The sequence below is a fragment of the Lycorma delicatula genome, chromosome 12 (assembly GCF_047948215.1).
Source record: "Lycorma delicatula isolate Av1 chromosome 12, ASM4794821v1, whole genome shotgun sequence".
In the NCBI taxonomy this organism is placed as follows: domain Eukaryota; kingdom Metazoa; phylum Arthropoda; class Insecta; order Hemiptera; family Fulgoridae; genus Lycorma; species Lycorma delicatula.
In genome coordinates this window covers 63,978,568-64,549,104 of record NC_134466.1, presented here as the reverse complement: position 1 = coordinate 64,549,104, position 570,537 = coordinate 63,978,568, and the positions used below count along the sequence as shown (strand labels likewise).

Below are 570,537 nucleotides of genomic sequence, written 5' to 3'. Positions count from 1 at the left end.
CTTTTCAGTACTGGGTATAGTGAGGCCCTGACGGCACGAAGCAAGAGCCATATAAAATGCCGAATTGTTTACATCAAAAATTAATTTAAACGTCGGGAAAAGATTTTGAAGGTATATGTTTGGAGCGTAGCTTTATATGGAAGTGAAAATTGGACGACCGGAGTACCTGAGAAGAAAAGATTAGAAGCTTTTGAAATGCGGTGCTATACGTCAAAAATTAGATGGGTGGATACAGTGATAAATTGAGAGGTGTTGCGGCAAATCGATGAAGAAAGAAGCATTTGGAGAAATATAAGTTAAAAGAAGAAACAGACTTACAGGCCACATACTAAGGCATCCTGGAATAGTTACTTTGATATTGGGGGAACAGATTGATGGGAAAAATTGTGCAGGCAGGAAACGTTTGAAATATGTAAAATAAATCTAGGAATGTCGGATGTAGGGAGTATACCGAATTGAAACGAGTGATACTAGATAGGGAATCTTGGAGAGCTGCATCAAACCAGTCAAATGACTAAAGACAAAAAAAACCTTTTGTGGTACTTTAATAGATGGCGTATATAAAAAGACGTAATAATCGCAAGTGGAAAACCAATCAAAGGACGTAAATATGAATTCCAGTGATGTAGTTTGAAGTGTAAGTATACATAGTATTTTAAGATTATTAGTATCTTGTATAAGGGCGTCTGCGAGGCATTATACTATATACGGCGCCTGTTTGGGCAGATAGGCTAACATTTAAAATCTATCTATATTTTGTTATGGGCTCAATAAAACGGGTCGTTACCGTACAATTTCAGGGGAGGCGATCTTGGTGATCGCAGACGTGAAACCGATAGACTTGATTGCGTCAGAGAAGCAATAGCATTGTATTGTTAAGAAGTCAGGTGAATTGACTTCTAAGAAAATAAAGAACATAGAACAGCATGGTGTCGCCCTGTGGCAGGCCAGATGAGATGAGACAGAGTGCGGGCGTTATACGTATGATCTTTTCCCTAACGTCGATGATTTGCGGGACGCCTCTTGGGGAGACCCGAACAAGTATGTCAGGCAATTTCTTTCAGGGCATGGCACTTTTCGGGACAGACTACGGCAATTCGGCCTAGCGGACTCTAGTATGTGTCCGTATTGCGTATTATTGAACGATTCTTATCATGTGATATATTAATGTGCTAGGTATGAATTAATGGGCACGGAGAATATTTGTCGCCTTGTTATTATCGTGTCGACAATTCATCTCCGTGTTAATTGGAAAAGCCGGACTCAATCGATGATCATAGAAAATTTTATTACATATTTGCCGAAAGAAAGGATAGCTGAAGAGATGTGATATTCCTCTTGGACATTCCTTTTATGTGTTTATGTTTGGTTTTATGGTTTGCTAAACTTTGTTGTTTTTTTTTTGTTTCTATTTGGTTATAAATTTGTTTGTTTTTTTTTTAGATATGCTTGGGAATGTCGTTTGTGTCATTCGCATCGGTGGCAACCTGGCTGAGACTTGACTGAAAATTGTCATTGAGGTACTGAAGATGACCTCCGGTAAAGTCCATAAGGGCTAGTACGGAGGCAGTGGCGTGGAGAAAGAAACCGTCGCATGGAGGTTGTCTTTCCCAATGGGATCAGGTTGTATATAGTATTATAAAACACATTTATATTATATTATATTATATATATTATATTAATTTTGTAAAAGCAAGCGCCGATTCAAAAATTGTCTAAGGAATTAATTAAATATTTGGATGAAATTGCTTCTTATTTTTAGCGTATTTTGATGTCAGTTCCATTTTTTTTTTTGTAATAATTTTCTGTGACTGATTAATAACAATAAGTGATTTGAAGGAATTAAGATGTTTTCGGTGATATAATGCAGCTGCCTCAACTCAAAGGCCATTTGTGTTTTGCTCAACCTCCTTTGTGTAGTAAATTTGAGGGGAAAAAGTATTTGCCAAAGGAAAAGTTTATATTGCTCTAAGTCGAGTCAGAGAGTTAGATTATTTAGCTTTGAATGATTTAAATCCACGAAAAGTACTAAATAGCCCATACGATAAAAAAGCACATGCTGAGACGGACAAATTAACAAACCTTGGACAGGATTCAATAAAGTGCTACGTTTCGGTCAAGTCGTTGATTACTAATTGCGAAAGACTGCAAAAGACCTTTCTTTATCCTGTTTAGCCTCCGGTAATTACCGTTCAGATAATACTTTAGAGGATGAATGAGGATAATATGTATGAGTGTAAATGAAGTGCAGTCTTGTACAGTCTCAGTTCGACCATTTCTGAGATGTGTGGTTAATTGAAACCCAGCCACCAAAGAACACCGGTATCCACCATCTAGTATTCAAATCCGTATAAAATTGACTGCTTTTACTAGGACTTGAACGCTGGAACTCTCGACTTCAAAATCAGCTGATTTGGGAAGACGCATTCACCACTAGATCAACCCGGTGGGTTACATATAATTTACTTATTTTGTGCATAGTATGTGATTCTAAAGCAGCGTTTCTCTACCTGAGGGTCGCAAAATTAGCCTCTCCCTTTTTCTGTTTAGTTTCCGAAACCAGCGTAAGGTATTACTTCAGATGATGATATGTATGAATACAAATGAAGTGTATTCTTTTACAGTCTCAGTTCAACCGTTCTCCTGCCCACTGGGGGTTGGTCTAGTGGTGAAATCGTTATGGCAAATCAGCTGATTTCGAGGTCGAGAGTTCTAAGGTTCAATTCCTAGTAAAGGCAGTTACGTTTACACGGATTTGAATAATAGGTCGTGGATACCAACCCGCCGGGTTGGTCTAGTGGTGAACGCGTCTTCCCAAATCAGCTGATTTGGAAGTGAAAGTTCCAGCGAAGTGAAAGCCAGCTATTTTTACACGGATTTGAATCTAGATCGTGGATACCGGTGTTCTTTAGTGGTTGGGTTTCAATTAACCACACATCTCAGGAATGGTCGAACTGAGAATGTACAAGACTACACTCATACATATCATCCTCATTCATCCTCTGAAGTATTATCTAAACGGTAGTTACCGGAGGCTAAATAGGAAAAAGAAAGGTCGTGGATACCGGTGTTCTATGGTGATTGGGTTTCAATTAACCATACATCTCAGGAATGGTTGAACTGAGGCTGTATAAGGCTACACTTCATTCACATTCATACATATCATCCTCATTTATCCTCTGAAGAATTATCTGAACGGTAGTTTCCGGAGGCTAAACAGGAAAAGGAAGGAATACGGTTCTTTTGGCTAAACAGTAAAGAAAAGGTTTCATTGGGTGCGGTTGGTAGGTGGCGAAATATTCATTGTATGTTGATTTTTTTTTTATTGTTGATGGTCGTGGGGAGAAAAGAATAAATAAATAAATTTGTTATAATAATAATGTGTACAGTCTCTCAATATCCTTGTCAAATCGTTAACATTCGACACTATTGTTTTCTTTTTTTAAAGTATGTAAATTACGTTATCTTAATAAAAAAGAGTTTACGTGAATGAAATGTTATTTATGTTTTGAGAGCGCCCAATTAATGATATGGTATTAAGTATAAATAAGCAAACTATAATATGATATAATCGTTAAATAAGACAAAATTGTTTTTTAACAAATTTATTTCACATAATCTATGTGTATTACACTGTAATAAAATTATTAATACATGTAAGTAATAATAAAAAATATACGATTTTTATTTACGATTATAATTATCTTAAAGTTCAACTTTTTTTAAAATTTATTAATTCTTTTATTAAGCTTTTATTTGATTGGTGGAATAATATTTTATTTTTTGTTCATCTCATCTATTACACAACAGATATAACCAGTAAGTTACGTTAACCTTGTGTAATCATATTTCATTTTACTCATCGCCATAGCTATACAAAAAAATCTAATTCGGCAAAACGTTTCTATATGTAAGTTTTTATTTTATACTTACGATTATCCGGTTGTCCGATTATCCGGTCATTCTCTTATTCCGAAATTCAGTTATATCGAGACGATATGACCTTTCTTTTTTCCTTTTTAGCCTCCGGTAATTACCGTTCAGATAATACTTTAGAGAATGAATGAGGATGACATGTATGAGGGTAAATGAAGTGTGTAGTCTTGTACAGTCTCAGTTCGACCAATCCTGAGGTGTGTGGTTAATTGAAACCCAAACACCAAAGAACACCGGTATCCACGATCTAGTATTTAAAAATCCATATAAAAGTTAAAAGTAAATTACCTTTACTAGGACTTGAACGCTGTAACTCTCGACTTCCAAATCAGCTGATTTGGGGAGACGCCTTCACCACTAGACCAATCCAGTGGGTGAGACGTAATGACCAATTTTAAAAAATCAAACGGCTTATTTTTTACCATATTTAGTGCTAACGTTTGTATAAAAAAGATGTACGCTGGATCATTCGGTTATCCGTTTTTTTTCCGAAATTTATTTTTGTCTCCGGAACGATAAGACCAATTTTAAAAATTCATACAGCGTATTTGCTAGCAGAACAAGTGCTAACGTGTGCATACAAAAGATATACTCTCGATCATCCGGTTGTCCCCGTTACGTGTATTCATATCTTCTACGGTGGTAGCCTCCTACGAGGCTACCACCGTATTGGGAAAGGCTCTTCCAATCGATTTAGTGGTGAAAGTTCTAGCAGCCATGTGGAAGTTGCGAAGAGGTTGGGAAACCGAGGTATTTGGGATGCGGTTTCGAGCCGGGATAGAACCGGAGCGGAACGACTATCACAATGCACCGGGTCCAAATTTCGTTCAGTTGCCGATTTCCCGCCTGCGGAAGAGGCTATGGAGCCTCACGATGGATGCATGGCAGCATGAATGGCACACCACGAATAAGGGAAAATCCCTGTATAGATTTATACAGGATCTGGGAGGATGGTATGCCACGAATTCATTTTTAAGGGCGTCGGGTGCCCAAGTGCTCACCAACCGTGTGAATTTGATGCAATATCTGTTCAGGTTTCGCCTAGCGGCTGATGAGTTGTGTGTCTGCGGGGAGGTCCAGTCGAACGAACATTTGATGTTTGACTGCCCTGCTCTTGGGGGGACCATAGACCGGGCCACCCTGGAACTTAGAGGTCAGGGGGAAAACTGGCCGCTCATAAACCGCGAGTCGATGTGGCGAGAGCCGCATTGTCGGACCGTGTGGGGGTTCCTCGATGAGGTTGCGATGTTCAACCGTCATCGTTAGATTTTAAATTTAAATGGGATTTATTGATTCCTATAGCGGAGCTGTGGGAAGTCCTTATCCGAAATAATGGCTGGCCACCAGCCAGTAAAAGCTCCAAGCGCTTTAAATGGTGGACAGGCACTGGCTGGCTGACGGCGACCGAGGCGTGGCGGTTTAAATTACCGTCTTATTGTATGACTATATAGTTTTAATTGTAACAAGGGGTGCGCCTCCCCGATTTAGTTTTAATGTGGACAAGTGAGTGGTAGGGACACTTAAGCGGGTGCTGTACGGCACCCTGCTTAACCGTTCACGCTAGTTAGGAGCTCATTAGGAGCATTTAGGATACGAGGTCGCAAATCTGTTTTTGAGGCACAGTAGCCGTTTTTTGGCACGGACTATGCTCTACGGCGACCGAATGGGGTGGTGGCGGGAGAGATGTCAGCTAACCAACATATATACGTATAAAAAAATAATTTATTTCTTTGAAATACAAGATTAAGGATTCCATAGGTATACAAAAAATCTAATTCGGCCAAAAGTTTCTATTTATTAAAAGGATGGTTTTTATGGTTTTTTTTCGATGCGACTGCTCGTGTGGCAGTAATCCGCACATTTCTACTGCAAAAATCCGGCTACACTACTTATTTCTAAAATAGCCAAAAAATTCATTTTTTAAATATTTATCGGTATGCCAAATACAAAACATATATTGTCGATCGTTACTTAAAGTTATCGGTTATCAAATATTTTAAAATTTATAAATCATTTTTAAATGAAAAGTCACATTAAAATGAAATTCAGGGTAATGCAAAATCTCGATTTTTAGGAACTTTTACACTTTTTACAATCTTTTTATACCCAGTATTAAGTAAGACCGTAAACCGTGAAAATTTATTGCAGAAACGCTATTCAGTACAGATTTTTTTAAAAGATTGAAGAATGTTTTCTTTGAAAATGTCTATTGAGATGGACTTTTGGTTCCATAAGTTGCTGATCGAGAATGTGCCTGTGACGCGGGTGGTGCTGATGTTATACCTTTACGTTAATACCAGCACCAACCTGCGTGAGGATGTGGTTTAGTGGGTCCCACCGAATCCACTGGGTTGGTCTAGTCGTGAACGCGTCTTCCCAAATCAGCTGATTTGGAAGCCGAGAGTTCCAGCATTCAAGTCCTAGTAAAGCCAGATATTTTTACACGGATTTGAATACTAGATCGTGGATACCGGTGTTCTTTGGTGGTTGGGTTTCAATTAACCACACATCTCAGGAATAGTCGAACTGAGAATGTACAAGACTACACTTCATTTACACTCATACATATCATTCTCATTCATCTTCTGAAGTATTATCTAAACGGTAGTTACCGGAGGCTAAACAGGAAAAAGAGAGAGAGTGGGTCCCACCGCATAGAGTGCGGTGAACCTACACACCCAGTATGTGCGGGCTGATGGGCGGTTGGTTCAGGCAAATTTTCCCACTTCCTACGGAAAAATAAAAAAAAAAAATTTTTTTAAACTTGCGGATCGATAATTGGAACTAAAGCAAAAAAATCACTACAATAAGTTCATCGAGGCGAAATTGTAACAAAACAGTAAAATATTATAATTTTATACTTATACAAAAATTATACTAGTAAATATTATATTAATACTGAGATATGTGGCTAATTGAAACCCAACCACCAAAGGTCACCGGTATCCACGATCTAGCATTCAAATCCGTATAAAAGTAACCGTATAAAAGGATTTGGACCTTAGAATTTTCGACTTCGAAATCAGCTGATTTGCGATGACGAGTTCACTACTAAACCAACCCGGTGGGTTAATGCTGGCATCTGGGTAAATGCATCCAGAGTATTACGAAAGGTGTGCTTTCCGTAAAGGGGTATTTTCGAATACCCCTTCGGAAAAGGAGTATGAAAGGAGTATTTTCAATTCCTCCACGAGTAGATCAACCCTTTGAAGCACTCTTTGTTTTTATTTTTCATTCCTGTTTCACCTCTACATCCTGACTCCCGTAGAGGAACACACCCGCCTTGTGACTCCACCCCTTCCGTTCCTATCCGTGATGGGCTTTACCGGAAGTCGCCTTTTAGACCCTCTAAATTTGATAACAATACAGCCATAAGTTTGGCCTTTTTCAAAATGCCACCGGTGCAAACACCTTGGCAGACATTTCTATCAGTGTATTGACACATCCCAACCCCGTAGGGGGAAGACATCCACCTTGTGACGTTTCCGGTCGCCAAACCACCCCCTCCGTTCCGGGTCTGTGGGGCTTTACCGGAGGTCGTGTTTAGACCCTCTAACTGGCTACATCTCACAGTCATCAGCCAGGCTTCGGTCGGGATACCACCGATATAAATGCCTCGGCAGACATTTGCATCAGTAAAATACAAATCAAAATTTTCCTTCAAGTAAGCCTCAAACGGACACAACCTACTATCGCCTTTGAATGGCCTTTTTCACTTATTATAAATTACAACACTCTACTATCAAGTTAACTGATTTGCGGAAGCGCGATCCCAGCATCTTCCTTTAACACCGAGGGTTTAACACATAAACTCTTTCTATAAGTAAATTCTATTAAACTACGCACTATGATCATTACTTTATTGAGTCTTCAAATACCAATTAAATACTATGCTAATACCAACAAAACATTACTGTGTTAATTCCAACAATGACATTTTTGTCTTACAATTCAATTTACTCAAAATCCTCTTAATTAACTTAAAAATCAAGACATAGATTCAGAAATTTAATAAACCTCTAATGAAAATATACCCTATTTCTCTCTTTTCTGGTCCGTTTTCAGGTGGGACGTCAGTGATTACACCTTTCCACACCGCAGCTCCATCACAGAGTCCTCATCTATCAGCAAATATCCCACCTATTTCACCTCTACAGTTCCTTATTAATTGTAGATCTGATTCTGTTAAGTCCTTTGGAATACCAGGATCAGTTAATTTTTTCTTTAAAAAAATAATTTAAAGCATTATTTTATAATGCTTTAAATTAGTAATTAAAAAGTAATAATAAAATTACTTTAAAAGCAATATGTATCTTAGCAAAATTAGGCTAATCAGTTAGATTTTTTTTTTTTGCCTAAGTCCAGCAGATATTAACGGAATACTAAAAATCTGATGTAGGCACTATATGACTTCCTTGTACGCCTATTAAATTACATATATATGTATTTTTTTTAAAAATGAAAAGTACATAAAATTTTATTTCATTAATAACTTCTGATATTTTTTCATATTTATTCTTTTTTATTATCATCGAATTATTATTTACGGTATTTTTTTTTTACAATCAGAGGTTAATATTTATTAATACATCAATATATTTAGATTAAAAAAAAGGAGATGAAGTCTGATTCGAACCGATGTGCCTTCCACTTTTAAGATCCAAATATTTCATTAATTAAAATTTTATTTGGCTATAACTGGATTCAATGAAAATAAGTAACACATGATATACAGTTGAAAAGCTCTCAATGAGGGCTTATTACTGCAATTAAGAAAAAATCCAAACTTTTTTGAATTTTGGGCTTTTTAGGATACTTTTGATTCAGTCGATTGTAATCACAAAGGGAGGTGCACAACTAGAGGTTATAACAGTCCTAAATCCAAAATTTCAACATCCTACGGCTAATCGTTTTTGAGTTATGCGAGATACATACGTACAGGCGTCACGCCGAAACTAGTAAAAATAGATTCAGGGATGGTCAAAGTGGATATTTCCTTTGAAATCTGAAAACCGAAATTTTTCGCGATCGCAATACTTCTACTTCTTACAAGGAAGTAAAAACTAATCAACAAAAGGTTTTCAGTTACTGATTCGGTTTTGTGTGACTTTTACTTGTTTAAAAATAGATAAAAATATCTTTTAATTCGAAGTGAAACGAAACCGATGACGAATTGAAATAAGCTGATAGCAAATAGTTGCGACGAAGAAAGAGAAATTAACATTCAAAATAATGTTTATATGAATTTTTGAATATTAAAAAAGCTCTTAACGTACATATATAATCTATCCCTATAAAATTTTCACTATATAATATTTTCTAACAGGTTGCAATAGTTTTCCACTCGAGTTCAAAACGTTTAATAAACTAGATTTCTTCATTATGTCTATATACTTATCTGGTTTTAAAGTATATAATTATGATGTCAATTTTTTTTACTTAAGGATGCGTAAAAATTCTAATTCATGACTGACAATATTAAATACTTTATTTAATACTTAATCACTTTAAAAAATAAATTGATTTTTAATTTTTATGAATATGTAATGCTTTTTATCCTTATTAACTTTCAATTTAATGGAAAATTAATATTTAAAAGCACTTATACAATCTTCACTGGTATACACGCTTTTACATATATATATTAGTATATATATATATATATTAACAGTTTATAAGATTACGCCTGCTGTACGCACGCAAATTTCATTTTTTTGTGGAATAATATATTTATCTAATTTACACGTACACTCCCGTATATCTATGAAGAATAGTATTAAAAAAAAGTAATCAAATATGTTGGTTAACATTTTAAGTATTTATCTTAAACAGTCCGATTTAAAAAAAAAATTGAATATTTTTTTTATATTTACCTTTTATTAAATCATAAATTAAGTGGGATTAAAGAGTATCTTTTTGTTTTTTTGTAGTACTGCTACAAAATTGATAACAAAACTCGTATTTTAAAGTAAAATTTCTTATCGTTTATTATTGACAAATTATTTTATTGTGAGTACATATTTGTTAATTTACTTTGAAATTCTATAATTTAAAGAATAACAATATATAATGCATTATGGTATGAAAATATATAGGTCACACACACACACACACACACACACACACACACACACACACACACACACCCACACACACATACACACACACATACACACACACACACACACATACACACATACACACATACACACATACACATACACACACACACTGAGAGAGTGAGAGAGAGAGAGAGAGAGAGAGAGAGAGAGAGAGAGAGAGAGAGAGAGAGCGCGAGAGAGAGAGAGATTATATTCACCAAAAGATTTCATTAAAAATACAGAGCGTTCAGAAACTTACTGGGCATATACGGATGTGAATACTAGACCTGTGTTCTTTGGTGGTCGGGTTTAAATTAACCACACATCTCAGGAATGATCGAACTGAGACTGTACAAGACTACACTTCATTTACACTCATATATATCATCCTCTGAAGTATTATCTGAACGGTACAAATGAACACCTGAAAGTCAACATAACTCAAGAATTACGAGAAATTGAAAGAAGTACACTTCGAAAGGTTGCACGGAATATGAAAAAGAATAATAGCTTGCATTACTGAAAATGGTGGACAAATTTAACATTTCCAATAAAAAAATTTGATTCAATATTGTTTTGCACAAATAATTCTAATATTTATAATTAATCTCATTAAATATAGCTCATTATTTTTCTTTAAATTTAGTTACTTTTTTTTGGGTTTCGGTTTGAAACAAACACCTCATGTGTGTGCGTGAAGTTGTGCATGCGAAAATTTGATAAAGATTGATTGAGTCGTTCCTAAGTTACGGCTCAATTTAAGGTTGACAACAGAGAACATAACCTCATTTTCGGAACGGAACGCAATATTGGCGGGAGTATCACAATTCTCCTTTCGAATCGCAGAGCCTGGACAGTGTTCCTTGCTGCTGTATGATTCTATAATCGGGCGTGTTTCAGGGTTTTCTTTATAGTGTCGGTTATAGGTTTTAATTTTTGTTATATTTATGAACGGATTTTGTGATTTGCGTTTGTATACGTTTTGGACCAGCGTTCTCAACCAATTACTGCGTCCGACCGCGGGAGACTAAGCTTTTTGAGCTTGGTGCTCCCGACGTTAATTCCCTTCAGACCGTCCGATGAAATCCTTTCGGTGCTAGCACTTTATGGGCTCGCAGGAATACTACCCAACTCACCGGGTTGGTCTAGTGGTGAACGCGTCTTCCCAAATCAGCTGATTTGGAAGTCGAGAGTTCCAGCGTTCAAGTCCTAGTAAAGCCAGTTATTTCTACACGGATTTGAATACTAGATCGTGGATACCGGTGTTCTTCGGTGGTTGGGTTTCAATTAACCACACATCTCAGTAATGGTCGAACTGAGACTTTACAAGACTACACTTCATTTACACTCATACATATCATCCTCATTTATCCTCTGAAGAATTATCTGAACGGTAGTTTCTGAAGGCTAAACAGGAAAAGGAAGGAATACCACCCACCACTCACAGGTGAGTAGATAACAAGGGAACAGTGCAGCAAGAGCTTTTGGTGTTCCTCCGCCAGAAAAAATGTCAATTTCTAGGCTAGCAAACCGATTTCGAGAGACAGGTAGTGTTTGCGACAGAAAAAGTAGTTGTCGAGCAACTCGCTTGACAGATGACGTTTTAGAGAATGTGAAAACAAGATTGCTCAATTCTCCACGGAAAAGTTTACGAAAACTTTCCACGCAAGTCGGTTTGTCATATTCCAGTGTTCAGAAAGCCGCTAAAAAATTGAAATTGTATCTGTATCGCGTACGATTAGTCCAAGAGGTTCAGCCTCCAGATTTAAACAAGCGATTGCAATATTGCCGTTGCTTTAGATCTCTCGTAAACGATAACTGAATCGAATTTTTAAACGCAGTGTTGTTTAGCGATGAAGCTTGGATCCATCTCGACGGTTATGTGAACAGTCAAAACTGTCGAATTTGGGCGGTTGAAAATCCTAACGCTTTACAAGACAAATCTTTGCATCCTGAAAAAATTGGTGTGCGGTGTGAGATATCTCGTCATCGTACAGTTGGGCCCGTATTCGTCGAACAGACAGTAAATGGTGAAGTATACAGGAATATTGTGCGCCAATTTGTGTCCCTCCTGGAACCTCAAGAACGGTATTGCTGGTTTTAGCAAGACGGAGCTACATGCCGCACGTCTAGGGAAACCGTGGATTTTCTGCAAGAGTTCTTTGATGATCGAATAATAAGCAAGGGCTTGTGGCCTCCAAGATTCCCAGACCTCACATCTCCTGATTACGTTTTGTGAGGTTATATTAAGTCCGAGGCCTTCAAAAACAATCCTCACACTATTGAAGAACTTAACAGACTTAATCGCGAATATTTCCAATGCAACTCTTAAAAAGGTTTCTGCTAATATGCTGAAAAGAGTCCGTGCGTGTATTAACCGCAAGGGGTGGGTATTTTGAGCATATTCTTTATGTAAGTAATAGCTTTTTATTAAATCTCTTTTGTAAGTAACAAATACATTTTTTTATTCCACCTAAATTTCCCTTTTTTAAATTATATTTAAAATTGGGTAACAGGACTAAAAAATCACTCTGTATAATTAGTTTAAAACAGAACTAAATTTACGTATTTTTGTGTGCCGTATTATCTACAAAAAGACTCATTTAAAAAATCCGGTAAAAAGAAAGATTGTTAAAAATATATCTCCAATTAAAGCTAAACCTTATTTAAATAGTATTTTAGATTTTTAAATAGCGTATTTTTTTTGTTTTTAAATTATTTATTGCGGATTTAAGCAGTATTGCTGAACATGTGGAAAATCGGGAAGCCCCACTGTCTTATAATCTTTAATAAATTTTTATCGAAACTTGATGATAGTTTATTTGTTTAAGATAATTCCAACAACTTTTTATTTAAAAATGAATAGAGAGTATCGTCTAATGATTAGAAGACTATTTGTTGTTTTTCAATTTTAAAATACTTAAGATAAAATACTACATTAAATTATGCATTTCTTGATTGTGTTCTTCTGAAATGAATTGTTTATTTTTTACTTTTATAAATTTAAGTACGGTCTTGACAAGCACAATTAATGAACCACACACTAGATATTAAAATGTGATAAAATCAGAAAATACAGAAAAAAAACATAACATTCTTTTTGGAATATTACTATATAAAAGTCCATCCATAGTTTTGCTGATAATGTGTACAGTTTAAAAAAAAAATTAAAAACGAATAAAAACACTGCCCTATTTTGTGATCTATAATGATGAGAGAGATGATTCACGATTTGGAAATATGTTATCCGAATAACTTTTATGATAAATTTTTGTGGTTTCGAGATTTATTTTAGGCTTACAATCATGAGAAAGAATTTTTGTTATAGAAAAAAGAACAGTTAAGTGACAGTGGACTTAATATCTTCACGCCCCGATTTTGGATTTCACCATCGATGAGAGGGTAATTTACTGTAATATTTAAAGGTCCATTGAAAATCATTATCCAGTTTTCAACAACCTACTTTTTGTGAATATTCACGGTACAATTAAATAACAAAAAAAAAAAAAAAACAATAAAAAATACAGAAATCTTCTGTATTTTGTTGTTATTTAATGGCAACAAAAGACTTCGATATGGCTCAGAAAGAAAAAAAAATAATGCTGGCTTGGCCTTATTGGTTCAAAGTTTCAAAATAACACTTGAGCACTGGTCTATGCCAGGAAAGTGAACTACCAGAACTGTACATCGCTCCACTATGTGGAGTGATCAAAAAGTGGTCAAAAGTTATTATTATCTTATCTCGTTAGTCCCGATTTTCGACTGAACTTGACCAATATTGAGCCAGACATCCAGGAACTCAGCAAGGGCCAACAAGCTGAACTATCTCATTAAAACTGTGTAACATAACTACATCTAAGTAATTTATTTGTTTAGTAAAGATATACATTTGTAGTGATAATTCATTTCCAATTTAATTAATTATTTTCCACATGTATTCAGTACATGATTTTAGATTTATTACGTTTAACTCATTGATAGTGTTCTGACATTAGGGCAAGTCCAGTCATGGCTGTTCTCCATCTTCTTATACCCTATGCTATCCTTTTTGTTTCCATATATTTTCCCTTTTCCATAATCCTGTCTATCATTTGAAATCTCTTCCTTCTTCTTCCTTTCATTCCGTTTACTTCCTTTTGTTCCTTCTATTGCATCCACTAATAAACAAGTTCTACTCATACAACATCCTAACCAGTTCCTTTTCCTATATTCAATCACATTTAGCATTTTCCTGTTCTATCCGATTCTTCTTAATACTTCCTCATTTATCGCATGGTCTTTCCGTTTGACATTTATTATTCTGCGCTACACCCACATCTGAAAAGCCTTAATTCATTATCTGTCTGACTTTCTCATTGAGCATGTTCCAGCTCCATAGAGCATCACATTCCAAATAAAACATTTCATTAAGCTCTTCCTTAAGTTTAACTTTTCACACAGTAATCTTCCCTTCTTATTAAATGTCTGCTTCCTTCTTGATATATTTTAAATGATACAGTATTTCTAAATTAATGGTATTATACACATATGTAAACAAAAATGAGGCCTACATAAATTAGATGTCTGAAGAATTTTTGAGATTTCTTGAGCATAACAACATTGAGAAACGGTACTCTAGATGGTTCAAGGGAAACCCACCAGGTTGGTCTAGTGGTGAATGTGTCTTCCCAAATCAGCTGATTTGGAAGTCGAGAGTTCCAACGTTCAAGTCCTAGTAAAGGCAGTTATTTTTACACGAATTTAAATACTATGTCATGGATACTGATATTCTTTGGTGGTTTTTTTTTTCTCTCAGCTCCCCTGGGCCGGACCGACTTGTTGGTATTACGCCACCCAGGGGAATGTCTTTAAACTCAAATAGGCCTCCCCACCTACCAGCTATATACCGGCATGGCAGGTCGGCCTACCGGTTAGCTCTTTTTGAGAGTATTGTCCTTTTGGACACCACGCCATACCTAGTGTGTCGTGACGTGGTGCCAGGTCTTTTCGGTATTCAGTGTGCTGTTACCTGACTGTTACCCATGGAGTCCATGGAGTCCTGACTGTTACCCATGGACTGTTAGCCATGGAGTCCCATGGCTCATCAGTGCCAACACACCGCAGCATGTTGGACCTCACCAGCAAGGCTGTCCACCCAGACAGCCTTGTTGGTGGTTGGGTTTCAATTAACCACACATCTCAAGAATGGTCGAACTTGAGATTGTACAACACTACACTTCATTTACAGTCATACATATTATCCCCTGAAGTAATACCTGAACGGTAATTCCTAGAAGCTAAACAGGAAAAGATAGATAGATAGTTTCATAAAAGTAACATCTGTCAGCTGTAAGAAAATGTATATTGAGAGGTCAGGGTGGCTGACCAACTGTATCATGTTACCATATCAGAATATTCTAAAAAATGAATATTGATTGGGAAAAGATAGTCTTTTGGGTTGTAGCTTCATTTTGTTAAAAACAATATAAAAGTGGTTTTAGAAACTGAAATAATGTTTCATGTTTTACAAATGAACATAACTCTAGAACATGTTATAGTTCTAGTGTTATTGGCAGCCATTTCTTTAACCTTTTTAGAAGCAATAATGTCTAATATATCTACAAAGTAATCATGGAGCGCACAGAAACATTGGAGTTGTAAAGTAAACCTGTATGAATCAATCCTGTATTAAAGGAAACTGTTAACTGAAGTTTTGAGTATTAATAAAACCCAGTATGAAGATTAGCTTTATCATTCATCAACGAGTTGTTGTTTACTAGTTCTTGGTTTTTCATTAATTAACCGAAAACAAAAATCTGGCAAATGTATACTCAATATTCATCTATTTTATGAAAAATAGTAATTCAAATTTCTTGGGGGGGGGGGGGGGTTGACCTTTATGTAAAATAAATTGTTGACTAAGAGAGGTTAAATAATGAAAAATGGTTTAGACTCAGTTGCCTCACTCATTATTACTATATTATAGTGTATATACAGCAATTTTTACATTGCCACCTTTCTTTTGTTATATATAATTTTTTTTAATTTTATAGTTACAAAATTTTGAAAAAAAAAAATTTGTGTGGTTAATTGAAACTCAACCATAAAAGAACACCAGTATCCATGCTCAGTATTCAAATCCGTATAAAAGTAACTGCCTTTACTATGATATGAACATTAGAACTGTCTCAGCTGATTTCCAATGACAAGTTCACCATTAGACCAACCCAGTAGGTTAGTAAATACTGACTGTCTTTTTAAAATTAATTCTGAGCAATCAGAATTCTGTTATTTTTGTAAATTTTTGTAAATGGATTCACAGCAAAAGCAAAGCAGCAAATTTTACTGGCAGCCCATTGTAAGAGAGCTGAATTAAAACAGCATATGATGAAATGTTGTACACTAAATTCACTAATTATTTTTGGCGGGGATTAAAAGTTTGACTTGAACAGACAGAAACTGCAGTTGTTAGGTTACTTGTAGTTCTTGGAAAGAAGACTTCTTGAGTCATTCCTTACGCAAAATGGTCATTTATTACTCATGAAGGTTTATAAGACTCAGATCTTCGGAGTTGAGTTGAGTTGAGGATGGATTTTTCTGGACTGCTAATGGGTTACAAAAAATATACACAAATACAAATTCACACCACACACCCATATAAAGTATGATGTATGAACATATTGTTTACCTATTTATTACCTCTCTTAATGATATTTTTATTTATATATAGTGGAATTTCGGTTATCTGGATTGGCCTTTGCAATTCTGAATCCAAATAATTGGAAAAATAAAAAATGTATCATATGTACTGGTCATATTTTATACTTGATGGGGAAATATAAATTTACTATTCTAATTTTTTATAAAAATACAATCTATTAAATTACTTCTGATAATGTTCCATGTGTTAGTGGACTTTCAGATCTCGTACGGAAGATACCTTCCACATAGCACTGATAGTAGCCGCACCACCAACTCTGTACCTTGCCCGTAGGAGCTTTACCGAAGGTCATCTTCAGAAACTCAGCAAAAGGCATCTCACAGCCTTGTTCTTGCCTCAGTCAGGATGCCATATGTGACATTCCCATTGGTTTACTACTATTTTCCTTCCTTTTTCCTGTTTAGCCTCCGGTAACTACCGTTTAGATAATTCTTCAGAGGATGAATGAGGATGATTTGTATGAGTGTAAATGAAGTGTAGTCTTGTACATTCTCAGTTTGACCATTCCTGAGATGTGTGGTTAATTGAAACCCAACCACCAAAGAACACCGGTATCCATGATCTAGTATTCAAATCCATGTAAAAGTAACTGGTTTTACTAGGACTTGAATGCTGTAACTCTCGGCTTCCAAATCAGCTGATTTGGGAAGATGCGTTAACCACTAGACCAATCCAGTGGGTGGTTTACTACTATCTAAACAAACAAAACAAAACCGTAAAAGTCTTAAACAAGACTAGATGTACAAGCTGATAATCATTGTATTTTTTTTTGTCCGAGATAAACTAAATATCTGTAGGGAGAAGAGCATTTGAATTTAACCAAAGCATCAAGTTTTTGTAAATGATAGGAAATAAGTAATGGTCTTAGCATGACATGTTCAATAAACTGGTTCCTGTAGATAACCTAATCTAAGAACTCAGGTGAAATTTACTTCAAGTTGGCTTTATTTTTTTATTTACTGCTATCAGTAATAAAATGCTAATAACCATTTACTGTTCATCTGGATTTTCTCTTTTGCTTTTATGATTATTGTATGAATAATGCTAGTTTTTTATCATGCGTTAAATACCAAGCCTGACCAGTATTTGAACCCGGAATTTTTCATATAAAGAAAAGATATGTTGACATATCTGGTTAATGACAACAGCAGTCAGTACCAGTTTATTTATTCACAAAATGTTAGAATCAGGTTTCATTTTTAATAAAAATAAATTGTTATATACTGAATAATATGTTAAAATTAACATGCCATAAATAACACTATAGACGTTTTATCATAATTAAAGGATTTTAACTCTTATATGTTAAAAATCTTATATAAGTGGTTTATTACTCTACATTACTCTATGTGTCTGTGACACGTCTACATACTTCAAGAGTTACGTAGATGAGCAAGGTTATCTCATTATGCTTTCTAACTTGTTTTCTTATTTCTGGTGAAGAACAAAAGATTTTTGTGGACATTGGGCCAAATTTCTCGCTGTGATTGAGATCCAGTTTATGAATGATATTGTTAAAATTGCTATGTAAGTCAGTATAAAGATATGTAAAAATTAATTTCTTGTAATATTTTCGACACATTAACATGTAATGATTAATTTTGAAAATTGTCTGTTAAATGGTACACATCTTTTGTCAAACTTTAAACAAAAACTGTGTACAGTTTTAATTACTGATTTGGAATTCACATTTCATTACTGAATTGCGCGCTCATAAGGATATTCACTGGTGCTAACAAATACCTGAATTTTAGAATTTTTTTTTTTTGAAGTCGTTTTTTTAAATTAAGAATGTCATTGCTTTTGAAACATCTGTAATAATGAAAAACTAAGCACATTTTTTTATATCAGAATATTCATTTATTAATTTGATTACACTAATTCTCATTTAAAACTCAAAAACAATTAGGATGAAATGAATAATTCTTTTACGTGTTTATTGATCTTTGAGGATGATTTTTTGTTTACATATTTATTTATGTAGAAAATTGCAATATTGGGTCAGTAATAAGGCTTAAATTGGCAGTATATTATAATTTTACAACAGTTTTTATTGTACAGTAATATTTTGAGACACTGATTAAATCACAGTCTACTGAAGAGCTGTATGATTATCAAAAATGAAATTTAGACGTGGAATAAATTTCATATTTTTATATCTCAGTAGTTTTTTTGATAAAGTTTAATGTTTAAATATTTTTTGCTAGAAAAAATGTAATTTTTCATTCTGAATTCAGTGCAATTAAACGGTTTATTTCTTATGAGATGACAAATTTTCTAACAAGGAAACCTTTTTAAAATATTAATTTAAAACATTTTTATAATTGATTTAGATAAATATTTTAGCTAAATGTTTTAAGACATTATCAAAAGAATTTTATATATTCATTATGATTCCAATGACAGAAATGCCAACTTTGGATTTTAAGTCAACATATGCTCATTAAAAAAAAATGTAAAAAAAACACTTTATAGGTTGAAAAGTAATTTTGCACTTCTTAAGCATGACACATTATTAAGTATGTGTGATAACATACATATTTAAGAGTAGTGTTAACACACTCAGTATTAAGTATGTGTGTGGTAACTTTCTCTAATCAAATTCTTTCCAAGATAATAAATAAATATTACATCAAAATAAAATTGCATTTAAAACACTATGTTACACTTAGTATTCAGTGATGCAATCTTTACATAAAAAAAGTTGTTCTTTTCCAAAAAAAGAACAAAAGAAATCTATTTATTATACAGTTATTTAACTTTGTAAAGAAGCATTGTGGTGATTAGTAGTATATGTATCAGTGATTAATACATATATCATACATTTCAAATTAACAATAGCATTCTGAGAGATGCAACTATTGATAACTGTTTGATTTTATAGAAAAAGATTTACTGAACCAATATTGTCATGATCTGACTTATATAACATTTAATTCAATATTTTAATGTAAATTTTTCTTCTTCCATTCTGTATTAATAAATCTAAATTCATTCCTTATATTAACAATTTATTTAACAATTCCATTGTGAAATGATAATTATGTTTTACTAAACAAATTTGTAAAAATTACTAAGGTTTTGTGGCTAATCGTTAAATAAAAAGATATCTGTTGAACTGCAAAAAGGTTTTTTGGTTCATATTTTGAGTAAAAATAAAGGGTTAAGAGAAAGAGCAGATTGTAAATGTCTATTTCTAATGAACAACAATAGATGGAGACACATATGATACATCTCTGAAAAGAGGAAAGTTCAATGTTATTATTTCCATTCAATGCCTACAGTGGTGGTTTATTTACGAGAAAATGGTGATGCTACAGGAAGTCGTTTTGTGTGCTACAGTATGCAAAGAGTGAATCCATTGTTTCAGTGTAGCGTGCATTTACTTATAAGTTCAGCAAAGAGGCACCTCATAAACAAATTTACAGTTGATACAAGAAATTCCTAAAAGGTGGTTGAATACACAAAAGGAAAAGCACTGGTCGTCTTTGCACGCCAGATGAAAATGTTGAGCATATCCAAACAGCTTTTGAACATGGCCCTAAGAAATCCACAACCAGAGAAAGCAGAGAACTTGGAATTCGGCAACCAATGGTATGGCATGTACTTAAAAAAATCTGCATCTGAAGCCATGTATGTTGCAGTTACTTCAGGCATTGCAGGATGATGACACAATTCCAGGATGATGGATCGAAAAAGGTGGGCAACATTATCTTGTTCATCTTAAGTGGCCACCACAAGGTCACCAGATCTTACCCCTTGGAATTTTTATCTGTCGAGGAACATAAAAGACAGTGTGTATGTACCACCTACACCTCCTCACCTGCTATTTTTCATGATCTATGAAATCAAATGGTTGCAGTAGTGAATTCAATAACCAGGGACCAGTTAATTCATGTGTGGCAAAAAATGGACTACTGATTCGACATTTGTTGCATAACAAATGGTGTTCATGTTGATTGCATAAAATAAAACTTTGAACTTTTCTCTATTCAGTGATGTATCATATGTGTCGCTATCTATTGTTGTTCGTTAGACATAAATATTTAAAATCTGCTCCTTCTTTTTGAATAACCCAAATTACTTATATATTAACCCTATAAATATAATCCAGTATATTTTAATTCCCTAAACAATGTAAAATGATAAGATTAAAAGGAAGGCATTTGCTTCTTTTAAGCTTTTTTAATGTATTGAAATTGTACCATTTACAGTACATTATAATAATGTGGAAAAAAAATTGGTTTTTAACATTATGGTTCTACATCCATCATTTGCATCTCCCTTTAATGTAATTCTAGAACTCCCTACATGTGCTTACGAGTGTTTTAAAGTTATTTACTGCATTAATGTACAGTTTTTATTTAAATTAAACGTATTATCAAGAATAATATACTCATTAATATATTGAATCTTTTGATTTTATAAAATAATAAAATGAAATAATCATAAAAGAATAAATGAAAAATTTATTAGACTTTAACTGATTAAAGTTCATGAGTCTCTCTGATTAATAACTGTGAGGTTGTTGGAAAATAATAAATGTAAAATTATGTTGTAAACCAAATAAAGAACTATGGTGTGTTGGTTTGCTTGCTGTATGTGCTTACATTTTACTTTGAATGAAGCAAGGTTTCTGAATCATTCAGAATGAATGAGATGAGATGAGATTACTCAGAAACGACTCAATCATCAATTTTTTACTTCCTTGTATAAGTTCAAGGAAGTATTCTATTCTAATCGCAAAAAATTTCAGTTTTCAGATTTAAATGGTAATTGTTAATCCCCTGAATCCATTTTGCCTAGTTTTGGCGTGACATTTGTACGTATGTATGTATCCTGCATAACTCAAAATCAATTAGCCGTAGAATATTGAAATTTTTAATTTAGGACTCTGTAACATCTAGTTGTGCACCTCCCCTTTTGATTGCAATCGACTTGACCAAAAATGTCCAAAAAAGCCCAAAATCCAAAAAAATTGGATTTTGGACTTTCTCTTAACTGCAGTAATAAGCCCTCATTGACAGCTTTATAATATCAAACTTTATATCCAGAGTTATAGCCAAATAAAATTTTAATTAATGATATATATGGATCTTGTAAGAGGAAGGAACATTGGTTTGAATCTGACAATTTCCTTTTTTTTAATTTAAATATATTGATTTATTAATAATTATTAACCTTTGATTGTAAAAAAAATACAGTAAATAATAATTCAATAATAATAAAAAAAAATATATGAAAAAATATCAGAAGTTATTAATGAAATAAAATTTTATGTACTTTTCATTTTAAAAAAATTTGTCTACGTAGTTTAACAGGTGTATAAGGAAGTCATGTGGTGTCCACATCAGATTTTTTAAATTTATTTTACTATATCAACCAGATGAAGAAGCATGATGCTTCTTCAAGAAGCTTACTTCAAGCTTTTTCAACAAGAAGATTACAGAGAAGCTTGTATGTGGGAATAGAATTTACATGAAAAATGCTATGCTTGACCGAGATTAGAACTCAGGGCCCTCGGATGAAAAGCCAAAATGCTATCACTCTGCAAAGAAGATCAGTATTTCAATTAGAGATCAATATTTTTAATGTACAGCTTTCTAATTGTTGAAGCATCAGTTGTACTAGTTTATTAATATCATAATATAGTATAAATATAAAACCGAATTCTAAATATTTATATGAAATATTAAAATATTTTTAATAAAGATTTCAAACAAATATTGGTGAAAAATTTAATATAAAGTGCCCCCTCTATGCACCAGATTTCTCTGCTAAAGGCAAAAAAAGATTTTATCCATCATAATTTATAGCCCAACTACATATGTCATGAATATGAACAGTTTTTTTAAATTAAACTAAAAAAAATGAACATTATAGAATCTATAAAAATGTACAAAAATTAGTTTACGTAATATAGACAAACTAGAGATATCCTACCACTGTTTCAAATGGTTTTCATGGATGGAAGGAGTAAATCATTTTATAGTTCATTAGGTTGAGGTTTGGAATTTAGGGAATTTTGAGGTTTTGAACCTTAGATTGACATTCTAAGGTTTAATAAAATCATGCTTTTTGTTTTTTTTTTATAATACTTAACATTTTCTGGGAATAGCGTTACAAAAAAAAGGTATATTCAAATGATATTTTATCTTTAGATGAAATCCTGAAAATATGTCTGTAATTTGTCATATAACTCATCCGTACTACTACACTCATTAAATAACAGATCTTACGAACCAATGTAAATAATAGAAGCAGTATAAGTTGAGTTAACCATTTAAATTTTTCAAAATTCCTTTGTAAGTCATTATATAAACTCCATTTAGTGTTCTTGAAAATAAAAAATTAGTATGTTCAAATCATACAATTTTAAAGGCCATTGCTCATTTGAAATTTTATAATTGCTAAAGGCATTTTCAAGTTACACCACAGACATTAAAATGATTTAATTTAATATTTTTCTCATTACAAGTTTTCTTGAAGAACAGGTACAGAAATTCTGTAACAATATGATGAATTTATGATATTTTTAAAGAATATGTAACTCACAATCATAATTTTGAAACCGTTGGCTGAACACTTACTTTCTTTTAATGTACCAGTTGCTTTTGTGAATGATGTTTCGATTTATATAATCCATAAAAAAGAGTTTTGAGAATATATATATATATATATATATATATATATGTACTGACCAAGTATACATAAACTCATGAAATTAAAGCTCACTTGTGAAAAAGGTTACATTCAGTATTTCAGTTTCATTTTACAGAATGTGTATTTTAAACCAGTTGTGTAATCTTTTCTTTTTTCTATTTAACCTCCATTACCACCATAATACCATTATGGTATTATCCATTACCACCAGAGGATAATATGAACATAAATAAAGTCTAGTCTTGTACAGTCTCAGGTTAACCGTTCCTGAGATGTATAGTTAATTGATACCTAATCATCAGAAAATATCAGTATTCACAATGTAATATTCAAATCCATATAAAAAAGTAACTGCCCTTACTAGGATTTAAATCTTAGAACTCTCAACTTCAAAATTAGTTGATTTGCAATGATTAGTTCACCAGTAGACCAACCCGATGGGTTAGCTGTGTAATCTACAAATTATAATGTGATTTATTAGCTAAAATTGTAACAGGATAATTGTATGTTTTATTTAGAACTGTATCAGCTATTTTTAAATTGATTTCTTCTTCTTAGGATCAACGGTTTTGAAACGCTGGAAATTTTTGGAAAGTATATCATCACAAAAGATTGGGTTGATTACAGCACCTAATTTTTTTTTAATTAACTGGTGTTTTAAAATTTAAAAATGGGAAATTCCACACAGCAAAAGTTCTTTTTTAAAGGCACACTTTACTAAAAGCATATGGTGTTTGATGGTAATTATATTCTCCGTAGACAAAATCTAAATTAACTAATATATATATTCAGGATTCCATTATTTACAGATGTTAATGGATATGAGAAACAGAGAAAAATTAAATAAATATTTTTAATGATAGTTTTATAGTTTTGTATGAATTCTATCAATTAAAAAGTAATAGTAATTTTCAGTAATAACAACTGTTCCATACCAGCTAATCTTGAAAAATTACTGGTTGAGGTGATTTCTTATTCCTACTTAAAGGAACCATATGCTTTTAATCATCGTACCAAGCACTGATATTCATTTCTTATTCAGAGGTTTTTCATTTATAAAAATATTTATTTCTGAATAGTTTTTATAAACAAAAGCCTGATGTTGGATGAGAATTGGTGTTTCTCCTGCATACTGCCCCATTTGGTTGCCCTAAAGCATAAAACCGAATATCTGTGCCAAAAACAGCTACTGCGCCTCGAACAGTTTAGCAACTAGTGTCCTTACTAGCTCCTAGAGCTTACCTAATAGCATGAGCAGACCTAATACCATGTGCATGAGCACGTGGTGCCGTACACCATCGGCTTACGTGTCCCAATTGCTCACTTCTCATATATTTGCTAAAAAGGTCAACTACTAAAAATATATATGATATCCATAATAAAGTTTATTTTGTGTAGACAGCAATTTGCTGCCACACCTAGGTTGCTGAATACCTGTCCACCATTTTATAGTACTTGGAGCCATAATAATTGGCTGGTGGTCAGCCATATTCAGGGTTAGCTTACCACGGCAAAGCATTAAGAGTCTTTCCCTTAAGCAAACTACGGATATCGGTCGAACAAAGCAGCTGCATCTAGGAACTTCCTTACGGTCCAACAGTGTGGCTCTTGCCACATTGACTTGCTGTTTGTGAATGGCCAATTTTCCCCTTGACCTCTAAGTTCCAGGGTTGCTCGGTCTCTGCCCCACCCCACAAGCAGGACAGTCAAATATATCAGGTGTTCATTTGACTGGACCTCCACATAGACGCATAGTTCATCAGCTGCCAGGCGTAACCGAAACTGTATAAAGTTATACAAGGATCTTCCCTTAGTCGTGGTTGGATGATAAACATAAGAACAACTTTTTTTACACTATTTATTTGTTTCTTTGTTTATAATAAAAAGAACTTAAGAGAATTTTTATATCCATTATTGCATGGTAGACTTTGCTGAGAATATTCTGAATTAATTCATCAGAATTATTGTTTGTGTTGTAATGTTTTGTTTTCCATGTAGTGTTTATTTATTAAAGAACTTTACGTGTCTATAATATGGAAAATAAAACAAAATAGACATAGAGCAAGTGTGGGTTCTGTATAGTTCCATTAATTCAATTAACAGAAAAATAATTCAGCATTATTTTTCCTTGATTCTTCAATAAATTATTTGATAAATAGCAAACTTAGTCAATATTGTTAAAAAAATGTGTTATTTTGTTTTGACTTAGATAAGGGCCTTTTAGAGTAAAAGATTTATAAATCTTGCTATTCTTCTACAGAGTTACAATAGCATACTCGTACATTATTAAATGACAGAGAAACATGAATTAATTTTGTCAGATTTCACTGTCTATAATTACATTGCAAACAAAGACTCTAAGGTACAAGACAGATTTTAATCAGAGATTCTATGTACGAGGGTTATTTTTTTTCAAGGTCCCATCGGTCGCGAAATAGAAAAACCCGCACAAAAATCGGTTGAACCTTTGCGCATATGTGTTGCGCAGCGTCTCTAGTATGGCCTTCAATCACGCCGCGTCACTTCGTTTAGTTTTTAACACGCAGCTAGCATGTAAACATGTCTACAACAATAGCATCTCCCGCCAAGTGTGAAGTGCGTGCGGTAATTCGATTTCTTCAGGCTGAGGAGTGTAATGCGGCTGAAATTCATCGACGAATAAGTAATGTGTACGGTGAAACTTCAATGAGTGACAACCAAGTGCGACAATGGTGCAGGAACTTTAAAGCAGGACGTACAGATCTTCATGATTCAGGCGGTCAGGGAAGAAAGCGAGTGTCAACCGATGATCTCGTTGAGCGAGTTGATGAGGCGATTCGAGAAAATCGTCGGTTCACAATTTTTGTATTGAGTGATTCGTTTCCTGAAATTTCAAGGTAAGCTCTCTACACTATTGTGGGTGGGAGACTTTCAGTACCGCAAACTTTGTGCGAGACGGGTTCCCAAGAGCTGTCCGACCATCACAAAGCAATGAGAATGGACGCTTCCTTAACGTTTCTCCAGCCCTACCGCAATGAAGGAGAAGATTTTTTGAACAAAATTATCACAGGGGACATATGAAACGCTGGCTAGGAGGACAACATTTTGGCACATACATCGAGTTGCAGACCTGCGTAGAAACATGGCTGAAAATACAGGCGGCTCCGTTCTGTGACGAGGGTATTGGAAAGTTGGTACCACGCTACGACAAATGTCTAAAAAGGAGTGGCGACTATGTAGAAAAGTAGCGTAACTATGTAAGTACTTGTTACAAATAAAAATTTTTTGATTTTCACTGTGGTTTTAATTTCGTGACCGATCGGACCTTGAAAAAAATAACCCTCTTATTACATTAATGAACATTTAAGTATGACCATATCTAATGCAACAAATTAAAGTTACTTGTAGGGGTGAATAACGCTTACATTTATCTGTAAGTTTATACGCATCTTAGAGATATAGGCAACAGTAAACCGCTCTATACTCATCTCTTTATAGTAAGCCTGGTATTAAAGGGTCTGAATTTTGTTAATGTCAGATCATTTACAACCATTTGATGTTGTTACAGAGCTAGTAGTATATAATAATGCTCTACTTTATTTAATAATTTTAATAAAATAATTAATTTAATAGTATTTTGGTTTACTTAAGAAAAGATTGATTTATGAAATGAGTTAATCGAAATTCAGATTTTTATTATTTGTATCAATAAATTTTAAACCATTATCAAATATTGATTATCTTCTGTAGTATGAAGAATAGCAATTCTGTTAGTACGTCACACACTTTATCTCTGACAATTTCTCATATTTAAAAATATGTTTGTAGACGTTTATGTTTATTTTTGAAAAATGCATCTACAAATATTTTTTATGATAATTGTTTGTTTGCATGATAATAATAATATTATAATAATTTGTAATATTTTGACTAGTACTGTTCATGCTAAATGCGTTCTAGTTTATACTACATCATTATATATAATAATTTTTTTTTGTCATATTTTTTTTTGTCTTCAGTCATTTGACTGGTTTTATGCAGCTCTCCAAGATTCCCTATATAGTGCTAGTCGTTTCATTTCAGTATACCCTCTACATCCTACATCCCCAACAATTTGTTTTACATATTCCAAACGTGGCCTTCCTACACAAGTTTTCCCTTCTACCTGTCCTTCCAATATTAAAGCGACTATTCCAGGATGCCTTAGTATGTGGCCTATAAGTCTGTCTCTTCTTTTAACTATATTTTTCCAAATGCTTCTTTCTTCATCTATTTGCCGTAACACCTCCTCATTTGTCACTTTATCCACCCATCTGAATTTTAACATTCTCCTATAGCACCGCATTTCAAAAGCTTCTAATCTTTTCTTCTCAGATACTCCGATCGTCCAAGTTTCACTTCCATATAAAGCGACACTCCATACATACACTTTCAAAAATCTTTTCCTGACATTTAAATTCATTTTTGATGTAAACAAATTATATTTCTTACTGAAGGCTCGTTTAGCTTGTGCTATTCGGCATTTTATATCGCTCCTGCTTCGTCCATCTTTAGTAATTCTACTTCCCAAATTACAAAATTCTTCTACCTCCATAATCTTTTCTCCTCCTATTTTCACATTCAGTGGTCCATCTTTGTTATTTCTACTACATATCATTACTTTTGTTTTGTTCTTGTTTATTTTCACGCGATAGTTCTTGCGTAGGACTTCATCTATGCCGTTCATTGATTCTTCTAAATCCTTTTTACTCTCGGCTAGAATTACTATAACATCAGCAAATCGTAGCATCTTTATCTTTTCACCTTGTACTGTTACTCCGAATCTAAATTGTTCTTTAACATCCATTAACTGCTAGTTACATGTAAAGATTAAAAAGTAACGGAGATGGGGAACATCCTTGTCGGACTCCCTTTCTTATTACGGCTTCTTTCTTATGTTCTTCAATTATTACTGTTGCTGTTTGGTTCCTGTACATGTTAGCAATTGTTCTTCTATCTCTGTATTTGAACCCTAATTTTTTTAAAATGCTGAACATTTTATTCCAGTATACGTTATCGAATGCCTTTTCCAGGTCTATAAACGCCAAGTATGTCGGTTTGTTTTTCTTTAATCTTCCTTCTACTATTAATCTGAGGCCTAAAATGGCTTCTCTTGTCCCTATACTTTTCCTGAAACCAAATTGGTCTTCTCCTAACACTTCCTCCACTCTCCTTTCAATTCTTCTGTATAGAATTCTAGTTAAGATTTTTGATGCATGACTAGTTAAACTAATTGTTCTGTATTCTTCACATTTATCTGCCCCTGCTTTCTTTGGTATCATTACTATAACACTTTTTTTGAAGTCTGACGGAAATTCCTCTTTTTCATAAATATTACACACCAGTTTGTATAATCTATCAATCGAATAGCAATGTATACAATAATAATGTATTTTGTGTATTTTGGTTCTAAATCTACACTACGACTTTAATTACAAACCTTAAAAATTACCAAGAATAAGTAAATTTATTGATGTTTGGCAACACCGATCCGCTGCAATGACAAAACCAGAATCGATGCCTCTTTTACTGCTTTCTGTCTTGCGTCCACCAAATTTGACATTTTCGCGGCTTATCGAAAAGTTTCGATTTGTCTCGAACATTTTGGAAGGTCTATGCAAATGTGTATAAATATTGCGAATAATATTATAATGTACAAATGATCATTAAAATATATTAAATAATAAAAAAAAATAATAATTAAAAAAATAAATAATAAAAACAATTACAAAAAATTAAAAAACACGACCGTCAAAAAATATAATAAATAAATAAAAAATTAATAAACTGTACTAAAAAAAAAAAAACAAGGTATGGAAATGAAGGATTAAACGTCGTCGTGCTGTATTTAATAATGGGTGTCCAATCAACCTTCAAACTGTTTAAATTTGTTTTAATTTAATTTTCATATTGTAGAAATAGAATAGAAATTTTATCGATAATAAAATTTTCTTCTTCGACGATAATATTTAAATGCAGTCGGAGGACTCTTTAATATAAAATAATTACCATTCAGAGCCCTCTGAGTACATTTATAATTTTCGTTGAAGGACAACATTTTCTTATCGAAGACCTAGTAAGAATTTGATAGTCTTAAATTCCAGATATCTCTACAACATGAAAAATATATTTAAACAAACTAAAATTGTCTGAAATTTGATCAGTCACATATTACTTTATTTAATAAAGTTTTGGATGACGATGTTTAGTCCTTTATTTGCATACCTTGTTTTCTTTTTTTTTTTAGTACAGTTTATTAATTTTTTATTTATTTATTATTTTTTGACGGTCGTGTTTTTTAATTTTTTGTAATTGTTTTTATTATTTCTTCTTTTCATGTAATAAGAAATGACTGGATAGTGGCGCTTGTAGTGTAAACTGATAGAACTACGTGAAGAGGTGATATTATGAAATATTTCCCGCTCTATAGAGTTTTTTTTTCTTTGTTAATAGAAATCTAATCTCTGTCATATCTTAAATATCTCAGTATTCTTTTGAAATTTGGTTAATATTTAAGAAATTATTTACGCAATATATTTGTGTCAATTCTCTGTCGGTTCTTTCAGTTGTGTTTGTTATAATAATTGTAAAAAAATGACTGTTGGTCGTAATTTATTTTCTACTGATTGTTCTTCTATTGAGTTACATTAATAAAATTTTACTTTAAAAAAAATATTCTTTCTTTATTTACTTTTATTTTTTAACTTTGGATGGAAACCGTTGTGAAACGCGAACTAAAGGTTTACAAATACTTCCTATTAACTGCGTGAAATTTTCTCGGTACTTACGTATTAACGCCACCGCAGCTACAGCTTTATTTAAAAACAAAGTAGTCAATCGGATTTCGGTGGAAAATGAACAGTCTATTTATTAATTTTAATAAATGGTTATTTATATTTATTTATTTTATAAATATAATTTATAAATAGATGAAGTCCTACGCAAGAACTATCGCATGAAAATAAACAAGAACAAAACAAAAGTAATGAAATGTATTAGAAATAAGAAAGATGGACCACTGAATGTGAAAATAGGAGGAGAATAGATTATGGAGGTAGGAGAATTTTGTTATTTGGGAAGTAGAATTACTAAAGATGGACGAAGCAGGAGCGATATAAAATGCCGAATAGCACAGGCGAAACGAGCCTTCAGTAAGAAATATAATTTGTTTACATCAAAAATGAATTTAAATGTCAGGAAAAGATTTTTGAAAGTGTATGTTTGGAGTGTCGCTTTATATGGAAGTGAAACTTGGACGATCGAAGTATCTGAGAAGAAAAGATTAGAAACTTTTGAAACGCGGTGCTATAGGAGAATGTTAAAAATCAGATGGGTGGATAAAGTGACAAATGAAGAGGTATTGCGGCAAATAGATGAAGAAAGAAGCATTTGGAAAAATATAGTTAAAAGAAGAGACAGACTTATAGGCCACATACTAAAGGCAACCTGGAATAGTCCTGTGTAGGCAGGCCACGTTTGGAATATGTAAAACAAATTGTTAGGGATGTAGGATGTTAGAGGTTATACTGAAATGAAACGACTAGCACTAGATAGGGAATCTTGGAGAGCTGCATCAAACCAGTCAAATGATTGAATACAAAAAAAAAATTACAGTTATTTATTATTTAAATAATCAAATTGCAATAATAATTACAGAATTTATTAAATAAATACTCAAAAAATTACGGTGTTAATTAGTCAAGGTTAGCGAGCGTAGGTTAATTTTGGTTAAATTATATTTATAAAATAAATATTTATTTATTTATGTTAAACTCTATATCGGCCCATTTTCCGCCGAAATCCGATTGACTGCTTTGTTTTTAAATAAAGCTGTAGCTACGGTGGTGTTAATACGTAAGTACCATTTTCTCACTGATCTTACTCAATTTGGGCGTTTTGGACCCGTAATTTTTCATTAATAGGTTTTTTAAAGTAGGCTAATAGTTTTTTCACCTAGAAAATTTTTTTTAAACATAATTTTAAGTTCGTTTTACTATTTGTGACAATTTGGAAAATAAATAAAATTAACACTATTATACCACATAGATGAATTGTAAATAAAATTTGGATTGTTTTTTACAATTTCAAGCAATGAACAGATAACTCCTTAAGAAAGTGTGATTTACCAACACGTCTAATGTTATAACGCGTAAATTAGAAATTAGCAATTTCTAATGAATTATTGTGTGAGGGTTACAGTACTTTTTCCTTTCCATAGCAGTTAATATAGTCATTTTATTATAAGACTTTTTTAAAAATATTGTATCATTCTTTCACAATAATGGTTGTTTTATATATTATAAATAATCTCCTATTCAACTTATCAAATAGAATATATCTGTTTTATATGTATATTTACAGTACATATTTATTTATAAGAGTAACAATTCCTTAATTAAATAATTATTACATCGACGGTCGTCGCTAGCACCCCTCTAGCAAGTATGACAACTTGACAGACAGGCGGCGACGCTACCTCTTTAGAATAGGATTTTAACACACCTTCTGTAACTTCAAATTGATTTAATTAAGTAAATAATTTATGAATAATTGTGTTATTTTTAACACAATTAAAAAAATTTTAATAAAATTATTATTAAAATTTAAATAAAATAAAATTAATTAATTAATTTTTTTTTAAATTATTTTTATTAATTTTTAAAAATTTATTGTTTTTAATTGCCCAAAACAATTTTCGATTAGCATTCTTGTTTTTTTTTTTATTGGAGCACATCGATGTCCCTCCAATAACTACTGCAAAAATATCCGGACTTCAGATCGTGGATACGGTGTTCTTTAGTAGTTGGGTTTCAATTAACTACATATAAATCAGGAACGGTAGACCTGAAACTATACAAGAGTACACTTCATTTATATTCATACATTTCATCCACTGACGTAATACCTTACGGTGGTTTCGGAGGCTAAACACAAAGAGAGAGAGAGAGAGAGAGAGAGAGAGAGAGAGAGAGAGAGAGAGAGAGAGAGCGAGTGAGATTACAGAAGTGGTCCGAACGAGATCAGCTGATATTGATCGGTCAAGAACAAATCAACCAATTTACTCCAAATTTTAAGTTTCATAACTAATTTTCAATGAAACTAATGTAGTAGTTTGGAGATTTTTGTGCCTCAAAATTTTATACATAAACATATCTTTATATATATATTTCTTGTGTGCGTGTGTATGAAAGTGAACTCCTCCTAAACGGCTGGACTGATTTTGATGAAATTTTTTGTGTGTTCAAGGGGATTCGAGAATGATTTAGATTAACAATTTGGTCCACTGGAAAATGTTTTTTTAATTAATTTTTTATTTATAAGTAGTTGTTGATTTTGGAATGTTTTACATTGGATCCGGCAGACTGCACTACCATCGCAGTATCGAATATTGAATAATATTCTATTTTAATTTTAGTTTGTCCCGACAGTTGGTGCTGCGACCAAATTGAGAAAAATATTTCGTAATTTTGTGTTATTATTGTGTTACAAAAAAATCGCGAGAAAACAGTTTTTTAATAAATAAGAGGCTAATAAATCAGATGGAAATGTAAACAAAGGAAAACCAATCAGATCAATGCAAGATGGCCGCTATCAAATACAACGACCAATCACAAAGAGCCCGTATGGCCGTTGCCAATGCAAACAAAATCACAAATGACTAAGTAACAAGTAGGCAGCACTGCTAACGCGTTTAGAATTGTGCGCGTATTGAGAAATATTATATTATTATTTATTGAAATAACGTTTTAAAGTGTAATTAAAAATATACATTGTGCAAATTTGTAAGGTACAGTATTGAAGTGAAAATGTGTTTTTAATTTATTTATGTGTTGTTGATATTGGGATGTTTAAGGTTCACAATTGGGTCCGGTAGACAGAGCTGCGATCGCGTTTTAGAAGTTTTTTTTTTAATTTTTGCTTTATCAGTCAAACTCGGTAGTTGGTGCTGCCATCGGATTCTAGGAATTTTTTTTATTTTGTTGCTTTTTCGCATATCAGTTACTTGTGTCGTAGCTTAGTGTTGTTCTTACATTAAAATTCGTATTTTTAAAGAACTACTGTGTTTAGGGAATAGTTTGAATTAAATCCGATAGGTAGTGCTGTTCTGACAATTGGATTTATTTACATTCTGACTTTTATAAAGTGAAAGCTTAAATTTTATAAGGTTCCGTAATGTTTTGTAAGTTTCTTAATGTTCAGTATTAATTGTAATGATTTTGCAGCCACAACACTTTTCGTTAAAAAATTATTTTCCACCGAATACTGTGATTGAAGAGTGGTGTGAATTAAATCCGATAGGTAGTGCTGTTGTTTTGCCATTTGGATTTATTTACATTCTGACTTTTATAAAGTGAAAGGTTAAATTTTGTTAAATTGCTAACGTTCAGTTTTTTAAGGTTTTATGAAAATTTCAATTGTTGTCATTTAATCTGTATGTATACTCAGATCTAGCAATAGCGAAGCATTGCCGAGCATTAGCGCTTATTGATATTATTATATTACATTATTATTTATTGAAATAACGTTTTAAAGTTTAATTAAAAAATGTACATTGTGCAAATTTGTAAGGTGCAGTATTCAAGTATTTTACATGATTTTTAATGAATTTTAATGATGTATACACGTGGATTCAATAACAATCAACTTAACCTACAAATTTAAATTGTCAGTTCTCATTTGTTTCTATGCAACTTATGAAGTATTGAACGGCTCTTTGAAAATAAAAATTTAAGTTTGCAAAATAAATTATAACATTTATAAAATTAAAATATAAGTTACTTATAATAATTATAGTTTAAAGTATATTTAAAAAATTGAAGTTATAATTTTTGTAGTTGATTATTTTTATAACAAATTTTCTAAAATTGTTTTTAATTTACAATTATCTAAAATTTGGTAAAATAGATGTTAAAATAAATAAGAATGAGAAAAATTTCTACTAAAATTTTAACTACGTTGCTTTTTTACAGTGCTTTACTTTTTTTATTAATTGATTAATTAAGCTGTTAAATTGTTATGAAACATCAAAATTATTAAATTCAAAAAAAATATGTAGGAGGTACTTTTTTAGAATGATAAATGAAAATTAGTAGTAATGTGGATGAAAATTTATTAATTACACTAATTATTACGACGTTTCGATTTTTGTAATTCAATTTTCATCGGATATCTCAATATTTAGTGAAAATAAATATTAACCATACTACACATAATTAATCAATAAATCCATTACTGTAATACAATAATCACAAACTGATAATATCATACTAATAGTCATTTTAATGAAATTTAGAACACATTCCTGCTAATTTTAACTTAATTACGTTACTTATATTTATGTGTGTGCATTTATTACAGAATAATGCCGCGTCAGGACAACGTCTGTCGGGCCCGCTAGTATATATATTTGTATAAAACACATCACGTCAAGTATTTTTCATAGATACTTTTTCGTTTCTGTTCCCCAAAAGTTTGCAAGTTTTTCACCTGGAAATAACTAATAAGAATAGAAAGTTGGAGAAATAACCCTATAACACACTAACAAGCTGCTTTATACCGGTCATTTTAATCATTTTCCATATTAATATATTTTACATATTAAAAATATAAGCACTATTGTTTAAAATTATTAATTAATTAAACTTAATTTACGCTCGCTTCGCTCGCTAATCTCGACTAATTAACAGTAATCTTTTGATTATTTAAATAATAAATAAATGCAATTAACTGAATTTATTATTTAAACACTCGAAACAATACTGATTAATAGTCAAGGCTGGTGAGCGAAGCGAACGTAGGTTAAGTTTGGTTAGATTATATTTATAAAATATAATCTTATATTTATAATATAATCTCAGGAATGGTCGAACTGAGAATGTACGAGACTACACTTCATTTACACTCATACATATCATCCTCATTCATCCTCTGAAGAATTATCTAAACGGTAGTTACCGGAGGCTAAACAGGAAAAAGAAGATTATATTTATAAAATAAATCAATATAAATGGTTATATCGGGTTATTTTTTCAACCTGGTTATTGTTAATATTAATATTTCCTGCTATTTTTAGTTATTTTCAGATGAAAATCTTGCAAACTTGAAAAAGTACCCGTGAATTATTTTATTTATTTATTTCATAATTTATTTACATTTAAAACTGTTCACGCATATAACTAAGCTTTTTCAAAGCAGTAATTTGTCTCCGAATTTGTTTTCAAAATAAGTAATGTTTCTTTTATTTACAAAAAAGATTATTTAGGAGCAAGTATGACTTTATTTACTTGGAACTTTAAGGACATTCCATCTTCAACTTTATGCAAATACTGAAATCTAAACACATTCTTTAAAGTTTAAACTTGTATTCGATCATTTTCCTACTACATGAAGTTTCTTTTATATTTCATTATAAGATATTTTTTTCTACATTCAACTCTACGCTTAAACATATATATTTATATTGAGCTAATATTTTTTACAAACCATTTATATACTAGATCTCAACAAAAGAGATGCGATGAACAAAATGTATCGCAACTTATTTATCAAAAGCATTCGTTATACTGTTTTGTATCTTACTGAATTCATTTTAGAATACAAACAATGTCTCGTATTGAAATGTGAATCCCTATAAGAAATTTTGATGTGGACACCACATGACTTCCTTGTACGCCTATTAAATTACATATATTTTAAAAAAAATTTTTTTGTTATTATTGAATTATTATTTATCGTATTTTTTTTTTTTTACAATCAGAGGTTAATAATTATTAATAAATCAATATATTTAAATAAAAAAAAGTTAACAAAAAAAACAAAATGAGTTGAAGTCGAATTTGAACCGATGTGCCTTCCCCTTGTAAGATCCAAATATTTTATTAATTAAAATTTTATTTGGCTATAACTGTGGAACCAATGAAATTAAGAACCACTTATGATATATCGTTGAAAAGCTCTCAATGAGAGCTTATTACTGCAGTTAAAAAAAAGTCCAAATTGCACATTTTTTTTTGGATTTTGGGCTTTTGAGGTGCACAACTAGATGTTACAACAGCCCTAAATCCAAAATTTCAGCATCATACGGTTAGTCGTTTTTGAGTTATGCGAGATACATACATACAGATGTCACGCCGAAACTAGTAGAAATGGATTCAGTGATGGTCACAATGGATATTACCGTTGAATTCTGAAAACCGAAATTTTTCGGGATCACAATACTTCCTTTACTTCGTACAAGGAAGTAAAAATGGAATCGATAAAGTTACCAACATCGTTAGTCGGTTTATCTTTAATTGATAACTCGGGATTTTGACCATAATTGACCGGTCCGTCGAAAGAGACTTCAGAGTATGTTATATACTCTCATTTGTAAATAATTGGGCTGCTTGGACACGTAAAGTTTTTGTATGTTTTTTATGGTTAGAATTGTTGTATTTATTTTCATTAAACAATGTAACTTATAAATGTGGGGAAAAATTAGATTCAAGCAATTCTTACATATACTTCGATTGATACCGATTTTGTCATCTCTACTAACTTCAGATCTCATGAAAGTTCGTGTGTACTCGCTTTGACAAATATTTGTTCTTTCTTTGACTTCACCGTCGCTCCAGCTCCATTTAAAATGCACAGGATGCTGGACAAACCCAAATTACCCGAGTAAAAAGTATTTTTTTCCGTGAGTGCATTTCTAATATAGAGCCTCACACTTCTTGAAGTTAAAAATGGCACTGAAGCAGTTTTAGTGGGAGAACTCATCTAATCCGATTATCTATGAAATTTAAACTATTCAAATGAAAAGATAAAGTGAAAATTAGTAATTTAATAAAAAATTCTTAGCATAGTTAGATAAGTTATATTTTTTAGATGATTCAATTTCTTTCACCGGACCGGTCAAGTATGGTCAAAGTCCTATGTGTTTTGGATTGAAAATAAATCTGAGTAACGATATGGGTTACTTGGTCGATTCCTTTTTTTCTATAGGGATCCCATTTTAATACGAGATAATTTTTTTTTATCCTTCAACGAATTCTACAGGATGAATTCAGTAAGATACGAAACACTATTAAGAATAATATTTAAAAATAAATTGCGATACATTTTGTTCATCCCGTCTCTTTCGTTGAGATCTAGTGTATAAATGGTTTTAAAAAGAACATTAGCTCAACATAAATATGTTTAGGCATACAGTTGTATGCCTAGAAAAAATATGTCTTATATTGAAATATAAAAGAAACTTCATATCGTAGAAAAATGATCGATAAATCAATTATCGATGAAAAATCATCGATAAAGTTTGACAGAATATGTTTTTAGTTCATTTTCTGCATACGGTTGAAAATGGATTTGTCCGGAGAGTTCCATGTAAATAAAGTCATATTTTCTCCTAAATAATCTTTTTTATAAATAAAAGAATGATCACTTATTTTTGAAAAATTATAATCAATAGAAATCCATTGATCCAAAACCCCAAAATAATTTCGTAAAGAGAAAGAGAAATCTTTACTTTTTTAGGTTGGTAATACGGAATATTTTTAGATTTTATTTCCACGTCTCAAATTTGCGTAAAATAATATTAGGTTAAAAAATAATCGCGCCTCCGTGGCGGGAGTGGTAATGTCTCGGGCTTTCATCCGGAGGTCCCGAGTTCGAATCCAGGTCAGGCATGACATTTTCAGACACGCTACAAATTATTCATCTCAACCTCTGAAGCAATACGGTGAATCCGGAGGTTAAAAAAAAAGAAAAAAAAATTAATTTAATTTTATATCTTTCATTAATAGTAGAAGGAAGATGAAAGAAAAAACCAACCAACATACTTGGCGTTTATAGACCTAGAAAAGGCATTCGATAACGTAGACTGGAATAAAATGTTCAGCATTTAAAAAAAATTAGGGTTCAAATACAGAGATAGAAGAACAATTGCTAAAATGTACAGGAACCAAACAACAACAGTAATAATCGAAGAACATAAGAAAGAAGCCGTAATAAGAAAGGGAGTCCGACAAGGATGTTCCCTATCTCCGTTACTTTTTAATCTTTAGATGGAACTAGCAGTTAATGATGTTAAAGAACAATTTAGATTCGGAGTAACAGTACAAGGTGAAAACATAAAAATGCTACGATTTGCTGATGATATAGTAATTCTAGTCGAGAGTAAAAAGGATTTAGAAGAAACAATGAACGGCATAGATGTCCTACACAACAACTATCGCATGAAAATAAACAAGAACAAATCAAAAGTAATGAAATGTAGTAGAAATAACAAAGATGGACCGCTGAATGTGAAAATAGGAGGAGAAAAGATTATGGAGGTAGAAGAATTTTGTTATTTGGAAGTAGAATTACTAAAGATGGACGAAGCAGGAGCGATGTAAAATGCCGAATAGCACAGGCGAAACGAGCCTTCAGTAAGAAATATAATTTGTTTACATCAAAAATGAATTTAAATGTCAGGAAAAGATTTTTGAAAGTGTATGTTTGGAGTGTCGCTTTATATGGAAGTGAAACTGGAACGATCGGAGTATCTGTATATATATATATATATATATATATATATATATATATACACATGAAACTTCCAGTAATATAAGGATTTCAACGTGAAGTCATACTTCTAAATCGGTTGAGCCGTTGAACTGCTACGGTGGAACAAATATACATATACCCTAAATACATTATACTCCATGTTGGACATTCCTTGTAATAAATGTAGAATAAAAGGCTTTAATTTTTTTAAAATTTAAATGATGATCTATTTCTTCGTAATAGATAAAAAGTTAATTTAATTTAGCAAATAAAATATATTTTTACGGTTTACATATCTTTATTCTGTTCGTGATAGCTTTCTAATAACACGCCAACGTGACACGATTGAATCTTCCCACGGTTTAGTTTACAGTATTATATTATCACATTTATTAATTTCACACTAAATTATTCATCTAATCTACTTTAAATTAATTTATATTCGGTTTATTTAATTAATATATCAAATTTACAAATTATTTTTTTTTTTATATTTACTTCAATTTTTTCTGTTTTAAAAAAAAATTAAAACAGAATTTCAGTGTGTTTATTTGTACCGACGTCCAGTTAAAAGTTAATAATCACACACAGTTTGAATAGTTCTTTTATATATATATATATATGTAATAAATTTTATAGTAGATTTGATGTTTATATTTATTCAGGGTACAATGTGAAAAGATAAAGATGCTACGATTTGCTGATGATATAGTAATTCTAGCCGAGAGTAAAAAGGATTTAGAAGAAACAATGAACGGCTAGATGAAGTTCTTCGCATGAAAATAAACAAGAACAAAACAAAAGTAATGAAATGTAGTAGAAATAACAAAGATGGACCACTGAATGTGAAAATAGGAGGAGAAAACATTATGGAGGTAGAAGAATTTTTTTATTTGGGAAGTAGAATTACTAAAGATGGACGAAACAGGAGCGATATAAAATGCCGAATAGCACAAGCGAAACGAGCCTTCAGTAAGAAATATAATTTGTTTACATCAAAAATTAATTTAAATGTCACGAAAAGATTTTTGAAAGTATATGTTTGGAGTGTCGCTTTATATGGAAGTGAAACTTGGACGATCGGAGTATCTGAGAAGAAAAGATTAGAAGCTTTTGAAATGCGGTGCTATAGGAGAATGTTAAAAATCAGACGGGTGGATAAAGTGACAAATGAAGAGGTATTGCGGCAAATAGATGAAGAAAGAAGAATTTGGAAAAATATAGTTAAAAGAAGAGACAGACTTATAGGCCACATACTAAGGCATCCTGGAATAGTCGCTTTAATATTGGAAGGACAGGTAGAAAGGAAAAATTGTGTAGGCAGGCCACGTTTGGAATATGTAAAACAAATTGTTAGGGATGTAGGATGTAGAGGGTATACTGAAATGAAACGACTAGCACTAGATAGGGAATCTTGGACAGCTGCTTCAAACCAAACTAAGAGCGTGTAGTAGTAGTTTACTTAATTTTTCTGGTAGTAATGTTTTTAATAACTAAATATATAATTTAAGTTCTATATTAGTTAGTTCTATAAGTCCCGTTTATAAAAAGTATAATATAAACATTATATTCATATTTTATTTTTATAATGATTGGGTTATTTTTTCTAAAAAATATCAGTAACTTTGGATCTTTTCTGGTTTTCCTCTACAATGGTTTTTTTGAAGTGAAAACTTCTTTAGGCTCGTTGTGTCAGAATTTTTTGTACATACAAATTACATGGGAACATGGAAAAAAAATCGCTGAGTCGTAATCAAAATCTTTTACGTAACTTCAAGACGGTAAGCATATACAGAGTGATTCAGAAGGATAGGGCAATACTTTGACAACTCATTTTAAAGTTTAAAAATAAGAAAAAAGTTCATATAAACATAGGTCTGAAAACGCTTCGTTAGCGAGTTATACAGGTGAAAGATTTCGCCCGTGTTTCAGTTCCTCCGGGTAAATTAAGACTTTCTGAAATTCTGGGAAGTTTAATTATGGGGCAAATTCAACTGTTTTTATGGTTTTTGAGCTGGTAAATCGAAACAAAAATGGGTCCCAGGACGGTATCTCTCTTAGTTTTTAAGTTATCCCATGTGAAACGTCAAAAATAGTGTCAAAAAACACATTTTTTTTACGTTTGAGTTATTGTACGTCAAACGTTCCATGTATATATGGAAGGGAAAAAGGCATATATGAGTGTATAGTATAATATGTAGTAGCAGAGGATGGGAGGTGGGAGAAAAAACTGCCGGTGGTTCACAATAATTCTCCCTCTCTATCTCTCATAATAATAAAAAAAAAATAATTGTATAAATTCAGTGTAAATGTAACATATTATATATAATATTCTTTGATTGGGTTTGGATAACATATAACGCCTAATTTATATGTATTAAAAAAATCACTAACCTTGAAAATATTGTCGGTAAAAATGTCTGTTTATTGTTAAAAAATTACTTTATATGAAATTTTTTTTGGTCCTGTAATTCTGTGGGGGCGAATTTCGCTCACGCTAGTATCTCGAAAACGGTGGCCGCTAGACGCATGGGACTAGGACCTATCGTTTCGGGTGATCGCAAATCATTCCTTCCAGTTAAGCCTTTCAAAATTTCATTAAAAATGCCCTAGGATCCACCGTTTTCAGATAAGCCCTTTTTTTATTTAACGAAGATACATCTGAGAAATCCTGTTTCTTATGTAAAATATAAATAAAATATTATCAGCTCTCATTAATTAGCTATCACAACTATAAAAAATCCACAACACCCACTTTCGCTGAAAGTAATGATGACTGATTGATGCAGAACATCATTATAAATTTACAGCGTTAACTAAGTAGCTGTTAGATTATAAAAACCAACAATAATTGTGATGTTTGAATCGTAAATAATGATCATTGCATATATTAAATAATGATAAAAAATATACACATTTCGCTGAAAGTAATGATGACCTATATCGTCATCATAAATTTAAAATTAATCATGCTGTTTGTAGTTATAACATATGTTTTACTATGAATTTTTCAGTAAATTAACTGTTTCAACATGTGAACACACATTCATCATTGAAAGTAGCCGTTCTTTAATGTATTCGAATAAACACGTGAAAAGAGACGTGTAGGTTCAATAGTCAATTTCTTTGTTGTAATTTTGGAGGCATCTCAAACCCGTGTTTTCTACTTATTTTACAGTAAATCCACTCTTTCAGCGTGAAAATTTTAACTACAAACACAGGGAATAATCGTGGAAAACACACGTTCGTTCAAATTGTGTGTCAAATTGGTTCTAGAGGTCAAAGGTTAAAGTGGCTATTGAATGTAAACATCATATGCTACTTGCAATATATATTAATTTGAATCGATTGTGATCCCATACAAGTTTTAACTTCGGCCGTGCGGTCTTATGCACACATATTTTTTTTACGTTACGTATTACGTATTACTAATACGTAATACGAATTGCTTGTGTTATATAATTATAAGTGCAATCTTCTTTTCTTTTTTTTCCTGTTTAGCCTCCGGTAATATTACCATTCGATTATACTTCAGAGGATGATATGTATGAATGTAAATGAAGTGTAGTCTTTTACAGTCTCAGTTTGACCATTCCTGAGATGTGTGGTTAATTGAAACCCAGCCAACAAAGAACACCGGTATCCATGATTTAATATTGAAATCCATGTAAAAATAACTGACTTTACTAGGACTTGAACGCTGGAAGTTTCGACTTCCAAATCAGCTGATTTGGGAAGACGTGTTTACCACTAGACCAACCCGGTAGGTTTTAAATGTAATCTTTTTTTTTCTTTGTTTAACCTCCGGGTCCACCGTTAAGCAAGCTTCAGAGGATGAGATAAATGATTTGTAGTGTGTGTGTGTGAAAATGCCATGCCCTACCGGGATTCGAACCCAGGACCGAGACATCACCACTCGGATGAAAGGCCGAGATACTACCACTCGCGCCACGGAGGCCGGTTATAAGTGTAATCTAACCCAAACTTAACGTGCGCTCGCTTTCCTCGCTATCTTTCGCTTCTAAATTTTGCGACTAACCTTAATACTGATGTTTTGTCAGGAGCCGGTTTATCCGGGTACTAAGTACGACTCGACAATGAAAACACGTTCATCTAGCGAAAACACCATCTTGACACTAGCAATACACTGAACGTTATGATTGCATTGTTATTACTATCGGTAGTGTTCTACTGCGTCGCCGCGATGTTCAGATGTTGCACGAGTCCATTTCAGTAAGCTTGACTTTTGAAATTTTATGGATGAGTGATTGATGGGTTGCGTTTTATATGGGACACTCTGTCCCATATATATATATATATATATGTCCCATATATATATATATATATATATATATATATATAAGAAAAATCCCAATTTAAGTGAATTGTATTTTCGTACTCTTCCCACACCTCAAAACCTAAAGAAAATTTATCTTCAACTAGCCCCCTTTTAAAACCATACGACCAAAGTAATAACGTAGGTTTCTTTGAAAAATCGGTAAGAAAATAAATAAATTTTTTAATATTATTTATTTTAAGTAATTGAGTTGGGTTGCGGGTGTTAAATCATATGTTTTTACTGAAAGAACGAACGCGCACACGCACGCAGATTTATTTTCCTTTTTTTTTAACTGTGTATTCGTTTTGTCTTATGAATAATTTATAACTTTTCTACCAAAAAAAGTAATAAAATAAAAAAAAAAACACATGTATCGTAGCAGTAATAATAATAATAATAATAATATTATTTTGATGACGATATGAGTGTAGGACTTCTTTCTCCGTCTCTTTTTCCTCTTCTTCTTCCTCTTTTGCTTCTTCTTGCTGTATTATATATATATATATATATATTTATAATATAAAGGTAGATAGCTATGTTTATATATTATTTAAAATAAGGGGTAAAAGATTGTTGTTGTTAAAGAATTTAAGGAATGTTAGGACAATATATATCACACTCAGGATAGGACAGACAGGAATGGTGGCTGGTTGACTAAAATATGCCTGAACGGCTCGTGCCAGGTTAAAACATACTTCATCTCGTATATCATCATATACTAACCCTACCGTCGTATCTTTAACTACACAAAATATACGAGAAAAAATTACACAAATACACACACACACACACACACACACACACACACACACACACACACACTCTCGTAAGATATAACATCATCGTTAGAGCAATGGTTTTTTTTTTCTTCTACCAAAATTAATGAATGTATATGAGTAAAATAATTTATAATATACATTTCTGCATTTAAATCTATTATTAATTCAACATTCTATAGTCTACAGTCTATAATAAGTTATTTTTCATTGGTTGTTCAAGACTAGGTTCCATTTTAATTAACACAATTCAGCCACCAATCGTATCACAGCATGTTTTGTTTACTCCTAGTGAGTTAACTATACTAATTTAAATATATGTATTTTTTAAATAATGTTAATAATGTTGCTCCAATCTAAGATGATTTCATTCGCCAATCATAATTATGTGATAGTATTTATATATTTTTAACCTTAGTTTCATTCGTTTATGTAAAGTGTTCAATTAGAGATTATATATACACTAGCGTTCCCGACAGACGTTGTCCTGACGTGGCATTGTTCTGTAATAAATGTACAGCACATAAATAAAAGTAAATTATTTAAGTTAATATTAGTAGGAATGTGGTGGAAATTTCATTAATGTTACTATTGTCAGTTTGTGATTGTTGTATTATTGTAATGGGTTTATTGATTAATTATGTGTAGTATAGTTAATATTTATTTTCACTAAATATTGAGATGTCTGATGAAAATTTAATTAAAAAATCGAAACGTCGTAAAACTAATAATTAGTGTAATTAATAAATTTTCAACCACATTACTGCTAATTTTCACTTAAGATCATTCTAAAAAAGTACCACCTACATTTTTTTTAATTAAATAATTTTGAAGTTTCATAACCATGTAACAGCTTAATTAATCCATTAAGCACTGTAAAAAAAGCAACCTAGTTAAAAGTTTTAGAAATTTTTAACATTTTTTCATTTTTCAAATTTGTTAAAGAGGTGGGGAATCCCATTTACGGACGCTTAAGCAGTGTCGGGCTCGCTAACAGGTGCCGCACGATGTTATTAATATGCGTATATAAACCTGCGCACTACCGACTAAACCGCCATCCCTGGCTACCACCCTTCCTGGAACCGCTAACGAAGCATTCCTTCTGGAAGGGGGTTACACGCCCACTCACGCATTCATACGTCATAGTGCAATATTAACAGAAACACATCAGTTACAGCAATAATACAGCAAACAAGAAACATCACCATATATCAAGTAACTATATAACTACATACTACGCACAAAGAAGAAAGTCACACAATATCTGTGGGTGCCAACAGATACGGGAGCGGAGTGTCCGCGGCCTCTTCACGTCAAGGCGACCCCCACATGTACGAGAGACCCCCTAGTCGCTCACTCACGAACCTGTCCGCCCCCGCACTCTCCGACGCCGCCCATTGTTTCGTGACTCCTCCCGTGCTTGGAGGTCCCTCATCATGATTTTCACATACGTAGTGATCGCCTTCCAGTTTTATTTCTTTTCTATCATTATGTCCATCAGCTCCTCAGGCTGGAACATCACTTCTCTGCCTAGTACATCAAGTAGTTCTGCCCTAGGTCCTTCGTATCTCGGACAGTGGACGAACACGTGGTATGGCGTTTCCTCCTCCTCGCATACCGGGCAGTTCTGTTCATCGTCGAGGCCGTACTTATGAAGGTATGCTCTTTATCCTCCATGGGCTGCCATAAACCGGGTAAGCTGTAATCCAGCAAGCCATGAGCTCTCTCTCGCCAGCGCCTTACATCTCTCACCAGGCGGTGTGTCCATCTGCCTTTTGTGCTGCCGTCCCACCGTTCTTGCCGCTTGTTCTCCATCTTCTCCGTCAGTGTACGTGTCCATCTTCAGTATTACCAGAACAGCACTACCTATCGGATTTAATTCAAATTACTCTTTCAACACAGTAGTCCCTTAAAAACACGAATTTAATGTAATAACAACACTAAGCTACGACGCAAGTAACCGATATGCGAAAAAGCAACAACATAAAAAAATTCCTAGAATTCGATCGCAGCACCAACTACCGGGTCTGACTGATATACCAAAAATTTTTAAAAATGTCTAAAACGCGATCGTAGCGCTACCTACCTAATCCAATTGTGAACCTTAACCGTCCCAAGAACAACAACAATACATAAATTAATTTAAAAAAAAAAACATTTTTTATCTGATCAAATTGTAAATCTAAACCATTCTCCAGTCAACTTAATCACACATACAAAATTTTGTCAAAATCAGTCCAGCCGTTCAGGAGTTCAGTCTCATATACACGGATAGAAGAAGGTCATCGGAAGAAGAAGAAGAAGAAAGACCCTCTACTCGTCCCAACATCACGGATTGGAGTCCGGAACAGAGCCCAGCAGAGATGCGTCCTGAAAGGCAGCCATAACAGAAGTGAATGAAGAACTTCTACACAACCTCTCCTTTAACAGTTGCATGTTAATTAAAATAAACCAGCAATTGCGATTCCTCCGGAGTAGGGGTCGCATTGCTCCCTCCTGATAGTTAGTGCCCCGTTGTGGCGTATTCCTGCTAGCCTATGAAGCGTTAGCACCGAAAGGACTTCAGTGGACGGTCTGAAGGGGAATTACGGCGGGAGGACAGGTTTCATAAGCCTAGCCTTCCGCGGTCGGCCCATAAAATGGGTTCGATAACGCTGGTTTAACAACGGATTGGAATGCAATTAAATCCGTCCTTACAATACTAAATAATAAACAAAATAAAACTTGAAAAATTAGACCCGCCATTTAAAATAAACCTTTTAAAAAACACGCCCGATTAGAATCATCCAGAAGCAAGGGACTCTGTCCAGGTTCTGCGATCTGTAGGGAGAAACAAACTCCCGCCAACTTTGCATTCCATTCCATTCCGGATAGAAGAAATATATATTATAGGAAGAATTATATATATAAAGATATATATATAAATTTTCTCTCTCTCTCACTCTCTCTCTCTCTCTCTCTCTCTCTCTATATATATATAATTATTTTCAGGTAAAATATTTGGTATTTCTTTTGATAATATATCTAATTTATTTACTGGAAGGAAACCAAGCTATTTCTATTAGAGCTATTTCTATTACTAAGCTATTTCTATTAAATAAATTTAAAAAAAAACAAATATTTTTTTAAAAAGGATTTAAAATTTTATTTCGTTGACCTTTATTAGAGTGCCCAAAAAAATGTAATGTATTTAAGGTATATGTATGTATGTTTGTTCTAACGTAGCACCTCAATGACTGAACCGATTTTGATGTATAACCCCGCGTTGGAATCCTTACGTTACCGGGAATGACATAGGTTATATGAATATATATGTGTGTCTGAGTGTGTGTAATAATTATACACAATTATGAACTCATGTTACAAATTCCATGTATGATTCAATTAACTTATAAAACTATTCTTGTTCAGGGTAATAACCTTGTTTATGATTAATTTTTAAATTGTGATTACGTCATTGTAACATTAGAGTTGTTAACACACGCGCGCGCGCGCGCGCGCACGATTTGATGAAATTTGAAATATACCTTATTTAGAAGAACCTAAGTTATTCGTTACAAATGAAATTATACGTCGGAAAATACACCTCCCGTAACACCTTTCTCCCGTGTTACGACCTTCCTAATTTACACATATCAAAAATTTCCTAATTTAGCACTGTACGAGTGTGTAATATAATTAATTTCGAACTAAATAATTTGATTTCATTGGAAATAAGTTAAGAATGAAATTAAATTCTTTTAAGACTAAATTAAATTCGGTAAAATTTAACATGTCGGTGGATAAATGTGGAATAAACATTATTTACGGAGTAAAAAACTTTGTTTAAGTTAAATTTAATTGAGTTTATTTAGGTTTAGGTCGAGATTAAGGTTAGGTTAGAGTAGAATTACCGGCCTCCGTGGCACGAGTGGTAGTGTCTCGGCCTTTCATCCGGAGATACCGGGTTCAGATCCCGGTCAGGCATGGCATTTTCGCACTACAAATCATTCATCCCGTCCCCGTCTTCTGAAACAATACCTAACGGTCGACCCGGAGGTTAAAAAAAAAATTAACGCGATGATTCTGTGTACTGAACTTCGTAGCACGTCAGCAAATGTTATCAACCTCGTCTAATTAACTTTAAATATTAAATTGGCCGATTTTTAAGTTCAGTTTATATATTGGTAAACTAATACCAATTATTTAGTCCGGAAATAATATACATTGCACAAGCTGAATTACGAAATTTTTGGTGAGGATACTGTGTAATTTAGATAGACGTAACTCGGGTGAAAGGCGTTTCCGACGTAAAATTTCACTTGTAAAGTATAATTAACGTAATGAATAAGGGTTATTATAAATTTCATGAAAATCAGAGACGAGTCCATAATTGTACAGAGTGGCGCATGAAATGATCCAACGTTTGGATTTGTTAAAAAATATTTATTAGAATCGCAGTACAGAAAAATAAAATACAACGTGTGTACTATATACCAGAAGATTATGTTCTGCTTATTGCATGCTCAATAAAACCACCATCAAGTCTAGCAACTTCTTCAACACGAACTCCTATGTTGTTAATAACTGGACAACACATACCCTCGGTTATCTCGTTGCACGCCTCAATAATCAGCACTATCGCTGTACGAGGATGTTTAGAGAAAATTTTTTTCTTTAGAAATCCTCAAAGAAAATAATCACATGGATTCAAGACTGTTCGTCATTTAGTTATTCACGCTAAACGATTAGGAAATCGGTTTGAAATGAGATTTACATTAAAAGTTTAATGCAGAAAGTCTAAAACAACGTTAGATGTGTGTTGTCTGGTTCCATCCTGTATGAACCATTCGTATTCTAATTGAAATCCTTTTGCCAGAAGCTTCTTTTTTTTTTTTTTTTTTTTTTTTTTCTCAGCTCCCCTGGACCGGACCGACTTGTTGGTATTACGCCGCCCAGGGGGCAGGTCGGCCTACCAGTTAGCTCTTTTTGAGAGTTCTTTATCAATATTGGCCCCTTGGGGACCCAAAAGGGCAATACTAATACACCACGCCAGACCCAGTTCGCCGCGACGCGGTACCGGGTCCCTTCAGTATTCAGTGTGCTCTTGCCTGACTGTTACCCGTGGAGTCCTTGGTGGCTCATCAGTGCCAACACACCGCAGCATGCTGGACCTCACCAGCAAGGCTGTCCACACAGTCCACGTTGACTATGTGCTCGAAGCTGAGGAATATTTTGCCAGAAGCTGAGGAAAGAAATTATTACGTAACATGTGTAGATAACGTTCACTGTTCACTGTCTCTTCGAAAAAGAATAACCCTATGACTCCGTGATTTGAGATAGCGAACCGTAACGTAATTCTTGGAGCGTAATGCCCCTTTTCATGAAAACGGTGTAGATTTTCGGAAGCCCAAAAACCCACAATTTTTTTTATTTACAACCCCGTCTAGATGAAAATGTACATCATCTGAAAATCAAACGTAGTTCAGCAATACGTCTTGGTTCACAGCCCGTTCTTTGATTTTTGTCAACCATTAATTTAGGCGATATGTTTATTTGTACAGATTCAAATGCAAATCAGTTTTTAAAATTTGCTGCACACATCGTCTAGAAATCCCAAGTTGTGCTGCTGCATTTCTTGTTGATTTTCTCCGGTTCCTCAGCAACGCTGCTCTAACAACTTCGATATTCTGTAGAGAACAAATATCGGTAGGCCGTTCGCGCTTACTCTCAAATACTGAATCGTCACTATTAAATTTTTCGTAAAGTCTACCTACTTTTTTAAATGAGGGCGATCATTAATTTCGAAGAGGTGTACGAAACCGTCTTTGCGTAAGCACCACACTTTTCGTTTCATTAAAAATTAACACAATCTTTACTCGCTGTATAACAGTCAGTCTTCCTTTGTCAACCATCTTGGAACGATACTCAAACAGCGCACTTGGAAAGAGAATAAACTAATATTCTTGAACTGCTGTTACTTCTGCCAAAATAAAACACGTTGATAATTATTAATCTAAACAAGTATTGCCAAAACAAATGTTGGATCAATTTATATGCTACTGTGTATTTTATTACATTAAATTTTAATAGTCCTTTGAAGAAAGAGATAATTATTACAAATTAAAAACACAAGACTGCCAAAAAAAAAACATTTCTCCATAGTACAGGATAATTTCTAATGTAGGTTTATCATTAAAGAGCATGCGGAAGACAATTTTGTACCGATTCACTGTCTGTAGATGGCTCATTTCGTTTTTTCACAAATTTATCCATTTTTCATAACAACCTAATTGAAAAAAAAAGTTACACCGTTTGACCGCGTACTAAAAAAACCGAAACGTCAGTTATTTGAAACTACGCTTTTAAAAACTTAAATAAAACCACCAGACACACACTTAGAATTCAAAACTATACTGACGTTTTGTAATAACTGTTTTTTCGTACTGAGAGCACGACGTGTTCTCAGTACGTGAACATGACGCTCTCACAGCGAATATTTTTATTTTTCTGTTTAGCCTACGGAACCACCGTAAGGTATTATTTCAAAGGATTATGTATATGAATGTAAATGAAGTGTAGGCTTGTCCAGGTTGACAAAAATTTCTAAAAAAAAAAAAACAGAAACGACAGTTTTTATTCACAATGATAAAAATAGCTTTGGCATCAACTTTTTACATTTTTTTCGGATCAAAAACCATATAAAATTTGTACCTTAATTAATCCCCTACAATTTTATATATCATAATTTTACCCTTAGAGCGGATATGAGGCTGTAACAAAACGTTTCCGGGCTCAATCTTTATTTTATTTTCACTTATAGAACCCGTTCTTTTGTTTTTCCTGTTTAGCCTCCGGTAATTACCTTTCAGATAATACTTCAAAGGATGATATGTATGAGTGTAAATGAAGTCTATTCTTGTGCAGTCTCAATTCGACCATTCCTGAGATGTGTGGTTAATTGAAACCCAACCACCAAAGAACACCGGTATCCACGATCTGGTATTCAAATCCATGTAAAAATAACTGACTTTATTAGGACTTGAACGCTGGAACTCTCGACTTCCAAATCAGCTGATTTGGATAGACGCCTTCACCACTAGACCATGCCGATAGGTAGGGAGTCGTGGAGCTAAAAAGATTGAGAATCACCGCTCTAGAGCTATGCTGAAGAAGAATATGGTAATTAATCAAAAACAGGGTATTGGTTTTTTGCATTTCTAACCCCAAAAAACAAAAATGGGTGTTAATTTTCGTACATACGTGTGTACCCGTGCATTGACTTGTTTGAAAGTTAATAAATTTTGACTGGATAAAACGATTTTTATGAAATTTTGTACAGACTCGTGCATATAGAACAATTTATTGGTAAAAGTTTGGAGTCTATATATTCAGGAGGTGTAGTAAGTAGTTTTTTGGGGACAATTTTCTCAAAAACTTTCAAACATAGCCCAACTTTATATTAACCTCAATCAATACATGCGTGCAACTTTATCTTACCATTTAAAAAAAAAAAATATTCCCCAAAAATCGAAATCTTGTTACTTATTACATATTTTGTAACCGAATTTCTTTTTATTATCTTTCTAAGCATAGTAGTAAAGTAAGTGACCAAAAAAATAAATACTTTTGGAGACATTAGCGATGGGGAGATCAAATTTAAAAAAATTGATTATTGAATTTAAAAAAAAATATTTTGGTTTATTTAAATGTTACAATAGAATATCACAATAATTCAACCTCTCATCACCAAAAAAGAAATCTTAGGTAATTTCTTACTGGTTGTACATTTTTCAGTGGAATTAATTTTAATTTTTCCTATTAACATAAAACATAGAAAATCAAAAGATTTTTTTAGTGATTTTTTTAGGTGAACAGAAAAATGTTTAAATTTTTAACCTTTTTTTTCAGTTTATTTTAACAAATAAAAATAATTTTACAATCTTAGGTACCTTTTTTTCATGTATCATTGTTTTTCCATTATTATTATTATTATGCTTTTACGGCCAACATGGGACCACTTAAGTCAATTTTAGTTGGATCTTTTCTGAGAAAAGCGTGTTATTAACGCGTGTTACTCTTTCGAGCTGCCCAGTATTTCTTCATCCGTTCAGATCTTGCTTTCTTTTCTTCATCCGTAAACACCCTCTTCGTTGTATTTTGTCGTTTGTCTGTCTTTTGTTTAAATCTAATGCTTTTATCTTTTAGCTTTGTAATTTTTCCAGTTTTATTCTGTAGGTCAGTCAGGGAAATTCCCAATTCTTTCATATCTTCTCTAATTTCTTTGATCCATCCTACTTCTAGCTTTTGGAACCAGAGCTTTTCAATGATATTTCTTGACAGTCTTGTTTGCGGTGTCCTTATGAGATGACCGAAGAAAGATATTCTTTTTTTTCCGGATAGTATCAGTAACAGGCTCTATTTCTCGATACACCACCTCATTTGGCACAATCCACCATCGGCCTTCTTTTTGGTGTTTTTTATTGATACACGTTCTGACAATTCTCCTCTCTATTTTCAGAATTTTTTCAATTCGGTTTTTCTGAGTGATTTTGAAAAGGGTCTCGCTTCCGTAGGTGACTTCTGGCTGTACTACAGTTTTATAATGTTTAAGTTTTGTTTTAGCAGAAAGGCATTTTTTGTTATATGTTGACCGAGTTAATTTTTGGGATTTAATCATTTTATTTGTCCTGTTTTGCCATGTCACTTTTTCATTTAAATTATAAGTTATTATTTCCCCTAGATATTTAAATTGTTTTACTATTTTAATTTTCTGATTGTTTACCGTAATGCGCTCTATTACCAGAGGATCTATGGCCATTAGTTCAGTTTTTTCGAAAGAGATATGAAGCCCTATCTTTTGTTGCTAGGTTTTGAAGGCTCATGATTTGTGTTTTGGCTTCTTGAATATTATATGCTAAAAGAGCGAGGTCATCTGCAAATCCTAGGCGATTTAGTGTGATGGAGTTTTTCTTAGTACCCATTTTTTATATTTTTGGGATTTATTTCATACCATTTTCTCATGACAAATTCGAGGGCGCAGTTAAAAAGGAGTGGTGAGAGGCCGTCTCCTTGCCTCAATCCAGTTTTTATGTAGAAGGGTTGAGAGAGTTCACCTCTGAATTTCACTCTGGACTGGGTATTGGTTAAAGTTAATTTTATCATGTTTACGAGTTTAAGGTGAAGGCCCAGGTTTCTCAGAATATTCAGCATGGATGGTCGGTGTATACAATCATAGGCCCTTTTAAAGTCGACGAAGGTGATTATTAGTTGTTTTTTCCGTCTTTTATATAAGTCCATCATAAGTTTTAGGGATATTATTTGCTCCGGGCAACCTCTCCATGGCCTAAATCCCCCTTGGTATTCCCCAAGTTCCAGTTCAAGTTGGTCTTTGCATCGGTTGTATATGATTCTCGACAGGATTTTGTATGTGCAATCCAGGAGAGATATGCCTCTGTAGTTTTCCATTTATCATTTCATTTTTCCATTATATAAGAATAAATAACCAAATGCCAGCAAAGTATAAAAATTTTGTTATCAGCATTTTTATCTTATAAAGAGAGAATAAAAATCTTAATATAAAGAAATGAAGCAAAACTATATATATATATATATATATATATATATATATAATAATGTAGATAAATAAACGTGAAAAACGATGGGTTATTTTATATAAATATATTTATACATTAAATTAAAAGAGACCGACCGGTTTAAGTATTTTCTATTAAGAAATGGAGAATATTAGATTTATTTATCGCGTAGTATTTATTACATTACATGAATTGTATATTATATTTAACAATTAAATATAAAAGGGTTGTTGATATCATTTCGAGTGTTCATTCATTCCGGGGTTTGTTTAAATCTTATTTCTGTTACCGACCTCGTAAGCCTATATATTGTATGTAACAGATGATTATTAAGATAATCAACCCTGTATATTAGGTATATTAGGATTAAGGGTTGATAAAAACAGGGTTGTAAGTGGGAGGTGGAGAGGGGGGTAATGTATAGGAAGCACTTTACTATACAAGATTATTGCATTAGTGGTTATTGAGAACAAACACTTCCCCTCCTGCTGGGTTGTATATCTATATACGCATACACCAACGCCTACTATGTGCAGCCTTTACTTGAAAGAGCCCTTGCCCCCCTTTACTTTACAACGATGCCTAACGTAAATTTTAGCTAGGACACTCGCTTATTCAATTTCTAGCCATACAAATTCATACTTCTTCCACTTGTTTTATTCTTCGGCCGCTTCTCCACTTATTCGTTTTCTTTTAAACATAATCATTATATTTATTACTTCTTTGTATCCTCGAATCTAGATGTGTTAATAAGTATAATATAACAACAAACGGTAGACGAAAAATAATATCAAAGAAATATTATTAACATTAAGATACAATTGATTCGACCGAAGTTCGAATCGTCTTGACATTTGTACAAGTCCAGTTAAAGCGGATTTTTAAACGATTAAATTATAGATATTTTTATATTTACCGGTACACTTGTCCAAATGTGCTGAATAACAAGAAAAAAATGGTTATCTGAATCCATCAGTAAAATAAATTAACCCGTTATTTCACATAATTAGAAAGAAACTTCCTGCAGAGGAAGCGGATGGTTGTGTACTTCCCCTGGTGTTTGAGATTAAAAGAAGAGTAACAAAAATTTGAAGATGTTTTCCTTTCTTTCTTTTTCCTGTTTAGCCTCAGGGAATTACCGTTCAGGTATTACTTCAGAGGATTATATGTATGAGTGTAAATGAAGTGTAGTCTTGTATGTCTCAGTTCGACGTTCCTGAGATGTGTGGTTAATTGAAACCCAGCCATCAGAAAACACCGGTATTGTAGTGATAATAAAAATATTTATTAACTTTTCCTTTTACTATTTCAATATCAATCGAATAAAGTAATAAAAATAATAATAATTAATAATAAATCTGGTTCAAATTCCTTTATAATTAAGAGCTCGGAATCTGCCATTTATTTTCTTTTTTTTTTAACTTCTATTAAAATTTTTTATTTCAGCTTGCAAAATTAAAATAAAATACAAGTACAAATTACATACTTTAACACTACAAGAAGTAAATTATTCATGTAAAACACTTTTCAATCGTAGAAGCAAAAACAGAAAAGAAGAAATTCAGAAAGTGGAAAAAAAATTCAAAGAACAATTATTAACAGAAACACATATAATAAATGGAAAATATCGACTTCTAATGAAATCTTCAAGAGAACGAACCCTTACAGAACATCATGAGGAAAAGAAAAGTTTCCTTCTATAATCATCTAGCAAGGATAACCAAGAAACTACTAACCTACCGACAAAATAAAACCGGGTAAAAAAAATAGATCTTAAAGAATTTAATACATTTATTTCTTATTTCTTTGTTTCACTTTTACAGAATTAATAGTTAATGGAGTAATCCTAATCCTAATTATAATATTACTTAACTTAATTATTCGTAATTTATATTATTTGTAAAAGATGAAAGATTAGGTGTCCACAAGGGTCTTGCCCGTTTTGTGGTACGATCCCTTTTCTATGGGATCCCTTTTCCCTTTTCTAAGGAGAAAAGTAAACAGTTTTATCTTGTGTAGGATTAGTTTAATAAGCACAGATTTTGAACAGGGAAGAAAGATTATCTTTAAAAATAAGAAAGCAGAATTAAAAATCGTCTCGGAAACAATGAAACTACAATATCATAGACGAACAGAGTTATCAGAGGTTTAAAAAAATGACCGAGTATTTTTGGCAAAAAAGATAAAAAAATTCCAGAAATTATCTTCCTAATATTGACTAGAATTGCTGCAATGAGAGCGTAAACCATATATACAAAAAAAACTCCCTTTCAGCACGCCGAAAGACGGAATTAGATTTCATCGGTGCTAAGTAGAGGTTAAAAAATATATCTACCTTAAAATTAAGAAAAACATCAAATTTTATCAATAAGATAATGGTTGCGTGTGAAAAAATGTTTCACATGTTTAGCATACGACAAGCCCCATCTTATAATTCCAGCAAAACTTTGATAATCTCTTGCCGTAAGGGTTGGTCATATCAAAAATTGTTTCAGAAAAAGGTTTTAATTAATGTTTAAAGGACTAACGACCACTTTAAACCGATGCGATACTGTGCCTATTAAGGGAGATATGATTTTTTTTTGTCTTCGAAACTCAATTTTTTCCACCCCCTGGGCCAATGGTGATACAAAAACCTTTCCTTAGATTAGTTTTAGGGCCTTATCCAAAGAGTAGTAGGAATTTTAAACGAATTCGATATTTTACTTAATAAGAAAGTTATAGCGATATTTTTTTTTCGAAAAAGCCCCCCCCCCACACTACCATTCTCGTGATCCGAATTTGGCTGTTAATGAACTCGATCGAGATTTTCTTACGATTTATTTTTAAGGAACAATTTGAAAGTGATTGGCACAAAATTACGACAGTCATCTTGTCCACAAGAAAGTGAAATATATATGTAAATGTATTTACAAATTTTTGATCTGGTGGTGGTTTTTTTAGGTTTGGGGGATGTGAAATATGTCGAAATTTTCCGGAAGACGAATCATGGTACCGATTAGCTTTCTTATGAAATCTACCTAAAACATTAGATTGTTCAAAAAGACAATGATTTTATAATTTGGGAGGGTTTTACTCATTTAAATCCCCATAAAATTGGATAATTCATTCGATTTGAAAAAGAGATATTTTAAATAAAAATGAAAACAATAATTTAGTTTTAATTATTAAAGATCTTTTACTGATTTTGAATAAAAGACCATTTAAAACCACGACTTCGTTTATATAAACATCGGACCTTTAATTATTAAATATCATGTCATTATTTTCAAGTCATTTAAATATAAAGTGATGCGTTGATATTAAAATGTAAGTTGTCCTATCCTATTCGTATTGTATTATAAAATAATATTAAATTTAAAGTTGTTTTTCATATAATTTATATAAGCGTGTCATTACACTTGTATTATTCGTATTTTTTATAAATTTTATTTTTATAAGATTGAACCTTTTTAATATTTTTACGTTCTATTAAATGAAATGTATTATCTTTTTAATTTTTAAATAGCAGATGTAATAATATTTTTTATTACTTTATACTGGAACACTCGTACATAATTCTATTTTTTTTATAAGTCGACATTAGAATATAAACAATATATATATATATATATATATATATATATATATATATAAACTTTTTACTTCAGAGTTATTTTTTTTTCTGTTTAGCCTCCAAAACTTCAGAGGATGAATGAAGATATGTATGAATGTAAATGAAGCATAGTCTTGTACAGTTTCATGTCGACTATTCCTGAGATGTGTGGTTAATTGAAACCCAGGTGCCAAAGAACACCGGCATCCACAATCTAGTAATCAAATCCATATTAAAGAAACTGCCTTGACTTGAACCTTAGAACTCTCTACTTCAAAATCAGCTGATTTGCGATGACAAGTTAACCACTAGACCAACCCGGTGGGTTTACCAATTAAGTATGCTACTGTTCAAGATCTGCGAAATCGAATTGTTACAGCAGTGAATTAAATAAACAGGAACCAGTTTACAATAAAAATAATTTGGGACCAATTAAAATAATTAACTGTTATTTATAAATCTCGATATATACATCATTGTACGAAGTATTGTGATGGCAAAAAATTTGGGTTTTCAGATTTCAACGGAAATTTCCATTTGACCAACCCTGAATCCATTTTGACTATTTTCGGCGTAACTTCTGTACTTAACGTATGTGCGTGTGTATTTCGCGTAACTCAAAAACGATTAGGCGTACAATGTTGAAATTTTGGATTTAAGACTGTTGCAACATTAGTTGTGCACCTACTATTTGATAGCAATTGAATGGACCAAAAGTCTCCAAAAAGCCCAAAATCAAAAAATTTGGATTTTGGCATTTTTCTTAACTGCAAGGAATAAGCCCTCATTGAGAGCTACTCAACGATCATAAATGGTTATAATTTTCATGAGTTATAAAGTTGTAGCCAAATAAAATTTTAATTAACGAAATATTTTGCCCTTACATGGTGAAGGTACATCGGTTCAAATCCTACTTCATTTCTTTTTTTTTTTTTAAGTGAAAATTACATAAAATTTTATTTGACTGACTTCTGATTTTTTATTCAATTTTTTTTATTATTATTGAAATATTATTTATTGTAAAGCTTTTTTTATAATCAGAGGTCAATAATTATTATTAAATCAATATAATTAAATTAAAATAAAAAGTTGAAAAAATATTTCACCGGTGCTAAAGGAGGGGATAAAAAAATTTCCATCTTAAAGTTAAGAAAAACTTCAACTTTACTCAATACGACAATGGTTGCATGTGAAAATTGTTTCACATGTTTAGCATACGACAAGCCCCATCTTACAATTCCAGCAAAATTTTGGTCATCCCTTGTCGTAAGAGTTGGTTATATCAAAAATTGTTTCAGATAAAAGGTTTGCGTAATCTTTAGCACGTAATCTTTCCACCCCCTGGGCCAATGGTTGGTTATGTTAATAAACGTTACTTACATAAGTTTTAGACCCTTATCCAAAGAATAGTAAGAACTTTAATTGAATTCCATATTTTATTTAATAAGAAAGTTATAGCGATATTTTTTTTTAAGTGTTTTTCGTTTTAGTCAACTATTGCCGTAAGAATTGGTCATATCAAAAATTGCTACAGACAAAAGTTTTAGGTCATTTTTAGAAGACTAACGAACACTTTAAACCGATGCGATACTGTGCCCATTTAGAGATATAATTTTTTATGTCTTCAAAATCCTATTTTTTTTCACCCCGAGTCAATGGTTGGTGATATCAAAAAACTTTATTTAGATAAGTTTTAGACCGTTATCAAAAGAATCGTAGAAACTTTAAACGAATTCGATATTTTACTCGATAAGAAAGTTATAGCGATATTTATTTTTTCGAAAAAGCCACCTCTCCCCTCATTTCCATGATCCGATTTTGGCCGTTAACGAACTCGACCGAGATTTTCTGACGAGTTATTTTTAAGGAACTATTTGAAAGTGATTGGCGCAAAATTACGGCAGTAATCGTATCCACAAGAAAGTGAAATATATATATATATATATAAACGTCTGACGTCTGAACTGATGGTTTTGGGGTTATAGAGGATGTGAAACGCGAAGATAAGACAAAATATTTCGGAAGTCGAATCATGGTACCCATTACAATAGGTAGCTTTCTTATGAAATCTACCTAAAATGAAACCATCAAATTAATGGGTTAATTTAAAGTTCTAAAATTTCAGTATAGTTTTATTTTAACCTTAGAGCAAAATCATTTTTTGCAAACTATAGTTGAAAACTAATCGTTTCCAAAATCATGTTTATATGAAAGTGTTTCTTTATTTTTACTTGTAGAACATGTTTTGAAATTTAGTTTGTCTCTCTCTATCACTCTCTCTCTTTCTCTCTTTGTATGCGTGTGTGTGTGTGTATGCGTGTGTGTATGTGTGTGTGTGTGAGTGAGCGCGCGCGCGCGCGTGTGTGTGTGTGTATATATAACAACAATTGTGATGTAAAATATTTTCAGGCTGAGAAAATCGTAACCAGTATGTCAGTAATTTAATATTTTTCATAGAAGTTTCAAAAGTGGCCTATAGTATACCCCAAATAGTCGTGGATCTACCAATACAAAAAAATGTCGTTTTGATGTAGTAACACTTTCTAAATTTTATCTTTTTTAATGTTTCATTATTGATAACTTGCAGACCCTGCAACGCTTCGCTAAAAAATGGAACCGACATCAAGACCATGAAATGTGATGTACTTATATAAAATTATAAGATTTCCACTGATCCTACCGATGATGTATATTATATATAATGTATATTGGGTCTGAAAGATTTAAGACAAGATATCTGCATTTTTTATGCGGTGCGCATTTCAAATGCTTCTAATCTTTTCTTCTCAGTTACTCCGATCGTCCAAGTTTCACTTTCATATAAAGCGCGCTCCAAACATATACTTACAAAAAAAATCTTTTCCTGACATTTAAATTAATTTTTGACGTAAACAAATTATATTTCTGACTGAAGGCTCGTTTCGCCTGTGCTATTCGACATTTTATATCGCCCCTGTTTCGTTCATATTTAGTAATTCTACTTCCCAAATAACAAAATTCTTCTACCTCCATAATCTTTACTCTGTCTATTTTTACATTCAGTGGTCCATCTTCGTTATTTCTACTACATTTATTACTTTCGTTTTGTTCTTGTTTATTTTCATGCGGTAGTTGTTGCGTAGGACTTCATCCATGCCGTTCATTATTTCTTCTAAATCTTTTTTACTCTGGGCTAGAATTACTATATCATCAGCAAATCGTAGCATCTTTATCTTTTTACGTTGTACTGTAACACTCCGGATCGAAATTGTTCTTTAACATCATTAACTGCCAGTTCTACGTAAAAATTAAAAAGTAACGGGGATAGGGAACATCCTTGTCAGACTCCCTTTTTTATTACGGTTTCTTTCTTATGTTCTTCTAATTATTACTGTTTCTGTTTAGTTCCTGTAAATGTTAGCAATTGTTTTTCTATCTTTTTATTTGAATTCTAATTTTTTTAATATATATAATACATATATATTAATATATAAAATATTTAATATATATTATACTAATTAATTAATGTACCCATTTAAAAACACAAACAGTAATTAATTATTTTTTCAATTCTTTAAATTTCTATATTTTTAGGCCACTGCCAAACTAAAACTTACAATTATTATGTTCCCATCTAGATAGCGCTGTAGCAAAACTATAGCTCTAGAAGGGAAACTATTGTAATCGGTCCAATTTTGGGCAAATGCGTTTTTCATCTGATCTTGACGTTTTGACATCTGAGAAACCCAAAAAACGGTTGGAAATTTTACAGATGTTAATGTTCGTATGTACGCGTATGTGTTCGGTATCGGCCTCTGAATCACCTTATGTATACAGAACTACTGGACCGATTTTGATAATACTTGTTCAGATTACTTCTATATATAAGGCATTTATGCCATTAAAATTTCAACTTAAAAAGTCAAGGGGGTGATAATGTAGAGCAAGGTCATTCTTAGTACCTCGAAATTTCACCTAATTAAGGTTATATTTTTTTCTTAGGTACATTTGTTAACAAAAAATTAAAATATTTGCAAAACAGCACCCCTATCCCAAAAAACTCTGTTGTAGTCGTCTGTTGTGTTGTGACATCACAGGTGAGCGATAGAATCAAATAAATGAATAATATTTAACGTGTAAAAAATAACTCGGTCTGGTTGGGTTTTGTATTCGATCGCCCGGATGACACGGTGCTGAGAGCGTTAAGCCTCTCGGCTACACCTGTCTGCCGACCGTACAAGCAAAATTATTTCTATGTAAGTGAACTCGGTGTCGGCTTCTGAATCACGTTATACCTCCAGAACTACTTGACCGATTTTAATCGTACATTAGTTTAGTTAGTACCGACCGTCGCTGCTAGTACCGCCACATCCGCACGAATTAAATACGGTATGCGCGCGCGTTTTATTTAGAATCAATGAATTATATAAATAGAAATGAAATAAAATAATAAATATTTTAAATTAAGTTGTATATGTAAGCCGTACATCAGAAACAACCTACAGTTGCGGATCTTTCCCGGAGCGTGGCTTTAGCTGCGTGAATTATAATTATACAGCCATTTGAATCATAATTTGTTTACCTAGTATATAAATATTCTATAAAACAAATGTTTTAAGGATTCATATAGGAAAAAAAATAGAGATTCATTTATATATATATATATATATATATAAGATTCATGTCTAGGTTGTAAATAAGTTCTGGTACTTGGAAGAAATCTGAGCCTAGAGATATAATATAATATTTTAATAAATATTTATCTATTTTTACCCTTTTCTACTTATTAACAATGTCTTAGTGTAATAATAGTGTAATGTCTTACTTATTACTACATATTACTACTACTGCTACTACTTACTTAGTGTAGTAATAATGAGAGTTAACCAACCTACTACCACAGCTTTACAATATAATTTAAATGAATTTTTTTCTTCATTTTTACATGTGAAGCATGTCTTGAAATTTAATCCATTTTTTGAGAGAGAGCGTATGTGTATGTGTCTGAAATTTAGTTAAAATTTCTTTTAATTTCGAAATCCTCTTTCAAATACCCGCTATTATTTTCATGGTGTATGTTCGTCAAATATATTACCGCCAAACAAAGAATATTAAAAATCAAATAATTGAATAAGTGAGAATAGTTTTGCACCGTTATCATTTAAAAATTTAATTATAAGTTTGTTGCTGTTATATATATATATATATATATATATATCATTTATTATTTTTTTATTAAATTTCCTTTCTCATCTTTCTTTTAAATTTTTATTAATGATTTGAAGATGGATGCACGGGCATAATATAAAACCATACGGGTCAAAGCTATAAAGCTTATTGAGCATTCTATTGTTGTACACTAAATGATAAACAATGCAAGCATCCCAGAAATGCAACCTCTAACACCATTTCTCACAAACGTACGACACACAAGGTAGAATGAGAGATATTTTTAATATCGAATATTGGAGAAGTCAGTATGAGGGAGTGTGGTAAAAATAAAAAGGACAATAGGTTACTTATAGGTCTATAGGCTACTCAATAGGTTTACTGCTATACCTGGCCATCTTTTTTAAAAAATCATTAATTATGTCTCGCGACCCAACATAATATATCCACCTACACCCTCCCCCACTATGACTTTTACTCTCTCATATATATAGTTTATCGTGTTATTCTTTACTCCCTCCATATTCACTTCTTTAAGGCCGTAACTTCATCTTTAACTTTCACGTTTATTACGGGTTTTTTAAAAAAATTTATTTCTTTTTCATAGACTTCGTCAAAACATATCCATAGTATAGTTTAGCTACTACATATAATTGATATAATGAAATTATCACATACTATCTGCATAAGGTTTCGAGAGGGAATTTATAAAAAGAAAAAAAAAAAAAAATTTTTTTTAATTCATACATATACATTTACAAATAATCTCATTCACTTCCGTGGCTTATGTGTTCTTTTGTTTCTCAGGAAGAAACAAAAATAATTTTATGACGGGATCCACCGTGTTGGTCTAGTGGTGAACGCGTCTTCCCAAATTAGCTAATTTGGAAGTCGAGAGCTCCAGCGTTCAAGTCCTAGGAAAGCCAGCTATTTTTCCTCGGTTTGAATACTAGATCGTGGATACCGGTGTTCTTTGGTGGTTGGGTTTCAATTAACCACACATCTCAGGAATGGTCGAATTGAGACTGCACAAGACTAGACTTCATTTACACTCATACATATCATCGTTTGAAGTATTATCTGAAAGGTAATTACCGGAGGCTAAACAGGAAAAACAAAAGAACGGGTTCTATAAGTGAAAATAAAAAAAAAAGATTGAGCCCGGAAACGTTTTGTTACACCCTCATATCCGCTCTAAGGGTAAAATTATGATATATAAAATTGTAGGGGCTTAATTAAGGTACAAATTTTATATGGTTTTTGATCCGAAAAAAATGTAAAAAGTTGATGCCGAAGCTATTTTTATCATTGTGAATAAAAACTGTCGTACTGGTTACTGTTTTTTTTTTTTTAGAAATTTTTGTTAAGTCAAAAAATTGGTATTGCAAAATGTAAAATTATGTTTTGAATTTAGCTGAAAATATCAGTGACGGAAATTGTTTTCCTTGCGTATTTATTTTATTTTCGATATAATTAATATTTGAAAAAAACATTTCAGAAAACCATCTCTTTCCACAAATATTTCTATTATGGTTACATAATTATACCATTAAAGTATTATATATATATATACACATACACACACACACACAGAGAGAGAGAGAGAGAGAGAGAGAGAGAGAGAGAACGAGAGAATGATATTTAAGTATGGAAACAGCTTTATACTACGTATCTGAGAGGTATTTGAAGGTAGAATGAGATGGAGTTATAAATAGTTTTAAAAAATCTGCATTATGACCGGTTTTTAATGTTTGTTCACCATATTGAACACATATTTTTTTTTTTAAACAGGAAGGTGGGTGGAAATATGACTCATAATTTTGATTTAAAATTTCACAACGAAAAGAATAGTGAAACCCGTTTTTCTGATAATGCTTTCGTTATCAAGTTATAAGCATTCAAATTTGAAATGAAGAAAAAATTGTGTTAACAATCAACTGATATTATTTTCTTAACAAAAATTACTTCCAGTGTTAACATCAGATGATATTTGTTTATTATCGTAAATGAAATCAGCTGAAAATACCTAGAAAATGTATTATAAATTTAGTTGAGTTAATCAAAATCAGCCGTTAATTTATAACAATGCACTTTATATTACGTTGAAAAAATGCAACTACTTATTAACATCTCATTTCACCTTTTTACTACAACATACTTGTAATGGTAAAATTTGATTTTGATAGTGCTAGTAAAAATTAATTTGTAGGCCTAGCGGTTCAAATTTCTTTTTTTTTGTGAAAGTTTTATTGTTAGATTCCTCGTTCATTTTTTTTTAGTTTTATTAAATATTAAATCGTCAAAAAACAATGCCTCCTTTAAGTGAAACCGAATGAATAACTTTGTTCATATACGATTATGGGGACAAAGTTTGGCTTTTACAAGAGGTATGCGATTTATTTAATAATAAATTCGAAATTCGATCAGTAAATCGTCTGTGATCAAATTTCGAAGAAACCAGTACTGTAAAGAATCATCCTCGCACCTGTAGACTGAGAACTGTCACAACTCATGCAAAATCATTAGATAGATCTATTGCAGACTTTTATTGAAGACCCTCATTCGTCGATTCGGAAAGCTCTTGTTCAACATATCATTATATATTTTTCAGTTCAAAAAATTCGTAAAACAAATAAATTACACACTTATAATATACACCTGGTGCAAGAACTTACGGAAGATGATTTTGACCACCGAGTTGAGTATTGTGATATTATAATGCAAAAATTAAACGTAGACGCAAATTTTTTTAAATTCAATAGTATTAACTGTTGAAGCAACTTTTATGTTAAATGGCCGTCACAATAAGCAAAACTGTCGATACTGGAGCGAGAATAATCCTTCATGGATACTGGAAGCTGATACACAGCACCATCAGGAAGTGAACGTTTGGGCGTTAGTCGGCCATTGTATTGTAGGGCCTTTTATTTTAGACAACAATCTTACAGGAGATGCTTATTATAACTTGTTAGCCGATAGGTTTTTTACCAAATATCCGGGAAAATTTGAAAAATAATTAAATAAAAACTTACGGTTTCGGCAAGATAGAGCACCTTATTATGTAAGGGCAAGGAAACCTTTAAATGAACATTTTCAAAATCGCTAGATAGGTCGTTGAGGAGTCGTAGAATGTCCGGCAGGAGTCCAGACTTAACCCACCGGGTTGGTCTAGTGGTGAACGCGTCTACCCAAATCACCTCATTTGGAAGTCGACAGTTCCAGCGTTCATGTCCTAGTAAAGCCAGTTATTTTTACACCGCGGTATCGTGGATACCGCGATGTTCTTTGGTGGTTGGGTTTCAATTAACTACACATCTAAGGAGTGGTCAAACTGAGAACGTACAAGACTACACTTCATTTACACTCATACATATCATCCTCATACATCCTCTGAAGTATTATCTGAACGGTAGTTACCGGAGGATAAACAGGAAAAAGAAAAAAGTTGTTCAGACTTGTCTTCTCTGGATAATTTTTCGGGGATACCTGGAACATAACCTTTACCAAATAAAACCTGCAGACATTGATGAGCCAGCTCGTGTACCACTAGTCATGATACAACCAGTTATAAAAGGATATTACTTGAGGTTGGCAGTTTGCTAAGCTACAGAAGGGAATCATTTTAAACATTTATTGTAGAATAATATGCTTTAAAAATTTATTACATTATTAACTTACGACAGAAAACATTTATTTTAATTTTTAAAATAAACATTTTAATATTTAAAGAAATTAATGACGGTCGATATATCCGTTTACTTTATTGTTGTGTTGTTAATTATAAGTTATTGATTAATATGTCGTTACAAATTTGAATGATTAAACTCGATAACGAAAGCGTTATCTAAGCGTTATATAAGAAAGGGAGTTCGACAAGGATGTTCCCTATCTCCGTTACTTTTTAATCTTTACATGGAACTAGCAGTTAATGATGTTAAAGAACAATTTAGATTCGGAGTAACAGTACAAGGTGAAAAGATAAAGATGCTACGATTTGCTGATGATATAGTAATTCTAGCCGAGAGTAAAAAGGATTTAGAAGAAACAATGAACGGCATAGATGAAGTCCTACGCAAGAACTATCGCATGAAAATAAACAAGAAGAAAACAAAAGTAATGAACTGTATTAGAAATAACAATAATGGACCACTGAATGTGAAAATAGGAGGAGAAAAGATTATGGAGGTAGAAGAATTTTGTAATTTGGGAAGTAGAATTACTAAAGATGGACGAAGCAGGAGCGATATAAAATGCCGAATAGCACAAGCGAAACGAGCCTTCAGTAAGAAATATAATTTGTTTACATCAAAAATTAATTTAAATGTCAGGAAAAGATTTTTGAAAGTGTATGTTTGGAGTGTCGCTTTATATGAAAGTGAAACTTGGACAATCAGAGTATCTGAGAAGAAAAGATAGAAGCTTTTGAAATGCGGTACTATAGGAGAATGTTAAAAATCAGATGGGTGGATAAAGTGACAAATGAAGAGGTATTGCGGCAAATAGATGAAGAAAGAAGCATTTGGAAAAATATAGTTAAAAGAAGAGACAGACTTATAGGCCACATACTAAGGCATCCTGGAATAGTCGCTTTAATATTGGAAGGACAGGTAGAAGGAAAAAATTTTGTAGGCAGGCCACGTTTGGAATATGTAAAACAAATTGTTAGGGATGTAGGATGTAGAGGGTATACTGAAATGAAACGACTAGCACTAGATAGGGAATCTTGGAGAGCTGCATCAAACCAGTCAAATGACTGAAGACAAAAAAAAAAACGAAAGCGTTAACAGAAAAACGGGTTTTACAAATGTTTTTTCTTGAAAAATTTTAAATCGAAATCATGTGTCATATGTTCATCTTCCCATTTAGAAAAAAATAATAAAAAAATTAATATAGCGGATCCAAGATGGCGGACAAAAATTTAAAAACTTACCATATGCAGATTTTTTTTACTTCCTTGTACAAAAAAAGTAAAGGAAATATTGTAATTTCGAAAAATTTCGGTTTTCAGATTTCAACAGTAATATCCATTTTGATCATCCCTGAATCAATTTTAACTAGTTTGGCGTGACATCTGTACGTATGTATCACGCATAACTCAAAAAACGATTAGCCGTAGAATGTTGAAATTTTGTATTTAGGACTGTTGTAACATTTAGTTGGGAACCTCCTCTTCTGATTGCAATCGACTCGGCCTAAAATGGCTAAAAAAGCTCAAAATTCAAATGTTTTGGATTTTGAAATTTTTCTTAACTGCAATAATAAGTGGTAGTTATTTTCATTGGTTTCAGAGTTACAGCCAAATAAAATTTTAATTAATGAAATATTTGGATCTTACAAGGGATTCATAACCATCCACACATCGGTTCGAATCCGAGTTCATGTAAATATATTTTTTTTATCTTTTTTTAAATTTAAATATATTGATTTATAATAATTATTAACCTCTGATTGTAAAAAAAAAAATAATAATAATTAATAATATTTCAATAACAACAATACAAAAAAAAATATATATATATATGAAAAAAATCAGCAGTTACGAGTGAAGTAAAATTTGATGTACTTTTAATTTTAATTCAAAAATTTTTACAATCAGAGGTTAATAATTATTAATCAGTACAATTAAAATTAAAAAAAAAATGTGTATATGAAGTGGGATTCGAATCGATGTGTGCATGGTTACAGATCCGACACGTTCTCACTAAATAAAATGAAAATAAACTAAAACTAATAAACTAATTAAATAAAATGAATATATAAACTAATAATTAAACAATTACATTTAATTAACTCCTGTATACTGGTTAAATAAAGTTTAACCAATATAAGTTTAAATAACCCACCGGGTTGGTCTAGTGGTAAACGCGTCTTTCCAAATCAGCTGATTTGGGAGTCAAGAGTTCCAGCGTTCAAGTTCTAGAAAAGTCAGTTATTTTTATACGAATTTGAATACTAGTTCGTGGATACCGGTGTTCTTTGGTGGTTCGGTTTCAATTAACCACACATCTCAGTAATGGTCGAACTGAGACTTTACAAGACTACACTTCATTTACACTCATACATATCATCCTCTGAAGTAATACCTGAACGGTAATTCCCGGAGGTTAAACAGGAAAAGAAAAAGAAAGAAGTAAGTATATATGTTTAAATGAAGTGCAGCAAAAAATGTGTGTATCATTTAATAGGCGCACAAGTATGATATGTAGTGTGCACATCAGATTTTTTTAACTATGTAAAATCCCATTTCTTTCTGCTTACAAATGCCGCTCAGATAATGAAGTATAAAGTTGTTTCCGTATTTAAATATATTCCTGTATTTATCAAATATGTTTTTTATGTAAGTAGTTAATAATTTTTATAATATTTAATCGATTATTCGTGTAGATTATATTCATTTTTCGGTGGTAAAGTCTTAGTTTGATGAATATTTTAATTAATTTATTTCGATACAAATTTTAATTTATAAATAATTCTTTGATGAATAGGAAATTCCCTTAAAAAATTTGAGAAAGTTTTGTAATTCCTTCTCCCGTTTTATTTAAGTTGGTTAAAAAGTATGAAACTATACTGATATTTATTACATTTTAATTTTACTTTTACGTATATATATCACATGTTACTTTTAAAGCTACTTTTTATTTATCTATATTCAATTTGATACGTCGTAAACTGATATTATAATCATTAAGGGATGCCGTATGGTATGGAGGTTTGATCTGCCCAGCAGTATATTCGGCCCCGTATATAATAGACTGACCACATCCGTCTTGGTCGTTTGGTTTGAGTGCTTGATTGTACCGGATCAAGTTTCTACGCTCACCGTCCTCTGACTGCGGCTGCGGTTTTGACGTTTGATGTCCTGATGTCCTGAACATTCTATAATAATTAGAGTAAACAGTAGGGTGCCCTGAAATTGAACATAGATCTCCGGTCGTCTGCTTACTTGCTTTATTGTACAATTACTCTATTGTTATTAATGACGCTACTGATAATTAATTGAAATTACTCTTATATTGGGTATTAACGTTTTTTATTAGCGGCGGTATTGAAATGGTTAATTTATTTACCTTAAAGCGTCGTGAATTCGATTCCTAAGCTCCGTTATTCTTATATATATTTTTAGCTTTATTCGCTATGTCTAGTTATTCGTTAATTTTTTGCTTTAATGCCCCTGGAATATCATCAGAAATTATTATGCGCCAGTTGAAAAAAGCGTGATTAAATTTTTATTAAACAAAATATTAAAAAAAAACTGATGTGGACATAACATGACTTCCTTGTACGCCTATTAAATTACATATACACATTTAAAAAAAAAAAAATTAAAAGTACATCAAATTTTATTTCATTAATAACTTCTAATATTTTTTCATATTTATTTTTTTTATCCCCCTCTATGAATCATGAGACCTTGCCGTTGGTGAGGGGGCTTGAGTGCTCAGGGATACAGAGTAGCTGGACCGAAGGTGCAACCATATCGGAGAGGTATCTGTTGAGAGCCAGACTAAGGAATGATTCCTGAAAGAGGGCAGCAGCTCTTTCAGTAGTTGTTAGGGGCGTGAGTCACAACGACATAAACGGCCATATCAACATCACCCAGTTCTCTGAGTACTGCGCAGCTGAAAGCAACGGGAAACTACAGCTGTTTCTCTGCATTTTCACATAGAAATAATGGAGGCGCCTTCCTTGGTAAAATATTTCGGAGGTAAAATAGTCTCCCGTTCGGATCTCCGGGTGGGGATTACTAAGGAAGGGGTCACCAGAAAACTAAAAAATAACATTCTACGAGTCGGAGCGTGGAATGTTAGAAGCTTGAAAAAGGTTGGTAGGCTAGAAAATTTAAAAAGGGAAATGGGGTAGGATGAAGGTGGATATAGTAGGAATTAGTGTGGTGAGGTGGGAAGAGGAAGGCGACTTTTATGTAAAACAAATTGTTAGGGATGTAGGATGTAGAGACTAGCACTAGATAAACGAAACGACTAGAGAAATGAAACGACTAGCACTAGATAGGGAATCTTGGAGAGCTGCATCAAACCAGTCAAATGACTGAAGACAAAAAAAAAATTCTTTTTATTGTTATTATTGAATAATTATTTATCCTAATTGTTTTTTAACAATGAGAGGTTAATAATTATTAATAAATCAATATATTTTAATTTTAAAAAAGTTAAAAAAAAGGAAATGAGGTCTGATTCGAACCGATGTGACTTTCCTTCTTAAGATCTAAATATTTCGTTAATTAAAATTTAATTTGGTTATAACTAGAGACCGGATTATATGCAACACAAAAAGCTTGAAACATGCATGAAAAATGGTTAAAATATGCATGAAAAGTGTCAAAATATGCAACTTTAAATAATAAAAAAATAGTAATTTTTGGTGTTTTTTTTATTTCAAAATCAGCATACAGTTTGTAAGTACTTGAATAACATATCGATAAATTCGATAATTAACAATTATTTAACATTTTTTTAATTTTTTTAAATATAAACAATCAGAGGTACTGTTCCGCGGGTGCTAAGTGCGTTCTTAGAGCCGTGCAGCTAATAGATTTGGCCGCGTACAATGTAAGATTTCATCTGTTAACAAGATACCCTACCGTAAAATATTGTAAATATAGCGAAAATATTCAACATCACTAGATTTTAAGGAAAATTTGCAATAACCGGTGAGAATGGGCTTAATATGCAAATGCTAATAATCCGGTCTCTAGTTATAACTCTGGAACCAATGAAAATAAGTACCACTTATGATATATCGTTGTAAATCTCTTAATGAGGGCTTATTACAGTAGTTAAGAAAAAGTCCAAAGTCCACTTTTTTTTAATTTTTGACTATTTTGGACACTTTTGATTCATTCGATTGCAATCAAATGAGGGGGGGTGCACAATTAGATGTTACAACAGTATTACATCCAAAATGTTAACTTGCTACGGCTAATCGTTTTTGAGTCATGTAAAATACATAGTACGTCTAGAAGTCACGCCGAAACTAGTGAAAATAGATTCAAGGATGGTGAAAATGTATATTTCCGTTGAAATCTGAAAACCTAAATTTTTCACGATCACAATACTTCCTTTACTTCGTACAAGGAAGTATAAATAGCAAAAATATCCATTTCTATCCATTAATCTATAATTATAAAAAAAAAGTTACTATAAATAATAATTCAATAGTAACAACAAAAAAAATTATGAAAAAATATAGGAAGTTATTAATGAAATAAAATTTTACATATTTTCATTTAAAAACTTTTTTTTTTTGTCTTCAGCCATTTGAGTGGCTTGATGCAGCTCTCCAAGATTCCCTATCTAGTGCTAGTCGTTTCATTTCAGTATACCCTCTACATCCTACATCCCTAACAATTTGTTTTACATATTCCAAACGTGGCCTGTCTACACAATTTTTCCCTTCTACCTGTCCTTCCAATATTAAAGCGACTATTCCAGGATGCCTTGGTATGTGGCCTATAAGTCTGTCTCTTCTTTTAACTATAATTTTCCAAATGCTTCTTTCTTCATCTATTTTCCGCAATACCTCTTCATTTGTCACTTTATCCACCCGTCTGATTTTTAACATTCTCCTATAGCACCGCATTTCAAAAGCTTCTAATCTTTTCTTCTCAGATACTCCGATCGTCCAAGTTTCACTTCCATATAAAGCGACACTCCAAACATACACTTTTAAAATCTTTTCCTGACATTTAAATTAATTTTTGATGTAAAGAAATTATATTTCTTACTGAAGGCTCGTTTCGCCTGTGCTATTCGGCATTTTATATCGCTCCTGATTCGTCCATCTTTAGTAATTCTACTTCCCAAATAACAAAATTCTTCTACCTCCATAATCTTTTCTCCTCCTATTTTCACATTCAGTGGTCCATCTGTGTTATTTCTACTACAAAACTAAATTTCTTACCAGAAAACTAAAAAAAAATCTGTTTATGTAATTTAATTGGCATGCAAGGAGGTCCATGTGATCCCTATATCAGATTTTTTTTCTTCTATTTCCCTAGATAACTCAACAGTTCATTTTACAGAAATGATCGATAGAGAAAAAAAAAATTTTTTTTTTTTTTAAATTTTACACAAAATATCATCGGTTGGAAATCAAAAAATGTGTTATTATTAATATAAAAATAATTATAAATAAAAGCCAGATTTTTTGCGTAATTTTTTCGAGTACTTATATTATAAACAGGACCATGAGATTTTGCATCAAAGAGCCTTTTGATGTGATAAAACTACACATTTAATTTCAATAAATTCGGGTCGAATGGTTTTGCATAATAATTTTGCAGTCCAGATTAAAACAAGAATGTGAATTTTTCTAAATCCTGTAAAGTCTGAAATAAAGTGCTTAAATATTTGAAAATTTAATAACATATAAAATATCACTGAAACTTTCAAATGCATTTTGAATAATTTAAATCGGTTAAGTAGAAGAGCGTTGGGAAGTTTTCAAACATACTTGCAATTTTTAACAAAAAAAATTATTGTTTTTCTACTTCGTTTTACGAAGTAAAAGAAGTATTGCGATCGCGAAAATTTTCAGTTTTCTAATTTTAATCGAAATATCTATTTTGACCATCCCTGAATCCATTTTGATTAATTTCGGCGTGACGTCTGTAAGTACGTATGTATCTCGCATAACTCAAAAACGATTAGCCGTAAGATATTGAAATTTTGGTTTTAGGACTGTTGTTGTTGCACTTTATTTCAGACTTTACAGGATTTACAAAAATTCACATTCTTGTTTTAATCTGGACTGCAAAATTATTATGCAAAACCAATCGGCCCGAATTTATTGAAATTAAATGTGTCGTTTTATCACATCAAAAGGCTCTTTGATGCAAAATCTCATGGTCCTGTTTATAAATGTAGTTGTGCATTTTGGACTTTTTCTTAACTGCAGTAATAAGACTTCATTGAGAGCTTTTCAACGATTTATCGTAAGTTGTACTTATTTTCATTGGTTCCAGAGTTGTAGCCAAATAAAATATTAATTAATGAAATATTTGGATCTTACAAGGAGAAGACACATCCAGGAGAATCCAACTTCATTTCGTTTTTTTTTAACCTAGTTGTTAATTTAAATATATTGATTTATTAATAATTATTAACGCCAGACTGTAAAAAAAAAATAACAATAAATAATAATTCAATAATAACAATACAAAAAAAAAAAGAAATAATATCCGAAGTTATTAATGGAATAAAATTGTATCTACTTTTCATTTTAAAATATGTGTATATATAATTTAATAGGCGTACAAGGAAGTCGTATATCCACAACAGATTTTTCAAATCGATTTCTTGTAAGCTAAAAAGTTCAAATATCATACTGGCAAACGCGAATTATTGCTAAATATCGGCCTATTAATTTATCGATAATATTTTATTCCAAAAGTTGCACAGTGGTCCTCAACCTTTATCGGTTGCATCTCCGGACATAATTAACGAATCGAAAGTTTTAAAAAAAAATAAAACGTCTTACCGAGTGCTTTTAAAGCTGTGCTTCTTAAAATTAATTTAGATAAAAATTCGTGAAGATATTAAATATGTTTTTTAAAGCAAAAAAATTGCAAATATATTTGAAAAATTCTCTAGCTTCTCCTAATTAACACTTTTAAAATCTTCAAAATATATTTAAAAGTTTGAGTGTTCTTTTATATGTCATTAAATTTTGAAGTATCTAATAGGCTTTATTTCAGGCTATATACAATTTAGAAAAATCGCATGTTTGTTTTTAAATCTTGATTGCAAAATTATTGTGCAAAAACTGTCAGGCCGATGTTGTTGAAATTAACCGTGTTGCTATATCATATCAAAAAGTTCTTTGAGGTAAAATCTAAAGGTCCTATATGTAATATATAAGTACTCGAAAAAAACTCCGAAAACATTTTTTTTTTTTATAGTTATTGCTATTTTGGATAAATAATAACGTATTTTTCGATTTACAACCGATGATATTTTGCGTAAAATTTTATAAAAAAATTTTTTCTCTCTCTATCCTTTCTCTAAAACAACTGTTATTTAGAGAAATAGGAGAAAAAATTAATATTTTTGCGATTTTTTAATATTTTAATAAAACTTTAAACATACTTTTTTCAACTGGCGTATAACGAAATAATCGTTTCTGATGATATTCTGGAGGTATTTAAGCAAAACTTAGCGATCATATAGAAAAAGTTTAACCCAAAACTAAATCCACCGGACTCTAAATAAATAAGTTAATGATAAAACAGTGGGATAAGTGTACTGATACACTGAAAAAAAAAACAGTTTAATATCTTTTTAATTTTTAAATTTCTAAAAAATAGCTTTTTTTTGGAAAGATATTTATTTTTTAGTAGATAAAGACAAATTAATTTTTAAAAATACAGAACAATTAGCTTAACTAGCCATACATCAAAAATCTTAACTAGAATTTTGTACAGAAGAATTGATGAGGAGAGTGGAAGAAATGTTAGGAGAAGAGCAATTTGGTTTCAGGAAAAGTATAGGAACAAGGGAAGCAATTTTAATGCTCAGATTAATAGTAGAAGGAAGATTAAAGAAAAACAAACCAACATATTTGGCATTTATAGACGTAGAAAAGGCATTCGATAACGTAAACTGCAATAAAATGTTCAGAATTAAAAAAAAATTTAGGATTCAAATACACAGATAGAAAGAACGATTGCTAACAGTTACAGGAACCAAACAGCAACAGTAATAATTGAAGAATATAAGAAAGAAGCCGTAATAAAAAAGGGAGTCCGACAAGGATGTTCCCTATCCTCGTTACGTTTTAATCTTTACATAGAACTAGCAATTAATGATGTTAAAGAACAATTTAGATCCGGAGTAATAGTACAAGGTGAAAAGATAAAGATGCTACGATTTGCTGATGATATAGTAATTCTAGCTGAAGTAAAAACGATTTAGAAGGAACAATGAACGGCATGGATAAAGTCCTACGCAAGAAGTACCTCATGAAAATAAACAAGAACAAAACGAAAGTAATGAAATGTATTAGAAATAACAAAGATGGACCACTGGATGTGAAAATAGGAGGAGAAAAGATTATGGAGGTAGAAGAATTTTGTTATTTGAGAAGTAGAATTACTTCTCAAATAAGATGGACGAAGCAGGAGCGATATAAAATGCTGAATAGTACAGGCGAAACGAGCCTTCAGTCAGAAATATAATTTGTTTACATCAAAAATTAATTTAAATGTCAGGAAAAGATTTTTGAAAGTGTATGTTTGGAGTATCGCTTTATATGGAAATGAAACTTGGACGATCGGAGTACCTGAAAAGAAAAGATTAGAAGCTTTTGAAATGCGGTGCTATAGGACAATGTTAAAAATCAGATGGGTGGATAAAGTGACAAATGAAGAGGTATTGCGGAAAATAGATGAAGAAAGAAGTATTTGGAAAAATATAGTTAAAAGAAGAGACAGACTTATAGGCCACATATTAAGGCATCCTGGAATAGTCGCTTTAATATTGGAAGGACAGGTAAAAGGGAAAAATTGTGCACGCAGGCAACGTTTGGAATTTGTAAAACAAATTGTTACGATTGTAGGATGGAGGGGGTATACCGAAATGAAACGACTAGTACTAGATAAGAAATCTTGGAGACCTGCATCAAACCAGTCAAATGACTGAAAACAAAAAAAAATAGTTTTTTTTTTTTTTTTTTAGGAGATAAATTATTTTTAGTATAATTCACATTAATATATACCGAAGTGTTGATGCACGAGTGTAATTGTATCATGTTCGTAATTGTTAATTATGATAGCTTCGTCCAGTTATATCTACGGCAAAGTTCCCTTTAATATATATATATATATATATATTTATACTTATTTATATAGCCTATGACACTTCCGGTAAAAGAATGATTTCAACGAGAGGTCATATATCTAAATCGGTTCAGCCGTTGAGTTGCTACGGTGGAAAAAACATACATACATATGTACACCCTAAATTCATTAAAAATATTATTTTTGGACAGTTGTATAGTAAGGTTTATGAATTTAAAAATGTACTGTGTAATTTTATAATTGTAAAGGAAAAAACGTTTCTACCAGATAAATAGAAATAATTCGAATATTTTTTTAATATTCAAATATCCAGAGGGCCTTTACCTAAATAATTCTACTAATTTTTAATTTCATGAAAATTTTATCGAAATTTTTATTTAGTTTGGTAACAGCTTATTTATTGATTTAATTGTAAGGATTCTTTGTTAAAATAAATAAAATAAAATGATCTAACCACTGAAAATTGATGAATTCTTATTTAAATAAGGGCTGTAAATCTTTATAAAAATAACATTTTAATGGTTGATAATTATTTATTCTTATTATTATAATCACGGATCAATATTTGTACCCTCTTATAAGGGGTGAAGACATATTCATTGTATTTGTATGCTAAAATCTTTTCCGCCTAGCGGAAGTAGTATACTAATAATAGATTATATTATAGGTGTAAGGGAATTGGTTTGACTTGACTTCTTTCTTGTCTTGACGCCTATTTCCGGCATTAACTGTTTTACAGGTCTGTACTCTTTTTGATTTCTGCGTTCCCCAAGTATAAGTTCCGTGAGAAAATTTACGGATCGCTATTTCTTATTATGGTTATTCTTCTGTTACGCGTAATTATTGTTGTTATTTTTATTACTTTGAATTGATATTTTTCCTTCTTTACATCTAGGCTGTATATTAAGGGAACTGATTTTCTTTCTCTCCCTTTCCTTTTACTTTTTCCTTCTTTATTATTTGTTCGTTTGTTGTATTTAATATTTTTCTTTTATAAATTAATGTCATGTGAATTGAAATCCGTATATTTTCTCACTTGAGTTCTCATATATTATCTTTTCGTAATTCTGTGTTCCCTTAAACAGCGTAGACTATATTCTAATAAAAGGTTCATGTGTTTGTTTGATTACAATTATTTATCTAAATCTTTGTATAAAAGTAAATATTTCAAAAAAAGATTACTCTTTCTAGCGCATGTAAAGAAAATTACAGTCGTTTAAAATAAAATTCGAGTTTTTGTAATAGACAGGAAATTTGAAGATGTATCATTTTTTTCTTTGACAAAAAACTTAGTAATTAATATATATCCCGAGTAGTAGCGTCTTGACCTTTCATACAAAGGTCCCGGATTCAAATCCCGGTCAGGCGTAAAACTTTTTATACGCTACACAAAATTCATTTTCATATTCCTACGCACACAGGCTTCAAGCTGTATTTATGTAAAAACAAATTATTTTAATTGTCATTTTATCTTAAAAAAAAAACTGAAAACACAGTTATCGGATATTCCCATCACGCGGTTTTTTTTCTGATTCCCATCTTACTAACACATACATACACATCTTAATTTAAAATAATTATCATTTTACTTAAATATAATATTTTTTTGTTTATTTCATTCAATGATTCTAACTAAAATACGCGCGCATACTGTATTTAATTCACGCGGGTGTGACAGTACTAGTGGCCAATTTAAATATTTTTTTACGCTCTAAATATTATTCATTTTTTAATTCACCTTTTCTTTTTCCTGTTTAGTCTTCCGCAATTACAGTTCAGATTATACTTCAGAGGATGATATCTGTGAGTGTAAATGAAGTGTCGTCTTGTACAGTCTCAGTTCGACCATTCCTGAGATGTGTTGTTAATTGAATCCCAACCACCAAAGAACATCAGTATCCACGATCTAGTATTCGTAAAATAAAAAAATGAAAAATCTGTTACAAAACCGATTTCATTTATTAAACAACGAATAATCATAAAAATTGTGTTATTTCTCTAAATGTAATATGTATTATACATAAATGAAATCGTAAGAGTAAGTAACAAATTTTTCTACTTTTTTGTTACTACATGAAACGCTTTTAAACATTGTTATACAGAGTGATTCAGGAGGATAAGGCAATACTTTGACAACTCATTCTAGACACTAAAAATAAGAAAAAAGTACATATAAACATAAGTCCGAAAACGCTTCGTTAGCGAGTTATACAGGGTGAAAGATTTCGCCCGATTTTCAGTTCCTCCGGGTAAATTAAGGCTTTCTGAAATTCTGGGAAGTTTAATTAAGGGGCAAATTCAATTGTTTCTTATGGTTTTTGAACTGGGAAATCTAAAAAAATAGGTCCCAGAACTGTATCTCTGTTAGTTTTTAAGATATCCCACGTAAAACGCCAAAAATAGGGTCAAAAAACACATTTTTTTACGTTTGACGTACAATAACGATGTTAAATTGGAAATAAATCGTACATTTTTTAAACATAAATTGTAGAGAATTTAATTATAAGAAGATTGATGTAAATAATGTCAACAGAAAACAAATAAAATTTTAAACATGTCGACTTTTATCAACAACAAAACAGATTAATTTTTAACAGATTTAAAAAACTTTTTCGTTATGTACAGTAGAAAATAACTGGAGGAAGAAAGAATACTTAGTGTTTTTTTATGATAATGATAAAACGCTGCTTACAAGCAGAATTTCATGTGGTTTAATAACTTTCAAAAATGCCACCGTTGTGTTCAATGCACTTTTCAACGCGTTGTACTAGAATTTGTGTTGCCAGTCTAACGGTATCTTTGCGTTCCTTGATTATAGCTGCAGCGTTGAGAATGCGAGCAATCAGTTCATCGCGTGTGTCTACTTTTTGCTTGTAAACCTCATTTTTCAACCATTCCCACAAACAATAATCCAACGGTGTTGGATTAATCCAGTTCAAAAACCATAAGAAACAATTGAATTTGCCCCTTAATTGACCTTCCCAGAATTTCAGAAAGCCTTAATTTACCCGGAGGAACTGAAAATCGGGCGAAATCTTTCACTCTGTATAACTCGCTAACGAAGCGTTTTCGGACCTATGCTTATATGTACTTTTTTCTTATTTTTAGCCTCTAAAATGAGTTGTCAAAGTATTGCCATGACGTCCTGAATCACTCTGTATATTTAACATGTATTTTTTTTTTAAACAAAATTCTAAATTAATAACAGATTTTAATAATAGAAATGTAATGTCTTACCATTTTTGATATCGGTATCATTTTGTTAAAAACAGTTTTATTTATATTATAGTAATTTTTGTTTTTTGAGCGGAAGAAATGATATCCTAGATATTATTACCGTCTTACCGATTTACAATTTCATTGTAATTTTTATGGATATCACTGCGTTTTGTTAGATTATTCTTTTATTATTTTTAATGAATTACTGATTGTTATCTCATCGATTTATTATTAAAATTTATTTGAATTTCTCGGCCAATTTGTTTTTATTGATAGTCATATCATTCACTTCATACCATATTTTTCCTTTTTTAATAAAACTAGTATAATGACCTTCACGAATCGATGATCCGTGACGTTATATTGCACTTATTATTTTGTAAGTGTAACCCTGCCGGCCTCCGTGGCGCGAGTGGTAGCATCTCAGCCTTTCATCCAGAGGTCCCGGGTTCGAATTCCGGTCAGGCATGGTATTTTAACACACGCTACAAATCATTCATATTCATCCTCTGAAGAGTGCCTAACGGTGGATCCGGAGGTAAAAGAAAAAAGAAAAAAAAGTGTAACCCTCGATTTTTATCGTACCGTGGACACACTTTTTATATTATTATTATTATTATTATTATTATTATTACTGAAATTTTTTTTATATCTTCATCAATTAGTTCAAATAATTCTAACTATAAAATAAAAATTTTAACGATCGAATTTTAATCTGTTTTATGTGACAAATCTTTGTTGTCACTTATGTAAGTAACACTTTCCTAGAGTTCGTGTTTTATTAGCAGCTATAATCTCTTGTAAATTAATACTTTTATGTTTTTTTAATAAGCGATGGGAATTAAAAAAAATGTTTCATCTTCAATACTTTCATTTACATATGAATATTTACTATTAAAACAAGCTGTAGTACATTTTCTTTTAAATTTTATTATTTCAAGTTTTTGTACACTACCTAGTACTATTAAGTACTGTTAACTAGCGGCTTGATGTGTAAAGTCATTTTTAAAAAAAGGAAAAAGTGACATATTCGAGTTCCGTAGTTCATCAAACTGAAAAAAAAGTTGTCTGAGAAAATTCGAGATATTTTTTGAAATTATTCTTTATTACAGATCTAATTGAACTGAAATATAATGTTTTCATTTTTATTTTTTAATTCTTTTTCCCAATTTCATTTCACTTTTAGGTTTAGGTTAGGTCATGTTTAGAATTGTAAACGTAGTTCGTTGACTTCGCCGTGCCGTCCACTTCTACAGACTCTTTCCGGCGAAGTTGTAACGAACTTCGAAATAATGCATGTATGTCATTTATCTAATATATATATATATATTGGGGAATACCAAGGGGGATTTAGGCCATGGAGAGGTTGCCCAGAGTAAATAATATCCCTAAAACTTATGAAGGACTTATATAAAAGACGGAAAAAACAACTAATAATCACCTTCGTCGACTTTAAAAGGGCCTATGATTGTATACACCGACCATCCATGCTGAATATTCTGAGAAACCTGGGCCTTCACCCTAAACTCGTAAACATGATAAAATTAACTTTAACCAATACCCAGTCCAGAGTGAAATTCAGAGGTGAACTCTCTCAACCCTTCTACATAAAAACAAGATTGAGGCAAGGAGACGGCCTCTCACCACTCCTTTTTAACTGCGCCCTTGAATTTGTCATGAGAAAATGGTATGAAATAAATCCCAAAAATATAAAAATGGGTACTAAGAAAAACTCAATCGCACTAAATCGCCTAGGATTTGCAGATGACCTCGCTCTTTTAGCAAATAATATTCAAGAAGCCAAAACACAAATCATGAGCCTTCAAAACCTAGCACAAAAGATAGGGCTTCATATCTCTTTCGAAAAAACTGAACTAATGGCCATAGATCCTCTGGTAATAGAGCACATTACGGTAAACAATCAGAAAATTAAAATAGTAAAACAATTTAAATATCTAGGGGAAATAATAACTTATAATTTAAATGAAAAAGTGGCATGGCAAAACAGGACAAATAAAATGATTAAATCCCAAAAATTAACTCGGTCAACATATAACAAAAAATGCCTTTCTGCTAAAACAAAACTTAAACATTATAAAACTGTAGTACAGCCAGAAGTCACCTACGGAAGCGAGACCCTTTTCAAAATCACTCAGAAAAACCGAATCGAAAAAATTCTGAAAATAGAGAGGAGAATTGTCAGAACGTGTATCAATAAAAAACACCAAAAAGAAGGCCGATGGTGGATTGTGCCAAACGAGGTGGTGTATCGAGAAATAGAGCCTGTTACTGATACTATGCGGAAAAAAAGAATCTCTTTCTTTGCTCATCTCATGAGGATACCGGAAACAAGACCGTCAAGAAATATCATTGAAAAGCTCTGGTTCCAAAAGCTAGAAGTAGGATGGATCAAAGAAATTAGAGAAGATATGAAAGAATTGGGAATTTCCCTGACCGACCTACAGAATAAAACTGGAAAAATTACAATGCTAAAAGATAAAAGCATTAGATTTAAACAAAAGACAGACAAACGACAAAATACAACGAAGAGGGTGTTTACGGATGAAGAAAAGAAAGCAAGATCTGAACGGATGAAGAAATACTGGGCAGCTCGAAAGAGTAAAATAGCACGCTTTTCTCAGAAAAGATCCAACTAAAATTGACTTAAGTGGTCCCATGTTGGCCGTAAAAGCATAATAATAATAATAATAATATATATATGTATGTATTACTTTATATTTTCCTAATGTAATCCATTCAAGTGTGAGCTATGGCTCACAGTTAATTTTTTGTATTACTTTTATTTTTATATCAAGTTTATTTAATATATTTTCCTACCTGAAAGCGGTTTTCCCTAAAAATGATTTCTTTTTTTCCTATTTTCTAAAAATGTTTTTGTCGTCAAACTGTTTAGATTTATTTTCCTGTGATTTTCTCTATTCTGTTCTAATTTGTTATTTTTACCACACACAAACACACACACACAGATGTATATATACATACAAACTTTTATATATATATATATATATATATATATATACTAGCTTCTCGTCAGCGCTTCGCCCGTGCTATATGGTTACTTGCTATCAATTTTTTTATATTTTATGCTTTTTAGTAAAGTAATGGGAGGCAGGTGCAGCCAGTCGCGTCGCACATACAGTACAGTGGCTGTGTTGGTTGAGCCGCCACGCCGTATACCGTCGCACCCCTTAAAAAATCGAAATTGGGTTTTAGATATTTATGTGAAGAGTATTTACAAGCCCAGATCTACTGAATAACGCGTTTAGTATAGTGGAAATGGAGAAAATTTGCAATCATTGTTCAAATTTTTTTATCTTTGTTCACTTCTTTCAAGGTCGAATTTTGTTTTTAGATATTTACATGAAAAATTACACACACAAAACAAAAATCAAGTTGATATCTTCAACTGTTATCGAGAAATTAAAAAAGAAAATTGTAAATTTATTGTTACTCTATTTTACCCCTTTAAACTCGGAATTTAAAAAAATCCTTTCTTAGCGTGCACTTTCACCTTAATAAGAATATGTATGCATACATGAATATGCCGCAACAGAATATGCCGGCCTCCGTGACGCGAGTGGTAGCGTGTCGGCCTTTCAACCGGAGAACCCGGGTTCGAATCCCGGTCAGGCATGGAATTTTCACAGACGATCATTCATCTCATCCTCTGAAGCATACCTAACGGTGGGCACAGAGGTTAAAATAAATAAAAAAAGGAAAGAATATGCATACAAATTTTCATCAATTAATCTTCAATAGTTTTTGCTTGGCGTTAATTATGAATCACTGACGATATGTTGTTCCTCTACTGAAAAATATCTTGGGAGCGGCTCACTGTAAGAAAGGAGTATGAGAATTTAACGGCCCGCCGACTAGTGGCCCGAATGAGAAGTGCAGCATCAAAACGGATTATTTATTATTTACACGTTTTAATAAATAATTTTTCGTCTTAATGGACAATAACGGATTCGTCTATGACATTTCGTCTATGGATTTCGTCTATGACATAACGGATTACAAAATAAAGCTACTGTTAAAATTTCATAGCGATTACTTTAGTGGTTCTTCAGAATTTTGCAAATATACGAACAAACATTTCTTCTTTATAATAGAGAAATAGAGAGTATATCACTATGTTTCCCGGGAGTTAAATAACTTTTTCTACTCTTAAAAATAATGAAAAAAGTTCTTATGAACACATATCCTAAAATGCTTCGTTTGCGAATTAGAGATAGTAAAATATTTCGCTCGGATTTCAGCTACCCTGGTGAAATGAGGTCGTATTGAAATTTTTGAGATCTTCATTAAAGGGCAGGATTAGGGATTTATTATGATTTTTGACCTGAAAATCGAATAAAATAGGTTCGAGAACGGTATCTACAGGAATTTTTTAAAACCTGCGGTGAAAAACAAAAAAATGGGATAAAAAACCATGTTTTTTTTATGAAATGGGTAGTAAATACATAAAACTTATGGACGAGACTTGTAGAAAATTTAATTTTGAACAAAACGTAAGATAAGTTGAATGAAACAATGAAAAGTTAGAAAAATTTGAATTTTATTTAGAAATAGTACATTAGTACATCTGCCAGAAAAGTCCTTATTTAATTGTAAGCAAAAACAAAATAAAATTCTTTTTTTGATAAAATTAAAAATTTCTAAAAACGAAATTTACTGTTAAAATAATTTTTTTAAAAATTCAAAATTTTAAAATAAAAATAAATAAATAAAATTTACTTAGATAATTTTTCTTTTTTATTCTTAACAGAAATACAATAATTATTTGAAAAATTATTGTTTCAAAGTAAGCAATAAAATAATAACTGTCGACCTTTGCGTCTGGGGATGGATGAAAAATATTGTATACAAAACAAAAAAGTAGATTTTCGTGAGGAATTCATTTTCCGCATTAATGGAAGCGGCTGAGCAACTTGCAGGACAGCTCTGAAGAACTATAAAAAGTAACAAAAGCAGTACAGAAGCGTGCAAAGAAATATGTTGAAAACAGCGGGTTAATTTTTGAACATTTATTATTATAAACTGGTAAGTATAATGCACTTTGATCATCAAGTGTACTGTTTCTAAATATAATTATGAACTTTTCTAACTTTTCTTTGTTTTATTCAACTTATCTTACACAGTTTTTTTCAGAATTAAATTCTCTAGAAATTATTTTTTTTTAAAGATTTACGTGTTTATTACCCGTTTAACAAAGTTATTGTTTGTAAAACTTAAAAAAAAATTGGGTTTTAACCCCACTTTGTTGTTTTTTACCCCATATTTTAAAAAGAATACTGGAGATACGGTTCTGGGATCTATTTTATTCGATTTTTACGTAAAAACCCAGAAGAAATTATTAATTCTGTTTTTTAATTAACGTCCTAAATATTTCAGTACGACATCATTTCATCGGAGTAGCTGAATTTTGACCCAAACGATACATATTAGGACATATGTCTGCATGATCTTTTTCCACAATTTTCACGAGTAGAATAGGGTATGAAAGTCCCGGAAGAAGTTAGCGGTAATCTGTATGTATTCTGTACTTCAATCATTTGTTTCATGTATTCTAATTTTTGTCTTCAACTATTTTTTTCTCTATAATTAAGACTTCATATTGTACAAATTGTTTTTTTTTTTTTTTTTTTTCATTTAATAACATGGTATCATAAATTTTTCTCTTGATTACTACGTCTTAAGTCTTATTATTATTATTATAATATTAAATAATTATTATAATAATTATCATTATAAAACTAAGAGAAAAAAATTATTATATATTTTTTTTGAGGTTTTTAGGGGCATCGACTACTTTGGTCATTAGCCCCATCACACTTCAAAAAAAATAAAAATAAAAAAAAGGTTCAATTATTCACATTCTTATGAATCAAAAATGTTCAAAAATTTACGTTCTTCTAACTTCGAATCCAGGATATTACTTTCTAGGCTTTCCTTTCGGCCATCCTTTCTTGCACCGTTTCTCGATTCTTCTGACGGCCTCAACCTCTGATGACAGCGTATCTGAGGCCTCAGACATGGCATCGTCTTCCTCTCTTTCGGATGCCAGTGACGTTCTGCGGCTAACGTCAGTTGATGAAAGTTTCGTCGGTGCTATTAGCATTTTTGCTAGGGAATCTAAACTAATAAGCGATGCAGTCTCCGCGGCGGATGAGCTGGACTCTATCTCTACTGCAGTACTGGGTCCAGCTGAAATAGATGCTCTCACCGAAGCTGATCTTTGCGCTTTTGGAGGCTCTATTGGTACAGGTTTTTATTCTTACTTCAGTTGGTGGCTCAGTAATCACAGGTTTAGCTGGTGATTTAAACTGTGCTGGGGCGTCTCTCATGTCAACGGCGTCAGACGGAGAGTGAGCCTTCTCATGTTTAGTTTGTTCCATCCGACGAGTCGACTCAATCTTTTAGTCGATGATTCTTTCAATCATCGTCGCAAGACTTGGAGCCATCGTGTTAAGCAACTGCTCCACGTTAATTTTAGATGTGGAAGGGGCAGCCGCTGCTTCTGCGTAAGAACTCGATGGTCGTGGTGTACGCTGATTAACAATTTTCTTCGCTTCAGGATAACTGACCTTCTGAAGCGTTTCAACTTCCTGAATCGCTGTTTCTAATTTATATGTAGGGCAGTTTCTTGAACGACAATTGTGATGCCCTTTACAGTTAACGCAGGTTGGAGGGTCTTTACATGGGTCACCCTCGTGTGTTTTTTCTCCACATATACATATGTCCTGCGCTTCACATCTAGCTGCTGTATGTCCGAATCGTTGACACTTAAAACATCTCATCGGCGGAATAAATGCTCGTACATCAAGTCGATGGATGCCAGCTCGTACCTTTTCAGAAAGATTCAGCCTATTAAATGTTAAAACATGCGAGGCCGAAGGAACAACTTCACCATTTCTTCGCATGGTTACTCTGCGACACTGAGTCGCTCCCTGACTCGACATTTCTTGTACAATTTCTTCTTCTGTGCAATTAAAAAGATCGCAACATGGCTGATGTCAATTATCACGCTCCTTTGCATTAGCGCGTGGCTCTTCCACTGGATCTTCAGTTTTTCAAGACTTTTCTGCAAAGTAGATGGTATTATTCTCTTCGCAGATATAATTATTGGGATTATATAAACATTTTTTTTTATTTCAAAAGCAAGATCTGTATGTTTCTGCAGTTTTTCATTGTGTTTAATGTTGATGTTACTTGATGGGATGGTACGTCTATTAGGTAAGTTACTTTTTCCATTTTGTCAACTACTACTATATCTAGCTTATTACAGTTGATGGGTTTTGCTGTTACAATTCCTCGATTCCAGAAAATTTTTGCGTTGTTGTTCTCCTAAAAGGAGGCTGGCTCATAAGTATAGTAGGGCCCTTTTCGAAACTCTAACTTGTATCTATTGCAGAGATTTATGTGTGCAAATTTTGCCACGTTGTTGTACCTCCTCGTGTACTTAGTCGGAACTAGAATCGGACATCCAGTGATTATACGGTCTATTGTTTCATTGTGTTGCATACATAGCCTACATTTGTTGTTGATATTTTCTTTAAGAATAACTCTCTTATAATTTCTTGTACTACTACTTGATCCTGTATGCTATGTATAAACCCCTCCGTCTTGAAATGTAACTTTCCTTGCACAAGCCAATTATTTGAAGCTGCTTTATAGACTCCTTCCTGGTCTAGGTACCTATATCTCACATGCAGTTCTTTCCTTCCCCAATCTAGAATTTTATCTGTATTGCTCTCTTTCTTGTGTTCTACGCAGTTAGTCCTGTTGGCTAAGTCATTTCGTAATTTAACATCCTTGTATGTCGAAGAGAATACTTTGATTTACTGTTTTTCCATAAAACATTACACGGGTGTAATCCTACGGAAAAGGAAATAAAGCTACGAATACCCGGACGCATTATTAAAAATGTTTGTCCTCTTATATACTCTACGCAAGTTATTTTACCCACAGAATGATGCACTTTACTGCTGTAAACAAATACGATAAAATAGACTTTTTCCAACCGAGAAGATTCTCCGGTATGATAAACGGTATTAAAAACATATAAAGCTATAAAACTGAATTGCTACAGAACTACACACATAATCTCCTTGTCCTTAGCAAAGTTAGGTAAATTAAAATTCTTTACTAAATTCATTAATATAACTTAAATAAATATTTTAATTAAAAACAGTTAATATTATATGATGGTGATATAAATTTCATTTGTGATTATTTTTACCTGCACATGCATTGTATATTGATAGTGTTGTATAATTACCAACAATACTAATTGAATTTTAATACAAATGTAACTGGATGAAGGAGATAACATGTAAATGTGTAAATGTGATGTACTACTACTTGGATTTAAATACTCAATAATTTTTTTTTTGTCTTCAGTCATTTGACTGGTTTAATGCAGCTCTCCAAGATTCCCTATCTAGTGCTAGTCGTTTCATTTCAGTATACCCTCTACATCCTACATCCCCAACAATTTGTTTTACATACTCCAAACGTGGCCTGCCAACACAATTTTTCCCTTCTACCTGTCCTTCCAATATTAAAGCGACTATTCCAGGATGCCTTAGTATGTGGCCTATAAGTCTGTCTCTTCTTTTTATATTTTTCCAAATGCTTCTTTCTTCATCTATTTGCCGCAATACCTCTTCATTTGTCACTTTATCCACCCATATGATTTTTAACATTTTCCTATAACACCGCATTTAAAAAGCTTCTAATCTTTTCTTCTCAGATACTCCGATCATCCAAGTTTCACTTCCATATAAAGCGACACTCCAAACAAACACTTTCGAAAATCTTTTCCTGACATTTAAATTAATTTTTGATGTAAACAAATTATATTTCTTACTGAAGGCTTGTTTCAGTTGTGCTATTCGGCATTTTATACCGCTCCTGCTTCGTCCATCTTTAGTAATTCTACTTCCCAAATAACAAAATTCTTCTACCTCCATAATCTTTTCTCCTCCTATTTTCACATTCAGCGGTCCATCTTTGTTATTTCTACTACATTTCATTACTTTTGTTTTGTTCTTGTTTATTTTCACGCGATAGTTCTTGCGTAGGACTTTATCTATGCCGTTCATTGTTTTTTCTAAATCCTTTTTACTCTCGACTAGAATTACTATATCATCACAAAATCGTATCATCTTTATCTTTTCACCTTGTACTGTTACTCCGAATCTAAATTGTTCTTTAATATCATAACTGCTAGTTCCATGTAAAGATTAAAAAGTAACGGAGATAGGGAACATCCTTGTCGGACTCCCTTTCTTATTACGGCTTCTTTCTTATGTTCTTCAATTGTTACTGTTGCTGTTTGGTTCCTGTAAATGTTAGCAATTGTTCTTCTATCTCTGTATTTGAACCCTAATTTTTTTAAATTGCTGAATATTTTATTCCTGTCTATGTTATCGAATGCCTTTTCTAGGTCTATAAACGCCAAGTATGTCGGTTTGTTTTTCTTTAATCTTTCTTCTACTATTAATCTGAGGCCTAAAATTGCTTCCCTTGTCCCTATACTTTTCCTGAAAACAAATTGGTCTTCTCCTAACACTTCTTCCACTCTCCTCTCAATTCCTCTGTATAGAATTGTAGTTAAGATTTTTGATGCACGACTAGTTTAACTAATTGTTCTGTATTCTTCACATTTATCTGCCCCTCTTTTCTTCGGTATCATTACTATAACACTTTTTTTGAAGTCTGACGGAAATTCCCCTTTTTCATAAATATTACACACCGGTTTGTATAATCTATCATTCGCTTCCTCACCTGCACTGCGCAGTAATTCTAAAGGTATTCCGTCTATTCCAGGATCCTTTCTGCGATTTAAATCTTTTAATTCTCTCTTAAATTCAGATCTCAGTATTGTTTCTCCCATTTCATCCTCCTCAACTTCCTCTTCTTCCTCTGTAACACCATTTTCCAATTCATTTCCTCCGTATAACTCTTCAATATATTTCACCCATCTATCGACTTTACCTTTCGTATTATATATTGGTGTACCATCTTTGTTTAACACATTATTAGATTTTAATTTATGTACCCCAAAATTTTCCTTAACTTTCCTCTTTCCACTTCTGAACACTTTTCTTTAATCCACTCTTCTTTCGCCAATTTGCACTTCCTGTTTATAGCATTTCTTAATTGCCGATAGTTCCTTTTACTTTCTTCATCACTAGCCTTCTTATATTTTCTACGTTCATCCATCAGCTGCAATATATCGTCTGAAGAAATTGATTGTTAATAAATAATATTAATTTAACAATTGTATATTCTTTAAAATATTTTCATATAATCAGGAAAATAGGAAAAATAACGGAAGCTAAAAAGAAAAAAATATATATATATATTTTAAATTTGTTACAACAGGAACTAAAGAAAATAGTTTGATTCATACAACCGAAATGATGATGTTTAAAGATAAGTTGAAAAAGAGAGAGATGTTCGTGGCAGAATGTTGTTTAAAGAACAAGGGTGGCAGACCGTATAATACGAGTATTACCCCATCCACGGTTAGTTTGAATTAAAGTTTAGTTTTACTATGAAAAAAAAATGAAGTAGAAAAAAATTGGAGTGAAAAGATATATTTGTTACTAACTGGAACGAATGATTCTTTTTTTAATTTAAAATTTTTCCAGATCTAATTAAAAAAGGCTAGCTAAATGGAAAAAGAAAATTAATCCGGCTAAGTATACGCATGTTACCACAAGCTCAACTTAATGTTGTTTTCATCTCGCATGCTAACAGCGTGCGATACCTAGAACTGCATCTGGATAACGTGGGAGAGAATTCATCTCAATGAGTAAAGGACGAAGTTTAACATTAAGTTTAGGGAGATGTGCTGATTTATTTAGCAGGGGTTCGCAACTCTCATTATCTAATAAACAATTCTGTACGGAACGGTTCTGAACCGATTTGGAACTACGTAATACAATTATGGGGCACGATTAACAAAAGTAACAACCAAATCATATAGTGATTCCAGAACAAATTAAGAGGAATTTTCAAAACAAAAATCTACTAAATATCTCGTATAATAGGAATAGGGAAAATTTGCAATCATTTTCAGAATTTTTTGTACCTTTCTTTACCCTTTTCCAGAATCATATTTCAAATACCTAGAAATCGGTTTATTAACGTGAAGATTACACTCATCAGAACTCAGGTTGATATCTTTATTTGTTATTCGGAAATTTAAAAAAAATAGCCGGTTTTTAAACAAAATTTAAAAATCCATTTAAAATTGGAAAAATACTAAAAAATACGATTATCTAGGATTTCTAACCGTTCGATAGGAGGGAGATAACGGCGATTCAGTACAAGATACTAAATGACAGTGAACAGTTATGTAAACTGGTTCCCGGTTAATCTCCTCGATAACAATGAGGACGTTAGGCACCTAAAGCGACTGCATATATTAGATCTCCGAGATTTGAGGTGAATCAGCTACCCTAGAGTGTTGCGTTTTGTCAAAATTCCTCATTTCGTTTCGCCACTTACTTTTGTTGGTTCTTTGATTAATTATTCTTTGTATGATTCATAAGGCTATTTTAACGTAAAACGTCTTTAAAATCACACCGAAACATACGGGTAGAGTAACGAAAAGGTTTATATTGCCTTAATAACACCTAACTATTAGTCTCATGCGATGTCATTTTATAACTTACATGGTCAGCTCGTCGATACGACTTTGAGTTTGCGTCACTGTCAAGCTGGTTAGGAGGGAGGGGGCACAGCGCATATCGGCCAAAACTGACGCTCTCGCTCATTTCCATTCAGTATAGCTCATGACTTAGACGTGATAGCGAGATTATTCGTATATTTGTGTTTAAATAGATCGATTTAAGTAATAATAAGTGTATTTTAGACAATATTTACTAGGAAAATATTAAAGTAAAGGTATAAAAAAGTAAAAAATTCAATATGTCAGCCTCAGCTCGTGCAAAAGCCAACCGGTAATATAAATTACGCATGTCTTTCGAAAAGTGAGGTTATGGGTCACACACAGATACCCCAATGTCCGGTGCCGAGGGAACGAGACTTTCGGGACTGTTGCAAAGATGGCAAGGCGCGCTCAGTGAATGACGCCGACGCCGCGAGCACCCCTACCGCTTCTTATTACGCCTTTTGTTTCTTACTTCTCATATCACAGACAGATGTTGAACAAAACTGTCGTCGAATATTAGTCGAAACAAATATCATGTACCATTTAGTGTCTGTTTTATGTTAAAATTAAATTTAGTATGCCGGCAATATCTCGTTTTTATTATTATCTAATACACTAAAAGTGACTCGCTGACTACAGACCGACCATTTTATCTGTAGAGTTGGCTAAATGAAGGAACTAAAATTTTCCATTGAAGATAGTTTTATTAATAAAAAAAAAAAAAAAAAAAAAAAAATACGATGGTGGCTCTCCCATCGGTCGATCTGTAGCTCGGAGGAACTTCATCCAAGATCTGTAACATTTCACGTTAAACCAACGGCCGTGCGCCTCGACACAGCACCACCCGATTTTTTTGATATTTTCTTTCCTTTTTATGTTTTGAACTTTATCAGTGTTCTTTGAACTCATCTTCGTATGTACTTAATTTTTTTTTATTAAATATTTATGTATCCTGTAATAAGATAGGTATACATATACAGTTTTTTGGAGGATTTCAATGGAAATTCCCTCTCTGCATGTTTTTCTTTAGTATTTAAATTTATTTATGATTCAGGTAAATTAAACATTGTGAAAACAACTTTGTAGTTTACAAATGTTAGAATATAATAAAACAAATAAATGAGGATGTAGAATGTAAGACGTATAAAGATAAAATTATAAAACTAAATAAAATATAAATAGTAATGAATTAGGAAGAGTCAATATATTCCATATCAATTACAAATATATTGAAATTAGGAAATTATCACAGAAGAGAATGGAATAGTAAAGTGCATTAAACCAGTTTAATGAACATAAATAAAAAGTCATTATCAACTAACGTTATTTTGCAAACTGTGTTCAAAATGCAACTTTTTAGTAAAGAACAGTATTATTTAATATTTTTTAATTCAGATATATATATATTTTATGTAATATTTTCGATCTGATCACTTTATGTTTTACAGTATAAAACATAACGAGTGGGATGAATTTGAAGTATTAAAAAATTACTATTCAGAAGTGACCGATAAATAACCATGTTATAACAGTTTGTGTGTGTGTGTGTGTGTGTGTGTGTGTGTGTGTGTGTGTGTGTAGGTTTGTTGGTCGTCGTTGAATTTATAGCCTTTAATAATGAAAAATATATCGAGTGGACGCCCCGTAGTTCTGATGGCGTCAGGAGCAGGGAATCTATGGATTTAGAAGTAGTTATTCATATATGTGTGTGTGTGTGTGTGTGTATTGTTTGTTATACGTGGTCAGGTATTTTCACCTGAAATAATAACCAGTTTATATTGTATATTGTGTATATTACATAATGTTGTTTAAAATAAATTGTATTAACTTATTTATTACTAGCCATATTACATGGTGTTATACTTGGTTACTGACTCTTGTATATTATCTAGAAGAAAATTTTCCCAACCATGCAAAATTACCAAATTTTTCTCCCTATAAAAGTTTTTTTAAAATCATATCTCTTGATACATTAACAAAATAATATTTAAAATAGGTTACTTCAATTTTGTATTGTTTTTTTGTCTTCAATCATTTGACTGGTTTCATGCAACTCTCCAAGATTCCCTATCTAGTGCTAGTCGTTTCATTTCGGTATACCCCCTTCATCCTATATCCGTAACAATTTGTTTAACATATTCAAAACGTTACCTGCCTGCACAAATTTTCCCTCCTCTACCTGTCCTTCCAATATTAAAGCGACTATTCCAGGATGCCGTAACATATGGCCTATAAGTCTGTCTCTTCTTTTAACTATATTTTTCCAAATGCTTCTTTCTTCATCGATTTGCCACAACACCTCTTCATTTTTCACGTTATCCACCCGTCTGATTTTTAACATCCTTCTTCTTTTTTTTTTAAAAGAGGTTTAGGAACCCCATTTACGGGCGTCTAAGCAGTATCGGGCTCGTTAACAGGTTCCGCCAGTTATAGCCAAGGGCGTACGTATACCTGCGCACTACCGACTAAACCTCCACCCCTGGCTTCCCCCTTCCTGGGATTGCTTATAAAAATTTCATTAGAAGAAGGGGGATTCGCCCACACACGCAGTCATAACAAACCAACAAATGTCACACACCACACAAACACCATCAGAAGCACCACATACAGTACGTCAAATACAAACACCGACAACGTCACACAAGAACCATGCAGAAAACAGCACAAAGATTCTAACATCCACAACACCCACGCGTTACTCACACAGCAATCAAGACAGAAATCTCAAATAGTTACACCATTTACCAGTGGCCACCATCAGACGTACAAGCAAAGTGTCTCCGGCCTCATCGCACCCAGGCGACCCCCAAATGTACGGGAGACCCCGCAGGCACTCATCCGAGAACCTGTCTGCCCCCGCGCCGATCGGTGCCATTCTCCTCTGCGAATCTCTTCATATAATTGCAGCTTCCTCATGACTGTTCTGATAAATTTTTCCACAGTCTTTGTGCCTCACCTTGTAAAATAGGATTCGTTGGGTATCTTCTGGGGGAAACATGTGCTCACGTCTGATGTTGTTTTAACATTCTGCTATAGCACCGCATTTCAAAAGCTTGTAATCTTTTCTCATCAGGTACTCCGATCGTCCAAATTTAATTTCCATACAAAGCTACGCTCAAGTCCTATACTTTCATAAATGTGTTTGTATTGTTTATATTTGTGATGTATTATATATTTATATTATATTTGTAATGTTTGTATTACTTTTAAAATGTATTTGTATTGTATGTATTCATGAAAGCAAAGTCTACACAAAAGTGTGTGTGTGTGTGTGTGTGTGTGTGTGTGTGTGTGTGTGTGTGATAGACGAATACCATTCGCAAGTTCTCGATATCAAAACCTATTCGAGATCACGATATAAGTAAATAAACTTGAATATTGCGCTGTACGTGCATTGCATTCTTCACTATGATGTATATTTGAATATTTTATTCAACAAACAGAGAAGTCGTACTCTCATCATGCCATCTACATATTTATATACACATATTATTTTTTAAACTTTGTATGGCACAAAAGACGATGGATAAGCTGCCCGCTTTTATTTTTCCAAAACAAATTAAGTCATCCATTTAACTGCCAGTTATCTTTGTACTCTTTAAAATAACTGTATATGTATATACTAAGTTAACATTATTATCTTAATATAAATTCAACGTACTATTTTTTCAGTTCTATGTATATGAGCGCTTTCGTAGTGATTTTTGCTTCATCAGATGAGAATATTAAAAATATAAAAAAAAATCATTAAAATATCAAAACGTAAATATAAGGGAACGAAATATCTTTCATTTTTTAATTATTCAAAAATCATTTAAGAATATATATTCATATACAGAATGCATCACGGATTTCTTCCGGGTCTATCATAACCCATTCTACTCTTGAAAATAATGCAAAAAGTTCATATGAATATATGTCCTAAAATGCTTCGTTCGCGAGTTACGGTTCGTCTGAAATTTTTAAGGCGTTAATTAAGAAGTAGTGATTTTATACGTTGTTTGAACTAAAAATATTGTATAAAATACGTTTCAGAGCCTTATCTCCAGTAGGTTTGAGAAGTTTGGGGTAAAAACCAATAAGTTGAAATAAAAATCACTGTTTTTTTTTGTTTTTTTTTTAAATATTTAACGTATAAATAACTTTGTTAAATGTTGAATAAACAAATAAAACTTTTAAACAAAACTTGTAGAGAATTTAATTCTGAAAAATGGTGTAAAATAAGTTGAATAAAACAAAGAAAAGTTAGAAAAATTTGAATTTTATTTAGAAACTGTACAGTAAAGTTTCCTTAAGGATAAAACTTCTTTTTTTTTTAAGTGATCCAAACCATCGAATGCCAAACTCCGATCTGCTTACAAAGAGGTCGTATAAACACCTGAATTGCATAAATAATAATTTCATAAATAACAGCTTTGTGTTCGACAGATTGTTAATAGCCGGTACGAATATTAGGTAGTGAACCTGTTTCCCGAAGTTTCGAAAAATCCTTCGTAATTGTTTTGTGATCTGGAATTAAATCAATATATTTGTCATCTTCACAAAAGACGTGTTAAACGAGAAAAATGCGTTCTTCTACCAAAAAACGGTTACTTTTCTGGCAACTATTGATTTCATAAACAAATCAACAAACGAATCACAACTCAACAACTGATATCTTGGTTTATTATTGAGCAACGCCCAACAAACGACAGGGCAACGCCGAAACAGAATGCACCATCACAAGGTTTGTTAAAAAAATAACCGACTTTTTGTAATTACGCGCCAACGGAGGTATTTAGTGACGTGCGGTTGGTAGTACTGTGTTTCGCATAATCTCCTCTGTAACCAAATGTTTTTGGATTGTTGATATCTCGTTTATTTTTTGTGTTATTGTTATTTAAGTGCAACATGTTTAAGTGAACGATTTTTTTAATGGGCGTTTTTCGGGAGCAACTATACAACGTAAATTTTTGTGTAAAATTGGGGAAAACTTTCACAAAAACTTTTCAACTTTTGAAACAAGCTTACAGAGATGATGCTCTGAGTCATACGCAATGCTGCGAATTGTTTTCACGAATTAAAAGTGGTCGTCGGTCAATTGAAGATGACCCTGGAATAAGAAGGCCTTCCACTTCAATTGATGGCACACACGTTCAGAAAATCAACGAACTGGAGCGTGAAAATCGCCGATTGACTGTCAGAGAACTTGCAGAAAGAGTTATCATTTCGACTGGATCATGCCGTGATATTTTGACTGAAAAACTGAACATGCATCGAGTTGCAGCAAAGTTTATTCTTCGTTTGATGACCAAACAAGAGAAAAAACATCAACAATTGTCCACTAGATAGTAGACAATTACCGGCAACTCCTTGAACAAGCCAATGATAATGAAACAATCATGCAAAGAATCGTAACGGAAGAAGAAACCTGGGTTTTTAGCTACGGTATTGAGACAAAATTTCAATCATCAAAAACTAGTACATTACAAAAATCGCTACTAAAACTTAAAACATGTTATACTCAAATAACAATAACACAAAAACTAAACGAGATATCAACAATCCAAGAACATATTGTTATAGAGCATTGTGTTCCGCATATTATCCTCTATGTTAAAGAGCAATTTAGATTCGGAGAAACAGTACAAGGTGAAAAGATAAAGATGCTACGATTTGCTGATTATATAGTAATTCTAGCCGAGAGTAAAAAGGATTTAGAAGAAACAATGAACGGCATAGATGAAGTCCTACGCAAGAACTATCGCATGAAAATAAACAAGAACAAAACAAAAGTAATGAAATGTATTAGAAATAACAAAGATGGACCAATGAATGTGAAAATAGGAGGAGAAAAAATTATGGAGGTAGAAGAATTTTGTTATTTGGGAAGTAGAATTACTAAAGATGGACGAAGCAGAAGCGATATAAAATGCCGAATAGCACAAGCGAAACGAGCCTTTAGTCAGAAATATAATTTGTTATCATCAAAAATCTATTTAGATGTCAGGAAAAAATTTTTGAAAGTATATGTTTGGAGTGTCGCTTTATATGGAAGTGAAGCTTGGACAATCGGAGTATCTGAGAAGAAAAGATTAGAAGCTTTTGAATTGCGGTGCTATAGGGAATGTTAAAAATCAGATGGGTGGGTAAAGTGACAAATGAAGAGGTATTGCGGCAAATAGATGAAGAAAGAAGCATTTGGAAAAATATAGTTAAAAGAAGAGACAGACTTATAGGCCACATACTAAGGCATCCTGGAATAGTCGCTTTAATATTGGAAGGACAGGTAGAAGGAAAAAATTGTGTAGGCAGGCCACGTTTGGAATATGTAAAACAAATTGTTAGGGATGTAGGATGTAGAGGGTATACTGAAATGAAACGACTAGCACTAGATAGGGAATCTTGGAGAGCTGCATCAAACCAGTCAAATGACTGAAGACAAAAAAAAATTATTTAAAATTTATATTTAATATTCAAGAACATAACTGGTTATTCCTTATCGATTTGTAGAAAAGAAAAATCAGTAATAGATTTACAGAGTAAATGTTTTCTAAAGGCTTTATGTTAAATGAACAATATTAGTAATAACACGTATTGAATAGAATTTTTTTTTTCATTTCTATTTGTATTACACGTACTTATTTATTGTTCTCAAGATATAACAATGAAAAAAAAAAAATTGGGGCGTGCATATGAATACTGTCAAGGTAAAAGAGATCAAGCGAGGGTTCTCGAGATTAGTTTGAGGGGTTTAAAAAAAATGTAACAACAATTGAAGTACTGGGGAGTTCAAAAGACAAATGTTAAAAGGAACAAGAGTCGATTTTATGAAAGAAATTGAATACAAATAAAAGAAGTCAACGTTAACCGGACTTGTCATCATTTACCCTCCGTCTATAACTCCATATCCCCCCGCACCCATCCTCTCTGCTATTAACTATATATAAAATTCAGTATTAAAAAAAATATATATATAATAATAATGCGGCAAAAATGCACGTGTACAGAAATGAAAAGTAAATGTGGGGGCCCCCCTAAGTGTTATTCTTATTGTTTCAAATACGGCTTAACCAGAGGGGGTTTTTTCTAACATATAGAAGGGGGAACCCCTACTGTCATTAACGACAGTTATGAACCTGCAGGGGGGTACTGTATTCCCTAATTGTTGCTCCTTTTTAAGAAAATACCTGTTATATTCATTCAGTAGTACTACACAATATACATTCAAGTGTAGTAATCGTTTAACCTGCTTATTTTATTATTATTATTATTAAACGTATTTTTTGACATCAGTATAAAAATATTATTTTAATATATAACTGGAGGGAACGAATTTTTTATATGAAAAATATATTAACACATTTTATTATTTATAAATTATTTAAACCGCCTTTTATGTTATTATTATTTATTAACTTCAACTTATACGCGTTTTTTCCTTTATAAAATCATCTTCAATAGATCAGTTTTAATAATTTTAAAAAATATTTCAAAAACGCTTATGGATTTAATAAAAGTTTTTATTTTGTTGGTCCTTCAAGATTGCTTATAAAGTTCCCTTTAATTTTACTTTCCCGTCTTGATAGCGTTATAGCTCTAAAGGGCTAAAGGGCTCTAAATGGAAACTATGTAATAGGTCCAATTTGAACATATGCGGTTTTCACACCTAAGAAACCCAAAAATCCGGATGGAAATTTTCCGGATGATCGTATGTACATGTGTGTTTATAAATCACCTTATACCCCCAGAAATACTGAACCGATTTTGAATAAACTTGGTTACATTACTTCTATATATGGAGCATTGATACCATTAAATTTTCAAAATAAAAAATCAAGGGAGTGAGCCTGTTGAGAAAGGTCACACCCAGAATCTCAAGATTTCGCCTAATTAAGGTAATATTTTTTGTAGGCATATTTGTTAACGATTAAAAAATATTAATATTTGTTTAAAAAATCATGTTTTCAAAATTGCACCCGTATCCCAAAAAAAGCTGTTGTAGTCGTCTGCTATGTTGTGACGTCACAGATGGGCGGTAGAATTAAATAAATGAATAATATTTAAATTGTAAAAAAGTAACTCGGTCTGAATAAGTTTAGAACCCGATCCTAGTCTAGTAGTTAAACTCGTCATCGCAAATCAGTTGATTTCGAAGTCGAAAGTTCCAAGATTCAAATCCTAGTAAAAGCATTTCTTTAATACGGATTTGAATACTAAATCGTGGATACCGGTGTTCTTTGGTGGTTGGGTTTCAGTTAACCACACATCTCAGGAATGGTCGAACTGGGACTGTACAAGACTACACTTCATTTACACTCATACATATCATCCTCTAAAGTATTATCTGAAAGGTAATTACCGGAGGCTAAACAGGAAAAAGAAAGGTCATATTGAACATATGATAAGCTGGTCGACCTGAGACTGTAAAAGACTATACATCATTTAGACTCATACATATCATCCTCTACTTCAGGATTACTTCAATCCTGACGGTAGTTCCGGAGGCTAAACAGAAAAATAAAAAAATTTCGACTATTTTTGAGGTGTGTGGTTAACTGAAACCCAACCACTAAAGAACACCGGTATCCACGATCTAGTATTCAAATCCGTATAAAAGCAACTGAATTTACTAGGATTTGAACGTTGGAACTCTTGACTTCAAAATCAGCTGATTTGGGAAAACGCGTTCACCACTAGACCAATCCGGTAGATTGCTCAAATATTGTTTAACAGCCTAGAAACCTACATATCCACATTCATAAATCTTTTGTTATTCAAAAATACTTTTTAAAATCTGTCTAATAAATCATGTTTGTTTCCTAGTAGAACTCTTTTTCAAATATCGGAATGTCATGGAAATCGTTAATTTTATGTTAATATTTAAATTTAAAAATAATTTATTTCACTGAAGTTATGTCTATGACTTGCTACAAAGATTCCAAACATTTTTTTTAACGATCGCGTGAAAATAAATAGTATACTTTAAAGCAAATAATAAATTACAATTACAAACTCAAATATTTAGACAAATTAGAAGTTAGACGATTAAGAAAGACTTTTAGTTAAACTGGATTAATTTACCTAGTTAATTTTATTTAAGTAATATACAGAGTGTTTCACGAAGTTCTACCGGGAGTTTCATAACCTATTTTATCCTTTAAAATAATGGAAAAAATTCATATAAATATATGTCCTAAAATGCTTCGTTTGCGAGTTACGGTTAGTGAAAGATTTCGGTCGGAATACCCCGGTGAAAAGAGGTTATACTAAAAATTATTTGTAGCACGTTAATTAAGGAGCAAAATTAGTAATTTCGTATGGTTTTTGACTTGAAAAATTAAATAAAATTGCTCCCAGAACCGTTTATGCAGTAGGATTTTATGAATTCTGCGTTGAAAACCAATAAATTAAGGTAAAAAATCCAGTTTTTTTTTATATTTCACGTACAACTTTGTTAAATGGGTAATAAATACATAAAATTAAAAAAAAAGTTGTAGAGAATTTAATTCTAAACAAAATAAGTTGTAAAATAAGTTGAATAAATCCATTATTTTCACAATTTGAATAGGTTATGAAAATTTCGGAAGAAATTTTAGATACACATTTTTTTGGTCGGCTTTCGTTTCTTCTTCTCTCTCTTGTATTTATGTTCTGATTTTGTGGATTATTTATTTTTCTAATTCAGTGCTAAATTGCTGTTACCTCACGATTCTGGTTTTGACTAGTGGTCTTTACTAAACGGAACGAAACATATTTTTACGATGCGTTATATATTCTCTATGGATATAAAAGTTGACCTCTTAATTGGTGAAATGTGGAGAAAAGAATTGATGTTTTTGAGATGTCTCTATATTCCAGTCTTTTGGGCGTGCCTTGGATGCTGAAAATTTCAAATGAGGAAGTTCTTCACGTCGAGGAAGCAAAAAGAACTAAGGCTTATTATAAAGGAAAGAAAGGCTCAATGGGCACATTATGATAGACGAGAGTTACAGTTGTTACAACTCATAATTGAAGGGAAAATACCAAGTAAAAGATCTGTTAGGAGGCGGAAGAATTTGTGGCTGAGGGATATTCGAAAAGGCCGTCGTAGGAAGCTTTCCATACTGCAGCCTCACGTTCGGAGCGTGCAACGTGTCTGCCAAACTCCGCTAAGGAAAAGACGCTTAAAAGAAGAAGAAGAATAAGAGGAATTTATTCAGGTAATTTTGATGTCGAAATATATATATATTTTTTTCAATTTTTTATTCATTTAAAAATTAATTTTTAATTAATTGATAAAAATTTAATGCTACATATATTAAAAATCTTCATAAATTTTTTCACATAAATTTCGTTAAAACGCAAGAAATTGTGAGATTAAGAGATCATCCTGTTTCAACAATATGATCTCCTGTGTGTTCCTTGAACCAATCGGTAACGGTTTGGTGAATTTTTTATCGATTTACACGGGTTTTCCACTTCAATATTCCTTTAATTTTGATACAAAAATTAAATCAATACGGTCAGATCCGGACGATACTTATTATGTTCCAATACTTTCATCGAAACGGGTTCTGCCGTGTTTGGAAAAACATCAGAACAATTGCTATCAGGAAGGAGACACATCCGTTTAATAACCAGACCACGCTGTCGATTCTGTATTTCAGATATCTTATATAATTCACGAATAATCAAAGTTGCACCTAAAAACCGGATTTGAATAATCCATCGGATCTTAGAATGCTACTGGCAAACGACTGATGTTCTTGCATGTTTGGAGGTAACCTACAGCTTCAGAATAAAATTAATACTGGTTACCAACAAGGTTGCATACCAGAGCGACAACCTTTGCTTTTAATATAAATGCAAACGATTCTTACATTAAAACTGACCAATCGCATTTTTTATTATTTTTATTATTATCAAAATGAATCATTTCTTTGTAAGATTAATCCTCTTTCTTATAAAAAAAGATTTATAATTATTAATTTGAAAACTATTATTAAATTTTATATAGGATATAATATTATTTATGTATTTTTTTTTAGATTTATGCATAAACTTATAATTCCAGCTCAAACAATATTAATTTATACGAGTATATATTTTTTATTTTTAGCGTTTTTGCTGTATTTTATTTCTTATTTAGTTTTAATTGCATATTTAATATTTAATAAAATAATAATTTATTTTTATATTTTTATAAAATTGTACAATATAGGGTCCCGCTAACACATAAGTCTTATATCAGTAGATTCACTTATTAATATAATTTGAATACAAGTTATTTACACAGTAACAAAAAAAAATACAATGAAAAATATACTTATATACAAAATGGCACACGAAATGACCCAATATTTGGTTTAGTTAAAAAATATTTAAGTGAATCGCAATACAGAAAACAAAATACAACGGGTTTACTATATACCTGGAGATTATGTTCTGCTTATCATATGTTCAATATGACCTTTCTTTTTCCTGTTTAGCCTCCGGTAATTACCTTTCAGATAATACATTAGAGGATGAATGAATCTTAACTAGAATTCTATACAGAAGAATTGAGAGGAGAGTGGAAGAAGTGTTAGGAGAAGATCAATTTGGTTTCAGGAAAAGTATAGGGACAAGGGAAGCAATTTTAGGCCTCAGATTAATAGTAGTAGGAAGATTAAAGAAAAACAAACCGACATACTTGGCGTTTATAGACCTAGAAAAGGCATTCGATAACGTAGACTGGAATAAAATGTTCAGCATTTTAAAAAAGTTAGGGTTCAAATACAGAGATAGAAGAACAATTGCTAACATGTACAGGAACCAAACAGCAACAGTAACAATTGAAGAACATAAGAAAGAAGCCGTAATAAGAAAGGGAGTCCGACAAGGATGTTCCTCTATCTCCGTTACTTTTTAATCTTTACATGGAACTAGCAGTTATGATGTTAAAGAACAATTTAGATTTGGAGTAACAGTACAAGGTGAAAAGATAAAGATGATACGATTTTGTAATGATATAGTAATTCTAGCCGAGAGTAAAAAGGATTTAGAAGAAACAATGAACGGCATAGATAAAGTCCTACGCAAGAACTATCGCGTGAAAATAAATAAGAACAAAACAAAAGTAATGAAATGTAGTAGAAATAACAAAGATGGACCACTGAATGTGAAAATAGGAGGAGAAAAGATTATTGAGGTAGAAGAATTTTGTTATTTGGGAAGTAGAATTACTAAAGATGGACGAAGCAGGAGCGATATAAAATGCCGAATAGCACAAGCGAAACGAGCCTTCAGTAAGAAATATAATTTTTTTACATCAAAAATTAATTTAAATGTCAGGAAAAGATTTTTGAAAGTGTATGTTTGGAGTGTCGCTTTATATGGAAGTGAATCTTGGACGATCGGAGTATCTGAGAAGAAAAGATTAGAACCTTTTGAAATGCGGTGCTATAGGAGAATGTTAAAAATCAGACGGGTGGATAAAGTGACAAATGAAGAGGTGTTGCAACAAATAGATGAAGAAAGAAGCATTTGGAAAAATATAGTTAAAAGAAGAGACAGATTTATAGGCCACATACTAAGACATCCTGGAATAGTCGCTTTAATATTGGAAGGACAGGTAGAAGGGAAAAATTGTGTAGGCAGGCCACGTTTGGAATATGTAAAACAAATTGTTAGGGATGTAGGATGTAGAGGGTATATTGAAATGAAACGACTAGCACTAGATAGGGAATCTTGGAGAGCTGCATCTATCCAGTCAAATGACTGGACAAAAAAAAAAAAGGATGAATGAGGATGATACGTATGAGTGTAGTTTTGTAGAGTCTCAGTTTGACCATTCTTGAGATGTGTGGTTAATTGAAACCCAACCATTAAAGAACACCGGTATCCACGATCTAGTATTCAAATCCGCGTAAAACTAACTGTCTTTGCTAGGACTTGAACGCTGGAGCTCTCGACTTCCAAATCAGCTGATTTGAGAAGACGCGTTCACCACTATACAACCATCAACTTTGTCTGTGGTATTAGTTTTGGGTTTTAATTTTGCCTTCTTGGCTTGTTTTAGTAAATTTTTATTATATGATTAATAGTACGTTTACATCTTGTATAGTTTATTATTTCGGAGTTATTTTACCCTTTTACTAATAACTACCGGGCGATGATAACGCCCAGGCGTTTTTCGCCCACAAACAAAAAAAAAAAATTAATTAATAAACTACCATCATCACGTCTAGCAACTTCTTCAACACGAACTCCTATGATGTTAATATCTGAAGGATATCAGTAGACGCCCGTCGTAGGAAGCTTTCCATGTTGCAGCATCACGTTCGGAGCTTACTATGTGACTGCCAACGCTAAGGATAAGGCGCTTAGAAAAAGAAGAAGAATAAATTCAGGTTATTATGATGACGAAAATTTTATTTTTTTAATTTTTTCAGTGTTTTACTCATTTAAAAATTATTTTTTAATTAATTGATAAAACGTTAATGCTACAATTAAAAGATTTCTTCATCAATTTTTTCAATTTTCAATTTTTTTCGACGATACATATCCTCGGTTATCTCGTTACGCGCCTCGATGATCCGCACTCGCAGTTTCATCACTGTACGAGGATATCTAGGGAAAATCTATTCCTTTAGAAACCCCCAAAGAAAATAATCATACGGATTCAAATCAGGACTGTACGGGAGCCACTTCGGGGGTTGTTCGGGGGCCACTTCTGTCCACACGCAAAACGATTAAGAAATCTGTTTGAAATGACATTTGCGTTAAAAGTTACATGCAGAATGTCTAAAACATCTGTATGGCTTTATCCTGCACATGAACCATTCCTTTTCTAATCGAAACCCTTTTGCACGAAGTTTTTTTTTTTTTTTGGTGTAACATCCAGGTTTACCGTTAGACATGCTTCAGAGGATGAGATGAATGATTTGTAGCGTGTATGAAAAGGCCATACCTGACCGAGATTCGAACCCGGGTCCTCCGGATGAACGGCCGAGATCTACTACTTGCGCCACGGATGGTGGCTTTGCAAGAAGTTGAGGAATAAAATTATTACGCAGAATGTTTAGATAACGTTCACTGTTCCACTGTCTGTTCAAAAAATAATGACCCTATTACCCCGTGACTTGAAATAGCGACCCTTAACGTAATTGTTGAAGCGTGATGCACCTTTCCATGAAGCGCGTGTGGATTTTTGGAAGCCCAAAAACGCACATTTTGTTTATTAACAACTCCGTCTAGGTGAAAATGTACCTCATCTGAAATCCAACCATAATTCAACAATCGTCTAGGTTCACAGTCCGTTCAAAGAATGGCGAACGCCATTCTTTGATGTTTATTTTCATCCGATAATTTAGGCAACACTGTTATTTTGTACGGATACAAATTCAAATCAGTTTTTTAAATTTGCTGCACAGATCGATTAAAAATCGATTAAAAAGTTGTGCTACTGCTTTTCTTGTTGATTTTCTCGGGTTCCTCAGCAACGCTGCTCTGACAGCTTCGGTATTCTGTGGAGAACGAATACCGGCAGGCCGTTCGCGCTTGCTCTCAAACAATGAACCATCACTATTACATTTTTCGTGAAGTCTACTTGTTGTTTTGCATGAGGGCTACCACTGAGTTTACTTGAAAATGTACTCGAATCCATCTTTATGTAAGCACCACGCTTTTCGTTTCATTAAATAACAACACAGTCTTTACCCGCTGTTCAACAGTCTTTTTTTTGTCAGCCATCTTGGAACGATACTCAAACAGCGCATCCGGAAAGAGAAGAAACTAATATTCATGAACTGCTGTTACTTCTGCTAACATAAAACATATTAATAATTTTATCAATCTAAATAATTATTGCCAAAAGAAATACTGGATCATTTCGTGAGCCACTTTGTGCTTAGTAAATTATTCAAATTATATAAAATACTTAATTCAGGTAGCGTCAGGAAGTAAAACAAAAGTAGATATAAAATTTATTAAACATGAGATTAGTTTATATAATTATATTAAATAGATTTTAATAAAAAATTAATTATTTTAAGTTTAAATTATATTAATAAATATTTACGTAAAGATAACTTTTAATACAAGTATTTAGATGTATTCAAAAAAATTTGTATAAAAAAGAGTTATTACTTTATTATCAATACAAATATTCAAATCTTATAAATTATTATTTTTTTAAATTTATATTGATTGTTATGGTAAGCGTCACTAAAATATTGCAACAAAATTCAATTAATTTGAAGTTACTGTGTTTTTTAATTCGTTGATCAACAATAAACTGTTTAAATTAATTAACAATTAATATAATCCAGTTTACCAGCACGTTGATACGTTCTCTAGATCTTTCGACTTACTTGGAAGCCATCATCAACAGTTAAAATTAATGCATTAAATTCAAAATTTAAAAATATTAACTTTTTTTTTGTCTTCAGTCATTTGACTGGTTTGATGCAACTCTCCAAGATTCCCTATCTAGTGCTCCTCGTTTTATTTCGGTATACCTCCTACATCCTACATCCGTAAACATTTTTTTTACATATTCCAACGTTGCCTGCCTGTACAATTTTTCCCAGTTACGTGTCCGTTCAATATTAAAGCGACTATACCAGGGTGCCCTAATATGTGGCCTATAAGTCTGTCTCTTCTTTTAATTATATTTTTCCAAATGCTTCTTTCTTCATCTATTTGCTACAACACCTCTTTATTTGTCACATTATCCACCCGTCTGATTTTTAATATTTTCCTACAGTACCGCATTTCAAAAGCTTCTAATTTTTTCTTCTCGGTTACTCCGACCGTCCAAGTTTCACTTCCATATAAAGCGACGCTCCAAACATATACTTTCAAAAATCTTTTTCTGACATTTAAATTAATTTTTGATGTAAACAAATTATATTTGTGACTGAAGGCTCGTTTTGCCTGTACTATTCGGCATTTTATATCGCTCCTGCTTCGTCCATCTTTCGTAATTCTACTTCCCAAATTACAAAATTCTTCTACCTCCATAATCTTTTCTCCTCCTATTTCTCATTCAGTGGTGCATCTTCGTTATTTATACTATATTTCATTACTTTCGTTTTGTTCTTGTTTATTTTCATGCGGTAGTTGTTGCGTCGGACTTCATCCATGCCCTTCATTGTTTCTTCTACATTTTTTTTACTCTCAGCTAGAATTACTATATCATCAGCAAATCGTAGCATCTTTTTTGACCTTGTACTGTTACTTGTCATTAACTTTAATGCATTAATTTTAACTCCTGATGATGGCTTCCAAGTAAGCCGAAATATTTACAGAACGTATCAACGTAAGATGGATTATATTAATTGTTAATTTATTTAATATATCAGCGGTACCATGTTTAAAATTAATATGTTTAAGGTTTATTAAATATAGGTTTCGTTGTTAGAATTTTATTTTTGTTTTAAACTCTTCAATTTTCAGTATTCTAATGTCTGAGATATTCCGGTTGTTTACAAAACTATCGGAACCTGATAAAAATATTACGTAATAAAATTAATAATTTCTATGTAATGTGATCAACAAATAAGTCAGAAGTTAATAATTACAGCAATCGAAACCGATTTTTTTCTTAATTTTGCTTCTATGAATTTTTTAAAATTAGATGTATAAAAATAAAAAATTATTTTGCTAGATATTAGAAACACAAAACACTTTTATCATAATTGAAGAAAAAATATACAAACAAAAATGTATTCATTCATATGTGTTAACTTACCGAATGTTTATCTCCTGCCAAAGTAATTTTAGAACATTATAATCAACTAACACATCTCAGCACGAATTATTCTGTTGGCAAGAAAATAATTTCGATATTGTAGTATGAAATAAAACTCAATTTTTTTTATACAAAGAATGAACTTTAATCAATTAAACAATCAATCAATCAACAACAATCAACAATCAAATTTAATCAATTATACAGAGTGTTTGTTTTAAAAAATCAAAACCATTTAAAGAAAAATAATGTGCTATATTTAATGCGTTTAACTATAAATATTAAAATTATTTGTGCAAAACAATACTGAGATTAAATTTTTTTATAACAAATGTTGAAAGTATCCACCGTTTTCAACAGTGAAAGCCTTTACCCTCTTTTTCATAGTAAATCTTGAATTACGTTGGCTTTCAGTTCTTCAATAATGTATAAATTATTTTTAAATATACAGCCTTTTAGATACCCTCAGAGAAAAATATCAATCTGCTGGTAAAAGATCAGGTGCCCTAGCTGGCCATAAGCTAGTCGATATTACTCTTTCACCAAAGAAATCTTTCAAAAGGTTCATTATTGCATTTGCCTTGTGTATGTAACTCCATCTTGTTGAAACCACGAATATCTCTCATTTAATTCTAAATTTGCAATAAATTTCATTACAATTTCTTAAAAGAGATCTGCATTAAGATTATTTTCAAAAAATATGGGGCCAATTAATCTTCACCTCTCTCTTTTCTTGTTTAGCCTCCGGTAACTACCGTTTTGATAATTTTTCAGAGGATGAATGAGGATGATATGTATGAATGTAAATGAAGTGTAGTCTTGTACATTCTCAGTTCGACCGTTCCTGAGATGTGTGGTTAATTGAAACCCGACCGCCAAAGAACACCGGTATCCACGATCTAGTATTCAAATCCGTGTAAAAATAACTGGCTTTACTAGGACTTGAACGCTGTAACTCTCGACTTCCTAATCAGCTGATTTGGGAAGAAGCGTTAACCACTAGACCAACCCGGTGGGTGAATTAATCTTCACCTGTAAGTTGCACATCACACACCAATTTTCTGTAGATGTAGTGGTCGTGAAAGGTTGATGTGAGGATTTTTGGAGCTCCAACAGCAATAATTTCGATTATTAACGTAAATATTAAAATGAAACCGAGCCTCATTTGTAAAAGAAATTACATTATCCATCACTTTTATGGTCTCCTGAACAAACTTATTGACAGTTGTAGAGCCTAGCAGCATAATCAATTTGATGTAATTCATGTCGTACATGAATTCAGTATGGCTTTAAGTTAAGTAGCCAGGTAGCTTTAAAGGTAATACATACAGGAATATTCCTTTTTCTTGAGCAAGTTTCCGTAGTGATTTTTTCTGTGACTTTAAAAAGCTTACCCTAACATCTTCCAATGTTTTGTGACTGAACTTTTCCGGCAATATATCTTTGATTGCAAACAGAACGAAAAAATTAGTTGTTAAATAATTTTCCACGATAAATATCCGTTCTTCCGTGTTAAAACAATTTCTTCATAATAATAAACGCAGATTGTTCCCAAAAAAGAAATGGAAAATTATATCAGCTAATTACAAAACAAAAATAGGTAGTGCTGCCAACCTCCTCATCTGAAATTATTGTATTAAATTTTCTAAAAAGTATTTTGCTTGGGTTGCGTTTTAAATCAATCATCCAGTATATTTTCTCCGATAATGTTTTACTATCTTTATGGAAACTTCGTGATTCCAAAAAATTGAACAAAACATGATTTCAAATCATCATAATTAGTGACGATCTTTTACAATTCAAACATATATATATATATATATGAAACCTAGTTAAAACTATTTAGCTATGTTGACGGAACAAATATGAACATATGAAGTGTACAAAATCTATTTAAACATATATATATATATATATATATATATACACGTATTATATAACCTATGACACTCTCGGTAATGTAAGGATTTCAACGCGGAGTCATACATCTAAATCGGTTCAGCCGTTGAGCTGCTACGGTGGAACAAAGATATACAGGGCGTTTCATAATGTTCTTAGGAGTTAACATAAATTCAGTACAAAAAAAGTATTTCACTTACCTAAATGAAAGTTGTACGAGGTGATGCAGGGACTCAAACAGTTTTTGTTAAAATCTATAAATGTTGAATATGTGCTCCTCTGATGACACGGCACACATCAACACAAAAGTCTAGCTCTTGCCAAACTCGTTCTAACATGTCATTTTCCATAGATTTGATTACATTGATTATGCGATCCTTTAGCTCAGCAATATCGTACGTCATCGGTGGGATAAACACCTTATCTTTCACGTAACCCCAGAGAAAGAAATCACATGGCGTGAGGTCTAGTGATCTTGTGATCAACACAGCATAATGTGTTGGTCTTCTTCAGACGCACGTCATATCCAGCGCCGAGTTAATGTTGTGTAAAGGTACTGTCGAACCTCGTTATGAAAACGGGCAGAACAACCATCTTGCTGGAAACTGAAGTCGTTGAGTAGTAGCTGAGACATAAGCCGTAATTGTAACATATCCAGGTATATCGTGCCGGTTACTGTCGTTTCCGTAAAAAAGAAGGGCCCATACACTGCCTCACGAGAGATCGCACAAAAAACATTTACTTTCTGAGAATCCCGAATGCGTTCTACATAAGCGAGTTTTCAGTTCCCCAAACTCGCACGTTATGACGGTTTACTTTGCCGCTAATATGGAAAGTAGCTTCGTCGCTGAAAATTATCTTGTTTAGAAAACCTTAATTTAACAACATCTTTTACTGTAACTGTAAACAAAAATCGAGCCTACGTGTTTTATCTCCATCAGAAAGACGCCGGATTAATTGATGACGGTACGGTTTGCATAATAAACGTTTACGGAGAACTCTCCACACTGTTGTTTTCGGAATTCCTAATTTTCTGCCTGCAGCCGCAGTCGATATTGACGGGCTGCGAATGAAACTTGCACGCACACGTTCGACATTGACTTCTGAGGTTGATGGATGACCAGTTGATTTTCGCTTGCCCAAGCAACCGGTTTCACTAAATATTTTATAGCATGCACGAATTGAATTGTCACTTTGTGGCATTAATTACTGACTTTGACAAGTGAAATTCTAACACACAAAACGACTTCTCGCTTTCGTGGCAGCCATTTTCTCTACTGTCGATGCCTAGGGAGCAAATGGTTTACTAACTGCCTAGTATATGTGGAAAAAACTATTTGAAGTACTCTTTCGTACAGTACTTGGTTTATTCTTATGAGTGAAATAGTTTTTTGTTAATGAATTTTCGAAACTCCGAACAACATTATGAAACGCTCTGTATATACATCCTAAAAACATTAAAGTTCTTTTGTCAATTATGTAATAAAGGACTAAACATCGTTATCCAGTAATTAATTAAATAAAATAATGACTGACCAATCAACTTTCAGACAGTTGATAATATGCAGCGTAGCATTTTCAGTATATAAGTTATGTTTTGTTCTGTTTGGTTCCAATGTGATTTCGTATTATTATTAGCTAACACCCCGTACGAAATTTGAAAATCGGAAGAATGGTTGCGAAGATATAACAACGTTTCCAAATAATCTTGATCTGTTAGATCGAGAGTGTATCAGTGAATGTAAAAGTTAGTCTTCAACCTACTAACAAATATCCCGTATGAATTTTGAAAATCGGACGATTATTTATAGAGATATTATAAGAACACCCTATTTCTTCTCCCAAAAGAGCGTCCCAGGGGCACTCCGTTTGTTATCAGTTGATGGTGATGACTGATTTAGCTTCGCACGAAGTGTTCGCATCACTTCATCACTCTAGCCTCACACGCAGTCCCCAGAGGAAACCCATTATTAAACAGAATTTTTTTAAAATTTATTTAATATTATTTTATTTAATGTAAATTTCATTTTATTATTTTTGCAATATTATTCATTCGATTGATTCGAATCATTTAGTTCAAACCCAGCTCACACAATGATAGAGGCTCACAGTTCATTAATTTTCTGCTTCAACCGGCAAATCTTCATTACTACAAGTATATATATATATATATATATATATATATATATATATATATATTCCGGTAACATAAGGATTCCAACACGGGGTCATACATCTAAATCGGTTCGGCCGTTGAGCTGCTATGATACAAACACATATACAATACATTACACTCCTTTTTGGGTAGTCGTTTAAAAACTGAAATAATATTCTTTCGTTAAATCTATAAATATCTTTCTTTATGGATACATCATTCGTTATATCCATAAATAATGTCTGCTATCAATTATTGGAAAATTATTAATAACCTTTCATATTGATATTTTTTTTTTTTTTATGAAAATCTTTAATTTTTTGTTATTCGAGTTGTTGAAAGAGTTTGCAAAACTAAGTGTTGTTTTTTTTTTTTGTTGAGATGATAAGCATCGACTGCTTTGCTAATTTTGCCCTTTGAGAATGTAAATTTTTAGCGTATGCCTGATCGAGATTCGAACCCAAGACTTTCGGATTAAAAGTTGAGACGTTACCACTTCACCATGGAAATCGTAAAACTAGCATTTTTGTTAGAATTTCTACATAAAACTCTTCATCGTCTTTTACCAATTTCTTTTCTTTGACAATATAAGTTATAAATTATAATAAGATTCTTTCCAAACTTATTTATACACTATAGTTATTATTTTTCTTTCATTTGATCTTGGTAAATTGGTGTTTAGCAAAATTAGTCTAATTTTGTTCTTAGTTTACTGGAATCGCCGATTGTTGATTCTAAATATATTTTTGATTATTTTTATACATCGTCAGGTTTTTAAAAAAATAAATAATATTAACAGTTTATTGATATTCGTTATTACTATAAAAGGTGATCGTATTTTTATTTGTGTCGCGTATCTCTAAAAGAATGAATTACATGTGCCCTCATAATTAAGTTTCCATTTAACATTATTATTTAAATATAAAATGAAATTTCCATATGAGAACAGATTTTTTTTTTACTGATCGATAAAGTTAAAGATCTAAATATATCGTTTTGACATAACCTTTCCACTAATACGTACTGTGGTAGGTCTGTGTTCGCTTTGACAGAACACAATGAAAGTTATAAGCTTACATCATTATAATATAGGTAAGTCCACAGTTTTATGTATTTGTACCTTCTTTAGTTCTTCTCTGTGTCTTGCGGGTCTTTAACGATTTCTTTATATATATTTTATGATTGAACAGTCGTAATCGTCAAATTCATTTCATCCTTTCTACATCTATTTTCTATTCACAACCCTTTTGTCTTTTTATTTTTTATTTTTATTCTTTTTAACTCTTTAATATACTATTCGGTTTTTCAAGCACTGTTTTGATCTTTGACCTTTCCATGTCAATCCCATCAAATATCACCTGGTTATCTTCTCGTTAAAAATGATCCTCGTAAAAAATATTAACGATATACCTTGTCTATATATAACAAAAATATATCCGAATTACTTTCTTGTCGTCATTTAAATTTTATAATTTTTTTACAGTTTTTACTAACGGACTAATCTATTAATGTTTTTTTCTTAAGATATAAAAGTAGTTTAGTTACCCGGTGATATTTCGACTAATTTTTTTTATACAAAAGTTTTTTTTTGTTAATTTTACTATTTTTGTTACGTTAATGTCCCTTGCTTAAATTTAAAAATTCGGTAATTGTGAGCCTGAACGTACTCAACCTTAATCTTTTTTCAAATTGAAATATGTTGAAAAATATGTTGTATAATTAATAAAAATACGAGTTTCAAAAATAGGAAGAGTAAAATTACGTTAGTATTCTTCCATAGTATCTATAATGGTAGTAGCGTTGTTATCAACTCCATCATATAGTCAGGATACAATGAAGCTGTCTACAGACACACACACACACACACACACACACACACACACACACACACACACACACACACACACACACACACACACACACACACACACACACACACACACACACACACACACACACACACACACACACACATTCACAAAGACTCATATATATATATATATATATATATATATATATATATATATATATATATATATAAATAGTGTTATAGAGGAAGAAGATGAAGTTGAGGAGGATGAAATGGGAGAAACAATACTGAGATCTGAATTTAAGAGAGAATTAAAAGATTTAAATGGCAGAAAGGCTCCTGGAATAGACGGAATACCTGTAGAATTACTGCGCAGTGCAGGTGAGGAAGCGATTGATAGATTATACAAACTGGTTTGTAATATTTATGAAAAAGGGGAATTTCCGTCAGACTTCAAAAAAAGTGTTATATTCATGAAACCAAAGAAAGCAGGGGCAGACAAATGTGAAGAATACAGAACAATTAGTTTAACTAGTCATGCATAAAAAATCTTAACTAGAATTCTATACAGAAGAATTGAGAGGAGAGTGGAAGAAGTGTTAGGAGAAGACCAATTTGGTTTCAGGAAAAGTATAGGGACAAGGGAAGCAATTTTAGGCCTCAGAGATTAATAGTAGAAGGAAGATTAAAGAAAAACCAACCGACATACTTGGCGTTTATAGACCTAGAAAAGGCATTCGATAACGTAGACTGGAATAAAATGTTCAGCATTTTAAAAAAATTAGGGTTCAAATACAGAGATAAAAGAACAATTGCTAACATGTACAGGAACCAAACAGCAACAGTAACAATTGAAGAACATAAGAAAGAAGCCGTAATAAGAAAGGGAGTCCGACAAGGATGTTCCCTATCTCCGTTACTTTTTAATCTTTACATGGAACTAGCAGTTTATGATGTTAAAGAACAATTTAGATTCGGAGTAACAGTACAAGGTGAAAAGATAAAAGATGCTACGATTTGCTGATGATATAGCGGAGAGTAAAAAGGATTTAGAAGAAACAATGAACGGCATAGATGAAGTCCTACGCAAGAACTATCGCATGAAAATAATCAAGAACAAAACAAAAGTAATGAAATGTAGTAGAAATAACAAAGATGGACCGCTGAATGTGAAAATAGGAGGAGAAAAGATTATGGAGGTAGAAGAATTTTGTTATTTGGGAAGTAGAATTACTAAAGATGGACGAAGCAGGAGCGATATAAAATGCCGAATAGCACAAGCTAAACGAGCCTTCTGTAAGAAATATAATTTGTTTACATCAAAAATTAATTTAAATGTCAGGAAAAGATTATATGGAAGTGAAACTTGGACGATCGGAGTATCTGTGAAGAAAAGATTAGAAGCTTTTGAAATGCGGTGCTATAGGAGAATGTTAAAAATCAGATGGGTGGATAAAATGACAAATGAAGAGGTGTTGCGGCAAATAGATGAAGAAAGGAGCATTTGGAAAAATATACTAAAAGAAGAGACAGACTTATGGGCCACATATTAAGGCATCCTGGAATAGTTGCTTTAATATTGGAGGGACAGTAAAGGGAAAAATTGTGTAGGCAGGCCACGTTTGGAATATGTAAAACAAATTGTTAGGGATGTAGGATGTAGAGGGTATACTGAAATGAAACGACTGGCACTATATAGGGAATCTTGGAGAGCTGCATCAAACCAGTCAAATGACTGAAGACAAAAAAAAATATATATATATAAAATATATATTTAACGTTAATTAGACGAATTTAACGAGCGTAAGTTATATTGATATAACTCACCGGGTTGGTTTACTGATGAATGCGTCTTCCTCAATCAGCTGATTTGGAAGTTGAGAGTTCCAGCGTTCATGTCCTATTAAAGGCAATTACTTTTATACAGATTTGAATAATAGATCGTGGATACCGGTGTTCTTTCGTGGTTGGGTTTCAATCAACCACACAACTCAGAAATGCACGAACTGAGACTGTACAAGACAATTATATACTGTAAGTTATACGTCCAGGTGATTTTATTTTTGTATACACAAATAATTGGATTTCAGTAGGGGTTTTCAACGCTACTGCCATTACAGATACTAATTAAGAATAATGTGGTAATTTCATTCTTCCGACTTTTGAAACTTATATTTTTATTAGTTATATAACGTAATTTTCAACTACTTCAATTTGTAAGAGGTTAAAGTTGAGTAAGTTTAGGCTCATAATTACCAAAAATTCTTTTTCTAAGTAAATTTTGAGTTAAACATGGAATGATATTATGTGTAAAGAACGAGTTAGTATTAAACTGTAATTGAAATAATATGAATAACAGAAAACGAGATAAACAGTGTTTAATTTACAATTGTTTCTAACATACTAGAACCGTAAATAAATTTGAATACAAAAAAAAAATGACATGTAAAGAGTGTTTTTATTGAAATCACTCAAAGAACTAATATTATATAGCAATGATTCTCAATCTTCTTATTTCGATGACCTCCAGAAGGTAAAAAAGATTTATAATGAATATTTCGCTATCCCCCAATCATAACCTAATGAAATCTAGTTAAACCTGTTTAGCCATGTTGAAGGAACATGCATGTATGATGTGTACAAACATGAACAATTTACAGGTTCCAAATTATTGCTCCTTGTAATTTTGATGTTTGCATAATATTCGCTGTGAGAGCGTATGTTCGAATATGCATGTGACACGTTTGAACACTTCTTACTCGATTATAGTGAGAAAAGTTGGATTAAGAAAATACTATTATTCCCCACAGTTTGTACAACACGAATATCCATTTGAGTGAGCTAAAAATTCAGTTTTTTCAAAGAAATGGTTACTGAATCCATTTAGTGAAAACGTTGTTGCAGGTGCTAATTTACCGGTTGAGATTCAAAACCGGTTCACCAAAATGTCACCCGAAAAACGTTACAACTATAGTTCACATTTGAATATTTATATACTTACGTTTTGGCTTGTTATTCGAAGCGAATATGGAAATTTAGTCACAGAAACGTTAAAAATATTAATCTTTTTCGTTAGGTCTCACCTGTGTAAAAAAGGTTTTCGTCTATAGTTGAGCCAAAAACTTAGTATAGGAATCGTTTTTAATCACTTGAAAACAATTTACTTTTGTGTGTTTCTCTTTTTCTTGTTTAGTCTCCGGGAATTATCGTTCAGATATTACTTCAAAGGATGATATCTATGATTGTAAATGAAGTGAAGTCTTGTACAATCTTAGTTCATTTCTAAGATGTGTAGTTAATTGAATCCAAACCACTAAAGAAAACTGGTATCCACGATCTAGTATTCAAATCCGTGTAAAAATAACTGACTTTACTAGGACTTGAACGCTAGAACTCTCGGCTTCCAAATCAGCTGATTTGGGAAGATGCGTTCACCACTAGACCAACCCGGTGGGGCATTTTTGTGTGTTTCTAACGGAAATCTACTTATGGGGAAAATTTTAAATTAAAAACATACGGAACCATCTCATTATTTTTTTTTGTATATTTGTACTTAATATAAATAAAATGCTTAAAATAAATTTTATTATTTATTCATAAAATTATTTCATTATTGTTTATGGGTAAAGTTGTAGCAAATTTTGCGACCCCCTTCCACATCACCGTGATCCCCGTGGGTGTCGCGATCTCCAGGTTGAGAAACGCTGTTATACAGTATACATAAATATAAAATAAACGTAATTAAGTACATACAAAGGACACTGATAAAGTTTAAAATGCAAAGAAAATACCAAAAAATAATCTTATAAATCATACAAAGAATCAGTGAAACAAATCAGAGAACTGATAAAAGTAAATGGCGAAACAAAATGAAGAATTTTGACGATCACAACACCCTAAGATTACTGATTCATCTGAAATCTTAGAAAATTTAGAGATCTAATATATGCAGTCGCTTTAGGCGCCTAACATCCTCGTTGTTATCCTGGTGATTTACCGTGAGTCAGTTCACATGTTTGTTCAGACTCATTTTATAAATTGTATCGAATCGCCGGTATCTCCTCTCGAACGGTTGGTAATCCCAATAATTTCGTATTTCAGTGTTTTTCGCAAACCACTGGCGCTTTTGTTATATTTCTGAATAGTTTGTTCTGGAATCGCTGTACGACTTCGATGTTACTCTCGCTTGTATTACCCTATAGTTGGATTGTGTAGGTTCAAATCTGTTTCGGGACCACTAAGTACAGAAATTGCTCGTTAGGTAATAATAGTTCCAACCCAAGGGCTAATAGTTCCTCAGCTCCAGTTTTTGGCCGTGAAATTTCCCAAAAAATACAAACAGATTCATCGACCTCAAATCGGGGCTTCGAGGACCAAGCGATGATAACTTCTCTGCCTATCTGACTTTCTGGGAACCTATTGTTGATCGCAATCTGCGCAACCTGTATTATGTGGAACGGCTCCATCTTGTTAGAAAATTACTCTCTGTAATTTCAATTTGCGGAAATACAAAGTTCTCTGATATGTCCGAGAACTTTATACCAAGAATGCAATAGTACATTAATGAAAAGAAAAAGCCTAACAATTATTCGTGATACCATTCCAGATATTTACTTTTAAAAAGTTGCCACCGATTTGTGTGGATTTTCTGAGCCACATACTCGAAAATTATGAACATGAAATGTTGGTTCATCAGAAGATAAAATGAAATGCAGATAATTTTCAACAACAAAAATTAAGTCTAATGGTCGTTGTAAATTGAATCCTTCGTAGCTTATCGTTAGGTTTTATGGAGTAGCTGCAGTTTATAAGGACATAGTTTCATCGTTTGCGAACAACATCATGGACTGTGATTTTAAGTAAGTTTAAGTGACGATTAACATTAAACTGAACGTTTTGTACTTCTTTGGAAAGATAGTCGAATTCTTTGTATGTTTAGTTTTAGACGTACCTGATAAGTGTTCTTTCAAAACGCTTCCGGTTTTAAAAAATTGTTCACACCACTTATGTTTGCATTTATTCAGGGAATTTTTACGGTAAAATCTAGTATAATTTCTTCCTACGATAATCACTGATTCACAAAATTCTTTCACTTGTGGCGACGGAATAGTACTGAATCCCATAACATCTAGGCCTGTGCAACAATCTAATGCTACTGCTATCTGATGGAGAATGTATAAACAAAACTTAATTGTTGTTTATTCAAGATTACGCATAAAACATTATTGAATTCTGCCAAATAAAAACTATATTCGTTCTTGAAATCGGACATCTGGTACTTTTAAACAACAAATTAATAAACAAACTTTTTTAATATAAACCACTTTCGGCAGTAGATTTATATTAGTATTAAAAATAATGCTCGTGTTCCTATCAGAATATTATACAGAATAATCAGTTCTAATAGGACATCTACTGATTTATTAACCAATAATGGATTAGCGCAGAATCGTTTTAAAAAATTTTTCAGTGTAGCAATTGCAGCCGTACTATTACGAAATCATCGGGTAGAATATCTTTCGGAATAGCAGTTTTTAGCTTTTTTACTTCCTTGTACGAAGTAAAGAAACTATTATAATCGCGAAAAATTTCGTTTTTCAGATTTAATGGAAATATCCATTTTGACCATCCCTGAGAATCCATTTTGACTAGTTTCGGCGTGACGTATGTACATACGTGTGTATCTCGCATAACTCAAAAAGTATTAGCCGTAGGATGTTGAAATTTTGAATTTAGGATTGTTATAACATCTAGTTGTGCAACTCCCATTTTGATTGCTATTGACTGAACCAAAAGTGTCCAACAAAGGTCAAAATCCCAGAAATTTGGATTTTGTACTTCTTCTTAACTGCAATAAAGCCCTTATTGAGAGCTTTTCAATAAATAAGTGGTATTTATTTTCATTCGTCCCAGAGTTATAACCAAATAAAATTTTTATTGATGAAATATTTGGATTGTACAAGGAGAAGGCACATCGCTTAGAATCCGACTTCATTTCCTTTTTCTTTTTTTTTTTTTGTAAATATATTGATTTTAAAAAAAATAAAAAGTAATTAGTGAAATAAAATTTTATGTACTTTTCATTTTAATTCAAAAGTTTTTACAGATGTTAGTATCAAAAATTAATGACATGTTTTTACTTATACCATGTAACTAGTTGAGCAACACTAAACAAAATTAATATATAAACTAATATAAAATGCTGATACGTACACCGCAAAAAAATGTGATGCAATGTGGTGTCCACCACAATGCAATTGTATAACTGTCCACTTTATTAAAGAATCGGAAGATCGTATCTTCTTTTCAAATGAAATAAGTCTAAATAAAAGTGCAACAAAAAAATGTGTATTTGTAATTTAATGGGTGTATAAAGAAGACACGTCATATCCGCATGAGAGTTTTTAAGTTAATTTTTTTCGGTCTCTTAAATTTAAATATTTAATAATAAGTATTAACTGGTCTTTTGATAAACTCAAATTTTATAATTTTTACTTCCGGAATTTATAAGTACATTATTTTATTTATAAAAAAAAAAATTAATTAATATGAACTATTTTATATTTGTATAATAGACGTTAACATAACTTATCATACAGAAGTTAAAAAAATAAATAAATAAAAAAAAGAAGAATTCTTATAATAAAACAAAGCAATTTAAAAGTTTGACAGGTTGGTAGAAAATGGTAGGCCAATATTAGTGATGTGGTACCCCTGCTGTGGTTACAAATGGTGTGTATATTTTGAATATGTATACTAAGCGCGTAGCATAACATAATATAATATCTAATATCTTATTGGTAAGATTACGTGGTATTATAATGGCATATATATATATATATATATATATATATATATATATAGATACAGATATATGTTTTATATCTCCATTCATACATAATTCATTTCACTGACTACATAAGTCATTATTGTTCTGTTTGGATTTTGGTTTTACACACACATTCACACAAACCAAGTCTATGTATGTATGTGTACTTTTTTAAATCTAAACCGAAACGTTGAATCCAGTATCAAAGATTATTAAAAGACCAAATAAGACTGGGTCCAGTATGGTTGTTCACTTTTAACTTTAGTCGTCGCGTAGTCATTGTCTAGTCTAGCCAGCCTACTCGTCCCCCATCCATATTTTGGCTGACTGTGGCTGTTACTTCTTCACCTTACCACATTTTTCATTTATGTCAACTTATGCCTACATTCAATATATATATATATATGCATATATTCTATACCTGTACCCGTATAGGTACATAATTTATTTTTTCTGTGTTTTGTAATTTATATTCTAGTTTTTTTTTATATTTATTTTTTTTATTTTAATATTGTTAATAAAAAATTCCGTGTGAAGTAAAAAATATATGTAATAAAAAAAGACTGTTTCTTGTGTATGTGTGTGTTTTTTTAAGTTCTGTTTTAATTTAAGTTAACATAAATTACTGGTTCAAAAGTTAGTTGTTCCATTAATAATAATAATAATAATCTATCATATATGTCTTTTTTATATTATTTTATTACTATTTTCCTTTTTGCTTATTATTTAATTTATATTTTAAAATAAAATAAAGTATATTATAATAATTAAAATACCTATTCCAGACCAGCCGGAATTAGGTACCACGAATTAAGAAGTAAATACAAAATTGCCTTTCCAGATACATTGGCAATTTCTACTAGAGAAATACCGCCATGGCTCTTGCCAGCGGTAAATACAAGTTTGGATCTCTCTCAAGGAGAAATAAAAAAGAAACCAGCAGTGATCATCCAACAGGAATTTTTGGAATTTATACTGACGGTTCTAAAACCGAACATGGTGTTGGATGCTCAATATATCTAAATGGAGAAGCCCACTTTTGGAAACTGCCAGATGTGGCCAGTGTCTACACGGCAGAACTCACTGCAATTCAGCAAGCTCTTCGCTACACTGAACACTATTGCGAAGAGAGAGTGCTAATATGTTCCGATTCTTTAAGTGCACTTGTCGCAATTTGGAACAAGAACATTAAGGATGTCCTAATTGCAAACATCCTGTCCATTTTATACGTTCTAAAACAACGAGGACAGCGATGAGTATTTGTATGGACTCCGGGGCATGCTGGTATTACAGGTAATGAAATCGTAGACGAAGCTGCCAGAAAGGCAACAGTCTGCGATGATTTGGATGCGTTTCCTGTAAGAGTGGCAGATGTTAAAAACCGTCTAACAAACATAGTAAAAAACAAGTGGAATGCTGAATGGAGGAGTTTAAATACAAAATTAAACTCGGTAAAAACTTCTCCTTATAAATGGAAAAGCGACTTTAAGTTGACTCGCCGTGAACAAGTAGCGGTGACCAGACTTAGAATCGGTCACACGCGATTAACAAATTTATATTTGTTAATCGGCGAAGTGAGACCAATCTGCGTTGTTAGTAATAAAACACTGACAATCAATCATCTAATAGAAGAGTGTACCATATATGAGGACCTCAGAAAGAGGTTCCGCCTTAGAAATAATATTAGTGCTGATCTGGATAATGGAAATGAAGAAAATATAGTTGCATTTTTACACGCCAGTGGACTTCTTAAAAGTCTATAAAATGAAAGTTAAAGCTGTTATAATCTCTAAGCGGTAGTTTTATATATATATATAAAGAAAGAAATGGTATTGATAAGTTGAAATTTTAATTTCATGGTCTTTTGAGAACCTTATCTCAAATTTTAATATTGGGGCCCTTTACACCCCGTAAGTGTTTGTGATTGTCCTTGTCTTTATGTCTTAATGTTTATTGTGAAGTTTGTGTTTTTAAATAAAATGTAAGGGCCCTTTACACCCTTGCATATGACGATCCTGATGGAGATAATAATTTCTTTTAAAGAATGTGACGAGGGCAATGACCTTAGCAGTCGATGCCCATAAAAATTCAAAGAAAAAAAAATTAATTAAAATATTTAATTTAGAAAAATATTAATTTATTCCTTTTCCAAAAAATAAAAAATAAATTTTAAATTTAAATTTACAATTACTTTTAATTAAAATGTAATTCAACCTCCCTGGTAGTGTGGTAGAGTCTGTGACTTTCATTCAAGATTTTGGATTTGAGTCCCCCGGTCACATGACGTTTTTTACACTCTACAAAAGATTAATCTCATTTTCATCCATCTGTTACAGGATGCCAAGTACAGGCTGATTTTTTAGTCTTGTTACCCAATTGTTAATGTCTGGTAATTTTTTTCTAAGAAAGGGAAACTTTGTTTCGTGACACGAAGTTGGTAGCGCTACTCAACCGGTATAGATACGGCAGTGTGAGTTGATTCTCCTTGAGCTGTGTAAACTTTTGTGCCGTTTCTGGTCGTGTTACGAACAGAATGTCTTTTACCATAGAACAACGAGTTTTCATTCTTGAACAATATTTTGCTACAAATTCGTACGCGAGTGTAAAATAATCATTTCAAATTAAATTTGTTGGTGTTCCTTCGCCAGAAAAAATATCAATTTCTAGGGTAACAAACCGATTTCGAGAGACAGGTAGTGTTTGCGACAGAAAACGTAGCGGTCGACCGACTCGCTTGACAGATGACGTTTTAGAGAATATGAAAACAAGATTGCTCAATTCTCCACGGAAAAGTTTACGAAAACTTTACATGCAAGTCGGTTTGTCACATTCGAGTGTTCAGAAAGCCGCTAAAAAATTTAAATTGCATCGTATCGCGTACGATTAGTCCAAGAGCTTCAGCCTCAAGATTTAAACAAGCTATTGCAATATTACCGTTAGTTTAGGTCTCTCGTAAACGATAACGGAATCGAATTTTTAAACACAGTGTTCTTTAGTGATGAAGGTTGGATCCATCTCGATGGTTCCGATTGCAAAATTTTGTTCATCTCGATGGCAAAATATTGTTCAAGAATGAAAACTCGTTGTTCTATGGTAAAAGACATTCTGTTCGTAACACGACCGGAAACGGCACAAAAGTTTACACAGTTCAAGGAGAATCAACTCACACTGCCGTATCTATACCGGTTGAGTAGCGCTACCAACTTCGTGTCACAAAACAAAATTTCCCTTTCTTAGAAAAAAATTTCCAGACATTAACAATCGGTAACAGGACTAAAAAATCACCCTGTAGAATAGAACGAAACCACCGGATTGGTATAATGGTAAACTCTGATTGGTATAATGGTAAACTTGGCATCGAAAACCAGCTGATTTCAAAGTTGAGAGTTCTAAGGTTCAAATTCTTGTAAAGGAAGTTACTTTTATACGGATATGAATATTAGATCGTGGGTACCGGTGTTAATTGGTGGTTGGGTTTCAATTAATCACACATTTCAGCAATAGTCGATCTGAGACTGTACAAGACCACACTTTATTTAAATTCTTACATATAATCCTCCTCATTCATCCTCTGAAATAATACCTTGCGGTGGTTCCGGAGGCTAAACAGAAAAGAGAGAGAGTTCGTTAATATTTAATAAAATAATAATTTAATCACGTAATAACTGTATGAGGAAATCTATACTGTCATAGACAACGATCGATGTAGGCAATGGCAATCGATATAGACGATATCTCTCGATATATATACAACGATATTAAATTTAGTAAAAGAAGTTTTAGGTTATTTATTTATATGTTGTATTTTTTATGATTTCTATATAGTAGTGAGACCTGTGAGGTTTGAACTGTAGTAAAGATTCTGACAACAGCGACGCATTGCCGGGTCCACCAGTTTTTAATAAAGATTAATTTTTTTTTAAGTACCTCTTAAACATAGTTACCGAAATTAAAATAAAGTTTTTTTTTTTAAATTTACATTTATTTAAATGTGTCTTTTTTAGAGTTTTTATTAGTTTTTTTTATCTTATTACATTTTAATTTTAGTGTGACGACTCTCTATAGATTTATTACTCTTGTTACTACTAGTATACTATTAAATGAAGTGTAAAGGAAACGGAAATACAGTAGTTTTAAAATATCCTATTTTTAAAAAAAATATTGGAAAAAACAAAATAATACAAATTATATAATAAAGTAAAAATATAAAGACTCTATTCATGATTTTTTTTTATCCGTAAATAGCTAAGTACAACATTTATTTTTTATTCATAATAATTAGAATTGATATTCTTATTTATTTTTTTTATTTTTATTATTAGTAGTTTTGATATCTTAAGAGTGATTTTGCAATGCGAAACAAATATAAATAATAATAACTTTTTTTTTTGTCTTCAGTCATTTGACTGGTTTGATGCAGCTCTCCAAGATTCCCTATCTAGTGCTAGTCGTTTCATTTCAGTATACCCTCTACATCCTACATCCCTAACAATTTGTTTTACATATCCCAAACGTAGCCTGCCTACACAATTTTTCCCTTCTACCTGTCCTTCCAATATTAAAGCGACTATTCCAGGATGCCTTACTATGTAGCCTATATATAAGTCTGTCTCTTCTTTTAACTATATTTTTCCAAATGCTTCTTTCTTCATCTATTTGCCGCAATACCTCTTCATTTATCACTTTATCCACCCGTCTGATTTTTAACATTCTTCTATAGCACCACATTTCAAAAGCTTCTAATTTTTTCTTCTCAGGTACTCCGATCGTCCAAGTTTCACTTCCATATAAAGCGACAGTCCAAACATACACTTTCAAAAATGTTTTCCTGACATTTAAATTAATTTTTGATGTAAAAAAATTATATTTCTTACTGAAGGCTCGTTTAGCTTGTGCTATTCGGTATTTTATATCGCTCCTGCTTCGTCCATCTTTAGTAATTCTACTTCCCAAATAACAAAATTCTTCTACCTCCGTAATCTTTTCTCCTCCTATTTTCACATTCAGTGGTCCATCTTTGTTATTTCTACTACATTTCATTACTTTTGTTTTGTTCTTGATTATTTTCATGCGATAGTTCTTGCGTAGGATTTCATGTATTCCGTTCATTGTTTCTTCTAAATCCTTTTTACTCTCGGCTAGAATTACTATATCATCAGCAAATCGTAGCATCTTTATCTTTTCACCTTGTACTGTTACTCCGAATCTAAATTGTTCTTTAACATCATTAACTGCTAGTTCCATGTAAAGATTAAAAAGTAACGGGGATAGGAAACATCCTTGTCGGACTCCCTTTCTTATTACGGCTTCTTTCTTATGTTCTTGAATTGTTACTGTTGCTGTTTGGTTCCTGTACATGTTAGCAATTGTTCTTCTATCTCTGTATTTGAACCCTAATTTTTTTAAAATGCTGAACATTTTATTCCAGTCTACGTTATCGAATGCCTTTTCTAGGTCTATAAACGCCAAGTATGTCGGTTTGTTTTTATTTAATCTTCCTTCTACTATTAATCTGAGGCCTAAAATTGCTTCCTTTGTCCCTATACTTTTCCTGAAACCAAATTGGTCTTCTCCTAACACTTCTTCCACTTCTTCCAATAATAATTCTAGTGATAAATTTATTTATTGTCAATAATTAAAAAGCGGAATAAATCATACAAAACTAATTATGTACACACATCTAAGTTCTGTTAATTATACATTGAATGAAAAGTTACGTAACCCTGAATTCATTAATTCATTTTAAAGTAAAAGTTTCTTTTAGATTTTCACCTAATGGTTGCGTACACAACAATCAAGTAATCTTTCCTATGTATTTATCAGAGACAGATGTGCTAAAAAAATTAATCATGCGTATTACATAGTCTAAACATGCATTTATTCTTGAAAGTAATTTTAAATCATAGTTGTTTTTTAAATTCCAGAAAAGCTTTGTTTTCTCGATCAATCTTACACAATAAGTCAACAATTTTATGCGTAGTCTGTTGTTTAAGAAAAACCCGTAATTTAAATGAAAGGAAACGGTCCTGTCGGCCCATTTTTATTTTTAGAATATTTCCGTATATCCTTTGTGGTTATCATAAAAATCAATAAGAAAGCCGTATCAACAGATTGAAATTTTATACCGGAGTTTCCGCAAAGTCACAAAAAAATTAAAATTACATCCATACTGTAATCACGTCTTGTAAGAATTTTGAGAATCCGATCACGGAAAATGATTCAATTATTCCAAACGATTTATGAATTAATATTCAAATCTTGAATAATATTTTATTTAGTGATAAGGCACGGTTCCATCTTAAGTGGCTAACAGCAAGTAAAATTTGAATGGAGAAAACTCTCATGTTTTCTACGAGACTACATTACATTCAGAAAAGATCGGAATTTAATATGCGATTTGATTGAGAGATTGTTTGATTATTTCACAATCATAATTTATCTTTCTGCATCAGTGTTTTATATTTTATCGATCAATTAATTTATATGGAATGAGCGCGGAAAAATTAACATTACATGAATTAATTATTAACTTCAATTGGAAAAAGGTTAACGATTAGAGAGCTACGAAAAAATGGATTTTACGTTAAATTTGTTACACAAAAATCATAGGAAGATGGAATAAAGCGAAATTTTTTATTTTTTTTATTTTACTAATGAAGTATATTATTTTATGTCACATAAGTAAATAAAATACTCTATTTTATGTATAATTATTAATATACCATTTTCTTTGGATAAATCTGAACGTTATATAGGACTCCGAACGTTTTACACTCTCCAACAATTAAAGCTAATGAATCTTTCACATTGTATCCAGTTCAAAATTATAAAAAGGTTTAATTATTAATGTTTATTTCACGATTTAAATAAAATTATGGATACTGAAAACGTGCTGTGACTTTTACTAATCGATATTACAAAAAGTAAAACTCTAATATGGACACCAAATGATTTCCTTGTAAGCCTATTAAATTACATATACACACTTTTTTTTAAATGAAAAGTACATAAAATTTTATTTCATTAATAACTTCTCATATTTTTTTTTATTCTTATTACTGACTTTACTGTAAAAAAATTTACAATCAGAAATAATAATTATTAATAAATCAATATATTTAAATTAAAAAAAAAAAAAGTTAAAAACATGGAAATGAAGTCGGATTTGGATCGATGAGTCTTCCCCTTGTAAGATCCAAATATTTCATTAATTCAAATTTTATTCGTCCGGTACCAAGGAAAATAAGTACCAGTTGTGATATATCATTGAAAAGCTCTCAATGAGGGCTTATTACAGCAGTTAAGAAAAATCCAAATATATTGAATTTTGGACTTTTTTTGGACCATTTGGTCTAGTCGATAGGAATCAGAAGGATAGCTGCAAAACTAGATAATCGTATTTGCCTATACGTACGTACAGACGTCACGCCGAAACTAGTAAAAATGGATTCAGGGATGGTCAAAATGGATATTTCCATTCATATCTGAAAACTGAAATTTTTCGCGATCACAATACTTCGTACAAGGAAGTAAAGATTAATCTAAAATGATATGATAAGGTATGATTTATTTCAAATTGTCACTAACGGAAACCATTCATCGTTTTCTATTAGAGACTGATACAGAGATGTACACCTATATTAGAATGAACCGAACACTATTATTATTATTATTCCAACTTGTGATTTGATTGTCGTAATATTTATATGAACTAATGCATTTATTTTCCATTTATTTAAGATATCATGATTGACTGGACAGTAAACATCGCGTGTTAACGTAAGATACATATGCGAGAGGCGGGATACGGTTGTGGCAGCTCAGAGGAATTCCGCCGTTATTTCAACGTCGGCCGATACGGAGATGTCCCTACATGAAAACCAAACTGAAATAGGTTGAAGATTTTTAAAAAACAGGTAATATCATTTCGAAAATGCTACCAGGGGTTGAACGTACGGTAAAAACAAGAAAATGTGGAGAGAGGTGAGAGCAGCACTACTTCACAGTCCGCAACGTTCGGCACGGCGCCACGCAATAGCGTTACGATTGGGACGGGAATCGGTAAGGAGAATTTTGTAGACCGATCTTCAATTTCATCCATACAATATGTGTGTGTAGAAATTACTCCCAAGAGATTATGAACAGCGGAAACATTTTGTTGCAATGATGTAAGTCCTTTTCCACGATAAACCAGTTTGTACGTAGTTATGAGCGATGAGTCGAATTTCCATTTAAACGGGTACGTCAACCAGAAAAACTATAGGGATTGATGATCAGAAAACCCAAGATAGTTGTATGAACGACCTCTGCATTCATTCCGTGTGACATTGTGATGCGCGGTGTCTACGCGTTACTTCATCGATCCCTAGTTTTTTGAAGAGTACGGTGAACGGTAACAATGAATTCTCATCGGTACAAGAACATGATTACCACATTTTTCTAGCCAGCCTCCCAGCGCTTGGACACGGCTCCAGAATAGTGGTCCCAACAAAATGGGGCAATAACACACACTGCCGCTTATTCGATGCAAACCCTACGACAATTGTTTCCTAGTCACGTGGTTTCCAGGTTCGGAGATATTCCTTGGTCCCCCTCAATCTCTCGACCTGAGTATGTGCGATTTCTTCCTGTGGGAATACTTAAAGGAGCAAGTGTATATCAAGAAATCCCGTACGTTACATCAACTGATGACAGATAATTCGTAGGGATGTACAACAAATCACGCTGGACAAACTGGGACGGATGTGGGTCAGCTTCATTTCTCGAGCACCACGTGACTGTCGTCTAGAAGTCAGATGATTTTCTTCATACGCGATTTCCACGATGTGTCATTAAGATCCAATCGCACGGCTACTTCGCTCCAAATATTTCATTCCGTTAGATTTTTTCTTCTCGGGTTTCATTAAATACCGGGTTTACGTATGGTCTTAAACTACCGATCATCAAAAATTAATTTAAACGTCAGGAAAAGATTTTTGAAAGTATATGTTTGGCGTGTCATTTTATGTGGAAGTGAAACTTGGAATAGCAGAGAATCTGAGAAGAAAAGATTAGAAGCTTTTGAAATGCGGTGCTATAGGAGAATATTAAAAATCAGATGGGTGGATAAAGTGACAAATGAAGAGGTATTGCGGCAAATAGATGAAGGAGCATTTGGAAAAATATATCTAAAAGAAGAGACAGACTTATAGGCCATATGTTACGGCATCCTAGAATAGTCGCTTTAATATTGGAGGGACAGTAGAAGGGAAAAATTGTGTAGGCAGGCTACGTTTGGAATATGTAAAGCAAAACTTTAGGGATGTTGGATGTAGGGGGTATACCGAAAAAAAACGACTAGCACTAGATAGAGAATCTTGGAGAGCTGCATCAAACCAGTCAAATGATTGGAGACAAAAAAAAAAATTTAAGGGATAAACCTACCGATTTTTGCCGTTTTATGCTACCATCCTCACCCTTGTAGGGAAATTCACCCGCCTTTTAACGATTTCTTTCGCCACATCACTTCCTCCATTCCTAGCCCTAAAAGGCTTTACTGGAGATCATCTTTTAAATCCTATACTCTTGATAACGCAACACAATCATCGGGTTTGGTTTTTTCAGGATGCTACTGATGCAAATGCCTGGGTAGATATTTCTATCAGTGTATTAACACAATTTACTACCGCCTTGGTATGGCCTCTTTCAACAACGACCATCTATCATAACTTACAATCCTCAACTATAAACTTAACCTTCTTTTTTCACCTGTTTAGCCTCCGGTAGTTACCTTTCAGATAATACTTCAGAGGATGATATGTATGAGTGTAAATGAAGTGTTGTCTTGTACAGCCTCAGTTCGACCATCCCGGAGAAGTGTGGTTAATTGAAACCCAACTACCAAAGAACGCCGGTATCCATGATCTAGTATTCAAATCCGTATAAAAATAACTGTCTTTATTAGGACTTGAACGCTGGAATTCTCGATTCCCAAATCACAGTTGATTTGGGAAGACTCGTTCTCCACTAGATCAACCTGCTGGGTTTATAAAATATATCGATTCGAGGAAGCGCGACGCCCGCGCCTTCCTCTAACACCGAAGGTTTCACACAATAACGCATTACGTATGTAACTGAAATTAGAAATTGCATTCAAATAAATCATTGTTTGACTGAATCTTTAAACACGAAAATTAATATCCTCATACTAAAAAAACAAGTTTTGATTGTAACAACGATAATTTTATCCTACAAATCAAGTCTTTTTAATTTTTAAGTAAATCAAGAAAAACTGATTCATAAATTTAATAAGTCGAATGAAAATATAACTTATTTCTTTCTGCTATGGTTGGCTTTCGGAATGTTTGCTATTAAATCAATCTTTATGAGATTTGATAACACTGTGATGGTAATTTATGTTTATAATTGTAATTATATATTTGGCGAGCGAAGTCGTGATGGGAAATTTAGAAACCTATTAGTAGGTTCTTTTCCTGTTTTTATTTCCCAGTAATTAACGTTCAGATAATACTTCAGAGGATGATATGTATGAATATAAATGAAGTGTAGTCTTGTACAGTCTCAGTTCCACCATCCCTGAGATGTGTGGTTAATTGAAACCTAACCACCAAAGAACACCGTTATCTACGATCTAGTATTCAAATCCGTGTAAAAATAACTGACTTTACTAGGACTTGAACGCTGGAACTCTCGACTTCCAAATCACAGCTGATTTGAGAAGACGCGTTCACCACTAGACCAACCCGGTGGGTAATTAGTAGATCCTGCACTGACCAAACTGTTGCTCTGAAGAAATTATTATAGTTTTAAGAAATTGAAGAGGCTTTTTGACAATTCAAGAAATATAGAGCCTCTGGCTAGACGGGAAGGGCGAGCGAAGTGAGTCCTGACCGGCTATATATCTATATATCCCCTGACCGCGAAGGGAAACGCACGTAACCAGAAAACGTGGACAAAGCCGCGACGGGAAGGATATTTATATCCTTTTTTTCAATTACATTATTGCTTGTATTTTATATATATATATATATATATATATATATATATATATATATATAGAGAGAGAGAGAGAGAGAGAGAGAGAGAGACATATATAATAAAGAAATAGTGCTGTAATAATAAAATACTTTACAATGGTATTATGTTAAAATAGAAATGTAGCTAAATGAATTTTTCTTTCTTTTAACTGTCTGTAATAATTTATTAATTCAGAGTTTGCGTTGGTACATTAAAATAAGATAAAATAGTAACTGTTAAATAATTAAATAATTCGTCTAATGAAAACTAATTGTTAATAAATTTAATAATCGATGTGATGACAGAAATAAATCAAACAATTAATTCTACAAGAAAATTAAAAAAATACAAAAAAACATGGAATTTATTAATGGTAGATAGGCGGAATGATTGCAGCTGTCTGATCGTATAAAGTTTACTCCGTTCTTATTGGTTAAACCTGGTGAAGTTCTCACAAATACTAGTGTTAAATTTTGGTGGTGGGGATGACTGTTATAACATTAGATGATGATGAAGAAGAGAAAAAAGGAAATGTTTAAAGTGGGGGAAAACTGTTGATAGTATTTTACCAGATATTTTCTCCTCCTTTAATCGCTTCCCCCTTCTTATAATAATCTTCATTCTTCTTTCTCTCTCTTTATCTCTACGTGTTTATCTAACTCATTCTTAAATTCATCTGTTCCATCTCTTAACGTTTGACGTAACTATTGAACGTGTAATTTTTGTAAGCAAACAGTTAGGCCGGTTTTTCTTTCTTATCTCTTTTTCACTTTGTTATTTTTACTTATGTCGATTGTATTTAATCATCAATTTGAGATTTCCCACTCGTGTTTTTTATTTAAGAGAAAAATTACATTTTACGTATTAATTTAGAACTCCTATTGGCTGCTTTTTTTATAATTTACATTAATATAATACACTTATGTCATATTTTAAATAAAATTTTCAATAATAATTGAGATAACTTTTTTTCATTTGTAAAATACTTTTCAGTTTCTAACGGCTGTTTTTTTTTTGTTCAAAATTTTTCGTACTACGTGGAAAGATAATTTTTTTAAAATTTGTAACAGTTTTTAATTCGTCTTTCTATTGCGTCACTTGCTGCAACAATAGAGAAGAGAAGTTAAAAACAGTTGGCCAAAATTAAACAATTTATAAAATTTTAGTTATCACAATTTTTCTATAAGTAGACGTTTCATAACTTTCTTAGTATAAAAATCACAAAAAAGAGTTATAAAAATTTTCAGAAAATCCATGTACGTGTGTTCTGTCTGAATTTTTCAAAAATTTACAAAAGATTTCTATGGATTTGAAACACAACTGAAAATCTCCGATGGAAAATTTTAATTCCTTCATTTGACCAACTCTACAGATAAATTGGTCGGTCTGTATGTCAACGAGTCGCTTTTAGTTTATCGGATTGAAATAAAACGAGACATTGACTGCATACTAAATTTAATTTTAACATAAAACAGACAGTATATGATAGACAGTATATGATACTTATTTTGACTAAATTCGACAATTTTGTTCAACATCGGTTTGTGATACGAGAAGTAAGACATATAAGGCATAATAAACAGCGGTTCAGGTGCTCGCGCCGTCGACGTCGTTTATTGAGCGCGCCGTGCCAACTTTACGACGCTCCCAAAACAGTCTCGCTCGCTCGGCACCGGATATCGGGATACCTGTGTGTGGCTCATAACGCCCCCTTTCCAACGATATGGGTAATTTATATTTCCGGTTTGCTTTTGCGCGGGCTGAGGCTGACGTATTGAATTTTTGTACTTTTTTACACGTTCACTTTGGTTTTATACACATAAATATTGTCTAAAATACATTTATTATTACGTAAATCGATCTATCTCGACAAACTCTAAACATAAACACACGAATCACCGCGCTATCACGTCTAAATCGTGAGCTACGCCGAATAGAAATTACAGCGAGAGTGCCAGTTTTGGCCGATCTGCTCTGTACCCCCTCACCCCCAACCCACTCGCCAGTGACGCAAACTCAAAGTCGTATCGGCGAGCTGAACAAAAAAAAATTTAAGTAATAAATTGACAAAAAATTTACGTCTCTGAGACTAATAGTTAGGAAGTTATTAAGGGAGGGCGATATAGACCTTTCCGTTACGCTACAAATTTCTGTTCTGGTACCCGTATGTTTCGGTGTGATTTTAAAGATGTTTTACGTCAAAAATTGTAAAATGGGAGTGATGGGTTTTGCCATTTTGAATTTGTTACCTTTTAAAAACCGAGCTTTAATACGATGAACAGTCTAAGAGCTGATGACCCGATTCATTACCGTATTATTATTTTTTTTACTTTTTTTTTAACCTCCGATACCACCGTTAGATATTGCTTCAGAGAATGTGATGAATAATTTGTAGCGTGTGAAAACGCCATGCCTGACCGGGATTCGAACCCGGGACCTCCGATTCATTACCCGATGACAATTTCCCGCATAGCTCATGGTTTCTGCTAATCGTGCTTAGCTAGTTATAAAAAAACTTAGGAGTTATGAAAAGTTGTAAATCCAAGTTATGAAAAACTATTTAGGGTATATGGATGTTTGTTCCACATTAACAGCTCAACGGCAGAACCGATTTAGATGATTCCGCCTTGGAATCCTTACGTTACCGTTAGTATCATAGGCATGTTTAAATAAATTTAAAAACAAAATTAGAAAAAAAACAGTCGTGTTTTTTAATTTCTAATATTTATCTCTTGTTTCCCTTTTTTTATTAGAGTTTATTTTAATAATCTTTTAATGGAAAAGCGGGCATCAACAGCTATGATCATTAACCCGGAGAAAATTGGTAACGAATGAAAGATGCCATCGCTGATCGGAATTCGAATCCGAACCTCCGTACGAAATGCCGAGACGCTACTTAGCCACGGAGGTCGGCTTTCTTTTAGGTAGATTTCACAAAAAAGCTACCTATTGTAATGGATGCCATGATTCGACTTCCGGAAAATTTAGACATATCTTCGCGTTTCACATCCTTAGACACCAAAACCACCATCAGCTCAAAAGTTTATATATATATATATATATATATATATATATACGAGGTGCGACAATAAAGTAATGAGACTGATGTGAAAAAAATGTTGCTTACCGTTATAGTCATGTTTAGTGTTGTCTCCTTCAAAGTAGTTCCCCTCTGATTGCACACACTTATTCCAGCGCTTCTGCCATTGATGGTAACATTTCTGGAACTCATCTTCTGTAATATCCTCCAAGACTCTCGTCACAGCTTTTTGGACATCTTGTGTTGTTTGAAAATGGTATCCCTTGACCGCCATTTTGACTCTTGGAAATAGAAAAAAGTCGCATGGAGCGATATCTGGTGAATAAGGTGGCTGTGGTAGTACTGAAATTTGTTTTGCGGTTAAAAATCGCTGTACTGACATAGCAGTATGGAATGACGCATTATCGTGATGCAGAATCCAATTATCAGCGATGTTGGCACGGACACGAAGAACTCGTTTACGAAGTCTTTCTAAAATTTCTTTGTAGAAATATCGGTTAACTGTTTGTCCAGGAGGCACCCGCTCTTTATGAACAATTCCCTTGGAATCGAAGAAGCACACAAGTATGCGTTTCACTTTTGACTTTGACATGCGAGCTTTTTTTGGTCGGGTGATCCCTTTGAGCACCGTTGCGAACTTTGGCGTTTTGTCTCTGGATTGTACTGTAAAACCAACCTTCATCACCAGTGATAACACGGCTCAACAAATCTGGATTGATTTCCGTTTGCTCTAACAGATCGGCTCCCACATTTTTCCGTGTTTCTCGCTGTTGTTGTGTGAGATTTTTGGGCACCATTTTTGCACAAATCTTTCTCGTACCAATATCTTCAGTTAATATTAGACGAACCGTTTCTCGATTGTTGAGTTCTTCTGTAATCATTTACACGGATAATCATCGTACTATTTCACGCACCCTGGTCAAGTTGACATCTGTCCGTAAGGTTGATGGTCGTCCACTGCGGTCTTCATCTTCAACATTCGTTCTGCCTTCGCTAAAAATTTTATGCCACCGAAAAACTTGAGCTCTTGACATAACATCCTCTCCAAAAGCCTTCTGAAGTTGTCGTCGCGTTTTCACGCAATATAACGCAAAAAGAAATGGCATACTGTTGCGCAATATTTTGCGGTTTCATTTCTGTAACGAGAGACAAACACGTGTTCACTTATTACAGCACAACTCACGAGCAGTTGCATCAATTTGCCGCTTGGACTAGAAGTAGCTTATAGAGACCAAGGTCAAAGATGGTGTGCCTACGCAAGCTTCAGGGTTGCCACATTTTGCAAAGAAAAATCAGTCTCATTACTTTATTGTCGCACCTCATATATATATTTCAGTTTCTTGTGGACACGAAAACTGCGGTAATTTTGTGCCAATGAATTACAAAATGTTCGTTAAAAATAACTCATCCCAAAATCTCGATCGAGTTCGTTAAAGGCCAAAATCGGACCATGGGGGTGTAAATGTAGGGGGGGGGGGTTTCCAAAAAACAAAATACTGCTATAACGTTCTTATTAAGTAAAGTACCGACTTCGTTTAAAGTTCCTACTATTTTTTTAATAAGGGCCTAAAACGTATTTAAGTAAAGTTTTTTTGATATCACCAAATATTGGCCCAGGGAATTGAAAAAATGGGGTTTCGAAGACAAAAAAACATACCTCCCTTAATAGGCACAGTATCGAATCGGTTTAAAGTGTTCGTTAGTTCTCTAAATATACCTAAAACTTTTGTCCGAAACAATTTTGCATATGACCTACCGTTATGGCAAGGGATGACTAAAATTTGCTGGAATTGTAAGAAGATGGGGCTTGTCGTATTTTTTCACATGCAATCATTGTCGTATTGAGCAAATTTGAAGTTTTTCTTAACTTTAATTTGGAATCTTTTTATCCCCCTACTTAGCAGGAGTGAAATCCATCTCCTCCTTCCGGCGTGCCGAAAGGGATTTTTTTTTCATTTCCGTAAATTTTTAGAAATTCTTCCCTATATATGAAAATAATAGTTATTAATAATTATGATGCAAAATCAAAAAAACCTTTGTCTTTATAAAAATAAGTAAGTGTAATGCAGAGAAATCACGTGAAAAATTTCTTTTGATTCTATTCATAGCATATTTTTATTTTTTATTTTCTGAACTGATTTTTTAAAATTTAATAAAAATTATCTTTAAAAATTTTCGGAAAATTTTTGTAATATCAAAATGATTATCGGTTTTATATCGCTAGGCTATAAAAATCCAATTCTAAGTTATGAAAATGAAAAAAGAAGCATTTTTTTTTTGTAAACAATATAGTTTCGTTTAAAAAACGTTAAAAAGGCCACGTTTGGAATATGTAAAATAAATTGTTAGGGATGTAGAATGTAGGGTGTATACTGAAATGAAACGACTAGCACTAGATTGGGAATCTTGGAGAGCTGCATCAAACCAGTCAAATGACTGAAGGCAAAAAACAAAAAATAAAAAAATGTTCGATTTAAATTTGAGGTAACCTTAAGACGAGATTACCAGAGAAAACTCTTCTAAATTATAAAAAATAATCATTTAAATCGGTCCATTTGGTAAAACTTAATATTTGAAATTCTGGGCAGCGGGGGTCCAACAGGATCGTCCCTCGTAGGACGTTGAAAGCCTTCATTCGAGGACGAATCTGGGAGATCCCGAAGACATACGTGGTGACGACGGTAAAGATTCCGATGATTTCGTCACCACGTCGTGTAGAAAAGGAAGGGGTTTTAGCGGGTCTCGTCTTCGGCAGGAAACCCTACATATCCAGTAGTACGGGCTGCTGTGTTTGAAAGTAGATTTTCCCTGCTCCAACGCAAAATAAAAAAAAAATAGAATGTAATTAGAAAAAAAAGGAATCGGATGGAAATTCTGCCTCTTTTATTGAAGCCGATTAAAAAAAAGGATGCCTACATTTAAATTTATTTAAAAAAATCAATTGTTTTAAAAATTTTAATAATTATTTAATAAATAAAAAATGCCATTGTTTAATCTGAAAAAAAAAGCTTACAGAGAGCTTGGGTTGTTTCTTATGTACTGCTTACCCATAAAACTTAAAATATTTATCATTTTATTTAAATATAATATTTTTTCATTTATTTAATCCAGTAATAGTGACTAAAACGCGCTCGCATGTTGTATTTAATTCGTGTGGATGTGGCGGTACTAGCGGCGACGGTCGGTACTAAATAAATAATGAATTACAAAACTTACATAAAACAAATTACGCGTATTCGGTCGGCAGACTGGTGTAGCTCCAAAATTGGCTCATTAATGGTTAGAACTAGGCGCAGGGTCTTCATTCCGCGGTTAGGCTTCTAGCTTAGTTCCTGAGGGCGACGTGGTAGCTGCAGGTGTCCGTTGTCTTCTTCTGAAGGCATAAACCTAAAACTACTATCGGGGTGAATTTTACCGATGCAGATGTCCCTCGGGGCATCTGCATCGGTGGCATCTCTGAGGGGCCTGAACTTAACGCTGTGGTTTGCAATCAGTTTGAGAGCGAGATGATGTCCTCCGTTAAAGCCACTACTGGCTAAGAACGGAGGGGGTGGTTTAGCGACCGGACACGCTACGAGGCGGGATCTTCTCCCCTCGGGAGGAATCGAGATGGTGTAGCCTCTAGCGTTAACGCTTCAGGTACCGAGTCGACCAGGTGATCGAGTTCAAGACCCAACCAGACCGAGTTACTCTTTTATAGTTTAAATATATTATTCGCTTATTTATTTCAACCGCTCATCTGTGACGTCACAGCATAGAAAATGAGTACAACAGCATTTTTTGGGGTGTCGGTGTGATTTTGCAAAAAAAATCAAATATTTTAATTTTTTAATTGTTAAAAAATGCGCCTCGGTAAAAATATAACCGTAATTAGGTAAAATCTCGAGATACTTAAGGTGAACTTGTTTACAGTCTCACCTCCTTCACCTTTTTTTTTTTTTTTGTCTTCAGTCATTTGACTGGTTTGATGCAGCTCTCCAAGATTCACTATCTAGTGCTAGTCGTTTCATTTCAGTATACCCTCTACATCCTACATCCCCAACAATTTGTTTTACATACTCCAAACGTGGCCTGCCTACACAATTTTTCCCTTCTACCTGTCCTTCTAATATTAAAGCGACTATTCCAGGATGCCTTAGTATGTGGCCTATAAGTCTGTCTCTTCTTTTAACTATATTTTTCCAAATGCTTCTTTCTTCATCTATTTGCCGCAATACCTCTTCATTTGTCACTTTATCCACCCATCTGATTTTTAACATTCTCCTATAGCACCGCATTTCAAAAGCTTCTAATCTTTTCTTCTCAGATACTCCGATCGTCCAAGTTTCACTTCCATATAAAGCGACACTCCAAACATACACTTTCAAAAATCTTTTCCTGACATTTAAATTAATTTTTGATGTAAACAAATTATATTTCTTACTGAAGGCTCGTTTAGCTTGTGCTATTCGGCATTTTATATCGCTCCTGCTTCGTCCATCTTTAGTAATTCTACTTCCCAAATAACAAAATTCTTCTACTTCCATAATCTTTTCTCCTCCTATTTTCGCATTCAGCGGTCCATCTTTGTTATTTCTACTACATTTCATTACTTTTGTTTTGTTCTTGTTTATTTTCATGCGATAGTTCTTGCGTAGGACTTCATCTATGCCGTTCATTGTTTCTTCTAAATCCTTTTTACTCTCGGCTAGAATTACTATATCATCAGCAAATCGTAGCATCTTTATCTTTTCACCTTGTACTGTTACTCCGCTTCACCTTTTAAGTCGAACATTTAATGGCATCAATGCTCCGTATATAAAAGTAATCTGATCATGTTTGGTTAAAATCGGTCTAGCAGTTCTGTAGCTATAAGATTATTAGAGGCCAACATCGAACATACACACGTACATACAACATTAACATGCGGAAAATTTCCATCCGCTTTTTTGGTTTTTGGGTTCTTTTTTGGGTTCGGGTGTCAAAACGTGAAGATCCGGTGAAACCCGCTTATGTTCAAATTGGACCGATTACAATACCCTTCTAGAGCTTTAGCTTTGCTATAGGATTAACTAGACAGGAAAGTAATAAATATTGTGAAATTTATAATAGTACATTATGCAAGAGTCTATAATGATACCCGTTAATGCACGAGTGCGTAAGTAAGTTACGACACAAGCCTTGGCGAGTGTTATTGGCCTATAGAGAGTTACATAACGAATTTTTTTTACGGCTGAGAAATTCATGGGATTATTGATTTAAATCAATGATTGTTAACAGATTTTTTTTTTTTTAAATACATTAAAAAATACATTTTTTGGAAGTAGGTTATTATTTATATGCTTTTCTGCCTTTTCTTTAATATCAATCGGTGTTAAAGAAATTTCTCCCTCAAAATCTAACATAATTAACAAAAGAATAAACAGTGTATTACGAAACCATTTGTGTACTTTCAAATTAATTTCTACTTGCTAACTACTAAATCGGATTAAAATTACAGTATAAAACTCTGATGTGGATACCATATGACTTCTTTTTTAAGCTTATTAAGTAACATATTTCTTATTATATATTTTTTTCATATTTTTATTACTGAATTATTATTTATTGTAAAAGTTTCATTTTTACAGTCAAAGGTTAATAATTATTAATAAATCAATATATTTCAATTAAAAACAAAGTTAAAAAAAGGAAATGAAGTCGGATTCTCTTGGAGGTGTCTTCTCCTTGTAAGATCCAAATATTTAATTAATTAAAATTTTATTGAACTATAACTCTGGAACCGATGAAAATAAGAACCACCTAAGATATATTGTTGAAAACCTCTCAATGAGGGCTTATTATTGGAGTTAAGAAAAATTCCAAAATCCAAATTTTTTGGATAAATACTTACGTACAGATCTCAGGCTGAAACTAGTCAATATGGATTCAGGGATGGCAAAAATGGATATTTCCGTTGAAATCTGGAAATAGATATTTTTCGCGATCACAGTACCCCCTTTATTTCGTACAAGGATGTAAAAACGATATTTAAAGAGTAATTTAAATAAAAAATATAGTTTACTCTTTTGGGCGTATTTTTTGTTTTAGTTTTATTATTATTTAAATTTTTTATTGTTAAACCCTCCCAACTCCCAAAAAAAAACTTGTAAGTAATAATTTTTACATCATTTTCATGTGCTCTTCAAAGTTTGAAAAGCATAATAAACAGATTTGTAGTAGTTCTACTTGGGAAGTCAGAGGTATGGGTTTTATTTTTTATTTTTTTATCTTCAGTCATTCGACTGGTTTGATGCAGCTCTCCAAGATTCCCTATCTAGTGCTAGTCGTTTCATTTCAGTATACCCCCTACATCCTACATCTCTAACAATTTGTTTTATATATTCCAAACGTGGCCTGCCTACACAATTTTTCCCTTCTACCTGTCCTTCCAATATTAAAGCGACTATTCCAGGATGCCTTAGTATGTGGCCTATAAGTCTGTCTCTTCTTTTAACTATATTTTTCCAAATGCTTCTTTCTTATCTATTTGCCGCAATACCTCTTCATTTGTCACTTTATCCACCCATTTGATTTTTAACATTTTTCTATAGCACCACATTTCAAAAGCTTCTAATCTTTTCTTCTCAGATACTCCGATCGTCCAAGTTTCACTTCCATATAAAGCGACACTCCAAACATACACTTTCAAAAATCTTTTCCTGACATATAAATTAATTTTTGATGTTAACAAATTATATTTCTTACTGAAGGCTGGTTTAGCTTGTGCTAATCGGCATTTTATAACGCTCCTGCTTCGTCCATCTTTAGTAATTCTACTTCCCAAATAACAAAATTTTTCTACCTCCATAATCTTTTCTCCTCCTATTTTCACATTCAGCGGTCCATCTTTGTTATTTCTACTACATTTCATTACTTTTGTTTTGTTCTTGTTTATTTTCACGCGATAGTTCTTGCGTAGGACTTCATCTATGCCGTTCATTGTTTCTTCTAAATCCTTTTTACTCTCGGCTAGAATTACTATATCATTAGAAAATCGTAGCATCTTTATCTTTTCGCCTTGTACTGTTACTCCGAATCTAAATTGTTCTTTAACATCATTAACTGCTAGTTCCATGTAAAGATTAAAAAGTAACGGGGATAGGGAACACCCTTGTCGGACTCCCTTTCTTATTACGGCTTCTTTCTTATGTTCTTCAATTGTTACTGTTGCTGTTTGGTTCCTGTACATGTTAGCAATTGTTCTTCTATCTTTGTATTTGAACCCTAATTTCTTTAAAATGCTGAATATTTTATTCCAGTCTACGTTATCGAATGCCTTTTCTAGGTCTATAAACGCCAAGTATGTCGGTTTGTTTTTCTTTAATCTTCCTTCTACTATTAATCTGAGTCCTAAAATATCTTTCCTTGTCCCTATACTTTTCCTGAAACCAAATCGGTCTTCTACTAACACTTCCTCCACTCTCCTCTCAATTCTTCTGTATAGAATTATAGTTAAGATTTTTGATGCACGACTAGTTAACCAATTGTTCTGTATTCTTCACATTTATCTGCCCCTGCTTTCTTTGGTATCATGACTATAACACTTTTTTTGAAGTCTGACGGAACTTCCCCTTTTTCATAAATATTACACACCAGTTTGTATAATCTATCAATCGCTTCTTCACCTGCACTGCGCAGTAATTCTGAAGGTATTCCGTCTATTCCAGGAGCCTTTCTGCGATTTAAATCTTTTAATGCTCTCTTAAATTCAGATCTCAGTATTGTTTTTCCCATTTCATCCTTCTCAACTTCCTCTTCTTCCTCTATAACACCATTTTGTAATTCATTTCCTCCGTATAACTCTTCAATATATTCCACCCATCTATCGACTTTACCTTTCGTATTATATGTTTGTGTACCATCTTTGTTTAACACATTATTAGATTTTAATTTATGTACCCCAAAATTTTCTTTAACTTTCCTGTATGCTCCGTCTATTTTACCAATGTTAATTTCCCTTTATGGGTTTTAGAAAGAAGAAAATTCATAATAATAGCAATGTTTTAGTAGAGAATCATGATATACATGTTAATGTATAAGTAATTAACAAAATAAAAAGAAGTAAAACACCACTCTTAAATTAAACGCACAAAAAGGTAAAAAATAATTTTAAGGTTGTATTTCAGAATACTCGATAAGCTTTGATGGTGATATGCAAGATGACGTGAGCTTTTCAAATCCATTGTGAGTTACCGTCTTAAATTATTTTTTACCTTTTAGTGCGTTTAATTTGAGAGTGATGTTGTAAACATTTTTTTTACATATTTTTTATTCTGCATTTTATGTAAGAGTGATTTTTAAAAACTTTTTTTAATATATTTTTCGTTTCCCAGTTTTTAGTTTTCATAAATTTATACTTTACAGCTGCGCTAGCACACAGGTTTGAGCGTATTTAGCGAAAGATCGGATCGGTACGTTTTACAGTGGATTAATGCAGTCAAAACATAGGGCTAAATAATTTAATTTCCGGATAACCAAGACCCGGTTGATCAAGAGTATACCCGATGCATTAAACAGTTAGCGCTCGAACTGCTGATACATACTACGTTTGAATCGTGAAAATCGGACGAGCGGTTGCCGAGATAGTGCGGTGGCACCTCATTGCACCCGCTCCACAATTTCCGAACGGCACCTCGGGGGCACTTGAAAATATTATCATCCAACAAGTACCACTGGTAGCGGTCAGGGTGTAATCCAGGAGGGGTGGAAAACATTTTTCAGTCCGCTACGACCAACCGTTTTTAAGATATTTGCAATTTTCGTTCGAAAATTCGTGTCCGGTTAAAAAGTACTAAATTATCCCAAAACTTCGGTCGCTACTGTGCAGAATTTTAGTAGCAACTGTATACCCTAATATATATTTCACTCGTTTATAAAACTAATAGCGTGTTATCACTTAGCTTCAGTCGGTTGTTATGATAGGTAGAGCTCTACGTTTTGGTAAAATTATGTACATCAAACGTGTGCAAATTTTAGATCCAAACTTACCGAAACAAGTCAGATTATCTTTCACTAAGAAAATTTACATTTAAACGAGGTTGAATAAGTTCAAGGGGCATTTTTTGTTTCAATTAGCAACTTAGAGCCATCTTATTTTTTGGTCACTCCCAGAGCGACCGGTACAGCCTTAAAGCTTACCTCAATCGCTCGGAGGGTCGTGCTCCACCCTGACTTGGCCCCCCAAGAGAACCCATCGAGGTCCCTCCTGGTTCATAGGAACAATCCGACTTCCGCTTCTGGATAGCCGAGATGCCGCTCCCCGGGAAAACTGTCCTTCCCGGCCCTAACCCACTAGGTTCCATGCATGCATTTCGCATGCTCTTCCCCTCAACACGCCCTCTTATACCATCAGGATCCTCTGTGCCATCATCGGAATCACCCTGACTTCCCCGCTCTTGTATACGGGCGAGCCAAGGTCTCCTAGATAAGGAGGCTGCCTACCTGGCTCTAGACGTCACCACGTTTCGTCCCGACTCATTTTTTGAAATCACAAACAAATACATAAAATATAAAACAGGACAAAAAACAACATAATAACTTGAACAATTGGAATTCAGAACGTACTAATTATTAAGAACCTTAATGTAATAACTAAGCTTAAGGCCGGAAGCAGCTCCAACCCTGGTAGATTGGGTATACCTATTCCATAATCCCTTTGTTCTTTCCAATATATTACTCTACGCCCCAGATTGCTTCTTCCTTGCGTTTAGTCTCTAATATCAGTGAGGCTAGTGACGCAATTTCAGCCCATAGCTTCCGATTCTGGAGCATGTATTCCACCAAGGTGTCTGGAGTCAACTAAGAGCCATCTTTGCGACTTGAAAATGTTGCTAAAATATGTTGTCATCAACAGCAAACCTGCATGCAAAATTTCAGAGCGAATGGATAACCGGAAGTGCTTCAAAATTCGACTGAAAGATTCCGTACTATGAATCTCACATACTTAGTCCGAGAGAAAATATGAGTGGTAATAATAAAAAAATGAAACTTTATGCAATTTTTTTTTCAAATGAGTCGTACAAAAGTAACTTGCTTCTTACCTTTGACTTCGAAAATCAGCAGGTAAACAGCTGTTTTACAACGAAGATTCTACCACCTAATTAAACCGGTAGATTAAAGATATTAATAAACCGAATTATTTTAATATTGGATACACAAAATACGGTAAGTTAAAAATATGATAACACAAAAAATATTCGAATTTTGTTTTTACTTAAACTTTATAATCTACACGTGGAGATGAATTACTTCGTTAAGAAATCTGTCCAATTAAACGTATAACGTATCGAGTATAAACATATTACGTCACTTCGCAGGCTTTAACAGCCATCTACATTGTGACAAACTGGCTACCATCAACCAAAACAGCTGTAGAATTCTACGACAGTGGCCACTCATTTATTTCTGATATTTTTACTGTTCCCACCATATTTTAAAATTTCACTTTTCAACGATTTTTATCATTATTGTGGTAGAACTACAGTAAAGTTAGTTAGAAAAATTCTCATGATATAACTCGCCAACGAGCAGCGGCGGCTCGTACGTAATATTAGTGGGGGTGTTGCTCTAAAAAAAATTTTTCTGGGCCTTTCCAAGGCCATACTTAAAGTTTTCTGTAAAATAAAAAATGAATAAATAGAATAGCTGGAAGCAGGATAATAATCTAATTCTACACTTCATCACATTCAAGAATATGGTATACGGTTTAACCGAATAAATAGTAAAATGTCAATACAGATAATATTTTTTAGTATTATTAGATAACTTAATAAAATGTCCGGTTAGAAACACTGTAGTCCAACGGTGCTAAATTTAAATTTCTATGTACAGAAAAACAAATACATAATTAGTCTGTACTAATAATTACCTTTTCCTTTACCCTTCCAGAGTGTTTTTAGACAGATTTGGCAATCAAAGAGCCCTTGCTTTCCACCATCTTCTAATCACTACTGAAAATACAACTAAACCGCTTTCATATTTTTTCCAGCGACTTTTTTAGAAAAGGGAATGAACAAGGAACATTCCGTACACACGCGGAGTATAAAAAGACTAACTTGCACCAGTACGGTACACGGGTCTGCACTGCGAGAGTGACAGTCCTCTCTTTCCCTCACAGCCTCGCGTGTAGCTTCCTACGTGCGCATGCGCACAACATCCAAACACCACGCCGGTGGAACTGTGACGCGCACAGTTCCATACAAAGATTCTTGTATTTTTTTCATAAACAAGTGGATGGCTACTGACATTAATCTTATATATTGTACAAGTATAAAGAAAGAATTAAAGAAAAAAGGACTCTTTATATTAAATTTTATAAATAATATCAAGTGGAAATAGGAGGTGGTGAATTTCCAGAGTTCCTACATGCGAGCCGATACTGCCAATGAGTGAATCTGTTAATTATATGATATGATGTTACTGTCTTTGGGTAACATGGAGATATAAAACATTCAAACAAATGAATCATCACTTGGGTATGCTATTTAAGGCAACATTCTACAATAGCGTGGCAGTCAGGTTAGTGTTTTTCAGGTAACTCTGTAGTTAACAGGTTGTTCAAATTCACGAAATTGATACGAAGGTGAAAGGCATTGAATTCCTTCACACGGAAAGGAATTCTATACAACCTACGATGTTATAAGTAACGGACACGAGATGAAATTAAACATTTCCGATAAAAATAGCAGGTAGTATAATGGAAAAGGAATTATAAGGAATGAAATCGGTTTGAGAAACGGTATTTGGATTCAACATCCGTAAACGTTACGAAACCATCGTTTAATTAATTTACTCTTAGGTGAGGGTGTAAACCAGCGGCTTTACTGGTGAAGAATTAGAAATTACGAGTTAATCGTGATGCCATGATCAACTGGAAAAACTATCTCTATGGGATTTTGTGCAGAAAGTTTACTACGAAATTCGATAGCAATAGGTGGTTCAAACACCACAACTAAAATAGGCGAATGTTGCTTTGTAAAACGCAACAACAACCTAAGACGAATTTTCCCGCAGCAATGGATGTTCGGCATCCAGGTTTTTCCCCCAAAAAAGTAGTAATTTTTTACACGATCTCCGATCATACAACAGCAACATCATGGAATTTACTTCACGAAATAAAATTAGACTGACCGCGATTATTATATCGGATATCTGAGGTTCGATTATCTGAGTATCATGGTGTACCGAACATTTCTAACGTGAATTACCACCGTAAATGAATCATGTATGAAATTTTGCTGATCTGCTTACTGGGGCTCATGCCCAACTAGTCGTATCGATTTGGGCCAATGCGTAAAGACGGAACAAGAAGTGCGGTACCACTAGTAATAATTTAGATTTATATTTTTGCTAATTTATATGGAGCCAGCATCACGATGAAAGTAAAATTAATTTAATCAAATTTTACAATACATAATAGCTTTGTGGCCTTCAGAGGTCTGAAATTTATTTCTCATTTTATTTTTTTTTGTTAATGAATTGTTAAAAAATTTAAATAAATTTATTCTAATAAATTAATTTCATAACTGTACATATGTTTTAAAATGAATATCGGGGTTTTAAGGCTATGTAATATTATTTCTCCAAGTTTCACGTAAAGAAAAAGCAACTCATACAATTTTAGTGACCATATCGTTTACAACTATTACAAGCTCTAATGTCTGCAGATTATGGTTTGCGTGCTATCTTCGCAAATGAAATGATACCCCGTGACGATGAATATTTCTTTATCGATGTCGTATTGTCACGAATCAACATTTTAGAAAACTTGCGTTGAACTAAATGAACGTATTCAAAACATTTCAGAAATAAACTTAAGGACCGGTAAATCAAAGTCGAACGTTATTAAATTTTGTCTCCGAGAGCATGAATATGATAGGAAACTTTCCGTGATGGTTGATGATGAACTGTTGGAGGAATCTGAATCTGCCAGATTCCAGGGTACGCACCATGATCGACAGCTGACCTGGGATAAACATATAGATCACGTTTGCACTAAAGTTTCATCGAGCATCTTTGCCCTGCGTAAACTCGCAAATGTCTGCTCTTTAAATCTGTTAAAAGTGGCCTACTATAGGCTAATATTTCCACACTTGTCCTACGGGATTCGAATTTGGTGATACTGTGGTCAAAGCTTGCTGAGTGGGTGTTTCGGCTGAAAAGATCATGAAATTAAAATTCAGAAAGTCGTATAGGGGCGCTTTCTCGGGTCTGGAATTTCTGACTTTGCTCTATCTTTATATCTTAGATGTTGTGGTGTATTGCCGTTCGAAATGCAACTTAGTGTGGAACGGAGATGTACATATTTACCAGAAAAAGGGACAACTTGCGTGCCCAGCAGCACAGAAAAGTGGTTTGTAAACGTTTGCCGTCGCAAGTTGGTGTCAGATTAATTAATAGGCTCCCAGAGGATCTGAAATCCCCATCCTGAGTCGGTTTAAATCTCGATTAAAACGCCTTTGGTGTCTAGGGTGTTTTACTCTGATGACGAATTCATGGATGGCTGCTGGATAATTAATCAGAATTTTATAAGGACAGAGTCTGATGTAAAAAAATGTGAATTGTACATGAATGATACGTTTTGTATGTCTGAATGGGGCGACTGAACGGTTAGAAAGGACTTTAAAATTTTAATCATTTCTCTAGACTTTAACCACATTTTCTAGTTATTCATTGTTGACGATTGTGATGCAATTTTGTATTGATTTTTACGCAATAAAAGGATTATTTGTTTATTAAAAAAAAAGAAAAAAAGCATTTCACGTTAATGGAAAAAACATCCATAATGTGCTTATCTAAACACAAAAAATACTCACAAAGTATTGCTGCGTGAACGAGACTCCCCAAAACTAAATTTTTGTACCGTATCCCGATGGCAAGTTTACGGGCTCTTCTTTTTCGCGTGTTTGGAATGAACTATCTTGATGTGCTAGAATTATGGCTCTTTCTTCAACTGCAATACCAATCACAGTACTTTATTTGGCAACATGTTGGTGAGCATCCATAACGCCGTGATCGGTTGAATGAAATTCTCTCCGACCGATTCATCGATTGTTAGGGTCCAGACGACAGGGCTTTTTTCCGTGGCCTTTACGTTCGCCCGATCTAACCCCGTACGATTTTTTTGGGGGGGATTTTTAAGTGATCTACAGTATGTACCAGCGTTACCAGTGACCTACTGGATTTGAGATATAAGATTGAAAAAGCTGTCGCATCAATTATTCCAGTTGCTGATTAAAGTATGGGATGAATTTCCCTGTTGACTGGATGTGTTCCATGTGACGAATAGTACTCACATTGAACATAAATAAAAAAATCTGTTTGCGTTACTCTGTCATGTATAATTTATTATTATAAGTAATATTTAGTAAATATTACATAACTTTAAAATCCCTATATTCATTTTGGAAAAAAGTATTAATAATATAGACAAGTATTATTAAAGAAAACCAATTTGGTTTCAGGAAAAGTGTAGGGACAAGGGAAGCTATTTTAGTGCTCAGATTAGTAGTAGAAGGTAGATTAAAGAAAAACAAACCAACAACTTGGAATTTATAGACCTAGAAAAGGCACTCAATAACGTAGACTAGAATAAATGATCAACATTTTACAAAAATTAGGGTTCAAATACAGAGATAGAAGAATAATTGTTAACATTTATAGGAACCATACAGCAACAGTAATAACTGAAGAACATAAGAAAGAAGCCGTAATAAGAAAGGAAGTCCGACAAGGATGTTCCCTATCCCCGTTACTTTTTAATCTTTACATGGAACTAGCAGTTAATGATGTTAAAGAACAATTTAGATTCGGAGTAACAGTACAAGGTGAAAAGATAAAGATGCTACGATTTGCTGATGACATAGTAATTCTCGTTGACAGTAAAAAAGATTTAGAAGGAACAATGAACGGCATGGATGAAGTCCTACGCAAGAACTATCGCATGAAAATAATCAAGAACAAAACAAAAGTAATGAAATGTAGTGGAAATAACAAAGATGGAACACTGAATGTGAAAATAGGAGGAGAAAAGATTATAGTGGTAGAAGAATTTTGTTATTTGGGAAGTAGAATTACTAAAGATGGACAAAGCAGGAACGATATAAAATTCCGAATAGTTCAGGCGAAACGTGTCTTCAGTTAGAAATATAATTTCTTTACATCAAAAAAATATATTTGGAAAAATATATTTAAAAGAAGAGACAATCTTATAGGCCATATATTAAGGCATCCTGAAATAGTCACTTTAATATTGGAGGTACAGACACAGGGAAAACATTGTGCAGGCAGGCAACCTTTGGAATATGTAAAAAAAAAAATGTTAGGGATGTTGGATGTAGGAAGTATACCGAAATGAAACGGCTGGCACTAGATAGGGAATCTTGGAAAGCTGAATCAAACCAGTCAAATGACTGAAGGCAAAAAAAAACCAACAGGTACAAACTAGAATAAGGCGTATTCAAAAGTATGTTGAAAGTGACAGTTATATTACAAATTAAAAAATCCTAACATTGACGGAAATCCTTCAAAACAAATATAAAAGTATCTATTTGTGAAAACCGAAATTATTTTCTCGCAAACCCATATATATATATACAGAAAAGTCTTCAAATTTCTTGATATCCAGATATACCCTTCTTAATGGTAATCTACTCAACTAAACAAATTAAACTCTGCAGTCAGCTTAACTGTATGAACATTTTGATATGCTTATATATATATTTCTTTTTATATATATTTTACAAGATTTATAATTTTATTTGGTATGTATGTATTTTTATGGAGTTTTACTTATTATTTCCATTAATTGGATCAAATTCTTTTTGAAAATAAACAAAAAAAAAACAAATTTTTCGTTATAGCCTGTTCTTTGTTTCATAATTATTCGTAGGGTGTTTTTCTGACCGACAAATGAATAATTCTCCTGATTCTTGTTTGATCTCTCTTCAGTAGTAAATTGTCAATTGACCTTTTCATTGTATCCAAGATATTTTTTGCCGATCTTCGTGGATAAGTAGGTAGCGTCACAGCATCTCATGCGAGGTCCCAAATCCAGGTCAGCTGTTGTTGGGCTGTTGATGCCCACTCCTTCATAAAAAAAAGATTATTTTTTATTACCTGAGAAATAGATGAAGCAAGATGGATCGATCCTCTCGCAATATTTGCAATCTGTCAAATCTAATTTTTTTGGAACTTCTAACATCAACCAGTCTTTATGTTGACCATTTTATTATTATTATACGTTTTTTATTACTCGTACTTTGAATAATAATAGTAAAATACATACATAGATAAAATAAAAATAAAGTAACTAAAAAAAGTAAAGTAAGTAAAAGTAAAATAAATACGTTTTAAAATACATTATTTGTAATAAATAATTACAATAAATAATTCACTATATATAATTAGCACACATTCGACAGCTTTTTACAGTAATGTCCAAAAAGGAGTGTCATGTATTTAGGCTGTACGAATGTATGTTTGTTCCACCGTAGCAGCTCAACGGCTGAACCGATTTTTAGATGCACGACCCCGCGTGGGAATCCTTATGTTACCGGGAGTGTCATAGAATATATATATATATATATATATATCGGCAACACAAAATCTAGTACAATGGGTTGAAAAGTGCATTGAACACAACGGTGGCATTTTTGAAAGTTATTATAAACCACATGAAATTCTACTTCTAAGCAGCATTTTATCATTATCATAAAAAACAGTAAGTATTCCTTCTTCCTCCAGATATTTTCTATTGTACATAACGAAAACGTTTTTTCAATCAGTTAAAAATTAAGCTGTTTTGTTGTTAATAAAAGTCGACGTGTTTAAAATTTTATTTGTTTTCTGTTGACATTAATTACATCAGTCGTCTTATAATTAAATTCTGTACAATTTATGTTTAAAAAATGTACGATTTATTGCCAATTTAACAACGTTATTGTACGTCAAACGTAAAAAATGTGTTTTTGACCCTATTTTTGGCGTTTTACGTGGGATATCTTAGAAACTAAGAGAGATACAGTTCTGGAACCTAATTGTTCGTTTTTCCAGCTCAAAAACCATAAGAAACAATTGAATTTGCCCCTTCATTGACCTTCCTAGAATTTCAGCAAGGCTTAATTTACCCGAAGGAACTGAAACTCGGGCGAAATCTTTCACTCTGTATAACTCGCTAACGAAGCGTTTTCGGACCTATGTTTATATGAACGTTTTTCTTATTTTTAGCCTATAGAATGAGTTGTCAACGTATTGTCCTATCCTCCTGAATCACTCTGTGTATATATATATATATATATATATATACATACTACGTCAATTATTCGGACAAGGTAGTTTTTTTTTAAATCTTCGTCAAACTAAACCTTTTTCTCTTAATGCTGTGTAATATAATTGAATTTAAAATAAAAAAATCAATAAAATTTATTAATATCAAGCTGGGGTTTCTTAAACCGCATTTATATTTTCAAAACACGACATATTCTTACTACGTCAATTATTCGGACAAGGTAGTTTTTTTTAAATCTTCGTCAAACTAAATATTTTTCTCTTAATGCTGTGTAATTTAATTGAGTTATGAGTTCCATACAAAACACCTGAGACTCAGGTGAAGAAAGTAACTTGATTGTGAAGGGGCGAAGGACAGCCCCCTGTGGAGCCGTCGTGTGTCTGCACTTTTGCGGATGGGCGACGGTACCCTGGACCCTAAAGGTACCTCCTGGGACCGCGCAATGCTTAAACTGCAGAACCGACCCCGATGGAGAAAAAACGTCGAGATAGGAAGTTGTCGGTAGGGTGTGTGTACATATAGGCTCTTAATAATATCTAGCCGAACCCGTGCGAGTCCGACACTCCCCCATTTATGGGGGGTGCGTAAATGGCATTTCTCAGACTCATCTATAAAAAAAGTATAATCAAAGTAACATAATAATAAAACTAAGAAATTCTGTGTCAGAAGAATTTATAGAGACTGGTTTGCTAGCTTTCTGCCCACCGGGTTAGTCTAGGAACTCGTCATCGTAAATCAGCTGATTTTGAAGTCGAGAGTTCTAAGGTTCAAATCCTAGTAAAGGTAAAACTTTTATACGGATTTAAATACTAGATCGTGAATACCGGTGTTCTTTGGTGATTGGATTTCAGTTAACCACATATCTCAGGAACGGTCGACCTGAGACCGCACAAAATTACACTTCATTTAAATTTATACATATCATTCTCTGAAGGAATACCTTGCAGTGATTCCGGAGGCTAAACAGAAAATAAAAAACAGAAAAAAATCGGTGGGACCCGGCAAGTTAGAGTGAAAATTCTTTTAGTAACGAATCCTTCATTATCTGTCGCGTTTCTCAGGTCTCTAGTGTCCCTCAGCTCTGCGCTTTTAGCAAAGTTCTTTTAGAATACATTGATGATTTATGCGGAGTTGTTCTTAACGGTCCTATCACAGTATTTGCGGATGACACAGCTTTGTTACAGGGCAAATGATAGAAGTAAGCTTTGAAAGATGATTCCATGACAGTCTCTAGAGGCTTAGCGTATGGTTTGATTACAACTCTTTGAGGCTGAATATAGAAAATACCAAGTTAATCGCTTGTAAAACGTATGGTTGCGTAATCGGATCAATGAAACTAATCACGTGAAGTATGTGGGAATAAAACTATTAATCCTGGAATTACATGGGCAACTCATACAAAAATTAAAGAAAGAATTTATTTATGGGTGCTTAACATATTTCTTAGCTATAGTTAAGCCCTGATTTTGTAATGAAATCTCTGTATTATAGTTTAATTGAAAGCAGATTTCAAAATGGCATAAGGATGAGAGGTAGTGCTTACCACAGTGTATGCATCCCTTGATCGTGAGACAAAAATATATATAATCAGGACAGTCTCTAAGAAACCTCATCTTGTGTATTCGTTACCAATTTTTCGACAGTGGAACTATTCTTAAGATACCTATATTTTTACACGGTCTTAAAAATGTGTTTTTTCAAACGTGGACAAAAACAACAAAATTACTGCTGGCAAGTACGCAACCTACGATCACTCGGGAACTTCATACCACCGCGACCAAATAAAGAGATATTTCGTACGTTTTACCTTCACATAGCTCCTGGACTTTACAACACCAGAAATAAAGAACTTTATTTATACAAAATTTAAATCTAGTATTAAACGATGGTATTCAGAAAAAAAGATAATGTCGAATGTTTATTTCTTTAAACTGACATTATCTGTCTTCTCTGTACAAACATATATTCTTTTTTATCTACAATCATTTGAACAAATAAAATAAAAGATTTTTATGTTTGTATTTTAGAGTGTTAAAATACTCGAAACTTCTTTTACTTTTATACAATTCTAATCGTGTCAAGGTTTATTGGCATAAATTGAATATTAATAAATATGAGAATTACTTCATTTACTTTTGCCATAGGCACCACAGTGCCTTTTTTGACGTGAAATGTCTTTAAAAATCATACCGAAATAAACGCGTACCAGAAAAGAAATTTGTAGCGTAACGAAAAGACCTATATCGTTCTGCCTTAATAACTCCCTAACAATTAGTCTCAGAGAGGTAAATGTGATTTTATAACTTACATGGTCAGTTTGCCGATACGACTTTGAGTTTGCGTCACTGGCATGCGGGTTGATGGGGAGAGATTACAGTGCAGATCGGCCAAAACTGGCGCTCTCGCTCATTTCCATTCAGTGTAGCTCACGACTTAAAACGTGATAACGCGATTATTCGTGTGTATGTGTTTAGATTTTATCGAGATAGATCGATTTAAATAATAATAATAAGAAGTGTATTTTGCGCAATATTTACGTGTAAAGAATTAATGTTAACATATAAAAAAGTATAAAAATTCAATATGTCAGCTTCAGCCCACGCCAAAGCCAGCCGGAAATATAAATTACGTATATCGTTGAAAAGGGAAGGTTATGGATCACGCACATGTACCCCAATTTCTGGTGCCGAGCAAGCGATACTGTTTCGGAAGCGTCCCAAAGCTGGTACGGCGCGCTCAGTGAACGATGCCGACAACGCGAGCACCTCTACCGCTGCTTATTATGCGTTATGTCTCTTACTTATCATACCACAGACCGAAGTTGAACAAAATTATCGTCGAAATAAATATCGTGTTTCATTTAGTGTCTGTTTTATGTAAAAATTAGATTTAGTAAGCAGTCAATGTCTCGTTTTTATTTCAATCCGATACATTAAATGTGACGCGCTGACATGCAGACCCATAAATTTATATTTGGAGTTGGAGAAATGAAGGAACTAGAATATTCTATCGGAGATTTCAGTTTTGTTAAAAAAAAATACGATGGTGGCTCTCCCATTTGTCGGTCTGTAGCTCGGAGGAACTTCCGAACATCCAAGTTCTGTAACTTTTCAGGTTAAACCAATGGCCGTGTCCCGGACACAACCTCACCCGATTTTTTTGTGTGAAAATATAATGTAGCTATGAAATTATGTAAAATATAGGAGAGGAGAAATAATGAATGAATAAATAATTCTAATATTTATACAAAAATCAATTTCACAAAATCTTATTTTATTATAAGAATTTTTCCTATAATAGAAAAAAAATTGGATATACTGTTTAAATTAATAACATTTTGAAAATTAATAATTTCAATATTAAAAAAAATCTGGTATTGCAACTTTTTTGAAAATAAGTTTTTTGTCGGAAAATAACAATTACACATTTTTTTTTCAAAAAATATCAGTGATTAAATGTAATAAATAATTAGTTTTTAGAATAGCGTTTTTATACAGGTGGACCTATTTAATTTGATAGAAAGATTTTCGGTAAGAAACAGTCGATAAACGATTGGAATTAAAACAGCTTAAATTGAAAAAAAAAGAGGGTGCCAAATTTATACTATTTGGTTTATTTCTGTAAAGAGTTTACTTTTAAAATTCATGTTGATTTTATATTATTTTCATCTTTCAGTTCATTCTGTATATACCTGTGCGCGCGTATGTTTATGTATTCTCTGTTACAGTAATGTATTTATAGATAGTATAACCCTTTTTCTTTTTTCTTTTTTTTTTAAATACTTCCCTTGTATACATTACACGCAAGACTACCGTACGTTAGTTAGTTTTTGATTCTCTTTTGACTCCAGTTGTGATCTCGTTAATTCATTAGATCAAGAATAATATACAATGTGTCATTGTAAGTTAATATAGAGTGCAAGTAACCAGCTTCCATTAAACTATGTAACCATTCGGTTAATGTTAAAACATAAGACTTCAACAACTGCATTACCGTAAATAAATTGACAAAAATATTTAACTTTAAAAATAACATATTATAAACAGAGAAAATGATTTCTTTTCTGTTATATCTAAAATATCTTTAAACTTTTTTGTTTGTCGCAGTCGATATTATTGGCTGGTTTGATCATATGCCCCGTTAATACATATATACGAGTATATATATATATATATATATATATATATATATATTTTTAAATTATTTTCAGGTACAATCATTAGAAATGATACTTGTTATAATATTAGGATAGAAAATAATTTTATATAAGGTGTACCAAGAAAACAAGAATTTCTTTTTTTTTAAATAACTGTCATCAACGTTAAAAAATGTTTTTCCAAGTTTTATTATTGAAAATTAAAAACTACATTACATCCAATTAAGGGTACACATACCAATTTTCAATTTTTGAAAACAAACCCACCGGGTTGGTCTAGTGGTGAACGTGTCTTCTCAAATCTGGTGATTTGGAAGCCGAGAGTTCCAGCGTTCAAGTCTAGTAAATTTAGTTATTTTTACACGGATTTGAATAAAGTGTAAAAAGTATAAAACGTCTAAATTTGTTTAAAAAGTGTAAAAGTGTAAAACGTCTAAAATTTCAAAAAAGTCTAAAAACTATAAAGCTAAAACTCTAAAATATAAAAGTCTAAAAAGTTTAAAAGTCTAAGTCTAAACAGTCTAAAAGTCTAAAATGTTTAAAAAGTATTTAATGTCTAATAATTCTAAAATTCTAAAAATGTTATATATATAAAATGTCTTAAAATGTCTAAAGAGTCTAAAAAGTCCAAACAATCGGTATAAAAATTCTAAAATGTCTAAAAAGACAAAAGTCGAAAAAGTTAAAAACGGCTAAAACGTATAAACCGTTTAAAAAGTGTAAAATGTCTAAATTTGTCTAAAAAGTGTAAAACCTCTAAATTTGTCTAAAGAGTACAAAAGTGTAAAGTCTAAAATATCTAAAAAGTGTAAGTGTACACGTCTAAAATGTTATAAAAGTCTAAAAGGTACAGTCTAAAAACTATAAATATAAAAGTTTCGTTCAATTTTGGTTATGATTGGTCAAGGAGGTTTGGAGGTATGAGCAACCACTTGTCCCACTTCACAATGGTGCCAATCCTCCAAAAGCTAGCCAAAAGTCCCTAAAATGAAAGCAATTTTGGGACTTTTTAGGGCCTAAGTAGTTAAAGGTGAAAAGATAAAGATGCTACGATTTGCTGATGATATAGTAATTCTAGCCGAGAGTAAAAAGGATTTAGAAGAAACAATGAACGGCGTAGATGAAGTCCTACGCAAGAATTATCGCATGAAAATAAACAAGAACAAAACAAAAGTAATGAAATGTAGTAGAAATAACAAAGATGGACCACTGAATGTGAAAATAGGAGGAGAAAGGATTATGGAGGTAGAAAAATTTTGTTATTTGGGAAGTAGAATTACTAAAGATGGACGAAGCAGGAGCGATATAAAATGCCGAATATCACAAGCGAAACGAGCCTTCAGTAAGAAATATAATTTGTTTACATCAAAAATTAATTTAAACGTCAGGAAAAGATTTTTGAAAGTATATGTTTGGAGTGTCGCTTTATATGGAAGTGAAACTTGGACGATCGGAGTATCTGAGAAGAAAAGATTAGAAGCTTTTGAAATGCGGTGCTATAGGAGAATGTTAAAAATCAGATGGGTGGATAAAGTGACAAATGAAGAGGTGTTGCACCAAATAGATGAAGAAAGAAGCATTTGGAAAAATATAGTTAAAAGAAGAGACAGACTTATAGGCCACATACTAAGGCATCCTGGAATAGTCTCTTTAATATTGGAAGGACAGGTAGAAGGAAAAAATTGTGTAGGCAGGCCACGTTTGGAATATGTAAAACAAATTGTTAGGGATGTAGGATGTAGAGGGTATACTGAAATGAAACGACTAGCACTAGATAGGGAATCTTGGAGAGCTGCATCAAGCCAGTCAAATGACTTTAGACAAAAAATAAAAAATAAAAAAAGAATAATAATTTAAAAAAAAAAATGGTTCCGACATCAAGACCATGAAATGTGATGTACTTATATAAAATTATAAGATTTCCACTGATCCTACCGATGATGTATATTATATATAATGTATATTGGGTCTGAAAGATTTAAGAAAAGATATCTGCATTTTTATGATTTTATTAACGGTGATGCATATCTTGTGTAGAAACCAAGATTACCTGCCCTATAGAAGTTCATATAATATCTAACGTGATGTATACATATAGAATATCAAGATTTCCATTGATCCTAAACCCCCACTTCCACTCGGACGGCAAAAAAGTTTTTTCTGTCAATTTTTTAGATCAATTTTTCGTGTCAAAATATTTTTTTCAGCATTATGATAACACCGCGAAAAGTAGCTGCGTCGATTGAAACAAAATTTATTTGAATCCAATTAATAGGAAAAAAGCTGTTCGCAAACACACAAAAAAATAAAATAAATATACGGGTCGAATATATAACCTAATTTTTTGAGTTCGGTTAATAAAATTGGATTTTTTCAGATATTAAAGAGATGTTTTAAAAAATTCAAGTTAAAGTTATCTAAAATAAAAATAACCAAACCCAATTATTATTAGAATATTTCTGAAAAGTAGAAATATCCAAATGAACTCTAAACCTTTCTCCAAGTTCCTCCTTATTAGTATAACAATGCTTTTTTTTTGAGGATTTTGAGGTCACAGTGGACCAATTTAGTCAACTCTGGTTGGTCTTTTCTTTTTATTTTTCTTATTGATTGCTTCCCAGTACTTCTTCATTGTGTCAAATTTTGCTTTTTTGAGCTCTTCTATTTTCTTTTCTTTAATTTTAAATCTGGAGTTTGCTTCTTTTAGTATTTTTATATTGTCAGTTTCGTTTCGTAAATCTTCTATTGTGATTTCTATTTCTTACATATCTTGTTTAATTTCGGTTATCCGGGTCGGTGTTTTGGACATTTTACAGCATTTCTCGACCAGTTTCCTGACGAGCCTGTTCGATTCTGTTATTATGTGTCCAAAGAGATTCTTTTCTTTATAAAGAAGCTTTATGAACCTGTTGGTTGGGTGTGAGTTTCCATACCACTGCTTTAATATAAAAAAATAATTAATTTACATTGTGTTTTTTAATGAATAATTAATACATTTATTAATAATAAATTTTGTTACTGCTGTTGTGTTTATAACATAACATTATTAAACATTAATTTTCCGTTATAATTCAAAATAATATTGCCTTTAGCAAGTCATATATAAAATAATTTATATTATGATATAAGATAGAAGCAAACATTAATTTATTCTATTAGAATATACCGTACAAGATAACATATAAGGTTAGAAAAGGACAGCGAATATAAATAATATAGTTAAATATGCAGAAGATGTTACTGGTGTCGGGTTTTGTGGCGGGGATAAAACATTGTGGTTTTGTAAGTAAGAACAATGGAAGGGGTAAAGCGGTAGATAAATGTGTTTAAGTGTAAGAAGAAATATACTCATTACAGGTTCACTTTAACCTCTATGTAATAACAATAATAATAATAACAACAACAAAGAGATTAGACAAAAGTTAATTACAAAACTGCTATGTTGGTAAAAGAGGAGAAGGTAGAAATTTGGGGCTAGAGAAGGGTCGAAGAAACCGGTGTACTGATTTGATTTTAATTTACGCTCGGTTCGCTCGCTATTACGTAGAAAACTTTAAGAGAAGACGTTAATGTTGCGTTATAAATTTTAATTATACTTAAGGTTGTTTAGTAAGAAGCAAAGAACAATAAGTACTGTAACGTAACAAAACAGTACGGACGATGTTTTAATCCTCTATGTAATGTATTATTAGTTGAACAAAGATGGAAAATATAAATTAAAAAAAAAAGTAATAGTAATAATAATAATAGATAAAATAAAAAAACGAATCGTGGTGTTAGTAGTGGTTCAAAATATAGAAGAGAGAAATAAGAAGAAAAAGAAGTTACCGTGTAAGCGAGCTAATTACGCGGTATCGCAACGGGTGGTTTTTATGATAGCTTACCACTACAACCGAAACATAGTCACGCAAGATGTTACATATAATATACAATATAAATACCTATACATAAGTTGGTACCCCTGTGTGTGTACGTTATATTTGTGTTGTCATCGTACATGAAGTATAGTTCTAGGTATCTATAGAATACACTTAACAGTTTCTTCGTCCCATTTTTAGTTTAGTTATATACCACAGTTTAAATAGCTGTTCTTGTACCGTAACTTCTTGAAAATTTCTTAGTATATTATATTATTAACACCGTAAAATATTATAACGGAAGTTATATTATTTACACGCGTTAAAATATAGCCTAATAAATAATATTAAATTCTTAAACTATACTTATAATATGGGGGTTTACACCCTTCCTTCGCAATTTACTTTATTCAAGGATTAGTTTATATTGTTTTACAAACTTTAATAATGTCAAATATTAATTAATATTTCTATATATAAATCATCTTTATAGTTTATTATTTATAAAATTTAATTTAATTATTAATAAATGGGAAATAAAACAAACATCCATTAACTACAGAGGAATTTCATTGTTGTTAACACCGTACAAAGTTTTAGCTCAAAATATTGTTAAGTAAAATATAACCGACAATAAAAAAAAGGGATCGTAAAATATCAAGGTGGATTTAGACCTGGAAGAAATTGTGCCGAGCAAATTTTTCTTTAATCTAAAACAAAATTTACAATCCCCAAAAAATTAAAAACTCAAAATTAGTTATAATTTTTAATAAATCCTAGGCTGAATCCAAGGGAATCTTTACTAAAAATCCTTGACGAATTTAAAATAAATTCTCACACAACAAACATTATTCAAAAAATCTGATGTGGAATCACATGACTTCCTTGTACGCCTATTAAATTACATATACACATATATTTACAATCAGAAGTTAATAATTTTTAACGAATCAATATATTTAAATTTAAAAAAAAAAGGAAATGAAGTCTGATTCGAACTGATGTGCCAAGAAACTTAAATTTACCTACTTCGTATATTTTTTTGTCCTTTTCAAAGATTATTTCTTGTACACACTGCTTATCATTAGTTATAAATTCTGTTTTTTCACGGGATATTTCTAAACCTATTTTTTTTTCTGCTAATAGATGTACTTTTAATTTTCCTTCTTCTATATTTGTATGTACAAGGTGAAAAGATAAAGATGCTACGATTTGCTGATGATATAGTAATTCTAGCCGAGAATAAAAAGGATTTAGAAGAAACAATGAACGGCATAGATGAAGTCCTACGCAAGAACTATCGCGTGAAAATAAACAAGAACAAAACAAAAGTAATGAAATGTAGTAGAAATAACAAAGATGGACCACTGAATGTGAAAATAGGAGGAGAAAAGATTATGGAGGTAGAAGAATTTTGTTATTTGGGAAGTAGAATTACTAAAGATGGACGAAGCAGGAGCGATATAAAATGCCGAATAGCACAAGCTAAACGAGCCTTCAGTAAGAAATATAAGTTGTTTACATCAAAAATTAATTTAAATGTCAGGAAAAGATTTTTGAAAGTGTATGTTTGGAGTGTCGCTTTATATGGAAGTGAAACTTGGACAATCGGAGTATCTGAGAAGAAAAGGTTAGAAGCTTTTGAAATGTGGTGCTATAGGAGAATGTTAAAAATCAGATGGGTGGAAGTGACAAATGAGGAGGTATTGCGGCAAATAGATGAAGAAAGAAGCGTTTGGAAAAATATAGTTAAAAGAAGAGACAGACTTATAGGCCACATACTAAGGCATCCTGGAATAGTCGCTTTAATTTTGGAAGGACAGGTAGAAGGGAAAAATTGTGTAGGCAGGCCACGTTTGGAATATGTAAAACAAATTGTTAGGGATGTAGGATGTAGAGGGTATACTGAAATTAAACGACTAGCACTAGATAGGGAATCTTGGAGAGCTGCATCAAACCAGTCAAATGACTGAAGACAAAAAAAAAAAAATATTTGTATGTAGAATAACTATCTGCAAAGGCTAAATGATTAATTTCTTTTATCTTTTACCTTAATAAATAGATTCTGAGATTCGATATTTAATCAGTTCTTTATTCCATTCTCTAGTTTTTTTTTGTTTTTTTTTAAGGCAATATTGAATAGATTTCAGGATATTCTATCACCTTATATTACGCCTGTTTTTATCTCAAACCCTTCTAACAATTCTCCACGAATTTTAATTTTTATTTGTTTTTTATTGTTTTTTTTTTTTAAATGATTGTTATACTTCTGCTTTTCTAATACTTTAAATAATAACCATTCCCGGTTTTTGGAATTGTAGGCTTTTTTAAAATCTCTAAAAACTGCAACATATTTTATTAACAGTTTTTTTTATATAATTTTATGATAGATTTTAATTTAAAATTTTTTTTCAGGATTTTCCTGGGCGAAAACAACCTTAATATTCTCCTGAGTAATTTTCAACTTTATCGATTATTCTGATTTGTAGTGATTTACTTAAAATTTTGTAAGGAAATAGTAAAACTCTTTTACATCCTTTATAATAAAAATCATAATAATAAACTAAACGCTATTAAACCTAGCCAACAGGATTAACACCGTAGAACACAAGAAAGGGAGCAATACAGATAAAATTCTAGATTGGGTAAGAAAAGAGCTGCACGGGAGATATAGGCACCGTCTAGAGTAGGAAGGAGTCGACAAAGTAGCTTCAAATAATTGGCTTGTGCAAGGAAAGTTACATTCCGAGACGGAGGGGTTTATATGTAGCATACAGGATCAAGTAGTAGCAACAAGAAATTTTAAAAGATTTATTCTTAAAGAAAATATCAACAAAAAATGTAGGCTAAGTATGCAACACAATGAAACAATAGACCGTATAATCACTGGAAGTCCGATTCTAGTTCGGATTGACTGCACGAGGAGGCATAACAATGTGGCAAAAATTGTACACATAGAACTCTGTAATAGATAAAAGTTAGTGTTTCAAAAAGGGCCCTACTATACTTATGAGCCAGCCTCCTTTTTGGAGAACAACAACGCAAACATTTTCTGGAACCAGGGAATTGTAACAGCAAAGCCCAGCGACTGTAATAAGCCAGATTTAGTAGTAGTTGATTAAATGAAAAATGTAACTTACCTAATAGACGTAGCCATCTCATCAAGTAATAAAATCAACCCTAAACGCAATAAGAAGCTGCAGAAATTTTGAAATTAAAGAAATGTGGAATCAAAAAAAGTTTATATAATCTCAATAATTATATCTGCGGAGGGAATAATACAATCTACTTTACACAACAGTCTTGAAAAACTGAAGATCTAGTGGAAGACGCACGCACTAATACAAAGGAGCGTGATAATTGATACCTGCCATGTTGTCCGGAAGGCACTTAATCAATAATAGCAAGCCTAATCTCGTTGGTATAAATTACTCCGAGTTTAAGGAATGTCACTGGCAAAAGGAAAGTGTAGGATAATAATAATAAGAATAATAATAATTTTTTTTATTTATTTTTATTTTTGTGTAACAGGACAGCTACCTAAAGCCTTGGTATATTACACAGTAGTACATAAAAACATATACAATAAATATAAGTAAACAATTTAGATATAAATTAAAAAAACACAAAAATTACAGTATATACAATTCGGAATACAAATTTTTCATTATAATACATTTTAGATTAATATTAATTACAATTCAAAAAATGATAGTAATAATTGGTGTTTTAATTACGTTACACAATTTATTATTATTATAAATTGCGAGACCTTTTGTTGAACCTCGAACTTGTGTCTTACTCTTCAAGTCACTTGTTCGAAGCCACCTTGAATATTCCACCTCAACCTGGAATTCTCGAAGAGACTATAAATCGATTAACATTGAATCCATTCAGAACAACTTTCTATCTTGGCTGACTCACAAATTTAAACTTCACCATCTTGGAAAACAACAGCTTCAATTACTACATAATTTACCATCTCTTCTATGTCGAAGAGATTACTTTGATTTATTGTTTTTTCATAAAGCATTACACGGGTGTAATTCTACGGAAAACGGAATACAGTTACGTACACCCGGACGCAATATTCGAAACTTTTGTCCTCTTGCATACTCTACACAACTTATCTCACCCACAGAGAGATGGGCTTTAACTGCTGTAAAAAAAATATGATAAAATAGACTTTTTTCAACCGAGGAAGAATTTTGTTTTTGAACCGAGTAGGTTTTACTCCGATATAATATAGATATTAAAAGTATAAAAACCCATAATACTGGATTACTACAGAACTTCACTAACCCTCTTCTGCTTGACCGTAGTTAACTTATAAAATTAAAACAGTTTTCTATTAATAAATAAATAAATATTTTATTAATTATATTGTATAACAATGACGTACATTTTTTTTGTGTCTATTTTACCTGCACATTTATATGTATGTATGTATGTATGTATGTATATATGTATATGTGTATGTATAATATATATATATATATATATATATATATATATATATATATATTGACAGTGCTGAATAAGTAACTGAAAGTCAAATTAAATGTAATTGGATGATGGAGATAAGATGTAAATTTTTGAATTTATAACTAATGTTATTATTGTAATTAAACTATATTATTTAATTTTGTTTCCTGAATTATGTGTATTTTGTATTATGTATACACGTTTATCTGTAATCTTGTATTTATGCAAAGACATATAATAATATAATTGTGTAACATAATTAAAACACCAGTATTACTCTTATTTTTATGAACTAATAATTATATGAGCTATGATTATGAACCAATGACTAATAATTATTATGAACTAATGATTAAATTTGTATTTTTAATTTATATTTAATGTATATAGATATTTTTTTTTATGTACTATTGTGTAATACACAAAGGCTATAGTTAGCTGTCCTATTGCACAAAAAATACAAACAAATAAATAAATTATTATTATTATTAGTATTATTAATATTATTATTATTATCTTTGCATATATACAAAATTACAGATAAACATCAAATCAAATGATTTTTATTCTTTCATCCATTACAATGAACAGTACATAACATTTTTATACAAACAATAAACTTTATTAGGCACTTAATATATAAAAAATAAACGAAATAAAAAAAGCAAAAATTAAAATTAAACATGTACATTAAAATTAATGTTAAATGGTTTAAAAGAACTAGATACCTTTTTTAGGCATTGCCTGTGTCAAGGTGACTATGACACATAAAAATTATTAATGAGGTAATGCACAATTAAAACTAGAGTTTAAAAAAAAATTAAAACTAGTAATTAATAATTTACATCAGAACAGACAAATAAAAAATATAAAAAAAATTAACAATAATAATGGAATTACAAGCATGACTTCTATAATTTGAGAAATCCTATTGTACAATTTTAGATTATTTTTTTTGTCTTCAGTCATTTGACTGGTTTGATGCAGCTCTCCAAGATTAGCTATCTAGTGCTAGTCGTTTCATATCAGTATACCCTCTACATCCTACATCCCTAACAATTTGTTTTACAAATTCCAAACGTGGCCTGCCTACACAATTTTTCCCTTCTACCTGTCTTTCCAATATTAAAGCGACTATTCCAGGATGCCTTAGTATGTGGCCTATAATTCTATCTTTTTTTTTTAACTATATTTTTCCAAATGCTTCTTTCATCATCTATTTGCCGCAATACCTCTTCATTTGTCACTTTATCCACCCATCTGATTTTTAACATTCTCCTATAGCACTACATTTCAAAAGCTTCTAATCTTTTCTTCTCAGGTATCCCGATCGTCCAAGTTTCACTTCCATATAAAGCTACCCTCCAAACATATATTTTCAAAAATCTTTTCCTGACATTTAAATTAATTTTTGATGTAAACAAATTAGTTAACAATTTGTTATTGTAAAATAACTAGTAATAATAAAAATAAAAGCTACTCTAAAAAAAATAATACAAAAATTAATAAATTTTATTTTATTTATTTATTTTATTTTTAATATTTCATTAATTAAAATTTTATTTGGCTACAACTCTGGAACCAATGAAAATAAGTACCACTTATGATATATCGTTGAAAAGCTCTCAATGAGGGCTGTTTATTGTAGTTAAGAAAAAGTCCAAATATAAAGTTTTCTTGAATTTTGGGCTTTTTTGGACACTTTTGGTCGAATCAATTGTAATCAAAATAGGAGGTGCACAGCTAGATGTTACAACAGTCCTAAATCGGAAATTTCAACATCCTACGACTAATCGTTTTTTGAGTTATGCGAGATACATACGTCATGCTGTCGTGAAATACGTTAAATCTGAAACCTGAAAATTTTCGCGATCACAATACTTTCTATACTTCGTACAAGGAGGTAGAAAACAATAATATTCTTTTGTTAAAATTGCAAGTATGTTTGAAAAGTTCTCTACGCTCTTCTACTTAACCGATTTAAATTGTTCAAAATGCACTTGAAAGTTTGAGTGATCTTTTACACGTGATTAAATTTTCAAATATCTAAAGAGTTTATTTCAGGCTTTCCACGATTTAGAATAATCGCATTTTTTGTTTGAATCTGGATTGCAAATTTATGGTGCAAAACCTGTCTGACCGAATTTATTGATGAAATTAAACGTGTTGCTTTATCATAATAAAAGGATCTTTGGTGCAAAATCTGATGGTCCTATGTATAATATAAGTACTCGAAAAAATTTCCAAAAAAGATTTGGCTTTTTTTTATAGTTATTGCTATTTTTTCGTTAATAATAACACATTAATCGATTTCCGACCAATGCTATTGTATGTAAAATTTTAAAAAAGAATTATTTTTTCTCTCGATTTTTTTTTATAAAATTTGCGTACATTTATATGAACTTTTTTTTTTATTTTTATCTATATCATCAGCTCTCGTAAGATTGCCGTATATTTTTGAATCACTCTGTATATATTATTAAAATATATACGTAATATATTAAACGTATTATATATGTATATATATATATATATATATATATATATATATATATATATATATATATATATTTATAGGTATTAGATAACCGCCGGCCTCCGTGGCGCGAGTGATAGCGTCTCAGCCTTTCATCCGGAGGTCCCGGGTTTGAGTCCCGATGAGACATTGCATTTTTACACACGCTACAAATCATTCATATCATCCTTTGAAGCAATACCCTAACGGTGATCCCGGAGGTTAAAAAAAAAGGAACTAGATACCACTAAAAATTGTGAAATAGAATAATGTATAAAAAAACAAAAAATAAAAACCGACATTAACAAATAATAGTACTAAAAAGTTACAAATAATTATATTTTTATTTATTAACTAAAGTAAAATAATTTACAGCAAATAACAATTTTTGAGGTCGTTGTCAGCCAACCAAAGTTAAACAAAAAAAAAACCTTTGATCTACATAAAAAAAATCCTACTTCAAATAATGTAAAAATGGTAACATACGTTTTACTACAATAAAACGAGATCTACAAAAATATGACATAAGAATATTTTATAGATGCTTAGATACGTATGTTATCACCAAGTATATATACCTTAGGGAACTCAAGATGACGAATGATCGTGAGACGCTCTCTCTTATATTTTTTTGAGATTACATTTTACATGTGGGAATCCCGTTTAGCCGCCTAGCGGTCTGTTTAGGTACTAAATTTAGATAAATTTATATGTAATTTGTGTTGACTGTTATCAATATTAAAATAGCGTTTTGTCGTAAATACTTTTTAATCTAGTTAATAAATAAAATTATAAATAGTTGAAACACTTTAGTGCTACTATTTGTTGAAATCGGTTTTTATTTTAATTTTACTTCCTTGTAGGAAGTAAAGAAAGTATTGTGATCGCGAAATATTTCGGTTTTCAGATTTCAACGGAAATATCCATTTTGACCATCTCTGAATCTATTTTGACTAGTTACGGCGAGATGTCTATACGTACGTACGTACGTACATATGTATATCGCATAACTTAAAAATTATTACCATAGGATGTTGAAATTTTGGATTTAGGACTGTTGTAACATCTAATTGTGCACCTCCCCTTTTGATTACATTTGACTGAACCAAAAGTGTTCAAAAAAATCTTGACTCTTTCTTGATTCCAGTATTAAGCTCTCATTGAGAGCTTTACAATGAGATATCATAAATGATACTTTTATTCATTGATTCCCGAAATATAACCCAATAAAATTTTAATTAATTAAATATTTGGATCTTAGGGAAAGGCACATCGGTTCGAATCAGACATCATCTCCTTTTTTTGTTAACTTTTGTTTTTAATTTACATATATTGATTTTTTAAGAATTATTAACCTGTGATTGTAAAAGAAATTACGATAAATAAAAATTCAATAATAACAATTAAAAAATATTAATGAAATAAAATTTTATGTACTTTTCATTTTAAAAACATGTGTATATATAATTTAATAGGAGAGTACAAGGAAGTCATGTGGTGTACACATTTGATTTTTTTATAAATTACTAGCCGCTCGGCACGGCTTTGCCGGACCTCCCAGCCAGGCCTCGCTTCGATCGGCGCTTTGGTTTTCCAAAGTTGTTTTTTCAACTGGAAAATTTTTAAGAACTAAATTCCAATTTAAGAACTAAATTGGAGTAATGATATAGTAATTCTAGCCGAGAGTAAAAAGGATTTAGAAGAAACAATGAACGGCTTGGATGAAGTCCTAAGCAAGAACTACCGCATGAAAATAAACAAGAACAAAACAAATGTAATGAAATGTAGTAGAAATAACAAAGATGGACCACTGAAAGTGAAAATAGGAGGAGAAAAGATTATGGAGGTAGAAGAATTTTGTTATTTGGGAAGTAGAATTACTAAAGATGGAGGAAGCAGGAGCGATATAAAATGCCGAATAGCACAAGCGAAACGAGCCTTCAGTAAGAAATATAATTTGTTTACATCAAAAATTAATTTAAATGTCAGGAAAAGATTTTTGAAAGTATATGTTTGGAGTGTCGCTTTATATGGAAGTGAAACTTGGACGTTCGGAGTATCTGAGAAGAAAAGATTAGAAGCTTTTGAAATGCGGTGCTATAGGAGAATGTGAAAAATCAGATGGGTGGATAAAGTGACAAATGAAGAGGTATTGCGGCAAATAGATGATGAAAGAAGCATTTGAAAAAATATAGTTAAAAAAAGAGATAGAATTATAGGCCACATACTAAGGCATCCTGGAATAGTCGCTTTAATATTGGAAGGACAGGTAGAAGGGAAAAATTGTGTAGGCAGGCCACGTTTGGAATATGTAAAACAAATTGTTAGGGATGTAGGATATAGAGGGTATACTGAAATGAAACGACTAGCACTAGATAGGGAATCTTGTAGAGCTGCATCAAACCTGCATCAAACTGACTGAATACAAAAAAAAAAAATAAGAACTAAATATTTTTAGAAAAAATTTCATGCAATTTAGATACGTTATCTGATAACAGAAAATCCATTTTTTTTTTTTAATTTACCAACATGAAGGCTGCCCCTCAAAAAATAACTCCCATATAACAACTGGAAAAATTTTTGGTAGATAATTTTTACACACTTTAAATTAGTAACACACACATGATAAACAAAAGCTGTAAAAAATTGTAAATGAATGAATCGTAAAAATTACATATGCTTGTGCGCTAAATCAATTGAACTTAGGAATAACTGTACGTTAAAATTTCATCCCTTTTCGAAAATGTTAGCTAAAAATTAAATTTTTCTTGAAAATCAAAGTCATTTTAAAAATTAAATAAGCTTTAAGGAACAAATAAAGTGTTTTAAATTTCGTTTTTAAAGTTTTGTTATGTCGGAGTCCAAAATAATTAGCCTATGTTCACCGCAGGGCTTCAAAGTGTAGGTGTGCAAACTTTTAGACAAATCTGTCCGGTAGATCTCGAGTTAAGTTGGAACAGACAGACAAACAACATTGATTTTTATATATATAGATTTTGAAAATTTAAATTTTCGAAGAAATTTCACCTTTTAAAACAACTAGAAATAGTTTAATTTTTATTAATAATTCTGTCGATACACTTTACGCTATAGTTTTTAGAAGTATATTTTATTTAGGAGATATTTTGTATAACTCTATCTTTTTATAAATATTTTCTACCTTTTATGAAATTACTATTTTATTCTAATAAAACTATAAACAAATACAAGTTATTTTTCTTTCTGGGGGCCCAAAATTAAATTTTGGGGAACCGAAAATTTGTTGTTTCGCCAAAAAGTCACATTCACTGTTTTCAAATAATAATTCATTATCGATTTACTCAAACGATATATTAATAATCATTATATTTATTTACATTTACAGCCATGAATAAATCTGAAGAAAAAAATAAACCTTCCATTGTGATATGAATTATTCCGATTTTTTTTCTACTTTCATAATTTTTTTTTCTAACAATATAATGGTATATATGTTACCGTGAAAGACCGAAATTTCAGATTGTCAATATTCTTCGGTAAATGTCGACACATTCGAAATACGTCGGTGAAAGACCGAAATATTTGCTTATTGGGATCTTCACCGATATACACCGATATTTCGAACACAGATAACATTTGGTGGGGATCGAAACGATAGTTAAAAATTTAAAAAAATCAACCACCATACCAATCTCTAAGGTAAATATATTACGCAAAACCCTAGTAAAAAAAGGAAGTTTAAATTTAAGTCAAATATAACCTGTTCTCCCTAACCTCGTCTAATTAACGTTAAATATATGTTATTCTCCAACATTGGAGGCGATTCGTAAAAGTCATTGGCGTCTATAAACGCCAATATACTTGGCGTTTATCGACCTAGAAAAGGCATTCGATAATTCGTGTTTTAAATTTCGTTTTTAAAGTTTCGTTATGTCGGAGGTCCAAAAAAATTAGCCTATTATCACCGCAGGGCTTCAAAGTGTGCAAAAGTTTAGACAAATCTGTCCGGTAGATCTCCAGTTAAGTTGGAACAGACAGACAAACAAACATTGATTTTTATATATATAGATTTAATTCTCAATAAAATCATGTGAAAATGGTCGAAAGTAAAGATGTCACAAATTTAAATAAATTAGTTTTCCAGTACAAATAATAATTAATTACGCTAATGAGGATTATCTAATACAAAAAATATTACACGAACTAAATATTTGTTCAATGTTTTTAAAAAATTGCTTTTTATTAATTTTGTCGTAATTTTTGAAACTGTTTATCTGTAAAATGTCAAAATTTTAATGTTTTTGGATATTTAAAAAAACGTTTTCTACTTATATTTAACCAACTGGTTTATGATTTGATTATGACTGAAATCAATACGTTTACTGTAAAACTTTTTTTCAAATTTTATACTAAATTTAATGTCGTTATATATATATATATATCGAGATGTGTCGTCTATATTGATTGTTGACTTACTCAAACAATTATTGTGTGAACAATATTTGGTTGGATTGCTATTTAAACATGTAATCTAATATAAAACAACTTATAAGATAATAAATAATCACACCTGGGACAAATAATAAATAGTTAAATTTTCAGCAAAATCGGTTATGCGGTATTTGAGTTATTAGGGCACACATATAAAGAAAATTATGATTTACTTGTATAGAAATAAAAAAATAAAAGACAATCTACAATCAATTAAAGATTGATTTTATTTTCTTGACGAAATATATATATATATATATATATATATATATGTGAGTTATGTGTATATGTTTTTTTCATCTATTTAAAAACAATAATTTATTGTTATTAAATTCTAAACATAATGAAAAAAAAAACCAAGTTTTTAATCTTGAAAATACAATTTAAACGACCAACATCTCTCTGGTATAATCAAATCGCGCATGCAACTTCATCAATTTTGTTTTAGGACATCCCCAATACTCTTTTTTCCTATCCATAGTATCTCATCTCATCCCATTCTAAATGTAATATATATATGTAGTATACATCCAAACAAACAATAATTCGATTAATAACATTAGTTTCTTTCTTTTCTATGATGAACATCAACAATTTGAGGTTTCAGTTTGGTCGACGGGCATACATCTTATCCATCTGCTTGTCAGTTGGTAGACTATACTAAAGCGGGTGGTGAAGGAGGGGTGCGGCTTTTTTTCGATTTAAGTGGTTATGGAAGTGTGGGGGAGGAAACAAAAAGAGAAATATATTTTTTGATAGGGTGGGTCATTTGGATGGTCGGTTGTGTGTAATTCCCGTTGGTTTGTAGTAATTCTTCAACGCGTTTTGTCGTTATGTCTTACATATATATTATTTTTTTTCCCCGCTCGACTAATTCTACCGCCATCCCTTCTTTTTATTGTATATCTATCCTTGTTTTTCTATATTTCTTTTGTCTCCTTTTAGTTCTTGTAATCTATCATTATAATCTATTATTATATTTTTCACCTTCTTAAACGCAAGCGCACTCTTTGTTGTCATTTTGTTATTATTTCTTTTTTATTCTTCATCCATCCAACCCGTTTCACTTTTAGTAATAATTTTAAACTAAGTAGGTTAACCTATTGATAAGAGAATAGTATTGATATAATGGTATTTTATTGTTAATATAAAATAACAATGGAAATTTATATTAAATTAATAGTATATATATATATATATATATATATATATCTCGTTCAGTCAGTATGGTAGGTTGACAATGATAAATAATTAAATTATTATTCAGTTCGGAATGTAGCACATCAGTTTTGTTTTTGCTATTTATATTATTATTATTATTACTATTATTAGTATTATTAACTGTATTATCGAAAGGTAAAGTCGATAGATGGGTGGAATATATTGAAGAGTTTTACGGAGGAAATGAATTAGAAAATGATGTTATAGAGGAAAAAGAGGAAGTTGAGGAGGATGAAATGGGAGAAACAATACTGAGATCTGAATTTAAGAGAGCATTAAAAGATTTAAATGGCAGAAAGGCTCCTGGAATAGACGGAATACCTGTAGAATTACTGCGCAGTGCAGGTGAGGAAGCGATTGATAGATTATACAAACTGGTTTGTAATATTTATGAAAAAGCGGAATTTCCGTCAGACTTCAAAAAAAGTGTTATAGTAATGATACCAAAGAAAGCAGGGGCAGATAAATGTGAAGAATACAGAACAATTAGTTTAACTAGTCGTGCATCAAAAATCTTAACTAGAATTCTATACAGAAGAATTGAGAGGAGAGTGGAAGAAGTGTTAGGAGAAGACAAATTTGGTTTCAGGAAAAGTATAGGGACAAGGGAAGCAATTTTAGGTCTCAGATTAATAGTAGAAGGAAGATTAAAGAAAAACAAACCGACATACTTGGCGTTTATAGACCTAGAAAAGGCATTCGATAACGTAGACTGGAATAAAATAATTCAGCATTTAAAAAAAATTAGGTTTCAAATACAGTAATAGAAGAACAATTGCTAAGATGTACAGGAACCAAACAGCAACAGTAACAATTGAATAACATAGAAAGAAGCCGTAATAAGAAAGGGAGTTCGACAAGGATGTTCCCTATCCCAGTTACTTTTTAATCTTTACATGGAACTAGCAGTTAATGATGTTAAAGAACAATTTAGATTCGGAGTAACAGTACAAGCTGAAAAGAAAAAGATGCTAAGATTTGCTGATGATATAGTAATTCTAGCCGAGAGTAAAAAGGATTTAGAAGAAACAATGAACGGCATAGATGAAGTGCTACGCAAGAACTATCGCATGAAAATAAACAAATACAAAACAAAAGTAATGAAATGTATTAGAAATAACAATGATGGAACAATGAATGTGAAAATAGGAGGAGAAAAGATTATGAAGGTAGAAAATTTTGTTATTTGGGAAGTAGAATTACTAAAGATGGACGAAGCAGGAGCGATATAAAATGCCCAATAGCACAAGCTAAACGAGCCTTCAGTCAGAAATTGAATTTGTTAACATCAAAAATTAATTTAAACGTCAGGAAAAAATTTTTGAAAGTATATGTTTGGAGTGTCGCTTTATATGGAAGTGAAACTTGGACGATCGGAGTATCTGAGAAGAAAATATTAGAAGCTTTTGAAATGCGGTGCTATAGGAGAATGTTAAAAATCAGACGGGTGGATAAAGTGACAAATGAAGAGGTATTGCGGCAAATAGATGAAGAAAAAAGGATTTGGAAAAATATAGTTAAAAGAAGAGACAGACTTATAGGCCACATACTAAGGCATCCTGGAATAGTCGCTTTAATATTGGAAGGACAGGTAGAAGGAAAAAAATTGTCTAGGCAGGCAACGTTTGGAATATGTAAAGCAAATTGTTGGATCTAGGGGGTATACCGAAATGAAACGACTAGCACTAGATAGGGAATCTTGGAGAACGGTATTAAACCAGTCAAATGACTGAAGACAAAAAAAAAAATTTTAATTTCAATGAAGCTGATGTAGTAGTTTGGAGATTTTTGGGCCTCAAAATTATATAAATAAGCACATATATATAAAATCCGTCAAGTATTTTTCATGATTTGTTTAGTAATTATATTGAACACTGTTCACGAATACAACCACGCTTTTCCAAAACAGAAATTGTCTACGAAATTATTTTCAAAATTAGTAATCATTCTTATTTAAAAAAAAAAAAAATTACTTAGGAGCAAGTACGACTTTATCTATGGGCAATTCTAACTTCAACTCTATAAAAAAAAAAAAATCAAAACACATTTTGTGAAACTTAAACTTTCATTCTATTATTTTCTTTCTAAATAGTTTTATTTGTATTTCAGTATAAGATAATTTTTATTCCACATTCATCTTTAACTCTATGCAAAAAAATTAAAATGGTATCGCTATAGAAAAAAAAGGAATCGATCAGGAAGTAACCTTCGATTTATTTTCAATCGAAAACACACAGAATTTTGATAGTACTTGACCGGTCCGCAGAAAGAAATTGAAGCATCTAGAACATATAATTTATCCAACTCTGCTAAACGTTTTTCTTTTATGATGAATTACTAATTTTCACTTTTATCTTTTCATTTGAATTTCATTCATAATCGGATTAGATGAGCTCTCCCATTAAAACCGCTTGAGTATCTTTTTTAACTTCAAGAAAATTGAGGCTCTACATTAAAAATGCCCTCACAAAAAAATTTTGTTTTTTTCAAGCAACTCAGGTTTCCCGGCATCCTGTCCATTTTAAATGAAGCTGGAGAAACCAGCAACAACAAAATATTGGTCCAAGCGAGTACACACGAACTGTCATGTGATCTGAAGTTAGCAGAGGTGACAAAATCGGTGTCAGTTCGGATTAGATGCCATATATTAGAATGATTTGAATCTAAATTTTCCACAATTTTTAAGTTATATTGTTAAACGAATATTGCTATACTCAAGAATTCTAAAGACAAACTGTAATATAAAAACTTTACGTGTCCAAGTAACCCAATTATTTACAAATGAGAGTATTACTTATTCCGAAGTCTTTTTCGGTGGACCGGTTAAGTATGGTTAAAGTCACTTTGTTTTCGATTGAAAATAAATCGAATAACGATTTGGGTTACTGATTCGATTTCATCTTCACCTCCTTGTACGAAGTAAAAAAAGCATTGTGATCGCGAAAAATTTCGCTTTTCATATTTTAACGGAAATATCTATTCTGACAATACCTGAATCTATTTTTACTAGTTTCGGCGTGACGTCTGCATGTACTTATGTAGTATATCGCGTAAATCAAAAACTATTGGCTGTAGGATGTTGAAATTTTGGATTTAGGGTTGTTGTAACATCTAGTTCTGCACTTCTAAAGCTCAAAATACAAAAAAAAATTGAATTTTGGACTTTTACTTAACTGCAGTATAAGCCCTCATTGGGAGCATTTCAATGATATATCATAAGTGGTTTTTATTTTCAGAGTCATAGCTAAGTAAAATTTTAATTAATGTAATATTTGCATTTTACAAGGGGAAGGCATATCGGTAAGAATCAGACTTCATCTCCTTTTTTTATTTAAATATATTGATTTATTAATAATTATTAACCTCTGATTGTAAAAAAAATTACGTTAAATAATAATTCAATAATAACAAAAAAATAAAAATAAAAAATATATGTAATTTAATAGGCGTACAAGGAAGTCATGTAGTGTCCACATCAGAAATTTCTTATAGGAATCCCATTTCAATACGAAACATTGTTTTTATTGTACAATGAATTCATTAAAATAAAAATACTATTATGAATGCGTTTTGAAAAATATGTTGTAATACATTTTGTTCATCGCATCTCTTTCGTTGAGATCTAGTATATAATCGGTTTACAAAAAATACTAGTTCAAAATAAATATGTTTAGGCGTAAAGTTGTATGTAGAAAAAAAAATCTTATATTAAAATATAAAAGAACTTCATGTAGTAGGAAAATGATCGAATGAAAATTTTAATTTGACAGAATGTCTTCTGATTTCAGTATTTGTATAGAGTTGAAGATGGAATGTCCTTAGAGTTCCATGTAAATAAAGTCATCTTGCTCCCAAATAATCTTTTTTGTAAAAAAAACAAAAACATGATCACTAATTTTGAAAATACAAGTTAATTCGAAGAAAAATTTCTGTTTTGAAAAATCGTGGATGTATTCGTATATGTTATGCAGCTGTTTCACCGTGAAAATTATTGTGAATTATTTATTTTCTTTTTTTTTGATTCACAAAATATCTTCTTTTAAATTAAATGATTTACCATAAGTTATATTAAATTAAAATTATGAAACTATTTGTTTAACTATAATACTGTTTTTTTTTTATTGATGAAATTATTGTTTAGGGAAGGAAAGATGACATATCTGACCGGTATTCGAACTTAGGATTTTCCGGTTGAAAGATTATCATTTTGCCACGGATATTTCGGAGATCGATGGAACTTTTAAAAAAATAATTCAGTACAAACAAAACTTTCCATCGTAAAATTATTATTTTAAATGATCGCTTGAGAAAAAACTTGTACGATAGATTATATTCTTAATTTTAATAGTGTCCCACCAAGAAAGGGAGCAACTTTCAGGACATGTTCTACTGGTAAAAATAATGAAAAATATTCGTTCATATATACACGCTTTGTTTCGGGTAGCGAAAGATATCATTCAGATTTCAGCACCTCTAATAAAAAGAAGCTCTACTCTAATTTTTGGGACTCAAATTAAGGAGTAAGGTTGGTGGTTTCTTATATAATTTGAGCTGGGAAATAGAATAAAACAGATTCTAGAACTGTAACTCCAGTAGTTTTTATGATATCCTACGTAAAACACAAAATTCGGTGTCGAATAACAAGTTTTTTTTTTAGGTCAGTAGTACAATAACTTTATTAAATGATTTTTTTTTTGTCTCCAGTCATTTGACTGGTTTGATGCAGCTCTCCAAGATTCCCTATCTAGTGCTAGTCGTTTCATTTCAGTATACCCTCTACATCCTACATCCCTAACAATTTGTTTTACATATTCCAAACGTGGCCTGCCAACACAATTTTTCCCTTCTACCTGTCCTTCCAATATTAAAGCGACTATTCCAGGATGCCTTAGTATGTGGCCTATAAGTCTGTCTCTTCTTTTAACTATATTTTTCCAAATCCTTTTTTCTTCATCTATTTGCCGCAATACCTCTTTATTTGTCACTTTATCCACCCGTCTGATTTTTAATATTCTCCTATAGCACCGCATTTCAAAAGCTTCTAATCTTTTCTTCTCAGATACTCCGATCGTCCAAGTTTCAATTCCATATAAAGCGACGCTCCAAACATATACTTTCAAAAATCTTTTCCTGACATTTAAATTAATTTTTGATGTAAACAAATTATATTTCTTACTGAAGGCTCGTTTAGTTTGTGCTATTCGGCATTTTATATCGCTCCTCTATGAATCATGAGACCTTGCCGTTGGTGAGGGGGCTTGAGTGCTGAGGGATACAAAGTAGCTGGACCGAAGGTGCAACCATATCGGAGAGGTATCTGTTGAGAGCCAGACTAAGGAATGATTCCTGAAAGAGGGCAGCAGCTCTTTCAGTAGTTGTTAGGGGCGTGAGTCAGAATGACTTAAACGGCCGTATCAACATCACTCATTCCTCTGAGTACTGCGCAGCTGAAAGCAATGGAAAACTACAGCTGCTTTTTTTCCAAGAAAATGTGGCTCTCTGCATAGTAGTGTATTTAATAGATATAAGCGGATATAAAAAATAAATCTGTCGTTAGTGATGGAGTGGTAACATCTCAACGTTTTATCTGGTAGGTTCCAGGTTCGAATATGGTCAGACATTGCATTTTTTATACGGTACGAAATTCTATATTCTCACTAAAAAGCTCTTGATGAATTAATCACAAAAAAATTTATCCGGCAATACCAGCATACAGTAGTTAAAAATACTTTTAAATGGCGTGTTTTACAATTTTTTTTAAATTTATTCGATTTATTAAATATAATCGTTTTAAAATGAAGGGATTTCATTAATTGTTTGCTTTACTGTACCTTTCAGATCCTTTCTTATGCATCTATTGCATATAAAGCAGTCAGGACTACTTTCCGTGAGAGTAATGATGTTAACTATACAACCAGTTGTTGTGGAGAAAGTTTCGTGTAGAATAAATATCATCCACGTTTCGATCGGTTTGGCAAACTGATATGGAACTGTAGTATTTTGTTTATTAAAAAAGATATTGAGAAACTTCGTAAGCCTGGCATACGTAGATTGTTATTGTTGATAACGTTTCTTACAGCTAAGGGATAATTTAAACCCACCGGGTTGGTCAAGTGGTTAACGCGTCTTCCCAAATCAGCTAATTTGGAAGTCGAGAGTTACAGCGTTCAAGTCCTAGTAAAGCCAGATATTTTTATATGGATTTGAATATTGATTTGAATATATCGTGGATATTGGTGTTCATTGGTGGTTGGATTTCAATTAACCACACATCTCAGGAATGGTCGAACTGAGAATGTACAAGACTACACTTCATTTACACTCATATATATCATCTTCTGAAATAATACCTGAACGGTAATTCCCGAAGGCTAAACAGGAAAAAAAGGGATAATTTAGGATTAAAGTTTTGTGAAATCCTACCTTTTAATTCTCTTTGAAATGAGCGTTCTTTAAATTACCTATCATTTTAAAAATTTTGAATTAATTTTGTTAATAATTTAAGCTACCGTAATCAAATAAAAAAAAATCCAAACTAATATGGATATCATACTAATATAAAATTTCAGTTGGAGGCCAAGAAATTAAATTTTTAATTAATATTTTGCATCCTTTTTTTCAATTCGGAGACCTTAAAGTTGCGAAATTAAATACAAAATTTTAGAAGGATATAAAAGTTATATCTATTGTAAAATTATATATGAAATAAAATTTAAATACAAAAAATTTAAAAAATAAATAATAAAAAAACTGAAGATGAATAAAATAACCATAAAAATATATTATTTCTATAATATACGAACCAATATTAATACAAAAATAAAAAAAATTATATATATATTTAAAAAATACATATTTGAACATAACATTATGTTAAAACATGGTAGAAATATATTTTTAATATTTACGAACAAAAAAATACAAAAGAGTATAAAGAGTTACTAAGTAAATGAAGAAAACAAAAATAAAAAATAGAAATAAATGTTGATAAAGAACGGTAACAACAACGATAAACAGCTAGTTTGATATTTTGTTCGAGATTGTTTTTTTTTTTTTTTTATATTATTTTTCCCATTTCTATGCCTGTATACTTCTATCTCTTTCCATTCCTTCGTTATGAGTTATATATATATTATATGCATAAACAAACTCACAAATACACACACATATACAGAAAACGAGGCAATATGTGTACTTTTGAATTTGTTTTAATAAAAGGGTGTGCCTAACGTCTAACTCATAATGTAATAAAATCAGAAGCTGTAGAACAAATGGTAAGAGAGTCTTTATAGGGGGAAAAAAGAAGAAGCAAAAAGAGAAGACGATTATGAAGAAGGCAGTGTCTACAGTCTACATCTTCCAGACCAGACTCCACCAGACTCAAACTCTAGTATATGTATATAGCATATACAGAAAACACTATACAGTAAATGGTACTCACTCACTTCTCACTGGTTCAGTTCATTCGGTTGATTTGCGCGTTGGAAAGACTCCAGCGTCTCATCAGGGGGTCGTCAGAAACTTGAAACTGAGAAAAGAAATGTCACTGACGTTATGTTATCGCTACAGGCGGCCTTCCATGTTCATATACCAAAATGTGTATTTTTGGTCTATCTGGTGCGAGTGGGAGAAAAATTAGAATGAAAACAACATGGTAGAGGGGGGGAGAGAACTGTTTACAAGAGAGTCATTCATACTATTTTCATAATATAACTAACTAATATGCTTGTACATTACGAACGTAAGACAAAATTTTATATACATAGAGGTTTCAGTTTTCGTTAATTTATTTCGAAATTATATTTTTTAATACAATGAAATGAATACATCGAAAACATTTAAATTGGTAAAATGCGACTATTTTTTATTGTTTGAACATTTTTGAACAAATAAATTGATTTTATAATTGTTTTTAGTCTATGGTGTACTGTCGTTAATTTTCACTAATTTTCTGCTAAAATGTTAGTTTAAAGTTTTTATTTTTGAATGAAAATTCTAGTTCAGATTTTTCACGCTATTAGAGATAGATTAGTTCGATTTTCCATAATGTTTGTATAGTTTTTTAACCGATCAACCTCTCTCAAAGTAAAATTTTAAAATCGGTGACAATATTAAAAGAAATCTTAAGTAAATATGATTAATCAGATGTAGGGAAGGTTTCATCGAAGCTTCTCAAAGTTTACAGACTTTCAGCTTAACACAAAATAAAAACAGTCTAAGGATTAATAAACAAGAGAAACGATTAAAAACTGAAAGAAAAATTGAAAATAAAACTAAAATCGAAGTGAAATTGGTTTGCTTAGTTTTTCTCCCGCCACCACCTCATTCGGCCCTAAAGCATACGACCAAATGTATATGCTACAAACGGCTACTGAGCCTAGAACAGTTTAGCGACCAGTATCCTAAATAGCTCCTAAATAACGTGAGCGGATTAAGCGCGATGCCATACACCACCAGATTACGTGTCCCAACCGCTCACTTGTCGTAATATATTTGCTAAAATGGATACGCGCACCCCTTCAACTACTAAAAATATGTCATCCGTAAACTAAAATTTATTTTGTTTAGATAGCAATTCGCTGCCACGCCTAGGTCGCTGAATGTCAGAAAGTACCTGTCTACCATATTAAAGCGCTTGGAGCCCTAATAGGCTAGTGGTCAGTCATACATCTCCACGTTAGTTGCCCACAGCAGCGTGGTAGGAGTCTTTTCACGTAAGTAAATTAATAATGTCGGTTGAACAAAGCAACCGCATCAAGGAACTCCCATACGGTCCGATAATGTGGCTCTCGCCTCATTGACTCGCCGCTTATGAGTGGCCAATTTTCCCCTTGACCTCTAAGTTCCAGGGTGGCCCGTTCTCTGTCCACTCTCAAGAGCTAGGCAGTTAAACATAAGGTGTTCATTTCACTTGACCTCCCTGCAGACGCATAGCTCATCAGCTACCAGGCAGAGATTATTAGGAGATTGTGGATTAGGATAAGTATAACTTTTTTATATGCCAGTGGACAAAATTTTCTCTAACTGGACAAAATTTGCCGAGACGAGTGATTTTATCGCGTTTTGCCGATTTGAAGTTATGAATTCAGCTTTATTCGCGCGCTACTACCGCGAACCGCTTCCCCTCTACGACTACCAGACGAGAAGGATCTATTTTTCGCTCATCTTTTCGATGAAGTTTAAACATGTTTTACATGAATTTTTGGTCTAAAACTTTTCACTAGTTGAAAGTAAAAATCTTGAAGAATAGACTGCGCTTGAGATGGACATGAAAAAATATTTACAAACCAAAATAATTACAGTTGCCTAAAGAGTTTTTTTTATAAATAAATTACAATATTTCAACAACGAATAAATCAATTTGTTTTGGTGTAATCACTCATTAAATTCATAATTTCAAGAGCTATCTTTTAAACCAATAAAAATATTTAAAAAAGTTATTTTTGATATAAATATTGGCTTTGCAAAAAAAGTCCATTTTTAACAATTTTTCGGGGTTTTTACAGTAACTAATTAACGAAATTCAATTTTTAAGGGCTTAAATTATAAGTACTGCAATTCTTCATAACATTTATTGAGAATATTTTCGCCTAGGAAGTTTACTTTTAAAATTAAAAAACCGATTTTCACCAACTTTTTGTCAAGTTACCGAAAATTTTGTCTAGTCGCATATAAAAAGGTTATACTTGCCCTATCTTAAAACCCCGTGTACTTCCCTAAACTCTACTATTTTTCTTCAAAATTCGACCCTTTCCCACCATTGATTAGAATATGGATGTTATTATGTTTTCTTGTTTATTACTGGTTCGACTTTATTAATGCTACCTTTGATTTACTATGTTCACAATTTATTTAATTAAGGTGTTTCAAGAGAACTTAATTATTGTCATGAAATTTACTTATAGTTTCTAATATACGAAATCGATAGTAAATATAATTTGAGATAAAAACAAATTTGGAAAACTCGGTAACCAAATAGTTATCTAAATATTTAGATGTTCCACTTAGTACAATAACTGAAATGTATTCCGAACACGATGGTACACCAACCCATTTTTTTTGGTTCTATTTTGCATTATCTGAATGAAACATTTCCTAATCGTTGAGTCGGTGAAGATGGACTTCAACTATGATTAGTTAATTCACCTGATATGAATCCCTTTGATTTCTTTTTGCGGGGATAAATGAAAGCGTTATAGTATACATAAAAATCAGAAAATGCAAATGTACTTTTACAAAAAATCAAGGTGGGGGATTGAAAAAATCAAAAACAACCAAAGAATGTTAGAAAATGTTATCCCATCTGTAACTGGAAATGTGTTTTTAGGTTGTTAGCGGAAATTTTGAACAATAATGTAAGAAAAAATTATACTTTATTTGGTTTTAACCTGAGTTCATACCTATTTTTCTCTGCTTAAACAAAGAGATACTCTTACACCAAAAGTACGTTTACCTATTATGGTAAAAAATGACAATGGAACCTTTCGATCGGGTTACTTTTTTTTAACCTCCGAGTCCGCAATTAAACGAGTTTTTTCCGCAGAGGATGAGATGAATGTTTGTAGCGTGTGTGAAAATGCCACTCCTGGCCGGGATTCGAACCCAGGATCTCCGGGTGAAAGGCCTACCACTCACGCCACGGAGGCCATCTTGATCAAGTTACTTGTACTTATATTTACTTTTTGTTTATGTTTACTTGTTGTACCGTATATTATTACATTTAAAAAAAATTAATAAACGAAATATTATTAAATATCCTTCTTACATAAAAGACATGACTAAACTTTATACTATGACGACTAGTTTTTGTGATTTAAACATCTTATAAATTTCCATTCTACTTAATTTAATTTTAATTATCTGAAATTGAAAAATAACTTTTCCTGAGGATGGTCGAATGACCGAAAGTGCTACAAAAGAGAACGCGGACGATTTGTTGGTAAGGTTAAATTTCATTTATTTATATATAAATTATATTATATACCAACTTTTCCATATTTAAAAAAACTTAATTCATATACATATATATATATATATATATATATTTTTTTTTTTTTTAAATTTAAATTTATTAATTTATTAACCTCTGTAAACATGTTTGAGTTAAAATGAAAAGTACATAAAATTTTATTTCTTTAATAACTTCTGATTTTTTTTCATATATCTTTTCCATCGGAGCTTAATAATTATTAATAAATCAATATATTCAAGTTTAAAAAACAGGAAATGAAATCGGATTCGAACCATTGTCCCCTAAGATCCAAATATTTTATTAATTAAAATTTTATTTGGCTATTATTCTAGAACCGATGAAAATAAGAACCACTTATGATAGATATATCGTTGAAAAGCTCTCAATAAGGACTTATTACTCCAGTTAAGAAAAAGTCCAAAATTCAAATCATTTGAATTTTGGGCTTTTTTTGGACACTTTTGGTCCAGTTGATTGCAAACAAAAATGAAAGTGCACAACTAGATATTACAACAGTCCTAAATCCAAAATTTCATCATCCTACGACTAATTGTTTTTGAGTTATGCGAAATACATACGTACGTACAGACGTCACGGCGAAACTAGTCAAAATGGATTCAGGTATGGTCAAAATGGATATTTCCGTTGAAATCTGAAAAGCAAAATTTTTCGCGATCACAATAATTTCTTTAGTTTGTATAAGAAAGAAATAAAATATGAAAATTTTTGGTGAAAAAGTGTTATGGTATTGAAATTCAATTAAGATGGAAAATTCCCGCTAATTAGAATAATTATCTTATATTTCTAATAAGTAAATTTTTTTCTGTAACTTTGGAAATTTTATTGTACTTAAATCATTCTATCATTTTTCATAACCACGTAGTATTTTTTTTTTTGTCTTCAGTCATTTGACCGGTTTGATGCAGCTCTCCAAGATTCCCTATCTAGTGCTAGTCGTTTCATTTCAGTATACCCTCTACATCCTACATCCCTAACAATTTGTTTTACATATTCCAAACGTGGCCTGCCTACACAATTTTTCCCTTCTACCTGTCCTTCCAATATTAAAGCGACTATTCCAGGATGCCTTAGTATGTGGCCTATAAGTCTGTCTCTTCTTTTAACTATATTTTTCCAAATGCTTCTTTCTTCATCTATTTGCCGCAATACCTCTTCATTTGTCACTTTATCCACCCGTCTGATTTTTAACATTCTCCTATAGCACCGCATTTCAAAAGCTTCTAATCTTTTCTTCTCAGATACTCCGATCGTCCAAGTTTCACTTCCATATAAAGCGACACTCCAAACATATACTTTCAAAAATCTTTTCCTGACATTTAAATTAATTTTTGATGTAAATAAATTATATTTCTTACTGAAGGCTCGTAGTATTATTTTGCATATTTTTTTGGAATTATAAATAAGAATCAAAAATCTAAATCCAGAGTTTTTACCATTGGATCACGACTTCTGATAAGCGACAATATGTAGTCTTTAAACATTAAAAGATATTTTTCAGATTGTATATATCTTGTGATAGGTTGCTATTTAATATGTTATCATTTACTTGCTGTTGATCCATTCTTATTACTACATTGATGAAAGATATTTTTTTTTTATTTAATGGAAAATTCCGTTCCAAATCATGAGATTTGGTACTTGGATAAATCCAACTAATAATTGGTAATCCAACTTTTTTTTTTGTTTTTGTATTCACTAAACGTTGCTTGTTTGTTTGTTTACCTTATATATAACGTATTGTACATCATTATTAATAAAATAAGAAACGATGGTAAAGTAAAAAAAGTGGCAAAGAAATCTGTTAAAATTTCTCACCCTTAAAACGTGTGGACAGATGTATTTACTGCTTCCTGTGTCCACTAGTCTTGTATCCTGAGTGAGAAGTCCTTTTCTCCCTTAAATAGCTATCAAAAATTGATGGGTCACCAACATCTATCCAAAGAAGGACACACCCATAACAACAATTTTGACTAATTGCCATCGACCCTAATTTTCACTAGTGTATGTTTTTACAAGAATACCCTAGCCTATTTATAAATATATTAGTTATATAGTTCAGAAATAATAAATTAAAGATTTATTAGTGGAAGTTTCAAATTATATTTTCTCACTTAATATATCTACGTTAACATATATAATTTCTTTTCTCTTCCCAATTTTTATCTTTTATGTAATATCTTCTAGAAATATAATTTCTATTTTAATTCATTTTGTATAAAATATCTATCTAGATAATGAAATATCTAGAATTTTTACTTTATATTCTTTCAGTTCACTAATTATAATGCATCACGAGATAAGTTCAACAATTCTAGAATTTGATATAATCGATGATAAAGGGTTATACAAAACCGCTATATGAGGCTCAGCTTTTCTTTGATGTGTTTTGAATTTTATTTTTTTCAAGAACAATAATAATAAGAAAATTCGTTTGCACGTTTGATTCGTTATAAAAAAACTATAATGCAATAATTAATTAACCTGAAAACACAAATAAAAAATCTGATGTGGAAAGCACATGACTCTCTTGTACACCTATTAAAATATATCAGACATTTTTTAAAATGAAAAAGTACAAAAAATTTTATTTCATATATAACTTCTGATATTAATTCGTATTTTTTTTAAATTTTTATTATTTTATTATTATTTATAATAATTTTTTTTTAGTCACAGGTTAATAATTATTAATAAATCAAGATATTTAAATTTAAAAAAAAACGTAGAAGAAAAAAGGAAATGAAGTCAGATTTGAACCGATGTGCCTTCCCCTTGTAAGATCCAAATATTTCATTAACTGAAGTATTATTTCGCATATAACTCTAGAACTGATGAAAATAAGTACTACTTATGATATATCGTTGAAAAGCTCTCAATGAGGACTTATTACTGCAGTTAAAAAAAAGTCCAAAATTAACATTTGTTTTTGGATTTTGTGCTTTTTTTGGACACTTTTGGTTCAGTTGATTGCAATCAAAAAGAGAGGTGCACAACTAGATGTTACAATAGTCCTAAATAAAAAATTTCAACATTCTACGGCTAATAGTTTTTGAGTTATGCGAAAAACATACGTACAGATGTCACACCGAAACTAGTCAAAATAGAATCAGGGATGGTCAAAATGGATACTTCCGTTGAAATTTGAATACCGAAATTTTTTGCGATCACAATACTTCCTTTACTTCGTTAAAGGGAGTAATTATTGAATTTCTTTTGATTAAGGCGTATATTAAAATACATTTTAAAATACTAAAAATTGTTTCAGAAGGACAATGAATCTAAGTTTTTATTTTTACGATAAATTTGATTTCTACGTGTAATTTTTTGATTTCAGAATGTGCCAAAATAATGTGTATGTTTCTATGAAAGACCGATATCTGGTAAATTTCGCCGACATATACCAAATACGTCGGTGAAAGACCGAAAAATTTGCTTATTCGGTCTTTCGCCGGTATATGTCAACAAACACGGATAATTTCTGGTGGGGATCCAAACGATAATTAGAAATTAAGATACTTATCAGTTATCTGCCCGCTATGTATTTTTCCGTTCCAGCGGATTCAAACTGTATTTAGTTAGTTAGTTGTTCTTAGATGGCGCCACTGATACGCCATAATGAAATAAGAGAATAAAATTATAAAATTTTAATATAATCTAATCAAACTTAACATACGCTCGCTTCGCTCGTTGGGTTATTTATTTATTTTATCCGATAAGTACCGATTATTAAGAACTGGTAGTTAACCGATAAGTACCGAAGTTAAACAAAAAAATCACCCGATACCAATTTTTAAGGTAAATAGATTACGCGAAATCTTCGTAAAAAACGGAAATTTAAATACGTATAAGCCAAACATAACCTACAGTCATTAACCTCGTCCAATTAACCTTAAATATACAAATTATAGTGTTATTCTGCAACATTCTAGGCGATTAATAAAATCTACCGCAGCATTTATAAAAAAATCTAATTAAATTCTTAGCATTTGATAAATTGAAAGGGTCAATCAGTAAATATAGAATATGTTAACTGCATAGATGAACGATAACGATACAATAAATGGTCAACGATTTGCTTTTTGTTCAATATTTTTATAAAAATACTTTTATTCAGTTTTCATCACCATTTTTTTTTTTTGTCTTCTGTCATTACTGGTTTCATGCAGCTCTCCAAGATTTCCTATCTAGTGCTAGTCGTTTTATTTCAGTATACCCTCTACATCCTACATCCCTAACAATTTGTTTTACATATTCCAAACTTGGCCTGCCTATACAATTTTTTCCTTCTACCTGTCCTTCCAATATTAAAGCGACTATTCCAGGATGCCTTAGTATGTGGCCTATAAGTCAGTCTCTTCTTTTAATTATATTTTTCCAAATGCTTCTTTCTTCATCTATTTGCCGCAATACCTCTTCATTTGTCACTTTATCCAGCCGTCTGATTTTTAACATTCTTCTATAGCACCGCATTTCAAAAGCTTCTAATCTTTTCTTCTCAGATACTCCGATCGTCCAAGTTTCACTGCCATATTAAGCGACACTCCAAACTTACACTTTCAAAAATTTTTTCCTGAAATTTAAATTAATTTTTGATGTAAACAAATTATATTTCTTACTGAAGGCTCATTTAGCTTGTGCTATTCGGCATTTTATATCGCTCCTGCTTCGTCCATCTTTAGTAATTCTACTTCCAAAATAACAAAATTCTACTACCTTCATAATCTTTTCATCTCCTATTTTCACATTCAGTTCACATTCATCTTTGTTATTTCTACTACATTTCATTACCTTTGTTTTGTTCTTGTTTATTTTCAATCGATAGTTCTTGCGTAGGACTTCATCTATGCCGTTCATTGTTTCTTCTAAATCCTTTTTACTCTCGGCTTGAATTACTATATCATCAGCAAATCGTAGTATCTTTATCTTTTCACCTTGTACTGTTACTCCGAATCTAAATTATCCTTTAACATCATTAACTGCTAGTTCTATGTAAAGATTAAAAAGTAACGGAGATAGGGAGCATCCTTGTCGGACTACCTTTCTTATTACGGCTTCTTTCTTATGTTCTTCAATTGTTACTGTTGCTGTTTGGTTCCTGTACATGTTAGCATTGTTCTTCTATCACTGTATTTGAACCCTAATTTTTTTTAAATGCTGAACATTTTATTCCAGTCTACGTTATCGAATGCCTTTTCTAGGTCTATAAACGCCAAGTATGTTGGTTTGTTTTTCTTTAATCTTCCTTCTACTATTAATTTGAGGCCTAAAATTACTCTTCCCTTGTCCCTATACTTTTCCTGAAACCAAATTGGTCTTCTCCTAACACTTCCTCCACTCTCCTCTCAATTCTTCTGTATAGAATTCTAGTTAAGATTTTTAATGCATGACTAGTTAAACTAATTGTTCTTTATTCTTCACATTTATCTGCCCCTACTATCTTTGGTATCATGACCATAACACTTTTTTTGAAGTCTGACGGAAATTTCCCTCTTTCATAAATATTACACACCAGTTTGTATAATCTATCAATCGCTTCCTCACCCGCACTGCGAAGTATTTTGTCTAGTTAGAGAAAATGTTCTCTAGTCACATATAAAAAAGTTATACTTACTCTAATCTACAACCCCAATGTTCTTCCCTAAACTTTGCTAATTTTCTTCAAAAATCGAACCTTTTTTTCCCCCATTGATTGGACTACAAATTATATAAATTTATCGGCAATAATATATTTTAAATATCCAAATTTTTTGCTTTTTCCGCTTCTTATCGTGTTTGGCTATCTGAAATTCGATTCCATTAAAATATTTTTAATAATTTCTTTTAGAACTTTCAAAAAGTTCTAAAAATATTTTTATTTACAAAAATATTAAACGTTATAAAGTTTTAAATTATATTTGGTTAGCATTTATACAATTTTGTTAATTTTTATAAATTGTTTTGAAATATTTCTAAAATCTATTCTTAGGAACTTTATGAAACGGATTCATCTCATTACTAATGAAGTCATCGGTGGTGTCATGATATTTCTTTCTTTTCAAAGTTAACTGGTATTAAGAGGTAAGAGGTATCGTGCCATTATTATATTACGGAAAATAGTTTATGTTCATTACACATTAATTTCGGATATGATTGACGAAATGAGAGATTTTATTTCATCGTCTTGTATATAGTGACAACTTCCCCGTGATATTTTATCTTCTGGTTACATTTCCTCAACTGATTTTGTTGTACTGGATAGCGAAAGAAACAAGTACCTGGAAGCAAATTGAAACATTTTAATTTGATAATAAACGATAATGAATTGATAACGGACTGCTTTTAGCGGGAGAGAGTCGTGGAGAGACCACGACTCCGGCGCACCACTATTGGACCGCTTTATGCCAACATTTTATTGCTAAATATTAACTAATAATCCCATTCTTTTATTTGCACGACTGCCCAAGAAGAGTGTAATGTGTTTAGAGTGTATTTATATATGTTTTTTCCACCGTAACAACTCAACAGCTGAACTGATTTAGATGTTAGACACTGCGTTGGAATCCTTACGTTACCGGGAGTATCATAGTCTATATATGTTTAAATAGATTTAAAATATTTGGAAAAAGTGTATATATATATATATATATATATATATACATACAAAATTGTTATCCGCACGCTCTTCAATTATCCTATATTAAAAAGAAATATTTCTTTTTAACGGTCCTGGTTTTTCATTTTCAACAGTCTTGCAATCTTAATTAAACGAAGTTACATTAAATTTTTGTTAGTTTCCTTTCCGAGATTTGGTGTGATTCGACAGTTCTTTTAAAATAATTCTGAAAAATTATATTTTATTCAATTTCTTATATTCTCCACAGAACTGAGTTGTTTGAAATAATTTTTTTTTCTTAATATACACGTTGCAATCTGTTCAACTAGTGAACATCCCAACCTCGTAGGGAGAAGACCTTGTGACGTTACCGGTCGGCACACCACCCCCTCCGTTCCAAGCCCTGAGGGGCTTTACCGGAGGTCGTCTTTAGACCCTCTAACTGATAACATCTAACAGTCATCAGCCAGGCCTCGGTCGGGATGCCACCGATGTAAATTCCACGGTAGACATTTGCATTAGTAAAATACATATCAAATTTCGCCTTCACGTAGGCCTCAAACGGATATCTTCACATCCAATCTAACATGAATCCATCAAACTAACTAACCGAAACCGCGGAAGCGAGAACCCCGCGCCTAGTAAAGATTTGACAGCACTGTTCGTGACTGTGAATGCCTCAGAAAACGAACGAGTTTAAAGTTAAATCAGTGCTTCACTCATACCAATCAAAATTATTCTTACGCAACATAGAAATTCAGACCTACATCCAAATAAGTCGAAAAGTGAACAATAAGCAACTCAATCCCCATGACCTAATGAGATGAGGATGATATATGTCATCTAAATGAAGTGTTGTTTTGTACTGACTCAGGCCGACAATTCCTGAAATGTGTGGTTAACTAAATCCTAAAGTACATTGGGATGCTCCGTCTAGTATTCAAATCCGTATAAAAGTATCTAAGTTTTATTAGAATTTGAACCTCAAAAACTTCGACTTCGAAAATCAGCTGTGTTAAACAAGTGATTTACGATGACGGATTTTTTGCATTTTTTTTTTGCTGAGTGGGCGAAATCATATTTGAACAAATTAATAAAATTTTTCGTAAAGTGTTAATTTTTATCACTGTTATTGTATGTATTTTCTTTAATTATACATAAATATTTAAACTGGCAAATATGTTTTCACTTTTATTTGCTTTAATTCATTAGCAAATTACTAGTCATACATCAAAAATCTTAACTAGAATTCTATACAGAATAATTGAGAGGAGAGTGGAAGAAGTGTTAGGAGAAGACCAATTTGGTTTCAGGAAAAGTATAGGGACAAGGGAAGCAATTTTAGGCCTCAGATTAATAGTAGAAGGAAGATTAAAGAAAAACAAACAAACATACTTGGCGTTTATAGACCTAGATAAGGCATTCGATAACGTAGACTGGAATAAAATATTCAGCATTTTAAAAAAATTAGGGTTCAAATACAGAGATAGAAGAACAATTGCTAACATTTACAGGAACCACACAGCAACAGTAATAATCGAAGAACATAAGAAAGAAGCCGTAATAAGAAAGGGAGTCCGACAATGATGTTCCCTATCTCCGTTACCTTTTAATCTTTACATGGAACTAGCAGTTAATGATGTTAAAGAACAATTTAGATTTGGAGTAACAGTACAAGGTGAAAAGATAAAGATGGTACGATTTGCTGATGATATAGTAATTGTAGCCGGGAGTAAAAAGGATTTAGAAGAAACAATGAACGGCATAGATGAAGTCCTACGCAAGAACTATCGCATGAAAATAAACAAGAACAAAACAAAAGTAATAAAATGTAGTAGAAATAACAAAGATGGACCGCTGAATGTGAAAATAGGAGGAGAAAAGATTATGGAGGTAGAAGAATTTTGTTATTTCGGCAGTAGAATTACTAAAGATGGACGAAGCAGGAGCAATATAAAATTAGGGAAACGAGCCTTCAGTAAGAAATATAATTTGTTAACATCAAAAATTAATTTAAATGTCAGGAAAAGATTTTTGAAAGTGTATGTTTGGAGTGTCGCTTTATATGGAAGTGAAACTTGGACGATCGGAGTATCTGAGAAGAAAAGATTACAAGTTTTTGAAATGCGGTGCTGTAGGAGAATGTTAAAATCAGATGGGTGGATCAAGTGACAAATGGAGAGGTATTGCGGCAAATAGATGAAGAAAGAAGCATTTGGAAAAATATAGTTAAAAGAAGTGACAGACTTATAGGCCACATACTAAGGCATCCTGGAATAGTCGCTTTAATATTGGAAGAACAGGTAGAAAGAAAAAATTGTGTATGCAGGCCACGTTTGGAATATGTAAAACAAATTGTTAGGATGTAGGATGTAGAGGGTATACTGAAATGAAACGACTAGCACTAGATAGGGAATCTTGGAGAGCTGCATCAAACCAGTAAATGCCTGGAGACAAAAAAAAAAAAAATTCATTAGCAAACAAAAAAATATTTATTTGTAGTTTTATTCCACATTACAACGTGAAGAATTAGTTTCCCTTAATACAAATGATACCCAGTTATTTATATAATTTAATCATATGATTAGCATATATAAATTTATACTCTCTCTTTTTCTGTTTTAATCTCCGGAACCACCGTAAAGTATTACTTAGAGGATGATATGTATGAATGTAAATGTAGTCTGGTACAGCCTCAGATCGACCATTTTTGAAATTTTTGTACTTAATTGAAACCCAACCACCAAAGAACACCGGTAGCCACGATCTAATATTCAGATCCGTAAAAAATTAACTGCCTTCCTTAGGATTTGAACCTTAGAATTCTCGACTACGAATAAGACGTTGCCGACTTCACAACTAGACCAATCCTGCGGGACTGTTTATGTACTTCGGGATAACTACGTCATCTGTAACAGTTAAATGAATCATGGCTAATTTATTTTTTCGTGTTCCTGAATAGATTCTGAAATTCGATGTTTAATTATTTCTTTATTTCATTCTCTAATCACTATTTATAAGACAATGTTGAATAGAACTGGGGAGATACTATTTATTACCCTGCTTTACGTCTGTTTTTATTTCAAATTCTTCTGACAATTTTAATTTTATATTTGGTGTTTAATAGTGATTGTTTTGTTTTTTTTTTAATTATTGCTATATATTTCCTATCTATTTATGCTTCTTCTAATACTTAAAATGACGATTCGCGTTGTATGGAATTGTAGGCGTTTTAAAAATCTACAGAAATTGCAGCATATTTTTTTTTTTTACCATTTTTGTTGATATAATTTATAAATTCTAATACAATTTTTTGCACGTTATTCTTGGTGCATATAACCTATTAATAAACCAGATGTGTAATTTTCCGCTGAAACAAATTATCGTTTAATTTTTATTGTTTATTTTATATTAATTTTGTCATTAATATTTCGTTCCAAGGATGATATTAACACAATTACGTGATTTAAATCCTCTGTTCCAATTTTCATTCTCCCACATTCAAATGATATAAATCAATCTCTTCTGTAAGTTAATTTATTTGTACAAATTGTGTAATATCAGAAAATCAGACTTGTTGAACCGTTCTATAAAGTTTTTCACATACGTTTTTAAACAATTTTTTATTTTTCTACGATAAAAGAAACATTTAACTTAATAAAAATAAACGTTTTCAAATACTCCTGTTGCTCATTACAATGCAGTTCGAACTGTTACAGAAAAGTTTCAGATAACAGGCTCTGTTGAAGTCGCTGATCGAAGTGGAAGACCATCCAAATTAAACAAAAATAAGCTGGTTTATATTTTGGATGCTATGGCCGAACGTCCATGAAAATCAACGGGTAGTTAGTATAGCAGAAGGAATCAGACATCCTACCGTACATAATGCTGTAAGAAAAAAATCGGGCCGAGCTGTGTCGGGGCACACGGCCTTTGGTTTAACGTGAAACGTTACAGACCTTGGATGAAGTTCTTCCGAGCTACAGATCGACCGATGGGAGAGCCACAATCGTATTTTTCGAACAAAACTGAAAATCTCCGATGGAAAATTTTAGTTCCTTCTTTTAGTCAACTCTACAGATAAAATGGTCGGGCTGTATGTCAGCGAGTCACTTTTAGTGTATCGGATTGAAATAAAAACGAGACATCGACTGCGTACTAAATTTAATTTTGACATAAAACACATTAAATGGTACACGATATTGATTTCGACTAATATTCGACGACAATTTTGTTCAACGTTGGTCTGTAATATGAAAAGTAATGAGACATAAGGCATAATAAGCAGCGGTAGAGGTGTTCGCGCCGTCGGCGTCATTCACTGAGCGCGCCGTGTCAGCTTTGCAACAGTCCCGAAAGTCTCGTTCTCTCGGCACCGGACATTGGGGTATCTGTGCGTGACCCACAACCTCTCTTTTCGAACGATATGCGTAATTTATATTTCCGGCTAGCTTTTGCACAAGCTGAGGCTGACATATTGAATTTTTATACTTTTCTATACATTTACTTTAATATTTTATACGTAAATATTGTCCATAATACACTTATTACTTAAATCGATCTATCTCGACAAACTCTAAAGACAATCTCGCTATCACGTCGAAGTCATGAGCTATACTGAATGGAAATGAGCGAGAGCGCCAGTTTTGGCCGATTTGCGCTGTGCCCCCTCCCTACCAACCTGCTTGACAGTGACGTAAACTCAAATTCCTATCGACGAGCTGACCATGTAAGTTATAAAATGACAACGCATTTACATCTTTGAGACTAATAGTTAGGGATATATTAAGGCAGGATGGTATAGCCCTTTTCATTACGTTATAAATTTCCGTTCTGGCATCCGTGTTTCAATGTGATTTTAATGATATTTCACGTAAAAAATTGAAATTTTTCCCCTACAAAGTAATGTGCATTCAAGAACATAAAATTCCGTACGTATCCTCAACATTACGGTTTTTACAGCTGAAGATGTTATATTAATTCACAAAATACACGATTATGGTTGACAACTAATCTCCATGAATTACACAAATCGAAAGTTTGAGTAGAACGTGCATTGTGGGTCCAATCTTTTTTTGAAAATACAGTTAACCAACTTCATTAGTCGATTAATACAAGTGGAATTCAATGAAAGTGGTTTCAATAAGATGGTGCCGCAAGTTTACGAAATATCTTTAGTGAACAAATCATTTCGAGGGGTTTTTGGCCTGTACTATCACCAGAGCTGACTTCCCCATATTATTTTCTATGGGGGAGGGTCGCGAAACAAGCAATAGACTACGCACAATTGAACTAAAAACCGCAAAACGGTATATGTACGACATTCCAATACGTCAGCCGGTTTGAAAACCGGTTGTGTTTGAAAACAAATTGAACCGTGCTCAATATTTGAGAAGGTCATTTCAACACCTTTTATAAACTACTAGCAGACCCGGCAATGCTTCGCTATTGCTAGATTTGATATATATAATTGTATATATATATATATATATATATATATATATAGAGAGAGAGAGAGAGAAAGAGTGAGGGAGTTTAAATTTTACGGAACTTCACAAAATTTTACCTTATTCTCCTTCCCCTTTTCCCTTTCGCCCTTTCCCTTACCCCTCTCTCAGTTTCCTTTTTACCCTTTCCCGTTTTACCCTTTTCTCTTTCCACCTTTTCCCTTTTTCCCGTTTTCCATTTTTTCTTTATTCCCTTTTGCCCGCGCGTAATTCGGTCCATTGGTTTTTTGGAATTTAGCGGACACACATACAAACATTGCCTTTTATATATATATGCCTATATATGTATATATATATATATATATATACATATATAGAAATAAAAAGTCTGTTTGTATATTTGTTTGTTTTGTAAACATCTCGACACAGGCGCTACCTAGCGGGTATAGTTTTTGCAAAAAATATTTCTTTTCACGTAACTAATATTCATATTCTGAATATGAACCAAATCGTTTCATAAATATAATTTTTTTTAAATATCTCAACCCCAGCGCTATCTACCGGGTCCATCGTTTGCAGAGATAATTCTTTCCATGTAAGTAACATGTATTCTGAATACGAGGTAAATCAAACCATAAATACAATTTTTTGAAATATCTCGACACCAGCGCCACCTAGCGGGTCCAAACTAACTCAGAAATCTTCGCTAGCGTGCACACAACAATTCACCAAAGTTTCATCGCTATAGGATGAACGGTTTAGGAATGCATAAGAGACATACAGACAGACAAACATTCATTTATATATATATATATATGTAGATTCCAATTATTGCAATATCCGTTTCTATAAAATAATGAAATAAAAATACAAAGTAATAATTAAGGAAGTTTTGTCATTATATTCCATAATTCCAATGAACAACTTTCTGAACACTCTGTATAAAAATATAATTTTACGATTGGTTTACAGATACGTTTTTTATCTACAAAAAAGTTTACAATAAATCTACTTTAATAATATTACTAAAAGATATAATTCTTTAAGTACAATTTTATACGCCTTATTTTTATATAATTCATTAGATTTACTATCCTTTTCTCTCATTCGTTTATGGTTTCGATAATACAATTCGCAATATTTACAAAGAATTTAAAGTAAATCTTGCGAATATCGATGGATTACTGTACATAGAACAGTAAAATATTTTTCCTCGATGAGAGTTCATTAACCTCTCAATATCCTGACCGTAGAAAACAATAATAATACAAGAGTAATGTACAGTAAATTACAGTCAGGTGATTATAACAATAGACATAATGTAACTCATTTTATCGTAACGGTATCTATGGTATAATTTTTTCTCTTATTTTTTTTTTATCATTGGAAAACAGTAGCTAAACATGATGTGTTGAAAGGATAATAAAAAAAATAAAGGAAGGTATTATTACTGTATTGGCCTACTGAAAACTAATAATAATAATAATATTGCTTGATGATCGGTCGGTTATAAATTAGGATTTTTTAATAACTTATCATTATAAAGAAATAAAAATAAAACTAATGAAGAGAAATAATATAAAAATTGAGGTTTTGTCGGAAGGATGGATGGTGTATGTTGAATAAGCGTGTGTTGAGTTATGGCAAGAAGGTTATAATTTTCTTGTCCGCTACCGCAGAAATCTTCCTTATTGTGATGAACAGCTTCTTTTTCTTCTTTTATTTTTGCCCTCAGGATTCTTACTTCTGTTTTCTTTCATTCTTTCTACTTATGTCTTATGTGTGTGTGTTTTTTTTCTTAATTAGTTATCATCATTTATCTTCACGCCCTTTTCTCATATTTTATATTTTTTTTAAAGTTATCTCAGGTTTTGTTATTTAAAAAAAAAAAATAAAATAAAATAAATCTAAATTAGGAACAAGTAGTATTTTTTCTACCTGTTTGCTTTTATGTAAAAATAAAAATTATAATTGGGGAAAAATATATATATTTTATATATTATATTACACAATCCGCATTATCTCTATACTTATAAGTTTAAAACTTACAATCTCGCTTCATAATAAATTAACGTATAATACTAGAATAATCTTACTTTATTCCCCAATCAGTTTTCTATTAACTTATGTAATTACGTTATTGAAATATTTCTTTAAAAAACAGAAAATTTAAAAAGTATTCTTAATTAATTTTAAATATTACATTTATAAAAATCAAAATTATTTTAAACGGGTAAAACAAATTATTCAATTATAACTAATTAATTACTTAGTAATTTCACCTTGCTTTTTTCCACTTCAAACGGTTTTGATAAATATTTTTTAAAGTTATAAACCATTTCCTTAAGTAATATTTTCTTTTTTCAGATGTAGTTGTTTTCCAAATTTTTACTATTTACCATTTTGCCGTATGACAATTTTCAGCGTATGAAAAATGCCATGCTGAAATGGATTTGAACCCAAAATATCCGGATTATTTGTATATATTGTGTGACTTTTTTTTTTTTGTATGTAGTTTCATAATCTGTTTTCTGTATCTTGATGTACGGGGATGTATCTAGTTGACTGATGTATTTTTATTGGTATTCCTATTATGATGGAATTACAATATGACGTACGAGTGTGTATGTGGGCGTGTAATCCCCCTTCCAAAAAGTATTCCAAAAGGAATGCTTCGCTAGTGGTTCCAGGAAGGGTGGTAGCCACGGGTGGCGGTTTAGTCGGTAGTGCGCAGGTTTACTAGATCGTGGATACCGGTGTTCTTTAGAGGTTGGGTTTCAATTAACCACACATCTCAGAAATGGTTTAACTTAGACTGTACTTCACTTACACTCATACATATCATCCTCATTCATCCTCTGAAGAATTATCTAAACGGTAGTTACCGGAGGCTAAACAGGAAAAAGAGAGAGGTTTACGTACGCATATTAATAACATCTTGCGACACCTGTTAGCGAGCCCGACACTGCTTAGGCGTCTGTAAATGGGATTTCCCACCTCTTTAACGAAAAACAAACCGGATATCTGGATCAAATGTTTAGATGCTACCACTCCAAAACTGAGATCGGCGTTTTTTTAATACATCATATAAGCTCAAATGCTATACGTGATATATGTAATAGAGATTTTAAAGTAAGAAAATATCATGTCAGAATTCGCACCTGGGGATTATCCGAATTAAAGGCTGGGATGCTACTAGTCTTTATAAGCAAAACAGAAAAATGTTAACAAAATATTTTTTAATAGAAATAAATACGTATACAGAGTGTATCACTAATTTCTCCCGGGACTTTCATAACCTATTCTACTCGTTAAAATGATGGGATTATTTCATATAAACATATGTTCTAAAATGCTTCATTTGCGAGTTACGGCTAGTGAATGATTTCACTCGGATTTCAGCTACACCGGTGAAATGAGTTCGTACTCAAATTTTTAGGATTTAATTAAGAATCCAGATAAATAATTTCTTATGGTTTTGACCCGAAATTTATATAAATAAAAATATAAAAGTTCGTTTATTCAAAATCTTAATTCTCCAAATGTTCTTCACCGATTGCTTTAAAATTTTGACACAAAACTGCATTCGAATAAACGCGTGTTTTTATATACCTACTTTTTATGTACCTAAGATGTCACACCTGCGACAAATAAAAACATGCTTTTTTTTAAAAAAAACAACCCTATCGGTTGGACGTAAAACTAACACTCGCTATACTAAATATGTTATGATTCCATTTCAATGTTCCCGTTATGTGTGTCCGCTATAGACTAAAAAATTACTAGACCGGGAAAAGGGAAAAATCGAAAAAAACTAAAGGAATAAAAGGGGAAGAAGGGAAAAATTGAAAAAATAAAAAAGGAAAAACGGAAAAGGAGATGGAAATGAAAAGGGGAAACGCGAAAAAAATGGGAGAAAGAGGAAGGGGAAAGGGAAATAAGGGAAAAAGAAATTGGGAAAGGAAAGGAAATGGGGTGGAGGATGTGGGGAAAGGGACTGGGGAAATGGAGAAAGGGCAACAGAATATGGTAAAAATGAAAACGGGAAAAGGAGAAATTGGGAAAGGTTAATTTTTTTGAAATTCCTTAATGTTCATTTTGTTAATGTTTTATCAAACTTTCAATTGTGTTCATTTAATCTATATACAGAGTGTCCCATATAAAACGCAACCCAACCTTATATTGGTAGGTATTGAAATAATAAAAAGGCATGTGTAAATGTAATTTTTATTATTACCGTCCATTACTTTACATTTAAAGTAAATGTTGGAAGTGGCCGCCATCTTCTTGAATACAAGCTTCAATTGTTTTTACAGTGTTTCTTGCAACTTTTTTCAAAATTTGTGGCTGGATATTTAATACAGCTTGTTCAATATTAACTTTTAAGTGTTCGTGGTTTCTTGCTGTAGGCTTTTTCTTTGAGGTAACCCCATAGAAAAAAATCCGGCGTAGTCAAATCTAGAGATCTTGGTGGCCACAAGCCTCCGATAACACGATTACCAAAGAATTCCTCAACTATATCAGAAGTTGAACCTGCTTAGTGCGATGTCGCACCGTCATGTTGTAGCCAGCAGTATGTCTTCCTCTTCCAAGAGTGCGATGAACTGAAATAAAATATCCTGATATCGTTCTGCATTAATGGTGTACTCGAAAAAAATAGGACCGATTATTTTCTTCCGCTATATCGCGCACCACACGCCCGACTTCTGCGGGTGTAATTGTTTTTCATGATATATTGGGGATTTTCAGCGCTCCAAATTCTACTGTTTTGGCTGTTTACGTAGCCGTCCAAATGAAACCGTGCTTCATCTGTGAAAAATAACGAATCCATAACGTTAATTCCCTCGCGCAGAAATCGACGGAACCGTTGACAATATTGTAGCCGTTTTTCTTTGTCGGGCTCAAGAAGTCGATGAACCGTTTGAATGCGATAAGGTCGTAATTGTAATTGTTTTCTCCCCCGATGAACAGTCGATTTAGACAAATAATTTCAGCAGACAAACGTCTGATCGATTTATTTGGCGAGGCGAGTAATCGGTCTTTGATTTCCGTGACTGTATCTGTATTCAACACTGACCAAATCTTTTGTGTTCCTTGTTATTAACAGAACCGGTCTCTCTAAATTTGCGACTAATCTTAATACTGATGGTTTGTTAGGAGCCGGTTTATCTGGGTACTTATGGCGAAACAAATCTTGCACTGCGACCACTGATTTCGTACTGAAGTACGACTCAACAATGAAAACACGTTCATCTAGCGAAAACACCATCTTGTCTCTAGCAATACACTGAACGTTATGATTGCATTGTTGTTACTATCGGTAGTGTTCTACTGCGTCGTCGCAATGTTCAGATGTTGGACGAGTCCATTTCAGTAACGAGTAGGGGAGTAAGCTTGACTTTTGAAATTTCATGGATTAGTGATTGATGGGTTGCGTTTTATATGGGACATCTGTATATGTATATATATATTCAAATCCATTAGCGAAGCATTACCGGGGCTGCTAATATCGAATAAAATAGATCCCCGAACCGTATCTGCAGTAGTTTTTGTGAAAAATGGGGTGAAAATTAATAAATTAGGGTAATAAACCCTGTTTTTTATGTTGGATGTATAACTTTGTTAAACGAGTAATAAACACATAAAACTTTTAAAACTTGTTGAGAATTTAATTTTGAACAAAATGGTGTAAGATAAGTTGTATAAAACGAAGAAAAGTTAGAAAAATACGATTTTCATTTCGAAACAGTTCTACGTTTGTCAGAAACAAAATTTAAATGTAAACAAAAACCAAATTTTTTTATTGATGTGAAAAATTTGTAAAAAGAATATTAACTGTTAAAAATTGATGTTACATAATTTAAAGAAACTGGAAATTATACATTTGTAAAAAAAAAACTAAAATTATTTGGATATTAATTATTTTATTAATGATTAAATGCAATAAGTTATTCGAAAAAGTATTATTTAAAAGTTGGCAATAAATTACAACAGCTGATTAAAAATGCGCAATACATTATTACTATTTAAATCATAATATATTGTTATTGTGGTTTGCTATTGAAGGTTTACTGTGAATTTTAGTTTGAACGTGATCGATTTGCCATTGAACTAATGCCGTACTTATTTACAACAGAGTAATATACTAATATGGTATTAGTTTTAGGTGAGTGTAATGGTAATGCTACAACTATTGCAGTAGAATATGAAACATTTTCCGAATCGCAGGATTCTAGATCTAAAAACAATTAGACTGACTTTTCGCAGTCTTCGGGAAACAGATAACAGTTCTGAGACCTATTTTATTCGATTTTTTAGTTCAAAAGCCATAAGAAATCACCAATTTTGTACCTTAATTAACGTTCTAAAAATTTCAGTACGACCTCATTTCATCACGGGTAGCTGAAATCTGAGCAAAATATTTCACTAGCCATAACTCGCAAACGAAGCATTTTAGGAATGTATATATATATATATATATATATATATATATATATATATACACACACGTATCTATTCATGTGAATATCTAATTTTATTTTTTAAATATATTTTTTATTATCAAAGAAACACGCACGTATTGTATATTTTTAACCTACGGATAATTTGTTATTCTTGGTTTTTACTAGGAATTTAGAACGTAAAGATGAAAAGAATATTGAACTAAAAAAAATGGAGAATAGAATAAAAAGAACACAGAATTTAGAATAAAGATAGTATAGATTGTACTCGCACATGGTTTCTTCGCTCGTAGTTTTTTTATAAATTAGTTAATCCATTGGGTTGATGAGATATGATTTCATATATTCATTTGTGATGTTCTTTACATCAGTATGAAAACAATTTCTGTATCTATTAAAATCAACTAAGCAAATATTTTATTTATTGTGTGTGAGAGGGTGGGATTCCCTCGCATTTATATTTGTATATATATATATATATATATATATATATATTGCTAGCAGTTAATGATGTTAAAGAACAATTTAGATTCGGAGTAACAGTACAAGGTGAAAAGATAAAGATGCTACGATTTGCTGATGATATAGTAATTCTAGCCGAGAGTAAAAAGGATTTAGAAGAAACAATGAACGGCATAGATGAAGTCCTACGCAAAAACTATCGCGTGAAAATAAACAAGAAGAAAACAAAAGTAATGAAATGTAGTAAAAATAACAAAGATGGACCACTGAATGTGAAAATAGGAGTAGAAAAGATTATGGAGGTAGAAGAATTTTGTTATTTGGGAAATAGAATTACTAAAGATGGACGAAGCAGGAGCGATATAAAATGCCGAATAGCACAAGCGAAACGAGCCATCAGTAAGAAATATAATTTGTTTACATCAAAAATTAATTTAAACGTCAGGAAAAGATTTTTGAAAGTGTATGTTTGGAGTGTCGCTTTATATGGAAGTGAAACTTGGACGATCGGAGTATCTGAGAAGAAAAGATTAGAAGCTTTTGAAATGCGGTGCTATAGAAGAATGTTAAAAATTAGACGGGTGGATAAAGTGACAAATGAAGAGGTATTGCGGCAAATAGATGAAGAAAGAAGCGTTTGGAAAAATATAGTTAAAAGAAGAGACAGACTTATAGGTCACATACTAAGGCATCCTGGAATAGTCGCTTTAATATTAAAAGGACAGGTAGAAGGGAAAAATTGTGTAGGCAGGCCACGTTTGGAATATGAAAAACAAATGGTAAGGGATGTAGGATGTAGAGGGTGTACTGAAATGAAACGACTAGCACTAGATAGGGAATCTTGGAGAGCTGCATCAAACCAGTCAAATGACTGAAGACAAAAAAAAAATATGTATATATATATATATATATATATATTAAGTCTATTATTGTGAGAAAATTATTACTTAAACTGATACTAATTTAAAATACTAGCATTTAAACACACTGGGTTAGTCTAGTGGTGAACGCGTCTTTCCAGAACAACTGATTTGGAAGTCGTGTGAATTTCCAGCGTTCAAGACCTTGTAAATTCAGTTATTTTTATACGGATTTGAATATTAAGACCTGTGGATACCGGTGTTTTTTGGCGGTTGGGTTTCAATTAACCACATGTCTCAGGAATTGGTAGAAGTGAGACTGTACAAGACTACACTTCATTTACACTCATACATATCATGTTCTGAAGTATTATCTGAACGGTAATTTCCACAGGCCAAATAGAAACAAGAAAATAAATACTAGAATTATCAATAAATAAAAACAATTAATATATTAGGAATTGAACGTAAAATGAACATTAAAAAAGATACAAAATGACATCAATTTTCTGCTATAACTAGGCTATTTGTTAACCGATTTTAAAAAATAAAATCTGATTTTGTTCAAAATAAAAGGCTTAATGTTTTAGTAAATAACATAAATTTTGTTAAAACTAATATTTATGGAGATATAACGGATTGAAAAATAAACATGGCTGCCATTTTGTAATTTACAAAGGTAAGTCCTGATTTTTTTTTATTTTTTTAAATTTTATTACAAAGACGCTTACCAAATATTACTGTGATTCATCTATCAGAATTTGAGATATAAATTTTTATATAAAAATAACAAAACGGCGGACGGGGATGAAGAAGAAGAAAATGTCGTTTTTCCCAAGTATATTTTCTTAGTTTTACGAGTAGAATCCGAAAAAGTATAGCAAACCCACCATTTTAGAAACATTCTATATATAAGAGATAATTTTTTTAATGATTATAATGTACTTCACTCTCGGCTCACAATCGTTCTCTCTCTCTCTCCCTCTCTCTCACTCTCTAAAAAGAAATTTTAATCTTAAACTGTGGTTAGTTAATGTTTAATTATTTCTTAACAGCATTTATTTTTAAAGAAATTATAGTTTTTTATAGTATATGTTCCACGTCTTCATATCTGTCAAAAATAAAAACCAATAAATTTGGGTAAAAAACCCCTGTTTTTTATTTATGTTCGATGAAATAATTTTTTAAATGGGTAATAAATACGTAAAACCTTTAAATATAACTTATACAGAATTTAGATAAGTTGAATAAAACAAAGAAAAAGTTGGAAAAATTCGAATTTTATTTAGAAACAGTACATTACTGCATTTGTTAAGAAAATTACTTATATAATGTAAATAAAAATCAAATCCTTTTTTGTGATGTGAAAATTTTGTACAATTATAATTTACTGTTACATATTACTGAAATTTTGCAACAATTGTGAAAGGGAGATATATAAATAAAGAATACCCGAGATAATATTTTTTTTATTAATGAAAGAAATACAATAAAGTATTTTAAACATTATTTTCCTAAAGTATTTAAATTTTAAATACCACCCATCATCGGAAATTATTTTCACTGTCGGATTTTAAATGTATTTTTTTTTTAAAGTTCCAGACATAAAGTTATTGATCTTTAAAATTTAAATGTCCTCTGGTCTTTAAATACGTTTTTAATCTTTTATTATAATATGATCAGCGTACATTTAAATTTTAAAATAATTATTTTTTATCTTTCTTATTTTTAAAATTTTATTTTATTTTATTTTATTTAATTATTAGGTAAATTTCATAAGAAACCTTCCTACTGTAATGGATAACATAATTCGACCTCCAGAAAATTTCGACATATCTTCGCGTTTCATATACCCCAGATCCAAAAACCATCGTCAGCTCAAACAATTATAAATATTTCACTTTCTTTTGGACACGATAACAGCCGTAATTTTCCGCCAATCACTTTTATTAGGATTTGAACCTTTGAACTTTCGACTTTGAAATCAGCTGCGATGACGAGTTCACCGCTAGACCAACCCGGTAGATTGTGTAGGAAAACCATAGCGATTTGTTTAAATATTCGCCGAATGGAATCACCAAAAACATCCCAGAGCATTGCAATGATTTTGATTTATTTAATCGAAATACAATTAATATTATACATTTGATTATTTTCGTAGTATAATTTGTCAAATATAAAATTTATTTAATTTATACATTCAAATTTAACAATAACGAACCATTGCCGGGTCTCCTAGGTTATTAATAAAGTACTAAAAAAGTTACGAGTTAAAAGGTGTCGTATTGCAGGTTAAACCAATGTTCCAGCAAATTTAGAAGAAGGTATGCCCAATGGAATTCCAGGAGTACATACTAAGTGATATGTTCAGTCTCCTATTCTAAATGTTTTTTTTTGTTCGACATAAATTTAAATGTAGACATTTTTCTTCAGTTCTATTTATTAGTTCGTAGTAATTATAATTACGTAGTCTACCTCAATAAATTTTTTATTTTTCACCTATTTTAATTTTTAATAGCATTTTTTTTTCAAAATAATTATTATTCATTAAAGTTTACTGTGCATCCATATTTTATCTATATCTAAAAATTGTATATATTTGACTGTATTTATTATATTTGTAGGTTCTTCGAGATTTGCGGTGAATAGCTACCCTAGGATGTTATCATCATCATTTCGTTTTGTCATTTACGTAATTTTATTTGTTCTTTCATTTGTTTATTTGTTTGATAAGTTATTCTTTGTGTGATTAACAAGATTATTTTTTGGTGTTCTTTTTATTTATCTATATTGTATAAGATATATATATATATATATATATATATATAGGTCTCGGCCTTTCATCCGGAGGTCCCGGGTTCGAATCCCGGTCAGGCATGGCATTTTCACCCACACGCTACAAAATCGTACATTACATCCTCTGAAACAAGACCTAACGGTGATCCCGGAGGTTAAAACCATTTTGTGTTTTCATTATTTCTGCTAATTTTTATCAATTTTAATCAGAAAATTTGATCTTTTTTTGTGTGTGTTTAACCTCCGGGTCCACCGTTAGGTCTTGTTTCAGAGAATAAGACGAATGATTTGTAGCGTGTATGAAAATGCCATTCCTGACCGGTATTCGTACCCGGGATCTCCGGATGAAAGGCCGAGACGCGCCAAGGAGGCCGGCAGAAGATTTGATTTTTTTTTTCTTTTTCTTCTTCTCCTACGGCCCGGATCCTGCAATTAAGTATTACATAGCCTAGGAGAGTGTCCTTTACTCTTAGAGCCTCCATGTCTCGGCCTGCCGGTTGGATCAGAATATTTGATTTAGTTATCAAATGAGTCACGATAATAAAAAAAATATAAAATGGCCGCCGCATCGGTTAAGGCCTACTTTGTGCAATTATTCTGTTGTTTGCCGTCGGATTTTTACGATTAAGGTGTTCTTTTGTTCTGTTGTTGTGTTGAAAAATTCTTCATAATCTTTATAATACAACACAATTTGATAAATCTCCTAAGATACTTGAAAAATTAAAAACGAATCCATTTTGAAATTTCTCAACGAAAAATCGTTAATTTTTTCTTATTAAAAATTTTTTTTTTAAAATAAAATAGAAAAACCAACCGTTCCTGAAAAATGTTTTTTTAAAAATCACAAAATGGTGTACTGACAGAATAATATGCGTTTTCGGACCTGTTTCACTGGACATTTTTTCTTCAGTATATAAGTAGACTCAAACTCCTAGAGTTTGGGCCCACCCCTTAACGCCGCTCTGTGTAAAATTATTTAAACTTATTTTGACCTTATCACCTGTAAAAATGTTAGTTCTTCCTCATATTTAGAAAACATAATAGTTCTGTACGATTGCAGATTATACTGTTGGATTATTTCATAATGTGTAATTATGTACAATTATCTCTGGTATAAATTTAAATAATTAGACTGTGCACTCAACTACTATAGCGATTCATTAATTTAATTTGACAAAAGTACTAGCTTTATCTGTTAAATATAATTTAGTACTATAATAGTACTTAAATTATGAATAGCTAGAAGACTATTACGAAATGTATAGTCTGTTAAATTGATAGGTCTATTACACGTACACCAGTAAACTATTATTAAGCTCAAGTGTTAACATCCCTCCATGGTTTGCCGAGTTTCTTTTGTTCTTCACTCAAGAGACCTCTTCACAGTAAACAATTTCCTTTGCTTTCTGTGCACTCTTGTTTTATTTTTTATTTTTTTCTGTAACTGTTTCCAGTACTGTTTTAATTCTTGGTTCAATAACTTTTCATTTCTTGTGTTATTAACCTCCCTAATAATTATAATATATATATAATTTTTTTTTTTTAATATTAATGTTCTATAATATTAAATAATTATCTGTAATGTTTTTTGTTTTTTTTTTTTGTTTAATTTAATTTTAATGTAATGTTAATGTGAATTCGAATAACGAAGAGGTCCAAAGTCCAAATTTGTTTGCATTTTGGGCTATTTTGTACTTTTTTGGTTCAATCGATTGCAATCAAAAGAGGAGGTGTACAACTAGATGTTACAACAGCCCTAAATCCAAAATTTCAACATCCTGCGGCTAATCGTTTTTGAATAATGCGAGATACATTCGCGCGTATGTACGTACGTACGTACGTACGTACGTACAGCATCACGCTGAAATTAGTCAAGATGGATTCAGGAATAGTCAAAAATAGATATCTGGAAACCGAAATTTTTCGCGGTCACAATACTTCCTTTTTTTTTTTTTGTCTTCAGTCATTTGACTGGTTTGATGCAGCTCTCCAAGATTCCCTATCTAGTGCTAGTCGTTTCATTTCAGTATACCCTCTACATCCTACATCCCCAACAATTTGTTTTACATACTCCAAACGTGGCCTGCCTACACAATTTTTCCCTTCTACCTGTCCTTCCAATATTAAAGCGACTATTCCAGGATGCCTTAGTATGTGGCCTATAAGTCTGTCTCTTCTTTTAACTAATTTTTCCAAATGCTTCTTTCTTCATCTATTTGCCGCAATACCTCTTCATTTGTCACTTTATCCACCCGTCTGATTTTTAACATTCTCCTATAGCACCGCATTTCAAAAGCTTCTGATCTTTTCTTCTCAGATACTCCGATCGTCCAAGTTTCACTTCCATATAAAGCGACACTCCAAACATACACTTTCAAAAATCTTTTCCTGACATTTAAATTCATTTTTGATGTAAACAAATTATATTTCTTACTGAAGGCTCGTTTAGCTTGTGCTATTCGGCATTTTATATCGCTCCTGCTTCGTCCATCTTTAGTAATTTTACTTCCCAAACTTACTTCCTTTACTTCCTTTACTTTTTACAAATAAGTAAAAAGTATTTAAAAAAAAAAATGTATATATATTTCTATAGGATAGAAAATAACCTTAAAATTAATAAATTTTATTTATAAATATTGAAATAATCTAATAAATTAGCCCACCGGACTGGTTTATTTGTTAACTAATCATGGTTTATTAGTCGCTAATCAGTTGTTAACAGATAAAAATAAAAGGTTCTGAAGTTCAAATTCTAGTAATAGTGGTTGCATTTATACAGATTTAGTTACTAAACAGTAGGAAGCGGTGTACTTTGGTAGTTGGAATTTAATTAATTACACGTCTCAAGAATGGTCGGCCTTAGTTTGTACAAGACTATACCTCATTTACATGCTATACATATCATCATCTCATTGATCAAAGGAGGAGGACGGGGTTCAAATAATAAAAGTTACATTTCTGGTTAAAACAAAAAAATCTGTACGTTAGGTTGTTTAAAATTTATTGAGTCTTTGGAAGCCAAAATAAGGAATACATTTATTATTTCTGTAAATTAATATTATGAAACTACATATGCATCATTTTTTTTATGACCTGCAATTTTTGCGTCAACGCCATAATCCCATCGCTGCAGAACTATTTTGGTTTCCGGTCCAAAAATTGTGACACATAGTTTTAACTGGCCTCTTTTTAAACTAATTTAACACCATACCGGGAGTACTGCAGAGATCGAAACAATTCCTAGTCTGACGATGTCCGGACTTATACGGTAAATGCATTAAAAACTTCCCGATCAACTTCTGTCAATCTTTGACGAATCGTTAAAGATGTATGCGGTCTGGCGTTATCAGCGCGGTATACTTTCTGTTGACCTTTCTGTTGACCAGCTCAGGCCGTTTTTTTTTTTTTTTTTTTTATTGCTAGGATCATTTGCTATAATCATTGTCTCAGTAGGACTGAGTTTATCTTTCTATCTGGCGGCAGCTGCTCGTGATGTACATCCTTGCTATCCCACCAAACGCACAGCATAACCTTCCTGGGCGTTAGTGTAGGTTTTACCGCAAATTGTGGAGCTTCTCCTCTGTTCGATGACAATATTTTTCGCACATTGTTGTCGTAGGTTATCCACTTTTCATTACTCGCGAACAATCGCTTCAGAATCGGCTCGGTTTCGTTACGTTTCAGTAGAAATTCGTAGAAAGAAATTCGATCGAGTAAATTTTTCTGAGTCAGATCATGGGATCGTGCTTCTTTTTGTACCCAGCTTTCTTCAAACATGTTAATGTCTGGATGTTTAGGTCGTGAGTGTTGCTTACATGCCCGTCTTCCTCGACTTTTGCCTAAATACTCTAACGCTTTCTCGTGCCCAAAAGGCTCAATACTTTTTTGACTACCTATTATAATAGGTGTAAAATTTGAAAACTATTATTAACCATTAATACATAGAAATTAATTAAAAGATCTATGCAAAATTCTTGGAATTGACGCCACCACATGACTTCCTTGTACGCGTATTAAATTACATATATACACATTTTTTTTTAAATGAAAAGTATAAAAAAATTATTTCATTGATAACTGATTATATCTATTCATAATTTTATTATTATTATTATTGTTATTATTTTTATTATTTTTTTTATAGTTATCAGGCATCGACTACCAAGGTTACTAGCCCTTGACAAATCCTAAAAAAAAGCTACGAATAAAAGATAACAGATAAATAAAAGTATAAAAAAACAAATTATACACAAATATAATCAACTAGTATATACGACTTACCGATACATAGTTTGAATACACTTAGTGTATTAATATTATTATTATTATATAGCGTAAAAATGTTTTTACAATCAAAGGTTAATAATTATTAATAAATCAATATATATTTAAATTTTTAAAAAAATGAAAAGAAAAAGTCTTATTCGAACCGATGTGCCTTCCCCTTGTAAGTGCAAATATTTCATTAATTAGAATTTTTTTGGCTATAACTCTGGAACCAATGAAAATAAAGTACTACTTATGATATATCTTTGAAAAGCTCTCAATGAGGGCTTATTACCGCAATTAAAAAAAAGTATAAATTAAAATTTGTTTTGCTTTTGGGCTTTTTTGCACACTTTTAGTTCAGTCGATTGCAATCAAAAGGAGTGGTGCTAAACTAGATGTTACAACAGTCCTACGGGGCTAATCGTTTTTGAGTTATGGCGAGATACTACATATATATGAGGTGTGATCAAAATATAAGGTGAATGAATTTTTATAGCGGCAACTGCCGACGCTACATCCATATGCTGTAATTTGTCCAATAGCGTGATCAACTGAGACAGGCAGGGACAAGTTGTAACACGTTCGAGCTTGCCAGTCAACTGCCAGAGCCGCTAGAGTGAGGTTGTGTTTATCGTGTCTGTCGCACAACATGGATTTTGAACAACGCATTAACATTAAGTTTTGTTTTAAGTTGCAAAAGAGTGCCAAAGAACCTCACGAAATGTTAGAATCGGTGTACGGCGATAATGCGGTAACTTTGAAGACTGTGTACAAGTGGTATGACCGATGTAAAAACGGAAATGAGTCTGTTGAAGACGAGTAGCGTGCGGGACGTCCAGTAACCTCAAAAACAGTTGAAAATGTGGAAACAATGGTTCGTTCAAACAGGTGAATGACTATTCGAGAGGTATCGGTGACCTTAACATCTCGTACGGATCCGTTCAAAGCATTTTAACTAATGAATTGCAAATGAGACGAGCGAGTGCAAAATTTGTTCCCAGACTTTTGAGTGATGAATAGAAGGAAAATCATGTGTCAATTTTCAAGGAGTTAAAGGGTCGTCTTCATGCAGATCCGAACTTCATGGCCAAAATTGTAACTGGAGATGAAAGATGGGTCTATGGCTATGACCCTGAGACAAAAATGCAGAGTTTCCGATGGAAAACCAGTTCATCTCCTTGCTCTAAAAAGGCACGTCAGTCAAAATCCAACATCAAGGTCATGCTCGTTGTTTTTTTCGATAGTGAGGGCATAGTGCGTCAGAGTTCATTCCAAGGGGAACAACTGTAAATTCTGAATTTTATAAGGGTGTACTGCCACGTTTGCGAAACGACGTACGAAGAAAGCGACCAGAAAAATGGCTTCCTTCTTCACCCCGACAACGCGCCGTGTCACTCCTCGCTTCTCATTCGCGAGTTTTTGTCCGAAAAAAGTGTTCCTGTCTGTCCACATCCGCCATACTCACCGGATTTATCACCATGCGACTTTTGGCTCTTCCCAAAAATTTAAACTGTTCTTACAGGAAAACGTTTTAACACCATTGCTGACACTGAGAGGGCCACGACCGAGCAGCTGAAAGCCCTTCCGAAAGACGCATTCCAGAAATGCCTCCAGTCATGGAGTCAACGTTGGGATAAGTGCATTGCTAGCCAAGGACAGTACTTTGAAGGAGATTAAATCGAATTCTATGTAACCTTATTACTTTTTTTTAATAAAAAATAATTTACCGTATTTTTTTTATCACACCTCGTACATACATACGTACGTACAGACGTCACACCGAAACTAGTTAAATTGATTCAGGATTGGTCAAAATGGATATTTCCGTTGTAATTTGAAAACCGAAATTTTTCGTGATCATATACTTCCTTTTATTCGTACGAGGAAGTAAAAATATATATAATTAACTAAAAATATACATATATATGTTTTTTTTAATTATTTATACATCAAATAAGCTAATTTTAGCTTTCTGGACGATTCTGCCTGAACATAAATATGAACAGAAGAATTTTTCTTATATGGATAGTCAATTAAAAAAAAAAGAAAATTCGAAAATGTAATATGTAAAATCGAAATTTTATCCGAACTGTTTTTTAACTAGGAATATAATACTCCAAATAAACAAATTGTCAATGTCATTAATGTTAACTAGGATAATAAAAAGAAAAATAATAATAAAGGAAAACAAAAAATGAAAAAGAAAAAACGGTAAATAGGTAGCTAGTTAATAGGAATTATGGGTGGAAATCGTCTCATTCATGGGAAACGAATAGGGAATAGAACTCTCCTATACTAAGCTAGGCTACGATTGACTGTATCATATAAATACATTGTCCAATATAGTACGTAAAACCACTAGTACTCATCGTTGTCGCGTCGTGAGAAACCAATGTGAATTCTGACAGACCGGTTGAGCCCACCCTTGGAGCGAATCTAAACAGATTTAATGGAATGAAAAATCATTATTATTATTATTATTACTTTTATTATTATTATTAGTTGTGGTGGCATACAGTTGTTGGTGCCGAATAATAATAATAATAAAACTAGATAATATGCTGTTACTATTAAGTCTACTTGTTCAATAATAATAATAATAAAACAAATTGTTTTGATTAAATTAAATTATACGTAATACCATACTAACTATGACGTTGAAACGTTATTGGAACTAACCGTAACGTACTGTCATTCAAACGTAACATTGGAATGACACGAGATGTCAGTTCTTTTTTTTTTTGAAGATAACTAATAAGAAATGCGTATAAAATAGTAAATTAGACTTCTATTTATATTTTAATTTAACTTTTATCATTTAAAATCGTTTAAATTTTTTTTATTTTAAATTATAATCACGTCAAATTTAAATTGAAATTATCAGCAAAGATTAAATTTTCTTTAAAGTTATAAATTTTGAAAAATTTAGTTTTCATCGAACACAGATTTTTCTTCTATTTAAAAAAAAAAAGAAATACGAGGACCGCCTTTTTAAGTTTGTACTAATACAATGAAATTAAAAAAAAGCTGACAGCACAGTTGTAGGACTTTCACGTCACATGGCTTACACACGCATGCACACACAATTTAACTGAAAATATATATCATTTTATTTAAATATAATATTTTTTGTTTATTTAATTCAATTTAATTCGATTGTAATTAAACCTCGCGCGCATTTCGTAATTCATTCGCGCGAGTGTGGCTGGTGCTAGCGGCCATTGTAAATAATTTTTTACGCTTTAAATGTTATTCATTTATTTAATTCTACCGCTCACTTATGACGTTACGTTCGTTCTCAAAGTGGGCGATAACGCCCCCTTGTGGGCGTTGGAAATCTTCAGAGGCGGTGGTAGAAAGCCGACAGAAAATTGGAAACGTTCAGGCGGTCTACCAAGGCGATGACTCATTAAAAAAAAAAAAAAAAAAAGGCAAAAATTATGTTTTCCTGATACTTCAAATTAAAATTAAATACCTATTCATTAATATAAAAAATTAAAAGAGACGCTTGATTTCAAAGAATGATTCCAGAAGATTTTAAATATGGACATACCAGACTGGATGTTGAATCCTTATTCGAATGTCAATACAGCAGGATTATTCAAGTTAGACGAACAACTTAATCCATCGGTTTGGTTTAGTGGTGAACGCGTCTTTCCAAATCAGCTGATTTGGAAGTCAGAGTTCCATCGTTCAAGTCCTAGTAAAGTCAGTTATTTTTACACGGAATTGAATACTAGATCGTGGATACCGGTGTTACACATCTTAGGAATGGTCGAACTGAGACTGTACAAAACTGCACTTCATTTACATTTTCATACATATCATACTCATTCATCCTCTGAAGTATTATCTGAACGGTAATTACCAAAGGCTAAACAGAAAAAAGAAAACAACTTTTTTGACAAAAAACGAAGAAATAAAAATAAAATTCTAGAATGGCTACCAAGAATTTTGGGTGCAAAATCCAAACCCGCAACTGTACCCTGGATTACGGTCGATTGTCAACGATTTCTGATAGCATTCCTATCATCGTATTTATCTGAACGTGGATTTAGTGTTGCAGCAATGTTGCTAACGAAAAAGAGAAATCGGCTGCATGTTAGCGAACGCGGTGACTTACGGCTGTTTTTAAGTAAATTTAAGCCTGATATTAACAAAATCGTTAACATAAATCGGATTCAGTTTCACATTAATGTAAGTGTAATTTTTCAATTGAAAGCTTCCTTTTAATTACTGTACTAGTATATTGTTGTATTGAATATGCTATCACTATTGATGTACAACAATACAGACACATTTGAATTTTTTTGAAAGCAATTTTAATAAAAATATTTCTATATATGATTAAATATGCGTTTTAATTACTCTAATTAAAATGTATCAACTCAGAAATAGGATATGTCACATTTAAAAATAATAATTGCAATTGTTGTTTTTAATAACGTTTTAAATAATTATTAATTTTAATAAATGGTAAGTTTAAAAATTGTGGGGGCGCTACAGATTTTTTGATTCTCATGTGGGCAGTAGACGAAAAATTTTGAGAATCAATGCATTACAATATAGCAGACGATTACAGTAGCTGTACGTTAGTGCAACACTAACGCTCCTTGTGGTGAGAGGTGGTTCTAATGACGCAATATACTCGCTAGTTTATTAAGAGATTTTTTTTTGGGTAAGGATACAAGGATACGGTTTTGCAAAAAAACATTTTTGGATATATTTTATATTTTAATAGTTAACAAATTTGCCTAAGAAAAGTAAGACATTAATTAGGCGAAATTTCGAGATACTGAGGGTGACCTTGCCGTATAGCCTCACACTCTTGACCATTTAAGTTTAAAATTTAATGGCTCAAATTCAGTCTCTCATGTATAGAAGTAATTTGACTAATTTTGTTCAAAATCGGCCCAGTAGTTCTGGAGATATAAAGTGAAGAAGATTATGACACCGAACATTCATACGTACATACGAATATCCAGAAATTTTCCATGCGGTTTTTACCGGCTCTTTACGCCAAAATTAGACAATTACCTTATAAAGCTATAGCTCTGCTATAGCGCTAGACGGTAAAGTAAAGGTTTTGGGTGCAAATCCTTCCTTTTTATTGTTTCTCATAATATTCACCTTTATGATTTATACATTTTTATTTGAGTTCGAACCAATTCTTGAAAAATATTTTCCACTCTTAAGTTAATACCTCAAAAACATGGCTTTGAAAGGATTCAACAGCTTCTTGAGGTGATGAAATCGTAGTCCATGCATTTTTTGTTTCACAACTGGAACAAAAAGTATTGCCCTATCCTCCTGAATCAGTCTGTATTAGTTTACGTTTTCCAGTAGCTAATAGGAAATTATAATGTATATTTTGTAAGGATATTGACTGAACTGTAGTAAATAATGTTAAATTTTTTCACTGGAAATTTAAACATAAAATATCAAAATCTAATATTACATAATTTTCAGCAAAGGAATATTTCAGGTTTCAGGAAAAAGTATAGGGACAAGGGAAGCAATTTTAGGCCTCAGATTAATAGTAGAAGGAAGATTAAAGAAAAACAAACCAACATATTTGGCGTTTATAGACCTAGAAAAGGCATTCGATAACGTAGACTGGAATAAAATGTTCAGCATTTTAAAAAAATTAGGGTTCAAATACAGAGATAGAAGAACAATTGCTAACATGTATAGGAACCAAACAGCAACAGTAATAATTGAAGAACATAAGAAAGAAGCTGTAATAAGAAAGGGAGTCCGACAAGGATGTTCCCTATCTCCGTTACTTTTTAATCTTTACATGGAACTAGCAGTTGATGATGTTAAAGAACAATTTAGATTCGGAGTAACAGTACAAGGTGAAAAGATAAAGATGCTACGATTTGCTGATGATATAGTAATTCTAGCCGAGAGTAAAAAGGATTTAGAAGAAACAATGAACGGCATAGATGAAGTCCTACGCAAGAACTATCGCGTGAAAATAAACAAGAACAAAACAAAAGTAATGAAATGTAGTAGAAATAGCAAAGATGTACCGCTGAATGTGAAAATAGGAGGAGAAAAGATTACGGAGGTAGAAGAATTTTTTTATTTGGGAAGTAGAATTACTAAAGATGGAGGAAGCAGGAGCGATATAAAATGCCGAATAGCACAAGCTAAACGAGCCTTCAGTAAGAAATATAATTTGTTTACATCAAAAATTAATTTAAATGTCAGGAAACGATTTTTGAAAGTGTATGTTTGGAGTGTCGCTTTATATGGAAGTGAAGCTTGGACGATTGGAGTATCTGAAAAGAAAGGATTAGAAGCTTTTAAAATGCGTGGTGCTATAGGAGAATGTTAAAAATCAGATGGGTGGATAAAGTGACAAATGAAGAGGTGTTGCACCAAATAGATGAAGAAAGAAGCATTTGGAAAAATATAGTTAAAAGAAGAGACAGACTTATAGGCCACATACTAAGGCATCCTGGAATAGTCGCTTTAATATTGGAAGGACAGGTAGAAGGAAAAAATTGTGTAGGCAGGCCACATTTGGAATATGTAAAACAAATTCTTAGGGATGTAGGATGTAGAGGGTTTACTGAAATGAAACGAGTAGCACTAGTTAGGGAATCTTGTAGAGCTGCATCAAACCAGTCAAATGACTGAGAACAAAAAAAAAAAAAAAACAGAATTTTCTAATCTCCTTATTATCACTGGCAATTTCTCTTTTCTATAATCCGACAATATAATGTTACAATATAACATTCGTTTTATGTTTATGATCTACTGCAAAATAATTAATCAAAGTCTGTATAACTAATTAGCTATGTAATATAATCTATGTAATAATTTTACACATTGATACTGAGTCCACTTAAAATTTCCAGATAAGTGACGTTTCACGACAAGTTATATCATTTTCCTTTTCAAATGAAATTGATTTTAACGGGTAACCGTAAAAATACGGGCGTACAATAGTAACAGTTCTTATATAAATTTTAATTGCAAGGCTAATGTAGAAATAAGTAAAAAATTCTAATAAAGCAATCCACTAATTACCATTTAATTACAGATCAATACAGACCAAATACAGATCAATTGGATGAAGAATTATTTACGTTTTGCCTTATAACAGTGTTGTAAATTACAAAGAAAAATGAAGTATGAACTAAACACGATTCAAATCCACCGACAGTAAACACAGCAAAAAAAAAATTAATGACAATACACATTCATCCTTTCATATCGCAGATTACACTTAAGTTTCACCGTCACCAAAGATTAAAACGACAACTAACGAATCAGAATACCGAATTTTTCCTAAACAATCACAAGGACGATTACGACTGACGAATCAGAAAGTAACTATTTCGAACCAATCACAACTGTCAAACGAACTGGTAAATGATTAGGTTGTAAATACCAACCAATCATTTTCCGTGTTTCTTATCAAATCATAAGGTGTGAATTAAAGCTACGCTGCCAAAGATTAAAACAATAACTAACAAATCAGAATACCGCATTTTCCTAAACAATCACAAGTACGATTACGACCGACCCATCAGCAAGTCATTATTTCGCAACAATCTGAATCGGAAAAGGAACTGACCAATAATTAAGTGTAAATTCCAACCAATCATTAAACCATTTTTTTATCCCATCCAGGTGTGAATAAAACTTACCGATTGGAGGACACCAAATGTTGACTGATAAAATACGTACCTTCCCTAAATGCTGCTAACAATATTTCATTAACAATCAAAAAACATTACATTTCATCAGACACAATGACTGAAAAATATCCAGACAGTAAATAATATTAACCAAATCCAGCAAAGACAATTGTCATCATTATCATTTTATCCGATAAGCATAACAAAATTATTTATTAACTAATACAAATCCACATATGATTCAATACATGTATTTACTACTCACTGTATATAAATATTATGTGATTTTCATTTAATGCATGAAACTAGTTATTAGTATAGATGTAATAGTTTTTGTCAGGTGCAAAAGAGAAACTGTTAGTAGGCGAAGATTAAAATTCTAATTAGAAGTTTAATTTTTAGTACTTGTAAAAGCTACATGATTAATACTAGTGAGAATAGGAAACGTATTTTCTTGGAATTGAGGATTAACTATATAAATTCATAGTTCATTTCGCATATTTATTTTACCAGTCGAAAATCCTAATTGCATGTAGCGGTGTTTAATTTTTCTTCTTCACCGGAAAAGAAATGATGTTGGTCGATACACGAAGAAATGTCACAAAAAATAAATGTTGGAGTATTTAGTTTTTCCTAAAAAAAAAAAATCGCGAGAGGTACGAAACAAACCCTGGAAATTTTTGCCGCATGCACAAGATGACTGAGTGATCACTAGTGACGGTACGTTTATAAAACAGGATCGATATGATAAAGATATATACTTTTAACTTGCTGATCGGTCGGTAACGGAAAAATAAAATAACAATCACCGTTCCATTTATAGAAATGATTTAGATTTTAAAACTGTCGGCTTGGTCAATCCAGAGATAGAAGGACAATAACTGTCCGAACAATAGGTACATACGTACACATATACATACATACATATTTCTTTGATCGAAATGAACTTTAGTAGGACCTTAAAACGTAAAGATTTGCAGGAAAACTTGTACCTCATTTTTGACATGATCACTATTTTTACCCCTTTAATAGCTATTTTAGCCCTTTTTAGCTATGTTTAGCCCTTTCCAGCTATTTTAATAACTGAAGGTGTCCTAAAATGAACTGATATTTTTAAATTTCTGTCATTTTTCTCAGTTAAACCAGAGTAGTGATTTTTATATGCCGTTTCAGTAAAAATTGAGGTTAAATTATGTAGAAGTATACACTTGAATAAACGCGTAGAAATTGTGAAAATAACTTAACGAGTTGATGACCAGTTTCGAAAAAAATCATATTTAGCGATGAGACACTTTTTTGTTCTTACCGGTTCTTCCAATAAACAAAATTGTCGAATTTAGGGATCGAAAATGAAAATGGAAATGCCGGTTACCGTCAATGGAGTACGATTTCGTGAGATGATACAAACTTTTTATGGCCTAAAAATATTGATGTGGATGTAAGAGAAATGTGGTATCAACAGTTGAACTTCCCTTAATTGACCTTCCCAGAAATTCAAAAAGTTTTAATTTACCCAGAGGAACTGAAACTCGGGCGAAATCTTTCACTCTGTATAACTCGCTAACGAAGCGTTTTCGGACCTATGTTTATATGAACTTTTTTCTTGTGTTTAGCCTCTAGAATGAGTTGTCAAAGTATTGCCCTATCCTCCTGAATCGCTCTGTATAAAAGGCATGTTCGTATGTGTGTCCGCTAAAGACCAAAAAACTAATGAACCGATTTACGCGCGGGCATAAGGGAAAAAGGGGAAAATAGAAAACCGGGAAAAGGGGAAAACTGGAAAGGGTAAAAAGGAAACTGGAAGAGGGGCGAGAGAAGGGCGAAAGGGAGAAGTTGGAAAGGGAAAAGGGGAAGGAGAATAAGTGAAAGGTAAAATTTCTGAAGTTCAGTTTTATAATTTTTTATCAAATTTTCAATGTGTTCATTTAAACTCTCTCCCTCCCTCTCCCTCCTCTCTCTCGATCTCTCTCTCTCGCACTCTCACGCTGTCTCTCGCACTCACACGCTCTCTCTCGCACTCTCACGCTCTCTCTCGCACTCTCACGCTCTCTCTCGCACTCTCACGCTCTCTCTCGCACTCTCACGCTCTCTCTCGCACTCTCACGCTCTCTCACCCACTCTCGCTCTCTCACCCACTCTCGCTCTCTCACCCACTCTCGCTCTCTCACCCACTCACGCTCTCTCACCCACTCACGCTCTCTCACCCACTCTCGCTCTCTCACCCACTCTCCGCTCTCTCACCCACTCTCCGCTCTCTCACCCACTCTCCGCTCTCTCACCCACTCTCCGCTCTCTCCCTCACTCCCTCTCACACTCTCTCGCTCTCTCACACTCTCTCTCTCGCTCGCACACACTCTCTTTATAAATGTATATATAAAAAATATATGAAATATATTTAATAATGATAGATATACTCAAATCTAGCAATAGCGAAGCATTGCCGGGTCTGCAAGATTTTATAAAAACTGAAATAGCTGCTATCGGCCGATAATTTGTTACAATTGTCTTACTCCTGACTTATATATCGGTTTAATAACTATTTTTTCTAAGCGGAGGTACAATACTTGTTAAATCTACCTTTTATTAAAAAAAGCAGACAACACAGTTGTAGTATTTGGATGCATGGCTTACACAAATAACTTAATTTAAAATATTTATCATTTTATTTAAATATAATATTTTTTGTTTATTTAATTAAATGATTCTAACTAAATCGCGCGCGAATACCGTATTTAATTCGCGCAAGTGTGACGGTACTATCGGCGACGATAGGCACTAACTTAAATTTCACAATTTACACAGAAAAAAAATTTCGCTTGTACAATAGATAGGCTGGTGTAGCCGCGAGGTTTAACGCCCCAGGTACCGAATCGACCGGGCGATCGAGTTTGAGACCCGGCCAGGCGATTTAATTTTTTACACTTTAAATATTGTTCATCTATTTAATTATGCGTACGTACATACGTAAGTACAGACATCACGCCGAAACTAGTCAAAAATAAATTAAGGAATGGTCAAAATGGATATTTCCGTTGAAATCTAAAAAACTGAAATTTTTCGCGATTACAATACTTCCTTCACCTCGTAAAAGGAAGTCTTAAAAGTCCAAAAACCTTTTATGGACTTATGTTTATGAAATTGTGATTTTAATCGGATTAATACAGCTTCAAAATTTACCAGGAAAAACCTTTAAAATATTTTTTTTGTAATCTGCTTTGCAAGAATATTTATTAATTTAATACAAATATAATGACGTCCTATGTGGTTTTTCTTAACGAATTAAATCAAATTAATGTTATGAAATATTAAATTGTAGAAGGATGGATGAAATATTTATAAATTGTCATTATTGTGAAAAGAAATACCATATGTTAAAATGTCAGTTTCATTTCCTTTTTTTTTGCCAACACGATTTTTTGTTTCAAACATATATATATATATATATATATATATATATATATATATATATGTGTGTGCGCGCGCGCGCGCGCGCGCGCGTGCGTGTGTGTGTGTGTGTGTGTGTGTGTGTGTGTGTGTGTGTGTGTAACGAACGAGAACTGTCGGCTATTTTAATGTTATGTAGGTAATATCCTGAGCTATAATTACTAAAGAAATAAAAGGCCTTCTCTCCTTCGTCCTTTCTAGCCCAGCCTTCTCTCAACACCTCGTAATATAATGCCTATTATTATTATAATTCATAACATGTTGCCACCTACACATTAACACCACCTGGTGGCATGTATTATAAAGAGGTTGGTTGGATATCGTCTTCTCTATGCTTATTAAAAACGATATCCTATTAGATCCTTATGTTAATGTTTGTGATATATTATAAATTTTTTTTTTAATTGGTCAAAACACTATAAGGAATCATAATAGTGTTATTCAAAAGATCTTTTATCGATCGAATTTGATAAAATCATTTGATTTTTTTTATGGTAGTTTGGAGCACTCATTCAAATACAGTTTTCAAAATGTTGTAACTAAATTTTATACTGAGCATGTAAATCACAGAAACATGTTTCAGAAATAACTTACAGATTCGATTTAGGTCTCATTTTAGAGCAAAAGACATCAAGTTTTTGACTCACTTAATTTATTAGTACCGAATTTCTTCACCAGCGCTGTCACTAATGTTGTTGGTGATAGCGCTGGTGAAGAAAGGTATCCAATTTTATCTTTACTAGTGGGGAACGTGCGCTCGCTGTGTATTTTTGTTAATGATTTGCTGTCAGCAACTGCAGTTCTACGTAATTTTCGTTGAGAGTAAGGTAGACAGCCTCCTTCTTTCTTTTTCCTGTTTAACCTCCGGTAATTACCTTTCAGATAATACTTCAGAGGATGTATGTGTAAGTGTAAATGAAGTGTAGTCTTGTACAGTCTCAGTTCGATCATTCCTGAGATGTGTGCTTAATTGAACCCAACCATAGAACACTGTTATCCACGATCTAGTATTCAAATCCGTGTAAAAATAACTGACTTTACTAGGGCTTGAACGCAGAAACTCTCGACTTCCAAATCAGCTGGTTTGGGAAGACGCGTTCACCACTTGACCAACGCGGTGGGTTGGTAGATAATACCTACGCCTCCTAGATTATACGTCTCCTAGTAGGCGTATAATTTACTCTTGGCACCAAATCTTCGTTGAGATAGGTTGTTCTGTTAAACATATGAAATCACCACGACGACTACGCATCTCAGAAGCTGCTGTGGACAATTGAGAAAGCAAAACTTTCTCAAATGTAGTCCAAGGAAATGAACTCGATGTGTATCACGTGATAATGGCATTCCACTAACCGCCGTTTGGCGCGTATTACGTAAACAACTGCACTTGAAGCTACAAAAATTAACCACGATGCAACATATTATAGATGATGACAAAGTTGGTCGGCTGAAGTTTTGTGTGGAAATGATGGATAGTATTGCAAACAACGATACATTTTTAGACAACGTAATTTTTAGTAACGTTTAACATCAGCGGCAAGGAAAACACCCGTAACTGCCGAATATATGGGATGGAGAAAAGCCTCATGAAACTTTACAGCACATTCGTGGTAGTCGTAAGATCAATTTTTTCCTCTAAAAAACAAAAATTTTATGGCCCGTTCTTCCAGGAACCAATCATAAATTGTATCGTTTATCCGAACGCCCTTCAAAATTTTCTCAATTCCTCAACTAGACGATGATGACTAAGATGGAAGCAATTACTATCAGCAAGACTACCGCCCAGAAGTCCGTAATTTTCTTAATACTTGATTCCAGGTCGGTGGATTGGTATTGAAGGTGCAATCGTATGGCCACCTCGCTTCCAACATTTGCGCTAGATTTCTTTGGTAATTGGGAGCCTGAACGTCCTCAAACTTAAAACTCTTTCAAATTGAAGTATGTTGCAAAATATGTTATATAATTAATAAAAATACCAAGTTATATACAGTCAAGATACAGTGAAGCAACATTGGACCATAAAGAATGTACTCGGGTCTTGCAGTCCCTGTATTTTCTTTTGAAAAAGAACTCTACGAGATGCCCGTGCAAATGGTGCTTACAATTTCCTACCGAGGAATGTTTGAACGCACTTTTCGCCACGCACGCTCGATTGTCTGTGTATGAGCTCCCATGTCCGAAAGTTTTTTTTTTGTCTTTTTTTTTGTCTTCAGTCATTTGACTGGTTTGATGCAGCTCTCCAAGATTCCCTATTTAGTGCTAGTCGTTTCATTTCAGTATACCCTCTACATCCTACATCCCCAACAATTTGTTTTACATACTCCAAACGTGGCCTGCCTACACAATTTTTCCCTTCTACCTGTCCTTCCAATATTAAAGCGACTATTCCAGGATGCCTTAATATGTAACCTATAAGTCTGTCTCTTCTTTTAACTATATTTTTCCAAATGCTTCTTTCTTCATCTATTTGCCGCAATACCTCTTCATTTGTCACTTTATCCACCCATCTGATTTTTAACATTCTCCTATAGCACCACATTTCAAAAGCTTCTAATCTTTTCTTCTCAGATACTCCGATCGTCCAAGTTTCACTTCCATATAAAGCGACACTCCAAACATACACTTTCAAAAATCTTTTCCTGACATTTAAATTAATTTTTGATGTAAACAAATTATATTTCTTACTGAAGGCTCGTTTAGCTTGTGCTATTCGACATTTTATATCGCTCCTGCTTCGTCCATCTTTAGTAATTTTACTTCCTAAATAACAAAATTCTTCTACCTCCATAATCTTTTCTCCTCCTATTTTCACATTCAGCGGTCCATCTTTGTTATTTCTACTACATTTCATTACTTTTGTTTTGTTCTTGTTTATTTTCACGCGATAGTTCTTGCGTAGGACTTCATCCATGCCGTTCATTGTTTCTTCTAAATCTTTTTTACTCTGGGCTAGAATTACTATATCATCAGCAAATCGTAGCATCTTTATCTTTTCACCTTGTACTGTTACTCCGAATCTAAATTGTTCTTTAACATCATTAACTGCTAGTTCCATGTAAAGATTAAAAAGTAACGGAGATAGGGAACATCCTTGTCGGACTCCCTTTCTTATTAGGGCTTCTTTATTATGTTCTTCAATTGTTATTGTTGCTGTTTGGTTCCTGTACATGTTAGCAATTGTTCTTCTATCTCTGTATTTGAACCCTAATTTTTTTAAAATGCTGAACATTTTATTCCAGTCTACGTTATCGAATGCCTTTTCTAGGTCTATAAACGCCAAGTATGTTGGTTTGTTTTTCTTTAATCTTCCTTCTACTATTAATCTGAGGCCTAAAATTGCTTCCGTTGTCCCTATACTTTTCCTGAAACCAAATTGGTCTTCTCCTAACACTTCTTCCACTCTCCTCTCAATTCTTCTGTATAAAAATGAATTCTTCTGTCCGAATGTATGAAATTATATTTGCGGTTCATCGCTAAATGTTGGTAGCCCTCGTGTTGCAAACAATTATTGTACCGGGAAGAATATAGTTTTGTATGATATGTAACAAGGTGGCTTGTGTGATAGCTGGTGTAGCTAACTCTGCAAGGTATATTGTTAAAATTGATTTGGGAAAAAAGATCTAAAACAGTAATTTCGATTTACAGGGTGTACCAAAAAAGAGTATCGGAACTTATTGGTTATACGAGACCCCTACTAAAATCCAATTGTTTGCGTATATAAAAATACAATCACCTAAACATATAAATTATTGTATATAATTTTTATTTTTAACGTTAATCAGACGAGGTTAGCGAGCAAAGCTAGCGTTGGTTATATTTGATTAGATTATGTTGATTCTGAGTGATGACGTATCGCGCACTATATCAATATAACATTTCTTTCTTTTCCTGTTTAGCCTTCGGTAATTACCGTTCAATAATACTTCAGAGGATAAATGAGGATAATATGTATGAATGTAAGTGAAGTTTGGTCCTGTACAATCTCAGTTCGACCACTCCTGAGATGTGTAGTTAATTGAAACCCGACCACCAAAGAACACCGGTATCCACGATCTAGTATTCAAATCCGTGTTAAAATAACTCACTATACTAGGACTTGAATGCTGAAACTCTCGACTTCCAAATCAGCTGATTTTGGTAGATCAGTTAGATTATATCAATATAACCTAACCAAATATAACCTACGCTCGCTATCTTCGTCTAATTAACGTTAAATATACATATTTTACCTATTTAGGTGGCCAGTAGATAGCCTCATTGTATCCTGATTATATGATGGAGTTGTCCAAAACAGCTGATATCAACGCTACTGCCTTACAGATTCTGAGAAAGAATAATGAGGTTTCGACTTCTGAAACTTCAATTTGAAAAAGATTAACGTTGAGGACGTTCAGGCTCAAAATTACCATTTCTTTTTGTGAAGTTTCATTAAAGACCGGGTATTTGTACCGTTTCTGCCTGCCGATCTTGTTGAGCTAAGATTTCAAATTAACTCCTCAGCAGCAGAGGTAACGCTCAACTTGCTGGCTACAGTCTGGAATGAAATTGACTTCAGATGGGATGTACGTGTCTGTACAAATGGAAGCCATATCGAACCAAAGTGAATGATGGATGACAAACTTGATGTGTTTTTCTATGAAATGAGACTTCAACCGAATCTCAATAATTTTTTTTGATATTTTTATAGTTGTGAAGTCAGTTTTGAATTATCCCGGTAATATAAATAAACAATTTGATTTTCGTAAAATCTAATTTAATAACTTTTCTTTTTTTTAATTTTGTGAAAATAAAATCACATTTTGGTTTTATTTTATTTTATAGTTTTTTTAAATTTTTTTCTAAGACGTTCATAAACACTTTCTTTGGTATTTTATTATTTCGATAAATGTTTAACAAAGGTAATTTTTAAAACTTTGTTTAAAATGTTATATTATTTTCGTTTTGCTTTCATTTTATTTATTTTTTTCTTACAAATTTTTTTTCCTAGAAATTTTAAATCGGCTTATAAATTACAGTAACTTTCACCTATCTAAGGATAATAATATATAATAACAAAAGTCAAAAGATTATTTTTTTTTTCATAATAAATGCTTTAAAAATAATGACGGTGATAAAAGCAATATAATATTTTCACTTTTTCTTACGTTTATATATATAATATAATATAATTTTAACGAGTTGGAAAAATGGAAAAAATCAAATTGAAGAATAAAAAAAAAAAAAAAAAAAAAAAAAAAAAACACTTATTTCTATTTGTTATTAAGATTAACCTATTTCAATACTGAAAATAGTACATCTTACTTTTAGAAAAAAAAAATAATTTAGGTTTCTATTGATAGTGTAAATTTCAACAGAAAAGTATATTTAATAAGTAACAATCAATAAGCACCAGTCATTATGTGACTCCACAATTTTAGATAAATTTATTATAACCTCGCAGAAAATATAAGCAATTTAGAATGATAAGAAAAATTTTTGAAATTCAGAGTGACGTCAAAATGATTACAACATTTGATTTTGTTAAAAAATATTGATTCAAATCGCAGTACAGAAAAGTAAAATAGAGCGTGTTTACCTTTCTTTTTCCTGTTTAGCCTCCGGTAACTACCGTTTAGATAATTCTTAAGAGGATGAATGAGGATGATATGTATGAGTGTAAATGAAGTGTAGTCTTGTACATTCTCAGTTCGACCGTTCCTGAGATGTGTGGTTAATTGAAACCCAACCACCAAAGAACAACGGTGTCCACGATCTAGTGTTCAAATCCGTGTAAAAATAACTGGCTTTACTAGGACTTGAACGCTGGAACTCTAGACTTCCAAATCAGTTTACTATATACCTGGAGATTATGTTCTGCTTATCATATGTTCTGCTTATCATATGTTCAATATGACTGTCTATAACAGCCAACAACAGGATTCGCTGGGCCCGCAGCAAGATGTCCGCACAATACCTAAAAACCATGCGTTGAACCCAGACAGGCACAGCATACAGAATAATAGCTTTGCTGAGACTTTTGTAAAGGATACGCGTGGTACGTTAATTCAACCCCCAAGTTCAATATGACCACCATCACGTCTAGCAACATCTTCAACGCGAACTCCTATGTTTTTAATAACCGACGTCATATATCCTCGGTTACGTCATTGCACGCCTCAATGATCAACTTTCACAGTTCCATCACTGTACGAGGATGTTTACGTAAAATCTTTTCCTTTAGAAATCTCCAAAGAAAATAATCATACGGATTTAAATCAGGACTGTTCGGAGGACAGTTCTGTCCACGCGTAAAACGATTAGGAAATATGTTTGAAATGATATTTGTATTAAACGTTTCATGTAGAAAATCTAAAGAATATCAACTGTGTGCGGTTTGGCTCCATCCTGCATGAACCACTCGTTATTTAATCAAAATCCTTTTGCAAGAAGGAACAAAATAATTACGCAGAGCGTGGTATACCTTTTCATGAAGCACGTGTAGATTTTCGGAACCCCGAAGACGCACATTTTGTTTATTAACAACCCCATGTAGGTGAAAATGTGCCTCGTCTGAAAACCTAACATTGTTCAACAATACGTCTTGGTTCACAGCCCGTTCAGCGAATGCCATTCCTTGATGTTTATTGTCAACCGTTAATTTAGGCAACACTGTTATTTTGTAACGATACAAATGCAAATCTGTTTTTAAGATTCGCTGCACAAATCGCCTAGAAATCCCAAGTTGTGCTGTTGCTATTCTTGTTGATTTGTGCGGGCTCATCAGCAACTCTGCTGTGACAGCTTTGATATTCTGTGGAGAGCGAACATCGGTTGGCCGTTCGCGCTTATGCTCACATACTGAACCATCACTATTAAATTTTTCGTAAAATCTAGAAGTATCGTTTTAAATGAGGGCGACCACCGAGTTTGAAAATGTGCACGAAATCGTCTTTGTGTAAGCACCGCACTTTTCGTTCCATTGAAAAGCAACGCAGTCTTTACCCCCTGTTGTTGAACAGTCAGTCCTTTCTTTTGTCAACCATATTGAAACGATACGCAAACAGCGGACTCTGAAAGAGATGAAACTAAAATTCATGAACTTCTATCACTTCTGCCAACATAAAACATATTAATAAACGATTATTAACAAATATTGGTCCATTTCTTGCGCCACTGTAGATTACGAGGAAGTCTCGTAAGTATAAAAGAATTTTAAATTTCAGCCAAACATAACTTATGCTCGCTAACCTCTAATTAGCGTTAAATATACAAATTATATATGTATTATTCTCCAAAACTGGAAGCGCTTAATCAAATTCACCTTATTTATAAAAAGATTTAATCAAATTGTCCGCATTTTATACACTGAAAGGGCAATCAGGATACACAGAATATGTTAACTGCATGGCTGAAGGATACCAATACAAATAAATCGTCTGATGGTTTACCCTTTGTTCAATTTTTTTACAAAAATATTTTTATTCTACTTTCACCTCGGTCAATGTTGAATGCGGTGAATTTGATTAATCTTCCATGATTACAAAAATTTATTTCAAAAAAATTATTACAGTTACAGCTGTGCGGTTTGTAGCAAAAGAAAGAAGAAAATTATCAAGTTTTTTTTTTTAAATTGATTTGTTGCAGGTAGACGCTAATTAAAGGCATTGTGATAATTTTTTTATAAATGCGTCAATCCAGGAGAAATCCTGGACTGGCACAACGTGTGTGTGTGCTGTGGTATAAAGAGTCAAAATCACAGATTACTGTGCATCGAAATTTTAGAAGGAAATACGGACGATCTGCATTTGATAGCAAGAGTACTGTTGCGTAGTATCAAAGTTTAAGGAGAGTGGAAGTGTAGTCAGCTTTCCGTGAACAAGTCGGTTGTCCTTTTTGTGGTTGAAAGCAATTTTACATAGCCCTTCCAAATTTATCCGTCGTGCATCTCGTGAACTAAGGATTTCCCGGTCAACGGTGTAAAAAGTTTAACACAAGAATCTAAGATTGCACGCGTGTAAAGTTCCGATATTGCAACATCTATAGCCATATGACACCCCTCATCGTGTTGCCTTTGCGATGGAGATATTGCAACGGATTGATAACGACAGACAACGAGTATCTGCAGCGTATGTGTATCAAACGAGACTACTTTCCACACCTCAGGGAAAGTAAACAGGCATAATGTGAGAATATGGGGCTCAGAAAATCCGTACCTTATCAGATACAAAATTAGAAATTTCCCTTAAGTGAACGTGTGGTGCAGTTTGATGCACAACTGAGATTATCTGTCCCTTCATTTTCATTGAGCTATCAATAACAGCCTACATTTACCTGAATATACTGCAAAACTTTCAACTAAATGACTTTTCAGGCTAGGGTGATTTTCCAGCAGGTTGGCGCATCATCACATCGAGGATTACTAGTTTGAGAATTTCTGAATGCGACATTTCACGGCAGATGGATCGGGCGCGACAGTCCCCACGCCCTGCCCACCACGATCACCAGACATAACTTCCTTAGACTTTTTCCTTTGGAGTTATTTTAAGGACAGAGTCTAAGTAACACCCGTATCTGATCTGGACAGATTGAGACGGAGAATAACTGAAGCTTTTGCTAGTGTTATCGAAGAAATGTTGACCAACACATGACGTGAAATTGATTATGGATTGGACATCCTATGACCGACAAAAGGTGCAATGTTGAAGTTTATTGACATGCAAAGAAAGTTGATAATATTTCCTTTCTTTTGCCATAAACCGCACAACTGTAACGGTAAAAGTTTTTTTTAATAAATATTTGTAAGCATGGAAAGAATTTATGGACACTGTGTATTTAACGTTAATTAGGCGAGGTTAGCAAGCGTAGATTATGTTTGATTTAAATTTAAGCTTCCTTTTATTTACGAAGCAATCTATTTACCTTGGAGAATTGTATTGGGGTGATATTTTTTAATTTCTACTTATCGTTTCGATCCCCACCAAACCCTATCTGTCTTTGTCGATATATACGGGCGAAGGTCCGAAATTATAATAATATAAGTAAATATTTCAGTCTTCCTCCGACGTATTTGGTATATGTTGACAATCAGCGAAGAATATTTGCATTCTCCAATTTCAGTATTTCATGGTAACATTTGTATTAACTGATCAGTAGATTAATATTTTCAATTTTTAACGTTAACAAATTATTTATTTTTTATACATTTTACATCAATAATATAATCTTACAATATAAAAAAAAAAATTACCAAGAATTACCTCATTATAATTATTTTTATTTAATTGATAACCAGATAACAGCTCTGTTGCTAATATAATTAAATTTTACCATTAATAATTATGTTTGTTTTTTATTAATATCCTATAATACGGCTGAATTATAAAGTTTAAATTTCGCGGCTGGAAACTGCATCATAATGAAACAGATTTTCATTATGATAAATGTGTGTTTACCCGATGAAAAGTCTATTATTTTCCACCGCCGGTCAATCAGAAATGAGTATCGTTTAATTTATCGCCTTTTTTTACTTTATTGTACGAAGTAAAGGAAGTATTGTAATCGCGAAACATTTCGGTTTTCACATTTCACGGATATATCCATTTTAACCATTCCTGAATCCATTTTTATTAGTTTCGGCGTGACTTAAGTACGTATGTATGTATGTAAGTATCTCGCAAAACTAAAAAAATATTAGCCGAAGGATTTTAAACTTTTGGATTTGCGACTATTGTAACATCTCGTTCTGCACACCTCCCCTGTTGATTACATTTGACTGGACCAAAAGTATCCAAAAAAGAACATAAAATTAAAAAAAAATTGCATTATGGATTTTTTCGTAGCTAGAAATAACTGCAGTAATAATAAGCCCTCATTCAGAGCTTTTCAACGATATATCATAAGTGGTACTTATTTTCATTGATTCCAGAGTTATAACCAAATAAAATGTTATTTAATGAAATATTTAGATCTTACAAGGGGAAGATATATCGGTTCAAATCCGACTTCATCTCCTTTTTTTTTTAATTTTTTTTTTTTTAATTTAAATGTTGATTTATTAATAATTATTAACCTGTGATTGTAAAAAAAGTTTTACGATAAATAATTATCCAATTACAATAAAAAAAAATAAAAAAATATGAAAAAATATCAGAAGTTATTAATGAAATAAAATCTTATGTACTTTTCATTTTAAATACATATGTATATATAATTTAATAGGCGTACATGGATGTGCACATCAGATTTTTTACTTTGATTTTAATCCAGTTGAAAGCAGCCAGCCTCTGTGGTTTAGTGGTAGCGTCCTGGCCATTCATCTCGAGGTGCAGGATTCGATTCCCGGTCAGGTATGGCCTTTTTCATTTCATCTCTTTGTTTGAAGTAATACATAATAAGGTCCCGGAGACTAAAAATAAAAAGAGTTTGCATATAGAAGTAATTTGAATTTGAAATTAAGTTTCTGTTTTACTCTGTTTATCCTTTCGTTAATTATGTCGAATTTTGAGGAAGAAATGTCTTTAAAACCGGTCGATATTAAAGAAAGCAGAATTTGTGACTAATAACATATTTTCATAGAAATGTATTTCTGAAAAATAAAAAAATAAAAGATATTCCGTAAACAGTGTATCTATCAGTTAAATCAATAATACCGATATTTTCTTAGCCTAGAAAAAATACGGTATGAAACTCCTTTACTGATCATTAATGCACTCTTGCAAATTTACGACACGATTCGTGATATAACTTCACACTCGTGCATCGATGATTATCATTATAGGCTCGTTGCATAATGTGCTATTTTTTAAATTAATATATTATATTTTTTTTAAATTAAAACAAAAATCTTTTAAATACGCACATTTTTGAACTAATGTTTGTACTTTTACGTCATTATATTTTCTTTTTTTAATACAGGTTGAAATCGTTTCATAATAATTGCTCAATATTTTTCTTTTTATATTGAGGAAAACTTTATGGCACAATGCGATAATAGAGTCTGATTACTATAATCGATATTAAACTACGTCTCTTGTATTACACATATACCATCTGTTGTCTTTTAATTAATTATTCAGTAAAAGTAAGTAAAATATAACAATATAATATTACGCAATAAACCGGTGTAAATAAATGCCAAAGTATAATGATACGGTTAGGCCAAAACGAGTCATCCTTTTCTAGAATTGAGAATAGTTCAACTGAGACCTGAGACAACAGCAGATGTGCTGTACACCATTGCGATCGTTTTGCACCACCCGCTGTTCACTTCCATTCTACACCAATTTTTCCAATTTACGTTTTTGTCCACCACCATTTTTTTCACTCTCTCCTTTTATTCTTTTACTTCATTCTTTTCTCATTTCATTTCTACAATGATCATCATCTTCATTTCCTGCTACACCTAACCAATTATTCACTTTTTTTTTACTCGGTTGTTATTTTTTCTTTTTTACTTATGGTAGCTAAATAAATTGAATCTGTAAGTACAACTAATTTTTTATTATTTATTTATCTTAAATAATTGAGGTTTTCTAAAAGTATATCTACTATAATAATTCCGTACGTACTTGCAGAACTTTTAAGCTTTAAATGTGCTTCATATATATATATATATATATATATATATATATATATTTGATCATATCGCTAAGATAGATTATCAATTAATGAAAGTTGTTAAAATTATATACAAGTCAGGATACAATGAAGCTGTCTACTGGCCATCTAAATAGATAAAATATATATATTTAAAGTTAATTTAGACGACGTTAGGGAGCGAAGCGAGCGTAGGTTATGTTTATATTGGTATAGTGCTCGATACGTCATTACATGGAATCATCATAATCTAATCAAACATAACCTAGCTCGCTTCGCTCGCTAACCTCGTCTGATTAAAGAGGTTCTTTATCATGTCGCCTGTTCAAAATCACTTACTTTCTTTAGGGAAATCACCCAGAAAGTTATAATTTTAACATCTTCCGTGAATTGATCATCTACCTTAACTTAGACTGCTTACCTAAATGGGATTTGATCAAATCTCAGTTTTCATCATTTCCCTGCGACATATAAATGTTAGAGATGACAAGAAAGTAATTTCCATTTTCATAATTAGATAAATTTAAGTTTGTTTTGAAAGAATTCTGTAATGATTTTTCACGTGAAACGTCTTTAGAATCACACCGAATCTTTAGAATCTCAGAGACGTAAATGCCGGTGTCATTTTATAAACTTACATGGTCAGTTCGCCGTTACGACTTTGAGTTTGCGTCACTGACGAGTGTGTTGGTGAACAGGGAACACAGCGCGATTCGGCCAAAACTCGCCGATCGTGTCCATTTTTATTTTTTGAACTGGCTCATTTCCATTCAGTGTAGCTGATGACATAGACGTGATAGCGCGGTCATTCGTGTCTTTCTGTTTAGAATTTGTCGAGATAGATAAATTAAAGCAATAATAAGTATATTTTGGACAATATTTACTTGTAAAAAATTAAAGCAGACGTCAAAAAAGTATAAAAATTCAATATTTCAGCCTCAGTTCTAGCAAAAACAAGCCGGAAATGTAAATTACGCATATCGTTGGAAAGGGTAAATTATGGGCCACGCAAAGGTACCTCGATGTGCGGTACCGAGCGAGCGAGCCCGTTTTGGGAGCGTTGCAAAGCTGGTACGACGCGCTCAGTGAACGACGCCGACGGCACGAGCATTTCAACCGCTGCTTATTATGTCTTATGTCTCTTGCTTCTCATATCACAGACCGATTTTGAACAAAATTATCGTCTAATATTAGTCGAAATAAATATCATGTACCATTTACTGTCTGTTTTATGTTAAAATTAAATTTAGGACGCAGTCGATGTTTCGTTTTTATTTCAATCCGATACATTAAAAGCGAGTTGCTGACATACAGACCGACCAATTTATCTGTAGAGTTGGCCAAATGAAGGAATTAAAATTTTCCATCGGAAACGTGCAGTTTTTTCAATAAATATACGATGGAAGCTCTCCCATTTAAATCTACAAGTAGGTCGGTCTATAACTCGTAGGAACTTCATTCAAGGTCTGTAACGTTTCACGTTAAACCAACGGCCGTGCGCCCCGATACAGCCCCACTCGAATTTTTTCGAGTGGGGCGATTTCTCCTTATCAGAGAAATCTGATGTGGACACCACATGACTTCCTTTTACGCCTATTAAATTGACATATACACATTTTTTTTTTTTTTTTTTAAAGAAAGTTACATAAAATTTTATTTCACTAATAACTTCTGATTTTTTTTTTTATCATTGAATTATTATTTATCGTAAAACTTTTTTTTCAATTAGAGACGTTAATAATTATAAAAAAATCAATATATTTAAATTTAAAAAAAAGAGTTTTAAAAAAAGGAGATGATGTCTGATTCGAATCGATGTGCCTTCCCCTTTAAGATGCAAATATAATAATAATAATTCTTTATTCCGTAATACATATACAAAAAAAAGAATGTTTTTACAATATACAGTAATATATAACTGTGATAACTGAAAAATATAAAATTAACATTAATAAACTAATTTACAAAATTTCTCTTAAGTTAATTAAAATCACAATATCCTTAATTTTGTTTTTGATTACTACTACATTTAAACTAATTTAATTAATTAAACGTAGAGTTAAATGAATTTTCATTAAAAAATTTTTAATTCTTAAAAATTAACATTAAATTCTTAGATTTGATCTAAAAACAAAAAAGCACAGTTTAAGAGACTAACAAAAAAACTTAGATTAACGGTTTATTATTTATTACCGTTAATTACTTAAAAAATAAAAGTATATGTACTAAGGATAGGTGCCTCCTTAGCGCATAGCTGTGTTGAGGTCACCATCAGTTCTTAAATTAATCAGTTGAGACGGATGCTAACAAATTGGATTCATTTAATTGGATTATTTATAAGAAAATTACACATAATATAGAACTTTACCTTCAATGTTTACACGATTACTTAACGACTTATTTAACACTTACTTACTCATAACTTAATTACGATTATTCAACGACTAATAAATTAGTGTCGCTCAATGAAAAATGAAAAATTTAATTTGTTAATTAAAAAGAAATTGAATATCCTGGAACGTCAAAAGCCATAGTCTCAGACTTTTGGAGAAGATCGGTAGAGAATTTGTGGATGTTATAGAAACTGGAAGTTTATTAAACAACTTTGGGGCACAATAAATGAAGAAGCGTTTATAAGCCTCGTTTTTCGGAAACGGAATAGCTACACGGTTCTGTGCTTGTAGCCTACCTGAATAAACACTATTATTACCCCTCATATAACTAACCTCCTCTAATATAGAATATCCGCAAAACCCGATAAACATAAATATACCTTAATGGTAAGATTTGCAATCTTTGAAAGAGTGGGAAGAATGGTTCAGATCTATTTACTTAATTCTTACAATCTTCTGTTGAGCAATCATAACAGAATTGAGAGTAGAAAAATACGTACCTCCCCAACAGCAAATGCCGTATTGCAATTTTGAATTAATAATTGAATAATATATTGTTTTAAGGACAGAAATTGGACAAATATATTTAAGATAATAGAATTTCCTTAGCGCTGAATTCACGTCTCCCTTCATACTTGGTTATATGCGCCTTCCAGTTGACACTCTCATCAAAACACCCAAATATTTTAGTTGGTCAACCCGCTCTATTCGGATACAGTTACCACAAAAATTATTATCCAAAAGACAAGGTTTACATTTAAAATAAATATCATCAACACGCTTAGACCTGGTACTCAATGTAAAATGAACAAATTTAGTTTTAATACTCAGGGCCATTCCGTTTATTGTAAACCACAGTTTCAGCATATTCAAGTCATTTTGAATTTCATTTTTAACAGTAAATGCGTTTTCATTAATTAAAATTTCATTTGGCTATAACTCTGGAACAAACGAAAATAAGTACCACTTACATATATCGTTGCAGAGCTCTCAATGAAGGCTTATTACTGCAGTTGATTGCAATGAAAAAGGGAAAATGCACATCGAGATGTTACAATAGTAGTAAATCCAAAATTCAACATCCTACGGCTAATCGTTTTTGAGTTAAGCGAGATACATAAGTACAGACATCACGCCGAAACTAGTCAAAATAGATTCACGGATGGTCAAAATTGATATTTCCGTTGAAATCTGAAAACCGAAATGTTTCGCGATCATAATATTTCCTTTACTTCGTACAAGTAAGGGAAAGATTGATCAATACAGATTGATTGTATTTCTGATTGATCAACAGTGGAAAAGAGTAGACTTTTGATCCGTTGACTCCTTTATCATTATAAAAATCTGTTTCATCATGATGCAGATTACACCCGCGAAATTAAAACTTTATAATTCAACCGTATTATAGGTTATTAATAAAAAAACAAACAGCAACAGTAACAATTGAAGAACATAAGAAAGAAGCCGTAATAAGAAAGGGAGTCCGACAAGGATGTTCCCTATCTCTGTAACTTTTTAATCTTTACATGGAACTAGCAGTTAATGGTGTTAAAGAACAATTTAGATTCGGAGTAACAGTACAAGGTGAAAAGATAAAGATGCTACGATTTGCTGATGATATAGTAATTGTAGCCGAGAGTAAAAAGGATTTAGAAGAAACAATGAACGGCATAGATGAAGTCCTACGCAAGAAATATCGTATGAAAATAAATAAGAACAAAACAAAAGTAATGAAATGTAGTAGAAATAACAAAGATGGACCGCTGAATGGGAAAATAGGAGGAGAAAAGATTATGGAGGTAGAAGAATTTTGTTATTTGGGAAGTAGAATTACTAAAGATGGACGAAGCAGGAGCGATATAAAATGCCGAATACAATAAGCAAAACGAGCCTTCAGTGAGAAATATAATTTGTTTACATCAAAAATTAATTTAAATGTCAGGAAAAGAATTTTGAAAGTATATGTTTGGAGTGTCGCTTTATATGGAAGTGAAACTTGAACGATCGGAGTATCTGAGAAGAAAAGATTAGAAGCTTTTAAGATGCGGTGCTATAGGAGAATGTTAAAAATCAGATGGGTGGATAAAGTGACAAATGAAGAGGTATTGCGGCAAAAAATAGATGAAGAAAGAAGGATTTGGAAAAATATAGTTAAAAGAAGAGACAGACTTATAGGCCACATACTAAGGCATCCTGGAATAATAGCTTTAATATTGGAAGGACAGGTAGAAGGGAAAAATTGTGTAGGCAGGCCACGTTTGGAAAATGTAAAACAAATTGTTAGGGATGTAGGATGTAGAGGGTATACTGAAATGAAACGACTAGCACTAGATAGGGAAACTTGGAGAGCTGCATCAAACCAGTCAAATGACTGAAGACAAAAAAAAATAAAAAAATAAAAAAACAAATATAATTAATAATGTAAAAATTTAATTATACTAGCAACAGAGCTTTTATGTAGTTATCGATTAAATAACTATAATGATGATGGGGGTAATTCTTGGTAATTTTTTTTTTTATATTGCAAGAAACAATGAAAAAAAGTGTCTATAAATTCTTTCCATAATTACAAACATTTATTAAAACAAATCTATTACAGTTACAGTCGTGCGGTTTGTGGCAGAAGAAAGGAAAGAATATCAACGTTTGTTTACAAACTTCAAAATATGCGCCTTTTGTCGCTAATAGAATGTCCAACCCATACTCAATTTCACGCCATTTTTTTGTCAAAATGTTTTAAAAAAAGGAGACTTTTTTTGGACACTTTTGGTTCAATCGATGGCAGTCAACAGTCCTAAACCCAAACTTTCAACATGCTACGGTTAATCGTTTTTCAATTATGCGAGATATATATACTACGTAAGTACTACATACATACCTACGTACAGAGTCTCACTGAAACTAGCCAAAATGGATTTAGGGATGGTGTCTTTCCGTTGAAATCTGAAAACCGAAATTTTTCGCTTTCGCACAATATTTTCTTTTCTCGTACAAGAAAGTAACAAATTAAATTTTTAAATTTCTTCTTTAAGATGTTTTTGATTTTGTGCCTTCAAATTATGAATGTGAAATTTATACAGCCAAATTAATATGATGTTGGGTAATCGAATACAATGTTTAAATGAATATATAACGTTAAAATCATTGTGTTTGTGTTACCGTAAATATAAAATCAAATTCTAAATCCTTATAGAGATGGTTTAAAAAACCCAATTGAGTTTTCATAGAATTGAATTTCAGATTTCAATAAAAAAATAAAAAAAAAAAAAAATGGTTTTAAAGGATATATATTCCTTAATCATGAAATACAACTTTAATCTACTTTAATGCTCTTAAGGAAAATTTCTAAACTTTAAGATTAGCGTCACCATTTTTGGTGTAAATATTATGAAAAATTATTCTTTCATCTCTATCTGATAAAGATAAGTGTTGCTTTTTAAAAGTTAGTTTGAATTATACCCGGTGATTCAAAAATGATTTTGCAACTTAAAAACATAAAAAAATTATTGAGATAACTTACAAATTCGGTTGAGGTCTTCTTATTTCATAGGTCAAGTTTTGACTCGCTTAGGTTATTATTATCATTGCTACTCCTGAGATGTGTGGTTAATTAAAACCCAACCACCAAAGAACACCGGTATCCTCGATCTAGTACTCAAATCCGCAGAAAAATAACTGCCTTTATTAGGATTTGAACCTTAGAACTCTCGGCTTCAAAATCAGCTGATTTACATTGCTTCGTAAACAACAGTTGCATCATATTTATGGTAATAAGAGATGACTAATCATGGTGTGCGATTTTTTCAGAAAAGAACAGTATAAAAATGACGTACGGGCTGATCATCCAAGCTCACCATTACGTGATAGCTTCTGTAAGAGATTTTGGTAGTTCGTTTTTGGAAACTCGATTATAGACAGAAACCCGGCGCGAAGCCACGGAAAGTTTGCTTTAAGGCGAGGTTAGTAATAGCGCGTGCGCATTTCATTCCGTAATTTGGTTCGTGTCATCAACGTCAGTGCTTGTACAGTCAGCACAAGAACTGTGACGCGAATTATCGTGTAATTGTGTAACATTATAACATAAATGTATTCTCTATATCAAATTATAAATATGCCCCTTAAAAAATCACGCAATTGGAGAAGCTTTTATCAATAATTTTGAGTATGACTGTACCGTCTCTGTAGCTGACTGAGTTTTTGTTCGTGGTGAAAACACAAGCATACTTCTCGTTTTAGAGGTAGTTTTACGATTTATACAGCTATCTTCAGTTGCCTATAATAAAAAGTCTCTACAAATGTACATACGCAGAAACGTTCGTTTGACAAGTAGATTTTATAAACTTAAGAACAATGGAATAAATTTGTTCTTTGCCGATAATTTATAATTTATTTAAATCAATTTTTTTTAATGATTTTTAAGGTACAATAGTAAGAGAAAAGATTACGGAGGTAGAAAAATGTTTTTATTTAGAAAGTAGAGTTATTTAAGATGGGCGAAACCGGACCGATATATAATGTAGAATAGCAGAAATATAATTTGTTTACATCAAAACTTAATTTAAACGTCAGGAAAAACTTTTTAAAAATATATGTTTGGAGCGTAGCTTTATATGGAAGTGAAACTTGGACGATCGAAGTACCTGAGAAGAAAAGATTAGAAGCTTTTGAAATGCGGTGCTACAGAAGAATGTTAAAAATCAGATGGGTAGATAATGTGATGAATGAAGAGGTATTACGGCAAATTGATGAAGAAAGAAGCATTTGGAAAAATATAGTTAAAAGAAGAGAGACTTATAGGCCACAAATTAAGGCATTCTGGGAAAAAATTGTGCAGGAATATGTAACGTTTAGAATATCTAAAACAAATTATTAGGGATATAGGATAGGGGTATACTAAAATGAAACGACTAGCACTAGATAAGGAATTTCGGAGAGCTGCATAAAACCAGTCAAATGACTGAAGAGACAAAAACAAAAGTAAGGCACAAAACTTAAATCTATTTTTGGTAGGTAAATCTATTTACCTACCACCTTCCTTTATAGATATAGCCGTAATAGAAGCATATATCGCTATAGACGCGAAAGCGAAAATAAAACTGAATTGAACTGCTCTGACGCTGGTAACAAAATATGATTATGTATCGTTCAGCAAAATTATTTCATTCCAAATCAAAATTTCTACCGTTATTTAAAGATAAGAATAAAGTTTGCTTTTTAAATTAATTTGTTTCAAAGAAGGATAGGTTACAACAAATGTATGGGGTTTCTTGCTTGCATAATTAATAAATGTATCATAGCAACAATAAACTTCAGATTATTAATTAAGATTGGTAAAACGAATTAGGATGGGTATAACGTAATGATGAATTAACATATCATTTTTTCTCTTATATAAATAATTTATAAAGGGAGAAAATATATACATAGATAAAAAAAAGACAAAATAATATTAGAGAATGAATAAGGGTAAATTGTAAGATACACAGAAAGGGGTGGGGGAATTAGACAAAGTAGCATGTATCACGCACGTTTCATCCTATTGGTTAACCTGAACAGAACTCATTTTTTATAAAATAAAAAAACCATTCTTCCCCTGCTGTGTCCTGCAAGATGTAATTATGGAAGAGATAAGGGTTGCTCTATTATATACTATATATTTCTTTTACCCCCTTCTTTAATACATTTCATTTTTTAACCCCGTCCACCATTTTCTGTTATATATATATATAGAAAACCTACTTCAACTCGACTTGATTTATCATAACAACTATTGCTGAATGAGGTAAACAAGTGTACTCTGCTATGAACACAAATATCATCCCCTTCACAACGCCCTTTAGCGGCCCTCTTTATCCCTTCACAAGACTCACGACTTGTTCTAGACTTCATTTTTTATATTCTCCCTTATTCACTACTTAAATCGGATATTCCTATAATTTCATACTCTAAAATTTCAAAATAAATTTATTTTCTTCACGATTAAATATCTATGTTTAATTTTTATTTTCTCGTCTAGATAGCGGTATAGCAGAGCTGTAGCTCTGGGAGAGAAAGTACTGTAATCGATCCAGTTTGGGCATATGCGATTTTTACCGGATTTTGACGTTTATACATCTAAGGAATCCAAAAAACCGGATAGAAATTTCCGGATGTTAATTTTCGTATGTTCGTGTATGTGTTCGTTGTCGCATTTTAAATCACCGTATTTATATCTCCAGAACTACTGGACCGATTTCGAACGAATCGGTCAGATTACTTCTATATATGAGACATTTATACCATTAAATTTTCAAATTAAAAGGTCAAAAGGGTAAGGCTGTAGAGCAATGTTACAATCAGTATCTCCAGATTTTGTCTAACTATGGTCATATTTTTCTTAGGCACATTTGTTAACAATTAAAAATTAACAATATTTGCAAAAAATAGTTTGCAGAATCGCACCCTCACCCTAAAAAATGTCTTAAAACTTTACACCAAATCAATCATTAAAAAAATCTCGCATTACAAAAATTATACTAACAGTTAAATACGTTGCACTCAAATAACATCTTTCTTTTTCCTGTTTAGCCTCCAGTAACTACCGTTTAGATAATTCTTCAGAGGATGAATGAGGATGATATGTATGAGTGTAAATGAAGTGTAGTCTTGTACAGCCTCAGTTCGACCATTCCTGAGATGTGTAGTTAATTTGAAACCCAACCACCAAAGAACACCGGTATCCACGATCTAGTATTCAAATCCGTGTAAAAATATCTGGCTTTACTAGGACTTGAACGCTGTAACTCTCGACTTCCAAATCAGCTGATTTGGGAAGACGCGTTAACCACTAGACCAACCTGGTGGGTTGCATGCAAATAACAATAACACAAAAACTAAACGAGACATCAACAATCCTAGAACATGTGGTCACTGAAGAGATTATGTGGAACACAATGCTGCCATATAGATATGTTGTAACGATATGTTATAGATATGCTGCTATGTAGGTATGTTATGAGGTCACAGGTCACTTTACTATTTAAAGTGCAAAAATGTAACTTGGTCTGGCCAGGTCTCGAACTCAATCACCCGGTCGACTCGGTACCTGATACGTTAAGCCTCATGACTAAACCGGTCTGTCGACCTTACAGGCGAAATTTGTTTTATGTAACTTGTGATATTACATTAGTTAGTGTCGACCGTCGCCGTTAGTACAGCGCGAATTAAATACGGTATAAGCGCGTTCACTTATTTAATTATATTAAAAATACTATATTTAAATAAAATGATAAATTGGTCTAAAGATTTCATTCGAAAAAACCGAAATTATGGTGAGAGACCCCTCTCTGCATAAACAAAGTAAAAATAAACAATAATGACATAGAACTAGTAGAAAACTTTAAATATTTGGGGGAAAACATCACACACAACCTCAAAGAAAATCCAAACTGGAATGAAAGAATAAATAAACTCATCAAAGCCACAATAAAACCACAAAACATCTATAACAAAAAACGCATGTCCATAAACATAAAAATAAGACATTATAACTCGGTTATCCGACCAGAAATACTTTACGGATGCGAAACCGTATTTGGACCGTACCAGACAAGGTTTACCGACAAACTGGAAAAGATTGAAAGACAGATTCTACGACGATGCATCGGGAAAAACATTAAAAAAGACGGGATTTAAAGAATTATTCCAAACGAAGAGATTTACAAAACGATCATGCCGATAACTAATAAATTTATAAAGAATAGAATTTCCTTTCTATATTTTCAGAACGGAAGAGACCAGACTTATCAGACGGATAATTGAACTTTTCTGGAACAAGAAAAGCAGACCGAACTGATTATACGAAGTACAGAAAGGCATGGAGGAATTAGACATAACCTGTGAAAACCTAAAAACGAAAACCGGAAACTATGAGAAATTAAAAAAATAAAAGAAACAAGATTCCTATAAAAACCCAAGAAAACAATAATATACTCTGTACAAGAAAGGGCAAAAAGATCTGACACCCTTAGAAATTACTGGCAAAAATGAAAAGCTGAAAAACGACAAATCAGAAAGAAAAGAAAGAACTTGCCAAAAAATGAACTAAAGTGATCTTAAATGTAACTACTATGGTCTTAAATGTAACTACTATGGTCTTAAAAGTAAAAAAAATAAAAAAAAAAGAATGATAAGTATTTTAAAATAAGTTTTGTGTGTGTTTGTGAGTAATGAACCTATCTACGGAACGCACATCGAACTGTAATTGTAGATTCACATTTAGCAAATTACAAAAAATAGAAGGATCTTTGTTCAGGAATTACAATCTTTTTCGTTTTCAATTAATAAAGAATATTAAGAATATAATATTCGACCGTTCCTTTCTTAGTATAAATAGATTTTTATATAAAAATTTAGATCTAAAAATGTCATATTGATTAGATTTCTTTTTATTTAAAATTTATACCGACATTTAAATTTTTTTTTTTTTTTAATTTTGTTGTAAAGGAAGTAGAAAATATTTTCTAATTTTGTAACCCTAAAACGTTTTACTAGAAAAAAAAGGAAAAAATATACCCTATACATTATAAATGATATGTAAACGAGTAGGTGGTAGAACCATATGAACGAAATATGGTTCGATGTGTTGTTGTGGGCGGGGATTGTAGAGGCGGTCTTAAGACATTTTAAAAAATTATAAAAATATGACAAGGTTCATTTTGCCCGGTGAATTGTGGTTCCACTTTTAACATGGTAATCAATTATATTTAGTTTTTAAAACGAATCCGGCTTTGGAGTACAGAAAGAAATCTACAGTCGACAACATCGTAACAGTTGTTTAGTTAAAGATGATCAGTTGCGTGTTATAGCCAGCTCATTCTATATAATATTTTTACGGAGATTTAATTTCGCGTGATATTATGAATTTTAATTTTCAATTTTTTTTTTTACAGTTCTCTTATCGCTGTTTTTTTACAATAATTGAATAGTTAAGAAAACTAAAATTTGGCTTTGTTCTTTGGAAACGTGCTCTTTTGAAAAATCAAGAAAAATTTTATTTCCGAAGGCGCAGTATTTTCGAATTTTTTGATACATACTTCCCTTGATTTTCATATGATTTGTTACGGCTTTTCATCTATGCTCTCATATATAAATATGCAAACATAAAACGAATTTTTATTGTAGGTTTAGGTAAAAGATTACCGTAGCACACATATACCAACTCCAGTTATACTTTTACCTGTAAGACTGATATATCAATAATAATTTAAGTATAAAATGAAAATTTATTCAAAAATATTTGCAGAAAGTAATACGCTGTGATTAATTTTCAACCGACTTGTTATGAGATACCTTAAAAATTTTATAAAAAAAAATCCGATGGGCATTTATAAATTTAACCGGCTTATCGAAATTTAACAGATTATTTCATATTATACAGAGTTATCATTAAATAATGGTGCGGTTTTGAACATGGTTTAAATTAAAACAGAATTACTTACAGTTTATGTTTTTTATTTTTCAAATTTGTCGTCTCAAACATTTTTTTACGTAATTAATAAATTTCAATATGTGCGCCTTAGTCGCTCGACAAATGTCCAAACGATACTCAACTTCTCTCCAAACCAGTTAACATTTCTTCGTTAACGGTTGTCATCGCTTCATTAATCCTGTTTTTTAAGCGGTTTAGGTCGCGAATTTTTTGTGTATAAACAACGCTTTTGATGTAACTCTACAAGAAAAAAATCGCAAGGTGTCAGGTATGGACTCCTTGGAGGCCAAAGTACGTGTCCTTGCCGGCCTGTCCATCGATCTCCAAATTTTTCGTTCAAAGCGTCCGTGACCGATCCATTGAAGTGCGGGGGAGCACCGTCTTGTTGGAAATGAAGTTGATGAATGTTTTCGAGTTCATCCGGCTGAGGGAAGCAATAATCGGTTAACGTGTCAAGATACGCAACACTCCGTGCGTATCCGCGTATCGTGCGAATGTCGCATACCCCGTTGCGACATCGCCCACAATATAGATGTAGCTCCACTCGCAATGTTTTTTTTTAATATGACAATTAAAGATAAATAAAAAATTTATTACAATCCCAAATTTAGCATCCCCATCGCGGCTTCACCCGTGCTCTATGGTTATTTGCGTTTCCCTTCACGATCAGAGAGTCATGTCTCGCTTCGCTCTCGCTTCGATCTCGCTTCGCTCTCCCTTCCCGTTTTCTCCCGTTTCCCTTTCCTTCTCCCGTTTCTCTTTCCCTTATTTTCCTTTCCCCCTTCCTCTTTTCTTTTTCCTCTTTTCCCTTTCCCTTTCCATTTACTTTTCCCGTTTTCCATTTTTCCATTTTCCCCTTCTTCCCTTTTATCTTTTCCGATTTTTCCCTTTCTCCGTTCTTCCCCGCATGTAAATCGGTCCAGTAGTTTTTTAGTCTACAGCGGACACATATCGGAAAGATTACAATGGAATCATTATATTTAGTATAGTGAGTGTTGGTTTTACGTCCAACAGATAGCGCTGTTAAGATGAAATTTAGTTTTTTATCGATTTGAACCCCTTAAAATCAAAATTACGCAAAATTTCTTAGTGCATGCCTACTTAAAGATTCGAAGGTTCCCTGAAAATTTCAAGTCTATAACTATAATATTTCTGGTTGTACGTTGATTGAGTCAGTGAATCATTCAAGACGTTCTCTTTTATACAGGGTTATCATAAAAGAATGGTGCGGTTTCAGTAATTCATAGGAAGATTGTAGGAACCCACCGGGTTGGTCTAGTGGTTAAGGCGTCTTCCCAAATCAGCTGATTTGGAAGTCGAGAGTTACAGCGTTCAAGTCCTAGTAAAGCCAGGTATTTTTACACGAATTTGAATACTAGATCGTGGATACCGGTGTTCTTTGGTGGTTGGGTTTCAATTAACCACACATCTCAGGAATGGTCGAACTGAGAGTGTACAAGACTACACTTCATTTACACTCATACATATCATCCTCATTCATCCTCTGAAGAATTATAAACGGTAGTTACCGGAGGCTAAACAGGAAAAAGAAAAGAAAAAGGAAGATTGTAGAAAAATTTATAGATGTTATATTGGTATCCCTGAAAGCCTCCAACCCGAAAATTAGTCTATCAGCAGTTGTAACCACAACGTCAGTTCTTGTATTGTTGTTGCGGTGAGTTACTATGTTCTCGGATAAAGGCAAAGCAAAGTGTGTTTTATTGATGGCCGAATTAAAATCCGTAATTTTAGTTCAACGTGCGTTTCGACGTGAATTCGGAAGAGATCCGCCGCACAAAAATAACATAACGCGTCGGTTCAAACGATTCGAAGATACCGGATCGGTTAAGAAACAGAAATCATCCGGCAGACCAAGTATACCAAACGAAACGGCTGAACTAATTAGACGATCGGCAATTAGAAGTCCTGGGAAGTCCATCCCCCGTCGAAGCGTCGAATTAAGGTATTCCAAAATCAACAGTTCACAAAGTTTTACGTAAAAAACTGAAATTACATGCATGGTGTAAAACGTTACAATTTAGCTATTGAAATGTCGGACAGAATAAGTGAAAACGAATCATTTTTAGACGATATAATTTTTACAGACACAATTCAGGGATATGGGGCTCTGAAAACCCACACGCAATTATCGAGAAACAACGCGATTCGCCTAAAGTTAATGTTTTGTGTGGTGCGATGAAAAATCGTGTAATAGGGCCTTTCTTCTTTGCTGAAAAAACAATTAATAGAGTGTTGCGTATCTTGACATGTTAACCGATTATTGTTTTTCTCAGCCGGATGAACTCGAAAACTTTCATCAACTTCATTTCCAACAAGGTGGTGCTCCCCCACATTTCAATGCATCGGTCACGGACGCTTTGAACGAAAAAATTGGAGATCGATGGATAGGCCGGCAAGGACATGTACTTTGGCCTCCAAGGAGTCCAAACCTGACACCTTGCGATTTTTTCTTGTGGGGCTACATCAAAAGCGTTGTTTATACACATAAAATTCGCGACCTTAACCGCTTAAAAAACAGGATTAATGAAGCAATGACAACTATTAACGAAGAAATGTTAACTAATGTTTGGAGAGAAGTTGAGTATCGTTTGGACATTTGTCGAGCGACTAAGGACGCACATATTGAAATTTATTATTTATGTAAAAAAAATTTTGACACGACAAATTTGAAAAATAAAAAATATAAACTGTAAGTAATTCGATTTTAATTTAAAGCATGTTCAAAACCGCACCATTCTTTTATGATAACTCTGTATAAGAGATTTCTATCACCATGGCAACGAAAATATAATCTAGTAAAATGATTAATTTTAGTTTTCTTCAATGAATATCTATAGAATATTTAACATTCTTATGGGGAATTCTTCTGGGGAAGTCTACTGTTTAGTACTGTTATCAATCGCTTTATAATTTTTTTTTTTTTAATTAAAAATAAATATTTCAATATTGAAATACATTGCAATAATAATAATAGAGTATCTGAGAAGATAAGATTAGAAGCTTTTAAAATGCGGTACTATAGGAGAATGTTAATAATCAGACGAGTGGATAAAGTGACAAACGAAGAGGTGTTGCGGCAAATAGATGAAGAAAGAAGCATTTGGAAGACCACATATTAAGGCATCCTGGAAAAAGATTGTGCAGGCAGGCAACGTTTTTGGAATATGTAAAACAAATTGTTAGGGATGTAGGATGTATAGGAGTATACCGAAATGAAACGACTAGCACTAGATAAGGGAATCTTGGAGAGCTGTTTCAAACCAGTCAAATGACTGAAGACAATAAAAAAAAAGAAATACATTATTATTTCAGTTTAAGAATTTACTTAAAAAAGTGGTATTTTTAAAGTAATTATCATACAATAATAAAATAATTTGAACCCGGACCTTTCTGTATAAAAACTAGATATGCTACCATTACTTTATAATTATTTTTAAAAATTCTCTCATTATATATGATTTTAAAGGTAAAATAATTTTTCAGTTACAATAATTTGTGGAGGAGATATAATTTTAAGAAACAATTTCAAAATAAAAGGGAAAAATTGAAAAAAAAAATTGTTTCCATACTTTTTTATTTATATATTTTTTTTAAATTTATTTAAAAGGATTTAATGAGGAGTGGGCTTTAACTTATAAAAAACCATAAACGTGGAAAAAATAATATAAAATTGTCATAAAATAATAACTAAAGAATTTGAAATAACGAAATATATATCTTATATAAATTTATTTTTTATTAAAACGAAATAACAAAAAATTTTAAACTGAATGAATGAAATTAAAGTCTTAGGAGGTAATAAATAAAACGTTAACTGGTTACTATATATATATATATATATATATATATATATATTGGTGTGCTGTTGTTTTTCGGGGAGCAGACATATATAACAGACCAGGTTTTTACAGAAGAGATATGAATTTAGTTAGTCTTGAGCTGTGTGTTGGATTTTTTTTTTAATATAAAGATGACACTGTAGAGCAGTAAACGCCAGACCACATGCTGGAACTGTTTCATTCTTGTTTACCATTGCAAATCACATATAACTCTCTCACATCCTCTCTCTTTTTATCTTTAGTTTTAAACCTAAACCTATATTTAAAAAAAAAAATAAAACAAACCTGTAAGATATATACATATTCATATATACATTTTATATATGTATTATACGGAATGAGTTAGAAATATACGCTATTATGTATATACGAATTCTGTACATTTGTTTTTTTTTCCAGAGAGGAGTGTTCTTCTTTATTTTATATACTCCAAAGTCTTAAGTTTTAATATCCATTGCTGCCTCAACACTTATCAACTGGTCCTTTACGTTTTGTTTTGTAAGTATTATAAATCATATCTAAATTCATAATTTCCTTTTATTTTTTATTTACATATTTTTTCTACCTTTTTTATATTCTTTTGCTTCTTTGACCCTTACCCCTTGAATTTTTTCACCCTTATATACATGAAGACGCTTGCGCGTGCGAGCGTGTTTGTGCATGAATGCGTGTGTTTTATTACTTATTTATGATTTATACATCACATACGACGTGAGCATTCCCCGAAATTTAGGTACTGATTCAGTACACGAAAATGAGCAAAAAAGTTTATATCACATAAATCCTATATTGCTTTGTTTTTCTTCTGGATGCCAATTTGTGATTTTCTCAGAAACAGTTAAACCTACTTTAATTTTTTTTTTTTTGTCTTTTTTTTGTCTTCAGTCATTTGACTGGTTTGATGCAGCTCTCCAAGATTCCTTATCTAGTGCTAGTCGTTTCATTTCAGTATACCCTCTACATCCTACATCCCTAACAATTTGTTTTATATATTCCAAACGTGGCCGGCGTACACAATTTTTTCCTTCTACTTGTCCTTCCAATATTAAAGCGACTATTCCAGGATGCCTTAGTATGTGGCCTATAAGTCTGTCTCTTCTTTTAACTATATTTTTCCAAATGCTTCTTTCTTCATCTATTTGCCGTGTTTGTCACTTTATCCACCCATCTGATTTTTTTTAACATTCTCCTATAGCACCGCATTTCAAAAGCTTCTAATCTTTTCTTCTCAGATACTCCGATCGTCCAAGTTTCACTTCCATATAAAGCGACACTCGAAACATACACTTTCAAAAATCTTTTCCTGACATTTACATTAATTTTTGACATAAACAAATTATATTTCTTACTGAAGGCTCGTTTAGCTTGTGCTATTCGGCATTTTATATCGCTCCTGCTTCGTCCATCTTTAGTAATTCTACTTCCCAAATAACAAAATTCTTCTACCTCCATAATCTTTTCTCCTCCTATTTTCACATTCAGTGGTCCATCTTTGTTATTTCTACTACATTTCATTACTTTTGTTTTCTTCTTGTTTATTTTCATGCGATAGTTCTTGCGGAGGACTTCATCTCTGCCGTTCATTGTTTCTTCTAAATCGTTTTTACTCTCGGCTAGAATTACTATATCATCAGCAAATCGTAGCATCTTTATCTTTTCACCTTGTACTGTTACTCCGAATTTAAATTGTTCTTTAACATCATTAACTGCTAGTTCCATGTAAAGATTAAAAAGTAACGGAGATAGGGAACATCCTTGTCGGACTCCCTTTCTTATTACGGCTTCTTTCTTATGTTCTTCAATTGTTCCTGTTGCTGTTTGGTTCCTGTACATGTTAACAATTGTTCTTCTATCTATGCATTTGAACCCTAATTTTTTTAAAATACTGAACATTTTATTCCAGTCTACATTATCGAATGCCTTTTCTAGGTCTATAAACGCCAAGTATGTTGGTTTGTTTTTCTTTAATCTTCCTTCTACTATTAATCTGAGGCCTACTTTAATTAAATTTAATAAATCTAAGACTAGTGTATTATTCTACAAAATAAAAAATAAAAACGTCACCTTCGATCATTACAAAATTACAGCCACCTTAATTTTTTAATCTTCAATATCATTGTAATTATTTGTTCGATCAAATTTTAACTTATTATACAATTTGTTAAGCATTCTATTTTGAACAAAACGACATCTCATTTGTAAAAATCCGTTGATAAACAATAGAGTTATTGCAGATAATTAACCCGGCAGTACGTAGCTCGCAACATAATGCAAGCTAATAAGTTTCATTAATTTACTATTATTAATAATTTTTATTAGATTTAGTGGAAGAAATAAAAACAGGCAAAAATTCACTGCATCCGTACAGAATTCGTGATGTTCACGAATTGTTGCCTGCAGACACTAGAAAACGCGTAGCTTTCTGTCAGTGGTTTGTAACTCAGATGGAGATGAACTCGATGATCGGTTCTGGTCTGACAGGCGTATTTCCATCTTGATGTATAGTAAACGTACAAAATTGACGCATTTGGTGTACGGAAATCCACATCAGTTATACCGATAAAAAGTGGATGTTTGGTGTGCGATTTCACTTGGGCGAATCTTCATGACGTTATTTCACGGCACAGTTAACAGTGATGGCTACAAGCAAATTGTGCAAAAATTGGTAAAAGCTATCTGTTCCCGCACAGTTTGTAGAATCCACAAACCTACACTTGTTTAACGAGACACAACAACCGCCGACTTTCTCTTCCGAACTGGGAGAAAGTTACATCGACGTAACCTTGGTGACGGGCATCTGCTTAGGAATACAAGTAGTAGGACTATCTGTCCCGAGGCCAGTGTGAGTTATCATAAGCTTATAACCTATGAGATCGCTTACGGAGATTGTCTAAGAGCTCCAGATGCGGGTCACTATAACAACCTAAGGGGCCTGAATAAGGACAGGCTGCGGCCCGAATATGCGGCTGCCTTACAGGGGTTGGAATGGCGCATGGAGCACAGAGAGGAGATGGAATTGATGGCTGAACAACTCGGCCGGGCCATCAAAATTGGCTGCGATAGGGTCCTACGGCGGCCTAGGTCAATGGACGGACCCTTGGGTAGTAGCCAATCAGATGATAGGCGAGTGCCTAGAGCCGTCGGGACCTCCGCTTCCGGGGAGCCGTCTGTTAGACGCAGGCGGAAACCCGGGAAAGAATGAAGGTCCTCTGACCTGAGAGTGCTGCACGCAAGAGTTAGAACCGTGAGTAGAAGATACCAGCGTCGCCCCTTGATGGGGATTATCATTGACAACGTGGGCGCTGAGAGTTTGAGGATGTACAGGCCACACCCGTAATCAGTACGTTCCTGCTATCAAGGAAGCAAAATTCAAATTTTGACAATACTCTATGCGTGAGTTGCAACACAGCCCCTCGCAGCTCCCGAAGTCATGTTTCCGGCCAAAACCATTGCATGTGCTGTCCATTTTTGATGCGGGTTTGATTGTCAGGACCACACGTTAACATCTGTGGCGGCTTACCAGGCGTTCCTGGATTCTCTCTTTCCAAGATGGTCTAGAGGGCAAAGCAAAAATCGGCATCAGGGCGGGTGAGACATCGTTCCCTGGCGTACGGGCTGTGGATCCCGTAGATATAGTACGAGTGGTTTCTCGAATGGCACTGAGAAAGGAACCAGGGATTGACCAGCTTGACCCTGATATATTCTTTTATCTGCTGACTGTCATAAGAGAGCCTCTTCGCAAGCTGTTCTCGGGGTGTCTTAGCTGGGATTGCTTTCCAACTTGTTGGAAGGTGGCTTTGGTGAGGCTGGTCAGGAAAGGTTCCGAGTGAGGTCGGCAGTTATCGACCCAACAGCCTCTTGCCGGTAATCGGCAAGTTGCTTGAAAGGCTGGTTGTGGAACGGCTCTGGGAAAACATCGACATGAACGATTTTCTCAATCGAAGCCAATACGGCTTCATGAATGTGGTTAGCACCGAGAATTGCGTCTTAAATGTTCTTGCCGATGTGGAAAGCGCCGACTGTAAATATGGTTTGGCAATTTTTATTGACATAGAGGCAGCATTTCCTTCCTTGTGTTGGAATTCTGTTCTCTGAGTTAAAACGCCGCAATGTTCCCATAACCCTGCAGGCCGTGGTACGTGACTATTTGTCTAACCGTACGGTTCTGCTTAAGGATGCGCACCTAGTTGTGGAAAAAGCTGTCACCAGGAGAAGCCCGCAGAGTTCCGTTCTCAGTCCCCTGCTGTGGAACCTGTTATTCGACGGATTTCTGGGATTGACATTCCCAGAAGAGGTCACGGTCCAGGCTTTCGCCGATGACTGTCTTCTATTAGTTCGTGCTAATTCACGATCACAGCTAGAAGACCGGGTGCAGACGGCTTTGTGAACTGTAGAGAGTCGGATAGACATACAAAAATAAAGATTTCTGTGCCCAAGAAGAAGCATATGCTTCTCAAGGGTGCAGAAAAATTATCGTACAGTCGTAACCTCCATATTAAGTATAATGGCTGTGTAATCAGCCGAGTTAGAGTTCATAAGTACTTAGGTGTTTTGTTCGATGAGACATTACTGTTTAGCAATCACAAGTAGTGGCGGACGCAGTCTCTCTGATGCACAAGCTTAAAAGGATTGCTCGGAAGAATTACAGGTTGTCGATCAGTAATTTCTAAATGGTGTACCGAGGTATCTTCTAAAGTATGACCTCTTATACTGCGTTCCTTTGGGCGTATAGGTTGGAAAGAAATCGAGCACTTATTCAAAATTTAAGATTTATCTAGCGCAGAGCCTTAATCGTATGCACTGATCTGTTTAAAACAACTTCCTATGAGGCTACCACCGTGTATTGGGAAATGCTTTCCCAATCGATTTAGTAGGAATGGTTGTCCGAATTTTCACCATATGGAAATTGCAAAGACGTAGGAGGCCGAGATATATGGGATGCGATTTCGAGCCGGGCCTGTACCGAAGGGGAACGGTGATCGCAATGCACCGGTTCTAAATTTTGAACAGTGTTCCATCTCCCGCCTACGGAGGTGGCTTTACAGTCTCGCAATAGAAGCATCCCAGCAAGAATGGTACGCCACCGTTAAGGATAGGTCCTTGTATAGATTTATACAGGACTTCGGGGAACGGTACGCCTCTAGTTCGTTTTTAAGAGCAACGGGAGCTCAAGTGCTCTCTAAAAACGCGAATTTGAACCAATATTTTTTCGGTTCCACCTGGCAGGTGATGAGCTGTGCGTCTGCGGGGAAGTCCAGTCGAACTAACATATGATGTTTGACTGCCCAGCTCTTGGGGGTGGGGACCAGAACTCAGACCACCCTGGAACTTAGAGGTCAAAGGGAAAATTGGCCACTCATAAGCGGCTCAGTGTGGCATGATCCGTATTGTCGGACCGTGTGGGATTTCCTTGATGCCGTTGCTTTGTTCAACGGTCTTTTAAGGGATATAAGACTTACTGCTTGCTGTAGTATGCTACCCTCGAGAAATGGCTAGCCGTCGGTCAAATATAGCTCCAAGCTCTATTATAATATGGGGGACACATACTTGCTGTCATTCAGCGACCTAGGCGTGGCAGAAAATTGCTGTGCTTGACGGAATAAATTTTAATTTATTGACAAGTCATCGTATATTTTAGTATGTAGACGGGGTGCGCCTACCCATTTTAGCAATATATGACAAGTGGGCGGTGGGACACGCAAGCGAGTGGTGTGTAGCACCACGCTTATTCCACTCACGCTTTTAGGTTAACTCTAGGAACTAGTTAGGACACTGGTCGCTAAACCGTTTTGAGGCACAGTAGCGGTTTAAGGGACGGACATTCGGTCTTATGCTTTAGGGCGACCGAATGGGGTGGTGGTGGAAGAAATGCTAGACAAACCACCTGCAGATCGGCTAGATTAAATGTGATTTCAGCTGGACAATGCTACGGCCCATATAGCCAACAATACTATGACTTTCTTGGTTCAGTGTTTTCAGGGACAAGTGATTTCGATGCATCTGTAACCCAATCGGTCTCCAGATTTATCCCCTCCTCATTATTTCTTGTGGGGATATCTTAATAATACCGCTTACAAAACTCATCCTCACACCGTTCCTGAATTGCAGACCTTAATTGAACGATAAGTCGCTGCAATTCTTCAATAAATGTTACAACTTGTGTTTAAGAACCCGCAACGTCTTATTCAATTATTTGAATTGCATTTTTTTGCAATCAGAAGTTAATAATTATTAATAAATCAATATATTTAAATTTTTAAAAAAAATTTAAGAAAAAAGATGGAGTCTGATTCGACTCTATATGTTCTCTCTTGGTAAGATGAAATGTTTAAATAATTAAAATTTTATTTGGCTATAACTCTGAAACCAATGATAAGTACCAGTTATGATATATATCGTTGAAAAGGTCTCAATGAGGTTTTATTACGGCAATTAAAAAAACGTACAAAATCCAATTTTTTTTTTATTTTGGGCTTTTTTGGTGCAGTCGATTATAATCAAAAGGGAAGGTGCACAACTTGATGTTTCAATAGTCCAAAATCCAAAGTTTTAACATCCTACGACTAATCGTTATTGAGTTATGCGAGATACACACGTACGTACGTACATAGATACATACGTTCAGACGTCACGCAAAATCTAGACAAAATGGATTCAGATCTTGTCAAAATTGTTATTTATGTTGAAATCTGAAACCGAAATTTTTCACGTTCACAATACTTCCTTTAGATCGTACATGGAAGTAACAAAAAAATAAATGTTGCATTTTCTGGGATTGTCATTCTGTTGTACAGCTAGATGATCGAATCATCTAAACAAAGCTGTACAAAATTATTTACAGAAATATAATATGATTAATGTTATATTAAAAACCAGTTTTTAACATTATTATGAAATTAAACATTAAATTAAAATTCATCAGTAGCATTACGTTGACGTCACTTATATGATTTATTAAGCGTAGAACATTTATGTACTTAATTTAATTTGAATGTATATCTAATTGGTAATCAAAAGTTAGGTTTTATTACTTATATAAAACAATTAGATGTATGTTGTAATGAATGCTTTACTAATGATATTTAATTAATGTTACACACACACACACACACACACACACACACACACACACACACACACACACACACACACACACACACACACACACACACACACACACATATATATATATATACATATATATATATATATATATATAATATGTATGTGTGTGTCTGTATATAGTGCATTATTAATAGCCCACATCCATGCGTGTTATATTTTAATTTATTCAAGTTCTTGTTTTGCTAATAGACAAACAGCATTTATAATACGTGCTGCTTACAAAATTAAACGAGGTTTATGTATTGTTTTTAAAATTAACTATTATTATATGATTCTTTGTAGAGTTTTATTTAAATTAGAATTTTATTAAGTACAGGCCTATCATATTTTACCTTTATTTTGGTAAATTAATAGGCGTAATTTTTTTAAAAATATTATTAATTTTAACAGGTCACGATAGTGTCGTAATATTTATTCTAATATAAAAAAATGTTATAGTAAATTCCAAATATCATGACGACAATAATATTTCCCGTACCACCTTTTCTTTTGACTTCCGTAGAATAATATAATTAAATTATTTTTTTAGATATTAATATGAAAATTATACACACCAAAAATCATGTTTATACCGACATTTATAACAGAGAAAATGAAAATACAGCCGGGTTACAAAAAAAAAAATTTAAAATCCATTTTAATCCTTCAAACTAGAAATTTCAAAAAATTTAGAAATTAATTTTTATATATTTACATGAAGATTAAATAGACCAAAAATCAAGTTTATATCTTCATTTGTTATCGATAAATTCAAAAAGTAGTAAATTTCATTGTTACTTAATTTTAACCATTTAAACTCGAAATTTCAAAAAATTCATTCTTGGTATGTACTTACACCGTAAGAAGAACGTATATACAAATTTTTATCAATTTATCTTCAGTAGCTTTTGCTTGGCTTTGATTAGAATCACTCACGACATGTTGTTTATATATATATATATATAACTTCTTTTTAAAGAATTAAAATACAAAACACATTTATACAGCCCATCGAAAAAGTTTGAAGCAATTTAAAGAATCGTATCTCAGAAATTACTGGAGATGATAATCGAATATTTTTTTAAAAATTCACCAACTCAATAAGTAATTTTTACATAAAAGGTTTGACATAATCACAGGATATAGGGATCTCAGCAACCCGATGAAATTAGAGTATATCAAAGATTAAATAAAGTTAATACACATAAAACCGTTACCAACAAATGAATTCTAAGCGTTTAAGCGCTTTCGAAATTAGATTGCATCTTCAGGAACTCTCATTTTTGTCCTATTTGTAATATTAATTAAAACTTCACATGTAAATGATAAAAAATCGTGGTATTTGTTTAAAACATAACAGTTGGTCGTCATTTATTGTCATTATGTCAACGTAAACATCCTATCAATTTGGTGGTCTCAGCTGTTAAATTTATAATCAACGGTATACATTTATCAGCGGTTTTTTTTGTATATTAACTTTAATTATACACTTATACCAACGGGCCATGCTTAACAAAATTATAAAATATCAGAAATTCCCCAAAAATAAACGCGCGGTACGTTTGACAACCGGCCCGTTCTTTTTTTCATGAGCCTACTATCACAGGAAAGTATATTTAACATGTTAAAACTGTACTTTTCCCGAAAATTGACCAAATTGAAAAAGAAAATAACATTTCTGTAATGTTTCAACAAGTCCTCTAACATCATCAAAAGATCTCAAACATCGAGGGGAACAAACTGACCGGAGAGCGTGGGAGAGAGGGACAGACCTCTGTGGAATCGTCACTCGATTGTGCTTGCATAGATGGGCGGCGGCGGTGAAGCACACAGACTCCTTAACCCCTGAACTCAAAGGACCTTTCGGGGCCTACTAATGCTTCACTTCGGGTCAAGTACCGGGAGTGGAGGAACCGTGAAAAAGGAGTTTTAGTCCCTAGGGTACGGGTTCACATAGGCCTTTAATTACATCTAGCCGAACTCGTGTGAGTCCGACACTTCCCCATTTATGGGGGGTACACGTAAATGGTACTTCTCCGACTCATCGAGTACAAAAAAAAAATGTTCCAACAAGTGGCTGCACCCCTACTCTTTAGCCTAGGCATTCAACGCGCTATCAATGAAAGATTCCCTAATCGTTGGATCGCGGTAGGACCCACCCTGTGCTTTGGCCTCCGAGAAAGTTTTCCTACGGGAAATTTAAGACAACGGATCACCACTGCTACTCGCCAGAGCGACCGACAGATCATATTGAAACATTCTAAGGAATCTAAAAATAAGTTTTTGAGTTGAATTTTTTAAAAGAAATGCTCGTTTGATTATCTCTAATAGCTTCTGAAATACGATTTTTTAAAATTTCTGCAACCTTTTTCGATGACCTTGTAAGTTTTTAGGTGCAAACATTTGGTTGTTTTATAAATACAAAGTACTCTATTTTTAATGGAAAATCAGTTATTTAGTTTCATTTTATTTTATTCAAAACATTTATTTCTAAGAGAAATCTCATAAAAGAAAAAATAATAATATATTTTATAGTGAATTTATTTAACAATTTTAGTAATTGCTATTTAGGTAGATTTCATAAGAAAGCTACCTATTGTAAGTGGTACCATGATTCGACTTCCGGAAAATTTTGACATATCTTCGCGTTTCACATCCCCCAGACCCCAGAACCATAGTGAGCTCAAAAGTTTATTTATGTATATATATTTCACTTTTTTGTAGAAACGGAAAACTGCCGTAATTTTGCGCCAATCATTATCAAATTGTTCCTTAAAAATAACTCGTTCAAAAATCTCGGTCTTTGTTAACGGCCAAAATCGGACCATGGGTGAAAATGAGAGGCGGCTTTTTTGAAAAAAATATATATCGCTATAACATTCTTATTAAGTAAAATATCGAATTCGTTTAAAGTTCCTATTATTCTTTGGATAAGCGCCTAAAGCTTACCTAAGTAAAGATTTTTGATATCACCAATCATTTGCCCAGGGGTGGAAAAAATGGGGTTTTGAAGATAAAAAAAAATCATACCTCCCTTAATAAGCACAGTATCGAATCTGTTTAAAATGGGCTTTAATCCTCTAAACATTACGTAAAACAGTTTTTGATATGACCAACCCTTACGGCAAGGGATGAATAAAATATTTCTCGAATTGTAAGAAGACTGCACTAGTCTAAAGCTAAATATGTAAAAAAAAATTTCACATTGTCGTATTCAGTACATTTTAAGTTTTTCTTAAATTTAAGGTGGAAATCTTTTTTATCTCCTAATTAGCACTGATGAAATATACCTCCCCCTTCCGACATACTAAAAGGGATTTTTTTATAGATAGTGTAACAAGACCGGTATAGCGGGCCTGAGGAACGGATTCTACCAATTGTTATAAAAGTTATACAAAATGTAATTAACAGGTTGACTGCCATGAGATATCAAATGATGTTTCAGCCAGTTATCAATTATTGTTGTGAGAGATAACCTGATGTCTCAGTTTTGCAATCCAATACTGCTATGTGATAGCAAATGGTGCCTCAATGTAATGACGCACTTAAACTGCAATATTACTGTTTATTACCAAATTACATATTATTTTAAAGATAAATTTCTGTATATTATTGTGTTGTACGTACCACAGACGTTTTTCTTTAAATTTGAAATTTAAGATTTTTTTTGAAAATCACCAAATAAAAGCAAAAGAAACATAATTGATAAGTTTTGTAATATTCAAATATTTTTTAATATTTCAAAAGGTAAAGTTGCAAAGTGAAATTTGTATCAAAAATTATTAATAGGGTAACAACACCTTCAATGAAATTAAAAAGAAAAAATGGTAGCACTGGTGGATATCTTTAGAAGTAAGCAACCTTGGAAATGTTGCATTTTTCAGTGTAGCAGTCAACCTGTTAATTGATAGAATCCAGAAAGGGACAAAAAGGAGAACTCTTTTTATAAAGAATGTGTCCTTTTTATAATTGTCTTTTATTATACTGCCCTTTCTTTTTCCTGTTTAGCCTCCGGTAACTACCGTTTAGATAATTCTTCAGAGGATGAATGAGGATGATATGTATGAGTGTAAATGAAGTGTAGTCTTGTACATTCTCAGTTCTACCGTTCCTGAGATGTGTGGTTAATTGAAACCCAACCGCCAAAGAACACCGGTATCCACGATCTAGTATTCAAATCCGTGTAAAAATAACTGGCTTTACTAGGACTTGAACGCTGTAACTCTCGACTTCCAAATCAGCTGATTTGGGAAGACGCGTTAACCACTAGACCAACCCGGTGGAGTTTTATTATACTGCCCACTAACACACAAAAACACTTGTTGTTCGGTAAGTAGAGACCAGGCTTGAAATTACGGAGACAAAACCTCGATCGACTCTTCTCTCGCTTCGACTTGGGTCTGAGCCTACAGGTAAAGAGGTTTACAGTATAAATAACCCAGTAAGACCAGTTAAAAGTTCAGTTCGGCGGAAATCCATTAACCAGTCTACAAAGCGTTACCACGTCCCGCAAGGGTAGTTCTGCGAGGAGAGGCTGCGAGTTGTGTGAATTCGGCAGAGAGTTCTGCGAACCAGTCTGCGAGACGTACGACGACGGTCCAGTATGGAGAGTCACAGGTGTGTCTGCGTGACGTCAGTCCACCGAGGAGAGTATTCAGTTCGATACGATTAAGTTGACGCCACGAGTAAATCCAAATATATAAGAAATACTATCGGTGAGTTATAGTAAAACTATAAGTGCATAAGTGAAATAAATAATGGAATAGACTTTCATAAACTATTAGGGTAGACAACAAAAGGGATTTGCAAGTGAATTTTAGAAGGTTGTTTTGTAAATGAAAAAGTAGTGGTTAAAACTAGAGTTTCTTTATTAATGGGTCTGAATACTAGTTTTCTATTTAAATACCTGGAATAAATTCCAAACGATTATTTATTTTAAACTCTCTTATGTGTAATCTGTATTTATCACTTACTATCATTATTACATTATTATATATGTATTTATTGACATTACTATCAATATTTGATGTTTTGTTATTTACATATAATAATTTTGATTATCTTTGTTGAGTACGTTATGTATTTTTGTCTGTTTTTATGTCATGTTTACTGTTTTTTTTTATGTTGTGTTTCATGTTATGTAATAATCGTTTACTACAATTATCCTTGCTATTATTGTGGTTGTAATTACTATATAAATATTTGTGTTCATAAATTGTTTTATTATTATCACTTATTAGTGTTATTGTATTTACCACCATTGTTATTATTATTATTATTAATTTACCTGGTTGTAATTTGAATATTTAAAACTCATAAACTATAACTATATAAACATTATAAATTGTCAACAATCTCTCAATATCCTGATCGAGCCGCGCGGAACTGACACCGCGCACCACGCGACAATATATTCAAATTCACTCATTATACACAGAGTATTTTAAAATTTTGATTTTACCCTCGGAAAATTTCATTATCCCCCTCCACTTATAATTTCAATTTAAAAAAACTTTAAAAAAAAAAACGAAAATAAATATATATATATATATATATATATATATATATATACACTAGCTCTACCCGCCACGCTTCGCTGTGGCACATTGTGGTTGCATGGATGAGAAATGAAAAACAAAACACGTTTCATAGAAGTTTAATTTTGCAATAATTGTGGATATACAATATTTTTTTGTTTTTCCACTGTCTGCGTCGATATAAAGGCTATCTGATTTGTCGACTCGGGAACACGCAACATACAGTTGCCCATATGAGAAGCAATCCGCATCTACATCTAAACCACACAACTAAAGATTGACCTTGAGCTTTATTGATTGTGATAGCAAATGCCAATCGAATTGGGAATTGCAAACTTTTAAATTAAAATGGTGTATCGGTCGGGATTATAGGTATTCGAGGAATGAGGACATCTTCACCTTTGATAGGCCACGTTAAAATCGTTGCTTGAACTACGTTATTCATCAATTTCTTAACTGCAAGTCGCGTGCCGTTGCAGAGTTTTGGCTGATTAATATTCCGCAACAGGATAATTGTCATTTTTTGATCGAACCGTTGCTAGAATCAATCTAATAAGGAATGGTTCCCCAGTTCCTCCTGGCGCATCCAAGAAGAAGGTCCCCCAACTCCCGTCATTTATCATTTGCATTATGCGATCATAAATGCGTTTCTATTGACGCGTTAATTTGGGAATGTTTGATCGGACATATGACTGAAGATCACCGATGTTGTAACTCTGTTCACGGCGTAAATCCACATCAAATGGAAGCAATCGCAGCTCGGGTGGGTGCTGGCATTCCCAATTGACTAAGAACATTATTTGCAATAGCTAAGCACTTGTCTTCAATATTTATCAATGCTTCGTTGTAAATGCCTTCTGTAAATTCCACGGTCATATTGGTATTTTCTAGGCGTACTCAATGCGAAATATCCTCAGCCATATGCGATCGATATCTTTCCCGTAACTCTGTGGGAGATGAAGGGAAGCAAGCGGTCAATATAATTGCGAATAATGCGCGAATTTTGTTTGGATGTGTAGTGTTGTTGCACGCGTCATTAATACATATATCCCACTGTTGGTCATTTTCTAGTAAATTCAGAGCTTGGTGAAAGGCGCAGCTCAATCACGACACGATCACAAAAAAGTACCTCGATTAAAGTGAATATTTAATTCAGATTGTATAATAATCTGAATCAGATGCAAGTGGATACGTTTTTTTCGTGGATCCAATCTAATTGGGAACAGGTATGTATTGTTTCACATATGACTGCGATTGTCGTTAGCTAGTATGGCGAGTGTTCCCCTCGCTTCCGGCAGATGGTGCGATCACTGGTACACAAATGACCGTTAAAAAAACTGTTTTCTCGCGGTCGCGGGTATGTGACTAATGCGAAAAATAGATAAAAACAATCTTGATGCGAGTTATATATCGTGCTAAAATTTGAGCTCAATCGGTGCAGAACATTTTGAGTTTTTGAAGCGTACACAAACGAACTTAACATTTTTATATATAAAGATTTGTGGGCTGCGAAAAAAGCCCTTAAGTCGTGCGAAAAAACACATCATTTTAAATGCTTACAAAAGCTAGAGTAATGCTTACAAATTACAGAATAATCAAACGGCGTTGACTTCAGAAGTTGTGCTGCTTCAGTGTACAACGTGATTGTCGAGTATGAATCTGCTAACGAATTACAGTCTGCAAAGAAAACAAAAACCTGCAGGTGAATTGAGAAAAAGATGAGATTTTGATAAAAACGCGTTTCGTAAAATTATTACACGAATTTGAATTATTTATAAATAATTTAGCGGTGTATTATGTCCTTTGGAAGAGAATTCCAGCCGTGTTATAGAAAAACAATGATATCAAAATGCGGCTTAGTTCAAAAGGAATAATTTTTGAAGAGGTTTAAGTTAATGTTCAATCATTGCAAAGGGTTTCGCGTATTAAAAGTAATATAGTCCGTATAAAATTGGGTTTGACACACAACGCCATATATTGGTAAGTCGTGATTTTATTCGGCTCCTAACGAATATGTTTGCCGGCCTCCGTGGCGCGAGTGGTAACGTCTCGGACTTTAATCCGGTGGTTCCGAGTTGGAATCCCGGTCAGGCATGGCATTTTTATACGCTATAAATCTTTCATATCATCACCAACTGCGGTTGTCCTACTTGGTTTCTTTACTTTTTGTTTTGGTGTTTTTTTTTTGTTTTTTTTTAATAAAATTCTAATGTTTTAGCTGTGAAATATAATTCAAAGAAATTTGTTACTGATTACATTGCAACGGCCATATGGGCTGTTTGTGATTGGTCGTTGTGTTTGACAGCGGCCATCTTGCATTGATCTGATTGGTTTTCCTTTGTTTACATTTCCATCTGATTTAATAGCCTGTTATTTATTAAAAAACTGTACAAATTAAAAATAGATAGATAGATTTATTAAAAATAGATGAAAAGAATCTTTGATGCGGGTTATATATCGTGCTAAAATTTGAGCTCAATCGGTAATTTGAGTTTTTGAAGCCGTACACAAACGAACTTAACATTTTTATATATATAGATATATATCTTTCGCAGGTATTATACTAAAATATACAGCAACTATAATATAAATTGTTTTTAGAAAAAATAAATAAATTTATACACCAAAAAAATATAAAAAGAGGCAAATATTTAAAAATTAAAAGAAACGCATGCCAAAAATTCATTGCTCTTTAGGAAAAGTGCTAGTATAGGATAAGTGCGAGTGGGTGACAATTTTGTGTATAGTATAATTTTTTTTCTAATTTTAACCTGTGATACTCCCGTTAACGTAAGCATTTCAACGCGGGGTCGTGCATCTAAATCGGTTCAGCCGTCGAGCTGTTACGGTGGAACAAACATACATTCATATACCCTAAAAACATTAACACTCCTTTTTGGGCAGTTATGTATAAAATATAGGAAAAACATAATTTTTTTTCTTTTCAATTTACAAATAAATATGTAATAAAAATTAATACATATATTTATATGTATAAAAGAACAAGTCGTGAATGATTTGTTATCAACGTCAACCAAAAAATCCTGAAGATATTGTTGAAAATTTGTATACATATTCCTGTGACGGTGTAAGTATACACTAAGAAAGAAGTTTTTGAAATTACAAGTTTAAACTATTAAAAAAATAGTTTTTTTTTATCTTTAATTTCTCGGTAACAAATGAGGATAACAATTTTTGGTGTATCTAATCTTCATATATTCAATATATAACAAGAGATAATTAAAAATTAAAAACACGACTGCCGAACAGAAAACATTGCCCGTTTTGATCTAGTTTGGTTCCATAGTGATTTTGTATTATACTATTAAATACCCCGTTTGAATTTTTGTCAGAGATATTATAAGAGCATCCCAATGCACCTCCCAAAACAGCGGTCCACGGGCACACAATTTGTCATCAGTTGATGGTGATGAATGTTCTAGCCTCGCACGTGTGGGTTGCATCACCTCACCATTCTAACGTCACACACAATGCCTACGGAAAGTTCATTATTATTAAACCTATTTTTTTTAAATTTATTTAATATTATTTTATTATATTTAACGTAAATTAATTGTATTATGTTTTTAATATTATTGATTCGAATATTCCAGTTCAAACCCAGCTAACACAGTGACAGAAGCTCACAGTTCATTAATTCAATTCATTAAAGTCTGTGCTTCAACCGGAAAATCTCCAATTCTACATATATTTGCACACACACATACACACACATACACACACACACACACACACACACACACACACACACACACACACACACACACACACACACACATTTATTTATATAGTCTATGACAGTATAATTCCAACGCAGGGTCATACATCTAAATCGGTTCAGCCTTTAAAATGCTACGGTGGAACAAATATACATACATACATCCTAATTACACTCCTTTTTGAGCAGTCGTATAAAAAGAAAGTTCTAGATTTTTTGAAATTCGGAATTGAGGGGTTAAAATATGGATTTTTGAATTTTTTTTAAACTCTATATTTTTTTTTAATTTCCGGGTAACAAATGAAGTTATGAACTTGATTTTTGATATGTTTAATATTCATTTGAATATTTATAAAAAAAATTTCCGAGATTTTTTGAAATTCGATCTTGAAAGGGGTGAAGAAAATTTAATATTTTTAACAATGATTGCAAATTTTTCCGTCTTTTCCAACTATAAAAAAACAAGATATTCATTATTAGATATGGATTTAAAAAAAAAAACCAATTTCGGTTTTTTTTTAATTTCAATTTTTTATGAGATGGAATGTTATATACCGTGGCGGATCAATTAACACAGCCACTGTCGCTGTTATTATATATATGATGCGATTGGTTGCATCTGTAGCTATTTGTCTAAAAAATATAAAGTAAAAAAAAACAAAAATTGACCGTGACGAGAAACGCAAGTAACCAACCATATTGCATGGACGGGGATGCTTTTAAGGGATAAATTTTTTTTTTTAGCTTAAATTAAAAATAAATTAATTATAAAAAATTATTAAGTGATATGAATTGATTCCTATGATAGAATTTCAATGTTAAAAAAGAAAAAACTAAAATTTAAATAATATGAAAAATTAAATTTTAAGAATTCATTATGTTTGTTAAAAATGTTGGTAAAAATTTTTCTTCAAATATTATTATTTAATTAAAAATTGAGGATAGAAGGAAGTTTACAAAAGCACAATAGGACAAGGAAAAAGATCCTTTATGTGTAGAAAAGGAATTTATTAATATTAAACATACCATTTCGCTTTATAAAGAAATTATTTTTTCATGGAATCTGGTAGTGTGAAATATAATAGAATAATAATAATACACAAGCGTTAGAAATTTTTCATAATAAATTTCTAAAATTTGATTTATCACGTTCATTAGTTTTCAACTTTTTCCCAATATGTTTTTTTCATTTTTTCACCTCTGTTGTTCACGTTCTTCCTTTTTATAAGCTTTTATTTAACTTGCTTTAGTTATAATCAAATCTTGCAACTGCTATATCTTCTGATCTATCGTATGAAAATCAATGAAATTTGGTACACGTATGTAACTTCGATGTGTAAAAATAAATATTTTTACATTTTAGTCTTAATAAACAAACAAACAAACAAACAAACAATAATATTCAGATATAAAATTATTAAGAATATTTTTTTTGGACGCAAAAGGTTTATTGTTCATTAAGACTAAAAAGAAAAAAAATTTTTTAATTTCAAAAATATTTTTGATTACGTGCAAAATATTTATTTTTTTAAAAATCTTTTTATTAATATTAACATTAATAACAAAAAGGAAACAAATTAGAAAAATCCTCTAAAAATTAAAATTGAGAATTAAATCAAATTGAGAATTTTAAACAAAAAATTATAATATATTAACAAATATAAAAATGCACTGAAAAGTAAAAAATAAATTCTAATAAATAAATGTAATAATTATTAAATTCAAAAATAAAAAGTAATGATAATATTTAGTTAAGTAAAAGCGTGGCGCAGTTTTTATAATCTATGTAAAACAAAAAAGGAGCATAAAACATAAAACGAGGACAATATGTATGAGTGTAAATGAAGTGCAGTCTTGTACAGTCTCAGTTCGACCGTTCCTGAGATGTGTGGTTAATTGAAACCCAACCATTAAAGAACACCGGTATCCACGATCTAGTATTCAAATCTGTATAAAATAACTGTCTTTTACTAGGACTTGAACGCTGGAACTATCGACATCCAAAATGCTAGCTAACCTTTTTGTTTTATTTTTAATCTTGATTTTATTTAAACATGGGTCTTCCAAATGTACCTGAGAAAGATCCAATATAAACAAAACTCTTATAATTATAAATGTAATCTAATCATACTTAACCTAAACTCGTTTCGCTCGCTAACTTTTGATTAGCGAGCGTAAGTTAAATTTGGTTAGATTGTATTTATAATTTTATTTATTTTTATATTTAAATATGGCGTTTCAGTGGCGCCATCTAGGAACGAACTAACTATAGAAACGTTGTAGGAATATAATGGATTTTCACTGTATGTTTTGTTTACCGATGAGGCTAATTTTAGCGTCAACAACTTAAGCGTTGAGCATAAATGGGCAGAAGTAAATCCTCTTGATATGGTGAAAGGCAATTTTCAACACCGATTTAGCATCAATATCTGGTGCGGCCTTCACAATCAGCTGTTTGGACCGCTCATATTATATCACCGGTGTTCACAATCTAGTATTCAAATCCGTATAAAAGTAACTGGTGGCTTTACTAGAACTTGAACGCTGGAACTCTCGATTTCTAAATCGGCTGTTTGGGAAGATGCGTTCACCAACTCACCCGGTGAGTTATTCACTTTCTTCGTATACTCCTGTTATCCTTCTTCTTCTATTAATTTTCAAAATCGGTCTCTACTTATACAGGTTTCATTGAAAATTTTTAAAGGTTTAAGATCGTTTTCTACTTTTTAAACTGGCTAATTTTAATATTTCTACTGTTATAAAAGCTAAATATTTAATTTTTTAATCTGTTTTCGCTCATTATGTATAAATGCCAATTCTTCTCCGGATGGTATCTTTTACATTTTCAATATTTTGAAAAATTTCTAATTCACTTTTTTTTTTTTTTTTTTTTGTCTTCAGTCATTTGACTGGTTTGATGCAGCTCTCCAAGATTCCCTATCTAGTGCTAGTCGTTTCATTTCAGTATACCCTCTACATCCTACATCCCTAACAATTTGTTTTACATACTCCAAACGTGGCCTGCCTACACAATTTTTCCCTTCTACCTGTCCTTCCAATATTAAAGCGACTATTCCAGGATGCCTTAGTATGTGGCCTATAAGTCTGTCTCTTCTTTTAACTATATTTTTCCAAATGCTACTTTCTTCATCTATTTGCCGCAATACCTCTTCATTTGTCACTTTATCCACCCATCTGATTTTTAACATTCTCCTATAGCACCGCATTTCAAAAGCTTCTAATCTTTTCTTCTCAGATACTCCGATTGTCCAAGTTTCACTTCCATATAAAGCGACACTCCAAACATACACTTTCAAAAATCTTTTCCTGACATTTAAATTAATTTTTGATGTTAACAAATTATATTTCTTACTGAAGGCTCGTTTAGCTTGTGCTATTCGGCATTTTATATCGCTCCTGCTTCGTCCATCTTTAGTAATTTTACTTCCCAAATAACAAAATTCTTCTACCTTCATAATCTTTTCTCCTCCTATTTTCACATTCAGCGGTCCATCTTTGTTATTTCTACTACATTTCATTACTTTTGTTTTGTTCTTGTTTATTTTCATGCGATAGTTTTTGCGTAGGACTTCATCTATGCCGTTCATTGTTTCTTCTAAATCCTTTTTACTCTCGGCTAGAATTACTATATCATCAGCAAATCGTAGCGTCTTTATCTTTTCACCTTGTACTGTTACTCCGAATCTAAATTGTTCTTTAACATCATTAACTGCTAGTTCCATGTAAAGATTAAAAAGTAACGGAGATAGGGAACATCCTTGTCGGACTTCCTTTCTTATTACGGCTTCTTTCTTATGTTCTTCAATTGTTATTGTTGCTGTTTGGTTCCTGTACATGTTAGCAATTGTTCTTCTATCTCTGTATTTAAACCCTAATTTTTTTAAAACACTGCACATTTTATTCCAGAAGATATTAATAAAATAAAATTTTACGTACTTTTCATTTAAAAATAAATGTGTACATGTAATTAATTAGGTGTACAAGAAAGTCAAGTGGTGTCCACATCAGATTTTTTTTTATCGTTAGTAAATCATTTTGTTTTTCCGAAAGAAATTTAGCCTACTTTATTACCACAATTGCGTAATTTCTGGGACTTTTAATACGAGCCTTGTCTTTATTTTTTCAAATATCGCGAAGACTAATAGCATAAGGGTGTATTTTTTAAATTTGTTTTTATTTCCCATTTTAACGTTTTCTGATGTATTTAGTTTTTCAAGTTCTTTATTGTGTTCTGTTTGTCTGATGCCTGCTTTTATTCCAAAATGTTCAGAAAGATCTCCAAGAAATTTAATTTTAGATCTTTTATTTGTGTTTTTGTAACAATATTAATTGATTTTATGTCTATTTTAAATTTTAGTATTTTAATAAAGATTCGCGATGTATGGAATCGTAAGCTTTTGAAATTTTATAGATATAGTAATTAATTTTGGGTTTCTAATTTTCTGGTACTGTAAAATTTGTTTGCGCAATATCTTCCGGGTCAAAAAACCTCCTTGGTGTTGTTCGCCTATCTTCTTCCATTAACGGCTGTACTCGGTTTAGGAAGATTTTTGACAGAATTTTATACGGAACTAATAGACGTGAGTTTGTAATCTAGAAGTTCGTTCTAAAACTTCGCCGGCAAGAGTCCGTAGAAATAGACGAAACGGTGAAGTCAACGAACTATGTTTGCAGTTTTAAACATGACCTAACCTAAAAGTGAAATGAAAGTGGAAAAAATAATTAAAAAATAAGCCTGAAAATATTATACGAGTATTTCAGTTCAATTAGGATCTGTAATAAAGAATACTTTCAAAAAATACCTCGAATTTTTTTAGAAAACGTTTTTTTCTTCCACTTGATGAACTCGAATGTCTTTTTTTCCTCAAAAAGGTGGGTTTACGATACGCCCCGGAAAAGGTACCGAGGATGTCATACTTCGTGTGATGAGTATGGTGTTGGCCAATGAGGCGGAATATATGTTGGGGGTCTTCCTAGGCATTTCCGGGATGTTTAACAGTCTGTGGTGGCCCCTGCCATTTTCCAATTGCAGAGGCGAGGATGCATAGAAAATGTGGTGTTGAAAGGTTATTTTAGTCATCGGGGCGTGTTGCTCTGCGAGGGCAGCCATGAAGTAGGGAAAACGCTGGTCTAAGCGTTGTCCCCATGGCATTGTGTTGGGTCCTCTTTTGTTGGTGGTGGAGTTTACTCTTTTCTGTGACTGAGGTTGCCCAGTGGGTGTCTTGTTGTGGACTATGCGGACGAAGGGCTCCTGCTGGTTGAAGATTGCTGGGAGGCAGAGCTCAGAGACACTCGTGCATGCAGGCTGCTTGATCTGTGAGCTCATCAACACAACATGACTTTCAGCCCGGAGAAGACCACTATGATGCTTCTTAAAGGTCGTTTGGCGGAGAGTCGGCGAGTTCGAGTATCGATGTCAGGACATCGAATAAAGTATACTCAGGTTCAGAAGTACCTCGGGATGTATATTAAGAAATTTCAGTTCAAGTGGCCATCGCCGAAAAGCCTTGTATTATTATTGCCTTTTTTGGGATCCGACGTGTGGTCAATCCGGATTGGGGGGGTCTTAATGTTAGGACCCTAAGGATCCTGCACAAGGCCGTGTACGAAGCAATTATGTTATATGCCGCGCCAGTTTGGGCGGATAGGATGAAATTTCGTAGTAGGATGAAGATAGGATGAAATTCCGACTATTGCTGTTGACGGTAACGAGTAACCGGACGGTTTCACGAGAAACGGTCTGGTGATTGCGAGATTAAAACCGGTTGATATTCCAGTTCTTGAGAGACATAGCGTTATGTTGCTAGGAAGTTGGGCGAGTTGACTTTCGAAAAAATTCAGGAAATCGAGCAACATGGTTATGATATATGCAGGCCAAATGGGATGAGACTATTGATGGGGGATTTACGCACGATCTCTTCCCAGACATTAGAAGATTGCGGGACGCCTCATGTGTTTCCCCTAATAAGTACGTAATTCGGTTTCTTACCGGTCATGGGGCTTTCAGGGGTAGACAGACTGGGTTCGGCCTAGTGGATTCGGGTCTGTGCCCGCAGTGTAGGATGCAAAACGATGCCTTCCGTGTGTTGTATGACTGTACCAAATACGATCTGGAGCGCACCGCTGTAATCTGTCGACTGGATGCCGTCGGAGCAACGCTTGATATCAGTCAAAACTGGAAGGACCAAGCTGAATGGTCAGTGGTTGCCGAATTTCTGCACTGTTTGGCTAGGGAACGGATTACGGAGGAAATCTAGAGTGCTTCTCGGTGTTGCGTAATTTGTTCTTGTAATTTGTTTTGTTACGATTTCTTGTTAAGTGTTGTTTTAGTGTTATATCGATTTTGGTTGTTTTGTTATTAGTGTTATGTTCGTTTTTTTGTTTTGGTGTTTTTCCGCGTCTGTGTCACATGTGAACTCACTTTACCTTTCGGGTAGGTAGGTTGATTCAATTCCTTGGACGACTATAGTTTTTAGTCTTGCTTGAGACTAGAGATGTGTTTTGTTATTTTTAGTAATTGTTATACCGATGGGAACATCATCGCTTCTGGAATTCGCATCGGTGGCATCCTGGGCTGAGGTAACTGAAAGATGTCATATGCCGAGGTTTAAAGAATGACCACCGGTAAAGCCCATCAGGGCAAGGTACGAAAGGGGTGGTCTTCCCCTAGGGGATCAGGAGTACAAAACTAGACTAGAGGAAATTTCTGTTGAAGAAGATTGTGTCCTAAAATATTGGAAGATAAAAAATTGTAGAAGATTAAAACCTAACCCGCCGGATTGGTCTAGTGGTGAACGCATCTTCCCAAATCAACTGATTTGGAAGTCGAGAGTTATTAGAAGCTTTTGAAATGCGGTGCTATAGGAGAATGTTAAAAATCAGACGGGTGGATAAAGTGACAAATGAGAGGTATTGCGGCAAATAAATGAAGAAAGAAGCATTTGGAAAAATATAGTTAAAAGAAGAGACAGACTTATAGACCACATATTAAGGCATCCTGGAATAGTCGCTTTAATATTGGAAGGACAGATAGAAGGGAAAAATTGTGTAGGCAGCCCACGTTTGGAATATGTAAAACAAATTGTTAGGGATGTAGGATGTAGGGGGTATACTGAAATGAAACGACTAGCACTAGAAAGGGAATCTTGGAGAGCTGCATCAAACCAGTCAAATGACTGAAGACAAAAAAAAAGACGTATAAAGAAGTCATGTGGTGTCCACATCAAATTTTTATATAAAATCCTAATGGAACTAAATCCAATCTAAGGAAGGCAAACCTATCACGGGTATCTTTGTAATAATTATAATTATAGGCATAATATTAATTCTAAGGTTATTTTTTATTATTTATATTGTTACAAAATTGTGTCACATAAGTCATTCCAATTTAAACAGTATACTAGTCATAAAATTGTGCACCTATATAAATTTATTTACATCATCTTCATATTCTTGTATATTCGTGATATTAATGCATGGGGGCAGGTGTTAATTTATTATAGTTTTCTAGGGTAATAAATTTAATTTTAATTAATGTCAATCTTTAGGAGTCAGAATTTTGTTTGTCTATTTAATACTGCTATTTATTTTAAAAAGACTTTTAATTTTTATAGTTCTTTCTTTAAATATTATATAAAGTGGCTCATACCTGCGCACGGGTTATACTATGTTTCCTAATTATATACTGCAGTTCTCTCTTTTACGTCATATTTTGTATAACGAAGATAAAGTCTTATTCCATTCAATTCAGTATACATTAAGATATTAAGGTATTAGAGAGATAAGAAGGAGGGGAAAAGCTGTAGTGGAAGACACTAAGCGAGGATAGGTTATATTTTGTTGAATTATATTTATAAAATAAATAAATATAATTGGTTATATCGAATGAGTTCCTAACATGTTCACAATTGATTTGGCGAGAAAAAATTATTTTTTTCAATTTAAAAGAAAACATTTTTCAATTTTTTTGATTTTAAAATAATTTTTATGTCCAAAATCAAGGAAATATAATGATTGTACGGGGAGGGGGCGGGTGGAGCCCCTCCGATTGTTACAATATACGGTTCGTAAATGTAAAATTATAATTTTACGTTTCTATAATTTTTACTCAAAGTGAATTCCTAACATCTTTTCAACTGCATTTGGGGATAAAAGCTCATGTGTTTCACCTAGTCATTTTGCTAGAATCTAGCAAGAATAATAGATCTAGTAGAATAATATCAATGAATGCTGTATGATACGAGTAAGTAAGTAAGTACGTTCAGTAGTTAATCGACAGTGGCATCGTACACGTTATTTTCAATGCTCGAGAAATTAGTAGCAAAGAAAGTACCGTAAAATTCTTACAAGATAAAAATATATTACATAAGATTCCAAAGTGTAAAAACAAACATCGTATTTAAATGGACGTGTTAGGTGGCTATGTAAAAAACGAACTTATCGATCAGAAATTGGTTTACACAATAAAATATGGTTACAAGATACTATTATTATGTTTATGTACTGCTGATCAAAGGAAAACTACAAAATTTTATAAAAATGAATCTAAATGGCATCAGAGGCAATCACAGATTGAAAATATTACGTGAAGTAAGAGCTTATAATATATTTAAGAATCCCAAAAAAAATTGATGGACCAGGAATGACAGTGGAAATAGACGTTTTCAAAACGAAACCCAACTGGTTGGTCTAGTGGTGAACGCGTCTTCCCAAATCAGGTGATTTGGAAGTCGAGAGTTCCAGCGTTCAAGTCCTAGTAAAGTCAGTTATTTTTACACGGATTTGAATACTAGATCGTGGATACCGGTGTTTTTTGGTGGTTGGGTTTCAATTAACAACACATCTTAGGAATGATCGAACTGAGACTGTACAAGACTATACTTCATTTACACTCATAAATTATCTGAAAGGTAATAATGGACGCTAAACAGGAAAAAGAAAGAAGAAGATTAAAACCTATGATGAGGAAAACATTTACTTTGTAAATAGTGTGCGAAAAATTTTGTATACAAATATGGACCGATCAATTTTCCAATGGGAAGAAATTTCGAATCATACGATGAAAAACGGTTTGGAGAATAAATCGATAAATTTGGATTTTAAATTTAAAATAAAACTAGACAAATTTAAGACAACAAAACTAAAAACGAAAGAAAAACTAGGTTTTGTTACACAACACTTTATACTTTGCAAAATTTATTTTAAGGGCAGATTACCTTTAAAGTATGAATATATCAGAAAAAATTAACATTTACTGTTTTTTTACTAAGTCTTCCCATTTTACCAAATCTACCATTATCAAATAATGTGCCAATTCACTCTCTGAAATGCCAAAAACGTCTTTACCAAATAATTACAGCTACATTTTGTTATTATGTATAATTTTTTCTCCAACATTTCTTTTACGTATTTAATTTATTCTTTTTTTATTAATTTTTATGCTGCTTGTCTTTGTTTTGACATTTATTGTTTCTCTTTTTTTTGTAATATCTGAGCATGCACTAGAATTTTCTCTATTACAATCCACAGGGAATTGTAACAAACCATATTCTTTTTTTTTTTAAATTAAGACATAACTTTCTCAGAAATAATTACATGTCGCATTTCATATTCTTAACATTCTTATTATTTCTCTCTTTTAAAATATAACATATTATCTGTTAATTTAACTCTCTTTCGAAATAGATAGTCATCTCCAAGGCTCCATCCCTAAGCCCGTTGTTATTTAATATATACAATGATTGGCATTACATATTTAAATTTAAATGGAAAAATTATAATTTTTGCAGGCGATACAGCTTTAATCGTGAAAACAGACAAAAACTTTGTTTCCAAAGCAAATAAACATTTAAGCATAATAAAAAGTCGGCTGCAATCAGATAAGTTATCCGTAAGCGAAACCGAATATGTAAATTTATCTAAAGATTATATCGAGAGCAGAATTTTAATCTACAATTATGATTGCGACCATGACATAACTTTTATTTGCTGTAAAATTAAACCTGTTGACTCTTACAAGTATTTGGGTCGCATAATCGATGTAAAGTTAAGTTACCTTTTCAGTACTATAAAGATAAAGGAAAAACATAAAAGTTGCACGAGAAAGTTAAATGTTAAGAAACAGGAATTATTTAAAAAATCACTTTTTATTCGGATTTCATACAATCTTATTTATTGTGTGTTATTAAAATACGGGGGAAAACAGATTTATAACAATTATTAGTAGTAGACAAGAAAATTGTTAAAACATTTAAAATACATACAATTTTACTAGTAGATCTCAAACGGAAGAATGAAATAGAATATTTTTAAAGCAAAACTACATTGAACTATAGGACATAATTAAACAGGGTTCCAAAGAATATAGTAACAAAATCTATTAATTTTTTTTTGTCTTCAGTCATTTAACTGGTTTTATGCAGCTCTCCAAGATTCCCTATCCTAATGCTAGTCGTTTCATTTCGGTATACCGCCTACATCCTACATCCCTAATAATTTGCCTGCCTGCACAATTTTTTCCTTCTACTTGTCCCTCTAATATTAAAGCGACTTTGCAGGATGCCTTAATGTGTGGCCTATAAGTTTGTCTTTTCTTTTAAATGTATTTTTCCAAATGCTTCTTTCTTCATCGATTTGCCGGAACACCTCTTCGTCACTTTATCCATCCGTCTGATTTTTAACCATTCTCCTACAGCACCGCATTTTAAAAGCTTCTTATCTTTCTTCTCAGATACTGCGATAGTCTAAGTTTCACTTCCATATAAAGCTACGCTCTATCATGTACTATCAAAAATCTTTTCCTGACGTTTAAATTAATTTTTGATGTAAAGAAATTATATTTCTGACTGAAGGCTCGTTTCGCCAGTGCTATTCGGCATGTTATATCGCTCCTGTTTCGTCCATCTTTAGTAATTCTACCTCCCAAATAACAAAATTCTTCTACTTCTACTTCTACTTCCGTTATTTTTTTCTCTTCCTATTTTTACATTCAGTGATCCATCTTCGTTATTTCTACTACATTTCATTAATTTCATTTTGTTCTTGTTTATTTTCATGCGGTAGTTCTTGCGTAGGACTTCATCCATGCCGTTCATTTTTCCTTCTAAATCCATTTTACTCTCGGCTAGAAATACTATATCATCACGAAATCGTAGCATCTTTATCTTTTGACCTTGTACTGTTACTCCGGATCTAAATTGTTCTTTCATATTATTTTTATGATTACCATGGTAAATGTTCGTTTATAAAATTGCGATTTTAATACGAAATTCGTTGCGATAACTTAGCAGAAAATAAACACAACTTTAAAAGACGTTTACATACCGCTTAATTAGTTTTTTATTTAATTTTGCTTAATCCTAACGCTAAACCAACGTTCAAAAAAAGTTAAATAAGCGTTTATAAAACATGAAACGACCGAAATGAATCTTAATAAAATGTAATCTAACGTTTATAAAACATTGAACGAATCTTGATTTGATCGTTTATTAAATAACATGACATTAACATTTAACATTTAAAATGACATGACAATAACATTTAAAAAATAACACATCGTATTACTCCACTATGTTACGGGACAAAATTAAAACACATTTTAAAATCTTTAATAACTTAGTTGGTTAATCAACTTATTAACTATTAAAAAGTAACTCAACGTTCCACTCTTCAATTCTAACAGTTGTATTGGCCTTTAAATCTACACTATTATACGACACGCTTACAATAATGTCATTCCATCTATTTATTTTATCCGGTTCTTTTAACGTAACCCCAACATATATATTATTACTTATCATTATACAAACCGGAATCAAACATCTTGTAATATTTTTTTATTTATAATTTGTCGAGTCCTGAATAAGGCGAGAATCCTCTCTTAGAACTTCTTTTGAAATATTTAAGCTCAAATATTATTCCTGTATTATCTTTTCCCCTTATATTCATAAGTCGATAAAACCGTACAAAGGGAACGTTGCTATATTATTACTACTGTTAGATTTAGGCGTTTTTGTTCTTCGCCTAATTTTTACAGGTATTCGTTAAACAATCTTGGAATTAATTTATTAAGCATTTGGCACCGTTTGTATTAATACAACTGTATAAATTTCCGCTTAACAAAAAATTTAAAAAATGTAAATCCTAGTACTTTCGAAGCTGTTACTCCATCTTCAGGGATTTTCGGGGATGTTAATTTAAATTCAAATCAATAATCGTTTTTAAAATTAAACTGTTATGTTTATAATTTCATTTATATATTACACATATCATTTAAAGTAATAATACAATTCTTATGTTTATTCGTTGTTTAATGAATGAAATCGGGCCGATTAAAGTTTTGTAATAAATTTTTCTATTTTTGTTTATTATATAAAACGCTTAAATTGCTTATTATCTATTATGGTATATCTATTGTCTATTACATATATTTAACACGTTTTTTTTTAAAGAAAATTCTAAATTAATAACAGATTTTGATAACAGAAATGGTAGTGTCTTACCTTTTTTTTATATCAGAATCATTTTGTTAAAAATAGTTTTATTTATTCATTTTTTTTACGATCTCATAGGATCACATTAGTTCAATTTCTGGGCCAGTCCATTTTTTAATCGGTTCTTCTTATTTCCGAATCGTGTGGGTTGTTTCATTCTTGTTTCTTTCCTTTTTGCCCACATCTTTTTGAGGCGTTCTTATCTTTGACGCCTGTCCTCGTCTGAATAACCTTATTGGATTTCTTTTTGATTTTAGGTTCAAATGTTATCATATTAGTTTTAATGAGTTTATCATATTTTCCAGATTTCGTGATTAGAATCTTTTTTGGAGTTCTCAACTCTTCCATATCTTTTCGGACTTCCTTTATCCATTTCGGTTTTGTTGTTCTTTCCCAGTATAAGTTAATTATTTGGTTTGTAACTCTGATGTTTTCTTCTCTAAGTAGATGCCCCAAGAATGAAATTTCTTTTTTCCTGAAGAAATTTGTTAGTAGGGATATTATTTTATATACTTCTTCATTTGGGATTATCCTTCACTGTCATTCTACTATGATTTTCTTGTTTATGCATTTTGTCTCCCTCTAATAATCATGAGACCATGCCGTTGGTGAGGGGGCTTGAGTGCTCAGGGATACAGAGTAGCTGGACCGAAGATGAAACCATATCGGAGAGGTATCTGTTGAGAGCCAGACTAAGGAATGATTCCTGAAAGAGGGCAGCAGCTCTTTCAGTAGTTGTTAGGGGCGTGAGTCACAATGACTTAAACGGCCATATCAACATCACTCAGTCCTCTGAGTACTGTGCAGCTGAAAGCAATGGAAAACTACAGCTGCTTTAACGATAACGTAGACTGGAATAAAATGTTCAGCATTTTAAAAAAATTAGGGTTCAAATACAGAGATAGAAGAACAATTGCTAACATGTACAGGAACCAAACAGCAACAGTAACAATTGAAGAACATAAGAAAGAAGCCGTAATAAGAAAATAAGCCGTATTCTCCGTTACTTTTTAATCTTTACATGGAACTAGCAGTTAATGATGTTAAAGAACAATTTAGATTCGGAGTAACAGTACAAGGTGAAAAGATAAAGATGCTACGATTTGCTGATGATATAGTAATTCTAGCCGAGAGTAAAAAGGATTTAGAAGAAACAATGAACGGCATAGATGAAGTCCTACGCAAGAACTATCGCATGAAAAAAAAAAACAAGAACAAAACAAAAGTAATGAAATGTAGTAGAAATAACAAAGATAGACCAGAAGATTTACCAAAGATTATGGAGGTAGAAGAATTTTGTTATTTGGGAAGTAGAATTACTAAAGATGGACGAAGCAGGAGCGATATAAAATGCCGAATAGCACAAGCTAAACGAGCCTTCAGTAAGAAATATAATTTGTTTACATCAAAAATTAATTTAAATGTCAGGAAAACATTTTTGAAAGTATATGTTTGGAGTGTCGCTTTATATGGAAGTGAAACTTCGACAATCGGAGTATCTGAGAAGAAAAGATTAGAAGCTTTTGAAATGCGGTGCTATAGGAGAATGTTAAAAATCAGACGGGTGGATAAAATGACAGATGAAGAGGTATTGCGACAAATAGATGAAGAAAGAAGCATTTGGAAAAATATAGTTAAAAGAAGAGACAGACTTATAGGCCACATACTAAGGCATCCTGGAATAATCGCTTTAATATTGGAAGGACAGGTAGAAGGAAAAAATTGTGTAGGCAGGCCACGTTTGGAATATGTAAAACAAATTGTTAGGGATGTAGGATGTATACCGAAATGAAACGACTAGCACTAGATAGGGAATCTTGGAGAGCTGCATCAAACCAGTCAAATGACTGAAGACAAAAAAAAAATGCATTTTCTAACTATTTTCCTTTTTATCTTTTTGATTCTTTTTACTTCTCCAATTTGGATGGTCCGAAGAGAGTCTCGCTGGCGTATTGTATTTCTGGAGGAATTATTCTTCGGTAATGTCTGATTTTAGTTTTTGTCTATAGGCATTTTATTTATTAATTGTATATATTTTGGGTAGTTATTAATGATTTTTTAAGTTTCTCAGTTCTTTCTTGCTAGTTAATTTTCTCATTGATGTTATGTATTACGGTATCTCCTTTGTATTTAATTATCCCACCGGTTCCACTTTGTTCCCGTTTACGTTTACATGATTAATGCATAATGGATCCCTGATAATAATTTTAGTGTTTTGTATGATATTTTCAAACCAGTTTATTTATATTACAGAAATTTTTGTTTTTTGAGAGGAAGAAATGATATCTAGAAACTCTTACCGTACGGTTTACAATTTCATTGTAATTTTTTTGTATATCACTGCGTTTTGATAGATTATTCTTTTATTTTTATTTTTTTTATGAATTAAATTCATTAAATAATCTTGGAATTACCGACATCACATCTTCAAGTTCTTATTCATTTTCAGGTTTATCAATACGAGTAAACAATTTTAATGCACACGTACCTAACTCTACATAGCTTCTGATATTTCTCCCTAATGTCTGTATAAAATTAATATATTCATTTCTTAATATATATATTCATTCTTCTTTCATATATTCATTTACATTAAATTTTTCACTGTTATTATATTCAAGCCGTATTTGATAAATCCTTACGTATCTTCTGGTTCGGGATTTTAATCGCAACTTCATTATCACGTATACATATAAAATATCCTAAATTTAACATAAAACCTAAAAATAAATTTATATCTCGATCGAGTAATTTACCATGTTTTCTTTCTTCAGTTATTTCACTTAACTTGCGGATCTCATTAACTGTGATTCCATCAGATATTACTATTTCTTCTGTTCCATTGCGCAAAAAATTAAATATTCTCATTCTAACATTTTCATTTATTTTCTCTAAATTTAGTACCGCTCCTATTTGTACTCATCCCAACCCCGTAGGGGAAGATACCCGCCTTATGACGCTTCCGTTCGCCACACCAACCTCCCCGTTCCTAGCCCTGATGGGCCTGTTTGTACCCAATAATTATCAAACTTTCTGCTCTCAAAATAATTGACGATAGAATACGTATTAACCAACTTAATATTACTATAAACTAGGGCATGAACATGTTGAATATGTGACCCAAAGGGTAAAGGCCGTCAGGAGCTCACTATACCCAGTACTGAACAGTGCCAGCCCATATCCACTGCCGACCAAATTGCTCATTTTTCGGCTATACGTCCTGCCGATTCCAACATATGCTTACCCGGCATGGGGAGCTTTGTTGAACTCCACGTTTCAAAATAAATTAGAACAAGTCTAAAACATAGCGTTTCGGACGATATTTAGAGCACCGTGGTTCGTCAGAAACGCCACTCTTCGCCACTATGCGGCACTACACACCGTATCCGAGGTGGGGGTGGCTCAGTCACGCAGACTGTTCAGGATAGCGGCCCTCCGGGACATCTGCCGAGAGGATCCTATTCCACAGGGAATAAGAAAACGGCCTCATGCCGTATTAAACGAACCACCTTGAAGAGGCGGTACGAGAGTCAAAAAATGACAAACCAGGCTTAGTAGCCTCTACATCGCGTAACCTATAAATGGAAACCGCGCGCGAAAATTCCGGCCACAAAAGTGACAGTTTTCACAGTTAAATTTTGTTAAAATTATAAAAACCTAGACAACACCCAACACCGTCCCACTAAGAGACCACAATTTAATTCGATCAGCATACACAAATACCTCCGGAGAAGGAGGCGCATTGCTCCCTCGAAATAACTAAGGCTCCGGTAGGCGTATTCCTGCTAGCCCATAAGGTACTAGTAGCGAAAGGACTTCAGCGGATGGACTGAAAGGGAATCACGCAGGGAGTACTACTAGGCTCAGAAGCTTAGTCTCCCGCGGTCAGACCCGGTAAATAAATTTCACGCTGGTCCATACGGATAGGAACGCAAATTACCAAATCCATCCATAAATAAAACTTAAAATTTATTACCGCCACTAAATAACCCATGAAATCCGCCCGACAGTAGGAAGATAAAGCAGCAAGGGACATTGTCCAGGCTCTGCGATCTGTAGGGAGAAATATTGAAACTCCCCGGCATTCTTGCGTTCTGTTCCGAACTACGGCATAGCCGTCGTTCAGCACTTCACTTTGAGTATTTTTTAGGACGATAAAAAAGAAAATTTGTCATTTACGTGTAGGCAAGAATCGTGAGTTATTTGGGGAATTCATTTATAGGTAATTCTATGCTAATTTATTAACGTTTGAGTATTTTATTTTAGTACTGCACAATACATTTTAATTTTGAGAAATTTTAACTACAAGATAGGTCCTGTGCTGATTTCAGTAATAAGAAAACACAAGGTATTATTTGCTATAACAACTAGCTTTTAAATTATTATTTTATCAGACAATTGACAATTTTGTTCTGTGCCAAAAATACCTAAAAGTTTCACATTTATTTTAGTTAAAACCATATTTGCTTTTAAGACATGTTTACCCTGAATTTTTCTTATCTAATATGTTTTACACAAATTTATATCTGTTTATTCACGTCGGTAGAGTTTTTTATACCATTTTACTTTACACAAATAAAGTTTCCAGTAAAAAAACTGTTTCTAAATGTGCTCTTTGTTTTATTTTTAGGAAAAACAGAATCAGGTATATAAGGTGGTTGGATGTGACACGTTCATGGATGTTCTTAATTCACACACATTTGTAGACAAATCTCTGTTGATTAAAGAATTTTTCAAATAAGAAAATGTACTAATAACGCAACCACGCCGTTTTGGCAAATCAATAAATATGGAAATGTTACGTACGTTTTTTCGAAGTGAGGGTTGGCAGCAAAGGGAATCGATTGGTTAAAGAAAGAATAAACGATTTCAATAGTTTTTTCTTCGAAATATAATAAAACTGGAAAATATGAGTATTTGTACATGTATAAATATGCAAAAATTTCTAATTTTTTCAGCCGTATGGGGAATTTCCATTTCTATATTTAGATTTGAAATCATTAAGTGTAAATAATTATAGGGAATTAATTTGCAATTTTAAGAACATGTTGTCAGATGAATTTGATCGACATTATTATTTAATAAATAATATTTTTAATTTAAACCGGACTAAAAAAATAATAGTTTTTGTGACAAGATTGACAAAAATAGGTTAAGCGAAACAGATTTACTTAAAGGTTTGAAGTTTTTAACGCAAATTCTGTACACCTATTTTAACAAAAGGATCGTTGTGCTCATAGACGAATACGATGATCCAATTCAACGCGCAATTTATAATCTTGGGAAAAAACATACATAAAATTATGTATTTTATTAAAATATTTATTTCCAATTTATAAAGTCAAACGGTAATGTAGAAAGGGCTCTCTTAAATGCTTAAGTAAGGCTGTCAATAGTACTCACAACGAATACAAACAAAATTCGTAGTTTTCCGTTTGACCGAAAACATCTTTTAGTTAAATATTATGGTTTTCCTTTAGATGAGGTCAAGGCATTGACTGTTCAATGCTAATATTAATATTAATATTTCTAGAAAGATCACTCAAATTGAAGCATGGTACGACAGCTATGCCGTATTTCATAGTAATATTAAGTTGTTAATTACGTATTTTATCGTTAATGATTTTTGGAGAAGAAAGTTTGGTAAATATTGGGTACAAACAGGAACGGTACCAAAATTAGAGAAAATATATGTAAATGAAAATAATACAATGAGAATACTTACTTAACAGGAACGGTACCAAAATTACAGAAAATATATGTAAATGAAAATAATACAATGAGAATACTTAATATTTTGAGGAATAGAACAGAAGAAATAGTAATACCTTATAGGATTACAGTTAATATGATCCGCAGGTAAAGTGAAATAGTTCAAGAAAGAAAGTATGATAAATTAGTCGATCGATTTTTAATTTTTACGTTAAATTTATGATATTTTATAAGTATTAAGATACGTGATAATGAATTAACGATTAAAATCTCTAACCAGAAGATACGTAGAGATTTATCAAATACGGCTTAGTTCATTACAGTGAAAAATTTAATGTAAATAAAAAAGATATGAAGGAAGCCCGTAAATATATAAATTCTATACACACGTTAGAGAAAAATATCAAAAGCTACGTATAGTTAGGTGCGTGTGTTACTCTTTACTAACCCTTTGTTACTCGTTAAAAAAAGCATAAAAATGAAATAGAACTTATGATGTAATGGCAAAAATTCCAAGATTATATAATCAATTTAAGGAAGTCAGTACACTAGGTAACTGTAACATACTAGGCGAAGAACAATAATCCTAAATCAGTCAGTAGTAATTAATAACATAACAATAACCTCTTTGTGTACCATTAAGGATAAAAAATAATACATGAATAATATTTGAGATTAAATATTTCAAAAGGAATTCTAAGAAAGGAATTCTCGCCGTATTCAGGCTTCCAACAAATTATAAATACAAATATTACCAGTTTATCTATTTTGGTTTGTATAATTTATAACTGTTGGAAGAGAATGGCGTTGCGTCTCTTTTAATAGTTAATAACAGTTAATAAGTTGATTAACCATTTAAAGATTTTAAAATGTGTTTTAATTTTGTCCCTTAATATAGTGGAGTAATACCATGTGTTATATTTTAAATGGTATTATTTTATGAATGGTTGAAAATAATTGATTATGTAAAGAATGCAATTTTATGTAGTCATGTTATTTTATAAACGATCAAATCAAGATAGTTTAATGTTTTGTAAACGTTAGATTACATTTTATTAAGATTCATTTCGGTAGTTTGATGTTTATAAACGTTTATTTAACGTTTTTTCAACGTTGGTTGAGCTTTAGGATTAAGCAAAATTATAATAAAACTAATTAAGCATTATGTAAACATCTTTTAAAGTTGTGTTTATTTTCTGTTAAGTTATCGCAACGAATTTCGTTTTAAATTCGCCGTTTTATAAACGAACATTTACCATGGTAATCATAAAAATAATATGAAAGAACAATTTAGATCCGGAGTAACAGTACAATGTCAAAAGATAAAGATGTTACGATTTGCTGATGATATAGTAATTCTAGCCGAGAGTTAAAAGGATTTAGAAGAAACAATGAACGGCATAGATGAAGTCCTACGCAAGAACTATCGCGTGAAAATAAACAAGAACAAAACAAAAGTAATGAAATGTAGTAGAAATAACAAAGATGGACCACTGAATGTGTTAATAGGAGGAGAAAAGATTATGGAGGTAGAAGAAATTTGTTATTTGGGAAGTAGAATTACTAAAGATGGACGAAACAGGAGCGATATAACATACCGAATAGCACAGGCGAAACGAGCCCTCAGTCAGAAATATAATTTCTTTACATCAAAAATTAATTTAAACGTCAGGAAAAGATTTTTGAAAGCATATGTTTGAAGCGTAGCTTTATATGGAAGTGAAACTTGGCCGATCGGAGTACCTGAGTGCTATAGGAGAATATTAATAAATCAGATGGTTGGATAAATTGACAAACGAAGAGGTGTTGCGGCAAATCGATGAAGATATATTTGGAAAAATATAGTTAAAAGAAGAGACAGAGTTATAGGCCACATATTAAGGCATTCTGGAATAATCGCTTTAATATTAGAGGGTCAGGTAGAAGGAAAAAATTGTGCATGCAGGCAATGTTTGGAATATGTAAAAAAAATCGTTAGGGATGTAAAATGTGTAGGGTGTATACCGAAATGAAATGACTAGCACTAGATAGGAAATCTTGGAGAGCTGCTTCAAACCAGTCAAATGACTGAAGACAATAACAAACAATAATCTGTATAAAATTACTAAATTGCATAATAATGTATATAGATTTGCTAGAAGTAAATAAATATAAGCAGTTTCGGAATTTTGTTGTCAATTCTATTAAAAATCTTTTTTATAAAAATCTGCTAATAAATATTAAACATACAATTTGTTTAAATATACTTCCACCCAGTTAAGAATTTATGTAGAAGATTCTAAATAAGCGTAGTAGAAAAGACGAGAACAAAATTTGTCCTTTCTGTTATTTATAATAACTTCCAGGTAGAGATGACTCCACGATAAGTTATGTAATTTTACGCACTTTTTCGACACCACTTATTTCCCAGAACTATTTTGAATATTCAAAATGAAACAAAAACTTTGAGCAGTACATCTTCACAGTGTCGATTTGGGTCGAAACAATGAATTGTTTATGAGGAATATTTATTAAGTTCGGTATAACGTCATCTAAACAGGAGAATGTTATTAACAAGTAACATTAATTTCTAGTAAAAATTATTGCATAAAGGGAAAATACGAGTAGATAACTACTAAAAGTAGATCTTGGCTGATACATTACACAATATTGAAAGATTTTTTCCCATTATTATTGAACTTTGTATTTTTCCCTATTATTATCATTTTTACTTTATTGCCGATTAATTAATTCCTTTAATTACGTTTTATCCCAAAAAATTGAGTTACGAAATAGCATTAAATCACAATTGAAACACAGCATAAAAAAAACGAAAATATTTTATACTTTAAAACATAGAAATAATAATATTGAGATACGTAAAGTGTGACATACAATTATTTATGAGGAACATAAAGGGTAATTTAAAAAACAATGTCGTTTGTTTAGATCCACAAGTACCTGTGGATTTAATAGAGAATATTTTAGAGCATGTTCAGATATTACAAAAAAATAAGAGAAAGTATAAATGTCAAAACAAAGACAAGCAGCATAAAAATTTAATAAAAGCAGAATAAATTAAACGAGTTAAAGAAATGTTGGAGAAAAAATTATACATAATAACAAAATGAGGCTGTAATTGCATTAAAAAATAAGATTTTAAAAAATTTTTTGGTATTTCAAATAGCGAATTAACACATTATTTGATAATGGTAGATTTGGTAAAATGGGAAGAATTAGAAAAAAAAAACAGTAAATGTTAATTTTTTCTGATATATTTATACTTTAAAGGTAGTCTGTCTTTAAAATAAATTTTCAAAGTATAAAAGTGTTATTGCGTAACAAAAACTAGTCTTTCTTTCGTTTTAATTTTTGTTGTTTTAAATATGTCTAATTTTATTTTAAATTTAAAATTCAAATTTATTGATTTATTTTCCAAACCGTTGAGAAAATTAATCGGTCCATATTTCTGTACAAAATTTTATACACACTCTTTACGATTATAATCATAGATTCTAACCTTCTAAAATTTTTACATTCCAATATTTTAGGACAGTTTTTTTCAATGGAGAATTCCTATAGTCTAGTTTTGTTCTACCTACATCGTCTGTGTTCCTAAATGTTAAATATTTAGCTCCAATTTAAAAAAATATATATTTGGTTAAATTTTACCCTTAAAATTTTTTGTATCGTTAGTTTCTAATATTAAAAACTGTTCTTTTTTAGGCCAATAATATATTTTTAACATATTGTCACAAAAGAGGCCTTAAAATTAATTGCGAAAACGTCCTCTGTTTTTGTTAAATTAATCTTTGAAAACTTTATCAAAAAAAATTACAATGAAATTGTAAACCGTACGCACAGATATCATTTCTTCCGCTAAAAACAAATTTCTGTAATATAATAAATAACGCTGTTTTTAACAAAATGATACCGATATCAAAAATGGTAAGACACTACATTTCTATTAACAAAAAATCTGTTATTAATCTATAAATTAAAAAAAAAGAATATATAGGTTAAATATATGCAATAGACAATAGATATACCGTAATAAATAATAAATAATGTTTAATCGTTCCATGTAATATGCAAAAATATAAAATTTATTATGAAACACTTACCTGCTCGATTTCATTTACATTTAATTCATATCACATTTACAGAAATAATTCAATTCATATAATTATTTGTTGTCTTATAAATGAAATCGGGCCGGTAAGAGTTGTGTTACAAATTTTTATATTTTTTGCTTATTATATGAAACGCTTAAACATTATATATTATTAAATATCTGTTTATTTTTATCATGTTTATGTTTTATCTTTTTTAATTTTTTTATATGGAGTGGTTGTATTAACGCATTTTCCCGTTCTGTCAGGATATTCTCTTTTTCTCAGATTTCTGTTGGAATGATTTCCAATTTGGAACGTAATTCTACGTTCGCATACTTTTCAGCATTTCTGCTACTATACAATACCCTGTACAAGTTTTGTTATTCTTTAAAGATTTATTGATCTATTTTAATTCTGGATGTTGCGAATCTTTAGTTTTTTATTTATTTTTAATAAAATTAAAAGTTTCTTTGGGATCCAGGCAATTTAATAATTTTTCAAAATAATTCGGTATTCGTTTTCAATTTTCATCCTTGTTCATTATTAATTTTCCTTCTTAATTTTTAAATTTGTGCATATCAGATTAAAAATGTATCTTTATGTATACTAAAATTTCTTCTTCTTGTTTTTCTTTATGCTTTTAACTTTATTATTAGTAATTTATTAATTGTATAAAATAAATAATACAAAAATTCAAAGAAAACGAAGTTTTATTACATGTTTAATACCAGTCAAATGACAAAGAATCAACTTACTTTTCTGAATTTTAATTTTACTCTTCTAGCCGAGAGTAAAAAGGATTTAGAAGAAACAATGAACGACATAGATGAAGTCCTACGCAAGAACTATTGCATGAAAATAAACAAGAACAAAACAAAAGTAATGAAATGTAGTAGAAATAACAAAGATGGACCACTGAATGTGAAAATAGGAGGAAAAAAAAATTACGGAGGTAGAAGAATTTTGTTATTTGGGAAGTAGAATTACTAAATATGGACGAAGCCGGAGCGATATAAAATGCCGAATAGCACAAGCTAAACGAGCCTTCAGTAAGAAATATAGTTTGTTTACGTCAAAAATAAATTAAAATGTCAGGAAAAGATTTTTGAATGTTAAATGTTTTTTGAGAATGTTAAAAATCAAACGGCTGGATAAAGTGACAATTGAGGAGGTGTTGCGGGAAATAGATGAAGAAAGAAGCATTTGGAAAAATATAGCTAAAAGAAGAGACAGACTTATAGGCCACATACTCAGGCATCCTGGAATAGTCGCTTTAATATTGGAAGGACAGGTAGAAGGGAAAAATTATGTAGGCAGGCCACGTTTGGAATATGTAAAACAAATTGTTAGGGATGTAGGATGTAGAGGGTATACTGAAATGAAACGACTAGCACTAGATAGGGAATCTTGGAGAGCTGCATCAAACCAGTCAAATGACCGAAGACCAAAAAAAAAAAAGAAAAAAAAATTTAGCGTATTATATAACCATTGAATTATCATTTTTCTTTCAATGAAATTTTACCCTGATTGGCTTTACAAACGATATTTTAATGCGTTTCAGAATAATTGAATCATATCGCAGTATAAGTAATTATTTTTTAATTATTTTTCGGATTTGAACACTAGATCATGTGAATACCGACGTTCTTTGGTGGTTGGGTTTCAATTAACTACACATCTCAAGAATGGTCTATCTGAGACTGTACAAGACTACATTTAATTTACATTCATACATATCATCCTCTGTAGTTAATACCTAATTTCCGAAGGCTTAACAACAAAAAAAATTCAAAAATTTCAATCGAAATCAAAAATACAATTTTTTATTGTTCTGAACTTTATGTCTTCATTATTATCGTTTTTTTTCCGGCACCGTATTTATTTTTTATGTCAATGCGTAAAGTAACTTTAATTCAACTTATAAGATTGTAGATGAAAATTTCAATTATAATTAAGAAGTTTTTCAAACATTGAAATTTATGCATTCCATTCAACATACATATAAATATATGCTCAGCTGATTTTCATTTATGCTTTCTGTATTGATTATTTTTTAAGATTTAACTCTATATTATTACATGTGTTTATATCTTAAATAGTAATAATAAAAACTTTTAATTATAAAAAAAAGAAAAACATTATGAGATTGTTGTATTGTTTATATATATAATATATATATGTATATATATATATATATATTATATACATATTAGAGTGGTCCAAATAGGGCAAAATTTTTGTCGAAAAACGTGCACCTCCTGATTTAAAAGTACTCTGAAAAAGAAAATTTTTGACGCGTTGATGAACCCTTTCCGTTCGAAAAAAGTCATCCCCCACTCCATTTGAATTTTAAAGGGGATTTAACATGGGCTTTAGGTTATTTTCAAGTCGTTACGATATAGCGCTAGCATGTTTCATCACAAAACTTCAAAAATAACGTATATAAGGGTTTTTGGGGTCGGAGAACAGGAATTTGAAGTCAAAAACTTATTTTGACACATTGTAACTGTCAAAATCGCTGTCAATCAATTGACAACTAGCGTTCTTATGAAGGAAAATCAATGTTAGACATTACAAACAACGTTAATTAGGGTTTTGGGGGTCGGAGAACACGAATTTGAAGTAAAAAAACTCATTTTGGCTTGGTACGCTAGCTCTTTTTGATGAAGACATCTCAACCGAATTAAAACTGAAAATGGTTGAAAAACTAGCAATTTCGGGTGAAACTTACGAAAATTTATTATCTGCGACAGATGATGATTGTGATTATGATAACGAACCTGCTCACACGAAACGCTACGAAACTAAAAATGTTAACGAATTGTTAAACAAAGAAATCGACTTTTTTGTCAACACGTGACTCCTTGAATTTTTTTAAACGATTCGAACTTGCGACTAGCTTTCTAGAAATTGATCCATGTAAGTGGAGCGAAAACGAAGATTATTTGGCTGCTTTGAATCGTGTTAAAAATTTAAAGGTCGTCAATTACTGCTCAGAAAGAACGGTTAAGTTGGTGAAAGAATTTAGGTGTAAATTCACTAGAGATGAAAGTCAATTGCAATATATACTACAAATTGTAAATGATCATCGCAAAAAACATCCAAATGTATATAATTACATTACATATGTAATGTAATATAATAATAGAAATAGAAATCATAAAATTTTAACATTATTTGAATAATTATATACATCAATATAAAATTTTAAAAATAAAATGAGTGTTGATCTTTTTGAGTCTATCCTTCAGATTTTTTTTAATTGACAACGACTTCAACAGTTTTAATGTGTCAAAACAATTTTTTCACTTCAAATTCGTGTTCTCCGACCCCAAAAACCCTAATTAACGTTGTTTGTAATGTCTAACATTGATTTTTCTACATAAAAAAGCTAGTTGTCAATTAATTGGCAGCGATTTTGACAGTTTTAACTTGTCAAAACAAGTTTTTAACTTAAAATTCGTGTTCTCCGACCTCGAAAACCCTTATTAACGTTATTTGAAATGTCTACCATTGATTTTTATACATAAAAACGCTAGTTGTGAATTGATTGACAGCGATTTTGACTACAATGTGCCAAAATGAGTTTTTTTTACTTCAAATTCGTGTTCTCCGACTCCAAAAACCCTTATTGACAATTTTTGTAATGTTGAGCATTGATTTTTTTTCATAAAAACGCTAGTTGTCAATTGATTGACAGCAATTTCGGCAGTTGTGATGTGTCAAAATAAGTTTCTTACTTCAAATTCGTGTTCTCCGACACCAAAAACACTTATATACGTTATTTTTGAAGTTTTGTGATGAAACATGCTGGCGCTATATCGTAACGACTTGAAAATAACCTAAAACCCATGTTAAATCCCCTTTAAAATTCAAGTGGAGTGGGGGATGACTTTTTTCGAACGGAAAGGGTTCATCAACGCGTCAAAAATTTTGTTTTTGAGGGTATTTTTAAATCAGGGGGTGCACGTTTTTCGACAAACATTTTGCCCTATTTGGACCACTCTAATATATATATATATATATATATTGTCGTATATATATATATACGACAATGTAAAAAAACATTTTGATACATTATTTTTCAAGTTGTTAAGCAGCCTTTGTGAACGTTTCGTTTGTGATGTACATTTCATTTTGTTTCGTACGTTTAATAGAATTAAAATCTTCATGTTAAAAAAGTGAACATCTGAATGGATTTATATGTATGTTTTTAAATTATCTTTGCGAATATCTTTTGTTATGTTTAATACATATGAATCTTTGTTTTATGGCAAAAAATCTTTTAAATATTATGTTTGTGATTTTTCTTCTTTATAATTTGGAATGTTCCATTAAAATCAAAGGAATTTATGTAGACATATATATAATTCACGAATGTGAGATTACATTATGCGTAATGAATAGCAAGATATTAATGGTTTTCATTGTACAAATGTAAATCGTCTGTTAAATAAGGTAAGTTAGCGATATACTTTGTGTATGTAAAAGAAATATTAAAGGTAACAAATTTACTTATACTTTAAATTAAGGGATGTTGTATATAAACATCGTACATGGAGATTTTGTGCAGTCTTAACAAAGTATTAAAATGAGATAACGTATTTATGCAGTTTTTATGAATACGGTTTTAAAATTTTGATTTTATTCTGTCAAAAAGTAAAGTCCAATTCTTTTGACAAAAACGAGCTATGTATAATTTATTTTTTCCCTAACATTTATTTTTGAAAATTTTAGCTGAGAAAAGTCAATCAAACATGCTTTATTTTTACTAAACGTCCGTATAGCCGATGTCAAATATCGATTTGTTTTAAGATTTTGATGTAATAATATCTCTAATATTTTGATGTGTACGTACATATGAAAACAGAGTAACAGTTGGTACATACGTATGTATCAACTGTTATACTCTTCTGTTGTAACACGGAAGATATTTTAAAAGTTTTATTAAAATCTATATAGATTTATTCTAATAATAATTTTCTGATCCGTATCGAAGTTCTATACTATATTTTTCCCAGTTTTTTCTATCCATTAAGTTAAGCTGATCCCTCTTCAAAACCTCCTGCAGGTTCAAGTTATTAACTGTTAGTCTAAACGGTAATAAATAAGAACTCAGTCCAACAAAAAAATTATATAATTTTTTTTTTACTCTATTTTCTTTCTTATTTAATTAACTTGTTTTCATTTTGTAAACTGGATTTAGAATACTTTATTAATAAAATTTATGAAAAGGGAAAATTATATATATTTTTTATTTATATTTATAAAAACTTTATATTACATGTAAATTTAAGGAAATAATTTTAAATTTCTTTAATTCTAATAGAGAGTTTTAGGTTTTAGCGTTGCTAGGTTAATAATTCTAAAAATACAAAAAATAAAAATAGTTTCGTTTTCCGTGATTACAAATAAAGATATAAAAATCTGTTTAAAAACTATCTTCATTAAAAGTATTTTACAGATTGTTTCAGGAGGAAAACGAAATTATTTTGGAATTGATTATTCAGCTTGAAATAAAGAAAAAAGCACATATGTATGAAAACGCTTTGTTATTAAAATTATGGCTAGCGAAATATTTCGTCCGGATTTCAGCACCTGGTGAAATGAAATCATATTGAAATTTTTATAGCTTTATAAAAGCTTTCCTACTCTTCTAAACGGCATTTGTATGAGTTTATGTGTATACGTCCCCCTTAGCTTAGCACCGGAATATACCGATCACTAGCGGAAAATCACGATTCGTTGGTACATGTCTCGCGGTGGTCAGGTGTATGTTTGTTTTATTTATATATATATAAATTGACTTTCATCTCTAGTGAATTTACATCTAAATTCTTTCACCAAATTAACCGTTCAACTTAACCGTTCTTTCTGAGCAGTCATTGACGACCTTTAGATTTTTAACACGATTCAAAGCAGCCAAATAATCTTCGTTTTCGCTCCACTTACATGGATCAATTTCTAGAAAGCTAGTCGCAAGTTCGAATCGTTTAAAAAAATTCAAGGAGTCACGTGTTGACAAAAAAGTCGATTTCTTTGTTTAACAATTCGTTAACATTTTTAGTTTCGTAGCGTTTCGTGTGAGCAGGTTCGTTATCATAATCACAATCATCATCTGTCGCAGATAATAAATTTTCGTAAGTTTCACCCGAAATTGCTAGTTTTTCAACCATTTTCAGTTTTAATTCGGTTGAGATGTCTTCATCAAAAAGAGCTAGCGTATCAAGCCAAAATGAGTTTTTTTACTTCAAATTCGTGTTCTCCGACCCCCAAAACCCTAATTAACGTTGTTTGTAATGTCTAACATTGATTTTCCTTCATAAGAACGCTAGTTGTCAATCGATTGACAGCGATTTTGACAGTTACAATGTGTCAAAATAAGTTTTTGACTTCAAATTCGTGTTCTCCGACCCCAAAAATCCTTATATACGTTATTTTTGAAGTTTTGTGATGAAACATGCTAGCGCTATATCGTAACGACTTGAAAATAACCTAAAACCCATGTTAAATCCCCTTTAAAATTCAAGTGGAGTGGGGGATGACTTTTTTCGAACGGAAAGGGTTCATCAACGCGTCAAAAATGTTGTTTTTCAGAGTAATTTTAAATCAGGGGGTATATATATATATATATATATATATATATAAGTTATACATAACTTATAAAAGTAATATATAAAGTATCATAAACATATTCTTTATTTTTTGTTAATTTTACTTTCATTTTTCAAAATTTTTTACTTCGAGGCCTCTGTCAAAGTGAGGCCTCAAGCAGCTGCTTGTTTTGCTTTATGGTAAGTCCGTCACTGCTGTAAAGTACAAACTTTGAAGACTAAAAAGTAAAAAATATATAAAATAAATTAAAATGTAAAAAAATTATTTTAGGACAGTGTATCAGAATAGATTTGACAAACAAGCTTTGATGGTGATATTATAAGATTATGTGAAAGTCATAGCTTCAAATTAAAAGTGTGATGTTTTGCCAATTTTTCTATATGCGTGATTATTGGCCTAAAGGGTGGGTTGCCAAAAATGAGCAAAAACATCAAATTTTTAATCTGTAGCTACCACTTTAAATCTTACGTATCATTATCAAAGTTTGTTTCTCGAATCCATTCTTAAATACCGTCCTAAATTTACCTTTTACCTTTTTACCTTTTAGTCCGTTTAATTTAAGCGTACTGTTTTAAAACGATTTTTACGTATTTTAAAAAAAATTTATTTATGTGATTGTTTTTCTTCATAAAATAATGAACCATAACAAAAAACTAGGCACCGTACCGCTACTAGGTACCGACCACTAGCGGAAAATCCTGATTCTTTAGTATAAATTTATAGAATTCAATTTCTAATTTAACTTTCTTTATATAAATTTTCATCATTTAAAAAATAGCATTTTTACATAATACGAAATCAATTTTGGACACCTTATAATCTCATTCCGATACTTGGCCCGCCAGGACAACCGTCCGGAGAGCCTCGCTTCTGCAGATAGCTTATAAATATATATATTTATAAGCTAGAAGGCTACATATTTATAGACCTAGAAAAGGCTTTCGATAACGTAGACTGGAATAAAATGTTCAGCATTTTAAAAAAATTAGGGTTCAAATACAGAGATAGAAGAACAATTGCTAACATGTACAGGAACCAAACAGCAACAGTAACAATTGAAGAACATAAGAAAGAAGCCCTAATAAGAAAGGGAGTCCGACAAGGATGTTCCCTATCGCCGTTACTTTTTAATCTTTACATGGAACTAGCAGTTAATGATGTTAAAGAATAATGTAGATTCGGAGTAACAGTACAAGGTGAAAAGATAAAGATGCTACGATTTGCTGATGATATAGTAATTCTAGCCGAGAGTAAAAAGGATTTAGAAGAAACAATGAACGGCATAGATGAAGTCCTACGCAAGAACTATCGCATGAAAATAAACAAGAACAAAACAAAAGTAATGAAATGTAGTAGAAATAACTAAGATGGACCGCTGAATGTGAAAATAGAAGGAGAAAAGATTATGGAGGTAGAAGAATTTTGTTATTTGGGAAGTAAAATTACTAAAGATAGGAGCGATATAAAATGCCGAATAGCACAAGCTAAACGAGCCTTCAGTAAGAAATATAATTTGTTTACATCAAAAATTAATTTAAATGTCAGGAAAAGATTCAAAAATCTTTTCCTGAGTGTATGTTTGGAGTGTCGCTTTATAAGGAAGTGAAACTTGGACGATCGGAGTATCTGAGAAGAAAAGATTAGAAGCTTTTGAAATGCGGTGCTATAGGAGAATGTTAAAAATCAGATGGGTGGATAAAGTGACAAATGAAGAGGTATTGCGGCAAATAGATGAAGAAAGAAGCGTTTGGAAAAATATAGTTAAAAGAAGAGACAGACTTATAGGCCACATACTAAGGCATCCTGAAATAGTCGCTTTAATATTGGAAGGACAGGTAGAAGGGAAAAATTGTGTAGGCAGGCCACGTTTGGAGTATGTAAAACAAATTGTTGGGGATGTAGGATGTAGAGGGTATACTGAAATGAAACGACTAGCACTAGATAGGGAATCTTGGAGAGCTGCATCAAACCAGTCAAATGACTGAAGACAAAAAAAAAAAATTTATAAGCTAGTAAAAGTATAAAAGAGTATACTAGATAGTTTATATTTTTTGACTAGAAAGTCAAATAAACAGGTTCCACAACTATATCTCCCGTAATTTTCATGATATCCAACGTATAACAGGAAAATTTCGGTGACGAAAAACACGTTTTTAATATTTGAATTACAGTACCTTTGTTAAATGGTTAATAAATGCCTGAATTTTATTATCAAAACTTGTAGAGAATGTAATTCTGAGAAAATTTATAATAAAAAAAATTCAACCTTATAATAAAAAAAAAACTTAACAGAAAGATATTATGAATTAAAAAGTTATTTTAATAAATTTAGATTTTTGAAAAATTATTTTTTCATAAACAATTTTTTCTTCATAAAATAATGAACCGTATCCAAAACGTAGTTCCCTGAATGTACCGATAAAAAAAAAAAAAATCATGTTTCACTGAACATGTTAATGAAAGGAGAAAAATTTTTCAGGTGGTACAGATTAGTAATATTCCACAATGTACAGCATGTAGGACATAACATGTTCCCAGACTACGTCCTTTTAGCGTTAACAAGTTCAACTTCTCCATCTTGAAGAACGTACAAGACGACTGCAATTTTTGTTGTAGGTTAACCATAAATTATCACTTTAATTCTGTTCATAGTATCTTTAGAAGAAGTTACTTTTACCCGTTACAGTATAAATAATTCAAATCGATGGTGTGAAGAAAATCCACATGATAGTAGTCGAATCAAAATTTCAGCCACGATTTTCGGTGGCAAACTCGATCCTTTCATACTAGAACAACGTGTAACAAGAAGAAATTACCTGAAATTTTTCAACGATGAATTTTTTTACAGTACTTGAAAAATTTCTCGTTGGCGAAACGAATTGAAATATACTATCGAATTGATGGAACACAAACACATTTCACGAATTAAGTAAGGCACTTCATAGATGAAAAATTTACTGGTAAAAGTGGATTGATGACGTAAAAGGTCGATAAACTGTCCGATATCATCGGACCTTACGCTTTTGGATTACTGTTTTTATAAAAGTGAATGAAATGCGAGATATATAAGTTAAAAGTAGACACGCATGATGACACGCATGTAGGCTCGCATTCTCAATGATACTGGCTTTATTAAGGAATGCGAAGATGAAAAATGCATCGATATTAATGACAGAATTTATTTTAAATTAATACAGTATAAACCTTAGCGAGTATTTTTTAAAAAATTAAATTAAAAATATTATTTTTTAAATACCTAAATTGGTATTTAAACTAGGTGTTTTTAAATTTTACAAATTTTTAACATTTTCTGTTACGTTTTGTTTATAATAATAAATTTTATTTTTGTTTTTCATAGATTTTTTTTCATCAATTCTTTTAAGAATAAAATTCTCTACAGTTTTAACGATAAAATTTACCCATTTATTAATTATTTAACAAAGTTATTGTAATTTAAATGTAAAAAAAAAATGTTTTTTGTCACAAAATTGTTCTATTTTATTCTCTTAGTTCTGCAACCTGTTTTATTCGATTTTTCAGATCAAAAAAGATAAGAAATCAAGTTAACCCTTAATATACTGAAATTTCACAGGGGGAACTGAAATTGGCGCGAATTTTTTCGATAACTTTAACTCAACAGGTTCAACTGTTGTTTTCTACAATGTAGAAACTGATTCTAGTTGAACCTACATATATATATATATATATATAATATGTACAGGCGATTTAAAAGAAATGGAAATAATGTAGAAAACTGATTCTAGTTGAACCTGTTGAGTTAAAGTTAGCGAAAAAATATAATACACACACACACACACACATATATATATATATATATATATATATATAAAAGTGTGTATAGCCTATGATACTACCGATAACGTAAGGATTCCAACGCGGGTCATACATATAAATCGGTTCAGCCGTTGAGTTGCTACGGTGAAACATATATATATATATATAAATATAATATATATATTATATATATTCCCTAAATACATTATATTCTTTTTGGGTAGTCGTTAAAAAAAAATACAATACGATTTTTATTATCTATATTTTGATGAGAATAATTAAACTTTAAACTTATCGGCAATGATATATTATGATTATTAAAACTGTATGTAAAAGAAAAATAAAACAAAATATTATTTATTTATTTTCAGAAACTTTTCTCGTAGTAATCTATTTTATTTGTAGCAAATACAATTCAATCAATTTAGTTTTGTTATATTTCCCAATCAGCTGATTTGGAAGTTGAAAGTTCCAGCGATCAAGTCCTAGTAAAGTCAGTTATTTTTAAACGGATTTGAATACTAGATCGTGGATAAATCACTAATATTTTTCTTTAACTGAAATAGAATTTTAAAAATTAAATTTATTGATTTAAGTTTTTTAAGTTGTTAAAATGTTCTAACCGAGTATTTTTATAAACGTACAGGTGAATAAATTTTTTTAAATAATTATGAATTAAATAAAAAATTTATTAATGTTATCGATAGTTATAGGCTAATTTCGTTCGTGTTAAAACCTTTATTTAATAAAATTATTACATTTAGATAAGATTAAATCGATTTTGTATAATAAATATTTCATTATTATTTATAAATAAATATAATTAGTATCGGATATAAAAAAGTTAAGGGTCAAGGTTGTCGGTATACAGGTACAAACGTGTTTCTTTTAACTCGACATGATGTACACAAGTTATACGCTGTTGCTGTACAGCGGACACTACGTTACTTCGACAAAGTACTGGTATACTATATATATTTATAAATAGGGAAGGGATATTTAAGGCGGTTATGTTGGTATAGTAGTGGGATTAGAATAAGAAGGGTAGATATGTACGATACCATTATATTATTGGTCAATTTAGTTTAGTAGGCGTGCCTACGTTTATACTACGGGAGGCGGGTGTGTTTTGTTGTTTGTGTTTAGTTTTACGAAGGGACGTCGACGTTCTTGTTTCTGTCCGTAGTGGGGGAATAGGTAATACTGTGCGGCTTCGGGATGTGTAAACGATTTAGTAAAGGCAGTCTCGTCGAATACACGCGAGAGTTAGCATCATGTTGGGTTATTGTATAATTATTGTTTTTAATTATTATTATACTTTGTTGTTATTAATACGTTTTAATATGATGTTTGATAGGTGAGGTTGTTTGACGTAATTATTATTTCGTGTTTTTTTTTTTTTTTTTTTTTTTTTTTAATATTTTTATAATTAATAAAAACAATGTTGAACGCTTTCGTCGATGCCGGAGGAACGCATCCAGTTCATCATACTCATCACACGACAACTTTATCTAGTTTAGGCTTAAAAATGAGTCCATCTTCTCATCACGGACAAGGCACGACGCATAATCAAGGTTTAACAAATAACGGACAAGAAAATCCACCGCCTCATCAACATTTTCATCATCAAGGCTACCCGCATCATCATCACCATCATCACGCGCATTTGGAACACCCACATGCCGCGGCCGGTTACGCTGCCGCCGCATTTTTTAGACGCGATCATCCGCCGCATAGTGAATATCATCCCCACGGAACCGGTACCGCATATCCGACAGTAGATCACAGTTCTTATCATCATCATCCGAGTTTGTATCATCCGAGACCGGAAAGTGTTACTTATAATCCGACAGAACATTTACAAACATCTGCGTATAATATGGCGCCACCGCACGGTGCGTTTTTAAGATATATGCGTCAACCGGTCAAACAAGAAATGATTTGTTTATGGATCGATACACCCGGTCCTAGAAAAATATGTAATAAAACGTTTACATCTATGCAAGAAATTGTTACTCATTTGACCGTCGAACATGTTGGCGGTCCAGAATGTACGACACATGCGTGTTTTTGGCAGGGATGTCCTCGTAACGGACGTCCTTTTAAAGCTAAATATAAACTAGTTAATCATATTAGAGTTCATACCGGTGAAAAACCATTTCCCTGCCCTTTTCCGGGTTGTGGTAAAGTTTTTGCCAGATCGGAAAATTTGAAAATACATAAAAGAACACATACAGGTATGTAAACATAACCTATAATTTTTTATCTATTCATATGTTAGTATAACAATGTAGTTTATAAATTTCTATCTTGTTAATTTTTAAGTGTTTCTTTTTGTCTTAAAGTAATGTAATTTTTATCTTCCGTTACTATATTATTACTTGTATCGTAAAGTCTCTTCGTTTAATACGTAAATCTTTATTTATGATTACAAATGCGGTATCAATTTGATTAAGAAATGATTAATTTTCAACGATAAAACAGACGAGAGAGAATATATATTCGTATTTACAAAAAATAAACCTTTATAATATTTCTTATATTGTTTTGATCAAGGCTTTCGTTGAATGTATTCAAATAAAACTGTAGCGTTATTTTTATTACTCTTGTAATAACATGTTTATTTTTATTACAAAAGAATGCATTCGATAGTTCTTTCCCTGAATTCTATATATATTTAAATAAACTACTTACTTCTTCCAGAAATATTTATAACTTGAAAAAGAGGTTAGGTTTCGCTTTTATCATTTAATAAAAACTATTTTAAATGCGTTATTTTAAGGTCGTTTTCCTTTTTATCTCGTTCCTTTACCCAGAATTATAATAAGGTTCTGTACCGAAAGAGAATTTTACCATCGGTTATTTAAAAATCAAAATAAAATTAAGTAAAGGAAGATTTGATTTTTATAGACTGTAACACCGATTAGAGAACTTCATAATTGCATGAATTTTTATTTATTTAAATCCAATTAAATTTACGTCTAAGTAAATGTATAAAATATATTTAGTTTTTATGTAAATCCGTATGGAAAATCAATTGTTTTTATAATTTTTTTTCCGTGTACATTACTACTATAAACGGCTTTTAAAATTTGAATTTATTTTTCATTTTCTTGTTATTTCTTTCATTATCTTAGATATTTTAAAATCGTTTATGTAATAATGTTTAATTTGAAACCGGGTGAAAGTTTATAAACATTTTAATCAAAATATTTTTAGGTAAAAAAAGGCAGACATTCTTTTTGAAATTTCGTACATTTTACGATCGGCCCGCATTTATTTTTGTTATTATTATTATTATTATTATTATTACCGTTATAAGCCAAATTTTATTTATATATAAGACAGTTTATATATTTCTTTTATATATAAGACAGTACATATAAATTTTCATTAATCTCGAAAGCTAAAAAATACTTTTGCGAAGTAGTTTTAAAGTTGGATACCTCTATCCAATTAAATAAATAATGGAAATTTTATTAAGAATTGATTTTTTTTCAGTGTGTTAATTTTTATGTTATATAAATAACAAAATAACTTTCTAATTGCTTGAAATATTTTTATCCGAAATTAAAATAACAGAATAACCGTTTTATATTAGACAACACTGTTCTACGCCGGATGATTTTTATTTTCAATATTTTTCCTTTAAAAACTAAGAAGTTAATATAAATAATATTATAATCGTGTTTAATGTTTTTAAAATTTAAAAAACATTTCTATCTTACGTTTATACGTTTTCTTTATAAACATGTATTATTTATCGAGGGATTTAATATTTAAATCTCGTTAATTTTTTTAAATTTAAAAACGTAATATCGTATAAAAACCATAATTCTTTCTAACAAATTTAAAGCAGTATATAAGGTGTTCTTTATAAAAAATATATTTATCAACAGATTTAATATTTTAATCGTTTTTAATTTTTTTTTTTATATTTATAACAACCTTATGGTTGTTTTAAAAAAAAATATTCATTATAAATTTCTTACAATTATTTAACTTCGAATATAATTAAAATAAATACCATTTTTATTTATTAAATGGATTAAATTCGAATATAAATAAAATATGAATCATAACGTCTATTTTTTTAGGTCTTTTTACAAATGATACATTTCGAGGAAATGATGAAAATCGGTTTCGTTTGCGATAAAATTAAATGATATACTTTCTGTTTAGAAGTGTTTTTATTAAAACATTAATTATTTTGATTACGTATATTTTCCCCGTTTAAAATTTAAAAAAAAATGGGCTATAATTACTCCCTGTAAATTTGCTTTTTATCATCTCAATAGATCGCTTAACTAAAATATAATATTACATCATCAAGTTACTTGATCAAAATCAAAACGAATTTTCAGAATACAAAAATTGTTAGATCCTCTTATTAATAATATATTATTAACGTACACTGACATTAATTAAAAAATTCATATAATTTTAAGCGTTTAAACCTAAGGACAAGCTAAATTTTACTGTAAAAATAATTAATAAATATAAATTTCTAAAAATAATTTACTAATTTTAAACCAAAGACCTATTAAAGTCAAAGTACTTTTCGCTTAATACAGAGTAGTAGTTTAGCCTGACAGAAAACACCTTACTATGATTTTATTTTTAATATTTAAAAAAATTCTAAAAAATAAATGTTTGAATAAATTTTTATTTAAAATTATATTTTCTTTCTTAGCGCAGGTACACTGTTGATTAATTTTAAATAGTAATTAATCAGTTTAACAATTTTTCATCCTGTTGTTTTAGTTCTGCTTTATATATTTAAGAAATTAACGGCTTAAAAATTCCTATTTTATTATATTCAGATTTCATTTCTTTACATATAAATATAATTAAATAATACGTATACTATTTTAATCAAGGTTTTTCTTAATTCTTCCAGGTTAAAACAATTAATTTTTGTTACCGAAAATATAATTTATCTACATTCTTTACCTGATCAAATATATTATGATTTAATTAATATGAATATTTAAAAAAATTTCCAATCTGTTTTATATTTACAAATATTCAAATATTTAAAAAAAAAAATAATCTGCTTAATTATTTTTAAAAAACGCAATTATTTTTACCGCACGGATAAAATGAACAATCTGTTGCTGTTTTAAATAAATTATATACCTCATTTAAAGAATTTCAAGATTTTTTTATTTAAATTTAATGTGTTTTAAAACAACTTTTACAAAGATAATTTTATTAATAATTAATTTGTATTAATGCTTAATATAAATAATATTCTTCTTTTTTTTATAGACTTTAATAACTTTTATTATTGATTGTCGTTATTAATTTTTTTTTTGTGCTGTTTTGATGATATTTCATTTTTATCCTTCTTGAGAACATATCTGGGAAATTTCCTTTATTTTATAAAAAAAAATATATGTAATTACGTAAATTTGAATATATATATATTTTTTTTAATTTATTTCCTAACTAAAACGGATCCATTCAGAATGAAAAAAAATTAAAATAAATTTTTTGAAAAAACATACACACACACACGCACACATTTTCCGTAACAGTATCAATCGAATATAATTTTTAATTCAAATTGAGAATTCATTTCGATCTTCTTTTTGTTTTTTTATGCACGGATTAAAACCATTTTTTTTTTAAATAAGTTTTTTTTTAACGGAACAGAACGCAAGGTTACAGGAAGATTTATGTACCTTCTACTTAATCGCAGAATATTGACAAACGTCCCTTTCAGCTGTATCTTTCTTTTATCAATTAGATAATTATTTAATGACTGTTATAATTACTGAGTTTTATTTATGGACGAAACTATTTTCTGCGTTCCTATCGTTTAGATCGGTGAAACTTAGACAAGCCGCTATAAACTTTCGGTGTTAGAGCCTTCCGATTTAACAGAAATGCTCCTTTCGGAAGACCCTAATATTTGGAGGATGCAATGCGTTGCTCTTTCAGGAGGAAGTCACATTTGATGCCCGTTTTTTTTTAGATTGTTTAATAATTAAAAACGTTGTTTTGGTTCATATTATTAACAAATAAAAATAATTGTCTTGTCCAATGCGGTTTTATTTCATTATAACATTTTTAATTTTTAATTTTTAAAAAAAGAACAAGAATTAAAGGAAAAATTAATTAAAAACAACTAACGATCGATGTAAGTTGTAAAAGATTTACAAAATATATTGTAATAAAAATTTTTTTTAAAAATTAAAGGTTTACCTTGAAACTATTTATTCATTTTGTAAGTATGTTTAAAAATTAAATCCTGAACAAATAAACGCTTGATTTTTTGATAAGATAATTAAACTTTCTGATAGATACGTATTTCACGTGAATTTATAGAAGATATTGTTAAAATTTCAATCGATATTTGATTTAAAATAAATTCATTCTGCATAATATTTTACATTAAATTTCTACCTCCGTTCATGTAAATTCTTGTATAAAAAGAAAATCAATAAATTGAAATAATTGCTACAAATTTAAATATTCCGCATTAGTTTCGGTAGTTAAAAAATAATAAACGTATTTTAGCTGTTTAAAATATATAATTTTACTTGTAAATATGTGGTTGTATTCCGCATTATTTTCGGTAGTTAAAAAATACGAATATAAACGTATTTTAGCTGTTTAAATTATATAATTTTACTTGTAAATATGTGGTTGTATAAATTTATGAAATAATTTTTTATTTAATCATAGATCTACAAAATGGATTGTCAGATTTCAATTAATAAAAACCAGAAATTTTCACTTACGGGTTTCAAACCAAACAGCTATCGTATCGATAACAAAACAACGTGATTCATTCGATAAATCAAAATATCATTATAAAAATTAACTCGAATACTTTAATGATTTGGTAAAGGTTTTTTTGGAATTTTCTTTACAAAAAAAAATCTTGCAAAGTAGTTTTATATAAAGATGGAAAAGATTTTTCACGTTAACAAATATACGTCTTTGACTATACATGAAAAATTAAAATTTTTCTTTTAAAATATCTACTACCATAAAAGTAGTACGATTTTTATAATTTAAAATCAAAATCTGATTTTGAAAACCACGATTACTCTATATAATATAATTTAGTTTGGAATTCAAAAAAAAAAAAAAAAATACTGCTATAAAAAAGAAAAAAATGATGTAAAAAGATTGAGTTTTAAAACTGAATTCTTTTCCAATAATGGAGATTTTTTTTTATAAAACTTTATTTTCTTTAATAGTTCTAACAGAAATTAAAGTAATTTGTTCTATTTAAATTGTTTTATTTTTAAGCGAAAGATTAGACAAAGAAAAAACTTTTAATTTTGAAAAATCAGAGATCGATTTTTTAAAAAAAATCCCTGGACTTAGTTAATTAAAGCGTGCGGGTAATTCTTTTAACATACACACACACATTATATATATAGAGAGAGAGCTTATGACATTCTCTGTAATGTAAGGATTCCAACACAGCGTCATACATCTAATTCGGTTCAGCCGTTGAACTGTTACAGTGGAACAAACATATACGTACAACCTAAATACATTACACTACTTTTTGGGCAGTCATTTAAAAAAAAGAAAATCTATTTTATTTTAAAATGTAATATTACATTTTATATTTGAATTTATAAATGTTTAGAAAAATATTTTCCTGTCACTAAAGTCAAATATAAGATAATTGATTCTACATGAGTTACTGCCGTTAATTAAAATAAAAATTTGTACATCTTTTAATTAATTATAATATTTATTATAATTTACCTTTCCTAGTTTTATATTTAATTCGAATTTTTAGCTTCTGTATATAAATTTTTCAATTATTAATTTTTTATTTTAAAGACTAAAAAAATGTTTTTATTTGATCTATACGTAGTTTTTTTATGAATATTTGAACTTTATTTTATTACCAAATAAACCATTTTGAATGGTTTTTTTTTTGTTGTAAAAATTCTCTCCTTGATCGTAAGTTTTTACGCATTAACTATAATTGGAAAAGTTTTTAAACGAAATTTTGCTTTGTATTCATTGCCTGTTTCGTTTTATATAAATTTGTCGCTGTAATTATTGAGTTTAGTATTTTTATAGCGTAATTATATAAATATATTTTGATGTAATTGTTTAATACGTAAAGTATTTTTACAGTTAAAATAAACTGAAATTATGTTAACTTACATTAAGCGACAGTTTTTTTTTAACAGTAGTTTTAACTGTTCCTCGCTTTTCGTTTTCTAGGAAAGATTTTTCTCAATGATTATATATTTCAAATTAGGCCTTAATTTTGTAAATAGAAAAAAATTAAATTTTATTTAAAAAAAAAAGAAGCAGCAGAAAAAATAGAAAGTAATTATTTTTTGCAAATATTTTACAAATTTTGATTTTTAAAAGTTTCCCAAACTAAAAATTTGTAAATTCTGTTGTTGATTTTTAGATTTTACTTTTTAAAAAGTCTTTTTAGAATTTTTAATACGACGTTTTAAACTTTTCGTTTCGACCGCTACGGAACTATAATTTTTACTTTTTTTTTGCAAAAGGTTTTCATTCTTTTGCTCTATTGTTCTCGCCTTTCTTCCGTCCATTTATTCAGATTTATACCCTTCTTTTACTTTCTATTTTGAAACTTAGATTCTCGAATCACTTTTCTAAATTTACCTCTATCTTTGCACAGATCCTTAGAAATGTTTAATGCTTTTAAATCTGTTTATGTAAAAATTAAACATTTATTTTATCACTTCTTTTCGTTCATTCTTATAAATGTTTATAAAACTGTACCGGATTTAGTTACCTATTTTTTTTGTATATTTTTAAATTTCCTTTTTTAATTTATAAATTCCATGTTCGTATTTTGGTCCATAAATTTTTGTTAAGATTTTTTTTCTACTTTTGCTATTTCTTGTTCCAAACAAAATTTCCAGTAGGATTACAGTTTTATAGTCCCTCAATTTTGAGTTATATGATAGGGATTTTTTATTGTAAACATTCTTCGTAAGATGATAGGCAGTTTTCCATTTTGCGTACACTATTCTTCATCCCATTATTTTTGTGTTATTTCACCTAAATATTTCAATTTTTGAACTCAATTATTTTTTGTTTTTGGAAATTTTATGGGTTTGAGCTCTGTTGTCTTTTATCATCGGAAAACCAGTTAGGTTTTCATTAGAAATTTAAATACCAATTTTGCTTGCACGTTAGTTTTTGAATTTTGATTTTAGCCTAGTTTGTATTTCTTGCGAAAATTAAAATATTACTTACGAAGAACAGAATATATATGAATTTAGTTTTAAGTGCCCTTTTTTATATGTAACTTTTCAAGTTCTTTCTCTCGTTCTCTTTTTCAAGGGAACAATTATTGATGATCGAAGACAGTTCATTTACTTGCCTTACTCCAGTTTTAATTTTGGTTTTGAAATTTTCACCATGAATTTCACTTTTGATTTTATGAACTGCTTCACTCCGAAATCATAAAAAAAAACATATCAAATTCATTCAAAATTAATATTTTTTTATTTAATGATGTATTTTGGGCATCGAAAAATAGAAAATTAATACAAATTTACACAATGGTACAAATAATACATAACATAATGAAAATCGAAAAAAGAAATATTTATATCATAGTAAAACATTCATTCATTATATTTAAAAATATCACGTGAAAATAAATAATATAATCTAACCAAACTTAACCTACGCTCGCTTCGCTCGCTAACCTTGACTAATCAACAGTAATGTATTGATTATTTATAAATAATTAATTAGGTTAGGTTCAGCTCTTGATGATTGCGGTTGCGTTTTTCTTGCTCCCAGTATTCGTGGTTATTATTGCAGTTTTCGTTAATAGTTCTGTTACTTTTTCGTTTTATTTATTCGTTTTTAGATGTGTAATGATGTTTTTAGTAGCTCTGTTGCGTTTTTTTTATTATTTGTAACACTGTGTAAATTTTTTATATTTTCAAACACCCAAAATACATCATTAAACGAATAAATATTAATTTTGAATGAATTTGATATGTTTTTTGTGATTTCGGGGTGAGGCACCTCAAAAAAAAAATTACCAATATTTTCTTTAAAATTTCTTGGGATATATTTTATATTCTTCAAGGATAAGTAGAGATTCCCTATGGATGAAGTCGTAAAATCTATAAAAATTGTAACTAATTTTGGGCTTATATTTAAGAATGTACACAATTTTTGCCAGATCTATATCTTGATATTCTCCGATTTCTTTTTATTATTGGTTGTATTTTACTAAATAATATTTTAATCTCTCTTATTTCTTTTAGTATTATAGAATAATAATAAAGTTAAATCTCTGCTTACAACTGCAAATCCTTTAACCCGTTTATTATTTTAATGATTAGTACCCCTAACTGCGTGGATTATTTTGTTAATTGACAGCCGAACGTGCTCTTGAATTTTAACTGCATTAATTTCACTTTATATTCATGATAACAGAAGAAAAATTTCAATACAATTACATAACTTATAAAAAAAAAAACCATATATACGTTAATTAAATTAAAATCCTCTAATGGTCCAAGATCACATATAAATTGCTTAGTATTACTAAAATAATTTTCTAAACCCTCCCGATCAAGATCATCATTGACACTTTTAGGTATATGAACTGCATCCTCAGAACCTAAATTTGTAAATATATCATCAGAATTCATCCTCACTATATGTATCATACTGAATAAAATCTAAATGTTCAACATCAGATCATTCAGAAATAGATGTTACGTCATCCAACAATTCTTCTATTTCAGTATCATTTAAATGTTTGCTTATACTTGCACCTGACATGGTTTAATTTATCGTGTAATTTTTTTTTTTTATTAATAAAATGCACTGTAATTAATAAATATTTTATAACCATAAACCATATACTAAAACAAGAACACATTGCGCAAACACCTGGTGTAAAAACGGAAAAAAATTAATATTATTACCATATTTTTCCTTCCTCAAAAAAAAATAAAATAAAATAAAAATATACAACACGAACTCCGAAAATCAGTAAAAAATCACTAAAATATTTGTATACGAAATTATAACCAAAAAACTATAAAAAATGCGTATGAAAGTAAAATTACGGAACAGCTGATCGGGTGATTCACGGAAAGAATAAGAAACGTTTTGTTCTTTACAGATTTTATTATTCATGTATAATAATAATTATAGAGAAAAAAACATTTTAAACCGTACTAAATTTAGTTTTAAGACCTTTTAATACAAATTTCAATTGCTAGAATGTAGAATCTGAGAGCATGACAGAACGCGTAATAAGAAAATATACATTTTTGCTCCGCTGTAACGAAATTTTCCATTTATAAACTTTATTAAAAAATTTTAATTTTACAGTTGAAAACAATTAACGTAATAATAGGAAAAAATCCGTTTCTTCGATAAATCGTGCAACAATTTATATAAAATTTAAATAAATATATATGTTAGATATAATAATATTTGTTTGTTAATGATTAATCAAAATAAAATCATGATAAGTGATTTTGAATTTATTTCTTTTTTCAATATTTCATTAATTCACCACACAGTAGAATATTTTAGTATGATAAAAAATTACTAACGTCGTTTTGTTGCTTTGACATTTCATTATAGTAGATATTTAGTAGTGTTTTTAAAACACTTTTGTGAATAAATTTATTTGTTATTATTTTTAAGAACTCGTCTTACAATTTAAAAGGGTGAACCGATTTTTTGCAAGTCCTTCATTTGATGTGATTTTTTTTTCCTTTTAATTTTAATATTTAATCAGAAAATGCTTTTCAAAATAAGTTTGTTTTATCGATGTTACTCTTCGTGTTGTTATACTTAAATCCGTATAGTTTTTAAATAATCATTTGTAAAGTACAAATATTGTCTTTTGATTCTGGAATTATTTTACCCAAAGGACAGTAATATATCGATAAGTTTTTCAGTGCCTTTAAAATATTTGAATTTCAGTAGTTGGCCTTTCTAACAACAGTCCATTTATTAGAAAATTCATCTATTTTTTATTATTCTAATTTTGAAATATTTTTTTAACCTTTACTTAATTTACTTTACTTAATTTTTTTTTATTAGCTAAATTGAAGCATTTGATACACAAACCGTTTAAACATTTTCTATAACATAAAAATACCTTTAATTAATAATTTTTTTATCTAAAAATTACGATTTTCGTTCAGATGATATTGTTTAATGAAAAACAAAGAAATCAATAATAAATAATTCTCTTAATACAATTAAAGGTCTTAAACGGATGTAGATTTCCTGTTTTAAAACGTAAAATAAATTCTATTTATGATAATTATACTTATTCAGATTATAGACAATCGTTTATCACTTTTATGCGGAATTGTCACCGCTACCGAGAAATTCTTGGGATTGTTTCTGCCGTGTTAGAGAAATAAAAATGTTCCGTCGTTTTATTGCCAATTTTGTATATATTGGTCGTTCCTTTACAGTATTGATTCTCAAACTTTTTCGCCTACCGCCCGCATTGAGAAAAGCTCCCAAAAATGTTTAAACTTACTATCTTTAAAAATAATAATTGCAATTTTGTTTTTAAGATACGCTTTTAAAACCAGTAATTGCAATTATTGTTTTTAAACGTGGCATATTCTATTTTTGAGTTGAAATTTATATTTTTAATAAGAGCTAATTTCTCTCTGATTTTTACTTTCTTGTACGAAGTAAAGGAAGTATTGTGATCGCGAAAAATTTCGGTTTTCTGATTTCAACGGAAATATCCACTTTGATCATTCCTGAATCCATTTTGACTAGTTTCGGCGTGACCTCTGTGGGTACGTATGTATTCAATAACGATTAGCCGTAGAATGTTGAAATTTTGGATTTAATTGTAACATCTAGTTGTGCACCTACCATTTTGATTATAATCGACTAAACCAAAAGTGTCAAAAAAGCACAAAATCCCCCAAAAATTTGATTTTGGACTTTTTCTTTACTGTAGTAATAAGCCCTTATTGAGAGATTTTCAACAATATATCATAAATAGTACTTATTTTCATTTTTTCCAGAGTTATAGCCAAATAAAATTATAATTAATAAAATATTTGGATGTTACAAGGGGATGGCACATCGGTTCGAATCAGACTTAATCTCCTTTTTTTTTATTTACCGTTTCTTTTAATATTTATTTTTTTATTTTTTATTTTTTTATTTAAATATATTGATTGATGAATAATTATTAACCGGTGATTGTAAAAAAATTTTACAAAAAATAATTATTCAATAATAACAATAACAAAAAAGTGAAAATAACCAGAAGTTATTACTGAAATAAAATTTTACATACTTTTAAAAATGTATATATGCAATTTAATAGGGGTTTTTAAATGGTTATATATAATAGATTTGGTGAAGCATCTGATATTTAATATTAATTGAAAATTATAATTTAGAATCGTATTATTTTTGGATTTCCTAGTTTAATTTCTTTTATTTAATTATTTTGGAATTTCTGTTTAATTTTATCTAAATAAAGTTAACTACAGAGTGACTGAAAAGTAGAACCTCACAAGAACAACATATACAGTGAGGCATACATGCCCGATCTTTAATAAATTGCAAAAAATATGTATCTTTTAGTTTATTATTCCCCTGATATTGTTGGATAATATTCTCTGTAAGTTGGAGTTGATCATCATTTCGTTTATTTGTTTTTTGTTGCCAATCATTTAATCGCTCTTTGGTCTGGTATAATTCTTCTGATCTTAATTTGTGTGCACATTCTCTAGTTTTCAAACTTTCTCTCTTTATATATTTATAATTCTCTCTTAATCTTTTTATTCGTTTTTTGGTTTTAACGTTTTCTTCCTCTTTATATTTATCATCTTCTCTTAATTTTTTTGTTCTTCCCTTGTTCTTAACATTTCCTTCCTTTTCGTATTCATCTCTTGTCGTTTTTTTTTAGATATATTTCTTCATGTTATCTTTCTTTTTCCTGAATGATTGTTTCTTTTTCATTTTTGATTATTCACCAAATAATCCAATAATAAAAACTGAATACTTTACACAATAAGGTCGAAATTAACATTTGTAACCGGTATACAGGAATTCACTAAACAGAATAGTTTAATTATTATTAACTTTTATTTATACGACACACCAGAAATCTGAAACTTTTGTTAATCAGCAACTCACAAAGATTTAATACTGATCTAGTACTAGTATCTAAGATCTAGATCTAGATACTAGTCTAGATCTAGTACTAGATACTAGATTAATACTGATCTAAGTAATAAAGGGACTTTTACTCTGTCCTATTATTTCATGTAAGATTGTTGAATTAATAATTGTATAAATATTTAATGTTATAAAAACTAATATTTCACCAATTTTGTAACTGTCCACTTTATTAAAAAATTGGAAGATCTTATCTCACTTTAAAATGAAATAAATTTAAATGAAGTGCAGAAAAGAATGTGTATATGTAATTTAATAGACTTACAAGGAAGTCACATCATATTTATTTTAATTTTATGATTTTTGAAATCTGAAATATACTGTCAAAAAGTAGAGTATTGAAGCTTTATTATTTTTTTTAAGCCTCTTCGTTGCAAAGTTAAAATAGTTTGAATAAAATGATTTTTTATCATAAGTTTCCCTTTATTTTTTTATATTAGTGTAGTACATATTTAATTGTAGTCTGAGATATCAGGAAAGCAATTTTGCCTTTTATTTTAATGACCCATTGCCTTTCTAGACCGCCTGAACGCCCCGAATTTTCTGTGGACCTTCTACTGCCCCCCCCCCCCTTCTGAAGGCCTCCAGCGCTCACAAGGGGGCTTTATCACCCGCTTTCAGAAAAAAGGATATTAATTCTGATTCGAATCGATCTGCCTTCCCCTTGATTTAAATATTTCATTAATTAAAATTTTATTTGACTATAACTTTGGAACCAATGAAAATAAGTACTACTTATGACAAATCGTTGAAAAGCTCTCAATGAGGGCTTATTACTGCAGTAAAATAATTATAAAACAATTATTTTCATTATTTTTTTTTAATTTTGACTTAAATTGGCGGCAAATTAGAGGTAATTACATGTGTACATTTTTTACTTGGCTCTTTTTTTGAAAAAAAAAAACCGGAATTCAAATAGTTTCTTTTTGTTAAGGTGTTTAATATACAATCGATTCTAATAAATCGAAATCATAAGTAAATTTGAATACAAAAAAGTGACAGGCAGAGAGAGTTTCCAATGAAACAATGAAACAAATCAACAAAAGTAAGTAGTGACACAAAAATGAGAAATTTTGGTGGTACACAACACTCTACGGTAGCTGATTCAGCCCATATCTCGGAGATCAAATATATCCAGTCGCTTTAGGCGCCATAACTCCTCGTTGTTATTCAGGTTAATCGCGAGCCGGTTTACATCTTTGTTCAGTCTCATTTTATATTTTGTACTGAACATCCGTATCTCCTCTAGAACGGTTGCCAATCGCAGATAATCGTGTATTTCAATATTTTTTCGCGAACTACAGCGCTTCTTTTATATTTCTCGATAGTTTATTTTGGAATCGTTTTACAACTTCGATGTTAATCGTACCGCGCAGTTGAATTCCGTAGGTTCAAATCGTTTTTCAGGACCGCTAAGTAGATCAACTGTTTGTGTTAAGTAATGATAATTAAAAGAATTTGTCGGTTTTATTATATTTAAAGTTTAAGTAGGTCTTAGAAAAAACTTGTATGAAAGAAAATTAAATGTGAGGATTCTTTGCATTTTATTAAAACATGTAAAATAAATGCAAAGTTATGATATAAAGAGACTTCTATGAGGTATCAGCTATGGTTGTATTTGTACGAAAATTAATTGAGCATCAAAAAGAGTTAAGGTTCTCTCTCCCTCTTTTATATATATATATATATATATATATATATATATATATATATATATATATCCCCTTACCATAATTGATTTTGCAGTAATATTATATCACACCATTCGTTCGTTGTTACACACTTCGCATATGATAATATTAGATTAATTTCAGAAGATTTTATATTATTTAACTGGATTAGAAAATTTTCGAGTTAGCTCTTAAAAAAAAAAAAATCGTTCATTTCATGTATTACATATTTATTTAATTTTAAATATTGATAAAATTAATTTAATTTTAAATATTGATAAAATTTATTTAATCTATTTTTCAAATAAGTTTATGATTTTTTTGGGGGATTTCTTCAAAATGTTAGAATGTATTTTGTAAATAAAATTAGAAACGTGTTTCATTTTTTAAACAATCATCATCATTAGTAGCTATAAAATAATTAATATTGCATAAAATGTTTTTGTATCTCTTTTTCATATAATTTATTTTTATTTATGTATGTGTAATACTTAATGTGTAAACTATGTATGTAGTTATAGATAATTAGGGAATTTATAAAAATAGTTTGTGTTTTCTTTTCGTACCGACCACTACGGCTCACGTTTACATAATTTTGAATTCTTTTTCTTTTCCCGAAAGGTTTTCATTATTTTGCTTTGTTTTTTTAGCCTTTCTTTCGGCCATATATTCAGGTTTTTTCTTTCTCTCTGGTAACTTAGATTCTCAAATCCCTTTTCTAATACTTTACACAAATCTTTATAAATGATTAATGTTTTTAGATCTATTTCTATTTGTTTAAACCGGTTAGTTTTTATGGCTCCGTTTATGTAGAAATTACATATTTGTTTCGTCTGTATTTGGTCCGTTCATTCTACAAAAATTTTCTATATAATTGTAAACTTTTGCCTATTAAGTTCTCTTTTTTTTTATATTTATAAATATATTTTCACTTTTTATCTTCCATCTTCATATTTTGTTTCGTAAATTTTTCTTAAAATTCTTATTTCTACTTTTGCTATTTCTTGTTCCGAAATAAAAACGTCCCGTACAATGCTTCTAGTAGAATTACAGTTTTTTAGTCCATCAATTTGGAGTTATTTGACAGTTACTTTTTATTGTAAATTTTCGTGTGATGACAGGCGGTACGGTTTCCATTTTTCCTACTCTTTATTCTTTATTCAATTGTATTCCGTGTTATGATTTCTCCTAAATATTTACATTTTTGAACTCTAATTATTTCTTTGTTGTTGTAAATTTTAAGGGTTTTAGTTCTGTTCTCTTTTACCACTGGAAAAACGAGTTAATCATTTGCTTAAATTTTTAATTTTGATTTCAACCTTCTCTATATCTTTTGCGAAAATTGCAATATCGTTTACGAAGGGCGCTGAGTGTTTGTATTTATGAATTTAGTTTTAGCACCATTTTTACGTTTTACTGTACGTTTCAACTTTTTAAGTTCTTTTTCCCGTTCTCTTATAACTTTCTCAAGGGCACAATTAAAGAGGATCATAGACGGGTTCATTCTTTACACCACTTTTAGTTTCGAACGGTTCTGAAAGTTCCCTTAAGAAGTTCACTCTTTGTTTTTGTGTTTAACGTTTCATTTATAATGTTAATTGTCTTGGAATTTATTTTAAATTCTTCAAGGATTTTAAGTAGAGATTCCCTGTGGATGAAGTCGTAAGTTTTCTTAAAATCTCTAAAAATTGTATCTAATTTTTGGTATAGTAAAATTTGTTTTAGGTTAAAGAAAACTTTGCTCTGCATGTCTTCTTCTACGTCTAAATCCATCTATTCTCCGATTTCTTTTTATATTGTCGGTTATATTTCCTTTCTTTATTTATTGATATTTGATTTTAAGAAGTAATAATTATAAAAAAATAAAATCTTATAAAAAATTGTGTTAAATTTAGGATTTATCGAGATTTAGAATATAATAAAAATGGAGAAAAATATCTTTAACATTTATTTGTTTCCATACTAAATCGATTTTAATTCTTACTTCTAATTTTGGAAAGAACAGTTGTTCGTACAAAGTCAAAAAATATTTTTTTTTTTTTTTGAGTTCAAAAATCATAAATTTTTAAACTCTAATTATTTCTATGTTGTTGGAAATTTTAAGGGTTAGAATTTTGATTTCTTACTCACTGGAAAACCAGTTAATTTTTCACATTCGCTTAGTTTCTGAATTTTCATATTCTTTTTTTATAACAAAAAAAAACCCCCAACACAATCTGCCTGTGAACAGTCCAACTGGAAATCAAATCTCGTAAGCTCTTCCGTTTGCATCGAATAATATTTTCTAATGTTTTGTTTTACATTAATATTTTTACGTTTAATGTTGCGTTTTCTAATCGAATGTGTTTAATCATCAAGATAAACATTTTTATGTTAATTGCAACTCAATTTCACTAAAAGTCTTGTCTTTTTGTAGCATTACAACAAATTTTTCAACCGTGATGTTCTAGTATTTTTTCTCCTTTCATTCCGGAGGAAATATTACTTTTAAATAATGATGTAATTACTTCAAGTAAAAAACATTTTTATATAATTTTTTAATCGACTGTTGAATATATTAAAGAATGAATGTGTTAAAAATAGGTTTTTTTTCTTAATTATATCTGTTAATTTCTTATTCAATTTTTTTTACATAAACTGCTTTTAGATTAAGTAAAAGATATTATTTTATGGTAAATTTAGGAATCTTCAATTGAAAAAAATTCGGTATTATCCTACATTCCCATCTACATAGTAAAAATAATATAATAAATATTCTTGGTAGAGTTTCTTATCACCAGAACGGGTATTTATTTTCTGTTATTAAAAATCTTGTTAATTTTGTATTTTTCTTTTAATTTGCATTTTTTTAACGTAATTTTTGTAAATCCATATAACTTAATTATCTTTTATAATACAACTCAATTTTATATTCCGTAGTTTTAACTAAAGTAAATCTACATTTAATTTCTATTTGATGAACTTTGAAAACCTATCCGAACTATTTTTACAAAATCTATCCCTTTTTCTTTCTTTTTCCTGTTTAGCCTCCTGGAATTACCGTTTAGAGGATCAATGAGAATGATATGTATGAGTGTAGATGAAGTGTAGTCTTGTACATTCTCAGTTCGACCATTCCTGAAATGTATGGTTAATTGAAACCCAACCACCAAAGAACACCGGTATCAACGATCTAGTATTCAAATCCCTATAAAAGTAACTTCCTTTACTAGGACTTGAACGCTGTAACTCTCGACTTCCAAATCAGCTGATTTGGGAAGACGCGTTCACCACTAGACCAACCCGATGGATTTACAAATTCTACCTAAACAACATTAATTTACCTACATTAAATAATTTCACCGTAATTTTTTTTTTGGAATTATTTTAGGTAGCTATTCATTTTGCCAAGGATTCATAAATTTTTTATAATATTCCTTGAAATCTTTGTTCACTTCTCCTTTGTCGATCAGTCGATGACGTCATCGTTTTTCTGTAAGAGTTCATTTTTTATGATTTCAAGTAAGAAATTCTATGTCAAAAAATTATATTAGATATCTGAGATGTTACGTTATTTTCTACAAGATATTTCTTTACTAGTATCTAATCGATGTAGATGTAAAATTAATTCATTTTTTTTTCAGGATATTTTCCTTTTAATTGTATCTTATAGGTAACAAAGGTTATCAATATATATTTCGTTATTCAATATTTTTTATTAAGTATATTTACAATTAATTATTCCTGTAAATAGAAAAAAATATTCATTTTATTTTTATTTTTTCTTTCTAAAAAGGTTTTGTGTCCAGCGACTTAAAAATCGATTCTCAATCTGATATATATAATATATCAATATATAATTTTTTACAAGCTTTTCTATAATTTACAATGGTTCAACCGGGCCCTCAAATTTTGTGACATTATTAAAATTAAACCCGTTTCTCGATGTCATAAAATGATGAAATTTTACAGATGTACGTGTAAAGGGATAGAATACAATATTTCATATTTGTATATCTTATATATAGAGAATTAATAAATTAGTTGTTTTGAGATGCAAGGTGAACACCTTGAGGAAGGGAGCTGAATCGATAAGATGTAGCTATCGATCCGATTGATTTTGACTGTCGATTCAGTATGAGTGATCCAAATGGTTCTTGAAGGGGTTTTTAATATAACTAGTATAAATTTATGCACTCTAATCATCGTGTTTCTTTTCCTGTTTAGCCTCCGGGAATTACTGTTCAGGAAATACCGTTAGGATGTCTAGTAACAATATGTTTTTAGTGTTTGATTATCTCAATCAAAATTTTCCAAAATAAATAGAGCGCCGAAAAAAACGATAATAATGAAGACGTCTCTTGAGTTTTCTTTCTTGGGAACAATAAAAAAAAATTGTATTTTATTTCGATTCAAATCTTTGAATCTCTTTTTTCTTGTTTAGCCTCCGGTAATTACTTTTCAGATAATACTTCAGAGGATGATATGTATGAGTGTAAATGAGGTGTAGTCTTGTACAGGCTCAGTTTGACCATTCCTGAGATGTGTGGTTAATTGAAACCCAACCACTAAAGAACACCGGTATCCACGATTTAGTATTCATTCGATGATTATTCATCTAATATTCGCTCTATTCATCTGATTTAGTTATAAATAACTTGTATCATTTATAACAATTCATAATTTATATTTTCTTAGGCTTAGAGACCACCGTTAGTTATTGCTTCAGAAGATAAGATATGACAATTTTGTAGAGTATGAAAAATGCGATACCTAACCGGGATTCGAACCCGGGACCTCCGGATCAAAAGCTAACATTCAAATTATAATATAAAATAAAACTGCATATAATATTATTTTATTTACTAAAGAATTAAAACAAAAGTAAAAACTTGCCAGTTTAAATACTTAACATGACACGACAATTTTTATAACGTAGTAGAAATTAATTTGTTAAGATATGATTTCAAAAAACTTATTTCTGTGGAGGAAATAGAAAATTGAATAATATAATTCAATTGAAAGATACCGAATCTCGGCAAACATATAGGAAAAGAACAAACAAAATTCTACAACGAAACAAATAAAATTTTACAACGATAAAGAAAGAGATAACGACTCAGCGTTAGAGAAAGATATCAAGAAAAAAATGAAGATAAAAAAGCCAAGCGGGTAAGATTGGATATTCGAAACCAATAAAAAGCGCCCTTAAGTGCTACCGTAACCGCAGAACAGTTCGATTAACACTTCGACGCCAGTACGAATCGCAATATATCTATATATAATAAATGTAAAATTTTATAATTTCTTTTACGACTAAACAGTAGAAATTAAAAAAAAAATATTAATTATTTTTTAACAGTCTTTTCTTCAAAAAAATAATTCGTATTAAAAAGTAAAAAAATATTTTTTTTTCAAGAAAATTACTTTAAAAAACAAAAATTTCTATTTACGCATTACGAAGAAGAGTGTGAGGCGTGCTCTCATATACAACGACTTTATAATTAGAGCTCGCCCCATACATTTCGTTTCAGTCATGGGTTAATAATTTTATTTTTTAAACTAATTTTCTTGGAAAAAAGATTATTTTTTACTTTTTAATACGAATTATGTACCGAGCTGGTTCAAAACTCTAACGGATAATCATAAGAATTTTATTATTTCTGTAAACGGCTTATGTTGTATTACATATAAATTAAATCGGGCCGGTAAGAACTGTGTAAAAAAATTTTCTATTTTTTGCATATTATATGTAACGCTTAAACATTGTGTTTATTATCTATTATTGATATACATACAATAATAGATAATAAACAGTAATAATAAACCTGTCCGATTTCATTTACATGTAATTCACATCACATTTACAGAAATAATACAATTTCTATGATGATTCATTCGTTATTTTATAAATGAAATCGGGCCGGTAAGAGCTTTGTAAAAAATTTTTCTATTTATGTCTTGTAATATGGAACGCTTAAACATTGTTTATTATCTATTATTGTATATCTATAATCTATTACATATATTTAATATGTATTTTTTATAAATAATAGTAATGTAGTGTCTTATTTGTATCATTTTGTTAAAAACAAAAAAAAAATTTATGTTTTTGAGTGGAAGAAATGATATCTACGAGACTTTTAACGTACGGTTTACAATTTCATTATTTTTTTTTTTTAATTTCTAGATAATCCCTTTCTTTTATTGAAAAACTCGCATCGCACGTATGAGATAACGAAATTTCCGAATCGTTCGGAATGAAGCGTTTAGATGAAAGTTATTCGAAAATGACTTCTTCATATGATAGATTTTTGAAATCTATAATTTCATAGATCAAATGATTAATTTTATTCATGTAACCAGTTTTTTATACGTCTGCCCAAAAAGGAGTGTAATTGTTATTGTTTATGTACGTTTGTTTCAACGTAGAAGCTCAACGGCTGAACCGATTTAGATATATGATCACTCGTTGAAAACCTTACGTTACGGAGAATGTGATAGGCTATATACATATATATGTATAAAAATAGATTTTAAAAATTTGAAAAAAAATATATATATCCTGTACACAAAATTGTCACCAGCACGCTTTTCAACTATCCTATATTTGTCAGCAATATTTTTTCGGCAGTCGTGCTTTTTTAATATTTATCTCTTGTTCTTTAGTTTTTGCTTGGAATAATATTATAAAAGTATTTTCATCAATTCATTTATGAATATTATCTTTTAATATTTAAGTAAGCATGATTTTGTACTGTTAAATAATGGAAATATGCATTTAAAATAATACTTGAGCTCGATTTTTATTAGTTGTTGTTTTATAAAGTATTTAGATCGTTTGAAAGCTGAGCAAACTAGTTTTATTTTAATTCTAGCAATCGATATTGTTCCGCGATCAATATTTGTATTAAGTTCTTATCAGCATTACATTTTGATCTATAAAAATATATGAATGTAACATTTTACACATTTATACCATTATCTATTTACAAATCCCAAATTAAAAAAAGAATCCATTTTAGATACTTGAAAAGCTACAAAATAAATTAAAAGAGAAAAAATAAAATTGTATAAAATAAATTACCACTTACCAACACAATTTAAAAAGTGTAAATCTTAGTACTTTCGGAGCTGTTACTCTATCTTCAGGGATTTTCCAGGATATTAATTTAAATTCACATCAATAATCTTTTTAAAATTAAACTGTTATTTGCAACTATTATTTAATATTCGCAAACTCTTACAAACATGATTATTGTCAAACGCGTTAATTTTATTCTTGATGACTGACTATTATGAACATAACAGTTTAATTTAAAAATTATTATTGATTTGAATTTAATCAACATCTTTTAGAAAATCCCTCCTCTAGTAAAAGCTTTGAAAGTACAAGGAGTTACACTTTTAAAATTGTTGGTAGTGGAAATTTAATATATACAATTTTATTAATACCAACGATGCCAAATGTTTAGTAAATTAAATCTTTTTTTTTCTTCGGTCATTTGACTGGTTTGATGGAGCTCTCCAAGATTCCCTATCTAATGCTAGTCGTTTCATTTCAGTATACCCTCTACATCCTACATCCCTAACAATTTGTTTTACATATTCCAAACGTGGCCTGCCTACACAATTTGTTCCTTCTACCTGTCCTTCCAATATTAAAGCGACTATTCCAGGATGCCTTAGTATGTGGCCTATAAGTCTGTCTCTTGTTTTAACTATATTTTTCCAAATGCTTCTTTCTTCATCGATTTGCCCCAACACCTCTTCATTTGTCACTTTATCCACCCGTCTGATTTTTAATAAATAATTATAAATGATTTATTTTTATAATTCTGACTGAAGGTTCGTTTCGCCTGTACTATTCGGCATTTTATATAGCTCCTGCTTCGTCCATCATTAGTAATTCTATTTCCTAAATAACAAGATTCTTTTACCTCCGTAATTTTTTCTCTTCCTATTTTTTCATTCAGTGGTCGGTCTTCGTTATTTCTACTACATTTCATTACTTTCGTTTTCTTTTTGTTTATTTTCATGCGATAGTTCTTGCGTAGAACTTTATCCATGCCATTCATTGTTTCTTAAAATCTTTTTTACTCTCGGCTAGAATTACTATATCATCAGTAAATCGTAGCATTTTTATCTTTTCATCTTGTACTGTTACTCCGGATCTAAATTGTTCTTTAACATCATTAAGTTCCATGTAAAGATTAAAAAGTAACGGGGATAGGGAACATCCTTGTCTGACTCAATTAATACTGTTGCTGTTTGGTTCCTGTACATGTTAGCAATTGTTCTTCTATCTCAGTATTTGAACCCTAATTTTTTCAAAATGCTGTACATTTTATTCCAGTCTTAAGGCGTTCGATAACTATCGAACGCCTTTTCCAGGTCTATAAATTCCAAGTATGTTGGTTTGTTTTTCTTTAATCTTCCTTCTACTATTAATCTGAGCCCTAAAATTGCTTCCCTTGTTTCTATACTTTCCCTGAAACCAAATCGGTCTTCTCCTAACACTTCTTCCACTCTCCTCTCAATTCTTCTGTATAGAATTCTACTTAAAATGTTTGATGCCTTGCTAGTTAAGCTAATTTTTCTATATTCTTATATTTATCTACTCCTGCTTTCTTTGGTATCATGAAATTAAATTTCAAAAATACAATTTTTTTTTTGTTCGTCCGTGTCAGTAAGGAATCACACGTTTGCATAATCATTTGGAACTTCTTTTGTTTTCCCAATATTTTGTTCATTTTTTCACTCTGTTGTACTTTTCTTCCCATACTCCTCTTATCCTTTCTTCTCTTTAAACTTAAATTCTTTGATTAATTTTATAAATTTATCTCTATTTAAATAGGTCTAAGATCGTTTTTCAAGTGTTAAGATCGCTTTCTACTTCTTTAAAAAAACTAAGTTTTTATCACTTCTACTGTCACAAAAGTTAAATATTTGTTTTATTAAACTGTTTTTCGCTCATTCTGTATAAATTGTAATCTTATTCTCCGTACTGTGTCTTTTATTTCTTCTGTATCTTTTTATTAATTTCTGTTTCACTTTTTAGTTTATAAATTCCCAGTTATCGAGTCCATATATTTTTCTTAAAATTGTTTTCTGTTTTACAAACGTCTCTTTATTCGAAACATTTTGCAATCAATCGGTGTTATCAATCTTCGCCTCCCGATAAAAACAATGCAAAAGCGATTTTTTATTATATAAATTTCGTGTTAAGTTGTGAACACTAACGCTGTTTTCGGCGTTGTTCTTTTAGCGCTTCCTTTTCTAGAAAATTTATTGTTATTCCTTTTCCGAGATCTTTACATTTTGATACTCTTTTATACTTAAAACAATATAATTGTGGTAAATAGATTTTAGTTTGCTTCCAATGAAAACAGTTTCATTTGTATAAATAATATATTAAAGAAGAGGTTATCAACTATTAAAATATTTATTTGTTATGTAATATTTTTTAAAATAAAATAATTTTTTTTGTCGTCATTCATTTGACTGGTTTGATGCAGCTCTCCAAGATTCCCTATCTAATGCTAGTCGTTTCATTTCAGTATACCCTCTACATCCTACATCCCTAACAATTTGTTTTACATATTCCAAACGTGGCCTGCCTACACAATTTGTTCCTTCTACCTGTCCTTCCAATATTAAAGCGACTATTCCAGGATGCCTTAGTATGTGGCCTATAAGTCTGTCTCTTCTTTTAACTATATTTTTCCAAATGCTTCTTTCTTCATCTATTTGCCGCAATACTTCTTCATTTGTCACTTTATCCACCCGTCTGATTTTTAACATTCTCCTATAGCACCGCATTTCAAAAGCTTCTAATCTTTTCTTCTCAGATACTCCGATCGTCCAAGTTTCACTTCCATATAAAGCGACACTCCAAACATATACTCTCAAAAATCTTTTCCTGACATTTAAATAAATTTTTGATGTAAACAAATTGTCTTTCTTACTGAAGGCTCGTTTCGCTTGTGCTATTCGGCATTTTATATCTCTCCTGCTTCGTCCATCTTTAGTAATTCTACTTCCCAAATAACACAAATTTTTCTACCTCCATAATCTTTTCTCATCCTATTTTCACATTCAGCGGTCCATCTTTGTTATTTCTACTACATTTCATTACTTTTGTTTTGTTCTTGTTTATTTTCATGCGATAGTTCTTGCGTAGGACTTCATCTATGCCGTTCATTGTTTCTTCACATTAAAAACACATAAAAAATATGTTGTCTATATCAAAAAAATTAACTTTTTAGACTTTTTTCTTTAAGGTCGAATTTATTTTAAACTTAACCAGTTAAATTTATATTACAAAATATTAAAAAAATGAATGTAAAAAAATGACGTGGTACTGGGAATGAATTAAAGGCTCCATATGGAATCAAAAATTTTATAATTATAAAAAATGCTTTGTCTTATTGAGATTCGAATTCGGGACCTTCATTTGAAAGTGCAAGACGCTACCACTTCATTACGGAGATCTGCTCGAAGTTATTTTTATTAATTTTGTTAAAAATTTTGCGTGAAATAGATTTTAATATATTTGAAATTAAATGATTTTTACATAAAAAATAATTCAATACTATATAATGATCGCAACTAACATATCGTATTTTATATTGATAATAAACTTACAACTGTCTAACAAAAGAAACTTTTATACAAAAATAAAAGTAAATATTTATAATTAAAAAATACAACTGCCAGAAAAAAAAAATTGCACGTTAATATAGAATAATTATAAAGTGTGCGGGACAATTTAAAAAATTTTTTTTAAACATATATATATATTCCAACGGAGGGTTATACATCTAAATCGGTTCAACCGTTGAGCTGCTACGGTGAAAGAAAATGCATGCATACACCCTAAATATATTGCACACCTTTATAGGTAGTTATATAAAAATAAACAAAATTTCTGGTTTTATTTGTAATTCAGGCTTGAATATATTACATAAAAATCTTACATTCGGATCGAATAAAGAAATTCCTGTTTAGAATCAATTAATTTTTTTTTTAATTGGATAATCAAATTTAGAAGTTATATTTATATAATTAAATCTTAATATCTATAGCTATTCGAATTGTTTACTTTTGATTCATTAAAAATAAATAATTATTAATGAATGAGTTGATTTTTAAAATGTTAATTTTTATGAACACTTGTATATTAGTTAAACATTGATTTGCAATTTGTTTGTACGCTGTTGAGGGTGTAAAGAGAAGGAATATATATATATATATATATATATATATATATATATATATATATATTGAAATTCATGTGAAATTCATTCCTCTTAATTAACTAAGGGGGTTGTGGTGATAATGTATAGGTCTTTGGAGGGGTTATATTCATCCCTTCAACTCTTTTATGTTTTTTTTTTTGTTTTTACAAATGAACTCTTATAAAAGTTACAAATCTTAATACACAAATGCATTTACAGATGTTTATTTGTCGAATACTATTTTTTTAAATTCATTTCATCGGATGTAGCACATCTATAGACTATTAGTCATGTTATATTTTTACTAATGTGTTTTAATTCGGTTTTTGATAAGGCTGTAAAAAAAAAATTATGACTTTACCTCCCTGTGAAATGTGACAAAAAATTCTAAAAACCCTTATTATTAAATTTTTAACGTAACATTTTTTTTCGTTATCTTTTTCCTAGTTAGGGTATTTGAACAATTAAATTATTATCGAATAGTTTTCAAATAATATGTATTTCATTTAGGAATGTTGAATTTTTAATTTAAATAAACTACTTGTTTTGATTTGTTCTGAAAGATAATTAGAACCCAAATTTTGCGTTATGAATTAACTTGTTTTATGTTTCTAAATAGAAATATGTGCAATAAAGAAAAATTATGAAAGGCCGTTTATTTTTTTAATTAAATTTGAAAAAATTTAAATCAAACCGATCTTCTTGAAGGTGTGGTAGTATCTCGACCTTTCATACAAGGGTCCAGGGTTTGAAACCCGGGACAGTCGTGGCATTTGTAATACGGTTTTCTGTAAGCTTCTGTAGTAAATTATTTCATTAATAACGATTGGAAATATGGAAAAATTATAGTAATAAAACGATTAAATTTAAAATAAAAGCTCTTATTTGAAGATCAAAGAAATCAAATTAAATGATAAAAATTCCCTGGAAATTTCTCACAGAGATAGTTCAATTGAAATGAGAGTTTTCTCTAAAACATGGGTGAAAAATGATCACTGTCCTTCGCATAGAAACAATTCTAAAAACATATATATCTTTAAAAAAAAACTGAGTTGCAGGACTTTCCCGTCTCGCGGCTTTAGTCACCACAAGTCGGTAAAGTCCTACAACAGTGGTTTCTGATGAACGTACGCATACACACAAATTAATTAAAAATACTTATCATTTTATTTAAATATAATATTTTCTCGTTTATTTAATTCAATGATTCTAACTAATGCACGCGCACATACCGTATTTAATTCGCGCGTGTGTGGCGGTACTAACGAAGACGGTCGGCACTAAGTAACCTAATGTAATTTCACAAATTACAAACAAATTTCGATTGTACAATCGGGAAACTGGTGTAGCCTCGAGGCTTAACGCACCAGGTACCGAGTCAACCGGGCGAGTTCGAGACCCAACCAGACCGAGTTACTTTTTTATACTTTAATATTACTCATTTATTTAATTCTACCGCTCAGATGTGACGTCTCAATACAGCAGACGATTACAACAGTATTTTTGGGGTAGCGGTGCGATTATGTAACGTTTTTTGAAAATATTATTAATAAAAATATGATCTTAATTAGGCGAAATTTTGAGATACTGAGGGTGACCTTGCTTTACAGCCTTACTCCCTTTATCTTTTAAGTTGAAAATTTAATAGCATCAATGCCCCATATACAGAAGTAATCTGACCGAGTTTGATGAAAATCGGCCCAGTATTTTTGGTGATGTAAGGTGTGAGACATCGTACATTAATATCCGTAAAATTTCCATCCGGTTTTTTGTGTTCTTTAGGTGTCAAAACGTAAAGATCCGGTTAAAACCTCATATTCTCAAATTGGACCGATTACAATCTTTTCCTTTTTACAGCTATAGCGCTAAACTAAAAAAGATCTGGATCGTTATAAATATAGAAGACTCGAAAAATCAGATGTAACCAGACATTGACTTGAAACTGTTAATAAAATTAGCTAATTCAAAATGAATGTAATACATTGGAATTTGATTCAGAAACAGACTTACTTTATCGATAATTATGGAGAAATTTCATTATCGTAGTATAGAGAACCAGTAGTCTTTAGAATTTTTTGATCGACTTTATTTTTAAATTTATCTCCTAAATTTTCTTCATGGGAATGGATATTAGTTAGATTACTTTATGGTATCTTTTAACGAAATATCGTATCTTATAACAAAGATGGACCACTGAATTTGAAAATAGGAAGAGAAAAGATTATGGAGGTAGAAGAATTTTGTTATTTGGGAAATAGAATTACTAAAGATGGGCGAATATGGAGCGATATAAAATGCCGAATAGCACAGGCGAAACGAGCCATTCAGAAACATAATTTGTTTACATCAAAAATTAATTTAAATGTCAGGAAAAGATTTTTGAAACTATATGTTTGGAGCGTAGCTTTATAATTGATAGTGAAACTTGGACGATCGGAGTACCTGAGAAGAAAAGATTAGAAGATTTTGAAATGTGATGCTATAGCAGAATGTTAAAAGTCAGATGGGTGGATAAAGTGACAAATGAAGAGGTATTGCGACAAATTGATGAAGAAAGATGCATTTTGAAAAATATAGTTAAAAGAAGAGACAGACTTATAGGCCACATATTAAGGCATCCTGGAATAGTCGCTTTCATATTGGAGGGATAGGTAGAAGGGAAAAATTATGCAGGCTAGCAATGTTTGGAATATGTAACACAAATCGTTAGAGATGTAAAATGTAGGGGGTATACTGAAATAAAACGACTAGCACTAGATAGGGAATCTTGGAAAGTTGCATCAAACCAGTCAAATGACTGATGACAAAAAAAAATGGTATCTTTTTTTAATCATATCAACAGATTAATAAGACAGGGCTGTTACATCATGAAGGGCAAATTGAGTTTGGAAGCTTTAATGGTTTAAATTTTTTTTATTAACTTTTCCCTTTCAAATGGGATTGTCTAATAATAGTTTTATCATTTCTCTCTTCAACGGTTTTTTTTTCAATCTTATTGTAAAACAACGATTTGAGTCTAAATTATCTAATAACGTAATTAAATTATTTTTTCATTAGAGTTTATTCTAATAAAATATTAAACGGTTACCATTTTTTTCACCGGAATGGATGTCTATTTATAGGTTTATGCCATCGTTATCGTATATCTATAATAGATTTCTGTTTGACCATCAATTTAATTTAAAAGTAAATTTATATTTTCCACTGAGTGTACCTAAAAAAAAAAATTGTTCCTATTTTTTATGTAAAAAATAATAGTCTAAAAAAAATCTAAAAAAAGATATATATATAGATTTTAGACTGAAATATATATAGATATATACAAAGGGTCTCTCAAAGAAACAGAGAAATTTTCAGGAAATTTTCTAAGAATGCGTCAGTTTGGGCACATATGTTGGAAAGAAATCGAGCACTTATTCAATATTTAAGGAATGCCCAGCGCAAAGCATTAATCGTATGCACTGATATGTTTAAAACAAGCTCCCACGAGGCTACCACCGTATTGAGAAAGGCTCTCCCAATTGATTTAGTGGTGAAAGAAGTTCGGGCGGCCATGTGGAAATTGCGAAGAGGTATGGAGGCCGCGGTATTTGGAATGCGGTTTCGAGCTGGGTCTTTACCGGAGCGGAACGTTGATCGCAATCCATCGGTTCTAAATTTCGAAAAGTTGCCCATCTCCCGCCTGCGGAGGAGACTTTACAGCCTCGCGATGGAATCATGGTAGCAACAATGGCACGCCACGACTAAGGATAGGTTCTTTTATATATTTAAACAGGATTTGGAGGGATGGTACGCCTCTAGTTCGTTTTTAAGGACAACGGGAGCCCAAGTGCTCTCCAACCACGCAAATTTGAACCGATATTTGTTTTGGTTCCACCTGGCAGATGATGAGATGTGCGTCTACGAAGAGGTCCAGTCAAACGAACACACGGTGTTCGATTACCCAGCTCTTAAGTAGGGGGGGGGGGGAGCAAAACTCAGGCCACCCTGAAACTTAGAGGTCAGTGGGGAAATTGGCCACTCATAAGCGATGAATCAGTGTGACGTGAGTCGCATTGTCGGACCGTGTGGGAGTTCCTTGATGCCGTTGCTTTGTTCAACCGGCATCAGTAGTTTAAGGGATATAAGACTCCTACCGCTTGCTGTAGGAAACTACCCTCGAGAAATGGCTGGCCTTTGGTCAAATATAGTTTCAAGCGCTATAATATGGTGGACAGATAGCCCTTCTGTAATTTTTGAGACTTAAATTAAGTATTAAAGCAAAATAGACGAAAAATAGACTGAAAATAATATTATCCTTTCTGCACGTAATAGAAATTATTCTAAGATATACGGAAAGCCACCGGAAATATTTTCCGTGAAGCAGGGAATTTCGAACGATTACTGTAACTGATTTGTTATTCTTTTACCATTTTATCACTTCATATATTTTATTTTATTTTAATTCTTTGGTTGGTTTTATTAAAAATAATGTTTATTAGGTACAGAAAGAATAATACGATTTTTATCGGTTATATTTACATTAATTTTCTCAGAATTAAATTCTCAACAAGTATTTTTACTAAACTAACAATAACAAAGTTATTGTACTACAAAAAACTTGTTTTTCGAGACCGAATTTTGTGTTTTACGTCTATTTCTTAAAAAATACTGGAATTATAGTTCTGGAACCTGTTTGTCCTATTTTCCAGCTAAAATTACATAAGAAACCATCAAAATTACCTCTTATTTTGAGTCCCAAAAATTACAGTAGGGCTTCGATTTATTAGAAGCGTTGAATCTAGGCGAAATCTTTCGCTAACCGTAACTAAAAAACAAAGCGTTTCCAGATCTACGTTTATATGAAATTTTTTTATTATTTTTATCAGTAGAACATGTCCCGAAAGTTTCTTTGTGGGACATTCTACAGAGTGTCCCATATAAAACGCAACCAAACCTTATATTGGTAGATATTGAAATAATAAAAAGTCATGTGTAAATGTAAATGTAATTTTTATTATTACCTTACATTTAGAGTAAATGTTGGAAGTGGCCGCCATCTTCTTGAATACAAGCTTCAATTCTTTTTACAGCGTTTCTTGCAACTTTTCTCAAAGTTTGTGGCCGGATATTTAATACAGCTTGTTCAATATTGACTTTCAATCGTTCAAGTGTTCGTGGTTTGTTGCTGTATGCTTTTACTTTGACGTAACCCCGTAGAAAAAAATCCGCCGAAGTCAAATGTGGAGAACTTGGTGGCTACATGGCTCGACCGATAACACGATTACCTAAGAATTCCTCGACGAAATCAGAAGTTGAACCTGCGTAGTGCGATGTCGCACCGTCATGTTGCAGCCGACAGTGGTCTGTCTTCCTCTTCCAAGATTGCGATGAACTGAAATAAAATATCCTGATATCGTTCTGCATTAATGGTGTACTCGAAAAAAATAGGAGCGATTATTTTCTTCCGCGATATCGCGCACCACACGCCCAACTTCTGCGGGTGTAATTGTTTTTCGTGATAAACGTGGGGATTTTCAGCGCTCCAAATTTTACTGTTTTGGCTGTTTATGTAGCCGTCCAAATGAAACCGTGCTTCATCTGTGAAAAATAACGAATCCATAACGTTAATTCCCTCGCGTAGAAATCGACGGAGCCGTTGACAATATTGTAGCCATCTTTCTTTGTCGGGCTCAAGAAGTCGATGAACCGTTTGAATGCGATAAGGTCGTAATTGTAATTGTTTGCTCCCCCGATGAACAGTTGATTTAGACAAATAATTTCAGCAGACAAACTTCTGATCGATTTATTTGGTGAGGCGAATAATCGGTCTTTGATTTCAGCGACTGTATCTGTATTCCAACACTGACGCAGATCGTTTGTGTTCCTTGTTATTAACAGAACCGGTCTCTCTGAATTTTGCAACTCACCTTAATACTGATGTTTTGTTAGGAGCTGGTTTATCTGGCTACTTATGGCGAAACAAATCTTGCAGTGCAACCACTGATTTCGTAGTGAAGTACGACTCGACAATGAAAACACGTTCATCTAGCGAAAACACTTTGTCTCTAGCGATACACTGAACGTTATGATTGCATTGTTGTTACTATCGGTAGTGTTCTACTGCGTAGCCGCGATGTTCAGATGTTGGACGAGTCCATTTCAGTAACGAGTAGGGGAGTAAGCTTGACTTTTGAAATTTCATGGATTAGTGATTGATGGGTTGCGTTTTATATGGGACATTCTGTATATTATGTTTGATCCTAATCATCATATTTCATTTCTACTAACCTCTCTTCATAACCATTGTTTTATGCTTTACTATCCATTTTCAAATTTAGTCTCTTTCTCTACTCTTAATAAATCTTGATCAATATTTTAAATTTAGTTGTGTGTATAAGCCGTACATCAGAAACAACCCACAGTTGTAGGACTTTACGGGAACCCTGCTTTTAGCTACGTAATGGAAAAGTTCTACTACTGTGATGTCAACTTTTTTAATTAAAAATATATGTATAGACTTTAATTATATGTTTTTTTTAATTTTAAGAAAGTAATATCATGCCGACTTCCACGGCTAAATGGGTAGTGTCTCGGAATTTTGTGCGGAGGACCCGGGTTCGAATCCCAGTCATGCGTCATTTTTTATACGTTAATAATTTCCACCGGGCTAATGAACATAGTGTTATTGATGCCCGTTAGATTACTCTTTACATAATTTTATATAATAATTATAATAATGATTTGGGAATAAAATGGATTTTTTTTTTACGAAACCTTTATTTAAGTTCTAAGTTATCGATAAAGTACGGTTATTAAAATTTAGATTTTATTATTTACCATTTGGTCCGTTAGTAATAATGAAATTGTTAGCTAAACAATTTCAATATCTAATTATTTTTTTTAAAGTTGATTGTTTTCAAATAAGGTTGTGTGTGTGTGTGTGTGTGTGTGTGTGTGTGTATGTGTATTTTATTTTTTTTATAAGTTACCCTTTTATAAATCTTATTAGTCTGCAACGTTAAATTGATAGAGCTTTTTCCCATTAATCAATATAAATATGTGTGTATTTGTAGTTTATATGTTTATAAAAAAAAAAAGGTCTATAAATAAAATTGATCGTGATAATATGCAGGACATGTCTACTAAAATAAATCAATCTATCAATCAATCAAGAAGGCAGTGGGCAGTGGCGCACGCGGTTCTCTTCTGTTGTCCAGCAGAGTAAAAGTAATAGCCAACACACGTGACCGTTCACTTCTTTTCCGATTACAAACAACTTTGAATTGTAATTCTTTCTCCGTTCGAATTGATTTTATAAAAAAAAAAAAAAAAAATCTTGTAACAGAAAATTTATAAAATTAATTCTTATATTAACTGCCTTTGTATCTAACATCCCCAGTCCGATTGAATTTTATTAGTACAATTATTTTTATTATTTATTAACTTTTTTTAATATCTTTCTACTTTAAATCTACAATTAAGAAAAGAATTTCTGCCAAATTATATCGTGAAATGTTAAATGAACTTACATGGTATACTAGCAAGAACTGAATTCTACTTACCGTAACTAATTCTAACTGATTGTAGACTGTTCAATGAATTTGAAAAATAATCTTACCATATTACTAATTTAAGGGGAGCAGATCCCTAAATTAAAAAAAAAAAACGATTTTTGTTTTATATATTTATAATCCATTTATAATAGTTTAATTTTATAAAATGAGTATTCCGCAACGTATTCCCCGAACATCAGGTATTGATTCAGAACACTAAAATGAAAAAGAAAGTTCATATCGACATAAATCCTATTTTGGATTTTCCTTCTGGGCGCCATTATGTGAATTTCATCAAAAATATTATTTCTCAGGAACGGGTAAACCTAATTTAATTAAATTTGGTAAATTAAACACTTATGTCTTATTCCACAAATAAAAATAAAAAAATTGAAAAACGTCTCCTTCAAAAATTTCAAAATGGGAACCATCTTAATTTTTTAATCTTCAATATCTTCGTAATTATTTGATTGATCAAATTTTTACTTTACAAAATTTATTAATCATTTTATTTTGAACAAAATGAAATCTCATTTGTAAAAATCCGTCTACAAACATTCCAGTTATTGCAGACAATTAACCTTTCTTTTTCCTGTTTAGCCTCCGGTAATTACCTTTCAGATAATACTTCATAGGATGATATGTATAAATGAAGTATAGTCTTGTACAGTCTCAGTTCGACTGTCCCTGAGGTGTGTGGTTAATTAAAACCCGACCACAAAAGAACACCGGTATCCACGATCTAGTATTCAAATCCGTATAAAAATAACTGACTTTACTAGGACTTGAACGCTGGAATTCTCGATTTCCAAATCAGCAAATTTGGGAAGATGCGTTCACCAATAGACCAACCCGGTGGATCGACCACATAACTACTTGAGCGACGTGAAACAAAATTAATATATAAACTAATATGAAATGTTAAGAAAATACTTTTTTTCTGGAGTATAATTGAATATCACGTGTTAGTATTTTGCGATGATGCATTTGTTTCAGCCTCCCTGGGTGAAACAAAGGCGAGAAGGATCCCTCCTGGATCATCAGAACTCCCTAACCTTTTGCTTCTGGAAGGCCAGGGTGCCCCACCTCAAGAGGGGACTGCCTTTCCCGTGCCTATACGTAGGGTATGCTCCCCACGCATACCCACCCCCCGTCCTGCGCGCCCTCCACGCATACCTTGGAGTCCTCATTGCGTCATAAGCACGCCCAGACCCAAGCCACCCTTGCTTGTGGTTTGGGCCCTAGCGCCTTCAGCAATGAGATTGCCCCCTGTCACTATACGGTTCCACGTTTCGTACTCGGTACGCGTATCTTTTTCACCCTTTTTTCCCCCCTAGTATTTATGTATCAGCATTTACTCTACAGCCGAAATATCACCCTGGGAGGAAGCGGGATTTGACCGCCATACACACAAAGAAAGATAACAGCTTTGCCAAAGAAATTATATATACAATCTAGCCAAAGTTAACCTACGCTCGCTAATGAAGGTTAGCGGGCCTGTGATAACACTTCATTTACATTCATACATATCATCCTCTGAAGTAATACCTTAGGGTGGTTCCGGAGCCTAATCAAAAAACGACGAATAGAAGTAAAATAATATAGAAATAATCCAAGATTGTTAATATGGAAAATTGGTCATTTTTCGGTAAAAAAGATAATTTGGTTATTATATACATGTTAAAATGCACGTTTTTTTTTTTTTTTTTGAGAAAAAAACATAGATGTACCCGTTTACCGAAAAAGATGCAATAATTTTTTTTTTTTAATAACAGAAATAGCGAAACTGTTGTTACCTTAATATATGCGACTAACACAGATTAAATTTTATTATCAAAACCTAATATTTAATTATACAGAATTTCATTTAACTATTATGAAGATTAATTTTAAAATTTTCTTTGTGAAACAATCCATTTTTAAAAAACAAATATATATATATATATTTTTTTTTTAATTTTTTTTTTGAGCCAATGGTTCGCTTTATTAGTTCGTTACATTATAATATTTTTTCTTTTAGCTGGTAAGGTATACAAAAATAAAAACACGCAAAAAATTAGATAAATTTTTACGTTATTTCAAAAGAAACCAATGGGGTACGTTCGGTCTTTCAATTAGTACGAATTCCAATATTCTTTAAGAGGAATCTTGTTGATTGATTGGTCTGCATTCTTTTATGTCCGGAGAGTCTTTCTTAATTTGATTTATTATAAAGAAACTACATTAACAACAAACTGTTGTAAACAATGTCATTCCTTTTTTTTTTTTTTGTAAAACATAAAAGAAAAAAAATATTGTTATGGTAACAAATAAAAATTAAACTGAATTTTTTATTCTAAATTAATTTAAAAAAAAATAAATTTGAATAATAAAATAAAATTAATAATTTAAAAAAATATCTAAAATAATGTATTATTGCTTAAATAATTCCTATTATTTTTCAAAATTATGAAATGCCGTTCCCCGTCTCGATATTTTGTGCGAGATCTTTTCGTACGCTACCAATTTCCATCGGGCTAATAACCAATAGATATTGATGCCCGTTCTTTCATAAAAAAATGTTGAATTATAACATTTTTACTTTACCTTCTAGCGCTATAACATTAGAAAAGAAAGTTTAATAATCGGTTCAAATTGGGTATAAGCGATTTCCACCCGATCTTGAAGTTTTGTCCCCTAAGGAACTCAAACAACCCAAAAAAAACGGATGGAAATTTTCCGGATGTTCGTATGTACATATGTATGTTCGGTGTCGGCTTATAAAATCACCTTATACCTCCAGAACTATTCGACCGATTTTAACCAAACTTGGTCAGATTATTTCTATATATGGGGTATTGATGCCATTAAATTTTAAACGGTCAACAGGGAGAGAATGTAGAGCAAAATCATCCTCAGAGATTTCGCCTAATTAAGGTCTTATTTTTCTTCTGGGCATTAGTTAATAATTAAAAAATAATAATCCTTGTCAGAAAACTGTTGCAAACTCGCACCCCACCATAAAAATATTTGTAAATAAACTAGCGGATAAATTTTATATACTGCATTAATAGTACCCCATTTCACCACAAGGACCGTTAGTGTAGCACTGACGTATAGCTGTTGTAGTCGTCTGGTAAGTTGTAACGTCACAAGTGACCATAAAATAAAAGAATTACAATGAATGATTTTAAATAAATTAATTAAGTATTAAAAGTATTTAAAGTAGCCGCTAGTACCGCCAAACCCGCGCTAATGAAATACGGTATGCGCGGCCGCTTTAGTTAGAATTATTAAATTAAATAAATAACAAATATTATATTTAAATAAGATTATAAATATTTTAAATTAAGTTGTTGGTGTATGAGTGTGTGGCACACTCGCAGCTTTTCTCAGATACACGGCTTGTGCATCTGAGAAAAGCTGCGTGGCGGGAAAGCCCTACAACTATGTGGTCAGCTTTTTTTCTAATAGTGGTCTTAAGTTTTATCAACTTTTCGAAGAAAAGGTACAATATTATTTTCTCACGGTAACATTGGGTTGGGGGGGGGGGGTTGAAAATCAATTTTATTTACGTTTTGACGTTATGAGAAGCACAAAAATACCATTCACTTGAAATTTAATTTTCTTATATATATATACATTTAACATTTATATTTAACTATCAAACCAATATTATTCAAATTCTCATATGCTGCAGTAATATATCTGCCATTGTGCAAGTAAAAATTTGATGAAGACTGGTTGAGTCTTTCCTGAGTTAAACTCAGTTTATAATCGACATATTAAACTTTATAATCGACGAATAGAAAACATAACCTCAATTTGAGGTATTTTTCGGTTTCACCGAAGGATTGGGATGTGAAAATTAATTTTCTTTACCTGAAAAAAAAATTTTCAGTTTTGAAGTATGAGGAGTACGAAAATACCATTCATGTATTAAAATTTTGTAGCTCAAAAATTTCCAAAAATATTTGATCAATTTCATGAAAATTTAGATATACTGTTGTAGTGTATCTCAAGTTAAACGTTTAAAAACTTTTACGAAGATTTGTTTTTGAGTCTCGCTGAATCGTTTTAAAATAATTTGAAAATTTTGTGGTTCGAAAATCTTCAAAAATAACTAGATAATGCTGTAATAGTGTATCTGAAGTTATGCTTATAAAAATTTGATTAGGATTGGTTGAAAGGTTCTTCAATTACGCTTAATTTAAATTCGACAACAAATAATTTAACCTTAATTTGAGGTTATATTGACTGTTTGTTGTTATATTTTTCGGAACGGAACGCCAGGTTAGCGAGAGGTTATTAACTCCCTATAAATCGCAGAGCCTGAACAAATATCCCTTACTGTTGTATCTTTCGTTTATCAGACGGGACATAATTTATTCAATGGCGGGTATAGATTTTTGAGTTTTATTTATGGACGGAGTTGATGTTTGCGTTCCGATCCTTTAGACCAATGAGAGATAGTTGATCGTGGGAGATTTGGCGCATGTGAGCTTCGAACTCCCGGCGTGATTCCCTTTCAATCCGTCTCCTGAAGTACTTTCGGTGTTAGCGCCTTTCAGTATAACAGAAATATGCCTTCCGAAGGCCTTAGTGTTTCGAGGAAGCAATGCGTTTCCCTTTCCGAAAAGAGTTACATGTGCTTGCTGGGGTATATTTTTTATACGTGTTTATGTTGTGAATTACAGCAGTGTAAGGGTTAAAAGTTATATTATTTGTGTGTTTGGTCTTCTCATTAATCGAACATCTACCCAGAAACATCCGTGATATCTTGTACAATAATAAGGAAATTTTGAACCGAATGTTTCTGTTTTTGCATAGCACAAAAAATTTAATATTATCATATATATTTTTATGCTAGAAAAGGTTTTGATCATTTTTAATCTTTCCTTTCAATTTTGAATTTTTGGTTCTATATCTTTATATTTATTATCCGAGAAGGGAGCCTTTTGCACAACCTATCGGAATTAAAGTTTCTTTATTCTATTTTTTTTAACTTTTAAAGACTTCGTCTGCGATATTAGTTTTGAGTTTTATTTCACTTTTTTGAATAAATTTTTATTATATGATTTCTATTAATTATAAGTTTTATTATTTTGGAGTTTTTTTACCCTTTTATAAATAAAAATTCCGGGTAATGATAACGCTCAGGCGTTTTTCGCCCCAAACAAAAAAAAAAAAAAAATCGTACATATGTACTGTGTTTCTGATTGTGTAATAGTGAGAGAACATCGAAGCAAAAAGATGGTCTTCTGGCTTCGAACTGCACAAGAATTTTATTTAATTTCTCTTAACTCATTCATTTCATGATTGTTATTATTATTATTACTATTATTAAACGTATTAAATACCTGATAATCTTAATTAAAAATCATTGTAATTATCTTACGATTAATTAGGTTTTAAATTTAATTAATAATTTGATTAACACAAAGGATTGCATTATTATTTCAGTCGATAAACTTTTATGGTAAGTTATTTTAGTTAGGTGTTATTGAATAACAAATAATTTTGTAGTAGGGGAAAGTGTAAATTTTTCGCTTAGTGTTATAATAGATTGGTACATTAAAATTTTTAATATACATTTTTTTTCATAATGTTATCAGTTATAAAAATCTTATCGAATCTTGCCATTGCTAAATAATAAAAAATTGTATGTATATAATTTTATATATATGTATATAATTAATATACATGTATTGTTTAATTTCATTCTTTTATTATTCTCGGTGTTATTATTATTATTATTATTATTCTTATTCTTATTCTTATTACTAAGATGAATCATTACGATAATAGAGTTTAATTAGAGTAGGAATTTTAATCTTGTTGTCGTCGCAGTTGTTGTTTTTTTTTGTCCTCATTTATAGACAACATATAAATTAACCAACGCGTACAATATAAAAAAAAAAAAAAACATGGAGGTAATAAAGTATATTAAATAATTTTGATCAAAGAGTATGATTGGTCGAGAGTGATTGATCGGGTAAAAAGAGAAGGTTGTATCATTAATATGATAATAATAATAATAATTATTATTATTATTATTGCAAAAGATTACAATTAATCTTCTCCCAATTCAATGCTTGTACCGTACCAGAATTTAATTATATAAAATAACTTCTGTAATAACACAATAATAATTATAATAATAATAATAATAATAATAATAATTGAGATAACCTTGTACTATGTATTTTTTTTTTATTTATCTATACTGTAAATTTGATCTATTTTTAATTTGTGCAGTAAAATAACAATATTTTAATAAATGGTTAACGAAATTAAATTTTAAATGAAAAAAAAGTTAAAAAATTATTTAAATAAAAATCTGATTGACCGGAAGTATTCAAGGCATACGTATTGACTAATGAAGGTAGGAATTTTCAGTTAATCCACCGGGTTGGTCTAGTGGTGAACGCGTCTTCCCAAATCAGCTGATTTGGAAGTTGAGAGTTCCAACGTTCAAGTCCTAGAAAAGTCAGCTATTTTTACACGGATTTGAATACTAGATTGTGGATACCGGTGTTCTTTAATGGTTGGGTTTTTTAATTAACCATACATTTCAGGAATGGTCGAACTAAGACTGTACAAGATTACACTTCATTTATACTCGTACATATCACCCTCTGAAAGGAAGTATTATCTGAAAGGTAATTATTAGAGGCTAAACAGGAAAGAGAAGAAAGGTATTTTCAGTTCTCTCTCGCGCACTCTCTCACTCTCTCTATCTCTCTCTCTCTTTCTCTCTGACAAGGTTCTTCTATATATTTGAAATAAATATGTATGCAAATCGTAAAATATAGAAAAACCCCGACACATTTGACATAAACGATTTTTTTTTCAAGACATTGTACCCGCGTCTTCCCAAATCAGCTGATTTGGAAATCGAGAGTTACAGCGTTCAAGTCCTAGTAAAGCCAGTTATTTTTATACGGATTTGAATACTAGATCGTGGATACCGGTGTTCTTCGGTGGTTAGGTTTCAATTAACCACACATTTCAGGAACGGTCGAACTGAGACTGCACTTGATTTACCCTCATACATATCATCCTCTGAAGTATTATCTAAACGGTAGTTACCGGAGGCTAAACAGGAAAAAGAAAGAAGACATTGTACCAGGTTTTTTTTCGACGACTCGAAAATTGTTGAAATAAACCATTACGAATTCTTTCATATCCCTCCATGTATAACATCTTAAGATTAATATTTGTTTTTTAAATACAGACACCAAAGTAACTAGAGAGCTTGCAAGGATCAGTTCTGGATTTGATTTGTAAGTTAATCGAAAAACTGAAAGGGAATGGACCATATTTTCTGCTTCCTTAAAATCTTAGCCCTGCAAAGGATGGCTTAGGGAGTTTGATTCTGTTATTGATGTAAAGTAGAATAGCTGAAAGCCTGCCTGGTTGCTTATTTCGCTAAGATAGGCGTTTTAGCATCGAACCCCGGTTAGTTGAAATATTCGCTGTTTTTCTTTTCTTTACCTCCTGGACCACCGTTAAGTATTTCATCAGAGGATGAGATGAATGATTTGTAGCGTGTGCGAAAATTTCGTCTCTGACATTCGCTATTAGGTTAGGTACTCCGAGCACCCCATTCTTTAGGCCATTCATCACGCATATGAAAAAATTGGTAATAACATCAATTTTTTAATTTGAAACTATGATTTTCACAAAATTTTACATATCACCATCAAAACTTGTTGTCAAATCCGTCCTGAGATACCGTCGTAAAGTTATTATTTACCTTATAGTGGGTTTAATTTAAGAGTGGTGTTTTAAAAATATTAAACATATTTTTTATTTTTATTTTATAAGTTGTACTGTTAATTTTTAACCCTGATTGTACTTTACTTATAAATAGGAAATCCAGTTCTATATTATACGTCACTTACTAAGATTAGTTAATAATATAAAATAATTATTTTATTTCTAATCTGTTATACAATCGTCTGATGTTATCAGGGTTTGAATTAAAATGGGTTGAGGTTTATTAATTTACTAAATAAAGGGTTTATTTATTTGTATATATAGGATTATGTTTAACAATTATAATAATTCTTAGCATGTAAAGGGTTTATAAAAAATCGAATAAATTTATTTAACAGGTTTGTATAAGTGTTTTTGATTGTTATTGGGGAAACAATAAAAGGCTTGTTGTCTAAAGTAGATGTTTTGTGTGTGTGTTGAACTGTTAGGGGTATTACCCTAGTAATCAATGTTTTTAGTACAAGTATACTTAACAAGAGTGTACTTATTTGTTAAGCTTTCTCAATTATAAAGAGGGAAAAATAGAATAATCAGCAGCTTCTTTAAACATGATGGAATAATTAATTTTGATCTATAATTTTTATAAATTTTTAAGCAATGTAAATTGTATTAATATTGTTATTATTTAAATAACATTAAATTTTCAGTCCATTTAAATTTTAACTACCAAAAAAGCTTTCTAATGTTTATATTTTAAATAAATTAAAAAAATTATACTACAGAATGATCGTAAAATCGCGCAACCTAAATTTTTCCACTTTGTAGGAACAATTTTTTGTGTGACAGAATAGTGAATGGTAGCACTGATAGATCACGCGGATCCGGGTTGATCTAGTGGTAAACGCGTCTTCGCAAATCAGCTGATTTCCAATACGAAAGTTCCAACGTTCAAATCCTAGTAAAAGCAGTGATTTTTATACGGATCGTGGATACCGGTGTTCTTTGGTGGTTGGGTTTCAATTAACCACACATCTCAGGAATGGTCGAACTGTGACTGTACAAGACTATACTTCATTTATATTCCTACATATCATCCTCTGAAGTAGTACCTGACTGTGATTCCGGAGGCTAAACAAGAAAAAAAATAACAGTAATGCTAGATCACGCTTTCGGGCTACAACGGGCGTGGCACCAAACAGTTTTTTTAGTCAGAGCAGTAGTGTCTTTTACACGAGAAAAACGCGCCTTTTTATTGTGAATTAATTCGAATAGAAATCGTACGCGAAGTGTCAAGAAGATTTTTTAAATGCTTTTCCAGATGTTAATGTGAAAAACAAATCCATTATTTGTCGTTTATTTAATCGTTTTCGAAATACTGGTAGTGTGTATGACCGTAAGTGTGTGTGTACCGTTCGTCCAAATGTTTAACTGAAGACAGTCTGCAGACGATATTTTCGTTTCCTAAAATAGTATTTTCGAAAACTTTCTAACCGGAGCGGGTTATCTTACAGAAATGTTCATAAGGCTACTAAAGTTCTTAAATTACATCCATACCGGATTACCGTAAGAATCAGCTCGTAGAACCAGATAAGGAGAAACGAATGAAGTATTGCGTCGGTGGTTTAGAAGTTTCATTCGAAATGACATATCTTTTCTAGACAAGGTTTTTTCAGCGATGAAGATCTGCGGTTTCCTCTTACCGGATATGTCAACGGTTAAAATTAACGAATATGGTCTTCAGTAAACCCACATGTGTTCCACGAACAGCCATTGAATTCTAAAAAAAATTGGGGTGTGGTGTGGTGTACCTCGTCGGAAAAATGTAGAGTCATTTTTTTTCGGAGACTATCACAGGTGAACGGTATAAACATATAATCACGCAGTTTATAGCTTTGTTAAATGTGTAATGAATTTGATTGCTGGCTACAACAAGACTGAGCAACTGCACACACAGCAAACAGTAGTATGCAATTTCTTCGATGACCGGATAATTTCTCGTGGTCTATGACCTCCTCGTCCCACAGGACCTGAGTCCTCCCGATTTTTATTTGTGGGAATTTTTGAAAGATAATATGTACTCAAACGACTTGATCAACTAAACAAAATATTGAAGACTGTATTTTTTTTTGTCTTCAGTTATTTGACCGGTTTGATGCAGCTCTCCAAGATTCTCTATCTAGTGTTAGTCATTTCATTTCAGTATAACCCCTACATCCTACATCTTTAACCTTTTGTTTTACTTATTCCAGACATTGCCTGCCTGCACAATTTTTTCCTTCTACCTGTTCCTCCAATATTGAAGCGAATATTCAAGGATGCCTTAATATGTGACTTATATGGAATGGAATGCAAAGTTGGCGGGAGTTTATAGATTCTCCTTACGGATCGCAGAACCTGGACAGAGTCCCTTGCTGCTGGATGATTCTATCGGGCGTGTTTTTAAAAAGTTTAATTTAAATGACGGGTCTAATTTTTCAAGTTTAGTATTTTGTGTTTTAAGCACGGATTTAATTGCATTCCAATCCGTTGTTAAACCAGCGTTATCAAACCCATTTTATGGGCCGACCGCGGAAGGCTAGGCTTATGAAACCTGTCTTCCCGACGTAATTCCCCTTCAGACCGTCCACTGAAGTCCTTTCGGTGCTAACGCTTCATAGGCTAGCAGGAATACGCCACAACGGGGCACTAACTGTATGGAGGGAGCAATGCGCGCCCCCTTCTCCGGAGGAGTAGCAATTGCTGATTTAAGTTAATTTATATGTAAGTTTTAAAGGAGGGGTTGCGACTTATAAGTCTGTCTCTTCTTTTAACTGTATTTTTCCAAATACTTCTTTCTTCATCATCTATTTGCCGCAATAACTCTTCATTTGTCACTTTATCCACCCGTCTGATTTTTAACATTCTTCTATAGCACCGCATTTCAAAACCTTCTAATCTTTTCTTCTCAGGTACTCCGATCGTCCAAGTGTTTCACTTCTATATACGCTCCAAACATATACTTTCAAAAATCTTTTCCTGACGTTTAAATTAATTTTTGATGTTACAAATTATATTCCTGACTGAAGGTTCGTTTCGTCTATGCTATTCGGCATATCGCTCCTGCTTCGTCCATCTTTAGTGAAGATGTATACCAAATATTAATGCTGTTACACTGAAAAAGGTCGCGTGCAATGTAAGAAAATGTGTTGATGCATGCATTGAAAATCATGGTGAACATTTCTAGCACATATTATAAACTTGTAAGTAATAATTTCGTAAATGTTAAGATTATTTTATAAATTAATAAAAAGTTTTCTACAAAACAATTTGTTGTCATTTGGATTGCGCGACTTTTCGTTCACCATTATATACAAAAGTTTCACCCGATCACTCTTTAATTATCCTATATTAAAGAGACTTTCTTTCTTTCTTTTTTCTGTTTAGCCTCCGGTAACTACCGTTTAGATAATACTTCAGAAGATGAATGAGGATGATATGTATGAGTGTAAATGAAGTGTATTCTTGTACATTCTCAGTTCGACCATACTTGAAATGTGTGGTTAATTGAAAACTACCCACCAAAGAACACAATTATCCGCGAACTAGTATTCAAGTCCGTGTAAAAATAGCTGGTTTTACTAGGACTTGAACGCTGTAACTCTCAACTTCCAAATCAGATGATTTGGGAAGACGCGTTAACCACTAGACCAACCCGGTGGGTATATTAAACAGCGTATCACCCGCACGCCTAACACCCTCAGAATACGCTCATTTGTAAATCAAATGCGAATTTTATTTGTTTCTCCTGAATCAATTGGATTGAGTGAGAGGGCTATCAAGTTCGTTGATTTTTGAGCAGTTCAGAACTCGAAAGATCTTCAAAGCTTTAAACAATTAAATAACAAAATTGTTATAAAGCGATATTTTTGATATTCCTTTACAGATTTAACGTAGTTCGTTTAAGCTAAGTAAATATATACATATATATATATATATATATATATATATATATAATGTATTGTTATATATTTATGTGTTGGCAGGCGCAAACTATGTACATTAGTGTATAATTAATTTTTAAAAATTAAAAAATTACTTATCCCAAATTCATCAAAATTTAAATAAACTATAAGTTAATGCAATGGAAATATTTTTGGATAACAAAAACAAAACGAAATTTGTCAGGAAACTTTAGTAATTACCAATTTTTGGCAAAATCCAAAAAAAATCTCGTTTAAAATTTAAATATAAAGATTTATATCATTAAAACAAATCTTAAATTTGTTTAAAATACAGTTTAAATACATCCAGATCAAATGAATTTTGGTTAAGATACGTGTAAAAAAAGTTAAGTAACAAATTTAAGATAATTTTTTGTTTGTCTTTTTTTTAAGGGTGTTTGTGCGGGTGTGTGCGTGCGGGCGTGTGTGTATGTGTGTAATCCATTATCAATTAATTAGTATCAGATCAAAGCAAAAGATGGATATAAAGTAACTTTAAATTAATAAAGAAAAAATATACATAAGGTAGAAACGATTGATTTCTAGATTAGGTTTTGATTATATTTCTTATATATATATATATATATATATATATATATATATATATATATATATATATATATATATATATCTGTGTGTGTTGAGAATAATAAGCAGAAAAAAATATTCAGTTGAGTTGAGGCCAGGTTTTTCTATCTCTCTTTATTTTGTCGGGGGTTAGCGTGTTGGGATCAAATAATTTCTGTGAATTCATTGTTCCAACCATTATATTATATTGAACATCTCATGTTATATTCAGTCTACTGATACTAATACATGCCACTGAGCCGTGGACTAATAATGCAATCAAAAAAAAAAAAAGAAATATATATATACAATTTCTATCTCGCTCAGTTTTACTCCCACTTTTTTACCTTAATTTTCTGTTTCTTTTTTTTGTACAAAAAAGCATATTTTATAAAAATGGTTATTTAAATTATAAAAAAAAAAGAAAAAAATCGAATCAATAACGTTTCATATAGCTCAACCAATTTAACATCTAATTCGAATCAAATAGATTAGCTCTGCGTAAGAATTTTTATAAAGAAGTACACTCGTTTCATATCAGTACTTTTTTTTTTTTTTTGTCTTCAGTCATTTGACTGGTTTGATGCAGCTCTCCAAGATTCCCTATCTAGTGCTAGTCGTTTCATTTCAGTATACCCTCTACATCCTACATCCCCAACAATTTGTTTTACATACTCCAAACGTGGCCTGCCTACACAATTTTTCCCTTCTACATGTCCTTCCAATATTAAAGCGACTATTCCAGGATGCCTTAGTATGTGGCCTATAAGTCTGTTTCTTCTTTTAACTATATTTTTCCAAATGCTACTTTCTTCATCTATTTGCCGCAATACCTCTTCATTTGTCACTTTATCCACCCATCTGATTTTTAACATTCTCCTATAGCACCGCATTTCAAAAGCTTCTAATCTTTTCTTCTCAGATACTCCGATTGTCCAAGTTTCACTTCCATATAAAGCGACACTCCAAACATACACTTTCAAAAATCTTTTCCTGACATTTAAATTCATTTTTGATGTAAACAAATTATATTTCTTACTGAAGGCTCGTTTAGCTTGTGCTATTCGGCATTTTATATCGCTCCTGCTTCGTCCATCTTTAGTAATTTTACTTCCCAAATAACAAAATTCTTCTACCTCCATAATCTTTTCTCCTCCTATTTTCACATTCAGTGGTCCATCTTTGTTATTTCTACTACATTTCATTACTTTTGTTTTGTTCTTGTTTATTTTCACGCGATAGTTTTTGCGTAGGACTTCATCTATGCCGTTCATTGTTTCTTCTAAATCCTTTTTACTCTCGGCTAGAATTACTATATCATCAGCAAATCGTAGCATCTTTATCTTTTCACCTTGTACTGTTACTCCGAATCTAAATTGTTCTTTAACATCATTAACTGCTAGTTCCATGTAAAGATTAAAAAGTAACGGCGATAGGGAACATCCTTGTCGGACTCCCTTTCTTATTAGGGCTTCTTTCTTATGTTCTTCAATTGTTATTGTTGCTGTTTGGTTCCTGTACATGTTAGCAATTGTTCTTCTATCTCTGTATTTGAACCCTAATTTTTTTAAAATGCTGAACATATTATTCCAGTCTACGTTATCGAAAGCCTTTTCTAGGTCTATAAACGCCAAGTATGTTGGTTTGTTTTTCTTTAATCTTCCTTCTACTATTAATCTGAGGCCTAAAATTGCTTCCCTTGTCCCTATACTTTTCCTGAAACCAAATTGGTCTTCTCCTAACACTTCTTCCACTCTCCTCTCAATTCTTCTGTATAAAATTCTAGTTAAGATTTTTGATGCATGACTAGTTAAACTAATTGTTCTGTATTCTTCACATTTATCTGCCCCTGCTTTCTTTGGTATCATAACTATAACACTTTTTTTGAAGTCTGATGGAAATTCCCCTTTTTCATAAATATTACACACCAGTTTGTATAATCTATCAATCGCTTCCTCACCTGCACTGCGCAGTAATTCTACAGGTATTCCGTCTATTGCAGGAGCCTTTCTGCCATTTAAATCTTTTAATGCTCTCTTAAATTCAGATCTCAGTATTGTTTCTCCCATTTCATCCTCCTCAACTTCCTCTTCTTCCTCTATAACACCATTTTCTAATTCATTTCCTCCGTATAACTCTTCAATATATTCCACCCATCTATCGACTTTACCTTTCGTATTATATATTGGTGTACCATCTTTGTTTAACACATTATTACATTTTAATTTATGTACCCCAAAATTTTCCTTAACTTTCCTGTATGCTCCGTCTATTTTACCAATGTTCATTTCTCTTTCCACTTCTGAACACTTTTCTTTAATCCACTCTTCTTTCACCAGTTTGCACTTCCTGTTTATAGCATTTCTTAATTGCCGATAGTTCCTTTTACTTTCTTCATCACTAGCATTCTTATATTTTCTACGTTCATCAATCAGCTGCAATATATCGTCTGAAACCCAAGGTTTTCTACCAGTTCTCTTTATTCCGCCTAAGTTTGCTTCTGCTGATTTAAGAATTTCCTTTTTAACATTCTCCCATTCTCCCATTCAGTACTAATATACCTTATTAGTTTTATAATATTTTTTACTACCGTTTATGAATATTGTTTTTTTCTTTTAATTTATTAATCATGTCTATTTCACGTTAATATTAGAATACTGTGTTGCTTTGTTTTGTATTCCTATATCACTGGAACGACTGTACCGATTTTAATAAAAAGAATATCATACAAAGAATTTAGATATCAAAGTAAGAATTTAGATTAAATAAAATGACGAAAAGTAAATTTATTTTATATTTATATTTCTTCATGAAAGTTTTAAAATAATTTACTTATTAGAAATAATAATAATAATAATAATAATAATAAAACTTAAAAAATCAATATATAGGAAATTTAAAGCGACTTAACTTGAAATTTCATTTAAAAAATCGAAATTAGTTCGGTAAAATAAAATAAATTATACATACCTAAAATTGTTATTAAAGAAACAAAAACAACATTGTTTGAATGAAATACCGGGTATTTCAAAAAAGTATACACACTTTAAAACATAATAGCTACTATATAACTGTGAGTATTACAACAATACAAAGAGAAAAGTTACAACACAAACACAATTTCTTCGTTCTATTTTGATATAATCTCAAACTACAAACCGTCAGTCTGCAAACACTTTTGAACACGATGCTGTATATTTCTGGAGACATCTTCCAGAGTAGTTACAGGGACTGCTTCTCAAGCCATTTTAATTTCACGGCTTATTTCCACTATTGATTTTTTTACGTACACAACTTCCTTGACAGTCCCTCACATGTAAAAACCTAAATAAATTAAAAATCAACTAGTAAAAATCTAACTTAACCATGCATAACTCATTAACTCGCTTCGCTCGCTAATTTATTTTTTTATTTATACTCGTCAATTTTATTCAAACATGAGTCTTCCAGATGTATGTGAGAGAAGTCCAGTATTAGAATTATGCTTATAATTATAATCTCACCAAACTTAACCTACGCTCGTTTTGCTCGCTAACCTTGACTAGCGAGCGTACGTTAAGTTTGATTAGATTAAATTTATAATTTTTTCTGTAAATTCTTCCAAATACCCACTGATTTGGAAGAAAGAAATTGAAAAAAAGTGGCTGTCGGATTCCGAAAAAGTACCTAGAATTTATTTGACTTAAAGGAAAGACGATAAAACATTTTTTTCCTAATAGTCAAACAATAGTCCAGTAGTAATTTAGATAGATTGATAAAAAATTTCCAGAATAATAAATAAAGAATATATCGTTAAAAACCAGAATTATCTTTAAAAATATAGCTGCTTCAATAAATTTTAGGAAATCAAACAAAATGGAGAAAATGAATTTGAATACTATTTAAAAAAATGGTTTGTGAAAATAAACTTAACTATTTATATAGTATTATAATACGTTATTTCATGTTTGATTTTGGTAATCTATGGCTTTACATCAGCCTATGCGAGGCTACATCAGTAGCCTCGCGCATTGTATATTTTCATTGCGCATTGTATAAGTAGTCCTTTTACAAAAAAATTAAAAAAAACTAAACTGTTATAAGTTTGTAGTGTAAAAAAGGAGTTCTATAACACATTTTTAACCTTTTTAACTTAAAATTAAATATTTCTTTACAAAAAGTGAGTTAATTTAACTTAATTATTTAATAATTCCTAATGAGAACGGGGAAATTATACATTATAAATAGTAAACGGGAATTTTTCCGAAACTTTGTAATGAATATCTTATATCACCTTAATTTGTACAATCATTTTATAAAATGAACGGGGAAATTGAATATTTTAATTAGGAAAACTGCTTTTTTCTATATTTTATACAATACAAAAGTATAATCATCTTATGCAAATCAAATTATTAGCCTAAACGCCCTGAAATAAATGAAAACATAATACATTTTCAAAAAATTGTACAGTAGATTTTTTTTTGTCTTCAATCATTGGACTGGTTTGATGCAGCTTTCCAAGATTCCCTATCAAGTGCTAGTCGTTTCATTTCAGTATACCCTCTACATCCTACAGTAGATGAAGAAATTAATTTTATACTTAATGTATTATAATTTTTAACATAAATTTAAAAAAATTATCCATTGTGCAAATCTCTTAATGGAAAAATAGATTGAGTTATATTAGACTTTTTATACGTCATCGTTGATAATTTTAGATTTTCTGGAGCTACGAGTAATTAAATACAACCAAAAAAGTTGTTTTGTAATTAAAACGACATCTTCATAATTTTCTTTATATACCACAATAAAATAACGAAAATACTACTTCTAACAAAAATAGGAGTTTTTCTCCATGATTACCAAATTGCAACCAAATACAGGAAAAATTACTTAAAAAGAAAAATTGATAGAAAAAAACTTTCTTTTTAGATATTCTATACGTTTATGATTTTGTTAAAAATGTTATCGAAGGTTAAAATTTTATCACATGAGAAAAAATCTATGTGGACAACACATGACTTTCTTGCACGCCTATTAAATTACATTTACATATGTTTTTTTTAAATGAACATAAAATTTTATTTCGTTAAAAACTTCTGTTATTTTTATTTCTTTTTGTTAACGAATTCATCGTTAAAATCTTTTTACAATGAGAGATTAATAAATCAATGTAAGTAAATTAAAAAAAAAAAAAGGAGATGAAGTCTGATTCGAACCGGTGTGCCTTCTCCTACGATCCAAATATTTCGTTACTTAAAATTTTATTTGTCTATAACTCTTTCTTTCTTTTTCCTGTTGAGCCTCCGGTAACTACCGTTTAGATAATTCTTCAGAGGATGATATGTATGAGTGTAAATGTCAAGTGTAGTCTTGTACATTCTCAGTTCGACCATTCCTGAGATGTGTGGTTAATTGAAACCCAACCACCAAAGAACACCGGTATCCACGATCTAGTAGATACCGGTATAACTATAACTCTGGAACCAGTGAAATGATATATCGTTGAAAAGCTCTCAATGAGAGCCTATTACTGCAGTTAAGAAAAGTTTTTTATGAATTAAAATTTTATGTAGTATTAATTTTAAAAGGACACTTTTGGTTCACTCGATTCCAATTTATAAATGAGAGGTTAATAATAATTGATAAACCATTAAAAATAATATTTTTAGATACTTCTATTTCATTCGATTGCAATTAAAAAGAAAGGTGGACAACTACATGTTACAACAGTCCTAAATCCAAAATTTTAACATTCTACGGCTAATCGTTTTTGAGTTATGCGAGATACATACATACGTACGTACAGACGTCACGCTGAAACTAGTTAAAATGGATTCAGGAATATTCAAAATGGGATATTTCCGTTGAAATTTAAAAACCGAAATTTTTCGCGATTACATTACTTGCTTTAGTTCGTACAAGAAAGTATAATATATATATAATATATATATATATATATATATATATATATACACGTATATTTTTTGTTTCGTGTTCGTTCGTCCGGACCACTAAGGATCTCATGTTCGCACATAACAGTTAAAACTTCTTTTGTTTACCCAATATTTGTTTTACTGTTTCGTTTTTCTTCCTATATTTCTGTTATCCTCCTTTTCTGGAAACTTAAATTCATCGATTAATTTTCAAAATCTATCTCTATTACAACAGGTTTCTTTGGTAATTTTTAAACTTTAAAATCGTTTTTTACTTCTTTAAACCGGTTAGTTTTCGTAGTTCTACTGTTATAAAAGTTTTTGCTCATTCTGTATAAATTGTATTGTGTCTTTTATTTTTTATGTATTTTTCTAAATTTCTGTTTCAATTTTTAGTTCTGGTAATCGGGTCAAAATATGTTTCTTAAGATTAATTTTTCTATTTTGAAATCTTTATTCGAAAAATGTTGCAAACATTGCGCGCCATATAACGTCTTCGAAAGAATAACTATTTTGTAATCTCGGAGTTTAGTATTATGCGAAAGCGATTTTTTATTTTATAAATTCGATGTTAAGTTGAACGCTGTCATTTTCCGCATTCGTTCTTTTAGACCTTCTTTTTCTAGAACATTTATTTTTATTACTTCGCCTATATTTTTTTTAATTTCCTGATTTTTCTAGAATTTTTACCGTTTGTAATTTATTTTTTTTATCGTTGAACATTTTTGTTTTTTCGAAAGAGATTTTATATGACTTGTTATATTACCATATTCGCTTAATTTCTGAATTTTAATTTGAGCCTCGTCCGTATCTTTTAAAATATGGGGAAGGCAAATAAAGTTGTGTTTATAAATTTGTTTTTATTTCCAAATTTAACCAATTTTTTCCCCCTTTTTTTATCATTTTCTAAATACCTTTTTTAGAGTGTAGTTAAAGACGATCGAAGAAAGTTTACCTTTTCTTTTTTTTATTTTCCCTGTTTAGCCTCCGATAATTACCTTTCAAATAATACTTCACAGACATGTATCAGTAAATGAAGTGTAGTCCTGAAGTGTATCAGTAAATGAAGTGAAGTAAAGTGTACAGTCTCAGTTCGACCATTCCTGAGATGTGTGGTTAATTGAAACCCAATCACCAAAGAACACCGGTATCCACAATCTAGTATTCAAATCCGTGTAAAAATAATTGTCACTACTAGGACTTGAACGCTGGAACTCTCGACTTCCAAATCGGCTGATTTGGGAAGAATCGTTCACCACTAGACCAAGCCGGTGGATTGGGGAAAGTTTCCCAGTTGACGCCTGATTTTTTTTCAACTAGTTCAAAAATATTTCCCAGAAATTTAACTTTGGATTTTGTATTTATAAGCGTTTCTTTAATAACGTTAATTGTTTTTATGTTAATTTTAAATTCTTGTAATATTTCAAATAAAGACTCGCGATGTATGGAATTGTAAGCTTTTTGAAATCTATAAATATCGTAATTAATTTTTGGTTTCGAATTTTGTGGTACTGTTAATAAATTTGTTTTAAATTAAATGTTTCTTCCGCGCAAATTTTTCCGTGTGTTATCCTCCTTGTTATTCGCCTATCTCTTTTTCTATATCGACTGTATTCTGTTTAGCAGGCCTTTGGGCAAAATTTTATATTATACTGGTAGTTCTGGAAGTGGGATCCCTCGGTAATTATTTTTTTTATTTTTTATTTTTTTTTTTTACGGGCATTGACTGCTAAGGTCATTAGCCCTCGTCATATTCTTAAAAATAGGATAGTATCATCGTCAGGGTCGTCAAATGGAAGGGTATATACAGCCCTTACATTTTGATTTAAGAGCACAAAATACACAAAAACATTAAACCATACAAAAATTAACACTTATGGGGTGTAAAATATTTTACAATACCATTTATTGTACCTGTCTAATTTATTTTTTTATTTGTGCACCCTCAGGGCGACCAGAACCGCCTTTAAGCAGCATATCAATCGCCTCAGGATGCCGTGGTCTTTTATTCATTTTTGACCATTCAATTTTCGGATTACATTACGGTATACGATATATTACGGTATTTTCTCTATCAATAAAGTATATTTGGTATAATTACAAAGAATAGATAAATGTCCTAAACAAATAATACAACCACTGGAATTTTTTGGGAATAAGTTATTTTTGATATGCGAGTGCAGAAACATTAATTGTTAGATCATGTCTGTAATGAATTTAACGACAATGACCTCTTATATATCGAACCTGTTTTTACACGAAAGCTTTCTTATATGTCTCGACCAAAAATGAGCTATTTATAAGTTTTAACATAAGGAAATATATTTAGCATTTTTCTCTCGCTCCTTCTCTTTCTCTGTCACTCACTCTTTCTCTCTCTATTTCTGAATTAATAATATCCTCACCAAGAAAGAAAAATCTGTTAACAAAACATATTTCTTATTTCTATTTACGTTACGGGAAATACAATGACAAAAAAAATTGTTAGTTTTAAAGTATTGAAATTTTAAAATGCATTAATTGTATGTATTAGTTTTGTTATAACTAATGATGAATTTAAAAAATAAGGGATTTTGTATATACGAATGCAAACGTGGTCTTCCACCAATCAATTTTGTTCATGTCTACACAATTTTTATTTCGTAATTGATTTTTTTTTCATAGAACTGATTAAAAACAAAAGTGAACGTACCCTTTTTTTAAACTTACTCAACTTTTTACGATCGTTAAATCGGACAAAAATTCTAAAAATATATCTTGTTAATTTTTGAATACTTAAATTTTACTTCGCCGTCTAGATATATCAGAGCTATAGCTGTGCTATAAGGGAAACTGTTGTAATCGGTCCAATTTGGGCATGTACGAATTTCATCGGATCATTACGTTTTGATAACTGAGGAACCCAAAAAAACGGATGGAAATTTATAAATCATCTTATATCTCTACAACTACTGAACCGATTTTGACCAACCTTAGTCATATTACTTCTTTATATTGGACATTAATGCCATTAAATTTTCAACTTAAAGGGGTTGAGATTGTAGAGCAAAGTCACCCACAAAATCTCGAGATTTAGCCTTATTAAAATCATTTTTTTTTTTTGGTCCATTTTTTAATAATTAAAAATAACAATATTTGCAACAACAAAAAATTGCGCAATCACACCTCCGCCCCAAAAAAAATGCTGTTGTAGTCGTCAGCTACGTTGTGACGTCATAGGTGAGTGGTATAATTAAATAAATGAATAATATTTAGAGTGTAAAAAAGTAACTCGATCGCCCGGTTGACTCGGTACCTGGTCCGTTAAGCCTCGTGACTACACCAGTCTGCCGACCGTACAAGCGAAATTTGTTCTATGTATGTTTTGAGATTACATTAGTTTAGTTAGTGCTGGCTGTCGTCGCTAAACCCACCGGGTTGGTCTAGTGCGGAACGCGTCTTTTCAAATCAGCTGATTTGGAAGTCGAAAGTTCCAGCGTTCAAGTCCTAGTAGTCAGTTATTTTTACACGGATTTGAATACTAGATTGTGGATACCGGTATTCTTTGGCGGTTGGGTTTTAATTAACCACACATCTCAGGAACGGTCGAACTGAGACTGTACAAGACTACATTTCATTTACACTCATACATATCATCCTCTGAAGTAGGAGAAGATCTTTGTATAGATTTATACAGGATCTGGGGGGGGATGGTATGCCTCGAGTTCATTTTTAAAGGCGGCGGGTGCCCAAGTGCTCACCAACCATGTGAATTTGATGCAATATCTGTTCAGGTTTCGCCTAGCGGCTGATGAGTTGTGTGTCTGTGGGGAGGTCCATTCGAACGAACATCTAATGTTCGACTGCCCTGCTTTTGGGGGGGCCAGAGACCGGGCCACCCTGGAACTTAGAGGTCAGGGGGAAAACTGGCCGCTCATAAACGGCGAGTCAATGTGGCTTGAGCCGCATTGTCGGATCGTGTGGGAGTTCCTCGATGAGGTTGCGATGTTCAACCGTCATCGGTAGATTGTTTAATATAAATGGGATTTATTGATTCCTGTAGCGCGTCTGTGGGAAGTCTTCCTTGAAATAATGGCTGCCATCAGCCAGTAATAAGCTCCAAGCGCTTTAAATGGTGGACAGGCACTAGCTGACAAACAGCGACCGAGGCGTGGCGGCTTAAATTGCCGTCTTTTTAACTTATAACTTTTTTAGTTTTAAATTGTAACAAGAGGTGCGCCTCCCCGATCTAGTTTTAATGTGACAAGTGAGCGGAAGGGACACATAAAGCGGGTGCTGTACCGCACCCAGCTTAACCGCTCACGCAAGATAGGAGTTCATTAGGAATAATGAGGTCGCAAATCTGTTTTTGAGGCACAGTAGCCGTTATTTGGCACGGAACATTTGGTCTATGCTCTAGGGCGACCGAATGGGGTGGTGGCGGGAGAGATGCCAGTTAACCAAATCCTCTGAAGTATTATCTGAACGGTAATTACCGGAGGCTAAACAGGAAAAAGAAAGAAAAGACTGACCGTCACCGCTAGTACCGCAATTCCCGTGCGAATTAAATACGGTGAGCACGCGTGCTTTAGTTAGAATCATTAAATTAAATAAACGAAAAAATATTATATTTAAATAAAATGATAAATATTTTAAATTATGTTGTGTGCGTAAGCCATGCATCAGAAACAACTTACACTTATCAGCGTTTTTATATGACCTGGAAATCCTTTATAATCCTGGAAATGACCTTTATAATCCTGGAAAGGAGTGTAATGTAATTAGAGTGTACATATTGTTCCACCGTAGCAGCTCAACGGCTGAACAAATTTAGATGTATGATCTCGCGATCGAATCATTACGTTACCGAGAGTGTCATATGTTATCAGCAGTATTGTAAAAAACAACAACAATAACCATAAAAATAGCAAATTGATGAAACAATTAAAAAAAAAATGAACATAATACTTAGTAACGTCCAGAACGTGTAGCCGGTTAAGTTTTCTAACATCCTCACCGTTTTCTAGAAGGTTTACGGTCAAGTTGTTAAAACGGTCCATCTAGCCGAACCTAATATTTCAAACTGAGACGTGAATCCCTCCTTGATGAACCACAGACCCAAATTTTCATGGATACCACTGATTTTAGCAAACCACGACACCTCAGCTACACACCTCGCTAGTTTATTTTGAAACTGTTGTATGATTCCAACATTTGACTTGTTTGTCTTGCCACGTAATTGGATGCCACATGTTCATATCGATTACAAAGTTATTCGACAAAGATAACTCAGATCTTCTGCTCGAAAACCCAGTAGTAAATTTTCTTGTATTTCATGTTAAGTTGTCTCTTTTTCCTCACATGAATTTTTCACGTAAACGACGATCAAGGTGAAGACGCAAATACCGTTTTTAGGTCTGGAATTTATACGAGGAACGATTTTTATAATTCTGATAATCTGTGGAAAAATAATATTTATTAAAAATAAAATAATATTAAAAAAAAATAAAATTAAAAATATTTTTTTAATATTTCTTTAAAGAATCAGATATGAATAACTCGATTAAATAGGTAAATGATGAGTATAAAATTAATATTTTTTAAATAATTACTATATGAACTGCTATAGTGAAACGAAAACTACTGCAGCGATCATAGATAATTGATAAAATTGTAAACTACAGTTTGTAGCACATTAAACCAGATAATCATTTTCTTCCAAGATTTATTGTATATTACCCCTCCCACCAGAAATTTACGTGAAATCTACTTTTAAAATTCCTTCGACGGCAGAGTGGTAATGTCTTAGATTTTCATCCGAATATCCCTGTTCGAATCCCGATAAAGTATGAAATTTTTTAATACGTTTCAAAATATTTATTTTACATTCCCACTCGCTAGATTTCAGCTTATGTGGTGAAAATAATAGTTAAAAGATTTTTAAAATATTTATAGCTTTCTTGTTTCAAAATTGAAATAATTGTTTTTTGTGATGTGAGAGAACTTATTTGATGTGTTTTAATAATTAAATGTATATGTAATATTTCAGTATGAAATTGTAATTAAAATATACAAATTATTTTGTAATATAATATTAATTACATATATGGTCTTTGAAAGCAAAATTTATTCAAATTATGGCTAGAAGATTTAAATATCAATTTTAGCTATAATTAATTAAATATTATATTAGTCAAAACCATTCCGTCGGTGCTTCTCAATTATTGTATTTTATTTATATTACATAATAATTTTCATTTTTCATTACATTTGTAGCTTTACCAATTTTCAACTTCTTTTTAACTTTTGAATATTTAGATTAAATATTTATGAAATTAACTTTTTTATTAAATTAGTTTTCATTTCCCTATTATCGAAGGTATTTTTTTGTTATGAAAGGGCAGCCATCAACAGCTAAGATCATTAGCCGAGTGGGGAAACTGGTAGCGTATGAAAGGATGCCTTGCCTAACCGGGGTTCAAACTCGGGACCTGCACTCAAAATACTTTCCTTTTTTTATTATAATTTAAAGCAATATATATGTTAATAATATACGAATAGGAAATATTTCGGTTTGATTTCTGCTCACAGGATAAAATAAAGCAAACTAGATAAAAGGGATTTGGTGGTTTTATAATTTTTTGCTTCCTTGTACGAAGTAAAAAAAGGAAGTATTGAGATTGCAAAATAATTCGATTTCAGATTTCAACGGAAATAGTCATTTTGATCATCCCTGAATCCATTTTGAATAGTTTCGGCCTGACATCTACACATACGTATGTATCTCGCATAACTCAAGAACTAGAGTTAGAAATTTGCCAAGTTACCATCTTTATAAATAATAATTGCAATTGTGTTTTTAAGATGCGCTTTTAAAATCAGTAATTGCAATTATAGTTTTTAAACGTGGCATATCCTATTTTTGGGTTGAAATTTACATTTTAAATGAGATCTATTTCTCTCTGCAGAAGTATTGTGATCGTGAAAAATTTAGGTTTTCAGATTTTAATGGAAATATCCATTTTGATCATTCCTGAATCCATTTTGACTAGTTTTGGCGTGACCTCTGTGCATACGTATGTATCTCGCATAACTAAAAAACGGTTACCCGCAGGATGTTGAAATTTTGGATTTAGGACTGTTGTTACATCTATTTGTGTACCTCTCCTTTTGATTACAATCGACTGAATTAAAAAGTGTCCAAAGAAGCAAAATCCAAAAAAATTTGGATTTTGACTACAGTAATGTCCTCATCGAGAGCTTTTCAACGATATATGATAAGTGGTACTTTTCATCGGTTCCAGAGTTATAGCTAAATAAAATTTTAATTAATGAAATATTTGTATCTTAGGGGAACGCATATCGGTTGCCACATATCACAATGAAAGAGCTACGTAATCGAATTTAATATTTAGATTTATTCCGTACTTACATGAAACATTGTACCAAAAAATTATAAAAACAATCTGTTGAAATTTTCCGTTCGTTTTTAATTGAAATTTTTCTTTCGTTCCGAATTCAATATGTTATTGAATTACGAATTGATGGTGTTTTATTAAAATTATAGTTCAGTTAAAACATATTTCTTTTCTTTTCCAAGAGGAAAAATTCCATTTTTTTTTGTAGTTGCTTTACAGATGAAACCAATCTTCTGGAAAATCTTAATCTTTTTTTTTTAATATTTTAAAAATAGATGTTCTTTAATATATTTAAACTTTTGTAATCTTTTTAATTTACATGTAAATATTCATGAAATTTTGAAATTTGAGCAAAAGTAGACGTAAAAGGGATAAGTTTTACTTGTAATTTATTATAAATTCTATAGATTTTCTACATATTAACGATAAATATAATATTAAATAAATTTAATTATTTTTCCTTCTATCAATCGATTTATAAAATATAACTGTTGAAAAATTTTTTTCTTTCGTGACTATAGAAGTGCAATTGACATTTTTCAAATAAAGTTCTTTTATCAGTCTGCTTTTGATATATCCCGTTTATTCAAACTTTTTTCTGTTCTCTTATAATCAAAATAACAAGATTCTATAACATTTGTGTACTATTTTTTCACTCTCCCAGACTATTGATACAGTTTTTCTTTATTTACGTATATATCAATATTTTTATAAAATTTTAAATTTCATAAGCTATTTGATTATATTGTGCGAAAAAAACCACTTTATTTAATGTTGATTAGTAAAATTGGTATAGAGTATTTATTAATTTTCTTAAATTACTTTTCCACTTTTACTTCCTATACGAAGTAAAGGAAGTATTGTGATCGCGAAAAATTTCGGTTTTCAAATTTCAAGGGAAATGTCAATTTTGACCATCCCTGAATCCATTTTGACTAGTTTCGGCGTGACGTCTTTACGTATATATGTATCTCGCATAACTCAAAAACGATTAGCCGTAGGATGTTGAAATTTTGGATTTAGGACTGTTGTAACATCTAATTGTGCACCTCTCATTTTGATTGTAATCTACTGAACCAAAATTCTCCAAAATAAGTCCAATGATGTGAAAATGGTGGACACTTGCAAATTTTGTTTTTAAAAAATTTGAACTCAAATTTTAGGAAAAATAATTATAATATTTATAATTAATCGCATTAAATAAAATATATTAGTTTTCTTTAAATTCGGTTGCATTTTAAAAGAATACTCCGAATTTATAATCGGTTATGTTGATTAGAAATCATAAGTAAATTTCATGATGAAAGGAATTTTCCTTGAAACAACTTAATTGAATACATTCTGGTCATAAATAGTAAATTTTGGCATAAACATCGAATAAGGTCATCCAGCCTGTAATACTCTAGAAATCATAAAATGTCCCATAGTACGAATAAACCCATAAAATAAAATGACTAATAGTATAGGAAAAAATAATATTAGAAATATAAAAATAATTTGATTATGGATAACTTAAGAAGAAATGCCACGTCCTGAGTATCAAAGAATTATAAGGTTCCTAGGTCCAATAAATGCATCAGTTTTAATCGCCTTACATCTTCCCTATTGTCTAAGAAGTTAACAGCTAAGATAATTTACACGTGTTCGTTAAGTGTTATGTTGTACTTAGCTGCAAATCGATCTTATCAGGTAATTTAATTATTTGTTGGATAAATGTGGTTTATATTTTTTTCCAAACACTGTAAAACAAATAAAATAATAAGTAAAAATTATATATATTTTTTAATTATAATACATATATTTATTATTATATTATACATATAAGGTATATATGTATATATATACCTTATATATATAATTGATTCTAAGGCATCCTGGAATAGTCGCTTTAATATTGGAAGGACAGGTAGAAGGAAAAGATTGTGTAGGCAGGCCACGTTTGGAATATGTAAAACAAATTGTTAGGGATGTAGGATGTAGAGGGTATACTGAAATGAAACGACTAGCACTAGATAGGGAATCTTGGAGAGCTGCATCAAACCAGTCAAATGACTGAAGACAAAAAAAAAAAAACATATAAGGTGTGTTCAAAAAATAACCGAACATTTTTCACCACTACACGCCAACGGAAATATTAAGTGAGGTCCATTTGGCAGTATTGTGTTTCACAAAACCTTCTCTGCAACAGGATATGTCGTTTAGTTTTTATGTTATTGCAGTTTGAGTACATGATTAAATGTTAGTAGGGATTATTGCAGTTTGAGTACATGATTAAATGTTAGTAGGGATTTTTATAATGTGCGATTTTTTGATAATTGAACTTTTGTCTCGATGTCGCAACCGTAAATCAAGCTTTCGTCTTCCATTATGACTTTTTCCATTAATAACTTACCGACAAACGTCAACTCGATGTTCTTTCTGTTGTTCGGTCTTCAAGCGAGAAACAAACTTTGTTCCAACTCGATGGTTGTTCAATTTTTCAGTCAAAATGTCATGGCATGATCCAATCTAGTTCCTATATAGTAAATTAAGTTCTGATAGTCAATTAGCGATTTACACGCAACAGATCATTGGTTTTTTGAATGTGTCTGACATCAGTTGAAGTCAAAGACCTTCTTGGTTTGAGGGTCATCTTCAATTGACTGACGACCACTTTTAAATCGTGAAAACTATTCGCAGCATTGCGTAAGACACAGAGAATTATCTCTTTAAGCTTGTTCCAAAACTTGTAAAGTTTTTATGAAAGTTTTCCCCGGTTTCATGTAAAATTTTACGTTGTATCTTTGCTTCCGAAAAATCCACATAACAAAAATCGTTCCTAACACTTAAACTCGTTGCACTCAGATAAGAATAACACGAAAACTAAACGAGATATCAACAATTGAAGAACATGTAGTTACAAAGGAGGTTATGGGAAACACAATGCTGCCAACCGCACGTGACTAAATATTTCCGTTGGCGCATAATTAAAAAATTTCGGTTATTTTTCGAACAGACCTCGTGTATAACAAAATAACTTATCAAAAAACGTTAAAAAGTTTTTTTTTTCAATTAATGGTAACATTTCTTGTTAGGGTTTCTAAAATAAATATATCCTTTACGCTTGCAAGACTATATTGTATCAAATAAATTGGTGTACAGCCTAACAGATTGATTTAGAAAGGTTTATGTTATATTATTATAATCTGACATCGTCATCATGTATGCCTAGAGGTAATAACCAATTTCATGGACCATATATGTGACCTTTAAAGAAGAATTAAAGAAGGCAAACGTTTAAATTAATATAACAGATGCTTCGATTGAATAGATGGTTTTTTTTTTATTTCTTTTTTATAAAGTTTGATTTCATTACAACGTACAAAAAAAGACATTTATTTTAAAAGGCAGAAAATTAAAATTTTAACACTTGTTAAAAATAATTTTTTTTTTTTTTTTGAAATTTAACGGTTGAATTTTGTTTGTATAATTCCTATCGTTACCAGAGAATTTACTGTTGATTAAAATTCCAATACAACTTTTTCTACAAATAAAATTTCTATTTTATTGTATTTTTACATCCTTTTACGAAATGAAGTATTATGTCGCAAAAGATGTCGGTTTTTCAGATAACAACGGAAATATCCATTTTGACTAGTTTCGGCGTGACGTCTCTACGTATGTATCTCACACAACTCAAAAACTATTAGGAGTAGGATGTTAAAATTTATGACTGTTGTAACCTCTAGTTGTGCACCTACCGTTTTGAGTCCAATCCACTGAACCAAAAATATCCAAAAAAAAACCCAACATTCAAAAATATTTGGATTTTGGACTTTTTCTTAACTGCAGTAATAATAAGCCCTCATTAAGAGCTTTTCAACAATATATCATATAAGTGGTACTTACTTTTCATTGGTTCCAGAGTTATACCCAGATATAATTTTAATGAATTAAATATTTGGATTTTACAAGGGGAAGGTACATCAGTTCGAATAAGACTTCATTTCCTTTTTTTTTAACTTTTTTTTTTAATTTAAATATATTGATTTATTAATAATTATTAACCTCTGATTGTAAAAACGTTTTTACGATAAATAAAAATTCAATTATAACAATAAAAAAAATATGAAAAATATCAGAAATCATTAATTAAATAAAATTTTATGTACTTTTAATTTTAAAAACATGTGTATATGTAATTTAATAGGCGTAAAATGAAGTCATGTGGTATCCAAATCAGATTTTTTTAATGAAAATACTTATTATAATCTTTTTTTTTTGTCTTCAGTCATTTGACTGGTTTGATGCAGCTCTCCAAGATTCCCTATCTAGTGCTACTCGTTTCATTTCAGTATACCCTCTACATCCTACATTCCTAACAATTTGTTTTACATATTCCAAACGTGGCCTGCCTACACAATTTTTTCCTTCTACCTGTCCTTCCAATATTAAAACGACTATTCCAGGATGCCTTAGTATGTGGCCCTATAAGTCTGTCTGTTCTTTTAACTATATTTTTCCAAATGCTTCTTTCTTCATCTATTTGCCGCAATACCTCATCATTTGTCACTTTATCCACCCATTTGATTTTTAAAATTCTCCTATTGCACCGCATTTCAAAAGCTTCTAATCTTTTCTTCTCAGATACTCCGATCGTCCAAGTTTCACTTCCATATAAAGCGACACTCCAAACATACACTTTCAAAAATCTTTTCCTGACATTTAAATTAAAATATTTAACTAAAATAAATCCTTTCCAAATAAACAATACAATTATTAATCTAAATTAAGACACAGAATATCATATTAAATCATTTAAAATTTTATTCTTTTAAATACGGAATGAACATCTTAAAAACTGAACCGAATTCCAGTCAACTTGAATACCATGGTTACTACTAGCGCGCTCTATTGGTTTTATACGATATTACTCTAGTTTATTATCATTATTATTAACTGTGCATGTTTCAATGTAATATACTTATCTAAAACGCCTTATTCGATCGAGAATAGAATCCACTGGAATCCTGTGAGCGTTTTAAATGCTTTATTGCGAAAAAATCTCCGAATGCCAGTAGTTTAATAAAAAGTAGAAGACACAATTTGTATTATTACAAAATTATATTTATTTGTGTTAGAAATAATTTTATTCTTGGTTTTAATATTTTATACAAACTCTTACCTCCCCAGACGTACATTATCTGTGGGTATTTGGCCAGTTGAACTTTCTTTGTACTATTTTTTACATATTTTTTTATTTTATCATTCAATAAAAGCATTTTATTATTAAATTTTATTATTTAATTTATTGTATTTTTTATTTTTTCTGAAAAAAATTTCAAAATTAAAAAAAAAATAAAACGTTTACGGCAAATTTTATAATATACTAGCTCCCAGTTGCAGCTTCGCTCGCGCTATATGGTTACTTGCATTTCCCATGGTGGTCAATCTTTTTATTTTATATTTATTAGTCAAGTAACCGGAGGCAGGTGCATTTAGGGAGTAACGGTGGCATATCACATTTCCCGTTGCTCAGTCGAGCGGGATTGATCTGTGCGTATTCGGTCGCTTTCTAAACGTATTTCCCGTTGCTCAGTTGTTTCAGTCGAGCGGGATTATTGGGCTGTGTGTATTCGGTCGCTTTCCAATCTTGACTGTCTTTCGTCTTCAGTCTCTGCCGCACGAACAGTTTATATAATAATACGTGCTTTTTTTGTATTTCTCCCGATTGAAGAATGTCTTTTAGGCGCGGTATGATGTTTTAAAAAATCACAGAATTTAAAAGATCACAGTTAAATAATTTACACACACTTTAAATTAGTAGCACACACATGATAAACAAAAGCAGCTATTTATTTAGATTTTTAAACAGCTGTAAAAAATTGTAAACGAATGAATCGTAAAAATTACATATGCATGTACGTTAAATTTTGTTATCCAAGCGAAGAATTTTGTTATTAGGGAAGTAGAATTACTAAAGATAGACGAAGCAGGGGCGATATAAAATGCCGAATAGCACAAGCGAAACGAGCCTTCAGTAAGAAATATAATTTGTTTACATCAATAATTAATTTAATTGTCAGGAAAAGATTTTTGAAAGTATATGTTTGGAGTGTCGCTTTATATGGAAGTGAAACTTGGACGATCGGAGTATCTGAGAAGAAAAGACTAGAAGCTTTTGAAATGCGGTGCTATAGGAGAATGTTAAAAATCAGACGGGTGGATAAAGTGACAAATGAAGAGGTATTGCGGCAAATAGATGAAGAGAGAAGCATTTGGAAAAATATAGTTAAAAGAAGAGAAGAATTATAGGCCACATACTAAGGCTTCCTGGAATAGTCGCTTTAATATTGGAAGGACAGGCAGAAGGAAAGTTTGGAATATGTAAAACAAATTGTTAGGGCTGTAGGATGTAGTGGGTATACTGAAATGAAACGACTAGCACTAGATAGGGAATCTTGGAGAGCTGCATCAAACCAGTCAAATGACTAAAGACAAAAAAAAAGTGCGTTAAATCAATTGAAACTTCATTTTCCTGTTTAGCCTCCGGTAACTACAGTTTAGATAATTCTTCAGAGGATGAATGAGGATGATATGTATGAGTGTAAATGAAGTGTAGTCTCGTACATTCTCAGTTCGACCATTCCTGAGATGTGTGGTTAATTGAAACCCAACCACCAAAGAACACCGGTATCCACGATCTAGTATTCAAATCCGTGTAAAAAAAAATCAATTGAAACTTAGGAATAACTAACTGTACGTTAAAACCTCAGCGCTTTTCAAAATTAATCAATTCTAAAAAATGTTAGCTAAAAATTAAATTTTTCTTGAAAATCAAAGTCATTTTGAAATTAAATAAGCTTTAAGGAAGAAATAAAGTGTTTTAAATTTCGTTATGTCGGAGGTCCAAAAAAATTAGCCTATGTTCACCGCAAGGCTTCAGAGTGTAGGTGTGCAAAATTTTAGACAAATCTGTCCGGTAGATATCGAGTTAAGTTGGAACAGACAGACAAACAAACATTGATTTTTATATATATAGATTTAATTCTTGTACAAATAATATTAATAATAATAATCAAAAATTATGCCATTGAGGATTATCTAATACAAAAAATATTACACGAATTTATCTGGAACTAAATATTTGTTCAATGGTTTTAACAAATGGCTTTTTATTAATTTTATCGTAATTTTTGAAACTGTTTACCTGTAAAATGTCAAAATTTTAATGGTTTTGGATATTTAAAAAGGTTTTCTACTTATATTTAACCAACTGGTTTATGTTTTGATTATGATTGAAATCAGTAAGTTTACTGCACAACTTTTTTTCAAATTCTATTCTATTTTCGTTCACTCTTTTTATTGGACCGTTCTGTTTATCCGTTTTATCATCTGCAATTTACTCCATTAACATATTCAAAATTCCTCTTTCCTCTTTTTCTTAGCGTCTATGTATAGAAGTAGCGTCTATGTTAATATAAAAGTATATACTTCTCGCACAACACTTTTCCAAGATTCTTTTTCAATTCAAATTTTATATTTTTAAATAATTTTCTTTTATCAAGTCGTTTCTTGTTTTTAATTAATTTTCATTACAAACAAATTAAAAGCAACTAAAAACAAAACCGCTAAAAACTAAGCACATTTGTTAGAAAAAAATTTAATATTTCAATATTTTTTATGTTAAACTTAACAACACATGTGATTATTGAAATCGAGATTAAGTAGCGTAATTAAAAAAAAAAAAGTTAAGATCAATTAAGATTCGAAACCGAGTCACGCGGATGATAAACTAAGACGCTACCACTACGCCACGGAGACTAACAAAGCGCAATAGTCCTTTTTAATCTTTTTATACTAATGTGATTAACCCACACTACAATAAGTCATTAAAATAGTAATATTTATAACTCCTACTTTCTTATCGTTATTTCTTGTATTTATCGTTTAATAAAATTAATTAATCATTTACCAGTTTAAATGAATTATTACAAATAGTTACTGAATTTATAAAGTGTAAAAATTACTAACCTCGAACAATAATAGGTAATAACTATTACTATTATTTAGTATATTACCTAATATAAATAAATGTTTTTTTAAGTGTAGCGATTTTATTTGATTTAAATATCGTTTTTATTGATTGTTTCTTTGTAAATTGAATAAATATCATAAAAGCTATTATTTAATTTTATATTGGTTAATAACTTATTCTACTATTCGAACAAATACTAGATTAAATTGCTGCATAGAATATCTTTTAACATTTGTTTATATGTATCAGGTCACGATTTTGACCCAATTTTAATATAAAAATGATATTTGTATTTCTCTATATTTCGTCTCGTTACTATAAAATTTATACATATTTATTTGCAATAACGTTATATATATAATTAATCTATATATTTTTTATCCTGTTTATTTATCATTTGGCATTCCGTTTATTAAATAATTATTTTATAAATGGATTAACCTAACACTGTAACTTGTAAGAAATAATTCTGAAAGAAAAAATGTATATAAAATTAATGGTAATATACAGTTATCGCAATATTCTCCCGGAACTTTCATAACCTGTTTTACTCGTGAAAATAATGGAAAATATTCATTAAAAAATGTATATCCTAAAATGCTTCGTTTGTGAATTACGGCTAGTGAAATATTTCACTCGGATTTCAGCAGATCATGATTTCATCTGCGGCTAAGAAACTTAAGGACATCCCTGAAGATCTAAATATACAAACAAAAGCAGCACAGAAGCGTGTCAAAAAATGTGTTGAAAATGGTGAGCTCATTTTTGAACTTTTTTTTTGTGAGATGTTGGCCATTTATAATTAACTAGCAGACCCGGCAATGCTTCACTATTGCTGCTACACACACATATATATATATATATATATATCGAGAGAGAGAGAGAGAGAGAGAGAGAGAGAGAGTTTAAATGAACGCAATTGAAAATTTGATAAAAAAATTAAAAAATTGAACTTCACAAATTTTACCTTTCACTAATTCTCCTTCCCCATTTACCTTTCAAACTTCTCCCTTTCGCCCTTCTCCCTCTCCCTCTACCAGTTTCCTTTTTGCCCTTTCCCGTTTTCCCCTTTTCTCTTTTCATCTTTTCCCCGTTTTCCATTTTCCCCTTTTTCCCTTTTGCCCGCGCGTAAATCGGTCCATTAGTCTTTTGGTCTTTAGCGGACATACATACGAACATACAGATTTTTTATTATATATATATATATATATATATAATAAAAAATCTGTTTGTATATTTGTTTGTTTGTTTCGTAAATATCTCTCGACACCGGCCCCAACTATCAGGTATAATTTTTTCAGAAATATTTCTTTTAACGTAACTAATTTTCATATTCTGAATATGAACCAAATCGATCCGTAAATATATTTTTTCTAAATATCTCTACCCCAGCGCCATCTAGCGGGTTCATTTGTTGCAGAGATAATTCTTTCCATGTAAGTAACATGTATTCTGAATACGAGGCAAATCGGACATAATACAATTTTTCGAAATATCTCGATGCCAGCGCCACCTAGCGGGTCCAAACTAATTCAGAAACCTTCCCTGGCACGCGTCCAACCATTCCCCAAAGTTACATCGCTATCGGATGAACGGTTTAGGAAGGCATAAGAGACATACAGACAGACAAGCAATAATACTTATATTAATCCTCTATTTTTCTTTAATGAGCAAACAATCGCACTGTTTCTAATTAGCCTGAAGTTGTATGGGTTCATTACAATAAACTTGAAAAATATCAGGCTGATTAGAAATTGCTAGATAATTTACCAGTTTCAGGGCGCATTGCGTAATTTCAAACGCTTCTTAGAATAATCCTGATTTTTTTTCAAGTCGTCTAAGACTCTATATCTAATATATATATCTGACTCATATATATATATATATATATATATATATATTAATTTCTGGATTTACCAATCAAAAATACAAATTTATAAATTAAGTACACAACGTTTCACTTAGAATTCTCTGAGCTTCCTAAGGTGACAATACACATTCATACACACATCATATAAAGTTCTCTTACGTATTGTAATACTATAATAGACCTGTAATCATGTAAGAGAATTTTCTATGATCTGTGTATGAATGTGTATTATCACCTGAGGAGGCTTAGAGAATTCTAACTGAAACGTAGTGAATTTAATTTATAAATTTGTATAGTTGATTGGTTAACCCAAGAAATTAATAAATTAATATTTCTTAAATAAAATTTCTCTTTTTATTATATTTAATTTTATTCAATCAAGAAGAAAATACAATTGAATTACATTCAAGTTAATATTTATATATGTTTAAACAAATTTAAAAAATTTGAAAACAAAATTAATACTATATACACAGTGTCACCCGCTCGCTCTGTATTAGTATCCTTTATTAGTAATTATTATTATTATTTTTTTTTTTTATTACTTTTAAGACCATAATGGATCACTTTAGTTCTTTTTTTTTTTTTTTTGGCAAGTTCTTTCTTTTCTTGCTGATTTGTTGTTTTTCAGCTTTTCTTTTTTTTGCCAGTAATTTCTAAGGGTTTCAGATCTTCTTACCCTTTCTTGTTCAGAGTACACCCGGCTGATTGTTTTCTTGGGTTTTGATAAGGAATCTTGTTTCTTTATTTTTTAATTTCTCATAGTTTTCGTTTTTAGGTTTTCACGGGTTATGTCTTAATTCCTCCATGTCTTTCTATACTTCGTATAACCAGTTCGGTCTGATTTTCTAGTTCCAGAAAAGTTCGATTATCCGTCTGAAAATATCCGTTCTTCCATTCTGAAAATATGTCCTAGAAAGGAAATTCTCTTCTTTATAAATTTATTAGTTATCGGGATGATAGTTTTGTAAATCTCTTCGTTTGGAATAATTCTCCAAATCCCGCCTTTTTTAATGTTTTTCCCGATGCATCGTCGTAGAATCTGTCTTTCAATCTTTTCCAGTTTGTCGGTAAACCTTGTCTGGTACGGTCCAAATATGGTTTCGCATCCGTAAAGTATTTCTGGTCGGATAACCGAGTTATAATGTTTATTTTTCTGTTTATGGACATGCATTTTTTGTTATAGATGTTTTGTGTTTTTATTGTGGCTTTGATGAGTTTATTTATTCTTTCATTCCAGTTTGAATTTTCTTGGAGGTTGTGCGTGATGTTTTCCCCCAAATATTTAAAGTTTTCTACTAGTTCTATGTCATTGTTGTTTATTTTTAACTTTGCTTATGCAATTATTATATTTTATTAAACAAGAATTTTTTTTTGTTGAAAGTAATGTTTATTTTTATTTTTAAATATGTATTTCTTGTTTATACACCTTTAATCAAGAAGAATTTCTTATTTGTGCAAATAACAAATATCTTTCCAATTTTATCATATTTTAAATAATTTTGTAATTAATTTATAATTTATTTTTAAAAACAATTAATAATATTTTTATTAAATTCCGAGTATTTGTTTCTTGATGAATTATTTTTTTCACATTTCCCAAAACAGTGGATTTTAATTTAATTTTTAATTTTAGTAATTTTTCTTCCGTTTAATTTCTCTTTCTTTTTGTTATGAAAAAGCGGGCATCAACAACTGTGGTTTCATTAATCCGTTGAAAATTGATAGCATATGAAAAGATGCTTCTCCGAGATTTGAACCCGGGACCTCTGCACGAAATTTTGAGAGGTTATGTAATTTTTTTTGTCTTCAGTCCTTTGACTGGTTTCATGCAGCTCTCCAAGATTCGCTATCTAGTTTCTCTTTGCTCGTGTCTAGTTGCTAGTTTCATTTCGGTATACTCCCTATATCCTACATTCCTAACAATTTGTTTTACATATCCCAATCGTTGTCTGCCTGCACAATTTTTTCCTTCTACCTGTCTCTCCAATATTAAAGCGACTATTCCAGGATGCCTTAAGATGTGGCCTATAAGTCTATTTTTTCTTTTAACTATATTTTTCCAAATGCTTCTTTCTTTCTTCATCTATTTGCCGCAATGCCTCTTCATTTGTCACTTTATCCACCCGTCTGATTTTTAACATTCTCCTATAGCACCGCATTTCAAAATCTTCTAATCTTTTCTTCTCAGATACTCCGATCGTCCAAGTTTCACATACACATAAAGCGACGCTCCAAACATATACTTTCAAAAATATTTTCCTAACGTTTAAATTAATTTTTGATTTAAACAAATTATATTTCTGACTGACGGCTCGTTTCGGCTGTGCTATTCTGCATTTTATATCGCTCCTGCTTCGTCGTCCATCTTTAGTAATTCTACTTCCCAAATAACAATATTATTCTACTTCAATAATCTTTTCTTTTCCTATTTTTACATTCAGCGGTCCATCTTCGTTATTTCATTACTTTCGTTTTGTTTTTGTTTATTTTCATTTGATAGTTCTTTTGCCGCAACGGCAAATGCGCAACGGCATGCCGAACGGCATGGACTTCATCCATGCCGTTCATTGTTTCTTCTAAATCTTTTTTACTCTGTTATGAATTAATTATGTTTAAAAAAATATTATTAAAATTTTTATTTATTACTTTAATTTTCAACGTAGTATATTTCAATTAAATATAATTTTTTTAATTATTTATCTAACTATAACAAAATTTATATTTCTTTCTTTCTTTTTAATCATTTTTTTTATTACTCGTATTTTAACCTATTATTCTATTTATGGAATAGGATAAATAAATTGAAGTTAATTAATTTAACAATTTATTACAGAAAACAAAACACCGTTTTATATTGTTATTTAATTGTGTTTTGTTGTCATCCGTTGATATATTAAATTGTTATTAATTAAATTAACGATATATTTTATATCCGTTTTTGAAAAGCGGTAGGCCATAAGTTATTTATACTCGGATACATTATTGATAATAGTCAGAGGTGGGGGTAATGCACTTTCGTGGTAGGAGATTATGGTGGGAGAATATGTTTAAGAAGTGGGGGTATTGATATTAGTAGTTGTTACATTTATAGTATATATGTGTATATGTGTGCGTGTATATACACAGTAGGATAACACGTTATGGCAGATGTTTTTATTTGAAGGTGGTGGAAAATATCCCTTATTATTTCTGTTGCTTGCTTGAGGGGTTATTTTTTTTTTTTGACGAGGGGTGATAAATTCAAGCAGTAAATCTACTCTGTTCTCCGAATCATTCGTTGAAACTTTACCGGTGCGTATACGCGTATCTATGAGGTATGTTGTGTTTTTTTTCTTTTTTTTAAATAGTAGGGATGATTCAACCAATAGGATCTCTTAATCTTTAATACGTCATAGTATCGTACATAACTACTATGTATCGGTTTTGTTGTCGCATCTGCTACTATCTATAATCTACCTATATATGTATATATTATACGTATGGCGGTGTCCAAACAATCTTATTTATTACACCCACCCCTTATAATATGTATTAGCATATAACAGAATTGTAATTTAATACTTTTGATATGACAGACAACGAATAAATAGATAAATTATTTATCGTATTTGATATAAATTTATGTAACTTGAACTGCCGTAGAATAGTAAACAGTAAACCTGATTATGTTTGTATTTACTCGTACGAAAACGTAGATTATATGTAATAAAGAATAACCTGACAATGTTTTGTTAGTATTTTACTCCCTCATTTGCGTGTACAGCTTAGAAAGGTATTATCTGATAATAGTAACCAAATTCGTACGACAGCAGCGCAAAGATCTCATCTCTTTTTTATTTAATTTTCTATAAACGTTTTTAAATATTATATTGTCTTAAGTTTTTACTGCTGTTTTTAATATGTTTTAAATTACTGATAAGATTAAAACCGATTAAATAAAAATATATATCAATTTTCTCGCGTGGATTTTTGGAAAAAAGTACAGTAACAAATTTCTATTATTATATATAAATCTCATGTAAAACGATATTTTTCTTAGTATTTCATTTTAAATATTATCTTTTTACTACACAATGATTCTGTGAAAAGAATTAAAACTTCTAAAATGGTATAATTAAGCAACTAATGTAAATTTTTCCCCGTTATTATAACGAAATTAAAGGATAAATGATTTTATTTAATTTTTTTTTAAAGAATAAATTTATGTAATATAACTTAATTTTTATTCAGATAGATTTCGTTAAGTTTTCCAATTTTATTGAACTGAAAATTAGATATCTTAAAAAAAAAGATTAAGAAAGTGAGAAACCTCGAACCTTCACCGTTTGATAACAAAACTGTAACCGTCGATTAGTTTGGAACTTAATTATAAATTAATGGAGTTTAATTATAAATTTTAATAATTTTGAGTTATTTAATTGTATTTTCGATGCATTTTTTTTTTGGAAATCACTACTATTACATCCTATCATATATATCTATCGATATATATAATATCGAAGTTTTGGAAAAATTTAAGACTTTTAAACCGGATCCGAATTTTCAAACGAAAATCACAAATATCTCGAAAACGGTCGATCCTAGCGCGATCCTAATCCCGTGGTACCCGTTGATAATGATAATATTTTCCAGTGTCCCCGAAACGTCGTTTGGAAATTAGGAAGGAGTTGTGATGGGAGTGTCCCATAATATCTCGGCAACCGCGCGTCCGATTTTCACGATTCAAACGGCGTAATGTATAAGCAGTTAGAGTGTTAACAGATTAACGCATCGGGTACACTCTTGATCGACCGGATCTTGGTTATCCGGAAAATTGTTTAGCTCTATGTTGTTTTGATTGCACTCACACATCGTAAAACGTACCGATCCGATCTTTCGCTAAAGAAACTCAAACCTATGCGTTAACGCAGCTGTAAAATATAAACTTATGAAGACTAAAAAGAAGAAAATAAAAAATATATAAAAAAAAACTAAAAACTCCACTCTTATATTAATTGCATTTTTTTTTTTGTCTTCAGTCATTTGACTGGTTTGATGCAGCTCTCCAAGATTCCCTATCTAGTGCTAGTCGTTTCATTTCAGTATACCCCCCTACATCCTACATCCCTAACAATTTGTTTTACATATTCCAAACGTTGCCTGCTTACACAATTTTTTCCTTCTACCTATATTTCCAATATTAAAGCGACTATTCCAGGATGCCTTAGTATGTGGCCTATAAATCTGTATCTTCTTTTAATTATATTTTTCCAAATGCTTCTTTCTTCATCTATTTGCCGCAATACCTCTTCATTTGTCACTTTATCCACCCATCTGATTTTTAACATTCTCCTATAGCACCGCATTTCAAAATCTTCTAATCTTTTCTTCTCAGGTACTCCGATCGTCCAAGTTTCACTTCCGTATAAAGCGACACTCCAAACATATACTTTCACAAATTTTTTCCTGACATTTAAATTAATTTTTGATATAAACAAATTATATTTCTTACTGAAGGCTCGTTTCGCTTGTGCTATTCGTCATTTTATATCGCTCCTGCTACGTCCATATTTAGTAATTCTACTTCCCAAATAACAAAATTCTTCTACCTCCATAATCTTTTCTCCTCCTATTTTCAGCAGCATCCCACTCTTTAGGCCATTCATTACGCATAAGATAAAATTGGCAAAAACATCAAATTTTTAATTTGAAGCTATGTCTTTCACATAATCTTACGTATCACCATCAAAGGTTGTGTTCAAATCCATTCTGAGTACCGTCCTAAAATTATGTTTTCCCTTTTACTGCGTTTAATGTATCTAAGTAGTGTTTAATTTTTTTTTTACATGTTTTTTTTATTTATGTGACAGTTTTTTTTTAATTTTATAGAATAATGAACCACAAAATAGCCACCGGAATGTACCGATCACTAGCGGAAAATCCCGATTCGTTAGTATCAACTTCTAGAGTTAAATTTCTAAATTAACTTTAGTTATATCAATTTTCATCATTTAAAAAAATAAAAAATACTTTACTCAAGAGGTAATCAATTTTGGACACCTAAAATGTCATTCCGAGACGCCACCCGTTAGGACAACTTGCCCGGTGGGTCTAGCTGCCGAGGCTTGCCTTAAGCACGCGTGCAGATAGTTTCGTTAGAAAAGTTTTTCTTCAAAAAATCGTTTATGTAACACGTAAAAAATTCTAACGAAATTTCTCTACATATTAGTTAAATTTCCCTGTAAATTATTTTTTTTCCATTTTTTTCTTTCCAGTTTTGTTTATTTGTAAATAAACTATTTTCTACTGGGTGTCCCATAAATTTACATACAGAAAAATAAACATTTTTGTTTCATGAAAACCGTTTTTATTTTTATAATATGTTTTTACTTTTCATAATGGATACTCTAATTCAATTTTTTTTTTGCAAGTTCTTTCTTTTCTTGCTGATTTGTTGTTTTTCAGCTTTTCTTTTTTGCCAGTAATTTCTAAGGGTTTCAGATCTTCTTGACCTTTCTTGTTCAGAGTACACCCGGCTTATTGTTTTCTTGGGTTTTAATAGGAATCTTGTTTCTTTATTTTTTAATTTCTCATAGTTTCCGGTTTTCGTTTTTAGGTTTTCACGGGGTATATCTAATTCCTCCATGTCTTTCTGTACTTCGTATAACCAGTTCAGTCTGCTTTTCTTGTTCCAGAAAATTTCGATTACCGGTCTGATAAATCTGGTCTCTTCCGTTCTGTAAATATGTTCTATTCTCTTCTTTCTAAATTTATTAGTTATCGGGATGATAGTTTTGTAAATCTCTTCGTTTGGAATAATTCTCCAAATCCCGTCTTTTTTAATGTTTTTCCCGATGCATCGTCGTAGAATTTGTCTTTCAATCTTTTCCAGTTTGTCGGTAAACCTTGTCTGGTACGGTCCAAATATGGTTTCGCATCCGTAAAGTATTTCTGGTTGGATAACTGAGTTATGATGTCTTATTTTTGTGTTTATGGACATGCATTTTTTGTTATTGATGTTTTGTGTTGTTATTGTGGCTTTGATGAGTTTATTTATTCTTTCATTCCAGTTTGGATTTTCTTGGAGGTTGTGTGTGATGTTTTCCCCCAAATATTTAAAGTTTTCTACTAGTTCTATGTCATTATTGTTTATTTTTACTTTGCTTATGCGTAGTGGGTCTCTCACCATAATTTTGGTTTATTCGTATGAAATTTTTAGACCGATTTTTCCTGCAATCTCTTCCAGTGTTGACAGTTGGTATCTGGCCTCTTCTATATTTTGGGATAGTAGGGCTAAATCGTCCGCAAAGCCTAGGCGATTTACCGAGATACCTTTTCCTATTGTAACGTTGTCTTTATTTAACGTTTTCCAATCCCGTATTATAAATTTAAGGGCGTATTATATAATATGCTTTATATAATTAACATTATTTTTAAAACACATTTCGATACGCGTGTTCTCCACTGCTGAATTATAAGTAACATAACTTTTCATATATAGGAAAAATTAATATGTTTTTATAAAGTTCATGTTGTATCAGGAAAAAATATAAAATATAAATCATCTCCAGGAACGAATCACCAATACCATTACAAGCATAGTCCAGCTGAGCTTAATAGTTTATTTTTCCTATTATATATTTATGGGACATCCTATAGTAATGGATCATTTCAAAAGTAATATCAGTTACATTTAGATACAATTCATAAAAAAAAAGCTTGTAGGTTAGTTTTGAAAAGTATAGATAATTTTCTTTTTTCCGACCACTGCCGATCATGTTTACATAGTTTTGACTTCTTTTTCTTTTCCCAAAAGATTTTCATTCTTTGACTCTGTTGTTTTTGTTGCCTTTCTTTCGTCTACCGATGTCGGCCGAGTTATCGATGCTCACGCCAAAGCAACCATAGACGATCACATCGCCGGTCAGAAGAAGACCGAACATGTAGATCGTATCATGAAGATCTTATAATTCGGAAAGCTTCCGCAGATGGAGCTTACGACGTTCTCGTTACTGGGCGACATGATTTCGACCGCTTTCCATGATTATCTCTATACCCATCCCTATATCTTTAAAAAATCCCAATGAAATTGTGTTAACAGGTTTTTTCTTTCTCTCTGGAAACCTAGATTCTCAAATCGCTTTTTTAATATTTATCTTTTATTTTTACTCAGATCGTTAAAAATGTTTTAATATTTTTAGATCTGCTTTTATGTCTCTGTTCATTTAGAAATTCGATATTTGTTTCGTCAATCTCTGGTCGTTTATTCTACATAAATGCCCATAGAACTGTACCGGATTTAGTCCCCTATTTTTTTCTGTATATTTATTAATTTCTTTTTTCAATTTGTAAATTCCATCTTCATATTCTGGTCTGTAATTTTTTTTTTCTACTTTGTGCTTCTTGTTCTAAAAAAAGAACAACATTCTACACCATACAGTGCTTCTGAAGGACTACAGTTTTGTAGTGCGTTAATTTGGAATTATACGACAGGGAATTTTATTGTAAATTTTGTTCGGGAGATAAGCGTTTTCCGTTTTTCGTAATATATTCTTCCTCGCGTTATCATTCGGTGTTCTGATCTCGCCCAAATATTTAAATTTTTATACTCTAATTATATCTTTGTTGTCGGAAATTTTAAGGGTTTGACTTCTGTTCTCTTTGTCATCGGATGATTAGTTAGATTTTCATTAGAAATTTGAAGAGCAATTTTGCTTGCGCATTCGCTGAGTTTTTGAATTTTCATTTTAGTCTCAACTATATCTCTTAACGAAAATCGCAATATCGTCTGCGAAGACCAGAATGTTTGTATTTATGATTTTAGTTTTAGTACCTGTTTTTTACGTTTAACTGCATTTTTAACTTCTTAGTTCTTTCTCCCATTTTATTGTAACTTTCAAGGGAACAATTATAAAGAGGATCGGATAAAGGTTTATCTCCTTGTCTTACACTATTTTTAATTTTGAATGGTTCTGAAAGTTATTCTAAGAATTTCACTTTTGATTTTGTCTTTTAATTTTTAATTTATAATTTTTATTGTCTTCGGATGTTTTTAAATTCTTTAAGGATTTTAAGTTGAATACAGAGTCGATTCTGTATTCAGGGTCGAATCGTAGTCTTTCTTAAAATCTATAAATGATTAATGTATTATTATAATAATAATGTATTATTATCACGGATAAATCGATTAATTTTTAAATAAAAATGTGTTAAATACTTTGTATGAAAGCGGAAGTTATACCACAATTATCGTAAAGAAATATTTGTTCATTAAATTGTGTTGAACAATATTACAGCTTGTTATAAATATTACTTCCTGTTATTTAATGTTCTTTTTTACGCTATAATCAGTTAAGCTATTTAAAAGAATTATTATTTTTTTAATAGATTATCTGATTTTTACTTTTTCGTCTATATAGCGCTATAGCTCTAACAGAGAAAGTATTATAATCCAATCAATTCGGGCAAAATGCGGTTTTCACAGATCTTGACGTTTTGACACCTAAACAACCCAAAAAACTATCTGGATAAAAATTTTCTGGATGTTCGTATGTATGTTCGGTATCATCCTATAAATCACCTTATATCTCCAGTACCACTGGACTTATTTCAACCAAACTTGGTCAGATTAATTCTACATCATCGATGTAGAAAGGGGTTTAAAGGGGTGAGGCTGTATAGCAAGGTCACTCTCAGTTTCTCAAGCTTTGTCTAATTAAGGTTATATTTTTTTAGGCACATTTTTTAAATATTAAAAAATAATATCTGGGAAATCGCGTTCCCACTCCAAAAAAAATGCTGTTGTTTGCTTGTCGTCTGCTATGTTATTCGTCACAGATGAGCGGTGGAATTAAATAAATCTAGCCGGGTCTCGAATTCGATCACCCGGTCGATTCGGTATCTGGTTCCTTAAACCTCGCGGCTACACCAGTCTGCCGGTCGTATAAGCGAAATTTGTTTTATGTAAGTTGTAAAATTAGTTAGTGCCGACCGTCATTGCTAGTACCGCCACACCCGCGCAAATTAAATACGGTACGCGCGGTTTGTTTAGAATCATTGAATTTAAATAAACGAAAAAATATTGTATTTAAATAAAATGATAAATATTTTTAATTGTGTGTGTAAAACCCGTGGGTCAGAAATGACCCACACTTGGACCTTTTTTTTACAACTATTTGGAAGGGTAAAAATAAAAACATAAAGGCAGTTTTTCATATAAAATGCACTGTTTCAGAACTAATATTATTATGTTTAAAAATAGAAAAATTTTTTTTTTGTCTTCAGTCTGACTGGTTTGATGCAGCTCTCCAAGATTCCCTATCTAGTGCTAGTCGTTTCATTTCAGTATACCCTCTACATCCTACATCCCTAACAATTTGTTTTACATACTCCAAGCGTGGCCTGCCTACACAATTTTTCCCTTCTACCTGTCCTTCCAATATTAAAGCGACTATTCCAGGATGCCTTAGTATGTGGCCTATAAGTCTGTCTCTTCTTTTAACTATATTTTTCCAAATGCTTCTTTCTTCATCTATTTGCCGCAATACCTCTTCATTTGTCACTTTATCCATCCATCTGATTTTTAACATTCTCCTATAGCAACGCATTTCAAAAGCTTATAATCTTTTCTTCTCAGATACTCCGATCGTCCATGTTTTACTTCCATATAAAGCAACACTCCAAACATATATTAATTGCATTTTTTTTTGTCTTCAGTCATTTGACTGGTTTGATGCAGCTCTCCAAGATTCCCTATCTAGTGCTAGTCGTTTCATTTCAGTATACCCTCTACATCCTACATCCCTAACAATTTGTTTTACATATTCCAAACTTGGCCTGCCTATACAATTGTTTCCTTCTACCTGTCCTTCCAATATTAAAGCGACTATTCCAGGATGCCTTAGTATGTGGCCTATAAGTCTGTCTCTTCTTTTAACTATATTTTTCCAAATGCTTCTTTCTTCATCTATTTGCCGCAATACCTCTTCATTTGTCACTTTATCCATCCATCTGATTTTTAACATTCTCCTATAGCAACGCATTTCAAAAGCTTATAATCTTTTCTTCTCAGATACTCCGATCGTCCATGTTTTACTTCCATATAAAGCAACACTCCAAACATATATTAATTGCATTTTTTTTTGTCTTCAGTCATTTGACTGGTTTGATGCAGCTCTCCAAGATTCCCTATCTAGTGCTAGTCGTTTCATTTCAGTATACCTTCTACATCCTACATCCCTAACAATTTGTTTTACATATTCCAAACTTGGCCTGCCTATACAATTGTTTCCTTCTACCTGTCCTTCCAATATTAAAGCGACTATTCCAGGATGCCTTAGTATGTGGCCTATAAGTCTGTCTCTTCTTTTAACTATATTTTTCCAAATGCTTCTTCCTTCATCTATTTCCCGCAATACCTCTTCATTTGTCACTTTATCCACCCATCTGATTTTTAACATTCTCCTATAGCACCGCATTTCAAAAGCTTCTAATCTTTTATTCTCAGATACTCCGATTGTCCAAGTTTCACTTCCATATAAAGCGACACTCCAAACTTATATTAATTGCATTTTTTTTTGTCTTCAGTCATTTGACTGGTTTGATGCAGCTCTCCAAGATTCCCTATCTAGTGCTAGTCGTTTCATTTCAGTATACCCTCTACATCCTACATCCCTAACAATTTGTTTTACATATTCCAAACGTGGCCTGCCTACACAATTTTTCCCTTCTACCTGTCCTTCCAATAAAACAATAATGTAAAATATTTTTAAAAATGATAAAATTCTAACAGAAATAATTTCTAGTCAGTATAATAATGGAAGATAGGTTTTATAGTATAATGTCCATTTTAGATTTCTTTAAATGAAGCTTGCTTTAAAATAACTTTACTTTTGTTTTGTTTTTGTATAAATTTAAATTATTTAATCTGAATATAATTAAAATAAATAAAATTAAAATTGTTCTAATTAAGATAACAATTACTTCTAAAATCTCTGTAGTTTCTAATCTTAGTCTTTCCTTTTCTTACCTTTTTTATCTTCATTCTTTTTTACACGTTGACACGTTCCGGAATAAATTCATAGTCAAAATTTATTGTACTGATACTTCTAAATTTCTGTTAATCTTTATATAGCATTTATTCAACGCCCCTTCCCTTTATTTGACGTCATGCCTTATCTGACCTTCTTCTTGTTTTCTTATTAATGGTTATACTTATCTTTTAATTTTATCTATCTATTTCCTATTTAAAATAAATAAAGTAAGTACAATAATAAATACATACTAGTATAATTAGTTTTGACAAAGAAGCGGTTCCAAAACGCATGAACGCAGTACTCAACATGGAAGTAAAATTAAATTGTCTGATTTTTTCCAGTTTATAAATTTAAAATTTATTTCTCGTTCTATTATAAATTATTGCATAATTCTAAACATCTATCTTATTTTAATATACTGTTATTATTCTTTACACCAGTTAAAAATTAAAATCTTTTAGGTATGTAAAAGTGACCGGTTTCCATGGCGCGAGTGAAAGCATCTAGGCCTCTTTCATCCGAAGGTCCCCCGGGTTCGAATCCCGGTCAGGCGTGCCATTTTCTTTCACACACACTAAAAATTATTCATCTCATCCGCTGAAACAATACCTAAGGGTGGTCCAGAAAGTTAGAAAAAAAAGTATGTAAAAGTTATAAATTCAAATATATTTAAGTGTAATAATTTTATGTCTGAATTTAAAGGTATGTAAAAAAATCATAATTTTTTTAAATATATGGTATTTCAAAAATATTTTAAATCGTGGATAAAATTATTAGTCAAACTGTTCTGTTTACTAAGGATTCTATCCTTAGTGTTGTTAATATTGATAAACCTACTTTGCGATGTCGAAATAAGATCGAAAAAACCCGGAAATACATTCAAAAATTGAATTTTTTACTGCTACGTACAACAAGTTTTTGTTCAGAACATTAGAAATAAGCAAATTTATATTTTTCATAGATATTAAAAAAAATTCAAATATGTTATTTAATATATGAAACTAGATAAATTAATAAAAAAAGTAATAATGAATGAAAATTTCCTTATAGAAAAAAAATAACAAAATTATTACATAGATCTTTGATATTTATTTAATTCAGGTTTATTTAGACAAAAATTATTAATCAGAAATAAATAAAGTTGAATAAAACTGTTTTTTTTTTCACTGGGTCACGAAATATAAATAAAATATTAAGGTGAAAAAGAGAGTATATTTTAAATGTATTCGACGGAACCAAAGATATGCGTTAACTAATAAATAGAGCGAATTCTCCATAATTATAACCGCTTTAATGTTGAAATTACATCATTGAAAAAAAAATTAATACAGTAAAAAACAAATAAAAAAAATAATAAACTAACCTCCGTGGCCGAGTAGCTAGAGCCTCGGCATTTCGTGCGGAGGTCCCGAGTTCGGACGCATCTTTTCCATATGCTTCCAATTTTCACCGGGCTAATGAGACCATAGCTGATACGTACTCTTTCATAAAAAAAAAATATATATATATATATATAATTGGAATTTTTTAATTATTTACAAAAATCAGTACTTCTTTTGTAGTTTGAAATAATAATAATCAGCTTATCTCGCAGTTGAGAATTCTCAGAGGTTCGAATTCTTATAAAGGTAGTTTCTTATATTAGGATTTGAATACTAGATAGTGGATAACTGTGTTCTCTGGTGGTTGTATTTCAATTAACCTCACATCTCAAGAAGAACGGTCGGGCCTGAGTTTTTTCAAGATTATGCCTCACTCTCAGGTCACCAACAACAGACCTGCCTGTGGACCAAAAATCCAGAAAGCTATATGAGATATCTGGAGACATCAGGAATATTTATAAGAAAATAAAAATGGAATATCATTATTAAAAATTTCAAAAATCGTTAATATGTATGAAATCTCGGACCGCTACTAAAAAAAAAAAAAAAAGTTCATAGGTTTTAGTTATGTACGTCGTTATCTACCGGGTTGCTCTATTGGTGAACGCATTTTCCCAAATCAGGTGATTTGGAAGTCGAGAGTTCCAGCGATCAAGTCCTAGTAAAGGTAGTTTTTTTATACGGATTTGAATACTAGATCGTGGATACCGGTGTTCTTTGGTGGTTGGGTTTCAATTAACCACACATCTCAGGAACGGTCAAACTGAGACTGTACAAGACTACACTTCATTTACGCTCATACATATTATCCTCTGAAGTATTATCTGAAAGGTAATTACCGGAGGCTAAACAGGAAAAAAAAGAAGTTTTGTATGTCGTTATACGTGACATACAAAACTGTGACATAAAGCACAGTATACAATTTTTATTTTTTGACTATACCTCTTATTTTTTTTAATACAATATTTATTAGTTTCTTATTTAAAAAAATGATCGGCTAGATAGTAATTCTAGCCGAGTGTAAAAAGGATTTAGAAGAAACAATGAACGGCATAGATGAAGTCCTACGCAAGAACTACCGCGTGAAAATAAACAAAAACAAAACCACAGTAATGAAATGTAGTAGAAATAATGTAGATAAACCAATGAATATAAAAATAGGAAGCGAAAAGATTAGAGAGGTAGAAGAATTTTGTTATTTGGGAAGTAGAATTACTAAAGATGGACGAAGCAGGAGCGATATAAAATGCCGAATAACACAAGCTAAACGAGCCTTCAGTAAGAAATATAATTTGTTTACATCAAAAATTAATTTAAATGTCAGGAAAAGATTTTTGAAAGTGTATGTTTGAAGTGTCGCTTTATGTGGAAGTGAAACTTGGACGATCGGAGTATCTGAGAAGAAAAGATTAGAAGCTTTTGAAATGCGGTGCTATAGGAGAATGTTAAAAATCAGATGGGTGGATAAAGTGACAAATGAAGAGGTATTGCGGCAAATAGATGAAGAAACAAGCATTTGGAAAAATATAGTTAAAAGAAGACACAGACTTATAGGCCACATACTAAGGCATCCTGGAATAGTCGCTTTAATATTGGAAGGACAGGTAGAAGGGAAAAATTGTGTAGGCAGGCCACGTTTGGAATATGTAAAACAAATTGTTAGGGATGTAGGATGTAGAGGGTATACTGAAATGAAACGACTAGCACTAGATAGGGAATCACTAGACAGGGAGAGCTCTGCATCAAACCAGTCAAATGACTGAAAACAAAAAATTTTTTTTTTTTTAAATCTATTTAAAAGCAGTAGATAAATTTTCCAGAATTTCTCATATTTCTTCATTTTTTTCTAATAAAATTTTGTTAAAACCAAATTCAGCTAAAATTTCTCTAATAAGTATGGTAATAAATTTAACACAATTTTGTACACTTTTGTAAAGCTAAATATATATATTAGCATCCTCGATGCGACTTTCGCCCCCTCACTATCGTTACTTTTGTTTCCCGTCGCGGTCAATTTTCATATTTTTACTCAAGTAACAGCAGCCAGTCGCGTCGCACATACAGCAACAATGGCAGTGTTGGTTGAGCCGCCTAGCATCCTTAAAAAATCGAAATTAAAAAAATATCCCTAAAATTGTTATTTGCAAACCCTAAAGAGTATTTTCAAGCCCAAATCTACTGAATATCTCGACTAATATAGTCGGAAACGGTTAAAATTTGCAATCATTGTTGAATTTTTTTACCTTTTTTCATCCCTTTCAAAGTCGAATTTCCAAAGATTTCAAAATTCGTTTTTAAATATTCACATGAAGATTACACCCACCAGAAATCAAATTGATATCCTCATTTGTTATCGAGAAATTAAAATAATCGCGGATTAAAACGAATCCATTTTAAACCATTAAACTCGGAATTTCAAAAAAATCTAGTAATTAATTTTTTTTTTTTTTTTTATATTTTACACACACCAAAGATCGAATTTGTAGTTTAATTTGTTACAGATAAATTAAAAAAAAAATAGTAAATCTCATTGTTACTCTATTTAAACTCGGAATTTCAAGAAAATCCTTTCTTAGTGTTCACTTACACCGTAGAACATGAATACAAATTTTCATAAATTTATCTTCAGTAGCCATAGTTATTTCCTTATTTAATAAAGTCTTTATTGTTTACAAAATTTATAAAAATTATCAAAAAGTTTAAAATCTTCAATTTAATAAAGATATCATTAAAATTGGTTAAAAAGTTTCTAAATTATAAGTGTAGACTTATTGATTACTCTTGTAAAATTAAAATTAACTTTTAATTATGATTTCTTCGATTTACTGATTTCTATAAAAAATATTTTTTTACAATATAATATATATATAATTTTTGCAAAAATAAATCTACACTTTTCAGATAACACACATTTTTATCAACATTTCACGGCTTCATGGATAATTTTTTTTCTAAAATCTACTAGCATATAGAGATAGCTTAGTTCAAAGGTTTTTCACTTTATTTAATTTTTATTCTTATGAATTTATAATCTGAAGTGCATGAAATATAAAAATCTTAGTGAAGGCTCATTTTTTTTACCCAATTTTTCTCTTATCTGTCTCATATGTTAACTAATTTCCACCAGGCTAATGATATACGCCTGATACCAACCTGTTGATACCCGCTGTTTCATTAAAAAAAAACAAAAAAACAGCAGTTTACTCGCTTTTTATTGATTTTTAGGTATATTTTACAGAACCATATATAATTTAATTAGAGACTGGAAAATATTACCAAATGAAAATAATATTGTAAAACATTTTGAATTATCTATCAGTTTAGGATTTATTGATTACGAAATTTTAATAAACATTACATTTAAAAATGTTCCAAAAGATTCAATAAGTATATTGGCGAACGAATCGTTTGGGTTTGCTTAGCGGTAACTAAATTTGAAACAATTTTAAACACACCGCCTCCGTAGCGCGATTGGTATCGTCTGGGCCTTTCATCCGGAGGTCCCGGGTTCAAATCCCGGTCAGGCACGGCATTTTCACACGCGCTATAAATCATACATCTCATCCTTTGAAGCAATACTTAATGGTGGTCTCGTGGTGGTGGTTAATAAATAAATACAAAAAGGAAATTTTAAACAAATATAAGTCAGCGATCCTTTCGAAATTAAAACAGATCTGAGACAGGATGATGATGGTGTATCCCCCTTATACTCTTTTAACGTAAGATTAGATGGAATAATGAAAACATTTTGGAATGTTAACAAAATGCTTTTTGAATTAAGAACAGGGAATGATAAAATAATAGTAAATTGTTTAGATTTCGCAAATGATTCGGCTTTAATGGCTAATTTAGAAAGAGACGATTTCTATGGATGAGGATTTAAAAATAATTGCCGAAAAAGCCGGTTTAAAAATCTCCTTTTTTAAAACAGGAAGTAATGATAAATTAATTCTAAACAAAATAAGGAACGTAAAGAAACCAAATTTGGAAAAATTGAATACGCAGAAAAATTTAAATAAAAAAAGGGAATGAAATAATAATTTCAAATGGTTCGGCGTAGAAAGCGTTTGAACGCAAAAAAATATTTGTTTAAAAATTGACATTTTTAACCAAAAATATGTGCGACAAGAAGGTTTATCCATAAATGCAAAATTGAAACGTTGCAATACATTATGGAAACAGGTAGCCCTTTAGTGGGAAGAAATTTTCAACATAAGAAATCTAGAATTACTTTTAAAATATGAAAATGTTAAGAACGATTCATGGCCCGATAAAAACGAAAGACGGATGAATAATAAAGTGAAATAAAGAAATTTAGGAAGTTATAGAAAAAAAAATACTGTTGTGGACACCACATGATTTCCTTGTACGTCTATTAAATTATATATACACGTTGTTTTAAAATGAAAAGTACGTAAAATTTTATTTCATTAATAACTTCTGATATTTTTTCATATTCTTTTTATTTTTATTGTTAATAATGAATTATTATTTATTGTAATTTTTTTTTACAATCAGTGGTTAATAATTATTAATAAATCAATATATTTAAATTAAAAAAAATAAAGGAAATGAAGTCCGATCCGAATGTACCTTCACCTTTAAAGATCCAAATATTTCATTAATTAAAATTTTATTTGGTTATAAATCTGGAACAATGAAAATAAATACCACTTATATTGTTCAAAAACTATCAATGAGCGCCTATTATTGAAGTTAAGGAAAAGTCCAAAATTCAAATATTTTTGGATTTTGGTCTTTTTTGGACACTTTTGTTTCGATCGATTGCAATCAAATGGGGGTGGTGCATAACAAAATGTTACTACAACAGTCTTAAATCTAAAATTTCAACATCCTACGGCTAATCTTTCTTGAGTTATACAAGATACATACGTACGTACAGATGTCACGCCGAAACAAGTGAAAATGAATTCAATGATGGTCAAAATGGATATTTCCGTTGAAACATGGAAAGCGAAATTTTTTGCGATCACAACACTTCCTTTACTTCGTACAATGAAATAAAAAGATTAAAAACGTTTGAACAATTAGAAACCACAATACGAAAGAGGATTAAATTTTTTTGAGCATATGATTTGATTTTATTTTTGATAAGATTGAACAAAAAAAATTTTAATAAATTTTCGAAATATATAACTCCTCCCCTCGCCAATAAATATAATAAATAAAGGAAGACTTAAATAAACGAAAAAATAGAAATGAAAGAGCGTCAATATAAGAAAAATTTTAAGAAAAAATTCGTAAAATAGAGGGTCTTGTGAATCTAAAAAAAAAAAATCGCGCATAAGCTGAACAGAAGAACGAAAACTACAGCGTAGTGAATGAAAGAATTTTGGAGGAGACAGAGGGAAAATTAGAACAGAAGGAATTGAAATTATATTTGCGTGGTCCTCTGCAGGCCTGTTCGAGAAAAAACTAATAATTACCTTTGTTAAACTTTTTATTATTATTATTATTATTATTATTATTATTATTATTATTATTATTATTATTACTAAAAGACTACAAAGTTCTGTAATAATATCTTCTCGAAACTAGTTTGTCCGGTAACAATCGAAATTGATAAACAGGATCGCGCATGAGTTACACAGAACAGTAAACATTAATAAACCCAGTCAGTACTCGGAAAGGAATAAGGATAGAGATATAAAAAAAAAAATGGATGGCAGACGGATAGAAAGATCCGTATAGAAGAGTATACTTTAAGTAGTGGTTACGTTAAAGGTAAACCAGAGAGGGAAGAATTATATATGTTTAAACCAATCGAATGGCTAGTTGTTTAATAAGACGGCTTCTCATTGGTAGTTTATATAAAGTGTCGACAAGACTAGTATAGGGTTCTCTTTAATTAATGATCTTTGTCTTTATTTTACTATTTTCTATCTCTTTCTAATAAAAGAGTGCAGTACTATATCTTCTGTTTTGTAGTTGCTATCTTCTGTGCTTCTATATAACGTCTTCTAATACCTCTTTGTACATCCATCTTTTTTACCTATCTTGTATAGACGCATGCGCTCGCGTACACACACACACACACACACACACACACACACACACACACACTCACTTACACGTTGCAGATACCGATTACAGTAATACACATCTTATAACCGGTATACTGTTAACATAAACTCATAATTCTTCACAATAAAAAAAATATTAAATAAAAAATAAAAATCACTACACAAATTGTTTTTTCTTCGTTTCTTTTCATTTATTTATTCCCTTCATATATGTTTTGTTTTTTTTTTATTTATTTGGTTTCGTTTTTACAACTACTATTTATTTTACCGATCTGAATTTATTTTGGTACCAATACCAACTAAATTTAATAAAAAAAAAAAAAAAAAAAAAAAAAATACCAATTTGATCTATTATAATTAGCACGTAAATCATTTCTCATTAAAAAAAAATTTATAGGTTTCTCGTTTAATTTTTAAATTGGAATACTAAAATTTTAATGTTAAAATTATCTTTCCTTTTTTTTAAGTAGCTTAGATCTACCAAAATAAAAAAACGTTTATTTTATAATTAAAAAATAATTAAAAATAAAAATTAATCTTGTGATTTGTTGTATGTTAAATGATATTATCACTAATACTTATAGCAGGTTTGAAATAATGTTACTCTAAAAAATTAATATAACAATTTCAAAGAATAACAAACATCCTATATCAGGATTACTAAAAGAATTTATTGTAGTAATAATTTTTTTTTTTAATTTATTTTATAATTGTGCAACAGAACAGTTACAAAACCTTTGTATGCCACACAATATCACATAAAGTCACAAAAGAACACCCACATATAAATTAAAAATAATATATTCAAAACACAATAATAATAATAATAATAATAATAACAATTATGCAGTCAAATACAAAAAATAATTAGAACTTTAAAAACGGTAGCTACGGAGTGATAATAAAAACACATAGATGAAAACATCCAAAAAACAAAAACACAACATTACTAATACATTCCAAATAAAACAAGTTATAAGCAATAATCCTTAAAAAAATAACAATAATTTTAAAATCATGAAAGTGAGCATCACACCAAGGACAATGATAATAATAATAATAATAATAATAATAAGGAATGAAGTAGTTTCCCAATTGATAAATAAATTTATGTCAAATTAAACGAAATGTAAATGATATTTAGTTATAAAAATGACAACTTCATGCTCTTTATTAAACGGATTAGAACATCATTATTCTCAGAGAAAGTTTTTATTTGTACTTCTCATATTTTACATGAAACATTGTTGTAAAAAAATCTATTGCAGTTAATCTAAAATAATATATTAATATACTAAACAATGGAATAATCAATAAGTATTTTGTTTACCGATTTCCACAGTATAGTGGTGTCTTCATTTTTAATGCAGAAGGATCTGGGTTCGAATCCCGGTCATATTTGGCATTTTTAATACTTTAAAACATTTTATATTATATTTTCATGTACAATCTTGAGCGTTTATCTGGGGTATCTAATAAAAATAAATATCTAATTAAATAAAAGATAAATTAATATAGTTTAACAAAAAGGTGAAAATTATTTTTTGGAATTTTAGTGAAAGAAAATACGTATTTTTTAATGTAAAAATTTACTCTTTACTTTTGTAATAAAATTGAAAAGAATTATTCTAATAAAAATCTTTATTTAATTTACATTTATTATTTAGAAACCAATAATAATAATATGTTTGTTTATTTTATATATTTCATTACTTATTTTTTCTTAAAGCGTCTGAAAAAATATTAATTGAGAAATCCTTTAAATTAGAAACGCTGTGTGTAATGTATTGAACGAAGATTTCTCTCGTAGAAATGAATTTCATCATTTCGGTGGGTTTGGCACACCCAAGAATAGTATTAAATACAATTTAGTGGAAAATATAAACAAAAATCTTGTTACTTTTCATTTTTACTAAACATTCTGGCATTTTTTTTATTCATTACTCTTTATAACAACATTTTTTTTGTCTTCAGTCATTTGACTGGTTTGATGCAGCTCTCCAAGATTCCCTATCTAGTGCTAGTCTTTTCATTTCGGTATACCCCCTACATCCTATATCCCTAACAATTTGTTAACATATACGTTGCCTACCTCCGCAGTTTTTTCCTTCTACATGTCCCTCCAATATTAAAGCGACTATTCCAGGATGCATTAATATGTGGCCTATAAGTCTGTCTCTTCTTTTAAATCTATTTTTCCAAATGCTTCTTTCTTCATCAGTTTGCTGTAACACCTCTTCATTTGTCACTTTATCCACCCATCTGATTTTTAACATTCTCCTACAGCACCGCATTTCAAAAACTTCTAATGTTTTCTTCTCAGATACTCCGATCGTTCAAGTTTCACTTCCATATAAAGCGACACTCCAAACATACACTTTCCAAAATTTTTTCCTGACATTTAAATTCATTTTTGATGTAAGCAAATTATATTTCTTACTGAAGGCTCGTTTAGCTTGTGCTATTCGGCATTTTATATCGCTCCTGCTTCGTCCATCTTTAGTAATTCTACTTCCCAAATAACAAAATTCTTCTACTTCCATAATCTTTTTTTTTCCTATTTTTACATTCAGTGGTCCATCTTTGTTATTTCTACTACATTTCATTTCTTTTGTTTTCTTCTTGTTTATTTTCATGCGATAGTTCTTGCGTAGGACTTCATCTATGAGGTTCATTGTTTCTTCTAAATCCTTTTTATTCTAGGCTAGAATTACTATATCATCAGTAAATCGTAGCATCTTTATCTTTTTCACCTTGTATTTTTATAATATGTCAAATTTTTCTAATGTAAATACAAAATTTAATTTAGTTTTTATTTTTTCATGAACGGTTTTAAATTGCTTAACGGTACATTTTTATAATTTAAGACGTGGTTTAGTCTTCCAAAGTATCACAGTTTATTATACGAAATAGAATAATTTTAAATTTTGCATTCTGTAATTTCTAATTGTTCCTATATTTAAAATCTTATGAATCGCTCTGTTTAATTTAATGTCGTATTAATAATTTATTCTGCAATGGATAAAGCAATCGGTTTTTATAACTAAAAATTAAAATAATAATCGCAAAGGATTTTGAGTAAATATTAAAATTTTAAACGTTTGCATTAATTTACATTCAGATGATTTGAATAATAAATAAAATTTACTTTTTTCTATAAATCATAATTATCTGGAACAGTAATTTGCAAATTTGTAACAGAATTACAGCCTTAATTTTTTATTATTTTTATTTTTTTAAGGATTTTATAAATCCTTCTGATAATTCGCTCCATGCTACAGCAAAGCAATAGTTTTAGAAAGGAAAGCATTGTAATCGATCCAATTTGGGCATATGCGGTTTTCACCAGATATTTACGTTTTGACACCTAAGGAACCCAAAAAAACCGGTTTTATATTTTCCCTATGTTATGTACATATTTACGTATGTGTATTCGTAAACACATACACTACGTTGCTGCTATTGCGGAATTCTGCTGTTCATAAGAGGAGTCAGTTATAATATTCTGAACAAAAAATATATCATAAATCTCCGTGGCGGAGTGGTAGCGTGTCAGCCTTTCATTCGGAGGTTCCGGGTTCGAATCCCAAACAAGGAATTTTTTAAACGCTACAAATTTTCGTTTTCACATTCTCACGTACAAGCTTCTTTTTAAACTTCTGTGATGATTTATTTCATTAGTCCAAAAAGAAAAATATATTTGCATAAAATCATATTTTTATTATAAAAATAATTTCATCTGCAACATATTAACGGTTGTTTTCCATTATATTATTTAACAAAATAAACAAACTGATTTTTGAATTGACAAAAGTGATTACTTAGAAAACAGTGATGATTGAAAACTACTGCCCCATATTCAATAAAGATTTTGAAAAATTATTTATGTGTATTTGCCCAACCATATTTAAACATTTTTCAAACAAGACATTACATTTACTTTTTTATAACTTTCTCGTCTAGATAGCGCTATAGAAGAGCTATAATTCAAGAAGGGAAAGTATTTTAATCGGTCCAATTTGGGCATATGCGGTTTTCACCGGATCTTTACGTTTTGACACCTAAGGAACCCCAAAAACCGGATGGAAATTTTCCAAATGTTAATGTTCGTATGTACGTGTGTGTGTGTGTGTGTTCGGTGTTAGGTATCGCACCCTAAATCACCTTATATCTCCAGAACTACTGGACCGATTTTTATCAAACTTCACGTCGGATTACTTCTATATACGGGGCCAGAATTTTTTTTAAAAAGTTCAACAACTTAAAAAGTTTCTTTATATGCGTTAGAATGTTTCAATATAAACTCCATTGGTCGCTCTACAAATACCCAGCTGATAATCGATTTCTGTCCAGGTCTGCTGGACCATTACAGGCGTAACTGTGGCAATAGTAGTGGTGATTCCTTGTCTTAAATGACCCCCCTAGACAAACGAGTAGGGGTGTCAAATCTGGGCTTCTCGATGGCCAAAGCACAGAATCGGCTCTACCGTTCCAACGATTACGGAATCTTTCATTGAGAGGGCGTCGAACGTCTAGGCTAAAGTGTGGGACCGTACGTACCGTCTTGTTGAAATATTACAGCAACGTTAGTTTCTTGTTCTATTTGCTCAATTTGCAGGAAAACGTACAGTTGTAGCACATCTAAAAAAATATTCCCGGCGCTCTGAAAATCTCAGAAAAAGAAGGCAAAAAAGTAAAAACATTAGAATGAAGAGGTTAATAAAATGATAAACAGTAAAATTCTAGGCAGAGTTTAGAGTAATAAATAACGGAAAAAGAAACTGGGTAGACCTCGGATTAAGAATAAAATGTAATATGTCTAATATTAAATGTAGAAAGTATGGAAAGATAAAATTGAGCTTTTAAGATCATTTTATAATAAAATACTTTGTTCGTAGAATTTCACTTGAATTTAAACTTTCAATTTTTTAGGTAATAGTTTCCGGTACATTTTGTCATTCCTGGTTTAAAACTATGCTGCAAGAAGAAAGGTATCGTAATCGATAAAAAAATGGAGTATGAGGTTTTTGCATTCTCGACGTTTCATGAACCAAGAACACAAAAAATAATTTAAAAAATGGGGTACGCATACGAACGTATGGTGTACGCATGTTTAAGCTTATTAACTTTTGACCAAATAAACCGATTTTGATGAACTTTTGTATCGAGACTCGAATGTACAGAGCATTTTGGTGATAACATTTTGGGATCACTATCTGCAAGGGAATAGATAGTTTTTTGAGGTCAATTTTCTCAACATTTGGTAAACATAGTCCCACTTTATCATCGTAAAACAGCTGATTTCGAAGTGGAAAGTTTTCAGATTGAAATCCCAATAAAGACAGTCTCTATTATTCAGATTTGAACACTAGATCGTTAAATTCCTTCTACCTGTCCTTCCAGTATTAAAGCGACTATTCCAGGATGCCTTAGTATGTGGCCTATAAGTCTGTCTCTTCTTTTAACTATATTTTTCCAAATGCTTCCTTCTTCATCTATTTGCCGCAATACCTCTTCATTTGTCACTTTATCCACCCGTCTGATTTTTAACATTCTCCTATAGCACCGCATTTCAAAAGCTTCTAATCTTTTCTTCTCAGATACTCCGATTGTCCAAGCTTCACTTCCATATAAAGCGACACTCCAAACATATACTTACAAAAATATTTTCCTGACATTTAAATTAATTTTTGATGTTACCAAATTATATTTCTGACTGAAGGCTCGTTTCGCTTGTGCTATTCGGCATTTTATATCTCTCCTGCTTCGTCCATCTTAGTAATTCTACTTCCCAAATAACAAAATTCTTCTACCTCCATAATCTTTTCTCCTCCTATTTTCACATTCATTGGTCCATCTTTGTTATTTCTACTACATTTCATTACTTTTGTTTTGTATTTGTTTATTTTCAAGCGATAGTTCTTGCGTAGGACTTCATCTATGCCGTTCATTGTTTCTTCTAAATCCTTTTTAGTCTCGGCTAGAATTACTATATCATCAGCAAATCGTAGCATCTTTAACTTTTCACCTTGTACTGTTACTCCGAATCTAAATTGTTCTTTAACATCATTAACTGCTAGTTCCATGTAAAGATTAAAAAGTAACGGGGATAGGGAACATCCTTGTCGGACTCCCTTTCTTATTACGGCTTCTTTCTTATGTTCTTCGATTATTACTGTTACTGTTTGGTTCCTGTACATGTTAGCAATTGTTCTTCTATCTCTGTATTTGAACCCTAACTTTTTTAAAATGTTGAACATTTTATTCCAGTCTACGTTATCGAAAGCCTTTTCTAGGTCTATAAACGCCAAGTATGTTGGCTTCCTTCTACTATTAATCTGAGGCCTAAAATTGCTTCCCTTGTCCCAATACTTTTCCTGAAACCAAATTGGTCTTCTCCTAACACTTCTTCCACTCTCCTCTCAATTCTTCTGTATGGAATTCTAGTTAAGATTTTTGATGCACGACTAGTTAAACTAATTGTTCTGTATTCTTCACATTTATCTGCCCCTGCTTTCTTTGGTATCATGACTATAACACTTTTTTTGAAGTCTGACGGAAATTCCCCTTTTTCATAAATATTACACACTCAATTTGTATAATCTATCAATCGCTTCCTCACCTGCACAGCGCAGTAATTCTACAGGTATTCCGTGTATTCCAGGAGCCTTTCTGCCATTTAAATCTTTTAATGCTCTCTTAAATTCAGATCTCAGTATTGTTTCTCCCATTTCATCCTCCTCAACTTCCTCTTCCTCTATAACACCATTTTCTAATTCATTTCCTCCGTATAACTCTTCAATATATTCCACCAATCTATCGACTTTACCAGAATAAGTTAACGTGAATAGTTACGTTTACAAAATAGTTAACGTGAAATCTAATTTTATTTTTTATAACTGAAAAAAAATTATATTCATATATTTTTGACACGTTTAATATTTAATTAGACGTAATTAAAATTTATGCAAATATTAAAAAAGGAATTTCAAATTGATTTCAGTAACGATATTCTTATCATGTATAAGAAGCTGAAGAAAAAAAAATTATAACCCTTGATTAAAAACAAAATTATTAAATCGGGTTCTAAAATCGACAAGATCAGGTCTGAATAAAAAAAAAAAAAATTGAAGTATCATCATAATACATAATTTCTTTTATTATAATAAGTTAATAAATTAAAAATAGGATTAATAAATTATAAAAAAGAAGTCGTAATAAACTGATGTTAAATTAGATAGTGCGTAGTGAGTTGCCGGTGCGGAGATTTGAATAAAGAGAGGTCGTGCGTGCTCAGAGCGAGTGAGAGAAAACTAAGGAGGGAAGTGGGAGCGTATAAGGCATGGCAAGACGAGGGGCGAGCGTACAATAATATTAAAGCCCGGGTCGGGTTGCCTGCCTGTCCATCAAGGCGGGTGCTTGCTTAAACCATTGTCTATAGACAAATTGCTTCGTTCCAACAACACTGGAATATACAATACACGTCTCTTTATATAGAACTCCTACAGCAACAATTTATTGCCCCTTTAACTTCATTATTTTATTTTATTTATTTTTTAATATACTTATAATATTTTTTTTGTTTTTAGATACTCAAATACATATTTATTATTATTTCATATGCTTGTCGATCTTATATTATTTTCATTTTATTACAATGCAATTTTTTTTCTATCTTACTTAAATTAAAAAAAAAGCTGACAACACAGTTGTAGGAATTTCCTGTCACGTCGCTAAACCGCTTTCCGGGAATGTCCTACAATTATGGGCTGTTTCTGACTTACTACTTACACACACATTAATTAAAAATTATTTATCGTTTTATTTAAATATAATATTTTTTTCGTTTATTTAATTCAATGATTCTAACAAAAGCGCACGCACATACCGTATTTAATTCGCGCGGGTGTAGCGATACTATCGGCCACGATCGATACTAACTAAACTAATGTAATTTCACGACGTACATAAAAAACTAATTTCGCTTGTACGGTCGGCAGACTGGTTGGTGTACCCGCAAAGCTTAACCCATCAGGTACCGAGTCGACCGGCGCGTTCCAGTTTCAGACCCGGCCAGACCGAGTTAATTTTTTACACTTTAAATATTATTTTCATTTATTTAATTCCACCGTTCATATATGACGTCACAACATAGTAGTACTTTAAAGCATTTTTTTGGATTAGAGGTGCGATTTTGTAAATTTTTTTTTGCAAATATTGTTATTTTTTAATCGTTAACAATATGACCTTAATTACGTGAAATCTCGAGATACTGAGGGTAACCTAACCTCACCCCCTTGACCTTTTAAGTTGAAAATTCAATGTTATCAATATACTGTTATTATTTTATTACTAGATTTATTTGTTAAGAATTTAAAACTGTAAATAATTTGATTTTCATTTGTAAACTTATTTTGTGGAATAAAGATTATTATTATTATTATTATTATGTTCAGACGTCACGCCGAAACTAGGAAAAATGGATTCAGGGATGGTTAAATGGATATTTCCGTTGAAATTTGAAACCGAAATTTTTCGCGATCACAATAATTTTTTAACTTCGTACAAAGAAGTAAAATTTAAAAAAAAATCAAATAAACGATATTTTTAAATGTAATAGATTTTTATAATAATCGATATTTTTTATTTGCTCTTCCACCCCTAATATTGTCCTCAACGTATTTTTATTGTTCACTTGCAATATTACTATGCCTAGGAAGACAAAAAATATTCGGTTAAAAATTTTTGGGGTTGGGGTAAATTAAAAAAAAAAATTATAAATTATCTTATGGGCATCCCGAAAGTTTCCAGATATCCTATGCAGCTTTCTGGATTCAGGGCAGTACCATGTTCGTGACGTGTGAAGAGGTATATTTTGCAACAGACAAAGGTCGAGAGTACCTGAGACTGTGCCAGCCTCCGTGGTGCGAGTGGTAGCTTGACGGCCTATCATTCGGAGGTCCCGGGTTCGAATCTCGGTCAGACATGGCATTTTCACACACGCTACAAATCATTCATCTCAAACTTCTGAAACAATACCTAACGGTAGTTCTACAGGTTAAACAAATAAAAGGAAAAAAAAGTACCTCTGACTGTGGTTAATTGAAACTAAATCACCTAAAAACAAACACCGGTATCGACGATCTAGTGTTCAAATCCGAGTAATAGAGACTGTCTTTATTGGGATTTCAATCTGAGAACTTTCCACTTCGAAATCAGCTGTTTTACGATGATAAAGTGGGACTATGTTTACCAAATGTTGAGAAAATTGACCTCAAAAAACTATCTATTCCCTTGCAGATACTGATCCCAAAATTTTATCACCAAAATGCTCTGTACATTCGAGTCTCGGTACAAAAGTTCATCAAAATCGGTTTATTTAGTCAAAAGTTAATAAGCTTAAACATGCGTACACCATACGTTCGTATGCGTACCCCATTTTTTTTATTATTTTTTTGTGTTCTTGGTTCATGAAACGTCGAGAATGCAAAAACCTCATACTCCATTTTTTTATCGATTACGATACCTTTCTTATTGCAGCATAGTTTTAAACCAGGAATGACAAAATGTACCGGAAACTTTTACCTAAAAAATTGAAAGTTTAAATTCAACTGAAATTCAGTTGGTTCAGAAGTTTGAGATGAATGATTTGTAGCGTGAGTGAAGATGCCATGCCTGACCGAGATTCGAACCCGGGACCTCCGAATGATAGGCCGTGAAGCTACCACTCGCACCACGGAGGCTGGCACAGTCTCAGGTACTCTCGACCTTTGTCTGTATCAAAATATACCTCTTCACACGTCACGAACATGGTACTGCCCTGAATCCAGAAAGCTGCATAGGATATCTGGAAACTTTCGGGATACCCATAAGATAATTTATAATTTTTTTTTTTTAATTTTACCCCAACCCCAAAAATTTTTAACCGAATATTTTTTGTCTTCCTAGGCATAGTAATATTATAAGTGAACAATAAAAATACGTTGAGGACAATATTAGGGGTGGAAGAGCAAATAAAAAATATCGATTATTATAAAAATCGATTACATTTAAAAATATCGTTTATTTGAATTTTTTTTAAATTTTACTTCTTTGTACGAAGTTAAAAAATTATTGTGATCTTTGTTCCACAAAATAAGTTTACAAATGTGAATAAAATTATTTAAAGTTTTAAATTCTTAACAAATAGATTTAGAAGACGTACAACAAAACAGTATAAAATAGTAAAAGTAAACAATTATTACATAATCTTGTGGAACTAGGTACCCCCTACAGTAATAACTTATTGGTGGTTACCGTCCATTATTTTGCCATTCATTGAATAATGGTCAAGTGTGTATTTCCAAGTGGATATAAAAATAATTACACGACACAATTCATGCAGTTCTAAAATTTCAGCTAGTGACAAGATTATATATACATACATACAGATTATATAAATCAGAACCACAAATACAATACAAGAAGACAGTGATAAAATTGTAAATGAAATTAATCCTAGATAAAAAATTGAAAGAAAATAATGATAATGAAAATAAAAATTAATGAAAATATGAAACTTTAGAGTCATCGATTCCACCCAGAATTACAGGTCAATCAATTAAAAAAACTATCTACATCTTCAATTGACGACAACCAATCATAAATTGATAGTGAAAACCTTTTGATTTTAATTCCTTTGGTATGTGATTAAATATTTTTGGACCTAAGTATGAATAAAAACGATTAGCTGTAGGATGTTGAAATTTTGGATTTCAGACTGTTGTAACATCTAGTTATGCATCTCCCCTTTTGATTGCGATCAACTGGACCAAAAAAGTCCAAAATCCAAAAATATTTGAACTTTGAACTTTTTATTAACTGCAGTAATAAGCCCTCATTTGAGAGATTTTCAACGATATATCATAAATCGTACTTATTTTTATTGGTTCCAGAGTTACAGCCAAATAAAATTTTAATTAATGAAATATTTGGATCTTAGGGGAAGGTACATCGGTTTGAATCCTTTCATCTCCTTTCTTTTATTTTTTTTTAATTTAAATATATTGGTTTATTAATAATTATTAACTTCACATTGTAAAAAAAAAAATTACGATGAACAATTATTTAATAACAACAAAAAAAGAACAAATATCAGTACTTTTCATTAATAAAAAAAAAAAAGCAAATGTAATTTAATAGGCGTACAAGGAAGTCATGTAGTGTACACATCAGATTTTTATTAAAATATCCACAGAAATACTAAGTAAAGATACCAGAATACTATCTCTACCAGGTAAATAAGAGATTTATTTACTATCTGTCTTAATATTCTCTGACACTTTTTTTTTACTCTTACGTCAAACCTAATAACATATCAATTAAAACTAACTAAAAGTAAGTCATGTGTTGTCCACATAAAAGTTTTTGTTTAATTTCTAGTATCTTTCAATTGTAAAAGAATAAAATTCTAGTAAAGTATTGCAACTTGTTCGATTTTTTCTGATAACGTCAGTTGCACTCATCCTCTCTCTGAAGATTGCATTTGATTTCTTTATATTTATTTTTTGTTTGTAATTAAAGAATTATGTAAAAATGTAATAAAAATTATATTGTAGTGAAATTTTGAAAAAAAATCCGCTTTTAATAATTTAAATCTGTTTATACCAATGCGCGCTGTTAATGCAATTTTTTAATCTGAAAATTTATCTTTCATTTTTCCTTTTTAATGTTACGTAATTCCATTATGTTTATAGGCCTATTAAAGCGAAAATGGTAGTGAAAATACAGACTAAGGATTCATAACAGCTGTTGTAATGTTCAGATCTTATCAATTAATTAGAAAAATTCGTTTAAATTTAAGATATGGAAACGATGTAATTTTTTTTCGAATCGTAGGACGTAATTGTGATGTAGGAAAAAAATTTAGTCGGAATGGAATTAACATAACTAATCTCAGTTTCGTTGTAAAACTGGAAAAGACGATTAGATTTTTTTCTAATATTTTTTAATTTTTTTTTTTTTTTAATATCTATTGATAGATGATTAATTAATAAATTACTTTTTAGATCTTTTTTGAGCGTTTTGCATTGTTATTTAGAAAAAAAATGTATATATATATATATTTAATGTAATAATCTATGAAATATTTAAGATGAAAATATTTCATAGGCTATTTAATTATTAAATATTAAATTTCCTACTCTAATTAATTTTTACTTCCGTGTACGAAGTAAAGGAAGTATTGTGATCGCGAATAATTTCGGTTTTCAGATTTCAACAGAAATATCTATTTTCATCATCCCTGAATCCATTTTAACTAGTTTCGGTGTGACGTCTGTACGTATGTGCGTACGTTTGTACGTACTTATCTCGCATAACTCAAAAATGATTAGACGTAGGATGTTGAAATTTTGAAGTTAAGTCAGTTGTAACATCGTTGTGCACCTGTCCTTTTGATTCCAATCGACTGGTCCAACCAATAAACCGCAAAATCCGAAAAAAATTGGATTTTGACTTTCCTTAACTACAGTAATAAGCCCTCATTGAGTGATTTTCAACGATATATCATAAATGGTACTTATTAATTGGTTTCTGAGTTATAACCGAATAAAATTTTAATTAATGAAATATTTGGGTGTTACAAGGGAAGGAACATCGGTTTAAATCTTTATCTCCTTTTTTTTAACTTTTTTTTTTCATTTAAATATATTGATTTATTAACCAGTCATTGTAAAAAAATTACAATTTATAATAATTCAATAATAACAATAAAAATATGTAAAATATCCGAAGTTTTTAATAAAGTCAAGTTTTATATCCTTTTAAAAATATGTATATTTATAATTTACTAGGCATTATTACATATTTGTATATGCAATAGATTAGTAAAACATCTGATTATTTAATATTAATTGAAAATTACGAGAAAAAATTTCAAAAATTCAAGTATGGTCGCACAAGTGTTACGCACAACGAAGGAGCCGGACGACAGTTACCGCCACAAATGAGGAAAACATTGAGCGTGCACGGGACATTGTTTTCTTAGATAGACTAGTAACTACTGATGAAGTGGCACATCGTCTGCAAATTAGTCACGGTTCTGCCTACGAAATCATCCACAACAGACTTAGGTTTCATAAAGTCTGTGCAAGATGTGTCCCAAAACAATTCACACAGTCGCATAAACAAACGCGCTTGGACATCTGCCAAAAACATTTGGATCGCTACGGTAACGAACGGGGACATCTTCTTAGACAGAATCATCACCGGTGACAAAACATGGATCCATCATTACGAGCCGGTGAGTAAACGGTAGAGTATGGAATGGAAACATCCAAATTCGCCCTGCAAAAAAAAAAATGGTTTAAGACCCAACCGTCCGCAGGAAAACTGATGCTTACGGTTTTTTTGGGACTCAAAAAGCCCAGTACTAGAAGATTATGAGGAAAGGGGCACAACAATAAACAGTGCGCATTACAGTGAGACGCTCACTGCCAAGCTGAAGCCTGAAATTCGAAGCAAACGCCGAGGACTGCTGTCGAAAGGTGTTGTGTTGTTGCACGACAATGCCCGTCCACATATTGCTGTCCACACTGCTGAAACGCTCCAGAAACTCAACTTTGAAATACTGGCTCATCCTCCGCATAGTCCTGATCTTGCCCCCTTCTGACTACCACTTGTTTGGTCCACTCAAAAAGGCATTAAGGGGCCATCGATTTACCCCGGACGAAACAGTGAAAGAAGCGGTGCATTCCTGGCTCGCAGCTCAACCGAAAACCTTCTTTTATGAGGGAAGCTTCTACAACGATTGACCAAGTGCGTTTAAATGCAAGAGGTTGAAAAATGATGTACATATGTTTCCTATTTGTATTGCAATAAATTTCTATCTAAATTGCGATAATAATTGACTTACCCTCGTATAATTTAAAATCGTATTATTTTTGGATTTTCTAGTTTAATTTCTGTTTAATTTTATCTACATTATAATTAACTAGAGAGTGATTGAGAAATAAACCCTCACAAAAACAACATATACTGATCTTATATATACATGCCCGATCTTTAATAAATTGCCAAAAATTCTTATCTTTTAGTTCATTACTCCTATGATATTGTCGGATAATATTCTCCCTAAGTCGGAATTGAGCATCATTTTGTTTATTTGTACTTTGTTGCCAATCAATTAATCGCTCTTGGTTTGATATATATCTTCTGATCTTAATTGGTGTACATATTCTTAGTTTTAAATTTTTTTTTCTCTCTTTATATTTTATCATCTTCTCTTAATTTTTTTATTCTTCCCTTGTTCTTAACATTTTTTCCTTTTCATATTCATCTTCTTGTCGTTTTTTTACATATATATCTTCGTGTTATCTTTCTTTTTCCTGTATGATTGTATCTTCTTCATTTTTGATTATTCACCAAATAATCCAATAATAAAAACTGAATATTTTATAGCATAAGGTATAGCATAACATTTGTAATTAGTATATATGAGTTTACTAAACGGAATACTAAAGCTTTTATTAATCAGCAATTCAGGAAAAAATGAAAAATACTGATCTAGTAATATGATCGTTAATACGTAAGATTGTTGAATTTATTAGTTGTATAAATATGTGATATTAAAAAACTACTTTTAGTAATTGTGTAACTGTCCACTTTATTAAAGAATTGGAGGATAATATCTCACTTTCAAATGAAATTAGTTTATATGAATGTAGCAAAAAAATATGAATATGTAATTTAATAGGCGTACAAGGATAGGATATGTCCACATCAGAATTTTAAATATTAAAGTTAGGCTATATAATTTTTAAATTTTATTCATATTTAATTTTAAAATATTAATCCTTATGAAAATAATTTAGAGGTAATATAAAAGAAAATTTTTTTCGATTCATGTTTTGATAATTGTTTTTGTTAGATTAATCATTAAATATATGTTGTATAGATTGGTTATATAGAATGGTTAGTTGTATTTTTTATTTATTTAAAGACTCTTATAGTACACCAACAGAATCGTACACAAATCTGGTCAATTCTATGATTAGTCAAACACAATTTACACGCGTACTCTCTCTTACACACTGTCACTCACACATTCTCTCTTTAACACACACACACAAATAGCTGCTGTGTTCGCTTCCCCTCCACTAATAACACCTCCCTCATTTATATATTGGTTTAGTTTGTTTTGGTTGAACTTAACACATGGGTTGCATCTCTCAATGAAAAATGTAAAGGATGGATTAAACTATAGTCTAACCATACCTCTTCTTCTTATGTTCTAAAGTTCTTTATCTTTTGTATACGTTTAACTACATTAGATGGATGTATACTAATTAAGAGAAGAAGGAACTCAAAGAAATAAAAGATAAAATGTATGTTTTAATTCCGTTGTTGTTGTTGTTGTTGTTATATTTACAAATTTGTGTACATTTCAAAATTCATTTAATGTTGTATATATTTTTTTTAAATCATAAAGTTATGGATTCATAAAATTAATGAAATTATAGTATATGACAAATTTTATAAATATTTAGTTTTGGATTTGCGTTCCTTTTTTCTTAATTAGATCTCTATAAATTCTTGTTTTTTTGATGTGTTATGTTTTACTTTTCACTAAAATGAATCCCGATCACGAAATTCGTTAGAAATTCGCCGGTAAGAATTCACTGAACTGGACGGTATGGCGAAGTCAACTACGTTTACTGCAGTTCTAAACATGACCTAACCTAAAATTAAAATGAAAATGAAAAAAAAATTTAAGCGCGAAAACATTATATTTCAGTTCAATTAGATTTATAAAAAAGAATACTTTCAAAACGTACCTCGAATTTTGTTAGACTTTTCTTTTTTTTTCATTTGATGAACTGCGGGATTCGAATATGTCACTTTTCCTCGTAAAATTGGGTTTACGAATCGTGCCCCTAGGTAGCGTAGAAAAACTTATGTACTTGAAAAAATAAAATTTAAAAGAAAATATACTACAGCTTGTTTTTATAATGCAGTATAGTAATAATAGTTTTAAAATACATGTTAAATATATGTAATAGGCGATGTGTATATACAATAATCGATAATAAACGATGTATAAGCGTTACATATAATAAGAAAAAATAGAAAAATTTATTACAAAACTCTAACCGGCCCGATTTCATTTATTAACAACGAATAATCATATGAATTGTATTTCTTCTGTAAATGTGATACGTATTACATATAAATGAAATCGGACCGGAAGATTTTGGTAACAAATTTTACTATTTTTTGCATTTACATGGAACGTTTATAAATTGTTTATTGTCTATTGCCTATTACATATATTTAACATGTTATTTTTGTTTTTTTTTTTACATAAAATTGTAAATTAATAATAGATTTTGATTTATAGAAGTGATTATTTTGATTATAGAGTTTGATTATAGAGGTCTTACCTTTTTTGATATCAGTATCGTTTTATTTATTTTTTTTTTTTACGTAAGGCCGCAAAGAACCGATTTAGTCAGAATAATTCAAGTCTTTTTTGCCGATCTTTTGACCTTTAAGTTCTTTAATATTTATTACTTTCTTCCAATATTTAGTCATTCTTAATGATCTTGCTTTACGATCCTCTTCTGAATAAACCCTTTTTGTATAATTAAAAGTTCTTACTTTAAAGTTGGTATTCGGATCTTTAATAACAAATTTAAATTTTTCGGATTTATTAAGTAAATCTTCGTAAGTCAAATTTAATTCTCGCATGTCTTCTTTAATTTCTTTGATCCATAATGGCGGATATTTTAAAGATTAAAATCGATCGATAATTCTCTTAGTAATCCTATCCTGCGGTAATCTTAACAAGTGTGCACAGAAAGAAATTCGCTTCTCTTTCATAGTATCAATTAAGGATTCCAAGTTTTCGTACAGAAATTTATTAGGCGATAATCTGTACCGATTTTCGTGTTTATATTTTTGTTTATGCGGGTTCTAAGAATCCTGCGTTCAACTTTAAGCGAAGGTTCAGTCCTATTTTTCTGATTTAATCTAAATAAAGTCTCGCTCGCGTAAGTTACCGGTTTAACCACAGTTTTGTAACGTCTAATTTTAGTGTTAATCGAGAGCGATTTTTTGTCGTAAGTATTTTTGGTTACTTGTAGCACTTAAAGTAATTAAGTCTTTCAGTCCGATTTTGTTTTTCGTTACGATTACAAGTAATGATCTCTCCAAGATATTTAAATTTTTCTACAAGTTCTACTTTGTTTCCATTAATATTCACATCGTTTTATTTATATTATAGAAATTTTTGTTTTTTGAGCGGAAGAAATTATATCTGTAAGACTCTTAATATACGGTTTACAATTTCATTGTAATTTTTATTTTTTTATTTTATTGTTTAGAGGAAGTTCTTCCAATGGCTCTATTGCATCTAGATATTTTCTTTTACATATTTTCTTTTATTTTTTTCTAGATATTTAAACGAAAAATTACCGCTCACATAGAATAAACAGATAAGAATATTTTTAATCTTTTTTACCGTCATTATAACATAATATTAGTTTTACACCAAACACCAAGGCCCTAGCTCCCTTGAAGGTTAAAATATTAAAAATATTCGTTATATATGTAAAAAATAATATTTAAGCACCTGAAAAATTCAAGTAAAAAAATATGTTATTTATTTAAAAAATACAAATAATATTTCGAATTAAACAATCTTATTAACATAATCTCTCATTTAACGCGATTAATCGGTACCATAGAAACTTCGCTTTAACATGTACAGCATTTCAAAAAATTTACGGTTCAAGTATAGAGACAGAAGAATTTCTTTCTAACATTTACAGGAACCAAATTGCAACAGTAATAATCGAAGAATATAAGAAAGAAGCCGTAATAAAAAAGGGAGTCCGACAAGGATGTCCCCTATCCCCGTTACTTTTTAATCTTTACATACAACTATCAGTTAATGATGTTAAAGAACAATTTAGATCCAGAATAACAGTACAAGGTTAAAAGACAAAGATGCTACGATTTGCTGATGATATAGTAATTCTAGCCGAGAGTAAAAAAGATTTAGAAAAAACAATGAACGGCATGGATGAAGTCCTACGCAACAACCACCGCATAAAAATAAACAAGAACAAAACTAAAGTAATGAAACGTAGTAGAAATAACGAAGATGGACCTCTGAATGTAAAAATAGAGTGAAGATTACGGAGGTAGAAGAATTTTGTTATTTGGGAAGCAGAATTACTAAAGTTGGACGAAGCAGGAGCGATATTAAATGCCGAATAACACAGGCGAAACGAGCTTTCAGTCAGAAATATAATTTTCTTACATCAAAAATTAATTTAAAAGTCAGGAAAAGGTTTTTGAAAGTACATGTTTGGAACGTAGCTTTATATGGAAGTGAAACTTGGACGATCGAAGTACCTGAGAAGAAAAGATTAGAAGCTTTTGAAATGCGGTGCTGTAGGAGAATGTTAAAAATCAGACTGGTGGATAAAGTGACAAATGAAGAGGTGTTGCGGCTAATAGATGAAGAAAGAAGCATTTGGAAAAGTATAGTTAAAAGAAAACAAATTTGTTGACCGCATATTAAGGCATCCTGGAATAGTAGCTTTGATATTAGAGGGACAGGTAGAAGGGAAAAATTGTGCAGACAGGAAACTTTTGGAATATGTAAAACAAATTATTAGGGATGTAGAATGTAGGGGATATATCGAAATGAAACTGGCACTAAAAAGGGAATCTTGGAGAACTAAATCAAACCAGTGAAATGAGTGAACACAAAGAAACGGATGTCTAGAGTACAACTCTTCTAAAGCTTGGAGTGCACAACACGAATCGTTACAGATAAGGACATGACCATATTTTGGATGAATGATGTTTAGAGTCTTATTGATGGTGTACAGTTCAGCATTGTAGACGTTTGTAATACGACGTAGACCGAACATGTAGGTAATATTTGAAAAATATATTTATATATTGTTTGGCTCTAATTAAATAAACCTAAATACAAAATATTAAGCGTAGGATTTTTCTGTTTTTTATCGTCCGTTTAACGAATGAAAATTAATAATTTTGTCTACAATCAGTTTTAATTGATATGTTTATTAGGTTTGACGTAAGAGTCAAAAAAAAGGGTCAGAGAATATTAAGACAGATAGTAAATAAATCTCTTATTTACCTGGTAGAGATAGTATTCTTGTATCTTTAATAGTATCTTTAATCTATTTCTGTGGATACTTTAATAAAAATCTGATGTGGACACTACATGACTTCCTTGTACGCCTATTAAATTATATAAACACATTTTTTTTAAAATTAAAAGTAAACAAAATTTTATTTCATTGATAACTTCTGATATTTTTTCATTTCTTTTTTTTTATTGTTGGTATTGCATTATTATTTATTGTACATTTTTTTTACAATGGGAGGTATTTATTTTTACAATAATTAATAATAAATCAATATATTTAAATTAAAAAGAACAAGTTAAAAAAAAGGGAGATGAAGTCGGATTTGAACCGATGTGCCTTCCCCTTGTAAGATCCAAATATTTCATTAAATAAAATTTCATCTGACTATAACTATGGAACCACTGAAAATTAGTACCAGTTATATGATATATCGTTGAAAAGCTCTCATTATTTTACAATTAGGAAAAGTCAAAAATCCAATTTATTTTGGATTTTGGGTTTTTTTTTGGACACTTTTAATCCAGTCGATTGCAATCAAAAGAGGAGAGGTACACAAGTAGATGTTACAACAGTCCTAAATCCAAAATTTCAACATCCTACGACTAATTGTTTTTTAATTATGTGAGATATATACGTATGTACAGACGTCCAAATTGATCTTCTCCTACACTTCTTCCACTTTCCTCTCAAGCAATTTTAGGCCTCAGATTAATAGTAGAAGGAAGATTAAAGAAAAACAAACCGACATACTTGGCGTTTATAGACATAGAAAAGGCATTCGATAACGTAGACTAGAATAAAATGTTCACCATTTTAAAAAAGTTAGGGTTCAAATACAGAGATAGAAGAACAATTGCTAACATGTACAGGAACCAAACAGCAACAGTAACAATTGAAGAACATAAGAAAGAAGCCGTAATAAGAAAGGGAGTCCGACAAGGATGTTCCCTATCCCCGTTACTTTTTAAACTTTACATGGATCTAGCAGTTAATGATGTTAAAGAACAATTTAGATTCGGAGTAACAGTACCTGGAATAGCCTGGAATAGTCGCTTTAATATTGGAAGGACAGGTAGAAGGAAAAAATTGTGTAGGCAGGCCACGTTTGAAAAATGTAAAACAAATTGTTAGGGATGTAGGATGTTAGAGGGTATACTGAAATGAAACGACTAGCACTAGAATCTTGGAGAGCTGCATCAAACCAGTCAAATGACTGAAGACAAAAAAAAGTACAGACGTCACGCCGAAACTAGTCAAAATGGATTCAGAGATGGTAAAAATGGATATTTCCGTTGAAATCTAAATTCACAATACTTTCCTTTCTTTACTTCGTACGAGGAAGTAAAAATCTGTCCAGTAATACTGCAAGCATGCGCCCATTATTATTATTGTAATTAATTTTTTTTTTCTTTTTAGAGGATGACTTTTTAGATTGCTATTTCATTTGAAGTTAAAATCTGTTAGAATCTTATAAACATGTTGTCAAAAACAACTTTATTTCAATATTTATTGATTCTTTTTTTTAATAACTTATATTTGGTTATTTGGTTGTGACACACAACTCTATAAGAACATATTTTATGGCAAAATTTACGTTCTAATCTTCCCCCTGCCAATTTGGAATTTTATTTTATAATAATTCATTTATTTTATTTTTATGTAAAAATAAAACTTTAATGTCAAATGTTTCAAAAAATTAATATAATAAATTTTATCTTATCCAACATTTTCCTTAAAGATTAACTGTACCAAATTTTAGGTTATGTATTTAATACGAAAACTTGTTTGAAATTTCCTTTTTTTCTTTTTTTAATTCTTTTCATCTCATCAATATTTTTACAAAAATTCATTCGTTGTTTGAAAGTAAAAAAAATATTAACTGTTCCCGCAGATGGAATTAAAAACTCACATTTCAAATTTCAAACAGATTTAACATCTGTTAAAAATGAATAAAAGACGTTTGCCAAAAACAACACAAAAAAGTATTTTGCTACCTAGCGGTCAATATGGGAAACTACTGGGGCACGGTTTTGTAATTCGAATTGATTTTTTTGGAACGTGTTAGGCATGCGGGTGACAAACATTGCTCTTAAGGATAATTAAAGAGCATGCAGGTGACCAATTTTGTATGTATTATCGTATAGATTATTTTGTGATATTTTTTCGTTTTACACCCCCCCGCACTTTTTTCACATTTTTTCTCATAAAAATTACTTAATATACCATATTTTATAATAATTGACAAATAAAACATTAGAAAACACATTAATATTTTGTTTTATACCGGTTATTTTAAACATTCTCCATATTAACATATTTTACATATTAAAAATCTAAGCATTATACCTTATAATTATAAAAATAATCTTTTAACCAAACTTAACTAATTTACTCTCACTAACCTTGACTAATTTACAGTAATATTTTGATTATTTGAATAATAAATAATTGCAATAATTATTGAATTTATTATTTTAAATAATCAAAGCATTACTGTTAATTAGTTAAGGTTAGCGAGCGTAAGTTAAGTTTGGTTAAAAGATTATTTTTATAATTTTTCTACAAATATTTCCAAATATCCACTGATTAGGAAGAATTCTGCATCTACTGTACTTTCTTTTTGAAAATGAGGCCTCGTATATTTCTAACGTCTAACGTCATTCCTGGATTGCCTTTTTAATAAATGATCGATACACATACACGCGCGCACACACACACACACACACACACACACACACCTCTCAGGCATATTTTCCAATCCGTTATTGCTTCACTTCACATTAACCTACACTCGCTTCGCTCGGTAACCTTGACTAATGTGTTTAAAATGATACGTATAAAACAGTATATTAGTGTGTTTTCTGTAATGTTTTATTCATCAATTGTTATAAAGCATGCTGTATTAAGTAATTTTATGTGAAAAAATGCGAAAAAAGTGAGGGGCGTACAACAAAAAAGTACCTTTTTTTTTGTATATAGTATAGTATAATTTTTTTAATACAGTTAACGTAAGGGTTCCAACGCGGGGTCACGGGTCATACATTTAAATCGGTTCCGCCATTGAAATGCTACGGTGGAACACAGATACATACATCCTAAATATATTACACTCCTTTTTGAATAGTTGTATAAAAAGGTTTTTGTGAAATTTCAGTACAATTAATTTCACTTTTTAATTTTATCAGTCGGAATTTTTTTTCTTTCTAAACTGAATCCTTGCATAAATTATTCTCTAATTAATCATTTAAATGCACTAAGTAAATTTTATACGTAAAATTTTTGTTATAATTCACCAGAAAATATAGTTAGAAATATAAATTACGAAGACGTTATTATTTTACAATGTAGTTCTTAAAATATTATTTCACTACAGATGATTTTGCTACTGTATCCGTCAAATATCAGATAACAATTTAAAATATTTTAACTCTGTGTGTGTGTGTGTGTGTGTGTGTGTGTGTGTGTGTGTGTGTGTGTGTGTGTGTGTGTGTGTGTGTGTGTGTACGCGCGTATGCTGTATAGTAATGTGTAACTATAGCTTGGTGTGCGATAGGTCGGTTTTTGTTTGTTTTGGCTTTAAATATACAGTGCTCTTTGAATAACAACAGCTGCCAATCTCTGTCAAAAATGATAAAAACCAGATGTTAATAATATACTCGCATCTTATACGATTTGTGGTGGGGTGTGTACTTGTATATACGTGTACGTTTTGCAGAAGGGATACCAAACTTTTAGTGTTTTGTACATTTATTTAATATATATATATATATTATTTTTATAATCTGTTAGGAAATTAATTGGGTAATATCATATTAACAATAAAAAAAAAAATTAAAATAGAAATTCTAAAAAATATATAATAAAATTTTTAAAATAAAGATTACATTTAATAAGCTATTAAAAAAACAAATTTAAAAAAACAACAAAGGGTTGCATAACTTTAAATAATAATGACGATTATTTTTATTTAAGATTTACAAGCATCCTCGTCGCGGCTTCGCCCCCGCTATATAGTTATTTGCGTTTTCCGTAGCGGTTAATTTTTTTTTTATTTTAAGTTTTTTAATCAAGTAACAGGAAGCATGTGCAGCCAGTCGCACATACAATAACAGTTGCAGTGGTTATGTCGGTTGCAAATACCCCGTTTAGATTTTTAAAATCGGAAGATCAATTTCGAAGATAACAATATTTCCGAATAACCGTGTGATCTGTTAGCTCGAGATTGCACCTGATGCGTGTAAATGTTAGCCTTTAAAGAGCACCCCATTGGATTTCCTAAAACAGCGCCCCAGGGGCACCCCGTTTATTACCAGTTGATGGTGATGATCGGTCTAGCTTCCGACGAGGTGCTCGCATTATCTCATAAGCAGTCCCAACGGGAATTTTTTTAAATTTATTTAATAATATTTTATTTAAAGTAAATTAAATTCTATTATTTTTGTAATATTATTCGTTTGATTGATTCGAATTAATATATGGAAGTGAAACTTGGACGATCGGAGTATCTGAGAAGAAAAGATTAGAAGCTTTTGAAATGCGGTGCTGTAGGAGAATGTTAAAAATCAGACTGGTGGATAAAGTGACAAATGAAGAGGTGTTGCGGCTAATAGATGAAGAAAGAAGCATTTGGAAAAGTATAGTTAAAAGAAAACAAATTTGTTGACCACATATTAAGGCATCCTGGAATAGTAGCTTTGATATTAGAGGGACAGGTAGAAGGGAAAAATTGTGCAGACAGGAAACTTTTGGAATATGTAAAACAAATTGTTAGGGATGTAGGATGTAGAGGGTACACTGAAATGAAACGACTAGCACTAGATAGGGAATCTTGGAGAGCTGCATCAAACCAGTCAAATGACTGAAGACAAAAAAAAAACTAAGAGTTTTACGTATTAGAGAATGTAAAAGAATTTTGTATGAATGTGTGTTGTCAGCTGAGGAAGCTTAGGGAATTCCAAGTGAAACGTTGTGTATTTAATTTATAAGTTTCTATAGTTGATTGGTTAACTCAAGAAATAACTAAAATATATCTTTTTATTATATTTAATTCTATCCAATCATGAGGAAAATATACTTTAAATTACGTTTATGTTAAAATATATATATATATTTAGTAAATTTAATTATATTAAATTCTCGATTCTTTCTTAATTTAATTTTTAAATTTTATTGAAAAAATACAAAACGGTGGATAAAAGAAGATGGAAGATGAATAAAACAAGATGGAAAATTTCATTTTATTTTTTTAATTTGTTTATTTTCCCTTCTAAAAATTCAGTTTAAAAAAAGGAATAAAAATTTATTATTTAATTTTTAAAACAATTATCTTAACTCGGTATTTTAAATTTTTATAAATTTATCATTATTTTTCTTTAGTTAAAAATATAGATAAAAAATAAAAATGTAAAAAGTAATTTTTATTTTAATTATTTAGTTAGTTAGCTATATAAATTCATTTTTACTTATTTTTCATCATATTCATAAACTATACCGTAACCAATAATTTTGGGTAAACATACTGTATTATTAAAAACTGAATAGATTTTTTGAAGGTTTGTAGACTTTAGGCATATCATATATATATATATATATATATATTCTTAAATAGACCTGTAGGATTGAAACTATCATTGTTGGTATAGCAAGGTCGGAATATAAGTTGATATCGCATTACATTATAAAAGATCGTAAAGGACTGGTATTATATCTTAGAAAGAGTAGTTGGTTGTAAGTGAATACTCGGCCGGAAACGATAGGTAAGGAAAACCAGAAGGGCGGGTCTTCATATATATCTATATACAGATTTAGACGTTTATATATATATATATATATAACAACAGACAGACAATAGTAAAATAAGTTTGGGGTTTACATCTTTTCCCACTCCAAGATTATTAAAAAAAAACAACACGAGATCTCGAACCTAGCATTTGTGGTAAGGTTTTATCTAAATCTCTTTCTATATATATATATATATATATATATATATATATATATCTTCAATTTTTTTCTCTTTCTCATTTATTTAATTCACGTTAGGGTCGTTCTGTACATATTAAAACACGATATATTCAATTAATAAAAAATAAAATAAAAACTGATCGATATATACCAAATTATCGATTTACTGAAACGTTATTTCAATTAATCAAAAGATAATACGCCATAAAGTAATGTATTGTTATTTTTCTTTCAAAGCCAATCTATGGACCCGAGCACTGACAATAAGGACCGTGAAATTATTTCGAAAAACATTTTTCCTTACATCGATTAACCAGGATAGTTGGTTATAAATAAACCTTTGGGCCTATATCTAAATATTAACTTTAAAATTAATTTCCACGGGGTAGAAATAACAGGAATCGACAGATAGAATAAACAGGATTTCCAGTCGGTAAAACAAATAATAAAACAACAAATTATTTCCCTGAATATTACAATTTCTTCCTTTGTAACTAGATATTGTGCAAAACTATAAACGTTAAAAATTGTGATCATTAATACAACTATGTACTGATAAATGATTTCATTAAAAAAACGCCAAATTTTAAGTACTTCTCTAACAGTGATCATTGCGTGTACTCGCCAAGATTGGTTCTCCTGTCTTCTTTTTTTTTGATATCATGAACCAGTTAAATGGTTTTATGTGATTTTTAAACATTCTGTTTTATTCTATCCTAATCATTTCTCTTTAACATACTTACCACATAGGTACCCTTTTCGTTTTATGCCACCCAAAAATTCTTGCCCAAATTAACTCATTATAATTATGTTAAAAAAAAAAGATTTCTAGGCGAGAAAAAAAGGTAAAACCTTATTTTTTGATTTTTTTTTTTTGTAATAAATCAAGGGAATATAATTATTATTCACCTTGAATCAAAGAAATATAACATCGAAAAACAAAAAAATAAATTGTATTTCTTAATAATTATAAAACTGTATAAATGGTTCATTTGGAGATGTCATAGCAGTCGTTAACATATACTAAGTGTGTTCAAAATGTAACGAAAATTTTGAAATTTTACAGGTTATATTACTCCGATTCTAGGGATTTTTTCGTTGTTGTATTGGTAAACATGTCTGAAAAGTATCTGTACATCTTTAGCCATATTAGATGTTTAGTGTATTGTCAGTTGTCAAAAGGATAACACGTGTTTTGGTACGATCGGCGATTTTTTATTTGTATAAATAATGGATCAGAAAATTTGTATTAAATTTTGCTATAAGAATGGAATAAAGTGTATCATGTTTTAAAAAAGTTAAATATCGCTTTTGGTGAGTCTGCTATGAGTAAAGCAAGGGTTTACGAGTGGTAGCGTTTCCAATAAAGTTGTGAAGACGTTGAAGATGACGAGCGCCCCGGACGCCCCAGCACATCAACAATGATGAAAACGTGGAAAAAGTAAAAGAAATGATTACGAATGATCGCCTAACCACAATCAGAGAAAGCGCTGATGATGTAGGGGTATCAATCGGTCGTTTACGTAAAGCAATCCGAAAAAAACGTCAGGATTTATGACGAAACAGTTCATGGCTTTTGCGCTACGATAATCCGCCGGCTCACACTTCATTGCTTGTTCGTCAATTTTTAGCCAAAAACAACACTGTAATGATACCCCAGCCGTTATATTCGTCAGACATGGCCCGGCCCCGTGTGACTTTTTTCTATTCCCAAAAATAAAGAGAACCTTAAAGGGTCGTCGTTTTACACGCTTAGATGAGATTAAAAGCGAATCGCTGATAGAGCTAAACACTATTCCAAAGATCGAATTCCAGAAGTATTTCGGAGATTGGAGAAAGCGCTGGCATGAGTATAGAATATATAATGGGAACTATTTTGAAGGGGATAACATTAATGTAGACGAATAAATAAAATTCTTTCTAAAAAAAAAAAAATTCTCGTTACTTTTTGAACACATGTCGTACATACTTTATGAATACATGAACATAGTAAACAAAAAAAGCAAATGAAGTAACAACAAATTGATTTAAATACTAGAAATGTTTCATTCATTTAAATGCAAATGAAGTAACAACAAATTCATTTAAATACTAGAAATGTTGAAATATTCTCTAACATTATATCAAACAGATCTTCCCTGCGCCGATACGACACAAAAATTTACATAAATAAGAATCAATCATAGTTGTAGCGGTACCATTTTCTTTCTTGTTGCATCGCTTTTAGTACGTGCCCATAAATTTTCAATATTTTGTGTGTGAGCTGTCTGGATCTACAAAATTTTCATTACGTTTCACTGTATAATTTTGGAAATCGTAACCTTCTAATAAATAATACTATCATAGGCACTTATGACATATTTTTCAACGCAATATGTTATGATGTGAAGCAACATTTCTTTTTTCCTATCTGACACCGCATACATAAAAGACTCACGTGTTTCACGATAGATTCCTCAAAAAAAGCAACGATTTGGCAACACATGACCTATATTATATTTTCGTTTTGAAAAACTTTCTTTTTCCTGTTTAGCTTCCGGTAATTACCTTTCAGATAATACTTCAGAGGATGATATGTATTAGTGTAAATGAAGTGTATAGTCTTGTAGAGTCTCAGTTCGACCATTACTGAGATGTATGGTTAATTGAAACCCAACCTCCAAAGAATACCGGTATCCACGATCTAGTATTCAAATCCGTATAAAAATAATGACTTTGCTAGGACTTGAACGCTGGAACTCTCGACTTCCAAATCACCTGATTTAGGAAGACGCGTTCACCACTAGACCAACCCGGTGGGTTTCGTTTTGAAAACGTCTATTTCTACTGTCATTCCTGGTCCACCAATTTTTTGGGGATTCTTAAATATATTATAAGCTCTTACTTCACGTAATATTTTCAATCTGTGATTGCCTCTGATGCCATTTAGATTCATTTTTATAAAATTTTGTAGTTTTCCTTTGATCAGCAGTACATAAACATAATAATAGTATCTTGTAACTATATTTTATTGTGTAAACCAATTTCTGATCGATAAGTTCGTTTTTTACATAGCCACCTAACACGTCCATTTAAATACGATGTTTGTTTTTACACTTTGGAATCTTATGTAATATATTTTTATCTTGTAAGAATTTTACGGTACTTTCTTTGCTACTAATTTCTCGAGCGATTGAAAATAACGTGTACGATGCCACTGTCGATTAACTACTGAACGTACTTATTACTTACTTACTCGTATCATACAGCATTCATTGATATTATTCTACTAGATCTATTTATTATTCTTGCTAGATTCTAGCAAAATGACTAGGTGAAACACATGAGCTTTTACCCCAAATGCAGTTGAAAAGATGTTAGGAATTCACTTTGAGTAAAAATTATAGAAATGTAAAATTATAATTTTACATTTACGAACCGTATATTGTAACAATCGGAGGGGCTCCGCCCGCCCCCTCCCCGTACAATCATTATATTTCCTTGATTTTGGACATAAAAATTATTTTAAAATCAAAAAAATTGAAAAATGTTTTCTTTTAAATTGAAAAAAATAATTTTTTCTCGCCAAATCAATTGTGAACATGTTAGGAACTCATTCGATATAACCAATTATATTTATTTATTTTATAAATATAATTCAACAAAATATAACCTATCCTCGCTTAGTGTCTTCCACTACAGCTTTTCCCCTCCTTCTTATCTCTCTAATACCTTAATATCTTAATGTATACTGAATTGAATGGAATAAGACTTTATTTTCGTTATACAAAATATGACGTAAAAGAGAGAACTGCAGTATATAATTAGGAAACATAGTATAACCCGTGCGCAGGTATGAGCCACTTTATATAATATTTAAATAAAGAACTATAAAAATTAAAAGTCTTTTTAAAATAAATAGCAGTATTAAATAGACAAACAAAATTCTGACTGCTAAAGATTGACATTAATTAAAATTAAATTTATTACCCTAGAAAACTATAATAAATTAACACCTGCCCCCATGCATTAATATCACGAATATACAAGAATATGAAGATGATGTAAATAAATTTATATAGATGCACAATTTTATGACTAATATACTGTTTAAATTGGAATGACTTATGTTGACACTATTTTGTAACAATATAAATAATAAAAAATAACCTTAGAATTAATATTATGCCTATAATTATAATTATTACAAAGATACCCGTAATAGGTTTGCCTTCCTTAGATTGGATTTAGTTCCATTAGGATTTTATATAAAAATTTGATGTGGACACCACATGACTTCTTTATACGTCTTTTTTTTTGTCTTCAGTCATTTGACTGGTTTGATGCAGCTCTCCAAGATTCCCTATCTAGTGCTAGTCGTTTCATTTCAGTATAACCCCTACATCCTACATCCCTAACAATTTGTTTTACATATTCCAAACGTGGGCTGCCTACACAATTTTTCCCTTCTACCTGTCCTTCCAATATTAAAGCGACTATTCCAGGATGCCTTAGTATGTGGCCTATAAGTCTGTCTCTTCTTTTAACTATATTTTTCCAAATGCTTCTTTCTTCATCTATTTGCCGCAATACCTCTTCATCTGTCATTTTATCTACCCATTTGATTTTTAACATTCTCCTATAGCACCGCATTTCAAAAGCTTCTAATCTTTTCTTCTCAGATACTCCGATCGTCCAAGTTTCACTTCCATATAAAGCGACACTCCAAACATACACTTTCAAAAATCTTTTCATGACATTTAAATTAATTTTTGATGTAAACAAATTATATTTCTTACTGACGGCTCGTTTAGTTGGTGCTATTCGGCATTTTATATCGCTCCTGCTTCGTCCATCTTTAGTAATTCTACTTCCCAGATAACAAAATTTTTGTACCTCCATAATCTTTTCTACTCCTATTTTCACATTCAGCGGTCCATCTTTGTTATTTCTACTACATTTCATTACTTTTGTTTTGTTCTTGTTTATTTTCACGCGATAGTTCTTGCGTAGGACTTCATCTATGCCGTTCATTGTTTCTTCTAAATCCTTTTTACTCTCGGCTAGAATTACTATATCATCATCAAATCTTTATCTTTTCACCTTGTACTGTTACTCCGAATCTAAATTGTTCTTTAACATCATTAACTGCTAGTTCTATGTAAAGATTAAAAAGATTATACGTCTATTAAATTATATATACACATTTTTTTAAAATGAAGAGTAGATAAAATTTTGTTTCATTAATAACTTCTGATATTTTTACAGGTTTTTTTTTTTAGTTATTATTCAATTATTATTTATCTTAAATTTTGTTTTTACAATCAGAGGTTCATAAATATTAATAAATCAATAAATTTATATAAAATAAAAAAATTAAAAAGAAAAAGGAGATATGTGATTCGAACCGATGTGCCTTCCCATCTTAAGGTCCAAATGTAGGGCAGCCACCGAAGAAGTAGATGAAGAACTTCTTATCTATACTATAAAATATCTTAATACTTACAATTAATTTAAACCAGCAATTGGTTTAAAAAGGGGGCGCATTGCTCCCTTTATATAATTAGTACCCCGTTGTGGCGTATTCCTGCTAACCTATGAAGCGTTAGCACCGAAAGGACTTCAGTGGAAGGTCTGAAGGGGAATTACGTCAGGAGCACAGGTTTTAAAAGCCTAGTCTCCCGCGGTCTGACCCAAAAATGGGTTTGAGAACGCTGGTTCAAACGGATATGGAACGCTATTCACAAATCCGTCCATAAAATTAAAAGAAAATTTAAACATAGACCTGACATTAAAATACACATGAAAAAACACGCTCGATTAACAGAATCATACAGCTGCAAGGGATACTCTCCAGGCTCTGCGATTCGAAGGGAGAAATTTGTGAAATTTCTCCCTCCACTTTTGCGGTTCCAATCCGTTCCAAGATCCAAATATTTCATTAATTAAAATTTTATTTCGCTGTAACGCTGGAACCAATGAAAATAAGTACCACTTATGATATATCATTGAAAAGCTCTCAATGTGGGCTTATTACTGCAGTTAAGAAAATGTCCAAAATCCATTTTTTTTTTTTAGATTTTAAAGGGGAAGTGCACAACTAGATGTTACAACAGTTCTAAATCCAAAATTTAAACATTCTACGGTTAATCGTTTTTAAGTTATGCGAGATATATACGTACGTACAGACGTCACGCCGAAACTAATCAAAATGGATTCAGATATAGACAAAATGGATATTTCCGTTGAAATCTGACATTTTTCGTGATCACAATACTTCCTTTTACTTCGTACAAGGAAGTAAAAAGACCGAAAACTAGCCGAAATAACCAAAGCAATATTATTTTCAGAAATCATTACAGTAGTGCAATATCCTTTCTTTCTTAACATTCTTTTTCCTGTTTAACCTTCGGTAATTACCTTTCAGATAATACTACAGAAGATGAATGAGGATGATATGTATGAGTGTAATCTCAGTTGGACCGTTCCTGAGATATGTGGTTAATTGAAACTCAACCACCAAAGAACACCGGTTACCACAATCTAGTATTCAAATCCGTATATAAATAACTGCCTTTACTACGACTTGAACGCTGAAATTCTCGACATCCAAATCAGCTGATTTGGGGGAAGACGTCATAATTAGCTCAACCCGGTAGGTTTTTCTTTCTTAACTAAAACAGGAAATCCGACCTTCATATACACTTACTGCGACAGTTTTATCAGAATACTGGAAAGAGCAAACCTTCTCTTTTATTTCAAATATGTAAACGCATATCCATATTTATGCATTAAATTATTTTTCTTCTTTCAATATTAGGAATGAACCTAGAAAATATCCAATTTTATATAAAATTGGCTATACTCATATTAGACTATATTACACCAACGGCGGGCAATCTGAGTTAAAGTTTTTCTAGTTTTAAATTCAATATCAACATTTTTTCTTTACATTTTTGAGAGTTTTAATAGCAGTTTAGAGTAGATTTTTCTTTTTGTACTTTTAAGTTTATTGAAACTGTAATTTTCATATTTTGTATTTTTTTTTTTAGGTGAGATTGCGGATAAGTTCGTTTTAATATTTTTTAATGAATACATTACTATCCATAAAAGTAAGTAATTTTATTTATTTGTTATAATATAGTACTTGTATAATTTAATATATATATATTATTTATCATAAAAATAGAAAATTGCTTTGAAAATCATTCGAGTTGTTACACAAAGGTTAACAAATATAAAAAAATTTAATAAGAAAAGTTGTTATGATTTTAAATAAAAGTCAATAAAAAAAGTTTAATATTCAAATATTTATTTACACAATTAATATTTGTAAAAATAAATAATTATAATAATAAGTTTATGAAAAACGTACTTACAATTGATTTCTCTTTCGTACTTTCGATTCGTTATTTGTGAATTTGTTACTATATCAGATATAAATATATTAACCCTTCAATGTCTTGAAATTTTTTATAACGTACGTAAATACGTCAACTCCAAAGACGTTTTTGTATAGCTTACATTTAGGAATAACTTCCACGTTAAATTCTGTGATTTATAAACTGTATACGCAAAAACAATTTGTTGCGGAAATTACTCTTTTCACAACTTTGTAAACTTTATAAACGAAATTTTAACTTTTAAACCTCGTTTTAATTTACGAATGAAAACGAAACCAGTGTCTACTTTCAACTCATTCATCCATTATAAATATGGAATTTAAACATTGATATAACTAGAAATCGATACGATCAATTACCTATAATTTTATTCATAAATTTTTATCAAAAATGTATGCATAGATGATACGACCATTTTATAACTTACAGATTCGGTTGAGTTCTCATTTCATATAAAAACCCATCACATTTGTCAACCAGCGACACTTTGGTTCGATATATTTCCCATTTTTTATGCGACACACATCCCACCTGAAATCAATTTAATTGAAGACTGTAACCAGGAAGTCGGACGTTCTCTCTGTAGGTTGCGGCGTTAATTCGAAGTCTTAGTTTAACAAGATCGGCAGTGGTACATAAACTTTAATGAAATCCGATAAAAAAAAAATCTAGCAGGATTAAATCTGTGGAGCAAGATGTTTCTATACAATTGAACCTTCACGACCGATCCACCCATCTGGGAATCGAGTTTCAAGAAAATCTCGAACATCTAGCCAAAAGTAAGTTTGGTACTCCATCTTGCTGATATTAAAGGCGTCCATATTGATAATCATCTTCTAAATGAGAAAATAGAAAATTTTTAATCATAATCAGATAAACGATACCGTTTACGGTTACCTTCTGGAAGAAGAACGGGGACGCCAAATTTTTGTTTGTTTAGAGCGCAAAAAAAAACATTGATCTTAGGGTTATCACGAATGTGCTTCAAAGTTTCATGAGGGTTTTCTCCATCCCATATTCGGCAGTTATGGGTGTTCACCTTACCACTGATGTGACTCATCACTAAAAATTACATTATTTTAAAATGTATCGTCTGTAATTTATTCATTATTTCCTGACAAAACTACTGCCAAGCAACTTCGTCATCTATAATGTGTTGAATCATGTAGCTTCAAGCGCAATCGTTTTCGTAATACGTGTCACAAACAGTCGTTTGTGAAACGCGCCAGTCTCGCGTGACGCATGTCAATTTGATTTCTTCGTACTAAGGTTTCTCTGATTTGTTCCACATTATCCGGTTACTAATATCATGACACATTTGTTTACAGAATGCAAACACATTAGGGCAGTACAATGCAATGATTAGTACACTAGACACAGCAGTTGGTGAAGGGCAGACTTTCAGTTCACGTATTGTACTTAAGTTCAGTGGTAGTTACCGCATTTGTTTTTTTTTAATTAACTTATTTAGGGGATTATTTTTGATAGTCCTTAGCAATTTTACAGAGTGGCCCACGAAATGATCCAATATTTGGTTTTATTAAAAAATATGTATTTCAAACCCAATACAGAAAGAAAAATACAACGTGTTTACTATATACCTGGAGATTATGTTATCACGTCTACCAACTTCTTCAACACGAACTTCTATGTTATTAATAACTCGACGTCACATATCCTCGGTCATCTCGTTGCACGCCGCTATGATTAGTACTCGCAGTTCTATCAACTGTACGAGGATATTTAGGAAAAATCTTTTCCTTTATAAATCCCCGATGAAAATAATCACACAGACACAAATCAGGACTGTATGGGAACCAGTTCTGTCCACAGGCAAAACGATTAGAAAATCGGTTTGAAATTACCTTCGCGATAAAACTTTTAATTTAGAAAGTCTAAAACAACATTAGCTGTGTGCGGTCTGGCTCCATCCTACATGAACTACTAGTTTTCTAATCGAAACCCTTTTGCAAGAGATTTTTTTTCTTCTCCCCTGGGCCGGATCCTGCAGTTAAGTATTACCGCCCAGGGGAGTATCCTTTACTCTAACGGGCCACCACGTCTCGGCCCGCCTAAAAACCCCCAGAATATAATCCACCAGGTCTGGCTATGCCGTCCCTGGATCCCCACTCCGGGAGCTCAGGGTAATTATGCCAATGCCTCTAACGGGGACACATCCCGAATGGGGCATCCCCGCTGGGATTTCGTCTTTTTCGCTCGGGGGGCAAGAGACTCCGTGCCTCATCGCTACCCCCACTCGTACAAGCACGTGCGAACGGCAGCTCCGGAGAAGGCTTTCCCTCATCCCCTCATCTCAGGAGGCTGAGCCTCCTGATCGTTCTCCTAAAGAACCCTCGTCACGAACAGTGGTGTCAAAGCTCGTTTGCAAGAGGTTAAGGAACAAAATTATTACGCAACATGTTTAGGTAACGTTCACTGTTCACTGTCTGTTCAAAAAATAATAGCCCTATTACTCCGTGACTTGAGATAGCTGCCCGTACCATAATTCATGGAGCTTGATGCACCTTTTTAGGAACCTCGTGTAGAATTTTTGAAACGCACATTTTGTTTATTTAACAACCCCGTCTAGGTGAAAATGTGCCTCATCTGAAAACCAAACATTGTTCGACAATGTTGTGAACGTCACAGACCGTTCAGCAAATGCCATTCTTTGATATTTGTTCTCAACCGTTAATTTAGGCCATTGATTCCCAAAGTGGTCCAGGTGGACCTCCAGGGGTCCACGGGAGACTCGACGGGGGCTGCGTTGGCGTGACAAAAAAAATGGGGGTTCACGAAAATTCATCTATTTTCGATAGTGAAGAACCAAAATGTTGGATTGACTTTGCGTATCAATCTAGGCAGATAATGTTTTGAGAAGCTCAGCGACTGTTACTTGTAAAAACTTGCATATTCCATATTCAGTTCAACGAACGTGTCGAGACTTGCAAAGCTAGCACTTTTCAAACTTGTCACAGGTAGAATGCCTTGATGAGGATATTCAGACATACGTTCAACATTTAATTGCCCTGTATGATGACTTCAAAATCAGATTTGAAGATGTTCTGACGATGGAAATACCACCACGGATCATAAATCCATTTGATGAAACGGAAGTGGAGAATGTGATATTACAAGAGGAGCTACTCGAGCTTAGTACTAATGAGGAGCTGAAGGTGAAATTTAAAAGAGGATATCAAAATTTTGGCAGCAGGCAGAAATACCAGAAAAATATCATGGACTGTGGGGAATTGCGAGAAAGCTTTTGATAGCGTTTCCCTCGTCATATCTTGACGAAAAAAGTTTTAGTGTCGTTACAAACCTTTTATCAAAAAAAAGGAGCAGATTCAATATCACAGAACGGGGAGATTTGCGCTTATTCCTAACAAAACTGAAGCCAAATATTGATAATTTGCTGTCAATCCATCAAGTTCATCCCTCCCATTAAAATTGTAACTATTTTGCGATTGTCATTGTAGAAGTTGCATTACGTTATTAATGTTTAATTTTAATTATACTACGACAATTTTTATTATATTACATTGCAATATGATAACAATAATAATTAATAGTGAAATGATTACATATTTGAATAAATGCAGCACAAAAAATATACTATTTTTCTTTTGCTTTTTACCACTCTGAATGGGAAGTTTTCTAAATAAAATAAGTGAGAATCGATAGCTTTCTTGTGCTGTGAGTAGAAGTCAAAAATGTAAAGTTTGATGGAAGCATTTTTTTTGATCGGCCAACTTTACTTTTTTGACATCCACTCACAGCACAGTCGATCAAAAATTAACCGATTAATTTACACTTTTTTTTCGGAAGCTGTTAGTTCGTGGAACTCAGCCGTAACGCAAATTTTCATAGTTAGATCTAATCTTCACATTTTCCGTCGACTGGAAATATGGTAGAAATGTAGCTGCAAGAGGTCCACTGGAACCAGCAAAATTTTGAAAGTGGTCTATGAGAAAAATAAATTTGGGAACCTCTGATTTAGGCAATGTTATTACTTTGTACGGATACAAATGAAAATCTGTTTTTAAAATTCGCTGCTCAGATCGCCTAGAATTTCCAAGTTGTGCTGTTGCTTTTCTTGACAATTTCTGCCCGTGTTCCTCAGTAACTCTGCTCTGACAGCTTCAACATTCTGGCAACTTCGTAAAGTTACCTATTATTGATAATGACGGCGACCAAAGAGTTTGAAATGTGCACCAAAGCCTCTTTGTATAAGCACCACATTTTTCGTTTCATTTAAAAACAACGCAGTCTTTATGCGCTGTTTAACAGTCAGTCTTCCTCTGTCAGCCATCTTGGAACGAAACATAAACAGCGCGCTTGAAAAGAGAAGAAACTAATATTTATGAACTGCTGTCACTTTTCTCAACATAAAACACATTAAAAAAATTGTTAATGTAAATAATTATTGCCAAAACAAATATTGGATCATTTTATTCGCAATCTGTAGTGTGGTCCAGAAAATAACAATGAGGTATCTTTTTAATATATAAGATACCACGAGGTATCTTTTGAAAAAGGAAATTAAATATTTCATTCAAATAATTAAAAACTTGTAAAAAAAAATCTTTTGTAAATTCTGGTTAATTTTATTTTGATTTAAATTAATTATTATTCAAAATTTTTATAATTAATTGAAACAATTTACTTTACTTAAATATTTTTGGTAACATTATAATATGTTGATATTAATTCAGAAGATATTTAAGAAATTAAAACGGGAAAAATGAAATAAACCGTAGATTTATTTATATTAATGAAAAAAGCATTAATAAATAAATATTTTCCTAGTTTTATTTACAAACATAGCTGTTAATATAGTGAACTAATAAATCAAAAATTGAGTGACAAGTTTATACTACATCCCTTTTTAGGTACACCACATAAATATCCGCCCCTAGGGGCCCTTAAACTAAAACTGAACTAAATGTTTCCATTCATTTCCGTCAAATTAGACCACATTAGCTCCAACCCTCTATGTATCTAATAGATCACTAGAGAATACATTTCCTTCCCCCCTTTATAACGCCGATATGTAAAATAAAATTTTAAGTTTGTTTTTATTATTTAACAAATAGCTTTACATGTTACATTAATTTTAGTAATTAATTAATATAAAATTAAGTGTTAAGTATTAATTAAACACTGTTTTCAATTAACTTCAATTTTTATATACATACAGGTATTTAATTCCACCCGTATTTTAGATACGTGTATTACATAATTTTTTTTTTTACGTAGAAGGAGGGGAAAACTCTGCACCACCGTCCGCCCGCACATATATCGCATACATTAACCTGTTTAAACCTTACTTTTTATCAAACGAATCGATTTCAAAATAATAAGCATTTTTGAAAAAGAATTAATTTTAAATAATTTACAAATAAGATACGATAAAACTATAATACTTTCTGAGCTGTAAAAATTTTAATTTTGGAATTTTTTAAGGTAAAATTTTGTTGGGTACATTTAACTAGAATTCTATACAGAAGAATTGAGAGGAGAGTAGAAGAAGTGTTAGGAGAAGACCAATTTGGTTTCAGGAAAAGTATAGGGACAAGGGAAGCAATTTTAGGCCTCAGATTAATAGTAGAAGGAAGATTAAACAAAAACAAACCGACATACTTGGCGTTTATAGACCTAGAAAAGGCATTCGATAACGTAGACTGGAATAAAATGTTCAGCATTTTAAAAAAGTTAGGGTTCAAATACAGAGATAGAAGAACAATTGCTAACATGTACAGGAACCAAACAGCAACAGTAATAATCGAAGAACATAAGAAAGAAGCCGTAATAAGAAAGGAAGTCCGACAAGGATGTTCCCTACCCCAGTTACTTTTTAATCTTTACATGGAACTAGCAGTTAATGATGTTAAAGAACAATTTAGAATCGGAGTAACAGTACAAGGTGAAAAGATAAAGATGCTACGATTTGCTGATGATATAGTAATTCTAGCCGAGAGTAAAAAGGATTTAGAAGAAACAATGGACGGCATAGATGAAGTCCTACGCAAGAACTATCGCATGAAAATAAACAAGTACAAAACAAAAGTAATGAAATGTATTAGAAATAACAAAGATGGACCAATGAATGTGAAAATAGGAGGAGAAAAGATTATGGAGGTAGAAGAATTTTGTTATTTGGGAAGTAGAATTACTAAAGATGGACGAAGCAGGAGCGATATAAAATTCCGAATAGCACAAGCGAAACGAGCCTTCAGTCAGAAATATAATTTTTTAACATCAAAAATTAATTTAAATTAAGAAAAAATTTTTGTAAGTATATGTTTGGAGTCTCGGTTTATATGGAAGTGAAGTTTGGACGATCGGAGTATCTGAAAAGAAAGGATTAGAAGCTTTTAAAATGCGTGGTGCTATAGGAGAATGTTAAAAATCAGATGGGTGGATAAAGTGACAAATGAAGAGGTGTTGCACCAAATAGATGAAGAAAGAAGCATTTGAAAAATATGGTTAAAAGAAGAGACAGACTTATAGGCCACATACTAAGCCATCCTGGAATAGTCGCTTTAATATTGGAAGGACAGGTAGAAGGAAAAGATTCTGTAGGCAGGCCACATTTGGAATATGTAAAACATATTGTTAGGGATGTAGGATGCAGGGGGTATACTGAAATGAAACGACTAGCACTAGATAGGGAATCTTGGAGAGCTGCATCAAACCAGTCAAATGACTGAAGACAAAAAAATATATTCTTCGACACTGTGACAGGATTTGTGTCGGGAATACTGCAAATAAAATATCGAGGTACAGCTCTGTACGGAGTTGCCTTCGCCCTTATTTACACGGGTGGACGACGGAGATGAAGTGCGGGGACTCTCGAGCCCCTGAACTAAAAGACTGAGTCCCGGCGTGGCTGTCCCTCGGGGCGTTGGGGGCGAAACACAAAGGACCGAGTCCCAGTTGCTGGGTGATGGAGACCGAGAACGGCATAGCCGGACCAGTCATTTGACTGAAGACAAAAAAAAAGAAAAATTGGGTACATGTATACCAAATTTCATTAAAATATTCGTTTTTAAGATATAAAGTTTTTATTAAAAAAGCTTACAACACGCGGCTTTTTTCTGATGCACGGCTTAGACACCCAACTTAATTAAAATATATTTTTTTTTTAAATATAATATTTTTTCGTTTATTTAATTGAATGATTCAAATTAAAGCGCGCGCGTATACCGTATTTCATTTAAGGAGATGTGGTGGTACTAGCGGCCATTTGAAATATTATTCATTTATTTAATTCTACCGTTCTCACCTGTGACGTTACAACATAGCAGACGGCTGCAGTCGAACCCACCGGTTTGGTCTAGTGGTGAACGCGTCTTCCCAAATCGGCTGATTTGGAAGACGAGAATTCCAGCGTTCAAGTCCTAGTAAAGCCAGTTATTTTTACATGGATTTGAATGCTAGATCGTGGATACCGGTGTTGTTTGGTGGTTGGGTTTCAATTAACCACACATCTCAGGAATGGTCGAACTGAGAATGTACAAGACTACACTTCATTTACACTCATACATATCATCCTAATTCATCCTCTGAAGTATTATCAAAACGGTAGTTACCGTAGGCTAAACAGGAGAAAAAAAAAGACGGCTGCAGTCGAGAGTTCTAAGGTTGAAATCCTAATAAAGGCAGTACTTTTATACGGATTTGAATACTAGATCGTGGATACCGGTGTTCTTTGGTGGTTGGGTTTAAATTAACCATACATCTAAGAAATGGTCGACGTGAGACTGTACAACACTTCACTTCATTTATTCTCAAACATATCATCCTCTGAAGTAATAATTTACGGTAGTTCGGAGGATAAACAGAAAAAAAGAGACGACTACAACAGCTGTACCTCAGTACTCTACGCTAGCGCTCCCTGTGGTGAGAGGGCGTACTAATGACACACTATACCCACTCAACCACTTGTTATTTTTTTTAATTACTTTTTTTTTTTTTTAATTGTTAGCAACGTGGCTAAAAAAAAAAAAGACATTAAGTAGGCGAGATTTCGAGAGATATTGACGGTTACCTTGCTCTACAGCCTTTTATGTTGAAAATTTAATGACATCAATCCCCGATATAAAAGTATTCTAGCCATGTTTGGTCAAAATGGGTCGAATAGTTCAGGAGATATAACGTGTGAAACTCCGAACACACACAAGTACGTACGAACATTTCCATACGTCTTTTGTGTTTACGGTTGGGTTCCTTAGGTGACAAAACATAAAGATCGGGAGAAAACCGATCAAATAGAACCGATCTCAGTAATTTCCTTTCTAAATTTATAGCTCTGCTATAGCACTAGGCGGGAAAGTAAAAATGTATTCTTTATAAGTAGATGACAGTAGAAAAATATGACAGTAGAAGTACGTATGAAGTAAATGACAGTAGAAGCAAGGCAGAACATTTGTCCAATGAACTCTTTTATTTATTTCTATTTTCTGAATCAGTCCCTTAGGCTGAAAATGGCGGGCTCATTTTTTAATATAAACTGACACGTCTGATGGACTTTGGTTTAGTGTACTATTTCTAAATTAAATTCGATTTTTTGTAACTTTTCTTTGTTTTATACAATTTATCATACACCATGTTTTTCAAAATTAAATTCTCTACAAATTTTGTTTGTAAGTTTTATGTATTTATTACCTATTTAACAAGGTTATTGCACCTCAAACATTAAAAAAAGGGGATTTCACCCCAGATTTCTCAAAAGCTACTGCAGATACGGTTCTGGGACCTATTTTATTCGCTTTCTCAGCTCAAAAATGACAAAAAAACACTAATTTTGTCCCTTTATTAATGCCCTAAATATTTCAGTACGATCTCGTTTCATCGGTGTTGCTGAAATCAGAGTGAAATGTTTCACTAGCCGTAGCTCGCAAACAGTTTAAGACATATGTTTATATGTACTTTTTCATTATTTTCATGAATAGAATAGGTTATAAATAGTCACAAGTTACTAGAATAGAATAGGTTATAGTCACAAGTGATGTATCTGTATTTTTAAATGTGTAAACATAATTTTTCCATTTTTCTCTATCATTGTTTCGTAAGTGTTTTACAATCTTATTCCCCAAAATTTGTTTTATAAACTCGTTTATTATTATAAATACAAGAAATATATTTATTATTTCAAATAAATTTTTTTATTTTAAAAATATATATATATACTTACTGATCATATAGAACATACATATCTAAATTTTTTTGTATAAAAATTTGTTTGATGGTCTCATAATAGATTTATTCCATTTTGCATATAGAATACTCATTGGGGACGGTATTTTACAAAACAAAATGGAAAAGTAAAGAATATATACATAATCACCGGGCTGGTCTAGTGGTAAACTGATTGTCGTAAATCAATTCTAAGTCGAAGGTTCTAAGGTTCGAATCTTAGTAAAATTTAGTTGCTTTTATACGGATTTCAATACTGGATAGTGGATACCGGTGTAAATTTGTGATACGGGTTCAATTAACTATAAAATTCAGGAATTGTCGGCCTGAGTATGTACAAGGTTACATGTCATACATATGATCCTCATTTCAGCCATGAGAGTGTTGCTTATTTTTTACTAGTAGAACAGATTGCAACGTACACATTAGAAATAATTATTTATTAAAAAAGAAAATGACGTGGACACCACATGACTAATTTCTACGCCTATTAAATTACATATACACATTTTTTCAAACGAAAAGTACATAAAATTTTATTTAATTAATAACTTCTGATGTTTTTTACTATTTTTATTGTTATTATCGAATTATTATTTAACGTAATACTTTTTTTTACTATCAGAGGTTAATAATTATTAATAAATCAATATATTTAAATTAAAAAAAAAAGTAAATAAAACTGCAAGTATACGAATTCTGATTCGAACCTGTGTGCCTTACTCTTGTAAGATCCTAATATTTCATTAATTAAAATTTTATTTGGCTATAACTCTGGAACCAATGAAAATAAGTACTACTTTTGATATATCGTTGAAAAAATGAGGGTTAATACTACAGTTAAGAAAAAGGCTAAAATCAAAAAAAAAATTTGGATTTTGGGCTTTTTTGGACGCTTTTGGTCCAATCGATTGCAATCAAAACCGGAGATGCACAACTAGATGTTACAACAGTCCTTAACCCAAAATTTCAACATCCTACGGTTAATCGTTTTTGAGTTAAGACGTCACGCCGAAACTAGTCAAAATGGAATCAGGAATGACCAAAATGCCGGCCTCTTTAGCGCCAGTGGTAGCGTCTCGGCCTTTCACCCGGAGGTCCCGGGTTCGTGTCCCGTTCAGGCATGGCATTTTCACACTCGCTGCAAATCATTCATCCCATCCTCTGAAGTAATACTTAACTGTAGACCCGGAGGTTAAAAAAAAAAAAAAAAAAAGGATGGTCAAAATGGATATTTTCGTTGAAATTTGGAAACCCCAAATTTTTTGCGATCACAATTCCTATTTTTACTTCCTTGTACAAAGTAAAGGAAGTAAAAATAGGAAAATGGCATTGTACAAACAAGATGGCTTTTCTCTTCTACTCACTTGAATATTTTATTCGATAAGGATTGATATTAATAACGAAAATTAGATTTAAAATATTTTTTCGTAAATAATTCATTCCACGATCAATAGTACTATTTTTCTATGGGAGTAATACATACTGTGAATAGATATTACTAATATGTGTCTGGTTGAGGTCGAGTATTACGATTATATAACATAATCTATAGATTTACAAAACTTTTCTTTTATGAAAAAGCCGTGGATATATTAGTAATTTTTTTGAAATTACAAAAAAAAAACGAGGGTTTTATCTACTCTCCTTTTGTGTTAGTTCATTTTTTAATTGACTTATTCGGTACGGTTACATTTTTATAAAAGATTTTGAAGAGAAATTAATTAACGTAAATAAAGTTAGAAAAACATTTATTCAAGATTCTTTTTTTAATTTTTACCAGTGTTATAAAACTTAAATCGTCTAAGTTAAGTCGTTATAGATACTGATTAATATCAAACAACTTACTATGAATTAAGTTTCTTCCTTTAATACCTATACCGTTAAAAGTTTCGTTAATTAGTATCACGGATATTGGATTTTATATCGGCGTATAACTTAATGGAATTGAAAATGTTTTCAGTATTCAAACTTCTTTAATTTTTTACAAAGGTTTTATTTAATAATTTTATTTAAAAAAAAAATTATTATATTTTATTAAATATTTTCTCAAAATTATCGGATTATATACGATAATACTTATTGATCTGCGTGGCCGAGTGGTTCCGTGTTAACCTTTCATCTGAAGTAGCTGGAATTTTATTCCGGTAAGGCATAACATTTATTTTTTACTCGATAAAAAATTTCTACACCATTTCTTAAATACAAACTTGAATGTTTTCGTTGAATTAATTGGAATAAAAAAATAATATAAAGACTGGTGCTTATAGGTCAATGGAATCATACAAAAATTGGATGAAATTTCACTGCATGATGTTTCTATAAATATTTGTGTGTGTGTGTGTGTGTGTGTGTGTGTGTGTATATATAATATATATATATATATATATATATATATATATATACGAGGTGTGATAAAAAAATACGGTGAATAATTTTTTATTAAAAAAAGTAATAAGGTTACATAGAATTCAATTTAATCTCCTTCAAAGTACTGTCCTTGGCTAGTAGTGCACTTATCCCAACGTTGACTCCATGACTGCAGGTATTTCTGGAAGGCGTCTTTCGGAAGGGTTTTTTTTAAGCTGCTCGGTCGTGGCCCTCTCAAGGTCAGCAACGGTGTCAAAAAGTTTTCCTTTAAGCACAGTTTTAATTTTTGGGAAGAGCCAAAAGTCGCATGGTGCTAAATCCTGTGAGTATGGCGGATTTGGACAGATAGGAACACTTTTTTCGGCCAAAAACTCGCGAATGAGAAGCGAGGTGTGACACGGCGCGTTGTCGTAGTGAAGAAGGAAGCCATCGGTCCATTTTTCTGGTCGCTTTCTTCGTACGTCGTTTTGCAAACGTTGCAGTACACCCTTATAAAATTCAGAGTGTACAGTTGTTCCCCTTGAACGAACTCTGATCGCACTATACCCTCGCTATCGAAAAAAACAACGAGCATGACCTTGATGTTGGATTTTGACTGACGTGGCTTTTTAGGGCGAGGAGATGAACTGGTTTTCCATTGGGAACTCTGCATTTTGGTCTCAGGGTCATAGCCATAGACCCAAATTTCATCTCCAGTTACAATTTTGGCCATGAAGTCCGGATCTGCAAGAAGACGACCCTTCAACTCCGTCCAAATTGACACACGATTTTCCTTCTGTTCATCACTCAAAAGTCTGGGAACAAATTTTGCACTCGCTCGTCTCATTTGCAATTCATTAGTTAAAATGCTTTGAACGGATCCGTACGAGATCTAAGTTCTTCCGATAGCTCTCAAATAGTCAATCGCCTGTTTGAACGAACCATTGTTTCCACTTTTTGCACATTTTCAACTGTTTTTGACGTTACTGGACGTCCCGCCCGTTGCTCGTCTTCAACAGACTCATTACCGTTTTTAAATCGGTCATACCACTTGTACACGGTCTTCAAAGTTACCGCATTATCGCCGTACACCGATTCTAACATTTCGTGAGCTTCTTTGGCACTCTTTTCCAACTTAAAACAAAACTTAATGTTAATGCGTTGTTCAAAATCCATGTTGCGCGACAGACTCGATAAACACAACCTCACTCTAGCGGCTCTGGCATCTGACTGGCAAGCTCGAACGTGTTACAACTTGTCCCTGCCTGTCTCAGTTGATCACGCTATTGGACAAATTACAGCATATGGATGTAGCGTCGGCAGTTGCCGCTATAAAAATTCATTCACCATATTTTTTTTATCACACCTCGTATATATATAATGCAGTGTCAAAATACTACCGGAAATTATTAAATAAAACGCACAACTTTTATTTATTCATCAATATTTATTTTTTCGCCTTAAAAGTAGGCCCCATTTGATGATGCAACACTTATATGCCAGCATTTCTTCCAGTGTTTGAAACACTTTTTATAGACGCTTACCTGTACGCCCTTCGGCTTCCATTACGAATTTTGCTTTATGGCTTCAATCTAGTCAAAACAGGTACCCTGGAGCGCCAATCTTAACTTCGAAAACCGACAGAATCATACGAGGACAGATCTGGTGAATATTTTGGTCAATCGATAGTATCGATTGCGTTTTTAGCCTTAAATTCGATCACAATTATCGCTCTATGCGATGGCACATTATCATCGTGTAAAATCCACGAATTTTTCTTCCACAAATCTGACCACTTCTGATGAATTCTTTCACTCAAATGCTTCAATACGGCCAAATAGTATTCTTTATTGACTGCTTGCTCTTCTGGAATAAATGTGTCATGCAACAAACCACAAATACCGAAGAAAACAACCAGCATCACGTTGACTTTAGAGACGTTTACGTAGTTTTTTTTCGGTTTCGGCTCATCTTTTGTCCTTCATTCTGCGGACTGTTGATCTGTTTGCATATCAGACCCGTAGATTCATTTCTCATCACCGGTTATGATGCGTTCCATAAATGTGGGATCAGAATTGGCTCGACCAGCACGTCTAAAGAGACCTGTTTCCCAATAATGTTTTTAAATAGAACTGAGCTTTTTTTAAACAAGCCGTACGGCGACACGTCTCAAGTCCAAAATCAAACGAAAATATGCGTGAGATATGTTAAGGTTACGAGCTATTTCGCTTAAACTATCCTGCAGAATTTACTTCGTTTTTTTTTATGTTTTCATCGGTTGAAGAGATTGAAGATCGTCCAGAACGAGGCATGTCTTCCACGATCTCTAGACTCCCCTTAAACGCTTTGTACAACTCGTAATCACGTCTTTTTGATAAAACTAATTCATCATAAGCCTTTTCTATCATTTTTTACCAGTCGGAACATGAAATTCAGTCCGCAACACAAAATTAAGGCAAACTCTTTGTTTAATAATTTAGTTCATTGCAAAAATCGTGATGCACTACTGAAAAGAACTGATTCAACCAGCTGCTATAAAAAAAACTTGTGCTTGTTTTGAGTATATTAATAAAGTACAGTACTACCATCTGAGTCGGGCTCCGTGGCGCGAGTGGTAGCGTCTCGACGTTTCACCCGCAGGCCCCGGGTTCGAATCCCGGTCAGGCATGCATTTTCACATACGCTACAAATCATTCATCCCATCCTCTATAAGTAAGTAATACTTAACTGTGGACCTGGAGGGTTAACAAAGAAAAAAAAGTGCTACGATCTGACTTAAAAAATCATTAACGAGGCTGTTTTAAAATACAAATTCCCGGTACTTTTTGAAAGAGTAACTAATAACTACAGTAATGAATAGCAATTAGGTTTCTCAGAATACGATTATTTTAGCATTTCGAAGAAATTTTGAAATCTCTACTGCGCCCGGTCATGTTTATACATATATATATGTTTAAATTTTTTTCTTTCGTTCTACCGGACGCAAATCTTAACCTATTTTAATGAAACTTGGGGTCTGATGTAAACCTATTTGAAATACAGCACTATTATATTCAAATGTATCGGTTTGAATTGTTAAAGCTAAAAAACCGGATTTTTGGATACGGTTTTTGCTTTTATCTTTCTGTTATACACTATTAAAACGTGCACTTAAATTAATGCTTTCATGACAATTACAGCTATATTTAAATATAACTCAAATATTAAGCTAATTATTTTTAAATATATTGTATAATAAAGATTATTTTTAAAATTATAATAATAAACGAACAAAAGAGCAAAATATTAATATTTAAAATACAGATGCGGACACAACATGACTTCCTTATATGCCTATTAAAATACATATACACATTTTTAAAAGTATATAAAATTTTATTTCATTAATAAATTTCAATAATTATTCACCGTAATTTTTTTTTACAATGAAAGGTTAATAACTGTTAATAAATCAATATATTTAAATTAAAAAAAAGGAGATGAAGTCTGATTCGAACCGATGTGCCTTCCCCTTGTAATATTCAAATATTTCATTAATTAAAATTTTATTTGGCTATAACTCTGGAACCAATGAAAATAAGTACCACTTATAATATATCGTTGAAAAGCTCTCAATGAGGGCTTATTATACTGCAGTTAAAAAAAAGTCCAAAATCCAGTTTGTTGGGCGTTTTTGGACACATTTGGTCTAGCCGATTGCCATCAAAAGGGGAGGTGTACAGCTAGATGTTATACCAGTCCCAAACCCAAAATTTCAACATCCTACGGCTAATCGTTTTTGAATTATGCGAGATACGTACGTACGGCACATACGTACAGACGTCATCCGAAACTAGTCAGAATAGTTTCAGGGATGATCAAAATGGATATTTCCGTTAAAATTTGAAAACCGAAGTTTTTTGCGGTTGCAATACTTCCGTAGGATGTAAATATTAAATAGTAAGGATGTAACTAGTAGGTTGTACAGCCGTTCCAGCCGCGGTGTAATATGTTGGTTGTGGTAATAGCATACACTAAGTAATTGCCGGACAAATAAACTATAAATAAATTTACACTTCCTTAATTTATATTGAATTAATAATTTAATCACAATAATTTCATACTTTAGATAAATATACATTTTTAAATACATGTTAAACATACTGTGTCTAGTTATATAAAATAAGTAATAATTTATAGATATAAAAAAAGTAATGTTGTTTAATTCACATTTTAAAAGAAAGTGAAGTCATAAGTTATTAATTGCTTAATAATACTTAGGCTCAGCTGGTTCATTATTAAAAATAAGAAATTAGAAAATGACAGGATACGTTTACATTTATCATAAGTATGAAGAAAATACATGAATCTGAAAAGTAGTAAAAAATATTTTAGAAAAATCTTTGGTAAAATGTACTTTCAATAGAACTGGATGTGGTGCAATCTAGCGTATATGATTTATACTTAAATGGAGCTGTACTTTTCATGAAATTATTTTAAATTCATGATGCAATTCAGCGAGGACAAATAAAGAAAAAGATTCTTTTTTCTACATTAAATTGAGCGTAACTCAATAAATACTTAATCAAAATTTCCAAATGCAAAACTTTTGATACGCTAGTACAACATATAAAAATTTCAATGAATTGCTTAAGTAGTTTTAAATTTTTTAAATACAATATATATATATATAATGAAATTAGATTTTAGGTGAATGGTATTTTCCTACTCTTCATGCCTCAAAATGTAAAGAAAATTCATTTTCAACCCCCCTCCCACCGCGTGACCGAAAATAATACAGTTCCTTTTCTTCGAAAAGTCAGTAAAAAAACTCTATATTCGTACGTATTGTTCTTTAAGAATACATTATTATTTTTGACTATTATTTCTTTGATTTTTATTTACATCAATTTTCTCAGAATTAAATTCTCTCTCAATCTAATAAATAATTTTTATTTCTCAGTTTTTAACAGAGACAATTTAACAAAGTTGTTTTACGCCAAAGCTAAAAAAAAAGTGTTTTTCAACTCAACCTTTCATTTATTACACCCTATTTCGTATAAATTAATGGTATTACAGTTTCGGGACCTATTTTTAAAAGTTTCTCAAGTCAGAAACCACTAAACTCGACCCTTAATTTACCTTCCCAGAATTTTAATAGTAATAACACTCCGCATTTCAGCGGAGTAGCAGAAATCGGAGCGAAATGATTCACTCTTTCTTTTTTTTTTCTTTTTCCTATTTATCCTCCGGTAATTATCGTTAAAATAATACTTCAGAGGATGATATGTATGAATGTAAATGAAGTGTAAGTCTTGTACAGTCCCAGTTCGACCATTCCTGAGATGTGTGGTTAATTGAAACCCGGTTGAGTTTCAAAGAACACCGGTATCCACGAACTAGTATTCAAATCCGTGTACAAATAACTGTCTTTATTAGGACTTGAACGCTGGAACTCACGATTTCCAAATCAGCTAATTTGGGAAGACGCGTTCACCATTAGACCAACCCGGTGGGTTGAAATCTTTCACTAACCGTAACTAGATGACGAAACGTTTACAAATCCAATTTTATATCAACAACTTTTTCCATTATTTTAATGAGAGAAATACGCCTATGACATTTAGCAGAATTTTTCCGGAACACCTGTATATATATGTATATATATCACAAAATGTAGAACAACAACAACGAAGAATTTCTTTACTTTTTCTTCATCTTCATGATAATTTTGTTTAAAAAATCTAGTAAGTTACATCTGTTCATTTTTAATGTAAACCTTTTTTTACATATAGCCTAATGTGGTGTAAAAGAAAAAAATATAAAAAAATTAACGTTATTTTTCTTACTTTAGTAAGAAACAAATAATAAAACTTTGATGCGACTGAAAAGTCACTTACTAACACACTTGCGTATTATTACAACTTGTATATTATATTCTGAAGTGGTATATATATATATATATATATACTTCGTATATTATAAAAAAAAAAAATAATAGCTATACATGATGAGAAATATATATATATAAGGACCTTAACGTTGGACACGCACACAAAATTGTTGTTGTATATAGTTTTTATTAAAATAAAACAAAAAGAAAATATGATTTGGAGACTGTGTTAGGCAGGTGCGGGCGCCGGCCTTCCTAATTTATTGCATTAAAAAAAGAAAATGTGTATATTAAATGTTTATGCTAGTCCCCAAACGATAAAATACCATACCTGTCACAGCAGATACCAGCAACAACAGCAGCCTTGGTTGTCGGAGAGTGGAAATAGGAGAGAAACATCTTTCTCTCTCTTGAAAACTATCTCTTCCATACGCTTACACACACATTCTGACTCATTCTCTCTCTCACATACAAAATACACACGCGCACACACATACATGTATGTATATATATATTCCATATATTCTGCCTTATAACCCATCAACCGTTAAATTTCTAGTTCCATTTCATTTTCCAAATTACATTATAAGTTACTTTGAATTTACATTACTTTTTATTTATCTCAATTTTATTTATCAAATAATTTATATATATGTAAACTAACTGAATTATACAACGTTCTATTGTTACCTGGCAATTTTTTCTAACATCGGTCAAAAATTTCAAATATAAGATAATAAAAATTAAAGTTCCATTAAATTTTTTATGATAGACCAGATAAAAAATTATAATTAATTTTCTTTATGATAGGATTGCTGTTTTATAAATGTAAAATAATATCTTTAATTTAAAAAAAAAGTAGTAATAAATTTGTTATTCAAAATAAATACTGCTTGGTGTTATTAATAGAAAATAAAATTAGTGTTTGAAACCATATTTAAATATTTTTGATAGACTACTAAAACAAAGAGAACGTTTTGAATTCGACCCGTTGAAATAGATAATATAAAAAAATTATCACGGAAGTTCCCCCGAGATTTTAATTACTTATTCTACTCGGGAAAATAATGAAATTCATATAAACATACATAATAAGTCCTTTGTTAACGAGTTACGACCAGTGAAAGATTTCGCTCGAATTTCAGCTACACTACGGTGGAAATATAATCATACTGAAATTTTTAGGTAGTTATTTAAGAAACAGAATTAGTGGATAGAATTTATTATGGTTTCTGATTTGAAAAATCTAATAAAATACGAGGTGTTACAATAAAGTAATGAGACTGATGTGAAAAAAAAATGTTACTAAGCGTTTTAGTCATGTTTAGTGTTGTCTCCTTCAAAGTAGTTGCCCTCTGATTGCACAAACTTATTCCAGCGCTTCTGCCATTAATGGTAACATTTCTGGAACTCATCTTCTGTAATATCCTCCAAGACCCTCGTCACAGCTTTTTGGACATCTTGTGTTGTTTGAAAATGGTGTTCCTTGACCGCCATTTCGACTCTTGGAAATAGAAAAAAGTCGCACGGAGCGATATCTGGTGAATAAGGTGGCTGTGGTTGTACTGAAATTTGTTTTGAGGTTAAAAATTGCTGTACTAACAGAGCAGTATGGGATGGCGCATTATCGTGATGCAGAATCCAATTATCAGCGATGTTGGCACGGACACGAAGAACTCGTTTACGAAGTCTTTCTAAAATTTCTTTGTAGAAATATCGGTTAATTGTTTGTCCAGGAGGCACCCACTCTTTATGAACAATTCCCTTGGAATCGAAGAAGCACACAAGCATGCATTTCACTTTTGACTTTGACATGCGAGCTTTTTTTTGGCCTGGGTGATCCCTTTGAGCACCATTGTGAACTTTGGCGTTTTTCTCTGGATCGTATTGAAAAAACCAACCTTCATCACCAGTGATAACACGGCTCAACAAATCTGGATTGATTTCCGTTTGCTCTAACAGATCGCCTGCCACGTTTTCCCGTGTTTCTCGCTGTTGTTGTGTGAATTTTTGGGGACCATTTTTGCACAAATCTTTTCACATGCCAGGATCTTCAGTTAATATTAGAAGAACCGTTTCTCGATCGATGTTGAGTTCTTCTGCAATCATTTTCACAGATAATCATCGATCAGATCGTAAGATTTCACGCACCCTGGTCAAGTTGACATCTGTCCGTGAGGTTGATGGTCGTCCACTGCGATCTTCATCTTCAACATTCGTTCTGCCACCGAAAAACCTGAGCTCTTGACATAACCTCCTCTCCAAAAGCCTTCTGAAGCTTACCGTAAGTTCTCGTCGCATTTTCACCCGATTTAACGGAAAAAGAAATGGCATACCGTTGCGCAATATTTTGCGGTTTCATTTCTGTGACGAGAGACGCAAACACGTGTTCACTTATTACAGCACAACTCACGACTGAGCAGTTGCATCAATGTGCCGCTTGGACTAGAAGTAGCTTATAGACCAAGGTCAAAGATGGTGTGCCTACGCAAGCTGCAGGATTGCCACATCCTGCAAAGAAAAATCAGTCTCATTACTTTATTGTCGCACCTCGTAAGTCTCAGAAACTTATATTTAGTAAGGTTTGAGAAATCTGGGGTGAAATCCAATAAATTGAGGTAAAAGCCCCTATTTTTTATGTTTAACGTAAAATAATTTGTTAAATGGTTAATAAACAAATACATTTTAAAAACAAAACTTATAGAAAATTTAATTCTGAACAAAATGGTATAAAGTAAGTTGAAAAGGACAAAAAAAAGTTAGAAAAATGTCCACCGACCTCTCTCTCTAATGTCTTTCTTTTTCCTGTTTAGCCTCCGGTAACTACCGTTCAGTTAATACTTCAGAGGATGAATGAGGATGATATGTATGAGTGTAAATAATGAAGTGTAGTCTTGTACATTCTCAGTTCGACCATTCCTGATATGTGTGGTTAATTGAAACCCAACCACCAAAGAACACCGGTATCCACGATCTAGTAATCAAATCCGTGTAAAAATAACTGGCTTTACTAGGACTTGAACGCTGGAACACTCGACATCCAAATCAGCTGATTTGGGAAGACGCGTTAACCAGTCGACCAACCCGGTGGGTTCCAAAACACCGACCTTGATAACCGAAATTAAACAAGATATGAAAGAACTAGAAATCACAATAGAAGATTTACGAAACAAAACTGACAACATAAAAATACTAAAAGAAGCAAACTCCAGATTTAAAATTAAAGAAAAGAAAACATCAACAAGTTCAGAAGAATTCAAAAAAACAAGATTTGAATGGAGAAATATGTGGAAGCAATCAAGAAAAAAGAAAAAGAAAATACGAACCAGAGTTGACTAAAATGGTCCATTGTGACCTCAAAATCCTAAAAAAATTTTCAAAAATCAGCCCACCATTTTCAAAATATTTTTTGGCAAGTTTCTGTACTGCTTTTATTGCTCTTTTTAGTTTTTCAGGGCTGTCCTTCAAATTGCAAATCGTTCGTAACTGGTGTATGAATACTAGCTAGTGAACCTGTTTCCCGAAAATTGCGAAAAGGACCCTAATTGTTTTGGAATCAGGAATCCTGCGATACGGAAAACGGATTTCATATTCTACTGCAGCATCTTTACCATTGCCATTATACACACCCAAAATGATTTCCTCTATTATAAGTAACTACGATATTATTTCAATGGCAAACAAATCATGTTCAAAATAAAATTTACTGATAACCTTCGCTAACGACAGCACAGTTCACAGTAGCCGATATGCTTAATGTATCTTACAGAATGATTTAAGATTAATATATTATTGCTCATATTTGTTCAGCTGTTTTTTTTTTTTTATTGACAACTTTAAAAAAATATTTTTTTAAATAATTTATTGTATTTTTGTCATTAATAAAAAAAATATTGTCTACGTAATTTTTATTTTACAATTGTTTTGTAATTTCTATTCTTTTTTAACAGTAAATCTTTTTTTTTACAATTTTTTCACATCTTTTTTTTTGTCTTGTCATTTGACTGGTTTCATGCAGCTCTCCAAGATTCCCTATCTAGTGCTAGTCGTTTCATTTCAGTATACCCTCTACATCCTACATCCCCAACAATTTGTTTTACATACTCCAAACGTGGCCTGCCTACACAATTTTTCCCTTCTACCTGTCCTTTCAATATTAAAGCGACTATTCCAGGATGCCTTAGTATATGGCCTATAAGTCTGTCTCTTCTTTTAACTATATTTTTCCAAATGCTTCTTTCTTCATCTATTTGCCGCAATACCTCTTTATTTGTCACTTTATCCACCCATCTGATTTTTAACATTCTCCTATAGCACCGCATTTCAAAAGCTTCTAATCTTTTCTTCTCAGATACTCCGATCGTCCAAGTTTCACTTCCATATAAAGCGACACTCCAGACATATACTTACAAAAATTTTTTCCTGACATTTAAATTAATTTTTGATGTTAAAAAATTATATTTCTGACTGAAGGCTCGTTTCGCTTGTGCTAATCGGCATTTTATATCGCTCCTGCTTCGTCCATCTTTAGTAATTCTACTTCCCAAATAACAAAATTCTTCTACCTCCATAAACTTTTCTCCTCCTATTTTCACATTCAGTGAAAATGCATCTTACTTATTCTTCTTCTTTATTATTATTCATCTTAATTATTATACATCTTTGTTATTTCTACTACATTTCATTACTTTTGTTTTGTTCTTGTTTATTTTCAATCGATAGTTCTTGCGTAGGACTTCATCTATGCCGTTCATTGTTTCTTCTAAATCCTTTTTACTCTCGGCTTGAATTACTATATCATCAGCAAATCTTAGCAGCTTTATCTTTTCACCTTGTACTGTTACTCCGAATCTAAATTTTTCACATCACCAAAAAATAATTTGGTCTTTGTTTAAATAAGTACTTTTCTGACAAATATAATAACGTCCTATTTCAAAATAAGGTTCGAATATTTCTTTTTCTTTGTTTTATTCAACTTATCTTACATCACTTTGTTTAGCTGAAAAAAGTTGCGTACTAATAATTTTAGTACGTTTTTATTTCACCGGTGTAACTGAAATCCGAGCGAAATATTTCACTAGACGTAACTCGCAAGGAAACATTTTAGAACATATTAAATTTTTCCTTTTTTTTTTTTTACGATTAGAATAGGTTAAGAAAGTTCCGGGAGAACTTTATGGTACACTCTGTATATGAATCAGGCATTAATAAAATGTTTTTAATTTTAAAAAAATTTCGCCTGAAATGTAGGAAAAGGAAAAATTTATTTATTTACAATATTTACAAGCTGTAAGATGTAATAGATTTTATGGATGCAGGTAAAACAGTAAAGTACTGTGATAGCATAAATCAGTTGATTGATTTTTATCTCCAAAAAATATTATTTAATAAATCACTATGGCTGTGGATTTGTTTGTATAATACATCGATGTTAGCTTAAAATTCAATAATTGCTTGTACTATGATCGATAGATTGAATGATTATTTTTACTTTTTTGGTATCACAACTCTATTTCTATGCAGCAAGAAGGATAGTATAATAATCAGTCAAAAAATAGGGTATGGGTTTGTTTTTTCTCGACGTTTCATGATCTAGGAATCCCCCCCCAAAAAAAAAAAAAAAAAAAAATATTGGGTTTACTTTCGTACGTACATGTGTTGGCGTATTGAAGCTAATAAATTTTGACTGAATACACAGATTTTTATGAAATTTAGTACAGAGACTCGTGTATATGGGGAAATTTGTTGGTAAAATTTTGAAGTCAATATCTTCAGCCATTCGGGGTGGAATTTTTTGGGATGATTGGTGGGTGGGTAAAAACGAATTTCCTTTACGTTTTGAAGTATGAGGAGTACGAAAATACCACTCATACAGTGGCGGCTCACGTATAGGCACTGTGGAACTGCAGGACTCCCTATTTCCACTTGATATTATCGATAATATTCACTATAATTATACAATATATAATCCTTAAGCTTAATGTCAGTAGCCATCTTCTAGTTTATGAAAAAGATAAAAAATATTTGTATGGAACTGTGCGCTCCACAGTTCCTTCTTCGTGGTGTTTGGATGTTGGTTGCATGCGCACATATGAAGCTGCATGCGAGGCTGCAAGGGTGAGAGCACTGTAGCTCCCGCAGTGCCGTGGTGGTGAAAGGTGTTTTTTTTTTACTCTGCGTGTGTATGGAATGTTCCTTGTTCGTTCCCTTTTCTAGTTTAGTCGGCGGAAGGAATATTAAGGCGGTTTAGTTGTTTTTTTCAGTACTGATAAGAAGGTAGCGGAAATCAAGGGCCCTTTGATTGCCAAATATGCCCAAAAACATGCTGGAAAAGTGAAAGAGAAGATAATTAGTAAAAAATAATTATGTACGAGTATTATTGTACACATTGAAATTTAAATTAAGGACCGTTTGATTATAATGTTTTTAAGCGGACATTTTATTAAGTTATTATCTAATAATACTAAAAAAAATATTATCTGTATTGACATTTTATTATTTATTCGGTTAAATCGAATACGTTTTTGAATGTGATAAAGTGTAGAATTAGATTATTATCCTGCTTCCAATTATTTTATTTTTTTGGGTTCTTTTATTTTGCAAAAAAACTTTAACCATGGCCTTGAAAAGGCTTAGAAAAATTTTTTCTGAAGCAGCTCCCCCATAATTTTAGCTACGAGCCGCCACTGCATTAATATATAAAATTTTACGGCTCGAAAACTTCCAAAACTTATCTGATCAATTTCGTTGAAATCTAGATAGCTATAATGGTCGAGTCATTCTTGAGTTACGTTCTACTTAACGTCGACAATAGACAATATGACCTCGGTTTGAGGTTATGTTATCTTTCACAGTGCTACAGTAGTGGGAGTTGAAACTTGATGCTTGTATGTAGGGTGTACTAGTTAATCGAACGTTTGTAGTGAATTGTACTCTGAAAATCAGTGCGTCTCTGACTGGGAATTAGTGAGGCATGGGAAATGAAAAGTCGGCCTTCTTGCGTAGAACTGCACAAGAGCTTTTTTATTCATTAAAAAATCAGTCTTTTCCTCTCTCTCCAATTTTTTTTTTTTTCATTTTTGAAGTGCTTTCGTGATGTCAAAACTAAGTAAACGTTAGTAATCTATAATCAGAAACTTTATTATTTCTAATAAAAAAAAGAAAAAAAAAGTTAATTAAAAAAATCAAATTTGTATATCAAAATAGTAGAGATTAATTAATTTCATACTTAATCTCAAAAATCTGACTTATCATGTACAATGGGTTAAGGATAAAATATTTCGCTCACTCTTGGTAGAATATATTTTTTATGTTTAGACTCGTAATAATATTTATTTTTAACCGATTTCAAAATGTATAAAATTCTCAATTCGATAGTATATTTATTTTTTATTGTCCGGGCATAACTTTTCCCCAAGTGTGAACCAATTTGTGTAAATTTATTTATATAATACAGAATGATTTCTTTGTAGTCTTATACCATTTTTAAATGGTAGTACTGTACCATTAAGAAAAAGTATACGGGGAAAACCTCTGACCTAGGCAGTAGAACGAGATGATTTGAAATAAGCTTGTCCATGGAAATCATGATTTAGCTTCCTCAATACTTGACGTATTTTCCGTAAACGAGTACGTCTTTCATCGGCTGTTTTGTTTCACAGCTTTTCTCTTAGTCGATGAAAACGTTCTTCCCAGGCATTTGGTAACGCCTGGGAAGAACGTTTCACTGACTCATATAGGGCACACTTAAGGGTGATGGGTGATGCTGGTTTCGGTTGACCTGGGTGTATTCCGACAGGCCCTCCTAACCGGAGCTGTAGTGGGAGATTAGAGGCTATACTCAGCTCCCGACGGACCGAACTTTAGGACATCTGGGACTAGGTTTATTGTTGCGGCTGTGCTCCAAATTCTTACGATCCGTTGCGGTAACCGAATCTGCAGATTGATATGCTGTCGTGGCATTCTTGATGCATCTATGCACTAGGGGCGTAATATAGTTTAGGCTGATTGTGGTAGGCGCGGGGTCTTCTTCTCCGCGAGTTAGGCTTTTGCTTAGTTCTTGAGGGCAACGTGGTAGCGTTAGGTGTCAGCTGTCTTCTTCGGAAGGCAGAGCTCAATACTATCTCTCGTGACGAATTACCGATGTAGATGTCCCTCGGGGCATCTGCATCTCCCCGTGGCCGGGCTGTACACTGTGGAATGTGTTACAGTTTGAGGGCAAAAAGATGTCCTCCGTTAAAGCCATTACTGGCAAGGAACGGGGGTGGTGGTGTAGCGACCTGACACGCTACGAGGCGGGATCTTCTCCCCTCGGGGGGGAATTGAGATGTGTCATATAGGTATTTGACCTATTACCAAATATCTATATGAATCAATGAAAAACGGTGTGATATTTGGTCTTTAAATCTCATTTAAAAGGCGAATCAAATCATGTTGACATTCTCTTTCAGGAAATATAATCTTCTTCGAAGAGATTTCCACTCCAAAGGAGTTACAAAAAAGATATCGAATAATAGTTTAAAAAAGAAATTGAACCGATTACAAAAAAAAAATTAAAATATTACACTATAAAGGAAAAAATAATTTTTACACTACTCCTTCAATGCAATCTTTAAAAATTATTTTTTGAATTCTGCGCCGTATTATAGAATTAGACTGAAAACTTAATTAAAATAAATTTCATAATTACCTGCACTCGTAATTCATTTATAATGATGCTTACTTCAAAAAATAAGTTTCAAATGTTGTATTACAATTACTAGCGACGTAATACAAGTAGAAGCTTTAAACAGAAAAAATACTGTTCGGTAGCCTTCTTGAACACCCAACAGGCCTTTAACAATGTCTGGCACTAAGGCCTTTTGTACAAATTGAAGATAAGTCTTCCTCAGCGTTTTACCTTATTATACGTGGCTACCCAGAAGAAGGATTTTTAAGGTGAACATAATCAGGAGTTGTCCACGTTCTTCAAAATCAAGTCGGGAGTTCCTCAAGGCTTTGTCTTGGGGCTCGTACTTCATCTTTATTGCAGATTTTCCAATTACAGACAAGGTTACTGTCGCTTCCTTTGTAGATTACTCAGCTGTTGATGCCAGCTCAACTATAGTATCGAATATCCTACAATTTCTGTTGGATTTAATCAACAGATGATTGAGTACATGGAGAATACGCGTTAACCAAGCAAAATCGAACCATGTGACGTTAACGATGAGGTAAGATGATACCCAAGCGTCCACTTTTATATAGCGTTATAATTCCGTAAACTAAGGGTGTGAGATATCTAGATCTACATCTCGACCGTCCACTAACGTGGAAAGTTCATGTAAGAGAGAAGACAAGGCAACTTGAGATAAAGTTTAAGGAAATTATTTGCTTGTTGACCAGATGTTCTCGTTTGTCCTTGTGTAATAACCTATTGATATTCTAAAACTTAACTGGAACTTTAACGTACTACGAGTAAATCCAATGACGAAATCTTACAGGGGTTTCAAAATAAACTAGTAAGATGTTTAACAGAGACATCTTGAGTTGGAAAAACAGTAAAATATAAGAATATTTAGGTTTACGGTATCTCTAGGAGGAAATATAACGTTTCATTTCAAATTACGAACTGCGACTTAACAACCTCGTGAATCACTTAGCTTTGAACCTCCTAGACAACGGGGATAATGTTAGAAGATTAAAACGGAGTCATCTAAGCGACGTGATATGTCTTAAGTGAAACTTCAGCTGTGAATGCAGCATTATTTCTTTGATTTTTATTTTCATTAGTATTTCATTAATATTAATATTTCATTTACATTAATATTTCATTTAGTATACTGAAACTCAACAGGTAAATGTGTATATTGGATAACTTTTGTGAAAATGAAAAAGATTTACAAAGTTTTGATAATCGAAAAATATTTCCGTTGGTTTACCAAAAGTTGTCTGATTATCAAAATCGGTTTGAAAGAACCATATCGATCTCATTAAATCATTGTGCTGTCTTTGGCGCAGTTTATTTAGTTATTGATTCCCTGTTCTGAAATTTATTATTAAATAAACCACAAACATATTGTAAAGTTGGTACTCTACCCCCTTACATCCCGCACATCATCAACAGAGTCATTCTTTCGGTTTCATTAAAAAAGGCTTAAGGTTTTATTTGATAAAACTAAATAAATAAATAATCTAAGATAATAATAGAATTTACACTAGAAAACAAAGTTCTGAATCGGTACAACTTTATTCTTCAATACGTAATTAATTTTAGTCTACTTTCAATATGTTGACTCAAAAAGTCAAAATGGGAAGTCAAAATGGTGAATTGTTGTAATGTAATTCAAATTGCATTGTTGAAAAGCAAGAGCTGATTTACTATTTTAAACTTGTAATACATTTATTAAACATTAAAATTCTTTCAAAATTTATTGTATTAATTAATCTAGGACCGAAAACTAAATTTTAAAATTAAATATTAAAGTAAAAATCTGATGTGGACATCACTTGACTTCCCTGTACGTCTATTAAATTGCATATACACATTTTTGAAAGTACATAAAAATTTATTTCACTAATAACCTCTGATTATTTTTTCAATTTTTTTTATTTTTCTTTTTTTTGTCATTATTTCATCTTTTTTCTTGTTATTTATGAGTTCTTTTATTTTTATTTCTCTTGTTCTACTGTTAGGTGTTAAATATTGTTCATAATTGCTTAGTGTATGTGCTGCTCGCTACAAAAATTCTTTCTAATATTAATGTGTAATTATTGAGTAGTTTCGTCGGTAATTCTTTACCATGTGATTGCGAGTGAGATCCAATATTTAGCCAAGGTTAATATAAATGTAACCGGTTTTAAATATACTTTGAAACTATTAAAAAGAAAGTTGTATTCAAGGCGTATTGAAAAAACTTTCATTTTTCTTCTTTTAATTCAATATTTGTATTATTTTTTTGTGTTAGTGGTTCAGTTTTTTTTTTTTTAATTCTTTTATTTACTTACAATCAGCTTCTACAATGAAGTTATAAGCAATTCGTATGACTGACCATCACGTGAAAGAGAACCACCCATTGATAATCTTCAAGTAATACAAAAACAATAGAATAACATAACAAAGAAACTATAGTATAACATAAATAATATAACATTTGATAGTGCCTTTGAATGTCCAGTCAACATTAACTAATATTAAAACAACAAAATAAATAGCAATTTTAAATAAAACAGTAAACGAAACACTAACTTTAAAACACCCAAGAAACATAAACGTGAGAACCAAGCCGCCAAACGGGATCATCATAACGGGCCAACAACAAGATCAAACACACGCAGACTTTTTAGTCTCCTAACATTCACGCTAATGTCTAGCAAATTCAAAGCGAGATAATTAATATGCTTATTTAACCTGGACACATACCTTCAAACTAATGTCCAACTTACTCTCGAACATATGGAATAACTACGTAATCGTGGATATCAGCATTCCACGCGAACCATGGCGCGTGGATTATATTCTGTAGAAGTTTGTTCTGAAACTGTTGAATGACCTCCACGTTGCTATTACTGTCCGTTCCCTAGAGTTCAATCCCGTAATTCGATATCGGTTTCAAGAAACCCTTATAGAAAATCACCTTGTTGGAGAAAGAAAGTTGTGATCTCTTTCCCAATACCCAGTACATCTTTTTAAGGTTAATTTCAAGCACTCGATTATATAATCCCTCCACGTCAAACGGTGATCAAGGTAAAAGCCCAGGTATGTAGGTGATCCAATTAAAAAAAATATATATTATTTCTATTACTATACGTTTACTAATTTTTTTTTTTTCATAATGGAGTAAACGAAATGTAACTCATAATTCCATCTGACTTTTACCACGTTAAGAAACTGAATTGTAGATTTCTGTAATACCTAAGTTGTTTTGAATAAACAAGATTGTTTCATTTAATTAAAAATAAATTATATTTTTAGAAAAATTAATTAATTAAAAAATAAAAATTTAATTTGACTGAAATTAATTCAGTTATAAAGGTGAATCTTCAAAAATTGAAAAGCTATTACAAATTTTTTTTACTTCCTTGTACGAAGTAAAAGACGTATTGTGATCGCGAAAAATTTCGTTTTTCAGTTTTCAACGGAAATATCCATTTTGACCCTCCCTGAATCCATTTTGACTAGTTTCGGCGTGACGTCTGTATGTATATGTATATCGCATAACTAAAAAAAATTTAGCCGTAGGATGTTGAAATTTTGGATTTAGCATTGTTGGAACATGTAGTTATGCACCTCCCCCTTTTGATTGCAATCGACGGGACCAAAAAAGTCCAAAATATTTCTTAACTGCTACAATAAGCCCTCTTTGAGGAATTTTCAACGATCATAAATGGTACTTATTTTAATCGATACCAGAATTATAGACAAATAAAATTTTAATTAATGAAATATTTGGATCTCACAAGGGAAAGGTACATCGGTTTGAATTCCACTTAGTCTCCTTTTATAACTGTTTTTTTTTTATTAAATTTATTAATAATTATTAACTTCTGATTGCAAAAAAAAAATGTACGATAAATAATTATTAAATAAAAAAATATATGAAAAAATAAATATCAGAAATTATTAATGAAATAAAATTTTATGTACTTTTCATTTTAAAAAAAAAATGTGTATGTGTAATTTAATAACCGTACAAGTAAGTCATGAGGTGTCCACATCAGATTTTTTTTAACACAAATATTGTAAAATTTGAATTAAATATGTATAAAAATAAAGTGCAAAAAAAAACCCGGAATTATCATTTCCCCAATTTTTTCCTATACTTATTAAAATCTTGTACTTAAAAAAAAAAACAACTCAAACATACTTACCCACATAAACACTTATTTTGTTACCGTTGTATTGATTTTCTATATAGTAAACAAGTAAGGATGAATACAAATAACAAAATGAAAAAGCAGCTACTTCAGTAGGCTTATAGAAGAAATGTCGTTTCTTTAACAGAATGGAAGAAAAAGAAGAAAAGCCACTTATATACGGAATTTTGATCAATCTGAATGCGGTCCCTTGTAGAACCAAACACTTCACTGGTATTTGGTATACATAGAGTAAAAGGCCCGTAGCCGCCACTAAAGACAAGATTCGTGGTTAGACGATATAATGAAATCGATGAATAAGTTTGTGTTTTGCGTGTGTGTGAGCGCGGGCGTGTATATATATATATATATATATATATATATATACGCGAGTGTGTGTGTGTGTGTGTGAATGTGTGGTTTAATGATAAAGGAATATATGAATGGTTGTTAGAATGAATGAGGGTACACTGAAATGAATTGTTAAGGTGTAAGAACAGATGTCTAGGAGGTGTTCCTCTCCTTTTTATTATATATATACACATCTCGTCTTTGTGGTAGACCTAATTCTACGGCCTAAGGATTACTCTGGCTTTATATTTAAGCTGTGTAGGTCTACCTTTCAACTAATATTATGATGTACGCCCTCTTCTCTTTATTTGCTCTTTACTTTAATAACAATTCAAGTTAGACCTATAGGTTATATTTAATAAATTCAAAAATAAATATTTTTCCACAATTTTTGCCCTTTTTTTGTTGTTTTAAATTTTGTAATTACGACTATTATTTTATAATGAAGTTTAACGAAAAAGTGACAAACTGAAATAAAAATTTCATACAAAAATTAGTTTCATGAGAAAATATATAAATTTTTAAATCCTTTGAAATTTTTGTTATAGCGGCTGGAATTATACACGAATCAAAAAATGTAATTAATTTGATTTTATATTCCAATAAACAAGGATAAAATAAAGATAATGTATAGTAAAAAGGGGGAAAAAAGACATATATAATAATGAGATAAAGATGCTTACAACCGTAATAATTTTCTAAATACCACAAGGAACAAAATCATCCGAAAAAGACATCATAACCAGTTCATAAATAACAATTATCCAATACATAATTAGAAAAATCAAACCTAATAATATAATATTGATATTCAGCCCTGTTACTGATTATATATTCACTCTGTTTACCGGTGAATTGGATATATAATTATTACATCATTACTTTCAGGAATGATTTGTGTCAATTCATACCTCACATGTTTTATATGCGTTACAGTCATTAAAAAATCTGATATGTACTACAAAACAAAGTTGATAACACAGTTATAGTGGGAAAAATTTAAACATTAATAATTTTTTTAAATGTAATATTTTTTCGTAATTTAATTCAACAATTCTAACTAAAGCGCGCTCGTATACCGTATTTAATTCACGCGGGTATGGTGGTACTAGTGACCACACTCAGCACTAATTAAACTAATGTAATTTTACAACTTACACAAAACAAATTTCATACGGTCGGCAGACTGGTGTAGCCGCGAATCTTAACGCACCAGGTACCGAGTCAACGAGGCGATCGAATTCGAGACCCAACCAGACCGAGTTACTTTTTTACACTTTAAATATTATTAATTTATTTAATTCTACCGCTGTGACGTCACAAAATAGGAGTAGTATAGAGAATTTTTACACCGAAACATACTGGTACCAGAACAGAAATTTGTAGCGTAACGAAAAGGTCTATATCGTCCTGCCTTAATTACTCCCTAACTATTAGTTCCAGAGACGTAAATGCGGTGTCATTTTATAACTTAGATAATCAACTCGCCGATATGACTTTTGAGTTTGCATCACTGGTAAGCGGGTTGGCGGGGATGGGACACAGCGCAGATCGGCCAAAACTGACGCTCTCGCTTATTTCCATTTAGTGTAGCTCACGACTTAGACGCGATAGCGCGGTTATTCGTGTCTGTGTGTTTAAAGTTTGTCGAGATAGATAGATTTAAGTAATAATAAGTGTATTTTGTACAATATTTACGTCTAAAAAATTAAAGTAAACATGTAAAAAAAGTGTAAAAATTCAACACGTCAGCCTCAGCCCACGCAAAAACTAGCCGGTAATATAAATTACGCATATCGTTGGAAAGGAGAGGTTACGGGCCACGCACAGGTACCACGATGACCGGTGCCGAGCGAGCGAAACTGTTTATGGTTCGTCGGAAAGCTGGCACGGCGCGCTCAGTAAAGGACGCCGACGGCGCGAGCACCTCTACCGCTGATTATTATTACTTATGTCTCTTACATCTCATATTACAGACCAACGTAGAACATAATTGTCGTCGAATATTAGTCGAAATCAATATCATGTACCATTTAATGTGTTTTATGTCAAAATTAAATTTAGTATGCCGTCAATATCTCGTTTTTATTATTATCTAATACACTAAAAGTGACTCGCTGACATACAGCCCGACCATTTTATCTGTAGAGTTGACTAAAAGAAGGAACTAAAATTTTCCATCGGAGATTTTCAGTTTTGTTAAAAAAAATACGATGGTGGCTCTCCCATCGGTCGATCTATAGCTCGGAGGAACTTCATCCAAGATCTGTAACGTTTCATGTTAAACCAACGGCCGTGCATTCCGACACAGCCCCACCAGATTTATTAAAAATATTTTTATTTATTAAAGGTTAAAAAATTTGCCTAAGATAAATATCACCTTAATTAGGCGAAATCTCGAGGTACTGAGGGTGACCTTTCTCTACAGCTACAATTCCCCATCTATACAGATGGGGAATTGGTCAGATCAATTCCCCATCTATATAGAAGTAATCTGACCAAGTTTTGTCAAAATCGGTCCAGTAGTTCTAGAGATATACGGTGATTTAGAAGCCACAACCGAGTAGGCGCGTATATATACGAACATTAATATCCGGAAAATTTCCATTCAGTTTTATAGGTTCCTTAGGTATCAAAACTGCCGGCCCCAGTTGCGCGAGTGATAGCGTCTCGGCTTTTCATCCAGATATCCCGGGTTCGAATCCCGGACAGGCATGGAATTTTCACACGCTGAAAAAATTGTCGTTCATCTCATCCTCTAAAGTAATACCTAACGGTGGTCCTGGGGGTTAAAAAAAAGGAAAAAAATGTCAAAACATAAAGATCCGGTGTAAACCTCATATTCCCAAATCGGACCGTTACAATATTTTCTCTTCTAGAGCTATATAGCTTTGATGTAGCGCTATCTGGACGGAAAGTAAAAATAATAAATAAAAAGAGCAAAACATCCGGTCAAAAATAAATTTCTTCCGATCTAAAAAATTAAAATAAAAATTACTAAGTAACTCTAGCGATATTGAAATACAAAGTATTTTAATTGACGAAAAATTGGGAAACACATTAATATTTCATTTAGTATACTGAAACTCAACAGGTAAATGTGTATATTGAATAACTTTTGTGAAAATGAAAAAGATTTACAAAGTTTTGATAATCGAAAAATATTTCCGTTGGTTTACCAAAAGTTGTCTGATTATCAAAATCGGTTTAAAAGAACCAATATCGATCTCATTAAATCATTGTGCTGTCTTTGGCGCAGTTTATTTAGTTATTGATTCGCTGTTCTGAAATTTATTATTAAATAAACCACAAACATATTGTAAAGTTGGTTGGTACTCTACCCCCTTACATCCCGTACATCATCAACAGAGTCATTCTTTCGGTTTCATTAAAGAAGGCTTAAGGTTTTATTTGATAAAACTAAATAAATAAATAATCTAAGGTAATAATAGAATTTACACTAGAAAACAAAGCTCTGAATCGGTACAACTTTATTCTTCAATACGTAATTAATTTTAGTCTACTTTCAATATGTTGACTCAAAAAGTAAAAATGGTGAATTGTTGTAATGTAATTCAAATTGCATTGTTGAAAAGCAAGAGCTGATTTACTATTTTAAACTTGTAATACATTTATTAAACATTAAAATTCTTTCAAACTTTATTGTATTAATTAACCTAGGACCGAAAACTAAATTTTAAAATTAAATATTAAAGTAAAAATCTGATGTGGACATCACGTGACTTCCCTGTACGTCTATTAAATTGCATATACACATTTTTGAAAGTACATAAAAGTTAATTTCACTAATAACTCTGATTATTTTTTTTATTTTTATTTTTATTGTTAATATTGAATCATTTATTGTATTTTTATTTTTTTTACAATTAGAGGTTAAAAATTACTAATAAATCAAAATATTTAAATTAAAAAAAAAAGTTACAAAAAAAAGAGATAAAGTCGGATTCAAACCGATGTGCCTTTCCCTTGTAAGATCCAAATATTTCATTAATTAAAATTTTATTTGGCTATAACTCTGGAACCGATGAAAAAAAATACCATTTATGTTATTGAAAAACTCTCAATGAGCACTTATTACTGCAGTTAAGAAAAAGTACAAAATTTTTTTTTTGATTTTGGGATTTTTTGAACACTTTTGGTTTTGTCAATTGCAATCAAAAGAGGAGGTGCACAACTAGGTATTACAACAGATCTAAATCCAAAATTTCAACATCTTACAGTTAATCGTTTTTGAGATGCATACGTACGTACACACCTCACGCTGAAACTAGACAAAATGGATTCAGGGATGGTCAAAATGTATATTTCCGTTGAAATTCGAATTTTTTGCGATTATAATACTTTCTTTACTTCGTACAAGGAAGTAATAATATGTTGCAAATTACTATTGTTTATTATTATTCCTTCAGACGAGTCCGTTTCTCCCCGCTGTGGAGGAACGTTCCTCGCCTGGCAAGAGACCTGGAACCACGAGACTAGAGGACGATGGTCCGCAAGGCTTATCACTCTGGTCAGACCAGTGGAAAGAACGCGGCATGGAGAGATATTAAGTGTCCCGGTTTTTAACGGGTCACCGGTACTTCCGAGTTTATCTCCATGCCATAGGGAAAGCGCGGTCTCCCGACTGCCTCTATTGCTCCAGTGTACGGGACGACGCCGAGCACATCTTTTTCAAATATGCTCGGTGAGCGGCAGATCGAGGAACACTAGATGTGGATCTCGGAGCACTGAGCCCTCAACATGGTTGCGATAACACTCTCTTTTTCTATTCTGTTTAGCCTCCGGAACCACCGTAAGGTATTACATTAGAGGATGATATGTATGAGTGTAAGTGAACTGTAGTCTTGTACAGTCTCAGGTCGACCGTTCCTGAGATGTGTAGTTAAGTAAAACCCAACCGCCAAAGAACACCGTTATCCACGATCTACTTTTCAAATCCTTATAAAAGTAACTGCTTTTATTAGGATTTGAACCTTAGAACTCTCAACTTCAAAATTAGCTAATTTGCGATGACGAGTTAACCACGATTAGACATTTGCGATAATGCTTCGTGATCTGTGCAGCTGAGAGAATGGCCTGATACTTCGAGGGCATTCTCAGGACCAAGAAAGGTAAACCTGAGCCAGATGAAAACTAGGCAGCGCGGTCTTCTCAGGCTAGGATAGGAAGGACTACCTACCTGAAAGAATGCTTACTAGCTATACCAGGAGGATGGATAGCTAGGGGCGGAGATTTAGTCGGTAGTGCGCAGGTATACATACGCTCTTCTTAGCGTATAGGTACCTAGCGAGACCTGTTAGCGACCCCGATACTGCTTCGGCGTCTAGAAAATGGATCCCCCACCTCTGAAAAAAAAAAAGTATGATAGGAGGAATCTGCCTGAAGTAATGTGTAAAACGGTTCCGGGCCGAGTCCTGGAAGAAAAAGGGAGTGATTTTAGGCGGTAGTCTCCTAATAGAGGTTTGATAAGGCACAAGTTGGAGCTCAACACTCTGTCCGTAAATGCACTCCACTTCCACCCCAAACAAGTATTATTATTGTGCGAGTGATAGTATTAGGGTTTGAGCCGTTAATTCCAACATTAATGTAAATTTTGTTATTTGATGTAATTTTGAAGTTAAGAAGTTATAAAAAGAGGTTACTATAGCGTTTTACCTCGTATTATTACTTCCGTGATTTTTCCGTTTTTGCAAATTTGATTGCTTACAAACTAAAAAACGAAAGCATTTAACTAGAAACGGGTTTCGCCATAGTTTTCCTCATAAAGGTTTACGTTAAAATCATATGTCTACGTTCTTATTTTAAAAAAGTATGATTCAATTGAATTTGATCCAAGATTGAAGAATTTCAGTGACACCAAAAAATAACAATTTTGTTGTTACGTAGATCCGCAAATATGAAGCCGTTAATTTTTTATTGATATCCATCCTAGGACTTAATTAAATCGAGAAATAATTTGCATTTATCTTGTACTTTCTCATTCTTTTTCCTGTTTAGTCTCCGGTAATTACCATTCAAATAATACATCAGAGGATGATGTGTATGAGTATAAATGAAGTGTAAGTCTAGTATAGTCTCAGTTCGACCATTCCTGAGTCGTGTGGTTAATTAAAACCCAACCATCAAAGAACACCGGTATCCACGATCTAGTATTCAAATCCGTGTAAAAATAACTGGCTTTACTAGGATTTGAACGCTGGAACTCTCGACTTCCAAATCAGCTGATTTGAGAAGACGCGTTCACAATTAGATCAACCCGGTGGGTTCTTGTGCTTTCTGCGATAAAAAATATGTTCCAATACTAAACTCATTAATTTTCTTCAAATTCTTCATGTCAAACGGCATTCTGAATGCATAACCTTAATATTTCATGTAACATTTACTTTTTACAGATTTCTTTCAAATTTATCATAAAAATACTTTATTTAGTAATTTATCAACCAACTTAATTTTTAGAATTTTTTCTTTTATACCGCATTCCAGTAACTTCTAATCTTCGCTTCTTTTGCTACCTTGTTTCAGTATTTCGGTATCATTAATCTTTTTAACTCAAATATTTTTAACACTTTGTAATTTTTAGATCTACGTTCTATTATTTTAAAATCTATTTTCCTGCTTTGATAACTTACCCTTTTTTACTTTCTCGTCGATATAGCGCAGTAGAAGCAGAGCTGTTGCTCTAGAAGGGAAAGAAATTGTAATCGGTTCAAATTGGGCATACAAGTTTTTCACAGTATCTTGACATTTCACGTTATATCTCTACAACTACTGAATAAATTTTGATCAAACCTGGTCAAATTACTTCTTTATATAGGTCATTGATACCATTAAATTTTCAAATAAAAAGTTCAAGGGGTTGTGGCTGTAAACCAAGGTCACCCTTAGTATCTCGATATTTCCCCTAATTATGGTATTATTTTTCTTAGGAAAATTTGTTAACAGTTAAAAAATAACAATATTTGAAAAATAAATATTTTTTGCAAAATCGTACCCCCACCCCACAAAAAGCTGTTGTAAGTAGTCGTCTGTTATTTTGTGACGTCACAGGTGAGCGGTAGAATTAAATAAATTAATAATATATGAAATGTAAAAAATGTAACTGGGTCCGGCCGTGTCTCCAACTTGATCACCCGGTCGAATTGTACCTGATGCGTCAAGCCCTCGCGACTAAACCAGTCTCCCGACCGTACAAGCGAAATGTGTTCTTTATGTAAGTTACGAAATTACATTAGTTTAGTTAGTGCCGACTGTCACCGCTAGTACCGCCACATTCGCGTGGATTAAATTCGATATGCGCGCTCTCTTTAGTTAGAAAATATATATTATATTTAAATACATTTATAAGTATTTTAAATTAGGGTGTGTGTGTGTGTGTGTGTGTGTGTGTGTGTGTGTGTGTGTGTCATCCGTCCATTAGGAACATCTATGTTGTCCGATGTTTGTATTTTTAAAGATTATGAGATTAAGAATTTAAACACCTGTTAAACACCTCGCTTGGATATTATTTTTACACCTAATGAATCAGCAGAAGTGAATTTCAGGTAGATTTATAAAAACACATATCAAAACATAACTCTATTCGTCCCTATCTACTTTTTTATAACTCAATCAGATCAGTAAAAGAATCTAAAAGATATCTCTGAAAAAAAAGAATTAATTATAATATATAGACATTTTGATCTACTGGGTCGGTCTAGTGGTGAACGCATCTTCCCAAATCAGCTGATTTGGAATTGGAGAGTTCCAGCGTTCAAGTCCTATTAAAAATCACTTATTTTTATACGGATTTGAATACTAGATCGTAGATACCAGTGTTCTTTGGTGGTTGAGTTCCAATCAAACATGCATCTCAGGAACGGTCGAACTGAAACTGTACAAGACTACACTTAATTTACACTCATACATATCATCCTCTGAAGTAATACCTGAACGGTAATTCCCAGAAGCTAAACAGGAAACGAGAGACATTTAAAGGGAACAATACACCAACAAAGGGACTTGTGAAACTAGATAACGAAAAAAAGAAAGGTGTGCTTACAAATAATTCTATCTAATGTATGACTCTCTTTACCAAACGTTTTTTAGTAGATGTAATTATTGTTCAGTGATCAAATATAGATAGAATATTAATTCATTCTGATAAAATTTTGCTCTTTTTATAAAAAGGAAATATTCTTTAACCAGTAAGACGTCAACAAGACCTGGTTGAGTTTACCGCAGGAAAAAAACGTTTTAAAAAGTTTCATATACGTTTTTAAACTTTAGAAATTTTTTTGCATGACTATGTTTTTATGATATAAGCAGATGGCAATGATATTTATTTAAGTAAATAAATAAAAAGACTTTATTCAATATTTTAGTTAGAGTCCGGGTTACATGGCGCTAGTCATAAATACTAAAAAACATAGAATCTTCGTAAGATTTGTTTCCAGTATATATATATATATACCATTCTATGTAGCGGGAGTGTGTCTATGTGTTTATCTTCTGTCCTACTGGTATACTAACTAGTTAAATCTTCTTTCTTGTCGTCTGCTGATCTCTGATAAAACCTTTCTACTTCAGCATTTTATAAATACTGGTAAATATTAAGAAAAAATAAAAATATCAGCTCCACTGAAGCTGAACCTAAAACTGAAAGGGAAATAAGTTAAGGAAGTATGATCTTTAATCTACGTATCTTTAATGTATTTGAGTCGACTTAAAAGAGTAGAATACATAAATTTATACGTCACTTTGTGCTACTATAACTGCGACGACATCTGTATTTTTTATCTGATAATGTTATTTACAATCTCAGATGTTGTTATTAATACATCTTAGAATGGTTGAATTTTTTTCATTTCACTTTTTTTTATTTACGTATATTAAAAATGAAAAGTTTGAATGATTTTTTTTTTTAATTTTTGTATATCTATTTTTTTTTTTTTTTTTTATATATATAAAAATATGAATTCATTCTTAACACATTATTTAAGAAAACTTATTCTTTCAGCGTTATGCACATCTTCTAATATTTTATTAACTCTTACCTATGTTAAAATTACCTACACCATATTTTTAGGGTTGGATATATATTATTTAAATATATTCTTGATCTTGAAATTTTGTACATCCTTTTATCAGTTCATTTCAGCTAAGTGGACCAAATATTAAAAATATATAAATTTTATTTAACTATAATATGTAGAAATATATAATATTTTACGATTCCATAGATAAAAAGCTGACAACAATTTTTTTTTGTAATTTTTTTAACCTCCGGGTCCACCGTTACGTATTGCTTCAGAGGATGAGATGTATAATTTGTAGCGTACGTAAAAATCCCATGCCTAAGTGGGATTTGAACCCGGGACCTCCGGATGAAAGGGGCCGAGACGCTACCACTTGCACCATGGAGTCCGGCTGACAACATAGTTATAGGACTGTCCCGTCACGCGGCATACACACACAATTTAGCACACTAGCTACACTAGCTCTCCTTGTGATGACAGAGGGAACTATTGACGCAGTATACCAACTACTTTAGAACATATGTTAAGAGTAGAAGAGGTGCGATTTTGCAAAAGGTTTTTTTGAAAATATTATTTTTTACTTGTTAAAATGTGTGTCTAAGAAAAATAACAATTAGGAAAAATTCGAGATCTTTCTCTACAGTCTGACCTTTTAAATTGAAAATTTAATAGTATAAATTCCCCGTAGATAGAAGTAATCTGTCCAAAGTTTAGTCAAAATCGGTCCAGTAATTCTGAAGTGCGACATCAAACACGTACACGTACATACAAATATCCGTAAAATTTCCTTCAGGTTTTTTTGGGTTCCATTGGTGTCAAAACGTAAAGATCTTATGAAAACCGCATATGCCCAAAAACTGGACCGTTAACAATACTTTCCCTTCTACACATATAGCTCTACAGGGAAAGTAAAAATGATGATCACTACTATTTTTAATATGCTATCCTCCTTCCTGTCTGTTCTACGTACCGTAATATTTATGTACTGAACTTTATAAAAATAAAAACTATACTCAAATCCTGTATGTAATAACGATGACCGTTTCGTATTTTTTAGTGGGAAAATTTCCTACATAATTGTTGGGTTCCAAGATTTTGAAATCATTATTTTTCTTTCTATTTTATATTCTTCCTGTTTGTCCTTTATAACAACAAAAAAAGATATCTGAAAAAATTAAAAATCCTGAAACTAAATTTAAATCCAGTACGGAAAAAGAGGATTATTATTAATGTTATTATAATTATACAGATAAAAATGATAAATTGTAGATGATGAAATTATTGTTCTTGATATTCTACCGACCTTCCCGTTTATCTGTTGTAGCATAATATTTATATTCACAACTATTTATATTCAACTCTTTTAAAAACAGTGACCAGTAATTGTTAATGGGAAGATTTACTCGAAGTACCCGGATCAAAGACTGGGAAAATCACTAAATTTATAAACCTCCAATATCCTCTAAGATACCTTAAGTCAATCAATTAGAGAAATGATTCAGAAAGAATTTTATACCTTATCATTGAATATAAATAATTCGAAATGCATATTTGTTTTATTTAGTGGATTATTAAATCTTGTCGAATTTTTCATAAGGTCTAAGAAACTGAAAATTTTTTTTTTTGGAGTGAGAAGGCTTAAAATTGAATCTTCTTCACATTTTTATTTGTGTATGTTATCAAACATTTAGTACGGCATTGTGGATTTTTGAGACTATTTTGTCGGTCGTAGCGATTTTTGGACGTCCTGAGCGTTCATCATCTTTAATGGGTACGACTATGTTTAAATTTAGCGAACGAAGATAAAGGTTCCTTTAAAGTGAAAAGCCCTCTTTTATGTCCACCGGGATTAAACTTCTACAGGGGTTTTTCCCCCGTTTGCTTCTAGCAGAAAAGATTTTGGGCAATGGGATCAGTCGACAAAAGGCAGATGAGCCAACAGGCTGATCCCGGAATTCCAGAGATGACTGTACCAAAAACACGGGGAATTAGAGTACAAGTTAATCCAGTTTCTTACCGGTCATGGGTGCTTCAAAAAGCACACCTTGCTCGTAAACGTTGAGATTCTCTGTTGAATGTGATTTTTGCGAGGAGAAGGAGAACATTGCAGAACACAAGGTGTTCTTGTGCGATCGGTTCCTGCAAGATCGGGATATATCCTTGAGGGAATTTGGCATGTTATCCCCCGTTAATATCATGGACTATGACCGGACGAACGGATGTGACATGCAGTGTCCTCGATGTTGGTCAAAATCATTCATACAAAGATGCCGGAAGAAAATCAGGGATGAATTAATTCCTGTGATTCTTCCTTGGGGCTATGTTCATATTGAAACAGGTCCGACCCGAAGATGGAAATAAAAAAAAAGAAAATCATTAGAGGCAAAAAATTGGGCTAGCTAAATTAATTTATTCAGAAATTCATATGGTAGTTCTGATTGAATAGCCTTAGGAGAATAAATTTCATATGTATATCTAGTTAGAATCCATGGGTTCTTAAACTGTAATCACCTTCAGAGAAATTTCATTCTAGGTAAAAAGACGATATTCTTTGGGCCGGCCAGTAAGCTAGATACAGTTTGGTTATGATTAAATTTATAGTCTTCTTCTTCATCAGTAAATAAAGATATTGCTATGAGAGATTTTATCTTTGCTTTCCAAATCAATAATTTATATTTGCTAGTGAAATATTCACTGTACCTCTGAGCGACTTTATATGAGAAAAAAATTATAAAATAACCGTGCGTAAGAATAAGAAGCATCCTATTCCAGGTATACAAGGGAAAAATCACTAGGTGTGAAAAATCAAATGATATTCCGTTACCTTCTTCATCGAGCCGAATATACTGTTCCACATTATCATGTAGTCTAACCACTGCAACATAAAAATTCGTATTTATTCATCAACCGTCAGGGCTTCTGAATATAATAAATATTATTGTCCTCAGACAGTCAGTTATAAATAACTAACTACAAGTTTATATATTACTCTCTTTCTCTCTCTACATATATCTATCTATCTCACTAATTGAACGGTACAATAAATATCTTATATTTAGAATACATGGAAAGAAAAGTTTGATAACTTTTTTAGATGTAATTAGCGAATTGGTGTAAGCATTACATTTTTAAATCTAAAAATTATGAAGAATTCAAATAATATGTGTGAAAATATGTTTATTACTACAGAACTACTTCATTTCACAAAAAGCTAGTCGATAATAGTTAACCAGTATTGTAGTTTGAGATATTAATAGTGATTTAAGGAAACAAAAAATTTTGAAAATTATATATTCTTAAGAATAAAATTATTTATTTATAACACCTAAATAGATCTCAGGTGAGCTCTTGCCTGGCCGGTGTGCTCCATCTAGCGTAGATAGTCCTACAGTTTAGTCGTAAAAATTCTCCATGGTTCGACGCAACAAAATTTCAGGAACTACTAATAGAATCTTGGCTTTTAGTTCTTCTGTCGTAATAGGTGCAAGAAGAAATCTTGCACCGACAAATCAGGATATAAGAAGGCCACGGAATAAATTAATTCTCGAAATTAAATCGTTACTAAACGATTGGCATACAGCCATCGATATTGGTGTTTTGTGTGATTGTAATCCATCTTATTGAAACCAGGTGTTGTCTATAATGTGTTGTAGTTTGAGATATTAATAGAGATTTAAGGAAACAAAAAATTTTGAAAATTATATATTCTTAAGAATAAAATTATTTATTTATAACACCTAAATAGATCTCAGGTGAGCTCTTGCCTGGCCGGTGTGCTCCATCTAGCGTAGATAGTCCTACAGTTTAGTCGTAAAAATTCTCCATGGTTCGACGCAACAAAATTTCAGGAACTACTAATAGAATCTTGGCTTTTAGTTCTTCTGTCGTAATAGGTGCAAGAAGAAATCTTGCACCGACAAATCAGGATATAAGAAGGCCACGGAATAAATTAATTCTCGAAATTAAATCGTTACTAAACGATTGGCATACAGACATCGATATTGGTGTTTTGTGTGATGTTAATCCATCTTGTTGAAACCAGGTGTTGTCTATAATGTGTGAACATATTTTGAAAAAAACGTTTCCCAGCTCGGCTACGTATCTATTTGATGTAATTTTAGTCCTGTTTCCTTCGTTGTTATAATAAAAATAAGGTGCTATTATGCAGTATTATGACTCAAACAGCCCATTAGATGGTACCGATGTAGCGTTAACATGATATATTTTAGGTAATAAATTATAACCCACCGGGTTGGTCTAGTGGTGAACGCGTCTTCCCAAATCAGCTGATTTGGAAGTCGAGAGTTCCAGCGTTCAAGTCCTAGTAAAGCCAGATATTTTTACACGGATTTGAATACTAGATCGTGGATACCGGTGTTCTTTGGCGGTTGGGTTTCAATTAACCACACATTTCAGGAATGGTCGAACTGAGAATGTACAAGACTACACTTCATTTACATTCATACATATCATCCACATTCATCCTCTGAAGTATTATCTGAACGGTAGTTACCGGAGGCTAAACAGGAAAAGAAAGAAAGGTAATAAAATATGTATAATATAATAATATAATATAACCAATCTCAGGAAAGGTTGAACTGAGAATGTAAAAGACTACACTTCATTTACACTCATACATATCATCCTCATTCATCCTCTGAAGAATTATCTAAACGGTAGTTACCGGAGGCTAAACAGGAAAAAGAAAGAAAGGTAATAAAATATGTATAATATAATAATATAACCACACATCTCAGGAAAGGTTGAACTGAGAATGTACAAGACTACACTTCATTTACACTCATACATATCATCCTCATTCATCCTCTGAAGAATTATCTAAACGATAGTTACTGGAGGCTAAACAGGAAAAAGAAAGAAAGGTAATAAAATATGGGTGCCACTATAATTTTTGTTGTAGTGGTGCCAACGTGTCGTGTAGCAAGTTACATCAGTTTTTCTGTTTTCTCTTCTTCGTGTGTCGTGTTCAAGTGGAAATGGTGTAGTGGTTGTGAAATCGTGCAACATTGCAATGTTTGTGTTGGTCATCTTATGTAATCTAATGCTTCTGTATGTTTGTTTAATGGTGTTATGTTAAAAAAAATATAAAAAAATACGATGTATCCTTCGGGTGCTACAGTAATTCGTGTTTTGGTGGTGCTAGCTTTACATGTTCGTGCGTGTTCGTATCGTGTATTGTATCGTGCGTGTTCGTTTTATCGTGTTTCGATAAAAATATATGTATAGGGTTTCATCATGTTTAATGTTTCTGCTTCTCGTTCTTTATTATACCATGTAAAGGGAAACACATAGTTCAGAGTATAACAGGAGTTCAGTACTGAAGAATTATTTGCAATTGTGTGGCCGAAAATTATTCGGGGTGGCCCTTTTTGCAGAGGTGCTTACTCTTAACAGGGTAGGGATTGAGTTATGCTTAAAAAGTGAGTCCGGTCTCCACCTGGTACAATTGCAAAAAAAAAGGTAATGTAAGGTACCGTGTGTTTCAAAATGAATATCGGGGTTTTAAAGTTATGTAATATTTATTAAGTTTTATTTATATAATTAATTATACATCACATGAAAGAGAATTCAAACAGTTTTCTTTCAAAGAGTATTTTTTTTATACAGTGTGTGGCAAAATTGATTAGACGATTTAAAATTGGCGCCATAAACATTCCCCGGTAGATAGCGCAGTGATTCAATGGTTGGCTTGTACAGCAAAGCCATCAGTCGCCGTGAAGCGACTGATTACTTGGTGTAGAAATCGTCGTACGTTTAACCCACCGGGTTGGTCTAATGGTGAACGCGTCTTCCCAAATCAGCTGATTTGGAATCCGAGAGTTCCAGCGTTCAAGTCCTAGTAAAGCCAGTTATTTTTACACGGATTTGAATACCAGATCGTGGATACCGATGTTCTTTGGTGGTTGGGTTTCATTAACCACACATCTCAGCAATGGTCGAACTGAGAATGTACAAGACTACACTCATACATATCATCCTCATTCATCCTCTCAAGTATTATTTAAACGGTAGTTACTGTGGAGGCTAAACAGGAAAAAAAATCGTCGTACATTTGCTGTTAAGTGTTTTTTTTTTTTTTAAATGGTGATTCAGCTATTGTAACGTAACGTGGGGTTAAGGCGTCGTTTTAATATATGAAGAAATGGAAGAGTTCCAGCCCACCAAACAATTTCAAACCGGGTAGGAAGCTTTTGATTGAATGCTTCTGCATTGCCTAAGAAGAATTCTAGCCGCCCACGAACAATTCGCACTCCAGAAAATATGAAAGAGTGAGAGCGGCCCTACAGCAGAGTCCATGACGTTCTACTAGACGACATACTGTAGCACATTGCATGTCAGATAGAAGTGTTAGGCGGATGTTATATATGGATTTGCATTTTCATCCATTTAAAATACAAGTGGTTGAAGAATTACTGCCTTGACATTTTAATCAGCGAATGGCATTTTAACACAGCTCTTAAAAATGATTGAACCACAACCACAGTTTTTATTCAATTTAATTACGTCAGATGAGGCTCATTTCCATCTTAATGGATACGTCAATGAACAAAATTTAAAATATTGAACACAGGAAAACCCACGTTTATTGCATCAATCTCCTTTGTACAACGAGAAGGTGACAGTTTGGTGTGGAATGAGAGTTCATTTGGTATTTTCGGACCGTACTTTTTTCAAGACAGCGAAGGATCAACAGTAACGGTAGCATCTGAGCCGTTATATGACCATGATGGACGATTTTATCTTACCAATCTTAAGACAACACAATGCTGATTTACGCTTGCTGTAGTTTCAACAAGACGGTGGGACAACTCACACGGCACGGATCTCAATGCGTACTGTTCGACGATTGTTTCCAGGAAAGTTATTTCTTGTAATGGTAACGTACTTTAGCCTTCACGATCCCCTGATCTATCAGCAAGCAACTAATTCTTATGTGGGGTATTTAAAATATAAAGTCTAAATGAACCAACTGCAATTCAACAGATTCCATTAGAAATGCTGAGGAACATAATGGAATTTCTCAAGCGATGTGCAGAGACGTGTTCACTGAACGATGGCGCCCATCTTAGTGATGTTATTTTTAAAACGTAAGGGTTACGTAAATGCTTTTCTATGGACTTTGTAATTATGTATTATTATCATCTAAATCTGTAGCAATATTGATTGCCGCACCTGGTGTAAAAAAGGGGTCTCCTTGAGTCTCGAACTCGATCCTCCAGTTGACTCGGTACCTGTTGCATTAAGCCTCAAGGCTACACCAGTCTGCCGACCGTACAAGCGAAATTAGTTGTAAGTTGTGAAATTACATTAGTTTAGTTAGTGCTGACTGTCGCAGTTAGTACCGGCACACCCGCACGGATTAAATACGTTATGCGCGCGCTTTTGTTAGAATTATTGAATTAAATAAACGAAAAAATATTATATTTAAATAAAACTATAAATATTTTTAATTAATTTGTGTACGTAAGTCTTACATCAGAAACAACTTATTGTCAGCTTTTAAACTTACATTACTTTATTTTAGCCTTTGGGATCACCGTTATGTATTGCTACTGAGGATGAAATGAAATGACAATTTTGTAGCGAGTGAAAATGCCATGTCTGACCGGGATTCGAACCCCAGTATCTCCGGATCAAAGAGACGCTATCACTTGCGTTACGAGGCCGGCAATATTTTTTTTTTTAACTTTAAAACGTTTAATGTTATAAGGGAAGGTCATTTTTATTATCTATAGCTATCTTCTCTCATACAATATTCAGAAAAATAAAAATAAATTAAAAAAATTAAATAAAATAAAAATTTATATACACTAACGTAAGCAAGTTGAAGGGAGGGAGGGTAAGTTTTAAAAGAATTCCATTGAATAGATTTGTAGATAGTTAGAAAGGAACAGTCATGCGTTTTGAACTGTTTAATATATATTATAGAGCGTATATGCATGCATATATAAGATGTTACAGAGGACAGCTATACTTTAGACTCTTGACTTCATCATTTAGCCGTTCAAATTTATCCCCACTGTGTTTGTGTGTGTGTGTGTTTTGGAACGCTGCAATAAAAGACTAGTTCAGGTATTATATATATATATATATACCTGCCTATATTAGAGTAGAGTAGCATATATATATATATATATATATATATATATATATATCTGTAGTGTTGGTAAGACGGGGCTGAGACTCGTAGGGAGGGTGTACAGGGACGTGTTCTCATGGTCGTAAGTCATGTTGAGAGTTCAAAGGTCAACCACAAAACCATTATTATAAAATATCAACATTCGAGACAACATTTTGTCTCCAGTCTATTTTAATCTTTAAGATTGAGTGAGACAGGGAATGATAGAGCGTGCCCGCACGCGTTCATATATAAAATCAGTATTTGTGTTGTTAAGGTGAGATAATATTTTTCAACTAAATAATTTTTTATTTATTTACTAATTAAAATTAATTTATTAAATTATAATTTGTAATTGATTATCTTATTAATCGTAAGATTTTACAGAAGTATATTGTTGGGCATTTCATTTTACAGCCAACGGTTAAAAGATTTTAGAAATAGAACAGTATTAAATTCCTTCAACTTTTGTCGTTATTAAAAAATTACTAATTATCGGTTAGTTTTAATATCCAGTATTTGGTAAGTTATACAGATTTTATGAAATATGAAAGTACTTATGACTTTAAGATTTCATTTCTTAAACAACGAATATTTCATAATAATTGTATTATTTCTGTAAATGTAATACATATAAATGAAACCGTACCGGTAGAAGTTTTGTAACAAATTTTTCTATTTTTGCTTATTATATGGAACGGAAAAACATTGTTTATTATCTATTATTGTATATCTATTGTCTATTACATATTTTTTTTTATAAACAAAATTCTTACCTTTTTTTGATATCAGTATCATTTTGTTAAAAACAGTTTTATTTATATTTCAAAAAATTGTGTTTTTTGATCGGAAGAAATGATATCTGGGAAACTTAGAATTTCATTGTAATTTTTTTGTATTTTAATTTAATAATATGAATTCTTTTGTTTTGTTGTTTATGAATTGTTTTTAAGTTCCGTGATTTTGACTTAGTTTCTTATATATTATCATCTCGATTCCCCTCCGAGGGGAGAAGATCCCACCTCGTAGCGTGTCCGGTCGCTACACCACCCCCTCCGTTCCTAGCCAGTAGTGGCTTTAACAGAGAACATCTTCTCGCCCTCAAACTGATTACGCACTACAGCTCTCAGTTCAGGCCCCGCAGAGATGTCACCGATGCAGATGCCCCAAGGGACATCTGCATCGGTAAAATTCACCCCGAGATAGTTTTGTGTTTATGCCTTCAGAAAGAAGACAACGGACACCTGCAGCTACCACATCGCCCTCAGGAACTAAGCTAGAAGCCTAACCGCGAAATAAAGACCCCGCGCCTAGCTCTAACTATTAATGAGCAACTTATCGAATGTCTCTGATCCGAGAAACTACCACTATAACAAAAACTTTCCCGCTAAAATGTTTAAACACAGCGAAATTTGGTCCTAGTTCCCTTAAAGAACCCCGCTTAATTACTCATAAGAGTACAACTAACTGACTCCGCTCCGGTCTGCCCGGGAGAGGAGAACGAACGCCTACTCCCACACACCTCCATCACGGAGTCCGCGTGACATTCACCATCTTTCATGAACCGCCGTCGAAACGCCATTGCCTACCACCGAAGCAGTACACAGCCACGTCCCGCCGTCAGTGTCGTATGCTCACAAAACGCCCCCGTCGGAGCGCGACCGCACCCCCCCGGGACAAGGAAAAACCATGCCCGTTGGCAGCGGCCGCAACTCCGCCGACAGCTTTATCCCAAATCAAAATAACACTTCTTAGATCTAACCGAGGCACGCTGCCTTAAGCGCCTACCTTCGGCCAGTCAACTGCCCAGGCGGGTTCCTAGCCACCCAGGTTCCTATCACCTACTAAATCCCGTCGGCAGTCCTGCTCAGGGCGAGGAAGCGAAGGAAGCCAGCAACAATTGTCCACTCTCTACGTGTCCTCCAGTTGACTCGTAGATCCAAAACTGAGTTTACTCTCTCGAGTTCCCTAGTAACTCTGGTACGCTCAGCTTCGTACCTGGGACAAATGTGTAGGACATGGTCCACAGTGTCTTTGACCCTACAACTCTTATATATTATCAGTGCTAAATTGTTATATGACTTCTTTTCCTCATGTATGACTTGTGACAAATTTGTTTTATACTCAATTGCTTGTTCTGTATTGTTAGCCGTCAAATTATATTCTTCTCACTACCTATGTAAAATTATGTTACCATTTAACTTTTTTGTTCTTAACAGTTAACTGTCCAATTGTTTTTATACATTGTTGTGTTATACATTGTTTAAACCTTTATAAAGTCTTGGAAGGTATGACTAGAGGCCTTCCTTTCACGTAATTATTACAATTTATTTATAGTTTCATTGTTCAAAAAACTGACTGAAAATAAATCAGTACACTCAAAAAAAATCCGCTTCATCAGCCACCTGATCTATTCATTTATTGATTATTCGATAATCAAAATCAATCGGATCGATAGCTACATCTTATCGATTCAGCTGTCTTCCTCAAGATGTTCCCCTTGTATTATACGAGGTCTGTAAATAAAGTAATGAGACTGGTTTTTTTTTCAGCAAAAGTGGCAAACTATAAAGTTACTAGTAAACATATGGTTATATGAACAGCTGATTTATATTAGTTATTAATATTTTTAGTCTATTATTGCCACGTGAGACGTAAACAAACTTTTCGTAAAACGAGTTTTTTTGTGCATTACAAAAACGAGTGATACTAATTATGAGCAACATTGTGCAATCAAATTATGTGTTAAACTCGGTGAGAATGCTACTGAAACCTTTTCAAAATCAAAAAGGGCGTATGGAGATGACGCTCTGTCACGAGTCAAGTTTTTAGGTGGTTTAAAACTTTTTCAGATGACCGGGAATCAGTTACGGCGATCCACTCTCTGGAAGACCGTTAACATCAAAAAGTGACAACAATGTTCAGCGAATCAGAGACTTGATATGGTACGACCGGCGATTAACTGTCAGAATGATTGCAGAATAATTGAATTTGAACGGTACCACAGTCCGTTTTATAAAATTTTGATAAACGAATTGGACATGATAAAGTAATTGCAAGAACCTCAGTATTGAACAGAAGAACAACAGGATGGAAGTGTCCCTGATCCTGATTGAAACTGATCCTGATTTTTTTAAAAATATTATTATTGGTGATGAATTTTGGACATTTGAGTACGACCCAGAAATAAAACGCCAGAGCAAGGAGTGGCACACTTAAAACACATCACGTCCCGAAAAAGCAAAAATGAGCAAATCAAAACCATGCTAATTTGTTTCATCGATAATAATGGCATTATCCATAAGGAGTTTTTTTTTTTACAGGACAGACTGTAATCAATATGTTTACTGAGAAATTCTTGAAAGACTGCAGAAAAGATTTCCCCCCATGAGACCAGCCATCAAACATAATTAAATGCTGCATCATGCCAATGCACCTTGTCGTACTACACTCTCAATTAATGAGTTTATGTGCAAAGAAAAACATTCCTGTAGTAACTCTACAATTTTATTCACCTGATTTGAGTCCCTTAAACTTTTTCCTGTTCCAGACTTTAAAAAGACATCTCAAAGGATACCTCTTTGAAACAGTAGTAATTAGTATTAATACAGTAAAAATACTGAAACAGTATTTTTTTATAAGAAAAAATAAATAAATGTAACCGACCATCTGAAGGATATTCCGGTTCTGAGTTCCAACACTGCTATGAATAGTGGGAAAACCATTTGAAGTGTTGCGTGGCTTTCCAAAGGAACTATTTTGAAGATGATAGAGTCCATATATAATTGGATTATACATTCTGAACCAGTTTCATTACTTTAAAACCTCGTGTGTGTGTGTGTGTGTGTGTGTATATATATATATATATATATATATATATATATATAGAGAGAGAGAGAGAGAGAGAGAGAGAGAGCGAAAGAGAGTGAGTGAGTGAGAGAGATATGAAATTAGCAACGGAATATTTTATTGTCATCCAATTTACATCATTGTGTAAAATCTCATTATTTTATGACGTCAGGAAATGAGTTTAGTTTGGTTGCAAAATTTGAGGACATGATTGAAGAACCGTTGTAAGTTACAGAAAAACATGTAAAAATAACTTTTGGGATGTTCCCTCAGGAATAAACTGTGTTATTAGGATTCTTGTTAAAATGATTAAAAAATAAAATTTAAATACATGTAGCTTTATAATCTTACTAATTATAGTGTTTGTATTTCAGTTGAGTTTATAAAAATAAAATTGAAATTAAAATACCAACAATTATTTTTAATAAATTTATTTTTTATTTTTAAATTTTCCTTTTATAATATATTTTCTATTTTTTTTTTTAATTAAATTTTTTTCTATTTAAAATTTTAATAAGATAACAATTAAATATAATTTTTCTTAATAATTTTCTTATTTTGGATTTTGCAATCCAGTTGTAGAGATTTAATTTTTAAATAGTATAAATCAATCTTCGTTCTTTAAATTTTAAACTGTTTATGATATAAATAATTGATTTAATATTACATTAGTAGGTTTTATAGAAAATACATTATTAAGTTCTTAAAGAATTAATGAAATGTAAGTTCTTGCTGGAAGAAAAAAAATATATTTATATATACCTAAAATCTTTTTTTTTTGTTTCAGTGACCTATTAAAATAAAATATCTATCTAGTCCAGAAGGTTAAAATAAAAAAACAAAAAAAAAAATGAAATAGTCGCGGGCAAGACACGTGTTTAGATCGTTTAGATAATTATGGCGACCGTTTGAGTATTTATCTTTGTGTGCATCTGTGCGCGCGCGGTAGTGTAAGTGTGACTTGTTTGAGTGGAAGAGTAGTTTTATCTACATTTTACATACAACTACACGTAGTTTTAGCTACTATAGGAGTTTTACTTATAAAAAATTCTCATTCAGGTTGAATATGATTTCATTCTTTTGAAACAATATAATAGTTTTATAAATAACTTTAAAAAATTGTTTAGATTTCTTTTTTTTTTCGTGAACTAGTCCCCAGAGGTTTAAAATTTTAATTTAAAAGTAAACATATATATCTAATGAATGAGCTAATAACGTAATCCTAGTAGACGATCTGAAATAAATTACAAATCTTTCCCGAAAATGATAAATATCCAATCCTATATAAAGCTAACAAATAAAAAGTAAGAACTAAAGTAAAGGATATCAAAAAATGAATTGATATTTTAAATTTACCGCCATTTTGTTTGCGGTAAAACTAAAATAGATATTTTTATACGCTGTTATCAGTAAACGTTGAGGTTCAATTACGGAAAAGTTTAAAACCAGAACGACGCGTAAAAATTGTCAAAATAACAAAAAAATTCAGCTTTCGAAAAAAATAATTTTTAACGATGAGGCACATTTTCTTTTTACTGGCTTAGTCAATAAATTAAATTCTCAAATTTGCGGATCAGAAAATCTAAAAAATGTTTGAAGAACTTCCTGAACGGGTGATGGTTTAGTACGGATTTTGGGCTGGAGGGATTGATTAGGCCTTTTATTTCTTTGAAATTGAAAATATAAATGCCGTTACTATCAATAGAATTCGATATCGTGAGATGATTTCAAACTTTTTACGGCCCAAAATTAATAATGCTTGTGGTTTCAACAAGAGAGTTGAAACCACAATGAAACCATGCAGTTATTACTAGATAAAATTAATGATCATGTTATCTCGTAGTTAAGTAATGTGAATTGATCACCAAGATCATGTGACTTAACCTACCGGGTTGGTCTAGTGGTAAACGCGTCTTCCTAAATCAGCTGATTTGGAAGTCGACAGTTCCAGCGTTCAAGTCTTTGTAAAGTCAGTTATTTTTATACGGATTTGAGTACCAGATCGTGGATACCGGTGTTCTTTGGTGGTACATCTCAGGAACGGTCGAACTGAGACTGTACAAAACTACACTTCATTTACACTCATACATATCATCCTCTGATGTATTATTTGAATGGTAATTACCGGAGGTTAAACAGGAAAAAGAAATATCATGTGACTTGATATCGTTAGACGTTTTTCTTTGGAATTATCATAAGGATAAAGGGTACATTAATAAACTACAAACAATTGATGACCTTAAAGAAGTAATTCGAAATCTTACGGCAATTATGTTAACATGTTTTGGTAAAGTTTTATCAAAACATGTGTAACCAATGCGGGGAGCATATTTATCTTCTTTTTTTTTTGTATACACATAACCTTCGTGTCACTACTTTCTAATAAAGCAAAAATAATATCAACTAAAATATATGTTTTATTAGAAAAATTAAAATGTAAACTCATTTTGGGACATTTTAGTTTCCCGTAACTTCATAAATTACTCTTTCATTCTGTTCATGACAAAGATTGGCCGTATACTGAATATCATTACTTCCAAGGAAAGCAATTTTGATGTGTATAATTTGTACTTCAAGTGCTGGGTAGAGTAAAATAACAGATCAATTACATTTCTCTGAGCAACAATGTGTTATACATATATATATATATATATATATCTCACCTATATTTACTAAGAGAAATAAAAATGTAATCGTAACTTAAATTTAAATTTAGCGTAATTTAAATTTAAATTAAAAATGTTTAATTTACTTTAGAATTGAGCAAAGTAATGTATTTAATTACTTAAGATGTGTTGTTCTCATGTTCAACTGTTTTTTATGAGGTAGATTGCTCAAGTAAAGCCTAAAGCACGTACGGCAGGGTCAACTTTATTAAATACATGTACTCATCATGGTAATTTAAAATAAAAATTAATGAACCACTTGTTTTCAGCGTATTGTTGTACGGAAAGTATGTATGGAATGTGAGGTGTACTAGCTAATTTGAAAGAGAAACTCTTTATTTTAATAAAAGTCATTTTTATCTTACAAAGAATATACCGAACTGTTTGATTTGATTATAAGCGATATTTATGTAAATTATTAAATCAATAATTTGCATTTAAATAGTTAGCGGAAGTTTTAAAAATGGATGATGTGTTTTGGAAGCGTTGTCACTTCATTTTGTGTAGGTTCGAAGCTGTAACGGTCGATATAGTTTATTATAAGTATTTTAACAGTTTTCGAATGAAAAGTTCCAAAAATATTTGATTTATATAGATGTAATTAAAATATATGAATTTTATTAATTCTATGAAATTTTTTAATTCTTTAGAAGAAGAAAGTAGAAAAATTTTGTCAAATAATTTGCCGCTTTCATTTAATACCTCGATTGTGTTTAAATTATTCTAAATATTTTATTATTCGCCAATTCACTGAAATAAATGAAAGTCTTTGTTTTGATTACATCCCAAATTATTTGTAAACTTATGCTTCATATATGTAACTTTATAAATTATTTATTTAGAGTATGGCACCAAGACACAATACCAATTACAGTCAAAAATTGCAAACAAATTAATATAAGCTATTGATTCTGGAGTCGCCATCACGAAATCTTAAGGAGTCCCTTCATAAGCTGTCCTAGGGCAAACTTCTGTGATGTGTTTAACAGTTTGATTTTCACTAAACTCGCAAAGAAGCGTCGGTGTTTTACCCCATTTATACAGGGTGATTCAAAGAAACGGGAAATTTAAAAAATTAAATAACGTTAATGAACATTTTTTTTTTTACAAAATGAATTTTATTTCATGTAATTGTACAAATGTTGCCATTTTAGGATACATACATTTTAGTTTATTTTTTTAAAGATGACATCTTGCTGGTGACCTCCTCTTCTACATAAACACTCACGAAGTCTCTTGGTTAAATTGTTCATGGTTTGACGTAACATCTCGACTGGAATTTCCGCAATCGCTTCTCGGATCTTTGCCTTTAGTTCTTTCGTTGTAGCGGGTCTACTGTAGAACATTTTGCTTTTAAGGTGACCCCACAAAAAGTAATCGCAAGCTGAGAGATCAGACGATCTGGGAGGCCATCTAATGTCACCGTTTCGTGAAATGACACGTTGTCCAAACAATCGGCGTACAGCTGCCATCGATATTCGTGCAGTATGTGTCGTTTCTTCGTCTTGTTGAAACCAGGCTGTGTTAAGAATCGGTGGAAATCTCTTTTGTTGTTCCACAACAAAGGTTTCAAGCACGGCTACGTAACGAGCCGACGTCACTGTAATCGCAAGACCGTTGTCATCCTCAAAAAAATAAGGGCCTATAACACCGTAAGATGACATAGCACACAAACGGTCACTTTCTGGCTGTGCAACAGACGCTGGTGTAGCTGCGTAGGATTTTATTGTGCCCGGTATCTGAAATTTTGCTTGTTAACAAAACCACTGAGGTGGAAATGCGCTTCGTCTGACATCCACAGTTTGTGAACAAACTCTTCGTTATCGTTTATCTACTGAAGCATTACATTACAGAATTGTGCTCGCACAACTGCATCGTTCGGTTTCAGTTCCTGGACGATCTGCAACTTGTACGGATGGTATTGCAAGTCCTTCGCTGACATTCTTCGAACACTTGAACTATGCGATCGTAAAGATGCTGAGAGACGACGGATTGACCGATTTGGACTTCGTGTGACAGCATCTTGTAAAGCTTGAACATTCTGTGGTGTACGGACGGTTCGCTCACGGCCTGGAGGTTTCTTTTTCATTGCCAAACCGGTTTCCTCAAAATTAGATATCCGTGTTTTAATTGCACGTGCTGATGGAACACGGTCGTGCCGTCCCAGATTAAAAATGACGGCGAAATTCTCTACGCGCTCCCTCCACACTGTCATTGTTTTTGTAAAACGCTTTGATAGCAAATGCACGTTGCGGACCGCTCCAAAGATCCATGACAACTAAATGGCAGGTTAGGTTAGATAGGCTGGCGCCACTTATCAAGTGGTACCAATCGCCCACTGCTAACAACACAATATTCAAAATTTACCGTTTCTTTGAATCACGTTGTACAAGAAATAGGCGCACCTACTGTGCGAGTTCGTATTCTGTTATGCGTTGATCATGACTTACGTGGCAAATCAAAACCCGGCCGCTTCTGAGTAATACGTGGAATTTGATTATTCTGCTTTGTGGTCCATTCTTGATGCCAGGCGTCAATCAGGTTGAATTCTTCCTCTGTGGCAACAATAGCCGTTTTGATAGATGGCTTTCTAGATCGAAGGTGAACATGGTTGGCATCCTCAATGTCCTCATGTTATAAATTAATTATACATTACTGTTAAATACATGCTAGTATTAGATTGATCAACAAGAGCGTTAGACCATAGTTAAAAATTCATTTAGAAAGGAGTAAAAAAAAATGAGAGATTTAAAACAGTAAGAAAAATGTGAGAAACCTTCATTTAAAAATTAAATAACTTCATTTAAATCCGTCATTAAAATCCTCATTAGAAGGATTTTATGGACTCTCGCTGGCCAAGCAATAGCTTCTTGGTTAGTAATTTACCTTTTAGAGAAATTCCTTTACCTAGCCATTGCTGTGTGCTGGAGTTCCATTTTCTTGAAAATACTTTTGTAATCGCAAATCCAAAGCCAAGTAATCAATAGATGGTAGAAGAACATCTAAAAAAATCGTTAAAAATTTAAAGTCTAGATTGCCACAAGTTTTTATTTAAAAGTTTAATGTACTTATTAACAATTTAACAAATTTATGTACATAAAAAATATAAAAAAACAGGGTTTTTACTCCAATTTATTAGTTTTCACCCGAAATTTCTCACTATTTATTACAGATACAGTTTTTGGGGCTTATTATATTTGATTTTTCAGGTCAAAAACTATAAAAAATTACTAATTATATCCCTTAATTCACGTTCTAAAAATTTGAGTACTACTTTATTTCACCGGGATGACATAAATCCGAGTGAAATCTTTCACAAGCCGTAACTCGGTAACGAAGCATTTTAAAACACATAGAAATACGAACCTTTTCCGTTTTTTTACGACTAGAATATATTATGAAAGTTCCGGATGAACTTTGTGTGTAACAATTGTTTTTTTCATATTAGAAAATTAAATATTTCTTAAGCTTTTTCAGTTAGATTGAAATCGTTTAAACAGAAATTTTAATTTAAAAGTCACAGGAAATAATTGTGGTAATTCTTGTACTGTTATCTGTTTTTTCTGTTCAGTTTCTGGAACCACCGTAAGATATTACTTCAGAGGATGAATGAAGATGATATGTATGAATGTAAATGAAGTGTAGTCTTGTAAAGTCAGAGATCGATCATTCCTGAGATGAGTAGTTAATTGAAACCTAACCACCAAAGAATACGGGTATCCACAATCTATTATTCAAATCCGCACGTTAATTACGACACTTATACGTCGTGATTATTTATTTAAATTCCTTTTCACGGATTTTTTTTTTTTTACTTCCTTGTACGAAGTAAAGGAAGTATATCGATCGCAAAAGATTTCGGTAAAAAACGGAAATATACTTTTTTACACATTAATTATTATTCATTTATTTAATTCTACCGCTCATCTGTGACTTCACATCATATTATACGATTATAACAACACTTTTGGGGGACGAAATGAGATTTTACAAGCTTTTAGACCAATATTGTTATTTTTAATTGTTAACAAATGTAACTAAGAAAAATATGACCTAATTAGGCTAAATCTCTAGATATTTAGAGTGACCCTGCTCTACAGCCAAAACTTTTAAGTTGAAAAAAAAAACTTTTAACTTAAAAACATTGTAAGTTGAAAATTTATTTGGATTTATGACCTATATATAGAAGTAATCTGACAGAGTTTGTTCAAAATCGGTCCAGTAGTTTTAGATATATAAGGTGTTTTATAGACCAATACCGGACACACGTTTATTAACATCCGAAAAATTTCCATCCGGTTTTTGGGTTCGTAAGGTGGCAAAAAGTTAACATCCGGTGAAAACCGCATGTCCACATTGGACTGATTAAAATACTTTCCCTTTTAGGCACCTATCTAGACAGGAAAGTAAAAATTGTTCGGTTGAAATTAAAATAAGACCATGCGTTTTTGTAAAGCACGAAATATTGCAATTTAAACTTTTCAATTAAAAAATATACATATTTTTTTTTTAATTTGCATATTCCCCATTTTATATTTAGTTCGCTTTGGTTTACTTTTTGTACATAAGTGTTGTAATCGCGAAAAATTTCGGTTTACAGAATTCAACGGAATTACCCGTTTTTGACCATCCCTGAATCCATTTTCACTAGTTTCGGCGTGACGTCTACACGTACGTACGTATGTATCTCGCATAACTGAAAAACTATTAGCCGTAGTATGTTGAAATTTTTGTATTTAGGTCTGTTGTAACATCTAGTTGTGCATCTCCCCTTTTGATTGCAATGGATTAGGCCAAAACTTTGTATACAGTCAGACCTCTAAATAAGTTTAAATTTTGTACTTTTTAATAACTGGAGTAATAAGCCCTCATTGAGAGCTTTTCAATGATATATCATAAGTGGTACTTATTTTCGTTGGTTCAAGAGTTATAGCCAAACGAAATTTTAATTAATTAAATATTTGGATCTTAGAAAGGGAAATCACGTAGTTTGGAATCCGATTTCATTTCCTTTTTTTTAAATTAAATATATCGCTTTATTAATAATTATTAACCTCTGATTGTAAAAAAAATTTACAATAAATAATAATTTATTAAGAACTAGAGGATCGTACACTTTCAAATAAAATCATGTTTAAAATGAAGCGCAGTTTCTAAAAATGTGTATATGTAATTTAATAGGAGTAAAAGGAAGTCATATGTGATGGTGTCCATCAGATATTTTATTATTATCAAAATGGTTAATTTTATACTGATAAACCACATATTTTTGTAAGGGTTTATATCCAATAAAAATAAATCTTCAAATATATAAATACAAATATTTTTTATGTAAATTGTTTCCATGAAATTATCTTTTAGATTGATGTTACGTTTATTTTATCGTAAGGGTATAATTCGATGAGATCGTCTAGTAATATGAATTAAATAAATAAATGCATACATATATAGATATATATATGAACTCACAATTTTTAAAGAAACTGATATAAAAATTTCGTACTGAAAAAAAAAATTATATCCTAATTAATTTGTTTTTTTAATTTTTTTTTTTGAGAATAGAAAAAAATATTTATTTTCTGTTTCAGTTACTATATTTCACATCTGTCTTACATTTTATATTTAAATTTAGTTGGGCGCATATCATTGTGACATATCCAAATGACTATTAAATTATGCGTACCAACCAGTTTTTCAGATAACTTAGGTTATTACCATATCTAATTTTTTTCTTTTTTTTAACTTTCATGAACAGGCATGATGTTCTTTTTTTAAAAAAACAAAAAAAAACCAGAAAAAAGTATAATTTATTTTTATTTAAATTTATTATAACATATAAAAAAATGGATTTATACTTCTCATTGTTGAATGTTAATTTTGAGTTATATTTTCTTAAAACGTAATTTTCTACCTTTTTAAATACGTTTCTCTTAATATCTTCACGTTATAAAAATGTTTAAAATAATAATTAATATTTATTTAATGATTTATCTATCTTGAAATAATACACATGACAAGTCATTAATTATTTATAAATTATGAAAAGTGCCATTTTATAATGGGAATTTGAAAATTAAACGTTCAAGAAAAAAGGATGAGACGCTTCGTTCCAAAATGAAGAAGGAATTTTTGAAACGTCTGATCTTATTATAGTTCTAGCCCACCAGGTTGGTCTAGTGGTTAACGCCTCTTCACAAATCAGCTGATTTGGAAGTCAAGAGTTACAGCGTTCAAGTCCTAGTAAAGCCAGTTATTTTTACACGGATTTGAATACTAGATCGTGGATATCGGTGTTCTTTGGTTGTTGGGTTTCAATTAACCACACATCTCAGGAACGGTCGAACTAAGAATGTACAAGACTACACTTCATTTACACTCATACATATCATCCTCATTCATCCTCTGAAGAATTATCTAAACGGTAGTTACCGGAGGCTAAACAGGAAAAAGAAAAAGAAAACAGGCATCATAGTTGTACAGAGTTATTTTTACAGGAAGGAAAGTATGGTAATCGGTAAAAAAAAAGAAGAGATATGATTCATTTTTAGCATTTCTCGACGTTTCTTGAACCCCCCCACCAAAAAAAAAAACGAAGTAGGAGTAATATTCAAACATATGTACGGGTGTTGGCGTATTTGAAGCGCAATAACAATTTACTGGAATAACCAATTTTGATTAAATTTTTTACAGAGGGTCGCGTATATGTGGCAATTTATTGGTAAAATTTTGGGATTAATATCTTCAGTAAGTAGTAAAGATAGTTTTTTAGGGTCAATTTTCCCAAAATTTTTCAAACAAAATTTTACTTTATATTAAGATAAGTCTATATGTGCATTCTTATCTTAATGCAGATAAGCTCGTTTACCATTAGGGCAAATGAGCTCATCGTCCACGAGGTGAAATGTAGACGATGAGAAAGGCAGATTGAGGCTTTTGAGATGCTGGTGTGGCGCAGAATGATAAAGTTCAGATGGCAGGATTATGTAATAAATGATCGGAAAAAACAGGAATATGATAAATGTGATTGAATATAGGGAAAGGAACTGGCTAGGACATTGTATGAGAAGTTGTTTATTGAGGATGCGATAAAAGGCTTGATGAGTGGAAAGGAAGAAATTTCAAATGATGGATGGGATTATGGAAAAGAGAAAATATGCGGAAACAAAGAGGTTAGCAAAGGATAGATCAAGGTGGAGGACCTGCCCTAAGAACACTATGAATGAATAAAATGGATTCATGCTTATCTTACCATTTTTTTAAAAATTTGTCCTACAATTCCTCCTTCCCCCAAAAAAACTATATTTTTATTTATTGCATATTTTTTAAACAGATTCTTTTTATTATTTCATCCCAGGTATTAGTGCAAATGTCCCCCACTAAAAGAAAAAAAATAGTTTGGGGGCAATCCTGGAGAGGTGGAGGAGCCAATCAAAGTTTAAAAATATAGATTTTTTTGAATTGTTTTAAAAATCTTTCAAACTTTTAATAATACTGCAATAAAATTTCATCATAATTACCCTCCTACCATCAATAAAAAAATCTTAGGTAACTTTATTGGTTGTAAATTTTTCAGTGGAAAATTTGTTATTTTCTATCATTTTTGTTTTGTATTTTCCTTTTAATCCGTTCAACTAATGAACAATAAGCAATCACCCCATTGCCCAATTAGATGAGGATGATATTTATGAACGTAAATTAATTTTGGTCTTGTGCAGACTCAGGCTGGCCATTCCTGAGACTTGTGTTTAATAAACTCCAACCACCAGATATGTTTCAAAGCTTGGAGCTAAATCTTGATAAACCGACTCAAAATATTTACCATCGTTTTTATATTAGTAACCAATTTTGGTGAAATTTTTTACAGAGGCTCGCATATATGTTGCAATTTATTGTTAAAATTTTGGGATTAATATCTTCAGTAAGTAGGACAAAATAGTTTTTTAGGGTCAATTTTCCCAAAATTTTTCAAACAAAATTTTACTTTATATTAAGATAGATTATACAAACTGGTGTGTAATATTTATGAAAAAGGGGAATTTCCGTCAAACTTCAAAAAAAGTGTTATAGTAATGATACCAAAGAAAGCAGGGGCAGATAAATGTGAAGAATACTGAACAATTAGTTTAACTAGTCGTGCATCAAAAATCTTAACTAGAATTCTATACAGAAGAATTGAGAGGAGAGTGGAAGAAGTGTTAGGAAAAGACCGATTTGGTTTCAGGAAAAGTATAGGGACAAGGGAAGCAATTTTAGGCATCAGATTAATAGTAGAAGGAAGATTAAAGAAAAACAAACCGACATACTTGGCGTTTATAGACCTAGAAAAGGCATTCAATAACGTAGACTGGAATAAAATGTTCAGCATTATAAAAAAATTAGGGTTCAAATACAGAGATAGAAGAACAATTGCGAACATGTACAGGAACCAAACAGCAACAGTAATAATCGAAGAACATAACAAAGAAGCCGTAATAAGAAAGGGAGTCCGACAAGGGTGTTTCCTGTCTCCGTTACTTTTTAATCATTACATGGAACTAGCAGTTAATGATGTTAAAGAACAATTTAGATTCGGAGTAACAGTACAAGGTGCAAAGATATAGATGCTACGATTTGCTGGATATAGTAATTCTAGCTGAGAGTAAAAAGATTTAGAAGGAACAATGAACGGCATAGATGAAGTCCTACGCAACCGGATGAAAATAAACAAGAACAAAACAAAAGTAATGAAATGTAGTAGAAATAACAAAGATGGACCGCTGAACGTGAAAATAGGAGGAGAAAAGATTATGGAGGTAGAAGAATTTTGTTATTTGGGAAGCAGAATTACTAAAGATGGACGAAGCAGGAGCGATATAAAATGCCGAATAGCACAAGCTAAACGAGCCTTCAGTAAGAAATATAATTTGTTTACATCAAAAATTAATTTAAATTTCAGGAAAAGATTTTTGAAAGTATATGTTTGGAGTGTCGCTTTATATAGTAGTGAAACTTGGACGATCGGAGTATCTGAGAAGAAAAGATTAGAAGCTTTTGAAATGTGGTGCTATAGGACAATGTTAAAAATCAGACGGGTGGATAAAGTGATAAATGAAGAGGTATTGCGGCAAATAGATGAAGAAAGAATCATTTGGAAAAATATAGTTAAAAGAAGAGACAGACTTATAGGCTACATACTAAGGCATCCTGGAATAGTCGCTTTAATATTGGAAGGACAGGTAGAAGGGAAAAATTGTGTAGGCAGGCCACGTTTAGAATATGTAAAACAAATTGTTACGGATGTAGGATGTAGAGGGTATACTGAAATGAAACGACTAGCACTAGATAGGGAATCTTGGAGAGCTGCATCAAACCAGTCAAATGACTGAAGAAAAAAAAGAACCAGTCTCCCATCCATATTAAAGGCTGGAAACTTTGCACGACTAGAATTTTGTGCACCAACGTAGAAGCCCGATGGATTTGGGCGAAAATCACTCTCGACAAGATATTAAATTATTTAAAAAAATAATAATAAAAATATCTAAAAAAAAAACTATTATATTAATCGGAGAGGAATTATATTAATATATTATCGGAGGAAAAATTACTATAACGTTCATAAAATAACGTAAAACATTCTATACATTTTTTATTATGGATTACCGCTTGTTAGAATCCTCGTCAGTTAATCAATTTCTCAAGAATGTTATTGAAATTGACTTAAGTCACGCGAATTATTTAATTTAATTTTTTATTATAAATATTAATCTATCTAATATAAATAATTTATGTTTGAATTTATTAAATCAAAATAAACATAGCAATTTTATATTATAAAAAAAGTAATTATATATTCGTTTGTTTATTTGCAGTTAGTAAAATGTTGCTAAGCGACATAGTTCAGTTATGATATAAAGTTAAATGTAACCGTAAAAGAGTGGGCGGGGATATGTTTAAAAGGTGGAACCAATAGACCCAGGAGCATGCGCCTGTACAATGGTTTTTATACGCGTATTGGAAGGATTACGTACATATTAGGGTGATAGCAAAACAAGATGAGTTTGTGGTGGTAATAAGGGCGGGAGGATTGTTATATATATATATATATAGAAAGGATTGATTTAAAAAAAGAGAAGAATGAATTATTGTAGTAAAAAATTTCTTTTTTATTCATTTATTTTTGTTTAAAAGAAAAAACTTGAATAGAAATAAAAAAAAAAAAATCTTATTTTTAATAAACGTTTTCTCTGGTAATCCTTATTAACTCAATTCTTGTTACTATAACAATTTACCTAATTTTCATGATGAATAATAATACCAGTCGGTCGGGACTCGCTTCGCTCGCTCAAACGTCTACACAGGAGGCTCCGCCCCCTGGATCCCTGTGACCCAATCGATGCAGGTAACCCCCGGAGCTCCCGGGGCCAAGGGGCCGACACCAGGGACGCAGAGCTCCCTTCGTTCACCATTTTGTCTAACCAGAAACCTCGCAGTGTTGGTTACTCTCATATTTATGAGAATAACACACCCATAATTAGTAATTAAAGTACTCGGATTTTATATAAATCTGAAAAAGAAACTAAAATAGACAGAATAGTAGTAACAGCGGTAATTGAATTATACAGATCTTTGATGAGGAAAACACAACTTATTTCTGTTGCCATGGTAACAGATATTAATTTCATTTTAAATTTTTTTCTTCTTTAATTGATAACGACACCCCCAAGGAGACTAGAACCTCGGACTATGTCTTTAAAACCTTCTCTGGAATAACAAGAATGTATCCTGTAAATCTGAAAGCAATTGATCGGTCGGTTCTCCCGTGATAACAAGAATATACAAACAAAAAGACAGGCACACAAATAAATTTTCGGATTTATACAGAGTGTCCCACGAATAAACGGAGAAACTTTCAGGACTGGTAAAAATAATGAAAAAAATTCACGTAAATATAGATCTGGAAACGCTTTGTTTTAGAGTTAACGGCTACCGAAAGATATTTCGCCCTGATTTCAGTTCTAATAAAAAGAAGCCCTACTGTAATTTTTGGGACCTAACTTTAAGGAGTACATTGGGTGGTTTCTTATGTAATTTGAGCTGGAAAATAGGATAAAATAGATTCCAGAACTCCAGTAGTTTTTTAATATATACGACGTAAAAAACAAAATTCGGTGTCAAAATCAAGCTTATTTTAGATTTGTAATTATATCTTTTTCTTAAATGACTAATAAATGCGGAAGATTAAGTAAGAAAACTTATAGCGAATTATATTTTAGAAAATTAACAATATAAACTAACTAAAATTTCACTTGAGAAATCTTCAAAAAAATTTTAATTTAAAGAACTATTTATTTTTAATATAACCATTTTTTTTTTTTACATAAAACAACATTTTTTAGTTTTAGTTTTATTTAAAACTAGCCGGTCAGGGCTCGCTTTTTGCTTTTCCCGTCCAACCATTGCTGTGTTCATTATATCCTCATGATTGTGAGAATAATACTGGTAAATAAGAATTAAAGCTCGAAACCCTCTCATTCCTCCAACATTTCTCTCGTTCTTAATGTATAAAATCTGATACGCATCTGCTGTTCTATTGGTTCTTTCCATTTCCGATCATGATTATAAAAACACTTTCTATCATGGCGCCAATATATATCCATGATCGGCTCACTTAATCAGTACATTACATCTAAAGTCATTTGTATCCAAATGTAATCGTGATAACTCTATAATGACATTTGTACTAACACATAACTCCAACTTCAATCAACTTGGGGGAATGTAAATCCAACTCGCGTTGCAAATTTATTGCAGCTCGAGTCTAGGCTGTTTTCGATCAGCAACTAATCGAGAATTAAATTTACTCTATGTTATTGCTTAACTCTTTGCGACCGTTCATGTGTTATATTGTTCATTATTGTATTTTTTTAAGTACAATATTAAATAAATATTTAGTTTTACTTATTTTTTTTTTTTTTTTGTAAACCTATATATTGTTTATCCCTCAGATTCCTTACTTTTAAACAATTTTGAAGAATAATAAAAAACCCAGGAGGTTAAAGCTAAAATATGTTCTCGACAATGATTTCCGATAATCCTATTAAAATTTTTTGTACTTTTTTTTTTAATGATAAGATTATTTAGGTCTGACTAAATCTTCCACAATCAATTACGATCAATGATTCCGTTTGGTATAGTATTGTAATTCTCATTTTGTTGTAGAGTTCAGATTGTTAAACTCAGTACAAAATAAACGAGGTCTACTGTTCATGACAGTTACTAGTAATCTAATACACAAAACAGTACGGTAGGGGGGAGGTCGAACTGAGAATTTTCTTCTTTTTATTCAAGTGGATAAAAAACCTTCTTCATAGACCTTTAATTTTTTTTAATAATTCTTATAACTTCCATTTAGTTACGTTAAGTGTACACTTATATTACAGGATCAAATAAAGGAACTTTGTCCACAAATTAAAAAGAAAAATCGAGATGGATGTATTAGGTAAAAATTTAAATCCTGAATTTAAATCTATACTATTATATAAAGAGGAAAAAGGTTTTTTGATTGTTCAGGATAAATAAAAAAAACTACTCGATCAATCGAGACTAAATTTTTACCCATGAATCCTTGATATAAATAAGAAGGTTTTTAGATATTTTTTATTTTAAAAAATTTACACGCACATATAAATATATATATATATATATATATAGAAATATGTAATAGTGAAGATTTCCAGTTGAAGTACAATCTTTAATGAATTGAATTAATGAACTGAGAGTCTCTATCACTGTGTGAGCTGGATTCGAATCAATCAAATGAATAATATTACAAAAATTATAAAATTAAATTTACATTAAATATTTTTTTTTAAATTTTCTTTAGGCTTATAGGCCACATACTAAGGCATCCTGGAATATTCGCTTTAATATTGGAAGGACAGGTAGAAGGAAAAAATTGTGTAGGCAGGCCACGTTTGGAATATGTAAAACAAATTGTTAGGGATGTATACTGAAATGAAACGACTAGCACTAGATAGGGAATCTTGGAGAGCTGCATCAAACCAGTCAAATGACTGAAGACAAAAAAAAAAATTTCTTTAACAATAATGGGCTTCCCGTGGGAACTGCGTGTAAACCTAGAGAGGTAAGGCATGCGAACTCCTCGTGCGAGGCTAGACCGAACATAACCATCAATTGGTAACAAAACGGAGTGCCTCTGGGGCGCTGTATTGGAAGGTACAACAGGGTGCTCTTATAGTATCTTTGCCAACAATCGTCCTATTTTCAAAATTCAAACGGGGTATTTGTTAATAAGTTGAAGAATAACTTTTGCGTGCATCTCAGGTACACTCTCGAGGTAACAGATCACGGTTGTTTGCAAATTGTATATATATGTAAATTTGTTTGTTATTGCATCACGCGAGAACTAACCGATCGATAACTTTCAAATTTGCAGGATAAATTTGTGTTATCCTAGGGAAAATTTTAAGCCGTCGATCGAGACTCTAGCTCCCGTGAAGGTTAAGGTATTAAAAATAATCATTATTTCTTCGCCTCCAAGGAAGGTGAAGTCGTGAATTAAAATATTCATTAAAGAAAAAATAGATTAATCCTTTTACTTATTATACTTCTGCTACCACGGAAAAGAAATAAGTTAATTGCATTTTTCGTCGTCAAAGGTGTATCATTTACCATGATCACTAGTATTCTATCTTTTGTAATTCAGTTTCTTTTTCAGGTTTCTATAAGGCCTGAATACTATAATAGTTATTATTTATTAGTATTATTCTGAAAACCATGAGGATAACGTACACTGCTGGGATACAGGGGGTGGAACCCTCTGGGTAGATGGGAATGACGATCGAAACAAGCTCTGCAGGTGTCCAGAGCGGTGTGACGGTCCCCGTGGCAAATTGGGAATGGCGAGCGAAGCTTGTTCTGAGGCCATGGGATAACCCCCGGGAGGCCTCTCGGAACCCCCTTAGTTGACCCTGGAATTCGCCTGGGCTGACCTGAGCCCCGAGGGTCCAGATTCTGTTGAGACGGGCCGCGAGTAGTTGTTTAAATATAGTAAAATTAGGTTGAATTGTATTTTTTATTAATTTTTTAACAGAAAAATAATAATATAAATTTAAAGAAATAGTTATAATCTCAAAACAAATAAAAAGCTAACTACGGTGCTATAAATAATATTTTAAAAAACCTTTTATTTTAAAAAATGTAGAATTTGACGGTTCCAAAAATTTATATCATAAGAATTTTTAATAAATAAAAAATAATATATTATATTACATATAAAGGTGTATTTTCCATATAGTTTGGAGGTCCACCACCCATTACACATAATGTATAGAAAGCTTTTTTTTTTTTTTTCTCTTTGGTCTGTGTTATAATAGTAGGGACCTAGTTGTAGTGGTGGTACGCACAGAAAATTTACGAGAGTGCTGGAATGTGAAGAGAACGGCTTTTTTTTGGAATTCCAACATTCTGTCTCTCCCTTCATATCATTAAATATACGCGTTCCTTATTGCCCATTTCCTACACACGTATATAAACACACACACACACACACACACATACACATCTCTCTTCGGTTCTTTCTACTTTACACATACATACATATAGACAAGAGCACGCGCACACATTTACATTCAAATAAGCACACACATGAACACATATCTTCCTAAATTCTTTATTTCTAGTATCTTTTTTATGCAATATTAGAACAGGTAGCTTTGCCTTGATTGACCATAACTCTTATCCTTTTTTATTGTCGTATATTTTTTTTAAAAATGAGCAGTATAGATTAATTTTTAAAGAAAAAAATATTAATTTAAAAAGTAAGCAAAAAGTAATTGAAAGATAAAAATGAATTTGAAATAAGCGTAAATAATAATAATAGTATAATTTAAAATGGCAGAAGCTGTATAGAATTTTTACTTGATTATACTATAAAATGGATTGTGTTTAAAAATTTGTTTCCTAAAGAGGAAACAAATTTCCTTTTTAACCATTAAGTTAAAAATGCATAAAAAGTTATGCCTTTTTAACTTAACAAATGGTTACATTATTTTCATTAAAAGCGTTAAAAACGATGATTTATTTCAAATCATTTATATTATAATTCTTAATGTGTACGTTGCAATCTGTTCAGTTAGTGAATAAAAAGGAACCCTCCCTATTGGCTCAATGGGATGAGGATGATATATGTATATATATATATATATATATATATATATATATATACGACAAATAAAAGAGGTATAGTCTTACACAATAGACTCAGGCCAACCGTTCCTGTGATGTGTGGTTAATTGAACCCCGACAAATTAATAAAAATAATAATAATTATTATTAATATTTATTTTAATTGAACCGGCATTAATACCTTGTAATATGATGCACGTATTTAGAATATATGTAATGTATATCGGGTCTGAAAAGTTTAAGACGAGATATTTCAATTTGTCATTATTTTATTAACGATGCTACGTATCTTGTGCAAAAACTCACATTACTTATCCTATAGAATACCATATAACATCATAAAACTTGAGTATTAAAATAGATTATCAGGACTTACACTGTCCTGTCGGGACAGTGGGAATCCTGATAAAAAAAAATAGGAAAATTTGCCAAAAAACGTTTTTTTTTGCAATTATCAGACAATTTTGTATCTAAAAAGATTTTTTTTAAATCATGATACCACCGATAACAGCCACCCTGTATCGATTGCAACAATATTTATTTCAATCGGAGTAACAGGAAAAAAATATGCGCGAACATAACGTAGTTATGGGTCGAATACATAAAATACTTTTTTGAAGTAAGTTAAAAAAATCACTTTCGGCACCCCGGAAGGTGGAGGTAGATTTCACCGGTGCTAAGTAAATAAGCGAGTGGTAGCGTATCGATCTTTCATCCGGAAGTCCCGGGTTCGAATCCCGGTCATTTTCACGCACGCTACAATTTATTCAGCTCATCCTCTAAAGCAATAAGTAACGGTGGTCCCGGAGGTTAAAAAAAAACTATAAATTTACTCAATAGGATAATGGTTGCATGTGAAAAAAAGTTTCACATGTTTAGTACACATTTTAAGGTCCCGTTTTCTTACAATTTCAGCACATGCTGGTAATCCTTTGTCGTAAAAGTTGGTCATATTAAAAATTGTTTCAGACAAACGTTTTAGGTAATGTTTAGAAGACTAACGGCCAGTTTAAACCGATTCCATATTGTGCCTATTAAGGGAGGTATGATTTTTTGTCTTCGAAACTCCATTTTTTCAAATCCCTGGGCCAACGGTTGGTGTTATCCATTAGGCCCTTATTCAAAGAACAATAGGAACTTTAAAGGAATTCAATATTTTACGTAATAAGAAAATTATAGCGATATTTTATTTTTTCGAAAAAGCCCCCCTATTTCTACCCCACGGTCCGATTTTAGCCGTTAACCAACTCGATGGAAATTTTAGGACGAGTTATTTTTAAGGAACAGTTTGAAAGTGATTGACGCAAAATTACGGCAGTTATCGTGTCTACAAGAAAATGAAATATATATATAAACTTTTGAACTAACTGTAGTTTTAGGTTCTGGGGGATGTGAAACGCGAAGATATGTCGAAATTTTCCGGAAGTCGAAGTATATTGTACCGATTACAATAGATAGCTTTCTTATGAAATCTACCTCAAAGAATGGAAATTTAAAATTAAATTGAACTTTTAAGGAGGTAAAAATATGTTTTTTTAATATTGTAAATTTTTTTTATTGGATTGATCTTACGTATACCAAAGGGGTCATCTGAGAATTCAGTAAATTTTTATTTATTTTTTTTAATTTATATGCAATTTTAAACCAAAAAAAGTTAAAAATTAATGATACATAATTTTTAGTAATTAAATATGAAATTTATGTTTAAGCGTTTAAGCGCAGGATTTTTTTAAATTTTTTATACTCTTTTTGGTTCTTTTCCCTTTTTATTTAGAATCTTTTATTTAAATAGTTTTTATGGTTATTTTAATTATTTATTTTTTGATTTTTTACTGAATAATTATTTGATGTTTATTATTTTATTTTCCTTTTTGATTAAGTTTCCTTTATTTGGGTTTCATTTATGAAACCCAAATTTTTTTATTAAAAAATTGAAATTAAGAAGTTTGTTTAAATAATCAAACGATATTTATTTACATATCTATTATTGTAATAAATAATTTAAAGAAATACATATTGTACACAAAGTAATTATAATAATAATAATTAGTAAAACAATAGAAAGAAAAAACATTATGTTGATTTTAGAATAATTACATAATTGAAAAAAAAAAGATTTGGCCGTAAAATATATAAAATATACACAAGGTCATTCACGGGAACCGGATGTTTTTAAAATAATCATAAAAAATTGAATATTTACTTTAAAAAAGTTTTATTGGTACTGAAACACTTGTTAAATCAAAGCATTTGTTACTTACTCATGAACGAAAAATTATGTCCGGCAAGTGATGTCCATTTTGGGCAATACATTGTTGTAGGCTTTCACGGTAACCGGCCTCAATTCTTTGCAGCATGTCTACATCAATCTGGGTGACATGATGACGAATTGCGATCTTTAGGTCCTCCAATTTACGCGGTTTATTGCCGTACACACGCGATTTCAGAAACCCCCCACAGAAAAAAAATCACAACTACTCAAGTAGGGTGACCGAGGGGACCAAGGAATGTCGCCGAATCTGGAAACAAGTTACGGAGAACAGCCATCGTTGCCCTCGCTGTGTGCACTGTAGCTCCATCCTGCTGGAATAACACATTTTGAAAATCGATTCCCTGGTTTCGTAACTCAGGGATGAAAAACGTATTCAACATCGCAACGGTAACGATCAGCTGTTAAAGTTACGGCAGCGTCATTTTCTTTAAAAAAATACGGTCCAATAACACCGACCTTTCCTATTGCACACCAGGCAGTCACCTTTGGGCTATGAAGTGGTCTCTCGTGAAGCCGATGTGGGTTTCTTTCTACCCGATACCGGCGATATTCTGTTTGTTGACGGAAGCCATTCAGATGAAAATGGGCTTCGTCACTAATTAACAATAGCAAATTTTCATTTGTCGACAAAATTGTAATCGCTGCGTGAAATCTTGCTCGTTTATCTTGTAAGGATGGAAATGCAGGTCTGTATGCAGAATTCGTCTTACCGTACTTGTGCTCATTTGAAGCGCTGCTTAATGCCTCTGAATAGAGCGGCGTGGGCTTCTGACAACGGCTTCCCTTACTCGTTCGATGTTCTCCGGAGTACTAGCATTTCGTCGGGGACCCGGTGATTTTTTCTTCAATATGAACGGCTTGTTCGAAGGTTGTATACCCGTCGCAATATTGTGTTACGAGAAGGGACACTTGCGTTACGATGGATATTAAACTGACGGAAGAAATCTCGCTGAACAGCAGTTAACGGATTCGTAATTTCGCACAAAACTGTCATACGCGTACTGGCGTTGGTCTAGCGCCCACAGCTCCATCTCAACGACTAAAATGTAAATGCTATGAACAAAGGAAACTTCAGACACCAGCCACGTGCCCTTCCCACCACGAACGTCCGAGTACATATATTAACTTAAGAGCTGATCCACAAATATTTAAGTTAGCTTTCAAAATTTCAACTTACATGCCGAGTTTTAGAATAATTTATAAAAGTGGAAAATATTTTATGAATTACGTTGTTATAGTTTTACTTTTGAGTTTTCTAGAAAAGGTTATTAGAAGCTTTTGAAATGCGGTGCTATAGGAGAATGTTAAAAATCAGACGGGTGGATAAAGTGACAAATGAAGAGGTATTGCGGCAAATAGATGAAGAAAGAAGCATTTGGAATAATATAGTTAAAAGAAGAGACAGATTATAGGCCACATACTAAGGCATCCTGGAATAGTCGCTTTAATTTTGGAAGGACAGGTAGAAGGGAAAAATTGTTTAGGCAGGCCACGTTTGGAATATGTAAAACAAATTGTTAGGGATGTAGGATGTAGAGGGTATACTGAAATGAAACGACTAGCACTAGATAGGGAATCTTGGAGAGCTGCATCAAACCAGTCAATGACTGAAGACAAAAAAAAAATAGCTTTACTAATAAAGAATATGAAAAATTTATACGCATTTTTATAATTTAATATGAATTTTTATGAATAGTGGATGATATAATCGTTTTTGTTTACAATGAAAGGAGATTTATTTATTTTTTTTATTATTATTATTATTATTCTATGTCTATTATAAAGGAACATAATAGAAATAAATAGAGGAAGCAAACTAACCTTAATGCCGTCTTATTCAAACAAAACAATAGAAATATGAATGGTTATGACAACAACAACAACACAAATAACTCCCCCTTCTCGCCAGTTTGCCGTCATCATAAGGGCAACAAAACGTAAAGAAGAAGAGGATAAAGAAGAAAAAATAAGTGGAAAATAGATTCATAATGTTTAATGAAGTGTATAGTGTAAGTACTCTGAAGGTAGTGGTGGTAAACTGTATACGATGCCGGGCCGTGCTGTGTACAGAGAGAAGCATGCAGTTTTGTTTAGGAAGGACGGTGCACCCGCTAACATCTGGGGTTGAAGTGCTAAGGGTAACTAAATAAGGGATGGTGGTTTTAGTTCAGTGTTTAGCTTGTGGTAGTAGCAGTAGTGATGTTGTTGTCAACCCCAATTGGTAGTCAGGAGGGAGGTATGTAACGGGAGGGGAATTCGATATGTTCGAAATGCTGCAGTTATTTGTATTTTACTTGCTAATATATTACTGTAAAATTTATACAAGTTATTTTAACATTAATTTTCTGTATAATACGTTGAATTTATGGATTTTATCGTTAAGATCATTCGATTGCTTTATCTTATTTTTAATATTAATGGATTATCTTTACTTTAATTATTTATTTTAGTAAAAAATTATGTATTTTTTAAAATGTTTTTTTTTTTTTACTTCCTTGTACAAAATAAACTGTGATTGTGCAAAATATCAGTTTTAAGATTTCAACGGAAATATTAATTTTGACCATCTTTGAATCCATTTTGACTAGTTTTCGGCGTGACGTCTGTACATACGCCGTCGTTTTATTCCTAATTTTGTAAATATTGGTCGTTCCTTTACAGCATTGTTTCTCAAACTTTTTAGCCTACCGCCCGCATTAAGAATCAAAAATTTTCTAACTCTCCAAAATTTTTAAAATTACCATCTTTAAAAATAATAATTCCAATTGTGTTTTTAAGATGCGCTTTTAAAAACAGTAATTGCAATTATAGTTTTAAACGTGGCATATCCTATTTTTGGGTTGAAATTTACATTTGAAATGAGATCTATTTCTCTCTGCAGAAGTACTGTGATCGCGAAAAATTTAGGTTTTCAGATTTCAATGTAAATATCCATTTTGATCATTCCTGAATCCATTTTGATTAGTTTCGGCATGACCTCTGTGCGTACGTATGTATCACGCATAACTAAATAACGATTAACCGCAGATTGTTGAAATTTTGGATTTAGGACTGTTGTAACATCTAGTTGTGAACCTCCCCTTTTGATTGCAATCGACTGGAAATAAGTGTTCAAAAAAGATCAAAATCCAGAAAATTTTAATTTTGTACTTTTTCTTAACCGCAGTAATAAGCCCTCATTTTTACAGCTTTTTAACGATATATTATAAATGGTACTTATTTTCATTGGATCCAGATTTATAGCCAAATGAAATTTTAATTAATGATATATTTGGATCTTACAAGGGGAAGACACATCGGTTCAAATCCGACTCATCTCCTTTTTTTATTTTTTTCTAATTTAAATATATTGATTTATTAATAATTATTAACCTCTGAAAAATTTTTACCATAAATAATAACAAAAAAAAATTTTTGAAAAATCAAAAGTTATTAATGAAATACAACTTTATGTTCATTTCATTTAAAAAAATGTGTATATGTAATTTAATAGGCGTACAAGGAAGTTATGTGGTGTCGACATCAGGTTTTTTTTTAACTTACAATTGTTCAACCGTGTCCTCTTGCAACCTTAATTATACTCATTTTCGGACGTCATACAATGGTGAAATTTTACACAGTGACGTAAGTTTGGTGACAATATAATATTCCGTTGATAATTTCATAAATTTTTATATATATATATATATATATATATATATATATATATATATAAAGAGTGAAGCAGAGGGAACGTATATTTTTTAGTACTGATTAACTTGTTTTATTATCGAAAAAAGATTTAAATTAAATAATATTTTTATTGCATTTTTGAAATCAACATACCTTAATTCCGTTCGGAAAATAATGTCAGGAAGATGACGTCCTTCTTCTCGGGCGCAAATTCAGAATCTCTCCCCAAAGTTCTGCACGGCTTTTTCCAATATTTTATTCGACACTTTAATTTCTTGACGAATGGAAATTTTCAGGTCTTCGATTGTATGCGGTTTGTTCACGTACCCTTCTGATTTCAAAGAGTTTCATAAAAATAAGTCAGAAACTGATAAGTTCGGGAGAGCATGGGGGGCCAATAAGCATCCCCGAATCGTGAAATTACATGTCCTGGAAACATTTGTCGAATCACTTCAATCGATGCTCCCGCCGTGTGAGCTGTGGCGCAATCTTGTTGAAACCACATTTCTCACATGTTCACCTAATTTTTTTTCCATTCTGTAAGTAGGAAGTTGTTTAACATATCGATATAGCACGTTGATGTCACTGTAACTGCGGTTCCCCTTTTTCAAAAATCTATAAGCCAACAATTCCAACCCCTATCCTTTTTTTTCATTATAATTTCATTATTTTTTTTAATCACTCAGGGGCAACCGGTAATCGTTTAGAAGACGCTACCTCGGTCGGCCCTGAGTGACGAGGCTGTAAATAAATCCACCCTGTGCATGCTGCTAACATCGCTATCCAGCCCGTCGGGGTCCCTCCTGGTTCAATCATGACCATCGCTTCTGAAATAAAATATCCTGATATCGTTCTGCATTAATGGTGTACTAGAAAAAAATAAGACCGATTATTTTCTTCCGCGATATCGCGCACCACACGCCCAACTTCTGCGGGTTTAATTGTTTTTCGTGATAAACGTGGGGATTTTCAGCGCTCCAAATTCTACTGTTTTGGCTGTTTACGTAGCCATCCAAATGAAACCGTGCTTCATCTGTGAAAAATAAAAAATCCGTAACTTTAATTCCCTCACGCAGAAATCGACGGAACAGTTGACAATATTGTAGCCGTTTTTCTTTGTCGGGCTCAAGAAGTCGATGAACCGTTTGAATGCGAAAAGGTCGTAATTTTTATTGTTTGTTCGCCCGATGAACAGTTGATTTAGACAAATTAATTTCAGCAGACAAACGTCTGATCGATTTATTTGCCGAGGCGAGTAATCGGTGTTTGATTTCAGCGACTGTATCTGTATTCAACACCGAAGCAGATATTTTGTGTTCCTTGTTATTAACAGAACCGGTCTTTCTAAATTTTGCGACTAACTTTAATACCGATGTTTTGTTAGGAGCTGGTTTATCTGGGTACTTATGGCGAAACAAATCTTGGACTGCAACCGCTGATTTCGTCCTGAAGTACGACTCGACAATGAAAACACGTTTATCTAGCGAAAACACCATCTTGTCTATAGCAATCAGCTGAACGTTATGATTGCATTTTTGTTACTATCGGTAGTGTTCTACTGCGTCGCCGCGATGTTCAGATGTTGGACGAGTCCATTTCAGTAACGAGTAGGGGAGTAAGCTTGACTTTTGAAATTTCATGGATGAGTGATTGATGGGTTGCGTTTTATATAGTTTAGTTAGACATTTGTATATAGTTTTTTAATGATATATTAATTAAAAAAGTTTAAATAAAATGAATTATGTTAGCTCTGGACATACAACAGTAAATGTATGAAGGAAAAATTAATTTCTTTGATAGAAAATTTGAGAGGAAAATTTGAGAGAAATGAGTGTGCTTCTGTTGTGTGTAAATATATATATACATATACACGAAGGGTTAGTTACTTTTATGACAGATTTGTTGTATAGTAACAGCGCTGTTTTAGACAATCTTTATCAGTATACACTTTGGAAAGGGAGTGAGGTAGAGATTTCTATATGTCGTATTGTTTTATCATAATGTACCAAGAGAATATGAATTCTTGATTGGCATTTTAAATTACCAGATGTCTTCCTTTTTACTTCAATACTTGTGTTATCTATAGTATAATGCTAAGCTTAAGCTGCATAGAACGTATTTAATATATATATATATATATATATATATATATACACTTTATAAAGATAGAAAAGTTATAGAACGGTTAATTATATAACATACTGTATCTACCATCTTTATCTAATATATTATACTCTGTTTTGTTATCTCTTTTTAATTTAACCTTTTTGAAAACAATAGCGAATGTGTTCGATCTTTTGTTTCAGTCAAGATTGAAAATGTAGTTGTTTGTGCGTGTGCTGTATGTGTGCATGTTTTGGTCAGGTTGTCGATTTATAATTAGTTTTTATTGTTTTTTAATTGCTTATTATATTTCTTTTTATTGTTATTTTCTATATAACATTGTTTTAATATTATAGATAGATAGATAGATAGATAGGTTTCTTTGTATTTATATATAACCTTAACTTGATATTATCTATTTTTATTTTTTTTTTTTAATATATATGTTTAATCATATCAAATTCTGCGCAACGTATTATTTAATTACTAATTTAATATTCAATAAAATAAACTCGTGTTACTAAATTCATATCTTTAACGTGAAACGTGTTTAAAATCACACCGAAACATACGGGTACCAGAACAGAAATTTGTAGCGTAACCAAAAGGTTTATATCATCATGCTTTAATAACTCCGTAACTATTAGTCTTATGTGGTGTCATTTTATAATTTACACGGTCAGCTCGCCGATACGACTTTGAATTTACGCTACTGGCGAGCGAGTTAAGGATAAGGGGGCACAGCGCAGATCGAGCAAAACTGGCGCTCTCGCTCATTTCTAGTCAATGTAGCACACGACTTAGACATAAAAGCGCAGTGATTCCTGTGTTTATGTTAAGAGTTCTTCAAGATAAATCGATTTAAGTAATAATAAGTGTATTTTGGACAATAATTACGTGTAAAAAATTAAAGTAGATACGTAAAAAAGTATAAAACTTAATTATGTCAGCCTCAACGCGCGCGAAAGCCAGCCGGAAATATAAATTACGCATTTCGTTGGAAAGGGAAAGTTATGGACCACGCACAGGTACTATAATGTCCGGTGCCGAGCCAGCAAGATTGTTTTTGGAACGTCGCAAAATTGGAACGGCGCGCTCAATGACGATGTCGACGAGGCGAGCACCTTTACCGCTGCTGTATCCGAACTAATGGACGTAACGAGTGAAAATAACAACCGTACATCTATAGATCCCGTCCCCGGGCTGATGGAAATCAAATCAGTAAAATTGATGCCGATCCAGGACCATTGGCGTGCAACGGACAAACCCTTCAAAACGGTTTATTGAAAAAAATCGATCTAGTCTATCTTGCAGCGTTTGTGATCGACTTTGGTTCGATGGAGATTTATTAAGGCGAAAGCTCGCAACATTCCTCTTCTTCGGACGAAATTTTCTGGCGGAAATGTAGCGGTATTTCGTTTATGTAGTACTTATAGCAAGTCGATAGATGCCGATAAAATCCCGAAGAAGTCGCGCTCATACGGATTTCGATATCCCCGAAGCTGGACGGCCTGTCACCGCTTGGCCCTATCAGTGTTTGGTTGAATTCGTCGCGCTGTTCGGTTTGTAGCTCGGAGGAACTTCATCCAAGGTTTATAACATTTCACATTAAATCAAAGGCCGTTCGTCCCGACACAGTGCCACCCAGTTTTTTAGTTTCTTCCTTTCTAGATAACATAAATTATATTATTTATGTATACCCAGTCGTGATAACCCGAACTTCTTAAATGACGGACCAGTTTAGATTATTAATATAATCTAAATAGGGAGATATATAATCTCCCAGAATTTCTGAAAGCCTTAATTCATGTTTATAAATTTTATGAACTATGTTTATATGTACTTTTTCTTATTTTTAGCCTCTAGAATGAGTTGTCAAAGTATTGCCATATCCTCCTGAATCACTCTGTGTATATGTTTAAATAAATTTAAAAAATATGAAAAAATTATACAAAATTGTCACCCGCACGGTCTTTAATTATCCTAAATTAAATAACAATTTTTTTGGCAGTTTTTTAATTTATTTTTTTTGTTTTAAAAATTAGGGTTCAAATACAGAGATAGAAGAACAATTGCTAACATGTACAGGAACCAAACAGCAACAGTAACAATTGAAGAACATAAGAAAGAAGCCGTAATAAGAAAGTGAGTCCGACAAGGATGTTCCCTATCTCCGTTACTTTTTAATCTTTACATGGAACTAGCAGTTAATAATGTTAAAGAACAATTTAGATTCGGAGTAACAGTACAAGGTGAAAAGATAAAGACGCTACGATTTGCTGATGATATAGTTATTCTAGCCGAGAGCAAAAAGGATTTAGAAGAAACAATGAACGGCATAGATGAAGTCCTACGCAAGAACTATCGCGTGATAATAAACAAGAACAAAACAAAAGTAATGAAATGTAGTAGAAATAACAAAGATGGACCACTGAATGTGAATAGGAGGAGAAAAGATTATGGAGGTAGAAGAATTTTGTTATTTGGGAAGTAGAATTACTAAAGATGGACGAAGCAGGAGAGATATAAAATGCCGAATAGCACAAGCTAAACGAGCCTTCAGTAAGAAATATAATTTGTTTACATCAAAAATTAATTTAAGTGTCAGGTGAAGATTTTTGAAAGTATATGTTTGGAGTGTCGCTTTATATGGTAGTGAAACTTGGACGATCGGAGTATCTGAGAAGAAAAGATTAGATTAGGAGAATGTTAAAAATCAGATGGGTGGATAAAGTGACAAATGAAGAGGTATTGCGGCAAATAGATGAAGAAAGTAGCATTTGGAAAAATATAGTTAAAAGAAGAGACAGACTTATAGGGCACATACTAAGGCATCCTGGAATAGTCGCTTTAATATTGGAAGGACACAGGTAGAAGGAAAAAATTGTGTAGGCAGGCCACGTTTGGAATATGTAAAACAAATTGTTAGGGATGTAGGATGTAGAAGGTATACTGAAATGAAACGACTAGCACTAGATAGGGAATCTTGGAGAGCTGCATCAAACCAGTCAAATGACTGAAGACAAAAAAAAATTGTTTAATTTAAATATATACAAATTTTAAAAATAAATCTTTTAACAAATAAATACACTAAATTATAACTGAATATCAAATCATATATATAAATCGTATATTTTACTAACGTAGTTTCGTGCTATGATATTCAATACGTACCTAATAAAAGTTGGAAAATCGCCAAACAATTCTTATAACCGCATCTTGGTTTCCCATCTCTTTCTGATAAACTAAGTTTATATTGTTTCATCTTTTTCCCAATCTTTTCTTCCACTTCATTTTATTTTTCTTTATTTTTTTTCTATAGTTTGCTATTTCTTCTAGAGTGAGTGTACCGTTTAACGAGGTAACCGACTGGAAATTTACTACTACACAGAAATCATCTTTTATAATAAATAATATTAACTAAAAGAAATATAACAAAGAAAAAGTGATAAAAATAAATAAAGTAGTTACATATTTATTACAATGGAAACCGGGCAATTGTTGGATTTTGCTCTCCATAAAAGTATATTACCCAAAACGAATTTACTTCGTATATTTTTTTTATTTTTTACATAAATAACTGCTTTTTTTTTAAAGAAAATATTATTATTTTAATTCATTCTTAATATAAAATAAATTCCACTAAATTTTTACAGATTAATTATGCTTGTTATTTTTTTTTTTTTTGCCGTATTATAAATAAAATGTTCATTTTAAATATATTGTTATTTTCCTTATATTAGACTTATAACAGATTTATTTTTTAAATTCCATTTATTATAACTACTTACAGTTGAATTTTTTAAGACTATTTAATAAATAAAACACAGTTATTTGGAAATTGTTTAAAATTTAAAATCCTTTGAGATTTTAAATTTTAAACAATTTCTGATAAAATGAACTGATAAAGTTAAGTTTATCAATTACTAAAATGTAACTGATAAAATTAATAAATGTTTTATACAGTAATTTTTTCTTTTTCTATCATTACAGCTCTTATTTTTCTCTTTGCGTTCTCTTTCTAGTTATACTACCTTTTTCTCATTTTTTTTTAGTAATTTATTTGTTAATTTTTGATATAACTGTGTATTTATACTCAGATGTATACTTATGTATGTATACTTAATACTCAGATGGGTGGATAAAGTGACAAATGAAGAGCTGCAAATAGATGAAGAAAGAAGCATTTGGAAAAATATAGTTAAAAGAAGAGACAGACTTATAGGCCACATACTAAGGCATCCTGGAATAGTCGCTTTAATATTGGAAGGACAGGTAGAAGGAAAAAATTGTGTAGACAGGCAACGTTTGGAATATGTAAAACAAATTGTTAGGGGTGTAGGATGTAGGGGATATACCGAAATGAAACGACTAGCATTAGATAGGGAATCTTGGAGAGCTGCATCAAACCAGTCAAATGACTAAAGACAAAAAAAAAGTGTATTTATATTTTTATTTTATACTATCAATTACGTGTCAGGTTCGGATTTTTATTTATCAATTCTTTACTATGCTGCACTTCCGTTCGAGAAAGTATCAAAAACCTTTTATTTCAATAGAAGGAGGTGATTCAGTGAAAAATACTATAACTTCGTGGCGCGAATGGTATGTCTCAACCTTTCACCCGGAGTTCCTGAGTTCGAATCCCGGTGGAATTTTTCATACGCTACAAATTCCCAATTGGACTGAATGATAATAGCAGTCGATGCTCGCACATTTTATCTGAAAAAAAAAAATTAAAAACTAAAAATAAATTAAAAACAACAGGTATTGCTAAAACTGATTAAATTGTAGTACCTAATAATAAAAGGTTCTTCATTCCAGACTCATTATAACAGGTTATTTTGGTTATGAATGATCCCGTAATAACTACATAACAGACGCAATTTAAAATGATTGACGTAAAATTGAACAAACAAAGCCTTTGAAACAAAAGCCCATTTCATTTACATTAATATAGAAATAAAAATGGGCGTTAAAATAAAACGTATTAAGCAATTATTTATATCTCACTTTAATATATATAGATTACACAGGTATCGATCGGTAAAAAAGAGTACGGCATACGCCTACTTAAAAAAAGGAATTCTGATACAAAAGTTATATTAAATATCTCTTGTTCAGTTTAGTTAATTCTTATAAATAGAATATCAAAATAAAAAATACAGTTTTTTTTCAGAATTAAATATTACATATTTCTTACGAAAAGTGATTTAATAAGCAGTCCAAATTACTAAGACGCGAAAAATGATGGTAAATATAACAATCTCTCTTTAAGGATTACTGTTTACCTACAATGGTAGTATCTGAATAGATACCTACAAATACCAGTCCTCAAATTTAAATAAACACTTTTGTAAAAAAAAAATCATTCAGTTCCGCTCAATCTTGAGTTTTACGCGATTGGAATATATTATTCGTCAAAGTATAGAAATCTCAGTTGATATGCCGGATGAGGATGGATTACTGGACTGAAAACTAAACCGATCGAGTTGGTCTACTGGTGAACTCGTCATCGCAAATCAGTTGATTTCAATGTCGAGAGTTCTGGGTTTAAATCCTAGTAGGGGAAGTTGATTTTATATGGATTTGAATGCTAGATCGTGGATACCGGTCTTCTTTGGTGGTTGGGTTTCAATTATCTACACATCTCGAGGAACGATCGATCTGAGACTGTACAAGACTATACTTCATTTACATAACATCTTCATTCATTCTCTGAAGTAATATTTTACGTTGTTCCCGAAGGCTAAACAGAAAAAGAGAGTGGACTGGCAACTGATTTCTTACAATTTATAAAATCTTGTAATATTACAATTCCTCACCGTTTTAATTTTAACTGCGTTTAGTAAGTAATGTCAAATACTAAGCATATATGTATTTACGCTTTCAAAACGTTTACTATCAATAAATACGTAAATATATTTTTATAAATAAATAGATATTTTGATTTGATTTATAAATAAGGAGGTGTGAAGTTGTGTCTACATTCTTCAATATCAAATGGGGAGTTCCTCAGAGCTCTGTCTTGGGGCCAGTGTTATATTCCATCTTAACTGCAGACCTTCCGACTACGGAGAGGTTCCTATCGCTTCCTATGCGAATGATACGACTGTTTGATGCTAGACCAACTATAGCATAAAATAGCCTAGATTTTGTGTTGAATTCAATCAACAGATGTTGGGTACATGGAGAATACGCGATAATTAAGCAAAATCGAAACATTCACAATGAGAAGAGATGACTGCTCGTCTTGATGGCTTTGTAATTCAGCAAAATGAAAGTACGGCCAAATATATTTTCCCATTTTTATGAAATTGTTCAATATAGTTTTTTGGTGTTTTGGTAGAATGTCATACATGTAAAATGATATTTCATAAAATTTTCAGTTTTAAAATGAGTCATGAAGCTTTAAAAAATCATTTATAGTTGCTCGCCGAGCCCCCATTAGATAAATTTATTTTTAACCACTGTTTTGAAATATTACATTTTTTATGATTAGTTACCACATAAGCTCTGTGTTTTTCCAATAAGAATATGAAGTGGAAATTTTATAGGATATGAAAAATGCCATGCGTGACCGGGATTCAAACTCGAGACCTCCGGATGAAAGGCTGAGGCGTTACCATTATACTACAGAGATCGGGAAAGGAAAGGATTAGTTTTATATTTATTGTATCTACTATATTTTTTTTTTTTTAATAATAAAAAATACCAAAAAAATCACTAAGAATGTAATGGGAAGTTACGCTTCAAAAGTCATCAACCAGTGATTCCCAACATCCTTGAAAACAGTATTTATGATGTTTCTATTACAGTAAGATGATTGTTGGCCCTATAAAAATTTTCCATAAAAAAATTATCATGAGAATAATTACTTCTACAGTTTCTTTTTTAATTTTTAATTTTTATTTGGTTACATTCAGTAGCGGGCCCGCGTATAGGCAGTGCGGAAGTGCAACACCCCCAATTTCCACTTGATATTATCGATAACATTTAATACGAGTCCTTTTTTCTTTATATTTGTACAATATATAATCCTTAAGCTGATGAGTTGTGTGTCTGCGGGGAGGTCCAGTCGAACGAACATCTAATGTTCGACTGCCCTGCTCTTGGGGGGGCCAGAGACCGGGCCACCCTGGAACTTAGAGGTCAGGGGGAAAACTGGCCGCCCATAAACGGCGAGTCAATGTGGCGTGAGCCGCATTGTCGAACCGTGTGGGAGTTCCTCGATGAGGTTGCGATGTTCAACCGTCATCGTTAGATTGTTTAATTTAAATGGGATTTATTGATTCCTGTAGCGTGTCTGTGGGAAGTCTTCCTTGAAATAATGGCTGCCATCAGCCAGTAATAAGCTCCAAGCGCTTTAAATGGTGGACAGGCACTAGCTGACAAACAGCGACCGAGGCGTGGCGGCTTAAATTGCCGTCTTTTTAACTTGTAACTTTTTTAGTTTTAAATTTTAACAAGGGGTGCGCCTCCCCGATCTAGTTTTAATGTGACAAGTGAGCGGTAGGGACACATAAAGCGGGTGCTGTACCGCACCCAGCTTAACCGCTCACGCAAGATAGGAGCATTAGGAATAACGAGGTCGCAAATCTGTTTTTGAGGCACAGTAGCCGTTTTTTGGCACGGAACATTTGGTCTATGCTCTAGGGCGACCGAATGGGGTGGTGGCGGGATAGATGCCAGCTAACCAAATCCTTAAGCTTAATGTCAGTAGCTATTATGAAAAAGAGACAAAACACTTTGTATGGAACTGTGCGCTTCACAGTACCAGCGTCGTCGTGATTGGCTGTTGTGCACATGCACACATAGGAAACTCCACGCGAGGGAGAGAGAGAGAGAGAGCACTGTCGCTCCCGCAGTGCCGACCTTGGAGTGCTGATGGAAAGGTAATTTTGTTTTTTACTCCGCGTATACGGAACGTTCCTTGTTCGTTTCTTTTTTGTAGTTTAGTCGGTGGAAGGAATATGAGAAAGCGGTTTAGTTGTTTTTTTCAGTTGTGATCAGAAGATGGCGGAAAGCAAGGGTTCTTTGACTGCCAAATCTGTCCAAAAACACGCTGGAAGGATGAAACAGAAAATAATTAGAAAACTAATTATGTATTTGTTTCTGTGTACGTAGAAATTTGGATTAAGCATAGTTGGACTATAGTTTTTTTAAGCGGACATTTTATTATGTTATTATACTAAAAAATATTATCTGTATTGACATTTTATTATTTATTCGGTTAAACCGAATAAATAATAATTACATACTATATTATTGAATGTGATAAAGTATAGAATTAGATATTATCCTGCTTCCAGCTATTTTATTTTATTCATTTATTTTTCCGTTCTTTTATTTTACAGAAAATTTTAACCATGGTCTTGAAAAGGCCCAAAAAAATTTTCTGGAACAGCACCTCCATTAATTTTAGCTACGAGCCTCCATCGGTTACATTGTAGAATTCATATTGTTAAATTCAGCATGACGTTAGCGAGGTCTAGTGTGTTTACTGTTTATTGTTCAACTAATCATTCTATTTTTGTTTTTCCCTATTTTTTTATTAATAATAATTTTTTTTTCTAAACAGAATCAAATTAATTTTTATTTTAAATCCTAAATTACATTCTAGTCGCGTTTTTTAAATGTTTCTTTACGCCGTGATTTTTTTTTCAATTTAAAATCATTTGACAAGATAACTAACTGAAAGAAGACAAGATAAAAGTTTTTTTTTTTTTTTTTTAAAGAAAAAAGAATTGAGAAGATATAACATGATACATTATGTTTCTACTAATAATGTTTTAACCGTGAAGGGGGGAAGTCTTCTATCTCAGTTATTCCAATTCCCCTCTCTCTCACTCTCTCTCCCTCTTACTCTCTCGCTGTCTCTTTTTTTTTCTCTCTCTTGGCCATTCTAAATAAGCATTTATGTACATATCAGTACGGAACATCATATCATATTCTCTTTTACTCTTATTCTCTTTTACGCCTATACTCATGTAGAAAATTAAACCTGTTAATTGCAAACTGGATTAACTCCTGTCTTATTTGGTCTGTTGCTTCATACCTATCCACCCACACAACCTATCCCCACTAATATACATAATTTTCTCTCTCCCACTCTCTCTCATTTTATCTCTCTCTTTCTCTCTCTCTATCTCTCTATCTATCTTATTTTTTTCTATCTTTTTTTTCCTCTTTTCTTATTAAAAACCGGTCATTCTTATTCAGTCTCACACATTCCACGCATGCCTCCTTCAAACATAAGGATATAAAGCTAGGTTTTTATACACAAATTAGTATATCCATATTGTTTTTTTTTTTTTTTAATGTACCTATGTTCGCAAAAAATTTAGAACTTCGGAGCCGACCCTACGAATTATTTTTTTACAACTTTATTGGTTTTAATTTTTTCACATTTTTTTATGTGATTATTATTATTATTTGTGTAGTAAGACGAATAGTAAATCGTATTATTTATGTTAACGTGTACGATCGAAATTAGAAATTGTTAATATTCTCCGGTGAATGTCGATACATTCCAAATAAATCAGTAAAATACCGAAATATTTGCTTATATTATTCGGACCAACACCGATGTATATCGATAAACATAGATAAGCTCCGGTGAAGGATTGAAACGATAAATAGAAATTAAAAAAAAAAAAACACCCGATACCAATCTCTTATATAGATAGATTACTACCGTTAAACCCACCGGGTTTGGTCTAGTGGTTAACGCGTCTTCCCAAATCAGCTGATTTGGAAGTCGAGATTTACAGCGTTCAAGTCCTAGTAAAGCCAGATATTTTTACATGGATTTGAATACTAGATCGTGGATAGCGGTGTTCTTTGGTGGTGGTTGGGTTTCAATTAAACACACATCTCAGGAACGGTCGAACTGAGAATGTACAAGACTACACTTCATTTACACTCATTACATATCATCCTCATTCATCCTTTTTTTTTTTTTTTTCTCAGCTCCCCTGGGCCAGACCGACTTGTTGGTATTACGCCGCCAAGGGGAGTGTCTTTAAACTCAAATAGGCCTCCCCGCCTACCGGCTATATACCGGCAAGGCAGGTCGGCCTACCGGTTAGCTCTTTTAGAGTTCTTTATCAATATTGCCCGCTTGGGGACCCAAAAGGGCAATACTAATACACCACGCCAGACCCAGTTCGCCGCGACGCGGTACCGGGTCCCTTCAGTATTCAGTGTGCTGTTGCCTGACTGTTACCCGTGGAGTCCTTGGTGGCTCATCAGTGCCAACACACCGCATCATGCTGGACCTCACCATCAAGGCTGTCCACCCAGTCCTATCCTAGCCAACACCTTGTCTTCTCTCATCGGAGTATTTCTGTAGAACAACTTGTCTAACAAACCTAGCAAAATTATTCCAGTTTGACTCGCTTCTTAGCATGTAGTCTATTGTTGTCTCTGGAGTTATACCTGTGAGTGCCTTACTATGTCTAAGTATGTCCCACCTATTGCAGTCAAAAAAGGTGTGCTCAGCATCATCTATCTCGTTGCAGTAGTTGCAAATCGGCTCTTCTCTCTTGCCTATTTTGTGCAGGTAGTTATTGAAGGAACCATGTCCTGTAAAAAACTGCGATAGGTGATGATCAACCTCACCAAATCTTCTCGACAACCACGGCTTGATGTTGGGGATGAGGGTTCTCGTCCATCGACCCACAGCTTCCTGCGACCATCTTTCCTGCCAGATATTATAAACAGCATCCCTGACCTCTTGTTCTGGCTTGCCTTGTGCCCTCTCCACCCTCTTTCCTCATTCATCCTCATTCTCTGAAGAATTATCTAAACGATAGTTACCGAAGGCTAAACAGGAAAAAAAAAAGAAAATATTACTACCGTAAAAAGGAAGTTTAAAATTAAGACAAACATAACCTACGATCGCTAATTACACCATCTAATTAACGTTAAATATACAAATTATATGTGTTATTCTCTCCAACATTGGAGTACCGCATTTATCATGTACTGATAGTGAAAGTCGAATAAAAGTTTTTATAAAAAAATCTGATGTGGAACACCACATGACTTCTTTGTACGCCTATTAAATTACATATACACATATTTCTTTAAAATGAAAATTACACAAAATCTTACTTCATTAATAACTTCTGATATTTTTTTCATTTTCTTTTTTTTTATTGTTATTATTGAATTATTATTTATCGTAACTTTTTTTACAATCACAGATTAATAATTATTAATAAAGCAATATATAAATTTATATATATATATATATAAATTTAAAAAAAAGTTTAAAAAAAAGGAGATGAAGTCGGTTTTGTACCGATGTGCCTTCGCCTTGTAAGATCCAAATATTCCATTAATTAAAATGTTATTTGGCTATAACTCTGGAACCAATGAAAATAAGTACCACTTATGATATATGAGGGCTTATTACTGCAGTTAAGAAAAGGTCCTCAATCCAATTTTTTTTGGATTTTTCAGACGTCACGCAAAACTAGTCAATATGGATTAGGGATGGTCAAAATGGATATTCCTTTGAAATCTGAAAACCATAATTATTCGCGAGTCACAATACTTCCTTCCTTTACTACTAAAAATTGAAGAAAGTAAAAATTGAAGAAAGGGCAAACCATCTAACCATTTATTTTAATTGTCATCGTTCATCCGTGCAGTAAACATATTCTATATATCCTGATTACCTACCGGTTTGGTCTAGTGATGAACGCGTCTTCCAAAATCAGTTGATTTGGAAGTCGAGAGTTCCAGCGTTCAAGTCCTAGTAAAGTCAGATATTTTTATACGGATTTGAATACTAGATCTTGAATACCGGTATTCTTTGGTGGTTCGGTTTCAATTAACCACGCTTCTCAGAAATGGCCAACTGAGACTGACTGTACAAGACTGCATTCATACATATCTCAAGAATTATCTGAAAGGTAATTACCGGAGGCTAAACAGGAAAAAGAAAAAGATATCCTGAATGGCTCTTTCAATTTATTAAATACTGAAAATTTGATTAATATTTTTATAAATGCGGTGTATTTAATTAATCGCCTCCAATGTTGGAGAATAAATATATAATTTCTATATTTAACGATAAAATTAGACGAGGTAAGCGACGTTAGGTTATGTTTGGTTTAATTTTAATTTCCTTTTTTTACGAGGGTTTCTCGTAAACTATTTACCTTAGCGATTCATATCGGATAATAATATTTTTTTGAATTTTTAGTTATCGTTTCGACCCTCCGCCAAAGGTTGTTCCTAGAAGGCTGGATTGGCAGAGAAGCTATTATCGCTTGGCTACCGCGAAGTCCTGATTTGACACCGATGGATTTTTTTTTACCTCCGGGTCCACAGTTAAGTATTGATTCAGAGGATGAGATGAATGTGTAGCGTGTGTGAAAATGCCATGCTTGACCGGGATTCGAACCCGGACCTCCGGGTGAAAGGCCGAGACTGTACCACTCGCGCCACGATGGCCGGCGGATTTCTTATTTTGAACTTAAATAAAATACATCTTATACCAAGAATAAATCCAATCGTTCGACCGCTGATGTAAAAGAATAACAGCAGCTATGGAAGCGCGATTCCTGTTGACACTCTGGACAGAAATGTGGAATGAGGTAAATTATCGGTTTAACTCTAAGTTGTAAATGGATTTCATACTGGGTTGCATTAAGATGTAAAAAAAATGTTTATACTTATAACTATAATAAATATAAGTTTATTTGAAAACCTCTGATTTGTTTTTCGGACACCCGGTATACTTTAATAGAGTTTTAAGGTCGGAGGAATTTTAATTAAAAACGTGGTACACATATAATTCACTGATTTATAAAATACCAGTAAAGAGCGTAGTACAGTAATTATTTAACATTAAAAGATTAGCACAGATTAAAAAAAAAAAATTCTGCATATCAAATCCATCAAATGATTGATAGCTCTGGGGAAAAAAAACATATTATTGGTAAAATGATGTGACAGATGAAAGTGAAAAAATTACTTTATTTTACTTATTAATTATTTTAATAAATAGTTTTAAATTATTACCCTATTAATTGTTGCAGTTATTAATCTGTAGGAAATGGAGTGTTTATTTGACATATTTTGAGGTATGTACTCTTTCCGTCATACCCCCTTGAATTCAAAGAGGGAGGCATATCAGAGGGATATGACTTCATGAAGGGTGGACATGTGTCATATACCAGTTGATTTATAGTACATCCCTCAACATACCCCTACCCCCCCCCCCCCCCGACCACCCTTTAATCAAATCTCGATGTTTGATCAATTTCGTGATGACTGTTGGTTACAGTGTTTCTGAGATGTACACCTAAATAGTGATCAGTAGACCCCACAATGCTTCGCTTTTGCTAGATTTGAATATATATATTCAAATCAAGTATGTAAAAGTAAAATTAAAGAGAAAGACCTGATCGCTAAAAATATAATAGAAAATATTTGAGAATTATCCAAAAAGTATAAAATCTTTCTTGTAATAAATTTAAAACGAGTAAATTCAGAATATATTGTTCGGTACTTTCATCAATCTATTATTTTTCTATTAGTTTTATCAACCACTCGGTTACATGATTTTTTTACTTCTTTCATTCAAAAATGACCGCTGCTAAAAATAATTTAGTTTTTGAATCAAATAAAAACTGATGAGTTGTAAAGACAGAACCTTATAATGTAATAGATGGTCAAATACATCTAGAACATTTTTTTGAAGTATTTTGTCTCTGCATCGGATTGCTTACAAGTATTATATGGAACAGAAAAATACCGTTTGATCCTAATCGTTTATTTTACTTCACACAAGGATTGTTAGTAAAATAATTACGGTAGTTAAATCTCAGTAATCCTGAAAATTTATTGCCGTTTCACTTTGAATGAAACTAATGATACTGTACATCAATATTTTCTGTTGCTTGTATCAATTGAAAATTGGATCATGAAATGGAAGACTGCTTCATTCATATCACTTTTCCTGTCTTCATTTAATTGTCGAGGAAATCTGGATTTTTTTTATCTTAAATGCTTAATAACAATGTTATGTTGGAGACACCATCAAATCTAAGGAAATGAGCTATTAATGAGCTATATCTCGTTTTAAATCTCATTGTTAATATTTTACTTAAATTTTTAATTACAAGAGGGAGTTATCCAGATCAGTTTGTCCTTGAACACCGATCTTCCTTCATAAAACAATAATGTAAAGTTTTTCATTAATGTAAAGATTAAAATCTATATATATAGATTTTAATCTATATATTAATATATATAGATTAAATGAAAAAAATTGAAAGTTTGATAAAACATTAAAAACCTGAACATTACGCGGAACTTCGCAAAATTTAATCTTTCACTTTGTAAAAGTCAGAATGTAAATAAATCCAATTGATAAAACAGCACTACCTATCGGATTTAATTCATACTACTCTCTAAACACAGTTTTCTCTTCAAAATACCCCTAACTTTCTTTCTATTGATCAAATCGAGGATTTCAATAGCTTTAAACCTTCTCCGGACAACGCGGACTATTTTGTAAAAACCCGCGCGTAAATTAGTTTAGTAGTTATTTAATCTATAGCGGACACACATACGAATATTGTCGTTTTTATATATATATATATAGACGAAGAAAGTGTGTTTGTATATTTGTTTGTTTCGTAAATATCTCTGAACCGGCGCCGGTAGCGGGTATAGTTTTTTTCAAAACTTTTTCTTTTTCTTTTCAGGTAAGTAATATATATTCTAACCCACCAGATTGGTTTAGTGGTGAACGCGTCTTCCCAAAACTAACTGATTTGGAAGTCGAGAGTTCCAGCGTTCAAGTCCTAGTAAAGTCAGTCAGTTTTACACGGATTTGAATACTAGATCGTGGATACCGATGTTGTTTGGTGGTTGGGTTTCAATTAACCACACATCTCAGAAATGGTTGACCTGAGACTGTACAAGACTACACCACTTCATTTACATTCATACATATCATCCTCTGAAGTATTATCTGAACGGTAATTACCGGAGGCAAAACAGCAAAAAAAAAAAAACACTAATATATATTCTGAATAAGATCCAAATCGGACCATAAATTTAATTTTTCCAAATATTTCAACCCCAGCGCCATCTGGCGGGTACATTTTTTGCAGAGGTATTTCTTTCCATGTAACAGATATTCTGAATATAAGCCAAACTGGAACATAAATAAAATTTTTCGAAATATCTCGATCCCAGGGCCATTCATTTAATGTCATTTAATTGTTGATTACAATTGGTCGAAAATATGCGGAGATATAGTCACCATGGATCCTGAATCTTTAAATTTTATTCAAAGAGTTAAAAAAAACTAGAGTTAAAAACTTTGATAAACGGACAGCAACTGGAAAATGATTGGTTCAATAATATTTGAATTTAACAAGAAAAATAAGGAAAGATTGTTTTTTAATCATTTAATGGGACATTTTTTTTTTGTGTTCAGTCATTTGACTGGTTTGATGCAGCTGTCCAAGATTCCCTATCTAGTGCTAGTCGTTTCATTTCAGTATACCCTCTACATCCTACATCCCTAACAATTTGTTTTAGATATTCCTAATGGGACATATCTTTTATAATTTTTTACGCATTTCACCCCGTCTTAAAAAGAAGCTGGATTCAAATGTAGTTAATTTTTTTTTTCTTTTTTGCCTTGTAAATTGAATTAGGATATAAAAATATTACAAGTTAAAAGAAAAGCTAACAGCACAGTTGTAGGACTTTCCCGTCACGCGGCTAAAGCCGGGTTCCGGGAAAGTCTTACAACTGTGGGTTGTTTCTGATGCACGGCTTACACACACAACTTAATTAAAAATATTTCTAATTTTATTTAAATATAATATTTTTTTCGTTTATTTAATTCAGTGATTCTTATTAATGTGCAAGCGCATACCGTATTTAAATCGCGCGGATATTGCGGTACTAACGGTGACGGTCGGCACTAACTAAACTAATGTAATTTCACAACTACATAGAATAAATTTCGCTTGTACGGTTGGCAGACTGGTATAGCCGCGAGGCTTAACACACCAGGTACCGAGTCGTCCGGGCGATCCAGTTACGTTTTTACACATTAATTATTATTCATTTATTTAATTCTACCGCTCATCTGTGACTTCACATCATAGTATACGATTATAACAACACTTTTGGGGGACGAAATGAGATTTTACAACCTTTTAGACCAATATTGTTATTTTTAATTGTTAACAAATGTAACTAAGAAAAATATAACCTTAATTAGGCTAAATCTCTAGATATTTAGAGTGACCCTGCTCTACAGCCAAAACTTTTAAGTTGAAAAAAAAAACTTTTAACTTAAAAACATTGTAAGTTGAAAATTTATTTGGATTTATGACCTATATATAGAAGTAATCTGACAGAGTTTGTTCAAAATCGGTCCAGTAGTTTTAGATATATAAGGTGTTTTATAGACCAATACCGGACACACGTTTATTAACTTCCGAAAAATTTCCATCCGGTTTTTGGGTTCCTTAGGTGGCAAAATATTAAGATCCGGTGAAAACCGCATGTCCACATTGGACCGATTACAATACTTTCCCTTTTAGGCACCTATCTAGACAGGAAAGTAAAAATTGTTCGATTGAAATTAAAATAAGACCATGCGTTTTTATAAAGCACGAAATATTGCAATTTAAACTTTTCAATTAAAAAATATACATATTTTTTTTAATTTGCATATTCCCCATTTTATATTTAGTTCGCTTTGGTTTATTTTTGTACATAAGTGTTGTAATCGCGAAAAATTTCGGTTTACAGATTTCAACGGAAACACCCGTTTTGACCATCCCTGAATCCATTTTCACTAGTTTTGGCGTGACGACTGTACGTAGTATGTAAAACAAAATAACTAAAAAACGATTAGCTGTAGAATGTTGAAATTTTGGATTTAGGACTGTTGTAACAACTAGTTGTATATCTCCCCTTTTGATTACAATCGACTAAATCAAAAGTATGCAAAAAAGCTGAAACTCCAAACAAGTTTTTCTTAACTGCAGTAATAAGCACTCATTGAGAGCTTTTCAACGATGTATTTATATATAAGTGCTACTTATTTTCATTGGTTAGAGAGTTATAGCCAAACCCACCGGGTTGGTCTAGTGGTGAACGCGTCTTCCCAAATCAGCTGATTTGGAAGTCGAGAGTTCTAGCGTTGAAGTCCTAGTAAAGTCAGAAATTTTTACACGGATTTGAATACTAGATCGTGGATACCGGTTTTCTTTGGTGGTTGGGTTTGTCAATTATGCACACATCTCAGGAATGGTCGACCTGAGACTGTACAAGGCTACACTTCATTTAAACTCACACACATCATCCTCATTCATCCTCTAAAGTATTATCTGAAAGGTAGTTACCGGAGGCTAAACAGGAAAAAGAAAGAGTTTATAGCCAAATGAAATTTTAATTAATCAAATATTTGGATCTTACAAGGGGAACCCATGTCGGTTCGAATGAGACTTCATCTCCTGTTGAAAAAAAGAACATGAATGAGATAAAGATAAAATGATTTATTAATAATTATTAACGTCTGATTGTAAAAAAAAATTTACGATAAATAATAATTCAATAAAAACAGTATGAAAAAAATCAGAATTTGTTGGCGAAATAAAATTTTATGTACTTTTAAAACGCGTATATGTAATTTAATAAAGGAAGTCATGTGGTGTTAACATCAGAGTTTTTTTTAGTTAATCAACGGTAAGCTTTTATTTAATTTTAGAAAGTGAAACTAAATTTCAAATTAGAATTTGTAATTTTATCACAAAATAAGATTAATTTTAAATATTTTATATAAAACTTTAGAAAATCATTAATATTTTCGTTTAACCAACGTAATATTAAATAATCTAATTTCTTTCTGCACCTTTTTGAGTTATAAATATTGGTTCTTATAAATTTCAATATTCTTTAATATTGGAAAGTATTTATCTTTACTCACACCCGTGGAAAATTGTAATTAATGAAATATAAATTTGTATAATTTAAAGATTTATAATATTATGATTCAAAGAGGAATTTCTGGAAACGATTTACACCTAAACATAAAATAGAACTATAAAAATGAAAATAAAAAACTGTATAAAAAATACAGTTCATCCATTAATAAATTTCTTTTAAGGATATTAAAGTAATAGGATTTTAGGATTTTCTGCGTTTTTTATTTTATTTTTTGTTATTTATGTTTTTTTTTCTTTTGTCCTTTTTTTTATCTTTATCTCATTCATACTCTCCCTGAAACGAGCAGTGATATATATATATATTTTAAGGTAATTTTTTTTCGCAAAATTCCATTGCTTTAAGACTTTTATTTATCAATTCTTTTTTGCTCCTTTTCTTACTCCTTTAATATTTTCCACCAATCATTGTTCTCTTTTTTTTTTTGTATTCATTAATTTCATATTAAAATTTTATGTATTAATTAAAAATTATTTTTTCTCATAATTTTTCTTTAAATATCTCCTTTTTTGTAATTAATAATTTATTATCAGTTGAAAATAATATCTCAAAGAAATCGGAATGTTCTTATTTTATAATAAAATAAGTAAAAATAATCCATTAAAACAAAAAAAAATAATTGAAAAACTTTTAAAATACATGCGTATTTCTATTATTAAAATACACAAGCCCCTAAATAATCCGAACCCCTGGTAATCCGAACTCAAAAGAACATAAATTAAGTCAAAAATTACTAAAAGTAAAGAACATAAATTGTAAAAGTAAATACATGCGTATTTCATTTATTAAAATACAGAAGCACCTAAATAATCCTAAGCACGGGTAATCCGAACTCAAAAGAACATAAATTAAGTATAAAATTACTAAGAGAAAAATCCCCTAAGACAATTAAAAAAAAAAATAATAAAACTTTTAAAATACATGCGTATTTCGATTATTAAAATACAGAAGCCTCTAAATAATCCGAACCCCGGGTAATCCGAACTCAAAAGAACATAAATTAAGTCAAAAATTACTAAAGGTAAAGAACATAAATTGTAAAAGTAAATACATGCGTATTTCAGTTATTAAAATACAGAAGCACCTAAATAATCCGAACCCCGGGTAATCCGAACTCAAAAACACATAAATTAAGTAAAAATTACTAAAATAAAAATTCATTAAAACAAACAAAAAATTGAAAAACTAAATGTATGTCTATTTCGATTATTAAAATACAGAAGCCCTTAATAAACCAAACCCCGGCTAATCCGAACTCATGATATAATGAAAATGTAGGCACTAGTCTAAATAAAAAAATAGAAAGCGTGGTAGAAGTGACCAGAACTGAACCTTTAACCGGAAATAACAAAAGAAGATATTACGAACCGGATTAACATAGACGCGAAAGAATATTTCCGACTTAAATCCGACAATGATATTGATTCAGTAAGACAAAAGAGTTAGATGAAAATGTTGAAAATGATGATGATAAATTGAAGTAGGAGCGAAGAGTGTAAATCATGAAGAACCAGTAAAATGTTTTAGCACTTTTATTCAATGGGCAATAGAGAATAAACTTTTCCATCACATAAACTACTTTTATTGGCTTAAATAAGAAAAGACGCAGTAGAAAAATCACTAACTTCAATTAAACAGACAAAAATCATCGACTTTTTAAAGACACAATAATAAAATCAATTTTTGAATCAAAGCGTTGTTTGTATACTAAAAGAAAGAAGCTTCAGCACGTACTTCGACTTCCAAGATTCGTCCCCCTATCCTATACGTTTAAGTTGAACCCTCGATAATCTGAATTTTTCTTAATCTGAACGCGATGGATTTTTATTTGGTCGGATTATCCAGGGGCTTCTGTATCATAATTAGTATCTATAGTTTTTCCTTAAAAATGTTTCCATTGATAAATTATAGATTTATCCCATACTCAAATTTTTATATTAGAATTTTTTTTTTAAATTATAAATTATTTTTGTTCATTTAAAAATTCCAATATTTTTTGAACACCTTATATTTTAGTACATTCTTATTAAGATCTTATCGTTTTATAACAAGACTGTACTACAATGAAACTGTATTTAAGCATAATACAGATAAACACACCGTATCATATAAAGGATTCGATACATCCTATAAGCGTATATGTATTACGTTAGATGATTAAATGGGTATACATTGTCTCTTTATGAGAAGAGATAGAAATTTAAAAGGGGGGAATCATTGGAGAGAGGTTTACTCCTCCTCTTTCATTCGTTAATACCCCTATCCGCCTCTACCCCCTACTTACCGTTCCTCTTTAAACTGCGACATCTGCCTGTGATCTTTCATATATAGCCCTGTATTATAACCCCTCTTTAGTGGGATTCACGAGGTAATCGGTATAAAGCAGCCCTGTTTAACGCCTATTACTTATACTCTAAAAGATCACCCCTGTATTCTTCGACCCAATCCCTCCCCACCATCATTACTGTTCATTCGTAAACTATCCCCTCATTCTGTATTATCTATCTCTATCTTTCTTATAATATATTCCAGTAGTTCCATCTTTTTCTAACCCGATTCATCATTTTCGCATTTTAAGTTTTATTGTGAATTCACATATCAACACATTTCATACAGATATATAAATACGTAAAGCACAATATAAAAGCCAGATGAAGAGATTTTTCACTAATATTTCATAGTACATTTGTAATGTATTTTATTTTTCTTTATAGTTTTCTAATAAAAAATATTTATTTATTTATCAAATGAAAAATTCCGCTGACTTCCTTAGCTCAGTAATAAACTTTTATCATTAATTTAGCAAGTCATAGGTTCAAATTCCGGTTATGAAAAAAATGCTCATACCACAAGCTTTCAAATTTCTGTGAAAAATTCAATTTTTATTTTTCCATCTAACGGTATAGCAAAGTTATAGCATTAGAAGGTAAAGTACTGTAATCGGTTCAATTTGGGCATATGCGTTTTTCACCGGATCTTGACATTTTGACACCTAAGGAACCTAAAAAACCGGAAAAAAATTTTCCGGATGTTCGTATGTACGTATGTACGTGTGATTGTTTGGTGTTTCACGCCTTATATCTTCAGAATTTAAATTTAAATGGCAGAAAGGCTCCTGGAATAAACGGAATACCTGTAGAATTACTGCGCAGTGCAGGTGAGGAAGCGATTGATAGATTATACAAACTGGTGTGTAATATTTATGAAAAAGGGGAATTTTCGTCAGACTTCAAAAAAAGTGTTATAGTCATGATACCAAAGAAAGCAGGGGAAGATAAATGTGAAGAATACAGAACAATTAGTTTAACTAGTCATGCATCAAAAATCTTAACTAGAATTCTATACAGAAGAATTGACAATAGAGTGGAAGTAGTGTTAGGAGAAGACCGATTTGGTTTCAGGAAAAGTATAGGGACAAGGGAAGCAATTTTAGGCCTCAGATTAATAGTAGAAGGAAGATTAACAAACCAACATACTTGGCGTTTATAGACCTAGAAAAGGCATTCGATAACGTAGACTGGAATAAAATGATTAGCATTTTAAAAAAATTAGGGTTCAAATACAGAGATAGAAGAACAATTGCTAACATGTACAGGAACCAAACGGTAACAGTAACAATTGAATAACATAAGAAAGAAGCCGTAATAAGAAAGGGAGTCCGACAAGTATGTTCCCTATCCCCGTTACTTTTTAATCTTTACATGGAACTAGCAGTTAATGATGTTAAAGAACAATTTAGATTCGGAGTAACAGTACAAGGTGAAAAGATAAAGATGCTACGATTTGCTGATGATATAGTAATTCTAGCCGAGAGTAAAAAGGATTTAGAAGAAACAATGAACGGCTTAGATGAAGTCCTACGCAAGAACTACTGCGTGAAAATAAACAAGAACAAAAGTAATGAAATGTAGTAGAAATAACAAAGATGGGCCACTGAATGTGAAAATAGGAGGAGAGAAGATTATGGAAGTAGAAGAATTTTGTTATTTGGGAAGTAGAATTACTAAAGATGGACGAAGCAGGAGCGATATAAAATGCCGAATAGCACAAGCGAAGAAGCCTTCAGTAAGAAATATAATTTGTTTACATCAAAAAGTAATTTAAATGTCAGGAAAAGATATTTGAAATTATATGTTTGGAGTGTCGCTTTATATGGAAGTGAAACTTGGATGATCGGAGTATCTGAAAAGAAAAGATTAGAAGCTTTTGAAATGCGGTGCTATAGGATAATGTTTAAAATCAGATTGGTGGATAAAGTGACAAATAAAGGAAAAATATAGTTAAAAGAAGAGACAGACTTATAGGCCACATACTAAGACATCCTGGAATAGTCGCTTTAATATTGGAAGTACAGGTAGAAGGAAAAAATTGTGTAAGGAGGCCACGTTTGGAATATGTAAAACAAATTGTTAGGGACGTAGGATGTAGAGGGTATACTGAAATGAAATGACTAGCACTAGATAGGGAATCTTGGAGAGCTTCATCAAACCAGTCAAATGACTGAAGACAAAAAAAAAAATCTTCAGAATTAATCGATCGATTTGCACCAAACTTGGTTAGATTACTTATAAATATGGGGCCAGTGCCAACAAATTTTCAACTTAAAAGATGAAAGGGGTGGTGAAGCTGTAGAGCAAGATCACCCTCAGTATCTCGATATTTCACCTAATCATGGTCTTATTTTTCTTAGGCATATTTGTTAGCAATTAAAAAATAATAGTTTTTCCATGTTTTTTTTTTTTGTAAAATCGCGAACCCACCCCCAAAAATTCTCTATACTGCGTCATTAGTACGATCTCTCACCAAAAGGAGCGCTAGTGTAGCACTGACTTACAGCTGCTGTAGTCGCCTACGGCAGCTGTACAACATCATAGGTGTACAACGTCACCTATTGTCACAGGTGAGCGGTAGAATTAAATAAATGAATAATATTTAAACTATAAAACAGCATTTAAAGTGGCCGCTAGTACCGCTACACCCGTGCGAATTAAATACGGTATGCGCGCGTGCTTTGGTTTGAATCGAATTAAATAAATGAAAAAATGTCCAGATCAAATTACTACTTTGAAATTACTTATAGATATTTATAATAGAAAGCAAAAACAGATGATTATTTCTTTTATTGATTTCAAAAAAGCGTACGATTGCATACATAAGCCTTCGATGTTAAAAATTCTGAGAAATCTCGGATAGGATCCTAAATTGGTAAATATGATCGGTTTAACATTGACAAATACAAAATCTAAAGTGAAGTTTCGTGGCGAAGTTTCCGAACTATTTTACATAAAATCCGGAATGAGACAAGGCGACGGACTTTCGCCTTTATTATTTAATTGTGCACTAGAATTTCTGATGCGCGAACGGTTTAAAATTAATCCAAAAAATATTCAAATAGGATACAAAAGAGATAATTTTAATTTAAATCGCCTAGGATTTGGCGACGACTTAATACAAATAACAAGTATAGAAGATCTTGCGAATAAAATTGGACTTAGGATTTCTTACGAAAAGACTAAAATGAAGGCTATAGAACCTTTAGTTATTAATTCTGTGAATATTAATGGGAACAAAGTAGAACTTGTAGAAAAATTTAAATATCTTAGAGAGATCATTACTTGTAATTGTAACGAAAAACAAAATTGGACCGAAAGACTTAATAATTATTTAAAGTGTTACAAGTAACTAAAAATACTTACAACAAAAAATCGCTCTCGATTAACACTAAAATTAGACGTTACAAAATTGTAGGCAGGATTCTTAGAACCTGCCTAAACAAAAAATACAAACGCCAAAATCAGTACAGATTATCGCCTAATAAATTTCTGTACGAAAACTTGGAATCCTTAATCGATACTATGAAAAAGAAGCGAATTTCTTTCTGCGCACACTTGTTAAGATTACCGCAAGATAGGATTACTAAGAGAATTATCGATCGATTTTGGTCTTTAAAAAATCCGCCTTTATGGATCAAAGAAATTGAAGAAGACATGCAAGAATTAAATTTGACTTACGAAGATTTACTTAATAAATCCGAAAAATTTAAATTTGTTATTAAAGATCCGAATACCAAGTTTAAAGTAAGAACTTTTAATTATACAAAAAAGGTTTATTCAGAAGAGGATCGTAAAGCGAGATCATTAAGAATGACTAAATATTGGAAGAAAGTAAAAGCTAAGAACTTAAAGGCCAAAAGATCGGCAAAAAGACTTGAATTATTTTGACTAAAGTGGTCCTTCGCGGCCTTAAAAGTAAAAAAAAAAAAAAAAAAAAAAAAAAATGAAAAAATATTATATTTAAATAAACGAATAAATATTTTAAATTAAGTCGTGTGTGTATGTGTATGTAAGCTTTTTCTTTTTCCTGTTTAGCCTCCGGTAATTACCGTTCAGATAGTACTAGAGGATGACATGTATGAGTGTAAATGAAGTGTAGTCCTATACAGTCCCAGTTCGACCATCCCGGAGATGTGTGATTAATTGAAAACCCAATCACCAAAGAACACCGGTATCCACGATCTAGTATTCAAATCCGTGTAAAAATAACTGGCTTTACTAGGACTTGAACGCTGCAATTCTTGATTTACAAATTAGCTGATTTGAGAAGAACCGTTCACCACTAGACCAATCCAAGGGGTTATGTGTATGTAAGCCGTGGATCAGAAACAACTTACAGTTGTAGGAATTTCCCGGAACGCGGCTTAAGGCGTGACAGGAAAGTCTTTAAAACTGTGGCTAAAGCCATCTTCCGGGAAATTTCTACAATTGTATTCTCAATTTTTTTCCCTCTCAGGCTTTCATTGTTTCTCTTGTTTATTAATATTTTTTGATTGTGTTTAACCTCCAATGGTACTATTGTCTGACAACTTTATGCGTGTAATTACACTGAATGATCTATAACTTATAGGAATATTAGTATATAATTTTTGTAGGACTTTAATGGAAGCCTCTCTGCACGCGATCATATTTACTTATTATGGTTTTTTTAATGTAACCGATCATAAATTTTATTTTTAGACAAAAAAAAAACGAATAGGAAATGTTTGCGATAATCATTAGCGTTATTCTTTTACTGATAATGTTTTGTTTACCAGTTCTTTTGTTTTCATTGTTAAAAACTTACTATTACAATCTGTACTGATAATGACATACTGAAACATTTGTTAAGAGACTTTTTAACTTAATTGACAACCGAAAGACAAAGTAATATTATAATAAACAAAAAAGAACAATAGCAAAAGTCAAAATGAAAAATGATTTTTTTTTGACACCTTAAAGTGGAAGAAAAATTAGAAAAAAAAGAAAGAAATAGTTTCAAAGAATTATAAGAACAGATGGTAAATTATTACCGTTTTTAATAAAAACAGTAAATAAACTTTTTCTTTTTTTCTCTCTTTCTTCACTTTTATAATACTGTTTAATGTTAAGGTTAGGTCTATATTTTGGTTTACATTTAGTAGAGTCAAAAATAAGAAAACTATTATTACTTAACAACCGTAGATATCCTTAGTTAGGCATAGAAAAAGAAAATTTACGATGATTTTTCAGAGAATATAATAATAAAAAAAGTCTTTTTTGAGAGACCATTGTAAATAAGGATACGAGAGGGTGAAAAGTAAAAGATATGGTCCCATTTTTCGTATTCTCATTTTACAAAACCGATGAACCTTTGTCACCAATTCTATTCTCCTTACCCTTGTTCTTTATTTTCAAGAAATTCTCTTCTCGTTTATTATTGTTATTTATTTTCCCTCTTCAAACTATTTACAATCAATCTTTTGAGTGAATCTTTCTTTTACTTTAACCTCACTGAATCACGAGTATTTGACCTAGCTAAATTATAATACACATAATAAAGCGCACGATTATTTTATTTTGTGCCTTTAATTATCGTTACAAAATTCAATTTTTTTTTAGACAAATTATGATGTTATTTCTTTCCGAATGACTTACTTTATAATAATAATTTTATTTTAATTTATTTCATACAGTTTATATTTTTATAGAATCCCCTCAACTGCGCCACAACAGTTTGTCAGGGGTTTCCATATAAATGAACATAGTTATACGACTTTCCCGCCACGCGACTTTTTTCTGATTAGCGGCTAACAGACACAATTTAATTAAAAATATTTATCATTTTTTTTATTATTTTAATAATTTTTCGTTTATTTAATTCAATGATTCTAATTAAAATTGCGCCCGCATACCGTATTTAATTCGTGCGGATGTGGCGGTACTAACGGCCAGTTTTATTACTTTTTTTTTACACCTTAAATATTTTTCATTTATTTAATTCTACCGTTCACCTCTCTCTCTTTTTCTGTTTACCCTCCGGAACCACCGTAAGGTATTACTTCAGATGATGATATGTATGAATGTAAATGAAGTGTAGTCTTGTACAGTCTCAGTTCGACACATTCCTGAGATGCGTGATTAATTGAAACCCAACCACCAATTAACACCGGTATCGACGATCTAGTATTCAAATACGTATAATAAAGTAACTTCTTTTACTAAGGGATTTGAACCTTGGAACTCTTGACTTCGAAATCAGCTTATTTGCGATTACGAGTTCACCCCTAGATGAACACGGTGTATTTTCAAGTACATCCTTCTTACCCAAGAATGGTTCTTTTAAAAGTAAAATATAAAATACATAAAAGTTATTAATTTCGTATGGTGAACCTGTAGCCACCATATTGGTATGTTTGATATTGAATTAAATAAAATCATTAGAACAAATTACTAGTGCAGTCTCCTTCCCAATTAGATTGATCCCAGAACTAGCCAATACACCTTTTCTTTTTCCTGTTTAGCCTCCGGTAACTACTGTTTAGATAATTCTTCAAAGGATGAATGAGGATGATATGTATGAGTGTAAATGAAGTGTAGTCTTGTACATTCTCAGTTCGACCATTCCTGAGATGTGTGGTTAATTGAAATCCAACCACCAAAGAACACCGGTATCCACGATCTAGTATTCAAATCCGTGTAAAAATAACTGGCTTTACTAGAACTTGAACGCTGGAACTCTCGACTTCCAAATCAACTTATTTGGGAAGACGCGTTAACGACTAGACCAACCCGGTGGGTTAGCCAATATACCTGCCACCAAATTTTAGAACGCCCTTGTACTACTCTGGAAAAAGATAACCGATTAATTAACAGGAATCATTATGGATTAACTAATCGGCGCCTGAAATCTCTGAAACTCGCATGGGAACTAATAGAGGAGGTTTTAATATCATACATGTTAGATCTATTCATGGATCGAGGCATGTGGATAAATTCTATAGAAGGTCAAACCCGAGGAAACTTGGATTAAAGGGAACTGAAGATGTAGATGAACACTAAACATTAAAAATTAGGTAATAGAATAAGAGCATTACATTCAAAACATGAATATAAGGGCAAAAATAGTGTTATTGTCATGATACCAAAGAAAGCAGGAACAGATAAATGTGAAGAATACAGAACAATAGCTTAACTACTCGTGCATCAAAAAACTTAACTAGAATTCTGTGCAAAAAAATTGAGAAGAGAGTAGAAGAAGCGTTAGGAGACACCAATTTGGTTTCAGGAAAAGTATAGCGACAAGGGAAGCAATTAACAGTAGAAGGATGAATAAATAAAAACAAACGACTTAGAAAAGGTATTAGATAACGTAGAATGGAATAAAATGTTCAGCATTTAAATACAACAGAAATGTTCAACTACAGAGATAGAACAATTGCAAACATTTACCAACCAACAAGCAACCAAACAGCAACAGTAAAAACTGAAGAACATAAAAAAGAAGCCGTAATAAAAAAGATAGTCCGGCAAGGATGTTCCCTATCCCCGTTACTTTTTAATCTTTACATAGAAGTAGCAGTTAATGATGGTAAAGAACAGTTTAGATCCGGAGTAACAGTGCAAGGTGAAAAGATAAAGATGCTACGATTTGCTGATATAGTAATTCTAGCTGAGTAAAAAAGATTTAGAAGAAACAATGAACGGCATGGATAAATCCTACGCAAGAACTACCACATGTTAATAAACAAGAACAAAACGACAGTAATGAAAGATAGTAGAAATATCGAAGAAGAACCATTGAAATAGGATGAATGAGGATAATATCTATGAGTGTAAATTAAGTGTAGTCTTGCACAGTCTCAGTTCGACCATTCTTGAGATGTGTGGTTAATTGAAACCCAACCACCAAAGAACACCGGTATCCACGATCTAGTATTCAAATCCGTGTCAGTTATTTTTTCACGGATTTGAATACTAGATCGTGGATACCGATGTTCATCTCAGGAATAGTCGAACTGAGACTGTACAAGACTACACTTCATTTACACTCATACATATCATCCTCTGAAGTATTATCTGAAAGGTAATTACCGGAGGCTAAACAGAAAAAACGAAAGTTTCGCTAACCTTCAGGAGAGAAATTTTTCAGCGCTCTTTACTTTAAAGATATCCATCGTAGATGGTTTTGTGTAAAATTTTCCGTTCTACAACTTTTGTTTGGAATATTTTTCGATAAATTCAATATTTAAACTACTTACAATCGATAAACCGGACTGCGGCACGTTTACATCGATATAGAGTGTGCCATTTTACTATATCCATCCGATATCTGAAAATATTTTTAGTAATTTTTTTTTGGTATGTTAATTTTGAGGCATTCTTAAGGACCTTTTCCATCTGTCTGTTGACAGGAAAATTTTGCTCCTATATTCTTGTTCTGAATCTAATGCTCCTATTCTATAAACAAATATTCTTGATGGGATTTTAAAATTTAAATTTTTAATTTTTAACTCTTTTAAAATTTAACTTTTACATTTCCACCACTCATAAAGAGACAAAATTTTTATTTTATTTATTAAGTAAATAAAGATGTTTTAAAACCTTTTGAAGATAAAACAAAACTGAAGGAAAAGATATACTATACCACAATCGTTTCAAGGAGAAAATATAGCAAAACAAATTCTTATAAGAGTATAATGAACGGATGATGTATCCAAAAGCAGAATTGAAAAGAAAAAGGAATACTGGTTTATTTTTCATTTCCTTTCAAACAAAAACACATATTATACTGGTGCAAGCGCACGCGCGCACGCCTTATTTCTCATAGCAGAGGGTCACTAGTTGTATGGTGTCCGTTCGTCCTTTACAGTTTTTCAGATAACAATGCGAGTACATCAATCAATCTTTTTCATTGTAGCAGAACAATTCAGGTAACATTGTACAAAATGAGTCCTACCTCATTCTAATATCTTTTCTTAATTCTTTCTTCTTCTATTTCTGTTTTTCTTTCCATTTATTTCTTATCTTCTCTATTTTCATAAATTTTTTGTTTCGTGTAGTTTCAATAAACAAACACTATTAGTCAATAAAATATATCTTGTCATAATTTTTTATACGAATTCTATTGCACAGTATTTTTTATAAAATTTTTACTTAAAAAATTAGTTACAGCGATTATTTTAATTTCGTTAATTTTAAGTAAAATTCCTATATAATAAATTATTTTTTCTGTAACCTAAAAATGAAGTTTAGAGTTCAGTATCTCTTTTGTACACGACCGTCCAATAAAGAGATTAATACATTTATTATTTGTATTAATATTTATTATTTGTATTGCATATTAGGTGTATATTTGTTCTACTGTAGCAGCTGAACGGTTGAACCGATTTAAATGTATATCCCGTATTTGTATCCTTTCCTTACCTTACCGGGTGTATCATAGGCTATATATGCAAGTGATTCAAAAGAGAAAAGGAACTAATCTGGGAACTAATTCTTGAGTATGATATAAGGAAAAAAGTTCATAAAAAAGTATGTCCGAGAACGCTTTGTTATAGTTATGTCTAGGGAAAAAATTTCACGCGTATTTCAGTTATTCCCGTGAAATTTCAGTATAATAGGGGTAAACATGATGATTTCTTATGTTTTTTTTAACTGAAAAATCGAGCAAAACTTACAGTCCCAGACCCTGTAGTTTTCATGATATCCAACGTAAAACACAAAAATTCGGTGAAGAAAAAACTTTTTTAGATTTAATTACAATAACTTTGTTAATGATTAATAAATTCGTAAACCTTATCATCAAAACGTGTAAAAAATTTTATTGTGAGAAAATTGATTTAGTTAAACTCCATTAAAAAAAAGTATTAATAACAAACTTAACAACAAAAAATACTATGAATGTAAAAATTAAAAACAGCCGAGAGAGATGGTAGTCGAGAGTTTCAGCGTTCAGGTCCTAGTAAATTCAGTTATTTTGACACGGATTTGAATACTAGATCGTGGATAACCGGTGTTGTTTAGTGGTTGGGATTTAATTAACACATCTCAGGAATGTTCGAACAGTTTTTTTTGTCTTCAGTCATTTGACTGGTTTGATGCAGCTCTCCAAGATTCCCTATCTAGTGCTAGCCGTTTCATTTCAGTATACCCTCTACATCCTACATCCCTAACAATTTGTTTTACATATTCCAAACGTGGCCTGCCTACACAATTTTTTCCTTCTACCTGACCTTCCAATATTAAAGCGACTATTCCAGGATGCCTTAGTATGTGGCCTATAAGTCTATCTCTTCTTTTAACTATATTTTTCCAAATGCTTCTTTCTTAATCTATTTGCCGCAATACCTCTTCATTTGTCACTTTATCCACCCGTCTGATTTTTAACATTCTCCTATAGCACCACATTTTAAAAGCTTCTAATCTTTTCTTCTCAGATACTCCGATCGTCCAAGTTTCACTTCCATATAAAGCGACACTCCAAACATATAATTTCAAATATCTTTTCCTGACATTTAAATTAATTTTTGATGTAAACAAATTATATTTCTGACTGAAGGCTCGTTTAGCTTGTGCTATTCGGCATTTTATATCGCTCCTGCTTCGTCCATCTTTAGTAATTTTACTTCCCAAATAACAAAATTCTTCTACCTCCATAATCTTTTCTCCTCCTATTTTCACATTCAGCGGTCCATCTTTGTTATTTCTACTACATTTCATTACTTTTGTTTTGTTCTTGTTTATTTTCATGCGATAGTTCTTGCGTAGGACTTCATCTATGCCGTTCATTGTTTCTTCTAAATTCTTTTTACTCTCGGCTAGAATTACTATATCATCAGCAAATCGTAGCATCTTTAACTTTTCACCTTGTACTGTTACTCCGAATCTAAATTATTCTTTAACATCATTAACTGCTAGTTCCATGTAAAGATTAAAAAGTAAGAGGGATAGGGAACATCCTTGTCGGACTCCCTTTCTTATTACGGCATCTTTCTTAAGTTCTTCATCCTCATTCTTCCTCTGAAGTATTATCTGAAAGGAAAAAGAATAGGAGGACAAGGAAGTGATGTGGATGACCACATCAAATTTTTTAAAAGTACCAATTTCATTTCAGTTTGTAACTTGATTTAATTATATATTTACTGCGTGACTATTCGTTATTCATTAAATAATTAAAATATAAAAATTTTAATTGTTTAATTGTACATCACTTTTTATAAATATTTAAATTTTTACAATACCGGGTGATTCAAAAACGACTTCAAAAATTTAAAAGCATATAAAAATTTATTGAGATAACGTATAGATTCGTTTGAGATTTCATCTCATAGAAAAACATATCTAGTTTGTCACCAACGTTCACTTTGGTTCGATATGGCTTCAATTTGAAATGCGACATACATCTCACCTGGAATCGAATTCATTACAGATTGCAGCCAGCAAGACGGGCGCTACCTCTGAAGCTGCGGCGCTAATTCGAACTCTTTGCTCCGAACAAGTTCGGCAGGTAAAGGTGGTAAATAAACCCAGTCTTTAATCAAATCCCACAAGAAAAAATCTACAGGGATCAAATCTGGAGTTTGAGGTGTTAGTCAAAACTGGAAGAACCAGATTGAATGGTCAGTGGTTGCAGAATTTCTGCACTATTTGGCTAGGGAACGGATTGCAGAAGAAATTTAGGATATGCTGCTTGGTCTTGCTCCTGGGTACTTTGTTTTGTTACGATTTCTTCATAGTGTTGCTTATGTTTCTTAGTGTTATATCGGTTTTGGTTGTTTTGTTATTAGTTTTATTTTCGTGTTTGTGTTTTTCCGTGCCTGTGTCGCATGTGAACTCACTATACCTTTCATGTAGGTAGGTGATCAGTTCCTTACACGACTATACTTTTCAGTCTTGTTAGAAACTTGACTAGATATGTTTTGTTATTTTTTGTAATCGTTATACCAATGGGAATCGGTGGCATCCTGGGTCTGCCGAGGTTTATAAGATGACCTCCGATATAGCCCATCAGGGCTAGGTATGGTAGCGAGGGGGTGGTTGGAGAGTGTCTTCCCCTAGGCGATCAGGATGTGCAATTGGACTTTTACAACCGAATTTTTGATTCCCAGGTCGATCGACGGTATCCATATTTGTTATCATCGTCTAAGTGAGGAATTAGAAAATTTTGAAGCCTGTCCAAATAAACTATACCATTTACGGTTGCCTACTGGAAGAAAAACTGGCCGTATAGTCTTTGTCTGATTAGGGTACAAAAAACATTCACCTTACTGCTATCGCGAATGTGATGCAAACTTTATGAGGGTTTTCGCCACTCCATATTCGCCAGTTGTGGGTGTTCACCTTTACACTGATATGAAACGTTGATCATCACTAATAATTACATCGTCTAAAAATATATCGTTTTCTAAAATTCTATCCATAATATCCACCCAATACTGCAGCCGCGCAACTTTGTCGTCATCTGTAATGAGTTGAACTACGGTTAATTTGTACATCTTCAAGTCCAATCGTTTACGTAATACGCGCCAAATCATCGAGTTGATTTCTTCGGACTACGGGTAAAGCTTTCCCTGAGTTGTTCCACTGTAGGTTCAGGGACGCGTTAGCGTTCTGGTGATTTTATATGTTTAACAGAACAATCTGTCTCGACCAAGGTTTGATGGCGAGTAAATTGAACGCCTACTAGGAGGCTTCCTGCGGTATTCTTTACGAAAATGACGTTGAACTGCAGTTGCTGGTTGTAAATCATCAAACCAAAATACACCTTCCGCACTAGACGAACAATAGGTGAGAAGGAAGAGCTCAGATTGTCTAAAATCTTGTCTGATTTTATACATTATAAAAAATAAATAATTTATTGGTGAAAAAAAAAAAAACAATTTCGTACACGATTTATTAATATTTAGCTTTACATTAACAATGTTGCACCCAGTTTAACGGTAGTGATGGATTATTAATCCTGTTAAAACCAATGCCTATGAAAAAGCTAGGTTCCCTCTCGGCAAAATCTAACGTTCATGCCTAGAAAATAATACGCGAATAAACACGTATTTATTTCTACTTTCCTAATTAGCATATTTACAACTAGAAGTTTCATTTAACACAGCATAATTGATACTAATGTTGTATTTTTAAATTATAAGTATAAATTATTAGAAGTATAGGTGTGTCAAAAATAAATAGGTACATAGTATAATATAATGATATCTTAAAACATTATCTAAACACGAGGTATACACACATACAGATTGATGATCGGTTAGATTATTTACTTTGAGGGGAGAGTTAACCTTATCAATCCCACAGATCTTTCTTTCTCTAGAATTTTTATGCTATACATAGAATATCTATGATGATACATTGGTGTTCACATGTGTGTGTGTGTGTGTGTGTAATATATATATAAGTCAAATATATGAATGCGCGCGCGCAAGGTAGGAGGGGAATATAAGCTTATAACCAAAACAGAAACATGAAAGGGAAGATGGGACAAACTGATAAATACCTGTGAGCCCACCGCGCTGTTTACAAAAAGATCTACAGTATCTTAATCGACCAATTCCCAGTTTGCTACATAGCAACTGTTTCTTTTACGCAGCATTAAATATCCTAAAACCACCACCCCAATAGTATAATACTCACTCAATCTGCTACTCAAATACATTTTAAAATATTCTGCGATTTTTAAAAAAGTCATTTTTTGCTTGTATATCATCGATCTAATCTACCTACCTAATCTAAATTTATGGTCTATACAATCTGTTAATCTAATTTCCAAGAAAATATTACTTTTCGTGATGTAACAAAAAATAAATAACTGAGAATTCTATTAAAATTGTAAAATATCTTCTTTATTTTTGAAGAATTTTTTTAAATCGTTCTAAATAATAAAAATTAGTTTTTTTTCAATATTTTTTTAAGTTTTAACTTTCAGGAGTATCTTGTACAGGTAAATAAAAAAAAAAATCTTAATTTAATTATTATTTAAAAAATATATTAAAAAAATATTATTTTTTATTAATTATTTTTAAAATTACTCGGAGTTGTTATCTTACAAAAGTTGTTTTAAAATTAAATTTAAATATAACTGTTTTTTATGAAAAAAAAAACCTTGTTCGCAAATAAGTAAAGAGAAACGTAAGAAATAAGAAAACGTATAAATGATATAAAATGATTTTTTTTTTTTGTCTTCAGTCATTTGACTGGTTTGATGCAGCTCTCCAAGATTCCCTATCTAGTGCTAGTCGTTTCATTTCAGTATACCCCCTACATCCTACATCCCCAACAATTTGTTTTACATACTCCAAACGTGGCCTGCCTACACAATTTTTCCCTTCTACCTGTCCTTCCAATATTAAAGCTACTATTCCAGGATGCCTTAGTATGTGGCCTATAAGTCTATCTCTTCTTTTAACTATATTTTTCCAAATGCTTCTTTCTTCATCTATTTGCCGCAATACCTCTTCATTTGTCACTTTATCCACCCATCTGATTTTTAACATTCTCCTATAGCACCGCATTTCAAAAGCTTCTAATCTTTTCTTCTCAGATACTCCGATTGTCCAAGTTTCACTTCCATATAAAGCGACACTCCAAACATACACTTTCAAAAATCTTTTCCTGACATTTAAATTAATTTTTGATGTAAACAAATTATATTTCTTACTGAAGGCTCGTTTAGCTTGTGCTATTCGGCATTTTATATCGCTCCTGCTTCGTCCATCTTTAGTAATTTTACTTCCCAAATAACAAAATTCTTCTACCTCCATAATCTTTTCTCCTCCTATTTTCACATTCAGCGGTCCATCTTTGTTATTTCTACTACATTTCATTACTTTTGTTTTGTTCTTGTTTATTTTCACGCGATAGTTCTTGCGTAGGACTTCATCTATGCCGTTCATTGTTTCTTCTAAATCCTTTTTACTCTCGGCTAGAATTACTATATCATCAGCAAATCGTAGCATCTTTATCTTTTCACCTTGTACTGTTACTCCGAATCTAAATTGTTCTTTAACATCATTAACTGCTAGTTCCATGTAAAGATTAAAAAGTAACGGAGATAGGGAACATCCTTGTCGCACTCCCTTTCTTATTAGGGCTTCTTTCTTATGTTCTTCAATTGTTATTGTTGCTGTTTGGTTTCTGTACATGTTAGCAATTGTACTTCTATCTCTGTATTTGAACCCTAATTTTTTTAAAATGCTGAACATTTTATTCCAATCTACGTTATCGAAAGCCTTTTCTAGGTCTATAAACGCCAAGTATGTCGGTTTGTTTTTCTTTAATCTTCCTTCTACTATTAATCTGAGGCCTAAAATTGCTTCCCTTGTCCCTATACTTTTCCTGAAACCAAATTGGTCTTCTCCTAACACTTCTTCCACTCACCTCTCAATTCTTCTGTATAAAATTCTAGTTAAGAATTTTGATGCATGACTAATTAAACTAATTGTCCTATATTCTTCACATTTATCTGCCCCTGCTTTCTTTGGTATCATAACTATAACACTAATAACTATAACACTACAACCATAAAATGATATGATATAAAAATGATATAAAAATATATAAATGATAAGAAAACAAAAATTGAAAAAACAACGTAAAAAAAATGACAACGTATTTGTTTCTGATACACGGTTTACACACACAAGTTAATTAAAAATATTTATCATTTCATTTAAATACTAGCTGCAGGATGTTCCTTTAGCACGCCTCCGCATCTAGACCCTCCGGGCTGGCCGGAGTCACGAAATGGGATTATTACGTCTCCAAAATTGATTGTGTAAAATTTTTTTTTTAATGAAGAAAAAATTGTTATAACGAAAGTTAAATTAGAAATTTAACTCTAAAAATTGATACTAACGAATCGGGATTCTCCGCTTGTGATCAGTAAATTCCGCTCTCTACTTTTTGGTAATAGTTTATTATTTCATGAAGAAAAATAATCACATAAATAAATAAAAAATAAGTAAAAAAAATGTTAAAACACTACTCTTAAATTAAATGCACTAGAAGGTAGAAAATAATTTTAGGACGGTATCTCAGAATGGATTTGAAAACAAGCTTTGTTGGTGATATGTAAGATTATGTGAAAGTCATAGCTTCAAATTAAAAATTAGATAATTTTGCGAATTTTTTCATATGTCTGATGATTGGCCTAAAGAGTGGGGTACCATTTCGACAGCACCCCACTCTTAAATTATCAATTTAAGAGTATAACAATTAAAAAATTGGCAAAAACATCAAATTTTTAATTTGAATTTATGACTTTCACATAATCTTACATAACACCATCAAAGCTGGTTGTCAAATCCATTCCGAGCTACCGTCCTAAAATTATTTTTTACATTTTAGTGCGTTTAATTTAATAATGGTGTTTTAAAAGTTTTTTACATATTTTTTTTATTTTCTACTTTTTTAGTCTTTTTACATATTTTACAGCTGCGCTAGCGCACAGGTTTGAGCGTATTTCGAGACAGATCGGATCGTCAGTACGCTTTACGGTGGGTGAATGCACTAAAACATAGGACTAAACGATAACCATGATCTGGTCGATCAGGAGTGTACGCAATGCGTTAAACAGTTAGCGCTCGACCTGCTTATACAGAATCATTCACGGGAACCGGATGTTTTTAAAATAATCATAAAAATTGAATATCTACTTTAAAAAAGTTTTATTGGTACTGAAACACTTGTTAAATCAAAGCATTTGTTACTTACTCATGAACGAAAAATTATGTCCGGCAAGTGATGTCCATTTTGGGCAATACGTTGTTGTAACCTTTCACGGTAACTGGCCTAAATTCTTTGCAGCATGTCTACATCAATCTGGGTGACGCGATGACGAATTGCGATCTTTAGGTCCTCCAATGTACGCGGTTTATTGCCGTACACACGCGATTTCAGAAACCCCCGCAGTAAAAAATCACAACTACTCTCTAAGTCGGGGGACCGAGGGGACCAAGGAATGTCGCCGAATCTGGAAACAAGTTACGGAGAACAGCCATCGTGTTGCCCTCGCTGTGTGCGCTGTAGCTCCATCCTGCTGGAATAAAGCATTTTGAAAATCGATTCCCCGGTTTCGTAACTCAGGGATGAAAAACGTATTCAACATCGCAACGTAACGATCAGCTGTTACAGTTACGGCAGCGTCATTTTCTTTAAAAAAATACGGTCCAATAACACCGACCTTTCCTATTGCACACCAGGCAGTCACCTTTGGGCTATGAAGTGGTCTCTCGTGAAGCCGATGTGGGTTTCTTTCTACCCGATACCGGCGATATTCTGTTTGTTGACGGAAGCCATTCAGATGAAAATGGGCTTCGTCACTCATTAACAATAACAAATTTTCATTTGTCGACAAAATTGTAATCGCTGCGTGAAATCTTGCTCGTTTATCTTGTAAGGATGGAAATGCAGGTCTGTATGCAGAATTCGTCTTACCGTACTTGTGCTCATTTGAAGCGCTACTGAATGCCTCTGAATAGAGCGGCGTGGGCTTCTGACAATGGCTTCCCTTACTCGTTCGATGTTCTCCGGAGTGCTAGCAGTTCGTCGGGGACCCGGTGGTTTTTTCCTCAATATTGCACCGCTTGTTCGAAGGTTGTTTACCCATCGCAATATTGTGTTACGAGAAGGAATATTAAATTGACGGCGGAAATCTCGCTGAACAGCAATTACGGATTCGTCATTTCACACAAAACTGTCATACGCGTACAGGCGTTGGTCTAGCGTCCACGGCTCCATCTCAATGACTAAAATGTAAATGCTATGAACAAAGGAAATGTCAGACACCAGCCACGTGCCCCTCCCACCTAGAAACGTCCGATTACAACCCATTTTAAAAACATCCGGTTCCCGTGAATGACCCTACATACGCCGTTTGAATTGTGAAAATCGGATGAGCGGTTGCCGATATATTACAATGGCACCCCCTCGCCAATTTCCGTAGGGCGCTCCGGAGGACTTAAAAATATTGTCATCCGACAGGTACCACTGGGAGTGGATGGGATACCGAGAAAGGGGTCGAAAAGATTTTTCTGAGCGCTGGGATCGACCGGTTTTGTGATATTTATAATTTTCGTCCGAATATTCGGATCCGGTTAAAAGTACTAAATTTTTCCAAAACTTCGATATATATATATTTATCGTTATATAATATAACAAATATACACCTGACCACCACGAAAAATGTACTAACGAATCGGGATTTTCGCTAGTGATCGGTACATTCCGGTGCTAAGCTAAGGGAAACGCGCACACAGACACATACACAAATGCCATTTGGTAGAGTAGGATAATATTTTTTTCTTTATTTAATTCAATGATTCTAAATAAAGCGCACACGCATACCGTATTTAATTCGTGCGGGTGTGGTGCTACTAGCGGCGATGGTCGGCACTAACTAAAGAAATGTAAAATAGAACTTATCTAGAACAAATTTCGCTTTGCGGTCGGCAGACTGGTATGACCGTAGTATAATCTCTCTTTATCTCTCAGAAAGTACTGGTAAACCTGTGGTCTTGAACAAACTCAGGCCGACCATTACTGCGACGTGTGTTTAATTGAATCCCAACTATCAAAGAATACCGGTATCCGCGATTTAGTATTCAAATCCGAATAAAAATATCTAACTAACTTTATTAGGATTTTAATGAGAATTTTGATTTTATGAGAATTCTCGACTTCGAAATCAGCTGATTTACGATGAGTTTATCACAAGATCAATCCTTTGGGTTAGCGTATTTTATTTTGTTTTTTTTATTTAATAAAATAACTGCTTCAGAACCTAATCTTTGTTTTGTATGTGATTTGAGTCTCGTGTAACGCTAATTTCTATAGAATCAATCGCGTTAAACTAGGGATTACTGTAATTATTAATTATAGGTTAATTTTTCCAAGAATTTTTTTTCGGTTTTCATCTGTAATTTAATAGATAAAATGTATAATTTATATATATATATATATATATATATATATATATATATATATAAAATTATTTAAAATTATAAAAATTATATAAAAATATAATTTTTTTTTAAATTGAAAAACCGTAAAGAATAAACAAAAAAACTTCAATAGGGCAAAACTATCAACTAACCTACAGGCAACCACATAATAAAAATAAGCTCTCTCTCTCTTTCTCAATATATATATATATATATATACACCCGCTTTTTCCCCGTCAAATGTATTCGAATATTTACCCATCCTCTTCTACTATTTCTAACTGCTTCTATAGTCATCGACCGCCTATTTCCAATTCAGCGCCCCTATTGTATTTAATCTCAACTAACGCATCTGACCTCCTTCTTTTCGACTAGGCTTCTACCTATTTATCCCTTATATAAAAACCTATCTCCCACAAAATTCCCCTTATAATACTATACGACCCGAAGTTTAATAATCCTGTTTTCATACCACGACCAGCCTTAACAATTATTTGTGTGATTTTCAATAGTTTTGTGTGTGTGTGTTTTTTTTCTCAGCTACCTCTTGTCAAGTATCTAGTGAGATAACTTGCGTTAGATATATAGTACTTCCAATTCTATGCTAATAAAAAGACTGCACCACACTTTTATCTCTCTCTCGTCCTCTTTCAATTGGTATCGAAAGAATAATTCCCATCCCTGTTTATTGACCTTTCTCCTCGTCTTTTCTATTATAACCATTTGAGTATTTATTATATTATTGTTATGTCAATATTTTGATAACTTTATCATCATTTTATTAACGATCTAAATAAAATAGATCAATCAACCATTTCTTCCTTTGTAACTTTACCTAATCAATAAAATGAACTTTTTATATTGCTATACAATTATATTAAAATATTTACAAACAGTAAACTACTCTAAAAAAAGTTATCGTAAAATTGTAATAACGAAAATCTTAATAAGCCTTTACAAAAAAAACGATTTTTTTATGGTTAAATGGTAATAGTTAAAATGGTTTTTAATAATTTTAGTTTAACGATTTACTAAATAAAAGTGATGACCACAAACTGAAAAATTATAAAATTAATTAGAAATGAATTTCTTTTTTTTCTTTTCTTTTTTTCGTCCGGACCACAGGGATCACGTTTGCATAATAAAGAAATTCTTTTGTTTTCCTGATATATTTTTCACTCTTTTTTTTTCTTCCTTGATCCACTTTCTTCCTATTTTTTCTTTGTCTTCAGTCATTTGACTGGTGTAAGGCAGCTCTCCAAAATTTTCTCTCTAGTGCCAGTCGTTACATTTCGGTAAACCCCCTACATCCTACATCCCTAAAAATTTGTTTTACATATTCCAAACGTTGCCTTCCTGCACAATTTTTCCCATCTACCTGTCCCTCCAATATCAAAACGACTTTTCCTTAATATGTTTATACGCCTTAATATATATCTCGCTATACATTCTGGTAGTTGACAGGGTGCGCCTACCCGTTTTAGAATATATGACAAGTGAGCTGAAGGACACGAAGTGGTGTGTGGCACCATACTTAAGTTCGCTCATGCAATTAGGTCAGCTGTAGGAGCTAGTTAGGAACCCACTGGTTTGGTCTAGTGGTGAACACGTCTTCCCAAATCAACTGATTTGGAAGTCGAGAGTTCCAGCATTCAAATACTAATAAGGTCGGTTATTTTTACGTGGATTTGAATACTAGATCGTGGATACCGGTGTTCTTTGGTGATTGGATTTCAATTAACCACAGACCTCAGGAATGGTAGAACTTTTCTTTTTCCTGTTTAGCCTTCGGTAACTACCGTTTAACGGTAGTTAAACGAGGAGGAATGAGGATGATATGTTTGAGTGTAAATGAAGTGTAGTCTTGTACATTCTCAGTTCGTCCATAGGAATGGTAGAACTGAGACTGTACAAGACTACACTTCATTTACACTCATACATATCATCCTCATTCATCCCCTGAAGTATTACCTGAAATGTAATTACCGGAGGCTAAACAGGAAAAAGAAAGGAGCTAGTTAGGACACTGGTCACTAAATTGATTCGAGGCTCAGTAGCCGTTAGTAGCACAGACATTCGGTCTTATGATTTAGGGCGACCGAATGGAGTGGTGGCAGAAGAAATGCCATGAAAATCAAATATCTTTGGAAACTTAGATTCTTTGTTATTAATTTTCTAAATTGATTTCTATTTAAACTTTGGAGATTTTTAAAGTTTTAAGATGGTTTTCTACTTCTTTAAACCAATTAGTTTTAATAATTCTACTGTTATAAAAATTAAATATTTGTTTTTTTAATCTCTTTTCGTTCATTCTGTGTAAATCCCATTCTTCTCTTATTTTTGCTATTTTATAAATCTCTATTTCAATTTTTGGTTTATAAATTCCGAACTGGTAATCGGATCCCTATATGTTTCTTAAATTTCTTTTCTCTATTTTAAAAAGATCTTTATTCGTAAATTTTTTCGAACAATTAGCGCCACGTAACGCCTCTGGAATAATAATTATTTTGTTATGTCGGATTATAGCATAATGCTAAAGCGATTTTTTATTATGTACGAGTAAATCTCGTTTAGGTTGAACGTAACATCATTTTCAGCGTTCTTTCTTTTAACACTTCCATTTCTAGAGCGTTTGGCGTAATTAATTTTCCGAAATATTTAAATTTTGATAATTTCCAACGTTTTGTGTCAACTTGAGTGTTGGTCACAACACTTTTTGTGATCAGCTTTCTCCAAATGGTTCAACACTGTTTAGTTATGAATGTTTAGACCAGAGGTTCCCAAACTAATTTTTCTCATAGACCACTTTCAAAATTTTGCTGGTTCCGGTGGACCCCCTGCAGCTACATTTCTACCATATTTCCAGTCGACGGAAAATGTGAAGATTAGATCTAACTATGAAAATTTGCGTTACGGCTGAGTTCCACGAATTAACAGCTTCCGAAAAAAAAGTGAGAATTGATCGATTAATTTTTGATCGACTGTGCTGTGAGTGGATGTCAAAAAAATAAAGTTGGCCGATCAAAAAAAATGCTTCCATCCAACTTTACATTTTTGACATCTACTCACAGCACAAGAAAGCAATCGTTTCTCACTTATTTTATTAAGAAAACTTCCCATTCAGAGTGGTAAAAAGCAAAAGAAAAATGGTATATTTTTTGTGTTGCATTTATTCAAATATGTAATCATTTCACTATTAATTATTATTGTTATCATATTGCAATGAAATAATAAAAATTGTCGTAATATAATTAAAATTAAACATTAATAACGTAATGTAACTTCTACAATGACAATCGCAAAATAGTTACAATTTTAATGGGAGGGATGTACTTGATGGATTGACAGCAAATTATCAATATTTGGCTTCAGTTTTGTTAGGAATAAGCGCAAATCTCCCCGTTCTGTGATATTGAATCTCCTCCTTTTTTTTTTGATAAAAGGTTTGTAACGACAGTAAAACTTTTTTCGACAAGATATGACGAGGGAAACGCTATCAAAAGCTTTCTCGCAATTCCCCACAGTCCAGGATATTTTTCTGAAGTCATCATTCAGGGCAATTAAATGTTGAACGTATATCTGAATATCCTTATCAAGGCATTCTACCTGTGACAAGTTTAAAAACTGGGAAAATACGCGCCGACTAATATTTTGCTTCATAAATTTCAATTTTCCAAGAAAATTTTCGTGGACCCCCCGCTTACGAATTGTGAACCTCCATTTTTTTGTCACGCCAACGTAGACCCCCGTCGAGTCTCCCGTGGACCCCTGGGGGTCCACCTGGACCACTTTGGGAATCAATGGTTTAGACCGTGACTAGTGTTTACATGCCAGTTTTCCTCGATTTTTTCCAGAACACGCTAATGCTATTTCATGCAGAAAAGGCTCGATTATTTTTAGAATACGTGACCATTTATAATTTTTTGCTCAATTCATTATTACTTTTTTATCTATGACTACTTTGTTACGATCTTTGTGTGCGTTTTTAGTTATGTTTTATTCGTTGTATTTTTAATTACATTACGATATGTTCAGCCAGAAAGGTATGATTTCATTATTTGGGAAATTGATTTAAATAAAACAGTATAAAAAAAACTTCACGTCATAGAATTTAATAAATATTTAAATAATTTCCTTTTAAAGTATATTCATATTTATTTATTTGAAAAATGTAAGGAAAAGACTTCGGCCAATAATTGTAATAAGATGTTCTTTAAACGTACTGCAGAAGTAAAAATGTATTACAGAAGTTTAAAATTGCTTGTTACATATTTAAACAAGTTTTATATTCGGATTGATAGACTTAAAAAAAAACTACGCACATCTGTTACAAAAAAAAAGAAGAAAAAACCGATTCTGATGTAAAGATTAAAGCGGATAGACCGCTTATGAATGTTATAAATGTTTTGTTTTCCCCCTCTTTAGATATTTATCTCTGATCGTTTTACACATGTATTTTTAACCATATATCTTTCTTTCTCTTTTTTCTGTAATTTTCCGCATGTTATACTGACCGATTAATATAGTTCTTAAAATTTTGACGAAACTATGTTATGACTATTATATTAATAAAATTATGTTTTATATTTATCGGTTTATATATCAGGAACAATTTAAGGTACAATTATAAAATATTAGTAGTGTTAGTAATTGTATTAGCAAGACTGATTTTTCTGGCCTCCGTGGCACGAGTGGTAGCGTCTCGGCCTTTCATCCGGAGGTCCCGGGTTCGACCCCGTCAGAAACGACATTTTCACATGCTACAAAATTGTCATTTCACCTCACCTTCTAAAGCAATCAAAATTGGAGGTGCACAACTAGATGTTACAACAGTTCTAAATCCAAAATTTCATCATCCTACGACTAATAGCTAAATACATACGTACGTACAGACGTCACGCCGAAACTGGTCAAAATGGATTCAGGAATGGTCAAAATGGATATTTCCGTTGAAATCTGGAAACTGAAATTTTTCGCGATCACAATACTTCCTTTACTTCGTACAAGGAAGAAAAAGTAACTATATGAAGTTTTTATCCAAATCAGAAACGAAACTGATTTCGTATAATTTCGGCTTACCAGAAAGGACCTTTCTTTGAAATTTTTTATAAATGTTCAAACCGTTTGAAAAATTATCCTATCAATTTATTTGAAATACAATTAAAAGATTTTTTTTTATTAACTCTGTTAATATATTTTTAAATAATATTAATTAAAAAGAAAAAAAAACACGATTTATCTGAATTACATTCAATATTATTTACATAAATACTTTTTAATTTTCAATAGAATCTTTTGAATTGTGAATTATTATATAGTAAATTTTTTATATTTTATCGTATTACCTTAACATTACTTCATTTTTTTTTTGTATTTAAATAATTAATATTGACTGTAAAGTCGTCTACATTTTATCTTGTAATTTATTATTTATATCTACGTGATAAATACTGTATTTTTATTTTCCGATTAGAATAAAGATTTATTTATCCGAATTCAGTTGAATTGTCATTTCATAGAAAAACCAATAAATTTTGTCACCCAACATTTACTTTGGTTCAATATTGCTTCCATTTGTAATGTGACAAACATCCCACCTCGAGTCGATTTCATTCCAGTTAGCAAATCGGGTGTTATCCCTGCAGCTACGGCGCTAATTCGAAGTCTTAGCTCAACAAGATTGGCATCCAAAGTCGGTGCATAAACCCGATCTTTAATGGTACACCGCAAAAAAATCTGATGGGGTAAAATCTGAGGAACGAAGTAGCCTGCGATTGGACCTTCACGACCGATCCACTGACCTGGGAATCGAGTATCAAAAAAATATCGGACTTCTAGGCGGTAGAGAGGTGGTGCCCCGTCTTGCTATTATTTATGACATCCATCTCTAATCATCATCGTGTTTAACTGAGGAATTAAAAATTTGAAGCATGTCGAGATAAACGATTCCATTTACGGTTTCCTACTGGAAGAAGAACGGCTCGTACTGTCTTTGTTTGCTTAGGGGTACAAAAACATTTTCCTTAGGGCTATCACGAATCTACTGCAAAGTTTCACGAGGGGTTTTCGCTACCCCAGACTCGGCAGTTATGGATGTTCACCTTGTCACTGATGTGAAACTTGACTCATTACTAAAAATTACACCGTCTAATCATTACATTCTATTTATAATTTTCACACAGTACTGCAAACGAGTAACTATTTTGTCATTCGTAATAACGAGCAACTTTATTGTCATGTGGCTTCAGGTTTAATCGTTTACCTATTACGCCTCAAATATTCGTTTGTAGATTGCCAAACTCGTGCGACGCATGTAGAGTTGATTTCTTCGGACTCCGTGCAAAGATTTCTCTGAGTCATTCTATAGCAGCTTCAAAAACGCGTGGGCATCCTTTTTTTTGTAGAGGTGGGGAATCCATTTTACAGACGCCATATGGCAGTATCGGGGTCACTAACTGGTTCCGGAAGATATTATTAAATGCGTATGTGTTGCCTGCGCACTACCGACTAAACCTATACTCCTGGCTACCCGCCGTTCCTGGAATTGCTTAAAGAAGCATTACTTCAAGAAAGGGGGTGATGCGCCCCCACACACACATTCATATACCACAATCCAATCATCACCGTCCAAACAATACATAGTAATAACATTACGCCAAGAAAATGCATCCAACGACAGACAATATAAATCATGATCAAACAAAATCAAATCAAAAAAGGAACATATGTACAACAAATCTAACAAAGAAAACTCAGACTAGTTCACATCAAACACCACACGAGCAAAACGCATGGGCGTCCTGGTGAATTTCTATGTTTAACAGAACAACCTGTCTCAACGAAGGTTTGGTGCCAACAGTAATTTGTTCTACTCAGATACTCTCTGCCGTACTTTTTACGAAAATTACGTTGAACTGCAGTTGTTGACTGTAAATTGTGAAACCAAAACACAGTGAGCACCTTATACACCATTAAATATAAATATATACATGTTTAAATCAGCTCTGGTGGCTGAATTCGGTACTAGTGAATTTGATGTGTAACTCTGATATCTCATCTGTACACCTCACCCGAATCTGTAAGTTATGTAAATAAATTAAACAGCAACAGTAATAATCGAAGAACATAAGAAAGAAGCCGTAATAAGAAAGGGAGTCCGACAAGGATGTTCCCTATCTCCGTTACTTTTTAATCTTTACATGGAACTAGCAGTTAATGATGTTAAAGAACAATTTAGATTCGGAGTAACACAGTACAAGGTGAAAAGATAAAGATGCTACGATTTGGTAATGATATAGTAATTCTAGCCGAGAGTAAAAAGGATTTAGAAGAAACAACGAACGGCATAGATGAAGTCCTACGCAAGAACTATCGCATGAAAATAAACAAGAACAAAACAAAAAAAAGAGATGTAGTAGAAATAACAAAGATGGATCACTGAATGTGAAAATAGGAGGAGAAAAGATTATGGAGGTAGAAGAATTTTGTTATGTCGGAAGGAGAATTACTAAAGATGGACGAAGCAGGAGCGATATAAAATGCCGAATAGCACAAGCGAAACGACCCTTCAGTAAGAAATATAATTTGTTTACATCAAAAATTAATTTAAATGTCAGGAAAAGATTTTTGAAAGTATATGTTTGGAGTGTCGCTTTATATGGAAGTGAAACTTGGACGATCGAAGTATCTGAGAAGAAAAGATTGGAAGCTTTTGAAATGCGGTGCTATAGTAGAATGTTAAAAATCAGACGGGTGGATAAAGTGACAAATGAAGAAGTATTGCGGCAAATAGATGAAGAAAGAAGCATTTGGAAAAATATAGTTAAAAGAAGAGACAGACTTATAGGCCACATACTAAGGCATCCTGGAATAGTCGCTTTAATATTGGAAGGACAGGTAGAAGGAAAAAATTGTGTAGGCAGGCCACGTTTGGAATATGTAAAACAAATTGTTAGGGATGTAGGATGTAGAGGGTATACTGAAATGAAACGACTAGCACTAGATAGGGAATCTTGGAGAGCTGCATCAAACCAGTCAAATGACTGAAGACAAAAAAAATTCTTTTAAATTTGTGAAGTCCTTTTTGAATCACCTGGCTTTTATATATTATATATAAAAGTAATATTTCTATTAAAGATAAAACGTATGATTCAAATAGACCAACGTTATTTAGCTAACGGTAATAAACGAATGAATAAATGCAGTTATCATTTAACCATTGTAATAACGTATAGGAAATTAACAATTATATATATAGATAATATATAGTTAAAATTATTTATATCGGGAAGCGGTAATTGATTATTAATTTTTCCCATTTTAAAAATGGTTAAAAAGCTGGAATTTAATGCAAATATTTTTAATAGAATCTTAAGAAGATTTAACGACAAATAGTTTAACAATTTTAGGTTAAAAATGGTGTTTTTTAGTTTAAAAATTTAATAATTTTCCATACGAAAAACGGATAATTCAGCTATTACATTTAGATTTCCACTTTTTACTTTTATAGTTTTTTTTTTTTTATACAGAATTAAAAATGGAGTTCTATAAACTAGCAGGTATATCTAATTTGATAGATAAAATCTGCAGTCCCCAGTCTCTTTCTAATGTCTCTACATTACCTTTTTTTGGTATTTTTGACGTTTGCCGCTTTACGGTTACCAACTTTTGTCCCTTTTTCTTTTGATGCCGACTAGTTGCATTATCATATCTGTCATTTCTGTTTCTTTAAATCTTAGATAGAATAGTAAAAAAAAAAAAACAAACTACTACGACTTAACCAAATTGCTAGTGGGTTAGCTTTTTAAATAAGTAAAACTCTATGATGATATAGGTACCCATAAACATAATGCTTAAGTTTTTTTTTTCCTCTTTATACATAAATTTTCTCACCTATTAATTCTATACAGTTTGTAAAATGTTTAATTTTTGCATTAAATCCGTTCAAAAGTGATTTTTTCTCTATTAAATATCGTATTACAAATCAAAATACTATATTCGACCATAAAAATATCCCATAAGACAAAAAAAAAAGAAAAAAGACGTCTATACGTACGTATGTATCTCGCATAACTCAAAAACGATTACCCGTATAATGCTAAAATCTTGGATTTAGGACTGGTGTAATATCTAGTTGTGCACCTCACCTTTTTTTTGAGTCAAAAGTATCCAAAAAAGCCGAAAATCCAAACAAGTTTTTCTTAACTGCAGTAATAAGCCATAATTGAGAGCTTTTCAACGATATTATTATAAGTGGTACTTATTTTCATTGGTTTCAGAGTTATAGCCAAATTAAATTTTAATTAATGAAATATTTGAATATAATATTTTTTTTAAATTTAATTGTTTTATTAATAATTATTTACCTTTGATCGTAAAAAAGTTTTACAATAAATAATAATTCAATAATACCAATAAAAAAAAGAAATGAAAATTATTTTATGTACTTTTCAATTTAAGAAAAAATGAGTATTTATGTAATTTAATAGGCGTACAAGGAAGTCATTTGGTGTCCACATCACAATTTTTCTTTTGGCATTTGATAGCTGTAACTTTTAGTATACTTTAGAAGCAAATTGCATGTAATTTTAGTTTATGATCAATTTTCATATGAAGTACAAAAACGAACATTCACGATATACTTAAGTTTTTTATTCCCATAAAAGCAAGACAGCCGCTGAGGCTCCTATTAAGTTTATGGTGTTGATCGGCTAACAAAACGCATGTCAGAATCAGTTTTAAACAACCCGTTCTGGAAATCATTTCACTCAAACATGACCGACTTTCGGGTCATCAAACTGAAGTCGATGAAACCATATCAAAGCCATAATTGAATCTGTTCGTCATTTAACTGTGCGAGAGTTTGCAGAGAGGTTAAACCGACCCCAAAGATTGAAAATCACATCAAATGTCTTGGGACTCGTTAAGAAGCTCGATATTTGGGATCAACATGAATCAAAACAAATTCAGTTAACATAACGAATCGATGTTTTCGATTTCCATCTCAAACTCGATGAAGTCATTCCGTTTTTGAAACGAACCATCATTGGTGATGAGAAATGGATTGTCTGCAATAACATCAATCGAAAATGATCACGTTCCAAGCGTGATGTGGCGCAGGCCACATCAAAAGCTGAATAGCTAAAAAAAAGATGGTGTTCTCAGTTGGGTGGGATTACAAAGATGCTATGCATTTTGAGCTCTCTATTTTTTGGTTTAGTTTTCGGAACCATCGTAACGTATTACTTCAGAGGATGAATGAGGATGATGTGTATGAATGTGAATGAAATTTAGTCTTGTACATTCTCAGATGGATCGTTTCTGAGATGTGTGGTTAATTGAAACCCAACCACCAAAGAACACTAGCATCCACGATCTAGTATTCAAATTTGTATATAAGTAACTGACTTTACTAGGATTTGAACCTTAGAATTGTCTCTTTGAAAAAATCAGCTGATCTCCGATGACGAGTTCACCAGTAGACTAGCCCGGTGGGCTTGTGTATTTTGAGCTGCTTCCAAGGTACCAAACGATCAGTTCAGATATTTACTGTCAATAACTAATGAAAAGCTGAGGAAACAATCAAAGAAAAACGATCGGAATTGGCAAATGGCAAAGGAACTCGGTCGGAAGTGATGTCTTATCTTCTATACAACCCTGACCTTGCACAATCAGATTACCGTTTATTTCGAGATTTGGGAAACTCTTTTTTCATTGCTAAAACTTTCACTATTAATGATGACTTAAAATCGTACTGTGTTTAGTATTTTGCTGAAAAGAACTAGAAGTTCTATGAGCGCGGAATCATGATGATGATACAAAAAAGGGAAAAATTATAGAACAGAATGGAAAATATATAACTGATTAAAGTTCATTCTCCGTATAAAAGAGTTTTATTTCATACTATATAACCGAAATTACTTTCTTGTCGACCCAGTAAACTGTAACTTGTAAAACCTAGCCGGCCCGTCTGCAAGAACCTAGACCCTCAGGAGCCCGGAGCCAACTCAGGGACTCCACGGGGCCTGCTTCAGGACCGTAGAGTTCACTTCGCTTGACATTCCCGTATTGCAGAGGGACGGCGTTTTGGACAGTCGCAGAGCTCGCTTCGGTCACCATTTCCGACTACATAGAGGTTCCGCCCCCTGGATCTCCGCACTGTTCGTCATCTTCATAATTATGGAAATAATACTGATTGATAACAATTAAAGTATTTAGGCTTTATAGAAACCTGAAAAAGAAACTAAATTACAAAAGAAAGAAAAATAAATATCTATGATAATTACAGTAGACATACCTTTGAAGACGAAAAATTCATTACTTATTTCTTTTCCATGGAAGCAGAAATATAATAATGAATTAAAAGGATTAATCTTCCTGTCCGTAATAAATACATTTAATTTATAACTTCACCCTGCTTGGTGGTGAATAAATAATGAATATTTTTTATATTTTAACCTTCAAAGTTGCTAGGGCCTCGTTCTGTAGCTTAAAACCTTCCATGATATAGTACGAATGTATCCTGAAAATTTGAAAGTAGTGGATCTCTTAGTTCTTCGAAATTTTTAGAGATGAAATATAACTAAAAGCATTTCTAAAATGCCAAGAAACGTGGATAAAAATTTGGTTACGATTGATCGAGTAGTTTTTTGTTTTCTCAAAAACTCGCTTCGTCTTTATGTAATAGTATAGATTTAGAAGAATTTGCAATAAAAAATATAGATATATCTACAGTCTGAAAAGTATTAGAAATAGTTAATTTTAAGTCATGCATCAACAAAACTTGAATCTTCGACAAATGTTAATCGGTTTAAGGATTTGGATGTCCCCCAACGATTAAAGTAAAAAAAATAATTTTACCCTTTACTTATTTATTAATAATATTAATAAAAATTGTCATTTATTCCTAAATTATAAATTTAAAGATTGTTTTACTATATTTTTAAGGATAAGTTTTTCGGTATCTGATTGTTCTGTTCTTGTGTATATGAAATTACTGAATTTAAATTGTGTCCTAATTATATATGAAGCAGTATAACCAATATATTGTATCAGTTAATTGTACCGTCATTTGTTTTTGTTCGATCCGTGTGGATAAAATAAATGATAAAAAAACCTTACGCTTTTAAAATATTATTAATAAAAGGAAAAAAAATGTATACGTATAATAAATTAGATTTTAAAACATAAAATAAATATTTAGCCTTACGAATTAAATTTTAAAAGAGAAATGAAAGGAAAAAATCTCTCGTGTTACAAAACAAAAAAAGAGAAGGATGACATGAGTCAGTAAAACGATATATCGATACTGATAAATCATATTCAATGTCACAAATGATTAATGATTTTATTTTTTAATACAACTACAAGAAGAATGAGGTTTTAGTATGATAGTATTTAAGAGTGTGTATGGTCAAATAGTGGTCGGTCAGGTAAGACTGCGTTCAGAATACAATAGAAAAGAATGAAAATTTATAAGGGTCGACATATCGATTAATCGATAGATAAAATGAGAGAGAAAGAGAAAAGAAGAGGTTACATCGACATTTCAGAAAGATAGATATATAAAAAGGTAAGGTGGTCCATATATTAACATGTAACCTTAAAATTTTGCAAATCATTCCAACCCAATCTTGTTCGCTTTAAAACCATTACGATTTTTTTTAATCGCTATTAAAATCATAATGATTGTGGTAGATTTTGGACCTCTAATATTATTTCGTAAATATAGAGAAAGAACAGTAACAGAAAATTATTTAAAATGATAAATCTATAACAAAAATTATTTCTAATTTAAATAAACACAGATAGTAAGTGAAAAAATTTATTGTAAGTCTCTGAGCACATACTTAACTGCTCAACCACAGAATGTAAAAATTTATCCATACCAATCCTTAAATGAACCTTTTCGATCTAAAATAATCATAAACGATCAGATTTTGAAACAAGTGATACCTTTTACTTATTTAGGATGTGATATTTCTTAGATTCGCACTTCGGAAAAATAATATTAAGGACGTCCTTATCACAAACATCCTATCCATTTTGTACGTTTTAAATGGACAAGGACAGAGATGTATATTTGTATGGATGCCAGGAAACGAAAGCGCAGACGAAACTACCAGAAAGGCAACAGTCTGTGATAAAGTGGATAGAATTCCTGTAGGAATGGGAGATGTTAAAAATTGTCTAACAAATATAAAGTCACAGGAGGAGTAATGATGGGAGAAGATTATATATCAAACTCAACGCAGTTGCGACGTGAAGTTGACTCGCCGAGAGCAAGTGGCGATGACCAGACTAAGAATCGGTCACAAGCGAATAACAAATTCATATTTGTTTACCGGCGAAGAAAGACCAATGTGCGGTGTTTGTAATAAAGCACATTCAATCAAGCATCTAATGGAAAATTTTACCATATTTGAGGACCTCAGAAGGAGGTTCGAACTAAAAAATAGTACTGCTGCTGATTTGAAAAGTGGAAAAGAAGAAAAAATAGTTGCTTATCTACATCCCAGTGAACTACTAACAACTCTCTAAGTTCAAGCTGGGTTAAAGAATCTCTAAGCGAGTAGTCTAATTTTATGTACGCAAGGGGAATTTTGAAGCGTGGCACGTATAGGGCTGGAAGGTTGCCTTTCTGCCTAGAACGCCCGGGCTCCCCTGAATGCAAGAGTGGGGGAGTCGGGGCGTATCCGACGATAGGATGGGGAATCCTCGAGGGTGGACAGAAGACGCAGGGCAAAGGGTATACGCAAGGTATGCCTGGAATCTGCAGGTCAGGACCGGAAAGGGCAAACTCCCCGCCGAGGGGTTCTTTGGCCGTTCTGAACAGGTGGTCGAATTGCTCATATGACGCGGGGGGAACCCCAATAGGTTACGTCTTACGGGACTATTTATAGGAGGGAGTTAACTGCCACGAGATCCTAGGGCGACTGATGTGCTCCTTAATGGCGGTTCCCGTTGCCACGGGGGTGCTTAAATAAAACAAGTGAGACAAAAAAAAACAAAATTTTAGTATTGTGAAGCCGTTCTTTTCATTTATATTTTTTGTTTTACTTATTTTTTAATTTTAATATCGGGGCCCTTTACACCCTGTAAGTGTTTCCAGTGTTTGTGTTAAAATGTTCTGTCTTGTGTATTTTGGTGTTTTTAAATAAAATGTAAGGGCCCTTTACACCCTTACATATGACGAACCTAATGATGATTTAATTACTATTACAAATTAAGTAAGTAAGAAATATTTTAATCTTACAAAGGTAAGGCACATCGGTTCGAATCACACTTCATCTCTTTTTTTTTTTTTTTTTTTTTTTTTTTAATTTAAATATATTGATGTATTAATAATTATTAACCTCTAATTGTAAAAAGGTATTGCGGCAAATAGATGAAGAAAGAAACATTTGGAAAAATATAGTTAAAAGTGTTAGGAGAAGACCAATTTGGTTTCAGGAAAAGTATAGGGACAAGGGAAGCAATTTTAGGCCTCAGATTAATAGTAGAAGGAAGATTAAAGAAAAACAAACCAACATACTTGGCATTTATAGACCTAGAAAAGGCTTTCGATAACGTAGATTGGAATAAAATGTTCAGCATTTTAAAAAAATTAGGGTTCAAATACAGAGATAGAAGAACAATTGCTAACATGTACAGGATCCAAACAGCAACAATAACAATTGAAGAACATAAGAAAGAAGCCCTAATAAGAAAGGGAGTCCGACAAGGATGTTCCCTATCTCCATTACTTTTTAATCTTTACATGGAACTAGCAGTTAATGATGTTAAAGAACAATTTAGATTCGGAGTAACAGTACAAGGTGAAAAGATAAAGATGCTACGATTTGCTGATGATATAGTAATTCTAGCCGAGAGTAAAAAGGATTTAGAAGAAACAATGAACGGCATAGATGAAGTCCTACGCAAGAACTATCGCGTGAAAATAAACAATAACAAAACAAAAGTAATGAAATGTAGTAGAAATAACAAAGATGGACCACTGAATGTGAAAATAGGAGGAGAAAAGATTACGGAGGTAGAAGAATTTTGTTATTTGGGAAGTAAAATTACTAAAGATGGACGAAGCAGGAGCGATATAAAATGCCGAATAGCACAAGCTAAACGAGCCTTCAGTAAGAAATATAATTTGTTTACATCAAAAATTAATTTAAATATCAGGAAAAGATTTTTGAAAGTGTATGTTTGGAGTGTCGCTTTATATGGAAGTGAAACTTGGACAATCGGAGTATCTGAGAAAAAAAGATTAGAAGCTTTTGAAATGTGGTGCTACAGGAGAATGTTAAAAATCAGATGGGTGGATAAAGTGACAAATGAAGAGGTATTGCGGCAAATAGATGAAGAAAGAAGCATTTGTAAAAATATAGTTAAAAGAAGAGACAGACTTATAGGCCACATACTAAGGCATCCTGGAATAGTCGCTTTAATATTGGAAGGACAGGTAGAAGGGAAAAATTGTGTAGGCAGGCCACGTTTGGAGTATGTAAAACAAATTGTTGGGGATGTAGGATGTAGAGGGTATACTGAAATGAAACGACTAGCACTAGATAGGGAATCTTGGAGACCTGCATCAAACCAGTCAAATGACTGAGACAAAAAAAAATTGTAAAAAAAATAATAAAGAATAAATAATTCAGTTGTAACAATGAAACAAAAAATTAAATAATCAGAAGTTATTAGTGAAATAAAATTCTATGTACATTTAGTTTTAATTTTAAAAAAATTTTTACAGACGTTAATAATTATTAACAAATCAATATATTAAAATTAAAAAATTTTTTTTAAAAGCACCTGTATATGAAGTCGGATTCGAACCGATGTGTTCCTGGGTACGGATCCGATACGTTCTCACTTACAACCACATAACTACCTGAGCGTTGAGTCACCTAGTGTCCACATCACATTTTTTAAACTTTAATATCATAAAATCTCATCATAATTTATCCCTCCACTAAAAAAGAAATAACCTTTTATTGGTTGAACATTTTTAGTGGGATTTTTTCATTTTAGTTTATTCCTTTTAATATGAGATTGTAAACGAAACCCACCGGATTGGTCTAGTGGTGAACGCGTCTTCCCAAAACAGCTGATTTGGAAGCCGAAAGTTCCTGGGTTCAAGTCCTATTAAAATCAGTTATTTTTACACGGATTTGAATACTAGATCGTGGATACCGGTGTTCTTTGGTGGTTGCGTTTTAATTAGGAGTGGTCGACCTGAGACTGTACAAGACTATATTTCATTTACACTCATACATATCATCCTCATTCATCCTCTAAGTATTATCTGAACAGTAATTACCGGTGGCTAATCAGGAAAAAGAAAGAAAGAATATAGTAAACGCAGACAAATTATAAATAACAAATCTTGGGAGATGATTTTGTAGGGGGGAGCAGAATAAAATGAAAAATACCTATTTTTAAATTTTTTTAAAGTTTTTTGGTTTATTTAAAACAAAGCCCCGCACCATAGTATCAATCCCCCCCCCCCCAACCACCACCATAAAAAAATCTTAAGTAACTTTTTTCGTATATATACTATAAAGAAATAAGTAATGAAAGCCAGGAAAGTATTGCAACTTTGTTATCACCTTTTATTTGATGTAAAGAATTTTTTAGCGTGAAAAAATTGCCAATCCTGATTTAAGATCGTGTTTAAAATTTAAAATCATAAAACAAATAACAATTTTTTATATTTTTGTCGTTGTTTTAACAATTTTTTATTTCAAATAATTTTTTTAATTACATTAAAAAAAAATATGTTTTTTTTTTTCAATTGTATTATTGTACTAGACTGTACTTAACAGGAATCATAAAAACTATGTTTTATAATGACCACTACAAACTAGGAGCTTTGCGTGTTGTCTTGACAGTGAGAGACCTAAGGTAGTTCCCATATATTCATATCTGTTTTTGTTTTGTTCCAGTCTATACCCTTCCCTTTTTTCAATCGCTACTCATTCTCTCTCGTCAGTCTCTCTCTCACTCCCTCCTGTTTCTCTTCTTCCTCAAAAGAATTAGTATTATGTTAATCAGTCTGTCCATTTTATAAATGATGTATTATTTATTTTTATAAACGGCATGCTTACAAAATGTCAGTCAATGTCAATTATTGTATAAGCTACATACCTAAGTAAAATAAAAATATGTATTATATACAAATAAAAAAAATAAAAAAGTCTAGCCACCGTTGCGGCTTTTTTATACGTAATATATTTTCAACATATATTAATTTATAATTAAATTAAATTTATTGAAATTAATTTTTATTCTAAATTAAAATAAACAAGCTTAGTTGTCATTATCTTGTAATATTTGTTAATAAAATTATAAAAATTTCATAATATAGAATAAATTAATTAAGAAAATTATAATAAAATATAATTTGCTCCGTACTTTAAAAAAAAAAAAAATTATACGATTTTCCTTTATTCTTATTTTACACACATATATATATATATATATATATTATATAAAAGAGAATGTCCTGACTGATTTACTGACGCATAATCAACATACAACCAATATGAGACTTGAAATTTTCAGGGTATCTTCGTATCTTTAATTAGGCGTGCACTAAGAAAGGATTTTGCGAAATTTTGGGGTTCAAATCGATAAAAAACTAAATTTCGTGTTAACAGCGCTATCTGTTGGACGTAAAAGCAACATACGCTATACTAAATATTTTACGATTCCATTGCAATGTTTCCGATATGTGTGTCCGCTATAGACTAAAAAACTACTGGACCGATTTACGCGTGGGGAAGAAGGGAGAAAGAGAAAAATCGGAAAAGGGAAATAGGGAAAAATCGAAAAAGGTAAAAGGGAAGAAGAGGAAAATGGAAAAAAGGAAAAAGGGGAAAACGGGGAAATGGAAAGGGAAAAGAGAAAAGAGGAAAGTTGAAGGGAAGAAAGGGAAACGGGAGAAAACGGGAAGGGAGAGCGAAACGAGCTATATGATCTTCTGATCGTGACGGGAAGCGTAAGTAACCATACAGCACGGGCAAAGCCGGGATGGGGATGCTAGATTTGGGATTGTAATAATTTTTTTGTTTATTTTTATCGGACTTTTATATCGAACAATTTTAATTCATTCATAAAATGAATTGGTCTAACAAATATTGTTCAATTTTCTTATCTTCCTTTTTTTGTTTTCCTTTATTTAAGTTTTGGGCAAAAATTCGTTGTTTGTCGTATATTCCTTCAGTATTTTTCATAAAAATTTTTATTTACCGTTTTATCAGGATTTAATGAAAATCTAAATTGTTAAGTAAATATTTTTTATTGATATAAAAATTAGTTTGCTGTTAAAAAAGCAAAAAAGCATTACGAGTGAAGCTACATCTATTGTGTGCGAAGTCGCGACGGGGTACACTAGTGTATACAAATATTATATATACAATGTGTATATATACAGAGTGTCCCATATAAAACGCAACCCAACCTTATATTGGTAAGTATTGAAATAATAAAAAGGCATGTGTAAATGTAAATGTAATTTTTATTATTACCATCCATTACCTTACATTTAGAGTAAATGTTGAAAGTGGCCGCCATCTTCTTGAATACAAGCTTCAATTCTTTTTACAGCGTTTCTTGCAACTTTTTTCAAAGTTTGTGGCTGGATATTTAATACAGCTTGTTCAATATTGACTTTCAATCGTTCAAGTGTTCGTGGTTTGTCACTGTAGGCTTTTTCTTTGAGGTAACCCCATAGAAAAAAATCTGCCGCAGTCAAATCTGGAGAGCTTGGTGGCCACAAGCCTCGACCGATAACACGATTACCGAAGAATTCCTCGACGAAATCAGAAGTTAAACCTGCGTAGTGCGATCATGCGATCGCACCGTCATGTTGTAGCCAGCAGTGAGTGTCTTTCTTTATCTTCCAAGAGTGCGATGAACCGAAATAAAATATCCTGATATCGTTCTGCATTAATGGTGTTTCTACTGTTTTGGCTGTTTACGTAGCCATCCAAATGAAACCGTGCTTCATCTGTGAAAAATAACAAATCCATAACATTAATTCACTCGCGCAGAAATCGACGGAACAGTTGCCAATATTGTAGCCGTTTTTCTTTATCGGGCTCAAGAAGTCGATGAACCGTTTGAATGCGATAAGGTCGTAATTGTAATCGTTTGATCGCCCGATGAACGGTCGATTTAGACAAATTAATTTCAGCAGAACAACGTCTGATTGATTTATTTGGCGAGCCGAGTAATCGGTCTTTGATTTCAGCGACTGTATCTGTATTCAACACCGACGCAGATCTTTTGTGTTCCTTGTTATTAACAGAACCGGTCTCTCTAAATTTTGCAACTGACCTTAATACCGATGTTTTGTTACGAGCTGGTTTATCTGGGTACTTATGGCGAAACAAATCTTGCACTGCAACCGCTGATTTCGTACTGAAGTACGACTCAACAATGAAAACACCTTCATCTAGCGAAAACACCATCTTGTCTCTAGCAATACACTGAACGTTATGATTGCATTGTTGTTACTATCGGTAGTGTTCTACTGCGTCGCCGCGATGTTGAGATGTTGGACAAGTCCATTTCAGTAACGAGTAGGGGAGTAAGCTTGATATTAGAAATTTCATGGATGAGTGATTGATGGGTTGCGTTTTATATGGGACACCTGTATATATATATATATTATAAATGTTTGTTTGTCTGTTTGTCCCGTATGCGTTCCTATACCGTTCATACGATTGCGATGAAACATTCGTGAGTTGTGTACACGCCCACTAAGGTTTCTGAATTAGTTTGGACCCACTAGGTGGCGCTGGTATCGAGATATTACGAAAAAAATTGTATTGATGGTTCGATTTGGCTCATATTCAGAATATATATTAATTACGTGAAAATAAATTCTTTTGCAAAATAAGAACCCACTAGGTGGTGCTGGGGTCGAGATATTTCGAAAAATTGTATTTATGGTCCGATTTGGCTCATATTCAGAATATATATTAGTTACGTGAAAAGAAATATTTTTGCGATAAAGGGAAATAGTGAAAAAGCGAAAAAGGGGAAAAGGGAAGATGCGAAAAAAGGAAGAAAGGAAAAGAACACCAAAGAACACAGGTATCCACAATCTGGTATTCAAATCCGTATAAAAATAACTGACTTTACTAGGACTTGAACCTGGAACTCTCAACTTTCAAATAAGCTGATTTGGGAAGACGATTTCACCACTAGACCAACCGGATGGGTTTTTTTTATTTTGCCCTTTAAAACTTTATAAGACGATGGGAGAAAAAACTTAAAAAATTAAACGTACTCGTTAAAGATAAAAATGGGCTCTAAAATTAAATTCATAAATACAAAGATTGTTGCCTTTGTAGACGATATTGTATTTTTCGCAAGAGATATAGACTAGGCTAAAAACAAAATTTTCAAACTAAGTGAATTTGTAAGAAAAATTGGTCTTCAAATTTCTCATGAAAAAAATACCTGGTTTTCCGGTGACAAAGAAAACAGAACTCATACCCATAAAATTTCCGACAAGAAAGAAATAAGCAGAGTTCAAAAATTTTAATATTTGGCAAAAATCATAACACCGAATACAATGGGATGAAGAAATAAGTACGAAAAATGGAAATTGCTTATCATTTCACGAAGAACATTTACAATAAGAACTCCTTGTTATATAACTTCAAATTGAGACAGTATAAAACTGTAGTCCTACCAAAAGCACTGCGTGGGGCAGAATATTTTTTACTTTCTTGTACGAAGAAGTATTGGAATCGCAAAAATTTAGGTTTTCAGATTTCAACAGAAATACCCATTTTGATGATTCCTGAATCCAATTTGACTATTTTCGGCGTGACGTCTGTACGTACGTATATAGGTATATATATCTCGCATAGCTCGAAAACGGTTAGCCGTAGAGTGTTGAAAATTTGGATTTAAGACGGTTGTAATATCTTGTTGCGCACCTCCTCTTTTAATTGCAATCGACTTGACCAAGAATGTCAAAAATCAAAAACATTTGAATTTTGGACTTTTTTTTAACTTCAGTAATAAGACCTAATTGAAAGCTTTTCAACGATATATCATAAGTGATAATATTTTCATCGGCTCCAGAGTTATAGCGAAATAAGATTTTAATTGATGAAATATTTGGATCTTACAAGGGGAAGGTATATCGCTTCAAATCCGACTTCATTTCATTTATCTTTTTTTAATTTTAATTATATTGATTTATTAATAATTATTAACGTCTGATTGTAAAAAAACTGTTTACAATAAATAATAATATTCAATAACAACAAAAAAAAAGAAATAATAAAAACAAATCAGAAGTTACTAGTGAAATCGAATTTTATGTACTTTTCATTAAAAAATTGGTATATGTAATTTAATAGGCGTACAAGGAAGTCAAATGATTTCCACATCAGTTTTTTTAGAACAAAAAATACCACCCACCCGGGTTGTTCTAGTGGTGAATGCGTCTTCCCAAATCAGCTGATTTGGAGGTCAAGAGTTCCATCGTTCAAATCAAAGTCGGTTATTTTTACACGGATTTGAATACTAGATCGTGGATACCGGTGTTCTTTGGTGGTTGGATTTCAATTAACCACACACCTCAGCAATGGTCGAACTGAGACTGTACAACACTACACTTCATTTACACTCATACATATCAACCTATGAAGTATTATCTGAAAGGTAATTACCGGAGGCTAAACAGGAAAAAAAAGAAAGAACAAGAAATACTAAAAGTAGAAAAAAATTTATAAACCAAAATGGAGTTTACAAACTGAAAAAAGAAATTTACAAATATACAGAAAAAATAGGATACTTAATCCGGTAAAGAAGATTACAATTTATTGATATTTATGCAGAATAAGCAACCAGAGATTGACAAAACAAATATTTAATTTCTACATTAACAGTGTCGTAAAGGGAAACCTGTTTAAATAAATAGAAACGGCTCTAAAAACATTAAACATTTCTAAGGATCTATGTAAAAACAGATCTATGTAAATTTAAAAAAGTTATTCGAGAATCTAGGTTTCCAGAGAGAAATAAGAAACCAGAACATATGAACGGAAGTAAGGCGATAACAACGAAGCAAAAGAAGGAAAACCTTTTGCGAAAAAAAAGAAGTTAAAACTATCCAAATGTGATCCGTAGCGGCCGGAACGAAAGAAAAAAAAATTAATAATATTATTGTTTTTTTTTTTTGTCTTCAGCCATTTGACTGGTTTGATGCAGCTCTCCGAGATTCCCCATCTAGTGCTAGTCGTTTCATTTCAGTATACCCTCTACATCCTACATCCCTAACAATTTGTTTTACATATTCCAAACGTGGCCTGCCTACACAATTTTTCCCTTCTACCTGTCCTTCCAATATAAAAGCGACTATTCCAGGATGCCTTAATATGTGGCCTATAAGTCTGTCTCTTCTTTTAACTATATTTTTCCAAATGCTTCTTTCTTCATCTATTTGCCGCAATACCTCCTCATTTGTCACTTTATCCACCCATCTGATTTTTAACATTCTCCTATAGCACCACATTTCAAGAGCTTCTAATCTTTTCTTCTCAGATACTCCGATCGTCCAAGTTTCCCTTTCATATAAAGCGAGACTCCAAACATACACTTTCAAAAATCTTTTCCTGACATTTAAATTAATTTTTGATGTAAACAAATTATATTTCTTACTGAAGGCTCGTTTAGCTTGTGCTATTCGGAATTTTATATTGCTCCTGCTTCGTCCATCTTTAGTAATTCTACCTCCCAAATAACAAAATTCTTCTACCTCCGTAATCTTTTCTCCTCCTATTTTCACATTCAGTGGTCCATCTTTGTTATTCCTACTACATTTTATTATTTTTGTTTTGTTCTTGTTTATTTTCACGCGATAGTTCTTGCGTTCATTGTTTCTTCTAAATCCTTTTTAGAATATTATTAATAGAAATTAATAAAAATTATTATTAAAGAGAAAACGTATAAATTGGTTTTGCATTAATAAATAGTCAAAAACGTAATAATGATCCAGTACACTGAAAATGTTAACGAAACAAAAATATACATGACGAGATTATGATATTGTAATATACGTACAAAATGTCAATTTTATATCATTGGTGATAGAAAATATATATATTTAATATATAAATATATATTGGTGGTATACAATAGGATTATAATATAATCATAATAAGATGGATGGAGGGAGAGAGAAAAAAGACTGGTTAATAGTTACGACTTGTTATCCGTGAAATCAATTTGAAGAGCAGAGTACGGCAATCTAAGGAGGGTACAACAATAAAGTTAACGTTGTCCATTCTCGGACCGTCCTGTGAAAGACTATTAAAAACAAGTGAAAACCATCGGACTGCTAAGAGGGGGAAAGAATCAGATTGCCAGTTGAAGCAGACCGGAGAAAAGCATGTTGTAAATCACCAATAATTATAATATCGTATCGCAGAGAACAGAATCCGTTTTGTTAACATATCAGATAACATAAGATATAAAATCAAAACAGGTAGAGAATTTTTATGTTCTTTTTTAATATATATAATACTTTTTTAAAAAACATAAAAGTCTATTGTATTCCCGAGAATTCGTTCCTTTTATGTAGATTTTAATGTACATATATTCCTAACTGTTCCTTAAAAACCTACTAAATACAGTATAACATTATGAACACACGTCATTGTTATACCAGATTATTTATGGTTAAAATAATACATAAAAGATTCCTTCTCCATAAAAGATTTAAGATTCACAATTAAATTAACATTTTTTAAATTTTTTGATTGTATCATATTTTTTAATTGATGAATTTATTACCAAATTATAAAGCAATTTGTTTCTTCATATATATATATATTTATTTATTTTTTTTTTTTTTTTAATTGAATTAGTATCGACTAAATATTTCTTCTAAATTGATTACGTAATTTTAAATTCACCAGCTGTTCTTTTTACATAAATTTACAATCGTACATTTATTTATTACATATTTTATAAAAATGTAGTTGACAAGAATTATCAATGAATTTAAATATTTATGTAATTGTAAATGATTTTATTGTAAATTTTAATTTTATTTTTATTTCCCTTCTATATAGCGCTATAGCTCTAAAATTAGGGAGAGTATTGTAATCGGTCCAATTTGGATATTTGATGCAGCTCTGCAAAATTCCCTATCTAGTGCTAGTCATTTCATTTCAGTATACCCTCTACATCCTACATCCCCAACAATTTGTTTTACATATTCCAAACGTTGCCTATTTGCACAATTTTTTCTTCTACCTGTCCCTCCAATATTAAAGCGATTATTCCAGGATGCCTTAATATGTGGCCTATAAATCTATCTCTTCTTTTAATTACATTTTTCTAAATGCTTCTTTCTTCATCGATTTGCCGCAACACCTCTCCCATTTGTCATTTTATCCGCCCATTGATTTTTAACATTCTCCTGTAGCACCGCATTTCAAAAGCTTCTAATTTTTTCTTCTCAGGTACTCCGATGGTCCAAGTTTTACTTCTGTATAAAGCTACGTTCCAAACATATACTTTCAAAAATCTTTTCCTAACGTTTAATTTTTGTGTTTTTCATGACAAAGGTACCCAAAAAACCGGATGGAAAATTTTCCGGATGTTAATGTTCGTATGTGTGTTCGATGTTGACCTGTAAATCAGTTTATATTTCCAGAACTACTGGACCGATTTTTACCAAATTGGTCAGATTAATTCCGTATATGAGGCATTGATGCCATTAAATTTTCAACTTAAAAAGTCAAGGGGGTGACGCTGTAGAAGAGCAACTTTACCCTCAGTATCTCATTATTTCGCTTAATTAAAATAATATTTTTCTTAGAAACATTTGTTTAACAATTAAAAAATTACAATATTTGCAAAAAAAAACTTTTCAAAATCGTAGTGCCACCCCAAAAAATTCTGTTATAATCGTCTGCTATATTGTGACGTCACAGGTGAGCAGTAGAATTAAATAAATAAATAATATTTATAACGTAAAAATATAACTCGGTTATCTGCCCGGGTCTGGAACTCGGTCGACTCGGTACCTAGTGCGTTAATTCTCGCGGCTACACCAGTCAGTTGAACGTACAAACAAAGTTTGTTCTATGTAAGTTGTGAAACTACATTAGTTTAGTTAGCGCAGACTGACGCCGCTAGTACCGCCACACCCGTGCGAATTAAATACGGTATGCGCACGCGTATTTTAATTAGAATCGTTGAATTAAATAAACGAAAAACATTTAAATAAAATGATAAATATTTTTAATGAGTTCAGTGTATGAGTGTATAAGCCGTTGATCAGAAATAACCTACAGTTTTAGGACTTTCCCAGAAAGCGGCTTTAGCTACGTGACGGGGAAAGTCCTACAACTGTTTTTAAAATTATATTAGTATCAACTAAGTATTTCTTATAAATTGATTACCACATGATTTGGAAGTAGTGAGTTCCATCGTTCAAGTTCTAGTAAAGTCAGTTATTTTTACATTTCAGAAATGGTCGAACTGAGACTGTACAAGACTACACTACATTTACACTCATACATATCATCCTCATTCATCCATTGAAGTATTATCTGAAGGGTAATTACCGGAGGCTAAACAGGAAAAAAAAGAAAGTTATTACCGACTGTCGCAAATGGACATATGGACGTAACCAATCGAGTTGGTCTAGTGGTGAACGCGTCTTCCCAATTCAGCTGATTTGGAAGTCGAGAGTTCCAGCGTTCAAGTCTAATAAAGTCAGTTATTTTTACACGGATTTGAATACTAGATCGTGGATACCGGTGTTCTTTAGTGGATGGGTTTCAATTAACCACACATCTCAGGAATGGTCGAACTGAGACTGTACAAGACTACACTTCATTTACACTCATCCTCTTAAGTAATACCTGAATGATAATTCTCGGTGGTTAAACAGGAAAAAGAAAAAAAAATTGATTACGTAATTTTAAATTCACCAGCTGTTCTTTTTACATAAATTTACAAGCGGACATTTATAAAAATATCTTACATTTATAAAAATGCAGTTGCAAGATTATCAATGAATTTAAACACGAGTATTTACATAATTTTAAATGATTAAATTACAATTTTTGATTTTATTTTTATCTTTTTAAATAACCTAAAAACTTATCTTAAAAAACCATCCAGAAAAGGAGCCAAAAATGACAATTTTAAGACTAATTAAGATAACTTACACGTAACGTTTATTTATTAAACTGGAAACAGATCCATATTAAAACAGAATTAAAAAATAAATACACCTCGATTAGTTAAAGTGTATATCTTTGACATACATCTGAGTAGACTTAACACAGGAGAGTCATATTTGAATAAATTTACCCCAGTTATTTTGGCTATTTGGCAATAAAACGCAATTTTCTTTTTAAATAATAATATTAAACAACGTTTGGATGTGTGGATATGACTTGAAGGTCAGCTGCATCATTTAACCTTAAAATTACATCAACGTCTTTAGTCAAAATCCTTTAAATTATACACCAGTTCCCTGTGGTGTTTCATACAAAATATAATACGTAATCATCTTAAAATTCATATTATAAAAGAAGAAATAAAAAATACATTTTTTTTTTTTTTTTTTTTTTTTTTTTTAGTTTTTTTTGTCTTCAGTCATTTGACTGGTTTGATGCAGCTCTCTAAGATTCCCTATCTAGTGCTAGTCGTTTCATTTCGGTATACCCCCTACATCCTACATCCCTAACAATTTGTTTTATATATTCCAAACGTTGCCTGCCTACACAATTTTTTCCTTCTAACTGTACGTCCAATATTAAAGCGACTATTCCACGATGCCTTAATATGTGACCTATAAGTTTTGTCTCTTCTTTTAATTATATTTTTTCCAAATGCTTCTTTCTTCATCTATTTGCCGCAATACCTCTTCATTTGTCACTTTATCTATCCATCTGATTTTTTAACATTCTCCTATAGCACCGCATTTCAAAAGCTTCTAATCTTTTCTTCTCAGGTAATCCGATCGTCCAAGTTTTACTTCCATATAAAGCTACAAAGCTCCAAATATATACTTTAAAAAATCTTTTCCTTACGTTTAAATTAATTTCTGATGTAAACAAATTGTATTTCTGACTGAAGACTAGTTTCGCCTTCTTTTATATCGCTCCTGCTTTGTCCTTCTAGTAATTCTACCTCCCAAATAACAAAATTGTTCTACCTCCATAATCTTTTCTCCTCCTATTTTCACATTCAGTGGTTCATCTTTGTTATTTCTACTACATTTCATTACTTTTGTTTTGTTCTTGTTTATTTTCATGCGATAGTTCTTGCGTAGGACTTCATTTATGCCGTTCATTGTTTCTTCTAAATCCTTTTTACTGTCGGCTAGAATTACTATATCATCAGCAAATCGTAGCATCTTTATCTTTTCACCTTGTACTGTTACTCCGAATCTAAATTGTTCTTAACATCATTAACTGCTAGATCCATGTAAAGATTAAAAAGTAACGGAGATAGGGAACATCCTTGTCGGACTCCCTTTTCTATTACGGCTTCTTTCTTATGTTCTTAATTATTCCAGTTGCTGTTTCTTCTTCCTTGCTTTATTAATATACATAATGACTAGTATTACATATATAATTCCTGTTGAGACAAAAGTCTGCAGGGTAAGCAGTAAAACAGTAAAAATTTCAATTCAATTTGGTCTCATTGAACGGAGTGTCATTCTGGAGTTCATTCTAAGATTTTGTAAAAATCATTAATGTGTCCGGTCAAATTTTCTAATGGGGTGTTGGAGGGAGAGGAAACAAACTTTTCTTTACGTTCTGGAGTCTCCTGAACAGGAATGTGCAATATTTATATTCATATGTTTGATTTTTTTGTTCGTTCTAACCGACGCAAATCTTAATTGATTTTGAGGAAACTTGATGGGATGATTTAAACCTATTAGTAATAGAGCCCTGCCGATTATCTTACGAATCGGTTCACAGGAATCACAGTTAGAGCCAAAAACGGGATTTTTGTGTACGTTTTTTAGATTTTTTCGTTTTACTAGACCCAATTTTTAACCGATTTTGATGGAAGTTGGTAGGATGATATATACAAAGTAAAACGGTTTTGTTGAAACCTTTTTTTTTCTTACAAAAACTGGGTTTTTGGGTACATTTCAACGTTTTCATGTTGTAACTTGTTAGAAAACCAAAGTTTATTTTTGCCAGCACCACCTGGATCGATCTGGTTTCCCAATTGTCCAATAACATCAAGTTTTAGCCCAAATTAGATTTTTCGAACATTAGTGCGAGCTGATTTCCTAGTGATTATTGATTATGATTAAAATATCATGTGAAACCAAAATCAGATTTTTGAGAGCACTGCCAAATGTGAGCTAGTTTCGCTATAATAATTTAGTTTCGGAATAAATCAAAATGTGGATGTGGTATGAAGGAAAGGGTTGGTGTTCAAAAAAACAGTTTTGAATTTTTAATCGTTTTGGGTCAATTTGAAACTTTTCTTTTTTGTGAGCACGGCTCCAAAACCCATGAATTATGGGTAACAGTATCAAAGTGGGTTGTTGGCAAGTAGTAATGTTAAGCAATTGATGCAGTCGCAACTCAAAATCTACGTGAATAGGAGGAAGAAAAAACACAAGTATGATGTATTTATTGGAACAATACACAGTATCCCGCAGTGTCCTAAAAGAACACATGATACTAACATAACATGAAATACAAAAAAAAACACACAGAGTGCAATATTTTATTTTTAAAACTTATTATATCAGTACAAAAATTTTATTTCTTAATTAAAACTGGAAATCCGCCCTGCTTTTGCAAATTTTGCGGAAGAGTTTTTGGTTATTTATTGACTAGAAATGTTAAAGAAATTCTGTTAAGGCTACTTTTTACGATATAAATGAAAAGAACACGATTGAATTGATAAATTTATTCGTTCATCCGGTCATCGTTTAAATATTGCAATTTGAACTATGTTTTGTATTCAATCGATAATCGATCAATCAGCCAGTAATGTTTATGATTCATAAACTATACACTTTTAATCGATCAGCAACATACTGACTGAAACAGCCGCTAAAAATATATGTAGGTCCATTTCTACTAAATTCTATAGGTTTCGAAAGGTTTGAAGGTTAATCTATTTTTTATTTCCTTTTTTTTAGGAGAGAAACCATTCAAATGTGAATTTGAAGGTTGTGATAGAAGGTTTGCGAATAGTTCGGACAGAAAGAAACATTCACATGTCCATACCTCGGATAAACCATACAATTGCCGTGTGTCAGGCTGTGACAAATCTTACACACATCCTAGTTCACTTAGAAAACACATGAAGGTAAGATAGTGTTATTATTTATTATACATTTAAAATATGAATTACTTGATTTTATCTAAAAACTACAATGTATATAACATAGGTATATCGTATTACAGAAGTTACTTATAATAGTTTTTAAAAAGGTTAGGTTTAAGCAGTGCCTCGTTCTTATTATTTCTAAATACTGGAAATATCATAGAAGCATAAAATATTTCAAATACCGTTATTACAAATCAAGCTATGAATAGTATTTTTTTCCACCGATTAATGATAGTTGTGAATATCGATATGTGTTTTATGTACAAAGATTTCATTTTGAAGTCATATTTTTTCATAAATCTTCATTTGTGATCACTTATTTAAAACAGAATTTTTGTTTTTTTTATATAACTTCTAATGTTCACAAAATTGTAATCGTAAATTGTTACTCATCTTACATTGTATATTATTTCATTTAAGGATTCCTTGCATAATTTGGTTTTCCTTGCATAATATTTTCTCTTTACATTTCCTTTCCATACCAAAGTAGATACCATACTAACTAACAGAATGCTCATAAGCTTATTGTACAACTTATCAGATTGTAAGTTAAAGCGAAGTTAACTATTACACTTTGTTTATTACACTTTATTTTACATATAAGTGTATAAACTATACACTTTGATTCATTTCAAAACTTTATTTCAAATACAACTGACTGCCCAACTCTTTTTTAGGTATCTTCTGCGATACCAAATTTCAAGTTCCTGTATTCTTTTTCTTTAATACTTACTGTATGTATTCTTACATACAGTTGTGTTTTGGTACCTTACCAAACTAATTGTAAAATTTTTTCGCATAAATTTACCTATCTATCTTTAATATCTGTTCTGATATTGCAGCTCATGTATGAATTTTCTTTATTTGATTATCCACTCTTCACTTCATACTTCTTCCTAATAGCACTTCTGCTACATTAGATTTCTTCTCCTTCTCTAAGATTTCTTTGATGTCTACTTAAGTTTTTTTGCTATATTTTATACCAAATACAATGAATTCTAATTAATTTGGATTGTCAGTTTTAATTTAAGCTAACAATATTTTATTTATTAAAACATTGAACACTTATTACAAATAAGTATCACAAAAATTGTACTTGTCACAGTTTTCATGATCATTGTCATATACTTGATTTGTATAGCGCTACATAAAATAACTTGCCAATTGTTAGAACACTATCAGTGTTTTTAATGTAGTACATTGGATTCATATTTCTAATTTCTAATGTGCAGTGAAATTGTTTTTATTCTTAATTTTAAAAATGTGTTTTTGTGTCTTTTTCATTTTTTTAAAAGATATAACAATACCTGAACATTATCATTAATAAATATGAGAAAATTGAAGTACTATCTAATACCAACTCATAGATATAACAGACAACCTAGTTAAACTATTTTACAATCAATGCAACGAAAGAGAATTGCAAAAAGATTTCTTATGCTTCTCTAAAACTTCTTTGATGTCTACTTAAGTTTTTTTGCCATATTTTATACCAAATACAATGAATCTAATTAATTTAGTAATCAAAATCATGTTTGTAATATTTAGAATAAAAAATAAAATAAAATAACTCAGTTTCTAGATATATAGGATTGTTCTTTACGATGTTTTTTCAATGGTTTTATTGAGTGACTTGATCAGTATGTTGAAAGTTGCCTTGTCAGTAAAGCTATCAATTATGGAAGTAGTTGCATACCAGCCAACTAGATATTGGCCATGTACTTCTTGTATTAATTAAATAATATATTTTTTTAATATATTGCTTTGTTCAAATACTACTGTTTATTCATTTTTTATGTTATGGTGAATATGTTCTATGTTTTCCCTATTTCTGTAAGATGATTTGGAAAGGTTGATTTTGTATTTACATGTAATGCTTTAATTTGCATCTGCAACTGCTTTTTCTTCCTGAATGTCCAATAAAATATACTTCGGGTTTGGCATGCTTATTAATTGTATTACATTCTTGATAATTCTGTTTGTAATTTAGAAAATTTCATGTTTTATGTCTATATATTTTTCTTTCATTAAGAATCAATAAAAAATAAACTATTATGTGTAGAAATAATTATATTGAAGATTTATAAAGTTTAACGTACCAAATTACCACTCACAGACTTATAGTGGCTTCTAAGTTCATCTAAATGATATTCAGTTTCTCAAAAATGAAAAATCTGAAGGGAATTACATCTGGTGATTTTATTGTTGTAACTGCCAGTCTGTATGCACTGCCATCTATTGAGGAAAGTGACAGATAAACCTTGGTGATCAGTTCTCTTCATAACATTACATATACTTTTTTTATTACCAAGCAGATCTATTTCTGTATGTTTTATGAGCTAAGTGTAACCTACCTAGGATAAATGTTCAGAGTATTGAAAATATTCCATGACTTAGGATATATTCAACCTATTAAATTTTCCATGCTATCACCACAAATTATTGGCAGTATTTCTGAAGTAGAAGAACTTCTGAACAGAAGAACTGTCTGTTCATTACAGACAGAAATCTGGGAATGTTTTAAAAATAATCTTGCTCATAGGTCTTTATTCAACTCAAACAATTATCATTTTAGTACTGCTTTTATTTGAGAAATAATTAATGCAGGTTTTATCCCATCTGAATAAAGAAACATAACATGACTCATTTCTTTCTTCGTATAGACAGACTACAGAGTTTTCATTATAAATTAACAAGGTCTCTTAATATCACAGAACTAAATGATGAAATTCTACTTCAAGCACATATAGACTGTGTGCGGTTAGGTTTATATCAGAGAAATCAGTGTTGCAAAAATCATAATCAGGATATAAATTGGATGTAAAAGATACATTTTATGTCATTTTTATAGAATTGAAAAAAAGGTGTTGATTGGAAAACATAGAATGTAAAACTCCGTAGAAAGAGTATGAATGTTGTTTATTTTTAATGAAGAGTTAATTTTAATTTAATTTTTTAATTTACAGGTACATGGTAATGGTAAAAGTTCACCGCCGGGTTATGATAGTGAAGAATCTAATAGTTCTTCGGCCGGATCGATTAGTGTAGCTGAAAATACTAGTACTGGTACTTCCCCACATCATATACATACAACCGGTGCAACTCCAACAACATTAGTACCGCAAGCATTAAGTGAATGGTATGTCGGTATGCCGACACCACCTTCGAACGATCATTCACCAGTAAATCATTTTAATCATCACCACCACCATCATCATCATTTACATCATGGTGCGACTGCCGCTTACTGAGATAATACCCCCACTTCGCCACATATTGGACTCCCGACCGGTTGGAGACATCATTTACCACTTTGACTTAAAACAGTGGGATAGTAATTATCCCAATAGTTATATATAATATTTTCATCTTTTTTTACAGATAAAATTAAAGTGTTTTAATTAAGCCGGGTTTAAATTTAAAACATAGGCACAAAAAATATTTTTTTATTAATCAATTACTGTAATTTTTTATATATTTTTTTTTTTTACCTGTTAAAACCAAACTTAGTTTTTGTGGTTTTATGCTTTAATTTTAGAGCTCAGATTTCAGTATATTTTATACAATTTTTCATAATATTTTTTATTTCCGATAGGATTATCATAATTGATTTAAGTGTTATTTTTTGCCCTTTTGTCCCCCTAACATGTAGTTACTTTTAGCACTATAATATTAGTTTTAAGAATAAAAGTAGTCCAAAATGTATCAATTAGGAGTGACAGTACTAGGAATGGCAGAAAGTAACCGCAAATCAATTTTGTAAATGTTTCATCGTAAAAAAATATTCATTCAACTTTCTTTTTTAATAATGACTTTGTTGAAATCACAAAAAAATATAAATAAGTAAGGCTGGTGAACACACCAGTCTAACAGTGATTTCTAATCATTTGAACCAGTGACTGGTGAACCCATATAAAATCAAATGCCTTTTACTTGTGTCTTTTGTGAAAATTGTTAAGTTTTTAATCGTCTCACAGTTACTGAAATAATTATAAATATATTTAACCATTCATCTTGTAATTTTGTTTGTTCTTTTAATAATCAGGTTTATATTAAACGATTATCATTGTGCACTGTTGAAGATAAAACGTTAGTAAATGCCAATAATTACGCAAAATACATACCTTAGCTAATGATGACAGAATTTTTACGGATGTACCATTAAGTAATTGTATATAAACTGAACAATTTGAAATATTAATCATAGTTTAAATGGATTCATAACAGCTGTTCTATAATCAACTTAATTGGTTTTTAATTTGTATTATGTATTTATTTATAATCGATCTGCTTTGATATAATGGATAGTATATTAACAATTAATATACGGAAACTTGTTTCTGAAATATTTCATTAGATAAAAAAAAAGATTGGTTTATGAATCATCATTTTGGTTCTTATTTATCTGTTTTTTAAAAGAAATCTGAAAAACTTTTAAAG

General features: G+C 31.8%; 1 protein-coding gene across 1 annotated transcript; it reads left to right on the top strand.

The window, feature by feature from the left end:
* The first annotated feature begins 299,402 nt into the window (after window positions 1–299,402).
* opa (Zic family member odd paired) lies at window positions 299,403–569,348 on the top strand. The gene is made up of 3 exons (XM_075379400.1): window positions 299,403–300,198; window positions 565,907–566,076; window positions 569,064–569,348. Exons 1-3 carry the CDS (start codon window positions 299,403–299,405, stop codon window positions 569,346–569,348), a joined length of 1,251 nt encoding a protein of 416 aa, XP_075235515.1.
* Window positions 569,349–570,537: the final 1,189 nt, after the last annotated feature.

Coding starts and splice junctions, on each gene's coding strand:
- opa (XM_075379400.1), top strand. CDS start 299,403: ATGTTGAACGCTTTCGTCGATGCCGGAGGAACGCATCCAGTTCATCAT. Junction 300,199..565,906: donor ACATAAAAGAACACATACAG/GTATGTAAACAT, acceptor CCTTTTTTTTAG/GAGAGAAACCATTCAAATGT. Junction 566,077..569,063: donor CACTTAGAAAACACATGAAG/GTAAGATAGTGT, acceptor TTTAATTTACAG/GTACATGGTAATGGTAAAAG.